Consider the following 560,722-nt stretch of genomic DNA (forward strand, 5'->3'; position numbering starts at 1 on the left):
CCTCAGCCGCCGCAGAGCACGCCGAGCAGAGAACGGCTGTTGCTGGCTAGAGGAGTTTCACTGTGGCCAAAGGGATCCAGTCCTAGGAAATCTACTATCACCGGTTCAGCCTGAATCCTGAGTTTTCCCTGCCACCCGTGGGAGCTGGTCCAGGCTCTGCCTCTCCTTCGGCTTCTTCGGCGCTGCTCCTCTTGCTGCAGCGTGACCCTGCACCCCCTGCGCTGCCGGAACATCCTGCCCCTGCCTGCCGGGACACCCTGCCATCCCAGCGACCAGCCCGGGACTTTTCCACTGTTCCAGCTTGGTGCTCTGAGGATCCTGCAGGGACACCGAAACCAAACTGCCCTGGGTTTTGTGAAACAAAGCCCTCAAGGTTCTTGGTACTGTTGTCGTTTGTCATTAATGCTGTAGTTGTTTGGTGGGGGGGAGGGTTTTTTTTGTGTTTGTTTGCTTTGTATTACATACTAGTAAAGAACTGCTATTCCTATTTCCCAAATCTTTGCCAAAGAGCCTCTGATTGTAATTTTACCTGGCAGATACCTGTCTTCCCAAACCAAGACAAGCAGCCATCCCAGGATGTCACTGCACAGGAGCACTCTCCTGGGGGGAAGTCCCAGCTGTCAGTGAGCTGAGCCTGTTTCCAGAGTGCTGTGCAGTAAATCAGGCAGCAGGACCCCCAGCAGGGATCTGCCACTCACTGCTTTGGTGCTTCTGCGGGTGCCTGCTGGTGAATCTTTAGTTCTTGCTGTCTGAGGCCAACCCCTCAGTCATTCATCTTGTCTCCCTGAAGCCCAAACCCGAGGGTTTAGCAGAGTTCTGCCCAAAGAAGGATCATTCAGCAGCACACAACTGTAGCAGCAGGGGATCATTAAATACTTGACTTAAATGAAAACTTATGAAAGTTGCTTTGAATACCAAATTTCCTCTCTCTGCCTCACCAAGTGCCTGTGATGCTACCTCCTCGTGCAGAGCTTTCCAGAACAGGTTCACTCCTCTGATTTTTCTGCCTCTGTATTTCAACTGTGACCAAAATGACTGTAGATGGATGTGACACAGCAAGTAATATTTTTATTCTGACATGATTTGAAATGTAGACAAGTAGTCTGGCAGAATTTAAATATTCACTGGGACTTTGTCCTTAATAAACACTGCTGTGAAATGCTCCAGTGCTGCTTTCTAAAGGACTCACCACAAGTTTTACAAGGTGCACAGGCTAAGTGTAAATAATTATCAGTTCTCAGATTGTCATCCAGGCAGGAGAGATGCCAAGAGCTTGTGTGTTTATCCTCAGATCTATTGGGAAATTTCCCAGGAGCATGAGCTCCCAGACATTTAGTCAAAACATCTAGTGGTAACTGTCTCCAGAACATTCAGCAGCTCTTTGATTGACATATTTCTCATCAACAAGTTGGCTTTGTTTACACGGCTCTGAGAAGTACATAGGCAATGATGGAAAAAAGTACAACCAGACTTTTCTGTTCTTAGACTTTCTTCTTCTGGCAAGATGGGTTTTATTTCAGGAGCTGTTACCAGCCCAGATTTGCTATCATTAACCAGCTGAGCTGTGCTGAAATGGCCATGCAGAGCAGTTTGCAAATACTCCTTGAGGAGCTTTCCAGCAGCTCAGATCTGAAGCAGCATCAGTAGAAGGCAAAGAAAGTTGGTTTGTTTTATTTTTTCTTTCAGCACACCTCTGCTTTCTGGGTTGAGCAGGCTTTTGTCACTTCTGTCAATCACACTTTTAGGAAGTAGATCCCATGTCTCTGCAAAACACAGGTACAAATTCTGGAATCACAGAATGGCTTGGAAGGAATCCTAAAGATCATCTCATTCCAATCCCCTGCCATGGGCAGGAACACCTTCCCCTGGACCAGGTTCCTCCAAGGCTCCTGATGCACCTCCAGAGCTGTCAGATCTCATTTTAATTTCCTTAATTACATAGAACTGTTTCTTATCAAACTGACAAACTCTAACAAATCCTCTTCTTCTTCAGCAGCCTCGACACTTCTAAAATCCCAGCAGGGATGGCCCAGGTTCTACTTCTGACATGGTGCTGAGACAATTCATCACCACCTGCATTTCCAGGTATCTAGTTTGCCCACCTCAAAAATATCTGCAGAACTTAATTTATTTATGGACACATGGAATTATTTTAATAGATAACCTCACAGGCCCTCATCTATCGGTGTTTTCTTGTAACACCTCTCATTATGAGACCTAAATATGCACACACCAAGCTGCAAGAGGGGAAAATTTGGTGCTTCTTTTCCTACCACAATAATTCACCCAGTGGGACCCACACCAGCCTAAGGAGAATAGAAGGAGGGGGTGAGGTAAGTTAATCACTTACCTGCTCCTCAGTCTGTGAGCACGCTGTGACATTTTTTTGCCCCACACCATATGGGTTTCCAGCTGCTGCCACTCTCCCAGGTGAGGAGCCTTGGATTGGAGCTGGTGGCTCGTATCCCAGAGGAAGGCAGCACTTCTTGTTCAACCCACACTCCTGAGAGTTGTGCCGTGTGTCAATCTAACAATGAGAGCACCAGAAACTTCTTTATCAATTATTCCAATTGCCCTTGGCCACCTCTGGGAGCACGTCACCTGCAGCCTGAGCAGCAGCTCAAGCCGAGGTGCCTGTCCCTCAGAATAAATCAATACCACCTCAGAGTTAATAACTGTGAAACACTAGAGCAAAGTCTGCCATATTATCCAGCAATTAGGACGATTTCTGTTTTTAAATCCACAGCTACTGAGAGTTCTCAAAAAAAAAGAAAACCAAAACAAAACAGTTTTGGAACAGAAAGAAGGACAAGCTGTTTCAGTCATCATTTTATTACTGGCTCACAAGGGAAATCAGTGAATCTACCAGTGGTTCATGCAATCCTGTTGCCAGCTTCCCAGAAAGGAAATGTCATGTATAGCAACTTGTTTTTCTATTGCCGCAATTAAAGTACATAGGAGGCCACAAGAAAAATCAATACAAAACTGGTAAATCCGTAATGAATGACAGCAAAATACTGATCCTCTTGCCTAAAGAAACATCTGTCTAAATGCCACCAAAGGGTTAGGCAGTAGAAGGCTTTTATGGTTTGTTTTTGTAGGGTCTGCCATTTTTTATCTCTTTCTTTATGTAAGGATCACCGAATGTCCTCCTGCTTCCTGTGCAGGAGTTTCCCCTGAGGAGAGCATGTGGAGATGTGAATTTTAAAGGCCTGAGGTATCCCTGAGGAGAGTGAATTTGTGCCCCATGAGACATCTGCTGCTGGTGGAATCCCTCAGAGGCTGCCCTGCAGCCCTCGGGGCAGAATTCTGAGAGCCATGGGCTGCCTGCCAAAGGGAGAATTCATCCTTTTGCTGCAGGCTTTGGGATCCACCATCCACAGCCCCTGTCAGGCTGACACCCATCCTCATCCATTCATCCACAGGAGATGATTGGCAAGGGGGCCCTGAGCAGTGGTCCAGAGGTGAATGTCAACCACTGACCTCACAACAAGAATATGGCCATTTTTAAATGCAATAACACGTTTTCAGCCTGTTTTTTATACTGTTCCAACACAGGGCTTTTCTGTATCTTGCCACCATGTTGTTGCAGCCTTCTGCATGGGGGATGTCTCCATGGTGTCTTGTCCTTTCTGGGCCAAACTTGGTCCTGTTTTTGCCCTCTGCAGTTACTTTCAAATCACTTCTTTGCTTCTTTTCAAAAAACTCGGGCTGAGTGTCTTTTCTACTTCCTGTTCTCCAGAGGAATTATCACAATTAATTGTGTTCATGAGATTTTTCCCCTCCCCATGGCATTTTTAGGTAATTTACTGAGGTAGAGGCCAGCCAGTGCTTCTGACAGGTTCCTCACTGCCCAGCAAGGCAACAGCCAGGGAGAGGTGCAGAAAGCATCATCTCAGTACCCAGGTCACATACAATGCTCATAAATAATTGCAGATCAGCCCTATAACCTTCCCAGATGTAACCTCGTCTGTTGCTGGGGTGTTTATTTTTATTTTCTTTTCTTTTCTTTCTTTTTAATTTCCACCTTCCCTTCCAGCAAAACTGTGTCGAAGTCCTCTTCTAGGCAGAACCAGATAATGCTTTTGATAGTAGTCAGGATGTTTGGTTATTCATGATATTGCTTTCGTGTCTGCTGGGGGGTTTTGCTTATAATTTTTATCAAGCAAGCTGTTTTCTAGTGCTGGAATGGCTTGCTCTGCTGTGCTAAACACTCACTGTGTCTGTCACATGCTTATCCTATTTCAGCAGTAAGAAATCAATAGGAATTGATTTGAGAATGTCCAGTCTTATCAAATATGGAGCAGGGTGCTGGGACAAAGGCTGGGCTGGTGGTGTCACACCTAACAAGGCACGGGGATGACAACCTTGTTTAGAAGGATGGTTGGACCCCAAGGTGTGGAGCGCTTTTGTTCCTCCCCGTGCCCTCAGCTTTCAGACGAGCCGATTTCCACAGCAGCTCCCTCCCTTCCCTCCCAGCTAAAAGCAGTGCAAGCACACTTTCCAGTCCTATCAGAAGATTATGTTCTGAGGAGAGAAAGTGTTGCATTTGGAAACAGAAACGCTGCCAGCAAATGCTATTTCAGCAATTACCTATGTTTAGTAATTATGCTAATGTTGATTCTCAAAAGGCTGTTATTTGCTCAGCATGTTCTTCATACTTTATCTCTCTACCTGCCTAACCCTTTATTTTCACTCTAGCTATTACTGGTTGTTTGTCAAGTTAAGTGATGTTTGCAGTGCCAAGTGTTGTCAAGGTACTGTTGCTTTAGCTGAATTCCTATTTTTCCAATACCAGCTGCTGTGATTTTCTGCACATCACTACTGCAAGACTTTGGGGATTGGATTTCACTGCTTACAAGAAACCTTGGGTGCTGCAGGTGTTATTGGGCTGTGGGATGGATGAACGAGCAGCTCCTGGGGGCTGTAAAAACTTGTTTGATGAAGTGTGATGGGCATCAATTTGTAAGTGTTGAACTGACACACGTGGGGGACCTGAGTGTGCTCCTGTCCTGCTGCAGCTCCAGCCAGAGTGCTGGCAAATGGAAACAGCCCAGCACGCACTCCTGTGGACATGACCCTGACAGAAACACCACACCTGGTGCACCCTGCTGGGTCAGGTTTGTGAAAAACGAGGTTCACTTTTCTGGTAAAATTTAAAATGTTTAATAAAAAAAAGACAATAAGAGACACAAGAGCAAAAGGGTTTAAAAATTATGGCTGGGTGCTTGGCATTCAGCCAAGAGCACCCCATCATCTTGGACATACTTCTTAAATACCTTTTCTATTACATCATCCTGTTGCATATTCATAGACTATGATGCATATTCATATTTTCCTAAAAAAACTAATTTACATGTTCAAGGACCTGGCAGTTTTAACCCTTTGCTTTATCTCTGTCTCCTATTGTCTTTTTATCAAACTTTTAAAATCTTACCAAGAAAGTGAACCTCATTTTTTCACACTTGGAGCAAAGTAAAATTGCCCCAAGGCCTCCGCAGTTGCAGGTGGATGAAGCTAATGGATCATTTGGGCCAGCAGCAGAGCCGTGCCCTCAGGAATGTGCACAGTGTCCGCCTCTGGCCTCAGCACTGCTCCCCAGGAACATCCCGGGACAGGACAGAAACAGCAGGAGTTATGCATGGAACAGGGAGAGAGAAACTGATCTGGGGGAGGAAAAGGGAAAAGCCCTGCTCCAGAAAGGGATTCTGCATGCACAAGGCAGGGACTTGGCTCCTCAGGAGGAGACAGCTCCGGAGGCAGGTCCGAGTCTGTGTCTGACAGTGTGACACGGTGTGTCTGAGCCTGGAGACACCGGGGTTTATCAGGGCTCAGGGCTCCCAAACGTGCTGCTTCCAGGTCCCAGCAACCCTTCCACCCCAGGGTCACTTCTGCCCCCTCTCCTTCCTCCCCAAGCACTCGTGGCAGATACCTGCTGGCCAAAAATTCTTTGCAACAATCCCCAAATTTGACCCAGAGTAACGAACCTACTACCAGACAATTCCCAAGGAAGATTCACGATTTAACATGCTAGAGCTATTTCAACAAGCATCCTGCAAACAGCAGCCTGCACTGCAGGAGAAGGGAGCTGGATGCGTGGAGATGAGCCTGCCAGCCCCAGTGCCAGACAGTGATACTGGGAATATTTCATTTACCAGTGCAGGCACAGCTTTGAGAGCTTGACTCCTCATTGCAGCTCCTCCCTAACATGCAACAGCCTCAAATACACACTGCAGCATTGCACATTGATAAATTAATTTGTTGTCAAGTGACATTTGCACCCTCCTTTAACTTTTTGGGCTCCAGCCTTCTTCCTCCATCGATTCTTTTTTTTACCCTTGCAATTCTCTGCCCTGTTCATGTGGTTCAGGGAACACATCACAAGCCCTCACGTGGCTAATTTAGCATCCATTTGCTTTTTATCAACTTATTAGTGTGAGAAATGAGGTTTATTTTTTGGTAAAATTTAAAAGGTTTAATAAAAAGATAATAGGAGACAGAGGAAAACAAAAGGTTAAACGAGGTGTTTGGCATTCAGCCAAGAGCACACCTACTATCTTCTGAGACATCCCTTAAATATTTTGTTTTATTACGTCAGCTTGTTGCATATTTATAGACTATTATGCATATTTATATTTTTTCACAAACTATTTTTTATATTCTAGGAACTGTTTAGCATGGCTACTCCTTGGGTTCATTTTTTTAGAGCATGCGTGTTTCTTGGTTGTGGTTTTAATCAGTTCTTTTTATTACCTCCAGTTTGGGCCTTGGTCTATCCTTCCTTCAGACAGTAGGTGTTGATAGTTGGTGTATCAGTAGAAGGGTTTCTATCATGTGTTCATTGGATGTTATCCCAACTAAACAGACAGTACATTTACAAGCATAACTAAATCAGCTATCTCACTACCGTGTCTAAGCAAAAAAATAAAAACTATATCCTTACAGCAGAGTTATTTTAACATTATACATATAGCATCCATCTCAATATTTGCAAAAAGCCAACTTTATAATGTGTATTTATAACCTTTGTAAATTCATTGCTAGGGTTTCCTTAGAAGGAGGAAATCCCATCTGATCCTGCACAGGCTGTGCAGAGGGGACTCCTCCCTCCAGAGAATCACAGAATCACCAGGTTGGAAGAGACCTCCAAGTCATCAAGTCCAACCCAACCCTAACCTCAACTAAACGCTGGCACTGAGTGCCACATCCAGTCTTTTCTTAAACACACCCAGGGACGGTGACTCCACCACCTCCCTAGCTAGACCAGTCCAATACTTATTACCCTTTCTGTAAAAAACTTTTTCCTGCTATCCAGCCTATATTTCCCTTGGCACAGCTTGAGACCGTGTCCTCTCGTTCTGTCAGTGCTGCCTGAAGGCAGAGGAGCTGGGATGTGAGGTGTCCTCGAACAGCAGCGTTATCCAAGAGCCAGCCTCGTTTAATGGTCAAGGAAAGGCAGGTACCAACCAGCTGACTCAGTACATGTGTTTATCAGCTGAGACGAGGGAGCTGAGCCCTGCAGAAAGCGGTGATTGAGCGCTAATTGTGTCTTCTTTAAGGGGGCATTTTGAACAGCTCACCCTTTTGTTAGGCGGATCTTCTCACACACATCACGTCTCCCGATGGATAAACAGCCCTTCATCTCACTTGACTCTTCTGCTTTCCTTTCCCCCGCGAAATGCTGGATCTGATTTAAGTTCCGATGCAACACCCAGCATCCAGTGACTCCAAATTCAATAGATCTTCCTTGTTACCTCTTTCCTTTCTGGAAGTCCTCATCAACGAAACCCTTGAAGATGATTTAAATGACCAATACGTAGTAGTGCTCTTTAACTGTGCAATCAGAGATGATTTACTGAATGCATTTCGGGATGATTGTAGATTGTTAAGGGATTGCTCTGGGAAAAGAGGGGAAGTGGCTGAGGTGTTTTGCCTCCCCTCAAAGGGCAATGCGCAGCGGCAGGAACACGGGCTGCATATGTCACTATTATTATGGAACAAGGAGCATCTATTAAAAGGCAGAAAAGCCAATATGTCACATATTTGGAAACCTTCCACTCGCTGCAGAACCATCGCAGAGCACAGGCCACAGAGATAGATCATGCTGACCTATTTCCTAGACTGGAAACTGAACCTCATGTGCTGTTTGCACGCTCATTATTTTCACCAAAGGCAGCTGCAGATGCAGTTATGCTCCTTGCACCTCCCCTGGAAGCTCAGTTTAAGTGTTGAAACGTGCGTCTATCTCATATTAAACAAGAGTTCTTCCTCCAACTTAAAGTTATTCTTTTGTCTCAGGAGCAGCTGTCAGACTTTGCACATATAGGATGTATTCAGGATAACAAAAAGGAACAACAAAACATAAAGATCCGTGGCAGATCTCACTGGTGTGCTGCAGATTTACCCCACCTGCCTTTGCTCAGTACAGTTGTGCCAGTGTAAACAAACTGTGTAAGTTTAAATTTACCTTCTTCCCAGCCTGTGAGAGCCCCTCAGAGCAGGATCTCCCTTCTCAGAGCGAGAGATTGCTGTGTTCACTTTCTCTTTGCTGCTGACTTCGTGTATCTCAATCAGCCCTGGAACATTATACGCTTGAACCTTCCTTCAGCTTAATCAGTTTCAAATATTTATTTGTCTTTGTAATCTAAAAGTCTTTCTGTGCCTACTGATCAACTGAACCGAAGCCAAGATCAGGCTCTCAGCAGTCTACAGCTCACAAATGACCTGGTGTAAACAAAAATAAAAGAGAATTTCAGTGGTCTGTGTGAGGATTTGAGATTGCTATAATGACATGGAATTTACAGGAGCTTGAACACATAGGGGAGGTCTGTTTCAAAGGAGAAATATGATAATTTGTGGCCAGAGGGAATAAGGGAGAGCTTTGCCAAAATGGAAATTACCTTTTGGTGCTCCTTTACGATAACCCCTATAACTCCAATTACAGCAATACACTGAGCTGTTTTACTCTTGTCCTATAACTGCAGCCCTTATACATGACTTAATCCATACAGCACCTCTTAATGAACTCATTACTCTCATGACGCTGAATTATTAAGGAGACTTTGCTCTTGTTTAAAGGGAAATGTTGAACAAATGTACATTTAGGAAGCAAAGGAAGGTATCATGGATAAACCTTTACTACCCTTTTGGGCATCCCGTGTAGCAACACCCAGGTCAGTAGAGGATTTGATGCCAGGGACACACCGGGGTTAGAAACTGATTTGGGGGTTCTGGACGTGAGGCAAAACTGCTGGGCTGATCTGCAAGTCCTCAGGGTACCGTCAAACACAGAGCTCACACAGAGCATGTTAATCTCTCTGAGATTTTCTAATCTTTTTCTGAACTTGTGACAATGAGGCAATAAAGCAGCTTGTAACACTTTGGGTTTTTTCCGGTGGTGCTATTTTTACTTATTTTTGTTGGGTTTGTGAAGCCAGTTCTGGTCCTGCAGGAGCACTGGCCTGTGTGCATGGGTGTTGAATTTCGTTCTGAGGTGAGGTTCATTTTTTTCAATGAAAACTGAGAGTTTCTACACAAATCTTACTCTTTTGTTAAAGCTCTTACTAAAATAACAAAATCCTCTTCTGGAGAATGACCCACACAACCCACCTTGGTCTCCAAGAATTAGGAGATGGCTTAGGGACTTTGACTCTATCTCATTTTTCTTTTCCTTTAGTATGGTTTTCTTCTTTATACACAGAATCCACATTAGGCCCTTCCATAAATGTACTTTCTCATTTATTTTCTGTTTCCCCAGCAAAAGGATTTCTGCGGCTCAAAAATTACATCTCTCAGCCTTCACACCTCATCTCCTGGGAGGTATTCTCACACTCTCCTTCCCATCAGCACTGTTAGAATTCCAAAGCAGTTCAAAACAGTAAAAAACCCTCCTTTGGTCTATCGTTTCAATGTTTTCTTTCAGAAGATCCCTCCCAGCTTCAGCAATCGGCCAGGACAGCTCCACCTCAACCCTGACACTCTGCTTTGCTTTCAGCCATCTCAGGCTTTGTTATTTTAATTTTTTTTATAAAGCCTCTTTGTCTGCTGCTGGATGGCAGCAGAACAGATGCTACAGGATCATGTTTCATTTCTATCTTACTCTCAGGCAAAATTCAATGTTCAGGGGCATGGTCAAAATTATTTCTTGATGGCCTTTGGATATTTGTTAAATACACACAGCTCTGGTGTATGATGTCTTTTCAGTGATGTTATATTGCTTTCAATAATAGCTACAATTTAACAATTGCACATATACCAAGGCAAAAACACACTACAAAAGCCTAAAGGCAACCCGTAAATCCATGAATTCAAGGGCTAAAAAAGGCAGAGACTTTATAGTTATATTAAGCTACATGGTAGCTGGAAGTTCCAGCACACAAGTCCTGTTTCTGAAAGTATTCAGCCTGTGGAAGTTCACAATCCAATGGAGTTGTTTTTTTTTTTTTTTTTTTTTTTTAACTGAAAACCTTTTAATCTTGTAGAAGCCTAATAAATTTCATGTGTTAAATTCATGCTTAAGCATTTCTAGGATAAGGATGCTTAGGATATAACTAAAAACCCATTTGAAATGGCCAAAGTGCCGAGTTTGGAACACAGGTACAAAACCCAGAAAGGTGAAGTCATTAAAACATTCAAAACATTCTCTCCTCTTTGGGTAAAATCAATATCCCTTTGAAGCAGTGAAATCTGATGTAAAATCTTGCAGTGAACTTCTGAATTTCCCATTCTGTTGTGGGTGTCCAGACACCCCAGTGATTAATGCTTTCACGACTGCCCAGCCAGATGGAAGCAGATGGAAGACAGAAACATAATGGCCATGTAAATAAAAATGTCTTTACTAAAAGCTCTGCCAAAGCACTGAAATCTCTGGGCCTGAAAGAAAATAGCAAAGCTGGGGGCGATGCAGTAATGGTCACAGGAGTGTTCCCAGTGCAAACACTGAACATGCAGAAAGAGGTGGGAGCCTTTGTTACCCATCTAATAGATTGTTGGTTCATATTAATTGTGAACAGGACTTTTTTATGTGGAGCTGCTGGAAAAGCACCTGTGAAACAAATAAGCTGATCACCTGGGTAGAGCTAATGAGGCACCAGAGAAGCTATTCCTTGATATTACTTAAATCAAATTTGTCACTTTGCTGTAATTGTCCTTTAACTTTTGTTAAGTTCAGAGTCTCTTTCCCCCAATTCCTGGCATTGCCACATAACTTTTATTATTTTAGGGTCTGCTTCAGCCCCTGTCCGGGGCTTAGTTACCCCTACAGGCACATGCAAATCTTCCAGGAAGAACTTGGGCCTTTTTTTTTTTTTTTGTTTACAATTCAACAAAGCTGAGTTATTTTCACTGAATTGAGAGTACTCCGAATAAGGATCCTGCCTGTCATCTGCAAAAGTTCATTGCATTAATTTCAGCAGGGCTCTGAAGCCCAGTCCTGGCTGAGTTATTCATAGGCAGACAGGACTGGACTAAGGGTGCAGCCCAGGGAACAGAAATAGCACCAGGCAGTGCTGGAATCCTCCCCCGTGGGTTGAACAACCAACTGTTAATATGCAAAAGTGTGATTTTGCAAGCCAGGCCGTGGGCTAAAATGTGTGTGAGGGAGCACAGATGGACTTCAGAATTACCAGGCAGCCGTGAGAGATGAGCAGTTGAACAGCCCCAAAGACAACCTGCTTGCAGGCAGGTACAGAACCACCAAGCCCACGTCCTGCTCTGATAATAGCACCTGCTTTTATTGCCCATCAGTTATATTTCCTAACAGGTTTACTTTTTGCCTTTTTTTTTTTTTTTTCAGATATTACCATGCAGACCATGGGAGGAATGAAAATGTTGTCCACCTCCCAATATCTCATTAAGATTTACCTGTGACAGACGCCTACACAACATCTGCAGAGCAGGTTGTGCTGTGACAGTCACTTACTACACCAAACATGATTGTTCTCCTACCTGTCCTGCCCCACACCTGCTTGTTTTGCTATCCTTAACTGAACATTGTCTTAGTGCTGTTGTGTGCAAAGTTTAACCCCAACCTGGAAGGACTCATTAGGGGCTACAGCAACATAAACAATAGATAAATCATTCATAACAGTCTATATCTGTGTTCCTCATATGCTTTGTTTTCAATGAATAATCTTGTCAGTTCATGTTGTCAGGCATGGCAGCAGGAAAAAAAAGCTGCAAGCAGCTCTGAAAACTTCCCGAATTGTGGTTTCCTGCAGTTCTTTTGAAGGGCTTTAAAAGGTGGATGAAGGATGCAGGAAACCCACAGGTAGAGTGACTTGGGTGTGGTGCTGACAGCCCAGACTGCAGTCAGAACTGGCATAAATTTTGGGGAAAAGGAGTTGGCAAAGACTAAAGGATTTCCCCCAAACTGAAGAGAAGGAGATACAAACAGAAAAGGGTGGATTAGCGGGGAGTGACACAGCCAGTATAATCCTGGAATCACTGAATGGTTTGGGTTGGAAGGGACCTTAAAAATCATCCAGTGCCACCCCTGCCACAGGCAGGGACACCTTCCACCATCCCTGGTTGTTCCCAGCCGTGCCCAGCAGTGCAAACCCACACAGCCCCGGGATCCAAGGGTGGCACTCCAAGCAGACAGGCACAAAATGAGACTCAGCCCAAGGTCACAGCATGATGCAAAGACCCTGTTGCACCCAGCAAGAGCACCTGCCTTCCACTTACCTTTTTTAACCACTTATCCACAATTTCTGTGTAATTGCACCTGCCTAATAGCCTTCTGTCAGGTTCCTGCCATTCATCCATCACACGTTAACAGTCTATTCTGATTTCTGAGGTACATTTCATCTTCTCTGACACCCATAATTTTCATGTAACCCCTTTATTGAGGCAATTAAATCTTCTTTCCACCCATTCTTTTCAGTTTCAAATTTACATTTTTAGTACTAGTTTCGCAACAGCCCTTGCTCCTTCACAGTTGCAGGATTTAATTCATGTTTATGTTCAGTTCATGTGGCACCCTCACCACATGGTTCATTTCTGTCAACTATGAAATTTAAATTGCAGCCCAGGCTCACTTTGCATTTCCACATTTCCACCACAAGAGACATGGAAACACAAGATCCTAAATGAGATGTTTCCTTCTAATTTTGACAATTTGCTTATGTCCCATAATATTTTTTTGCGTGATGGTTTACAAAAGAAGAAAAAAAATCTATCATTGTTGCAGCTATTCTCCTTATAATGCATGAAAATGCATAGTCCTGTGGTGTGTGTGAAAAATATAGAGACAGGGGAGAAAAATCCTAATGAAAAACTCAGCAGAGCATGCAGCGCTTCTCTCTGCCGTTTCTAACAAGTTGTCCATCTTTATGGTCTTCAGGACCATTTAGGGTTTATGGAACAGGTCACTGAATGCTTTTCCTTGCATGATTTTGATAACACAAGAAGTTAATAGCAAAGTTTATTGCTGTTTGCTGAGGAGGATAAATGCAAGAGAGTCGGATGTCAGCAGCAAAGGCAGCCTCACCTGGCTCCTTCTCTTCTCACAGCAGCTCTGGGAATGCTGGGTATTGACACAGACCTGCCAAAAATCCTGAACGGATCAGGGAAACTCCAGAAAAACACCAGATTCTGCAAGCAGGTGCTAAACTTGACTTTTGGAAAGGCTTTGCTGCCCACCCGTGCCCTGCTGGCTCGCTGTGGGATGGCAGCAGCAGCTCCATGGCCTTGGCCATCCCTCAGCCACTGCAAACACCAAATCTGCCCACAGCCAGTGGTTTTCACAACCAGGGTGTGATGGGTTTGTCTTCATTTGGAAGGAAGAGTCAGATTTCCCCAGGATTAGGTTGGAGCAGCATCAGAGGGTCTCCCCAGCTCCCAACTGAGCAGTTGTTTTTCCATCCATAGGACAGTGACCAAATCCCTCAGGGAATAATCTTGAAGTCACTTTCACACCTGGGTGAAAAGAACATTTATAAAAATGACAATTTGACATTTAGGCACTGCTGGATCCCAAAGCTGTGCAAGAATTTGCACAAGCCATGGTAAGGAGTGGGACCAGCCAAGCTGAAACACCTCACTCTCCAATCCATCCCAGATCCTAACACAACCCACAGGGCCCTGGAAGCAGAGAGGAAAATTTGGAAACCTTGCTTCTGACACGTGTCCAGAGCACATTTCACCTGATAAGACCCAGCACTGTCGATTCACAGAACAAATTAAAAAAACAACAGAAGATAAATCAAGAAAAAGATCAGAATTAATTCTTCTTCAGCTTAATTGTCTCAATCCTTCAAAGGCATCACCCTTGTGAAATGGATCTTTGTTACAAAGAAGTGATGTTGGGGCCACTGTGCTGTGCAGGTTTGGATTTCCAGCAAGGAGCTCCCAGAGCTGCCACAGCACCAGGGTGAGGAGCCTGCTGCTCTCAGCTGAGCCACGGGGAGATCTATAGATTACTGAGATGAAATGGTCTGAGCCCAGCTGCAGGCTCCTGGGCTTAGGGAACATTTGCAAGGGGACAAGGGGACAGTGCCCAGCCCTTCTGCAGTCCCAGAGCAGGGTGCTCTGGTCCCAGGCTGTGATGGCACTGTCACCCTGCCTGGCCTGGCACAGGACAGGGGGACTGCAGGAGCCAGCGAGCAGCACAAGCAGCTCTGGCCTCCCCTCAGGACAGTGTGCCAGGCTCAGGGGGTCTCCAGGGGAGCCTGAACAAAGCTGCTCTAAGCAGGGTGAGCATGGCTGTGGTTCCAGTTGCACTCTTGGGCCAGCAGGGCACTGCCAGGGGCAGCAGCAATGCCCTGCGCTGCTGCCCACAGCACCTGTGCCAGAGCCCACAGCAGCCTGGCTGGTTCCTGCTGCTCGCTGGCACGTTCAGGATGGTATTTACAAGGGAACATCCCCTCTGGGATGGGGAGCAGCAGCTCTGCTCCCTGTCACATCCCTCCTTGCCTGGCAGCAGCAGCAGGAGCTGCAAATCTCACCCCACTGAACTGTCCCCTCCTGGCTCTGCCCTGTGCACATCCCACACCCGGACCAAAACCAAACTGCACCTTGTAATCATTTTCCTCAATTAGTGAGAGCAGTTTCCAGGTACTAGAATACTGACACTGCCTTTTTAAAATTGGCTTGGTGGTACTTAGGAGCCTGTTGTTACTTAGGAGCTCTGGCTGTTGTGCTGGAATTGTTATCTTGTCATCAATTAACTTTTAATTAATGTGAATTTTATCTTTTTCTCTACTAAGTGGGGAAGAGGAGAGCAATGGGCAGGATAGGAGGAGGCAAAGCAGCTTCAACAGCAATTTCACTGAGCAAACTATGAGCCACTAAACACTGACAACACTTCCTAATGCAACCACTGTGAACACGATGAGTGACATTAATTTCTAGTGCCCCTCTACATTTTTGACAAGAGCCACTACTTGAAGCCGGGATTCACTGTGCCACCAGCACAGCCAGCACTGAACCACCAGGCAGTGGTGCAGTGACATTCTCGGGTTGCAGAACCAGGTGGTCAGACATTTGGTGGATTTTATTTTTTTTTTGTAGTAGACAATCCGGAAATAGGGAAATACCCTTCAAAGAGGGGAAAGCAAACACTTAAAGAGAATAAAGTAAATATTCTCTCACTTTCTCTCTCATTCCTGATTTACCCATTGCTCCACTTAGTTTTATTTCCAGTGCCTAAATGGGCTGCAAGAGAGGGCATGGAGTGACAGGACAAGGGGGAATTGCTTCAAACTTACAGAAGGAAGGGTTTAAATTTGATATTAAGAAGAAATTCTTCCCTGTGAGGCGGCCCTGGCACAGGGTGCCCAGAGAAGCTGTGGCTGCCCTGGATCCCTGGAAGTGTCCAAGGCCAGGCTGGACAAGGCTTGGAGCAACCTGGGACAGTGGAAGGTGTCCCTGCCCATGGCAGGGGTGGAAAGAGGTGACCTTTAACATTCCTAACCATCCCAGCCGTTCTGGGATTCTCTGATTTTGTGCTCATGGTGGGTGAAGATCTCTCCATTGCTCAGCTGCCCTGCCTGACCCAACTCTTCTATCAAACCTTTGCCACAGATTCCTGTTTGTGCAGTGTCAGAAAAACAACGCAGAATTTTGTGTCTGTTTGTGGAGAAAAAGCTCTATGGAGAAGGAAAGCAAAAGCTGATGCTTGTGTGGAGTCCCAGCTCCCTGCCTTCCAGTGGAGTGAGGGATGGCTGGGGAGCTGTGAGAACCAGCCCAGAGGGCCTGGACTGCAGTTCAGAAAGAGGTTTAAATCCATTAGAGGGGGCACAGTAGATGTAGAGCCATTTGTTTCTTCCAAGTGAAACAGTGGGTTTGTTTCTGTCCTGAAGCACTATTTCAGGGTGAAGGAGAGAGACAAAGCCTGAATTTGTGGGAAGAACAAAACCATTCCTAACCCTCTCAGATTAAGGGTTTATGGTACTTGCAGCCTTTGTTAAAAATGGTTGGAAAAGATCCCTGGTCCCTCTACAGTTATTTACAAAAATGAGTGTACTATTCATCTTTTGTTACATGGTTAGACTTACCAAAGCCTTCATCTTGAAGGTAATACTGATTATACCTCTGCTGAATTTTTTTTTGTCACTCTAATTTCCTTGCAGGACTAGTCCACAATCCCTTGACCATCCAGGCAAATCTGTCATCTCTGCTTAGAAGTACCTCCACCATCCTGTTTTTGATGCAAGCCCTGATAAAGGGAAGAATTTAAGCCAGCCACAGCCAGAATTAAATAAAAAAATGGGGTTCTGCCCACCTCTTTTTTTTTTTTGTCTCTTGAAATTATTTTCCAGCTCAGTCCCAGAGTGAGTAATTCAAAGCTGATGGGAAATGAAAGTCACGGTCCGTGGAAAGCTAATGGATATCTAAAAACAGCAAAAAAAAGTTAGGGAAAATTTATCCTCCCCTGGCCCCTAAGTCCACCTGAGTTGAGAAGTGCAATACATCAACAGGTCTGTTGATAGGTTGTCTTCCAGCACAAGCTTATCATCCCATTTTATCTGCCTCATCATCTTGTGGACCTACACACTGGCAGCAGATAGATAGCTCCAGAAAGAGTCAAGGCAACATTAACGAGACAAATGCCTCCCATCTCCCTGGGTTCTTATGCACACTGACTCCACTCCAGAGTTGTCTGTACAGCAGTCTCCTCCTGCCACCAGTCTCAAATAAAAACAAAACAAAGCCCTAAATAAATGCCAGCAGGCTGAGGTGAGGGGAGGCTCAGCAGTGAGAGCAATGACACCAGGCACTGGCTCAGGGGAGGTGACCCAGAGATGTTTCCTGCAGTGACTCCCTCAGGGGACATCCCCTCCAGCTCTCCCTGCTCACACATGACTCTGCACGTCCTGCTTTTCCCCCAGGACGTGCTGCTGGAGAGGATGAGACATGAGGACAGAAGGATGGCACTTCCACTTTGCCCTCCTGTTTTCTCTCTCTGGCCTTGATTTTTGTCACATCAGCTCTCAGACTTGTCTTTGTCAGGGATGCAGAGAGAGTCAGGAAGGTTGAGGCAAAGCGTCCACCCAGCCCTGTGTGCTGACCCCGGCACCACTCCACTCTCATCCTCCTTTATCTCAGGGGGTTTTTGAGACTGATGTGGCCTGTGAATTTAACAGCCACCTGTGAATCCCCTGCACTCTTCACTCCACAGGTAAAATGTAATTAATTTTTAATTAAAGATGGAGAGAGACAATTTGTAAGGGCCTGGAGTTACAGGAAAAGAGGGAATGGCTTTGAACTGAAGGAGAGTAGGTTTAGATTGGATGTTAGGAAAATCTCTTCTCTGTGAGGGTGCCCAGAGCAGCTGTGGCTGCCCCTGGATCCCTGGAAGTGTCCAAAGCCAGGTTGGATGGGGCTTGGAGCAGCCTGGGACAGTAGAAGGTGTCCCTGCCCATGGCAGGGGTTGGGATGAGATGATCTTTCAGGTCCCTTCCAACCAAAATAATTGTGTGAGTTCCATTCTGGAGCTCCTTAGAGTGCCTCTCCCACTTCCAAAAATTATGAGTACATCCCAAAGACTGAAGCCATTAGTGGTTACATGCAGTGCTTGGCCTGGGGGAGCTGAAAAGGGAAAGAAACAGCAGCACCTCATATACATGGACAAGACCTTTCATCCCAGGTTGTTTCTAAGAGCATCATCACTGTGAGGACATCAAAACTCATTTGATGTCTGATACGTGGGAATGCTGTGGAAGCACACTCACTCCAGAAGGGAAGAGTGCTTTGGGAAAAGGCACAGTGGGAAACCAAAACCCCCAGAGTACTCATGGTAGATGCACAAGACTTTTCCATCAGTGGGTCTGGATTTGAACTTGCATCTCTTAGCTAGAATGGCACATTTGTCTCTGAGATCAATGGGGCAGTTGCAGCCCTAGACACGAAATCAGGGCAGGAGGCATTTGAGAAGAAACTAAAAATATGGAAGCATTTCTGAGGGTCAGGATAAAGGTAACATGAGCAGACATGAGAAGAGGAGAAAAAAGAATAAAACTTACAAAGAATTTCCTACTGCTGCCTTCCAAAACATGTGAGAGGCTTTAGTCTCCAGAAGCCTGTTGGAAAGAAGTTCTCAGCTCTGCCTCTGCTTCTACAAATAGCTTTCTAAAAACACCAGCACCCAGAAATTATCACTGAAATTATTTGATATGTATTGTCATTCAAATGCCTATATAGACAAAATGAAAATATAGACATCAGCCAGACCCTGGACCTCTTCTTTCCTCTTTCTGTGCTCTGGATGAGTTGAGCAAATGGAAATCCCTGTCCCTGGCTGTGCCCCTTCTATTGATTCGACCTGGGAGGTACCAAAGTCCACAGCACACTTGCTCCAAACTTTACTTTTCCCTGACAGCTTGGAAACTCACAGAACAGTTTTGTTCCCAGACACACAGCATCATTACAAGCTAAGAAAAAAATATATCCACTTGCCTGACTGGGTTTTGCACGTTAAGTGCTATGCACAGAGTCAAAGTTGTGGTAGGCACAAGCCTGGCAGCAGTGGGGCCCTGCTCTTAAATCTCAGACTGAGGTTGTGCCCCTTTGCACAGCCACGTAATGCCAAATGACCCTCCGAGTGCCCAGCAACGTGAGGCCCGATGGGCAGCACAGAGAACAAGGCAATAAATCCAGGCTGCAGCCTCCAGAGCGCAGTGAAGAGGAAAGAGTGAGTCAGAAAATCCTGCTCCCTCCTTGCAACACTTCCTGAGGTCCGGAGCGAGCTCAGAGGTGCCACTTCACACGTGTCCCTATGCAGAACACAAATGGGAAAGAAACAAAGCTCAGACAGAACTGACTCTTCTTCGCTGAGATTTATTGCACACAGGGACTGGTGATGGGCATGAGCCAAGGGGTGCTGAAAAGAGAGAGAGAGAGATAATAAGGCTGTTCCCAGCCAGGCTGGGCTTTCACAGTCCAAAGGAAAAGCAAATTGCACTCATGTCTGCCTTACAAGTTGGACCTTCCACAGATTCACACCCATTCCCACCCATCCCATTGCTTTGCACCGAGGTGAATGGAAACGTGGTGGATACACACTGGGCTGCTCCCTGAGAAGCAAAAAACAGCTTGAGAAACCATTTTTCTCAAGTTTAACGGAGTGGGGAAATGATTTTCACCTAGCTCACAGTGAGTTCACAGGACCATCAGTCACTGCCTGCGCCGCAGCAGCCGGGGCAGTGGGAGAGGGATTAGCCAGGAGATGGCACAAGGCAGAGCAGCACGGGGTGCAACAGCAGCTCTGCTGCACAGCTGATGTAGAAGCATGTTGTTACCTGTTAGAATGAGAAACTGAGAGTTCCTGCAGGTTTTTGTAGGGTGCAAATTGCTGCACAGAGCAAAGAGCCCTCTGCCTCCTTCGCAGCTTGAATTATTCTGAATATAAGCAAAGGGAGAGCAGGGACAGAGTCACTGAAATGTAAGGGGGCTGGATACCTGTGAAACGTCATTTTCTCTGACACAGTGGGTTATTTGCATGGAGTGTCTTTATTAAATCACCTTTTTGCCCTTGAGCCCGCTGTCCAACAGGACAAACACACCCCATGGGAAAGCTGCCCCCACCCCGCGGCACGCACGGATTGCAGGGGCATCCAAACGCTTGTGCCAGACAAACCCTCCTCAGTCACGGCACCAAAGGCTGTTTTCTTCAAACCCAGCCACTCTGGCAGCATTCAGTCTTTTCATAATCTGCAGTCCCTAACAAATGTGTCCCTCCAAGTTCATGAAAGAAACCCCATGTATCCCAGCATGAAAACCCAGTCCCTGCATTGTGTCCTGGTGGGGTTTGACAGCCAGCGATGCCAGGGAACAGCCTGGTGGTCCACGGGAAGCTGGAGCACAGCCAAGAGCAGGGACCCAAGGACAGACAGAGCTGGGAACAGAATTTCCCTGGGGATTCACCTGGGCTGGTTGTTTTTACCATGACCTGCAGTAACAGGGGGAGCCACATCCCCTCAAATATTATTTTACACCTAAAAATGAGGGTCAAACTCCTGAGCTTCACTTGAACCCTGCCTGGAGATAAGGGTCAGAGTATGGTGGGATCCAAAGGTTCATGTTTGTGACGTGTGGCTCACTTCCCTCTCTACAACAGCAAGGAACACACACAAAAAACTATAGTTTAATCTGTCTTCTGTCTTGTGTTTTGCTGACAGCTCCATAGGGGACCTCAGGAGTAGAGTAGCCAAGATATTGCAGGTACAGCTGTGAGTGTAATGGGTTTTTCAGTTCATTTGGAAAACAAAACAAGAGCTGTTCTGCGTTGACCTGAAATATTTTTCCACTATAATGAGAGAAAAGGAGCAAATACTCACCTTCAATCAACCGAAACATTCTGTTTGACCCAAAATGAAAGTTTTAATTTTGTTTTCACAGTACTCAACCACTTCTTAATTCATGCTAAATTCAAAACAAGAAAAATCAATCAAGCAAAATGCTTTGTGTTGAGCTGAATAGTTTTTTCTTACCTCCCTGCCCTCACCTGGGGAACTCTGCTCTAATGCAAGGTGGATTTGCAAATTATTTTGTGTTGCTTTTGAATTACATGGAAGAGTGAAGGGGAACCTTTCAGCAGGTTGAGCCCTCCCGCCCTGGTGTGTGGCCAGGCTGGCGGAGCATTAACAGCATTCCAGGAGCTCACTCCTGCCTCCCTGGGCACAGCTGTAATAACAGCACCAGCTCCCTCAAACCAGCAGCTTAGAGCTCCCTTCTGCCCCATCCAAATGTCTGTAATAAAGGCAATTCCCAGCTCGGGAAAGGTGTGCCCTGCCTCCCCACCGATGGCTACCTGCTAATCAACCTCCATCCTAAAAGGTGTCATTAACGGGTCAGCATCCCCCGGAGAACAGAGAACAGCGGGAGAACTGAGAGTAAACCATCAGGTTTGTCAGGGTTTGAGTCGCAGAGCAGCTCTAATTGAAACTTCTCTGTCATTTACTCATCAGGAATGCAGAGCTCCTTCTTTGAATGAAACATTAGACACCGGCCTGACAGCTCCAGGTGGAAGATTATCCGGCAGCTTAATCGCTCCCTGACAGCCCTGGTTACTCCCACATCAGCATCTATTAACCTTCCTTTTATTCAGGCCCTTTTATGCCTTTTTAATCAGTGGCTCTGGGTGCTTTGGATCAAAAGCCAGTCGGATCTCAGGCGGGATGTGAGAGCTGCATCTCATCATCGAAGCTCTGCAGTTTGAGAGCGCCAGGGCTGCCTGCCAGGTCACCTCCTCCTGGGTGGGAATCTTCAGAAAAGGCGTTGCCTTCTGAAACCACTAATCCAGTTTACCTCTGGGAAGGAGAGAGGTGTTTTGCCAGAATTTGAGCTCTTATCAGAAGCTTCAGATTTTGGGGTATACCGTTTAAAGCCCCAAGTCATGGATGTGAAAGAAAAAGCACTGTGAAAAATTCAGCTTTAATTTAATTTATTTTTGATAAGTTAGTATCGAGCCTTTAGGTTTTCAGAGAGACCTCAAAGCCAGATGTGAGTGCACCCTCAAGGCTCAGACATTGGAAGACAGATAAAAAGAACCCAAAGTTTATCCTCTCTAAATCAAGACTGGATGTCTCTTGAAAATTGGTGCTATAACTCATACAGAAGTTATGGTCCTGATGCAGAAATTATTAGCTGAAGCTTCCTGAGCTGTATTATGCAGGAAGTCAGACTAGATCGCAGTAGTCCCTCCTGGCCCTCAAGTCTATGAATCCTTCTCCTGCGTTGTCCCAAATTGTCCTTTCTCCCATGATATGTTTGGGTCCAGGTTCTCAATGGCATTTGGACAGACAGCAGCAGGTGTGCATTTTCAGGGGGAAATAAAGGAATTTTAGCACCTCCATAGCATCTTGCACCAGTTCTTTCTGCATGCTCTGAGCCCCAGTGCAGACCTGGGGAGACAGAAAGCCAGTGGTGACGAGCAGACTGAGGCACTTTGGGCTTCACATTGTCCCAGGGTTGTCCCACGGTGGGAGTGTGGCTCAGCCTCTCCTTGGTGACAGCAAGGGTGTGACATTCCTTCTTCAGCACCTCTGGCCCAGGAGTGACCTCAGCCCTGCTGAGTTCACCGCATGTTTGCTGAGGCCACCTCAAGCTCCGTGTTTGTGGAAAAGCTCTTCCCCCGGTCTGCCACCCTCACCCCTCCCAATTCCATTTGGTGCTGCTCCCAGCTAACAGCAGCTCCCTGGAACACCCTGAGCTGCCTGGCTGCTGGCACCTCCTGATTATCTGTGTGCTGCTCCACATGCTGCTCCTTGCTCCATCCATGGCCCAGATGCCCAAAGACTCCTTTCCCTGCCATCCTGGCAGACCTTGCTTCAGCTTTGGGCCAGACTGACTTGCTGGCTGCAGCTGGCTTGGCAATACCATGGTGGAGCCATCTCTGGAATAAATAAATAAGCCTCACATGAATGGACGCTTCTGCTGCTCTAAGGAATGCTCAGGACCAATGAAACACATCCTAAGTTGTCTCACCGGGGAGAAGAAACAACCTTCAAGTGATGATCCTGTATTTCTGCAGTGCAGTCCTGGAAACCTGAACTCCATCCTCCCACCTGGGGTTCCCAACCCCATTAATAGTCTGAAATAAGACTGAATCCATGCCCAGCAAAGCTTCCAGCAAAGTCAAACAAGATAAAGGAGGGTGCTAGATCATAGATGAGGGTTGGAGGGAATGGGGAGACCTAGGTGAAGGGAAAGAAATAGAAAGGATTGTTGAAGGGAATGTGGGGAAAGGTGGACTTGTCAGAGGAGAGGAAAGGTTGTCTGGGGAAAAGGAAAGGAATGTCCAAAACAGTGGTGGCATGGCTGAATGAACAACATTGACAGAGAAGAGACTGAGGGAACTGGAAAGTAAAAGGGCTGTGAAATATAAAATCTGCACATAACAGAGGAGATTTGGAAAGGTCTTTGCTGGAGACCATGTGGAGCTAACCAGGCATAAGAAGCAAAAAGTCCAATGGTTGTTTTCAAAATGGTCCCAATAAAAGACAATAAAATTGAATTGATGATCCTGGGGCAGAGACAGAGGTGTAAAATGTCGAAAGACAGAAAAGGCCAATTCTTATTTAATGAGGACCAGAGTTAATTGTGGCTTATGAACTGTTTCATACTGTGAATGAGGTCAAAGGGGGTTAATTCAGTTAAAGAGTGAGGAGTCTCAGTTTAAGTAAGTGTGTATACATTGACAGACAGACATTCCACCATCAAAACAACAGGATGAAAACACCCCAGGGAGAAGTTGCTGCCTTTCCAGAGCAGCCCTGGTGTGACAAGGAACTATAACCGTCCATGTTTAGGGTTTCTAAGTCTCAACAAGAAAAAAGGTGTTGAACTTATCCCTTCTTTGACACCATCATATCATATATTTGCATCAGCTGATTCGTGGGAAATATTCAGATTTTACACTGCTAATGTCTCAGCAAGTTTGTGGAAGGTACCCAGAGACATTTAATCGTTGGGTTTGTCTTTATTTAATAGAGGTTGTTTAATATCTGCAAAGCTGTTCAAACCATAGTGGATGAGCTCATAATAAACCACAAGGGAACCTGGGGGTTTCTGTGCCAATTAAGCACCGATAGCCCTGGATTTGGGGGGCTTTCACCTCAGAGTTTGATTTTGGCTCTGCTAGTGAGCAATAGCATTAACACACAGCCCTCTGCTTCAGGACTAAATCAAATGAGGCCCGAGCCATCACAGGCTGGTTAGGGATCCAAAGCTTCCCGCATGTCAGTGGTGCTTCTATGCTTGAATTAAATTCAAACCTACTCCTAACGAGAGAAGAGAGAGTATTACAGCAGCACTCTTGGATTTAGACCTGACAGCAGCTGGGGAAGGATGGAGACCTTCCTGAGAACGATGAAAGAAGGTCAAGCCCACGTATGAAGCACGTGCTGATAGCAGAGGATAATTTACTTGCCTGAAGTGCTGGTGATGCCAGCCCTACCCCTGCATTTGGTTTGAGAAAGGAGGAATAAGTTTGCTGGCAGTGAATGTGGAGATCTGAGTTACGGGAGTTTGACAGGCTGGGAATCCCTGATGAACAGCAAACCTGGGAACAGGGTCAGGACTGTGGCCTGTGAGGTAACTTTAGCACAGCCAACTCCATCTGCATAACAATTGTTCTGACTCTAATCATTATTTATAACCCCCGCTACGCCTCTCACCTGAGCAGCACCAAAAAAAAGCTTTAAAAGATGGTTGCAGCTTATTTACTACAGATCCATTGGCTCGTAGCACTCTCCAGATGCATGTTAAAGCAGCAATAAGAGAAGCAAAAGCATTTTTAAAATCTGCTTTTAGCGCTGTGCATTGATGACATGTATTTAAATCATCTGCACGCCATCAAGCATGGGCTCAAATTTAAATGTCACTGTGAAGCTCCTTCTCTTATTCCTTCACAGGGTTATTTGTCATCTTCCAATTCTTGCAATGAAAGGAAGTGAGCAGAAAATTAGACAAACAAATAAAAATCTATGTTTTTAATGCAAAATACAACCCTGGAAGCCTCTTACTGTAAGTTTTTAAAAAAATATCTTTCAAGAAGAAAAGGGACTGAAAACAAAGCAAAACTGCTGTTAAAAGAAACAATAGACAAAGCAAAAGTCTTTCTCTTTGCTTAAATGTTAGAAGTAACAATGAAATGAAATAATCGTTATTGTGGATCATCTGGCTGCCAAAGTGGATGTTTACTTCCCTGTTTATTACCCACCTTGTTGTGATAAATTTGGATAAGCACTGGGGGGACAGAAATTAAGTGGTAGGGATTTTTTCCCAGTCTTTAATTCTAAACTCATGAGAGGAGCTTCATTTCCCAGATCACTGGAAATCTTTTTTTTCCCTGTCAATCTGACAGTGACTTACATATTCTGACATATATATTAGATTTTCCAATTCTTTTTTCAAAAATTCCCAGTTTATGCTTCCTCAAATTATAGCATTGCTCTGAATATGAAAACCTCTGTCTCTCTAATGCTTCTTTTGACCAGTAATCTTATTTTTTGCTTAGACAAAATATTAAGAGCAGAATCCATAAATAATATAATATGGTTTCCATAGCTATCAACACTATTATTTCAGTTTTCCATTGCAATGGGATCCATAGAACAGACACCGATTATATGATATCAGTGATAAAATAATGGTTGTCTGCAGTCATAGGGCCAAATGTTTGAGTTCTAAGGCACAGAACACTAGTGCTGATGGCAGAATGTAATCTGCCTTTTCACCTTCAGGCAAAAATATTTCCACTTAATTTTAATGTTGGTTGATGGTAAGCAAGAGACTTCTGACTACAGTCCTTTATTATCAAGTGTTTGTTGTGTCTTTTCAGAGTGAAAGTTTTGAATTTTCCCCCAAAAAGCGAAGCTTCTACGGCCTTGGGGTTGAGATGAGGATCACTATTCTTCTATAAAATTAATCAAGGCTCTAAGTTAGATCCAAATATAAAAAACCTCCAACATTTAAAAAATATACATCTCAGGTTATAATACCAAAAGAAGCATGAAAAGGACTCAGAGTGTTCTTTCCAGAAGTCTCATCATTCAATGCCAGACCAAGGCTTTGAGGAAACCTTGAGTAATAGATGTACTCATAAAATCCATAAGCTTCAATAAAATTAGTTATGAGATTGAATACCATAGCTTCTCAAACTGGGATATTTGGGGTGGTTTTTTTGTTTGTTTGTTTGTTTGTTTGTTTGTTTTTGTTTTTTTTTTCTTCTGTGGGGTTTTAGTCAGGATTTGTTTGTGCCCAAAACAAAATACACAGTTTCATCACCAGAATAAGTCCCACAGTCAACACCAGTACTGGAATACGGACCTGGAGAATCCCACCCACTGCCCAAATCCTGCCTCTGGCAAAAGGTAGAGGTAGGACCAGGAGAGCTGTGAGGAGAAAGGGAAACGATTTCAAAATGAAAGGGGGTAGGTTTAGATTGGATACTGGGAATAAATTCTTCCCTGTGGGAGTGGTGAGGCTCTGGTAGTGGTTTCCCAGAGAAGCTGTGGTTGCCCCATCCCTGGAAGCATCCAAGGCCAACAGAACAGCAAACAGAACTGAATAGCAAATGTAAGAAAATGTTTTTTTCCCAGGGTTCATGAACAAAAAAGCCTCACAAGGAACCTGAATGGGTGTGTAAACACATTGGTTAACTCAAGAACACAGGTTTATGTGCCTGTAATCAACTGAGGTGCTTAAGAGTTAATTCAGCATTCAGGGAAGTAAAAGATCATTTGGCCTAAAAGGAAGAATAGTATGAACAGCTCCATTCAGCATTCCTAACAGAGCTGGAGGAATAATCTTCTCTCTGAATTTGGCCTCTGGTTCTGTTTTCCAATTATCCTCAGGCAGATGGTGATTTTGTTTTATTTATTCGCTATTGGAATTATTTGCTGGATAGCCTCAGTAAACAATTCTCACTTGATACACTGCCAGTGAGCAGTTTCCTTGGGATCTTCAGTGCTTGCTCTGCTTCAATAAGATGCAAAGAGCATCTGGAATCACTGTGGTCTCTTCTGGGAGGAGCAGATGCCTTAGAATCAGGTTTTTAAAGAAAAAAAAAAGGTGTGATTTTGGTTTCAACATTCCCTTTCTAGGAATATTTCTGTAGACTGAACTGTTTCCCATGAGCACGTCTAGCAGTCATTCCAATGCCCAGAATTAGCTCAGGTACACAAAACAACACCTGAGCTCCCAGCCCAGCCACACACCTGCTCCCTCAGGTCTCTGCTTTCATTTCCCTGCTCAGACCGGCAGCTTTTGGCTCTTCCTTCGAGTGACAGACACTCATCAGCTCGACGGCCAACGTGGAGGAAATTTTAAGCAGCCTATGACTGCATACTCAGTCTTTTCAAATATTTTACTGTCCATTAAAATAAAAGCTTGTCAGAGAAAATTGACATTAAAAATAATAAGCTGCTGTAGACGAGCCTGCTTCTCCCCTCTGCCAGGGTCCTTCAGGCTGTCCCCAGCCTCTCTGGTGACCCCTCATCTCTCCATATCCCCTCTGCTCCCCCACCTCTTCCTGCTGCTGGGAGAGGCTTTTAGATGCTGAATTCCTCCGACCCTGAGGCTCCCCACTTTGGAATAACCCACACTTGTCACCCACCACTTAGCAGAGCTAAAAGGCATCCTTGGATGGGGAAGGTTGTCCTTTGTCTGTCAGGAAGATGGATAAATAGATAATATTGGAGGAGCTGTTTAGCTTCATGCTTGGATTCCACTGCATCTGAGCAGCACTGAGATATTATAAATACTCCAAAATAATCCAAATCAATAAAACATAGGGAAATTCCCATCAGATATCACATCTCATACAACTGCATCTGTCTGAGCAGGCAACCTAAAATATCCGCTTTCCAGGTCTGTTTTGAGGGATTATTTACCTAACCTAGCAGTTTACTGGTCACGTGGATTCTTTAAAGGAGTACCCACTTATTTATGAAAAACAAATTTCAGTTTGAGTTCATCCTACAGAAGTTGCCAGTGAATTGTGAGTCTGCTCCACTTTTCCATATACTGATTTCCACCAGGCAAAAATAAAGTACAAAATTACTTTTCTTATTTTATGGGCCGTGAGGAAAATCACTGATCTCAGGACTAAAAAACTGCCCAGCAAAGCAAATGACCATTCAAAGCAGAATTATAGAAGCATAAGGAATTGCCAATAAATAACACAGCGATATTGAAAGCACAGGTTGAGCTATTAAACACATCAGAGGAAAAACCAACGTTCTTAATGCTGAGATCCTAAACAACCCTGGCAGCAGCTCCCAAGAGGACAAACCCATATATTCCAGTGACTCTGAAAAGGTCATTGGGTTTTCTTAATGAACAGCCTGGAAATCAGCATCTGTACATAAGCGCAGAGATATATAAAGCCAGGAGCTGAGGCTTGTGACAAGCTTGTTCAGCTTTGAAGTAACTTTGAACTGGCTTTTTCCAGTGTAGAACGGGGCAGGAACTGAAATAGTTGAATCAGTAAAAGCTCAGGGGGTTGTAACTCGGTGTTCACAGAATCCCGGATTGGCTTGGGTTGAAAGAGACCTTAAAGCTCATCTTGTTCCACCCCCTGCCATGGCCAGGGACACCTTCCAGTGTCCCAGGTTGCTCAAAGTCCCATCCACCTTAGCCTTATGCTGCCTAAATGTGGATGTTAAAACTGAGAAAGACAAAGTTACCTCCCATGGGAGGCTGGGCTGGGAGCTGTGAAGGCCCGGACATCTGTAGAGACCACCAGCACATTCTCCTGACCGGACCGTGCAAATGGCTTTTTGAGAATAACTTCATTGTTAAACAGGGGCTTCTCACAGCATCACAGTCCCCTGCTTTTGCCCGACGGAGCAAGCCACAGAGGAATCTGGAGTGTGTTTATGGAAGCACTGAAGGGTTGAGATGTCTCATTTGGATGCTCCAGGTAAGTGTGGAAAGGCAGGAATTCACACCGGCCAGTCTGAGATGATGAGCTGGGCTAATTTGACTCTCCCTGTAATTAAGGGAGAAGCAGCCTGAATGCTGTGAAGCAGCATTTCAACCAGGAACCTAATTTAGCTGCTCCAAGTCACTCTCTGGGAGCTCTCCCTGCTCCCCATTGATTACAGAGGGAAGCAAAGGAGATCAGGTAGCAAAGGGAATTGATTAAATTACCTGTCTGAAATTGCTGGTACAAATACCCCGCAAAGTGCCCTCGAATGGAAAGATTAGCACAATTTCCAGGGAGGTGTAAAAGACTTTGAGCTGCACCCAACAAGAATTGAACAATCTTTCCAGCTGCTGCTGGTTTCTGGTAGCTGCTGCTGCTAAAAGTTCTCTGCACAGAATGTTTTTAAAATGCTGTAGAATGGCTTATTTAAAAAAAGAAAAAACAAACAAACAAAAAAAGCAAAATTAAAAGTGACAATTAACACCAAAATCCTGGATACATCTATTTTTCCTAGAATTCAGATCAGAGCACAGATATGACAGATCAGCACAGCAGAGGTGCTAAGAGGGAGAATTTCTCATGGCAGGTGTAGGTGTTTGCAATGGAAAATTTGGACTTCAGAAAATAATTTTACAACAATGTTGGAGGATGACGTCCGCCTTATAAGATAAAAAACCTCATGAAACAAAGATTAAATAAATACCATTCAAAATAAAAAATAAGAAGCATAATGATTAAGTTTTCAACTTCTTCCACAGCCTGACAACAGGTCTGACAAGTTATCACAAGGGCTGAAAACAAACAAAATAATACTGTTTTTTCAATAAAAGAAATGGGAAAAAACCAAAATTTGAAAGGACTGAAAACTTTTCTTTCAACTTCAGTGGTACTGACTCATGAATAACCTTTGGCTAAGAAATTTCAGGTATAACTTCATTGCTATAAAGTTTATCAGTCTTTCAGATGATATAAAATGGAAATACACTTTATTCCATAAGCAGGTGCCATAGAGCAGTTTGACTCTTCCTTCTACAGCACTGTGGTGTAAATTCTGCTTTGAAACAGGGTCTGTCCTAAGTTCAGCTTGAGGTGTGAGAAAAATCCTGAATTCACAGCTATTGAGGGACACACCCTGCCTGTATTAGCAGATATTCTTTATTCCCTGTTTGGGCTAATTGAGCTCCCCTGGCACTGCAGACACTGCCCCAGAAAAACTCTCCCAAGATGGATTTGCTTTCATGGCTCTTCTCCTCTTCTAGTTCCATCCCCGTAGAGCTGCAGCTGGTGGAGGCTCATTTTACAAAATCTCTCTCTGTTGACTTCTGTGCCCACCATGTGGTCCCTGTTCACTGGAGCAAAAGCATTTCCCTGCCATCTCCCAGTCCTCCAAGTCCTGTTACTGGAAATGAAGTTTCCATGTCTCAGGCACTGGCACGGCTGCTCCTGCCCATGGAAAATGGAAGCACTAAACTGTTAAATTAACAGCTGCAAACAGCTCAAAGAACTGGGATGAAAGCAAGTGATCGTGACTCCAAATCATTCCTCCTGAGCAGAGCAGGCCCCTGGTGCTGAGAGCACAAAGCAATCAGCCTGGCCAGGCTGGAATTCCACGCCAAGCCAGATTCCACCTCCAAGACCAATCAGCTTAGATGAAACATTTGGAGAGAGAAAAATAATCTCGCCACTGATGGAGAAACCTTAAAAAATCATTGTGAAACGGAGGGTTATTTTAAGCCCCACATTGCTGTTCAGATGGCAGTGTTTTTTTCTGGACTGTTTCACCCATCCCTACACGATGATATAAAAGTCAGCGCTTCATTGAACTTCCTAATAGCCAGGACATATTTCCTTCGCGAGCCCAGCGCTGCCTCTCGCCATGAGCCTTCTCCTAAGCAGCATGACACAACATATTGTAAAGGGAAAATGATAATTAGAAGGAACATTCGAGCAGAGGAAGTTGTCTGGAAAAATGCTTTAGCTAAATGAAGCGGTGAAGATTGTTTTTAACTTAATCTGTTAAACACACTCGCCCGCACGGATCCAGCCCCGCACAGGGGTGTCTGCTCACCGCAGGGCTGCTGCCCATGGGTGGAGCCCACACCTGGGCAAGGAGGAGAAGAGAAACCTTGGTTTGATTTTACGGAGGTCAAGTGGAAATGCAGAGGGTTTAAAGGCACATAAAGTACCCAGGTTGAGGAGTGAAGTGCTGCCAGAGCCGTGGCTGTGACCCAGCTCTGTCTCACACTGTGGATGCACTGGCTGCCCCTGCCACCAGCTCAGGGACATTACAAGGCTGTGACCCATATTCCCAAGGAAAATCTCCATCACCACTGGGAACACAATTCAGTCTGGATGCTTGAATCTCGCTTTCAACCCAGAACTATTCTTCACATAGACTGGTGTTTAAACCATTGGTAATTTCAGGCAAACGTGTATTAGGGAGGGATGATAAAGATATATCTGATACAAATTGTAAATACTGGAGAGAGAAATAAATAGAAGAGGTTGTCCTAAGGGAAAGAAAAAAAAAAGCACACCACGAAGCAGAAAAATCTTTCACCCTGACAGTCAATTTCTGTTTGAGTCCTTGAAATATCTTGTGGATGGGATGATGGGAGAAAATGGAAATATAGAATATCCTATTTATTTAATTAACCAGACCACTGCAACACCAATATCTTCTCCACTGAGAAATGTTTTGCTTTTGCACAGATGAGGGAACCATCATTTTATTTTAGACCCAATTAATGAGGGCATGGAGGAGACAAGGATAGAATTCCATTTTTTGAACAATAGGGATCTATTGTTTTTTGAAAATTCACTCTTCTAACAGTGATGGTCCTATAAAAGCTATAGGGATGCCAGGCTGTCAGAAGCAGCCCCAAGTGAAAGAATGTTGGACAGTGCAAGCAAAGGGGCCAAAATTGTTCAATAGAAGTTGTTTTTCCAGATAAATCATCCTGTATTGTGAAATGACTGGGATGGTTCTCTGTATGGGAGAACCATACATGATGGTTCTCTGTATCTCATCCCTGGATGAGATAATGAACTGCCAAGAAGGGAATGACCACAGGATAGGGAAGAAAGCAAGTGGTGCTGGAACTGAGGTGGGACTATGTGGGAGAGGGATCTTCCTCCTGCTCAGAGCTCAGCCTCAGCCTGCAGATTTTGTGCAGAATGAGATCAGTACAGAACACATGTATTCTCCAGAACTGATTTTTTTTCCTCTTTTCTGTTAATACATGAAATATTTCTGCTAATGCAGTAAGATTTCTTTTCTGGTAACCTTCTACTTTTCTCTTTCTGCCCTTGGTTTCCTTTTGTCTTCAAGCACAGAGAGAATAATTTGAAAGCAGGGTTGGGTTTCAGCTCTTTGCTGGCGGCTCAGGGCAGTGCAGCTCAGCTCATTTGTGCTCAGGCTCCTTTACGCACTGCTGCAAAGTCAGGTTGGGACAGGGCAGCCCTGGGTCACTCTTGCAATCATTTTCCTTCACGCTCTTGTCCAAAAAGCTTTTAGAGTAACATGACAATTGCCAGCGTGGATAAGGATCAGTGACGGTTTCACCGAGTGACTTATCTCAGGAAATGATCAAAAAAGAAACTTCATAGGAAAACATAGAACCTGCCACCCAAGAAAATAATGTAACAAATCCCTAGTGTAATAGAGAATAAATCTAGAGAAGAGCCCTGAAACGCTTAATACATGCAGAAGCTTCCCTTTTGATTAACTATTAAAATTTTGGATATTTTAATGGTCCTCTTTGAATCTAGCTAGAAATCATGTACTTCTACACAGGAGATCAAATGAATTTTGGCACTCCTGGCCAAGCCTCACCCTCTGCATCCTTCCACCATTGCTCAGATAAATTGCCTTGTCCAAGAAGTTGTTAGAGACTTCACTGAGTGCAATGTCTGCCCACAAATCTGCTCATCACGTCTGTGTAAATCTCAACTCCTCTCTCCCTGCAAAAGAAGCCAATTCCTTGTGGTCAAATGGGAAGACAAGAGGATAATCCAACATTCTGATGATGGGCCCTGGTTAATTAGCCGATCTTTCTGGATGGAAATAGCAGGGGTGGCCTTGCATTAGGAGGAAGGAAGTCATGGGAGGTAATATTCTCCAGCAGAACCTCTATAGCAAACTCTCAGCACAAATTATACATTTCTCCTTGTTGGGTTTTATGTTTCCAGTAAATTTTGTGGAGGTGGAAAATGCCACGTTCACTGCCCTGGAGATCCAGACACTGTTGCAGGGGTTATTTATTTTCCTGACACCACCTATAAACAAATGTGTTTCTTTTCTTTTATTTTTATTTTTTTTTCTCTATTCTTTTAGAAACTCTCCCAGCACAATGGAGTCCAAATTCATTCTCTTTATGCAGGTAAAAATGTTCATACATGATAGGAAGAAATTCTGCATCTACTCAGTGAGGAATCCCAGCCCCTTCAGTCAGGTTGCAGGTTGGTTGACTTTGGCATTGATATGGGCTCCCTTGTTTGTCTTTCCAGTCTGAGCACCTGTTCTTAAGGAGAATGGACAATTTTTGGTCTTTAACACTCAGCTCGTGGATAATCTGTCCCTGAAATGCCTTGCTACAAATCTTGAGGCAAGTAGAAATTGTTGTTTTGTAATGTCTAATGTGAAACAAGACAATTTTTTTTCTCTTATCTTGCTTGTATCTAAATTTCAGAACAATGGTTTCCATCCAAGTGAATCCTCCAATATCACAACTACTCAGAATTGGTTCTTTGGTTTTTGTTTTATTTTTTTTTAACATCTGGACTGGTAAACGAGTTCATGGCATCATGAGGGTGTGATGTGGCAGGAAAACCTCCATGAAAATGGCAAAAAGTGCCAGCAGCAGAGACTTCAAGCTCTGGCAGCTGACTGTGCTTCTGCCTTTGCATGTCCCTGCAGCACATGTGTGAACTTTGCAGCAGCCAGGTTTTCTGATTTGTTTTTCTGCTCATGAACTTTACCCACTGCTCTCAGTATCATTTTGAGAGCTCAGAAGACACAATATTTTAGCTTTTTTCTAGAAAAATCTGTTGCAGAAGGTGCTGTGACAGCACCCACTGCCCACATGACCCATCCCTCATTTTTAAGGACAGTACATCAGCCAGACTGAGTAAAACACAGTTCTGAAAGTGCACTGTGGATACCAGACATTATCTGAAGGCTGAAAAAGGCCATTTTCTGCATCAATGGCAAAAAAATAGGGCAGAGAACAGTGGCTGACTTTAATAGGAGCAGGACAGGCTGCAGCTTAAAAGGAATCTGCTCCAGATGACCAGTCTGAGCTGGTGATTTATTATTACTGCTGCCACCCCAGTGCTGTAGTAGATGGTGTGTTTGGGTGAAAGTCTGTATGGGCTGTCAGAATTGTTGCTTGTGTGCTTCCTCTCCTGTAATAGGACTAAACACTCTGACACCTCCTACCCGGGAATATTTACTGCTACAGCCATGAAGAAGCATCAAATTAAATTTTCCAACCAAGGCAGGCTTCCTCCAGCCCTATTAGAGCATTACAGATTTCCTCAATGACAGTTAAGGAACTTGAGACCATCAGCATTCATTGCTGGCTTTGATTTCTAGGTAAAAAGTAATAAATAAAATCCAAATTCAATAACTGCTCTCCTTGCAAAACATGCGTTACCTACGAAGATCCATCACATATAGGCAGGTGCTACAGCACTCTCATTTGTACTTTGTCTGCAGGTGGCAAACTAAACCCAGCAAATAAATGTACTGTAATGGAAAAGTTAAACGTTCAAGAAAAAATGAAAAGCTAAACAAGCATTTTCACATCAGGGGAACTTTGGCTTTACTACCAACAGCTCCACTGTACAGAAAAACTTTGAAAGGACTCCAGCCCACACTATAAAATTTTTTTCCAGTGGATGTTAAATACTTTCCTCCCCTTCCAGATCCCTTTTTCCCTACTTTAACCTCCATGATGGCAGTGTAAGCACCTGTATCACTGTCTTTATTTCTATCAGGGAATCCTGGATGCTCCTTCCCCTTCCAGCTCCTTGAAAGTCAGGAGTGGCAGACACAAAACCAATGTGTGTTATAGCAAGATGTGGTCTCCTGGAGACATTGCTCATCCTTAAAGGATAGTGACTAATCCCTTCCATTATTTCTCTTTCATTAAGGAAATAATTGTCTGTACCAGACAACTTATAGCAGAGTAATAAAGCAAAGAGTAACTAGGGTTGTGAATAAACAGAATGAGTCAATATTGCTTTTGTTAAGTCAGATTGTGGACAGAAATCTCCTAGATTTCTTTGAGGGTGTTTATGAGCTTGTAAACAAAAAGGATTGGTCAGCATAGCATAGTTGTATATCCACAAGATTTCCATTAAATTTCCTCACTAGGGGTCTTAAAGAACTGAGTCCTCCATGGGACAAAATAACTTCTCAATTTGTGCATTAACAACTGGTTAGAATATAAGGAACAAAAGGTAAGGATGGTTTTTACTGCTTTCCAGCAAGGTTGTCTGCTTGAACGGTTTTTATTCAGTAGTTCTACATAACCTCAAAATGGGGATGAATATGGCAAATTGCTGAGGATAGTAGTATGCTTGTTATAACCAGACTTGGAATTTACTTCAAAGAAGTGTATAAAGCTCCCAGAACATATAAAAATGGTAGAAGATATACATTGAGAGGGAATTTTTGACTGGATAAATTATAGGAGTCTGGACTGTGTTGAATAGGCAGTGATGATTCAACTGTGGTAGATGAAGAAGATGAGATAAACCTATGAAATTATTTTCTGTGGGGAGAAGATGTACATGGAGAGATTATTCCATTTCTTTCAACATAAAAACAGGGATGTATGTAATGAAAAGAGTCAAAAACAGGGTTAAAGTAAATAATATATATTTTTAGCACAAAATAAAGAATTGTTTTGAGGAGCTCATTGTCCCAGGATATTTCAGTGGCTGAAACTGTGAACAGATTGGAAAAAGATTCATTGAGATAAGCTGCTGTTGTTGCACAAAGTTATTTACACCTATTACACATTATGAAGCCCAAAAAGCCCTGAACTCCAGAAGCTGGGAAAATCATCAATTTAAAATTACTTTTCTTCTTGTAGATTCCATCCTAGAGAATCTGCTATCACTCCCATCAGAAGCAACACAGGGAGTTGGTCTTTGATGCAGCATAGTACAGAAGTTCTTCCATTTTTATGGGAGTAATTCCATAGCACGGCCGCCACCTGAGCCTGCCTGGCACACGAAGTGCCTGGAGGGGAGCTGAGCCGCAGCTGGGCATGGATAGGGGTAGGAGGCTACAATAATTCTGGATTTTATACCCATTTTCACCTCAGATTGCTCGCATTATATCTTCAGTATACCTTGCTTTATATCAGAGTGGCATGTTCTCTTTGCAGTGACATGACAAAACATCCTATAGAAAATGGTCGAGTTTAATAAAACATTGCCTATGCCTATATAAAAACAAGCTTTCCTTGTCTTAATGGTGCCATTGGAGAAAGCTAACTGGTTGTGGAAAGGACAAGATTATGGTGGAGTCAAACCCAGTGTGGGAAAACAGGGATGTTTATCAACAGAGACACTTGGAGACTAAAAAAGTGATGAAAAAGAGAGTTGATGAGCTGTGACCATGAGCCTCAAACCTGCCCTCTCTTCCTTTCATGATACTGTAAAAGGTTTAGGCATTTTTTGGAGGGTGTTTGGCTGTGAAGGACATCCAGAAAACATCCTGCTCTTGCCCCTGTTCAAAGAGCACTGGAGTCAAAGGGGCCCTTTCCTGCAGCACTTTGTGTTCAGGCTTCAGCTCCCAGAGCAGATTATCCATGGCAGATAACTGGCAGGGAAGCAGTGCTGTGCTGCCTTCCTCAGCCATTACCTGCAGATCCAAATCAGCGGCCCAGATAGCAGAGAAAAGAACCGTTTCCCACTCCCTGAGCCTGGCTTAGCTCAGTCTGCATCCTGCCCTCCTGCCCATCGCCCCTCAGAGCTGCTGGTCTGATCCAACCCCATCCCATTCTCTGTGACTCTGGTGTTTGCTGGAAACCTCTCCCCCAAGAGGTGACACCTGCACGTTTTCAGTGAACAGAGACCCCCTATTTTTGCGTGCTGGCTCCCAGCTCCATCCCATAGGGGCTGCTGTTTCTGAATTGTTTGGGAGTGTGTGGGTTGCCTTGTCATAATGGTTGGGTAATGAAAGGGTACAGAAAACAGCCTGAGATCTGCTCCTGGAGACTTGTAATTATTGCTGATCTCAGGGGAGCTGGTTAGTTGGGGTTTCTTTGTTATTATTTGTGCTGTGACAATGATATCTGGATGTTTAACTTTCAGCCTTATCCCGTATTTAACAAGCTGAAAAGATGGATGTATCAGCAGGGTTTCTGAGGGGAAAAGAATGTGGTAGAGTGTTTAGTGCCTGTGCTGCTGTGTAGGTGTTTCTGAAAGCACAGGATACAGGTGATTGCAGTTTACCTGAGGCTCCGTTTGGCTTTGTTCCTGTCCTGGATTTTTTACCACAGAACAAACACGTCATGACCCAAGGCTGTGTGGTGAAATGACGCCCTCATAGGAGCAAAATCCATATTAATGGATAACACTGCTAACGCAGGAACGTACACCTTTACATTTCAAATGTATCCCCACTTTCATTTAGCTTTAGCAAAACACGAGGCCAGATGATTCCCCAGCCAGCCAGGAACCCTCCAGGTACCAGAGGCCGTGTGTTTTCCACCAAAGAATTGACATCCTTGTGGTGGGTTGGAGTGAGAGCCAAACTCCCAGCCAGGAGTTATTAGAAACAAGATATCAGCATTGGCCTATACATGTACATTAAAAATTATAGCGATTTTCTCAATATAGAGATTACTACTCTGGAGGGGAGAGCACTAAGGGAAGCTTTAAGCTTCAACCCTGTGTCCCCATCACGCATCAACCCTCAGAGACCTGGCAGCATCCATCACCTGAGATTTCAGCAGTGTGGAACCCAAGGATGAACCTGTGACTTGTCTTTGGTGAATCTCCTGTATCTTGAAGCAGACCAAATCTATTAAACACATAAAATTACCTCAGCAGAATTACGGCATGGCAGTCTGATTTTGGCTGTTCTTCAGTGCTAGTCCCTGCTTTGTGGGGTTCTGTGCATTTGCAGTACCTAAAGGGAGGTAGTATTTTAGGTGCCTCATTTCAAATGTATAGGACTAAAGGACACAACCCAAAACTTTGTGACAGTTCCAGTGCAAATTTGGCCCCATTCCTTCCTCTCCCCATAAAAGACACTGTTGTGTTGTGATAAATTCTGATAAAATATTGACGTTTAGATGAGTTTGCTCACTTTTTCCCATTTGTTTTTGGAAAAAAAGAAAACCCATCAGGAGATCATGGCCCGTTTTTTCCCATTCCTCTTAGGAAAAGTTTGGACACACTCAGTGCCGGAAAATTTCCACTGATAGAAGAAATTCCGCTGTCTGAAAATCCACAGAAAATCTGAGAAAAACACCACATATTTTTGCACTCAGACTTGCCTTTAATGAAAACGCTTCATTGTGGGGCTCAAATAGTGCACCTGTTAATTGGTGCTAGTTTTGAGCTGGATTCCACTTGCACACTTGCTTATCTGCAACTGCATGGAGAGAGAGCAGGTTGAAAGGCAAGGAATGGTGTATATAAACTGGTGATGGATTGTGAGGGCACAGTGAGTATTTAATTTACAGGGAAATACACCAGAACCAAGGACTGAGCACTCGGGGTTGGTCCCTGAAAAGCAGAGGCTGCTGTAGCCATTGTCTGGTTGGGAGCAAAGGGGAAAGGAGGCCCCAGAGCTGAGAGAAAAGCGGATTGCGTGACTAAACTCCGGTGAAAATGAGCTGTGATTCGTCGGGAGCCAGAGTCTGGCACTTGCCTCACCTTCATCCGTGCTGTTTCCTCTCCTGCTGCTTGAAGATAGCCAAGAGCTTCCTTTTTAATCAAGGACCATTGGAAAGCACCAGCGGGCTCCCACTCACAACGCATTGATTGGCTTCCAGCCGCAGTGACAATTGCATCCTGTAATCAAAGCAGCAATCATTAACGGCACGATTATATTCCCCCTCCACACACGCGCACACACACACACACACACTCCTGTAGCAGGAGGGATGACTCTGAAATGCAGAACACAAACAATGCTCAACGCTCAACCTCGTTCCAGGTGGATCCTTTGCCAGAGGCTCCGGGAGGGCAGGTGTTGGTGGAGGAGTCTGCGGATCAAGACTGGAAATCAAAAGGCAAATCCAAAGGAATTGAGAGGGAATCCAGGGTGATGCAAATGTCATTTTCCCTCAGCTCCCCCTCATCCCATCCCTGCTGTTTGAGCATCCCTCCTCAGGCTCTGCCTGAACTGTTGGCACCGGGCTGGAATCACCTTCCTGCAGGTTCCCTTCCCCAACCCTTGCAGATGGTGGCTGTGGGTGAAGGTGGAATTTTGGGGGTGTCTGACTTACTGAATGCTTGGAACACAGCTGGGACAATTTATTCTGGAGACAATAAACCCTGCTGCCAGATTCCTTTTCCTTTTTTTTGTCCTCACCTGCTCTCAGCTCCCTTTCAGATGTTTCATTTCTGCATAGGCTGTTCCCTCTTCACACCCAGGATATGGACTGGGTCTCCTCTCCTCTCCTCTCCTCTCCTCTCCTCTCCTCTCCTCTCCTCTCCTCTCCTCTCCTCTCCTCTCCTCTCCTCTCCTCTCCTCTTTCGACATCCCCCTCCACACCAGTGGCTCAGAACATTCTTTAGCACATCTGCATTTTCCTTTCTTTTCTTTTTTTTTTTTTTTTTTTTTTTTTTTTTTTTTTTTTTTATTTTTGACTGTGAAATAAATCTCCACAGAAAACTTATCCAGATGAAAAATGGATTCTTTTAACCTTTACTCTTCCAAATCAGAAGAACAATACAGATGTTAAGGAATCAGTGCCATCTGAACATTGCAGTTTGCTTTAAAGGCAGGAAGGGGAAAAAAAAAAAGAGTTAAGTAAAATCTCTATGTATTTTACTTTGAGTAGTGTTTGATGAAATAAAAATGAAAACTTTTTTCACCAGTCAATATCTGGTATTCCTTTAGAAATTTGGCTTCACTTTACTCCCTGGTGATTCAAAAATGTATTCAATGAAGGTTAATATTTAAAGGTGGGTATTTTAAAACAGAGATGTGGCAAAGTGGTGTACTGAGGTGCCAAAAAAAAAGAGAAAAGTAATGGCTGTATCAAAATCCACACTTATATTTCTTCCCACCAAAGGTATGCACTGAGTTGAAACTTATTTTGTGTATAATTTTCATCCCTCTAATTTTTGTTTGGGGTCTCTTCACATTTACTCCTTGTAAACAGCCATCCATTCCTCATGGTTATATTTTTTTTCCCTTAACTATCCTTGTAGGAGTCAAAGTCTAAAGGAGCCCAGCTTAGAACAACTGGCACTTTTCTCTGTAATTATAGACCAGAGGTGTTTATGGAGCAGCAAAGACTCAACCAGCTGCAGCATCTCACCAGCACTAAATTAACTTCACACACACCTTTGTAGAAAACCAGGATAAAATGCTGCTTTATTTTCCATTTCTGGGATATCATGAAACATGGCTCAGACCTGGAATGAGATAGAGAGTTTACCAAATAATATCCTTAAGCAAATTTCCGGACAACAGAAACATGAATTCTCTTTACTGCAAAGCATCTTCTGGAAATGCTTCGTGGTATCATCTGCTGATTCTTTCTTTCCCTTCTCACCTGGTTTCCAGGTTGTTAGGGGTGAAGAAGACTCTTCCACAAAAAAATCAGTATGAAACAGGAAAAACAAGAACACAAGCCTGTCACATTGGGAAAAGTATTTCCCCATCAGCCTTCACCAGACTGACTTATTAACAAATCATTAGCAACAAGCAAATCTCCAGAGTTTGGAATTTCTTTCCATTCATTCCAGATAAATATTTAAATGTGTTTGTCTTTATTATGTTTCTCTGGGCTTATTCTGATGTATTTGGCCTGGAAATCAGAATGAGGGTTTTGGAGTCTGGAACAGCTTGGCAGAGCCCATAAACTAAAGAATAAATTAGAATAAATTAGTGGTGCCTGGTGGTTGGGCTGGGTGGCTTGACAAGGGATGGTGTTCAAAAAATCCCTTTAGATTTAGGACCTACTAGGGAAGAAATTAGAAAAATAGAATCACAGAATAGAACAGACATCAAATCTCATCTCATTCCACCCCTGCCACAGGCAGGGACACCTTCCACTGTCCCAGGTTACTCCAAGCCCTGGCCTTGGACACTCCCAGGGAACCAGGGGCAGCCACAGCTTGTCTGAGCACCCTGTGCCAGGGCCTCCCCACCCTCACAGGGAAGGATTTCTCCCCAATATCCCATCCAATTTTATCCCTTTGTCAATTTTAAATCATTCCCCCTCTTCCTGTCACTCCATGAACTTGTCTGAAGTCCCTCTCCACCTTTCTCACACAAGGAGAGAGTTTGTTTGCTGCAGGACCCGCAGCTCTGCAGGTCCTCCTCTGAGCTGCCCTTCTTACAGGGGATGTTTGCTCCTGCTTCAAGTGAGACCAAGGGCAGGAAAATTTAACTCCATTTTTCAAGCCCAGTAAATAGTTCAGGCCAGTTTTGAGAGTCTCTTTTGTTACAGCTTGCTCAGCTGCCTCCAGAGCCCTGCAGCAGAAAGGAGGACCTGAAGTTGAAGAGGAAAAAAGTCTTTCCCTGGTTGATTCTATTAATAAGTGGATTTATTCCCAAGCACACATATTTCATACGCTTTTCCCAGCTGGTTCTGACCTATATCAGGGACTTCAGCCAAGAATGGCTATCAACCAGGGCGCATCCCAACTCTCAAAGAGCAAGCAGCTCCCTAAGGCACAGTTTTGCAGCAGCTGGATTGTTGGAAAGAAGGCCAAGATCTCCACAAAAGCAAACACTGCCTTGCAGAAGTTTTGCCTTGAGGGGAAACTTGCACTGCTACAAGCCACTTCAGCCACTGGGTTCAAGGCAACTCCCAGTGGAGGAAAAAAAAAATTGGCTGCCTCTTCTACTACACAAACAGACACAAAAGCACAAACATGTGCAGCACCGCCTTTTCTAGAAGTGCATTATTATTAACTGGAAACAGCAGCCAGATCCATCATGTTCAGCATGCCCCACATCACTGCTTCACTAAACACCACAGATTATTTCCCTGTAATTGCCTTCCTGAGCTGTCTAGCAGCCTCGATTCATTTCCATTAAAGCTTGGGAGGATGAGATCATTTAATATTCTCACATCCCCCCTTTACTTCCCCCCCCCCCTTTTTTTTTGTAGATTTAACAATTATGTGCTCACTGTCACCCTCAGTCACTGAAGTTAAAGTTTAGCACTTGGTATTGCAGCTGAAACAATAGTGAAGTAACGACAGTAATTTTCACCATATGTGTCTTCTCCTGAACTTAAGAGGGAAATATATTTATGCCCCTGCACAATTTGACAGACAATAGCTTTGCTTCTGTCACATCACTTTGCACAGGACAACTTGGTGGAGCAGACGTGAGGAGAGAAAAGAAAGCAGAAGAAAGCCCTGTAGCCTGTCCCAGGGCTGACACCATACTTGTAAATCATCTGCTGACTTTTTGCCTTTTGTATCTGCAGAGTGTTAATTAAAACTATTCTGGATGTAGATTAGGTCTCTGCACTCGGAAGTTATCATCAGTGTCTCACCTGCCTTGAATAAGAACTGCACGTCCCGTGATAAATGCAGTGAAGGTTTTGCCTGGTTTCACTGAGTGTCTGCAGCTTCCTCTGGAGGATTTATTCCTCACCAGGGCTGTGTCATCTGCTGTGTTGCCACCGAGCACAGAGTGGGCTCGTCCCCCAGTGTGAGACAGCCTCCACCTGCTCATAGCAACAGAAACACTCGGATGGCTTCGGATGAGATTGGATTTGATGCCAGGATCATCTTCTCACAGAAAAATGGATATTAAGTGAACAATCCTTCCATCAGACATGTACAAATCCTTGAGGTCTGCCAGTCTGGAAGGGCTGCTAATGTCTCTATTAGAGTTTCAGTGCTGGCTTTGTCTCACCGATGCTCAGCTTTGGGGAGCAGGATCCAAGATGCCATGTTATCATTTCTGTGCCTTTTCCTCATTTTCTGCACATGAGGTTTTCAGTTCTGATTTTTTTTTTTTTTTCCTTTCTGATAACTGGTAATCTCATAAAGGAGCTATCAGAGATTTCAAATCTCTCCTGTTCTGGTAATTACTACACTTTGATGCAGCAATCTTTTGATGTTGCTGCAACCTCATTTTTTCATTAGTTCCCCATGTCACTGCTGTCAGAGTCTGACCTGATCTGACCCCATGCTCCCCCAAAATGTCGATTGCCAGACAGGAGACCAGAAATCTTTGGACAGAGTTTTTCATCCTCATTCTCTGCTCAGCTGTGTAAGTGCCAGGTAAAACTTGGATCCACACAGCCTGTGGTCATCTGAGCTCTGCCACACCGTGTTCCTGATCAGATCCAGAAGTAAAAGCTCCCTTAAAAGGCCTGCTGAGGCACCTTGGAGATCTCTGCATAATTCAGAGGATCCCAGTTAGTGTGGAAATGTGTATTCCACATTGACAGCTCCATGGGGACACGAAAAGCAAAAATTCACACACTGTAGGTAGATGAAACAGCACAGAATAGGAAATATGATTAGCAAGAAGGACAATTCATAAAGCAGAGCAGACCCATGTTATCTTTCCAGTCTTGATCTCCTAAAGCAGCTTTAAGGCCTTTTTTGTTTTGCAGCATTATTGGTTTTTGCAGCATTTCTGGGTTTTGCGGCATTTGCTGCAGCATTACTGGGCTCCTCCTCAGCTCTGCTGGGCCACAGAGGTTGTGAGCATCACTCTGGGCCCTGCTCTTCCTCTGCCTGCACTAATAGAGGCTCAGGGAAAAGCAGGAGAAAAATGGGAAATAGGGCAGTTCTTGGGCTCTAGGAAGGATTATGCCTGATTTTCCTCAAAAAGTAATTAAATCAAAATAAAGGGCCTAACACAGACTTATGCAACACTTGGCCAGTCCTAATTTTGATTTCAGGGGCATGAAATGATTCACATCAGCTGGATGTCTATCTCTGTTTACATATATTAAGATCTGACACGATTGCCAGTTTGCCAGTGCTGAAACAGTTCGGGCATTAATTCAGATAGAACAGAACAGAAACATTGAACTGAGCTGCCTCAAAGTGCCTCTCTGAGCCCCCAGAATGGGAAGCCAGCCTCCAGGCACAGAGCTGCACATTATTTGGGGAGCAGCTGAGTGAAGCACCCCTGAGATCTCCATGGGGTGAGACCACCAGCAAAGGGGTGAGGGATTTATCTACTCCCTGTCTTTATCAGGGAATCAGGGGCTACTGTCTGTACTGAGAGAGAGACACCATTCTCGCAACTCAGGGAAGGGAAGGAAGGAACATGATTTCCCATGCACAGGCATGAAGGAGACAGGGCAAGAGAGAGACACAAGCAGGCAAGTTAATGTCTATTAACACATCCACTGATGAGAGAAAAGCAAGCCCTGATTCATATCGGGTTAAACACACTCAGGAGATGCAGGAGACTAAAAAACTGGAAGGGGCTGCCTATGCCACAGCCCTGTGGGCACAAGGGAAAGTTTGAATGTGACCAACATGTCACTGAGACAGTGATGCCACTGAGGTCAACCAGCAGCCACAAAACAGCTCTCAGAGCCACAAATGAGCTTGTTCTCCCCGGGGAACCTGAGGGTTGCTGAAGTTATTTGAAGTGTTTGGCTGTAGATGTCAGGGTAGGCTGAGGTGGGAATGTGCAGCATCACTGTGTTCCCTGCCCAGGTCAGACCCCAGAGTCACCCCTGCCTGGGGCTGGAAAGGGGAGCAGAAGAAGGGGAAGGTGCATCCTGCTTCCCTGGGGCCTCTCAGCCACAGTCTCACGCTCCCCCAGGGCACTGGGTGTTGCCAGTGTTTGACCCCCCAAACCATCCCTTCCACCCTCTCCCACAGCTAAGGAAATTCTGGGATCTGCTCCTAGAGCCAACACCTCTGCAGCCTTGGTGCTGCACAAGGCTCCTGATGGACAAGAGTCTCAAACTCAGTGTCTGTCTGACTCATCTAATGACTGACAAGAAGGATGCATTTCCACTGCACAAACCCTTTTATTTGTTTTTTTTTAAGGCAATCAATAAGCCCATGATTACAATGTTCCCTTTCTTGCCCTTGTTCAGATCTGTGTAAGCCTGGTAACGTCACTGAGTGGAACAGATAAAAGTTTTACTGGTCCTTCAGGGCTATTATGCCAAATGAGGAATTGCTACATATTCACCCACAAACAGCTGTTAATGTTTAATTTTTTTACGTAAAATGCTCTGGAAATAAAGATGCATTAGGCTGAGCAGCTATTAATGCTCAGTTTTGCCTTGCAGTGGCTGCAGTGTGAAGGGCAATGCTTCTCTCCACCACCACCATTGCCACACTGGGTTGAATACATCAGCAAAGGGGGGGAGCTCAGCTAAAATCTTGTTTGTATCATCTCCAGCTGCCAGGCTTGCACAGGGTCCTGGAACATGGGCTCACATTGCAGAGAACATTCAGACTTAAATCCACCATCAGAAAGAAGAAAAAACCTGATTCCTAAGCAGGGAATGCTTTTACCTTCTTTTGTTTCTGCACATCAAAAAGAGTTGGAGTTTGTTGCCCACATCACAGGAAGCCAGACTGGTTTTTCTGCTTACCTTCAGGATGTCTGATTTCTCCTGATTCCACTTTGCAGCTTTTTAGATGGGGGGCAGTGGTTGAACGAAGCTGGACCTTGCCAGCAGCCTCCTGGCACAACGGACTTTCACCTATTCCCCCAACAGCAGATATGAAATGAAACCTTCAAACAGATGAGAAGCAAACTACAGGTCCCAAGAGGTCAGAGGAAGTGGAATTAGTCACCCTCTGAAATATGGAGGCCACAGCAAATGAGAATAGGTGGGGTTTGATGTCAGGAGCAGGAGCTGGCAGTGGGGCTCAAACTCTGATAGCTCCTTCTCGGAACATGGCTCAGCCTGGCTTTCATCTCCCAGGGTCTGGGACAGCTCTGTGCTTCAAAAAAAAAGCCTTTGAGGGATAAATCTGTTGAAAAGGGAAGGAAATTGAGAAAGGCAATCACATCAACAAGTCCAGCAGTGCTCAGCCTGTGGAACTGATGCCACCCAAAACCTCCCATGTTCTCTCAGGAAATCTGTGTATTAGACCTGGAATTTGGGAGCTCAGGTTTGAGAAAGAGCTGCTGATGCCCTTTCTCTAAGAAGTGACTCTTACTGTTGTCCTGACATTATCTGAGCACACCTCATCTCAAAGGACATGGCAAACAGATTAAATAAGCCTCCAGTAAACAAATCTATAGGGAAAGTTTATCAAACCAAGGCACAGAGCCACAAAGTGATTTATGCAAGGCTGTGGCTAAGGCTGATTCCCAAATCCATTCCCTGCACACCACTAGACAGTGCTTTTTTTTTTTTTCACTGCCACCAGTGCTTTTGTACCACAAAGCTCACCCAGCCCATAAAACTGAATAAAACAGGTCACTTAACACAGGAGCACTCTGGACAACTTCCTGCTGGGGTTCTCTAACGAGGAGAGCAGAGTTTGGCTTTGAAGCCTCAGGGCAGAATCCTTTGAGTGTGTGCATGTGAGTGTGCATGACACCGGGTAAATGTGATCAGATGCGGTGTGACAAAACTATCAGGGAGACATTTGCATTGCCATTTCTGCAGCAGGGCTGCCCCTGCACAACAGAGAGGGAACATGTTCGGGGTGTCAGGCCGTGTCACAGAGTAATGGGAGGTGACATATCAGCCCGACAATAACCACATTCATTAGCAGAGACATCCCAAACTAACAGGGACGGTGCCTCCTCACCCAGGGCAGCTCCTGGGGCCGGAGCTGCTGCTGTGGCACGGCTCAGGGCAGTTGGAACATTGTGGATTTTGTGGATTTGTCCTGACATCCTCCCTTTCCTGGGCTGTGCCCTCATGGGCAGCTCACCAGACCCAGACTGGGCGCAGGAGGCTGAGGGACAGCACAGTGCACCAGGGAGAGCCAGAGACTTTTCCTCTCTGGGTGTTCTCCAGACCAGGGCAGCACAAAGGGGTCTGCAGCCCATTTATTTACACCCTAAGCAGCTCCAAATGCTCCTGGAAGTGAAAATAACAGATTTAACCCCCCAGTGAGCAGGCACTCACTGAGATCAAGGGTGGTTATTTTAGGATGTGATATGCACCAACAGTTCTAGGAAATTTTAGGTGCATTTCCTTTTTCCTTCCACTTTTGCACCCAATTGGGTGACTGGGGAGAGTGGTTCATAATACACCCAAGACACTTTCTGAATGGAGGAAAGCTGGAGAATTGATTCATTCTGCACACCTCTACCTCAGCTAGTTGGTAGTGTAAGAGCTCTCATCGAAGAAAAAACTGTCAGACATCCAAACCTGAGCATTTTGCATGTCTTTAACCAGTTCTTCCTTTTTATTTATTCCTGTAAATAGAGTGGGATTTGGCAGAGAGAACTGCACAGGTGGGACTGAGTAATGACTCTCAGGGTTTCTGTAAATGAAGAACTCCCGAGCTGACAATGTACACGTCCTCTTTATCCATTCACTCCCCAAGCCCATGCCAGGCACTCTGCAATAAACTTCCTTTCCCTTTCACACCTAATCATGTGCAGCACAAATCCCACAGATCACAGCCTGCTCACAGGGCTGAGGAAGGATCCTCTGGGGTGTTTATCCTCAGATCAAGCTGAGACAACTTTTCCCCGCTGCTCACCCTCCACCATGTCAAAGGAACCTCAGTGAGGGGAATAATCAGAGTTCAGCTTATTTTCTAATTCAAATGCAAAGCACCTGGGCATCCCCACTTGCTATGCTGCCTGCCACCCCTTCCCTTTCTGTTTCCCTTGTAAACAACTGCAGGTGAATCGTGCAGCTCAGCACTTTTCAGACCTTATCCCGCTATTTTTAAATACAGCACAAATGTGATTAGAACATCAGCCTGATTATCTCCAAAAGGATTCAAGAAGAGGACTGCCAGGCAGCTCCAAGCCTTTGGAAATCCTATTAAGGTTCAAGAAAGCGTTCACAGGAGCGAGGGGTGGAGCAGAGGGTGCTGCTGTGGTTCTGGAGAGGTGTGCAAAGGGAAAAGCTGCACCATCACACTCTGCCTCTTTGTGTCACCCCAGCAGCACAAGTCATGCACAGAACTGTTAAATCTGCCCTTTGCTTTATCACAAAGGTAAATTTTGTACTAGAAGCTCACCGAAATGCCCTCTCGTGGCCTCGTGTGCCATGTTTTACCCTTTGCTCTCAAATTACATTTTTCCCATGTTGCTGGCTTCCTTTCTCCTCTTTTGGACACTTGTCCAGCTTCTCAGACACTGATACTCTCAGGCAGTGTGGACAATCAGGCACAAACAGGCTCTCTTGTGAGAGCACACTCCAACACTTTCAGCAGTATTTGGGTTTGCAGAGGCCCAAAATAAGTCTTTTTTTGGATTCAGTGGGCTGACTCTGGAAACACAGCACAGCATCTGCATTTCCATCTGGGAAATGGGGAAGAAATCTGGACAGACATATGGGAGTCACTGTTTTTATATTTCCAGCATTGATGGATAAGCATCTGAATTTTCAACAGCCATCTCCTTAGCTCAGAATCAACAGAGTTTGCTCCTTGTTGGGTAAAAGAACAAGTATTTCAGACCAAAACTCCACTGATGAGGAGTCAGAGCTCCTGTATGTCGAGAAGAGTTGCACTGAAACCTGTTCAGACCCACTGATTCAGCTGTGCAAGAGTCTGGATTCAGCACAAAGGCTACGAGTGCTTCAGTCACACTTGAATCTAAAAAGCCAGATCGAAGTGTTGACAGAGACATGAAAACATTTATTCTCGAATCAGTTCTTCTTTGCAGACCTTTAAAAAAGGTTTTTCCTCTTGCTGTCAGCCAGATGTGGTGCTAAACACACATATATGGACATTCAGGTGTACATATATCCCTGTGCAGTTCTCCCACAACCTTGCAATCTCCTAGAAAATTCCCCAGCAGGCGTTAAACCCCAGAAATCTCCAGAAAGGCAAATAAATCATTCTAAGTATGATGTTTGCAGGGGAAGGCATTTTGGAGATGATAAAAAGAAGCCCATTTTCCAAATGTCAATGAACCCACAGCAATGGTGAGTGGCTTTTCAGATGTCTGCCCACTTATTAGAGATGTGCAAAGTCAGGTACCTACAATATTCAACTCGAAAAAGTTAGAGTATAAATGACTGTAGCCTTTCCAAGCCTATAAAAAGGGAGGCAGGGATCAGAAATGACTGGGGGAAAAAAAAATGAATCTCCCACAGGCCTATTTTTCAGAAACCAGAGTTCAGCTTGCTCCTGAGAGCAGCAGGAAGCACAGCATGGAGAGGTAATTGCCCATGAGAAATTCTCTTTGAATACATAGGACAACATTACTGGGCAGAGAGGCAAGAGGAGGAACAAACACCAGCTCTGTGTGCTGCTCAGGAAGCTGGTTGTATCAATCCCTACAAATCCACATTAATTAATACCTGGGAGGAGAGTCACCCAGGCCAGGGGCTGGGTGTGTCTGTGGCCACCTGCCAAACCCCAGCACCTCTCATGTGCTCATGCATAGGAGACATAAGAAATGGTAAACATAAACACAAATGTCACATCTAACTGCAGAAATGAGAGGTGAGGGTTACTGTGGTGGATAATGCATTCATTATGTTCCTGTTTTTGGGGTACCACAGGGAATAGGATGCCAAATTCCCTCCACATCACCATAATCACTGAGCATTTTACAATAGGATCCTACCTCCTCATCTTTTTGTCATTGCTAAAGTAACCATTTGGAAGTGAAACTCCTGCAACCTTTCATTAAAGAAGATGGGAAGCCAAGAAAGTGGAGGGGATAGATGACATTTTAATGAAACATTAGACACAAAGTGATGGCCACGCTATTGTGTGTTAGAAAGCTCTGAAGGATGCTCAGCCAACTTGATAGTTTGATGGAATGAACATTTAAATACTTCTTTTTGGGAAGGAGGTGTGGGGTAATGGAACAGGGCCATGCTGCTGGCAGCTGAGGGGTTGATTTTTGCAGCACAGCTATGGCTGATAGTTTTGGTGTCCTACAAATACGTGTTAGTATTGTAAGACAATTGAAATGAAAATGCCCAGGACCTGATTCCTCTCTCACACGCAGCACCAGTTTCAGGGAATTTGTGCCTCAGTCATATCAGTACAAATGAAGAGAAATTCCAGCTGGGTATTTCTGTGTGTGAGCCTCCTTCCACAAGGTATTTAAGCACAAGTTTAAATCAATCCCTATTCAGCCAAGACTGATGCAGATCTTTGGCTTTCAGTAGAGAAACGTGCTTAAAAACTTTGTCTGATAGGAGTGAAATACAAGCCAGGGCTTTAGGTTAGTTCCTGTGCCTTTCCTGATGAACCTTGCTACAGAGGAAAGTCATTATTTCAAAAAGAAGGTATCAGTGGTGTGAAGCCAGATAATCCTGAGCCTGCAGGGGAGTTTATTACTTGGCTGCGGCACCTCAGCAGAAAAATATTTGATATTGATACCCATTTACCAAACAAAAAGAAAGAATAAAAAAGAGGAACTAAACACCAAAAAAACTAAACAGCTAAATGGACTAAATGACCTGTAATGTTGCCTTTCGACACAAACTATTTATGATTCTATCAATCTGTAAATATTAGCGTTTTCCTACTTATATCTGTCAAAATCTGCCTGTTCTCTGAGGGGACAGTCCTCACTGGAGCAGGAGTGCACCCGTGTGAACTCCAGAGCCTACAGACCCTCAGTAACCCCCCCACGAGCACACACAGCTTTTGCACGGCCAAAATGGGAATTTTACAGATGCAGCTAAAAAAAGGCATCTGGAAATTCTTTTTCCACTGTGTTTCCCATTAAGTGCATGTTGACTGTAATTAAAATAATTTATATTTCACAAGGGCAGTTTTGTCCCGCTCTCCCTTCCACACAGGGCCACGAACTGCAGCAGCAATTAGTGAGAGATGAGTGATGGGAGTCATGGTTTCAAAAGGTCAGAGATGGCTTTCCTTGCTCACAGCAACTGCACACAGCATCAGACCTGAAAGGAGCTGAAACCTCCACCAAGGCTCCAGGTTTGTAGCAGGCACATTGCACCTAGGAAGATGTAGGTGGTATCAACAGACCCAATATTCTGTACAGTACCCAGCCCCTGATTCTATAAAACACCCAGTTCCTGTTTCTATAGTGTATTCAGTCCCTGATTCTATAAAATACCCAGTCCCTGATTCCATACAAAATCCAGTCCTGGCTCCCTGGGAGCAGCAAATGGAGCCAGGGGAAGACGAGGTCTGGGGAAATTCACTCTCCAACACAGACCAACACAGCACAAGGTGGGAGATTTCCCTTGGCCCAGCATTAAAACAGAGTTTTCTCTAGTGCAATCTGCAGAAAGTGCACCAGAGAAACAGCTGCAAATGCATACATAAAGAGTTTTTTAAGAATAAAGAACCTTGGCGAATAATGAAATTTGTTGTGCTGATAGGTATGTAGGGGTTAGAAAAAATCTTACATTATACCCTTCCTTGTTCTGTGAGAGAGGCAACAGAGAAAATCAGCACAAAAAGTCCTTGCTTTTTCTCGTGTTTTCATCTCTTTTTATTTGCAGCCAAGTTTTCCCCATTTAGATCTCAATTTCCTTTCCCTGCTGCAATGGGGTCACCACGGCAGGGGTGAAGGCAGGCTCCACCCAACAGACACCAGCCCAGCAGAAAGAACAGAAAGCCTTCAGCACATCACTGTAATTGTGAGTGCCGAAATGTACCGACCTAAATGGAATTTCACCTTGGGAGTTGGGGCTGAACTGAGTCTGAATGGAGGTGAAATTCCCCAGGCATATGGCGAGTCCTCTGGCTGGTGCAGTGGGAGCCCTGGAGCACTTCATCAGGCCTCGGGAGCCCCCCATTAGCTCCACAGAGTGCTGGGATCAGGGGAGGAGAACAGCTGTGAGTGTCTCTTCGTGCCAGTGGGGAGCTGCAGAGTGCTGAACTACTGCCTGTGCAATAAAAAAACGGAATACAGCTCCTCTGAATTAGTTTAGACCACTGAGGTCTGTTTGTTTCAATTATCACTGGTACAGACAAGTCTCTTGAAAGATCCCATTAGCTCCCAACTAGTTCTCTTACACACAAGCACCTTTTCTAATACCTTTTGCCTTAATGAAGACTTTTTTTTTTTTAATAGCTCGCACTGGAGCAGATACCAAAAAGAGAGTGGGAGCACTTAAAAATAAATGGGTCAAATGTGTCCCTGGTGTAACACAGTGGGGTGTATTGATAGTTTGTTTAGATCTAAGCTGTTGAGCAAGTGAAATGGTGGGAAGAAAAGGGAAAAGAACAAAAAACTTGATCTAAATAAAGACCTGTCTTGTCCCCTCTTTCCTGGTTTCCCTTCTACAAGTCAGTACATGGTGCTTCCACTTGGCAGTGAGGTTTCGTGGATAAGGAGTCACATCCATCATTTTCTACCTGCTAATGCTATTTCCAAAACCCCTTCCAGGAAAATGGCTAAATTCATGCCTGACACCTCCATTCACGCCTACACTTCTGTAGCTGGAAGAGAAAATAGTGTCCAAAGAGGAGCACAGTTTTCTGTTTCTTCTTCCTGGCTGCTGCTACTGTGTAAGGAAAGCTTAGAATTTGTTTAAAATGCCCAGGACTGCAGCTCAATTAAAGTTCAAAAAAAATCAAATAAAGGCAAGAAGGCAGAGGTCAGATGTGCTGGTCCCTTTGTGCCTGTGGCAGTTCTGCTCTTTGCCCTGGGGAGGACAGGCTGTGTGTTTAGCCCAGAAGGCAGCAGAAAAGGGATGGTGCTGTGGGACTGTGCCTCAGAGGCTTTGACAGCAGCACGAGCACCCCAGCACTCTTGGCTGCTGCCAGCTCAAGGAGGAGAGGTTCTCACTGAAATTGGATGGGAATCCTTTTCTTTTAAGATACCAAATCTCATTATGCACAATCTGCTTGCAAGCCCACCGCCAGCTCTGCTTGGTGATTTTCCGCTGGGAAATGCTGCTGTACTTCAAGGCTCAGTTTCTCCACACTCATTTTCCAGCCCTCTTGTTAGGCTCCATTTTGCAGGGTCAAAAGGCCCTTTTACTCTCAAGACTCCTCTCCATGTAGATACTCTTAAAACTAACGATAAAAATCTCCTCTCCATCTTTTAATAGGATAATGAACAGAGTTCTTGGTGCTTCAGGTCATGTAACTCATTTCCCATGCCCTGAATCATTTGCCTAGTCTTCCTCTGAGGTCTGTGTAAGAGCTTGCAGTCACTCCTGAGGAGTCAGTGTCAGAAGTGGGTACAGGTCTCCAGCAGCCATCACTCAGTCCTCAGGACAGAGGTGAGATTGCTTCTCTAATTCTACTTGATTCTTTCCATGTGCACAGGGCTGTCCTTGTGCTGCAGTGCTGAGAGCTCCCTCTGCGCCTGCTGCCCCATCACCCTCCAGCCCACCCCAGAGCCATCATCTTCCCAGACAGGGTCTCCCATCCTGTGCTTCCATCAGCACTTTTTCTTCCCAGCTGCAGCAGCTGACTGTGTTCATTCACAGAATCACAGAATCACTGGGTTGGAAGAGACCTCCAAGATCATCGAATCCAACCCAGCCCCAACACCTCAGCTAAACCCTGGCACTGAGTGCCACATCCAGTCTTTTCTTAAACACATCCAGGAATGGTGACTCCACCACCTCCCCAGGCAGACCATTCTGGTACTTTATCACCCTTTCTGTAAAAAACTTTCTCCTGATATCCAGCCTATATTTCCCTTGGAGCAGCCTGAGACTGCGTCCTTGTTTTTAACTACAAGTGTTGTGAGTGTTCCCCTGCACACAGCACTGGGGGAGCCACACCTCAAATCCTGGGTTTGCTTTTGGGATCCTCACTGCAGGAAGGTGCAGAGCGTGTCCAGAGGAAGGAATGGAGCTGGGGAAGGGTCTGGAGCACAAGTTGGATGAGGAGCAGCTGAGGTAGCTGGAGGGGGCTCAGCCTGGAGAAAAGGAGGCTCAGGGGAGACCTTACAAAGCTCTGACAGTAGGGTGCAGCTGGGGGAAGTCAGCTCCTACAAGTGACAAGCCACAGAACCAGAAAGAGTGGCCATGTGTTGCACCAGAAGTTTAGATTGAGTATTAGGGAAAACATCTCCATGGAAAGGCTTGTCAAGCACCAGAAAAGTGAGAGAGCTTATGGCAATTATTGATCTGTCCTTTTTAACTGAAAGGTGAGGAGCCCTCAGTGCCCCGAGGGCTGGAGGAAGGGGAAAGTGCACCACAAACCGATACAAACACACGTACAGCAAGGCTGAAGGGAATTTTAGCAAACATTTCCCTTCTTCTGAGGGTTTGGTTTTTTTTTTTTTTAAAGAGAAAAGAAGTATAATCTTGTCCTTCAGAGGAGATATATTCCACTGGATGGACTATTTTTTACTGTAGCTGATGCCCCTGCCAGCCCAGAGGAAAGCAAACTGAGTGATTAGACGAGTCTAAAACAATTGCTGGAAGTGAAAAAGGACGTGGAGCAAGGACAGTTATTTTTAAGCATTGCAGCAGCATTGCATGCTGATTTAACAGCACAAAAGTTATAATTTCTTGTTGATCACACTTTCTTTTTTTTTTCTTTCCAAAGCTGTAGCCAAACTTGCAATCTGTGCCTTAGTAATTACTGCAGTGGCTACCAAAGAGAAAGAAGGGACCAGTTTATTACAAAATTCATTTGTTGGCGCTTGAGCTCGTGGGAATTGCACCTGAGTGCAAATTGTGTTTGCAGATATTAATGATGAATGAAAGGAAGCCCCAGACGAGGACAGGAAAGTGCAGATAATTTTGGCTTTACAAGGTTTCTGGAGAAGGGGTGAGTGTGTTTGTGAGCTCCAGTTAATAGCAGTGCATTCCAGGGATGGCACAGCCAAGACTTTCCCTTTATCACCCCAGATCCTCCAGCCAAGCGCAGTGGCCAGGAAAGAACCTGAAAACAGGTTTCAGGAGATGATAAAAGTTTAAAAGGAGGGGGAGGCGAGGGAAGATATATCCATTGGTGCTAAATGGAATAAAGAATTATACACAAAGAGTTGCGAGCCTGCAGCAGCTGCAGTCAAGAAAACAAATCAACCATTTATTACTTCTCCTTCAGTGTTTTAAAATATTTATGGAATGCCATCCATAACCAAGTTAATTGTGAATGGCTGATGGTGTATTTGCAGAGCCTCTTTCACCTGGGAGCAGCGGAACTGCCGTGAAAGGGACTTTTCATCAATGACAATAATTATATGGCCCCTTAACAGCTCTCTGTGCGCCTTATGGCACAGCCCAGTGCAGCTACTCCCACAGGGCTTTGCAGGGCATTATTGGTGAGTGCAGCCAAGGAATGCCAAGGGAATGGGAAGAACACAGTTCTGAGTGTCTGTGCATGCAGGGTGAGTGTCCTCTTGGAGAAAGGAACCAGCCCCATTTTGCCAGGCAGAGACTCGTGGACATCCACAGCTGAGAAAATAAAAAAGCTCTGTGGTGTCTGCCATTTACAAGGTAGGATTTAATCCAGAGTGACCTCATAACTGCTGGTAGCACCTTGCTTAGCTCAGTATTTAAATAAAAATAAACAAAGAACGAAACCCAACCTGCTACTTGCGCAGTGACCTGGTGTCAGAAATGAAGAATTCATCTCCACAGTGATTTAATCATATCAGAAAGATGGATGCCAGGATTCATTACTGTGACAAAATGTTTATTGTTTAATCACATTATCTGCCAGCTCTCAGGGAGGCTGAGATGGGTTTATGTGACACAGACCTGCCACGGGGATCACAGGAGCTGCCTCCTTGCTGCTGCTGCTGCACACACGAGGCTCTGGGACGTTCCTGATGTCCCCAGGAGAGGCTCAGCACCTGAAAGTGGCACCACACACCTCCCTTTGCTGCTGATCTGGCTGCTGTGTTTTACCCAGTCCTTTCCTTTCACCGTGTGGACAGTCTGTTCACCCAGGTGCATGGGAACAGGGCACCAGCAAACAGGTACCACACTGAAAGAGGGTTTCTGATTCCTTCCCACATTTTTATGAGAAATCCTGTTGCTTCCTGGACATGCAATCCAAAGAAGTTTTTATTTTTGCCAGTTCACAACTTTTCCAGGCTAACCTCCATCAAGGTTTGCCAGACATCCTTCAGTCCAAATAAGCATAAAAATAGAAAAATCTACTTAAGGTATTTCTGCAGCATTTTCCATTTTGGTGAAATTTAACAGATTTTCATGTTCTGCCCAGCTCAGATGAGAAATACAGTGAGCAAACCAGGCTCATGATTTGGTCAGCTGTTTTCACTGTGGATAACACAGAATCACAGAATGGTTTGGGTTGGAAGGGACATTAAAGTCACCCAGTGCCACCCCTGCCATGGTCAGGGACACCTTCCACTGTCCCAGGCTGCTCCAAGTCCCATCCAGCCTGGCACTGGACACTTCCAGGATCCAGGGGCAGCCACAGCTTCACTGGGCACCTTGTGCCAGGGCCTCCCCACCCTCACAGGGAACAATTTCTTCAGGAGAATCTTCCAGAGGACAGGTGACATATTGAATCCTGCTCCCAGCTAGCAAGAGAGCTGTGTCCCAGCAGGAATCCCTGCAGCTGGGGTGCAGAACAGGGATAGCTCTCCTACAAACCCTGCTCAACAGAACTGTAAATACACAAACATGTTGTCACAGCCCCAAGCCTACAGCTCCTGTTGTTAGCACACATCTTTCACAGAGACATTCAGCCTCCAGCTAAGGGCTTCAAACGACGGAGAATCCACCTTGCTGCCGGGTAATTTATTTCAGTGGTTAATTACTCCCTGCTAAAAACGTGCACCATACTTGTAGTCTGCATTTCTGCAGCAACTGCTTTAAAGGAAGTTTTTAAATGAGTTCAAACACATGCTGGAACAGGACTTAGAGAGTTAATTAATACTGTTTGGATAGCCAGACAGTGGAGACGTGCAATAAAGCTGACGTTTATGTATCACTACCAATTCACGAAGATGAAACACTGAATTCACTTGCAAAGCAACAGGCTTGTGGATTTTTAGACATCTTAGTAGAATTTCAATAAAGCCATAAAGAATAATCTACTTAATTTCCACCAAACCCTCTCTCTATGATGTAAAGGTAGTACAGTTTTACTTCACATAATTTAGGGAAAAATATTCACTCTGTAGTCCCTTGCAAGCCTGAGCTGAAGAATACTTATCTTACTATTTTAATTTTTCTCCCATGATTTATAAATGCTGTTGTCTCTCCCCAGAGATGGGCATGAGGCTCAGATTCCTGTCATTGATTGATTCAAGAGGGAAAAGTTTGTAACATTTGATCTGACAAGGCGAGCACATGCAATCCTTGGACAGATGTACCAGGGAGAGAAGTCATATTTTTATCTTGAACAGGACTCTGGTCAGATGTTATCTGAGTTCAGATCCTGCAAGAAATTATTGTTATAATAATTATTCTATGTAAAGAGAAATAACCTGCTGGGAGAAAAAGTCTTCCCAAAGTCCTGCACAAACTGAATAGCTCTGGACAACTCATTTATGACAATTCTCCTTGAGATTCCCATCTTGCCTAAAGTGAATGGACAGGACCTTTCCACGGTTTCCAGATCAGTCAGACCAACAAATCTGGAGCATTTCCTGAAAAGTGCCAAGACATGCAAACATTTCTGCTGTCACTGCAAAGACAAATCTCTTCTTCCTCTGCCATCAGTGCAGCCATCAGAAAAATCAAAATATAAAGGGATTTCACACTTCCATAAAAAATAAGCCAAAAATCACTCCTGTGAGCTGCCAAACTGAGTTGACCACTAAGAAAGGCCAAGAACTGATTTTTTTTCTCTCCCACGAGGAAGGAGGGGAGATATCAGCATTAAAATCAATATAAAGCTTCTAACTCACATCAGTTTTGAAAACTCAAAGTTTTTGCCTTTCGTGGTTTGGGTCTTTTCAAATATTTCAGTTCAATTTAATTTGAATCAGCTCAGTTCACTTCATTCCTTGGTTTGTTTCACTTTTTAAAACCATATTTATTAAGTTTAAGGACAAATGAATAAAACCAAGATATTTTATCCTGGAAAATAGAAATAACCAAAGCCTAGAAATTTACACTTGGATTATTAAAAAAAATCAATAACAATTTTTCCTGTGAATGACTTCATTCACTTTTCGTGAACTGAGACACTCCAATTGAAATGGAATTTTCTTTAAAAAAATTCCCAACCAGCCCCAGCAAATATATCTTTGTGTGTTTGTAAATCCTTCCTGCCTCCTTCTACAAGTAACTGTAGTGCTTCGATGAAGGCCTCCTATCTCACCCAATAAATTCAATATACCTGTCTCCAGATGTGGGAAAACTGCATCATACCAGCATGTAACCAAGTAAAAATTACTTCAGCAAGCATTTGTCCTTTATTTTATTGAGAACAACCTGGTAAGCCTTCCAAGGAGCTGACCCTGAAGCAAAACAGATGAACAGAGCCTTGCAACACCTACATCTTCATTTCATATGTTTTGCTTTTTAGAAGAAATGTAGGTGTCTAATGGAGCTTGGAAAAGCCACATTTTCCTTCAACTACACACTCAAAGTAAATCAAGAGTGTAGAGTAAAGAGAAACTAATTCCATTTTTCTTGCTTCCAGTAGGAAGGAGAATTGTCTCTCCTCCCCTTCTTGCCCCAAGCAACGGTCTTGGCAGCAAAGAATATTTTTTTCATAAAGCATAATGCAGAAGCAGCTCTCATTCACTCCAGCAAATCCTGTTTAATCCTTGGATTTGTATCGTTTGCTGACTAGACTGAGAAATTTGGCTGCATCTAATCCTTTGGCTTCTGAAGAGAAATGGCTTATTTAAATATTTAGCTGCACTTTGTCAATAGCAGCGGGACGGGGGTGATGGATGACAGCAATTATGCTGGGTGCATCTCCATTAACGTGCCACTTCTCCCAGGTATGGAGTCTGCCTCTTGTATGGTTTGTTTAATGATCACGACTGAGGAGGAATTCTAATGACCCCCTCAGCAGCCTGTGCTCACTTGAGGTTGGATATTATTCCGTGGTGTGGGAGTAGCTGGTGAGCTGGGGTGATCAGAGCACTGGATTACACGCATCCTCTGCAAACAAGTTGACTCAGGCTTCGTGACACCCTGAGCTGCAGCAGGTGAAATCACCAGGAGATCACCACAGCTCCAGTCAGGAAAGCAGGAGGAGCTCCCAATGCTCTGCAATTTTTAGTCCATCACATGATCACAGCATTCTACACTGCTCACCAAATTTCTGCCGGCCACATATTGTAGCAACGTAGGATTTAGATGGTGGTTGCTACTCCCCGTTTCCCAATAAGCATCTCCTGTGGGAAGGCTGCTTGGGGAGGCCCTCAGGCAAAGCAGTCAGGTCCACACATCACACACACACCATGGCCAGCTCAGCCAAGAGAGGCAAGAGGGGCCTTTTGTATGATCAGTTCCAGTGAGGGTTTATTCCGTTCACCACGCCAAAGGGAATCAGGGAAAAAAGACCTGACCATGTGGTGCTCAGTGGTTAAATGTGGGGTGAGGGCACAGGGGCAGTACAAGGGGCAGGGCAAAGGGCAGGGCCCTGTAGGGGACATGGGCAGGCCACAATAATGGGTGTTAAAATGTTCTGAATACTTGTACTTCTTGCATAATAACAGGAAGCACAGAGAGAAAGATTGAGTTACGCTTTATTTTTCAAGCCCTACTCAGAGGCAGCTTTGAATTGTAACTATCCCAAGATTAGTTGATGTTAACCACGGGGAACCGAAACTCCAGTCCCTAAACATCACATACCACAAGGAATGGGGAAACAGGGAAAGGAGAAACCACAAGAATTAGGGACATACGGGGAGAGCAAAACTGAGGTAGATCACATAGTGTTGCAAGGCACCATGGGGGAAGTCTTTTCCCTCAGTCTAGGTGGAGACTCTGTGGTGTATTTCTCCAGGGCAGAGCCCTGGGGATTCCCCTGAGGGGTTCAAAGGTTTCCACAACATATCTCTCTCGTAATCCATTTTTTATGGGTCTACAGGGAGACAGAAAGGGTCAAGGCAGACATCCCTCACTCACCTGTTTCAAGAGATGCCCTCAGCACGCCAGGGCTGGGCTCAGCAGGGATGTGCTGGTGCCACTGCTGTCAGGCAGGGTTTGCTGGGTTTGCCAAAGGACTGGCCAGGATGTGTCCATGCACACCCCTCTCTCCTGGCTCTCCAGAGGGGCATGGAAGAGCCCCTCTGCTCCAGAGCGGAGCTGCACATTTTGCTCTATGGCACACACTGAACTGGGCACTGAGGACAAGTGCAAACACTCTTGGCTCCTCCGGCTGCCAGAAAAAGTGAGTCAGGAATAAATCTGAGGCCGTTCCACTGCTGCTCACCCTCGGCATCATCATCTAAAGCAGAGTGGATCCAGTTGTACCTCACAGGCCATTGTAAGGGCAGAGACAAAGGGACCGTAAATCAATGAAAACAGGGGTCAGACCTACCACAGAAATTTGAGTTCAACCTCCAGTCCTCTTCCCCTCTTTTCTCCTTCTATCTGGGCCAGGGTCCTATTCCTGCTGTTATTCTCCATGTGCTATTCATATGGTTTATACATGTAAAGTGAATTCATTAGACTGGTGGTTTTAACACACTTCTGCTTTTCCTCTGTACCTGTGTAGACACAGGCCTCAAATGAACCATTTCCTTCTGGTCAGAGCAGTACATATGAAAGAAATGTTCTGGATGGACTATTGCACATAAATATTGCTGTAAAGGACACTAGGGAAAATGTGACAATCTAGTAAATCCCAGATGCTTTGTGTTTCGTGTGCATAGTGGAAAGTCAACTGGATGCCCAGAAGACAGATAAAAGCAACACAGATCTTTGAATGTAACAGGTAACAGACACTCTTTTAAAAGTATAACATCCACTATAAACTATTTTATTAAACTGAAGAACTGGCGGCAGTCCTGACCACTAAGAGGGCAGTAACAAAGAGTATCTATGTTAGAGCTGTTCTGTCTATCTTTGATGCACGTAGGATTTGGAGCCAGAAAAGGCAGCTCAGTGTTCCTGATACATTGTGGAAGCAGAGAAAAGATTCCATTTGAAATCTGCCTCCTCACAAATACAGGCTGAACCAGCATAATTTTCTTATCTGTTTCTCCTGCTACAAGGTATTATTTGCATTGGAATGATCCCTGTACAGAAGGAGTGATGGGCAGGTTTAATCAGTCAGACTACAGACCTGAGCCACCATCCTCTTCCCTGCTTTCACTGTAAAGAAATATGCAGAGGCCGCCTTAAAACATAATTAAAGGCAGACCACACAAGGGGTCCAAAGAGCTCTGCCATCTATTAATGGAAATGATGGATGCCCTGTATTAACCTTGCTGCTGTTGCAGCCCTACATACAGAGAGAGAGAAGCAGCCGTGTGAGCGATGCAGTGAGGTTACCTCCTGCAAATTGTATTAATAATTCACTTGTCTGTGTGAGCAAATCCCTCCTTCCCAGGCCAAAGGGTTGGACTAATTTAGTGGTGCAAGGTTCAGATATCCATATGCTCCTACAGGCAGAGATGAAGCAGAAAACCTGGAGGCTGGCGGCCACCCTTTCCTGGGCTTTGTGCAACAGTCAGAGGCTGCCCAACCTTTCTTGTGGGATGTAGTTCCAGGACAAGGGGGAATGCCTTCAAACTGCCTGAGGGCAGGGTTAGATGGGATACTGGGAAGAAATTCTTCCCTGAGAGGGTGGGGAGGCCCTGGCACAGGGTGCCCAGAGAAGCTGTGGCTGCCCCTGGATTCCTAGTAGTGCCCAAGGCCAGGCTGGATGGGACTTCGAGCAACCTGGGACAGTGGAAGGTGTCACTGCCCATGGCAGGGGTGGAATGAGATGGTCTTTAAGTTTTCCCCCCACTCAAACCGTTTTGTGGCTTTGTGATGGCAGAAAGCAAAGCTGGGGATCTGAAGTCTGGCCTTATCAGGGGCAGTAGGATCCCATACACATCCCTGGGAAAGACCTGGCAGTCCCATGGCTATGGGCATTTTCTCATGGAAGTGGCAGCTCTTCTGCAATTCAGCAGAGATCTCGTGTGATGCAAACACACCAAACATGTGTCCAAAATGATTTACAAGAAAATCAAAGTATTATCTCTATTCTTATAAAACTACCTTATGTTGCCTTATACTCTTATTTCTTAACTGACAGCATTGACTTCTTCATGTCATCGGGGTGAGATAGGAGAGAGGGGAAAGGAAAGCAGAGGGGACAGAAGAAGAGAAAGCAATCATAGAATATCCTGAGCTGGGAGGGACCCAGAAAGTACATCCAGTCCAGCTCCTGTCCCTGCACAGACACCCAATAACCCACCCTGGGCATCCCTGGCAGCGCTGTCCAAAGGCTCCTGGAGCTCTGGCAGCCTCGGGGCCGTGCCCATTCCCTGGGGAGCCTGGGCAGTGCCAGCACCTCTGGGGGAAGAACCTTTCCCTGATATCCAACCTAAACAACCAGAACCTTTGAGAAGTGCCCCAAATCTGGGAGGAGGAAGAGTGATGGATTTCAAGATTGCCATACTTTTTTAAGCGTTTGTACTCCCTTGCTGAACGTCACCAATCTTTCATCATGGCAACCGATGATGTGTTACATTTCCTTGCCTTTTGCCTACCTACACAGTCTAATTTGGAGTTACCTGCTAACAGTCATTTAATCCACTGAGGAGATTTGGTGCCATTTTCACTTCTGGAGCAGTCATTCGACAACATGTCAAGTGGGAGCAGTGCGCAGCCGAGGCTGAGAAATCCGGCTGTCCACGGAAAATGTGGGTGGCAGAAGCAGGGAACCTGCAAAGATCCTAAAGAAGATTCTAATTGCTCAAGAGCAGAGATAATTGAAGCAGACAAGCCTCACATGAACCCATGCAATTACATTGTCTTGCCATCCACAGTGCAGCTGTCCCAGTCCTTGAGAGAGACTCAGGGCGTGTGGTGACTTTAAAGCCCAGATCTGGGGGTTTGACTCTGAAGATAAAAACATTGTGGCTTTAACTGGGAAGGGTTTAGCATGGCTGGAAACTGTAAATGTTATGGCTTCCCAGCAGTACTGCAACCATCACTGTGAACACATGGCTGTGATGCCAGCTGTGAGTGCCTGTGCTGGATGTAATTGCTTTTTTTCCTCCTAGTGTTCCTCATCAACCACCCAACCAACATATGAAGCAGAGGAATTCACCATGTGAGAGAGGAAATCTTGCACAAGATTTGCTCCAGCTTCTCTCAGTGTTGATCTGATACGAAGAGAAATAGCAACAAGAGATTACAGGATGTGGAAGCAAGAAAGGATTGTTTGCCTAAAATCCTGGTTGAATCCAAAATCAGAGGAAAAAAACTGTGTGAGCCATTTGCCATTTTTCCTAAGGAGCCCTGAGTCTGAGCTCTCTGAGGAGTGCTGCCACAAGTTTGGAATTACAGAAGCAATGTCTGGATGTGACTCCAAAGCAGTGGTGACAGCCGGGTTTACAGCTGCTGGCTGCCCATGCCTGGTGTAGCTTCTTCCATCCCTGGCCCTTCAGCTGCTGCTGCAGCTCCTTGAGGTGCTTTGTAGCTTCCCAAAGACCCATCAGACCTGCTGCATTCCACTTCCACCCTCTCTGCTCTGTACATTCTTGTCCGTGGTACATCTTTGCTCTCTTCCTTCTACCCACTCTTCACCAGAATTCATCTCCAGCTCTGCTCACAGAGCTGTGACATTAACAGCCCAGAGTTCAGACTGCCTACAGGACACTAACAAGAACCAAACCCAGGAAAATCCATCCCCCTTCCACAGCACACAGAGCAGACAGGGGCAGACCACAGAATGACAAATGTCCCGAGCTGGAGGGACCCAGAAAGTACATCCAGCCCAGCTCCTGTCCCTGCACAGACACCCCAGCAACCCACCCTGGGCATCCCTGGCAGCGCTGTCCAAAGGCTCCTGGAGCTCTGGCAGCCTCGGGGCCGGGACCATTCCCTGGGGAGCCTGGGCAGTGCCAGCACCTCTGGGGAAGATCCTTTCCCTGATATCCAAACTAGCCCTCCCCAGCAGATGACTTTTGCCAGTTGTTCCTGAGCTACCCAATGTGAGGCTTTCCCTTCCCTCCCTCCATGAGTTTGAAAGAAGCAGGGAGTGAAGACAGAAACCTGAATGTTTCTGTTTATATAGTGAGGCAAATGTCAAAGCAGTGGAGGAATTTTTCACAGTCCGTAGACCCCGAGGACAGAAATGCAGAAAGAGGCTGCTAACTCATGTGTTTCTTGTTCCCAAACACCAGCTTTTCCAGGCACTCTCTGGACCTGCCTGAGGAATCGTTCTCCCCAGCTCCTGGATGAATCTGTGACAATTGCAGTAGAATTCTGGAATTCTTTACTCTTTTTTTTTTTTTTTTTTTTTTTTTTTTTGGGGGGGGGGGGTTTGTCCAATTTTTGTTTACAGATCTAAATTGTATTGAAATACGAATATTGTGGGCTTGGGAATCTACTCTCTACAGCTGATTATTTGATGGAAACAATACTTTTTTTTCACCTCAGTTCATATGAAAGGTTTTTTTCCAAGGGGGGAAAGTACATTGACATCCATTCCAGGTTTGTTATTCAGCAAACAGTCCAATTCAGAGTGTCAGATTCCCCGTTGATTTGCAATATAGACTGTGAGACACTTATCCCGCTACCATTTACTCTGCACAGTTTCACTCTATGGAGCTCCTGACCCTACTGAATTTGGCTCAAGGAAAGAAAATATAAGGAAGTGCCTTAAAAGGGAACTTGAAAATGGCCAGTTTGCTATTCACTTTTTAAAATGAAAATACTAATGTCTGTTTTTCCCAGAAAGCCTGATGGTTACTTATAGATACATTTAAAAGAGGGAGAAAGGCGTTATAACCAGAACTTATTACCTCGTTGACACTTGTAGGGAAACAACAACAAGTAAAAACGCCTGAAGCTCCTCAGCCCAAACACTTTCAGAGACAAGCATTAACATTACAAACACTGCATGAGGGCGGAAGAAAGATTTCACAGATGTGGTATTTGTAATTTCAATTGTGGTTTGAGGACTGTTTATGAAGACTTCAACTGATACATGCCAGAGCTCTAATTTGGACCTTTCATTTTCATGTGGAAATAATAATAAAAAAAAATTTGTTTGTTCTCTCTCTGGCTGCTCCCAGGTACCTTTCAAGTCAGTCAGTTATTTTTAACAAGCAAACAGCACTTTTTGTTACAAGAACTTCTGAATGAAGCCCCATTCAGAATGACAAATAAATGTGAGCATCATCTTCTGAGATAATTAGCAGGAAAAGTTCAGCAACCACTCTGATTCCTAGAATTTTAATGACAAGAGTAACCTTTCCAGCACAGGGTTGAATTCCTCTTTAATTTAGAGCTACTCATAAATAGAAACAAACACCAAAGTCAGAAATTATGGGCCTCCGTCCCCCTGATCTTCAATGAAAACCTTGTCCACCACCACTGCTTTAACCCTCCCCAAGTGCTGATGAAGGTAAAGCTCTGTCCTCCACTGCCATCTCCATTTCTCCCTGCCCTCTGGGACATGATGGTGCCTTTCCCAAAACTGGGAGAACACAAGAACATGGAGCTGTAAGGAGAGCAAACCTCGGACCTGCCCCAAGGGGAAGTGTTCAAGGCCAGGCTGGATGGAGTTCTGAACAACCTGGTCTAGTGGGAGTTGTCATTCCAGGAAGGCATGGAGGGCTGGAACAAGATCACCTTTAAGGTCCCTTCTTACCAAAACCAGCCTTTGATTCTATGAAAAGCAGAGGAAGAACAACCAAGAAAGAAAAAGGTTAATAGTGACGTTCATCATGGGGAAAGGCCAGTGCAGCCCTGAGGGACTCGTGACGAAATGCCTGGGGACACAGTCCTGGGGAGGACCTGTTTAGGGCCTCATTGTTACAGGGAGCCACTGTTGAGAAATAGAATAATTTGGGTTTATATCATGCCTTTCAGACCTGAGCTATGGCAAAATAAGATGAGAGATGAGCTGCAGTGCAATTTATGGCTGGACAAGCGAGGCAGGCTTTACTTGCACAGCAGTACCCTGCAGCCTGCCTTTGCCAGCAGAAGGGTTCTGCTGAGCAGGAGGACTCTGGATCTAAAGGCAGGAGAGAGGCAATTTGCTCTCCTGCCTCTGCCAAGGATGCCCCCCACAATCTGTCCTGTCCTCCCTCATCACTAAAGCAGGACCAGCAGTGACAAGGACATGCACCAGTCCCACCTCGGGGCCAGCACAGCCAAAGGGATGCAGGAACCCATGTGCCCATCCATGTGTCCTGCCCAAGGCCCAAGTGTCCCTCTGGGCAAACACGTTTAACCCCTGAGAGTGCCCAGCAGCACCCACGGGAGCTCTGGGAGCTGCTGTCCTGGCAGGGTGGCCCTGCTCGCAGTGACAGTGTCACTGGAATCCTTCCCAGGACTGCTCCTGAGCTTGGGATGGCTGCAGGCAGAAAAGCTCTCTGCATTTGAAAGGACAAGCTGCACATTCCCACTGGGCATGTTTTCCTGGGTTGCCTTCTCCAGCAGCAGACCTGCCCGACCTCCAGCTAACCTGCAATCCAAACAACTGTGCTGGAAGGGGATGTGTCCACAAGCTCAGCCTGAGCTGCAGGAAGCAGAGACACACATGAATAAAACAAAGCCAATTTGTTATCTTGGATTAAACCCTTGGTGGCTTCAGCAGAGCTTGACTTGATACAGGGGTTTCATCAGCCCCCAGGTTCAGGGCAAACGTGGCAGAAATATGTGCAGGGAAGCCTGCAAGTCAGGATGATTGGCTCTGTCTGGGATGAGGAGAAATACACAGCCTGTGCTCTGCAGAGGAGTGGATGTAAATTATTGTAAGCAAAACCCAGCAGCTTGTTTACAATGTGTGTTACCTAAATTATGTCAATATTTCTCTCAATCTCTTTTTTGTCAAGCCCTCCTTCACAAGCAAACAAATCCTTCTCCCACCCCTCAGCTTTCAAAAAAACTCAAGAAACCACATATCCTCTTCAAGTGCCAGTCAATCACAGGTTTCAAAGTGTAAATAGAAGAAGAAAATATATCTTTTTTTGCTTTTGAAATGAACACAAAATAAGAAAAAAACCCTGTAACATCAGACCATCATTAGTGAGTGTTTAATCAGAAACAACAGATTGGCCTTCAATCATCACTAATGACAGCTTCTCTGCTGTGAAGTCTGACTCTGCAGGCAAGCACAGGGGAGCTCTCAGAGCCTACCACACAGGGGTTTAATAATACTCTCTGTGACCTGTGGTTCCATTTGTCCTATAGAATCACTGCACCTGGCATGTCCAGGGCCATTTCTTATGTCCCCTCCTGAAAGGGAACAAAATTACAATGGATACCCTCTCATGCTTCACTGAGGTAAAGGCAGTAATGAAGGGAGTTGGATTTTGCTACACAATCAGGAGGAGCAGCAATAACTCTTCCCAGCAGCCAGAAAGTTCTGGAGGTATATTGTTTTCTCCAGCTATCTGAAATAAATCCCAGGGGGTAATTACAGAACAGAGAAATAACACATAAATCCTGTTTAATTGACAACACCGAGAAAAAAAAGAAACACGACGGAATTTCCTGCCTCCTCCTGCACTCCCCATGTTGCTCCTAATGTCTCTGGGACATCTGGAAAACAGGGAGGGTCAGACCCAGAAACCTCAACATGGATGGGAATCGGCCTTAATGTAAAGCTCTTCTGGGGAGGCATCCATCTCAATCCCGGTAATGGGTTACAAGGAAAACCAACAGAGCAGAAAACTGGCATCAGCCTAGATTATCTCACTGCAGGACTTCTGACCCTGCAGGAGAGGATTCACACAGGACTGCAGAGCTGCAGCTTCCCCAGCACAGGCCCTGAGCAGGGTGTGCTGCTGCCTCACGCTGCCGGGCAGAGAAGGGAGAGCTGGAATTCTCATTCCTGCCCTGACCTGCTGTGCTTCTCTGTCCACAGCACCACGGCCCAGACTCACAGGTTTCCCAGCCGTGTCCTCCAGGCAGCAAAGGGCCTGAAAGGAAATGGCAAGGATCTCTGTGGTTTCGCTGTCCTGCAGTCAGCATTTGAAGGCAAACCCCTTGGAAAAACGTGTGCGTAGTCTGTCTTCATCCAGCAGTTTATAGGCAATCCAGTGCTGGGAGGGGCAGCACATCCTGGGAGCTGATATCCAATTTACTCTTGCTTTTGTCACTGACCTCCACATCATCACCTTTAGGGGAAATTAAAAAAAACAAGAGAGAGAGAGAGAACGAAAGGGACTGGAAATGCTCCCTGAGCTGTCTGAGAGGTCTGGTGGTGGGCTCAGTGTCTTAGAGCAGACACAGACTCTGTTCCTGGCACCGACACCTGCAGGGCAGCACTTGCTGCTCCTGGGACAGACCCTGAGCAGAGGGAGGCACGGGCCAGAGGTCAGAGCGCCCATCCAGAGCCCCTTGCCACTCCAGCCCTTACAGCAGGACTGGGGTGATGAGGAGGGACTCCTTACATGAGCACATAGTGACAGGACAAGGGGGAATGGCTTCAGACTGTAAGTTTAGAGGAGATATTTGGAAAATAACTGTGTGCTGTGCTGGTGGTGAGGCCCTGGCAGAGGTTGGCCACGGAAGCTGTGGCTGTCCCATCCTGGAAGTGTCCAAGGCCTGTCCGTGACCTAAGGCTGATCCATTTGCTTCCTGCTCTTTGGCTCAGGGATATCTCTGCAAGCTGCTGTGGTAACAAACTGTCCTGCCTCGTCCTGCTGCCTGTGCACTGAGCAAGGCCAGGGTGAGGAGCAACCAAATGTTCCCCACTCCCAGCTCTGCCTCTTCCCTCTCCAGGCTGTCCTACAAAGATGAGTGAGACACCAGACAGGAACACACATTTCTCATGCAGATGGCTTTTACAGACATACAAAGCCAAAAATGTCCTTAAAATACATCACCATGGAAGCTGAGAGACAACACAAAAATCTGCCGATCCCAGTATTGAACTTTAATCGCTGGAACCCTGCAGAGTTCTCTGCTCAGTGTGGAAATCACCCAGGTCCAAAGGACAGTGTCGTTGTCACCAGCCTCCCACCAGTGTGTTCCATACCAGCCTGGCCCCACAGGGAGTTTGTCACAGAAGAAACTTCACAGTGCCATTTACACTTCCCTGACAGCCAGGGATCCAGCAGCATGTGCTGCAATCCAACCCTCTTTTGCAGCTGTGGAGGAGAATGTCAGCCGCACCGCGATGGCACACAGCTTGTGATTGTCTTTGCCTCCCTGTCCCAGCTGGCAGAGACAGCCCTGTTCCCCTCACAGAGATGTAACCCGAGTATCAGTAAATCAGGATGTCACCACTGATACCCTCCAGACCTGTGAGCAGACTTCTCCCTCCAGGGCTGTGCAGAGAGGTGTTGGCAGCAGCTGTCACTTGGTTTTGTTACTTCACTGTAGAAGATTAACTCGTGGGGCTTAGAAAGAGCAGAAACCAAATGGCAGGGTGAAGAAAACATCTGGAGCAGGAATCAGCGTGCCTCCCTTCTTTCTCTTCCACACACTTCTCCTTCACACCTTTTTTTTTTTTTTTTTTTAAATTTTTTCTTTTTTTAAAAATTTGATCACTGGATTTGAAACCACAAAGTAATAGTGAAATTTCGCATCGTTTTCACCAAAGTCAGTGGGATGATGCACAAGGTTTAGAGCTTCATGGAACATGAAAAGAGCCCCAGCAAGGCCTTAGGGCAAACAGGGTTCCTCCCCCACTGTTTCTCCTTTACACAGTGATACTGTGAGACATGAATATTGCGGGTTACCAGGGAGGATACCAGGGGTCTCCTGCCATTCCTATGAAAATCCCAGAGCAGTTACTGTCAAGTGGATTCATTCTGGATTTATGGTCACTGAGGATAGAGAGGGTCTTGGTTATTCTTCTTCCCATTTTACATTTCACACTTGGCATTAAAAAGAGATCAGGTTCCCAGTGCAGACACAGTTCAATGTGCAGCAGGCCAGGGACAGAGTTCCCTTTCTGCCTGGGAACACTGGGGGATGTTCTGTCCATCTCACTCAGGTTCAGATTTGGAACAGGAGGGGCCTCAGGATTTTCATTCCAAACCCATTCCCTGACATGCTCATTTTTCTTATAATATATAAATATTGCTGCATCTAGGCTGCACCAGAGTAGTTATTTTGTGACCAAACACAAGTTGAATATTCTGCTGATTCTTGTAGCAACCTCTTTCCTTCTCACTTTGTTCTCTCCTTCCCTTCCCTTTCATCTCTTCTTTCTTCCCATTCCTACTCCTATTTCACTGTTCTTACCTCTAGTTTATGCACTGAATGCACCTTCCTTGGTGAGTGTCTGGGTCTGAAAGTTCTGAAAGCCAGCTGAGTTCTGGGAAGTTGCACTACCCTGGATTCTTTTGGTAATGCCAATGCTCTCAAAGAGGCAGCTTCCCTTTCATTAAAGCAGTCTGCGTTGTATTATCCACATTTGCATTCAAACACACTTACCTCGATCCTAAAGCACAGGTGTGTACTTGGAGCAGATCAACAGTGAGTTTGTAAGTAGTTTAAAATACAGCAATCATAAAAATTCCAGCAGTTTTGGGGAATAGTCCTGCTGAGTTTCTCTGCTCCACACAGTAGTGCACACAGGGAGCCCCAGATTGTTTGGGATAATGGCCCAAGCCTTGTAAAAGAGCTGTCACAGTGGTGGATCATATGGTTTCCAGTGAATTAAGCAGAGTCACTTAAATTTGATTATCCCTCTTTCAGTTAATGTATCTAAAAGGATCGGGGAAAAAATTATCCAGCATCCAAATCCTTCCATTAAAGTATTTTGTGAATCCAGCTTTCAAACATGGTTGACAAAATGAAGGCTTTTATTGCTGTCCTTCATCCCTAAGACATCCAGAATGGAGTTTTACAGTACTCATCTCCTGTTTCAGGTGTTTGTACTTTTGTGTCACAACCAAAGTGTTTGAAAAGAACAACAGCAGCAGCAACAAAGCATAGCAAGGCAAATTTTCTCGATATTATCATTCCCCTGATTTTGTACAAGCAAAAAGTGACTATTACATCTAAATTTAAACCTATCCTCAGTACCAGTCAAACTGTAATTCTTTTTGAGCATCCCCTGAAAGTGCATCTCAAAGTCCTGGTCTAACAAGCTCCCTTTCCACACTGATGTGAGCCATGTCTGCTGTGAGCAGACACAAATCCACCCTGGAAAGTGCAACGGGACCAGAAAAGCCTGAAAGAGAAAAACCAAAAAAAAAAAAAAAGAGCGAAAGCAGAAAGTTGGAGCACAACCAATTTCAAACGGAGATGGATGGTGCTCTCTGCTCGTTCAAGACGCAAGGAAAAAATCTCAGAGATTAATTTGTGAAGGCCCAGCAGGAATTGTGCATGCTGGGGATTGCGGAGGAAATAAAGAATATAAAAATGCAGCTTTACTGTGAGGCGAGAAAGCCAATAAATCAAAGTGCATTAGCAAATATCAGCTGTATGAATAAATTGGCAGAGCCATTACGTTGTATCAGTTTCATGTAGCTGAATGCAGATGGAGCCAAGTTCATTTCTGCAAGGGAGCTGCTGGTCACAATGTTTAAGTCACACAGGTTTTCCTGAGGGAAAAAAAAAAAGCCCAAACAGCTTTCATGCCTTATCCAGCTGATTGACTAAAATGTGTTTGTTTGTAAGAAACTATACAGACCGAAATAATAAATCCTAGTCCAGAGTCACTTTTCCTTTCAAGTTCAGTGCATGAAAATACCCCCAAGGTTCTTGGGCTGGCCTTTTCCCCATTGCCCCACTGTGCCTTCAGGAGAGCACAGAGCCACCCGAGTGTTATTGGTGTTTTTGGGATACAGCAATAAGTGAGAAACTGATGACAGGCAGAGGGGAAAGGGCTGAAGGATCTTCCCTCTGGATCCAGGGAGCAATGTCCAGGTGCTGCAGTCAGGGGAGCCACAGAACATCCCCCTCCTTCCCCAGCGCAAGAGGGGGCAGAGAAATCCTTACACAGAGTGCCCAGGGAAATAGAGGAGTCACCATCCCTGGAAGTGTTCAAAAAACATGGATCTGTGGCCCTTAGGGGCACGGTTTAACTGTGGGCCTGGAAGTGTCAGGTTAAAGGTTCGACTCAAGGATCTTATAGGTCTTTTTTAGCCCTAAATATTCCACCATTCCTCAGGACAGTGCAGATGTGATGCTCCTATGCGTGGCTGAATGGGACAAAACTATGTTTTTTTCCATTTCCTGTTGAATGCTCAATGATTAAAACAGGGTTTTGTGGCATTCAGGTGGAGAATGATCACTTCACAGAATCTGTTTTTTGTAAATCCTACAGAAATACTACAGAGTCCAACAAATGAAAGCACTCAGAAGCCTCTGGCCTGCCCTTTCATATAAATGTTTGCATGAGGTTGATTTTTTTTTCCCAAGACTACTGACTCTCTTCTGGGAGTTCTTTTAATTATGCTCATAATATTATTTCAGTAGGAGCACTCTCATTCCTACACTACAAAATTACTTGATCCAAAAATTTTGTTTTAAATCTCCATAGACTGCAGCAATAACACAAAGATGTTCCAACCACGCCCTCCCCAACCTGGGCACCAGAGAGGGAGTGAAAAACATGTGAACTCCCCAGTTGGTTTCTTGATAATGATTTTAACAAGGATAATGAACAGGAACTTGTGGAAAATGGAATCTTTTGTCCTCGGGGGGAGGAGAAAGATTTAGGTTTTCTGCTTCTTGGATTTGTTTGGTGAAATCCAAGGATGAAAAAGTGGTAGTCACTTCTGAAAATCTTCACTCCGAACTCCAGCCAAAGCACTTCCAGGGAGAGCACTCTGCAAGCAGAAGAAGAATGGTGAAGTGTCGGGAGTTTATTAAGAATCCTGCAGTGATGTCCCAAAATGCTACAGGAGGGAGGCTGAGTGCTTGGGGAACAACACAGGGACTTGGGACTAATTCCCATCTCTCTCCAAATCCTCACAGAATTTGAGAGAAGTCCCTCAGGCTCACCGTGCCTCAGTTTCTGTTTGCAGAGATGTCCCAAGGATAACCAAGTTAATGAGCTGTTCAAAGGGAATCTGGATAAAGACCAGCCAAGGAGTGAATCAGAGGCATCCCCACAGCTCTGTGGATTGGTGGAATTGCACAACACCAACGTATCTCTAAATTAGAAAAAGGGAAAAAAAAAATTCCTTCTTCTAAGAGCACCACTTGTGGGTATTTCTGGACTTTTTCCTACAACATTAACTAGCACCTAGAGACAGAGTGAGCTGATAAGTTCAGCTCTGGAGGCAATGTACCATAACATCCCATTTGCAAAAGCAACACCAGGATTTCAACCCACAGTTGTAGGGATCATAGGGAAATGGGTTTTTTTAGCAATAGCAGTGCAGATTGCTGCTGTCAGCAAAAGGCAGCTGTGAACACATCACTCAGGGTCTTGTCTCTGTTGTCTGAGGGTCTGGCCAAGAGCCTGGGAAGGCCATCGAGCTCCCCAGGGCACAGAGTCACCTCACATAACATTTGCCATTTTTAAACAGAGAGCTTAAGTCTCCCAGGGTCCTTCAGCAATTCATGGAGATCCAGACCTCCCCGGACATGCCCATGCTCTGTGAGCATCAGAGAACTGGGCTGGAGCAGGTGCCACACCAGGGGCTCCCCTGGGGTTTGCATGAATTGCTCAATTGCAGGCTGTGGACATTGAGCCCTCATTCCATTATGGTTCTTTCCTGCAACCAACCCCCCCCCCCCAAAAAAAAAAAAAAAAAAAAAAAAAAAAAAACACAACAAAAAAACAACCAAAAGACCCCAAAACGACCAAAAAACCCCACAAAAAAAAAAAAAACACAAAAACAAAAAACAAAAAACCCCACAAAAAAACCAAAAAAAAACCCCAAACAAACAACCCCCCCCATATCCAGGCCAAAATAGTACCAAAAATAATTTAAAAGACGCTACCAGACAAAAAAACAAAACAAAAAATAAGAACTCTGAGCAAGAATATACCAAATTTACCTTTCCCAGCTCTGTGAAATACATAGAAGGCTGAATTGCCTGAAGCAAACCAGTTTGGTTTGATACCCACTGAACACTGGTACAGTCAGGAAAAGCAACAGTTCCTTATATTTATGTCTGACCTTTTTTTTTTTTTTTTTTTTTTTTTTTTTTTTTTTTTTTTTTTTTAATGCTGGCATTCAGCACAGCAAGAGATCAAACTCTTTATTGTGCCTTGAAAAAAAATTTTTGGCAGAATTTACATGTAAATGCCTCCTGAGAGCAAGTATTGTATTTATCACTAGCTCGAAGTTGAATCTGTTTCCAAGGTGCTACTGCAGCCCCTTGAAAGAACCCACCTGGGGATACCCAAACACAGCTGACACAAACACAGTGCAGAGGTTCAGGAGTTCCTCAGCCTCTAATTTGTGAAGAACCATCACATCTCAGGTGTGAACTGCTCATTAAAGCCTCTTTCTTCGGCTCCTGTTTGCTGTTCGCCCTACGCCATTAAGGAGCTGGCAGTGAGAAATGACCCTTCCCACCCTCAGTGGAGCCTTCTCCCTGGGGATCGATAAATAGCAAGCGAGGAGACACAGACTTAGACACAGACCCTGCCAGATCCAAGGCAAATCCTCTCCTCAGAGGGCTGAGTGCAGTCAGACCTCAGCCAGGAGCTCCCATCCAGCCATCCCAAGGCCACTTTTATTCCAAAAGCTGGTAGCACCGAGCCATAAGGAGTCGGTCACACGTCAGCAGGGCTTGTAAATGCTCCTTTGGGAAGGCAACTTGCACAACAGCCCTGGTTTATTACTACTTCCTCATCCTGGTTTTATTTCTCTCCAAAGCACCACTTCATTCTTTAGAACAAACAAGTATATTTTTAAAATAGCCAGAGCACTTTGCCCTCGCCCTGTGGCTCTCACACGTTGTGCTGTGAACTTTGCAGATCGTTCCTCATTTCCTCGGGGAAGATGCAATCTCCGCTCTCAAACCTTTTCTGTTTCATCGCTGGACTTGTGGCTGCCTGGACAAAATTGCTTCAGAGCCTGGGGCCTCACGGCAAGAGTGGGGTTGGGCAGAGCTAGGGGAGCTGGGCAGGTACAAAGGCAAACCCCAACATCCTCCCCCGAATTTCCTTGGGTGGAGCCAGTGACCTTCCCGTGGGATAGAGCCTGAGTTGTGGAATAAGGACTTTACAATTCAGATTGTGAAGCATATATATTTTATTTCCATCTGGGACACACGGGGAATTTTCCCCATTCATGTGTGCCTGGTTGAGACGGGTTCCAGGTTTAAATACACATAGAACCCATAAACCCACACCTCCCTGCCTGCCCATTCTCCTTGTGCTTCATATTATAATTAGTTTTCTGTGGTGCCACATCTGGTGGGCTTGGGCAGGGGTCTTCTGATGAAGTAAGAAGTCTTTCTCAGTTGTTTGCTGTTTGACTCCATCTCTGGGCAGGCACGGTGGAGGTTTGGCTGATTCCCAGGTCACTTTGTCCTGGCCAAAACCAGGAGCCTGGTTCTTGCTGGTTTTTTGAGCCACAGGTTCTGCTTTATCGGGTTTTCACCCTGCCTAAGTCCTGCTTTACTGATTTTCAACAATATAAATATTATCTTTATGGCCTTTACTGTTACAAGTTGTTTCTATTTAGGTTACATTCTTATGCGTTCTGTTACAAGTTGTTTTTCTTCTTTTACAAAGCTGCTAAACAAACTATATATTTCTGTTTCCCCTCCACCTGCTCAAGCACATTATGTGCTTCTAAAATTCTGAATTTTCATGTACATATGTTTCTCGTATCGAGCCCCTGCTGGTTCACTGCAGTTTAAGGGGATGTGTCAGGTGCTCATGGTTCCTCCTCCTGTCACCGCCACAGGCACCTGTGACCTATTCCACACTTTGCGTCTGCAGTTTGAACTTCAGTTTCTGAGTGAATCCCCCCACCTGGGCACCAGGACCTGGGCTGGAGTCTCTTCTGGTACCTGGGAGGGCACCAGCACTGCCAAACCCACTGATGCTTCTGCCTGAAGTCACTGCTCCCTCCATGGGGACGCACGAAGAGAACCCAGTTTTGTTCATCACAGCCCAGCTTAGGAGCTCTTGTTTATGCAGTGACTGAAAAACAGCCCTGGTGGCCCTGGGAGTATTAATGTCCTTAATTACTAACAGCAAAAATATGGATTTCCTCAGTCTTGCCCATGTGCTACCTGAGCTCATGGCTGAGTACAACTCTCAAATATTGCTCAAAACAAAAACTGCACAGGAGAGGGAATGCAGGATCTTCCCATGGGAATGTTGTTATCTCAGTTTTCCTGAGCAGCTCTGTCCCTTATCCATGATTTTTGTCATCCTTCAGCCATCTTTGCCACACTGTCAACATTTCCATCTTTAGGAAACCAAACCACCACGTGGCAGAGCTGAGATAATAAGGAGACCAGCTGGAATCCTTGGAAATAAGAAGTGTTTCTAATCAAAATGAAAATATTCCATTTTTAGGAAGCCTGAAAATTCAAACAATATGAAAGAGCAATTAGATTTTCCCCCATGTCCTGGTTTTGGTTGAATGCTATTTGCACTACACTACTTCAAATATCAAGTGGGACCAAAAAAGTCACTTTAAGGGAAAGTTCAAAATAGTAAAATATTTTTAAGCATCATAGTATTCTGATTTCTCTTCTAATGAATAATTCTTTGTGGATTGAATGGTTTGGCAAAGATTTTTAAAGCATCAGCTTTTGCAAAAATGGAAATCTGCTCTTTTGAAGCGTTCTGATAATAAAACTTTCCTTTGCCAGCCAAGGACACTGCTCTCAGAACTGCAATTTGTACTGTCCTCTTTATAGGACATTGATCTCTCTCCTACACGTATTAGGACATACACACTTCACAGGTTAATGAAAAAAATGTAATATTGGTTTCAAATACTGTTTCTCAGGGAATTGCCTTTTGATAGAAAGGAATTTGATAAATTCCCAGGCCCACACGGGAACTGCCCAGACAGGGAGGGACAATTGCAGAGAAACCCCTCGAACAGGAGGTGACTGTGAGCAGCCACAGGCACCAAACCGATATTCCAGGGCTGTCCCAAAAGTGCCCTCCCTCCATCAGATATTAACTCAAGAATGGCCACTGATGATAAAAGTGGGTTTAGACAAAATCATTCTGAGCCTCACCCCCTGTTGCAGTGCACCCCCGCACTTTAACAGGTGTTCCCAGATTAGGAAAAAGTGTAAGCCTCACCCCTGAACTTTTAAGGAAGAAGAACCAGAAACTTATATGCTCTTCTCACCACAATGGGCCCAGAGCCAGGACAAAGGCACCCCTTTGGTCCTTTAGCTGTTCTTCAAAAGATATAGCTATTTTCTATTGGGCAGCAAGCCAAAAACCCCTCCTAGATCATTGAATGCTTAAGGGAGAGCACAGGAGATTCTCGGGGCATTTTCAGGGTGTCTTAGCAGGTGCAAGGGGCCTCCATGCACCGTGCACAGCTTTTACTTTTCTGTTTTGTATAGCTCATTATTTTTGCTTTAATTAAAACTTTTTTGCTTTTTCCAAACACCTCCAATCAGCCATCTCACTAATTATTCTTAAGCTATTTCTGAGAGGCTGCTGCCTTCCCTCAGAGCTTGATACACCTTCCTGGGGCTCCTAACACGCTGCCATGTATCAGCCTCCCAACTAAATCCCGGGTGTGGTTTAGAATTTTTTGCTTTTCTACAGCACTTTCTTTACTGTTAAGTCAAAATCCCTATTTTTTTATTCTCTGTCTGAAATGGCTTTTCATGCTTCTAAGTGATCTTAGAGTGCTGAGGCTCCTCTTAGCTCTGGTCCTCTTAGAGGGAAGATACCCAGTTCCTGTGTATTTTTAGTGCAAATCAAGAGCAATCCCCCCGAAGTCAAGAGTGCATAATAGCAAAGTGAGAAGACAATTAAGTCCTGCTGCTTACAAAGTGCTTTGGAATCTCTGGGAATAGAAAGGTGTTATATAAATCTAAGATAATATTTATTAGTTGATAATAAATCCATGCGGCATAGTAATGCACACATAAACTCTAAATACAGACAGAGGTCAGTAGGTCGTGTGTCTATTTTCCCTCTCTCTGGAGAGCAGTGCCTTGTATAACAAGAAACAAGTACCAAAATAAAAAAAAAAAAAAGTTTAAAGGCCAATAAAAAACAAGCTGCTTTTTAGCCCTTATAACTGCACATTGTGTTTCAATGGCATCTTCACTTAATACTTCAATTTTTTTCTCGCTTTGCAAGTCCACAGAGTAATGACAGCCTGTAACAGAGAGCTTCAGTGCTAATTTCAGAATGCCTGAGTCAGCCACTTATCTTCATTTATCCTCTTCTGCTGGAATCTTGTTTAAAAAAAAAACCTCAAACCAACCGCAATTTCATAATCCTAAAATAAATGGACACACATACTCCCTCTCCTTATGCTTTGCTGAAAATTAACTTTCTGTGCTATTCTCCTGCAATTTCTTGTTACTGGCTTTATGCCCAGCTACATTTAGTGCCAGCAGTCAGATTGGTCTTAATGTTAAAGCTGTAAGGGTTCCTATTCATTGACTAAATCATGCTTTATTTAAAGATTACAGAATGTCAAACCCAGCAGACCTTTCCCTCCACAGCAGTTTGAAGCTTGTTGCCTGTCCCTGTGGTGTCAAGTCTGGTTTCCAGCAGGGAGATCTTCATATTAATTGTATTTTCTTCCAGAATAACACTAGTCCAGCCCCAGATTTCCTAAATGCTCTTTAATTAGCAGCTGACACTCTGGGTGTGTCTGTCTGTGGTGTCTGCAAGTTTTTTATCCCGGTAAATAGATGGACAGCACAATCTGGAGAATGATCTTGCAGCTCCAACCCACAAATCACAGAATCACAGACTCTTTTTAGATTGGAAAAGGCCTCCAAGATCCTTGAGTCCATCCATTGACCCTTCCTTGCCAAGGCCACCACTAACCCCTGTCCCCCAGTGCTCCATCCACACGTGGTCTGAGCATGTCCAGGGATGGAGCAGCCACCAAGCCTAAGAATGAGCTTTTAAAACACGAACCAGACCTTTCCTGGCCTCAGTCACTGCGTGGGGATGGTGACTCCAGCTGCAACCGCTGAATTCCTCCATTCCAAGCTGAGGAATTTCCAGCTGTGGGCAGCGGCCACCAGATGGGTGCTGAGGGTTGTGTGTGCAGTGGTGGCTGTCACCTCCTCCTGGGGGCACAGATGGCACCATCAGGGCGCTGATGGCTCCTCTGCTGCTTGGGGACTGAGGGTTCACTTGGCACAGAGGCTCCAACCTCCCCTCTACAGATGCTTTACACATCTGCCAGGTGACGTGCGAAAAGCAGCACTGGAAACTGATGTTTTAAGGTAGTTCTGTGCTTGGCAGACAGGAGTGTGTTGGGTTAGGATGAGAAAATACTCCTTCCTTGTCTAGAGTGGGTTGCCAGCAGAAACCAGCAGCTTTTCTTGTGTGGGTGCATTTTGTTCAGGACAGTGGGGTGGCAGAAATTCAGCTTCTGCCACACACTGCTTTTTCTCCACCAGCTGGGCTGGAAGGGACCCAGCTCAAAGCAGGTCAAATCAGAGCATGTTGCTCACTGGCTTGTTGGGATGTGATGGTCTCCAGAGATGAAGATTTCAAAACCTCCTGACTACCCTGGAGTGCTTTGCAGGACCCACATAACTGCATCAGCGCTGTTCCCACACTTCAGAAAACAAAAGATGATTTACACAAATGAACTCTGTCATTCAGAGAGCCACAAATGGCCACAAGAGTGCCAGAGACTGATGCAGGGACACAGCAGTGCAGCTTTGCTGGAGACGTGGGCACTAAACCAGGCAAAGGTAGAAGGAACACTGACATACGAAGGCTGCAAGACAGACAAACGACTCACTTGGTACAACTGAGGGTTCAGAATTTGCCTCCTTGTTGGGAGCAATGGGAACTTGATGAATATTTGAGCTGCCACATTATATTCAGGAGAGTCAAATAACTGCTAGTTTATTTTTTTCTCCGTGCCCTGCACTCCTGCATGTGTTAATATTTGCTGTGCTTTTTGGAAATTGCTTCCATCCTGCATTCTGTTCAGATAACAGCAGAGCAGAGGAGACATATGCTGTGCTGACAGCAAAGAGATTGTTGGAGCTTTCTTAAAGCTGGCAAAGAACGTAACAGCAGCAGGAGACAAATATCTTCCCCTACGAGGAGCTGGTCCCCTCAGAGCACAAACAGCTATGTACCAGTCTGGGTTATGATTTTATCCTCATTTTAAACCAAGCACGGGGCTCACAGTCCTGCCCATCAGTGTCAGCACATTCCCTGTCCCTCTGTGCAGGAGCAGCTTTCCCAGCAGTATCTCCAGTGGGGCTCTTTCCCATTGGAATCTGTGCAGGCTGAGGCAGATCTGGATGCTCTGTGGGTGAATTAAAATCCTCTTTACGCTTTCCCCATTTCTGACCTCTCCTGTGAGATGAGGGCCATTTTCTGAACAAGAATGGTTTTATTCCTTCTCTGCTCTCCACAACATTACCCATTACTGCTTTGAGCTCTGCACAAAACCAGCAGCTGAGATCTCTGTAACTTTGGCCTAAACTATGATCAAGTTTTATTTTAAACTGCGGCTTAAGATGGCAAATGGTTGTTGTAGCCTTTCTAGCAGGAACTCTGTGCTCCAGATGCCTTGGCTGTTGTGTAAGACTAACCTGGAAACAAGACAGAGAATTCATCACTCAAATCTCCGTAGTTCGAGGTGATGGGTATTGAATGGAAGAGAATCACACTGTCATTAACACAAATTAGTTCAAAGGGGTTTGAATCAGGCCCAAGGTGAACTCTGCAGTATTTTCAGCTTTGAAGGTGACCTCTCAAAGTTTCTTCTTGTTTTGTGTTTGTTTTTATCAGAGCACAAATGTTCCTGGATTTCAAAAAGCTGCTGCACCAAATTTGGCTGGCAAGGAGGAAAAGGGGAATGGGAAACTTGAACTGTTCTAAATATCACCTTTTATGATATATGGTGTCCAACAACACATTGTGTTTCTGTAGAGTTTTCTGTGTGTGGTCCTTAAATCCCTTTTCATAAATAAAACCATCTGTCTCCTTTGAACTATAGCAGCTCTAATTTAAAAAGTCAGTAGTTGCCAATGTCTACAACTCATTAGCTCTGAAACTGTGAAAAACTTCCCTATCTGGCTCTTCATTTAGCAGGCTTTGGCAATCACTGTGTTTTAAAAATTATGCCTGTTAGTTGTAAACATCCATTTTTATGAAAGATGTGTTTTGCTTTGGATATCAGGTGAACTGAAAGGTAAAAGTGAGATTAGGAGCAAAAGCTGAGCAGTCAACCTCCAATCTGAAAGGAAAATCTCACTTGGGGATCTACCTAGGCATCAGTGCTGGGACAGATAAACTCTTCTTTTCCAGCTATGGTGAAAGTCCAGCTGAGCACAGCCCTGCCCACAGCAGAGCCCTGCAGGCTCCTGCTGGGGCTGGGGAATGTGACCTGGAGAATTTCCTTGGTGCTGCAGCACGGTTATGGACGTTTACTGCTGGGATTGCAGCTTCCTGGAGTGCTTAAAAGCAAAGTGCAGGAAATGAACTCAGGAAACATTCAAGAGAGCCACAGAAACACTGTCAGAATGAGACCTCAAAGGAGCTGAGAGCCTGCTGCTGTATTAACTCTGTTACCTGTCAGATGCAATTGTGATCAGTGTGATCATTACAAATAAAAGAACAAGGCTCAGCTTGTTACACACTAACCGTCTCCAAGTTAAGAAAAAGAGGGAACCTGGCTTGTACGAAAGGAATTTTTATTTCCCTAGGTTTGGTAAAGGCTTTCAGCTGGCACTGCTTTCAGCAAGGGGAAGGATGAGGTGTGGGTGAGCACACCCTGCCTGCTGGACCCACAGGACCAGGACAGCTAAGTGCAGCTCATTCATCAATAAAGCTCAGCCAGGAAGGGCAGGCTGGGTTTGCCTGCCTGTGTTGTGCCTCTTCCCTCTGAACAGGGATTTCTATCTCTAGGGCTGTTAATACAGCACCTTTTAAAGACACTGAATTCTCTTTAGAAATAGGGAGATAATGAGGCCATTTCCACTCAACACTGCATTTAGATAGAAAAACAAAACAAATAAGGCTGTCAAGATTCATAGCAAATACATTATAAAGGGCAACAGAACATTTGCATAAAGAACTGAAATGGACCTGCAGTAGAAAACACAGTTTACTTTTATGACTTTAACTTTAGGGCATGGAAGGCACCTCATTAATGATTAGAGGGATACAGATGAGCCATAACAGTCTCTATATCCTTATAAATGAAATACAGGGAGAGTTAAAAGACAGCAAATTGCAGTCTCCACTGCTGTGCTTTTTCCTCTTCACCTCCTTCTTTCTCTGTCTTCCAGCTGAAAGAACGAATTAAAATTTATATTGACCAACTGGGTATTAACTTAGTCACTTGTAGTAGGTGGCACAGATAGCTGGTCTGGACTAGAGCATCTGGAAATGCAGTAGCCTCTTGCAAACAGCACAAACTCTGTTTTTAAACCACTGGGCTGTGTTTCCTGGCAGGAGCCAGCTCAGAGCTCACCTCCATCAGGCCTTGCTGACAGGCAGGTGACGTAATTAACTCATTAAGTCACAGCGGCTCAGTCTCTTTGGATCACTTGACCTTATGCTAGTAGACAACCCATTCATCAAAGGCTTGTCCTCCTGAGCACAGGCGAGGAAGGGAAGGAAGGAAGAGGGGAGAAACAATGAGCAAAAGGAAAATGAAATGACTTACTGAAGGGCACAAGGAGTCTGCAGGACCAGCAGGGCTGAGCTCAGTGCTGAATGCCAGCACTGGGACTTTGTGCCAGGAAAATGCCTTCTCTAATAATCAGGAAAATGTATGTTTGACATCAGGAGGCAGAACACTCTTTTCCCTTCCAGACAGAGAAAAGGGCAGTGGTGGCTACTGGCCTTGGCTGCACTGAGAGCTCAGAGTTTGACCAACCTCCCCAGAACAGGGCTGGCAGAAAAGCTATTATTTCTTTGTGGTGGAAACCACTGAAAGAGAAAGCTTTGGCAGTGCAGGGGCTCTCTCTGTGGTGGAGGCACAAGCAATTCCTGCTGCAGAGTTGACAAATCACAGCAAGAAAGTCAGGGTGGATGAGTCTAGGAGAATTATCCAGAAAGAAAGAAGAGAGTGACTCTTTCCGACCGTGGCATCACTGCACAGCTGAAAGGGAAAAAGCAGAGCTGTTCCATCCCTCCACTGTGTATCCATTTCCATCTGTGGGGTTTGAGTGGTCCAGATGTGACTGTTAAGGAGGTTAATGGAGTCCTGAGGCTGCTCTAAGGTAGACAGAGACAGTCTGGGCAGCCTGAGCCTTGCATTTCCCTCTGCTGTTCCCTTGGCCTCCAGCAGACAGACAGACATGCAGGCTGAGGTTGGAGCATCCCCAGGGCTCCTCAAAAGCTGTTCTTGTGCTCTTGTGATTTCAGAGCTGGCTTCTCCACTCCCTTGTCGTGTAATTCTCTCTTTATGGAGTTCTTACCTTGGGGGAAACGGGTTTTATTGCAAAGTCAAAAGGTAATTTTTGCATAGACTCTATTACCTGTTTATAATTAAAACCATAAAATCCCTTTGTAACAGGCTTAATAACTTCCCCCACACCAGAAGAGGTTTTCATAAAACGAGTCATTAAAAGTACTCACAGCTAATGCTGGAAAATCAAGAGAAACATAGAAAATTATTGAGACTTATTTCAGCATTTAACAATGGGCACTTTCCCCCATTTATTTTAACACTTCAAAATGACAAGAGATGGCAGATCAATCTCAGTCTTTCTGGCCCTTCTCCTCTACTTTTTCCTTCTTGCAGGAGACCTCCTGCCCAGCAAATCCTAGGATTTTCCAAGGCTGAGAGTCTGACTTGTGATTAGCAGCTGGGAGCTCTGGCCATGAGAATGCACTGAGGAGTTCAGCAGTTCCTATGAGCTCCTCCATGTCCTGCTTGCTTGTCTCGATCTCCCACCATTCCTGATCATGTGGGTAATGTGAGCAGTGAGCTTAAATCCATCCTCAGTGTTCTGTCCTTTAGGGCCATGGAGGCTGAAAGATGTTTTCGGCTTCTGAAGGCTAGTGAAATATATACAGTAGAAACACTACAAGCAGGAAAATGTGACCTTTAAAACAAATGGATGTAAAATTACATGTTTTATTCTGCAGTAACAACTGGCTCAGGCTGAACTGGACCTGGGGCAGTCAGGGGCTTGAGGGAGCTGCACTGGTCCTTTCCCAGTTGTTGAGAATCAAAAGAAGCAAGGAAAAATACAATAAAACAACAAAACCCCCCACCAACACAAAACCTACACAGCAAAAATAAATCCTTAACAAATCTCTAGCAATGTTTGTAAAACCAGGCCATAGGTATCATCCAGGCAGTTTGACCTCTACGGATTTATGACCTACAGGCATCTCAACCAGAGACCAAAGCAGCTCTGCCCTACAACCATCCTGTGCTGTGTTTCATTGTCAAACAACCTTATCTTCAGCTCAGGCTCCCAGCCTGTGTTTATGCTTTTTTTTTTCCCTTGGCCTAAATAACGTCCTCATCATCAGGAATGCTCGATAATGTCACCTTGGCAGAAAATTATGTGTGCAAATGAGCTAAAATTGGCCAGCTGAAGTGGTAGCACAGTGGAGGTGAGTCCCTGCTCAGGCCAGGTTCACGGGTTAATAGGCAGGTGTCAGCATTCCACACTCCTGCGAAGGAGGTGGGTCTGTGAGAGCCTGGAAAAGTTCAGCCCCTTCAGAGCCTGGTTGAAAAAAAAATCTCAGCTTTCATAGCGGCAGAATGAGCAGAGATTGTCCTTGAAGCCCAGCAGTTTGGACCCCTAAGACCCCTAATCTGGGGCGAAATGCCTTCTGAATGTTGCCAAACTCCCAGCCTAACAACCTGTTAAAGTACAGAACTGTTAGCAGCATCTTATTTCATCCCCGCTCACCAAGCACTGTTTTCCTTAAATTTACATTTTCCACTCACAATCACACTTCAAACACCCCTTGGGTTGTTCTGTAAATCATTTCCAGCCCAAAATGCTGACTCATGGGGGAACTGAGGTTAAAGAAACTTTATTTATGTCAGAGGAATCGATCTCTCATAATTTAAAGCCTTCCTGCACCACTATTTATCTTCTGCCTCTTGCTTCACGCCTTTGTCCCACATCTGGGCCATGGCAGGTGCAGAGCCATGTATCTGTCAGAACAGCAGAGCTGCCTCATTGCTCATTTTTGGCCTCCTTGACCTTGCCTGCTCACCTTACTTTATTAGCACAGTTCTTCAAAACTTCTGAAAAAGCAAAATATTCCCCCTTGATGCCCTTCCCCATTTAATACAGTAGCACTTCTAATGGTTCTTTCAAGCTGTAGCAGCCTCTCAACTCCCTCACCCCTGCCACCTTCTCCTTTCTTTCTTCTCTATCCCTTTTTTTTCCTCCCAGATGACACAGAGTCCACTTCTCTCTTGAGCTCCTGGCCTTTTAGCCTCATCCTTATGTCACTTTGGCAAACAAATAGCCATCACCACAATAATCCCACCTGACTGTCTCCTTCACTTGGGGGCTGGATGACTTCAAACCTCCTTCTAACACATCCTCATCCCTGCAGGAGTGTGGCCAACAGGACTTGTTTAATCACTCAGCCCCCTTTGTGCAGCGTCTCCTACCATGACTGAGGGTTTCTTGGTTTTTCTGAGGAGAAGCAATTGTGTTCTTCAGCTCAGAAAGCCCAATGGACTTGTCAAGAGTTTAGCAGGGCTGCCGGATCACCAGAAGGAGAAACAGGATTTTGTGCTGCTCTCTGCAGCCTCAAGGACCTTCTGCTGCTGGGATAGAAACCTTTGTGCCACTTCTCACAGCAATCCCATCCCCTCATTCTCCAAGGGGGAGTCACCTAACAGTGTTGGCCATTTAGCACCATCCCTTCACCCTCTTTGCTCAGGAATGGCACAAACGTGATGGGGTGCAGGGAGTCCATTAAAGGAGCAGCCTTGGGGATGTCCCTGTGTCTCCAAAACCCACTCCATGTGCTAAGTGAGGCACTAAGTCAGCTTCTCCAACAGCAGCCTGGAGACATTGCAGTGAGAGCTGGGTAAAAAAAGAAAATTAAAAAGAAAGTTTCATTTCTCTGTCCCTGGTACACGAAGGTGCCTTGTAATGTTGGACTGTAGCTCGCTGCTTTTTCTCATATTATTTGTAACTCACTCTTCTAGAAACTTCACAGTAATTGGCCTCAGTAGATTTGCCATCAATTTATCTTTTCCTGCTCCTGAACTCTCTTGTGGATTCAGCCTGTAGAGTCACTGGCAGAGGTGGCAGTGCCTCCTGTCACATGCACAGGGTACCCACAGCAGCTGGACCCAGATCCAGGTGAGGCTCATGCAGAGTGAGGATCAAGGATCATGAAAAGCCCTCTCACAGCTGCCCTACTCCTGCTGTACTTTAGGTCTCAGACTTCCCTCAGAAAGATTCTGAAGAATTCACAGAAATCTGTGATACATTACATTGAAAAAATGGAATTTATCAGCTCTATACAACAAAAACCCCATCACCGCAGGAAAGAGACAAAAATTACATTGGATTAACGAGGCTGGTAGTGGGAGTCACTCACAGGCAGATTAAGCAAACCAATCATGTTCCAACATTGTTTCGCTGTGTATTACTTGGAGTTAGTGGATTTACACTTCCTCTGAAAGAAAAAGGACATTTAACTTAATAGAAGACAGAAAAAACTGGGGAAAAATCTGAAGCCACTTGAAACACTCCACACTGTTATTGGGAAGGGCAGAAATTCAGCTCAGTGGGGGAATTCTGAGCCTTTATTTACGATGCTGACTTTAGCAATCTGCCTCCCACATGGAGGGAGCAGGGAAGGCTCAGCCCTTGCCTGGGCAAAGCCCAGCCACGTGCAGGGAGCCCAGCCCGGGCTCAGCTCAGGAGATGCAGGAGGGAGCTCAGTGCTCAGTAAGGCTGATAGATCATTTACAGGGTGCTGGGAGATGGAATGTGCAGTAATCACACCAGAGCACAGCAAAACAGAGACGAGACAGGTGTGAAAAATTGCAGACTGATTAGTAATTTGTCACAGGCTTGCAAGGGGTCTGCCAGAGTTGGGGGCAGTGGAACAATGTGCACTTCCTGTGTCTTCAAACCAACTCAGGCACCGAGCTCTCCATTCCAATTTCAGGAAATAAATAGCAGCTATAATTGATGAACAGCTCTGAGATGTCTTCCCATGCCTTTTCAGATCCTGATTTTATCTTCCTGGTAGGAGAAAATTTCCCCAACAAACAGTTTATTGATTGTCCATTACACATTTTCCCTCTGAAGTTCTCAGAATGCCATCCAGATGTCAGACACATGATGGCAAAGCAGAAATTCAGCCAGGGAACAAAGATATCCTTAGCTGCAGCACTGAATCTGACATTCAGGAATCCAGACCCCATGTTTACCCCTAGATCTTAATTAATCCTTGCTGTACCTCCCCGTTCATGATGGAAAAGCAAACCCATTTCTAGTCCCAAACTTTCACGGCCTTTGATATTTATTATGAGCACATGGAAGAGACAGCTGTGCTCATGGGGTGGTTTGGAGAGTGCCTAACAGAAAAGAGTTCCAGTTTGGGGGGTACAGAACTTAGAATTGTGGAATAACCAGTGTTGGAAGGGAGTCACAAGGACCATCAAGTGCAAATCCTGCACAAATCCATGTGGTTTGGGGGATTTTTCTTCTTTTGTTTTTCAAGATCAAGCACTAACATCCTTTAAGTCTTAATGCAGTAGATTATAATAGTCCTTAATCTAGAAATAAATAATGCTGGCTAGAAAATTTCTTTAAATATGTAAGTGCCTTCTAAATAAGTTTTCCTGATCAGATCTGTCAAGGCACCTTGTGCCTGTCCCTCCTTAGAGCACAGGGAGGGCAATTCCTGCCAAATTAACCACAACCCCCTGCAACCAGCAGGAATAGGCTGAGATAATTGGGGTTGTTCAGCCTGGAAAAGAGAAGGCTTTGAGGTGACCTAATTGCAGCCTCTCAGTCCCTGAAGGAAGCCTACAGGAAAGATGGAGAGGTTTTTGCAAGGACGAGTAGTGTTAGGACAGGGGGAATGGATTTAAATTGACAAAGAGTGGGTTTAGATTGGATTTTAGGAGGAAATCCTCTCCTGTGAGGTGCTGAGGCCGTGGCACAGGGTGCCCAGGGAAGCTGTGGCTGCCCCACCCCTGGAAGTTTTGGATGGGCTTGGAGCAACCTGGTCAAGTACAAGGTATCTCTGCCCATGGCAGGGGTTGGAACAAGATGACCTTTAAGGTCCAACCCAAACCATTCCATGATTCTGTGAATCATGAACAGAGCCGAAAAGTTCACCCCCTGCTCATCTCAACCTGCACCCAGTGCCCTAGAGGCCGGGTCACTCTCTCACCCAAGGCAGCACCTCAGTACACCAGCTCTTTGGAAAGAACATACACAAAGAAACGAGTGGGAAACGTTTCATTTTTCCACACAAAGGAGAAAGAGAGCCCAGAACAAACAGCTTCCTACAGGAATCGCAGCTGCTTTGGCGTGCAAAGGGCGAGGTGCATATAAATGGTGCCTAATTAACTGCTTAAGGAGAGATTAGCTGCCATATGTTGCAGGAGTGATGGGTGCGCTTCCAGTGTGGAATTAATCGATTACAAATACACCACCTCATGAAATACAGTGCCAGGAAGATGGGCAGCCTGCACCCTGGGGAGTACAGGGGCTGGAGCTGGGGCCGCTGGTGGTGTCCCTGTGCTCAGCTGCCTGGGACAAGGTGAGCAGGGCAGGGCTGCAGGAACACTGTGCCACAGCCACAGCTTCTCTGGGAACCCTGTACCAGGGCCTCGCCACCCTCACAGGGAACAATTTCATCCTAATACCCAATCTAAACCTGGGATGGGCGCTCGTGCCTCATGTTGAAGGACCCACGTGGGTTTGGGTGGCCACAGCATGGGGAAAAGGGCCCGCTCCACTGTTGTAAATATCATTTACCCTGTGGACAAAACAGAAACTGAAGGAATAAGTCAAGACACCACCAAATGGAGCCTTTGCATGACACTACACATCCCAACAGGCCAAGATGGAGAAAGAGCTGGGTCTCAGAATTTGGGACGAATGACCTATTTCTTCACTCAAGCCAGGTGCCTTTCACAAAGGAGTTCTGTCTGAACTTTGGGAATGACAGGGGATAGAGGAAGACATCCAGGTCTTGATCCTCAAAGTTGTGGGTGCCACTGGAAAAATTGTTTTCGGCCTCCTGGTCATCCCCTGGCGAGGCCCCTGCCCACTCCCCCTCAACCCTCAGCTCACCCTGCGGCCCTTTGCTACCTACAGCTCACCAAAGAAAAAGAGTTGTGTTCCTCAGCTCAGAAAGCTCAATGGACTTGTCAAGGGTTTAGCAGGGCTGCCGGATCACCAGAAGGAGACACAGGATGGGGAAGGATGACACCTTTGAGCAGAACAGAGCCCAGCAGCAGCAGCTCAGCTGCTTTACTCAGCAGTGCTTTACCCCACATGCATTAATCAGGAGAAATCATTTAATCCTTCTCACCTCTTTTTGTATAAAGTGAGTTATTGGTATATCCCAGCTTTGCCTGGCTTTGCATGGATAAATCCACAACCAGCATTTTATTACCACGGCTGTGGGACGCTGGGGATGGGTGTGTGTGAGGAAGAAACTCTAACTGTAATCCCCACCTATCCCCCACCTCCTGAAATCACAGACTTCAAAGGCCTGAAGCAAAGTCCCTGGGAAGCACTGAAAGGCTCCACTGGGGTGCAGATTATCTTGTTAAAGTCTGAGCTCCAGAATTTCCCCAGAGATTTCCCCTCGCCTGCCAAGACTGACAGGCCTGAGAGCAAGTAGGGCACTGCCCCAAATGTTGGAGCAGCGGATTATACTGAAGGCTTCACCCCCCTGAAAATGGTGTTGAGAGGAAGAGAAGATGACACAGCAGCCACTGTGAGCCTCAGAAAGGTCAAGTGGTCCTGTGCTTTCTTAGGAGCAATTTATGCAGTGCTTCAGTGACATCTGAAATGGAATAATCTCGAGAAGGCATTGAGAGCTCTCCCTCTGCTGTTTCCTGGACCTCAGGAGGAGATGGAAAACCAGGGAGATTTGTTAGATGCTGCACAGAGGCAAAAGAAAGAATTCTGCTTGTTCGGAGTCTTTTCAAATTCTGTCATCAAGGGTTTAAATACTTGTCTCACTCTCAGCCTCAGCCTCTGTTACACACACAAAAGTGATACAGCAAGTTTATATTCCATATAAACACTCTTTTGCCTCCCAGTGCCATTTAACACTTGTAAAATAAGAAGGAACTACCACCAACAACTTTGAATGATGCAAAAAGAAGATACTGTCAGATAAAACACCTGGTGCTGAAAATGAGATGTGAGCCACTGAGATCCGGGGCTTTGGTTTGACTCTGGAAGTCTGAACTCCACGAGCCTAAGGGGCTAAGAACTGAGAATTGCTGGGCTATAAGAAAAATCCACTTTAGTGCAGAAAATGTTAAAGCAACTTTTAAACCACAGCCAGGAGGCACCTAAATATTGCATTAGAATGGGCCATTGAGCTCTGCAACAGTACCAAAGGAAGGGTACGTTATCCAGAGCACAGAAAGGAAAGCTGAAAGGTGAAGGGAAAATAGGGAAGAGAGAGGTATGAAAGAAAAAGAAAAAAAATGAAAGGTAAGAGCCCCCCTGCAGCAAGAGGCTCCGCACATCCAACACACAGAGAATGCCTCTTTAACAGAAAGTGATGGGGTTTGACTTTAAATTCAGGCCTTAAAACCCCCTTTTTGTGTCCAGAGGCTGAGCTGTGTGGAGCAGGTTGGGAGCCAGCCCTACACTGCAATCATCTCCCAGTGCTGCCAGGTTGGCACGCTGGCATCACATCGTGGATTTAAAGAGAAGTATTGATAAACTGAACCCCTCAATTGATACAGAACCCTCAAATGTCTTCAAAATGATTGAAGCCAGGCATATGATTAGCTCCAGAAGGCAGGGAAAAATAAAAGGTATTAAAAACCAGCAAAATCCCACAAAATTCACCACTTTCTACTCAAGTGCAGCTCCCTGGAGAAGTTGCACCCACACCAGGCTGGGCCACGTACAACACTGCAAAGAGAAGGAACAAACACTGGGTTTAGGAGATAAGGCTTCTCTGTCTTCTTTATTATCATTACACCAATTATACTGGGATATTCATTCCTTTTGTGCTCAAGACTCAAGGAAAATTCAGAAAGAAAATGAAAATTTAGAAAGAAAATACAGTGTCCTCCCTCTCCATTTTTCTCCCTCACCCATTCATTTTGAGGAAATTGGTAAAGGCCCTCTCTTTAGGAGTCTAAAAGGAAGATATTAAATACAGGCACATAAGAAATCGTCACTTATATGCAGTGTTTTTATAAAACCCAGTGTTTCATAGAAAAGCAAAGTTCTTCAAAATGACCTTTTAGGTACTAGAAAATTTTTTTGAAGTGAGAGAAAGAGAAAAAAAAAAAACCCAAGAGGACTTTCTCATGATAGTATGAAGTGCACTTAGTAAGAGAAAGCTGTTGAAAGCACTTAAACTCTGTTTTAGGTCTTTCTGCTGTTGCCCATCACCATGGTATCAGAACATCAGAAATGTAAAGCAGATTAGCAAAATCTGAGTCTCTGTGGGGCTCCTGGCTCTTTGTCATTTTTTGTGTGCGCAGATTCCCATGGGATGTGAGTCCACGTGTGCTGATTTCCAGAGAGGCTGAAAGCAAATTCCATTTTCCTACAGTGCTGCCTAGGGGGATGGAGCTGCAGCAATTTCCTGAGTCACTCAGAATTTGGCCTTGTTCACTTTCTCTGGAAGTTTATCCCATAATCAGGCCCTTTTCTGGACAAGAAACTTATGCTTCCGGATTTGAAACTGATATTTTGGATTCTCTGAGGCCTAGATAGGTGTCTTGAGGTGACAAATGTGTGCCGTGCTTCAAACACCTTTTTTCTAGGTCTGAATGGGTTAATTCTCTCACTGGTAATTTTGTGAAATTACTCAAATGGATGTGAATTCCTGCACACAGTTTTTTATTGCTTTTTCTTCCAGAATAAAGCCCCAGTGGCTGTCACAATGCTGCCTCTCTCCTGGCACACCAGCCAGGGCCATCACTGTCACAGGTTCCGTGATGGAGCTGTTATTACAGAGAACATTACATCTCAAATGATGGGATTTGGTGGTCAGCTGGTTGTTCTGTGCGAAATTATGTTTGAGCAGAGCTAACAATGAAACATTTAGAACCATCACATAAAACATAAAAGGATGGAAGAACAAAATAATGAAGGGGGGAAAAAAAATGAAAAGCGCTTGGGGACATTCTCTAGTACAGTTTGTACCATCACACAAGACTTACTCTTTTTCCTACCGCTCACGGTTAGGAGCACTCCCCAAGTCCAGGGGCTCCATTTGACCATGTCCAGCCTCTAGGCCACCTAATTTGGGGTCCTAAAGGTGGGGTCTGCTCTTCTGATGGTGCTGAATATCCAAGGCAATAACAATAGGACGCTCTGTAGGCAGAGATCTAGTCCTGAGTTACATAATCGGATCTGGCCACACAGTCCTGGAAACCAAAATTATGTAAATAAATTATCCCAGTGGCTGCAGGGACTGGCACAATTGGCTGTGTGCTCTGCATGCAAATTGCAAATTTTGCAAATCTCTGAGGATTCAAAGCTGCTCAGCACCTGCCCAGCAAATCTGCCCTGAGGGGAATACCTCTGCCTGGTCCTCTTCCCAACCCTTCTGCTGCTTGATGCTTGCAGCTCCCAGGGACTCACTCAACTGAGCTGCTGGCTCCGGCTTCCACCCCAAAATCTGAGAGAATTCAATCAGCCCGATCTCCAGGAATTCCCATGCCCACCCAGACGCACCCAGAGCAGGCAAGGGAGGACACCAGCTCTGAGGGGCTCCTGTGAGTGTTGGAAAGGTCAGGAATGGCTGTGACGAACAAGGGAACAATCAACTATTTCAGTTAATGCATCCAGTGAAACTATTACCAAAGCAGGATTTCAAAAAACCTTCTGAGGGTGCAGGGGAAGTTATCATTAGAAGAGTTTTAGCCTAAGGTTTTTACCTTTTTTTGGGCACTGCATGTTAAGTGTAGTGTCTATTCAAAATAATTACAGAGCCAGGATAATTCATTTGGAATCACTAGAAAGTAAGGCCGAGCAGAAAGAAGTTTAAAAAATTTAAAAAGGAATGAAATCAATGCCTTGAAGATAAATGTAACTGAAAAAAGTGAAAGGCAAAATCATTACTCAAAGAAGAAAAGTGAAATTATTCCTGCTTTGATGCATATAGAAAAGCATCTTGATAACTACAAGGCAAAGCTGAAGAATGTGTTATCAAAAAAGAATGAGGTCTCTGTTTTTTCTGTTGCACTTTCAAACCTTGAATAGTCGTGGTTTGATTGAGATGACCTCAGAGGAGACCACCCAGGCCAGAAAAACACAGGATGTGATGGATGTACCAGGGGAAGACTCAGCTCTGGAGGAGTTCCCTGAAGGCAGAGCCAGGCAGCTCCACACAACCACTCTGGGCACCTCAGGGGACTCACAGGGATCCAAGGTCACAGGGATACAGATATTTTTGCACTCCCCTCCCTTCCCTTCCCTTCCCTTCCCTTCCCTTCCCTTCCCTTCCCTTCCCTTCCCTTCCCTTCCCTTCCCTTCCCTTCCCTTCCCTTCCCTTCCCTTCCCTTCCCTTCCCTTCCCTTCCCTTCCCTTCCCTTCCCTTCCCTTCCCTTCCCTTCCCTTCCCTTCCCTTCCCTTCCCTTCCCTTCCCTTCCCTTCCCTTCCCTTCCCTTCCCTTCCCTTCCCTTCCCTTCCCTTCCCTTCCCTTCCCTTCCCTTCCCTTCCCTCACCTCCCATTGTTCTTGTCCCTTTCCATGCAGATAAAAGCCACTTTAAGACGCAGACCAAAGCTGTTCCAAGGCCCCATCCCAGTGCAGGAGTTTGGGAGGGGGTGTCTCTGTGTGTGCAGCACTGATCCCTCCCTCAGCTGCCCCGTGACACCGCCAAGGACACTCTGGATGCTCCATCAGGCCAGGTTTGCCCAGCTGGAGAGGCTGCTCCAGCTGGGAGCTGGGCAGCAGAAGGTGCCCCCAGTGTCCTTGCGGCTGGCTCCAGGTGAGGGTTGTGGTGACAACCCACAGTGGGTTTCCTTACGTTCATTGAAGATCCAAGGAGGAGCTCTCACATGTCGTTCTGTGCCTGGTGATGTGGCACTTGCAGGGGAACAACACAACCCTGAAAATCCCAATCAGTCACGGTAGGGTCAGTGCAGAAAGGAGTGGAATGGCCCTCACATGCAGTCCGAGGATCGTTTATTAAAGCAACATAAATCGTAATATAGCTCAAATACAGTGCAGAGGTGAGGACAGGGAACAAAGGCAGGACTGTGGGTTATAAGGGACACAGTCAGGGTGGAGTCTGGGGTCAAGGGGCCAATAGGGACGGACACAAGGTGAAGTTTACAGAACATAAACCAATGGGGAGAATAATGCAAGGAGATTTTATATAAACAGACCAATGGAGCCTCAAATAATAGGATATTTCCCAAGGGGCAGTGCACGCAGGGGCTGGTACCAGGGAAGACTGACAGAGAACATTCCAGAATGTCCAGAGGAGGGAATGTAGCTGGTGAGGGGCTTGGAGCACAAACCCCGTGAGGAATGACTGAGGGAGCTGGGGTTGTTTAGCCTGGAGAAAAGGAGACTCAGAGGTGACCTTATCACTCCCTACAACTCCCTGAAAGGTGGCTGTGCTCAGGTGGGGGTTGGTCTCTTTCTCCAGGCAGCAACTGACAGAAAGGAGGACACAGCCTCAGGCTGCACCAAGAGAAATATAGGTTATCATGGAAAAGTGTTTTACAGAAAGGGTGATAAAGTACTGGAGTGGTCTGCCTGAGGATGTGGTGGATTCATCATCCCTGGGTGTGTTTAAGAAAAGACTGGCTGTGACACTCAGTGCCACGGTTTAGTTGAGGTGTTAGGGCTGGGTTGGACTTGATGGTCCTGGAGGTCTCTTCCAACATAATGATTCTGTTTCTAATTCTGATTCTGATTCTGGTTCTGAATAAGAGGTATATGTCAGGACAGACTGACAGCCCAGTGGGTGGACACAGCCCAGGCTAAACCACCACCCCAGGTGGGTGAAAGGGAACAAACCATATGATACAAAACAAAAAACTACACACTGCAACACTCACACCTTGTCACCTGCCTGCCTGACACAAGGCTTGCTGCATGGCTGCAGGGTGTGAGCAGAGCTGGCAGCAGCAGGAGGCTCAGCCATGTGCAGCTCCTGGGGCAGTTCTCACCTCCCGTGGAGCTCCTGGGGCTGTTTCCAGCTCTCCAGGTTCCATTGAGGAAATCTGGGCAGGAACGAGGGAACGTTTCCATTTGCACAACCTGGCTTTGGGCTTGGCTGGGAGAGGAGCAGAATTCCACTAACTCCCTGAGTTTACTCGTTTTTCGGTTTGAAGCAGACTCCAGTGTGTGCACAAAGACAGCACTTTCTCTGCCTCGTCTTTCCAGGTTTATGCCGCCACCATGCAGCAGCCTCCAGCTGGTCCAGCAGCATGTGCTGCTCCTCAGATTGTGTTCAAAGGGATTTGGGGGGGAAAGAAAAGCGGCAGAAAGCCCCAGAGCTAAAGAAAGAACGAATTACTGTGATGGCAGAAAGTGGCACGGGGCCACCTGCAGGCAGGGACAGGATCCAGGGCTGCCACTCACCATCTGGGATTTCTCATCCCGCGGGCAGATGATGGATGGAGCCATGTGGCAGCGGGGCTTGTCCCCTCCCTGTGGCCACCGCAGTCCTGTGCCAAGTGCTTTGTACCTCGCCTGCCTGCCTGGGGGTTGTTTTGTTTTTCTCTTTGAAACATTTTGCTCAAAAGCTGAAGGGGCAGGAGGCACTGAAACACTGCCCAGAGGGATCACGGTGCATTTTATAATATATTTGGGGTTGCTCTTCAGTCCCGATAAATTTGAGATTGGAGGGAATCCAAATGAAGGGGTCTAGGGTTGTCTTCCTGCCTCTTTCTTTGCAAAAGCAATTTCCTTTATTGGCATCCTCCAAACAAAAGTAATCTTTCAGAGGGAGGTTTGGCAAAAACATGGAAGGGTTTTATAGTGACAGGGCCAAAGGTTGATAAAAGCCCATTGAAGCCGTTGCAGTCCCAGGTAATAGGCAGCTCTAGACTTTCAGGAGAGTTAACAGAAGGAAAACAGTCTGGGTTTCAGTAAAGGGAAAACCAGAAAACTGATCTTTACTAGTATTTTTCCTTTCCAACGCACACACATCAACACCAGCAAGCAGCAGTGCTCTGAATGGGAGACTCGATTCCAGAAATAGGCATTTGAGATTGTCTGCAGTGCTATAAAGCAATGAATTGTGCTGAAAAATCATTCTTACTTGCCCACCGATCCCATGTAATTGAGTTCCCATCATTATTATCTGGATATAGAGCCTGTTTAACACGACAGCCCAACATTGTGTTCTTCTCAAGAGCTCTCTTGTATTCAGGACAGAGTCAGAGCAGTGGGGGACCAAAGAAAACCAAGTTTGTGCAGAGTCCTAACAGTGCTAAGCAAGCAGAGTAAATTAGTATCAGGAGAAAATGAACGACAGCCTTACACAAGGCTCAGCAGAATTCTTCTTGTGAGGATATGGAACCTCATATTCCCTGGCAGAATCAGTTCTTCCCCTGATCATTTGTGCTGGAAGTCAGGCTGAGCTGTCATCCAGCAAGTTTTAAAGCCAACAAATGTCCCCATCTCCAACTGTTTTGGAAATGCATTCAGGAAGAGTCACAGGCAGACAATAGCAGAAGGATTACATTTTTGGGGGCATAAGAGCTGTGGGGATCATGAAGCTGAGACAGTAGCTGAACAACACTTGGCAACTGCATCTTGTGGAGGGAGCCAAAATACTCACTCCTTCTGGACAAAGGGAAATGGCTGCATTTGTAAAATGCTGTTGTTTATGTTCTTTAAAAACAAAAATCTATAATTTTCTGCTTTGGTCATAGTTAAATCAGTATATTGAGCTGAAAGAGATGAAAACTGAAGCTGGCAAAGCTTGGCTTGGAGGCAGCAGTTTTGTTTTTGTTAACAATGCTCATTAGTTCATTTTTAACACCTCTTCTGCTGATGTCTGAGTCCTGTGACAACAGCAGCCATTGGCATCTTCTTCCCCTTTGCTGAGCTCCAGGATTCCCCCTCAAGAGCAGAGGGACAAGGTGACACCGATGGGTTTGGTGACACCACAGAGCATCACTGGTGACCAAGCATCAAGGGTGGACTGAGAGACTGGAGCCCCAGAGCGGCCTCCTTGTCACCTCCTGCCTAATTAGACATTGCATGTTTATGCTTTAAATCATCCACAGATGGATAAATACCTGTGCTCCTATTTGGTGTCTCCCTCCCACAGCTGCCTGCAGGAATGCCCTGCAGCACCACTGTGAGCTCTCACACACAGAACCTCTGCCCAGGGGAGCCCAGCGGTCTCCCTAGGTCCTTCCCCCTGGGCTCTGGCCCCTTTTTTGAAGAAGCAGGTCTAGGGAACAGCTTGGTTTGCTACCCTGAACAACAGTCAGGAGGTTGTCTTTACAATCCAGCTGATACAACATGTGTGGCACACATCTTTAAAGCAATTTCTCAGTCTCTTCACCCTTTTCCTCTGATTCTGTCCATTTTACAGCAATTCCAGGTCCTGCCCTGCTCTCTCCACCCTCAGACATCCCAGCATTTTGCTTTGAAAACACAACCACAGAATGATGCACTTGACCTTGTACACACACAGTATTTTCCCTATTCCTTTCAAGTGGTTTTTGTAACATCAAAACAGAAAATTCCAACTCATAAACTTCTAAAGAAGCATGGCCATACCTGAATTTCAGATTAAATTAGTACCTTTGCAATCAAAAACTACATTAATACATTTCCTTTTCTTACCTGCAGCATTACTATAACAAGAGGCAGACCGTGGCACAGATTTTAGAGGCAGAACATCAAACACAACCCAGAGCTTTGCAATTAGTCTGTCTCAGGGAGGACAGGGAAGGAGGAAATGAAGGCACGGGTGTTTGCTGGGAGGTGTTTTGCTGAGTGACACCCAACACGTCCTTACAAGGCAGCAATATTTGCTTTGTACGTGTTTTAGACCTGAATTTTAAAATATGTCGATGTTCTCCGGGTGGAAATCAGAGTCTCCAAAGTTTTTAAGTGTATTAGACTACAAAGGAAACAAACCCTTGGCAAATGAAACAAACGCTTTGTCCTGAAGGGTGGCAGAACCAGCGCCTGTTGTCACCTGTGTGTACCAACCCAAACAAGCCACTTATTAAAAAAAAAAAAATCCACTGTCTTCCCTCTTATTTGTACATTTTATCACCAAGACAAAGGAAAAAGTCAGTTTAGGCACAGATTTTAGGTTAATACTTCCGAGAAGAAAGGATTCCATCAGAGAAGAGTTTATATGGGGTTTTTTCCCCCTCATTTAAGCAACACTAACATCTGTAATATCCTGAGACTAAAATGTATTTGAGGTAAAATAGTGATGACATTTTGAGGCAACCAGATTAATTAGATCAGACTTCTTGTGTTTGCTCAGATTCCTCACCTCCTTTCCAACCCCTGATTTTTTCTTGTTTGTAGCTGAAAACACACAACACAAATCATCCTTTCAAAGTTGCTCCTACCTTGATTAAAAAAAAAAAAAAAGGAAGGGGGAAATAGGTGTTTTACAATTCTAATTCTGTAACTGCTGCACGTATGCCAGAAGTTTGTTCTGACTGTGTCAGCTCATACAACAGCTTGGCCTTATCTGCACAGTGCAGAGATTTGAACAGGTTTAGGAGAGCTTTCAGAAATTTAAATTCTCTGTTTACCACCTCGTAGCTTCCTCTGCTGCTCAGCACACAGTTCCTACCATGCTGAGGTACAAACCCGGCCCCCTCCCAAAACACAGATATTCCTCCAAAAGGAGGGGTGTAAATTAAAGTCCAGGTTTCACCTTGAGGGAAATGTTTGGGCACTGGGAACAGCAGAAAGGGAAAAGGGGTCTAGGCCTCTGTGATGTTCCACACTTAACTGAGATGTGAGATTGTAACAAAAACAATGTCTGGCACCTCAGCACCCACAGCCCTGGCACACCTGGGGTAACCCATCCACCTGATCCTGAACTATTTAAATATATCTGGGACTTTGAGCCCTGTTTGAATGCTTATTTTTAACACTATAGAGCTGTCCAGGACACTTCAGACTTGCATTTGTGTGTCACATTGTGATTACAAGATACTGGCACTAATGATTCAATCTTGTGGGTCAGGAGTGTGGATATTGTTAAGGGAAACGCACAGAATAAACAGCAAAGCTTGGGAAGGTTTGGGAGAAAATTCCCAACACATCCCAATGAGGCTTTTGTCACACACACCTTTTCCACCAGGTATCACTCCAGTGAGCATCCTGGCTGGATAACACCTTTCCAAGATAACACCCAGCCTGCTGGATAACCCCACTGGAAGAAGCAGAACAGTATTTACATATATATGTGTGTGTGTATATATGTATATATATATATATATATATATATATACACACATATATATGTGTAAATAGAGTTTACAGGTTGTATATAGATATATATTGTACGCTGTATTACAGGTTGCAGGTTTATGTTAAGCTACAAGTAGCATAAAATTGTAGCCCTGGTTTCCTGCCTGAGATGTTTGGGTTTTCTGAAATTCTTTTCCCAGGGAATTTTCTGTAAACAAAAGAAATGTTTTTGTAACTGTAACTTTGTTTACATTCTTTCCCTAGGAGGGACTTCTTCTTGATGTCCCTCTGGTCTGACCAATGTGATTGAAGGGGTTTGTCTTTGTGTCACCAATCAAATTGGTCTGTGTAGAATAGTATATGAGGGAGACACATCCCAAGAATAAAGGAGTAATTTTCAGCCTTCTGAAGTCAGAATCTTGTGTCGTGGTGTACAATAGCATCATAAAATCTATTTACACACACACATCTGTACACATGTATAAGTAGTTTTTTTAAGTTCCATGTGTTCTACGTACATGTGTAGGACATACAGCTATAGAGGGCATAAAGATCCTGACACAAGCCAGTATTGACACAACTTGTAAGTGAAAAGCAAGCCTGAATTACCCCAAAGTGAAGGTGCAAAAGGCCAGTAAGATCAAAGTGATATTTAATTCAAATTCCAGGAATGTCCCAGGCTGCTGGAGCATCCAGTGCTGAGCTATTGCCTGACCCACCACCTGGGCAAGTGGGCAGCTTCCCACAAGGACATAATGACCAAAGAAAATTGCTTTCCAGTGAGGACCACCAAAGCAGGGAAGGGAAAAGCACCAGAAAGTGATTTCAGCGCTCAAGTTGTTTCAAATTGGATGGAACGTGTTAGGAAAACATTTCATTTCCATCTTTCCACTGCATTTGCCAAAGAGGCTAAATCCATCTGCAATACGCTTTTTATTCAGGTTGCCCCTCAGGTTCAAAGGGTGCAGCATGTTCTTATCAACCCCTCAGAGCTGGCTTTGGGACTGATAACTTCTAAGCCTCCCCTTTTTTCATAAGTCTGTGGAAGAGCGAGAAAATTGCAAATAATTACATCCTGAAGTGAAGGAGTTATCTCCCTAAAATTCCAATACAATTCCCGGGAATAAATGGTCCTCTCTGATCTCCTCATGGACCCTGCTTTCCAATGCTTGCTATTGCTCCTGCACTTTCTCTTGGGGACCACAGCAGGAAAATTACTTTAAAAGCTGCAGACAAAAAAGAAGACATTGCAGCATCAAAGAAAGGGCATTGTTTTCCACATCCTGATGCAGATACAGTTGTGACATTATTCAACATCCTTTCAGCCCCAAAATTGTTAAAAGAACAGGTTTTGACAGAGATCTGTTCTCTTCCACCAAGCTACTGCCTGCTTTATATTTCTGCCGTGTGAGTCTGTCTTTTTAGCCTGGTCCTACGGTTTTCCAGCTGCAATTTGCACAAATTAAATCTCCAGACTTGCAAAGTTGATTCACGTAATCAGCAGCAGCAGCAGGAGTTTGTCAAAGAGAATTATTTGCATGTTTACAGCCCAAATTGAGTTTTGACTTAATACTTGTCCGTGGCACAATGAAAGTTTTTGCAGCTGTTCTGTCCAAGAAAGGGTGGGAGGATGGGGAAGGGGACAATTTGGCTTGGACCCTGCCCACATCTGAGGGTGGGAGGATGGTGAGAGGCTACACTTTACCTGAGAGGTGTGAGGGAGTTGATGTGGGCACAACCCTCCTCCCCAGGCCCCCCTGCTGCTCATTTTCCATCCCCTTGCTGCACATTTTCCATCCCTAAGCTAGGGCCAAGCCCCAGATTCACACTTCAGTCCTCACCCAGCTGCAGGGTGACAGGAACTCTAGAGGTAGGGGTTTTTTTTGTTGTTGTTGTTTTTGTTTTGTTTTGTGGGGTTTTTTCATTTTTGGGGTTTTTGGGCGGTTTTTTGTTGTTTTTTTTTTGTTTTTTTTTTTTTTTTTTTTTTTTGTTTTTTTTTTTTTGCAACGCCTGGTAGGAAAATGGCATTTTTAGGCAGTGGATCCTGAACTGAGCCATATTCAAACAAAAAGATCACATACCAGTAACACAGCAAGCAGTGAACACACATAGCAGGTCTCATTCATTATGAAATATTTTCAGGCTCTACATTTTGGTGTAAAAATGTTAATAAACCAGAATAGTAGCACTTGGCTCTTTTTTCAGCAGCACAAGAGGAAGCAGCAGCTCTCAGTGTGGTGCAGAAGATGGGTTACAGGGTGTTTGAATAACTGGCATGAGTGGAAAAAAATAAATCTCTCCCTAAACATCAAAACAACTTTTCTCCTTTACCATGCAAAATTCTTCAGCAAAGTTTCTGTCTGCAGCAGTGGAGACAGTGCTACACCTGGTAAGGAATAAGCAAAAAACAAATCCATGAAAAGCAACATCATTTCTACACACAACCTCTAAAAAAACCCAAAAACAATTTCCTTAGGATGCAGAGCAGACACAAAGCAAACCAAGTGCTTATTTGGGATTTTGATATTAATTTTGACTCAGGCCACTGCTAATCCTTCACATCCCAAATGGCTCAGGAGCCAGTATCACGTGTTGTGATGTTCTGTTAGAGGCTGAGCTGGGAACTGGCTGATACAAGTGGTGAATGTGCACATTCAGCCACACAGCGCAATTATAATTCAACTGCGTGTACACACAGGCACAGAGAGCTGGGCTTGCTCATTACCTCCTTTGTCAGAGCCTATTTTTCCATGCAAGATTGTTCCTATAGCACCAGAATAAACAATAATTTTGGATCTTTGCACATCCACCAGCATTTTCCTAGACAACCCATCCTTTCATTGTCAGCACTCCGGGCTGTGCCGTCTCTGCTGATAGAGGTTTGCAGTCGAGCTGGGTTTAGATGCTCAGCTTTTGGGAGGAGGTGACAGAATCATAGAGTAGTTTGGGTTGGAAGTGACCTTAAAGGCCACCTCATCCAATCCCTCTGGAAAAAGTGGGATTGACTAGGCCAGGCTGGTGAGAAGACACAGGTGAGTGCAAACACAGAGAGTCACACACAGTCACTTCCCTGCTTTGCTGATCAAACAGGTTCATCTCCAAGGCTGATGCACAGAGCTGGGCTGTGTCAATCCTCAATGGAAATTCTTTCTCTCTGTGCTCTTGGCATGCTCAGCTGGGGGTTTAGAAGTCCTATAAGGACCATATGGATGGAAAAAGACTGAGTCAAGTTCAAATTCAGCTCATTGCTTGGAAGAAAAATCCATCCAGGCATAATCTCCCAGTTGTAATATCCCACACTCAGACACTGAACCAAGAAAGGACGTTGTAAACTCATCATTTTGTGTACCACCAACACAACTTTCTCAACAACCAGTGGTGAATCCAGAGTGAATCTGAGAGCTGAACTCAGTGTTTCCAGTGTAACAGACTCAGGACATAACTGCTGGCCTCTCCCACCCTCTCAGCACACTCAGTCATGAGCGAAAGGATGCTCCCAGGAACTCCTCTGGAAATTTCAAATAAAGGGATATTTAATACAAGCTCTTCAGTCTCTTGATCCTACACAGACCAAGGCTCTCATTCATCCTGCTAAGAAGATTATTGCTGGAACCTTCTGGGTTTATCCATCTCCAGAATCAGGTTCTGTATGTTTCACTGATTTTTCTGCGGAAGTCAGGCTGTCTCTCACAGTTGTTTTAGAGACAACCACTTATATATGCAATAAAAAAGCTATTTTCTCCACGTTGCTGAAAATTCCATCAGGTTGTAGTTTATCTTAACAGTCTATCATTTACAAGGTACTAATAAAGGGGTACTAAATATTATATTGGTTTTGGCATAAAGAGTACATTATCGGTGTTTATAAACACATCAGTAAATGTTACAGACTTTTAAGTAACCCCATTGACCTGTAACATAAAAGCCCTGTAGCTACTGATTCACTATATACATATATAAAAAAGCATTTTATGGATAAACCTTTACAAGCCATTTATAAAAACACTGTTAGTGAGAAATGTGACACACTCCCAAATAGACGCAGAAATAACTCACGAGGAAACAAGGTCATTATGAGAAGGACTAGAAGTCTTTTTATTTGGTTCAGGTTCTGCAAATCAAAGTTCTACCTCAGTGTACAGAACTAAAATTAACACAGAGTTTTAAGTTGATAAAATAAATATAAAATAATAAAATAAAGAGATGTTTCAATTGTTTTTCAAATATGTGACTGAACAAAAGAAGAAGAGAACCTGAAATGGCAAAGATAGATCAGAAGAATTTCCGAGCACAAACAAGAAGCATTAAATCTGTTCCTTCTGCCTTTATGCCATTTCACTTATGACACCGGTCATTTTCCTCAGGTGTCTATTGATGAGGGAACACCTCACGTCTCACTGCTGCCATCTCAAAATTAGTTGCCTGAATCGGTGTTCGTCCCTGAGCTCACTCAAACAGTGGAGCAAAACAGACCCACGCAACGGACAAACCCCTGTGCCTCAGGCTGCCTAATCCAAGACAGACTCACCTCTGGAGAGACCTTTTCCTCACCATCCAGGTCATTTTTTTTGTGTTCCTTCTCTAGAGCTGAACAACTTGGTGTCTTGTCCTGTGTAACAAATGATAGAACAAGGGGAAATGGCCTTGAGGTTGTGCCAGGGGAGGTTTAGATTGGAAATCAGGAAAAATTGCTGCAGGAAAAGGGTTGTCAAATCCTGTAACAGGCTGCCCAGAGCAGTGGTGGAGTCACCATCCCTGGGGGGATTTAAAAACTATGTGGATGTGGCACTTGGGGACATGGGTGAGTGGTGGCCTTGGCAGTGCTGGGGGAATGGTTGATGGTCTTAAAGGTCTTTTCCCAACCTAAACAATTTTGTGATTCTAACTATCATGTAAGGAACCAAGCCTGAGTAAGCCCCAGTTTTGGAGCCTGCTGGAAAACAACAGCTGCATGCTCAGCTCAGTGTGGGAGCTGGTATTTAAAGGTCCAGCTTGGAGTGTTTGTCAAACCTGACAGACCTTGCAGCAGCAGCAGGATGAGGATCCTGGCTGCCAAGGGATGGATGGATGGAAAAGCAGCTGCTGACTGGAGGCAGAGAGTGACCTGGATGAAACACCTGTGGATTCACACCTTGGCACACGTCAGCCACAGCAACAGGAACAGGGTGTGAAACACTTTGAACCCCAGTGGGGTTCAGGCTTTTCCATCTGTCTTCCCCAGCAGCTTTATCCCATTGTTATGCTTGTGCTGGGCAGATGAGAGGACAGAAAGGTGAATTTGGGGCTGTTTCTCAGTGCTGGTGCTTCCGCAGATCTTTATAAGACCATCTGGAATATGGCAGAGCTGTCTCTGCTGTTTATCTTCCCCAAATGCAACCTGTTGTTAATATCAAGTGTCAGCAAAATATTTTGGATAAATCTGGATAAAGTGCCAAGCTGAACTGTAATTAATCACTGTGAGCACACAAGTGTCTCTGTTACACAGTTGAGACTTTCAGTAAAACTTCTCCTCAATCTGACAGTTCAGTGAGCAGCTTTTACTTTTTTGGTATCAACTACTTCTAACACTCTCCTTCATATAACAATAACTGAAGGGTGTTTCATACAGTCTGACCTCATTATAATGAAATCTTCAAACAAACAGTTGTAGCTGATTGTTCACCACAATTAAGATTAAGGGGAATTTACTTCATCAGGCCAACAAAAAAAAAGCAAAACACCCATATCTGAACCAAACACCCAGAGCAGAAACACCTTTTTTCAGAACAATGAAGAATTAAAATTATGATTTTTTTTAAAAAAAGTAATGATAGAGAAAGGAATAGTAAATTATGCTTCCAAGGTACATGTACAGTGCTTTAATCACAGATAATCCTGAGGTGGAAGGGACCCACAAGGACCATTGACTACAACTCCTCTAACAAAAGCAGGAGCTATGTGTTCTTGCTAATAAGATTTATTTTACTTTTTTTTTTTTTTTTTTTTCAGTAAGGTTAAAGGACAATGCCTAGAAGAGCATTACCACAGCTGGGTTGTAGGGGTGTAGCACAGCTAGACTCTTCTATTTTGACACCCTAAGCTGTGAATCTCGATGCACTCCTGCTTGTGTGCTTGGAATAAAGTGGTTTTCAGAGCAGGGCAACCTCATCTGCTCCCTTCCCTACAATCTGCTGCTCTGCACTGACTGAAGGGGCCAAGCACTGCCTTGGGTGTCTGTTGATGAACACGTGTGGAAGACCAGAAGATGGGAAATGTGTGCTGGGAAATGTGTGAAAACACTCACTGCTGACATCCATATCCAAGTTTGGGTCTGGCAGCACAAAACATCTGCACTAAATCCCTTCTATGTCTATGTCCCTTGGTTTGTCCAGTCTGCAGAGGAGGAAATGAAAGGGACACCTCAACTGAGGTCTTCAACATCCTCACAAGGAGCAGGGAAGGGACAGCTCCCAGCTCTTCACTCTTGTCACCAGTGGCAGGAATCAAAAGAAAATGGCATGGAACTGTTTGGGGGAGGGTTTAGGTTGGATATCAGGGAAAGGTTCTTCCCCAGAGGTGCTGGCACTGCCCAGGCTCCCCAGGGAATGGTCCCAGCCCCGAGGCTGCCAGAGCTCCAGGAGCCTTTGGACAGCTCTGCCAGGGATGCCCAGGGTGGGATTGTTGGGGTGTCTGTGCAGGGACAGTGGCTGGGCTCCGTGATCCCCGTGGGTCCTTTCCAGCTCAGGAGATTCCATGATTCTGTGATTTCCATGGCTCTGTGTCATGGTTTAGACCCAGCAACAACCAAGCCCCACAGGGCCACTCCCTCACCCCCCTCCAGCTGGATCAGGGAGGGAATGGGAAGGGTAAAAGGCAGAAAGCTTGCGGGTTGGGATAAAGACAGGGAAACCAAAGGCTGTGCAAACAAGGAGAAAGCAAAACAAGGAGTTCATTCCCCAGTTCCCATGGCTGGGCAGGTTCAGCCATCCTCAGGAGAGCGGAGCCCCGTCACACTAATTGGGAAGGAAAACACCATCACTCCAAATGTTCCCCTTTTCTTTGTTCCTCCCCCACTTTATGCATGGTGTCACATGGTCTGGGACTTGCTTTTGGTCAGTTTGGGTCACCTGTCCTGGCTGTGCCTCCTCCCAGCCTCCCACACACCCCCAGCCCCATCCCAGCGGGGCTGTATGAGGAAAGCTCTGTGCAATCTCAGCAGTAACAAAAATATCTGTATTATCAACCCTGTGCTCAGCACAAATCCAAACCCCGGCTCCAAACCAGCCACTGGGAAGGGAATTAACTCTACCCCAGCTGAACCAGCACAGTCCATCTACAGAAACGACCAGAAAAATCTCAGGCACCTATCAGCAATTGTCATTCAGCACTGAGTACCAAGGAAACAATATAGTAATACCTGCTAGAGAGAGCAAGTACAAAAATACGCTTTGCTCTAACCCATACTGCTAAGACTGTAATTTTCAAAACTACTTAGCTCACATCCACAAGCTTTCTGAGAGGACTGACACAAAATCTGCAGCCAGGCTGAAGTGCCTGCCGAATTCTCTTTGCTGCTCTTCATCTCCTCAATGACAACCATCATGCAAAGCCCATCACTGTGACAAGATGCTGGTCTTATTTTTTGTCATGCAATCACCCCATCATTTCCAGCAGTGCTTCTCACAATGCCCTGTCTCCTCCAAGTGCAAAGAAAAGGCACAAGTACAAGAGTCTCTTAGTAAAACATTAATCTCAGATCACAGATTTATTTTATGGATTTGCAACACAGCCCATATTACAAACATTGTCTGGGAACATTTACAAGAATAAATAAGATGGACTCGCAGTTGTAAAAAAAAGATTACACTTCACTGTAATGTACAGTCAAAAAATATATCTGATATTCATTGACTTGACATTATTTACCTTCCTTCTTTTAAGCTAGAAAGAAAAGACACTGAATGCACAGTGTTGAGAGTTTTGTATTTATATTTTTTTCCTTTTTTTCCATACGTGCTTTATCTATCAAACATCCAAACTGTACAAGTGAGTTTCACCAGTAATCCATAAAGGCCGAGGGGGAGGAGAGGGGGCAGAGACTCGCTCTCATGCTGCACTCCTCCCTGCCCAAAAACACACCCGGGGAGCTGGGATGGCAGGATGCAGCACTCCTCCCTGCCCAAAAACACACCCAGGGTTGGGATGGCAGACTGCTCAGCCAGAGGCAGCCACAGCATGGCCGTGTGAGGTGATGGCAAGTCAGGCAAGAAGTGATGCTGGCACATTTGGATTCCAACAGGGTCAGCGCGGGGGGCGGGGGGGGGGGGGGGGGAGATAGAATCAGTGTGGGAGTGAATTTTGTCACTGTGGTTAGTCAGGATGGGTTAAGGGAGGTGTTAAGGATGCAGCTCAAACTTTTGGCATAGAAGTAAGTGTTTAAATGCTGGCAATGCAAGAAAGGGCTAGAGGGGCAATGAGGGGATAATTCCAGTTCTGCTCCAGGTACTGGAAGTCCAGCACATGAAGTTTGGTTTGACTGTCAGCAATGTGAAAAACTGAGCTGGGCTTGTCCTGGGAAGTCTCAGAGTACCTAAATTCATGACAGCTCGGAAATTGCTGGCCCCACTTCCTCTTCCATCCCCCAAAACACACTCCTTTCCATTATTTCACACAAAGAAGATTTCCTGGAGGTCCTCACTAAAAGATGATGTACTCACACAAGGAAATCCATCTCCACAGTGCAACACATTTGCGGTGTCTCACAGGGTGTCCCAATTAGTGGCATTTCAGGGTAACAGATCCCCACTGAAACACTCCTGTGACAACTGCCTCCACTAAAGGAACCACCGAACCCCTGGGTACCTAAATATGAAATATCAGGATTGGCCCCTAAGGGACATCAACAGCATTTTCATCCTGTACCTCCATGAGCATGGACTGGCTCATGTTTATACTGCTCAGAAACAGCTCATTGAATTGAATTCCAAGAAAAACCATTTTAGCTTTTCCCTTTTCATCCTTTTTTATCCCCCCCCCCCCCCCGCCAGGAAACACTATGGGAACACCAGCATCTGGCATTCAGTCTGCTGCATTAGTTTGTCTTTTAAGGCTCAGGTTGAAAACAGAATAGTGGTGGAAAATCTGCTGCATGAACTGGGATGAGGATGGAAAGACTAATTTAGATCCCTCATGTTTTTACAAACTGGAAAAGCTGCCAGGTTTCCACATCCTGCTAATCCAACATTAAACTGTAGGATATTCTGGGCACAGTTTATTTTTTTTTTTTCACAAGGAAAACTTTTAAAATATTTTAACACAGCAAATAAAGGTTAGAGACTAGAGGTCAGCAAGCTTTTGTGTCTTTTTTTTTCCCCTTTCCATCACACTCCGTACCAGCAGGATTTGTTGGTATATGAAAATGTATGATTCTGCTTGACAGTTTGAGCAAATTGTACATTCTTCAAGTATGCATATGAGGGAGATGATTGATACCTTTTCCAAGTCAATGAACAGATAATACATGATGGATTTTCCTTGTGGTCCTTGCCAAAACGACAGAAATTGGGCTTTGCTCGCTATGCTGTTGGCTCACCCTCGAGGAAAAAGAGCTGTAGGTATTTTTGGGAACAGGGAAAGAAAGAGCACTTGCACTGAAGTTGTATATTATGTATGTATGGCTTTAGAAGACTGCAATCTAAATAAGCAGGAGCACAGGAGGGTTAACAGACTCCTCATTCCTCACATCTGTCTCACTGACTTGGCTGGCTCCTCCTGTTCCTCTGTCTGGGCAGGGCAGCTGCAGTGCTTTGTTCTGCCCTCACACAGCAGGAATATGGAATTTTTGACCCAAGGGCAGTGGTTCTAGTGAATAAATGTTGCCACCTTTGCCACATGCCTGCCTTCGTTTTCCTAAAATAATGAGTTAACTGTCGTTTGAACACTTAAGACAAATTAAAGATTCTGAAATGAAAATGCAGCAGTTTCACGCCAAGGTCTTGAGATGCCCCTTGCACTGGCTGGAGAGATCACAAAAATTAACTGTGGTGCCAATGTCATGGAGTTGAATGTTCACATTTATTACAGGACAGTGAAGTTTTCCAAGGGGAACTTTTCCACCACATTGCCCATCCAGGACCATGCCAGGACTGTGCACTGCTCTGTGACGACTTTGCTAAAAATTCTGCAAGTGTGACAGATAGAAGCACCTCACATTTGAAGATTCCTCTCTCGAGCAAATCTTCTTTTATCTTTGTCCCTCAGGATTTATTCCCTCTGTCACACTCCGAGTGCTCCATCTCCACAGCACAGAATGTGACATTACCTGTTTTTTTATGATCTTGGCAGGAATTCAGAAGAGTAAGAGAGAGGTGAGAGCAGCTGTGCAAGAATAAGAGTGAGAGCAAGGTGTAGATTTCCTACCTGTTTCAGGATCCATTTCATCTGCCTTCTCCTCCAATGTTTGGTTTCTCCCAAAGGAGATTTCTCCTTCCCTTCTCTTCCGGAAGGAAACTGGTTTAACTGCCTCCTGAACCACCTGCTGCAGGAGCCTCTCTCCTTCCTCTGACTCCACAGCACACCAAGAGCAGTGACCAGCAAACCCTGCCTTGAGATTCCCAAGGGAAATCTCACAAATTTCGGCTAAAGCGCCTGTGGAAAGTAAATGGAAAAGCCAGTCCAGCATCCACAGGCTTAAATCTACCACTGTGGGGTCTATGTGGCTACTGGACGGTTTTTTTTTTTTTTTTTTTCCCAGGCAGTCTACAACTCCAGAATAGAATGCTAGAAACTACTGATAACAGAGGAATTCATTGCTGCAGATACATCCATGAATAATTTAGTGACCCTGAACCACCTGTTTCTACTTCCTTGTATTTCAGACCAAACTTTACACCAACTCTGTGCTGTCACAAACAGTTCCCCCTCGCCTCTGAAGGATGTCTCCATGGGAATAAGTTCATCTTCATTATGTCCATTCAAATATTTTCAATATGATATTTTTTTCCAGCCTGAAATTCAATCACTGAGGAATTCACCTTTTTTTTTTTTTTTTTGCACATTATCACTTTTCATCCACAGCAGGGGATGCTTAGGCTGAAAAGCTCCCACTGACTATTAATCCTTCCAGGAGTGAGAAAACCTCCTTTATCTCATCTCATAACTTCTTTCTTTCCCCATGAAAACAAACCCATCACCCATAATCTTGCTTCAAACACATTATCTACTTCACTATGGGCTGTTCTCTAGGGCTTAAACAACCTCAAGGTAATAAAGTGATTTAAAGGGAGCTTTTCCACACAATTCCCTTCATCATTAATTCACAGCTGGCATATATGCACTGTGCAGGGAGGAACAGCATGAAGATCCCTGAGCCAACACAGACTGGAGCTGGGTCAGTCCCCCAAAAGCACCATAACTGCAGGAATTTAGAACGGTTTGGCAACACAGTCTGCAGTGTCCGCTGAACCTCTTTCCATTTGGGTTGTAGGCTGGGCATTAGGAAGTTCAGACACATGGTTGAGTGGCCACATAATAAGCTGTGACTAACAGTTGGGCTGCGGTAACCAACACTTGCATTAACTCCTATAAAATGTAAAATTCAGCTGAAATATCTTTCCCTGTAGTTTGTGCCAACATCACTTGGCATCTGCAGAGAGCTGAGCACACAGTGAGCTGCTGTGGGCCAGCTGATCAAAGTACTTGACCTTTTAGTAGTGTTTTTCATACCATAAAACACATCCAAACCCACTTCCAGACCCTAAACCACTGCATTGCCAGTGCTGTTCTGCTCTGCTCATCCCACACCTCCTTCCCCTCACTCACACACCCCTCCTGCGGGCTTAACTCTGGCATTTCAATCCACTTTCTTTTAAGTTAAACCTAAATTACTTCACACCTCAGTGATACTGGCATTTCTCTGCCTCTCTGTTCCCTCATCCCAGCTGTCACCCTCGGCGCTGGCTTCACTCACTAAGTCACGAGGGAGACCTGCCACTGTGCTATTTTCCATGTAAAATTAACAGAATGCTAAATACTAATTAATATTTCCATTGTATCCAGAGGGAGCGGCTCCCTTTGGCTTTCTGGAGTCAGCAGAGTCAAAACCACTTTGCTGACTTGTAGCTTCTTCATACCTGGGCAGTTGTGGAAAAATCCCATCCTGGGATTAGAATTCCCTCTCCCATTTTCTCTCCCAACACCTGACCTACACTGTCACATCCAGCCACCAGTAATCAAAACACCAGTATTATACTTTTCCTCTCACTTTTATCTCATAGTTTCACTTTGTCTTCTAGTTATTTTTCCTGCTGAATTGTGTTGTTTAGTTGCATAGAGAAAAAAAAAAAACCCAATTCAGACCAGTAGCCTGTCCCTTGAGATGCCAGACACCCACTGACAGCCCCAGCTGGAACTAAAGCTGATTTCATGATTTTGTTTTGGCAGGCAACAGAAAGGACCAACCAGAAACAGCACAGAAGCTCCTGTGAGAAGGTGGTTCACAATCAGTTAAGACCTTCATGATATTAAAGCCAAAAATCCAAAGCTCCTCAGAGAAACCCCAGGTGGTCCAGCATCCTTTGCTAATCAAGAGGGGCATTAATGAACCTCCCAGCACCCTTCCCTAGGCTGGAGCTGGTGCTGGTGGGTGACAATGGCCTGGGTGGGTACTGGCGTGTCTGAGTTGAGAGCTGCTTCTGCCAGATTTCATTTCCATCCCTCCTGGTCAGGGCAAGGGTGTGACTATTGAAGAGAGAATGACCACGAAACTGAGGTGCCTTTTGAATTCACAGACAGAATTAGCAAAGCATTTTTAACTTCTGGCATGCTCGGTGCCAGGCATGGGCGGGACAGAGCTCCCAGGAGCCTCAGAGTATTCACCTGAGGGTGGAAAACTACAGGGTGATAAGAAAATTGGAGTTTCCTTAAACTCTTACCTTCAGTCTATCTTTTAGCAAGTCTGAATTTGAAGACCCTTACACCCCAGAATCTAATTTACACACAGAGCAACCTCATATTCCGCACCCTCAAGATAAATAAATGGCTAAATTGAAATACTAATTATTGTAAAGTCTTGTTCATTCAATTATTTTTTTCCCCCCAAGATTACCCTGCAGTCCTTAGTGATTAACTACTTAAACGTACTTTTTCAGAAAAGCAATTTCTTAGCTGCTAAGAAGTCAGAATGAGGTCCAGAACCGTGGCAAAACACATCTGGTGTTTGTTTCAGAGAAGGAGACCTGCACAGGCATTTTTGCAGAATAAAACAAAAGCTGTTTTGCTTAAGAAGAGAAGTTGCTGTGCTGGACTAACACTTCTCTTTACAGGTGTCAGAATAGGTTTCTGTGTATGTACATCACCTTTCCTACAGCTCCAAAGAATTACAGTTTTGAAGCTTGTAGGGCCTGGAAATAGTGAGGAAATCGTGCCCAAACCCAATTTTAAGAACCTTCAGACTTTAAACTCTTGAGCAGGAACTTTCCTTGCTGTCTGCTTGCACAGTGCCTAGTTCAGCAGGGTCCTGGCGTGACTAGGGGTCCTAAGTTCTACAGCAATACAAATAATAAATAAAAAATAGTCATACATAGTATATGAGCAATAATAACTTCTTCATACCCTGTTTGTCAAAGACACACTGCACCCCAGCTAATACTTGGGAAATGAGGTAACCAAGTTACCATAGTTGCGAGACAAATGCAATTTGTTTGATGCAAATATTAAACTTTCAGGCTCAAGTGGCTGGGAAACCCCTCAACAGCTTCAGCAGCAAAAGGACACAGACCAGAGGGATGGAACTGGGTCATGCACAGCCCTGGAAGTCGAGCAGAAACTGGGAGGAAATATCTGTGTGGAGGCAGTGAATCCATGAACAGATTCTCATGTCCACCATCTATTTTCATGCTTAAAGGGACTACATTTGGGAAGAGAATTCCAGCGTAGTCTTTTTTTTTTCTTTTTTTTTTTCATGTGTGTGTGTTGGCCTTTTCATTTGGAAAAACAAATAAAAGGAAACAGATAAGGTAGACAAATTGTAATGAAACATTTCATGTATCCCCTATGGCTATCTCGTTTTTCCCAAATGACTGCTGCATGAAATTAAAAAATTAAAAGCCTGGGATTTGAGAACAAAATTATAAATTAAAAAGGAGACATTTTAAAAGAGAATTTCCTAAGGGTTTCATTCCTTCCCCACTCTGCAGCAAGCAGAACAAAAACACAATCCAAAAGAGGAGAGAAGTCAGAGGGGATTAGAAAGTCCAGTCTTTCAGCCTGTCTCCCATTTTGCTAATTTTTACAGTAAGTTATTTAAGAAGCAGTAGATGTTCCGATAGAAAGCAGGCAGCAGCACACACAGGCATCGTCTCCTCCTTCCAGCGAGGTCTCTGCAACCTCAGTCTCTTGCTGAGAAGGAGGGAGAAGTTCTCCTTCCCACACTTGTTACTGCCTTCCAGTGTGGGACAGGGGAGAAGCATCCACCAGAGTTTGGGGTCTGGCACACCGTGGGGTCCCCTCCCCTCGCTGGGCTAAAAGGAACTCAAGTATTCCAGTGCAACCTCGTATACAAATTTATACTGCTCCTGAAAGAGAGGACACAAAGGAATGGGATTAGGACATGGGAAAATTCCTCAGAGCCTCCTTCTACAAGAAAAAAAATGCCTCCTCCCTCTTTCTTGTACCCTTTGGCAGGAGCAGACAGACACTGGTGGTGTTTCTGAGTGATCCTGAGCAAGCATGGCTGGGAGATGAAAGTGGAAGTCATCAGTGGAAGAGAAAAGCACTCAAAGAGACAGCCCCAGTCTGGACTGCTCATGATTTGCCTCCAGCCCTCACTGCACGTGTGGCTTTTGAGGCATGAACTCAGTCTGATGGATGGAGATGACTGAATTCAGGACAGTTTAATCTCCTGGGCTTCAGGCAGCCAGGCCTGGGGGCTGGACTGTTCTCCCTTCCTGGTTTCCAGATGTCTCACAGCACCTGGCATTGGGCTGGACAGGAGGACAAACCCCTGCATGGACAGAAGGATAGATCCCACTCTTCCCACAACCACGGTGACAGCACTGTGGGGTTTGACCTCCAGAGGCAGCTGCGTGGGACACAGGTTCCATCACTCTGCATCCTCTCTTCTCAAAAGGAGAAGCAGGCAAAATCACTGAACATGCTAAAACAGGACCAATTTCAATTCTGATGTCTTCATGTTTCCACTCATTTTAATTCATCCTGAACTAAGCCATTTGGACATTTTCTTACCTATCCTCAAGTCCCTTGCACACACGCTGGGTGGGGAATGAGCAGGAAGAAAGCCTTACCAGTGACTCCACCATGTTGGATTTGTTATTCCGTAGCGTTTTCACTATGTGGAACACGTCGATGATGTTCTGCTGCTGGATCATTTCACACACGCTGCAGATGGCACAGAAGGTGCCACTGCGTCCCCCACCATTCCTGGGAGCAGGAGAGAAGAGGTGAAGGTGGGGCTGGGGAGGTTCAGGGGAGGAGAGCACACACAGCCCCCACCCCATGGACACCAGGCAAGGTCTCTAATGTAAGGGCTGGTCATGGATGTTCAAGGGTTTGTGGGCCTAAAGGGGCTCCACGAGAGCTGGAGGGGGGCTTTGGACAGGGGATGAGTGAAAGGACACAGGGAATGGCTCCCCACTGCCAGAGGGCAGGGATGGACGGGATATTGGGAAGAAATTCCTCCCTTCGAGGGTGCTGAGGCCCTGGCACAGGGTGCCCAGAGAAGGTGTGGCTGCCCCTGGATCCCTGGAAGTGTCCAAGGCCAGGCTGGACAGGGCTCGGAGCAACCTGGGACAGTGGAAGGTTTTCACTAGAACTGAGTGGTGTTTGGGGTCCCTTCCAACCCAAACCACTCTGTGAGCCTGTGAAAGTGGAGATCTGTAGAACAGGGGCAGGGATGGATGGAAGGGCTAAGGGATTCCCGGAGTGGGGGACAGGGAAACTCAGGGACTGCAGTGGTGCAATCCCTGCTCTGGGCTCACAGCAGCCCTGTGCTCAGAGCTGGGGACATGGCAGGGCTGCTTCAGCCCTGTCTGGGCTCCAGTCAAAGACCTACAATGTTCCAGAGCTCTTGGAGCTATTTCTCACCGCAATCAGTAAAGTCCCTGGGCCAGGACACTACAATGCGGTACAATATTCAACTTGAAGCGTATTATAAATGTACTTTAACTCCATTTTCCCCAGCTGAAGCCCGGCAAACCACCAGATTTCCAGACCCACAACCAGTGGCCTTCACACAGCAGCAGGTGAGGCTGCGGCCGTTCCCCAGCCCTACTTACAGGCAGTGCACCACGGTGCGCCCGTCCCGGCCATCGTACTGCTCCTGCCACTTCTCCAGCCTCCGCACCACCTTCAGCAGGGAGCGCTTGGAGGGAGGCGTGTCCCTGTAGGCCGGCCAGCCGATGTACTGCAGGTGCTGCACGATGCGATACCCGTCCTGCGGCTGCAACACAGAGCCGGCTCAGGGGACAGGCAGCGGCGGGGCTGGGGCACCGGGCAGGGGACAGGGACGGGCAGGGGACAGGGACGGGGCAGGGGACAGGGACAGGGCTGGTGAGAGGGACGGGGCAGGGGACAGGGACAGGGACAGGGCTGGGGAGAGGGACGGGCAGGGGACAGGGACAGGGACGGGCAGGGGACAGGGACAGGGCTGGGGAGAGGGAGGGGGCTGGGGAGAGGGACAGGGCAGGGGAGAGGGATGGGGCAGGGGACAGGGACGGGCAGGGGACAGGGACGGGGCTGGGGACAGGGACAGGGCTGGGGAGAGGGATGGGGCAGGGGACAGGGACAGGGACGGGCAGGGGACAGGGACAGGGCTGGGGACAGGGACAGGGACGGGCAGGGGACAGGGACAGGGCTGGGGAGAGGGACGGGGCTGGGGAGAGGGACAGGGCAGGGGAGAGGGATGGGGCAGGGGACAGGGACAGGGCTGGGGAGAGGGACGGGGCTGGGGAGAGGGATGGGGCAGGGGACAGGGACGGGCAGGGGACAGGGACAGGGCTGGGGAGAGGGACGGGGCTGGGGAGAGGGACGGGCAGGGGACAGGGATGGGGCAGGGGACAGGGACGGGCAGGGGACAGGGACGGGGCTGGGGACAGGGACGGGCAGGGGACAGGGACGGGGCTGGGGACAGGGACAGGGCTGGGGAGAGGGATGGGGCAGGGGAGAGGGAATGGGGCTGGGGAGAGCCACAGGGCTGGGAGAGGAACGGGCAGGGGAGATGCACCGGGCAGGGTAGAGGCACTGGGGAAGGAGATAGGCTCGGGGCAGGACTGGGGCACTGCTGACACAGCATCCTCCCCTCTGCACCTGCAGTGCTGGGATTCTCCACGCTGGGCACCCGACATAGTGCACAAACAAGGGCTTTTCTCTCACCCGGATAACAATTATTACAGAGCCAAGCAGACACCAAGCGCATGGGTGTAGCCATGCACCCCCACCCGCAGGTGTTCCCGCATTAGGAAAGGATTTGGGTTTCATTCTTTGTTTCGCTTATAAGGCAAAGAACCAGGAAGTTTGATGCTCTTCTCAACGTAACTGGCTAAGTGCCGTAACAAAAGCACCTGTTGGATCCTTGAAATGTAACTCAAGACCTGTAGCTATTTTTATTGGGCAGAACGCCAAAAATCCCCCTTGATCGTTACATCCTTAAAGGAGAGCAGGAAGACTCTCAGTGTATTCTTGGGGTATTGTCGCAGGTGCAAAAGGGGGCTCCCCTGCACTGTGGGCAGCTTTTATTCTTTTGTTTTGTATAGTTTATTATTTTCTCGTTAAATAAAGACCTTTTTGCTTTTACAAGACACTCTCGACCATGCCATCTCTCTAACTATTAATAAGCCATTTTTGAGAAGTTGCTGGACAGCCCTCAGAGTGTGTTGGACCCTCGTGGAGCTAAACACAACTGGCTTGGTGAGAATTGCAACACAGGGGACCCCTGTTTGGTTTCCAGAATAGTTTCATCACACTGCACAAACAGATCAAATGTCTCTTTCCTGGTTGGCTGTGATGTGCCATAAGAAGTAGAGACAGCCCTCGAAAATTCTCTGGGAGTTGTGGAGGGACAGGATCCTCACAAATTTGCAGGCAGTGTCCGTGGTGTTGGACGTGGATGAGTGCAGAGAGCTGTGAGGGCACAGCACCCACCCTGCCAGCCCTTCCCCCATGGGCCAGCTCCATCTGAGAGCCACAGAGCCTTGGTATGACCAGTCTGATGACCCCCAGGCTCTCCCTGGGACACAGGAATGTGTCTAATATCCAACCAGGTGATCAATTTCTGTGGCTAGACCACAAGGTTCCCTCTGCAGTGCCACAGCTGAACTGCTGCACAGGCTCTGACCATGCAGACGCTGATGTGTTAAACTGCATGGAAACACAATTTGTTGAGCCTGCTTCCATTTCTGGCTAGAAAAAATTAAAGAGGAACAACAAAGGAAACATAATCAATCTGGGAAACAACTAATGAGAGAAAAATCCTCTGCTGAAGCCCTCTCCTGCAGCCCTGAAGTCGGATTGCCAGGGCTCAGTGTGCAGATAAACTTTGTTTCTATCATTTCAGCTGTCCTGGGGCTGAGGGACACAGACAAAGAGTTGCTCACAGAAATGGCAGTTGCTTATTTATAGGGAAAGCAGTGGCAATTGGGAATCCCAGTCTAGCCAGTAAACATTGCATCTGTCTTCAGAGATGCTGCCTGGGAGCTGACAGATGGAGAGCTGCTGACACCATCCCGGTTTATTTCCTGCAATACTGATGGCTTTATATCGGCTACCAAGTGATGAATTGTTCTCAAATATACACAGAAAAATGCTCACCATTTAAATACAGATTTCCAGCTCATATCATCCACTTGCTGCCTTCAGCCAAGAGTCCTTTAGCAATGCAGGCTGATTAAATGTTAATTAAAGGAAGTAGCTGCAGTGGAATTTCATTCCTAGGTGAGAGATTCTGCATCTCTAAACCACAAGTCTTGGCTCTGCCTCTTCCTCGAGCCAAAATGTGTTTTTCAGAATAACTAGGGCAGGTGGTATTTCTCCTTTCTTACCCGGGCCATGTTGCAAATCCGGAATATCCGGTTGATGATATCTTCATCGATGTCTGCTGAAACAAACTCCACTTGGATGGGGCCGTAACAACAGGACGTCTTCTCCGGCCAGTACTGCATGCAGAGCTAGAAAAAAACACAAAATGAAACAGAAATCTTAATTATTAACATACCCAACCATTCCTTTTGGATCTATAACCAGCTCAAAAGCCATCACCAATCCTGTATTTCCTGGCTTTGTTCAGAGAAGATCTCATTCTAGCTCAGTAAAACATTTTATTTCCTCAATGTGAAGAAAAAAAAGAAATATATTTTAGGGCCTGCATTTTTCTTTTTCTTTATATTTGTATGAACACAATTTGGAACTGATTGAATTCTGGGTCTAGAGATGCAGAGAAGGTGGCTGCCAAAGGAAGCTTCTGTAAGGGTAGAGATCTAACAGGAACATTAAAAGATTAGTGTGCGTAGATAAATTTAATAGGAACCATAGAGATTTGGTAAAAATGAGGAAACAGTACAGGCACCAAGAAATTTAATCTTAATTCAAACAAACTGGAATGTCTTTTTTTTTTTTTTCTGTAAGATTATCTTCTGAGTTTTCTGGCTCTACCAGTGTGCAGGGGAAGGAGAGTGAGTTTGTTCTGAGAGCAACAAGAGCAACTCTGCTTTCAGAGTAAACCACTACTGCACCTCTGAAGTTTGTGAAGCAGGCTGGGAGTGTTTTTCTTCTGCTGATATTAATGAGTTTAAAGGACAAAAAACACCCTATGCACACAAATTACAATGTAAGGATTTTAAATCCAGCTGGAAATAGATCATGGCGCAAAAATATTTTGCATGAGATCTCATTAGCAGTTTCTGCTAAGATTGTATTTCTTTGTGTTTTTTTTTTCTTTCCTTCCTATTTTCAAGTGTAATTTTGTACAAGTTTGAAACCCCCAGATGCTCATTTGAACTCGATCTCGAGCTTTTCAAGTTCAATCACTGCCAGCAACAACGTTGAGTGTGTGCATGCGACTGCATTAATTCTGCACTCCTGTTCCTCCTTTGATCATTGAGGATTGAAATTGGGTGGGATATCCACACAATCTTACGCATCTTTGCCCTTGTTAGTTTTTCAAGATTAAGCAAGCCAGCCAAGACCACACAAGCAAGTCCTTTGAAGGGTTTCTTTACTCTTCGTTCAGACTTTCAAGCTGCCTTAGTGATCTGCTCTCAAAGCATCTGTCCCACAGGCAGCGAGATGTGAGCCAAGCAGGAGCTTTAGCAAACAACCTCAAGGTGCACTGGAAAGCAGAAAAAGATTAAACCTTTCCTTAGCAGGGAAAATTTGCTTCTCCCAGAGCAGGTCTGTGAATGGCCACCTCTCCAAACACACAGGCGTATTATACACTGCTGCAGGCTGCCCTGTTGTGTGCCCTGACCTCCACGGGGGTTTATTTACCTTTTCCCTGCACTCAGGGCACAGCCTGGGATCAGGCACTGATGAACAGACAGGTAATGACAACACTGTCCTGCAAGGACAGTGCAGGCACAGTGCCAGGTTATCTTCCAGAAAACACATCTCCACAAGGGATCTGATGATCTGCTGGAGGGTAGGAAGGAGCTGCACAGAGATCTGGATTGATGGGCTTGAGGTCACTCAATCACACAATGGTTGTGTGTGGTCTGAAGGGCAACAGAGCTGGGGAAGGGGCTGGAGCCCTCAGAAGCAGCTGAGGGAGCTGGGAAAGGGGCTCAGCCTGGAGAAAAGGAGGCTCAGGGGGGAAACCCTGTCACTCTCCACAACTCCCTGAGTGTGCAGCCAGGTGGGGACCAGGCTCTGTTCCCAAGGAACAAGGGACAGGATGAGAGGAAACAGCATCAAACCATGCCAGGGGAAGTTTAGATTGGATGTTGGGAAAATTTCTTCACTGAAAGGGTGGCCAGGCAATGGGACAGCTGCCCAGAGCAGTGGTGGAGTCACCATCCCTGGAAAGATTTAAAAGACATGTTGATGTGACACTTAGGGACATGGGTCAGTGGTGGCCTTGGCAGAACTGAGGTAACAGCTGGACTCAATGATCTTGGAGGTCTTTTCCACCCCAAATGATTTTAGGATATCAAACTGTCTTACTGTGTCCTGGTAGCTCATAAAATACAAACTTTAAAATCCTCCCTAACTTCCAGTGCCACCTGGGTGTTTTGGCATTGGCTGCACTCTCGAGGGAGGTGACACCGTGCTACAGAAACTGTCACAGTGACTTCACGCACTGCCAAATCCTCTTTTCTGTGCCTACAGACCACATCATAACAGCAAAACTTTGCTAGGGAAAAAAAAAATAAGCTTTTTGCAGAAAGATAGTCACAAGAATAACACTGGCTGGGGCTGAAAGGTTTGTGTTTTCCCAGAACCAAGTGTGAGGAAGTGTGTCATTTCCAGAAAAAGCTGGGTTTTGCTTTGAAGTGTCAGGAAAAAAAAAGGTGAAATTTGTCCCTGGATTCAATGCCAAGATGCAGAATCAAGGAGGGTGGATGGGAGAGGAAAACAGAGTGGTGGGACTGTGCAGGCATCAGGAGAGCCCACTGCTGAACAGAGCTGTCACTGGGGCTGGAATGGAATCCCACTGAGTTCCCCCTGATGGGACATCCCCTGAAGGACTGGGCTGATTGGCTTCTCCATCACCATCCAAAAAAGAGACCAATAATTCACTGCCTTCAAGTGTGGTAAGACAGGGAAGAGACAAATGAAAAATTAATACATGAAGTACCAGCTATTGAGGGTTCCTCTCCTCTCATTGAACAAGGGCTGTGATGGGTGAATTAACCATGCCAAATATGCTCTCCACACAAATTGCATGATTAGACCTTTTTGAAAGCTGTTATCCTCTGCAGCTCATCAGTAAGGTGGCTGGAGACACCAGGGCAGGAGGAATGGCAAAAGCTCTTCCTTGGCAAACTCAGATCCTGAAAACACTGCTGTGTCCAGTAGCCAAAACCCAACTTGGATATGGTATTCAAAGGGGGAAAAATATATATATATATATACATATAAAAGGACAATATAATCCTCAAACTGTGCAAAGCACATTTCTCAGTATTACAGAATTGTACTGGAAAACTCAGGAGAAAGATCCTTCAAATTATTTCAGCTCTCTTGGTTTTATTCTTCTGGAAATGCCATGTGAAAAAGGCAAGTGTGAAGTACCCTGGGGCTGTGGTAGGGAGCATTCCTGTACCAAACACTGACAAAAATATGAAAGGGGAGAAAGTGGGTTTGGAGGGAAATTCTGGCCTGCAAACACAAAGTAATTCTATAATATATATGTATATAGAACTCTTTGATACTTTTAAATGTATCTATTTCACATAATTTTACATCAAAGTATTTATATAATAAATGGGTAGACTTTATAGCAGCTTTTCAGTATCTAGAAGGTGCTTACAGGAACACTGGTAGGGGGACTTTTCAGAAGGGTATGGAATGATAGGAAAAAGGAGAATAGCATTAAGCTGAAGCAGGGCAGATTAGGTGGGATATCAGGAAGAAATTCCTCCCTGTGAGGGTGGGGAGGGCCTGGCACAGGGTGCCCAGAGAAGCTGTGGCTGCCCCTGGATCCCTGGAAGTGTTCAAGGCCAGGCTGGACAGGGCTTGGAGCACCCTGGGACATTGGGACGGGGTTGAAGTAATATGATCTTTAAGTTCCCTTCCTATCCAAACCCTTCCATGATCCCTATTAATTACAATAAGAATTAGCTTACAAAGAACCAGGCATATGGACTTATTCTCCATTTAAAGCCCAAAACATCACCTACTACTTTCCAGCTCCCCCTCATTCACTTATTGGGGTTGAAGGGCACCAGAAAATGGCAGCAGGGACTCTCTGCAAACCCCCTGGATTTGAGAAGGGAGTGACGTGCCAGGAATGAAGAGCCACTCACCTGTGCTGCATCCATCTCATTGAGCATCACCACAGAGGAGCAGTTGTAATCAAACACCAACCTCCAGAAGTCTGCAATGGTGTTGGGCAAGGGGTGCTGGGTGACAATGAAGGCAGCAGGTTGCTTGTGGCTCTAACAAAAGGAATAAGATTAGTTAAAAAAAAAAAAAAAAAGAATTCAATCAACTTTTATTCAAAGGAATATTACACCCGGGAGGCTGTGGGGAGGCAATCTGAGCCATTTAACCAGATTATACAAATCACATCTCCTGCTCCTTGTTATCGCCCCGCAATGAATGAACGCCTCCTAATGGGATTCTTCTGCTCCCAATAAAGACATTTCATTAAAGAAGTGTCACAAGAGCAGAGATTACCCAAATCAATTATTTATATTTTGAGACTCAGCAAATAATGCTAATTCTACTATTACTACTACTACGACTATCAGTAATATTAATAATTGGAAGGAAAACAGCTGGAAGCAAATGCTCTCCTTTGTGCTGCAGTGGCCTTGAGGAACTCCAGAAGGAATTAGCCCCGTCTGCTGTGGCTGCCTGGGGCTGCAGTGTGACAGAGGTGGCACATTTAGATCCCAGCCATCCTTTATGAGCTCGTGGGGCAGCATTCAGAGCCTCTGACATTGGCATTTAATTCCTGATATTATTCTTTCACCTCAAAAAGGCCCCTCTGACCTCAGTCCCCCTAAGCACAGAGGGCTGGGGCTCTGCTCCCAACCTCGGTGGGGCTGAGTTAATGAATGTTTGTGAGGCTCTCAGGGATGAAAGGCAACAAGCTGAAAACTTTATCTCTTCCCACCCATGGCAGGCAAAGCTTAAATGAGCCAGGAAACAGCACAGCCCTTTCTGCTGTACATCTGTGAAGCAGACTTGAATCAAAAGGCACACTAATTCTGGGGTAAAGAAAACAAAAAAGCCTTCAACAGAATAAAATTTTGGATTTAAAGTGAAGAAACAAATAAAATCCTGAAGTATGAAGCTGCCCACTGTGGGGGTTTGCCTTTTCTCCTCTGTGTGAGGCAGATGTGGGTGGAAGTGCTGAGCAGGCCATGCTGGGATAAAGGAGCTTCTGAGTGTGCACCTGTGAGGAGGGTGATGGGGCATGATGTACAGAGAAGGAAAACAAAATTATTTCTTGGGAAATTTTAGTCTGGAATGGACTTTTGTCTTTTTCCCCACTCTGCATTCCACATCTGGAAACACCAGAATGGGTCAAAAAGCTGTGAAGTACCAGACCAGCGGTGGCAACAGAGTGGCAAATAAAATAGCGAGGTTTATCTCCTAACTAAACACCAGAATGCTCCTGCAATGGTTTTTTCATGGTGTGCCAGTAGCAAACCTGGCTAAACTCTTGGCTGAAGGTCATGTGTGCTTCTGGGGTTTGCCATTAGGAGAAAAAGAAACCCAGCTCTTTGCTACAGGTGAGGAACCAGGTTCACTGTCCTATTTCAAAGGGAAAGTGACACAGAGGTGTGAATTACTCATGCAAGGGAACATGTGTTGGATAGTGGGGGAATGAGGATGCCAGGAACACACAAGTTCCTGTTTTTCTCCAAACCCCATGGATTAAACACAAATCTAACACTTCTTCATGGCTTGACTCATGATGTGACTTAAGTCTCATTTTTTAAGGATTGTGTTCCATTGTTTTAGGGGAAGCTGAGGGACAGTTTTGCTCCTTTCAAGGCAATATGGGGTGGATGAATGGACGGTGTCCTCTAAGAGTCCCTTCTCAGTACAAGACTTCACATCTCAGCAAGAACAGCTATGAAAATTTAGGATTCTGGCTGTTCTCCTGTGATTATTTTTGTCCCCAAAAGTTCCTGAATCCTTTATGGAAAGATAAAGGACAGTCAGAGAACATCACAGTGGCTGAATTTCAATGACAGGTGAAAAACTGCTTTGTACTTAAAAAAAATTAATCCATTGGAATTTTGTGGGGAAGGATGCAAACATTTGCAAAGTGATTTGAGGTAATGAGGGCTGAAATGTACAAATATTCCCAATCCATAAGAAACTAAAGACTGCATTGTGCTTCTGCAGATGTGCAAAAGCACTAAACACACTTTAAAAAACAAATTTCTTTAGGCATGTTTGCAATGAAAACATCACAATCTTGCTGAAAAAAATCTAAAATAAATTCTGTGACCATTTGAATGAATATCTTAAATGCAACAGTATCGCTGTTTCCCAAAGACTGAAGAACAGAAAATTAAAAAAACAGAGACCCTGCTGCTGCCAGGGAAAAATTGATGGCATTTCACCCTGGATCATATTTACACATACTCCAACTGCAATAATTAGTGGCTTTAAAGACATCTGTGTCCAAAGGCAGCACAGCAAAAAGAAGCCATCAACATAATTCATCCTCCACAAATGACCCATGCTGTGAGATTCCAGGCTATAAACAAAGCGAGGGAAAACGCCTTTGGACAGAGTCACATCAGCTCAACTCACGTCCTTTAGCCTGAAAATATTTTGCACATCTGATCCCCTGCACTCCCACATTCTTAACTGCATAAGATCAAATCAATCACTCTCTCCACACTGCAAATTATCCTTTTCAAAAAGCTGGCCTGGCAAACATTTCTCTTCCCAACGGATACAAAAACCAATGTATGGGAAGAGCTGTCCCCCCACTTTTTTGTGCAACTATCTTTCTGTAATCCAGCCTCAAACTGCACACTGAGGGATGCCTTTGCCAAAAATTTTTATCCAATGTGGAGCAGAACTCGGGTGTGTGATCACAGAATAACAGAATGTAACAGAATGTGCTGAGTTGGAACGGACCCTCAAGGATCATGGAGTCCAACACCTGGCCCTGCACAGCACCATCCCAAACAGTGCCCCAAAGTATTGTCTGAAAGCTTCTTAAACTGTCAGGCTGGTGCTGCGACCACTTCCCTGGGATAATCATAGTCTGGATGACATATTTTGGTGATGAAGAGAAAATCCACAGAATTCACAGAATTATTAGGTTGGAAGAGACCTCCAAGATTATTGAGTCCAACCCAGCCCTAACACCTCAACTAAACCATGGCACTGAGTGCCACATCCAGTCTTTTTATAAACACATCCAGGGATGGTGACTCCACCACCTCACCAGGAAGACCCTTCCAGTACTTTATCACTCTTTCTGAAAAAACTTTCTCCTGATATCCAGCCTATATTTCTCTTGGTGCAGCCTGAGACTGTGTCCTCTCGTTCTGTCAGTGCTGCCTGGAGAAAGAGACCAATTCCCACCTGAGCACAGCCACCTTTCAGGGAGTTGTAGAGAGTGATAAGGTCACCCCTGAGTCTCCTTTTCTCCAGGATAAACAACCCCAGCTCCCTCAGTCGTTCCTCACAGGGTTTGTGTTCCAAGCCCCTCACCAGCCTCGTGGCCTCCTCTGGACGCGCTCAAGCATCTTAATGTCCTTCCTAAACTGAGGGGCCAGGACCGGACACAGCACTCAATGCCCTTCCCAAATTGAGGGGCCAGAAATGGACAGAGCAGACAAGGTAGAGCCTGAGCAGTGCCAAGTACAGGGGAAGAATGACCTCCCTGCTCCTCCTGGCCACCTGTTTTTCCCGGTTTGGAGATATCAGACTCAGAAACTCCAGCTAAGTAAGCTTTTTTCTTTAGATCCATTCCCCCAGAAAAACATCAAGAGAGGGGATAAACTCCTGTCAGGCCGTAGCAGTGCTTACATCCATGAGGGCAGCATTGATGTAGTTGCTGGACTCTCCATCCACGGAGATGAGGAAGGGCAGGCAGCGGTCCAGCGGCAGCACATCCATGCCGCGGTTCTTGTCGTGGTTGCGCGGCAGCAGCCCGATGCTGCAGTCCTCCGGCCGCACCCGCGGCGTCACGATATTCAGGGTCTGCACAGGGAAACAGGGACTGTCTTGGGTTATGTAACCAAAAAAAATGTTTATTCTGTTCCATCTGTTAAAACGCAGCTGGGGAGGTGTTTTTTTATTTATCTGTTGTAACTCCAGGTGGGAGAGGGCGGCTGCCTTTCTGATAACAAGCCAGCTGTTAAAACTGGGTGGGCCATTGTTTCTTATCTATGTTCAGTCTTCCACTGCCTCCCAAGCCAGCTGTTAAAACCAGGTGAGGCATTATTTCTTACCTCTGTTCACCCTCACAGGGGATATCTTCTGTTAATGGCCCATTAAAGCTCAGCACCCCAGTACCTCCCATTACCTCCATGGGGATATCTTATGTTAATGGGCCATTAAGCCTCACCAATGACATGACACATTACATCATCCCATTATGAGACACTCTACCCGGGGAGGAGGAGCCAAACAATTTCCAGCTAGATAAGAAGGAGCCACAAGTGTCACCAGTCATCCAGTGCTCCCACGGGACTCCTGAAGGACCCATCTCTGGACCCTTTTTCCCTACAGGACCATCTCTACTTCCAACAGGACCACATCTGCCACTCCAGGAGGGCTTACTTTTGGACTCTTTCCAACACCCTGACCAAAAGGGTGTCAGGTTGTATTCTGACTCTGTCAGCGGTCTTTTATATTATTGCATTTATTTTATTTTACTTCTTTTTTTTTTTTTTTTCCTTCCTATTACATTGTATTTCTGACTTTGAGTCTCTCACTGGTTTTGCTTTCAAACCACTACAAGGACACAAACAGCCTCAGTGCCTTGGGGTTCACCTCCAAGGAGGATGCACAATACGTTTGTAATAAAGGTCTTTATTGGGATATGATGTTTTCCATGAATGAGCAACTACTTGCTTACAATTATATAGTGCACTCTGAAACCAAAAGTCCAATTTTAGGCTAGAAAAAAGGGTTAAAGCAATTTTAAACTTCCGCAGCTAAGGTTCTGAAATAAAGAAAATAGAAAGTTCATAAACTAGCATGAATATGCATGGATGATGACCAATTAAAAAAAAATCATACAAATCCTCTAATCTCTAAAGATTTTTATACTAATCACTGCTTCATTTCCTTTGCAACCATACTTGAAGTGACAGTGGATGTTGTTTTTTTGGAATAATCTTCTAGGATATTTACACAAGCCTAATGTATGCAATGCTCCTGCATTATTGATAATTTCTGTGGGAAAGAAATGAAAATTGTACCTCGCTTGCTAGGGTTTCCTCTGAACTTTTGAGTCCTTTCAAGCAATGCAAAGCAAGACCCTGAGCCAGGAGATCATTTTTACTCATCAGAGTAGCAGAGCTTTGGCTGTTGCCTATAGGTGAAACCTTACAAAATAAGGGCCTTGTTACCCTTGTAAAACCACGGCTCAGGCCTGCTACTTTGGCTAAGCTGAAAAGTGTTGTGACAGGTAGAAAAATTATAAAAGAAGGGCCTTATAAAATCAGGCCTGATCTATTAAATTAATAGCTAGCCTGTAATTTCTTCTAAGTGCAGCTAACAAGTAATTTGTAAGTTCACATATGAAGCTGTTTTGAGGATGAGAAGTTCCTTTAACACAACAATCTATTCTGAGGGTGAAAAACAAGTGCACCTGTGATAACAAGGGATTTGTCCCATGAGAATCAGTAAGGAAAATATGTAAACAATCCAAGAATAGATAGATTTGATGGACAAGTAAAATACCTTTTACCAAGCAATAGAATAATTAACAAGAAAGCTATTAACCAATTAAAGTTACCCTTGAGGTTTGTAAAAATTGTATAAAAGCATGCCGCCATAATAAAGAGCCTTCTGAAGATTCTACCGTGTCACTCTGTGTGTCATGTTTGCCCTAACAATGATAGAAAAGGGCCATGGGAAAGTGACTCGGCTGAATTAGAGGTAGAAAAATGAGTTCTATAACCATGACATGCTCACATTGTGGTTTATAGTGGTTGGTTGGATTACATTTGTTGTGCTTAAATGGGATGTAACTGATAACAGGGTAATTGTTTAAAAAGGCCTGGTTCTGCCAGAAGGGCTCTGCTTTGCACCTGTCTGGGCTGTGTTACACAGCCTTGTAACATTTGGCATCCCAGAGATAAAAAGGAAGAAGCACTCAGGAGCTTGTTGCTGTTATAACACACTGTGTGTTGCAGATTGTCCTGAGGAACTCTTCCAAACATTGTTAGCTCCAGCAAAAACTGAAAGCACTATACACCTCCCAAACATTTCCAGCTCTAAACCCACAGAGCAGATAGACAACATTCCTGTTCTTTCCTAGAGCTTGGAAATAGATGTCACAGGTTTGCAGCTTTGAGCTGGTGATGGAGTGAAAGCTCCTCCTGTTTCTACCATCCTTAGGGTGGAAGCACAAATCTTTCCCCCTCTTCAGGTGCTTCCTGTGCAGGTGTCCCCTGAGTATGGATCACCCAGCAGGTCAGACTGTGCTTAGAGCCTCTGGTGATCCCTCAAACTACTGACTTATCTTATAAAAACCTAAGATAAAATGTCGTTTTGAGTTTTTTTTTTTTTTTAACAGAAAAGTCTATTTGTTTCATATATTATTTACATTGCTACTTTCCTTTTGAAGTGACACAGGATGCTTCACTTACATAGTCATACCTAAGCTCTGGGGCCTTGCTGTCAGCCTTTGACTGATATCTGCCTTTTCCACAGCTTGACAGACTATGTTTCTTTAAATCAATTTCACTTTTGTGTTTCCTACTGTGGAGGCCCCCTGACAAACCAGTCCAGGTTGGTCAGCAAGGATCAAAACTCAGAAATCAAAGTGAATGCATCCTAGCACCAGCGCTTAAGTGGTGCTAGATCAGTGGCTGTCTGATGTCATTGTATTTTCACTTTTACATCTCCCCTGCCTGAGCAAAGCCCGTGGAGTCCTACAGTGAACTCTCTGCAGCCAGAAGAATACAAAATATTTAGGGGCCAAAAAGAAAAAAAAAAAACCTTACAAAGAGCTGGACTTCTGCCACAGAGAGGTTATGAATGAAGAAAAGAGGAAGGTCAAACAATCCAAGATAAAAGAATGTGCCAAAGTATAAAACTTGAAATAATATAGTTGCTCTAAATTATTCAGGTTCTACATTGTCTGGAGATGGAAAGCAGGGAGTCTGGCTGGGGAAACAACATGAAATCTCAGATCTCTGACAGTGCAGATAATCAGGCAGGTGACTTGTTAGTGATTTACTCCTGCCTATTTTATGCTACTCTCCTCTCTCCCTTGTTCCTGTACTAACTCAGATTACAAAAACTCTCCAGAGTGAGCTTTTGTGTGTCCAGACAACATGTAGAGCATGAGAAATACATCCAGCCTTACCTTGGGTCCAGTGGGACCTAAATAACACAAACTGCAAGCACAGATCTATAGTTATATCAACTGGTTCCTAAAGATTGCAGCAGAGATAGCAGCTTTTGCATTAAATCCAGACAATCAGGGCTGAGGAACACTCTGAGCCAAAATCCTGTAAAAATAGATTCTACAACGAGACAGACACTGAACCTCTTATGCAAAGAACAGTGGAGCAGTTCCTTCCCACAGGAGCTGCCAGCCCCTGGCAGCTCAAAAGAACAAGCACAGAGGTGACAAATCCCATCTCATATCATGACAAATACACCCAGCAAGCGGTGGCTGCTTTTTTTTTTTTTTAATAGTGTTTTTTTAAACAGCATTTGATGAAGTTCAGCTCTAGCTCCTTCATGCCAAGAACCAGAAACACTTTTACAGACCTGCTATCACTTGATAGAACCAGATCTTTTTTTAATTGAACTGCCATCAGTTGGGATCCACATTCTTTATCTCACTGTACCAACCCTGATGATTCCCTGTAAGGCTGCAGATAAAAGACACACATTCTCCCTTTGCATAGAGAGGGAGGAAAAGGGGCCTCTGACTCAGGCTGGGGAACCCAAAAGACATTCTCTTGCTGCAAAAGACACTTTCCTGGGAGAGGGGGTGGGAATTTACTACAATTAAAGCAATCTCCACCGATCTCCACCGATGAGTCGCCTCAACAAAGAGTAGATGTCTCTCTCTTTCCTGTCAAACTCATCTTGCTCCAAATTTCCCACAGTCTTGTTTTTTTCCCTACATCAGTGTTGGCTCGAAATCATAGACCCACAGAATGTTTTCGTTTGGAAGAGACATAAAAGCCCATCCATTCCACCCCTGCCATGGGCAGGGACACCTTCCACTATCCCAGGCTGCTCCAAGCCCTGTCCAACCTGGCCATGGACACTTCCAGGGATCCAGGGGCAGCCACAGCTTCTCTGGGCAACCAATGCCAGTGTCTCTTCAGCCTCACAGTAAAGAATTAAAGATTCGTGGGGAATAAGACCAGAAAACTTAGTTCGGTGTTCAGAATGCTGGGTGAATTCTGCACTTTGTGAGAGGAACAACTGCACAGGATCCACGGCTGGAGTGTCCCAGGCCCATTTACCAGGGTGGGATAAGCAACAGGGACAGCAAACAAAGGAGGGGCCCCTATTTTGTCGCTTGCCCTGGGCAAAGAACAGTAATAGAGCACTTGTGAGTTTTACTGTCCATAATTTTGGGTATCATCACCAGGTACCTGGCAAAACATCTGCAGTGAACTGAGGGATTCATTGACATTTAATAGAAAAATTAGCAATAGCCAAAATAATGCTCACTGAGCTCCCTCTCTCCCCTGTGTGGGAGGTTGTCAACAAGTTGATTGTCAAAGCTTGGAAGCACCATATGAGCCACAAGAATGGGTAATAAGGCACCTTGAGGCACAAATGTTTCTGTATAAATTATGGAAAGAAATGAACAACACAATGCTCATTAAAATAAGAAGTACAGCATTATGTGTGAAAATTAGTACCCTTTCTCTACTGTAGTGATGGGGACAATTTTTTCCTTGCTGAAGGCTGAATAGTCCATGCTCAAAAACCAACTTCTGCCTGACCCAGTAGTACAACAACAACAATCAACTGAAATCAAACCTTGGCTCAGTGTCCTCCTTGTCTGCTCTGCTGGAAATCACAAAATAACACACAGAAATAGATTAAACACCTTCAATACACCAACTGCAGTGACTGAGACATATGAAATTACCTGAAACTCATCTTTTATCTGGCTGGAATTGGTCTGTGGATCCAGTCTGCTGATGTTGTAATATATGGATCTGAACTCACAGACTGGGATGGCTGTGTTGCCACAGAGACATGCCTCCAAAATGGCATCATGGACAAACACATACTGCTCCTGCACAGGGAAGGAGATATTAAAATCACATTTTTAATACAGATCATGAAATATCACTCTTCTTTTTTTCTTAAGTCATGCCCAATATGCATATTTGGCTCTGTTTCACGTCGAGACAAATTGCACAGCGTGCTGTGTGACAGCTTTGTGAGCATATTTCATCCATCATGCAATGTGAGGTCTCACGTGTTCGTTTTAGATTTACAAGGAAAATGGGGAGTTGGCACTCTCAGGAATGCTGGGACAAAATGGGGCGGGGCTGAGGAGAACACCAGGGTGTAAAACCCCTCTATCCACAAGGTAATGGTCAGGGATGGACCTCCAATAACACCAGAGAATAAGAGAATTGTTTCGGTTGGAAAAGACCCCTAAGATCATTGAGTCCAACCCAGCAGTGCCAAATTCACCACTGAACATGTCCCCAGGGGCCACATCTACATGGCTGTTAGATCCTTGCAGGGATGGTGACTCCACCACTGCCCTGGGCACCCTGTCCCAGGGCTGGACAACCCTTTAAATGAAAACACATTTCCTAATATGCAATTCAACCTTCCTTGGCACAACTGTACAGAATTAACAGATTCTTCAGAACCCTGGGTTCTGGATATTTTGGCTAAAACTCTTACGCTAAAGTAAATATGGGAAGCCCAACAAAGTTAAAAGCCTTTCTCTGTTCCAGGCTATTGTCCCTCAGGAGGGAAAGGGGTTAAGGGACACGCATAAAACCTGTGCAACAGGATAACAGTTCTGCAGGAGTTTGTGCAGCTGCCAGACACTGTGTGTGTGATAGAGCACCTTGCTGAACCAGCACCCAAAGCTTGAATCAAAGATGTTTTGTTTGCCTAGCTTGTAATTGATATACACTAGGTACTACTGGAGCCTGCAGTGTTCATATGAATGAGTCATGAGAGGCTTCAGGAGCTCTTTTCTCCTACTACAAGAATAAAATTATTCAGCAATGCACAGACCTAAACTTCAAGGTTTGCCCTCCTGTCTTGGAGGCCCCGAGTAGCTGCCAGTGAATTGATTCGGTGCAAATCCGGGCATGTTTAGCCACTGAAAGTTCTGCATAATCAGGGCACAGAGCGAGCCACTGTTGACTTAATAAATTGCTGAGCAGAGAAGCTGACAGGAAAGCAGCACCTCGTGCAGGGAGAGCTGCTGGCACCCACCTCTGTCTGCACCAGATTGACCCTTTGGGAGCGCAGCTCTCGCACGCAGTTGAAAATATCCACCACGCCCTCGTTCTCTGCCATGTCCAGCATGATGTCGATGGCAATAAAGCACCCTGTCCTCCCAGCCCCAGCACTGGAAAAGAAGAAGACAGGAGGGTCTGTGTGACCAAGGGGATGTGGAGAGGCAGGGCTCCGTGGAGGAGAGAATTACAGCAGCAGCACACATGCTGCTGTCTCCTCCTGGGAGCTGCTCCCGCTCCCTGCTGGATTCATTGTTCTGTCTGAGGATTTAAGGGAATGAGGGGAAATAGTATTTCTTGAAAGGGAAGTAAAACTAAAGCTTTGTGTTATTGAACATTGACAAAATATTGCAAAAATACTAATTTATAAATTGACAGGTTAGGTCACCTGCACACCTCTCATCACACAGGGAAGAGCAGCCTCCGGGTTGCAAACACAATTCCAGAAATTCCAGACACAATTCCAGAAATTCCAGACATAATTCCAGAAATTACAAACACAATTCCAAACACAGTTCCAGAAATTTTCTTCCCTGGGACTCTCTAGAAGGCATGCGAAAGGAGCTCAGCCCTCCACCTCAAATCCTTCTTTTCCCTTTTGAACCCAGAGGAGTTTGGATCCTGAGGAGGGTGATTTCAAGTTATGGATTGTAAATTACAGAGAAAGGAGCTTGAGGCTACTTGAACCCTTCAGTTCAGAGCTCCCCACTGCTGGTGGGAATCGGGCCATCTCCTGCAAAACTGTGTTGTCATCGTGTCCTCCTTCCCCTCCGGGAAATCATCCAAGCTGCTTAGGTGTGAAGGATGGAGAGAGAACTCTCCACATTACTCTTCACATCACTCTGAAGGAAGCAGGAGAACTCTGCTCAAACCAGGGAAACTTCAGCTGCACTGAAAACTCCACCAGAGCCGAAAGCAAGGAGATATGAATGACCATAAATTAATGGGCCAGATTAATCAACTGCTGAATAGAGAGAAGATATTTTTCATTTGCAGAATTTTAATGAATAAGTGGCATTTCCTTTCTCTTTATCTCTCAGCTTTTCAGAATTTTAACAAATAGTTTTACCAGTTCTATATTTAGAGGATCCTGGCACTTCATAAATATCCAACAGTGATATTATCCAGCCAGGCGTCGGTGGGGAGAATTTGGTAATTACCACTTAAAGCAAGTCATTAAAATTCAGAAGCAGATAAATAACACGGAGGAAATGGCATTTATACATTAAAATGAGAAGGAAAAAAAAAATCTCTCCTTGCTTTCTTGGTGACAATGAGTCAGGTTCAGACACCTTCCAGAGCCAAGACCATGCCATGGCACCAAAGCAGCAAACTCAGGCCCTCAGCTGTAAATGAAATCTCCTCTGCCAACTCCTCAGGCATAGCTGTGCTTGATTATAAAACTGACTCACTGCTTGCTAAAAAAAATCCAACAAAACAAAACACCCACCCAATCCAAAACTGCTTAGAAAAGATAAGATTTAATTGATTTTCCTTTTTAAAGTAGTTGTGGGATGTATTTTCTCTCTCTCAAGACACAGAGTGGGAATTAGAGGCAATTCCTGTCGAAGGATTAGGGGTGAGATTTTGGGACAGCCAGCTCTGCTCTCTAGCCTTGTGCTCAAGTCACATCTTCAGCTCACACATGCCCTGCGCCCTACAGATGTAGCTGCTGCTACAAACCCAAACTCTGGATTTGTAGCAATGCCTTTCCTTGCTTTTGAAGTCATTTAACTCCTTTTATTTGCTAGCTGGAAGTCCCTGGGCAAGTTTTTAATCTGAGGTTCCCACCCTAACTCTTGGGCTTTCAGGAAGTCAAAGTGCCCAGATCCAGCCAGCCAAATATTTCAGACAATAAAAACATAAAATCATAGAATGGTTTGCATTGGAAGGGATTTTAAAGATGATGTAGATCTAACCCCTGCTGTGGGCAGGGACACCTTTCACCAGAGCAGGTGAGGCCTTTAATGCGGGCACAAAGCTGAGCTGCACCACATGGGGCTACAGAAAAGAAAACTTGCTTTAAAATTCTCTGGTTTTGTGTCAGCATTGTCCGTTCTGCCACATGAGGTTTGAGGGCCTGGAATGGCTGTCCCAGATATTGCCCAGCTCTGCCATGAGCATCCAGCAGAGTACAGAATACTGGGGGGTCTTCTACATTTGAAAGACCCTCTCTGACCTACTCCCATCATCTCCAGCTCACAGAATTACTGAGTTGGAAGAGACCATCAAGACCATCAAGTCCAACCCACCCCTATCACCTCAACTAAACCATGGCACTGAGTGCCACATCCAGTCTTGTTTTAAACAAATCCAGGGATGGTGACTCCACCACCTCCCCGGGCAGACCACTCCAGTACTTTATCATCCTTTCTGTAAAACACTTTTTCCTGATATTCAATCTGTATTTCCCTTGGTGCAGCCTGAGACTGTGTCCTCTCATTCTGCCTGGAGAAGGAGACTCATGCCAGCTTGGCTCCAGATCTGCCACTTTAGGCAAGAAAAACACATTCCCCTTTGTTTCCTGGTGAGGCCCAAAAACAACCTTAAACAGCTCCTGGTTATTGCCAGGAGAGCAGAAAAGAGAGGGAAGAGCTGCTGGAGGAGGGGCTGAGGAGAAGAGCTGGCCTACCTGCAGTGCACCACGATGGGTCCTGCCTCGGGGGGGTTGAGGAACTTGACCTGCCTGACGAAGCCCAGGAGCCCTGTGGCGTAGCAGGGCACGCCGTGGTCCGGCCAGCTGGTGAAGTGGAACTGCCGAATCTCCCGGATCTCATGGTAGCCTTTCTGAGGAGACAACACAGCCTCTGTTTTCCTGCCATCAGACTCCAATCAGCGTGTTCTGCTCCCGGCTGCCTTCTCTGATGCAGAGGGATAACAAACACTGAGCTCTCACTATGCATGGGAACGTGTCCAGAGCTGCTTTTCACTCTGGAAATGTTTTCAGCCAGTTTCTGGGGAAGTGGGAAAAGCTCACCTGAGGGCTGGGAAGGTGGGTACCAGCTCCCAGTTCCACCCTGTGGTCTCAGAGTTCAAACCCACCTCACCAGGGTGACCACACCCCAGCACTCCATGTCTGTGTGTACTCTCATCCTCTTGTGTCACAGCCATAAACCACCAAATATTCACTCTTAAATCCTGTTTGAGGCATTGAAGCAAGAGCCTGGGGAATGAACACGGCATGCCCCAGGTAACAGCAGATTTTTGCCACCTCCTGCCAAAAATTCTCAGTTTGAGATACAGTTGGCAGTGAAAAGGGCAGAAATTGGTACCCAGAGCCATCTCTTCTGGGGAGAGCAAGTTGTTGGTATGTGGAAATCACACCTTTATCTGCCCCGAAAAGAATAACCCAGAACTCTGGGTCAGCTGTGGTTTATTGTACAGGAAATGTGGGTGGGAATCCAGCAGCATCTCCTCTAGCCTGTCAGATTTTGGCATTAGCCTTTCTCACCAAGTTTTTCAATGATTTAATGAAATACGGAGCTGATACATCAGAAAACTGAAGCAATATTCCCAGTGTGGCTGAAGTTCATTGAGCAGGAATTTTGGAAAAGCTTCAAAACCACTTACTGAGTGTTTGGAAAGTAATTTAGACAGACCTGGAATACTCTGACACTTTGACTTCCAATTTCTAATTACGAGTAACAAAATCTTCCAAATTCTGCTGGTTTGGGGATAGTTTTTATCCTCTTGCTCTTATTATATTCTCATTGCAGGTGAGAGGGGACCCTACCTGGCAACCAGCTGGAGCGGTACCTTTTCTCCTCTGCCACTTGCCACTGTGAAACAAGGCGGTTATTATTCCTGGCACACCATCAGCTATCTGCTGCCTTTTGGATGCAGTTAAACTTTATGCACTGTGGATTCTACTTTTGTGGCTACATCAAGATGTTCCTGTAAAACCATTTGTCCAAAAATGGAATGAATCCCTGTCAAAAATTTGGTTTGCTGAAAGTGATGCCTGCCCAAATAGCACAGCTCCCACCTCCAAGAGCATTCTGGATGTGTTTCCCAGAGTTTCTGAACACAAATGAAGTGTGTCACAATTTCAGCTGCCTGAAGACCTCCTTACCTTTTGGACAGTGAAGGTTCGTATGACATACTCTGCCAATGGCTCTGTCTCAATTAATGTGACTTTAATATCTCCATAGACTTCTGTGTCATCTGGCCAGTATCGAACACACTTCACCTGGGGGAGAAAAGGAAAATATTGAGAGGAACTAGTTCAAGTTGAGTCAGAGCTGACCTACATTTTCCTCCACTTTCAAACTGAAGCCAATGCAAATTGGGCTTTCTTCTGATGTGCAGAGTTGCCAAAATTAACTGTATAAATTAGATCAAAATTCCTTTACCATACATAGAAACAACAGGCAGGATTATTTTTTTTAAAGTTCCCTTTGTTGTCCATATGAATGGAAATGATGCATTTAGATTTTTTTTTCTTAAGTCTCCTTTGACTTTCCATTCGTGCCTGGCCCATATCAGATGTACAGAACACCTGACAGTCACCACCACCATCCCTTTTGAGAAAAATCTGTGCTACTGCACCTGTAATTCTGAGCTCTCTCTGTTTAGCCAAAGAATTTCAGTTCATGGGGATTGTGGGATACATGTTGAGACACTGAATTTGTTTGACTCTAAGCTTTCTTTATCAGATGTGGACACAAACTTGGCATTTTACCAGCTGTGACGGGCTTCACTAAGGCTCAAGAGAGAAATCTCCTGAGCTGGTGAACATATCCCTGTTCTAGGAGCCATGTGCAAAACCACCAGAAGAAATAAAAGCAAGACTGTGAAGCTCCAGAAGGGATATTTAGGCTAACAAAGCCTATCAGGTTATTAAATGCTCTAGCATGAAAGAGTGGAACAATACCTAAAGCTGAAGCAATTAGCTGCTGCAAAGCAGGCTTCATGTTCCAGTTCCAGTCATAATTGAAAGGGGTTTTATAAATATTAAATATGATTAATGTAGGTTTGTTGTCGTTTTTTTGTTGTTTGGGGTTTTTTTTTCTTTTACACAGAGGCATTTATTTTGAACTGAAGTGTCAGTAGATGGTAAAATCGAATAAATAGTAAATGAACAGAAGCAGCTGGCATTCAACCATGAGATCTAAGGGAAATCAAATACAAAGCAGCTGAATTACTAATGGCTCTGAGTAAACTATAATTCAAATTTTTCTTAGTACCAAAGCAATGGGAAGTGACAAACATCAGGACAAAAAATTTTAAGAACTCCAGGTTTTGGCTGAGAATGTCTCTAAAACTAAAATCATGCTGGGAAAAGCCACCCCAGACATTCTGCTGCCTTATTTCCTGAGGTCCAGCCTACACCTCTTGAGTTATCCATGTTTGGTCCCATGATGGGCTTTGGGAATTGCCTTATGCTGACACAGGGATGTCTGCTCCAGGTCAGTCCAGGAGAGGGAATTGGTAGGTGTTTAGGAGGCCAACACTGCTGGGTGGTCCCAGGATCCATGAAAACCTCAACCACCAGGAATTGTGACCTTGGGAACTCCAGGTTTTGGACTCTCATGTAAAGAGGTCTTTTGATAGTTGGAGCACCAGACACACATCCTCACTCCTATGGATTTTTAGAGGAGTATTCAAATCATCAGATAAGGAATAACTATCACAGAAGTACATTTTCTCTTCTGTACTGAGGAAGGAGACAGCTTCTGAGCTAGCATAAATTTGTATAACTCTGCCAAAGCCCAGGCTTACAACAGGAACACGATCCTTATTAGTCTAGAAGGGAAGCAGCTAAGTATTACAAAATCCAGCCTTTTACAGAAAAAACCCAGAGTGGCTGAATTAATTCCCTTCCTGCAGGAAGAAAAAGGCATTTTGCTGCTGAGCAGTCCCGAACAGCAGCTCTGTGTTAAATACAGCCCGGGTTTTGCTTTGCACACTGGGAGTGGCACCTTAAACACAGCCCTGGTCTGGCTTTACACACTGGGAGTGGCACCTTACCCTGCCCACTTCCACCAAGTTGGTGACCATGACAACACTCGCAGAGTTTTCTTGCCAAATCATTCTCCAGAAATCCTTCACCGTCTCTTGCATTGGCCCTGGGGCAGGAGAGAAGACAAAAAGGGCATCTCAAGAGAGTGCCTGGAATGCCAATAACCCCTTCCAGCTGCTCTCCAGCCTCTGTCCTGTTCCCACAGGATCCTGCTCTCTCTCATCCCTCTGTCATTCAGGGTCACAGCCACAAACAGCCTGGAGCTCTCTGGGAGGTCAGACCCTTCCTCACAGCAGGTATTTAAGGTTCCAGCACGGTGGCAACAGAAGTGATGGCTCCAGTAGGTGTGATAAGTAAAACATTATATTATACTCTGTATAAGTGATGGGACAAGGTTGGACGCCATGCTGATCCTGTATTAAGGCTGTGTTGTAACCCATACTTGATGCAGCACACCATTTCACAGGTCAATATTGATTAATTATGAAGGAGGAAGGAAACATGCAGGAATTAGCTCTTTTCTGAAGTTTCCCCCAGAAAGATTTCCAACAGCCAACCAACCAGTGCTCACAAGAGGTTTGTCAGTCTAAAGCCTCTCCCTGACCTTATTTCCTTTCTTATAGGAAACTCATCAAGTGATTTACAGAAGGTGGTGCTTAAATGCATTTCTTACTAGGTCCCCTCAAAGGCTCATCAGTCACAGCTTATTCACACTGCCCACCTCAAGCAAGGTAAACCCAAGCCCCACAGAGTCCCCTGTAGTTGTCCTCTCACACTTCATGCACCAATGACACATTCTAGGCTGTACTGGCCCCTCTAAGTCTGTTCCTGCAGCTGAGGTTTTGAGTGCCATAAAGATCTTGGAAAATTCTGTATCCTTCCCCCTTTTGCCAATGTAACAAATTTTCAGATGTTCCCCAAATCAGATTATGTCACCCCATAAAAAGCTCCTACAACAGTGTAAACCAGCAGTGGGTTTACAAATATTTAGACATACAAGAGTGAACTTGCCTTGAGTTGCAATGTAATGGCGAGGCCGATGGTAGCCCTGGAAAAAAAGAAAATAGATGAGTGTCTGCGAGATCACAGCTCAGACAAAGCCCACCAGGGATCTGATACTTTCCAGGTGCCAACTGCTGCCCTCTGGACAGTGTATAATTATATAATATATTAATAATTAACTGGCTTTGGAATGAATGAATGAAGGGGCAACTGGGCTGCCCTGAGAGATTTTAAGTGAGGGCATCTCCCTCAGGCTGAATAAAACAATCTCTTCACCCCAAAGACAAGACAGGAATGGAGCACTTTTAAACTCTTTCCACAAAGAAACACGAATCCTGTGTTACCTGAGGGTAAGGCTGAAAACAGATAGGCAAAACACTGCATTTTCTTGTTTGAAAAGAAGAAAGGTATGAATTTGTCTCTGTGAAAATTCTGAGGGCACCTTTAATCCTTTCAGGAAACTATCCTAAACATTTCCTGTTCCTGTGACTTAAGAGTTGCGTTCAAGAAGTGCACGTGCATTGGATCACTCTGTCTGTGAGACAGAGGCTGCTCTTCCAATGTCGTTTTATAACACTTAAAAAAACAGTCAATCTGTTTACACACATGCCTTCTGCACCACAACTTCGTGAGTAATGCTATTGTGAGGGGCTGATATTGATTTCTGCATCCATCACTTAGCCCACGTCCCACTTATGCTGGTGGATCTGTCAAACACAGGAAATCTCCATCTGCCCAGATCGGTCAGACAAAATAAACTGGAGACTGAGAACCTTCTCCCTGTCACAACACGGTGTTTGTACAACGTTCATCTGTCACTCATATCAGCTCCACAGCCTGTCCCTGTGTCAGAGGCACCAGGCTCATAAGCAGGCTTGTCACAGGGGGTTTGTCACAGGGGGAATGTCCAGGAGCCTTACGTCGATGTAATTGGCGTTGATGTAGTCCGAGTGAGGGTCCCCATCCAGCAGCTGCAATCTCACTCTTGAGTGATCATCTGAAGGAAGGAAAGGAGAAAAAAGTGACAGTAACGATAAAGAGGAGTTTCTAAGTGGCCTGTTGTATCTGCTGACTCCTGCAAGGGTGGTGTCATGGAATCATGGAATGCCCTGAGCTGAAAGGGACACACAGAGTGCAACTCCTGGCCTCAAAAAATCCCACTGTGGTAAATGAATAATTTAATACTTAAAATAATCAAAAATGGAATAGCATCACATGTACTCCAGCTGCTAAAAGCCCTTTGTTTTGTGTTTTAGATGTAATGTTTTGATCCTTAAATTAATCGTGCTCTGTATTCATTAAATTCATTGTTGTCACCATAATCCTCATGGAGATTTGAGACAGGTCACAAATGTCGCCTGGTTTAGCAGGTTTGGGACAGATCTTTGCAGGGTGTATCTCCATGACAAAAAACATTTTCCTGCTTGGAAGCGAAAAACTCCCTTGGCTTCATCTGATCCACAGAAACTGAGGCATGAGCTAAAGCTGACAAGACCAGGACATAATTAAATAGATCACGACAGAGATATAAAAGATTAAAGAGAGTAAAATGGTAATGAAACCCTGCAAATAAGAAATGGAAAACCCCAGAAACTGGAAGGAAATACAAATTAAATCAGAGCAACATTCCTTTATGTTACCCACAGAACTCCCAGCAGCAAAATGGCATCGAGGCAATATTGGAAAAAACCAACAAAATCAGAAATGCTCATCGTTTTGAGGAGATTCAAAGTTACTTTAGATGGGGCAATAAAATAGCAGAGATCAATCTTTCCATCTCCCAGCATGCCCCACAGTTCCGAGGCAGAAAGGAGCCACCCCAGCGGGCAGATTATGTCATGATTTTCCACCGGGGGAATATTTTGATCTTTCTGTGGAACAGCTGGTGCTGGGCTCTGTCACAGGAGATACTCCAGAGCCAGGCTGCTGATGTGATTTGTTCTGGCAATCCCAGCACTGGGATGCAGTTAATTGCAGAACTGGTTCTAAGGGCCAGTTGCTTGGCAGAGGCCACTGGGTTATGGGGGTCACTGCTGGCCATGCTGTGCTCATTTTTAAATGATTTTTTAAAAGAAGTATAATATTGAGTCCATTAAGTTTTCTTCCTCCCTACCAGCTCTATGGAGCATAGCTCTCAGCCAGAGCAGCATTAATGTTTAGCAGCACTTTGCAGAACACAGGCCTAAGCATGATTTACATTCAATTAAATAGAATCATAGCAATGAAACATAAAAATATGAGGTATGATTCTGCAGTAACTCAGTCAAAAGGGGTTTAGTCATGTCTTAATTAAATGTAGAATCAGATAATAATTGTGAAGACAGATGTGCGAGCAGTTCTGAAAACCAAGACTTGGATATATATTAAATATTCATTCAGCTGTGTAAAGGAATGGTTCTACTCTGTTCATCCATTGGGTGAGATTCACACACCTAAAAAAACACAACCACATTGCTGCATTCATCAAATCCCGTATCTGCATTCAAAGGAGGTTCTGCAGGTGAATCCATCAAAAGCTCTGCTGTATTTGTATTAATAAATATAACCTTTGTAGACACAGGGAAGGGGGAATATTTCTCCGAGTGCTGATGTTCCCAATTACCTGCACTCAAGGCAGCTGCACGAGGAGTCGAAGTAAATCATGTGGTTAGACAGACAACAAAAGAATTTATACTTAGAGCAATTCACAGAGACAGACAAAGAGCTGATTAAACCGGACATGTGGATGAAATACAGGGAAACAATTTCACACTTGCAATTCCAGGCAGCAAACTGAGCTTGTTAGGAACCAGAGCAAAGAAAAAGCAAACCCTGGAGCAAGTGCCTGGGAGGGGAACATTTACTGGCTCCTCCCAAGAGAACACCACCGTGGAAGTCTCAACTCACTGCAACAACAGAACCAGAAATGATGAGACCAAAAATGTCCCGACAGACAGAGGACAAGAATCTCAGGTTCATTTTGGAATGAGGGACACACACAGTGTCTGTAGACGGAGCTCTGAATAACCCTGGAGGAAGCACCTGCTTCTCTTCATTTAACGGAGCCAAATACCAAAATTAACTTTCAGCACTTTGAGCCACTCTTTGGACAGAAAGCTAAACCAGGCAGGATGAATACATCCAGAGGGAGCTGATAGGGAGGACCTGGGAGGACCATGGACCTGCAGAGCAGCTCCATGATTTCAGGCAATTATGGATAATTATGGCTAAGGAAAAGATGCTCTGTAGGTGCAAAAAAGTGTTGTTGGTTTGTTTTCCTTTTTCCCTTTTTTAAAAAAGTCAAATATGGGAAAAGACCCAAAAAGGATAAAGAAATTTAATTTAAAGATTTTTTTTTGTTTGTTTGTTTTTAAAGTAGACATTCTAATCATATTTTGGGACCAAATGAAAAATGCTTTGAGCTGAACTTTGCTTTCAGAGGACAGAATTCAAAATATTTCATTGCATATTTTACTAAAATGAGATTAATTCCTGAGGGAGATTTATTGCTCTTACAAGTGAGAACAGTGCAGCAGAAAAAAAATCTGTGTGTGTGTGAAGCACACAAAATATTAATGATGTCTTAATGGTATCTTTAACCTTGTTCCAAAGTTTAGGAGAACAGTCTGGATAAAAGTTTGTAATATAAGTTCCCTTGTAAATCTTTTTTCCACAAGAAAACTTTGGGATTTGACTAAAAAAAAAAAAAAAAAGGAAAAAGGAGATTATTATGCTCTTAATATTAACGATTTTGTAATTAGGTTTTTCTTGCCTACAGACTTTATGGGGCTATTTAAAGAACAGAAAATGCCTTTATTGTATCTTCTCCCAATGGTTAAAACTTATTTCTGATTCTTCTCTAGCCACTGGACTCCTCTAGCCAAGGACACAGCATTCTTGGCAGACTGAAATGAAAGTGTTGCTCAGCTCTTCACTAAATTTTTTTAGACATCATATCCCTGTGTGTTGAAAATGGACTCTAAGAAATATTAAAAATGGTGGGAAAAACAGAAAAAAAAAGTTTGCATTCAGAACCACAAAAGAAAGAAAAAGAAAGAAAGAACGAAAGAAAGAAAGAAAGAAAGAAAGAAAGAAAGAAAGAAAGAAAGAAAGAAACCTTAACAAATGTATGTATTTTTTAATTTAAAAAGGAAGTGTTATTTCTCCCTGTTTACTCCAGTCCTTCTGCAAGTTAGAAGAAATCTAAATTTATATGAAGAGTAGTTTGACTGAAAATTGGTCTTAAAACAGACTTCAAAAATGACAAGAATTTCACTGAAAAGCTCTGCGCTCCCATTTTAGCACAAAATTGTTACTGTTTTAAACTCCTGTCAAAATTCCCATTAGTGATCATTTGAAGTATCATTGCAATTTTTCCACGTCTCATTTTGACACCAGCACTGGATTAATCTCACACAACTTTTGCCATCGAAACATTACACAGCTCGTCTGAACTGCCTGTCAGGGTTCCCCACACAGGGATGGGCAAACACAGACAGCTCCTGAGGTTCAGCCCACTTCTGGGACAAAAGGATGATTTATCCTCACTCTGTCCTCCCCCTTCTGTCCCCACTGACCCTGGACTGTGCCATGGGAAACATCAGGTGTGATAAATCCCACCCTGGCAGGGTCGAATTCCATGGATATCACACAGATGTGCAAGAGTTTAGGCCCTACAGAAGAAATCATGGAATAAAAATGCTTGGAAGTTGGGAGATTTCTGTTCTAAATCCAATTCTGATGTCAGGCAGTGGCACAGATGGATGGGGCTCAGAGCAATTTGGGACAGTGGAAGGTGTCCCTGCAATTCAGGGGTGGGACTGGATGAGCTCTGAGGTCCCTTCCAACCCAAACCAGTCCGGAATTCTGTGTAGGTTTTACTTATTTCATGCTTTATCCCTTTCTGTGGGCAAGAAGTGCTCTCCACCTGTATGCCAGCTGAAAGCTTCTTCATCTCTTCCACCCCAAAATTCTCTGATTAATTCACAGTTTTCCAACCCAAGGCAGTCAGAGCATGAAGGAAACAAGGCAAATTTCTCTACTGTCTTTTTGTCGCCAGCTCCACAGTTTTTAGTGGATCATCATGAGACTTCAAAGCCAGGGTGCCTCAGTGGGAAAAAGAAAGGCACAGGAAGTGCTCTCCATCAGCTGAAGCAAAACACAATCCCACCTCTTCTCGTCCTCAGCTCTCATCTGAGTTTTTATTCTCCTGTAATGTAATGGCTCTAAGATGGAGAGAAATCAAATAGAACCAAAGGTCCCATATAGCTTCTGGACATTTTCTCTTCTCTTGTAATAGATTCAGCTCAACATCCCTCCTCCAACAATCACTTACTCATGCTCTTTGAAGGTCTCAATATCTGGGCCCTAAAGCAGAATTAAATCATTTTGCTTCAGCACATAAATGGGTACACTGCCTACGCTTGCCCCCTGAAGAAAAACCTGGCATCTCCACAACTGTCTTTGTTTTTACAACTTTTATGAAAGTGCAGGAGCAAAGCTCATGGACTCTGTTCATATAATAAAAGGTTTCAAGCAGGACAGTTTCCTTCAGCATGGTAAATCTGTCTGCACCTTCCCACCATCCACAGTGGATTTCTGTGGTCATGCAGACCCCAAATCCACTGCTCAGCTTTTCCCTTGCTCCAAAATACCATTACAGATGGGAGGGAGCCATGAAAAAGTTGGGAGAGCTCATTGAGTTCTCTTTTCCCTGCTCTACATGAACAGATCAGCTCCCAGGCTGGTCTGCAGCTTTGGTTTGCAAATGTAAGGAGAGCAGGTGTTGGGGCTGGCAGTGTGCTCTAGGTTTTCAGAGAGAGACATGATGTTAATGCAGCTCTGGGAGAGCAGTGAGCCAGTGAAACACTCCTGTAACTGTGCTCTTACCCATGAGGCTGTAAAGACAAGATCTAATCTGCTGTGATTCACTGAGCAATGCTACTCATTGCAAGGGCTTACAAACCCACGTTTTAACACCAGCCTCTGAAGCTGCTGCAGAAGTCAGGTCAAAACGTGGCTTTCCAATTCATGCCCCAAAAGGCAGGGGATTTGTTGTTCCAGGAGTGATGAAATGGTAGCCCCGGTTAAATACATGATGTTAATTGCCATGTGCAGCCTTTTACCAAATAAAGTGATAGAGGAAACCAGCGCCTGCTCTGGGTTTCACCAGCCACTACAACTGATGTACAATAAAACAGCTCAGTAAGTGTGTTCCACCTCCTCTGCTCAGGCATTTGCCCAGTTTGTACCCACAGAACACAATTTGATTTCATGACCTTCCTGGAGGGAACCAGTGCCTTTCTATTTTCAGCTCTGCTTCCCATCCTCTGCTCTGGATCCTGACCCTGACTTTACTCAGGGAGTTTGCCCAAGTCGCCCACCAGTGGGGTCTGGCTCCAGGCTCAGCTGGTAACTTTGCAAAGGTTTTACAAAGTGTCTGATCAATGATATGCTCCTTCCTTAGGCATCCTTCTTTCCTTCTCCCTATTGTATATTTCTAAATTCTCCTTGCTGTCTTTTAAAAGAGCTCTTGTCTCCTTCTCAAACTCTTTGTTCTGATAAATATTTGAAGAGAAGAAAGCCCACTCCACCTTCTCAGCTGCATTCTGAAATCTTTCCCAACAGTCCTCAAACTTGAGCTCCTTTTCTGACACTTTACACTGTGCAGATTCTTGTTTCTTAGCTCTGATTACATTTTGCATTCCCTTACTCAAGTTCATCACCTCCTATCTGCAGTGCTGCTGTATTTATGTTTAGAGCTAAAAGGCTCGCGTCACTCTTCGTTAGACAACAATTTGTCTTTGTGAGCACCTTCTCTTTAGATAACATCCCATTTATCTTCCTTGATTTTACTTCTTGAACTCCTCACATTTCACTTGCAGTTCAAAGTTTTCTTCATGATCACCTACAACATAAATGAGATGGAAGCTTTTGCACACAGTTTTGCCTTTTTTCACCTCCGCTTTTGAATTATGCCAAGTGCTTCCTCAAAATCACACAGAGAAACAAAGTCTTTCACATTTCCTTTCTCATATCATACCATGGCAGTTCCATTTCAATCCAGTGTTTATAGCTGGATGATTCATCTGTCTTAGACTCATTTAATTAGAGTTAATTGTAGAGACAGGTAAATTGAGCCTCTGTCTGGTTGTCTCTCTTTGCCACTAGGACACAGAAAGCTGCCAGCAACGTGGAGCTGAAATTAAGGGAGACAACTTCCATGTTAATTGTAATATTCCAGTACTGCCAATTCCATTTTCCACATGGATAAAGAACACTGGTCAACTTGGTGACCTGCTCACAGCCACACAAAGCCAGCTGCAGAACTGGGATCACATCAGGGCTCACAGACTTCTATCTTCATTTCCAGATTTCTTCATCTTTATCACGGAGCCCTGAACCGAGATGTTCTGTGTCATCCCCCAAAACTGGCACACAAATCATTCATTTCAAGGCTTCAAAGACAGGAGTAGTTACATGTGAGGTGAGGTTTCTTAATGAAGAAGTTAGGGGTTTGGGTTTGTTATTGTTGTTGTTTTGGTGGTTTTTTGGTGGTTTTTTTTTTTTTTTTTTTTTTTGTTTTGTTTTGTTTTGTTTTGTTTTTTTTTAAATTTTTTAGTAAAATCTATTTGTTCTACGAGAAATACATTTTAACACAAGAAAAAATACAGTATGAAATATATCACTCAGCATGACTTAATTTTGCTCTTAGAGCATTCTATAGATTTTCCCAGTCATAAAAACCTATGGCACATTCATTTATATTCTGATTTCTTGTTCTGATGGCTTCAAGCTTGATTTCTCCAACTTGATGCAGCTCAGCAGCCCTTGAAACGAATTAATTCTCACACCTCCTCTCCCCAGTCATTACCAGGAATAATGAAACACTGGTGAACTGCCTGGAGAGCTTGGGGAAAGCTCAGTTTTGGAGAGCAACTTTGGAAGAGGCTTCACAAATATCTGACAAAAAATGAGGAAGGTGAACTTAGTCCTGCTTTGGAGAATAAAGATAACCTAAATGGTTTTATGGAGCCTTCCCTGCCTTGCAGTTCTGCTGTATTGATATTCCTACAACATCTTCAGGAACTGATCACTGAAAGAAGAAAGCCAAGAAGGTTTAGTGCATTTTAAGTTGCCTTATTATGATTCTGAGGCAGAAGTTAAGCTTGTCCCACCCTTCAAATCAGCTCTCTGGGGACAAACAGTGACTGCTCCAGTGGCTCCTGACCACAAGGAAGGAGAAAACCTGGCCTCTGAGCCACAGCCAAAAATCTGATCTATCTGCAGCTCCTTTGTGGCACTGGAAGCTCTGGTTTTTGTAGTGAAAATAGACAGAAAAGGGATACCATCACATAAAACCTGACAAAAGGATTTAGCCCTTAAGCGACACACCTAAAGCAGGAAGCAAGGCAGGTAGAAAATGTGTAACATCATGCAGTGATGTTATGAAAAATAAGGAGTAAAAAACCATGAAATAAAATAAATGCCAGAAATAAAGCCTGTAACAAATGGACTGAACGCTCAGCGCTGTTAGCCAGCTCCCAGTGAGCTTCTCAAACACCCCCTTCTCCACAGCACAAAGGTAAGACCTCACAGGCTCCTCAGTTTAATGTGAATTTACACCTACAGGAGATTATGTTTCCATATCTGTTCTTGTTGCGGTTCTCGTCTTCCTTGGCCGTGTCCCAGGACGCCGTCTGCCCCTCGGGGAGTGCCTGCAAAACAGTGAGGCAGGGTTTAAAAAATCTGGCCAATGCCTTCAGGTGGGTGAAGAGGCCTGAAGAAGCGCAGGGCAAAAATAAAGGAGCTGCATAATTCAGTAGGTGCCCAAGGAGACGGCTGTGGGTGAGGAAAGGGCACCTGCACTCCACTAATGTGAAAAGCAGAGCTCAGCACAGACCATTTGCATCTCTTGGCTTCTGCCAGCCGAGAATCATTTTCCTCCTGCTACTTCACATCTAAAAAGATCAGGGGAATTTGTTTCTGGCTGCACAGTCACAGGTTAACCTCATTTCCCCTGCAGAACATGGCTTGGGGAGATTTGACTTGACTACACCTCTAGGAAAATCCAGATGGTCAAAACCCAGCACTTAGCCTTTTATATTTAAGCTGAAAATACAGTGGTTTCACCTATTTCTGTGTTAACAATGGGTGATGCAATACAAGCCATTCACTGTATTTCTCTGGGGAAAGATAAAGCAGCTCAGGGTTTTAGATCATGTGTAAGAACGAGAGGAAAAACCAGGTAAAGCATGCTCATGAAGCATGAGAATAAACAGCCATTTTCCTAAAATCTGCTCTTTTAGTTGAGGGAGGAAGGGGGAAAGGAACTGGCAGCACTCAGTGCCACCCTCCCTGCAGCTCAGCCCTACAACTATTCTGCACACCCTCAAATGAGCCACTTTATCCTAGAGACATGTCCAGGAGGGATTTTCAAGGCAGAGCCTGAAAGCAGCAGTTGGCAAAGGACAAGGCTGAAGGATGGTCCTGCCCTCCTTGGAAAAAGCATGGGTGAAGAGAGCAGCCCCTCCTGAGCTGCCTGGCTGGATCTGCCTCCTCCCAGATGTGCCCTCTAACATGATTCTACATCACTGAAGTCATCATTGGAAGTTTTATTATTTCTGGTCCCTGGGGATTACAGAGGGTTTTTACCACAGTCATTGGGGAATCACATCTGCCTCAGCCAGCAGTGGGTAGTTTGACCCAGCTGTGTTACAAAATGAATTTATACTCATCTACACAAGCCACCCAGGTCTATTATGTGCCTGAATGCAAGAGCAGAGAGACACAATTAGGATCTACAACACTGACGTTACAATTAAACTTAATATGAGCAAACCCCTGGCAGAGCAGATCGCTGTGAATTTCCCCCAAAGGTTTCCAGGACAGAAAATGTCAGGCACTGCAGCACTGTCACAAGCTCTGCTGACAAAGACAGGGACACTGAGTTCCTATTCAAAAGCCCAGGAGAAAGAGTAATAACTCTGTAATTGGTGAGGGCTTTGATCACACATATATTTCCTTTGCAGACTCTTGTTTCCAAAGAGCAGCTCATCTTCTGAGGAAAAACACCCAACCAACAAACTCACACACAACAAAAAAAAAATCCCTGAGTGAAAGAAAAGAGGTGAAGAAGGCTCATTTTCAACTTCAAAGAGCGAGGGAAAAGGTGCCTTATTTTTCCACTAATATCGAATTACAGCAGATTGACCAGAGAATGGCAACAGTCATTAGGCACCTAATCAGAGCCATCTGAAAAGAAAAAGAAATAAAAGAAAATCCTTTCTCATGACTTGCACATGGGAGAAGCTATCTTGGCCAGGGAAAATATATCCAGGCCCAATAAATCCCTTTTCAACAAACCATATCCTTTCATTTGATTTGAACATGCAATTCTCCACTGAAATTGATGTTTTTATATTTGCTGATAGAGCCTCCAAAGATTTAAGAGTCCAGGATTTTCCATCTCATTCAATACCCCAGAAATCCCTGCTTCCCACAGAACTGGCCAGCTCTGAAGGGAGGGAGCACAGCTCTGCTTGGTGATGAGCACAAACCACCCCTGCAGGGGCACCCCTTATATCCCCACTTTTAGAAACATCAGATGAACAAACTGGAGTAACTCCATGCACAACCCAAATAATTTGCCCACGAAATCCCTAAAAAATGCAGAAAACCAAGAATTCAATCTACATTAAAAATAAAGACAAGAATATGGATTATAATTGGCTTGCATCCAGAAAATGAGGAGCACAGCTAATGCTTTGCTCCTTCAGGTTTTTTTGTTCAATAACTATCTCTATAACTGTAAAAAGAGTCCTGTTTCTATCTGCATTATCAGCAATGTTAAATCAGGACAGATCACTCAGGCACTGGTATTTAATCCATTTTTCACAGGAAATTCTCCCCCTTCTCTCTTTGACTTGGTAACAGAAGAATTTTAGTGTTCAAAAAAACTATACTTGATTTTTAGGCTTTTTCTACTTCTAAAACTCTCTAAACTTGTCTTAGAGAAGTTTTGTGAAATTTATACTGAAATATCTTCCCACTAGTGGAATTTAGGTTTCAGCGAAGCTTTTTAAACTAAATTGATCTAAATTTTAGCTGAAATTACAAGGATAGATCTCTCAAAGCCAGCTTCATCTCAATCAAGCTTCCTAAGCATCACAGCCCAGACATAACTGAAGTGTTCCCATTAAACTGAGGCTCACTGCAAGCCAATTAATAGTTTGGATGGATGCATTTAGTTTGTTTGCTGTTTGCTTTTAATTTAAATACAAAAACTCTAATCCTCCACTTTCACTGATCCACCTCAATGCAGCAGTTTTGCTGCCAAAGGCAACGATATCAATTCAAAGCCTTTCTCTTCATCCCAAAGCGTGCCATGAAGCCCTGGCCCTCTCCCTGAAGCCATTCTCCTCTCAACAGCGGTGGAAAAACTCTTCCCACAAATCTGCTGGGAGCCAGAATTAAAAATTACCTGGGCTAAAAAACACAATCTGAAAAACAACAGTATTTCAGCCATTCCTTTTGCAGTGTCCCATCAAAGCTCAGACCACCAGAGCTGTTCTTCTGGCCACATGAAAATGTGTAGGCAGAAATTAAAGGGTTACAGTCCAGGGGTGAATTCCACAATCTGAAGGCTCTCAGCACTAGGATGCTTGAGGAAAGGAGCCACAAAATCTAAAATAACAGTCTCAGTAATGCAGCAGGAGAATGTGCATTAGTGACATCCTAAATCATAATGGAAAATGAGTTTGGATAATTAAGCTTATTATCTCCTTAGCCAGTAATTGGTGCTCGCAATAAGTCTGTGGGACTGGTCCCACAGCTCCCAACAAATCAGAGCTGTTATGTTCTGGAAAAGGAACTGGTGACATTTGAATGTGTCACGTTTAAATGTTTATGGCTATTCCCAACCCCAAACGGTGCCATCTACACCCGGTGCCACTGACAGATTTTCCTCTTCTGTTCCACTCGTTTTATCACTGAACAGAAGCAGCAGCCAAAAAGGCCCAAAGTCACACTTTGCCCTCAGGTGCAGCAGGCAGCCCCAAAATAACACAGACAGGGGAGTGATGACAGATTCTCCCATTATTCACACCCAGTTAACACTCATTTCACACCAGCCCTGACACCCCTCACACAATCCCATCCTGCTTCCCAGCTCCGCCTGGAGCTACCAGGAATATTTTTCTAGATGCCCTCAGCAAAACGAGCTGCCTGTGCTCCAACGTGTAGGTGCAGGCATCCTTTAAACAAATATGGAATGCAATTTCCAGGCTACTCGGCAGAGATGGGAAGGCACAGAGATAAGAGATTGTCATGTGTGACTGATATGCTCCGTTCAAAGTGATTTTTCATGAGAGTAAAATTATTTGGTAACATGTCACTAAACAGGCTGCAATTTATGCTATCAATTTGCAAAGTAAGTAGAAAATCAGCTCCTTAGAAGAAAAAAAAAGAGCGTATTTGGAGGTGACACTGATATTAGTGTCTGAAAACACATTTTAAAAGAGACATCAAATTCTTTCTCGAGATTTTATCAGCTGCTCTGCAAAGCGTCTTGCAAAGCCAATTCTGCAGCTCCGTGCTCCAGCAGATCCCAGGCTGAGCCCCCACTGGCAGCCAGCTCAAACCTCCCACCTTCCAGGAGCTCTCATGCTCCCTGACATCCTCCCCACTGCTATCTGGAGCTGAAATGCTGCCTCCATCCCATGATCCAGCCCCCAAACCCCCCATGGAAAACACCTGGAATTGGTGGAAGGGTGGAACCAGCAGGGGATTTGTGGGCTTGTGGCATTGTCCAGGCCATCCCTGATAAAGAAAGGAATTATGCAAATCCATGGAATGTCATCATCACTGTTTACATCTGTAGACAGCACTTTCCTGGGGAAGGCAGAGCTCGTGGAGCTGAAAGTTGCATTGACATTTTTCATGCTAATGTGCTATTTTGATAATTACCGATGCCAGCGCCAGAAAATTACATATATGCCAGCACCTGTTTTCTTCTTGAACATCAAGAACTGGGTCTTAGAGCATCTGTAATTGGGCTCAGAGTAGTTTTGGGTACTCCTCATGGAAATGGAGGCCAAGGGGGGCTAAGTAAATCTCCTCAGAGAATTATTACCCTTTTCCAAATATTAAACAAAGCTCTTTATATTGATAGTTTAATTAGCATGCTTGATTATGGGGCAAGAGTGCCTAGATGTGGTTAACATATAGCTTCAGAAACATTTGCTATGACGGTTTTTGATGCCATATGATTAGAAAAACACTCCCTGCTGAGGACCAGGAAAAGACAAGCTCTCAGTGACAGCAAACCTCAGCACTGAGGACACAAACTCTTATTTACAGGGTGGAAAAGTGAGCTGTTTTCATTAAGTAACTTATTTTCACAGCTATTACATTATTTTTAAATAGTTTTAATGCCACTATGCATATTAATTCCTTATTGCCTTCCCACGAGCTTACTACATTTATTATAATTATCACTTGCTAGAGCTGAGTCTCACATATGTTTGATGCTGTTTCCCTCTTCTGTTTGCTCTGCTCTAAATGTGTTTTCCTCTTCCAAATCAACCCCAACATCATGTCTTCTGGTCATGTGGATTAAATTCCTGGTCATTCCAGCTTGCAGGGGGAAGAGGTGAGGGGAAGGAGGGCAGCTTTCATTTTTCCAGCTTACCCTCTACTTCCCACATGCAGTTGGTAGAGGATGTCAGTCAAGCCCAGAGGTTTGATCATATTGGAAAATTTCACCTTCATTTAAGCTACACAAATACCTGCCCTTGACTTCACAATTGTGCGTTCAGGTCGTTGCACTGTGATTTAATATGATCAGTTATGAGAGAGGACTTGGAGCTCCCAAGCAGCTCAGGCAAGACCCCTTCCTTTTCTCCCAGCCTGGTTCACAGTATTCACAGCAAACGTCAATAAGGAAGGGGCTGTGGGACTGCATGTCCTGTGCTGGGTTCAGCACCTGTTGAGTATTTACTGTTTGCTCTTTATGGGACAGAGGGATGAGCACAGTGTCACCCACGTACTGCTGTAGTGAACAGTCCCACAGTCCCTTCCTTATCGATGTTTTCTTGAGTAGGATGAGCCAGGCTGTGAGAAAAGGAAAGGGTTTTGGAATAGAGGACCTCCAAGGACTGATAGTGCTGCAAAATCATGCCCTCAAAACCAAAATCGGAAAGAAAAGGATTAACAGGGTGAGTTAAAGAAAAGCAGCTCTCAAAACCAGCTGCTCTTCTCTCCCAGGCTTCTACCCCTCATGAGTGCAACTTCCCTTCTCAGTCCCGTGAAGAAAGGCTCCTCTCACCTCATACTCCTCCTTGAAGCCGTAGCCCTGTCCCCTCTTCATCTGGGTGATGTGCTGCAGCAGGTCAGCCACTCGGATGGCAGGCTGGAACTGCCCCCGGGGGTAGGACATCTCCACGGGCTCGCAGGTGCGGTACGGGTGAGTCTGGATGGTCAGCGTGGGCTGGGCCAGCTCGCCGTGGCTGCTGTCTGTTGGAGAGACAGGAGGCACAACAAGCTTTCAGCTACCTGGGATTTCCAGTTTTCTTGGGTTATGTAACCAAAAAAAATGTTTATTCTTTTTTTTTTTTAATCTGTTGAAACAGGTTGGGGAGGTGTTTTCTGTATTTCTTGTATAATCCATTCCTCATAACTCCAGGGGGAGGGGGCAGGTGCCTTCTGTTACTGGGCAGCTGATAAAACCAGCTGGGGCAGTGTTCTTATCTCTTCTACCACCCATCCTCCCTCCAGGGGATATCTGCTGTTCATGGGCCATCCAGGCTCACTGCAGGGCTGATACAATTCCATCATCCCAGTGGAGATGCTCCACCCAGGGGGAGGAGCCCAGAATTCCTACCTGGATAAAACCTGAGATTCAGAACACCAGGTATCCTGTTTTCCACTGGATTCCCGAAGGAAGACCAGACCCATCTCACCACTACTGGACCGTTTTCTACAAGATCATCTCTACTCCAACAGAACCACATCTGCCACTCCAGGAGGTCTTAATCGGACTGCTCCCAACACCCTGACCAACAGGGTGTCAGGTTGTATTTCTGACTCTCTCAGGGTTTCTAGGATTTTTGTTTGTTTGTTTGTTTGTTTGCTTGTTTGCTTGGTTGTTTTTTTTGTTTGTTTTTTTTTTTTTTTTGGTATTACTACATTTGTATTCTTAATATTCCTAGTAAAGAACTGTTATTCCTATTCCTAAATCTTTGTCTGAAAGCCCCTTAATTGCAAAATTATAATAATTTGGAGGGTGGGGGTTTACATTCTCCATTCCAAGGACAACTCCAGCTTTCCCTGGCAGACACTTGTCTTTCCAAATCAAGACACCAGTTTCCTCCTCTCTCTGTTTATTTAACACCACTCCACGGGCTGGTGTGGGCAAAAAGAAGTAAAGAAATGAACAGAAAACACACGCTTATCTAAAATACTTAGAAAGACTAAATCACGCTTGAATATATTTTTGTGTCAAGCAGACAGACCCAAAAAGACAGGAAGAGAGTGAGCAGCCAGTCAGGCTAACAAGGATATGGCACATCCAGGGTGAGCTCCCCACAGCAGCTCCAACAGAGCCATGTAGCTCCTGTCTTCCCAAACCTGCCAAGAGCGCAGCTCAGAGATACATACAGATGAGCAAGAGATTCAGGCAGGATTTGGGGTGTACAGCAGGAGATAACTGAGAGGGACCCGAGTGAACAGTGAGCAAATGATTAGCATTTCAAATAAGTCAGGATGCTGAGGTAAATTCAACTGCTCTGCCAGTTCAGGCCTAAAATTTTCTGTCAATGACCAGGATGTAATATCATCAGGAAAAAAACCAAAAAAATAAAACAAACAAACAAACAAACAAAACCACAGAAAAAACCAGTTATCTTGTGTGGAGAAATTTAAATTTCAGATATGTAAACTTAATAGAAAATGTTTTTTTTTTTTTTTGAAAGAAGTAGATTTAAAGAAATCTATCACGATGCAGATGGAATTGCAATGTCATATCCCCAGCAAAACTGTGTGAACAACAAAATATTCCCAGTGAACTAACAGAAAAGAATTTAAATAATAACTTCAATAACCAAACAATTGACTGTAACAATCTTTAACAACAGGAACTCAGACTTAATGAAAAATTCAATGACTTATCTAGCAGAGCTGTCCAAATTTAAGTAGTTGGCCAAATACAGCGTTGTTTTTTTCCTATGATTGCAGAGATCTGAGATGCTCAGCTCCTTTCACACACAAAACCTGCATCAATTCTTTCTGGCCTTACCCAAACCAAGGTATTAGCAAATAGAAAATGCACCTCCCTCAGACTGTTCACAAAAGCCCCTTGAGCTTCCACACACAGGGTTTGTTTCTTACAGCAAGCTCACTGACAAAGAGCTGAAACACCACCCCTCGAGAGCAGCACTATGGCCATGTCTTTAAAGGGATAAAGAATAAATAAATCAAATTGCAATTTCAGGGAGATTTCTGTGAGGCAGAAATAGTCTTGGAATGCTCTTGTAAACATCACTCTGCTTGAGAAACCGCTGTGGTGCTTGGGCAGGGGCTGCCCATGTCCCTCCTGCAAAGGTGGGCAGGAGCAGAGAGCTGAGGGCACCCCACTGCATCCTCAGTAGCTGGCAAAGCACAGACATGACAAACAGACTTCAGCTGGTTTATTATTTGGTATGGGGAAGCTGTGAAAGCAGGGATATGCTCTGGTTGGTAGCTTCAGGAGACGACAGGAATGCCAGCAGTGGACATTGCTGCAGGGCAAGCTGATCACCAGTGGGACATAAACACGGCTGGGGGGTGAATTATCAGAGATGCTGAACACAGCCTGCTCCTCTGAAATAAATTAGCAGAGTGATCATCTGCTTTGAAGATCAGATTCCTGAATTTTAGGATTTCTGAGTCCCCGGTTCTCATAAACACAGTCACGCTCCCAGGACGATCAGAGATTTACAGAACTATGGCTCAAGCAAAGCAACCCTCACACACAGAATGTGAATAAATTTGGGATTTAAGGAAGAGTAACATCCAAAGCATTTGTATAATCATCCCTAATGCTCCCACTAATGACAGTGTGAGAACTCTGAACAGAGGGAATTTCAAGGCTTATTAATTCCCCTAGCTGGATTGGCTTTCCCAGTGCATCTTTGCTCCCTATTCCCTATTAACCTCCTGTAATGAAAAGGAGAAGATTTTTATCGCGGACCATTTCCGACAGACGTACTATGCTTAATTTTCCATCATTAGGTTTAATACAAACCCAATTTCACAATTGGCTTCTCGGAGGAACCTGCAAGTAATGCCACATTTTTATCAGCCCCAATTAAAAAACATTACGAGATCCCAATTCGAGAGGGAGTCTTAAAACTAATGTGTGGTTCTGGTGCTAATTCGGGCAGGGCACATACAGAGCACAGGCGACTTGTAAAATGGAGCTCAGATCAGCCAGCTCCTCTGCAGGCATTTACTAATTTCTCTCTTCATCAGTTCCTTTAATTCTGTGTACTTGGCTCTCTTCTCAGAGAGATGTGTCACAGGGAGAGGTGAGAGCCAAGAAAGTGGGGGCCCCTTCTTTCCAGAGTAACTTTCCTTAAGGTAGGCACTCATGGTGTGGAGCTGGGACTAGAAGGTGCTCAGCAGCAAAGAGGGGTCTGTCTCTGGCTTTTGAGTCCACAGGGACAACTGTCTGGTCAATGAGATGAATATGGGTGCAAATCCCGCTGATTGTAGGAACAGCTCTTGAGGCACAGAAGCACAGAATAGTTTGGGTTGGATGGGACCTTAAAGATCACCTCTTTCCAACCCCTGCCATGGGCAGGGACACCTTCCACTATCCCAGATTGCTCCAAGCTCCATCCAACCTGGCCCTGGACACTTCCAGGGATCCAGGGGCAGCCACAGCTTCTCTGGGTACCCTGTGCCAGGGCCTCCCCACCCTCACAGGGAAGAATGCAAAGTGTGATCTGTGGCAGCACCGTTTGTGTCCTTCACCAAGTCAAAGAAAAGCATCACACAATGTGGGGTCACGTCCCTCTCCACCCTGGGACACACAGCTGAAACTGTTCAGGCCATCACCTCCTGCAGCCCTCTGTGACAAACACATCATACATGGCACCTCTGCTACCTGCAAAAAAATCCCAACCCCAACAACAGCAGCAGCTCTGGACTCTCAGTTTCTCCCACCAGCATTTTATCAAGGCCAAAGAAAATGGAGAGAGGGGTTTTCTGGACACAAATTGCTCTGTGTGAGCTCAGCTTAACACTTTCATGTTCTGCTAATAAGGCCTGATGCAAGTCACACCTCATCCCCTCTCCATCTAATCACCCCGTGAGTGTGGAGCTCAGCAGGGGTAAGGAGGAGCTCAGCAGGGTGGGCACCTCTCAGAATGTGTGTGCAGGAATTTTGTGACCAATTCAAAATGCAGGTGGGAGGGGAGGGAGGTGGCAGGCAAGGGGAGGTGATCTCTCACTAGGACAGTCAATCAAAAGAGTCTTTGGAGGGCTGGCAAACAGGCCTTGCTTTTCCTTCTGTTCGCAGCTATAATGTACATCTCATTCCTTCTGGCACCATTATTACTGGGAAAGACAACAAAGATTCCAGCAAAGTCAGGCTGCTGCTTTAATTGTTGCACTAAAGTCAAATTAAAGTAATTTTCCACAGTTCCTTTTCTCTGTCTGCTTCTCACAAACGTGTCCCCAGTCCCCTGCAAATGGGGATGGCTTTGTGGGACAAATTGGCCAAGACTTTTCACTACATTTTTGGCAGTGCCTCTAAAGCATGGGTGCCTTTGGTGAGTTTTCAGTGAGAAAAGCAAATCAGGAAAATAGGTTTTTTTTAAATGGGAAGATTGCAGGAAATAATTCACCGTAATGCTCAGAAACTACTAAACGTACAGGATCATCCATCTGGGGTTTTTTAAAAATTGTATTTTAAATGCACATTTATCCTAGTCATGTGTCCTTGTGCTTTGGATAGGAACACACACCACCATATTTCACTGCATTCCAAAGATGGAATACTGTTCCAAGAAATAATTCAAATTAAAACATTTCAAGAGGTGGTGATTCCATTCTGACCCCCAAAATTGTGGCAATGGTTAATTACCCTTGCTGTCTAAACATTTCCTAATTGCAATTTGATTTTTCTTAGCTTCGATTGCAGGCACTGAATCTTATTATACTTTCTGTTAGATTAAAGAGCCCTCTGAGCATTTGAAATCCTGACCCATGCAGGCACTGATCAAATCACTTCTTCAGTTTCTCTTTGATAAAGTAAATCAATTGAGAGCTTCTAAAGTCTCATTAGGGCAGGCTGCTCAAGGCTCCGCTTCCTTCCTAGAACAATTTCCAATTTTCCACAGTTCTCTTTGTGCAGCTGTAAATAAGGCAGGTATTCTGCATGAGGCTGGGAACATGCTGCTCATGACAGGATTGTTTCTAGCATCAGCAGCCTGTGACAGAAAGTGTGTTGCCAGCTTGTTTGTTAACCCTTTTCAGGTTAAACACACAGTTACTCCCCATATTAAGATGTCCTTTGTCAACTCAGATGTTTTGATTCTGGAAGCTGGCATTTTCATGATCCCCTATCCCTGGAAGTGTCCAGGGCCAGGCTGGATGGAGCTTGGAGCAGCCTGCTCTAGTGGGAAGTGTGCCTGCCCATGGGAGGGGACGGAAGGAGATGAGCTTTGAAGTTCCTTCCAACCCAATCCATTTTGTGATCAGCTTGAGCACTCACACAACACCCCGAAATTTTGTTGGAGACAGTAATTAGTGATTCCCTGTCTCTTACATAATTTGGCCGATGGGGAAACTCTTCAGGTATCTCAGCTCATGTGTTTAGTTACTGCAGATAAGCAAATGTAACAATGCTGACTTCACATATTCCCAGATTCTCCCTGCCTATGAAATGGTGCTTTTTGTGAGTGTCATTGCTGGGGAAATAATCATGAACTTGCTGAAATCAACTCTGAGGTCTTATTGTGCCAAGAAGTAACAGAGTCCAGCACGCAGGGAGGAGCTGGAGCAGAGGTCACTTCAGTGGAATCTTCCCCCATTTGATGAGCAACCCTGACAGTGAGTTATTATTGCCTGCCTGCTGCTACACCACCTTGTGTTCCGTACTTCTGTGCTACTCAGACAAGTAAAATAAATATGTTTGCCTCCACAGAAAAACTGATGAACTTCTCCATAAATGTCACAGATAAGACAAAGAGCAGCTGAGAAATTAGATTGCCAGTCTGGAAGTGGCTCCGTATGATCAGAGCCCTGTGCAACATCCCAGTAAGGCTGCTGGGAGGGCTCCTGCTCATCCAGAGCACCTTCAGGGATTAAAGCTTTAGATGAGCTTTAGATGCTTTTATAGAGATAATTTGTTTTGTAAACATAGTTAGACTGAGAAATGGATATCTGGGCACAGAGTATGATGTTGTTTCCTGACCAGAAAACTCACCCATGCCTCTCACAACTAAAAGCAAAGCTGCACTGATGTGTCACCTTCTACATATGGAGAAGCTTCTCTCAGAACTTTTGCTTTAATGTCCATAAATTCCTCCTGTGACTGAAATGACAGGGCTATCATATCTGCCTATATTTTTTACTCTCTTAGCCTTGGCAAGTGATAAGATGCGATACGACACCCTTTGCACAAAATAAATTATCTTTTGAGTGGTGTTTGTGATGGATTTAATTACACCCAGAGCCAGTCTCTCCACACTAGAGCAAAGGCTGTCAATTCTCTGACATCTTCCAAGGGTGACTAGAGCATGGCTAATACCTCTTCCCCTTACACCAGGGATATGGTGCAAGATGAAAAATAATTTGCTTTTTTGTGTGTGTCAAGGCTTTATTATATGATAAATACCCAGCTCTAGTATTCTATCTACAATACCAACAGTGGTACGGCAAATCAAAGGCAAAACATCATTTATCTAATGATATCAAGTGAGCTCTGAAAGGGCACATTCCTTAGCAAAGCCTTCTGACAGCAGCCTTGACACAGCAGAGGGTGCACCTTCCAATTCAAAGGCATGAAGAAGCCACACCTCCAAAATATTTTTAAAAAGTAAGAAATTTTTTTCTAGATTCTAGAACTTTGTAAGAATTGCTTGGTTAACACCAAGTATAAGAGTATTCTAATCTTATAAGAGCATTCTAGTAAGAATATTAGAATATTCTAATATTGTAAGAGTATTCTTACATAAGAGTATTCTGATCTTATAAAAACTATTATATACACTTTTTTCCATCAGATAGTATAGAAGAAAATCCTGTTAAAGATGCAAAGAAGATGCTTTGGTGAGGAGGGCAATGATTTGGGGTTTTTTGTTACAAATGTAACTGTGAAGCTCTTTGGATGTGTGGACCTCACCAAGCCAAATCTCTCTTTGCCTCCTCGGTGAAAAGAGGTTGCCAGATCAACCCACCTTCCAGAGAAATTCAGTTCCATCTGGAAAACAACTGGAAACTTCAAAACAGCACATGAAACTACAAGCCACTAAAGACTGGAAGAGAGGATTTTCCAGTTCTGCAGGCAGGAAGAAATGTAAGAGAAATTCAGCTCAGTGCCAGCCTGCAAAGGTCTTTGTTGCTCACTCTGCTCCTGGCCAACCTCAGCACAGACAAGTGCTGGGAAAACTTCTCCCACAGCTCCTTATTAGAGCCTGACTCGGCCTGGGAGGCTTCAGATGCAATTGAGCAGGTCAAGCCATTGAATTTTTGAGCATCCATTGCAGAAAAATAACTCATCACACAACTTAAGAAGTCGGTGATGGAGGCACCTGTTAAAGCAGCAATACTGACTTCTTAACATCTTTGAGTTAATCAAACTAGGTTGGGGATGTACACAGAGCAGACTGGTCAAGGGTGGGCAAAAAAGCTACAGACAGCTAAAATCCATGGAAAATTTATACGTCTTTCCTAGCACAGACAGTCTTTTGTCTGAGACTTTGTGTCAGAGAGCTCTCTGCTTGTTGTGCCCATCTGCAAGGCACTAAAACCCCTGTCCTCTCTGGAGGGTGGCGACTATTGTGAGGATCCTCATGAGCAGCTGGAATAAGAACACGGTCAAATGTCCTTTCCTGCTGCCAGGAGATGCCAATGGATGCAAGGGAAAGAAATGCTGGTTCCCCCTGAAGAGACTGCCCTGATGAGATCTCCTGAACATCTTAAAGAGCTATTGGACATGTATCTTTTCCCCAAAAAATAATCCCTAAGGCTGTGCTACCTCATCTTTAAGTGGAAATCTATCTCATTTATTTTTTAGTGTTAGATATCCCCTTCTCTAGTGAAGATGTTTGAGCAAAACATTTAAAATCCAGAGCTGTCCACAACTGGAAGAGAAAATGACTTCACTAAAAAAATGCATTAATAAAAAGCATTAATCAGCAATTGGGGTGGAGGCAAATCCCAAATCTCCTGTATCTTACATGTTACAGCCAAGCCTAGGGAGCCATGCAATACTGCAAATATAGAACATTTATTAGGAGAAGGAATAATAGATGGGAACAAACAGTACTGAATTGCTGGTACAGACATTGGTAGTGGCATGACTGATCCCTTTTCAAGATATGTTTTTCTTTCCTGCGAATTAATATTAATAAACATCAAAAATTAAACTTATTTTGCTCATACAGCAACATTCAACAATCTGATGGATTTGTATGAGAAACCAGAACGCCAAGGTTTTAATTTGTCTGCAAGCCACAAGATTGAAATTTCTCCAATGTCAGGGGCTGTTTCACAGGCTGTTAAATTCAGGTGGAACTGGGACAGTGACCAGTCTGTGTAATTCATGTCTTAAAAGTGCTCTATACTTAACTTCTCAAGTGTGAAACAGGGATATCAATTCTTACTCAGATATAGTGCTTAGCAAAAAATTGAAATAGTTTTGAATACATAAGCACAAGGCTGGTTAGATTCCTACTTCCTCTTGTTCATCTGTAAAACTTGGGGGCTTTTTCTTTGCCAGGAGAAACACAGAGGGAAGCTGTTCGTTGCTCCTTGAGCTTCAGAGTACCAAGAGTGCAGTTCACACCTTCATTCCATCAGGGCAGAGGGGGGAAAACAGCTCCCCAAAGAATGGCTGGGTTTTCCCAGATGCCAAACAGACTGAGAGAGTTTGACACCTTCCATCAAACTGCAGGTCAAGGCCCTGTTTCTAAAGTACAGCCAAAAGAGAACCCTGCCTTCAGGCTTTTCTGTTGATGACACTGAGTGTCTGGGAAATGAGAACAAACCTTCTGGGAAGTGGACTCCTTTCCTTCCCCACCCTCACCCCTTGCCATCAGCATTTTGGCAGGCAGCAGGATGGGTGTGTGCTGTAGCAGCCCCTCCAAGCCTCTGTGCCAGGCTGCAAACCAAGGAACAGCCACTGGTTGTCATTTCTTCCTGGTCTAACTGTAGCCCTTCCACGTGTTCTGAGTGATGTTTGAAGCAGTCACGGTAGATTACTGTGTCTGCAAGGAACATTTACTGTAGATAATCCAAAATGACAAACCTCACTGGCTAGATTCTGATCACCACACATCATCGTTCTGCTCCATAGCAGAGGAATTCATCAATCAGAGAATCAGAGTGGTTTGGGTGAGAAGGGAACTCAAAGACCATCTGGTGCCAGTCCCCTGTCATGGCCAGGGGCAGCTTCCACTGTCCCAGGGTGCTCCAAGCCCCGTCCAACCTGGCCTTGGACACTTCCAGGGATCCAGGGGCAGCCACAGCTTCTCTGGGCACCCTGTGCCAGGGCCTCCCCACCCTCACAGGGGAGAATTTCTTTCTGATATCTCTTACAGCCACAGAACAGCCTCTGCCTCTCAGGACCTGTCTGATTGTTATCCTCTCAAATCCATACCTGACTGCCTGAAAGATTTAGCTTTTAACCCTCAGCACACACAGAATCAGCTGGAGCCACTTCCCCAAACCCAGCCAGGAATCCCTCCAAATAACCTTTATACATGTAACTTTACCCAAAACTGCAGGCAGACATGCAAATCCTCACTTCAATTTGCAACCCTTGAGGCAGGTACAGCCCAGCCTCACACAGAACAAGGAGGTGATTTTACATGGAAACAGGGTAATTCAGACTAGAAACAAAGAAGAAACTTTATATAAAAAGGTGAGGCACTGGCACAGATTTCCCAGAGGGGTGGAAGATGCCCCATGTCTGGAAACCTTCCAGGTCAGGCTGGATGGGGCTCTGAGCAATCTGGTCTGTAGGAAATCCTGCTCATGGCAGGGAATTGGCCTAGAGAGCCTTTAAAGGTCCCTTGAACCCAAAGTATTCCGTGGTTCTGTTTCAGCTGCACAGGCACAGCCACCTGCAGGAGTCAGAACCAAACCGAAGGCAAGGCAGAATGTGGAAATGTGGCCCAGAACCCCAAATATTAATGAAAAGAAACAACGTGTACTTGAAGAAATGACTAAACCTTAATTACTGATTTTTTTTCCCTTTGAAAGCCATTAAAAGCAATAACAAAACATGAATGAACCAAAGGCTTTCTGATTAACACACGACCACAGGATTAGCTCTGATTTTTGGAAGCCAAACACTTGACAGAGTTATTCTCATGGCACAGAGAGCATGTTTGCTCTCCAGCTCAGCCCAGCACACCATACCTGTCCTCTTACCTAACAGCGTGGTCGATGGGACGGTGTCTGATGAAACTTTGGGATGGAATTCCGTTCACCCACACGACAGGGATCAATGGAAATCAACAGAGGATCAACAGGAAAAGAAAAGTTACAGAAAATGAAAACAAGGTTAGCTGTGTCTCACACTCAGAAGCCTCGGTCTATTATAGGTTATATTGGGTAATGTACAAAAGCAAAGAAAATTTAGGAATGAAAGAAAAGTCTGGCACTAGTACCTGAGTAGTAGGAATTCAACATAGATTTGCTCTGAAGGGTTTTGCTTTGGACAGAAAATGAACAAGGAGAGGGTGATGCTAGGTAGGAAAGACATAAGGAAAAGACTTTAGACATATATTAAGAGAGAGAAAGAGAACAGGGAGAATGTTCCTCAAAGAACACAGTAATATGGGATATATAAGGCTTATCAAAATGAATTATATTTTTCATTTCAACATGCATATTACATTTATTACATTGTCATCATGATGGATTTTCTTTAATATTGGCACTCCAGACCCCAAATATAGGATTATAGTTACTGTAAATCAATATGTTCCTAAACAGGATACACACAGAGCTACATTCATAGGTTCATATTCTAAATGTTCTTTTTTTTTAAACCAAAGGAGCAAAGTTAGGGTTTTGTTTCTAAGGGGAAATTCCTCAAAAATGAACCCCAACATACAAACTACAGGGAATCAGCACTGACAGTAAAATAAACCTACTCAAACACAATGTACCACAAAAATGCACAGGTGGGTGTAGCATTTTTTTTTTTGGTTAAAACATTACAAGTTTACAACAAGGGACTTGTTCTTCAACCCAGGACTGTTCATAGCAAATCCTATAATCCCTTCCCCTGAGAGCTGGGTTCTTTCTGCAGGACAAGCCTCCTTGCCTTCTCCCATTACGGCATTAGCTTTCTCTGGATGAGAACCCACAAATTTCCATATTAATCAAATCAAGTATTTCCATATTAATCAAATATTTTTTTTGAAAGGAGGAAGGGCTCAGCGTCTTCGTGGTAGATTCTTGTCTTGATAGTAAATTTATGAGGCTGGTTTATACCTACAACAGCAAACATGCACATTCTTATGGTAATCCATCATTTTTGAAGGCGTATTCTGTTGTTATCACTCTGCATTCACTCTCAGAGTTACAGGCATTTATTTATCTCCTCCTCAGAATGTTGGGAAACAAGCTAATACAAATCTCAGTACATCAGAAAGATGACAACAGATAACACAGGAAAAACTATTCCATAGCCCAACAGAAGTAGATAAAACTCAGTGTACATCAAAGTAATTTCAGAAGCAATTTTTTTTGTATCTATGGAGCAAACACTGCTTAAAATTTTGAAGTTATTCTGTGGGGAAACCCAAAGAAGTCACTGGTCTAGGGAGTTTCATAAAGTCAGAATTACCTCCTGAGCAGTTTATAATATCTAGTTCATGGACTTGCTCTTGTTCTGCATCCTCACACCGTATTTTCAGACCTACATGACTTGGAAACACATTAAATCAAATTCCTCACGGTTTGGTCTGCTGGAGCTCTGCCCCAGCTGCCTTAAGTCAGGAAGTTCCTCTGCTTTGGGGCCTCTTACACCTTTCTGTTGTTTGTCAGCCTAGATCAGACCCTTCTCTCACCACTCTTAGGACATGGACAGGGTGCCAGAGAACATAAAATAAGATCTGAACAGGGCAATTGGTTTGCCCAGTGTCACAGAGCAAAACAACATTCAGGGCTTGGGGCAAGACTCAAGTTTTTCTGGAATTTGGGAGTATAAGAGAGCTCATAGGGCCATACTGCCTTTCCAGAGCTGCTGAGGATGAATTACCAGATAAAACACCTCATGTCAGTTTGATTAAAAATGTTACCAACTGAGGTTTATGACATGAGCTGTGTTTGTGACACAGGGATGTGACTTCTAGATTCAGATTAAAAAGGAGGGAAAAAACCCCAAACAAACATAACCAAAACCAAGAAAAAACCCAGCCCAAAACCAAAACAAATGAAAAACCCAACCAAAAAACTAAACCAAAACAAAAATCTCCCAAAACCCACAAACACAAAAGAGAAGTTTCTTAAAACTTTGGAGAACTTATTCCTGAAATCAGCCAGGTTGTCTAATGAGATGTATACACAGTGCTGCTTTCTAACTAGCATTTTTAACAGATAGCCGGGTCTGTAATCAAAGGAAACACGTCCAGAGAGGATTTCACATCAGGGTAGAGATTAAGACTTCATTAAAAATTCTCTTTGTGCTCCCTGGAGTGGCACGTGAGGCCACACAGATCCCTCCAGTCATGCAGAGTGGGGAAGGCTCCTTCCTATTCTGAAAATTATTCTTTAATTTTTATAATATTTCCTAAGCTAGCAAACCCCACAAAAATCCCATTGAAGCCAGTAAAAGGGATCTTAGCATATTCTCCTTTTATGCCTTTGACAAAATGTGGGTTTGTTTTTTATTTTTAAATTATTTTAAGATTTTTTTGTTTTACTAAAGGAAACATCTCATGTCCCTGATGCTACAAGTCCTTAGACTGCATTTAGCAGGTCCCCTAATTATGAGTGAAAATGATCTATGGGGCAGAAGGAAGAACTATAGCTCGCAGTGTTTGTCTTTTATAAAGACCTTTGCATCTCAGTGATCACAGACTCATCGGAGGATTGTGGAAAGGTGTGAATTTTGATGGTTTTTGGTACCAATTGATCCTTTAAACCCTGAGTGCCACTTGCCTACACCTCCCTCTCATCTTCTTGTTCTCCTAAGTGAAATCACATTGCCTTGGCAGCTTCTGGTAGTGGTTCCTACTGCAAAACTCAGCTCCCCCACTAAGATGTTCTGCCTAAAGTACTAAAGCCACTCCTTCATCTGTGTCAGTGTCCCTCCTGAAGGGTGTCTGGAGAGCTCTCTCCCCCAGACTGAGATGTCACACAGGCAAACCTTAATAAACACTTAATAAATGACTCTCCAGCAAAACTGGCTGCATTTTAATGGGTTAAAGACTCAGAATCAAATGGCTCCTGCCAGAATCCCTGCAAGGATGTCAGGATGGTTGTGCTGGGGACAGGGAACCCTCCTGGACAGGGCTGGTCTACGGCTCCTGAGCACTGCAAAGCCAGAAGAGCAATTGCTTTGTGCAGGAACATCATGAGTGCATCCCTGCTGAGCTGATCCACTGCTGCTTGTCCCACCACTGCCCAACTGCCCGTGATTTCTGTGTGGTGACAGCCCCCTGCACACCCTTCTGGTCAGTGCAGACACTGGGGGGCAAATTTAGCTCCTCTTTGCTTCCACTGCCCATCTTGTTCCATAATAACCCCGAGCCAAGGTCTACAGGTGGCTGTGCTGCTTCCCAACATTCCTGCACTGCCAGGGCCATCGTCTGCCTTTAATGGAATTAGGTTATATTGTTATCTTAAAAAACCCAAGACAATTTGAGAAAATGAACAACTGTGATTGTTCATAATTGCTGAGTAAAAGCAGACAAGCTGGAACAGCCATAGACCAATCTCTGTTCCAGCAAACACCTTCCCTGAGTCTGTGGAGTGCCAGAGACAGAGGCTGAGTCCAAAAAAACTCTAATTTCAACACCTGTATGTGTCAGTGAGAATCTAGGATAACAACTAATGCTGCAGAATGGAAAGGGAGGTGAGGGGCTTTGCTTCAGGGCAGGAGAGATAAATGCCCAGTTCTCTTCCTCTTTTCAGCAAGGCCTGAGGTCCTGATGCCTCACCAGAAAACAAGGGGCTGATAAGGGCAGCTGTTCATTTTTTATCTCCTTCATGGTGCAGGGCATCAGGCAGCACCCTTGAAAGTGGGACTTTTAAATCTAAGTGATTTCAAAAAATAGTCCTGTGTGGTGACAGGGCAGTGAGAGAGGTAAGCAGGAGGATGGACAGGACTCACCCAGGAGCAGACCAGCAGCCAACTGGAGAGAGCATGGGAAAAGAAAAGCTTCTTCTTTTTTTTTTTTTTTCAAGTTCAGTGAGTGCCTACTTTCAGTGAGTAGGCACTCACTGAAATGGTTCTGTCTGAAAAGTTACCAAAATTATTGTGACAGAAAGCAAAAACTGGAGGCAAGGACACGAGCCCTGCAAGGACATTGTATTCTGCAGGTAAAGCTGCCTGCAAGTCATTCAGTAACTGAGGGATCCTACTTAGCAAATTGTCCTGTTCTGTTTGCTTGCTTTTGTGAGCTGGCAAGGTGATCCTGGCATTGAAAACACTTTGCTTCTCTTGGTGGGCTCTTCTTCCAAAAGAAGAGGGGCATTTCCACATCCCTGATGCAGCCAGCTCAGGCTCCCACAGCAGGGAGCAGCATGGACAGAGTGACTGCCCATCATGAGATGCTGTAAATGCTCTTTACTGTTGGCAGGCAAAAAAACCCCCAATTTAACAAGGAATCTGACTGTTGCTTAAGACAGTTCATTTCAACAGCTCTGGTGGATAAACCCTGTAAAACTCTATTAGTTAGCAGGAAGGTTAAGAAATAATCCTATTATGTTATTCCAAAGCAGGCCTGTATAGAACCCACAAGTATTAAACTCTATTAAGGCAATTTATTTTATTTTTCTCTTCAAGGAATTCTTTATCCCATAAAATTCCTGTATCAGCATGTGCACACTACTGCACAGAACTTACCTCCAACACCTCAGCATCCTGGACTTGGCAGTAAAAAATTTGGAGAAATCATGAAGGTTTATTGATAAGTCTTTCTCATAGATATAAAGAGGAAAAGAAAAAAAAAAGATTCCACCCATGACTGATTCAGGTTACAGGGGAAGGCAGTGATAAAATCTGCAGTGATGTCAGACAAGTAAAGGTCTAACTGGTTAGAAAAACTGAAAACCTGGAGTGATGTTTCTTTACAAAATCTGATACATCATATTTTCTATAGTTGCCATTTCAAGCAAATGACTCAACTGTTTTAATTAGTCTGTCAAAATAACAAGGGGGTGGGGTGGGAATGAGGTCACATTTCAAGCTTGTCTCTTTTCTAATTTTCTGGTTGGAAGAAAAATCCCCAAACTTTCAGAAACCCAGATTCTGAGGGAAGTGTCAAACACTTGATTTTCCCCACATACTCCAGCAAAGCTGCCTGTGCTGTTTGAGCGATGGCTGATACAAAACTGTCTGCTGCTGTCCTGGCTTTCAGAGATATGAACCCCACAGAACTCTTGCCTCCTCTTTAGGACACAGCTCCTCAGCACCTGAGAAAATTAGATCTTGACTGAAGTCAATTTAATATCAGGGAAATGTGTTCCCTGCCAGCCTTGGCTGTCCCAAACACCTATTTATCCATCTCACAGGTGTGTTACACAAAGTGGCAGTGGCAGCACATGCAGATGGAGTTTGACATGACCTGCAGAGAGAGGGAAGGGAAGAATTCACTCAACCTGTCCCACTCAATTTCAGATTACAAGGGGAGGTTTCAACGATAAACCACATTTTGTATCATGAACACTTCCATTTTAGTAATCAGGGGGAAAAAGCTCTTCACTAAAGATGCTTAATAAAGACAAGAGTTTTAGTACACACTTGAGTTTCAGAGCTGTCCCTTGTCCAAACTAAGAGGCTGAGTGTCAAAAGAAGGAGTGACATGCCCAGAGTGTCTAAGTTTAAATTTATTTAATACGAAAAAAGTTTACAAATCCACCATGCAATCCACCATGCACTCAACCTGGATCTAGTGAGGCTAAAGTAGGACTTGGTGCTGCTTTACCCACAAAACTCTTTTAGCTACAGAGGTCTGAGTGGTTTACAAATGTTGAACTAAATCAGTTTTACTGAACCCGTGTGAAGAATAAACCGAGGACACAGACAAAGGAAGAAATGATGTCTTTCCATTCCAGTTCTCTAGCCAGGAGACCAGGCCTTCTTTCAAAACAATTTCATACAGAAAATGTTATTTCATCCTGCAAGTCAGCTAAGTGATTTGACTCTTCTACTCACAAAGGAAAAGTATTTCTAAACAACAAATAAACATGTGCCTCTTGTTCTGATGCAGTTATTAGAACAGACTTTATAAATTATTCTCAGTAGATCTGGACCCAGAGGAATGCTCTCCACCTGTCTGACAGTTAAACCAGGGGCAGTAACAGAGACATTCCAGATTTCTATGGAGCTTTTGCAACAATCTCTATCACTGCCACTCCTAACTCCTCAACATTGTGCCCAAAGGAATAGGTCCTTTTAAGAACCCAGAGCTCTCCAAGGGGGTCATATCCATTGCAAGCAAGTTAAACTTACTGAATCCATTAACATCTTGGCAGCTGGAAGAAAAAGCTTCTTCATTGTGAACAGCACTGAGTTTGGTGGAGGTCTTGTCAGAAGCAGCCACGGGACCCATCTCCCTCTGCGTGCTGGTCTGAGTCTCCTTCTGCTTCTTGGCTAGCTTCCTTTGGGGTGGTTTGGAGAGGGGAGAAAGCAAGGTCAGTTTGCCATCGTTAAAAGCAAAGGCATGACAAAATATTTTGACAAAATTACCCCACTTGGTCAGACATGCAGGGCATGTGACAAACCACACACCAGGAAACCCCATGGCCTTTTAACGTCACTTGTGGAGCGCGATAAATCTCGTGATACCAGCCTGGAGCTGTCCCTCCCAGCCACTCATCTGGCACATACCTGCATCACCCCAGCAGTGGGAGTGCTACCTCAGCCTTGGAGAGGGTGGAATAGGAACAGCCCCTGCAGCAGGTGCCTTGGAGAGAGAGGGTGGAACAGCTCCAGCCCCCAGTGTGGGCACTGTGTGCTCCAGGAGGAGCAGAGGGCTGGGGATGGGAGCATCTGCATCCATCCCATGGGATGCTCTTTGAGCAGCGTGAGACCTGGCTCTGTGCCACCAGAGAGCTGGAGCAGAGTTCTGTCCTGTCCCCAAGCAGAGCAGCCAGGGCAGCAGCCTCCTGAAGCCTGATACACGCTCCAGCTGCTCTGGGGATCCCCAGCCAGGGAAGGGTGAGGCACAATAGAGGCTGGAGTTGTTTTAGCAATGTCCAAATATGGCCCTGTTCTGGGAAAAAGGGTCTTTTCCTGTTTTGAGGAGACAGCAAAAACTTTGTCAAAAGCAGCAAGGCTGCCTGCTCAGAAAACACTAACAAAGCTGAGAACATAAGAGGCTCCTTTTTTGCAAACACAGAGAATAATAAAATGGAGAGAAGCAGGAAAAGTGAGCTGCTAAGCTTCCACTGACATTTGACTGCCCTGTGCTTCATTCGTATCAGAGAGCAAAACCCTTTAAAAATGAATGTGTGACATTCTAGAATCCATACCTTGAAAAAATATCATACAAATCCCTAGCACCAGCAAAGAACTTTGCTCACACAACTCCCCTACACAGGAAAATAAAACAAAATAAAAGGGAGAAAAACCGATTACTGTAAGAAGGAGCTTTGGTTTTCTTTCTTTTCTCCAAGTCAAAGAAGAAAAAAAATCCTAACAACTGAATCATTTTGCAAAGAGGTTTTTCTTCTCTAAAACAACATGCTTATGGTAAGTACTACCCATCTTTTAAACTTAATTAGATTCTAAAAAAAGAAGGTACTCCTTGCGACATAGTCTATCAGGCTCTATCTATGCACAGAACATGTCAGAGTGGCATTTACAGGCAAGTTCAAGCACATAGGTGAGCCCCAGTCCTCAGGAGATGGGCAGCTTGGCCACTTAGACTTGTTTGCAAAGAAGGGTCAAAGAGAACTAAATCCTTTGCCTGTGTCTGTGGGAAAAGCCTGTTTTAAAGAAAGATAATCCAGATCAGGAGAGCAGAGATTTATGGAGAAATGTTTGCTGCAAACTTTGGAACAAACAGATCTGTCTCATCTGCTCAGCCAGTTGGGGTTCAGCCATTTACAATTAGTGGTTCCAATCCAAGCCCAGAGCTGTTCCAACTGGGTCCATCGTCCCAGGGGGCATACTCAGATCTCCCAAAACCCCTGCGGTGTATCCACTTGTGCAGATGAAGATGCAAAAAGGGGAGCAGTCCTTGAGTGATGAAGCAAAAAGCTGATGTTCAATGATGTTAAAAGCTTTGCTTCCAGTGTTCAGCAGCGTTGGCACAGCCACGTTTAGGAGCTGTGAGCTGCAGACATGGGATCCCCTTTTTTTTTTGTGCTGTGGTACCTGAAGTAACTACAATAGTCTTGAAGTGTGTTAACCCTGCCGTGTGGTTCTTTTAATCCAGATGGTTTGCTAATCACACATGCCTGTGTGAATTCTTTGGCAACTGGAATTAAAATCACTCAGAGGGAAACACTAATCCAAAATGCAGAAGTCCTTAATAACAAGCACTCTGGACTGCTGGGGTGAGCCACTATGGACGACCACTCCTGATGGTTGAGTCAAAAGGGGCGACTTCCTCATTCAGTGGAAGTTAAATTATTTGTGGCAATAATTATCTGTAAGTCCCCATTGCCTGGTATCTTTTCAGAAATACCAACAGGCTACAAAGAGCCGGAACTGGCAAACTTGTTTTGTCTTTGTGTGAATGAGCAACAACATTTCTGCATGTCCTAGGCAGGAGAAAAATAACCCCAAACCCAAGCCCGTTAGTCCCCAAAGGCCTGCTTACAAAAGCCCTATGCAAAGGAGTTCTACCTGGTCCTGTAGAAGACAGAGAGGCCCCTAAAACATTGGCTTGAATGCCTAAAAAGAAAAGGTGACATGAGTTTAAAGTTCTCAATCTACCTCGCACACACAACCCGGGTCTGCATCTGAAAACGCTACAATTGTCTTTCAACAGCGTCTTATCAGTTTCCACCTTTCTCCCTCTCTGCTCCAAGAACATAAAAATTCTTCATCTAAATTTGGAGGGAAAAGGAAGACAGATCTCTTTTGAGGATTTCAGAGCTAAGCTTGCCAGACACATCAAGGGGCTCTCGGCTGCTAAACGTGCCTTTTCTGCTGCCATTCCGTGTCTGGAGAGAGTGGCAGCACAGGACTAAGCCTATTTGGTCCTTGCCATCATTATAATTCATAGAAAAGATTATAAAATCAAATGACTAGCACTTTCCAGAATGCTAGGGATGTGACTTAAAACCCACAGCTAGGTAGAGGTTTATTTCCCAGCACGTCAAAACGCCTTTTGGAATTGGAAAAGAGTTTATCTAGAAATGCTGTTTCCAAAAATAGGGCACTCCAAGAGATCTCTGTGAGTCACTGACAAGCCACGCCGGTGACACGGCCCCCGCTGTCCCCACTGCCCTGCAGAGCCACTGCAACACCCCAACAAAGCTGCTCTGGGAGCATCAGTGTCAGTCAGGGGCTGGCTTCATGCCCAGCGTGTCCCCAGCACAGCTGACACCCCACAAAGGAGCAGACTCTTCCCCATTCATGCACTATGCAGCTGAAAAGGGGAGGAAATAAAGGACCAGGCAGATATTGGGAAGAAGAGTCTGATACAATCGACACAGAATGTCAGGGTGGGAATGAAATGATCTTAATGCTGGTTTACATTCAAGGGTAAAGGGGATTGTGGCAAGAAGAGAGCAGGAGTCCATGGATGGAGTTTACCGGGTTGCTCTTTTCAGTTTGAGAGGGTTTGGAAATGAAGAGATGACGTTTGCAAGCACAACACACACACAGAGGAGGGATGTGACAGAAAGATGCTCAGAGTTGAGTGAAAAAATTAAAGCAGCTGTATAATCAGGCAGTTGATGCTGACCCCACTAAAGCAAGGAGAAAAGCCACTGGCAATGAACACAACTAAGTGTGGATTTGGGGGAGAAAAAATGATGGAGATTTGATTCGGTTATTTTTTGAAACTTCTACTCGTATCAGAGTCTAGACATAAAACCTGAAGCACTGCATTAAAATTGTGGGAGTTCCACTTAAACAGTTGAGGAATGCAAACTTGGTATCAAGCACAAACCATTTACTGCCACGGGCATTAATCAGGAAGCTCCAGCAATATTTTCTGCTGGAAGTATCTGCAGCATCAGATTCCTGTTTCAGGGAGGTTTGGGTGACTGTCAGGGATTATTTTTTAAAAACAGCTTCGAACTCTTCTCTAACTTTTTCTATCAATTCTACATGCATGAGCATTAAATCTGTAACTGCCACTCCTGGAGAACTCTCATGCATGTAGGTTGACAGATTTAATTTAGATGTTTCACCAGGATGGAATATGTACACTCTGGTGTAGATTTGCACGCACAGGTAATTTAGACATTAGGTATAGATCATGTAAGTTAAACGTGAAATTTCCTCCTACAGACAGAAATTGCATATTGCCCTCATTTTCAATAAACAATTTGAGAAAGCCCAAAAACCCCACAAAATTCCTTTTAGAGAATTGTGCGTAGAAAACTCCAAGGAGCACACATGTAATTTGTGATGGAATCTGCCCCAGTTTAAGGCAGGCAGTGATGAGCCATGCAAATACCAGGAAGCACTGGTCAAACAGCAGATCTATTGGAAAGGGTCCCCATGCCCTGAACCTGCAGCAGATGAGAAATCCAATTTGGAAGAATGGTTTCAAGCTGGTTTAAGGGCATGGCACTATAATCTGGGTGATCCTCCTGTTGCTCTGACTGAGGGCTCTGCTACAGCACTGCTCTTCAAATCAGACCCATGCTCCAGGGCCACACACAAAGGTAAAGATGGAAAATGTGATCTACAAGCAAAGGCCAAAGGAAATGTGGACCTTTAAATCTAGAGAAAATGAAATCAGATAGGGCTGATAGGTCTTCGAACATGAAAAGACAGCAGAGGGGAGCTGATCTGGCTGCCTGCAGGTGCTGGAGAATGAACAGGAGGTTCTGGGGAAGGCTGTTCATTTTAAACCGGGGAGGGCTCTCTGCAGGAGGAGCTGCCAGTGGGACAGGCAGGCTGGGCAGTCCTGGTCCCTGCAGGGTGTGAACAGAGCCAAAGGAATGGCAGCTCAGAGCAGTGCAGCCTTCTCTCTCACACTGGGGGCACCTGCTCCATGCTCCAGGTGTGCCCCCTCACCTGCCCCTCCTGAGCTGCCAGCAGCCTGAGCAGGGCTGCGATCAATTCTGCCCAAAACACCCGGGCAGCTTTCACGGAGTCCTGCAAGGCAAATCCCCACCTCAGCAGTGCTCTGACAGCTTTGGTTGGGCTTTCAGCACCTGCTGTGATGAAGGTTGTGGCAGGAGCAGAGGGAAGCTGGTGCCTTTACTGTGTAGTAAAGGTGTGATAAAGGTGTAGTGAAGAGGAAAGGCCAATGTCACAGAGCAAACGTCACAGGACAGGAGGAAGTGAAGTAAAGTAGAGGTAAGAGATAAGTCGAAAGATGCTCTGAGGGTTTTGCACTGTGGGTATACAAGCTCTTGAGAGTATGATCTAAGCTTCACTTGATCAAATTAATCACTGCTAGTGGAGGATTTATTTTTATTTATGTTTATTTTGTAGTTTTACTTACAACCAGAGAAAGTTTAGACAAGCCAGGTGCACGTAGGAGCCATCCAGTGTAAGTCTGCTGGTACAGACAGCCACAAACCCTGTTCTCTGCAAAAATTGGGCTTGCAATCACCATACAGACACGTTCTAAATAACATCTCATCTACTTTCTGCATTTTGATACATTATTTTTTTTAATTTGCTTTCATTAGACAGGCATAGCCACTGATTAACGATCCTGTTTTTCCATCATCTGATGAGAAAAGCACCTAATGAGAATGTTTCTTCCTAAAATCCTGATTTAGCAAGCTGACCTGTGCAGGCAGATCCCATCATCCATGGAGATACAAGGAGATATTTATGTGTGAATGTGGTTATACAGAGGTACACTTATAAATAAAATAAAGGGATGTTTTTCTTTTCAAATGTCCCACAGATGGTGCCAATAAATTCAGCATAAACTCTTGTTATTTTTTAAAAAAATCTAAGTATATATTTAGCTTAATAACCTTTGCAATCCCTCCCATGAAAAGAAACTCCCAGCTGAAACCACCCAACAATTAAAATTGGTGTGAAATTCCAGTGGGAGTTGAAGGGGCTTCCTACATTGTAATCATGTCCCTGGAGCTCTGGCCAGTTCAGGGGAAAAGGAAAACTTCTTGGCCATTGAGTGCCTTTTCTAATAAATAACATTAAACTGAGTGCTTGTAACACATTACAGGAATCTCTGTATTTCCAGAAATTCTTCCCTGGTCTCATATTGCTCTTGATTAAATTTCATCCTGCAGCCATTACCCAGTCCAGGAGAAAGAAACAAACCAAAACAAACAACCCACACACAGAAAACATTTCCATTTATTTTCCTGGTGAGCAAATAATAAAATCATGATATGGATTGCTGCAGTTGAAAATACTGTTGCAAAAGAGGTGTCTGTCACTAACTGCAAACCCTTCTGTAAACTGGATGAATTGCTGTCTGTGTTTTACAGCTTCAGCTGGGAGTCAAACCAACATCTTTCAGACCTGGCTGGGTTGGTATCTTACACTGCCCATTAAATTTAAGTGCAGAGAGACAGCAGAAATTCTGTCCCAACCTTAGACACCATTCGTGCTGGTGTAAATACAGAGTAACTCCTCTGAAAAGGTTCAGGTGTCACCCTGGGCTCAGGGATGCAAGGAATGCACCAGGGCAAGAATTCCTAATTCCATCTCTCCCTCCTCACAGGATCTCAACTCACAGGCAAGGAGCCTTTGCTGATGGGTAAACTGAAGTACACAAGATGAGGCTGACCCTGCACAATGAGTTACAAGTTAGGAATCGAGGCCTCCTGGGTTGTATTTCCACTTAAAGCATGTTAAAGGTCTTTATGGCCTTCTCCTTCATCCTTTCCTGTATGTTGTAGGAAGTTTTCAATCAGCTGTTGCTATACAAGTATCCCATAACTATTTACCTACAACTATGCATGCCCGAAACAATTGCTCCCTATAAATGAGTATTTTGGACTGGTTTCACCCATCAGAGCTGCAGGTGCATACTCCACCATCACAGAAGCAGATTTTCCAGTCCTGAATTGAAGCACAACACAAGACTGGCTGAGGGCAGAACTCCAGTCCAGACATCACCAAAATGCTGTGGGCTGTCTCTGTAAAGACCAGGTACTCCTGAAAAAAAGTCTCAGTGACTTCAATGGAATTGTTCAGGCCTGTTTGGAAGAGTTACGATAGGAGATTTTGGTCCCCAAAAAGAAGAAATGCCCATATAGAAGACGACAAAGGGTTGGGAGGAATTATCTGAAAACAGATGAGAATTGCTCTAAGAAACACAGCTTTGAAGTCCAGAAACTAAAAGCAAACATGAAGTGATACAGTCCATATGGTCACACATAAAGATCTGCCAGCAGATCTATTTTGGAACCTGATTTTCAATACTGGTAACTCATTCAACTGAATTTTGCTTCAGGACTAAATAATTCATGCAAGGTCATAGCACAGAAACCAATTTTATTTTTTAAAAAATCTGTACGTAACCATATTGCTGCTGTTATTTCCACAACATTTCAAATAAACTTAAATCCAACCTCGCTGCTCACAGGAGTCCAAAGCAATTTGAATCAAGTTTGGCTAAGAATTGCACAGTCTTTAGCCATTTCAGATCTTCACCTGCAATTCTAATGAAGAATTTCCTGTGAAACTTGATACTCAGTAGAACTTCACTGTATACTCCTTCATGGGCTCTCCTGCTTTCTTCCCTCACTACTGGAGCATTCCTTTTACCTTGACTGTTGTTCAAAGCAGAGCTTGGGTTTTCCTGGTGCAGGGAACAGACCAGAAGTCCATGTGAACCACAGCAGTGGCATGCAGAGCCTGGTGCAGGAGTGCTCATGCTGAGGGGACTGCTGATGTGTTGCCTCCACCACCAGGATGCTCCAGCCTGCAGAGCTGTCCTTGGGACACCACCAGCACAGAGATAATTATGAATAAGCTCTTTGCAGAGCTCATTTTGGGTGTGGTACTGGGGAGGAAAAGCTCTGTGATTCCTGCAAGCTGAGCTCCAGTCTCCACTGGCTCCTGTGAACACTCAGCTTGCCTGATGGCACCTCTGGCTGTCCCCTGGTGTGATGCGCTGCATGCTGGCCTCTGCCTCACTGAACCTTATTAAAGCCCTTTCTTCTGCTTCTGTTGAAGCTCACTGCAACCCTAGGCTTGGGTGACCCTCCAGAGGCTTTTCTCTTCACTTTTCCTGAGTCACTGCACTGTTCCCTGAGGGGAAAGGGTCTAGCAAATTGGCCCACAGCAAACAGAGCCCTTAAGGACCCCTGTGCTTAGTCCGGCAGAGCAATCCTCAGCTGACTGCTTAAAGCAATGCTGTGCAGCTGTAAAATGGGTCACAGAGGGCTTGGAAGTTGATTCATCTTTTTAAACACACAGATCTCAAAATAAAATGAAGCAGGGAACATGCTGACCACATACTGCCTGCTGGAAAAAGGCAGAATTATAATGGGAAACCTGGCACTGAATTTTTCAGGCAGTGGTGCTACCGGTTGTAAGGAAACCAAACAGTAAAACGTGAGAAATGTGCAGAAGAGGAAAGCTTATTTCAATAAATTCAATTGACTCATAGCACCTTTGGGTTAGAACCATCCCCCACCTTACACTTAGTTAACCTCCTCTTTAATCTGGCTACTTAAGGTCAAATTTCATTCTCAGTGAACCAGCGTGAGGTCTGTGAGTAGAGGCAATGGAGTTACTCTGCATTTACAATTACATCACTGGGCAAACTCAAGACTCCTGATGGTGTCCTAAGGCTTCTCACATCCTTGGAAAGTGGGAAAGGTTCCTCTTTCAATTGCTTCCTGATAGGTCATGGAGAAACAAAACCCCTCCAAGCAGTGGTGCCTAGGGATCCTCCTTTGCTCTGTTCTTTGAACATAAAGCAACTCATCTGGAAAAGAAATCAGCTCCCCTTAAAATGGCAGCACATTGACCCTCTCACTCTGCTGGGCTGCTGAACATCTTCCAGAAAAAAGCACCAAGAGGAGACAAAGAGGAACTGCATGAAGGGGTGAAGGAGGCAGCCCCTGGAGCAGCAGACCAGGAGGGGCTGTCAGGGCTGACGTGGCCCTTTGGACAACTCAGAGGGTTTCAGAGACCTGACAGGTCTGGCAGGCCTTGGGGAAAGGGTTGGTGTCAGTGATAGGGCTCCTGCTGCTTCTGGGAGCTGGAGAGGGCAGAGCTGCTCCTGTCTGCAGCAACAGCTGCCTTCTCCATCCCTCCCAGCCCTCTGATGGCAGCAGAGGTGTCCAACTTGCTTCTCCAGGACTTTTTCCTCACATCATTGATCCAGCCCTCTCCTCCTCTGGATCCTCAGACAACCATTATCATGGCAGAAACAGCTTGGCCTTGATTGCTTCCCAGCCCCTCCGTCTTTAGGCAGCAGATGGCTCTGGAAGTACCGATGTGTGAAGCATTTTCATGTGCCTTAACAACTGCCTTAATTATGCAGCATTGTCATTAGGACTGGACAGGTGATTTAGATCTGAATATCTGAACCACTTCATCATCCAATGATCTAAACCAACACTTAGAACCTGGCAGCTCCAGGAACAGGGATGTTTGCTGGGATAATGTCAAGTTGTCAGAAACCTGAAGGTTTTTAAAAAGCTTACATCCATGGCTGAGAAACTCCCAACAATAACTTTCAGGTGTGAATTTCCCTGAAGTCTGGCTAGGAGCAATGGACAGTTAAAAAGGTGCACTTGGGGCACTCTGTATTTGTCCATTAGCATTTACAGAATCACAGAATCATTTATGTTGGAAAAGGTTTCCAAGATCATCATGTCCAACTGTTCCTCCAGCACTGCTGTGTCCATCCCTAAACCCTGCCTCCAAGTGCCACATCTACACAACTTTTAAATGCCTCAGTGACTCCATCACTTCCCTGGGCCACAAGTTCTGGTGCTGGGCAGCCCTTTTGGTGAAGAAATTTTTCCTGACATCCAATCTAAAGATGAATATCCAATCTGAAGAGTCATAAACTGTAAGTGACATATCTGTGGACATTCATATGTTTGCAGGCACAGCTACAGGTGCAATGGGAAAATGGGGAAAGCATAACAGCATGCAACTGGGAAAATATAACACGAGAAACAGAAGCTGCTGGAAAGACAAGGATAAATGGAGTGCTTGAAAAAAACTACAACAAAGCACAGAATTACCACAGGGTGAACATGCTCAAAAAACCTCATTCCCAGTCAAGTACTTACAGGTAATAGGAGTAGGAATATGCATTTCTTCTAAATATTGATGGCCAGTCAGATGAACAAAATATCCAAAAGGAGAAAAAGAGAAAAGCACATAATTAGGTTTAGATGAACTCTGGGCTTCTTTTTTCAATATACAAAGCATTTGTGCTGTTTTCTGTACTGAGATCCTATTGGCCTACACTTGTTTCAGGAGCTGTATGTTGGTGAGGAATAAATAAATACCGAACTGGAGACAGGTTGTGTTTCCATTTCTGCCACCAAGAATAAATCCCCTCACCTTTAATTCCCTCACTTTATCATGTCAGTAACATGGGCAAGGAGATTTAATTTTGCCTCTCAAGTGCTTTAATATTTTTGAAATGGAAAGAAAGATGTCAGAGCTATTAATACAAATAACAATAAATAGGGAAGTGACAATGTAAGAACGCCACAATTTTGGAATATTTAGACAATGAGCAAATTGTCTAATGACAAATCAAGCTTCATCAAACTCTAAAATGCAAATAGTTCATTAACAATTCAAGCATCACTCCTTATTTATAGCTGAGCACTGGAGGCATGCATTAGCTTTCTGCATCACTGTGATTAAGCATTTTCTACCACAGTTTCTCAACAATTCATTTCACAACATTTTCAGCAGCACCACCACAAACTGAGCCTTGGCAATCAGCTGTAGCTTAAGAGGTGATATTTTCCCTTTTATAGCTGGAAAGGGGCTTCTCACGCCTAGCCCAGGCTATTAGAGATTTACCAGCAGCCACAGGAAGCCACAGAAGCAGCAGCAGTGGTCAAGACAGGGAAAACCAGTGAAACACAAACTTCAACCTATTGCACAGCTCTAAAATTCCATCCATGAAGATAGTAGGATGACTAGGAATCGCTTAGAAATACAAATGCAGCTTTCAAGTGTTCACTTTTATGGTTGCTCTGAACACAACCTCCATAGGCACAGGTGGAAACAAGGCTCAGCTAAGACACTCCGTGCAGTCACCCTCTGAGCTGTGCACACATGGGGTAAAGAACAGTTCATGAGGATTAAACTGAAGGGGCATGGTTTTCCTGGTGATGGCCTTTGCTATAAACCCGCTCTTTTGCCCAGAGTCCTGATGTACGCCAAGCTGTTTGAAGGGCACTGATTCCAAGCTACACCTGGATGTATTTTAACTAAATGCTATTATCTCCTGAAAGCAGCAATTCTACAGGCCCCAGCAATGCACCAGTTAAGGTGCAGTGACTGCCACTGAGCTTCCCTGTGAAAATCCCGGTTCCACTGAGTCTCTAAACAAAGGGACACATGACCAAGATGCAGAAAATGAGAGCACACACAGCTGGACCCCTGAAATCCCCAAAATGATTCCATTAAGCCAAGCCCTGTGAGAGGCCAGGAGCAGGGCTCACACAGCTCTATCCACTGGAACTGTTCCCTTGAACATCTTGCTGTTCTTTCTGCTGCTCTCCTGTCTGGGCCACAGACATCTGGGAGCCCACCAGACACTCGGCCCTCATTAAAAAGCTGCACATCCCTCCAGGCTGCAGAGGAAAGCTCAGAAAGGTTTGCTCCATAAGGACAGAAAATAAAGGAAGACAAACAAAAGGAGGATTAGGTTTTGGAATTGGACGTTTTGGTTCAAATTCTTCCAAAAATATGCAGCCTGAAATAGGGACTTACTAAAGAATATTTCAAAGCTTAACTGTGAGAACTGGTCGGAGTTATGGTTCAGTAAAAACATGACCTGGTCCTAGAATGTAGAACACAACCCAAACCCCTGCTTGGCTCCCACCAGGGACACCGGGGGGACACTGGTCACTGAATGTGCAAATGTCCCTTTCCTTAATTCCATCCTACAGCTTGGGCATGTTCTACCCAAGAGGCTTTGGGGTTTTATTTAATTAGTTTAAGGTACCAACCTAAATCCTAATCCAGAATAAGGAGCTGAATTTTCATAGGAGGAAATAATCCTAGACCCTACATAGCCCCAAATCTCCTTTTTTGCTACCGACAGCAGTTTAAAGAACTTATTTACAGTGCACCCATGACAGGCTGTCTGATCCTATTTATTCAGTCTTATATTTAAAGGGGTCAGTGGAGGCTTTGTCTGCTCAAACACACCAGCCTGAGAGGTGTCACATTCTTTACTCCAGGGAAATACAAGTCATGATTACATCAGAATTAAAACTGCCCAGATGAAATCAGAACTGACCAAAATCAAATCCTCTGGGGAGGGGCAAAGTCAAAGGGTATTTTCTCCTGAAAAATATCTTGGTTTTCTTGCTTGGTTTTGTTTTTACAAAATGATTCTGTATTCTCTGTTACACAAATGTATTTAAATAATATTAAGGAAAAACCAACAAGCTCCTCAGAGAATTAGAAATATTTTCATACAATAAAACTGAGATATTTCAGGATGTGTATCTGTTAATGAAAGAATGTGGTTCTGCATTTTGTGGGCACATACACTCATGTGGGCACTGATAACCACCTCTAAATTAACAAGTTACATTATCACGGAATCACAGAGTGGTTTGGGTTGGAATGGACCTTAAAGATTATTCCAATCTCCCTGCCATGGGGGGGACACCTTCCACTGTCTCAGGCTGCTCCAAGTCCCATCCAGGCTGGCCTTGGACACTTGCAGGAATCCAGGGGCAGCCACAGATTCTCTGGGCACCCTGTGCCAGGGTCTGACCACATTCAGAGTGAAGAATTTCTTCCTGATATCCAATCTAAATTTAACCCCTTTCAGTTTGAAGCCATCCCCCTCTTGTCCTGTCACTACATGTCCTTGCATGTTTCTCTCCATTATGTGGCAGCAATTTTTATGTCACATACATATAATGATGATGCTATGACTCAGCTCCTGGAGTTAGTGGGTTCTCAAAACCAAGGAAACCAACTGTTAATGTTTTTGATTTTAAATGCTGAGAGACAGTCATGTTTAAAACAGAAATTTATATGTACACTAAATTTTGACATAGATATACAGATATGGAAACTTTAGCAGACTTTAGACAGCTCCAATTTTCAACTAAAACTTTCAGACAACAAACGTAAAGTCAAACCCAAATTTTCCACTGCATAAATACACCGGTTGCCTTTTTTTAGCTTCACATATCTGACTAAACCCTCTAAAACTTTATCAGCCCCCAGAAATTTTTGAGTTCCTGGAATTTTTGCAATTTGTTCTGCTGAAACTGTGAGCAACAGAGCACTGCTTGCTCATGCTCTATGTCTGAAACGTTCCAAGCAGCGTGCTGCTGATCTGGTGAGTCCCACAGGAACAAAATGAGGCTCCTGATGATACCAATGCTTATCTCAAACCAGAGTTATCTCAAACCAATGTATTCCTTCCCTTCTAATCCCTCTCCCTTCTCTGGTCTCTGCACTGGTTAACAAAATGCTTCATCCAGGACATCCTGTGCCTGTTCCCAACGAGCTGAGATGACCTGGACAATGGACAAATATCACTGGGATATTTTCCAGCTCCATTTGAAGACAACATCTCAAGTTCAGCTCATTAAATTATTTTTCTGAATTGTTGCCTTGCAAGGCTACTCTACTTGTACACCGAGGCCTTGGTGCGCTGGGTAGGGAACTGGTTTTTAAAATGAGGCTAGTGCAAACATGGAATGCAAGAGCTTAAGCTCCAAACACTTCTGTCTGCAAAATAAAAAGAGAACTCTGTCGTTAAACTGTTCTCTTGGAAGAGCTCAAGCTTTCAGCTCTGCTCCTCCAGAAGTTCCAATCAATTTGTGGTCCAAATCAGCTTCTCCTTTTATAAAAGCTGGTCCCAACCCACACCAGTTTACAAATGAAATGAGCCTGACAGGCTGAAGTTCATCTTCAGGGAACACTTGTCCAAACGTAGCTCCGAGCCCCAGCTGGACGTGGCTGGTGGTGCCCATCCAAGGGAGCTCAGAACGGGTGTGATCAGCAGCTCTGGAGGGGCTGGAGGTGTGCTACAGCCTCCCAAACCTCCTCCTGCACTCAGAGCTTCTAAATGGGAAAAGATTTTAAAGTCAATGAGCCAGTTTATTCCTTATTTCAGTGTGTCTTCCAGCAGGTATCCTTGCAAAGTGCAGCAAACAAAGATACAGACTGCAGGGATTCTACTTGTCCGCCCTGGGAGGGGCTGTGGAAACAACACAGAAGAAACTGCAATTTTCGAGCTCTACGGGAAATAAGGGAGAATTTAGATCTCTAATACTCCCACTCACCTCCTTTTTAATGTTAACTTTGAAGAAAATTGCCCAAATTTACGGAGCCTGTGGCAAAACCAGACAGAGCAAAGTCCTGTCCATGGGACATCACACCCAAATTCACCAATTGCTGCTTCAGGAACAGGCAAGCTCAGCTGAAGGGCCTGTGCACTGTCTCAGGGGCCAGCTCAGCTCAGCAGGAGCTTGGGAACTTTCACATCCTCGGTGTCCAACCTCTGGGACTCATTCTGCAGTATGAGGAATTTTGCTTGGGGGTTTGTCTGTGTCATCTGTGAGATAATGACTTCTGTTGTAGCAGCTGGGACAGCCAAAGCATCAGAAAACTCAAGGGCTGGAAAAACGGTGGGGATGAAGCAGCCACAGCTTCTCTGGGCACCCTGTGCCAGGGCCTCACCTCTCTGGGGAAGAATTTTTTCCTGATGTCTGATATAAACCAGCTCTCTGTCAGCTTGAAGCCATTCCCCCCTGTCCTGGCACTCCAGGCCCTTCTAAGTTGTCTCTCTCCATTTTTCTTGTAGCTCCTTCAGGTACTGGAAAGCCACAATTGGGTCACTCCAAACCTTCTCTTCCCCAGACTGAACAATCCCAAGTCTCTCAGCCATTCCTGTTAGGAGAGGTTCTCCTTTTATCTCCATGCTACTTTGTGACTTATCCCTAGACATTAATTATCAATTAATTATCATTATCTCTTTGCAGTAACAACAATTCTTTTGTTGCTGGATCTCCCAGAACTGGTATTTCTTGGGGGCCTACAGCCCTTAGTGTTATGCACACAGGCATCAACTGCTGCTCTCTGTCACACATAAAGAACGTTTTATCTTTATTTATTCTTCCTTTGGAAAACTACAACAATGTAGCCCAGAGGGCCAAGATGGAAGCAAAGCAGAAACTTACCTTCTTTTGATGGTGAGCATTGCTCCCAAGAGGATAATAACAAACATCAGGAGACCAGCTATAACTCCAGCCATTTTCACCGTGCTGTCAACTTGCTTTTCGGGTTCCACTGCATTGGAATTCTGGGTGGAAGCTCCTTAAAAGATGGAGGGAAAGGAAGGACAAGATAAAAAAAAAAAAGAATTTGTAGGCAAACTGTGCAATGATCCATTTTAAATATTCATTCCAAAGCCTAACAACATATTTGCAATCAAACTGCAATAGACAATTGTCCATCTAACCAAATCTGCCTTTAATGAGAGCTAATGACAGATAATTCAGAGCAGTAATAGGGTGTAAAATCCCAGTGTAGTGAAAATGACTCTAATATTTTACTAAGTTATACTGTAATGGGGCATTTATTCTTCGGAAGCACTCAGCATGCACCCAGAAACAGGAGAACAACAGTTCTAATTTTAATCTCAAATAGTTTAAATGGACTTGCAATCCTTACTCATCGAAATAGTGAGCACAGTAACAGGTAATAATAATAATACTTCTGGCAGAAACTTTTTTCCCTCTAAAATCAGCTCACGTTTGTTTCTCAGTGTATTGGAGGCCTGGCTTTTTCACACATCCCATTACAGATACACGTCACAAGCATTAATCCAACATACAGAGCACTCTCCACACAGAATCATGGAATGATTTGAGTTGGAAGGGACCTTAAAGCCCCATCTCATTCCAAGCCCCTGCCATGGGCAGGGACACCTTCCACAACACCAGGCTGAACCTTGGAGCTCCATCCAGCCTGGCCTTGGACACTTCCAGGGATGGGGCAGCCACAGCTTCTCTGGGCAACCAATTCCAGTGCCTCAGCACCCTTTAACATCACACACCAGGCATGACTTCTTCAGCCCAAACAAGAGAGCATCGTTTCTATTTGAAATTTTTGGGGGTTTGGTTTTGTTTGTTTGTTTTTTTAACAAGTGAAACCTACACACCTGAAAATAAAACATATTTAGGAACATTATCTGTACAGCATTTCTGCTCTGACTGAGCACCTTGGAGAAAGCTGCTCTTTACCCTATTGTTGAGACCTCATTAGTCCTCATTACAGACCTCAGCTCTGCTGACTTCCCTGCTTGCTGCACAGAATATTTCCAGATAAAGCTTAAGCCACTGAGCTTGATTTAGAAAGCCCCACAAGATTTGAGTCATGGCTACTCTAAAGACTAAATAAGCCTATCTTCATTATATTCCTGTTACACTTAACTGCTCCTAAAAATATCACCACTGCAGTTCATGAAGTTAAATGAATTCATGTTACATGAGATCCACTCTCATCTTGGGCTTCACCTTTGCTACTGGAGTCAGCCAGGTTTCCTCTGCAGCTTAAACGTGGTAGGGAAAGGGAATCAAAGGTGAGCACAGAGGGCTGACATCAGAAGACAGCCCTCAGACATCTTTTAACAGCTCTGTGCTGCTGATCTTCAGGAAATCGGAATCATTTCTGTCCATGAAGTCATTTGTTTGGGGAGATAATATTCAATCAAGTCCATGTGTCGGTGAGACAGCAGTTATTGTCACTGGGGTGTTGTTTGGCCTCTGCCACATGTTAAGCTGCATATGCTTTAAGAGATGATGCAGTGATAAAAACACGATTACACTTCTCCTACAGCTAGGCTGTTAATCCAGTTTAGCCAGAGCAAAACACAAAATTTACCAAGCAAAAAGGGCTGGCTCTTGGAATCACACCTATAATTTTCAGCTTTTGCCCCCGACAACTCCTCTATTCTGCTGCATTCACCAATTTGCCCATTCAGTTAAGAGTTCACTGATAACTTCTGTGCTCACATGTCTGAAATGCATTAATGGGACTCCTGAGCATGAAAAGAAAATATCAGTTGCATATTTCCATCTTCATTTGACAAGCTCTCCCACAACCCTGCAGTAAATGTGTCCAAGAGGTGAGCTCTACACCATCAGACAGGCAATCCCCACACTGTCACACAACAAAGGCAATGAGAAAGGTACAATTTCTCCCTGAAAATGGCTCAAACTCTATTCATTTGAAGTGAAAGTCGAAGTACTCCAAATTATCCTTCAGCTGAGCTGCAGTTACTCCTATGACCCTAAATAATAGGTGTCGGAGAATGGTTTTCTACTATAAACAGCACAGTCAGACGCCCCTCATTTTTGTACCATCTGAATACCCTCATGAAGTGTGAGCTGTTAGAAGAAATAAGAATGTGCTGTCAACTCCATCTTCTAATCCACCAGATTGGTTTGATTTTGCCAGGCTGTAGCTCGTTACTCCAGGCAATGTGTGGCCAGAGTGTTTTTATCTTGTATTTCCCACCCCACTGCAGGCTCCTGCAGTTCCAGGAGGAGAGGAAAGGCTCATTATCCATCCTGACATCTCCACACCGTGGTGACTGATTCACTCCAGTCTTTTGGGCAACTCTATCTCTCTTGGCAAAGGCCAGCAATCCCTTTAGGCTACCAGCCCAGACATTTGTAAGTTGTCTCAGCTAACAGTGTCTAGGAATGGAGAATATGGCAGTGTCAGCAAATTCCTGGCTCTGGGATTCTCAAAGCCTTGCAATGAAACATTACTGCAAAAAGTCCATTGTTTTCCTGCTGTTCTGGCATATTTTCCATGCAGATGTCTAAAATCTCCTCTTGTTGCTCTGGTTTCCCACCTGCCCCAGCACCAGCTGTAGGTAAGAACATTCCTGTCCTGGCAGGAGGAGCTCTGTGAGCTGTTCCTCACAGGGGATGACTTCTGCTGCTCCTGACAGAAACTCTGGTTTAGAATTCAGTTTTGCTTCCCTCCTTTATAGAGATGCAGGATCTGAAATCCTCTGAGCACAGCAGCCCATAAAAACTGCTCAGACGGCCACTTCATGCCAATCTCTTTAAACACACTTGCAAATCTCTGCACTGCTCTACTTGAGGGGCCACCCTTTTCTTTCTGAAAAGGCATGTTTATATATTGCTGGCATAAAAAAAGAATGAAAACAAACTATAACTGTATTTTCTAGTGGTTACTTCCACCACATTTCCTGGAATGAATTGTTCCTTGTAACAGAAGGTGGATGTTGGAACAGTAGGACACAGAGCAGGTCACCACTATTATTAGTGTGTGTATTTCAGTGGCACCCAGAGCCCCCATGGAGGGCAGGACCCCATTACTCTGCACTAACACGAACCAGCACAATTTTCTGCCCTAAGCTTGCTTTCTTAATAAGGGAGGCAAATGATAGAAGGCAGAGCCAGAGGAGTGAAGGCTGTAGGTCCCCTGACTCCCTATCTGTGCCTTATCTACTCCAGCAGGCCACTGCTCTCAGAGAGACTCATTTATGTGGTGTACAAAATGCACCATCCCAGGAGCCAGAGCAGGGGCCTGACTGACTTTCACTGACATTCACCCAGCACCCCACTGGTCACTCAGAGCTATTTCAACATTTTAGTCCTTTCCTGGCAACCCAACTGACTTTGTTCCTGTTCAATCCCTTCCAAAATTCCGAGATCCAGCATCTTGCTGGAAGTACAGGAAGCACATTGATGGGGGATACAGTTCTGGTGATGCTGCAGAGATGCACAGAGGGCAGGGCAGGGGCAAGTGGCCAATCTCCCAGAGCTGTCCAGCTCATCAGCCCATGAGAAGTCAGGTTTCTGGATCACCACACACTGATGGTTTAATTAAGGTTGTAATTAAGGTCTAATCTGGCCGTGCTGCTGTCGATTCGTAGAAGCACAGAATATGCTGAGCTGGAAGAGACACATCAGGATCACCCAGCTCAGCTCCTGTCCCTGCGCAGACACCCCAAAATCCCACCCTGGGCATCCATGGCAGCTCCTGGGGCTCTGGCAGCCTCCGGGCTGTGCTCATTCTCTGGGGAGCCTGGGCAGTGCCAGCATGTCCGGGGGAAAACCAGCAGTGGCATCAAAGGGAAAGATATCACGGCAATCTCTCTCCCAGCAATTTCTGCACAGGTATATTATTTGAAAATAAGCCCCAATATATAAAAGCAACCTCCTCTGTGGAGGTGGCACTCTGAAAAACATCCAGGAAAGAATGATTACTGAGTGCATGTAGCTAAGCAGAGCTGGTAATACAAGTTTCTTCCATAAAACCTATTTCACAAACTGCAATTTGAAACATTCTTTACTTTAGGCAGCAATTACAATATTGCATCTAAAAAAAATGACACTACCAGGAAAAAGAATTCAAGAGAGCCATAAGCAGGAGGAAAAGTCAGGTATTTATGTGAGATTTTCAGCTGGTGAGGCACAAAATCCTGCAGTGGAAGTGGCACCACAATCACCAGTAGCCAAGATACTGGAGGAGAGAGAAGCATCCCAAAGCTTAACAGGAGAAGACAAGAAATCAAATAAAATTATTCTAAAGACAGCTGGGTCAAATATTCAGAGTCAAGAAAAGGGCAATGCAAGTGTGAAGGAGAGAGGGACAAAATGAGAGAAGCGACAAGAAATGGGAGGTTCAGCCACCTCCAGGTGACAGGAAAGGCCCAGGAAGGGGACAAGTCTGGGAAGGAGAAGGTTTGGTTTCAAAATTGTAACACCTAAGAGCAGAGCTTCTTCAGAAAGAAATCCACTCTTGGAAGAAAAAACAATCAGAAAAATTACTTCAGAGCATTATTTAACTCAGAAAAATTAATGAAAAATATTGGGCTCCCAGTCATTATGCATTGAAATGATCTGCACAATCAGAGTAATTTCTTTGCAGCACATAATGGCCAGGCAGTGGGCTGAATGTAAAATCTCCTAATAGACCTAGAGGCTTGTATTCAAAAGACAGCTATTCTCAAATCACTTGTAAACACGATTTCCTTTATTTATTTTTTTATGGTGCTTTCTATGCGAGTGGCCTACAAATTATTAAAGCAGCTCTGCATGCAGGAATGTTCTCCCTCATGTTTTCAGCTCCTGATAATCTCTATATCTGTAAAACACAGTCTGACATGCTAACACAAGGGCAGACAGGTACCTCCAGGAATGATAACACTGAGATAAAGGTGGAAAAGCACATTTTTACATCCTGCTGTGGAAATAGCCAGCACCAGCCCAGGGTGCCAGCTGACCACACCCTCCAGCAGTGTATTAGCACTAAAAAATAATCTGTGCGTGACGCTGGTGCCTCCACATCCCATGAGCCAACAGAGTGGGAGAGCTCATCACATCTAAAAGCAAGATCCCTCTTCAGCTATTTCTTTGTTGCAATTCGTTAAAAAATGAGTATCACAAAGAGGATCACCACACACAACGTCACTATGCCAATTTTCCACCTCCACTTATTGAAGGCTGCAAACAGCACAGGCTGAAGACTATAATGAGACACAGTTATTTCTTTAACACAGCTCAAAAGGAACAGACAGAATGATGAGAGCCAAAAGCTTTCAACCATATTCTGAGCTGAGAGAGCAGCAAAACAAAGCAGTCCTGGAGAGAAAGACAGACCAGAATTTGTATGAGGGATTTTCAGGCTTACAGGTGGAATCTGTAGGAGGATGAGGGTAAACACAGAGTGAGGCATCAAGATCAGCATTGCTAAGCTGAATGAGAATTAAAAAATAGCTGTAAGTGAATAATTGATTCTGGAGATTCCAGGCAAATCCAGCACAAAGGCTTTTCTTTTCTCCTCCTGTTTTTCTTCCTCTCTCTTCAGAACAGGACCCCTTAATTTGTGCTAAAAGGAGATATATGAAAATATATCTTTTATAATATAAAAAATATATCTTCCAAGAAAAAGAAAGGTTCTACCATTTCCCTGAAAGAAGAGCCCAGCTAAAGAGAGCTGCTGTGATGCCAACAAGTGATGTGATGGTTCAGGGGGTGAGAGCATGTTTCTATTTTAACTCTTCACTTTTGCTGAACTGTACTTAAAAACTAGCTCAAAATTATAAAAATGGAAAACAAGTACAATTACCAATATGACAAGTTCAAATTCACTGCTGTGACTTAATTTTTGTAAAGCCTTAGACACAGGGAGATCAACCTTTTGACTGGTAACAGGCAAAGACTTCTCAGTGCCTGATAACCTTATGGATATACAACAGATCCACCACAATTGTGGACTTTGTCTCCAGTCAGCCCCCTGTATGTAGTTACCCTGCTCTCACCATGATTATCATGAAAAATCCACACCCCCAGCAGCTGCAGAAGCTGCAAAAGCACTGAGCAAAGCCCAGGGGTGGGCAGAAGGTGAACACTGAGATAAAGTCACCTTTTGAGCCCAACTGCACCAAGGTGCCGCAGGTGAGCTACAAACACCTGCCCTGTGAGGCTTCACCCCAGCTGGGGGAGCAGCATGGAAAGCAGGAATTTCTCTGTCTCTCCCAGCACGAGGGAGTCAGCTGGGCAGCGTTAGGAGTCTGTGTACGCACACTCCACGTGTGCTGCATCAACACCAGGACATTCCCTCTGCTCTGCCAAGCTGAAGCAGCACTTCCAGGCAAGACTGGAATGAAGATTTCTCTTTTCCTCTACAGTAACACTACAAAACAGTCTCACACCTTCCTTGTAATTTTATCACATAGCCTAATCCAACCATATAGTTTTAATGTCCAGCTCCTGGAAAAAGCTCAGAAGCTCATAAATGTCATCCCTGTTTCTGAATACTGGCTTATCAAAATCTATTTGAGGAAACAGGCATCATGTATTTGTAACAGTCCTGGGTCTGTCGTGTTAAAGGACACTGACAATGATAATCTATTTATGAAAATCATTTTAAGTGATCTGCAGTACCTCTAGAAAGGATCTGCAGGTATCAGGAAATGGAGACAAAATCCTGATCACCCAAATGAGTTGGTGTGAGCCTGTGGAGGTCAGGAACATGAAACCCCACTGTCCTTTAAAACATGAGAGTCCCCTCCTGCCTCCCCTCATGCTGCTGCCCCTCCTCTCAGCCCCTGTGCAGAAGAGACTCCAAGGGACACCCAAAGGGCTCTTCCTGCAAACTTTCAAGCAGAAGAGATGAAAAACAAACCCCTACATTTCAAAAGCGAGGAATTGCCCAATGCTCCCTGCATTCAAATGAAGTAAAGCAAAACCAAAGGAAATGCTTTCTAAATTTGACCTTCACTCGTGGCTTTCATGTCCAGCTACTGACTTTTCTTTCATTTCCACTCCTTTACCTGCCTACCAATTTACCTGCAAACAGGCATGAATGTACACTGCCTCAGAGCCAGCCACAACACAGGGCCAGGAGCATCTTCTCCCACCAGGTGGGTCTTGAAAAGGGGCAAGAACCTCCCCACTGCTCCAGGTAAACCCTTGCTTGCTTAATTTCTGGAGGGTTCGGCTCACACATCTGCAATATATATTATTTTCATTTCTCCACAGACCTTTCTTCCCTGAAGCTACTTGTGTCCTGGCAGTGCATGCTTTGAATTACAAAGGTGATGTCTTCACAGTTTCCTGGTGCTAAATTATCCCAAATTTTATCTTAAACACTGTGCTGCTTCTCCCCATCCCTCCAGCTGCCTATTTTAATTGGGGAGCCCAGGATTAGGGTCTGGCAATGCAGCAGAGCTCTGGAGCAGATAATAACCTCTGGACACTGGGCTGGAGATCCCAAATTCAGCTGACTCCTGGCCTCATCCCATTCTGCACCAGGTTCTGCACTGATTCAAAGCTGTGCCCTGGGATAAGGAAGCCCCAAAAGGGATAGTGGTACACGAAACTTGTGCTAAAAAATAACTTTTAGAAGGCAGAAAATTGTTTCAGGGGGAAAAAAACCAACCAACCATTTTCACGCATTCAACTTAAAAAGTGTGATAAACTCCTCTGAAATAAATAGCACAAAACAGAATAAACCTGTCAAAGGAATAATGCTCCAGTGTATTAGAAGACAAAATGCAGCAACAAACAGATTTGAAGTGGGATTAGATCTGTTTAAAAAATACATTATCTGTCTACAAAATCAGAATGTATTTCAGGAAACAAAAGAAGCCTCTTCAATGGATTTGAGGGAGCAGGAGTTATTAAATCAACAGTTTTCATGTGCAGCAAAATAACGTGGGAACAGCAGAAACTTTTCCCTTCCTCGTTTTCCATCGAGATTTTTTGCAGTCTCCCCCCGAGCCCAAGATTTCCCTGGTCACATTTCAGAGCCAGGTTCTTTACTGAGATTTCAACATTCTCCAGGAAGTTTCCTTCTTCCTGTGCTGATGCACTGCCAAAAATCAGGACCTATTATTCCAGTGCATTTGAACTACCCAGTAATCCCAGCACCTTTCTGCCCCTGTATCATCACGGCTGTCCTGATGTCTAAATAACCAGGATTGTTGAATTATTTCAACAACTGAAATAATTGTTGGCTGAGGAAGTCATAACTAGGCAGGATTAACCATGCAGCACTGGGAGAGGAGTATTCCTAGAGAAAAGTAATCCATCTAAACACTGAAAAAGCAACCCTTCCTTCCTGTTAATCTCATGGAACGCTGTCACATCTCAGCCACTCCTTCTGTGCACATCAGGCTGAAGTAGGAGAACCTATTTCCACAAGCTGATGGGATGTCCCCTCTACATTTAAATTTTCTGGAGTTAATGGTGATCTTGATCCAGTGCCACATATGATGGGGCAATTTTATGGCACACAGACCTCTAAGTTCCTTCTGATGGAAACTGCCAAGCCCTGGAGAGGTTCTGAACCTCCCCACTGTGAGTGACTTTACTCCCCACTGTGAGTGACTTGCTGCGGTGAGGCTCAACTCTGCAGCATCTGTGGCTCCAGCAGAAGTTTCTATAGAAACTATAGTTTCTATAGTTCCTCTGTTCTTCCACAGAGGGCTCACAGAATCAAGTTTTCCTTTTCTCGCCACCGTTTCTCTGACAGCAGGACTCAGCTGCCTGCAAATAAGCACACTAATCAGCCCCAGACGACGGCACAGCTTTAATTGGAGGTGCAAGCTCAGCTCCAGGCACACTCGGGGGTCACTCAGCCTGTGCAGAGGGGGATGCATGGGGCTCTCCCACCACACTCCAGTGCTGCTGTGAAGATTTAAGGGGTGTTGAGCCCTCAGCTGACCCCGAGCACAGGCACATCTCCACCTTGGCACTGAAGGAATGCCACGAAAGCACTGCCCCCCTTTATACTGTAGTTGGAGCAACGGTAAAAGTAATTTCTCATGCAAAACAAGTATTAAGCAAGAAGTCATGAAGCTGCTCAGAGCTCTGGAAGCTTGACCAGTTTTCCTTTTCCTGAACTGATAATCACCTGTGCTCAAGAGGCTGGGCGGGTTTCTCGTGGTCACCTGGTGTCTACCTATCACTGCTAAGAACAAGCAAAATGGTTCCCAGGCAGCATGCACGAGACAAAAAAAAGGAAATAAAATAAAAATGTACCTCATAGTGGTTATTATAGCTCCATTCTTTCATTTGCAAGAACTCACATTTTAAGGAAAGAAGAAATGAGTATGGGGAGATAAGGAACCATTAATGAGCCCTCTGCCTTGGTTTCAATTACACCGTGAAATTAATTTAATGCACTTTAGGAATACAAGAGGTAATCGCTCTCTCTTGGTAAGAGGTTGCAATTTTCTCTAATAAAGTGTCGATATAAATATGTTGCTTTAAGACAGGGAGAACAAGTCAGTTAATTCAGAAAGAATGGGACATATTAAAACAAATGCTGTCAAGGAAACCAAATGGCAAAACCTATAAATAACCCATCTGAATGAAGATTGTATGGCAGAGAGCTGGTAAATTGAGGTTTAATTATAAACATTTTTAAAGAGTGTTTTATGTTAATGAGATGCATCCGAGTGCCTAATGCTGTGAAAGATAACATTAGTCCAGTAATTAAAAGATTAAAAAAAATAAAATAGGAGTAGCCCATGTGAGGAGGGAAGTGGCAAGAGATCTGAGACCAAGGAATCTGAAAAGAAATACACATGTAGATACAAAAGGTTCATAATGTTTAACATGCTGGCAGAGTGTGGGATGGCTACACAGAGCGGACAAACACCGGGAGCTTCCTGATGGATCACCCAAGGTCACCCAGCAACGGCTGCTGGTGGGTCCCTGCCACTGGCCCTCCCAGGGGGGCACTGGATGGAGGGAAAGGACCTCAGGGGATGTGCTGGCCCAGCTAGGGACCTGCTGCTCTGAAATGCTGATGCCGTTCCCTCCTCCCAACATTTAATAACCCAAAACAAAAGGATTTGAGAGCTTTTTCTTGCCACCACAAGAATCAAGTTCATCTAACCAGGAGCAGCACTCAGAGAACCATGAAGGGAGAGCAGCACCAGGGAGCTGGGCTGAGCTGAAAAGCGCTCATCTGAGCAGCCTATTTCTGGCTAGAGAGGAGGGAAGAAAAGCTGGGAAAGCTCCAAATTTTAATTTAAGGGGGTTTTTTTTTGTTTTTTTTTTTTTTTTTTTTTTGTTTGTTTTTTTTTTCAGTGGACTAAACCACTTTTAAAGAGTGCTCTGCTTTCCTTTTCTTGGGACACAGAAAGCGAACACTCCCTGGCAGCCTGCTGGAGGAGAGGCGTGGAACAGCCCCGTGCATCTCTCAAGCAATTAAAGAGACTCGGCTTCTGAGCAGGTGCCTTGCAGCAACACCCAGGATGTGTTACAATCCCCCAGTAACACATGCCTAACACATTTCACTGCCTAATTACTCCCACACTCACGTTTAGTGCCCTTGTTAATCCAGCTCTTCAAGAGAATTCCTGCCTTGCTTAAGGACGCCTCGATCCTAATCTTCCTGTCACTGGTGTAAATCAGAACTCATTTCACTGCTGCTAATGGAGCTGCTGCAGTGACAAATGTCTGGGAATGGGAAAATTAGGCCTCTGTTCCAAAATGAACATTTAGTCTGGCACAAGTAGTATGTATTTATTTTCTTGTATCAATTCTTTTTTTTTCCCCTCTGGTACCAAATCAAAGGAGAGCTTTTAATGCTGAGATTAACCCTGACTCTAAAAAAAGGGGTTTTTTTCCTGATTCCCAAAGACACCACAGTGGCATCCTCACTGGCAGCTCTGCTGATTTTGTTCAAGACAGTCTTCAGGTTTGCTCCTTGTACCCTCAGGAAAACACCAATGCAAATAAAGGGGAATACAGAGCAATGCCATTAAGGATAATCAATGTAATAAGCAGACAGAAGACAGCACAGACACAGGAGGTCATCTAGAACATTCCAGCTATCAGCCTTCCATCAGGACACAGCGCAATTACAGTTTTGTGAGTGTCTCTGTGCACTGCCCCACTGCAGAGAGAGGCCAGGTCCAGCACCCCTCTCCAGGGGCTGTCCCTTTATCCATATGGAGTTAATGTATGGTGGGAATGCACAGGACACAAGGAAACCTGAAACTGTGGGAAAGCTCACACAACCACGTTGTCCAGCTGCAGCTCAGCAGTGGAAGCTCCTGTGACATTCCCACAGCTTGTGGTGCTCCCTTGCCTGCCAGCCCTGCTCCTTTGGAGGGCTGAAATTAGCTGGGGCGTTCCAGGCTCCGTGCTGAGGGCCAGCCACGGGGAATTACAGCACTGCAGCTCAGAGCCAGGCCAAGAGGAAAAGGATTTCCACAGAGATTTCTGCACTCCACACAGAGGAATAAGATATCTACCTATAAATCAAAAGTGATATGAATCAAAAGTGATGTGAATTGAGACAGCAAGAGTAAACACTAGAACTACCATCTTTTTTTGTCCTCTTCCATTCAAGTCAATAAAGGAAAAAAGAATAAGATCACCAAAAAGCAGTGGCTCTCCACATCCTCAGGCTCTACCCATATCTTTTGTATCTCTTATTAAATTAATCCTAGCAGGAGATTCTTTTTTAAGAAGGGATGACATTCAGAACCGACAGAAGGAGGGGGCTCATTGACTGGGTGGCTCAGTGACTTTTCCTGGTGACCCAACAGGGTTAATGAAAATTACCTCAGTTTGCAGAAGTCAGCTGAAGGTCAAACACTTATGGGACACTTTACTAAGGTATCCAAATCAGAGAATGCAAACAAAAGGTCATACCAGAGTGGGATTTTTCAAGCTAAGTTATTTTCTTTTAAAAAGTCACAGAGCAAATACCTTTCCTGCTAGCATGACAACATTCTTCCACCAGCTCCAGAAAAATGAGCAACTGAAATGGAAGGAACTACAGGTTTTTAAAAGTTAATTAATCCAGTATCTCTGACCTCATGAAGAGACTGTGCTATTGGAAAAGCTTGTGGAGATTCATTTCACCCAGTCCTGCTCTTGCTCCTTCTACCACCAGAAAGCCAAAATCAGGTATTTGAAATGGTTACATTACTACCAGCTGAGAAAACTGAGAGGAAGGAGACACACAGACTGAGACACATAGAATGTTTGCAACCCAGAGAATGAATTAAATAAAGATTTTACAAGGCACTTGTAAACAGGAAAGGAACAAGAGGGGCTGGGGAGCACCAGAGGCACAGATGAGAAGGGGAAATGGGAGAAATGGCTCCTCCTCCTCAGATTTCAGTGGTGACACAACTGCTTACAGCCCCACCAGTTTGCATTCCCAAGTCTGAGCAGGGAAAACAGCAGCACAGGTGGGAACCCACCTCCCACCCCAGTGCCTGCCTGGCTGTCACAGCCTGGGCTGTCTCTACAGGGCAATGGAAAATGCTCTCCAATGGTTAATGGGGGTTCTTTGAGCCCTCCCAATTCCTCTGCAAGTGCAGATGCAGAAAGGATCAGGAGAAAGGACCTTGAAGTCATTAACTTCTGCCACAAGTCAAAATAGATGGAAAAGAATGGAAAAAATGGGCTGGTGCCTCAAAGGATTTCTGGGTTCCTGCAATTTTGGTGAACTCTCGAAGCCTCCACAGGCAGCCATGCAGGTATTGCACACGACAGTAAAGCAGCAAGAGCACAAGCTGGCAAAGCTCAGTTTGGGGGTGGAGATCATCTGTAGCACAGCCCATGGCAAGATCCCAGCATTTCCCTACTGCTCCTTTGCAGACTACAACCTGTGTTGGGGAAATCTTTTTACAGCCACTCTGTGTTACAAATAAATTCGTGTCTGACATCCTTTCTGGAAAAGTAGCCCCTGGGGTGATTTTGAAATCTTAAGAAGAGTTGTTAAAAGGAGCTGTAAACTCTAAGAAGGAGCTCAGACATTGTCACCGTTGGTCCCTCAAGAGCTACACCTTGTGAACCAACCTGGGGCTGTTTGTCTTGGGTTTGCTCTGTGTGACCTGTCAGCTCGGTCTGTGCTGAGCTCACCACAGTGAAAATCAGGACTGCTCTCTCCTAGTTTGTTCAATTATACCATGAAAATGGCGTGATGTAAGAATTGTGCCCCGCTGCGTACAAGGTTAGGCTTACACCAGATCTCCTCTTATCTACTTTGTACAGTTGTGGAGAGAACAAATTGAATGGGAAGTTAATGTCACTTTTTCAGTGATGTTCTGCCAAGAGCAAGAACAGTCCTCAGGACAGAAAAGCTGTCAACAGAACGAGGGGAAGGAGAAACCACAGAGAATTATACCCTGCGTTAAAAATAATCAAAGGCCACAAATATAGTGGAGTGGTCCTGGAAATTGTTGTTCTGCCTTGAAAAACTTCCTTTATATAAAAAAAAAAAAAAATAAAAGAGGAAATAAAGAGGCTGCTTCTCTGACTAGGAACTGTAATCAAGTTGTGCCACCACTGCAGTTTTTACATTTCTGGTGTTGTGTTTTGCAGGAAAGAGAGACCCACATACCTTTTGTTGCCAGCCGGACACAGTTGATTTTTGTTTCCTGAAAAATAAAAAAAAACACAAGAAAAATATATAGGAAAACATCACAGTGTGTAATTTGCCCATCTACAATAAACACACATTCCCTTAAAAAGCTCCCAAAAATACACATATCTTTTCTTGCTCTTCATCTTTGAAAATACCACCAACAGTTCTTGTTGCATAAAACACTCCAGACTATTGGACTTGCCTGCAGTTGGTTCTCTGAAGTATTGAAAAGTTGGGAGTGACAGCACGTTTCTCCACGCTCCATGTGTGAGTGATGGGTCCCACAGAAGTGCCTGATTAGCTAATAGAATTTCCCAGTTAAATGACCTGCTCTGTAATAGACTGACAAGCCTTGGGTCAAAAGTACACGCCACTGTACATCTCATTTTCATGCACCATTACTGCAAATTTCGCAAATTGGGTATTTATTTAAACACATGGCAAACAGACACCAAAGAAGTCATTTGAATATCTCAGCTCTCTGATGGATGTGGAGCAGACCAACATTCTGTGCTGCTGCCTCTGCCAAACGAGCTGTTCTAACAACCCTCACCACTGCAGCTCCTCATTGCAGAGCTGGGACAAAACCCAACACTTTGTGTTCAACCCACCCTGGAGCCTGCAGAGCTGCGGAAACAGGATTTGGATCTGAATGTTCTATTTGGCTTCACAAACAGCTCAAACTCAGCAGCCTTGTCAGGCCACCACTGCCACAAACACAACCTCTGTGGAGTCCCCAGCTCCTCATTGCACAGCCCTTCCTGGCAGGGCTTGCTGCTGTCCAGCCTGATTGTCATCCAAATGGGAACGTGCTGCTTGGTTAAAGAGCTCTAATCTGCTGCAAGCTCTAATCTGCCGCAGGCTTTGCAGAGCACTTTATGCCTCTACACGTCTCAGGTGTAATGAATCCAGCATAAATTACTGTGCTAACAATGCTCCATTAATATGGATGCTGTCTGTGCTCTGGGAACAACAGCCCAGCAAAGCACTGCTGAGCACCTCCTTCCGTCCTCAAACAACTGGACAAGCCTTGTGGAAATCTGGATTTGCTCTTGGGGAAAATTGCTCCACCTGTGACACATCCTCCTTGGCTGGAGCAGACACACACAGCCCCACTGTGCCTTCTCCTCACGCTTTTGTTGCACACAGGAAGGGGATGATTGCAGGATCCATGCTGGGAATCACAGCAGCAATCCCCTCTGATTCCTTTCTGTGATGCCACACAATCTGGATACAAGCCACCCCGTGTGCAGTCTCAAAACAAGATACTCAGGACAAACCCCCCCTTTGACCTTGCCTTCAAAATCTCTTAAGGAATTCCTGGATCCTCGAGGACAAACCATGTCCATTTCCCAGCTATGTATGCTCCAGAGTGGGACTGAAGCTGTTTATCCCAGCAAACCAATGACATCTCTTTGGTTACACCCCTTTGTCCCTCAAAAATCAGCTCCCCTGCACCAACACTGGCACTGCAAGGCCACCACAGCTGCACACAGAGCTCCCCACTCCCCTCTGCCTCGTGGGTAATGAGTTTGAATTGCCAATCATTCTGGAAATCCAAAGTCTTTGTTGCTGCTTGTGATGTACGAAGCAGGAAAATCCCAGCTTTGTTTTCAGAGCTGTCTCTGCACATGGTGCTGGGAACCACAAGACCGAGAGATCCTGATGTACTTTTTGGTTTACAACAAGCCGACCTGTAAATTCAGCAATGAAGAGTAAAATAAAATTAACAAGGTAAGATTTTTACAGTCTACAAGTAGGTGGACAGTTGCTCACATTTTGTTGAGGAAAAATTTCTTGTGTATTTGTTGCTTTCTGCTGATTTCAGAATGTAACAGAAAGCTGGGGAAATTAGTCAGTGCTGGAAAAAGAAGAGTCTAGGGTGATCTCATTTGTGTATTCCTGTACGAGACCCTCCCAAGGGGTGATTTGGGAAGACAGAATTTGTTCTGTTTGCATCTGCATCCACTGATGGCTGCACTGAGGACAACCACAGCTGTCAGGAGAACTGGCACTGCCAAAAGTGAAGGCTAGAGTGTTGTGGTGTGTGGACTTCAGAACTTCACTTCAAATCGCATCTTCTGAGAAGGAAAACGTAAAAGCACCTGAACAGACACCAGGCTCCCAGGCTCCTAGGGGTGCTAAAGTTTAAAGACTTGAGTTTAGTCCATATTCTGGATTAGGATTAATTATTCTGTTGCTTTCCCCTGATCACCCCACTGCTCACCTCTTTGGTGTCTCATAAAAATGAGATCCCTTTCAAATTACTCTAGTTTTCTTTGGTTGATACTGAGAATTGTAAGTTTGCATGAACCTTCTTAAGAAGAAACAGAATAAATAAATACATCCCCCCCCCCAGAAAAAAAAAACCAAAAAACCAAACCAACCCAAAACAAAAAAATTATCTCCCTCAAAAAACAGTAAACCCACTTTCTCACAATCATGTTTGTTTACTGAAAAATACTACTTTTGCTTCAAGGGACTTTCCTGTACACAGTAAAGATCATGGAATGTTAATGGATTGCAATGCACCTTAAAGTGCCATAGGCAGGGACAATGCTTTCAGTTTTATTTTTTTTCCTAAGCTACATCTCCCATCTTTCAATCTGTACACACCACTTCTTGTCCTGTCACTGCAAGGCGCTTCTCTTTAGCCACCAGCAAAGCAGGAATAAACAATGTGGGTAATTACCAATGAGCCATCCAGATTGCTTAAAGCAATGGCAAGAAAAAAATAATTAAATAAAGAGATAATAATAGAAGTTTTAGGAAAAAATCCCAAATAATTCCCCAAAATTCAGTCTCTCTGTTGTTTCTGAACATTCTTTTAAATCCTGCAATATTTAATTCTCATTTTATGGTATCACAGAAGTTTTACAAGGTCTTATATAACTACAACAATCTCATTGATAACCGGAGAACCAACATATTTTGCATATCTCTTTCATGTTATGGCTTAACTCACTGGAATAACTTAAATTAAGATGCCAGTACTGCTTAAGCTCTGTATCACTGCCAGGTTAAGGCAGACATTTTACAGCCAAACAGTAATGGAACAATACAGGCACATTCTCACTGAGATCCTGGAACAGGAAAACACTTCATGGCTACATCCTGCAGCTCTTCATCCAACCCTCACTTTCCAACATGCTCCACATCCTGAAAGCTCACTGCAGAATGAGCCCATTCACATCCTACCTCAACATATTGATGGAAATTTGTTTTCTGGAACTTATTCGCCAATGAATAAAAGAAGATTATGGTGTACCCACACTCAAGGCTGAACCCTGGCTCTATTTTTAAGTGCACACAGCATGGACAGATAGGAGCACTGTGTTTCAGGGTGCTGGCAGCCTGTTCCTGCAGGGAGGACCTGCACCTACCGGCAGCACAAGCTGGGGACCCTCTGGAGAGGGACCTGTGCTGAGGAGCTGGGCAAGCCCTCTCTGCCCACACAGCTCCTGCCCACAGCCTGGGAACTGCACACCACGAGCCTGCTTTGGCATCCCCCTCAATTCCCAGGGCTTTTTAAAACTTTCTTTTAATATAGCTTGATTCTTTCATTTTAGAAGCAAAGGAGCTGCTGCTGTCTACTAATTAGTGAGGTTCCTAAATGCACATTTCACTCAAGTGAAATGGATGATAACAAGATGAGTTCTGCCTCTGTCTCTTCAGTGTTTGGATGGGAACAATTTTCTGCAGAAAAGGGCTACGAGGGCAGCAGGACATATGTTTATGTGACAGCTGCGTCTTCACAACCTAAAAAGCCACATGATCTTTTCTTCCCCCCCTTTTCTTTGAAACTGACAGCTTGCTGTTTACAGACTACAACAACAATGAAAGCAGCAAAGCTTTTTCATCCATCTGTTTTCACACCCACCATTTTCCCTTTCCTTTACTATGATTATGACTTTGCAGCAGTCAAACTGAGCTTGCCTTGCCTGAAGAACCACCTGCCAGCCCTGGTGGGACCTGCTGTGGCCAGATGTGCCATGGGGGCTGCCCTACAACAGGCAGTGCTTTTCAAACTGGGAATAGGCAATTTTATCTGCTGCTGGTGCAGGGACCAGACAAGGAATCACCATTCTCCCCTTGGCCTCAGTTCCAGCTTTAGCTCCCCCCGTCCCAGAGCTGAACACGGAATTGTTGGCAACCTGCTTCACACAGAGTAGAAACCATGGGTTTCTCCAGTCTTAAAGAATTATGGTTTTGGTGGTCAACAAATTTTGCCCAAGTTCAGGAGAGCTCTAAATTGTGTGTTTATTTGCTATACCACTGCAGCCGGTGGTTTGCAGTCTTTAAATATGTCTGTGCAGGGTCAATGGACTCCCCTATAATTTTTATTGCCAGCTACAGGAAATTGCTGTTTCCTTCCAGAGACTAAGCCAAACCTATTATTGCTATTCCAATTATCAGCTTTTTTTTAGTATCTGTGTCATTTGGAGAAGGGAGGTTTAACAAAGTGGTTAGGGCTTTTATTATTTACAATGGGAAGCTATTTCAATGATCTGTCAATGATTGGATACCCACTCGTCTCAAGCTCTCAAAAATGAGGCAGGCTGGAGGAGGATTGTATTTTTTATGCAGAAAACACTCAGGCCCACATCCTCTGGTCAGCTAGATGTGGAAACAGGGGTGTCCAAAGAGTGAAGTGTTCCCACAGCTGGTTTATTTCTGTGCCAGCACCTCCAAGATGAGATCAAGGAGTGAATGTAAGTGGGTAAAGTGTACACCCAAAATCCTCCTGAACACAGAGCTGCCCAAAGCTGGTTAGTAGCTCACAGAAGTGGTGCAGGCAGCCCTGGTGCCGTTTCATCTTTCAGAGCACGGCTCGTGCTGAACTCAAACACCTCCCAGTTTTTTTGATGGCCATCTCCACAGGGATGAATGGCACATCTCTGCTGGCAGCTCTATCCATACCTCCAAAACGTCCCAGAAGAATAAAGCTGTGTGCTGTGAGCAGACCTGTCAGCATCAAGAAATCCAGCCTCAAGTCCCCTGATAATAATGAGCTGCCCGATTGTGCATGTAGTACAAGTCATTAGAGAGGCAAAAAAAAATCAATAGGAATCTCGGTAGAGTCTATCATTCCCTCAAAAAAATAATATTCTCATTGATTCCTGCAGTGCTACTTTTCACAATTCTGGGTTGAAGGCATCAGTCACCTGTTGGACCACCAGGCTGGCAGAGCAGCTGGGAGCATCCCCCCCCATCCCTCTCAGCTGTGTCACACAGGCTCCTGCTCATCTCCCATTTAAAGGAAAAATGGCCAGGAGTTATTGATTGCAACTGTGCCGTTACAGATTTCATTTTAACTCAATGAGGTAAAAGGCAGCTCCAGAAAGGATTTTTTTAAGGAGCTCTGGTTTCTGAGCTGCTCAAAAATTCAGGCAGGTTTCACACAGCAGCCAAAAATTCTCCCCATGAGAGTGTGGTGCTGGATCAGCAACCAGAGACCTGCAGTGAGCCAGATAAAGACCTGGGGACAATCAAACCTGCAGCCCTCTGTTTGATTTTTGAGCCAGTGGAAGGATAAGGGAGGATAAGGAATAACACAAGGTAGTCAACCTGGCCTCACCTTTCAGAGGGAAAAACACTGGCAGGGCTGGAGCTTTAAAGGGGCTGAGCTCAGGGAGGGTTTTCAGACAAGCAAATCTTCATGCTCTGTCAGGCAGCCATCTGGAGCAGGTGGCACCAGGACAAGCAGCAAACAGCAGATCCCTACCTGGATGGCTGTGACAGTGTCTGGAGATCCTGCCAGAGCAAAGCCAAGCCAAATGTCCCCTCTGCTTCTGTGCCACCTCTTGTGCTGACTCCTGCTCTCAACTAAGCAGTAACTGATGGTGCCTCTCACTTCCACAACCACAAAGCCTGCAGTTTCTGTGCCCCCTTCCTCTTTCTCCCCTCTCTCATTCCAAACTCTGCCACATTTCAGCTCAGCATCTGGCTGTCAGCAGTGCCTGGGAGCGAAGTTCACACGATCTGGCAGCATTTTGTGTAACAAAGCTGAAAACCCCTCAGTCTCACCATGTTCAGCCCAGACTCCTGTCTGGAGGCATCTCCACAGTGACCAAAGTGCACCCAAGTGCCCGGGACACGGATCCAGCCAGCGACAGCTTTTTCATTCACACTCTGAGACAAGCACAACAGTGCACAAGAGAAGGCAGAAGAGCTCGTGAGCTGCTTCTGCAGCAATTTGCCACGCTTGTTTGGCATCCAGCTGTTAATTATGTTCCTTTCAGTGTGACAATCAGAGCTAATGGCTGCAGAGCAGACGGGAACACCAAATGAGCTCAGCCCTCCATGTACAGAGGAGCTCAAACAATGCACAACTCCTGCAACGCTCCTAACCTCCTCCTAATCAAGCTTTTTGACCAAATCCAGGCTGTTTCTTCAAATTAAGCTCTCCCCAGAGCCCTCTGTTTCCAAAGGAAGATGTTCTGGTTCACTGCATGAAGGCTTCTCATTGCAGCTTCCAGGTGTGGAAAGAAATTTTATCATTCCACAACCATCAGTGATTAATGAAACTATAGAATATTCTAATGAAAAAAATGAGTGGCAATGTTCTGTTAATTTTTTTCATGTGTAAGGGAACATAAGGCTCTACTTCAACCACACTAAATTGTTACTGTTGCAGGTTTTTTGCAGATGCACCTTATCAAAAATCATGGAATGGTTTGGGTTGGAAGTGATCTTAAAGCTCATCCAGTTCCAATGCCCTGCCATGGGCAGGGACACCTTCCACTGTCCCAGGTTGCTCCAAATTCCATCCAACCTGGACTTGGACACTTCCAGGGATGGAAATGCCATGTTGCGGCCATAATTATTTGTAGGATTTTCCAAGACCAGCCAGAGCTGCTCAGGTTACAGACAAGTGAAAACCCAGAACTCTTAAATATAAATGATACCCGCAAATAATTCTGGGAATTGAACAAAAACCTGCTATTTACAGCTGCAAAAGAGTGAATGCAAACTGACCTTACGTTTGATGTTTGAAATGTGAGGTTTAATGATTTTACCAAGAAACAGAAGGGATCAGAACAGAAGCTACTCCTCTGAAGATCCATATTCCACTCTTGGGCATTTCCTCTGTACTTTTACCCACAGCACTACACTTTGAGGATATATAAAGCATATCCTGTAGAAATATAAATTATTACCACAGGAGGAAATTGCTTTCTCAGATAGGAATTTACTGCGTCTGGCTGGACACTTCTCATCCTGTCATGAACTGTGCAGTGTTGCATTAAGACTATTTGATCAACTTATGCTTAAAAAGCCCTTTACAATCTTGTTCCTGTTAGGACAGCCCAAGCAAGTCATCTTTTTTTGAGTCCTCAACACCTGGAACGTAGGGTGAGATGCAGGAAAAGCAGGAACACCAGTGCTGCCTGAATCCAGAACACCAAGAGAAGCCTACACTTCCATCCATTCAACCCATTTATGCAAGATTATATTGTACTTAAGCAAATAAAGTTTCTTCTTCCCTGGGGATCCATTCACTAGCAATTAACTATCACACATGGGGGAACTAACTAGAAACAGAGCAACATATACATATATTCACAATTTCTTTTATCAAGGCAAATCCAAAACTGAATTAATTGAGCATTGCCGGAAGGAAACTGTATTGGCTAGAAAGGAAACCAAGGTGAAAACCAGCAGTGTTGAAGAGATTTTGTACTTGTCAGCCACACAGTTGAAGCTGTGCAGGAAAATGGTGATAAATGAAGGGTGTAAAGCACTAAGATGTGTTGTGAACACTTGTTGGCACTGCCAGCCTGTGAAACCATCCCAGTCCTCTGCAACGTGCAGCTGCATTTCAGGTACAAAAGGCACTAAAGCCTGTGCTGTTCACCTTTGACTGATTTTTGTAATTTTGCTCTCTCAGGGGTGATATCATGGAGAATTTATCTTTGGTAAAATTAAATTCCTGAAAGCACTGGCAAACATGCTAATAATAGCAGACTCTGCTGCCCAGATTTGTGATGCCTTGTTCATGCTCTAAGACTCTTCACAAGGCCGGAGTGACAAATTCTCTTGTGTTATTATTAATGGAAAACAGCTGGGGAGCCAAAGTGATGCACTGAGGCTGCCTCTGGCCTGAAACAGGAGAGGTAAAAGGTCACAAATTATCCTCAGCTGGAAGAGAAGAGGGAAGAGAGGCCTCCTGTTTTCCTGTGGTGGGATGAGGTGTGTTTTGTTGTATTTGTCATTGGAGTCTAAGGATGGGGCAGGCTACATTTCCTGTGCAGTCTGCATTTTAAACTCAATATCACAGAGTAAAGATATATAAAAATATAGGATTGCAGAGGGGTAGGACAGACATGCAGACAGTCCCCACTGCAGTTCCTGACTTCCTCAAGCTGAAACTCCCAGCCACGAGTGCTGCATTATGATATGGCCAAGTGCAAGCTCCAAGGTAATCCAAATTCATAACATCTCCTCCAAAATCACAAGCACTCTGAACTATCAAGATACTGCAATTATGGCTTTTAAAAGCACAATAGCCCCTACTCTGACATTCATGCTTATGGAAGGATAAAAAAAAAGTATCTAAATTCTAAGCAGCTCATTTAGTAAATCACATGACAACATGTTCCTTTACAGAATCAGGGTCCTCAACAGATTTCTCACTGTATCTGAGCATCAGAGAGAAATTTGAGTGAAGGACAAGTAATGGCATTGCTAGATTTTCATCAGATTTCTGAAAGAGGGTAATAAGAAGGAGAAGTTAAACCAGCATCCAATGGAGAAGGAAGGAGAATGATGAGGAGGACAGAGAGAGACAGTCACACCTACAGATGCAGCTCAGTTTTCCCTGCACTTACTCCATTGGCCTTGCTAAGAGCCTGGAAGTATATGCTGTAGCTTTTGAGGGGGGAAAGAGGAGCGTTCCAGTAGCCGTTGTAGGTCTTGTTGTCGCCCACAGTGAAGGGCTGTGTGACAGGAAGGTTGATGGGCTTCAGCTCAGCTGCAAAGTAGTGAGGGGAGTCCAGACTGGAGGCATTCTTGTAGCTCACTGGCACAGAGAAGCACTCGATGATGTCTGCAGCTCTCCGGGCTTTCTGCAGCTTCTCCTCCTTGACAACCAGCTGGTAGACACTGGGAGGGAGACAGAAAGGTGAGATTAGAGACCCCAGAGCCTTGAACGTCAGGAATGTTTCCAGCAATAAAAGGACAAGAGTAGAGCAAAGTCAGGAAGACCCAGCAAGGACAGCTCCCGGCACAGCAGCAGCAGGGACAGTGGCCACTGAAAGGCACTGTGGGGGCAAGATGCTGGCCATATGCTCTCTTGGTTTAACTGAGTGAATCAGGATAAACTTTGGTGAAAGTCATGATGCCTTAAGCTTTAGTTTTCATATTTGCAGATTCTGTGCTGCCCAGGGGTGCAGTTCTGAGCTCACATTCAGTGTCACTCAGCTCTGCACAGAGCAGGGAGACAAAACAAATCCTTTTCCTGGATTGGGCAACTTTTCTGGAAGGACAACTTTCAGCCCAACAGCACAAACAAGAGTGGCTGAAGGGAGGAACAAGAAGGATGGGACCTCACAACCTGGAGCTGGAATTGGACAATGAAACCCCAACATACAAATACACCAAAACTTATAAAAATGTAAGATCTCATAACCAGTCAGCCATTTTGTGACTATTCTTGGTCCACCCTGGGTGCAGCCTTGGTCAGGCCCTGTCCTGCCCAGAGTGGATCCTGGAGGCCTTTCAATAAATATCTACTTTATTCTCTGGCTCTGTCCAGTCTCTGTTTCAGGTCAGCCTTCCAAGGCATCAGTCAGAGTGGATTTCGATCACATCACTCTTTAGGAAAAGGAGTAACTAATAAAATATCCAGCCTAGAACGGATTTTTAATGTGCTGAATGTTGGCAAGCAGATGGTTTCTCCTTCAGCCACCAAAGTGAAACATGAATTGTTACTTGAGCCAAAGGGTGGCTGCAGTGGAGGAGAGCACGAGCAGGTGGCAATGGTGTCGGGTGCCTTTGGAAACAGCTTCCGAGTGCAAAAAGCTGTTTAGGCCAAAAAGAATCTTGAAGATCACTTTTTTTGGCCCTCACTTGTATCGTGATGTCCACATAAGGACCTGGGGAGGCCCTGGCACTGGGTGCCCAGAAAAGCTGTGGCTGCCCCTGGATCCCTGGCAGTGTCCAAGGCCAGGCTGGACAGGGCTTGGAGCAACCTGGGATAGTGGAAGATGCCCCTGTCCATCGCAAAGGATTGAAATTGGTTGGGCTTTGAGTTTCCTTTCAACCCAAACCATTCTGGCATTCTGTGACCTCTTTCTGGGATATCCTGCAATGTAGAATTCTCTAATTCCCAATGGCAAGTCTCCTTCTACCTTCCATCCCTCGAGGACTGTTTATGTACTGAGCAGGTGGCTTTATAGCTCTCTCGATCCACTTTTGTTTCAAGAAACAACAACTCCTCATATTCTCTCTGACTCTATGAAATAGTAATCCTTTTTTGATTCCTGCTAAGCTTTTGGCCATTATGATATATAATAGCAATCTTGTTATTTCTAGCTTACTATTCCAGGCTCAGAGCCTGCAAGGCATTCAAATGCACTCTGCTGGTTTCCTTTTTTTTCTCTCCTTAGGCAGCTAACAAAGCCCTGGAGTTCGATGCTGCCATAGCCCAGGCAGGTTTTACTGTGTGTTTAACACCACTCACACACTTGACAAAGAGAGATAGGGCTGCAGTCATTTTCCTGGGTGTCAGGCTATTCAGATGCGCTGCCCTCACCTGTCTGTGTCAGGCTGGGCCTTTGTTCCCGCAGACAGGGGAGATCGATTTAGAGATTGGGACCAGCCCGCAGTGTATCATTGTCCTGCCTTTCACCGGCTCATTGCCGCTGAGAGATTGCTCGGGGAAATTTCTAGCATAGCAATAGCTCATCAATGCTCCTGCGAGAAGCTGAGTTTGGGCTCCTCCAGCACGTAGGAGTCCAAGAAGCTCTTTTTGAATTTTAGCTTTTGAATTCCCAGTTCGTGGGGCCCGTGGGGATCTGGCTCGTGCTCAGCTGAGAGCGGGGCAGGCAGGGAAGCACTTGGAAAGCATTTGGCTCCCACTGCTAGACACAATCCCAGCTAATCTGTACAAGCACGAGCAATTTATGAATTACTCAACACCAAAGCTGTCCTTACACTGGCATTTGCTAATTTAAAAGGAGCACCAGCTGCATGGACTGCAGCCTTTAATGATGTCCCATCAGCATTTGGGAAAGCTGTCTTCCTCCTACAGTTCATCAGAGCCTTTAATAAAATATTTTAGACCTCTGATATTTATTCTACAATTTTATAAAGACAAAACCAGGTTTCCAAGCAACACTTTTAAGTATTGTCATTGAGGATGCCGTGGGAGCTGCAAGCCTGTTCAATATAAACCCTCTCCTCAGCTCAGCAATAGCAGCTCTTACTGGGCTGGTTTGGCCACTTTTTACTGAGAGTGTACATTCTTATTCTGAGCCTTCTCTCTGGCAATAATAATCTACACTACTGGGAAAGTTTGTCATTTTGTTTGTCAGCCATGTGCAAAATCATAGCTGACACTTTTATGGACATTCGTCAGATGTCTTCTAACCTAAAAAACATTTGGTTTCTGTTTCATCCAATCCTAAACACTCACATTTTCTGGTCATAGAAAATGTTTCCTTCAGGTACATACACAAATCTATATGTATAGACATATATTAATCTGCTTTCAGCCTTCACAGAGGCCAAGAACTCCTTCATCCTCTCTCCCCAGACCTGAGGGTGACACTCACCCTCTCAGTTATCCCACCTGCAAGCCATGAACTCTGTCTTTGGAGAAGAGGAAGCTCCCAGGGACATGAACTGCCAGGTAACTGAACTCTTCCCCAAATCATTAGAGCACTACAGACACTTTTTATCATGAACAAGAGTTTTGATACATACAGAACCCAGACACAGATACTCTTTTGCCTCTATTCTTTCACATTTTCTCTTCCCACTTAGCTGTTAACATACTTCTTTTCCCTTCACAGAGATAACTCACTCTTGTAATGGCCTGAAATTTTACTTTTTATGTTTATTCTTTTGAAATGAATCAAGGTTCCTCTGGAAGCACAACGGTGTGTTCATGAACATTCAGCTGGGGTGTAGCAATTGTCCCATTTGCATTCAAGTTAAAATCCTGTTCATCTCCTGCTCCTTTTCCATGGAACAGGTATCTGAGCTAGCACTGCTGTCATTGCTCCCTGAGGCTAAAACCCCTCCTCTGGTGACACTTAGGGGTGTGACAGGCTGCTTTCATGGCAGTTTTCTCCCTGATGTCCCAGCTCACACCGACTGACACAGAATCCTCGTCTTTGCCTTGACTGCCTGGCTGGGGGTGCAGCATCCTCCAGCCTTGCTCTTCTCTCAGCCTGGGCAGGAGGCTACTCTCAAGGGCAGTGGCCAAGCAGCCAAGAGCATGTCTGAGCTCAAAGGTAATTTTGGGCTGGAGATTATCATTCTCAGCTCTGGTTCCCTTAATCAAATGGTTACTCTGGGTCTCACTTCCTGTTTTGATCTGTCTAGAGCCTCCAGAAGGGCAGGATTCCCAGTTCACCCCAGCAAGGACACAGACTGGTACAGACTGTTCTTTTTTTTTTTTTTTTTTTTTTTTAAATCGTGATTTTTTGTTTTGTTTTGTTTTGTTTTGTTTTGGTTGTTCCAGGGTTTTTTTTGTTTGTATGTTTGTGGTTTTTTCCCCTTTTTTTGTTTTGTTTTTGTGGGGGTTTTTTTTGAGTTATGCTCCTCTCCTCCTGTTTTGTTTATACCTAAGGGCAGAATTTCCCTGCCTGCCTTTAGTGCATTTTCAGAGATCAACTTCTGTGCATTAACCAGACAAGTGCTGCCAAGCACAGCAACTGCTTCCACACCTGCACTGAGGTGCTCTTGTAAGGTGGAGCAAAACCCCACCAATCCTACACCCAAATGAAATTGCAATTGCTGTGGGAATTCTGAGCACCAAATGTCCTATCACCCACCCTAAAGTTTAGCAAACCGTCTGCATTACTACAACATTTCTGAAAAGAGTAAAACTTATCCAACTTTGCTCAGAAGGTGGGAACTTGGTGGGATACACCACAAACCCCAGTGGTTGGGCACTTCCTCAGGATAAACTTGGTGAGCAGGATCTGCCCTTTTGGTCTGAAAGAGCCCTTCAGCTGCACTCACAGCTCTGGCTCAGGGCTGAGCAGGGTCTATACCCTTTGCAATTTGCTATCCCTGACAATTCTGACAATTACAAACAAGGAAAAGGAGCAGTGGTTTTCCAAAACGTGGTGCTGGAGGGAAGGATAAGAAAAGCAAGCAGGCAATGAAAATAAGGAGGAGATACCCAAACTATTCTAATAGCTCTTATTCCATCTACCAGGTAGGCAGTGGATTTGGGGCCCTCCCCATCTCAGGCTTCAAAGCTCTGCTCCCAGCCAGGAGCAGCTAACATGAATTTCCTGGCAGGAATCAATGCCAACACCCAGCTGGATACGAGTGTCAGTGTCACACACAGAAATGATATTAAAAGAGACAACAAAAACAGAGCATTCAAACTCCTACACAAAATAACAACTTCAATGTCAGTGAAATGAAAGATGATACAGCCACCCTAACTCCTGCATTCCTGTTTTTAATGTCAGGACACATTTGGAAACCCTGCAATCAAGGACACGTGGGTGTGCTGCAGGGCAGTGGTTAGCAGGGGTTTTGTGCTCCCATTGCCACCCCAGCCCACTTTGGTGCAGCCAAATAATGCTGCTGTTCTCTTAAAAAACACCAGGGACTGCTTTCCAAACATCCACAGGCTCTGCTCTTCAGAGAGCTCTCGAGGGATTCTCAAATCTGGCCCACAAAACAAATGCCTGACCTCCTAGCAGGCTGGGGAGCTGACTGCCCTGTGTGCAGCTGCACACTCTGATTGGAAAAGGAGGCCAAAACTGGGCTCCTTTATAAATTTCAAAGGCCTTGGATAGATAAATCCACATCAATTTAATAGAAGCTTTTTAAAGTTTTTGACAGCTTGGCTGTAAATCACTGATAAAAGCACGCACCAATAATGGGCCACAGCACAAGTGTTGTCTGCAGAGGAATAAAAGGTGCCCTTATCACCATCTACAAGCTAATTCTTTAAATTATGAGTTCCCTATTCAGTGTGGGAAAAAAATCAACATTCCCAGTCACAGCCCATTTCTGTGATGGAGATCTCTCTGTTTGCCTCGGTCTTCTCCTTCCCCTGATCTTGATTTCTTTTTGAGGGTGGACTGAGACAACACTTGTCCACAAATTAGGTATTAAGGCCAATCTCAAATGCTGAATGTAGGATGCCCAGGAAAGTGGGGAGCAAAAGCTGAGTCAGAGCTCTCCATAAAGCATCCAACGTCTGGCCCATGCACTTTGGTATCCTGACACATCGACAAGGTGAAACCTCCACTATGCTCTTGATAATGAGAGGGTAGGCAAAGCAATATCATCTCTTTGTAACCTTCCAGTGATCCACTCACCTGAATTATTAAAGCTTAAAAGAAACAATGTTTCAGCAGCTGAGTACTCCCTCTGGACCAATCTCGTTATTAAACTTTCCTTCACATCATATAAAGATTCAAAGTATTTTCATTTAACACATAAATTTATTATCAGCCATATATTATTTCCAATGTTATCTTCTCCCAGGGTGCAAAAATAAGTGGCAATTAGTACAGCTTGATTGTGTAGTGCTTTTTTTTTAGTAGACTACTGCGAGCAGGTTTTGTTGTTCATCCTACAGAGAACAGGAACTTCCCACTTCCAGCTCAGATGAACACTTTACTTTCAGAATAACTCTGATAGGCTACAGGAAGTAAGAGAGTAGTGGTTTCCTTATTACTGGTTATTTTAATTCGAAGGATGAAGGACAAGAAGGAGCAAATGAAAGAAGGATAGAAAAGATTTGTGCCTCTCCATGTGGGATGTAGCAGCTGACGTGGAGATGGACGTTGAATTTCCACTCCTACACAGATCCTGTGGAAGGAAGAGATCCAACTATTCCAAAAAGGCCATGCAAACCCATGAAAATAAACCCCAAATACTGTCTGACCAACCCACAAGGGTCAGTGCTGCACAGAGGTAAAGAAAAGGCATCAGCAGCACATGAACAGGGACAAAGGTACAATAATTAGAGAGACCAAAAACCTCTTCAGCTTCTTTTCCCTTGTGGGACACACGAGAATCTGGCTACAGATACTGAGCACCAGCTTTTTATCATTTGATTATTCCATTTAACTTGTGAGCATGTTAAATTTGTTTGAGCCAAAGTAAGTATATCTGTATATATCCATGGAGGTTCATCACATTAATTCTGACAGGATGGAACCATCTCCTGGGATACTGCAATGGGAGAGGGTTTGATGTGCTGCCTGACACCCACATAGAATTCAGATTAGCCATTGGGGGTGCAGATGCTTGTTTCATGGCCAAGCTGCCTTCAGTGATGCACACTGAGACAGAAGGGGAGCCTCAACATCTTTATTTCCCCCTCTTAAAGATGTAGAGATCAAAGCCTGAGTTCTGCCACAGAGGCAGTAAGAAATAAAATAATGGGAATTTTGAAGAAAGGTACCCCATGTATCAGTACTCTGTATTGTTCACCCTAAAAAACTGTGACATTAAACTGTAGATAGATCCTTCTCACAGTGTGCCTCCAGCCCTGCCATGAATCTGCATATGGGAGATTTTGTAAAAAAAATTCAACCCAACGCAAGTCTAAAAAAGCTTTATATGGCATACATTCCCCTAAAGTTTACAGGAACTCAAGGGTAGCTGCCCTAAAGGCTGATGCTGACATTGCTCTGAGCACCCACTGCTTTCCTTGGGCTCCAAGGGTGGATTTCCTGACCAGGCACCCAAGAGTCAACTCCCCAGACAGCTTTCAAGTTCATAAAGTTTTCTGTGCCAATATATCCCTGAGAACTGAGTGACTGCCTTCACATATTCCAAAATGTCACCCTCAGTGCCTCCAATAGCATTTTTAATCAGAAGCTCTGAAGCTAATCTACAAACCATAATGAACTGTGTTTCACAGCCACCTAGGACGCACTGACAGGACCCAGTGCTCTGTTCTGCAATTTTCTGTCCATTTAAGAACTGATTCAAAACACATTAAAATCAATTAAAGATTGCTACAGTTTCCATTGCACTCTGGAACAGCTCCATGCAGAATACAATATGCTGAAGTGAAGGTTTGCTTTCAATAAACAGTTTCATGCAGAAAAATAGTGGAAAGAAAAAAAAAGAAGATTGTTTGACAGTGTCATCTTCTGGAATGCGCTTGGCTGTTTCAGAGACTCAAAAAGTAGCCTGTTATGAATATTGGGCTACACTGTCATCCATCAGCTTGCTCACATCTGCAAAGCATTCACAAAAATAAAGCTGATAATAGTGATGCTACTTGAGGAAATAGTCTCTCATATTGCAAAGTTATTCACACCAGAGCCTTCATTTTGGAGTTATTTTTGCATGTTCTTTTAACAGTCATTTAAATTAAACAACTCTTCTACTACGTTCACTGAAGTTGAAGAATACAAAAAAAAAAAAAAAATCCAGCCAAATTTGTAAAAAATGGCATAGGAAGAAGAGATGGTAATTACTGCCACTGTGATGAAAAAAACCTGCTGAGATAGAGCCAATAATAATGAAATCCATTTAATAATCAAGAAGGCTGGGAAGAAAGTCTCTTCACATTTTCTTCCACTCTTGTATTCAGCTCAGTACTCCAGATTTACAACCAGGCCATGTGAGACCCTGAAATTCATGAAACAAAAGGTAACGATTTCACACTTGGATAAAACCATTTGGAGTCAGCCCTTCCACACGGGCATTCTTTTATGGCTGAAATTTCAAGCTTTGTTAAATTTCTCTGGTGATTGAAACGGGCTCTGCAAAAAGTGAGGATGTTTAATGACTGCATGGTTCCTGTAGAGGAGAGAGAGATGGGCCTGTGCTGGGCAGGAGCTGTGATGAGCTGCCTGGGACAGGCAGTGGCTTCTATTTCAGGAACTGTGCACACTGTCAAGCCTGAGAAAACAGCAAACCCAAACAAAATGTTTGTATTTGCAGAAAAGCATCCTGCCAGTGTCACTCCAACAAACGCTGTCTTGGGCCAGGCTGCTTTGTCTGAAATTCCTTTGCAGTCTCACAGACAACTCCCACAGCTGACTGAAAAAAGGAAAACTCTGTTGGAAGGTGTGTGTGTGGTGGTGGGTTGTTTGTTTTGGGTTGCTTGGGTTTTTGGTGGTGGTTAGGTGGGGTTTTTAGTAAAAAAAAGTGACAGTGTAATGTCAAATACTCCATGGTTTTCGTGGGTTGCGCAGGTTTTATCCTGACAGACCCCTGAGGTACAATAATAATCATCCCACTGTTGCAGATATGTAAACAGTGGCATGGGCAATGTGACTCTGCCTGATATCACAGTATCAGTTGTATGTAAACAAATCCACACTTTCCTGTCCAATACTCCTCCCTCCACCCACCAGCCAATATGTCCTGTCTAATGGAGTCTGGAGTATCCAGTCTGAACACATGCTACTCCTACCAAATCTTTCAAACTGGGGAAAAAAAGGAGGAAAATGTGACTTGTGAGCATTCCCAGAGATGTGACCTGCAGTGAAAAGGGAGGAGCAGACAGTGCTGGGAATGAAGTGTTTGGAGACTTGCTCTGTCTTCAAATTGCACCACACAAAAGATGCACCAGAGCCGCAAACACCAGTAACAACATTGTGCCAATAATGATGGTTTAAACAATGGAGCTCTGAGCACCCTGGGATAGGGGAAGGTGTCCCTGCCCATGGCAGGGGGGTGGAAATGGGTGAACTTTAAGGTCCCTTCAACCCAAATCATTCTGTGCTTCTATGATTCTATATGTGCACATCTGAACACCCCTGTGTGCACCTACGCGTCTATTAAAATCAGTGTTTCCAATGAAGTTCCTCATGAAGTTCCACCACCCATGACCCTTCTCTGACTGCAGAGGCCATGACAGCTATGGAAAGGTATCCAAAAAGCCAAATAATTCCCAAATAGCTCTAAGCAAGTCTGGCCATCACCACAGCACCTTACCAGCAATGTGGTAACACACACAAAACCTGAGGAGCTGTCCAGAACATAACTGCATTCCCTGACCAAAACGAAGGGTTTGTGCACTTGAAGGGCCATTTTCCCCAGCTGCACCATTTACCCGACAGAAGCTGCGATTCAGACTTGCAGGAAGACCATCCCCAGCCCACCAGAACGCTGCTCCTGAATCTGTTTACTTGTACATATCTCATGTTACTTGTACTCTCTAAAATGCTTAAAATTCTCTATTTAATCTTCTGGAAAGTAAAAAAAAGAAAAAAAAAAAACAACAAAAAAAAACCCAAAAAACAAAACAAAAAAAAAAAACCAACAAAAAAAACAACAACAAAACAAAAAAAACCAAAGAACTGGAGGGCATTTCAAAGCTCTGTGTTCCATTATCACAACCATCTCCATAAACCTGACCCGGCTTGCAACCCAGATTAGCCATAATGGCTGCTGCTCCCCAGTGGAAGTGGCCCAGTCCCTCTCTCCAGCTCAATGCTATTTTCTGTTGGCAGATTAAAGATGAGTGCAGACAGATACAGCTTTCACTGCAACAGGAACTGATGTGAGTGGCTTTGGAGGTGTCTCTTCCCTCCTGAGCCACCTGCCATCTGTTTAATCTGAAAAAAAAAAAAAAAAAAAACCAAAAAAACCCCCAAACCCAACCTCTGTTTTGTTAATGTTGCTTTGTTTTAAACAGGCGTCACTGACTGAGGTCCTGTCATCCACCCTCAGCAAGTGCTTGTTTAAGACCAGGACGATGTTTCAAGGACAAGGAGAGCCAAAGTGGTTCCTGAACAACCTGCAGGGCAAGGAGAGACCATGAAAACCCTTACTGGGACTGTCCAGCACCTTCTGCTTTCATAAAAGCAGCAGGTTGATCAAGAGGATGGGGATATTTGCATATATTCTCAGTCAGAATTAATTTGGGTTTCTCCAATGGCTTCCATCAAATTAGGTTCATTTGGATGCAGAAGTAATCTAGCTGGGAATTCAAGCTTCCTCTGCCTTTTCCACAGCCACAGCTACCAGACTATGCAGGGAAAACCCACACAGAGCAACCTGCTATCTTTTCATAAGACAGAACACTAGAAAAATACTTCTATTTTTCATGTCTGTCTGGATATTTTTTAAATGAAGAGGCTAAGAAAAACACTAGGAAAGAAGAGGAACCTGCTCTGTTTACAGCCTTCTGATAAACTTCATTCCTCAACAAGGCCCATGCAGTCAGGTAACTGCTCCAGCCCTGTGGTCAATGGACAATGATGATGAGCTCTCCTGGGGAAGGCTAACAGTGATTTTCAGCTTCTGAAGCTGCAGGAGTATCCACAAGCTCCATTCCACCTTTTCTGGACATGTTTTGCTTTCCAGAAAGTGCAAAACTGTCATGCTTCTGATAGCAGGGAGAGATCTAAAATGGTGCCTCCAGTACAACATCTCCTGCCCCAGAATGAAGGGAAATTGAGGACAGGGGGAGTGGGAAAGTCCCAAGGATAAGAACTTCTCTGCAGAAATTCATCCATAAACACCTCCCACCCCCAGCACAGTGGGAATGGGATGGATTTAAATGTTGGGAGATTGTGTCTGACAATGCTGTAATCCACCAACTCCCCTCAAAACCAGGAGTATTTTTCACAAGATAGCAAACATTACACACAGGCTGTATCCTTTGGCAGAAAAAAGCCCTCAACCTGCATCAACACCAGCTCCTGCAGCTCCTCAGGGATCTGTCAAGGTGAGCCACAAGGGAAATTGGCATTTCCTCCTCTTCTACTGTTTGACTTTCCCACAAGAAATACTCCACGCTCCTCCTCTCTCCTTGCCTTCCCCTTTTGCACCATGACCGCTTTGAATGGCACCAGTCCTATTCCCCCTTCCTTTGCACTGCACTGTTCCTAACTCTGCCTTTTGCTTTGGAAAACCACTGTGCAAGGAAAGCTGAAAGTGTGGGGAGGCAGAAGAGCATCATGGCTGCAGAGGTTTATTCCTGAGAATTGGCTGGCTGCATTTATGATAATCCCTCTATTCCATCTGCATCCCACGCACTGGTGCAGCAACTCCATTTTCTAGTTCCAAGAAATTATGCATTCATTATGGAGGAAATTAACACCTCAAAGCAAACTATAATTAGGAATTCTTCAATTCAGTTTATGCTTTTTCAATTAGGCCCTCTATAATTTTAATCACGGGAGCATTAACATGTTTCCGGAATTTATATACCTGTGGTATAATTAAATCCTGAAATGCCTTAGTCTGCAACAGCAGAGCAGAGCTTGCTCATCTTCCCTTTTATTGTGTTTTTGTGTTGTTACAGACACATGGAGGGGCACCTGCCTGTGTGAACATCTCCTGCCAGATGCAGCAGAGAAGGAAGGGCCCACTTGTCCTCTGAACTCAGCACCCTCACTGCTGGGAGAGGCTCTGCTGCCTGGGAAAAGCCTGGGCACTGCTCCTGACGGGTGGACAATTGCCAGGGACTTGTGCTCAGACTCATTCCATTTCAAGTGCCTTAAGGAGCTGCTTCAATTAAGTAAATCACCCTTGATGATCCTCCAAAAGAGCCAAGGTCCTTCCTCCTGTGGGCTCCGCACCCCTGAGCAGGTGTGGCCCAGCTCAGCTCACTCCATCGGAGGGTCTGATCCAAAAGCTCTCACAGGCTTGGCACTACACCCCCTGCAAGTCAGAGTTTCTGATTTTTAACGTCTTTTGTGTTTTGTTTGTTACTACCCTCTCATTCTGTGACAACAAGGAAGGGGCACAGTGGCTCTGAGAGCTGTGGAGCAAAGAAATGTCTTGGGAAAAGAAACCCTCAAACTGCAACCATGGGTATTTTCTCTGTTCCCTCATCTAACGGGGTGGCAGGTTGATGTGAGGAGATGGCCATCAGGTTTGTGAATATCAGCTCAAAGCTCAGAATTCATTAACCTGTGGGTTGCTGGAATTAAATCTGGCAGTTTATATAGTCAGCATAAAAGATTTATGCAAAAAATCTCCTTTCCCCTACTCAGTATCCTCAGGTCTTCACAACACTAGCAAGTGTTAGCAAAAGCCTCCCTGTAGCACTAAGAAAATGCTGCTTGACACCAAAGAATTGGCTCCACATGTAATTTGATTGTTAAAATAATATCATTCAAATAAACACCAATTTTATGGCTTTCCTCTCCCATTTCTGCCCACTGCCAAAGCTACCTGTGGAATGGTCAAAGACACAGCAGGCCACCCAGGCTGTGAAAATGGCCATGGTTTGGATGGCTGATGAATGGTAAAAGGCAGATTTGTCCCCTTTAGGGGGCTGAATTTCAATTACATGTTGTGCTGATCCAGTAGGAAAACGCATTTCCTGTACCAGATGAGAAAATTGACCCAAAGTGCCCTTTAGCCTCACTTTTTGGGACTAACACCTGACTCCTTGGGGAACTAAACAAAACCTTTAAGCCCCTATTCAACTAATTCTTCCAGGTTACATAAAAGACTAAATATTCCCTCCTGATACTTCTGGTTGTACTTACACACTTCTTTTTCTGTTTTGCTGTTCTGATACAATAAGCAGAGCATCTCTAATATTCATAATAATTTCAACTTCTTAATGCCTTTCACCCAAATTCTCAATTTCCTTCTCTCCCGTTCACATACAGTTGAAGAAAATGCAGATCTGGTTTATCTCTAAGTAGAAACTTCTTCATGTACCTCCAAATTCTTAGCTGAGTAGAAGGCAGAGTGTCAGGCAGGAGAAGCTCAGCTTGAATGATTTCAGAACAATATCCCTGAGGTATATTACAGGAGATTTTAACTAATACAGATAATTTGGCTTGTAATATCAGAAGCCTAGATTGATAATTTCATTTCTCATTAAATACTACAAAATTAAAAGATCTAAAGTGATAACTGCTTGCTCTGTATTGAATCAACCAACCCATGTGATGCAGACATTTAAATAGGAGCTCAGAGAAAGCAGACCAGGAATTTTCTTCTCCAAGTACTAAGAATGTGCCTATCAAGGGAATCTAACTTTCTGAATTATCAAGGATATGATAATTTCACCCTTAGCACCATTTTTATTGTTTTGCTGCTCCTTCACTCCACTCTTATTTTCATATACCAGGTACTCTATGTGGGAGTTTTAAGAATTAGAAATTGCCACCGTTTTCTGGCATTAATGAATCAATTATCAGCATAAATGCCTGAGGCAGGCTCATGTGATGCCACTAAGAAGCTGCAAAGCAGAGATCTAAGCAGCACTGCTCCTCCTGTACTAATGGAGACCCACAAACCAAAGTCACCAGCAGAAAAGCAAAACAAAAGCACCAGGAAATATTGGGAATTTATAGTTTCTCCACCACAGAATCAAGGTTCCTGGGCTTGCAAACCATTCCTTTGTAAGGCTGGGAGGAACCACTGCGCAGTAAAGTCAAAATCAGACTAAGGATTCCAGGGAGAGGGATGCAGGAAAGGCAGGCTTGGGATGAACAGATAATGCCCAAAGTCACAGAAAAGAATCACCTGGAGATTAAATTTCTAGCCTATGGCTCCAAATTTTCTCCATTTTTACTTTGTTGCAGATAGAAAGACAAGTTTTAACTACTTTGAGTTCTCTGACATAAGATGGAAGCAACACCATGGCCCTTCCTTCCAGGAAAGTTTTACTCACTGTTACATGTGGGAATACTTAAGTGCACAGATACATTCTATAGGATTTTTTCCTGGGAGACTAGCTTGAATATAAAACCAGAAAAAACCCCCACCATTCTTAAGTGTTCTGTAAATAACATTACAGCTGTTTTCTCTTAATATTTTAGCATCATGTAGAACAAAATTTCCCTCTTATTTCATGCTTGGAAGATCAAGAATGAAATAATAACACTCAAGTGTAACACAGGGCTTGGTCCATATAAATTAACTTATCCACCTGGCTGGCTAGGAGGGTAGGAAAATATTTATTTCACCTTTGCTCAGTCCTTCTTAATATATTTAAAATATTTAAACTCTCTTCTCTTGTTCAGATTTACATATTTCCTTTAAGATGTACATTAATAAGCTGACCCATCTGTACCTGTGTGCTAGCAGCACACAAGAGAATATCACAGATTATTTACTGACACACCTCCGAGAGCTGCAGGAAGAGAGAGAGAGACCAAATCCATATTGCTCCAACAAAAAAGTTTTCAATTTTCTGAACCCCACCCCAAAATAATTGCAGGCTCTTCTCAAATGTCCTTCTGCTGTGTCCTACAGCTCCACCACGCAGAGCACAGTATTGACAAGGCAATCACACCTAAGGGGAGCATTTATCTAAACTCTGAAATCCTCACAACTAACACATCCTCTGAAAATTTGATTTTCTCCATAGTGGATTGACAGAACCAACTGTGTGTTAATAAAGCAGATGGACCTTCAAATATCCAACACACCAAAACCAGCCTGTGGACATGTCCTGTGGATAAAACCCCTCAGAGTGTGATTTCCAAGCTGGGAGTGGGATATAAATTCTCAAATAGAGGTCTAAAGATGTCATATGTGAATAATCTATGAAGGACTGACTCAGCCCTCCTGACAATAACAGATTCAAAGGCAGAAATATCCTCAAAATCACATTGGAGGTTTTCAGGAAAGAGTTGAGGAGTAAAGATTGAGAACACTTGCATTCTTCCTTCCTCTTGTGAATGTATTATAGATGAATGTCAGCCTCCAGCAAATCAATCATAGCACCATTCACAGGGTTTAGATTGATATAAGAACACCTAAAAGTTACTTTTAAAGGGCAATGTGGAGTCAAACTCTGCAGGTTATACCAAGAAAAATAAAGGCAAAAAATGAAACGCCTGTGCCACAAGGGAGAATATTTCTGCTTGCTGAGGCTTCACCTTTCTTTTGGCAATAGGACAAAATAGATCAAAGAATATCTAAGTTTATATTAATCCTATTAGGGTGCACGAAAGCGTCCTCGTTGTTATCTATAGATCGTTAACAACGCTGAGTTCATGGTCGTTACTTTTATAAACAGCCACATTTAAATTATTTATCACGAGCACTGGGGAACATCAGAAGTGTCTTAATGCTGAAAGTGACTTTGGATCTGGGGTACCTGTATTTCAGATGAATGAAAATACAATTAATCTTATTTTAAATATCCTTGTGTATTATTCTGAAGATGTTCTTGCAGCCCATGCTCCATCGCTGGGCTACAGCAGAATTAAATAACTCAAGACCAAGTAGAGATATTTCCTTACAGTCACACCCCTACATGTTCTCCCACTCACCATCCCCTGAACAGAAGAGGAAATATTAGGATAATTACTGTATATGAATTGTTTTTCGTCTTCACAGTTTGGAAGGACTATAATAAAAAACTGGAGAACTGCAGAGCAGAAGCTGTCAGATTGATGGGATAAGGGGTCGACCTGTTCCTGCCCAGAGAAAGCTCTGAGCAGCAGAGCTTTTATAGGAAGTTGTGAGGAAAATCCTCTTTAGACTCCTCTCAGGAAATGTTCAGCCCCATCTGAGGCCAGCTGGGAGATGAAGGGTCAGTGTGCAAGGGGAAAGGGATCCAGGGAAGCATGGTCACATCCACCAGGAGAAGGCATCCCACCAGGATTTACATGGGACAGGACCTTCTGCACCATCCCCTGCTGGGCAGAGAGGCTGCTCAGTCCTTTGTCTCAAACCTGTGCTTGCCTTAATGCCTTCAGCAACTGGACAGAGCTTGGCATCACACTGAGAGGGAATTAATGGGAGAAATAAACCCCACTCAACCCAAAGGCAGAACACCTCACCAGACAACAGCAAAGGGGACACGTTTGATCTCAGCTGGATGAATGAAACACACAGAGGAGGAAAAACCACCTCGTTCTTGTGTGTTAGGCGTGCCACAGTCAGTTCACAATAGGTTACTCATGTTATCTTTTTGATCTCCCTCTGAGGGAATGGCACCCACTTCTGGAAATGGTGTTTTGAGGGAATTTCACAAATGGGGCAGCATGCAGAACAGACTGAAAGAAAAGGGAAGAGGCTGGAAGAACTGAAGCTTGAAATAACTGGATTTATTAAGGTTAGCCTAAGAACAGTCTGGATGGTTCTACAGGAGAAGAATTCTGAGCCTGTCAGAGCTCATAAAAAGCTAAAATTCTCCCCAAGACTCCCTCCCCCTTACTCCCCCTGCCCTTCTGCTTTTCATACACACATCTGTAAGTCAATGTAATGGACTCATTATAGGAAATAATTTTATCACTTAGATGTGGCATGTAAATATTGCAATCTCTCCAAACGTGTGTAATCGGCTAGGATGCAATTAAAGAAATCAGAGTGAAAATTTAGAAAAAATCCCTACCAATTTTATGTACAGATGCATTTGCTGGAAAAGGCATTATTCACTGAATGCAGTTAAGGTGCAGTAAATCGACTTCGAGAAAAATCACAAGACTTTTCAATAAAAAGACAAAATAGCAACACTGCTAAGACAGCAGGTGGTAAAACGAGATACAGGAATGTTCCCCCATATAAAGAAATAAAACAAAACAAAGCTGTGTGATTTTACTGCTCTTTTCCAGCAGAAAAACATCCCTAAAGGACTCAGAAAATAGGCTCCTAAATTTGCTCATATGGAGTACCAAAGATTGAAAGGCAAACTTTGAAATACATTACTCAGAAAAACCAGAGCAGGGATGGTGCTTAGTCTTAAAGAAGGGATTTTTTTTCTGGTTTCAGCTTGTCAATGCAATTTGGGTCTAGGCCACAACATAGTTGGGGGACCTGATACAGGACATTCGATTAAATCCAGTAGTTTGCATCTGGAGCAATTTGCTCCTGAATACTTTCTGGGCATCCTTCAAAAGCATTGAGAACCTGTCAGTGGGAAACAGAAACCCAAGCATTATGAAAGGGGGAACTATTGTGTTTTTAAAATAACACCCATGGGAAGAATGTCAAGAGTCTCTTGTGAAAACTGGAGGTAAAAGCTTGAAGATCCCACAGGGAGGTAATGAGTACCTGCTGGACCCTCTGCAAGGCAGGATTCACTGTTTCTGTAAGTGATGCCAATGGCTGCTGCCAGCAGAGGAGCCTGGCAGGATGAGTGGCAGGATGAAGGAGCAGCTGGCACTTCTGCCAGCAACAGGTAAGGCAGTGTGGGCTCAGAAGAGAAATTGGTTCATCTGTGCTGGTGCTTTGCACCAAACACAAATTCACTGAGATGGAAGAGAGTGATGAGTACAGAACTCCAAGGCAGGGAGCAACCTGCAGGTGAGTGTCCCACGTCAGCATTCAGAGCAGGACCCAGCTCAGGCAGCCAGCAAGGGTCCCTGTAAGGTTCCATTCCATGGGTGCCTGGGCAGCTCCCTGCCCCTGAGTGACCAGGGAAGGGTTGGCACCCCTGGGCTGGGCACTGGTGAGGTCACACCTGGAGTCCTGTGTCCAGTCCTGGGCCCCTCGCTGCAGGAAAGACCTCGAGGGGCTGGAGGGTGTCCAGAGAAGGGAATGAACCTGGGGAAGGGGCTGCACACTCAGTCATGTGAGGAGCAGCTGGAGTTGTTTAATCTGGAAAAAAGGAAGCTCAAGGGGGACCTTCTCCCTCTCCACAGCTCCCTGATAGGAGGGGGCAGCCAGGTGGGGGTGAGGCTGGGGACAGGACAAGAAGAAATGACCTCAAGCTGGGCCAGGGGAGGTTCAGGCTGGACATCAGGAGGAATTTCTTCTCAGAAAGGGTGGTGGTCAGGCATTGGAAGGGGCTGCCCACAGAGGTGGTGGAGTCACCATCCCTCGAGGTGTTCAAGAAATGACTGCAGATGGCACCCAGTGCTCTAGACCGGTTGATAAGGTGGTGAGTGCTAAAAGGTCAAACTCCATGGTCTTGGATGTCTTTTCCAACCTTAACAATTCTGTCATTCTGCAAATCCTCCACTCTGCAGCAGGACCTGCTTGTTTATGCCAACAAAGCCTCACCAAATCAAAATTCCTTTTTTCTGGACTAGATTACTGCTTTACAGCACAGCCAGCCCACAGCACAGCTGGATTACAAAGGTGAGAAGTGTGTTAAATGCAGAAACTGAGCAAATACATCCACAAGCACTAAAGACAGGGCAGGCATTCCTACAACAGTTACCAGCAGGCCTTGCTCATCATGGAAGAGAGGGCAGGATGGAGACCTGGAGCCTCCTCCAGCCTCGTGTGGGGATGCTCAGTCTCCAGCTCCACATCCCACTGTGCTCCAGAACTGCAAAGGCATCTGAAGTGATGCTGAGAGGGTAATAACCCCGACAGTGCCAGCCGCAATCCCTCCTGGAGGTTAGCAGCGGGAGGCAAGGAGGCTGCAGCATTCATGAAAGCAGACTGTGAACGGCAGAAATCAACAGCTCAGTTGGCCTTTTAGTCGGTGCTTGCTTTGTGCAGCTCCATTATCAGAGGAGAATGAGAGAGGAGTGAGGGAAGCCTGGGGAGGAAGGAGAGGAGGGAAGTGTGGAAAGAAAAGACAAAACACCCACCTGACAGGTGCTCCCCGGGACTGGGCAGGCTTCAGCATGACCGTGATGGTGGTGTCAGTCTCATTGAGGGGAGAGTCGGTGTCGTACTCCGGCATGGAGGGCGCTGCAGCAGAAGAAAGCAACACCTTCATTATGCGCCAGCCTCTGCCTTTGGTAGTGATGGCAACACTGTAATAACATCTCTCCAATGAAATATCAAAATACTTCCCAGTGTTATGACCAGAATTATCAAAACTGCTTAAATATTTGTGCACTCTTTTTCCATTCCAATTAAACGGTAATCGGACAATCTTCAAGCTGGCTTTGAAAATTCTGTCCTGAATTTTTAAGACTTCATGAGTCCTTGGGATGGGATCGGATCGTTCCTGAAGTGTTAAAGGTGATGAAAGAAAACTGCATTGACATTATAAAACAACCCAAACTATTAGGATGAGTGAATCAGTGGCAGAGCTAAGAAAGGCACCCCTGAGCCTTTTTCCCTGTTCTGGTCCGTGGATTAGCCCTCTCACATCTTAAGAGATTTTAATGCACAGACTGAAGCTGTGTCCCCTTGATTAGCTGGAGGGTGTGCTAGGAAACACAAAAGGTGAAAAGACAGGAGCACAAGTTAGCCAGGTTATTTTTGCACCCAAACCCAGGACATTTTTCACTGGGGCTCAAGTGCTGCTGACTCAACCGGCAGCTGCAGAGATCCCAGTGCCACCCCGGGGCAGTGCCCAGCCATGGCAGCACCATCTCTGATGTGCTCCCCCAAGCAATACAGACACCCAGTGAGTAAAAACCCACTCAGCCAAACTCTAGTTTCTCCTTCTGCTTTGCTATCTTCTCTTAGGACCATTCCATGAAATTAGGACAGCCTTCCTTAGGAAATTTATTCCACTTATTACTTCTTCCTTCCCCAGGAGCAGGCATCTGTTTGGGACAAGTTTTACTGCTGAAGACCTGAAGAGACCATGAGATCAGAGCAGCACCAAATTTGTTCCAAAGATGCAGGTTTTGCTGAAATAACTTTGAAGTATAAAGCAAACAGAAGAATTTACACAAATAGTTCATCTGTAGCTCACAAGGGCAAGCTGCATTGTGGGGGATCCCATATTTAATCCTCTCATAGTGATTTCCACTGCAATCCTGTTTACAATCAGGATTTTTATCTAAATGCCTGAAAACTGTCAAGCATGGGGGCTGCTATTATCAGCTCAGCTGCTGCCTTCCCTGTCAATAAGCTGGGAACATGTTCAGAGTGAATGTCAACCGCTTAAGAAGGATTTCTCTGGAATAAGGTGCTCTCCATCAAAGGGAAGCAGTGACTCATTGAAAGGAGGCACATCCCCAGTGGTTTTCCACACCAGAGATCACTGCAGAAGTTGGAGATCGCAGAACAGTTTGGGTTGAAAGGGATCTTAAAATTCATCTCATTCCAACCCCCTGCCATGGGCAGGGACACCTTCTACTATCCCAGGGTGCTCCAAACCCTCTCCAACCTGCCTTTGGACACTTCCAGGGGCAGCCACAGCTTCTCTGGGCACCCTGTGCCAGGGCCTCACCACCTTCACAAGGAAGGATTTCTTCCTGACATCCAACCTAACCCTGCCCTCTGTCAAATTAAAACCATTCCCTGTGTCCTGTCACTCCATCCCTTGTCCCCAGTCCCTCTCCAGCTCTCCTGGAGCCCCTTTAGGCCCTGGAAGGGGCTCTATGGTCTCCCTGGACCCTTCTTCTCTCCAGGTGAACATCCCCAGCTCTCCCAGCCTGGCTCAGGGCAGAGGGGCTCCAGCCCTTGGAGCATCTCTGTGGCCTCCTCTGGACTTGATCCAAGAGCTCCATGTCCTTCATGTCCTTCCTGTGCTGAGGACCCCAGAGCTGGATGCAGAGCTCCAGGTGAGGTCTCAGTAGGGAAGAGGAGAGGAGGAAAATCCTCTCCTTGACCTGCTGGCCTCTGTGGCACAGCAGGAATTGCTGAGCCCTGCTCTGGCCAGAGGGGACAGCGCTTCAGCACAGCTTTGTGCACCCACAGAAACAAACACACTTACACAGTGCGAGAGCACAGGTGTCCTTCCATGTGAAAAAACAAATACAGCCTCACAAGGACATTCCTGTCTATGCAAAAATCCTTCTTCTCCCTATTAACCTCAAGGCTGCCTCTCAGAGCAAATTTAATGGTAGTTTTCAAATTATTTGGAAAATGTATCAAAAACTTGACCGTGCAATGAGATAATCTAATGTCAGAGGCAACCCTAATGCTTGCATGGAGTTTGCACCCACCTATTGAGAGCCAGATATTTGGAAGACGGGGGGTAAAAAAGTCAATAAACCAAGCTCAGCGTGCATATATTTGGTGCTCACGCAGGCTGCTAACGCAATTTGAGCACTCATGGGATGGTAAAACACAAAGAAACTGAATCAGAGGGGGAAAGGCCCCCACACCATTGCTGTGGCTTTTTATTTCTCTGCTCACAAGGGAATGGAGTGCAGGTTGTGCTGTCCCTTCACAGCAGGGCTGCAGAAGCCCCAACAGCCCGTGGAGCTGTTTGGACACTTAATGGCTTTTACTTCAAGTGGTTTTAGTGCTAAATGTGAAGGGTTCAAACCCCGAGCAGAGGGAGGGGATGTTCTTTACTTCCTTAAAATTTACCCTGTCACTTACTGCTCACAACTTGTTATTACTAACTGATTTTGAAATGGGCCAGTGGAAAATCTATAGTGTAGTGCAATCTTTTCTACAATAACTAGCCATAATTTCAAGCATTACCAGTATCCTGAACGATCCAGATGTGTATTTTGACTTTACTAAAAAAACAGTTAAAACAGTCCAAAAAATGACAGCTTTTCTCTCTGTTAAAGAACCTATTTTAGTGCTATCAACTAAATGTTAAAATCCACATATATCTGCCCAATATCACCACTACCATCCTTTTTTTGATAAATGGCCTGTTTCCCCTATTTTTTTCACACCTTCTCTTTGCCATTGCCTCCTTATTTTAGTGCCTTTCATATTCTTGTCTGCCTCAAGCCCTCACTCTGCTCTTACTCATAAAAAACCTCAAGAAAAACAGCTTTCCTCCCTTATTTTTAGTCTCTTTGCACTATTAATTCCATTACTTCATTACACCCATTTTGGTACATCCTGAAAATAAAAACCACATTAGGGAAGGAGCTTCCCCAGCCAGGCAGATAATGCTAACAATAATTACTCTAAGGGTAGTTCATTTGTGGAACTAATGATGGTTCTCATTTAAAATGCTCCAGAGATATCCAGGGATATTTAGGACATCCACAAATTAACCCCTGTGTCTGTAACCCAAATAAACAAAGGTCTGTGGCTGTTTCAAAACTCTGTCTTATGAAACATGGAGAGACATTAAGCTGAATATTTTTTATAATTTTATGCATCAGTTTTGATCCTAAAGCATGAAGCCTTAGAAATTTATTTTTTTTCTTCTTCTCCAAAGCAGTACCTGAAATCTTGGTTGCAATCCTGGTGGTTATGGGAGGCCCAAAGCCCTTGACTGTGCTGGCTTTGATGGTGAAGGAGTAGGTGGTGCCTGGGTACAATCCCACAAAGAGGTGATGGGTCTCATTCCGGAGCTTAAAGACTTTCCCTCTTTGGCTGGACAGGTCAGCACTGGGATCCAGAGACCCAACAGCCTTGTAGGTGATCTGCAAAGGAAGAACAAGGACAGGAGGGTGAGGAGGGCCCTTCTGCACCTGGCTGTCTCTGCTCCCCTGTTTTGTCGCCTCTCGAGGCCGAACTGCAAACACAAGGTCAGGGATTATTTCTGTATCTCCCACGAGCGGTTTTGTATTTGGGTGCTGTCAAACAAACATAACAATTTTTCCAAGGCTTTACTTGGGGAAAAAACTAATTTCCTCTCTCCACTAAAGCCTCAGCATGTGACGACTTACAACAAAAGATGCAAAGAATTGCTTTTTGTTCCCAAGCTCAGAACTTCTGTAGTCACACCAGAGCACACAGCACGACCGGCAGGATTTTCATGAGAATCGCCCCTGCAAGCCCCCCCAGCTCATGAAAACCCTCAGTGCAAACATGGATACGTTTCCTTTGGCAAATCATCTCCTCAAAAGGCAGCTGAAAACAATGGCAGCCTTTCTCTGACAACAAAAGCTTTGGAAGTCTTTCCTGTGCTACAGAGAATACGCTGAAATGAAATGATATGTTTAAATGAAATGAGTATCATCGTGTCTTTAGACAAAAAGCCCTTCTCTCTGTGGAAACCAGCTTCTGCTGTCCTTCCCTCATTCTGAGCCTCAGAGTGCAGATTTACACATCCTGCAGTGTCTGGTTTTCACCTGGTTTAAACCAGGAGGGCTCCAGAGCTGGAGGGATGTCCTGACTGCACCTGGAGCTGGTGCCAGCAGACCTCGAGTCCTGCCTGAGCTCAGCACGCTCCCCCACGGCAACCCTCCTCATACACAGACACTTCAAGGGAACTCATGACTTATTTACCAGCCAATTCCTTGCCTGAGTTCCAAATTCAATCCCAAGGCAGCTCAATTTCAACAGAGCTGTCAATATAATGTACCGTGCTCTGCTGCTCTCCTAACCTTTTTTGATATTATGGGATCCTCACTTATTTGTAATGAAACACTATGAATAAATCAGTGTGTGTTAATACATGAGGTCTTTTTTTATTAAGGTCTCCACAAGAATCTAATTCCCTGCCTTTCTGAAAGAGCCTTTGGAAACCTTTAAGTCCCTTGCTTTATGACAGGAGGAAAATGTTGCATTTTGAGGAAAAATAAATATCCAGTGTTTAAAAAGGGAAGCTTTAATAATAACAGGATAAATAAGAGACCAAGACTGATGTTACTGACACCAGAGAAGGGTGAGAGCATGTGAATCCTGTTATTTGGACAGAGAAGAACAATTTAGACAGAGCTGACATCCACATAAGGCAGTGTAACACAAAGAGGGCATGAATTACACCAGCAACAAGAAAGTACAGAAGCAGAACTCTTAACAGAAATCCTAATTAGACAGCTTGCAGGTGATTTCATTGAAAACCAGCTAATTTTTCCAGGAATTACAACTGGGTTTAAATTTTTATTACGTGCCAGACACCTGAGAAAGGGAGACATCTGAGCATAATGGTTCTTAAGACAAACAAAAAATTAAAAGGAGGAAAATCTCTCCACCCACTGCTTTTCCCTCAGGGAGCCAGGAACCAGCATGGCATGGGACAGTATTTTGAGAGTTCTTACTGCATCAAGGCACTTCAAGGCAAGGGAATTTGTAAGAAGACCATTGGAATTAAACTGAGAAACAAATACTTAAATCAAGAGACATGACCCTGTCCATGCCATAGCCAAAATCCAGAAAGAAAAATGCATTTAATTTAATGTTATGTAGGAATGAGCCCATGCATTCTTGTATCCTCTGCTGGCACATCAAGAGCAAGAGAAATAGAAATTCTATAAAATCACAAAGGGGGATGAGCAAAACAGGAATTGGGGAAAAAGAAAGGGACCTTCCTGCACCTGGAGCACTGAACAGCACATTCACAAGGTGCCCAGGTCAGGCAGTGGTCTTTGCAAAATCAGTGGTTTTTATTTTCAAGCACATTATTACTGAAAGTTATAAATACAAGTGCAAGATACACTTGTCCTTGATCTCCATCCATATAAATAAATGTATTCAGCTACCTTCAGCAGTTCTAAAATCATTACAGAAACAGTTATTTTTCCTTATTATTTTTTTTAAAAAAACTATCCCCTTAAGGCAGAAAGAGCTAGAAAAGCTTTCAAGAAGAAAAAAAAAAGACTAAAGAAGAAAAAATACTCACTGATTTAAAAACAAACAAACCAATCCAGTCTTTATTTTTCTGTTGACTGTAGCAGAGAATGAGTACAAGGGACCTTAAAGCAACCTGGGTCAACTCACAAGAAGCAGGGAAGGGGGAAACAGCACTTGAGAGAATGTCCCCAGTTTGATATCGTAGTTGGGTCAATTTTCAGAGCAACTGCTCACTCAAATCTGACTTCAGGATTTCCCAAGACTCTTTTCAGGATATATAAACTTCAGCAGAGAGATCTGGGGCACAGCCAAATGTGAGTTCACTTCTTCTGCAGCAGAGTCTCTTCCCAGTAGATTCAGACCCTGCTAAACCAGGTGGTGTGAGGGCATTCAGAACAGAACATTTGACTTGAACACATTAACAGTATCTGGATGCAGCGCAGATAATAGAAACACAACAGCGCAAAGCTGTGCATGTGTCCAGTATCACTCAGGCCAGCAACAGAAATATTTACAGGCTGCTAAGTGCAAAGGGTGCAGATACAGTAACCAATTCTTGCTCTCATCAGGTTCCAGCTCTTCTCTGCTTTCCTCCAGGAGGGCTCTGAGCGACTGGAATGGGCAGGAAAGTGCACAGAGACACTGCCAGGAGAGCCCCTGGGCTGTGTGCCCACCTCTGGGAAGACTCTCCTTGCCACCACGAGGCCCTAATCTTCTGCAGGTCTCCAGGCTGCCATTTATAAAACCTTCTACACTCCTCTAGGGCTTCTACACTCCTCCACACAAACATTTGTGTGGCTGAGAAGTCTGTGGATTTCTGGAATTGCTGAGTGCTGCTGGTTAAGCAGCCAAGCCCCAGGTGAACGAGAGGAAGCAGCTCTGGAAACAGAGCTGTCTGCTTGGAAAAGGAGGAAAACCCTTCCAGCTCAGAAAAAAAAAAAAAAACCAAAAAAAAACCAACAAAAAAAACCAAAACAAAAACCCAAAAAAAAACCAAACCAACAACCAACCAATCATTTTTTTCTCTTCCAAGTGAGCTACCTGCTTGTTTCTTAGCTCCAAGTGCTGCCCTGAGTGTGGATCAACATCTGAGAGCTCTGTCTCAGCCTTATTCCTGTCTGGACCTGCAGGCACAGCACAGCAGCTGCCACTCCAGCTGCAGCCACAGCTGTCCCTGCCAGCAGCGTGTCCTGGGGTTGCCTGGCTCCCAGCCCTGCCCTGCCAACCTCCCCACAGCCAGCAGCAGCTCCAGGGGCTCAAGGCAGTGGGATTTCCCCACTGGAATAACTCAGGAGTGCCACACCCGTGGGTTTGTGTGTATCCACGGCCCTGGGGCAGGGGATGTCTCCTACGGAAATCAATGTATCACTTATATGTTTATTTGCATGTATCATTCCACTGTTGGAGCACAAATGCCCCTGGGTCAGATCCACACAGGCCCAGGAGTGCTCAGAAAGGTGAGGACTGAGTTAGAATCTTCAGAAAAATTAAAATACATAAATCCACACAGGCAAGAGGCAGAACTGCAAGTTTAGTTTTAAATAAATAGAGGATTTAAAAGTGCCTTAAAAATAAGAGCCTGTGTCAGGAAGCAAGAAAGAGACCTAGTTCATGGTTCAGGGACATTGCCTTTTGCAAAGTTAGTTAAATTCTAGTCATAATAAAAATGATGTAGCCTTGCTAGAAATTCCTAGAGAGAACAGACAGAGTTATATACATAAAATTTGCGTAAGAATTTACAAATATTAATGCACATCACCTTTAGCTTAAGATGGGTCCAACACTTTTGGAGAGAGCTCGTGTTTAAGCCTGATTGGCTAAAAACAGAAGAAAATTCACTGAGAATATGAGAACAAGCATGCTTAGGGAACACAGAATATGGTGCTGTTGCTGTTGTTGCCTTTACTGCTGCTGATGCCACCACTTTTGCTTGGGACAGGGGGACTTCACTGGCACAAACTGTAACAACCTCTGCCTTCATGAGGCTGATTTAGCCATGCAAAAAAAGACTTTGCTCTGGTGAAAAACACAGTTCACTTTTTGTTAAAATTTTAAAAGCCTAATAATAATAAAAATAAGACAATAAGAGACACAAGAAAGCAAAATTACAGATGTCTGGGTGCCTGGCGTTTCCACCCAAGGCACAGATAACAAAAAAATCTTTCCTTTAAATACTATAGGTTATTGCATATTCATAAATTTCATACATGATTTAAACATTCTTTTTGACTTTAGGTGTTTCTGCTTAATTGTAACTTCCCCCCCACCATTTTTTCTTGCACATAAATTTTTCGGGGCTCCACAAAGTTGCAAATTCTTTGATAACGGGGGCAATAAATTCTTCCTTTTGGAGTTCTTGGTGTTCTTGCTGTTATCTCTATTCAGACAGGATGACGAGAAGAATTGCTTAATTGTCTTTCCCATTTTTTGAGCTGGTTCAGATGTTACTAGAAAGCATCTTGCATCATATCGTTTCTATTTTAATATTATGCGATAGCCTAAAAAAATATTTATCACACTATTATTAAAAACCCCTATATTATTACAGCATAACTTTCTAACAACACAAAGAGTATTCATTTTAATATTTGCAAAAAGCCAATCGTATAATATGTATTTATAACACTTTCATAACTTCCCATCACCTTGTCTTCAATGAAGACACCCCAGAAACTTGACACCACCAAATTACAGCCAGGCAAAAGGAAGGTGCCAAGAAATTTCCTGTGTCCTCAACTGATTTAAACTCAATTTTCTGAAGCAAGAAAAACTGTAGGGAATCAGAGAGTGAAAAATTCCCAAGAAACCGTGGAAATTTCCTACTCTGGAGTAATTTATAAAAGCACAAAAACATGTCTGGAGAAGAAATTTGGCACTTCTCTGGAACAAGAAGGATGCTGGAAAAAACACCTGTCTTGTGGTTTGTATGCTGAATATTTATCTTAATTTCTTGTTCCAAGTGTCAAAGCATTTCATTACAGAACAAACAAGAGATTCTAATCTAAAAAAATGAGATGACTCAATTGCTCGAAAGCAGCTGTTCCAAATTATTTTTAAATAATCTATTTTAAAGACAAGCTGAGCCATCTAATACTTTTGCCTTCTCAAAAAAAAAAAAAAAACCAAAAAACAACATTATTAATTTAAAAGCACAGAAAACAAACAGAAAAATATCAAAAAAGCATTTTAAAATTTAATTCTGATTGGAAATATTGAAAATATTTATTTGCATTCTGATGCAGAATAAATGCAAATAGAAAGATGAGGAAATTTCTCACAAGACTGAAACACTATGGTTCTTAACCACCTTCCTGATTTCCCTGCAGGCCAGGCACTGTCCAAAGGGGAAAGTTATCTTTGCTCTGCAGACTGAAATGTCTGTCCAGGGTTTCCATAGGGAATGGAGAGTTTACACATCAGCTCCAGGGGAACTTGATGGTTCCAAGGCAAATTTTAGTGGCCAGCACTGCAATGGATCTAAACACAGCAAAATTGGGCAAATACATTAAAAAATTAATAAATCCTAAATCCCTTTGGAACCTCCCTCAGTGAGTTAATTAAATACTTTTCATACTGAAGTAATAAAAGCAGCAAATTTGAAAAAAAATCAAAAAGCCAAACGGTGAAAGAACTCAGGAGAATAAAGAACAGCAATTTCCCCACCAGCACAAGAGGGGCAGAACACTGAGCCTGGGGTTCTCCCAGCTGGACAGGAGGGAGGCACTCAGGAGCTGCTCATATGCTGAAATCTCCTGTCAACTGTGCGAAATTTGGCTCCATGAGTCCAAATTCTTTGTAAAATATCAAACAGGCCAACAGTACAAGTTCGAGTCTACTGGAAACTATCAAAAAAGGCTTTATGGGTTTAATGTCCAGGTGTTCAGTGATGTATAATTGCTGTGATAGACTGGAAAATAAAATAAGAAAAGATCAGCATAAAGGAATAGGCTAGTGAGCAAGTTGGTTGTTATTTAAGCAACCAATCCCAGTGCACTCTAGTCCCCATTAACCAGGGACACCCCACTTGTTCCATCTTTCCCTCTGTTTTTTATCCACTTTGAAGCTCGGAATATTAACTCCTTGAAATCACTGAGCTATGGTAACAACCCCAGAGACGTAGATGTAATATTGAGAGCATAAGCACAGGTCTTCTCTCCCTCACAGAGCCCAATTTAACACAATTTTCCGGGGAGATGTGAACACTTTGCTAAGTGTCATTGTCTGAGACCACAGAATTTCTCTTACAAGGACATAAAACTTTCATGGGGAAGGGAGAGACAATAGCAGAGGTATTAACTAAACTAGGAGGCACAAGTTTATTTCCCACTGCAAGAGAGAAAACACATAATTGAAAAAAATAGCAAAAAATAACCCAATTGGATTTTTCAAAACTTCAGTGGTAAACAAGCAGGAGCACAAGTCTGGTGAATTTTACTCCTCCTTTGCGTGGTGGAGGAATAAAGTGCTTTGTCCTGTGCTTTCTGAAATAGAAATGCCAGCAAGAGCTGAAAATTAGACGTTAAAAAAATCCCCACAGAAAAAAAAAGTTACCTATTGTTAAAAATGTGGTAATTAAACAGGGAAATAGACCATCAAGAGATGTGATGAATTAACTTTGGGTTTAGAAGCTCCTTTGGAAGAACCTATTATGAGGCCCTAAGCCTGATACAAGAACACATTGTGATAAAGATCTCATCACTCCATTGTAATGGCCCTTCTTGCCCCCCACTACTAAATTCCTCCGGGAACCCAGGATGGCTGCTCAGACTCTCTTTAATCCTCTTAAATAAATTAACAAGGCAGAATATTCTGCTCAAATCTCAGCTGATAGATCCATTTAGCCTGCCCATACAGTTGGTACATATGAGTAAGATTTCACCCTGATGAATAGCAGAGTTGTCAGGATTTTGTGTGTTCATAACCTTAAAACTGAGGGCAGAACACTCCAATGCCTCAGGATTGAGAGCTTGCCAGTCAAGGGAGAAAAAAAATATGCTCATATGTTCCTCCCCACAGCAATTGATCCCGGTATGCAGAGCACTTTATCTTGTATCTTTTGCCATACAGAATTAATCAACCCCAGCGAGCAGAATTTTGCTCTCTACAGTCATATCCACCATCAAACATTAGGACTTTAAGCTTCCACTCTGATTTCAGCAATTGCAGCCTGTTTCAATGCAAATGGTAAGTACCGTTGTTAAATCACACACTACTTTGTGGGTACATTATACAACCTTATATCTATTTTCCATTTTAGTGACAGTCTGCATAGCAGTTTGGGGAAGGCATTTGAAGCCCATAAATCCATTGCATTATTCCCCTACATTCCTACCGATGTTGTATGTGCCTGTCTTTATAAAAGAGCCCCTTCTGCCTCTCCACACTCCTCCCATTTGGGGACGATCTGGAGCTGACAGGTAGCTGCAGTACCTCTCTCTCCATATAAAATAGAGTTTTTTCTCCCCTTTTTCACTCAGCAATGCCTCAAGACTAAAGCAATCTCTTGCTATGGACAAGAGAGGAGGCAGGAGAAGGAAGATGACACAGCCGCTCTATGCATGAGTGTGCCAAGGTCAGGAGCAGGGTCTGCAGGGACACCCTCACTGATGTCTGTCCCTTTACTGAGCCAGAAGAAAAAGCAGCTTTTCCTGACTCCTTGCTGCTTTTTGAACTCACTCCTGCCTTGTGAAGCAAGACCTGGCATCAAAACCTTTTTTATCCCTTGGTTCTTATCATACCATGCTGCACACAGGGCACAGGGAGGTGGACTACACTGGGAATAAGGATCCCAGTGACTGCCACAAATGCCAGCTCCCCCAGCACTGCTCAGCAAGCAGGAGATGAGGTGGCAGCCTGTCCATCTGACCAGAAAATCCCATTGTGTGGAGTCCCTTCCCACACCAGGGCTGGGCCCAGCTTCCTCTGCCCCATGGCACTGTGTCCTGCTACCAGATCCCACCTGTCCCATTGCTGACTGCCCTGCTCAGCTGATGGAAAAGCCTGGGACCAAACCCACTGAAACAACAAAGCTGCTGGCATCCTAGAAAGTTAAAGCTCTAAACCAGCGCCAGCTTTAACTCCTGCCTGTTTTTTGAAAAGTGGAGCCTTCTGGAGAGGGACTTTTCACAAGGGCATGTAACGATAGCACAAGAGGAAATGACTTAGATTTGATATTGTGAAGAAATCCTTGTGGGGAGGCACTGGCACAGGGTGCCCAGAGTTTGTGGACACACCATCCCTGGATGTGTATAGGTCCAAAGTTGGACAGGGCTTGGAGGAACCTGGACTAGTGGAAGGTGTCCCTGCCCATGGCAGAAGGGTGGAATGAGATGGGCTTTAAGGTCCCTTCCAACCCAAACCATTCTGGGCTTCTGTAATTCTCATTTTGAAAACCACTTTGGTCCCAATTGCATAATCCTCTCTGGAGCTAGAGCCACTTCTATTGACCCAGATGACACCCAGGCAGACTCAGCTGTGAACAAGCCTGACATAGTGGTGTTTAAGTCCTCCTCAGAGCAGCTTTAGAAATGCTCAGTGTTCAGCTGCCAGGAGCCCAGCTCCAGGGCACTCACACCCACCATGGAGTGGAGCAGCTGTGTGAGTGCCAGGCCCTGCTCCTGCCCAGCACCTGCAGCCACCAGCAGCTTTCCCCTGTGCTTTGCCACGCCACTTGCTGCAAATTCATAACAGGGTTGGCACGAGATGTCACAAATAGATGAGGAAGAATTTTGTCACAGGCAAAGTGTGATTTTCCAGGGCTGGAAAGCATTCTGAAATTCATAAGAGTGCAGAGATAAGGGAGTCAGGTATCAGCAGAGAGCTGGATGTGTTCTACAGGGTTCAGCACTGCAGATGGAGGGGAGGGAAAACCAACTGCAAGGCTTCATGATTGAAAACACCTCAGGAAACAATAGGCTATTTAGTTTTAAATCTTGCCTTACATATTCCACTCCATGCTCTAATAAAGCCTACAGGAAGACTTCATTTTTCCCCGTATCCCAAAAATAAACACAAATCAACTGATGCATTCAAGTCTGACAGAAATATCCTTGAACTCAAAGTTATACAAACATAACCATTCATTTCCCTAGCTGCTGCCTGGGGGAAGCAGTGTTCCTCCAGCCAGGTGTTAAGATGCCATGTGCAATGTGAGTTAACCATGAAAAGGACTTTTATCACAGAATGGTTTGGCTTGGAAGGAACCTTTAACATCATCTTGTTCCAAATCCACTGCCATGGGCAGGGGCACCCTCCACTAGACCAAGTTTTTATGATGGAAGAAAACCACCTGTAGCTGGAAAAGTTTTATTTTTTATTGCGCATGCGCAGAAGGTGTACAAAGTGAAGACATTCTACTGAACATCTCACCATCATTTTGAGTACCACAGACCTTCCAGAAATTTCACAGGGCTTCCCCACAGTTCTTACCACACGTGGATTTATTCTCACATAGTCAGCACACTGAGTTTGCAAACCACGTCTTTCTGAACCTGAGTTTGTATCATTCATAAGATACACAACATCAAAAGCAGCTTCAGATTCCAGTGGAAAGAACAGCAAGAAACAGCCATTTCCAACCACAGCCTTCCCTTCCTGCTTGCTTGAGACTCGGCAACAAGATCCATCAGATGCTCTTAAATTATCTATTTCTTACACAGATGATCCCAGCACGACCAGTGGCTCTCCCCCAGTCACTGCTCTCCAGGCTGAGCCATGAGGGTTTAATTGTCCCCTCCCCTGCAGTGACAGCCCTGAGCACCAGGGCTCAAACTGGATAAGGACAATTAGCACTTCTGAACACAAACCCGGCAAGCCAACACCTTCCCCAGCCTGAAACTCATTGGAGAATGAAAACCAGCTGTTTTCTCCCCCACAGGCCCTTGCTCAGGGTCACTCTCAGAACCAGACTTCCACAGTAAAACACCACTGCAGGGACACCTGATGCCATACAGGAGTGAATTACAGAGTCACTGCCTGCTGAACCCAAGGAGCAAGAAGCAGGTAGAGGTCTCAAAGCCCAGACTCTGGTTACACTGCTTTTTCTGCAGAAATCCTTACTTTCAGGCATTAATCCTACATTTAACCTTGGCAAACCCACAGTTCCACTGGGCAATTAAAGACCATTTGCTTTCCAAAGGTGAGGCATAATTGTGGCTCTGCATCATTTTAAGTAGCTACAGAGATTCTCCTCCTGCAACTGAGATTCCACTCCAGGTTTCCAGCCACATGGAGACTGGCACAGTCCCCCATCCCTGTTTACAGCATGACTGGTAGCACTTGCCACTTCCAGTTCTGAGGCTGGTATCAAGCAGGGTGTAAATCATAAACAACCAGGGCCCAGAACGTGGGCTCTACATTTGATTTCAAGTTCAAAGCTGAGAGTGTCAGAGGTGGAGGACTCAGATCTGTGTTTTGCATCAAAGCATGTTAACATTTCGTCTAGCTCACCTCCATCTTCACATTCCAGCACAAGCCTCACTTGGGTGTGAAAGATGAGGCATGAAGAACATAAGGAATCCCTTCTTTTCCACATATATTATCAGAGCTGCTTGTTTTCTTGAAGGGAACAGGAGAGAAGCATTATCCCCCTAGAACACCCCACGGGCTGTTGAATGTAAGGAACATAATAGTAGAGACTCAATTCAAAGAATCACAGAATGGTTTGGGTTGGAAGAGACCTTGAAGTTAATCCAGTGCCACCCCCTGCCATGGGCAGGGACATCTTGCACTATCCCAGGCTGCTCCAAGGCCTGTCCAGCCTGGCTTAGACACTGCCAGGGATCCAGGGGCAGCCTCAGCTTCTCTCAGTTACCAGCTCCAGTGCTGCATCAGGCTCTTAGTACAGAATTTCTTCCTAATAGCTAATCTAAATCTCTGCCCTCTTTCATTTAAAAACCATTTTCCCTTGTCCTACTCCATGCCTTCACAAAGCCTCTCTCTCACTCTTAGAGCCCTTTAGGTAATGGAAAGTGCTCCAAGGTCTCCTCAGAGCCTTTTCTCCTCCAGGCTGACCCCTGGAGGGGGCTTTAGGGTCCTTTCCAACCCAAACCGTTCAGGATTCCATGAACATCACCACCCCTGTCACAGACTGAAGGTGATTTACACAAAAGCCAAAGCAGCTTAGAGTGGTCAAGTCACAGCTTTAACCCCAAACCACGTGGGAAGTCTTACAAAAGTATCAATATTCTTAAGGCACAAGAACCATAAGAAGCCTGGCTGCACACCTGGGTATATCTGCAAGGGATGAAGGGCAGGAGCAGCACCCAGTACAGGAACATCAGCTGGGAGCTCTAAGCCAATATTCTGAGCCCAGCAAACCCCTCAAACACACATTTAGCCTCCTTTCCTGCCAAGGGGATCTGAACTGCACCTCTACATTCTCACCTCAAAAGCAGAGGATAAGTGAATCAAGCCCAGAGCTCTGGTCTTATCCCAAGATCAACCTGTGATCACTCACAAAACAAACAAACAAACAAAAAAAAAACAACAAAAAACAAAACCCTCTTCAATGAAGGAGTCACAGAGCACTAAGGATGAGAACTCACTTGTAAATCAATTCTGACATCTATTAAAACAAAATTTACTTTTCTATGTTAATTTTTTGTCCTTTTTTCTGGCCTCTATCTTAAAATTTCAGACTTAGAGCAGAACTGAAAGCATCTCAAACCCCACATATACATGAATAATCAGTAAGAGTGGTCACACTTTACTAATCACAAAATAATTTGCCTATATCTCACCACACTCTTTGCACACTGAGTTTGCCATACCAAAGACAAAGCATCACAAGAGCAGGTACAAACATTTTTTGACACTGTGCGTTAAAGCAGTGACTCTGACTGCACTTCTTGGAGTTGCCTCTCAAGCTATACCATCAAGTTTTCCAAACTTGGGATTTTTTTCACCAGAAAGGAAAAAAAAACCCAAAACCCAACCTGTATGGACTAAGTGTGGGATGAAAATTGTCTGTGTAATTTCCCAGCCCATTTTCCATATTTTTAAATTAATACCTTCACCCTTCCTGTCTAGCACAATTGCCAAAAAATAGTTTGGCAGCTTGCAAAGATTTTGGAAACTGCTGCAAGTCTAAATCAGCTCTGCAAAACAGGATGGAAGCCAAACCAGCTCCCCCATTAATGCACACCTGCCATAAATAAGAGGGCAAGAAATTCCTCCTGAAGCCAATATAAAAACCTTGTTTTAATGCCCTAAGTAATAGCAAATAAATCCACCTGAACTGCTTCAGCCAGCAGGAAAAAAAGGGAAAAAAAAAAAAAAAAAAAGAAAAAAAACCCAACATGTTGCTTCTGCAACATTCTAGCAGAAAAATGATCAGCTTTGAGCTAGATAACAGTGAAGAAAATAAATGGTTATATGCAAAATATTTTCTTGGAATTTAGTGCTTAAGAAGCTGTCTTGTGCATTAGTATTTACAGCAGGATGGAACATGTTTTCCTGCCCCCCAAAGGTAGACAAGGTTGAAGTTCTCATGGATACTCCCCAGCCTGTGATGGAGCTGGGCTTTGCAGAGTTCTCTGCTGGCCCCATCTTGCTGTGACAGTGGGATAAAAGGGGAAGGATCCAGGCCCAGCCACAGGGTGGACCTGGGGAGATAGAGCTCCCCAAACCCAGTCTCAGCGCAGCACAGAAGCTGAGCCTGAGGGGAAAACAGCCAACTGCCCCAATCCTAAAAAATTTCTTCTGAATCTATTCCTTCTACATCTCAACATGTTGTATGAGCTAAAACTTAAAAGATTCATTCAAAAAAGCCTTTAAATTCCCCTGAACTCTTCACATAACACAGTCCTTCTTCCCACCCTTGCTGGAAAGTTTCTGCTCCCTCCCTCTCTCAGGGGCAGAGGGCTTAACACTGACATTTTGCTTTCCCCTTTGTTGCAGCAGCCCTCTTGTTAGAGGGTAGAAATGAGCCTAGACAGAGACTTCTTGTTTATCACAGGATGAAAAGGGTCCTGGTTTATTCCTCTTTACAGCTCAGCCACCCTGACTCCAACCATTCACTGACTGGCTGCAGCAAGCCTTCCTGTAGGTTTCCCTTGCAGCCTCTGACTGCTGGTCACTTCCTGCTGAACTCTGCAGGTATTGGTTTGCAGACTGTGACTGCAGGGTCCAACAACAGGCTCTGACGGCACACCCAGACTGACCTCACAGCAGGGATTCTCTCTGCTCAGGATCCTCCTTCATAATTTTCTCCTTCATGTACCTCAAGGCTCCTCTTCCAGGATAAGCCTCTCCTCAGTAGCTCACCCCCCGTTTTATCTCACTCATCCTTATTGGATACAGCTGTGACTCATTGGGGTGAGGCTGTATTGGGTAATTAACACAGCTGTTCCTTATCAGGGGTGAGGTCACTTGTATTCCCTTCTCCTACACCTCTCTAATAAAAGCACCTCATCAAAAAGAACAAATCCTGTGCCCGACATTACAGAGCCTTTAAAAGTCTTCCCAGTGCTCACATTCGGAGGCTTTTCATTTGTGCACTGACTCTTTGCAACTTCTGCTAAATAAACTCACTGCTGCTGGTTCCCTCTTGAATAAATCCTGGACCTGCTTTTCTAATGTCCTGGGGATAATCCAAAGTCAGAAGACATCTGGAAATCCTCCATCACTTTGGAAAAGCACCATCCTTTGTTCCTCAGGACGGAACTGCTTTGGAGTAAATACGTGGGATATAGCTTTTGCAGACACATTAGGTACCACATGAATAAAATCCCATTACTATTGTAGAAGAGGTCGTCTCCAATCACGTTTGCTGCAGCAAGTTTTCTGCTTTATTTAACTGAACTGCTTTTTCCCAGAAGCAAGAGGCTGTAAAATCCACAGTTTATAAAGAAAGTTAAAGAATTCCTACCAAAACAAATGTTTCTTTTTTTTTAAAGTGCCTTCCCACACAAAGGTGTCTCTGAGCTATCCATTAGCTCCAAGTGAGCTACATCTCGTTGAACAACTAAATACTATCTGTAGAGAGAGGGAGAAAACACACAGCAAGTGCAGAAAATGTGTTCCAAAGTCAGCAATTGAGGCAACGCTTCTCCCCAGCTCATCACAGTGCTCCAGGATCACTGGGGGCATCTGGCCTGGGCACAGGACACTGGAAAGGACTGGACAGACAGGGTTGTTCAAAGGATAAGACTTAAAAATTCAGTGCCTACAAACCTCTTGCCTACTAAAAAAAGAGTCTGGAGGGGGAAAAGTAGACCATGACCCAGCTCTTTGTGTGCTGTTCTGTATAAATACCTCTTCATTTCCTAAAATCCAGATGTCTTCAAATAAAACTGCTGGTCTACAGGGTGGGAGATGTGTCCAAATGGGCAACCCCAGGAACCACATCAACGAAGCCTCACACAGCACTCAGAGCAGAGGCTGATTCATTTTGTTCACACAAGGACAAACTAAAGCCAGCTCCAGACCTTTCTCCCCATGCTACATTGATTTTCGTATTTTACTCAATTTGAGAAAACATGGGCATTCACTCAAACACTGACTAGCACAAAAATAACTGTATTATGTGCATTATGGTCCATTTTACATTGTAAGGTTTATTTCAGCTGTGTTATTTTGTTTTCTGAAGGCACAGTGTGGAGACCTTGTGAATGAAAAGTGAACTGTTAAGATCTTTAGATACCTCTCAACTCCAATTCTGATTTTATGGTGCTGTAATCAACTTTCAATCCACACAAAAACATTTCAATCACACTTTAAAAATGTTTTGCAAAACTCTTGGCATAATGCACTTGCTGTACTTCATTACATTTGCCTGCTCTCGAGTTCCAAACATGAGTGAAAAAAGATACTTTGCTGTTCCCTTTTTTAATAGCCTATTGGATTTTCCTACTACTTCATCTGTAGGAATATCATCAATCACAAATTGTGTTTATTGGATAATCCATTAATTGCTTCAACCTCCTTTTTTTGTTCCCCACAATAACAGCAATATTCTGAGCACTCTTCACTCCACCCTGGTGATGCTCCAAAGATACTTTACTTTAGGAATTCCTTAAGGTGGCTTTAAAAATCTTCACAGCTCGGAGTCTCAAAGGACAAACTTTAAAATAATCCAATTTATTTTTCCAACTCCCATTTTAGGATGATTTCACTCTGCTGCTTCTTCCCTTTCACAAATGAGATATAAAATCAGATGAGTCTGACTAGCTCCACCCCTGCTTTATAAATAAGGAGAAAAACCGCCATAAGGAATGTACAGAAAAACCTCCATAAAGAATGTACAGGAAAACCTCCATAAGGAATGTACCTCAACTCTTAGGAGACTCTTTTGGGGTGCTCCTCCTTGGCAAGGGTGTTCCCAGGAGCACATATAGGATCTGCTCTAAGTCTGTCCTGATTGGTGCAGTGCTCTGCATTCCCTGCTTTCCCCATAATTCCAGAAGTGTTTGGAGAGGGCAGAAGGGGAAGAAAGCAGCTTGGCTTCTCGGTGCCACTGTCACCCCATGCCAAGGAAAGCTACAGTGCCAACACCTTTGCTGGGCCAGAGTCTGGACACGGAGCTGGGGCAGAGCTGTGGTGCCTGGATGAGCAGCCAGAGGAAGCCCAGGGTTGTTATGGTGTCCTGGTGAGGAGGTGACCAAGGCTCATTGCTGCAGATGCAGACTTGGGCTTCCCATGCTGGGAACTGCAGAATAAAACCCGGCCTGAATGGCTCGGGCACTTCTCATAGCACATACTTCATTAGGTTTCAGTTATAAAGCACAATTAGAGCAGCAACAAGGAATGGTGGATATTTCTCCCTCTTTAAGGCACTTGTTTCAGGAGTCCCTCCCACACTGCCCCATATACCCAGTCACCGTGACCCTGGGCTGTGCTTCCAGCACTGCAGGATGACTGCAGCAGGGCCAGGGGAGGAAAAAGCAGGAACCCCCTCAGGCTCTGACTCCAGACTTTTACAACCCCAGGCAAGAACGTAAAAGACACTTAGTCACAGTGATTCATGCAGCAAATCATTCTGATGCCACATTCTCCTCCATCCACCCAGATCACACTTTTCAAATCCTAACACAGTTTCTTTAATTTTTTTTTCTGAATGTCTGACACACTGCAAACTATTTTAAAGATGACTAAAAAACAAGCTAGCTGATAGTTAAATCTGCTGTACAGTGGTCTGCACTTTCATAAGAAATATTCCAGGGGAAGGAAAGTAGTCCAGGGGTTTCCACAAATCGAAGTGGGTAGAGGATATACTAATTCCTTTAGGACTCACAACACAGACTTCAAAAATCTAAATGCCACCACTAGAAAAGGGATGTCTATTTGTGGTCAAGCTTGAGTTGTAATTTCAGTAATAAAAGTCCTTGATCAGTGCAAGCCTTTATTTTCTGATTGTCTCAAGTGATTCATGACTTCAACCTCAAAGCCTTATAGTGGTTCAGCCTCAAAGAACATAAAAATAAATGCTTGTTATTGGACATATCAAAGCTGTGAATAAAGTATTTTGCACCAGGTTCTTCTAGCCTTATTTCAGGGTTTTACAGACCCTTGAAATGAGTTTTCCAAATCTGGTAAGTCAGTTAAGGTGGTAACAGGCTTCAAATAAAAAGTGCTTACCCATACCTAAAAGGTAAAATACCTTCAGGTGGTTGCTGCCTAAACTTACTCTGAAAAAAAAAAAAAATCAGGGCATTTTATAGAATGAAAAAGATCCTTTATTGACAATTTGAGCTTGGTACAAAGTATAATTTAAATAGACTTAGCAGCTGCTCCTGGACTTACTGGAGTATTAGAGCCTTTCACCAACAAGTATTCAGGCTCTGAATAGCAATAACAAGAAGACAAATTTGAATGAGACTCAGCTTCAGCTCCCACATCTACGACACAAGGAGGGTGGCATCAAAATGTGGCAAATTAGAGTGCAGACACCTGGTCCTGAAAAGTCATGCAGAAAACTTAGTTTATACTGCTTCGCCTTGTTTCTCATCAAAATAATTTGGAGGCTTGAGCACGAAACAGATTTGTGAATTCACTAGGGAGCCAGAGAGAGTCATCACACAGTAATGGAAAGGCAGATTTTTTTATTGATTCAAATTAAGGGTAATTTATTGAAAAAAAAGCCACAATTTGCATGAAAGACGTTGCTGAAAGACGCAGCAGTCTAAGTGTGTTTTGATCTATTTGACTCACACACACAGAGCCTGGTGGGTGCAGAGAGCAGCAGCTCTGCACTCACTGCCTCAGCATCCAGCAGGAGAAAACAAATTGGTCCTGAGCCTTTGCTCTGAGACAGCTCAATCCTTTGGCATTTCAAGTTTCTCCCCTCTTTTACTCTATCACGAGCAGTCTCATCATTCTTATCCTCTCTGACTGAAGCAAGGAAATCTAATTGTCCTCTGGCCTCAGTAGGTCCCAGGACCCCAGTTGGTGGATTTTGTCTGTCAAGTGGGAGGAGACTTTGTTGCACAAACCAGAACTATTTTAGGGAGATCAGGTTACCACAGGGGACATTTGAGTGTAGGTCTCAGACCTAAAAACATTGGTGTTTTCTATGTCACAACCACTTGCCAAGGGAAGCCTATTGCCTCCACAGGGAAGCTGCTCAATTCTTCCAGGTTTGGAAACATAGATCGAATCTTCGCTGATAAACCTGGACAAACTGTGATATTAGAGAAATTACAGCAGTCTTGGAGCAACTCCGGGACACTGGTGCACATGTAAGCATTTCCTAAACTAAATGCTTCATCTTCTTTGAATTGCCAGATTCCCTACAGCCAGAGTTACAGGGACAAGCTGCTAATCGTGGTGTTACCTGGAGTGTGGGTGGGACGGAATGGGCACTGCCCAGGCTCCCCAGGGAATGGTCCCGGCTCCGAGGCTGCCAGAGCTCCAGGAGCCTTTGGACAGCTCTGCCAGGGATGCCCAGGGTGGGGTTGTTGGGGTGTCTGTGCAGGGACAGGAGCTGGGCTGGGTGATCCTATGGGTCCCTCCCAGCTCAGGACATTCTGATTGTTTCTTCATCCTCCAGAGCTGTGCAAGGAACAGGACTCTGGTGTGACCCTGACCCCATCAACCCCACTGGATTCCCTTCCCCAGCTCTGGAGACAACCAGGCCGTTCCTTCTGCAGCTCCTCACTGCAAAGCTTCCATGTTCATGAGGAAATCTGCTGGGAAGAGCCAAGTGTAAAACACCAAAGAGAGAGACAGAGGCATTTCCCTGCCTTCACCAGGCCCCTCGCTGCTGTCCCTGTGTCTCAGCACAGCCGTGCTATCAGCGATGGAATTCATCTCCTTGTGCCACGTTCACACATTATTGATCCCTGCGAGCTAAATTCTCCCAAGGGATTTAAGGCCGTTTCCATCTGCACTGGGGATCTGAGAGCAGCGATTTCTCTCCCCCAGCATAGAGCAGCTCCTTTAGCACGTTCCCACATTTGCATTTTGCCATTTGCATACGCGCAGTTTAATGCCAGAGCAGCACGTAAACAGGACTGTTAGTTTTATGAAAATCTGACTTTTGGGGGGAATTGCTTTGTGCAAGACCATAGTAGAGAGCAGGATCCAAAGTAAATCTTACAGTGAAGGGAGAAAAGCCCACTTATTAAAAGACCAGGAAAACTGCATGAAATGCTGAGGAGCCTCTTACAAAGGCAAATTATCCCACGGTGTAGATGGCAAAGGGATCATTTACATTCCCAGTTCGTAAAAAGCAGTGATTAATACAGCTAGAGAAAATGTAAAATTTAATGAGTAACTGAAGTGTTCAAACAAACTGCCAGTTTAATAAAGCAGAATGACAGGGCCAAAGTGTTGGGAATAAAATCCCAAGGTTCTGTTAGCAGAGAGAAAATTCATGGATGGAGTGAAAAAAAGAAAAGGTGACTTAACATCAAAGGAAATAATTACTCTTCATCTAAATAAGAATTAGGATGAACATTTATATTGTCTTTTCTTCCCCTCTGAATGTCTCCAAAACTCTTATTTATTTTAGTTTACATGCTTAGCTAATTAAACCTCTATAATAATATAAATTTTTATGGGCCATTTTTTGAGAAAACCAGCATAACTAAAAGCAGGCCCAGGCACTGTGAATATTGCATCAAGGTTCTATTAGTTTTCATGGTGCAATATATATTTTTTAAAAACTGCCTCCTGCTGAACTAATTACGATCTTATTTTTAAGCAATTTTTTAAAATTACACATGGATTGCAGACTTTCATTCTTAATGGCTTGAATTTAGCAATAACCTGCACTGAAGTTGGCCAAGAAAATACTGAACCAACGTCTCAGCTGATGCAAAGGGGAAACCTTCCTGACGTTGGGCTGGTTTTGACCTCTGCAGCTCCAGCCCTGAAAATCCACTTCCTACTCCAAGTGCTGAGCTGGGTCCAGCCCTTCTCCTGTTTCTCCAACGTTGGCCAAACGTGCACTGCTATTTTTTTTTACCGTGTTTCTCTGAAGTGAGCCACACAAACCCAACGTGTGTAGCCTGTGATGAAGGGCCAGGGAAGCCCAGGGTGCTGCTGTGCAAGGCTGACAACTCTTCACTGAGAGCTTTCCACTCCTCACAATGTGCAGCTCAAACTCCCATGAAAAGGACAGCCCAGCTCACCTCCAGAAGTATAACTTTACTCAGATATTTCTCACAACTGCATCTTCCTTTCCCAACAACATCCACCTATTACATACAGACTATGCAATATGGTCACAAATAGATCCATGGAGAGCTGCTACTAATAACTTGCATTTTGCAGCTCCAAATATTTAGCTATTAGAGTGAGAGTGGTGAGACAGATCTACCCAGAGCATTGTAAAAGTCAAGATGCCCTCTGAAAACATGCCCATCCTGGGAACAACTCGACCCCAAAATGTGGAGGGGAACAGACACAAGGCAAGGCGGATTTAAGGGTTCTCCAGGAGCCCTTTTGGAAAGCACCACTTTGCATTCATGTCATCACAACCTCAGGATCCCTCCTTTAATTAGGAGCTCCTCCATGAGGATACAGCCAGGCATTTTCATTGCAGGTATGTTCATCATGTTGGAAGCATGGTACAAAGAGTTCTCTGAGTGGGAAGAGAAGTAATGGAGGTACAAGAGCACAAGCCATGCTCTGACACAAAGTCATTATTTCATAGTCTCTGATGTCTGCATGACCTGCTGCTCACAGAACTCATCTGCAGAGAGAGGACTCTTCCCACTCTCACAGCAAGGACTGGCTTAGTTTCAGACCCTGGGAGGTTTGTGGGCTTTTTGTTCACCCTTTTTCACTCCCTCGTACAGTTACTTTTGTTTTTACTGTCACATCGGCAAAAATCAATGAACTGAGAACACAGCTGCTAGAAACACTTGTTAGAGACACTTGGATATAACTCAAGGCCCCCTTCACAGCCTCTCCCTTTGCAGTATCCGTAACACCCAAAAGAGGCTAAGGAAATGGCAGCATTTCCAGGGACAAACCAGGGGGGGAAAAAAAAAAAAAAAAAAAAAAAAAAAAAAAAAAAAAAAAAAAAAAAAAAAAAAGAAAGAAAGAAAGAAAGAAAGAAAGAAAAAAAAAAAAGGAAAAAAAAGAGCCTGTTTTATTGAAGACACCCTGAGATTAGCTCAGCTGGTCAGAGCCTGGTACTAAAAACACCACAGTTGGTGGTTCAACCCCTGTATGGACCATTCACTTAAGAGATGGACTTGATGATCATTGTGGGTCCCTTGCAACTCAGATTATTCTGTGATGCTGTAAAACTGATGATCAAACTCCAGGTCTGCTGTTATTAGATGAGTCTACCACCATAATATTTAGAACTTGGATGTAAGTGCACCCACAAATTCAACAGCCCAGGCAGTTCTTGCAGTGTGTGTGTCCTGAATGAAAGGGATGACCCCAGACATCTCCAGCTCAAGCCAGATTTACATTGATATCTGCAAAGAGATTTGGCTTCTTGAGCTACAAAACTTATCTAGCCATCACTTCAACTTCCAAGTTTTGAAAAGAAGGCAGGAACACATCATCTCTTCTGTGGTTACCTCTTGTGCCTGCCTCAAATGTGTGACATTGGCTCCTGAACCTCCTGAGTAGGTTCTTGGCAGTGACATTAATTTTAATTTAATATCAGAAGACTGCATTGATGCTTAGCAAGAGTCCCAATCCACTAAAGCATATTTCCCTCTAGGGACTTGGGCATGAAAAGGAAAAGCTGCTGAACAGAAGGCAACATACCTTCCTCTACATTTATATCCAGAGACATGTCTGCCTGCAATGGCAAGTAGGAAAAACAAGTGTCACCTCAGAGAAGAGCTCTGTCACTTCATCTGTTACCTTCCTCAGCAAAACAATGGCTCTCTCAGGGGCAGACAAGGCTGAATGGGTTGTACCAGATTGTTTTCAGCTGCAGGCAAATTTATAATCACTAATTTATATGCAGAAATATTTATAAACGGTAAATTTAGAGACCATCATATTGGTAAAAGCTGCACCAGACATGTCACAGAGCGTTCTGCCCAAATCCTGCATCCCTTCAGGTGAGAACAGGATGCAGAGGAAGGTGGTCCTCCCATAAATTATTATCCTTTATCAGTATGAACTCTCAGAAACATCATAAGTAGGAGCCACCACATTTTCTGAAGGCAAGTAAATGAAAAAAAAAATGCATCTCTTATCTTCTGAAACGTCACCTCTTCCAACAGTTGCTATGAAAACTAATTCAAAGCCGTCCCTTACTTTTGCCATTTGATTTCCCTCTGTTCACTTGGGGAGAGGGTAAGAGACATGCACTGCACATGATGCCAACACTTGGGTGCTCAGGGGCTGCATTTTGCTGGGAAGACTCACAGCAAGAAGGGATCCTAAAGGGATCAGTGTCACTCCCCAAGAGCTGCTGTTGGATTTCCCATCTACGCTGTCACAGCTCATAAGTTTAGAAAAGACCTGCTGTAATAGGCTGCTGAGGACTTTGAGATCTCCTGACCAGATGGCAGTGCTGCCAATCTCATCCAGCCTGTTCAGCACAGGAATACAGAGATCAGCAACCTCAAACCACAATCTCTCACCCACCTGCACAGACTGGCAGGAGTGTCAAATCACCGCTGTCCGGGTCTGTACAATAAATGCTCCTATTGGGACAAGAAGGCGGCTTTCTCCAAAAAGCAGATGCTATCACTCCTCAAAGACCCACTACTGTGCACAGCAACAATTGGAGAGTTATTTGTGTGCTTATCTAATTTCAGACAACACTGAAACACCAGTGTGGAACTGCAAACAAAACAGATGCACACTCAGCCTCGGCAGGTTTCGAATCGTCTACCAAAACTCTGTTAGGTTTATCTCATGATTAATTGATTAATCACAGGCAGGACTTCCAGGAGCAGTGTGTGCCCCCAGCACATCATTATGGATTATGTTCACAGATACTCTGTTTAGAGAGCACTGTGTTAAATCCCAGCAAATAACTTGGTCACCGAGATGTGCGTGGAGCCTGTGAGGAGAGAAGCTGCTAAAACGATTATGTAGTGATGTGAAAAATCAGTGGGTAAACTACACATCTTGATTCTTCCAGGGCATGAATGCTTCACTAGGGCTTCCTCTTCATGCGATTTTTAGGGAACAAAAGGGCCACTGCTACCATGTTTCCATATTAGAAATGTCAGATACACTGACACAGTTTTTCTCTCACACCACTGAGGAGCTCAGGGAAAAGGAAAACACCGAGATCTCCATGCAGCAGGCAGAACTGCAGCTCATCGATTGCCATCCTTCCCTTGACAACTCCTGGCAAACCACTGTAGCTGCAGGGAATTTCTCGTGGTCCAGAAAGGCTGCTCCAAAGTCCCGCAAAGTCCACGGTCTTTATTTAAAGCTGTCAGCAAAGCAGCCAGAAATAGACGTCCCTCTGCTGCCGCGGCTGGGATTACACAAACTAGTAGCAGGTAACAAGGGATTTCCTCAAAAGTCTTTCACAGGCAGCTTTCTTGGCACTTATTACCATGACAGAGGGAAAGGAGAGTCTAAGAAACTGAGCTGACAGCACGGCAGACCTCTGCCTCAGGCAAAGCAGAACGAATTCCCCGGGTTCCCAAGTCACTGGAATTTATAGCCCAGGGCTGTGTCTCATTACTCCTGCCCAAGCCAAGGTTGCTACAATCCCAGTGTCACTCCAGCACAGACTTGTCTCCTGCTGGCAACTCCTCTGAAAGCTGAAGCCATGGGTTTATCTAGCTGGAAACCTGTTCTGTGCTGTATAGAGAGGTTTGGAAGGAAGAAAGAATGTTTCTGGAATGAGGGGCATTACATGACAGATTTTATAATATATGATGAGAGAGAAAGATTAGAGTGCGAGGGAAAGGACTGAGTTGCATCCACCAAGCAGCAGTGATTACTCAGCAGCAGCATGGATGAGTTCACAAAGTTCACCTGTAATAAGGATGTTGGATTGGTGAGGATGTAGCTCTTGTCCGGATAACCTGAATAATTTCTAATTTGTCTGTGGCCTAAATAAGAAAATGGCATGTTAATAATGCTGCATATGCATTTTTTCCTCTTTAAATTTAGTGCAAATTCAACATAGTCACAAAGTTAAATAGCTCAGAAAAACCTTTTGGCTCAGTGGAAAAAGGAACTTATCAAGCACTAAAAGGAAAAATATTCTAGATAGTAACATGCAGGAGTTCTCTATGCATGACTTGTGTTTGGATTTCTCTTCTCCAGTGGACAAACCAATAATGACTGGGCAAGCACAAGGCCCTTCTGCTCTGTGCAAAAGAAAATAAACAAATAAACCCCAACACTTCCCATTGCTCTGCTGCCAGGACTGCAGCCATGGGAAGGGCTGGACCATCACCCTCACATGGGACCTGACCTGGGCAGGGGCTCCTGCAGGAGGAAAACCTTGAGCTTGCCCTCCAGTTTGGGGAACCACAAAAAAACCCACCTGACCCTTGAAGGGCACCAAGGTGTGAGCCTTAGGGAAAATCACTCATTCTAAAAGACAACATAAATCTGGACAGAAGCACCTTCTGCTGTTTCAGCAGGGGGAGGTTGTTTTGTTTTATTTTATTATTAGGTATTTTTTAGCTTGTGTCCTCTCCCCAGGACATGGGCCTTGTGGAAGCATTTTAAGGATGACAGCCTTGTTTTCTTGATCCCTTCCTGTGAACTTTAGCATTGGCCCATGAAAGCCCAGGGCTTGATGAATCATTTCCATCAGCAGAAGGGTTTCAGACCTGAATTTCAGAGTGACCCTGAACTGGGAATGTTTCAAACAAAAATACAAAACTGTCAGACATGTTAAACAAGACTCAGGTGTAAGAAAGGGTTCCCAGAATTTTCACCGGCGAGCTGATTTTGGATTTGTTTTGAATTAAGTTTCACTAATGTTGAAAGACCAAAATGTTCCTGAAATGAGCAAGCTTGAAATGGGAATTAAATTCTGTCAAGACATGACCAGACCTTCCTTGAAGGTGTCTGAAAAAGAATATCCTTTATTGCTTCAGGACAATGTCTTCACAGCATCTTCTTTTTTCCAGCTCCAGAGGAGAGGGGAGAGGAGCTCCATGCAAGAGGACACCACATTTACAGGACACTGGCTGGGTTCTCCTTCCTGACAGACTTCAACTCCTGCAGTTCTTTGGCCACCACCTGGTCCTCACCACTGCTGGCTTTGTCATTCATCCAAGTCCCCCTTGTACACTGCCAACAGCCTGGGCATCTTTCTCCCAAAGCACCACACTTCTCACTGGATGACTGGGAGAACAAAACAGGGTTGGCTGACGCTGCTACGCTCTCAAATCCTGATTTCAAGGTGATTTGTGCTCCCTCCCTCTGTGGTTTGCAGGGATGGGAGGGGAAGCCAGAAGTTCTTTTTGTGCTTGGAGCCAAACAAAGAATTAACCTGCCCAGCAGAGTGTGTGCTCTGGAGTGTAGGAACATCAGGGGGACAATCCATTTCATGGTTCCATGAAGCTGATTGAAACACGATTACACAGCAAGCCAGGGGCTCTTCTCCTCTGAGACTCCCAGCCACCTGTGCTGCTTAGGAACAATTATTACTGCAGGTGACTTCAGATTGCAGCTGGGATGGACTTAGGTTCAATCTTATCAGGGAGTTTCAGACATTTTGGGCTAGGAGACTCAAGTTAATTGCACCAAGTATGGCACAAAGGGAGTAATTTGAAGGAAGTTATCTTCCAGTGACAGGAAAGAGTTGGTGAACAGGTTAGTGAACGATCCTGATCCTTCTCCAGTGCTGAAAAAGTAAAGAACTGAAGAATGTATTTTATGACCAGATGAATGGGGACATTTTCCATCTTAAAACTCACTTTAAACCAGGCAATTATTGCACTTTCATCCTTTCCCAGCCCACTAAATTTCATCCAGGAAACAGGAGGAAGCAAAGGCCTTTCGTTTTTTCCATTCTTGTGCTACTTCTTTTGGGATAAGGTTAAGGCAGAGTTAATCAGCATTTGCAAGCTAAATATTTAAGGCTGGCAACACGTGAAAGACTAACAGCCCTGCAGAATAAAGTCCTTTAATTGAGTCACAGCACAAGCACAGCATGGCTGGTAGGAGCATAAAAAGCCAGAGCGCAGCTATTCATTAGGAATGAATATGGAAGTTAACCCAGGGAGACCCGGGGAATAAAAGAGGCCCATTTGCTCCCTGGCCTATTTACTGAGAGCCACGTAAACACAAGGGCAATTAAACCTGAATACAAACACAGGCAGCACAGCCAGGGCAGGACAGAACATGCTCCTGCACCCAGTCCTGGCCAGGACCAGGGACAGCAGGGCTGAGGAGTCTCCTCTGCACAGACTCTTCCTGTTCACATTGCCTTGGAGGTCATGGCCTTTTGTTTTTTATAAACAAAGCCAAGTTCAATGTCTGTGGGAAAAGGAGGAAGAATGGACTAGGTAGCAAAGCAATTGGAAGTGCCTCAGTAATGTATTCAGGCCGTTAAGGATTTCATTAAGTTTACTAAAAGGTCATTAACGATAAAATATCTTCTTTTATTTTACCTACTTTCTAAACATTATAGTCTATTCTGCCATTCAAGCTTGCACCCCACTGACATTAATTAGCATTCTATATATTAAGAAGAGCTTTTAATGAGCTGTTATTTCACATGATTTTATTGGAGAGCCTCATTGTTCAGCTTTATAGCAGAAAATGACAACTACAGAAATTGCTTTGATAGGACTGCAGCACTGAGGCAGTTATTCAATCTCCATGCTTGTTCCTCACTTATTCTTTGATGCTGAAAGCTCTGCCTAAACCCCCTCACTGTGGTTTGCCATAACACACCGGGTGTAGGGAAAACTGTGGGCAAGGAACAGCCCCCAAAGCACAGAGTGGGGTGTGAGCAGCATCACACACAGCTGCTGGCTCTGCTGCACGGCAGAAAGAAGCAGCAGCAAGGCCCACGTGTGTACAAAATGGTTTGGACACATTTATAGATCAAATATCAGTCTTAGCTCTTATTGTAGCTGACAGTTGTGAGATGGTGTGGTTTCAGTCACCTGAATCTTAAGCCATACATTTGCACTTATTCTCCAAGTCAAGTGTCTGCCTCACAGAATGGTTTGGGCTGGAAGGGACCTTAAAGATCATCCCAGTTCAACCCCCTGCCACCTTTTACAAGGCCAGGCTGCTCCAAGACCCCTCCAAGCTCACCCTAAGCCACTTTCCCAAATTCAGACCAAAGCAGGTGAATTTAGAACAAAAGGAAAAGTTCTCCCTGTGCTAGAGCCTTTATTCTTCTGAAAACCCTCTCACCCTCACTGCCAGCAACACCACCTGGAGAGCAGGGAGAGCAGGATCAGGGAAAAGCAGGAACCAACGGGGAAGAGGAAAAGGGGAAGGAAAAAGGAGGCAGGAGACTCAAAGTTAGTGATAGTGGTAAATGAGCAGGGCACAGAAAACTAAACCCAAACCCATCCTGTCCACTGGATGGCAGGATCATAAAGACTGGCTCTAAGGCACAAACACAAAGGACAGCAGCAAGGTGAATTTCCCAAAAGGAGCTGTGCACCCACACATGCACACTGCTGAAGGTGATGCAAAGATCACCTTGACTGACTTCTCCCCCCTTACAAAGTTCCTCAGTGGCATCCATTAACAGGATGAAGCCACCACCACACCTGAATTATTCAGTCATACGCCTTTTCTAAATTAAACAATACTGAAGATGAAACAGAGGAAAAAAAACCCCAACAATCTAGAAAGAAAGTGCAAACATGCATCTGCAGTTTGCTTTCAACTTAGCTAACTGCTACATTTGGGTAAACAAAACGCTGCAAGATGTGAAAATGGAGTTGTTAAAGAGCTTTGTAGTACTCTAACTGCACAGGTACACTGCCACATGAAAAGATGAGATGGAGGAAATGGGATTAAGGATCAGCTGCTCTCCTGAATGAGCAATATAGAGAAGAAAGAATAGACGGAAATTGGGTTTTTTTCTGGAAAAAGAAAAAAAAGCATTGGAAGACAAGATGCTGATGTATCTACAAAAGGATGTTTTAAAATTGAACTTCATTACAAGAAAGAATAAGTTGGAGTTTTTTTTCAGTTCTTATCATTTATTTTGGCTTAGAAAAAGTGCAGTGTGCACACTAAAATAATTCAGCTCCTTACAAAAAAAAATGTTGTAACCAAATATCTTCTCATTTGCATGGGATTTATATCACTGCATGTCTATTGGCTTCAAAAGAACAATAAAAAGGTAATCAAAGAAATTGTTGTGCTCAAGGGACCACATTATGCTTTTATTTCTGAAAAGCTTGATCAAGCAATTTTTTTAACACAGTTGATTCATTCTATTTATAACACAAGTATGCTACTTACCTGGAGGTTGTCATACATTTGAAAAACCCTGACATCTGAGTTTCTCAGAAAAACCCTCTCATTTTCTCCCCAAGATGTTACTGGAAACCACAGGATTTTTAAAAGCATTATTAACAAATGCTCCCAAGTTAAGCACATCTTGCAAGTAACAGCAAGTGAATAATACACAATTAATAATTCTATGTAAATTGAAGAAGTTTGTTCAAAAGCTCCTTGAGGTGCTTATTCAGAAAAGCATCCCTAATTAGGAAACAATTTAAACATTCCCTAAGTTTAAGGCTGTGTTAAAGTAACTGGGACAGGGTGGAGAGGAACAGGAGCAATAAAAAACTGATGCCTTTTGGGGCTACCTAAAATCAGAGGCCAGACAGAATTAAGGGAATAAAAAGCAGTTTTATTTACTGAAGGGCCTTCAGGTACATTTAGGGCAGATGAAGCCCCCCAGGGGATACACCCAAAATGAACCACGGGTCACAGGTTTTCACACTTTTATAAGTTTGGTCCATTTGCATATTGGGGGTTCATCTTCCAATTACAGCTTCAGGTAATGAAGTCATTTACCCCAGGTTTTCTGCCCCCAACCCACTTTTGTTTCCTTCTCTCAAGGTCTGAGGCAGTGAGGTGTCCTTGATTCCCAGGCCTGGAGAGGAATTGTTGTGTCTGACCAAAATGGGGAAGCAGCAGCTCACACTGTGTGTGGAGTTTAGAGTTATAGAATTGCAGGGCTACAAATATAAAAAATATATTTGTATTATGTTTATATAAAATATAAATAGAAAAGCTAAAATATTAAATATATATGTTTGTATATTTTTTATAGATAGATAGAAAAAATATATATAGAAGTTAAAATCCTCAGGCATCAGTACAGCAGGTTCTTTCCAACAGGGAGTAGTCCCTGAGTAACCCCCAGCCTGCATCTGGAGCATCCTCCCTGCTGCTGCTCTCCTCAGTGGAGAGGCAGGAGCAGCCCAGCAGAGCCATCACCCTGACATGTGCCAGGCAGGCAAAGCCCAGTCTGACTCCTGTGAGCTCCCCACAGCACCTTAAACCAACACAGCTCCAACTAACGTCAGTCCTGCCAGGGCACCTGATGCTCCCAAAGGTGATGGGGAAGGAGATCCATCCTGTTCCACCAGAACACCAGCTGCATTTGTTGCCCTCTGTGTTGTTGCACACGGACAAATTGTGCTTTCCTTGCAGGATCACAGAAGCCACCTTAACTGAACACCCTGGGTGTGGCAGGAGGGTCACTCAAGCACCTTCTCATATTCTGTGCTGACAGGGGAGCTTATAAACCCTATAAATTTATTAAAATTGAATAAACAGCATGGTAGGTGGCAGGGAGGAGGTCTCTGTGGGATGCCACTGGTTGTGGGGTGGGGGGAAAGATATTTCCTGTGACCTCGTGATGCTCAAGTTTCACTGGAGAGCTGTCTGACTGAGCCCTGCCTTGTTCTAGGAGCAGAGCCACAGGATCTGTGACTAACACAGCATCCCAAGCTACTCAGAGAGCGAGCAATGCTCAGATTTATCATCCTTCCCAGTTGCCAAGAAATGATAATAAATCAGTGCAATCAGCACCGTTCATTTCCCATATTCTGGCCTGAATCTTTATTAAGTGGAGCCCAGAACACTGGCAGCGTTTAACCAACCTGTTCACCAAGTGCTCAGTAAATACTACAGCCAGCAGGCATCAAATAAACAATTTCTCCTCAGCTAGCCCAGCCCTCTTCCAGGGCTGTTCTGTGCTAAGAGCCATAAACTCCAGATCTAACTGAGCTGGGTGGATGGGAGCAGATTTTCTCACACGTCACTGAGAGGGTGACACAGCCCCCGACAGGGCTGACAGAGCTCCAAACCTGAACACATGATATATGGCCACACGCTTCCACGGCTAGTTTAGGTTATTAAAGAAGTCTAATTCAATACAGCCCAGATGCAGTAAACCCCTTATTCTTGATATAATTGACTTTTGTGGATTCTGGACCAACAATAGACTACATCTTATAAATCCAGCGTCAGAGGCAACCAGCATTAGTGCTGCAGATGAACAGGGAATAACTCCCACCAATGTCCCTGCGGATGAGTGATAAATCCAGGACCCAATACCCCATCTTTAATTGATCACTGCCTTCGTTTTGAACCCTTGGCAGGATGTTCTGCTAATGTGCAGCTGAATGCAACCCCAGCTGTTTGTGGCAGGGCCCAAGGTAGGGAGTTTAAGTGGGAAAGCTCCATCCCAGGAGTCTCCTGTATCCATGGAATGCAAGGAGAGGCTGCAAAGTGATTGATTTTCATGGGAACATTCAAAGCCACTTCTCACTGAAGGCAATTTCTGAGAATTGTCATCTTGCCACTATTCCAAATGCAGAGCTTTATATAAATCGGTTGCAAGATTTTGTGGTTGTTGCTTTCCTTCTTGTGGGAGCCATTTTTCACCCTTCACAACCAAAAATCCCCCCAAACCCTTTAAATAAACAAACAAATGACTAAGCCAAGCTGAGTTCTCAACCCTTGCAGCTTTTCCTGGGGAAACCTTTTTTTTGCAACACCTTTTAGCAGGAAAGATTTTATCTTAAAAAAAATATCAGTTTTCCTGAATATCTTAGAAAAGGGCTATGAATAGAAATGGATACATATCCCTGCACAGCTATCACACCAGATAATCCTGCTTTTTGTTATAATAAGCATGCACTTTCAGGGGTCAAGGGTGGAAGAAATTCGTTTCCACCCTTTTATAAATACAGGCAATGCAACCCACAAATATTAACCTTATGCAAGACACCCTAAAGAGGCAGTTTGCATGTAACAACCTCTCCTGCAGAGCAAGAGGGAGTGAGGTGAGGGAGAAGGAATGGCATATTGGCAACTGGAGAGATGAAGAAGGGCAGATTGCAATTCTACATGGTAACTAAGAGGATCTGTAGCCTCTGAAGTGCAATTTAAACTCAAATCCACTGGGATTAGATGTACTAGGCTCCAAGCATCCCATTAAAGAGCTGAAATTGTATATGAAAGTCCCCTGTATTATTATTCCTGGCATCAAAATAGAGATTTACAGCGTTTCAGAAACAGTGACTGACAAAACTAGCTAGTTAGAAGCTGCAAATGCATCCTTATTTTTCCCTCAAACCACCAGGGATTTAACAATCCTAAAGATGAGGACATAAGTGATTACAGGACTGCACCTTACAATGTTTAAAAAGACAGTTTGCTGTTTCAACACTGCCCTTAGGCATGGCTCACTGAAAGGACTTCAGCAGTCTGGGAGCCATCTTTCCAGCCAAGGAGCAGAATATTTGGGATCCACCCTTTAGATGCTGTTAGAATTGTAATACCCCTACCCATGCCTTCCCCAAAGGGATGTGACAAGTATTTCAGACAGCAACGATAGGCGGGTTTCTCTTTCTTTCTTCCTGTTTAATATTCTAAAAACTGACAATTCTGAGAAATAGCATACATGCAAAGAATGTATTTACAAAGGTAAGAGCCAGCATCACTTACTGAGTGCACCTGAAAGCTCCCAGCTGCCCAAAGGAACAGCAAAATGCAGATATAAATAAGTTTTGTTTACTTAAATTTTCTAGATGCAAGTTTGCACAAAACACACATCTAAGACAACCTCATGTCATCTAAAAGCAGAAGAATTTTAGTGCCAAAGCTGGTCCATGACCTTAAATTAGATTGCTTGCCCTTGCAGCCCAATGACAGTGCAAGTCTGTTTGATGGTAGTTTGATTTTACACACACTTAGGGAAAAAATAAATTAAAAGGAATAAATCTTTGTTGCATGTCTTTGTACACAAAGGCTTTGAAGCTGAACTCCCACATGGTGTGAGGACAATGAGCAGCATTTGATAATCAGGGATTTTAAAGCAGAGCAGCTTTTCAGGACTGGTTAAAAAAATGTAAAATAAAAATTTCAGTAAGTCGTGGTGCTTTCAGTCTGCCAGGAGACTGGTTGTGGGGCAGGATTACTGAGATATCATGGAATTGTGCCACTCACAGGCTGCTCCCAGAGACAATAAGAACAATTAAAGAGAAATAGTGCCTCTTCCATGAGTGTCACATGCAGAACCATCTGCGTGGAGCATTTTACCCCAACCAAGGAACCAGCAAAGCCCAGCTCTGCTGTCAGCTGGCTTTCTGAGCCAGACTGGTCTGCCTGCCTCCTGCAGGTACCTGCACACCTTGAAGCCACCTGGGGACCTCCTTTAGGCTTTCCCTCTGTCGCTTCCAACAGCAGCCTGTGCATCTCCCTGGCTTTCCTGATGGACAGACAGACTGACACCTCCTGTCTCACCACACCCCTGTGAGCTTTGCTGGGCTCCCCAGCACCCCAGGGTGATCTGTTCCATCCTCCCTTTCCACCCAGCTCACATCCTAATCCTTCCAGCACTGATTAACCAATTTGTAATTCCCAGATCTTTCCAAGTTGCCTTGAACAAGAGGTTTCTGCTCCCCAGAAAGAGACTGCAATTAGAGAAGGATCTAGAACTGCAATTACAAGGGATCTAAAAGCTCCCCGTTTAAAAATCCAGCTGTTTCTGTACTCAGTGATACATTTCATTCTGCAACTGAATGCAGAGGGGTTTAAACCACTTCTAAACACAACGGTCTTGCTTTGTTAAAAGGCAACAATAGCATTTTGAAGGGAAAATATCCATCAGAAAAGACTTGCAGGAGTCAAAAAGGTTCATGAAGGTCCTTCCATTCTCTTTAGGCCCTTTAGAAGTATTCAGCCATTATGAAATTAGTGCTTCTGGCTGCCAAAAGACTTGCTGAAGGTTGTGCTGCTGAATCCCAGCCCAGTTGGCACCCAAGCAGTGGATATGAAAACTGCAACGGCAATTTGGGTTATAGGGACATCTGGCAGGGAGCTGCAAGAATGATTAGGGGCCTGAGAAGAAAATCAGTCCCAAAGGGAAGCAAGTAGATGCAAATAGAATAGACAGTGTGATTATTTTGAAGCATTTTTGAAGCTTATAACATTTTTTTAAAACGGGATTAGAGGGGAAATACAAAATCCAGATACAATGAATCAGACTGTGATGGTGATGATGAGGAGGGGACTATAACTTAGGAGGAGAAGGTGGGGCTTTATTTGTTTTTATTAGGACGGTTTGTACCCAGAGGGGTTTAAGACTCTCAGTGACATAATTCCTATGTGTGAATTTAGCCAGCTACCTCCAGGAGTAATGCAGGACCTGACACCACTAACTCAAGTTCATAAAGTGATAATACTTATAAATACTTTACAGGGAACTTTTCCTTAAATGCTCACAGGCCTTTGTGGTTTTTTTTCTCCTCAATTTCAGCAACACAATTGCAGAGCTTCCAGAGAGCTGCAAATTCACTGGAAAGATCATTGAATCTCCCAGGACAGAGCAGAATTCCCAGTGACACCAGTAACAGTGGACAGGAATTTTGTGGGTTCCATCTGCAGGGACCCCCATGTTCCAAAGGGAGCAAACCACCCTGAGAGTTCCCTGGCTATTTGTCCCTGTTGTGCTCTCCTGTATTTTCATCTCCAGCTGATGGACTTGTCTCAGGCTTCCATGGAGAGTGCAAAGGTTCTGTAGGAATTTTCATATGGAAGAAGGGGCAGGAAAGGACAACATTTTCATTGCGACAACCTCTAGGCACTCTGGTTCTCAGGGTGTTTCTAGCAGTCGGATGTTCATCCTTTAGGAGATGAGGGGAAGTAGGAAAAGGAGGAAGAGTTTGAATTCACCTTGACTTCTCTTTGTCTCCAGCTGCCAAATATGCAGAGAGTCATTATCAGAAAAGAAAAATTTGTTTGTGCCTCCGCTGAGACTGGAGCAATGAAATGACTTCAGGGGCAAAGGCACTGTCATGATGCATCACAACCCTGCAGGCATTAAAGTGTCTCATGCAGCTGCTCAGCCAGAAAAGCTGCTCAGATTGCTGAAGTCCTTTCAACAAGCTGAGCCCAAGGCAATATTTTAGTAAGAAACTGCTTCTTTAAAAATTAAAAGGAGTTATTTTTGCATCATTTGCATCATTTGACTCGGGTTATTTTAAATATGTTCTGTTATAGGTCACCTGTGTTGCTGGAAAAAAAATGAACTTGTAACTGATTCTATCCAGATTAATTCCTTTAAAACACACCCGGGTTCATTGCCTAATTCCTTTCACAGACACCCTCAAAGACCATGAAATGATGAGGGTTGGTTCTATTTTAGCACTGACACCCTCAAAGACTATGAAATGATGAGAGTTGGTTTTATTTTAGCACTGACAGATGATTTGCACCCTGCACGCATTTAAATCCTCAAGTGTCTCAACAGTGACCAACTATGACTCCAGAGTTAGTCAAGGATTTCAGCCTTGAAATGACTGAAATTCCGGCTGAAATGCCACTAAATTAGCAAGAGGAAATTCTGTTCATCTGTTTGGTGAGTCTGTATCAAACTCAGCCTGGCCTTTGTGAGCCACATGACGACCTAAAAGTGAAGTTACAGGAGAAAGTTGCATCCGTTGCTCATGCTGGAGTGTAAGGTCTCAGTGATGTTAAAGCTGCTTCATTTTTCCCATTTGACTGTGACAGAGAGAGCCAGTGCTAGTAGGGACATCTGGGAGTGACAAGTCACAGGACACCCTGTCCCAAATGGAGGGTGGGAAGAGGAAAGGGGCAGAACCTCATGGGCAGTGGCAGAGCTGCTTCTTGCACCTGTGGCTTTCCTAAATTGAGTTTGTACAAAAAGCACAAAAGAGAGAGTGAAATATGGGTTCTTGCCCCCTCTGTGTCAGGAAATGCTGCACAAGCCACAGTGAGGGGTTTTATGTCACCATAAAGAGGAAATTATTTTTACTTTATCTAATCTTACAGAGGTAAATACTGAACCCATAAACTGACACACTCAGCCAGTACTGGTGCACCACTTTCTGCTATTTAATCCTAAAGGCTAAAGTGCCTTTACCTTCTCTAGTAGGACTGCATTTAATTTCATATGATCCCCTCAAGAGTCCCTCCTCTTGTATTCCTGTTCCACATATTTGGGTGTACATGACATTATAGAGAGTTTCACCAGGAGCACATGACAGCAATAACACCCCCTTGCCTTCATACCACCTCTGATACACTCTAGAATCACATTTAATTTCTCATCCAGCACGGGAAGGTCAGTGATCATCCCATAACCAGCTCTACAGTTTGTTTATCATCAGAGAAATTGTTGGGAGAGACAAATATTATCACTGAAATGTTCAAAAAGATATAAGAGTTGATGGTTCCACTCTGCTGATATTGCCAGGAAGTGCTGTGAGTGGTGGAAGGCAAAGAGGAATCAGTTACAGTGTGCAGGTATAAAACCCAGCAGTGTTTTACCTCAAGAAGGAAAAAAACAAAAAAAAACCAAAAACAAACCAAAAAAAAAAAAAAAAAAAAAAAAACAAAAAAAAAAAAACCCAAGAAACCAAAAACCAGACCTTGGAGCTACTGCAAAAGGAAACAGGGCACCTGAGACATGGGGAAATGTGTGGCTCACAATTTGCCACAAATATTGGAAAGAAATGTTTCTTTTTTGAACTGGGAAATTTTTTTAGAGTTGGCAACAGACTATCTTGAAGATTCTTATTTATTTTAATCAGGCTTCTTTTAGCACCTGCTGAGATCTCTCAGAGCTCAGGATTGGTTTAAACACACATGAAAAGGGCCCTGTGGCACGTATTCCTTGAAAACAATCTGTTCTTCTCACCTCATAGAGTGTAATGATGCCATTTGTCTCATTTGGAGGCTTCCACTGAACGTAGATCTTCTCTTCAAAAGGTCCTCCTTGGATAGATTCCAAGGGAACGGGTCCAGGAACTGCAGAGGGAAAAGAAACCCCAACAAACCGTGTTAAAAACTCCACCAGCTCCAGCTGCACACACATGAGACACCAAAAGGCCACCAGACAGAAAGCTGAGCGTTAAAAATAAATAAATAAAATTAAAAATTAAAATCCCTCAAGGCACTACCATTACCAAGCTACTATCAATGTGAAAGGCTTATTTTTCAACTTTTGGTTCAAATAACAATACCCTAATATAACCACTAAGTGACAAATAAAATCAGAACCCATGAAAATATGACGCTAATTTCAGTATGATTTTATTCCAGTACAGCAGAGCAGCAGCAGGGAATTTAATTTGTCCTTCTCCACCCACACAACAGCAGAACTCTCCACCTGAACAGCCAGACTGCACCTTGGCATGGAGATGCTACGGGGCTGCACACCTTTATCAGTAGGAAAGATTGATTGGCTTAGTAAAGTAACAATGTGAGATTTATATTTCATTACAGCTACAAGGCCAGCTCAAAAATCCACCTACTCCAGCAAAATGTTAATGCTGTGGGAGATAACCAACTAAATGCACTCCCAAGCCTGTCTGATAAAAACCCTGCTTGTTTTTCTGAAATATCTGCCATCCTTTTGTGTCTCCCAATGTGATATATGGGGCTGGAGGAGCCACTTTCAGCTGAGAGAAACTTCGGACAGCAACTTCTACAGCCCAGGCAGAGGAATTTATTCCTTGGTCTGAAATAGCTCTGGTGGGATAACAAGGCTTTGAGGCTTTCCATCAGTTCCTCTAGAAAATTGTTCTGTTATATCCACAACCGTTCTTTTATACCCACAATTAATTTTGCTTCTGAGGTCTTTATAAAATGTGATGTCCAGAAGATCACTATTAAGCTACACTCTGGAAAGGAAGGATCTACACTTTTTTGGGGATGCCTTCTTTTGTGTGAAGGCACAAGAAAAATCAAGAAATACCAGGACTGCATTCGCCCATATGATAAAGGAAGATGCTGGGTGGTTCAGAACAGGAAGAATTAAACCTGGAGCTCTTTAACAGCTGCTCAGACTGGTGTCTGTCATGCCCAAGCACTTCAGGGACCTTTGCCCTTTCAAGAACATGGCTGTGAAATGGAAATCATTTAAACCTACAAGTTTGACACTCAAAACAAACACACTGTCCAGAAAAGCTGCACCAGCCTTGTGGGACAGAGGGTTAAGTTGTTATTTACCACTTGAAGATGAGTCTTCCCTCAAAACCCCACCACCCCACCACTGCAAGAGCCTGAACGAGAGATGGGGGACTCCAGGAGGCTCTTTAAAGGTGCTGTTTATTCCATAGACTGAAGTCACAGCAGTCGTGGGTAACAGAGCCAAGCCTAAAGCTGTCAGCATCAGCTTATAGGCCAAACCTGAAGCCCCTTCATCTCTGGTTACAGTGCATTATTTCCTTCTCTTTACAGAGCATCTTAATACATAAAACCCAATCAGCATCATACACAATACCTTTACATTTACCTACAGCCTATCATAACTACTATCATTACCATATTATGGTACAGTTTAAGCCTAAAGTTGTTTTTCAGTTTTCTTGCGGTGGAAAATTCTTAGACCTTTTCTCTACTTGGTAAAAACATGTTTTTTGTTTGCCTATAGTATCTTTTGCTTTTCTTAAGACCTCTTTCTGCTTGCTAAAAACATCTTTGTTTGTGGTCAACACATCCTTTGCTTTAGCCATGAAACCTCTTTCCAACTCAACATAACCTTGGCCTACTTAGTTGTCCATTAACAACTGGCTCAGCGATCCTTAATTTAGAGATCTTTTATTCTTTTATATCAAAACTTGCTCCTATCTCTATTCTGCTTTCAGGTTTTACATTCAGAGAGCCTTCTGCTAAGCATTCATATCTGTAAAACTTTGCTGTAAACTTTCATCTTTCCCAACACACCACAACTTGTAGCCCTGGTTTTGTGCCTGAGATGTTTTGGTTTTCTGAAATTCTTTTCCCAGGGAATGTAAACAAGAGAAGTGTTTTTGTAACTGTAACTTTGTTTACATTCTTTCCCTAGGAGGGACTTCTTCTTGATGTCCCTCTTGTCTGACCAATGTGAATGAAGAAGTTTGTCTTCTTTTCACCAATCAGATTGGTCTGTGTAGAACAGTATAAAAGGGAGACACATCCCAAAAGTAAAAGAATCATTTTCAGCCTTCTGAAGTCAGAGTCTGTGTCATTGTAGTGTACAACAGCGTCAACAACTCACCATCCTCCTCAGTCTGCACCACCAGCTCCTCGCTTTCCATTTTGCCCTCAGGGTTGGAGAGGGCCAGCCTCAGCCTGATGGTCATGAAGGGCCGGAGCCCTCGCAGGGTGTAGTGGGAGGAGGTCTGGATGAGCTCCTCAGCCTCGAATTTCTGCTGGTTGAAGACGTACTGGTAGTGCACGGTGAGGTTGTAGCTGTGGCAGCGTGTGACGGCGTAGCCGAAGGGCTCCCACTGCAGCGTCAGCTGCCGCGCGCGGATGTCCACCACCTCCACGTTCTGCGGCCCGTGCACGGGGTCTGTAGGGCAGGAGGGGGAATAAAAACACAGTTTGACATCGGTTATGCTGCAAAATATGTATTATTAAAATAAATACATATAGATAAATACGTATTATAAAATAAATAAATACGTATTAAAGATACACATTATAGAATTGGCTTCTCGCAAATATCAAGATTGAGGGGGATGACAGATTTGTCTGTCTACAAACAAGCGGTTGTGTGTAGGAATGCATTTCCCACACCCCCTGCTTTTCCAAATAGGGAAAGAGTTTCAGTTTACCTTTAGACATTTTAGGAAGTTTAACTAGAAAGTTCCGTGTTTTTCTCTTATGTAATTGACTCCGCGCCAGCACAAGGGCATGGATTGGGCTCTGAGAGTGTAAGTCAAAGCCTCTTGGTGATCTTATTGCCAGCAAGCAAAATTGCCCCTCCTAAAACATTCACTATTTAGGATAGAGCACAAAAGAAGAAAGAAAGGCTTTTTGGAGTGTTTGAGAAGGGTGTCTGAGGTTTTCTCAGACACCTGTGCTCGGCTTACCATTTGTTTTCAGTAACGTCTGTTATTTTGTTATTTTTTCTTATTAAACCTTTTGCTTTACAAAACACCTCTGAAGAGCAGCCTCGCTGAAATTAATTTTAGCCACTTCACTGCAAAGGCTGGACCCTCAGAGACTGATACATTAGCACGGGGCTTATTAGACTCTGGCCAGGTGCTAACCTGTATGAGTTGTGGAATCCCTGCAGCCCCGCAACATAATACCAGGGTCTGGCCATGGCAGGACAGACCATAGTTACCTGTCCAGCCTGAGAGAGGCTCTTCCCATATTGCAGGGGAGGAGTCTAGGGTTTGGGTCAAGGGAGGAGATAACGTAAGGAGAGTAAGATCAGATTTCAGCCTCCTCAAAATGGGAGGATTCCACAAGCAGTGGGTCTCCTGGTAGATAAAACCAGCACTGAGAGGTAAAAGAAACAGTGGGAAGGATCCCACTGATTGATGTATGGAAAAGAAGGTATTTGCCTTTACAAACAAACTGTAGGTTTGCTGATGAATGAAACTGGATATTGAAAGATGAAAAAAACGATGGGGAAAACCCATAAATTCCGTAAGAAGTAAAAATAAAAAGGGAAGGTTATACATTAAAGGGGAATTTTAGGTATTGGGCACTCCGGGCAGTCTGTACCTCTCAAGTACCTCAGCCAATGGGAAAAGAGAGAGGGAAATGTGGCCGGGAAATTAAGATAAAATAGGAGGCTGCGTCCTTCAAAAATCTGAGAGACCCCAAGGGAAATGTCCCATGGCCTCTCCCTTTATTTGAATAAAGTCAAAGGACTCCTCTGTCTCCTTTCTGGACATAAACCTCTGGCGTTTGTGGATTAATATTCCTAACAAGACGAATGCTATATGTATAATGTAAAAATAACTTTGCTTTTATTTCTGCTATGAACAAAAACTTAGACATGGCAGCAGTGGTAGCTGATATAGTTATGAGTGAATTGTCTGTTTGGTCGGGATAACATACAGTGAACATGAGATAAGGACCCTGCCATTGATATGCCAACTATCAGCATCTGCTGTCTGAAGAAAGTGTGGACCACAGCCCAAACTGGAGGTGATAATAAAACCACAGCCAAGAAACAGCATGCTCTTAAAAGGTGGGCCCAAGGAGAGGCCATGCTAAACAGTTCTTGGAAAAATATGAATATGCATATTAGTCTATGAATATGCAACAGGCTGATGTAATGGAAAAGGTATGAAGGAACAGCTCCAAGATGAAGGAATAGCTCCAAGATGATAGGTGTGCCCTTGGCTGGATGCCAAGCACCCAGCCGTTTTAACCCTTTGCTTTATTTCTGTCTCCTGTTGTCCTTTTATTAAACTTTTAAAATTTTACCAGGAAAGTGAACCTTGTTTTTCACAGTATTTAAACAAAGCAGATGTCCATTAACACGCTTCCTGTTGTGCGTGGAGTGTCCCAGCACTGCACAGCTCTGGTTGTTCTTGTCTGTACAGCGTATGGAGTGATAGGGAAATGAAAATCAGATCCACAGCTGCATTCTGCCTCCTGAGTTTTGCCTGGAAATTTCCTGTCAGGGGGCCCTGAACAGTGCTCCTGATTCCTGTGAAATCTCACCGAATCCAACAGTGACAGCAGGATTCCGTCAAGTAAGGGGTGGGGAAGTTGAGCTTTCTTTGTTCTTACAAAGAAAAACATTAAAAAATAATAGTAGCTGATGGCCTACTTGACAGTGCTTAATGACCTCGGCGAGTCCAGCCCTGAGTGATGCAAACACACAGGAAATGCCCCCTGGGGAAGGAATGAATTCAAGTCTCCCAGCTTTGAATTCAGCTCCATGGCCCGTACAGCCTCCTGGCACCTCCAAACCCACTCTGCTCACACTGAGGCCCCAGAGTGAAAGAATCAAGATTAAGAGATCAGCTGCTGGATTTCCAACTTCCCAGTGTCCCCTCACCTGTTAAACTCCTGGATGTTCTGGAATTGGGTGTACAGGCAGATCCTGCCACTCCTGAGTAAGTTTTCTGAGTCATCTCAACTTTGTGCCAATAAAACTTTAATTTCAGATCATCTCCACGCCTTGGTCCCATCAAAGTTTCTTTGCTCTTTATTATTCTTTCTGGAGTATCTGGCTGAGGTACACTTTGAATATTCATGTGGAGGAATAATTTTCACCTGCTGTTCCTTAATTTATTTTTAACAGCCTAACTCAAATGCTCTGACTACACTCTGCCCTTTATATAAAATATAAATGCATGTGCCACTAGACATGTAGATATAAAGAATGAAGGATGACTGAGTAAAATCAGTGTTTGAGATAAGTCAGACCATAAAAATTCTACAGATGTCAGTTTGTTTATCTGACATTTCTTCAGCCTGTATTTGCTCTTTTGCTCAATATATATCTGAACAAAGTAATCAGAAAATACATAATTTCACATAAAGTTTCTTAATTTATAGCACAATTCAGGGTTCTTCCCACTTCTCATAGTCTCTCACGACTTCAGCCAATGAAAAAAAATGTTTTCATGGGAACAAAAAAGTTGGAAGGACTTCTGAATACCAGTCACACTTCTGTGAGAGATAATTAAAGTGGGAAAAAACCCTTCTAGTAATTCTTGAAAGTAAAGCACATGCACCAGCCCCTCTGACTTCAATCTATTCATGCATAAGCAGAAAATACATTTTAACAACCTGCATATTCTGTATTACTGCTAAAAATCCCCTAAGGACTGGAATGGGAAAGAATTCTGCATCTTTTTATAGATATACACGTGCAGACACTTTGGAAATGGGATGGATATTAAAAGACCAGAGGTCTAAAGCTAGCAAATGGTTTAGGTTTTCCTATAAATTGTGTCAATCCCTCAGCACCCAGAAAACACCTCTTAAAAGTGAGCCTTTAACTCTATGTCAAACAACAACAAAAAAGATTAATTTAGAAATAAGGAATTTTTTATGCATGAATATACACATATATACTTAGCATGAGGTGCTAAGCATTAATTTTCTGTAAGTACCTGAAATTTATGTTTCTACAGGTGAATTGTACAGATAAATTAGGTCAACAAAAGAAAGGTTCTCTGAAAATATTCAGCTTCCTAAACAGGAAAGGTAATCCCAAGCCTCATTCCAAAGTGCATCCAAAGGAAAGAAAAGCAAAAGCAAATGAAGATATTTGCCCTGCTGAACTCTGCATAACAGCAAGGACTCAGCTGCAGAGCCCAACTCAGGACATGCCTGAGATGAGGCAAAAACCTTTCCCAGAAATGCAGTAAAACAGCTGAAAATGGCAATTCACCACCATGTTAATGTTATACTGCCTTTATTTTATTTTTAAATTAGAATTATTGGCTTTAAAAGAGTCATGTTATGGAGTGAATCAGCAGTTAGAGGATGCTTAGTTAATGGATGTCAGATGTGCTGACTGGACCTGTGAGTGAGGAACAACCTGATCATCACCTCACCAAGTTGTCTGCCCGAAGCTGGGCTAGGGAACATTTCCTGCAGTTTTTAATCCCCTCCTCTCCCCCATTCCCTCCCCTCCCTTTTACTTTCCCCCCTTTCCCTTCCTGTCCTGTCCCGTTCTACCTGCAACCAGCTTCTAATTCTGCTCCAAATGTTTCTGGAAATGCTCTAAGCTCCAGCACACACACACAGTTTGAAAGAGTCTGTGGACCAAGTAACCAGCCTGTGAACCACAGATGAGTTTGGTTACAGAGCAAAAAGGTAAAATCCATAGTGCAGACCCCACTATAACACATTTTCCCCAAAAACCCTCTGTTCTCAGGCTGACAGTTCTAAATCAGGTCTCAAATACCCACGTTCTGAGGTGTCCCTGGCTGCCACCTAGATCTTTAAGCAGAGGGAGAATAGTTGAGTAAAAACTACTTAAATTTTAGGTTCAGAGAGGAAGAAACCAAACTGGAATTAAATCAAAAACTAGAAGCTGGCCCTGGAAAGCTTTATATTGTTTCCAGTTTTTGTCTCTTGGTTTCTATTTCCTTTTTTCCTGAATACTGAGACTATATAATTTTGAAAATGTTTTCCTGTTGCCACTCTGATTTCCTCCACAGCAGAAGCCGTTGAAACCTCCTTTTCCAGGATGAGATTTTGTATTGTTGTTTTCAAAAGGCAGTGGTCCTACTGTCCTCTCTGTATAATTCCTGCTGCCTGTTAGCTCTGTGAGTATTCAGTCTCAAAAGGTCTGTAGCTCCTATTCCTGGGACCTGTCTAATATCACCTTTTTCATAATGTTTTCTTCCACAAGGTAAGGAAAATTTATGACTCATGTACTATCCTGATAGTGCTGATATTTGAAACTGGACAAGTGTCTAAATTTCTGTATTCTTGGAATGATAGCTTCCAAATAATGCAAGAAAATATCTGAAGAGTTGTAATGTTGCACTTGGCTAGTGGAATAAAAGCTACTAATACATATCTCGGCTTGAACTATACAAAGATACCCACCAATGCAAGATTGGGCTAGTCCGTTTCTATCTGAATACTTTAGAGATCAGATACTGGTGTAAACTGTGTACCTAGAAGTAAAATTTCCTATGTGTCTTAAGAGCTTGGGGGAAAAAAAGGAAATTCTTAAGAAGCTTAAGCAATGAAACAGCTGCGACAGATCTACTGAAACGAGTCCTGAACCCATGCAAGGAAAATTGCAGTCTCTGGGATTTCACTGTGCAAATGCTGTATTTTTATTTCAGCCTGCTTGAACCATTAATTACATTTTGAACGTTCACATCAAAGTCAAGGATTGAACAGCGTTTTTTAATACCTCATCACCCACTGATGCTTTGCTACCTTTCATTACTCCAGTGGGCTGCAGCAAACACTCAGCAGCCAGGAGCCTTTCTGGAATCCTTGGGATATGCAAGTCTGGAGGGGTCTGGAGCTAAAATCCTATGAGGAGAAACTGAGGGAGCTGGGAAAGGGGCTCAGCCTGAAGAAAAGGAGGCTCAGGGAGGACCTTGTGGCTCTGCACAACTCCCTGACAGGAGGGGACAGCCGGGGGGGGGTCGGGCTCTGCTCCCAGGGAACAGGGACAGGAGAGGGAACGATCTCAGGCTGGGCCAGGGGAGGTTCAGGTTGGATATGAAGACAAATTCTTCACAGAAAGGATGGTCAGGTGCTGGAACAGGCTGCCCAGGGAGCTTTTGGAGTCACAATCCCTGGAGGGATTTAAAGCACATGTAGCTGTAGAGCACCTGGGGACATGGTTTAATTGCGAAATTGGCAGTCCTGGGTCAACACTTGGACTTGATCTGAAAGGGTTTTCCAACCTAAATGACTTGATGATTCTAAGTGGCCTGAATGGAACAAACTCTCCAGTGATCCTTCAGTGGAATCTGTGCTCTCAGTCCAGGTAAAAAGACATTGTTGAGAAAACAATGTCCAGAGACTGCTTTTTCTGCCATCAGAATTTCACAGAAAAGCTGACTTTTAAGGCCAGTTTTGCTCATTCCTTTTTGAGTGTCACAGAGCTCATTTTGTTCTCTGCTGTCCTCTCTCTCAGGGTGAGGCATAGAAAAGAAAAGGTTGGTTTAGATTATCAATAACAATTGTCACAGCTCTGTAACCCTCCATCAGGGGAAGAACAGAGGAAAGGAAGCCGTGGGGGGACGCTGGGGTTTGAACACAGAGCTCAAATCGAGGAGTGAAGTTAAACATAGACAATCAGCTGCTGCCCCCGGGTTAAGTACCTGCTGCAGGAGCCTAATTGTAAGAAATTGCTGCTGTCAGTAAAGACATGACAGCGAGTGGAGATGTCCCTCCTCGTCTGGGGCCCTGCGCCTGTGTCCCCTGACCCTATGGAGAGCAGGAGGCAGAGTTTATTAGCAGTGCACTGATTAAATTCTGTTTCCCAGCAGCAGGTTACAGACACTGAGAATGCACAAAGGGAAGAAAAAGGAGCGTGGCATGAGCAGCAGCTTTGTGGGAACCCTGAACAGATACTTTCAGATACAGAAAGAGAGAGAAAACAGGTGCAACGATGAATTCTGCCTTCCCCTCTGCACACCCACACTGAGGTCACTCAGTCAGTCACTCCAACCAACAGAGGCCATCCAGAATCTGGGCACTCCAGTAAAGTCCCCAGCCCTTCCCCTAGGCAGACTGGGGGGAGATAAGGAGAAAACTGGGTGCACAGGTAGCTGGAAACACCACTAAAACCTGTGTTCTCTCAACTACCAGCATGATACAGCCCCCGTCTGTAGCCCAGGGGAAATTTAAATTCATTTTTATTTACAAAATATAAATTTGGCAGCATCACAGACTGGTGGTGAAGTGCACAGAATATTTCACTCCCACAATAAATTGAAACAGTGGCCATTTTTCAAGCAACAGGAACAAAACTCATAATCACAGAATCTCTGCAAGGCTTGGGTTGGCAGGGCCCTTGAGGACAAGCTTGTTCCAAAACCCCTGCCCATGAGCAGGGACACTTTCCTCTGGAGCAGGGTGCTGCAAGCCTCACCCAGCCTGGCCTGCAACCAGCAGTTAGGTTTCCTTTTTTCAAAGACAGTGTTCTTGGTCTACAGATGGAAAACCAAACAGAAATGTGTCCAACAATGATTTTATTCTGGGTGTTAGATAAAAGCTGAAGCCTTCTTTCTCTCCCCTTTATTCCCTATTCCTCATCCTCCTCTCTAAATTTCCACAGGATGAAACAGGCCTAGGGAAACACACCGACTATGAAAAAATGCAGCAAGGCAAACAGAGCAAAAATAATCCAGAGGTTTACCTTAAATGCAAAATTCACAGGTGTGTGGTGGTTCAGGGTAAACTCAGCCCCTCCACAGTGTGTGCTGCCCATGTCTTCAAAGAGATCCTGACAGAGGAATTGTCCCACAAACACCTTCCAGAGCCTTGTCCCATGCACAGACATCTCTGAGTGATGGGTAACCCTGTCCACCCCTGGTGTGAAACACGTCCTTCTGTGCCAGTTCCTCTGCTAAGCCCCACAGCCCTCACAGCTGCTGCCCATCCCATTTCAATGCCTCTGAGCCAAAATGTGGTGTAAATACCTTTGCAGACATGGCAGGTGAAAACACTGATTAAACAGAGTTCACCAGCCTTGCAGTGCTGTGAAAGTGTTTTGGCTTTGCCCTTCTCTGGAGGAAAGAATATCTCCCTAAATATTTGCATCTGATTTTTACTTTCTTTTAAACCACATCAGATATCATCAGTGGTCCAAAGGCTGTGCAGACAGAGCTGAAAGTAGGCAATTATACAGAAAGGGGTGTTCTGAAAGACTTGCAACAGAGAAAAGAGAAGAAAGGAGTGAGACTGGCACAATAAAATCAGCAGAGAACAAACAACCTGTTTGTGAGGCCTTCAATCACCACCGCCCAAACCATGCACAGAGAAATAGGTGTCATTACAGCTGATAAACGAAACCAGGCTATTTTAGGGCATTCTCTGAGCAATAAAGAAGGAGGAATGCTGTCACACTATTATAAAAGAAATAGGAAATAAGTTAGATAATGGAGGATGTGGTTACATAAACCAGGGACCGAGCTCTCTCCACAACTAACATGATCATTTAAATTCAGTTAACTGCTAATACTCTTCTTTTTTATTTTTATTGATCTGGTTTTGTTTCAGTTGCAAATTTGACTTAGAATTCTGCACTGAAAGACACCCAAGATTTGAAAATATATATAAAACAGGAAAATATTTGATGCATTACAAATCCCATAAAACATCCTCTAATCTCAGACTTCTACTTTGTTAAACAGAACGAAACAAAACAAGTTTAAAACAACCCCAACGCCCTTAAATGGATCCCAGATCTATCTGGACCCCTCCATTTGATACAAAATGTGCCTGTCACACTCCCAGCCCAAATCCAGGTGCTGGCCAAGGGCACAGGGAAAGCAGAGCTGTGGAGAGCAGGACCTGAGTGCCAGCACAGCCTTCCCACCACCTGCCCCTGCACTGCTACAGCCAGAGCTGAGCTGCCAAAGCTCCACTTGTAAACAACTTCAAGATAATTAAGCACTGCTTTTTAAAAAAAGGTTTATTAGCATCTATTTAAAGGAATTTTTTTTTCATTATATTATGAAATGGCAAAATGAGAGCTTGCTTTCTTTTATACCCCAAACCTGTTGTGCCCTAACGCACTTAAAAAATAACAATTTAAAAGAACAATAAAGGGTAATTACTGATTTTATTAAAAACATCTATCATGGATACACATAGCAGTGGCATTCCGTGGCTGGGAACAAAATGTACATTACTGAGCATTTTGATGATTAAATACAATAGCATAACTAAATATGCTAATGAAAGTGAGATTAGAAAGCAGGTAAACCACTTGGTTTTTGCCAAACGAAAGTAAAAAATCCGATTTTACAAATTTATTTCATTAAGCATCAATAAAATATTTATTTTAACTGTTTGTTTTACTAACACTTACACGCATTTATTTTTATTATCTCCTCCTCTGTGTGCTTTGCTGTTATCCTCAAATGGACTAAGTGGAGGAGACTCAGCGTAACACAGAAGCGAGATCCTGACAAAACATAAATTACCTCTATAAAAATAAATAAGGTAATCAAAATAGTGAGTAAAAAGAGGCTGCCTCTACACAGGCACGGGGCTGTTCAGTTATTCTGCGCAGCAGAAAAAGGCATTCTTCTTGAAGACATGTTTTCTCTCATTTTTAACTGTGGGTTCTTTTAATGTCTGTGCAACCTGCAAGAGAAATTCTCAATGTTCCTTCAGAATCATGTTCCTCAACAAAAAATGTTTTAAAAAATAAAAAATATTCCTGGTTCTACTTGTTGGTCTGGCAGAAGGAGCTTCTAAAGTTGATGAAACAGTGACTTTGAGAGCACTACTGGAAGAGCCAAATTGTCCTAAACCTCTTGAGGTCTCGACAGCACATAAAGGGTATGATCCAGCCCTGGGGGCACCTTTGGGTGCCGTGCCCAGCCCTGGATCCTCAGCACAGCAGGGACAGGAGGGCCTGGAGCATCTCCGTGCCCAGGAAAGGCTGAGGGAGCTGGGACTGCTCAGCCTGGAGAGGAGCCCCAGTGAGAGGGGCCCTCAGCCCTGGGTGTCCCTGTGTGCCCCCATGTCTGTCCCTGTGTGTCCCTGTGTGTCCCCATGTCTGTCCCTGTCTGACCCCATGTCTGTCCCTGGGTGTCCCTCTGTGTCCCTGTGTGTCCCCCTGTCTGTCCCTGTGTGTCCCCATGTGTGTCCCCCTGTCTGTCCCTGTGTGTCCCCATGTCTGTCCCTGTGTGTCCCTGTGTGTCCCCGTGTGTCCCCACGTCTGTCCCCCTGTCTGTCCCTGTGTGTCCCCATGTCTGTCCCTGTATGTCCCCATGTCTGTCCCTGTGTCCCTCTATATGTCCCCATGTCTGTCCCTGTCTGTCCCTGTGTGTCCCCATGTGTGTCCCCCTGTCTGTCCCTGTGTGTCCTCACGTCTGTCCCCCTGTCTGTCCCTGTGTGTCCCCCTGTCTATCCCTGTGTGTCCCCATGTCTGTCCCTGTGTGTCCCCGTGTGTCCCCACGTCCGTCCCCCTGTCTGTCCCTGTGTGTCCCCATGTCTGTCCCTGTGTGTCCCTGTGTGTCCCCGTGTGTCCCCACGTCCGTCCCCCTGTCTGTCCCTGTGTGTCCCCATGTCTGTCCCTGTGTGTCCCTGTGTGCAGGGAGGGCAGGGCAGCCCCAGGCTCTGCTCCAGGCCCAGCAATGGCCCCAGAGCCCCGGGCAGGGCTGAGCCCAGCAATTCCCCTGCACAGGGGCACAGCTCCTGCCCTGGGCAGTGCCCAGCCCTGAGCAGAGCCCAGAGAGGCTGTGGGGGCTCCTCCCCGGGGATGTTCCAGAGCCCTCTGCATTCAATCCTGTGCCCTGTGCTCTGGGATGGCCCTGCCTGAGCAGGGAGGTGGCACCAGATGAGCCCCTGTGGTCCCTTCCAGCCTGACCCATCCTGGGATTTATAAAGAATGCATATAAAAAGTTCAAAAGAATAAATCATAACAGATTTTTTAAAAGTTACTGAAAAGCACTGCAGAGAAAAGGAATACAAAGGACGAAAAATTCCTCTGTACATCACAGACAAGGTAGGAAAACACCTGACAGAGGGATCTTGCCTAACAACCGCCTGCATTGTCACTATGTCTAATGGAAGCACTAGCCCTTGGCTTTCATTATACTTCCCAAAAGAACACAAAAATAAAAAGACAGTGCCAAGCTTTCAACACTCAATTAAGATTTAGGATGTCACTCAAAGGAGGCAGAAAGCTGTTTTTGTCTGGTGATATTCAATGAGTAGATCTGCCTCATTCATTGTTTATGCTCCCAATCAGGGCACACACTATCTGTATTAAAAAGAACAAGACCACCTAATGGAAACCTCACAGCCTGGGGAAGTGTGAGGTACCAGTGTGCTCATCAAAATAAATTCTCCTGTGAGAGCAGTTTATTGATTTGTGTATTTGACTCTCTTTGGGATTATTGTTCAATTACTTTTATCCTCCGAGATGAAAGCAGCTGAATGTAACATCAAAAGCAGATAAAAAGTCGCATGTTTCAAATTTTCTTTCAAATCTCCATAACATCCATTACAGATACGATTTTCAAGAGAGTCCTCTGAGAGCAACAGCAGAGGGTAACTGCATCAGACACACAACTCTCGTCTGTATTTTCCCTAATTATTCTGGCTGAAGCATACTTGCTGTAAAACACATTTGTCCTTGAGAAGTGACAGTCTGCAGAAAGGAAACTGTCTCCTCTTTATCAGGTGCTTGCTGATTTTTGATATGATCCGTGATTTATAACCACTTAAAACTGCAAACACACAATTTCCACCTCTAGCACTGTTGAGGTTAAAACATGGTGGTGATAGCGGTGGTGAGGAGACATTGGAAGTCTCATTTTTGAATGAGACTTCGAAAGAATGGTTTGCATTCATTCTTCACTAAAGGTTTTTCATGCTCTGCTTGCAAGAAAAGAAAAGAAAAGGAAAAAAAAAAACAGTATTTTTGATTGCCAATCTTCTGTTTTCACTTTGGGACATGGACTCACATGATTTTCGGTTAGCTGCATGTCACAGGTAGTGCAACACCTGGGATCAGGCTCTTGCTCCCCTTCTGAGAGGCAGGTGTAGCCAGCAGCTGCCTGGTGCTCCTCTCACTCACAAGGTGAGCTTTGCTGTGCAGTCACCAGGCAAAACTGGCCTCAGTTCCTCAAACATGAAGATGCACATTTCTGCAAGCTTAGAATCCCAGCAGGATGATTTTATAATGCACAGTGCACTGGGAGAATCGTTCCTGTGTTTTTGCAGGGACATTCAGACCACAGTTCAGCTTCCAAACAGTGCCCTCGGTGAGCACAGCCCTCAGTGTAAAAACTCATCAGAGGTGATCTCAGTCACAGCCACAGCCCCACTACCAGCATGAACGTGAGCTTTGCTAAAGCTCAACACAAAGTCAAACAATGAATTTAAATATATAATTGTACTCCCAGTTTGCATTTTTGAGCAGTTGCTGTTTACTCAGCTCTAAGAGGAACTATCCTGACACGAACAGGTCAGGGGGGCAATCCAGCTGCTCTCTGCACTCTTCCCTGCACAGATGTGAGCAAGGCTGTGCTTTGAACTTCCAGGGGCATCAGGGCTAGCCAGAGATGGGACCAGAAAGCCACCAGGCAGAGATGGAGCACAGGAGTTCCAGCCCATTACAGCTGGATCTTTACTGCATTTGAGCCATTCATCTGCTCTGGAACTACTTTTGTCTTTTGTCACAGAGTGTTGTAAAAATCTTTGCAAGGCTGTTTCCAGCCAGCCTGTAAAGCACATCGGTTTTCTTTCAGTGATGCAATTACAAGGGGAAGGCAGTCATGAATATTAGTGAACTTTGAAATATTGTTTCTAGGGCAATAGATTTTACCCAAAGGGATATTAGTGCTCCACCTCAACATTACAAAAAATCACTTTAAAACTTACAGCAACACATTTCAAGTCCATTACCATGCGTTTTCAAATGTCATGCCTCGAATGTGACAGTCAAATTCCTGAATCAATCAGGCAAATGGAATTATTTCACTCAGAAATTATGTGAAGAGAAAGGAGCAAAAAAGCAGTAAAAATGTAGAATAACTTTATGCTGTAACTTAAGCAACTAAACAGGCTTCTTGGTGAAATAAGGAGCAACACACTCTGTGTGTCTGCTTTACAGGATGATGAACTGCAGAACGCACTGGGGATTTTTTTCTGTAGCAGCACAAGGTTTGGGGTTTTAATTTGTGATCTGTCCCACAAAGAGCACCTGGGATATTGGCAGGGAACAGCAGGTGCCTGGGCACAGCTCTCCAGCTGGGTACCCCCCACACAAAGGGGCAAATCCAGCATGTGCCAACTGCAATGTGTCTGCAGGCTTAGCCTGCATCTCCGCTTGTGCTGTTGTGTTCTTACTCAGCTAAATTTTCCAATATCTTCATGAATATGGAAAACAGGCCAAGCCCAGGTACTCCAGTTAGAAATCCTGCTCTGGAGCATCCTTGTAAGGCAGTGTGAGCGTCCTTGTACACCAGTTTAACTCACATCAGTGGCACGGGACATTCTCCTCTCAGCCCTGGAGAAAATCAGAGCTTTGGAATCCTTTCTGCCCTGGCTGACATCCCATTATCCCAACAAGGCACATTTAACATAGTCACACGACGTATGGCACTAGTGGCTTTCAGACACAGAAGTGAATGAATTCAGCAAATAACACTGCCCTTCATCCCTGCTCTGCTGTTCATGTTTGTGCCTTCTGTTTGTTTTACCCTCCAGCACATCCAGACAGGAAAGATTTTTTTTTTCCTGGAGCCACAGAGTAGTGGTGGTACTTTCTGTGTGGAAGACAGACAGTGTTTAAGATCAATCAGGATCAAGAATCGTAAATTTCATTTCTTCCCCCAATGGTCTCACAATTTCAGCTGGGTGATAGATAATTAATCCACATCAGCCAGTGCTGGCAAAGCACCTTGTCCAAAAGCAAACATGATAGAATCCAGTGATCAGATCCTGGGGGAAAATGGCTGATGGATGGGGAAAGAGCTGTCTACCTTAATTTTCTTATTTCCATTGGAAAATGAAGGCCAAATAAGAACCAATAAAGTATAAAAAATACACTCCTATATTTCCAAACGCCAGCAAAAATAATCTTCTGATTTAAGTGTAGCTTTAAAAAATCCCTTTAGTTTTCAAAGCCAACCTAAGTAGTTGTACGAAAAGAAGATTTTATATAATAATGGGTAGCAATAAGAGGCAATGAGACTTGATAGTGTCGGAGAGAGTTTTCAGTTGCATGAATTGACATGCAAATATTGAAAAAACCTGAGAGAACCCCTTGAAGTAAGTTACAATTCATAGCAGGTGCATCAGGCACAGCTCAGACACTCTGAGCAAACTAAGTTCTGATGAATCTTTTTCTGGCTTCTTGTTCCACATTAGAACCCTCCATTTTCCATGTTTACAGTGATTTGTGATGCTGCAGGGGGAAATCCAGAGGCTCCCATCCCCAAATATACCAGAAAGGAAACCATGGGGCCCAAGATGCTCATTTTAAATGAGAACCAAAATATATTATAACCATAATATATTGATATATTAGACTCAGAAGATGACCTTTGTCATTACACTGACACAAAAGAGACTTATTTATGGTTAAATAACCATGCTGAGCAACAAGTATTTGGAAATTAAAACAAAACAGTGGTTCTTTCTCACACTGGGACAATGATGGGAATGGCAGACTGTGATTTTCACACTTTGTACTCATGACTCTGCTGCCTGGGCTGATAAAGATGATCCCAGGAATGTGTATTTCATAGGAAGCCAACTGGTCACATTAGAGTTAATTAAGGAGTTAAAAATCCTGAGAACAGTTCTAAGTTATAGATTACCCACAGAGCACAAATCTCTTTATATACTCCCATAGCAACTTCTGCACAAGTTAATGTTATTATACAGGGAGCAGCATAAGGAGATTTCTGTACCAACTCAGAGCAGTTCAACTTCAATTTTTATCAAAGGTATTACGGCAACAAGACTTGCAGTTGGCTGGGATAAATTCATCAGAGTCAGTTTGAATAAGCCATGCCCTCACAGGCTGCCGCACCAGAGGAATGTGACCAACCTCCAGAGAGCAAAGCAACAACCCTGGCACCATGCAGGGTCTCCCATCTTACTGAATTCCTTCAAACCATCCTTGTTAGGGGCTACAGATTAATAAATAACTTAATAATGCTGGGAGCACCCTAGTGCCAATCCCACAAACAAAGGGGGCCCTGTGCCAGATGTGGTACAGGAAATGCTGTTGTAGAATCTTAGAATCACTGACTCGTTCAGGTTGGAAAAGCCCTCCAAGATCACTGAGTCCAAGTGTTGACCCAGCACAGCCAAGCCCACCACTAAAACACATCCCCAGGTGCCACATCTAAGGTCAGGTTCACGCAGAATTCCAAGCTTTAGATGGCCTGACATCCTTGCAGTTTAGTCTCAGAATGTGTGAAATCCCTTTTTACAAGTCCATGCCTAAATATATCAATTAACATTATAGTTTAATTCATTTAGATCCAAAGCAAAGCATGAAAATGTATCACTGAAACCACAACAGACTTTGGGGATAATTTGGTGAAACTACAAAGCCATGAAGAGTTTTCCCTCATCATTTACTAAAAGGGATTATTTCCTTTCTGTTCCTTCCTAAAGGAAGATTTTAATCTCCATGAATGAGGGTGCAAAGCAACGTGCTTGTCACCTCTCCAGTCTGCTTTATTCTTACACCAGCCTAGTCTCAAATGCAGGGACTGCATCCTTAGCGGTGCAGCCACTGAAACTCCATAAATGCTGCAAATATCACTGAATAAATTCATTAAATACAGGGCTGGTTTTTTCCCTGTTGGATCCCATTCTCTTCTGGGATATTCTTCCAACAGACAGTTTAAAACTGGCTTGAGCATGTCTTCACAAACAGGAGGTAATAACATCAAACTGCTAAAAACCAGTGTGCTGTGTGTGTACAGTCCATCAGCCAAAAAAATAAGGAAGGTAGGAAGAAAGAAGAAACAGAAATTAAGAAACAGAAATTAAGAAACAGAAATTTTCAGCTACGGGGGTAATACTCTTGTGAGAATAATCCTCCTGTCCAGGATGTGACAAATCCGACTTGCTAGGAGATGGCTCTGAGACGTGAAATAAAGCTGCATTCAGCTGCACTGGACAGCACATGTCTGGTGCTTCTATTATAAGCAGAAATTAATACCCAGGTAGTAATAACCCTAAATCAGCCTTATTTAGTTCATCAGCTGAAATGCCAGCCTTCACATAAGAATACATCTTTGGCATTTCCAATCTTACAGTTCCTTGTGACAAAAAGCCAGACTTGTCACTTAATCCCGCACTGCTGATGGGGCAGGGAGGGAAGCTGAGAGTGGAGCTTGCATCTGACTGCTCAGTGTCTCCTCTGCCAGCACAAGGGGAGATGTTCCGCCCAGCACAGGGATATTCCTGGCCAGCTCAGGTGCTGGGAAGGAGGAGGAGCACTCTGGGAGCACTGCATCCAGCTTGGGGGCTCCCAGAACAAGGAAGACTTGGGCCTCTTGTAGCAAGTCCAGAGGAGGCCACAGAGGTGCCCCAAGGACTAGAGCCAGGCTGGGAGACCTCAAAGAGTCCACCTGGAGAAGAGAAGGATCCAGGGAGACATCAGAGCCTATTCCAGTGCCTAAAGAAATCTTTCCCAGTGAGGGTGGGGGGGCCCTGACACAGAGAAGATGTGGCTGCCCCTGGATCCCTGGAAGTGTCCAATGCCAGGCTGGACAGGGCTTGGAGTAACCTGGGATAGTGGAAAATGTCCCTGGCCATGGCAGGGGTGGCACTGGATGGGCTTTAAGGCCCCATCTAACCCAAACTATTCCATGATTCTGTGTCTGATGATAGAAACCTGTGGATGTGCACTGAGCCCCTCTGACAGCAGGGAGATGACAGGTATTAGGAACAGTTCGGTGTTGTTTAGCATTGAGTCATTTTCTGAGCAGGCAATTAATCCAGCTGCATTTAAACAACAACAACAACAACAACAATAATAATAATAATGATAAAAAGACTGCTGTGTTTAAAGAATTATTCTTGGACTGAGAAAACAGCTTGGATTTCAATGAGACTTTAAAGAATGTCTGCTGGGGGGTATTAACCAGACTGCTGTAATCCTGACACTGCTGTATGTTCAGATTACACTGAGAGCCCTGGCTGGGTTAGCAGCTACACTTTTTATAGGCTTGACAATGTATCTGAAGAGCTGTTTTATTTGTATTTTCTCCCACATAATGCCTCTATTAAAATCCTTTAAGGGTCTTTTCTTAGTGTCAGGCTGATCAGATAAAAATGGTGTTAAAGGAGCGTTGCCCCTTCCCCTCCCACTGTGCTCTCCTCCTACTTCCCTCGGGCATAAAATTGTTTTCCTTTATTTTTGTTTGAGCTAAAATGCAAGCACATCCTGGAAAAGGGCAATTATTGGGCTAAATGCAGGGCATTGATTTTGTTCAGAGCAAACTCTTATCTGTCCTCCACTACCCCAACAAGTGTCTCTGGCATTTGGAAATGCACATTTGTTCAAATATGTACATTCCCATAAGAGCTAACCATCCATGGCCTTAACGGCATCGCACTGCTGACTTCAACGCCCCGGCGGAAGGAGGACATGAGCATGAAATTAGAATTAAACAGCTGGTCATAAATTCTATCTAGACCCTTCATAAACATGTGTTGCTAGAGTGCATTGCAGCCAGAGCTCAGCTGCAGGAATTTCAATATCTCTTGGTCTGGTTAAGGGAATAACTGGGGAAAGGAACCAGTTGGCATCTCTGTCCTCTTCTCCCCCAGCTCAATTTCCAGCCACATTCCTGAGGACTCCCCATTTGCCTAACCTTATCATTATTATGGTTGCAGCATATTCTACATTGCTCTAAGTAGTTTTTCCAGCCTTAGGAAATTGGAGATTTTGGGATTGTTGTTACTGGGTTTTCATTATTATTGCTGTTGTTTTTCCTGTGATTATTCCTAATGTTTTCTGCCAATATGAAATGGTGTAGAGAGAAAATCCCTCCAGATGGCCAGGGAATCAGACTGTCTCCATCATACAGAGATTCCTTGCGAGTATCCACAGCTGGTGACAAAAGGAGTGGCTGCTACTCCTGAATCATTAGAAAAATAGACAATCCTCACAGAATGGTTCCGAGCGTCTTCACTCTAAAACTCAGGAGCTGTGATGCTCCTGTGTTTTAAATTTCTCAGGAGATTTTCTGAAGATGAGGAGGGAAGAGAAAGTGGTTGTATCTGTAAATCTTGAGTGGATCTGAATGGATGCCACTTGGAAATCCAGGACATTTCTAATCTTCTGCTCAGGATAAGTTATAACCACCTAGGGAGCAAATGCTAACACATCTGCGGTAGGAATATTGTTATTTTAATAGCCAAGCGGTAATTATTTTCTCTCTGCCCTTCTTTCTTGCCCTTTACTCTGAACAGGAGGAAATCATTAACAGCTGGAGAACAACCAACCATCCAAGTGGCTTTCAGCACTTGTAGGTGGGAATATTAGAGGAAAATGAGGTTAGGAATCAGGTATGCTCTTTATATAAATTCAATGGCGTAGTAAATGAAAAAAAAGTGTGTCTCACCATAAATGCTGTTACGACTTGCAGACCTGTGGTGCCAAGCTGTGGTAGTAGTTATTGGAATGTTTCAGTAACCTATTAACAGACCTTTTCTTAGAAACTCTTTGCTTTCTTTAACACACTTCCAGCAAATGGATTTCCAATAAGCATCTAGCTCCTTTCTCTTCTTTCCATTTCCAAATAAACTCTTTCAGGGCACAGTGGTGTGTTTGTGTGGAAATGGCTTTGCTGAGAAATTGAAAGGCAGGATCTGGATCAGTTCCCTGCATGAGCTTTGCAATATCCCTGAAAAGTGTCGTGATCTGTATTTGGTGCCCAGAGCATTGCTTAAGCCACTGAGGAGAAAACTAATCTCTTGCGCTTTCATTGGCAGCACTGTCTCATAGAGTGATCCTAATGGGGTGGAAATGAGCTCAGCTGCCTAATTCTGTTAAAAACATAGGCTTTTTCTCACACATGAATGCCCATCTACTTCCTTCTAGCCTTGCTGAAGCCATGGCAGCAAAGAATCAAGTCGTAGTTGCCAAAAACAGAACACACTGCTTTTTTCCCACTTCAGCTCTTTTTAGTTATTTATTTATTTATACACATTAAGAAACAGCCAGTGGAAGAAACTCCATTCACGCAGAAAATAACCCCATTCTAAAGCAAAAAAGACCTTGATGTGGACAAATGAGCTTTTCCCTAACTTTTAGGGCATGACTAACTTGCTCATTAGCAGCGTAATTTTAAGTAGCACTGTAAATCTTGTTTTTATCATCTCTGTTTCACAAGTCACAGGTGAGGGCAGTGCAGCCACAGAACCAGAGGTGCGTCTTGTCAATCCAGCTTCATCCAGCTGTGATCCATGTGCATGCAGATAGTCCAAGCCCTTCCATGGGCTGCTGTGGTGGAGCTGTTGGCTGCTGTAACACAGAGCTCTGTGTCCATGGTGATCCAAATTTCCCAGCTGGTGGATGACAACTTCCCTGCTCCTGCCTATGGGATAAGATGGAAGCAGGCAGGGCTGTAAATAAGCCTCTGCATTCCCACCTGCCTGTAAATGAGGACATGAGCAGTCATGGGGCTCCCTGGTGGGATTTAGTGGACATGGTGGGGTTCAGTCAAAGGTTGGGCTTCAGATCTTGTAAGTCTTTTCTAACCTCAAAGATTTTGTGACTGTTTTCTGCTACATAAACAATTCTCTGGGTGTACTTTTAGGCCCATTAGGGTTGAACTTCCTGTCTGTGCTCATTAAAACCAAGACCTAGTTTTCTAAGGGCTCTGGACAAGAAGAGACTGAGGTCAGACCTCATCGGGGGCTGCAGCTCCTCCCGAGGGGCAGCTCCAATCTCTGTTCCCTGTGACAGGGACAGGACCCAGGGAGTGGCTGAAGGTGTGCCAGAGGAGGGTCAGGCTGGATTTCGGGGAAAGGTTCTTCCCCAGAGGTGCTGGCACTGCCCAGGCTCCCCAGGGAATGGGCACGGCCCCGAGGCTGCCAGAGCTCCAGGAGCACATGGTGGGATCCTTGGGGTTGTCTTGTGTAGAGCCAGGAGTTGGACTGGATGATCCTTGTTGGTCCTTTCTACTCAGGATATTCAGCGATTCTATGAATTTTTTTAGTTTCAAGAAGAATGTATCCATACAGGACTTTGTGGGAAAGCTTAGAAATGGAACAACAACACACTTTGCAGGGATGATGATTGTTGTATGTAAAGAGACAGAGATGAAGGCTGCATGCTCAGAAGCTGATGCTCTGGAGAACAAATTTCTTCTTTGGAATAGAGAGCAAGGTAAAAATCCTCTTCCTGTTGTTTTTCTGGTTTTGTTTGGTTTTGGGGATTTTTGTTTGGTTTTGGGTTGATTTTTTTTTTGTTTTGTTTTGGGTTTTTTTGGTTGTGTTTTTTTTTGTTTGTTTGTTTGTTTTTGGTGATTTTTTTTTTCGGTGGTTTTTTTTTTGGGGGGGGGGTGGGGGAGGTGTTTTGATTTTTTCTCCTAGCACTTCTAAATAGAGTACTGGAAAATACTAAAATCTTAAATCTTCTATCCATCAATAGCACCAAGTGAGCTTGACATGTGAAATGGGAACACCTAAATGGCCTCAGATCTCAATTTCTACCTGTATCCAGTAGGGAAAATACTCCTCAGGTTGAACAGGAAAGAAGGGTTGCCTTTGGTACAATAAATATTGCGATCATTGCATTAGAGACAGCCACCCTGTTTCATGCTTGGAAACTTCCAACTTACACCATAAATGCTGTAACTTTGTGCATTTCTCTTTCATCTACAATTCCTGTAAAAGGTCAGAGAATTGGCAAAATCTCCCTGCTGAGGAAGAGGCAGTAGAAAAACACACTGGTTATCTGGGGCTATCTGCTCCCCTTCCAGGCCCTGAACCATTCCAGAGCTGACTCAGGACTGGAATAACTCCAATTTTACCGAAAGCTCTAGGATCAGCTGGTGGATGTTACTAAAATTGGTTTACACAGCAACAGCAGGAATGAAGTGGCCCCTCTGCAGGAGCCACCCCCAAGGACTTATGCCCCAAAAAGCTGCATTCAGGAGCATGAAGTGACAGAACAAGCCTGGCCCACGGATTGAATCTGTCACTGGAGCATCAGTGCTCACAGAGATCTGTCTCCAGCTAGCCAGAAATAGAGGGAAACAACTCTCAGTCACTGCTGACAGTCTGCTTTTATCTCTGTACTTGCTTTTCCTAGTCCAAAACTGTAACAGTAATCAAATGGGGATAAAAGAAGTTTTCTGTGATGAGCATGTCATGCTGATGAAAGGCAGCAGAAGTTCTCTGTGTAGACAAGAGCCACAAACATTAACAGACATTGGCATTTGGAGCTTTTCTGTCAGTCCTCAAAGGGGTGTTTTTATGAATGGAATTCTGCACAGGAAGGGAAGTTGCTGCTTAATTTCTGCCAGTGCTCCCTGCTCGTCCACCCTCATGGAGCAGCCCCCTGCTGCAAATCCCTGAATATTTCTGTATTTGCCATTGAATTCTGAGACTAAGGCAAGCCTTTATATTAATAAAACAGAAGTCTTATCATTCAGCACTTCCATATTGCTTTTCATTGCCTTTGAATTTTCAGCAAATGTTTGTTTAGTTTGTTTTAATAGGAAGGTCTGAACTTCAGATGTTATTTTGTCCAAAGCAGGCAAAGCTTTTGTCAACCGATAATCACAGATGTTGATGTATTTATATTGACCTATTTAAAATCTCAAAATGATTTTAATAGGATGGGAGGATTTTTGAAAGGCAGTTTTTAGAAGCATTATTCAAAAAGCATAATGGTCCCATTTGTCAAAAATGTAAGTTTGCCCTTTAGCAAAGACCTAGGACATAATGCAGACTTCAGACAAACCCCTTCCAGAATAGCTGCTCTCCAATTTTTCAATAGCTGATTGTGAAAACACATTTTACCCCCAGCTCAGAGGACAAACATTCTGTTCCAGCCTGCTCAAGAAGAAATTAAAGTTGAGTATCTTCAGCTCTTCAGATTTGAATGTGCCCTTTATAAGGTGTCTTCAGTCTTTATGGATTTTCATATTCAGTGAGGCAGGGAATCCTGAGGAAGGAAATGCCTGTGAGATGGGGCACACTCTGTGCTCCAAAGTGAGAGCCACTGTCAGATTTCTGAGGTTTTCACACAGTTTACAAAATATTTTACCCGTGTTTGACTCCACCTGTGGCACAGGGGTAACCTTGGAGATAAATTCTTCATGAATCAGGAAATACTTGTGTGTGTTCTTAAGATTTTCCGAAGTGCGATATTTACATCCTTTATAACCCTGAGAGGAAACAGGTGGCTGGTCAGTGTATCTGTGGCTTTTCAATTCCATGCTCAGGCTCCTGGCACAGGGCTCAGGGCTGGGTGGTTGCTGTGTAATTGCCCTGCTCTGGCAGCCAGCTACAAAAACACTGGAATCTCCCTTTCCAATTGCATTTCTTGTGTGTAATCTGCAGCATGGAATTTGTCTTGAATACTTTCCCTCTGCATCTGGATGCAAACTGAAGACATTTATTTCTCTTTCACAGGTTGCTTTACATGCACGTTACAGGAATTTGTATGTACATTATGCTACAGAACAATATAAACAGGTGCACGTTGAAATACATAGAGCAGCTAAAGCACAGAGTGCATCTAAAGGTCTCACTTTTCTCCCAAGGCAATAGACAACTCTGTAGATTTGCACTATGAGGAGAGTACCACGATTGTTACAGCAGAAACAAAGTGAAGGACAAAAAAACCTCAGGGAAGGGGAGCAACACATTCAAAATTGGTTTTTTGAAGGGGCCTTGCAGAGTCCATGCAAGCAGTTACACAAGGAAGGTTGACTGAAACTGATGTGGCTGTTTCTCAGTGGTCCCTGGACAATGCCTTGGATATTTCTCAGTGCAGTCACTAATGACACTTGGATTTCTCATTAGTGTGGCAGGAGTTCTGGAGAGTGAAGCACATTTGTAAATTAGCAGCTACTGATCTGTGATTGACCATTACTACGTGATCGATAGCCCAGATAGCACCGGAAGGGGTAAGGCTAAAGATGGAAATTCTTGGAAAAGGTACCAGTGAGATCAATCACATCAAGCTCTGAAGTTCTCCAACTACAGGTTACAACACATACATTTTTAAATACAGCTTTCCTTAAGAATGTTTGTTGGCCACCTGTTAACCAAAGACATTTAACTCAAAAATTGCTCTGACCAAAAGCAGTTCAAGTGGATGGTACAGCTACTCAATGAACAAAGCAGGTGTCACCACACACAGCTCAAATTATGTGTCCCATGCATTACACCTCCATGCAAGAGGTTCAGAAGCACGATTCCTAAAGGAACACCTTTTGGTGTGACAGTCTCATGTGATCCTATCCAACACAAATACTCATATTGCTATGGGGTCATAAACAGCAACAAACAGCAGCAAAAGTGATGGAAAAAATATTATTATTCAACTTCTCCCAAGCATGATGTTTACATGAACCAAGAAGTTTAACTCAGAAATGCCTCAGGCCCAGAGATCATTAGGATAATCCCCTCCTGCCTTTGGATAGCACACTGCAGGAAATGATCTGGCACTGCAATTTCCGTGCTAGGCTAGAACACCCCAGGCAAAGAGGAGACTCATTCTAATACATTTCCCAGGACTGAGCTTTAATAGAATTCATTCACTTTTTTCCTTTCTTAATTCCCATTCAGCTATTCATAGTCATATTCTCCATATCAGCCTGCATTCTTCCCCCTAAGTGTTTACAAGTGCCTGTATTGCATCCAGTCTTTATTTTGTACTCTCTGCCCAGATGCTGCCCAGTAGAGGCACAATATGTATGTCTCATTTTCTCTTTAAGCCCACAACATCTCCTTTTATTTCCCTGAGCATTCTGAGTGCTATTATTTCAAAGCCTTCCAGTTTTTCATCATCTCAAAGATAATTACTGATGATGATGATGATTATTATTATATGCTCAGGAACGTTTCTCCCTCTCTCCCTTCTCCATGCTTTGAACCAGAGCATTAGATAAGCCTCCTAATTTATAAGGATGGGTAGGTCCGGAAGTTGTATTTGGAGTATTATGTAAGCAAATGTGAAAGAAACATTCTAAAAGTGGCACAAGAAAAATATCAGCACAAGAAAAAAATGCTTTGTTCCTGAGTACCAATATTTTAGTGGGATCTGCAGCATTCCCCAAATCCTGCAGTACAACAAATACAACAAATAAAATCATCTTACTAAGTTATAAAACAACTTGAGTGAGATTATATAAATGATGGAGAAAACTCAATTCCTATCAAGCAGGATTTTTGCTGTCTTTTGGGAAATTCTTACATAGGAGATGCATGTGTGAGAAATATTTCTGGATATTCCAAAGGAAGGTAGCAGGTAGTCCATTATATTGAGAAACAGACATTTGCCCTCATTTTCAACTCAGTATCACAAAATTCTCTGAAAAAAAATTACTTGAAGATAAATTTTACTGCACAAGTTTAGGCATCACTATAAGAATATGAGTAAGCATAGAAAAATGTCACAAATAAATCATTAGGAAATAAATTTAGAAATCCAACACAGAGGGAGATGAGATGAGTGCCAGGCAGAACATTTGCAGAGCCACAAGAGAAAGGGGACTGTTTCAGACACTCAGAAATACAGAGCCTGGAATATACTCCTTTTTGCAAATGGGAAGGAAAATCTAATCTCTCCCTTTCAATCATTTCCCCCCAGCCCTTCCAAAGTTTGTTTATTCAAATGAAAAAGAACTTGGGCCAAAATGTAACCAAAGACATTTAGTGCATCCCAAATCTCAGTTCTAATTCTGGAACTGCAAACACATCTCTGCTGAGATATGTCAGTTTTGCATAAAAAAAAAAAAAAAAAAAAAAAAAAGAAAGTGGAATGAGATTTCTGAATAAATTTGACTCAACTCAAAAGTTCCTGTTGTGTTTACATTATATCTTACTGTCATTTTCTAAAAAATAATATTTAGAATTAAAAAATAAGCACATATCCTATTCTGGGAGCATGAATTGAGAGAGAATTAATAGTTTCCTGCTGATGCTACTTCATCTTCACTAAACACCAAGGAGAATGAGATCCTTCTTTACTCCATTTCATACGGTCTAATTCTCACATCATTGAAAGAGGTTAATAATCTGCTTTCTCCTGATATTTGTTTCACAGTCAAAAATCAGCACATGATACATGTCACTCATTGAAGCAATCAGAAGAACACACTCCAGTCAACACCATTTATTAATGTCAACCAGAAGAGCAATTATATTTCATCCAACCAAAAATAAACAGACAGGCATCACATTTTGATGACAGCTAAAACTATCATCTCTACAGTTCTCATCAAGTCCCCACTGACATAAAATTGTACCTGGGTATGTGTGCTAGTTCTAGGAATCCATTACCTTGCAGTAATCAAAAAACAACATTTCAGAGAGCTGTTCTGGGCATGTGCATGGAAACAGAGAGAAATGAAGAACATAAATCTTGAATGAACCAAAGGGGAAAAAAACCCCAAAACACCAAAATATATAATGGTTTCATTTGTCGAAATATACTCCAATGGCTTGATTTTTTTTTTTCTTAGATTCCCTGCATGCCTGTAAATCCAGCATAAATCCATTACCATCAGAGCTCTGGTGAAAGCTGGATGCCAGAGAAAAGACTCTGGTGTTGGCTGTTTCATGAAGTGAACATGGAGAATCACAGAAGAATTAAACCATCAGAACTCTCCTCTGCTCAACAGCAGCTCAGGATGCTGCACTGCCCAATGCTCTGTCCAAGGGAGCCCAGCCCTGGGGAGCACCAACACGTGCACAGAGCTGGTGAAGTCACAGGGAGAAATCCCTCACTTGGGATATACTGAGAGAAGTTTCATAGAGTTACAGATAAAAACTGGAATAAGATGCATGTGCACTCACCTAGATTTTGCTGGTGTATATGAGAAGCATATTTTTGGGTGGAATATACACATAATTCCTTGGGTTTTGGGGAAAAAAAAAGTGAAGGGAAATACAAGAAAGGAACAGATGGAACAAGATGAAGTGGAGAAATATTATTGTATTCAGTAATCATTCCCATGCCCTTAAAAACAGCACTGTCCCTTTAGATTGTCATCCTAAATTAGAATACTAAAGCCTGAAATGATCCTCTGATAGCACTTGACATACCCACTGTTGAAGAATCCTAAAGCTTTCAGCCCCAGTGTGTGGAATTCCCAGTAACACCATCCATTTTCCTCGGTTTTATGTACAAGTCTGGTTCCCAGTGGCAACAAAACACCCTAGGCAGCAAATCTCTAGGTATTAATGAATTTCTCAGGTGGTTTAAGCCACTTAATCTTTGGCCTCATGCCTTACAGTACCACCCAAGTCAGGTTATAAGCACGCAGAAAGGCATTCTGATGTGTCTTTATTGCTTAATTATCAAGGTGAGATGCTCATATTAAATTGGGCATTTAATTACAGGCACAGACATCTCCGAGCATTACCGCCAAAAGATTTCCCTAGGTAAAGAATATAATTTATCTTTTTTTTTTCCCATTGATGTCATGTAATTCTTGCATGATGGTAAATTATATTTCAGAGCATAGTTTTAAATTTGTCAAATGGGTCTTGCAGCAGAAATTACAGACCAAGCTTTACCTTTCCTCTGTTAATATTAGGCCTAATTGCAGGGCTCTCCTCCATGAGTTTTTCTGTGAAGTCGACTCTTATCAAAGCAAGGTGATCACAACCCTGCCCAGTGGGGCTAAATCCCAATCTCTTTGGGTGTGAGAAGGAAAACCCCTTTCCTCTAAAGCCCTGATGTCCTGCACCAGCTGGGCTGTGACCTGCTCAGGGACATGTGGGTCTGTCCTGCAGCTCCCAGCAGGTGAGATGTCCCCTCCCAGGGTTTACCAGCATCTATAAAACAACCCACTTGGCAAAAGTACTGCCACTTCCTTAATCAACTGGCTCTAACTGCCTGTGAGGCACAGTGTGAGAAGAGACACAGGGAAAACAGATGGGAAACAGCCCCCGTGTGTTACATGTAATTATCTGGAGCTGTGTCACCCCTGACAGGTGACGGGCTCAGCTCTCCTTCAGTGATGTGGCACAACCTCCTCACACAATCCAGCTGGGTGTTTTCACTAGCCCTAACATTAAAAAGTTTTTCCTTAAAGCCTAAAGTGAATTTTTCCTGCTGCTATTTAACCCCATTAATTTCTATTCCTGTCCACTACAGACAGAAGAAAGAGAATGCTCTCTCCTTTTGTGTTCTTGACGAATTCTTTAAGTGCTGTCATCCGAACAAAACTGTTCTAATGACTGAATCTTGCCTTCCAGGTTGCTCTTACTGTTTTCCTTCAGGCATTTCCTGTTGGTTTCCACATGTAACTCTGCAATGTCCAAAACTGGATTAGGTTCTTCATTTGAAGCATTACTAAAATCTTATTACAGTCAAGAATAACTGTGTTAAAAAAACCCCCTCTCCTCAACAGCTTCATGTCCCAAAGAAAACCAGAAACAATGCACAAATCCCTGTCAGAGGACAGGACACCAAGCATACAGGTATCTGGTAGCTCTTCAGCCAGACCTGCTCTAGAACACCAGGCAACTTTTCATTGGGTAAAAAGGGTGATGACAGAGGCAGTTTCTCTTTCAGGACATTCCAGGCAGATTCAACCCAAGGCACATTGTACTGCAAGACTTCCAGAGCCTCTTAAACAGTGATTGGAACATCTCCAGCTTGTCTTGAAGCACGAGCTGACAGCAACACTGACAAGCAGAAAACCTTGGGAGAATGCTTTGTCAAGTTCATAGTTTTGTGTTGTTCCCAAAACACCTGGCCAGGTTTGCACAGAGCATTTCAAAGACTGGTCTGCAGTGTGCAATGCCACCTCTCCGGGATCTAACCCAGTCATTACCCAAGCCATAGATCTAGGCAGGGCAGGGGAAATCTGCTGGAAGAGCTCAAAGAGTTTGCTGTAAGAAATCTGTCATAAAGCACACACAGCCAGAAATGTACCCAGTGGGTGTGGAGTTCTTTGCTTTTGGGGCTTTTCACTTTGCTCATTTCCTTCCTTCCTTGTCAGTGGATCTCTCTCCTGAAAGAGAGTTCAGTTTGGTCACTTCAGACTTTCAGGTATGGAATAAGAAACATATTCCAAGGACAGGGCTGCCCAGGTAACACAGCACAGAAAAAAGTTTTCATTTATTTAACGTCTCATTAACATATTTAACCAAAGGCAGAGCAAGGCAATCCCACAACACTGAAGGAGTCAGGAGGGACTGCTGTTCCTGCGGAACACCAGGAAGGCAGCAGGAAGAGCAGAGCCTCAGCCCTCACACTCTGTGGTGTCACAACCCACTCTGACGTATTTGCAAGATTCACCACAGACTTAGTGAAAAAGGAGCAGTGGCCTTTAAATAAAGGAGAAACACAAATGTTTTATTGCTCAAAAATTTGGGAAGTTGATGCAATTGGAAGGAAAATAACCCAAATATCTGACACCACTGTATTAGAGAAACAATCCCAAGCCTTTTTTTCACATGCTGGACCAAGCAGGAACACTTTTCAGAGGAGATAAATCAGGGTGGGTTTATCTAAGCCCTGAAGGATGTCACCAATCCACCCCTGACATTAATGCAGTTTTTTTGTACTGCCTCTCCATCTCCTTCTACATCCCTTTAGCCACCACTGGTACAGGTTACACCAGAAAACACAAAATTCCTCCAGTTCAAGATGCCACTTCTCTACTAGATACAGCAAACCAAAACAGGGACTTCCATGTCAACACAGAACCTTATGCAAGCCCCATCCAAAACATCAGCTGAGGTGATTAGAAAGAACCATTTTCCCCATGTACACTTAAAATTTCTGATTTTACACTGAACCAAACTGTCTAAAGCCTAAAAAAAGCCCCCATTTTAATTTCTTTCTTCTTTTCCCCAGATACTTCAGGGCCTTCACTTTCTGCGAAAACAAAAGTCATTTTCTCTTCAGAGTTTATGGCAAGTTAAACTAGAGAGCTGCAAAGGAGGCTGTTACTTTGGAGGCAAAAATTTTCACCTCAAACCAGGGGCTGTGACATCTGTAAATTCCTCTTTTCTGTTTGTGTGTGGGGTTTTTTTGCCAATTGCACCAAGAGCATTTAAATTTGTGGAGCAGAGGAAAACAGTATTATTGTATGAATTGTGTGACCACCTGGATTTTGCATGGATCAACCTCTGAACTTGCATCAGTGATCAAAAATGGTCCCTAAATCCAAATGCACTGCCTGAAGTAGTGGAATCACATGTATTTCTGAGCACTGATATGGCAGAGTAATTGCAAAAGCAGATTACAGAGACAGGGCACAGCAGAAAATCACTGAACTTCACTGAACTCTACCAGCCCTGGACTCAGGTAGTGAGTTTCCAAATATTTTCCAGTGAAACAGGCATAAGGTCTTCAAGCTCTCTGAGACATGAGGTGTAATTATGGCACCTCTTGAATTGCATGTAAAATGTGTTTTGCCTTTAAAACAACAGTGCCCTTCCTAATTCCACACTTCTCTCTTCCCAAAAAACACAGCACACACCTTTTTTAATACGCAACAGTGAAAAAAAAATGTAATCTTGGGAAAGACTTTTCAAAAGAGGTTTTTGTTCAAAGCCCTGCAGTCAGCATGGGTGATAAGAAAGGAACTCTTTGAAGAGCTCAGATGTTTCTCTTTGCCATAGAGGACAGTGAGTTTGATCTGCCAGCAATCACACATGTAATCCTTGTACTGCTTTAGGATGTGTGATCCCTCGTTTCTGATCCAGTGGACATTCTTTGAAACAGGACTTGAGTGAATTCTGTGTTCTCCCTAAGAAGCATCTGAATTTCACTGAGTGTTGTTGTGAGCATTAACAGGGACAGTCCCACCTCTGCAGATCACAATGTTTCATTTCTGAATGCACATTCCACCTCATGTAAGAAAGAGGAGAACAGAAAGAGGAACCCGGCAATAAACAACTTCCTCCAGGTCAGAGACAAAACACAGGAATGTTCAAAAAGAAAAAAACAGAAAGAAAAAAGAGTTCTTACTGGGTCATGCTGTGTTCTGCCCACTTCAAAAGCAGACCAGCTGCTATCTAATATAAAGACCTCTCCTATACAGAGACACCATAAACAGTAAAAATAAAGTGGGGTGTTTTTTCTCCTTTTTTTTTTTTTTTTTTTTTTTTTTTTTTTTTTTTTTTTTTTTTTTTTTCCTTAAATGAAAATGCATTCTCCAATCCTCTCAAGCAACGAGGCATAAAATTAGAGTCTGGAAGACTTTTAATTGTAATTTAACTATTATGGAATCTTACACGAACTTTTCCTATCCCCAGGCTCAAAAATGCAGAGATATCCTCGGACATAAAGCTATGGAGAAGCTCAGGATGCCTGTAAAGCCAGGTTAACACAGCAGTTATGAGGAGTTTATGGATGTATGCCATTAAAAGAAGTCAATGCTTCCTTAGCTACCTCAGATTTTAGTGATGTTCATGTTCTACCAGCAGCTTAAGCTCAGTGAGTGACCCCACTGTGACTGAGCCACCACAGCTGACCCCAGTCCAGCCCCCTGTGACTCCTCAGCACAGCAAACACAGGTGTAGGGAATGAAGAGTGAGAAAGCAAAGCACCACCGTTGTACGACAACATCAGAGAAATCTTCACTAAATGTCACGACGCAGGACAACGTAGAGTCCCCAGGCAGGTGCATAGCAGAGCCCTTCTGGCAGAACCAGGCCTTTTAAAGCAGTTACCCTGTTATCAGTTACATCCCATTTAAGCACAACAAATGTAATCCAACCAACTGCCATAAACTACAGTGTGAGCACGTCAGGGTTATAGAACTCGTTTTTCTACCTCTAATTCAGCCGAGTCATTGTCCCATGGCCCTTTTCTGCTTAGCCGAAGTAGCAAGCCTCAGCCATGGTTTTACAAGGGTTACAAGGCCCTTATTTTGTAAGGTTTTACCTACAGGCAACAAATAAACAACCCCTGACACAATATTAACCTACTGAGCCCTCGGAACCTTCCACCGCAGACTCCTGAGAGGCCTGGAGGCAGATTTTGGTTCAGTGCTCCTTTGCACCCATGTACAAGTCCAGCCTCATAGTTCAAGGCCCTCCAGCTCTAAGGCCTCTCACTTCTCTGTCTTATTTCTAGCACCAGGACAACAAAGTGCACACTTTTTCTTCCCCTGGCAAAGCAAGGTGTTTTTCTCAAGTTTTGTTCATAAACCGAAATAACTGTATTAGCTTTCTATCTCATTGGGATTGACAAAAAAGACATAAAACACTGGCTCGGCAACAAAATATTCTACTTTGAGTTATGCTACATCTCCCTATAAACTCTGAATAGTCCTGCTGGTTTCAAAAATTGTCCTTTAGTCTTCAATAAATAACAGAAATTCAAGTATTTTGTACTTCCAATTACAAATGTTCCTCACATTTGTTGCATATTTAGAGCCCTTCTGTAAATGCACCTGTGAGCAGAGCAGTGCAGAGCACCTTGTCCTCCAGGAACAAAAGGGACACCACAACCCCTTGTCTCTTGTCCTGGTGAGGCAAACTTGGTGCCAAAGCACGTTTAGAATGACAGATCAAAAGGCAAACCTAACAAAAGGGACAAAAGATAAACCTAAGGGAAAGGGGTTGCTCCATGCCAGGGGTTACACCCACAGAAACCAAAGCAAGTTGTGAACCCTACGTGAAGTCTGGGGACATGAAATTCCTGCACCATAACAGGATTACAGAAATTCCTGGGTCCTCGCTGTGGCTGCAGCCGTTTGAAGGTGTCCCTTGGTTTGATGTTCCACCTTGGCCTACAAGCACCAGAAAAGCTTCAACCCAGCATTTGTCTGTGAGTGTGATGAAGAACCTGCTGAGATGAGCACCAGCTGAGGAAAACACACTCACTCTCCAAAAGGAAAACTTATTAAAAAGGGAGGTACAGCACTGGGCAGCAGCATGACGTGCAGCAGTACCCCAATGTGCACCAGCTCATTTGGAAAGACATTTCCAACTAATCCAGCTTGGCAGAGGGAACCAATCTCACGCAATCTTCCCTCTTTCTCCTAAACCACCCCCACACTTCTGACCTGCTGGTCAAGAATATCACTTGGCAGGCTTTGAAAGCAGTGAAATCCTCAGAGGACAGGGGAGAAGCTTTTGAGGTGAGGCAGGGAAAAGGAAATAAGGTTTTCAGTTCAGGTAGTGCAGATGGTAACTTGATTAAGCATCTAAGGAGTCTTTAGCCTTTACATGGATGCCCAACCAAGGGACACGTGGTAATGGGCCAACCTTGGGTGATTGAGAGATCAGAAAAGAGATAAACAACCCTTTCCATTTATCACACCCTCCTCACTCCATTAATGCTGAAGGAGAGGCCTTAAATGGATTGATCTGCAGTTGGGCAAGGTTGGGGAGGGGCTGGAACATAAGAGGAGTATTCTCATCTATAGAATAAATAAAATAAATGGATCACACAGTGTTTTGAGTATGCAGGCCAGGCTGGCAGGGACACCAAGCCACAGTCAGGGTACAGTCACAAAACCGGTACTGTACTGTGGAGTTGCTTTAGTTGGTCCTTTTCTTATTTTCACTGTTTTTCATTTAACATCAACAATAACCCCTGGCATTGCCCATGTGGAGCTCCAGGCCCAGATACTCGAGCAATAGCCACAGAGACTAAGGCAATGTGAAAATTATCAAAAAACCCCAAAATTTTGATACAATTAGAACATGACAAACTAAAATAAGTGTTAAAAGCAATACATAGCAGTGGAGGTGGTATTACATAAAACACACTTAACTCACAAAATTGTAGCTTTAAAAAAAAAAAACACCACAACTCAAAACCCAAAAAAATCAGCTAAAACCCACCACTAATATCCAGTCGTTTAAAACACACAAAGATAACCATTATATAGAATTGTGTCAAACCAGAATTTCACTCTTCCTTGAAGAAAACCATCACCTGCCCTGTAACACCTCCTGTTCAGTACCAGGGAGCTCACTCTGCACTGTCCTGAGAGGGATCTTTCTCCTGCCCCTACAAGATCATTGTCCCCAGAACAGCTGGATCCAGTCTGGGTCACACAGCAGTAGTGGCCAATAATGTTCAACTCCCTGAGGTCAAATTGCTTTTTCTCTTTGAAAAGCCATAATGAGGAAAACATTCATAATAATACAAAAAGAATATTATGTGCATGTCCCACTGGTCAATCAATCAATCAATAAACCAGTCCATCAATCCTGGTGTGCCCTGATTCTCTCTGTGGGAGACAAGGACTGGGATACAGGAGCTGGTGGTGGGTTTTTATGTAACTGACAACCTGTAGTGCCTGTGACACTCACATCCAGCTCATGGTGGCATAGTCCTCTTTCCTTCTCCCCCCTCAGCAAAGCCATGCTCACGTCTCCTCCTGCACATTAACAGAAATCAGAAGCCCACAGGACTTAGCAGTTGGTAAACACCACTGTTATGCATTTAATTATTTACTATATATCACACACCCTCTACGTACGAATAGTGGCATTTAATATTTGATAGCAAAATGTTGTAGTACCAAGACCAATAAATATAATTCAACCAGCCAAACTGATTGCTGTTATCACCCAGCACCAGTTTTGGGATGACAGCAACTGGCTTCTTCATTTTTCAGCAGGAAGGTTGCTGCGTGTGCCCCCAGAGTTTTAAAAATGGGGGGTTTAAGGGAAAAAGTTTGACAAAAAGAGTTCAGCAAAACTGCTGTTTTAGAATGGAGATGTAGAATTCTACAGAAAAAGCAGATTTTTAGTGCTGCACATCCTTTTATCTTTGGGTGGCATCAAAATCAATAGTAAGGTGCCCGCTATGGAGGATATATCCAGGAGTTGAAAAATTTCAATTTATGGGCAAGCTGATATACTGAAAGAAATGCTTTGATTTTCCTTGGGCTGATCTTTGAAGTTTATGCCACTGCAGGCTCCATTTGCTGTTCTTACATCTTCAAAGGCATCTAAAAAACATCTTCTCCAGCCACACTTTCCTCTAGCAAGTTATTTGTAGAGGGAAAAGAAAAAAAAAAAAAGACAATGAAGGTTGCATGAACAACCAAGTTACATTCAAACATATTTTTCCCAGTCTTTGAGGAAGGAGAAAGGAAAAGAAAGCAAAAATCTTGGTTTTGCTGTGGTCATCTTCCCACACCTGGGCGTGTGATTCCTGCCTGGATTCTCTGCAGCAATACTTTCATTTCAACCTTGCTGTCACATAAGAGATCCAACAATATCAAAGAGAATTTATAGACACAAACACTGCTCTTGCCAGCAGCTACAGCCATAAAATACAGATCTTCTGCTTGCTCCTTATTGTTTAATTTTAAATACACAGGGAGCGAAACCAAAGTTTGAGTCCATTCATTTTAACATGATTAGGACAAGAGCAGGAAGCTCAATTAGATTTTGGGCTGAGCAGACAGATATCTAATGCTGTCTGCAGCAGCACAACATAAAGGTAAAACATAAAGCAGTCCAGGGCAATAAGGAATATGTCTTTGCTGTGCTCCTGGCCATTGGTGTTTGAAGGCACTGTGGTAGTAGAAAGCTCAGATATCTCCTAATTAGTCACAATGGGTAAACTGAATATTTACCTATTGGCTAGCCTTGGCTTTATAATATATTTACAGCTACATACACAGCCCAAAGAATAAAATATTTTCTTTTTCTTTTTTTTTGCCATTTTCTACTCCACAGTACTGACCTTAATGTTAAAAACTTGAGGATTTTGCTCAGAAGTTACTTTAAATCTTAAAGAACTGCTTGAAACCATACTACTGGCTCCTGAATATTTCTGCTTTCATTTTCCAAGGAAAAAAACGTCTTGCAGGTACAGAGCAATCTCATTTCTGATACAGGAGAGGGACAGGGTGCAGGGAGAAATGATTTATGTGACTTTAATGTGATGTGAGGCAAGCGTGAGATATTATTAAGATATGGTCAATAGCACAAGGACATTGGAGAGCCCTTATGTTTGAACACCTTTGTGGTGTTTCAATGCATCAGCTTCAAAAATTAGTTTTTAAAATAGGATCAAGTGATTCGAAATATCTCCGAGTACAATACGTCTCATCTACCACATTCCTGATGAAGTACAAGCAAAACAGAACACCAAAAAATATCAGTATGGCTGTGCTACAATGACATGTGCAGATAAGAGGCACCTCTCTAAGCGCCCACTTTCCCATTAAATCATCTGTTTTCTCCCCTTTATTTCTTCCTTTCTTATATGTCTCTTTTAAAGCATCAAATCAGCTGTAAGATGCCATTGACATTTCTTTTTATTGTAACTCTAAAGAAACTCGAACATTAGCTGCATTTATGGTAAAGAGAACTGGAAAAGGTCAGATAGCTGGGGAAAAAAAAAAGTGGTTTTTGTACTAAATGCCCAACAAGGAGGGGTTATTTTTTTGGTCATTTCACAAAGCAGCTGAAGAAACCAACCATGTGATGGTGAATATTTCACATAAAAGACCACTGAAAATGCAATTCCTTCCACACAGCACAGATCATGAATTTGGATGTTGTTACTAACACATTTTCTGGGGTTTATGCAATGACAGGTAAAATAATACCTCCTGGACTGAGGTAACTGAGAGCCCAGGCAGGCACAGTTTGTGCCAGTAGCTCTCCAAATATAACCAGTGTTCTTCGCCACAAAAAATAATGGTGTGCTTGCAATGGGATCTTCCACCTCTGCAGTCAAGAGTGTTTCTGGAGATCTGAATTGCTACCTGTCCCCAGGTGTGCCTGGCTGCAGTCACCTGGAATTCCAGTCACCGTTCCACAGCTGAATAAAGAACACAGGTAAAATTACTGAGGCTATTCACAAAAAAAGAAATGAAGTCACCTCCGTGTGACACTGCAGAGCCTGGAGCCTGCCCTTCCCTCATTTCACATTCTGTATCCTCGATGACTTCACTCCCTGCATGGAACACAGGAGCACTGTGACAGCAGCTCTTCCCTGGTGTGCAAATACCATCCAGGGGACATTTTCCCCTGTCATTTTCTGCTGCTGAACCATTTCTGCTCTACCTCAGAACTGCTTATGCTTCCAGGACTGTGATATATTGTGATTTTCTTTTTGCAGGAAAGTTGTCACCACTTTTATTCCCTTTTCAAATTGGATTTCGTATTGATTAAAGGTCCAAGCAGACTGTTTCGTTATCCTTTATGAGAAAGTACCCTACAAAATATTTAATTTTCTAGTACATTCTATATGTGGTGTTTTCATACCATTGTATAGAACCTAACACTTCATTTTATTCCTGCTATAGAATTTTATAGGGAGGCCTTAAAAATCTTTAGGAGTAGACATAATTCTTTATTAATTTCTACTGGTTTTTAAAGTAATTCCTGCAGGACCTCTTTGCTTTCACTCTTCATAAATTCTTCAGGTATAGTTCACAGAGGTTGTCTGAGCACGTGCAGAGGATACAGAGCACAGTAACTTTGGCATGTTTCCACTCTGAGGCGGAACAATTTGAGTTCAGCTGCCCTGGGTCACTCAATTATTTCTCTATTTACAAACAGGAGCCAGTGCTGCTGTTCAGCTCCAGCTTCTTCAGCCACCACAAAAATATGTGAAATGAGCTCTTCTTTTCATGACAAACATTATCCGTCCGCCAAGAGACTTGAGATGCTGCTTCCCATCAACGAAGGCTGAATACACATTAACGACTCCACAAAAAATGGTGACCAGACCTGGCACAGGGTGCCCAGAGAAGCTGTGGCTGCCCCTGAAAGTGTCCCAGGCCAGGTTGGACAAGGCTTGGAGCTCCCTGGGATATTGGGAGTGTCCCTACTCACGGCAGGGATGGCACTGGATGATCTCTAAGGTCCCTTCCAAGCCAAACCATTCTGTGGTTCTCCAACCTTTTCGTGCCGGTTATTTTACCACATGCTCAGAAAGAGTTCAGTTGTTCCTGTACATGATGCATTGAATCGTGTCCTTTTTGAGTCCTCTAAGAAATTGTATTGTCACCCTACATTTTGTTTTTTATGAATACTGTGAGCACAAATGGTCACAAGCTATCAACTTTCCCAACAAATAACAGTTTTTAAATCAGGATTAGTGGGAACAAAGGAAAACAAAGGGTTAGTGAATGGAAATCATCCTAGCATGTAAAATTTCCAAATCCAGTCACCAGATTTCCAAACATTCAAAAAATATACAAAGTGCTCAGTTTATGTTTAGGAAGCAGAAGACCCTTCAGCCAAAAAAAAAAAAAAAAAAAAAAATCAAAAATCATTTACTATTTATGGCATTTGCTGAGGGACCAAAAGGACAGGAAGGAAGGGCCAAAACTGTGAAACAATGAATTTGCCTCCGTTTCTTTTCCTACCCAATGCCAATTCCTTTGAAAGCAGTTGATGTGCCCCTTTCAGTTAAATATGGTTTGAAATGCAACTGCCAGAAGAAATCTAATAGTTGATATGGAAATAGGCCACAATGGGTCACATAATTCAATATACAGCACTAGGGGAGAAGGGAAACCTTGCTGAAAATTCAGCAATCACTTCAAGGGATGGATGGGAAAGATATGCTTATCTTTATCTTATATATCAGTATGCTAACACTGACCTGCAGGGGCAATTAAATACCTGCTTAATGAAGGATTTTAAAGTGCAGTCCCATTGGACTCCTGCATCAAAACACAGTTGACTTCAGCCACCCTCAAAAGGAAGGCAAATGCATTGCTAAATTTAATTTTACTAATGATCTTCAGTTACAGAGACAGGATGGTGCTGAGAGGGCGGTGAGCACCCACCTCCCACGGCCATCAGCATCTCCCTGCCAGCACAGACACTCCTCAAACACCTTTGTCAGGGATGACAGCTTGGTTTTCTGTTCTGCAGGACTGGCCAGGAACACAGCGCATAGAAAGAGGAAAGACTGACAATACAGGAGAGAAGAAGGCAGCCCAGCATTACAGCAGTGGCCTGGGGGCAGACCCAGAGTGTTTTCAAGCACACCTCCAAAATATTTCTCAAGTGCTTCACGCTTCCAGAAGCCTCTATAAAACGCAGGCAATGCTTTCACTATATTGTTGTGGTCACTGACATAAAATGTGGTCTGGAAACACCTGAGAGTGTTTTATTGCATGCCCTTAATAGAGAGTAGCCTAAAGGTTCATAGGCTTAAAAGTGAAAAAGACCCCTGCTGCTTCCAGACTTGTTTTTCTGTGGATTCCCACAACCATCAGCCCCATCCCTGCACTATATTAATGCTGCAGAGTTGTATATTTGCCTGTACTGACACATTCTTTTTATCCTCCTACCATGTTTTTCATCCTCTTTGACCTACGTGCATATCATCTACCACTGTATTTGTTTCCCATTTAAATCCCCATCCTGAATCCCAAAGAGCAACTGTGGATTCAGGGTCACTGATCCGGGATCATTCAGGATTTTCTTTTTAAGAAAGATAATTAGCTGCTATTCTGTGTCTGTTTATGACAAAACAGATGCTGTTTTGTTGTTAAATATTGCTGGTAAAAGGATTTCTATATTCTGCTCTGCATCCTCTGTGGCCTGAGATGTAAATATGGCCTAATTCTTTAAGCTGTGTGCATATGGGGACTTAAAAAAGGCAAAGTGCTGTTCCTAGAATTATGTGCACAAGTGCTAAAAAGCAGGGGGGAAACGTCTCTGCAGGTCCATGCAGACAGGCAGGGAATGATGTGGGGAGAAGGAAGGCCAGGAGTACAACTCCCCACCAGGGCTGCCTCGCTGTGCACTCATCCTGTTTTCCTGATGCCCAAGTTCCCCTGAAAGCTTTGGAAATTATTACTTTATACACAGAACATGCACACACACCCACTTCCATCAACTGAGCATCCACAGAAATGAATCAAAATTCAAAATAGATAAATGTCAAATCATCTGCACCTTTATATTTTCCAAGCCCCTTCCAGGAACTGAAACTTTGTCTTTATTCAATTCCTCTTATCACTTTGCTGGCAATATTCCCTGAGCCAATCCAAGAGTCAGGTTTACTCTGTCAAGATCATCTACATTTAAAATCTTTTGTGTTTTAGAACACTAGCAAATTGCAAAGTTATTTAAAGTGCATCAGGTCACATTTACTCCATGCCATTGACCTTCCTGCCCATAAAACCAAATTCTAAAGCTCACATGGGTGCTGGGTCTGCTGGTTTCTCTCCCCTGTGATCCATGCTCTAAAAGAATCCTGACTCCTTAGGTTGTATGTCTTACCGCACATGAAACAAATCTTCAGACAACACTCAAGCACCTAAAATTTTGTTTGGTTAAAAAAAAAAAAAAAAAAAAAAAAAAAAAAAAAAAAAAAAAAGAGCAAGCTTGTTCCTGTCATGTTCATTCTACGCTGAGCTACAAAAATCAATCCAAGGGTTGTTGTTGCCTCAGATTTTACTTTCTTCTGATCTGTGGAGGTGACAGGAGAGGCTTCAGTTCTGACTCTTGTGGAAACTGGTGTCAGCAAAGCAACAATCCTAGACAGAAACCTTCCTCTCCCCCATGGGCATTGTTGGGATGCTCCAGCTTTCCTTGGATTCAGCTCTACTGGAAAATACCTGCAATTTCAGCCTCTGAAATCTGCTCCTCATGGACCTTGCTGCTGTAGCAGTAAGTTCACACATAATCAGGGGTCTTTAAACAAAAATGGTTTCAAGATCATGAAACTCATTTCATGTGGGAGGTAATTTTTCTCAGTGTCTGCAATCTTGGGTTGTTTTGTTCTGTGGGTTTGGTTTTTTTCCTGTTTGTTTGGGTTTTTTATATTTTAACACTTTGGGACACTTATCTTGCTTTGGGTTTAGTTTAAATGCATTTTCTTGCAGACTGTTTAGTATTTCAAGCAGTAGATATTTGTTACATTTTAAACAAATTCAAATTTATGGTCTGGAAGAAGGCCCACACCTCAGGAACTTGTTGGTCTCAATTTTTTGGAAGGAATATCCTGCATCCACTATTGCAGGGGCCAAGATGTTGCAGCCATGTCGCTTAGCTGGGCAAATTACTCTAAGCTATGTACCTGGGTATTGAAAAGAGGAGGAGAAAAACAATAGAAGTCTTTCTTATAGTTTTGCTTGTGTAACTGCAGCACCAGGCACTGGATAAAACATGCTTTTTCTGAACTGCAGCATCTCCCAAACTAGATAAATATTCCTGACCACAGCCAACAATCCTTCAAACAGCCTTAAATGCAAACCTGGTTTTTGTCCTATAGCCAATTCCGTTATCTTTAACTTCAGACTGAAAACTAACCTCCCCAACTCTAAGTTTTTGATCTAAGTTTCAGTTGAAAGTATCAGAATCCATCTAAAAGCACGCTCATATAAATTATAAATTCTAAAAATTAACCTCATAAATTAGGAATGTAACTCATTCTTTTCTCAACCTCAGACCATAAAAATTGAAAGAGTTCAATAAAGTAAAATCCACCTTTTCACCATGGCCTGACTCACGGTGTTTTCTCTGAACGTGGATCAGGGAAATGATTCAGTCTTAGAAACAGGAACAAAACTTCCCCCTGTGCAGGGAGAGCGGGGTGTGCTGCAGACATGACCCAACAAATGGCACCTGCTGGTCACAGCTCCCTGTATTCAGGTGCTTCTGACTACGGAACTTTTAAGTCAAGGATGTGCCATTTCACTCTTTAAATTGTTGCTGCTACCACCAAAAAGGGGCTGAGAACTATCACAGAATGGGTTGGGTTCTAAGGGACCTTAAAGATCACCATGTTCCACCTCTGCCATGGTCAGGGACACCTTCCACTATCCCAGGTTGCTCCAAGCTCCGTCCATCCTGGCCTTGGACATATCCATGGATCCAGGGTAGTCACAGCTGGGAGTCTTGGTGATGGTATTTAGAGAAAAAGAGAGGTTTAAGTGAAGCATCTTGCAAAATAAAGTACCATAAATCAATTGTTAGACTGCTAAGAAACCTCCTGGGCAGCTCAAATTTGTACTTTTTTATTTCTGACTCCTCAACAGAAAATCACAGACTCGCTTTATCATTTAAATCCCTAAGACAGCAAAGATCAAAGCTGGCCGCTGAGGAGCTCATCGGTTTGATGAGCTAATCAGCAGAATTGACTCGAGTTTTAGGGGTCTGCATAATGCAAGAAACAAAGGCAAAAGGCAACTAAAACCACAACTCTACAAGCACCTTGTGAGCACCTCCTTGTTCTGTTAATCTAAACCTGAACAGGCACAACTGAGGAGTTTCCTCCACAAAGCAGAAAGTGCTGCAGTGCAATCCTTCCAGGGCTCTGCATCTCTGCTTGTTTCAACACCACTCTGCCTATAATAACTAACTTATTTCAGCCTGCAGGACCTCCCTGTTCTCATATGAGACACAGCACAACGAACTGAAGTTTGGTATAATGAATGAGGGCTCCCATATCCCTTGGTCATGTTCAAGAGGCTGAGAAGATTTTCCTTCCAGAAACATTCTTTAATAAAACTTCCCTAACCAGGTCAAGGCTAATATTTAGGAGTGTAGCCACAGGACATTCTCATTTTGAGAAGGAAGTCCCACTGCCATCCCCCCAGAGTTTTTGGGATGTACCTACACAAACACATCTTCACCTGAACCTGGCCAGGTGACTCACCCAGAGATGTGCAACCACAGCTCACACTGTCCTGTCCAAGCCATCCAAGCAGCAAATGATATTTGAATATTAATAATTTCCTCTCTTTCCTCTCCTGTCTACTCTGCAGTGCCTGACAAACTTTGCCAGCAGCCATTCATAAACAGGACAAAACTAGGTTTTATGATTTCTCGCAAACCAAGAAGCTGCCAGGAAGAAATATGAATGCAATGGAGAGCTGGTTGTGTCAGGTGATACAAATCCACCTTTTTCATCACTTTTCAGTCATTACCTGAGACAGCAGGAATCTAAAGCAGAATGTTACTACAAATTTCCAAACTGAAAGGGTTTTGAGGCATTGCAACCGGCTGACCAGAGGAGCAGTGATATCACTATCCCTGAGCACATCCAGAAAACACACAGATGTGGTGCTTGGAGACATGGATTAGTGATGGGCTTTGCAGTGCTAGCTCAGGGGCTGGACTTGTTCTCTGAGGTCTTTTCCAACCTTATTGATTTTACGATTCTACTTCATAAGAATTTTAAAGAATAGAAGGTACTGACCACTGAAAACTACCAACTGACATTGATGTGAACTCAGAATAATCAAAAATTTTCCCTGTCAGGGCTTGAATTTTGGTTTGTATTTTTATCATTATTTAAAGCTCCTAAAACCATGACAGGAGATGCCAAAAGCTCTGCCTGCACATGAGCTGAGAAAGGTGCATTAAGGCCTTTTTCCTTTTCAAGCTGCAGTGTGAACAGCAACAAAGAGCATAAACGAGGAAACAGCTCAGTCTGTAATTTTAATTCACAAATATCTTGCGAGAGCCATTGCAGAATCCCCGAGCAGCTCAGAAGAGTGAGATTACAAAGCAATGCTAATATGTATCAGAACATCATCCATATGGATAAGGACATAAAGACACTGCAGGACAAGTCTGAGGATGGAAAAGCCAACATGCACTTTTCACACCAAGTAAAGCAGCCCATCAATATAACCTTGCGTTCACTCAGGGCTCCTTTGCAAATGGAGCTGGAATACTGGGCCACGGCAGCAAAAAAGGCATTTTTGCCCAGCAGTCTGCACACACACAGAGCTTTATTAAAGATTCCTGTTGAACAAGACGACAATCACCTGTGATATTCCCCACTTTTTTTACCAGACTCCTGCTGAACCAATGGGCAGAAAAACGTGCCCAGCAGAGTTTCTGGCAGCAAACAAGGAGCCTCAGTGGTTGCAGGCTGACAGGTAACACACACACAAGGACTCTGGCCACCGCAGCCATGCGCTGAAAATCACTGAGGTTATAACAAAGCCGGGGTAATAGCGGCCAAAATGCACTTTAAATTTCCAACCAGAGCCTGCTGCTCCCTGCTCTGGACAGCCAGGGCTGCACGTACAGTGCGCTGGGCACCAGGCAGAGCCTGTCCCTCCGAGGGCAGCAGATGGAGCAATTAGCTGCCTGCCCCACAGTATTGCCGGGTTCTGAGCCCAGGGTGCCAGGGAGGATAATTGCTTTCCCGGCTCTCCCGGAATGTGCTGCATTGTTTGCTGACAAACTCTCTTCTCTCTCAAAACACACACCAGAAAGCCCAGGGCAGGGAAGCATTTGTGTGCCTCTGTAAACGTAGCTAAGCACAAAAATTCATTCCCAGTGTGACATCCAGCGTTTTTGAGGCGAGTCCTGAGCCATTCTGGCCAATACAAAACACAGCTGTCTGAGATATTCCAGGGTGTTGTCTTTTTGTGTGCTAAAAGAGAGCCTTAAGAGATGTTTCAACCTCATTTTCACCAAAATTATGGGTCATTATATAATGTTCCTGGAGTAAAGCACTTGCTAGGTCTTAGTCTCTCAGTGGCCATATTTCAGCAGAAGGCAATTTAATTTGTATTTGGCTTTGTGGAATGTAGATCAAATCTTGGCTATAAAATGATAATTAAGCATTTGGAATTAATTGCTATTATGGCCTTGACATTTAAACTTGTCAGCTCTCCATTAAAGACTGTTATAGCTGCTTCAACCTCTTTCCTTATTTCTCTCTCCTCTACCACATGTTTTTTCTAAAATTAAAGTAAAACATTTACAAACACTTCACAACCTACACGTTCCCTCGGATATCACTGCATGCAGTTTGCTGCAGCACTGAATGTACTCTGGCTTAAGATCCTTCCATGTTAAGAACAACAGATTTTAAAACTCCCAGTGAATCCAGCAGCCCTCTCAAAATAAACCTTTAGATGCCACAAATCCAGGGTAAAAAGTTAGGGACTGCTTTTGGCAGTTTCAGGGATGTTATCTCAATCCCGGGTGACTCCCAGTGAACAGACTGCACCACGTGATTCTTTGCTCTCAGAGGAGAACTCGGGAGCCTGCAAGTGTCTCCTGATGGGAGGGAGCACCTTTACCTGGTGTTGCTGCTGTGTCCATCCCTCAGCCAGGCTGCTCCTCTCAGCACAGCCTCTTGGTGCACAGTGGTGTTCTCCCCTGCCTGCTTTAACAAGCCAGGGATGATTAGGGAGGCACAACAGGGACAGTTTATTTCCCCAGACATTTTATTCTGGGAAGTCTCAATTTTACTGCTTTGCAGCATCGTAGTGAGCAGAGAACCCCAGAATGGTTTGGGTTGGAAGGGAACTTAAAGATCATCCAGAGCCACCCCCTTCCACGGGCAGGGACACCTTCCACTGTCCCAGGCTGCTCCAAGCCCTGTCCAGCCTGGCCTTGGACACTGCCAGGGATCCAGGGGCAGCCACAGCTTCTCTGGGCACCCTGTGCCAGGGCCTCCCCACCTTCACAGGAAGAATTTCTAGTATCTAATCTACATCTCCCCTCTGTCAGTTTGAAGCCATTCCTCCTTGTCCTGTCACTATCTGCCCATGTAAAACTTGCACTCCATCTTTTCATAAGCTCCCTTCAAGCACTGGAAGATGTCTCTAGAGCCTTCTCCAGGCAGAACAACCCCAAGTCTCTCTGCCTTGTCTTTCTAGGAAAGACGCATTACCTATAATACATTCTATGATTTGAAATTATTCAGAATTTACTAAAAGCCATCCTTGCAGATTTTCACTTCCAACTCCAATGGGATCTAATCATATGAACCTGACTCGAGCAGAACTCCATGGGCTTGGACAGAACCCTGTTCATGCCAGGTTTCTGCTCAAGGAAATCCACTGAAGGACTGATACACAGAGAGAAACAGGAATACTTTACATCAAATAATGTATTTTCCATATACCATGGAAAATACGTTTGTTCTTTAACATATTGCATCTGTTGCTATTTCTCCCTAATGGAACCGCTCCCTTTTACCCCTCCACATCTGTTCTTTCATCACCAGGTGAGTTCCAGCCTCTGTTCAATGTTCATTCCCTGCTGAAGCTCCAAGCTTTTCACTTTTCCAGGCCTGAGGCTCTGTCAAGCACAGTTTGATCACTTGACTGTTGTTTTTTTTTAATGGAGCAGAATATACCACAGGATAAATGGAAGTCAAAACCAGCTGCTCCCTGATCTGCAATGCCTAAAACCATGCGCACATCATTGCTACCAGCCCAAACTGTCTCCAGAGAAACAGCTCTGTCAGGCCCATGGGCTGTCAAAAACATCATCTTCTGCAGGATCTGCACAGCTACAGGCAGGAAATAGGGCATTATTTATAGTAAGTGGCAAACCATTACTAATTCATTTACATTGACTGTGAAAACAAAACAAGTGATGACATTCAGAGGACTGAGCAGCTCGGTTCTGGTGCAGTTTGGCATGAAGTACCCTGGAAATCTCTGACAATTTTACACACTGTGAGAATGGTGTTCTAGGATGTGTACAACAGCAGGGTGTTAGTGGCAGAGAGATGTGCTGGTACTATTGCTTTACTGCTTTTTCAGATTCTTTGTTGCAAGGTCTGTGCCTGAAGTGCAGAAACTTGTTGCAATTCTTCCTGTAAAATACAGAAATATCAACACAATATTCTGAGAGTCCGCCAAAATCCTGCTCATCACAGTACTATGTGTCTTCTGCTTCAGAACTGCAGCATCCACTTTTCCCTGTCAAGTCACAGAGGTGTTTATCTGGAAGAATAATGTGGTTATTTACAGGTTTTTTCCATACCATCACCTTCTCCTACAGAATTCCTGGCTAGGAAAGTGGAGGGTGGGAAATCACCATTACAAGGTGCCGGTGACTCAGGTCCGGGCAGGGGAATGCACAGGACACACAGGCACACAGTGTCTCCAGTGCCTCAATCCCTGTGGTCCTGATGCTTTCCATGGCTCAGCTCTGTCCAAAACGTGCTCCAGCCCTTAGTCAAGCTGCTGCAACCCACCAGGAGTTTGAGAAGGCCCTGATGACAAGTTCATGGTTCCTTTATCAAAGTATTGTAGAATTACACTGCAGAAGTATTGGAGGGAGAATTTCATCACTTCTCCTTCCAGCTGATCACTAAGACTTTTCCTTTCTCTTTCCTTTTTCTTTTCTGTCTTTTTTGTTTCCTTTGGGGTTTTGGTCTTCTGGCTCCTCCTTTCCCTCAACAATTTTAACTGCCATCAGCAACAGATACATCAAATCTTTCTGCGTGTAAACCTGGCCCAACACCCTCTGTGCAATCAGGAAGGGAACAAACTCCAAAATAGTGTCCATTGGAAGAACACTGTGAGTGCTGAATACACCCAGGTCTCTGGGAACTGGAGGTGCAATTTACCCTGTCAAAGACAGCAGGATGGCAAAGCTTTACAGCAAACTCAACTGGTTTACCCTGCTCTTAGCGGTCACCACTCGTTTGAAACACTCCCTCAAGTCCAGGAGCTCCCATTTCCTTAAACGTGATGAATGCCCTCAATTACAACAAGGGGCTGGTGCCTCCCGCACGGCTGGTCTGCAGTGATCACTGGCCTCTGCAGGGCTGCTCAGGGTCACTGGGCTACTCTCCTAAATATCAGTCATGATGATTTCAGGTATGAAATCCAAGGCTAATGAATCCTGGTCAGGGTGCTGTGTACCTGCCTGCTCAGCAAAACTGATATTAGCCCATTAGAGGTTTTTCTTTTCTAATGGCAACATTAGGAAATTCTGCAAGGTGACTGAAAAAGAGAGTGGCTGGGGATACTTTCCCCCATTATTATTTTTCACACCACTCTGCAGAGCTTTAAGTACCTGATAAAGCTTCACCAAGAGTCTCTGAGACCAGGGTATACTTTAACTATTCATTCCTATGAATGTTTCCTGCAATGGATACAAACCCATGTCTTATATATATTTTTTGTGGCAGGGATTGTTTTCTTTTATTGTAATCTTTTATTAGCTTTCATTCTCAGTTGTCCACTTTGGTTTAAAGTACATCTTTCCTCTTCACTGACAAGGCAGCATGAAGCAAAGTATATCAAAGCTAAGGAGTTATTTACTCGAAAAATGCCAGCTTTGAAGATCTCTCATTTTCTCTTAAATGGAATCTTTCAAAATCCAGTGCATGCAGCTCCCCATTGAGTAAAAGGACCTCACTCCTCATGCAGCTGCTCCTGGGTTGTGTGTGATCCACCTGGGAGCTCAGGCAGTTCACAAAGGCTGCATAATAGAGTTAATAAAAAATGTCTTTCCCTCCGAGTTAGAACTGCACAGGGAAGGCTCATGAAGAACAGAGTAAAGTATTTGCATGAATATCTCTGGAGCAGTTCTTCCTGCAGGATCTCCCTAGGAACAACAATCCACTAACAGGATGACCATAAACTCCTGCTTTTTACCCCATTTCTCCTCATCCCTGATTTATTCTGCAACTCTTTCCCTCATCACTCCCCCCTCCAACACAAACCAACAGCTGATATTACAACATTAAAAAACAAGGATGAAGGAACTCAGACTCCTGGATAGACAAATGATGTTTTGAGTAAGAGGAACAGCAAATTAAAGATTCCTGTTGAACAAGAAGACAATAACCTGTGATATACCCCACCAAAGGCCATGACAAATGAGTAAAATCAGTCACTGAATAATTCAGGCTGCAGGAGACATTTCCAAGTCATCTGATTCAACTCCGTACCAATAGCACAGCTAACTTCAAAGTTACGTTCAATTCTGAAATTCAAACAGATCCATTTTCATTCTCTAGTCCTCTCACTACACATCTCCAAAACGATGTGGCTGCATCCTCTTTTTCACATCCATCTCCCTCCTCTCTTCCCTCTGGACCTCACATCCCATCATCCATGGTCACGGCAGCCAAAGCTGCCACCAACCTCCAGAACTGCTCAGGGGCAGCAGCTCCAACTGAGACCCCCTTTCTGGCTCACTCAGCACCTGCAACCTGGAATGATTCTTGCTGCACTCCAAAACCTCTTGGCGTGCTTGGATCCTGCCATGCTGCCCTACCAGCAGTGGTGATTAACTTTCTGCATGGAAACAGCTTTTCCAAGAGGCTCCAGTCACCCACAGGCCTCCAGGAGACCCCAAAAACAGCCCTCACACCTGCCAGTCCCCAGCCCAGTGTTATCCCATGGCCTGAAACCAGCCAGAGACAGACTTCTCTCCCCATTTGTGCTGTGCTAGCACAAGAATGGAACATACACTGTTTTCTTTCACAGGCATGTGCGGGGAGGAGGGGGGAAGATGGCCTTTTTGTTTTACTCCCCAAGAAACCAAGGGAATCCAAGTTGAACATATGGAGCTCATGATTTTGGAGAGGGGGAATCTCTCAACACGCTCCTCATTCCTTGATGTCAGCGAGATTGCCAGATTCTCCCTGTTCCCATTCACACCAGTTGTATTTTTTATTTAACTTTTTTTTTTTTTTTTTTAGACCTGAAATTGCCTGTATGAAGTTTTGACAGGCTTGACAGCATCATGTGTCTTCCAAAGCTTTCCAGCACGAGCAAGAAAAAAAATAACAAAAAATGGAAGCAGAGTATTATTTTGTGACTCACTAAGGACCAATTTGTATGCAGCTCTGCATAGTGGTTTGGCCAACTCATCAAACTTTTATGCCAAAGCAAAACTCTCAGGACCCTGACCTTCTGCTCTGCAAAAAGTAGGAGGGTTCTTGACACACTTTTTGACAGCCCTCCCTTAGAAATTTAAAGAACTGCCTTGCAAATAGAGTTCCATTGTGAAGGATGATAAAATGCCACGGGAATTAAGAGAGGTTTTATTTTTTTGTTTAAAATCTAGTATAGGCCTGGTTTGGAGCAGAGAGGTTTGCTGTCTCCTGTGCTGCTCCCTTCACCACACAGAGGGCAGCTGAACACTTTGTCCTCTTTGGAAAACAAAGCAAACTCATGGAATTAACCCTGGAAGCCTGTAAGTGATTTTACATGGACAGGTTTTCCATGCTCAGTGGCCAGCAGGGTGATTTAGAACGTTCCCAATCAGCACAGATCTCAGAAACGCAGAAGTGCCAGGTCAAACCTTGAGCTCATGACACCACACTGAGGTGGAATCATGGAAGAGTTTGGGTTGGAAGGAACGTTAAAGCTCACCTTGTTCCATCCCTTCCACGGGCAGGGACACCTTCCACTATCCCAGGGTGCTCCAAGCCCTGTCCAACCTGGCCTGGGACACTTCCAGGGATCCAGGGGCAGCCACAGCTGCTCTGGGCACCCTGTGCCAGGGCCTCCCCACCCTTATACAAAAGAATTTCTTTCCTATATCTACCTGAAATTTCTGCTCTTTCAGTTTGAAATCAAGGTATATCCGTGCAATATCAAGCCCTGGAAGTGCAAATTACTCTTGCCACATGAGTGAAAGCATTAGGAAGACAGAGAGATAAAAAGCCTCTCCAGGAAATATGTAGATCAATTGATACTAAACAGAGAATCAGGCATCTCATTGAGAACTCAAAGCATCCTTCCACTTCATTCCTTTCACTTCAACTTCTATCTTTAACAATGCACTCAGTAATTAATAGTCTATCACCAGACAACTCACATAAGCATACAGTGTGTATTCCAGATACCTAATTCTGCTTTCACATAGGGGCTAATAAGACTTTAGTGCCCTGGGCCAGAATGTATCCAAGGTTTCCTCCAAAAAGTTTAATCCAAATTTTCAGGGAAGGTTACTTTCCAGGTAAGGTCACCTTTTCAGCATAACACAAAAGTTGATTTCCTTAAAATAAAAGACAGAGGGTGAAACGGGAATTGAGTGGCAGGATTTTCAGGTGCATGCTGCCTGGGATAACAGCAGTGGTGTTGTCTCATGACTGCCTCCTGATCCACATCAAACACAGCGGATCCATCCCACCCCAAAACCAGCAGAGGCATCATCCCAGCTGCTGCACAATTTTACCCCCCTGGCCATCTGAAATGAGGAGAAACTTCCCATCCATAGAAATACAAGCACTCAGCCCTCCTTGATGTGAGCACTCTGGATTATTAATAACTGAAAACTTTTTCTCTCGGAAGAAAATAAAAAGTAATTAATAGCTAGTGAGTCGTTGCAGATATCTATCCTAAATTATTACCTTAACACACTGTAAAAGTGTTTATACTCCTCAGTGCTAAAGAAAGTAACCATCAAGCAAAGGAGTCTGTGAGTCCCACAAATCTTCCATGACTCGATGTGTTTAATAATGGTACCTCCCTTCAATAAATAACACACAATAATGACTACACTAATATCATAATTAATTTTTTGCTACCCATCTATCTGCCTCTACATAAATGTAGAAGTGAGATCTATGGGGTTCTTTTTACAATTGCCATTTCTCTTCTTCTATTTAGAAACAAATGTAATTACTTCAGCTAGAGAAGACAGAATTACTTCTACAGCAGAGTCAAAACATGCATCAACACTCATTTTCTGTAATTATTTCACAAGCAGCTCTGCCTGGCATCTTTCTCAAATGAAAGGACTTTTCAAAAGGCCTTCGGCTACTTAATGAGCAGCACACAATTATGGGCACAATCAAAGAAAAAAAAAAACTAAGGAAAAAAGAAGAGGTTCTCACCATCCATTTAACCTTTTTCTTTAGTGTCTGCCTTTAAACAAAAAGGAGTGTCAGAGAAAAACATGAATGTGCTCACACCCCCGTGTGCCTTCCAGGAGAGCAAAGTATCATGGGTGGGATATAAATAAACCTTCTCTGTATCCATGTTTCCCTTCCCCAGAACTAACACTCGGCATGAGTGTTGTAATTAGCCTTAAATCTTTGAAATTATCATTTATGAGGGTTATTGGCTAGACAAAAAACCCATGCACGGTTCCCACATGCCAGGTGATTTCACACAGCATGAGTGCTCACAATTAACCTGGCTGTGGAGTTGAACATCATTAGTAGAATCAGGAGTGGTGAGGAGCCAGCATTAAGGAGAGGTGCGAGTAAAACACTGCAACAGGAAGAAGTCAGGGATGGGAGCAGGACAATGGGAAGCAGAAGCCAGAGGAAAAGCCCCACAGCTGCTTCTGCCTGGATTAGCTGGAGCTCTGCCTCTCCTGTGCTCCAAGGAGCAGCAGAAGCTGAGGATCAGAGCAACAAAAAAGACACACAGAGGAGACAGGCTGTTCTTGACAGCCAGATTTCTCTCTTCTCTCATCAGACTTAAGCCAAAATAAAATGTGACATGAGCGTGACAAAAGGTTATTCCCCTTCCACAAGCTTCCTAAAGAAAGGAAGTGCAGGAAGTCCACACTCCCACACAAATTCATCACCCTCTGTCACCCAAAGCCTGACAACTCTCTTTTTATGAATTAAAAAGAGATCTATTTTAAATTCAAATAAGGTGGCACAGTTATTAAGTTATTTTTATACTCTTCTGCACTTCTAGGACAAACTTTGAGTCCCCTCACTTCCCAAGTAGATGCTTTTAATGCATAGAGGAGTAAATAGCACACTCAGCTCCTCACACCACTCACCTGAGTGACGCCAGAGCGATCAGTGCCACAGAAGAACATATTAAAGAACCACAGAATGAGAACAACCTGCAGACAAGTGACAAGAAAGAAGCTGAGCGGTGCTAAACTCTCGCAAGTAAAGAGCACAGAAGTTACTTCAGGTTTAAGTAGTTTTAAACTCAGTTCATAGCGAGATTAGCATCAATTTTGTGGGGAGGGAAAAATTAATCTTCTAAAGATAAATCTGGAGAATCATGGAAGGCTTGTAAAATGGTGTTGAACAGTTAGCCATAAATTTAAGGGATATTCAGTGCAGTAAGATCTCCAACCCAGATACCTAAGCAGAACAGAAATTTGGATACATCAAGAACTGAAGATGAATTTTAATGACTGAAGAGAAAATTGAGATGGGAAATTGCCTTTCAAATCTTCTTCCACAGCAGTTAATGCTTCAAACTGCCACCTACTACACAACGAAACCTCATTTTGTCTCATCTTGGGATGGCAGAACCAGTAACTGAGAATCCATGTGAGAACCTGCACTGCATTAGAAATGTGATAGTTACTGCTTGGCCCAGGAGTCACACTGAAATCCACATTTGCCACAGGTTTTATTGATGTCTCTATTTTTAGAAGCTAGGCCAGGTTACTTAATTTCCCTGAAATGACTTTGCCTATCCAGTGCAGGGATAGGGAGGAAGCTGCTCTGTTTTCTAATTAGGTTTTAGTGTCTGTTCAGTATTTAGTGTGAATAAATGCCACAACCTGCTGACCCTGCAGTGAGTTACAGCCAAAGAGCCAGAAAAAGAACTCTGAGTTCAATGGAACACAATGCAAAGGGTAAAGCTCCTCTGAGCAGCCTTTGGGGCAGAAAAGCCTGATCAATAAATAGAAGCAAAATGGCAATAAAAGCATCACTGCCTGATTCCGGGACTAGAGGATTGGGACTGTCACTTAAGTGTATCTTCGCTTTTGCAGAGACACTCTTTGTCCCCTCCTGCCTGTCCAGCTGCTCCTGGTGTCACCAAGTCCTTCTGGAGGGAACTCCTCAGACAGAGCACGTGGAGACTGAGCCCTGATCCCACCAGGTGCCCTGGTTCTGGATCAGCATCCAGCTGGGTCTGCTCTGCTCTGTGATCCACATGGCCACTGGATACCTGCTATGGCCATCAGCGACCTGCCATGGCCACCAGATACCTTCCAGGGCCATCCCTCACCTGCCATGGTCACCCCTCACCTGCCAGGGCCATCCCTCACCTGACAGCGCCATCCCTCACCTGCCAGGGTGCCCCAGCAATTGCTGATTAACACAGGCACGGCTGCTGCCCCTCCTCACCGGGGTGTTACAGTGACAAACGAGTCCCCTGAGGGAGATTTGCTAAACTGTAATGCAATATATCACCAAGTGCCTGCAGTCCCCAGCAGTGACAAGTGTGTCCCAGAGTGCAGAGCCTCAGTTATGTCAACACTGAAGCCAATGTGTTCTTCTTCCCCTCTCGATTTCCAAATGTGCCATAATATTTACTGCTACAGTATCTTCCCCCATCAACCCTTTAACTATCTCCTATGGAGGCTAATTAAAATGAAGTATTGTAACACACAATCAACACTTGCACAGTATTGATGGAGCCTTGCAGATGGTATTAGGGAGAAAATAGCTCCTCAGCACTGATTAACATTGAAAGCTCAAAGAAGTTCCTCTATTTTCCACGTTGTGTGTCAAGCTGAATATTTTGACAATAGGAAACTTGCACTGCTTCTTCTACACTTTAATTACATCAGTAGCACTTCACACTTGAACACCAGTGCTTAGAATTAGGCAATAATTAGGTGATTCCTCCTCTTTCGTCTGCTACTTCAGCCTCAGCCACACTGAACACAGTAACCACCTTCACACTACAGTTTCAGACAGCAATTTCAGTGTATAAATAAATAAATAAATATTTACACAGTGTCTGTATGAATTTGACAGTGATTCTCTGAGGAAGCAGGGGTCAGAAATGCAACTGAAGTGAACTGCAATATCCGGAGGTTGGATCCTCTCCTCCAGATTTTAATGCAGTGACAAAACAATGATCTTAAAACGTTTAATGCATCTTTGGGTGTTTAGAATCATAGAATCACAGAATGGTTTGAGTTGGGATCTTTGAAGGGACCTTAAAAATAATCTAATTCCAACCCCCTGCCCTGTGCAGGGACACCTTCCACTATCCCAGGTAGCTCCAATCCCTGTCAAACCCAGCCTTGGACATTTCCTGGGAAGAATTTCTTCCTAGCACCTAATCAAAACCTGCCCTCTTTCAGTTTAAAACCATTCTACCTTGTCCCGTCACTCTCTGTCCATATAAAAGTGTTCAGCTTTCCACCCATGAGAATCCCCAGGTGCTTCTCCCAGTCTGTCCTAATTCCAATTTATTAGGATGGGATCAGGGCCTGTGAGCTGTGACAGGCTCCCAGAGCACCAGCACAGGGTGGCAGATTCTGAGGGAGAGAAGTGCAGACACACACTGAACAAACACCAGTTCCTCTGTGCAAGGCACTGCAGAGACAAAATGCCACCAACTTACATTATTATAAAAAATACATTAGATGGGATAAAATAATGAAACCCTCCCCAAAGCTGCTTCTAAGCAACTGACCTGACTTAGTTATATGACTGCCACACATTTTACTCAGAGGTTACTTCCCTCTCCCTACAAACAACTTTGCAAATATCCACCTTCAGGCAATTTTCCCCCCAGTTAAGAAATTATCTAAAGAATGATATAATGGCTGAGTTATTGTTTGAAAATGGCTTGTTTAAGTCAACATGCAAATTTCTAAAAACACTAATTAAAACCCAAAAGTCTTACCCAGACAACACAATTTATAAGATGAAAAAAATCCTACTCCACAGTGCCTCATCCTCCTAGGACAATTCCTAGAATCTGAAGGCAGCAGGATTCACTACCCACTTCACACATCAGGCCAAGGCAAACAGGCACTCAACAGCTGAAAGCTGGGACAGCACTTAAAGGAAACAGAGATCTGAGACTGTGCTTTGAGGGACAAGAAGCTGAGCTCTTATTCCCACAGGACAGAGTACCAGCTCAGCTCTGAAATTCAAATACTGCTTTCTCACCAGATGAGAGATAATAAAATTTAAAGAAAATAAAGGAAACAGAAGTGAGAGATGATAATGTAAAATTCGAACAGCTCTCAACCCAGCACTGCTATATCCACAGCGATCTTGACAGCATTCCCAGCATCCACTGCTGCTCCCCTCTAAATTGAACTGTGCACATTGAAAACCCCCAAAACCACCATACACACACAAAAAAAAAAACCAGGCTGCCAAGCAGCAGTGCTTGCTGAAAGTCCTGTCAAACCTCCCCTCGTGGATGTCTCCAGTGTGGTGCATCCTCAGCAGAGTAGGACATGTAAAGCTGTGCACATCACACAGACTGGCACACATCCTGAGGCTCCCACGCTTCTCCTGCAGCAGACAACACAGAGCAGGGCTCCCCAGATAGTCTAGAGTGGTATTTTAGTGTAAGCAAAGCTAAAATTATAGTGAGCTGCATAATTTGGTGGGTACCTCTGAAAGAAACCCAGAAAGCTCAGAGGAATTGTTTGAGCTGAGCGTGATCAGAAGGAGGCACAGTGCTGCGTGTTTCCTACGGCAGCAAAGACGTTCCTGGGGCTCCCATGGGGACCTCTGGAAGAGGCAACAGAGCTTCTCCCACCTCCCCTGCAGCACAGGGAAGAGAACAAATGCAGGCAGTGAGGGCAGCCTCTTTCTCAGCAGCTTTTTGAAGCTGGAGAAAGCACTTCCAGCCAGGATCTCAGCCAACCCCAAAGCTCTGGCTCCACATTCCACTGTGTTGACTCTCCTGGAGCTGGACATGAGAGAGAACACAGAACAGATCCCACAGAGTTCTTGTAGCAACCTGCCCCCACCTTCATCTCCTTGATGCCCAAAGTAGACATGGAGCCACCACACAGCCAAAATAAATTCCCGTTTTCCTGTGCCAGGGTGTCACAGGGAAAACTGCCAGCTTTGCCACTCCAGAAGGGTTTTCCGTCCCGAGGAGGAGCAATGCAGCAGACAGGAGAACACAGCCTGGAAGCAGGGGGGCACTGCCTGCAGTTTTGCATGGAGAATCAATGAGTGATTTGTGCCTGACACTTACTCATGAAAGGAAAAGCGAAAGGTTTAAAAACATTAAAAAAAAACAGACCACATTTCGTGAGAGTCCACGCATACAGAGTGGGGAAAGAGAGGGTTGGCTTCTGACTCAGGGTTTTTGAGTTCTTTGGAGCAACAGCACCATAACTCTCATAAATATCTCAAAAGCCAAGCAGGAAGGATTTTTATGGATAGACCTGTCAGCACAGTCTGGGAATCACTCAGCTTGGCTGCCCAAAATGTGACCACGTCACTGCTGTTCCTGTGCTCTGAATACACAAGAAGGAAACCTGCAGTGGTGTGAAGGGGCCCAGAGCATCTCCCAGGGCCCTCGAGCTCTCAGGAGGGAACAAGTGGAGAGCTGCAGGCTACAGTTTGCTACTGCACTTTGGTACTGCAGCCCAGCTCCTTTAAGGAAGACAAATTTGAAGGAAATGCTTAAGGTGATATACCATTAGTACCCTGGTCCTTAACCCTGGGGTCAACCCCAGGTAGGATTTGTTTCATAAAGTCTAAAAGGCATTTGAGTTTAAAAGCATTTTTGCCTGTCAACACATTCAAGGACATGATCAGAGGCAATGCCATTCCGTGACTCCTGTGCAAATCTCTGCAGTGTGCAAAGGGTTTGTCCTCCAGTGCTGAATACAAGGGATTTCTCCACAGTGTTTTTAAGTCTGTAACTTGGGCAGCAATTTAATCCCATCCTGCTTTTCTCACCTAACCTCTGGAGGATAACCTCTTTTTATTTACCTCTGGTGGGGTCACACAAACACATCTGTCTGGGTTAAGGGAGGAACTGTTAAGATTTGCTGACAGCTGAAAAGATCTGAGCAATCCAGTTGGAAAGGGTGGAAGGGATAAAAATGATTGTGCCAAGGGGGATGGTTAAGAGTGAGGGAAATACATCCCTGAGGGAGGAAAAGCTACTTTACAGGCACCAGAGGCTACAGAGCTGAGTCACAGGACCCCAGCAAGGCTTAGGTTAGAAGGAACCTTGACATTCCTCTCCCTCCAACCCCTGCCAAGGGTGGGGACACCTTCTACAAAGAAACTCTAAGTTATTTGTGAGGACCTTTTTCATACCAAGAATGAGGGAAGTGTGCTGGAATAACCAAACCTCTGTTCATGCTCTTCCAAATATTGCTGTTTCTGAAGCCTAAGTACTCTAGCAAAATTTAAATGAAGACTCATCCCTTTCCTACCAATCTCATCAAGTGATGACTTCACAGGAAAGAACTTCTGAGAAGAAAATTCCATTTTTGCACAAAAGCAATGTCCAACACGGCTGTGTCACAGGCAGGTCAGAGAGCCTTCGGTTATTTTTGGTGGACAAATAGTACATTGCACAGAACATATATAGATTTCTGTGATTATCTTGTCATTGAAAAGATGAGATCCAGGTATATTCTGAGTTTCTACAGCTCCTCCTGTTTCCCCTTAACTTCATCAGCTTCTAAGTGGAACAAATGCCAGGGGACAATGGAGGACAAGCCTCTAGACAGATGCCATGAAAAACAGAAGACTGTGCCCCCTGTAAAGATAAAAAAAGGGATTCTGTGCCAGGCATGCTCTAGATTCTCCATGGCAGACATGATCCTGACAAGCTGAATAAATATGAATAAATAAAAGCCCACCAGAGCTCCAGAAGCGTGTGGACAAAGGTCTCAGACACAAATTCACACCGGAATTTTGGGTCTTTTTGGTGGATCCCCCTGGATCCCTGGAAGTGTCCCAGGCCAGGTTGGATGGGGTTTGGAGCACCCTGGAATAGTGGAAGGTGTCCCTGCCCATGGCAGGGGGTGGAGCCAGATGAGCTTTAAGGTCCCTTCAAACCCAAACCGTCCTGTGCTAAGTAAGGCAAAAGGTGGATATTCCAGAGCCCTGTGCTGCAGATAAGGAGGTGGACACAGGACTTGATTGCTGCTGGAGTATTGTGGTTTAAGATCTAACATATGAACACATTTCTTCATTGCTCAAAATTAATGATGCACTGCAAGTATTTTAGCCCAAATTAATCTAACCAGAAAAAAAACCCCACAAAACCGAGACCTTTTTCCCTGAACCAAAAAATCCCAACAGAACTAAAGCAATTTAGAGCAGAGAATACACACCCCAACAAACAGTGCTGCTTGAAAAGAATTTGTGAGGTTTTGCTATGGAATAAAAATATCCCACAGCCTTTTTTTTTTTTTTTTTTTTTTTTAATGTTCTGACATGGTACCTTTTATGATGTTACCTTTCCTTAACACACCTGGAGCACAGACAATGCTCTGCCCTCCCCTCTCTCGATAACCAGCACTTGTGTTTAAAACTTGCCAGTATTTCACGGCCAAGGGCCACCCCGGGACAGACAAAAGGCCAGAATAACAAGCAGATGATGATTGTGCATTCAGCACACGGGCACATTCCTACAGCCTAAAGAGGACTTTAACAAGGTAATATTACTTCTAGCACAGGCCACCACAGTCAGGTTGGAAGATTATTTCTTATTATAATCAAGAGCATCTTTTACACTGGGACAGGCAGGGACAAATAGGGACATACAAATTATCGCTCATGTAAATTAATTAACCAAGTCCGGAACCCCAGGAGTGCTGACACCAACCCGTGAGCCTCAATCCCACAAGTGCCAGTGGAAAATTCTCTATAAATGCCTGATGGCTTGCAGCATAACACATCAACAGAATACGAAGCACCTGTTTGCACAGAGTCTGCTTCCAACTCTTTTACGCTGAGCTATTTGCTTCTGTTTGAAAATAAGTAAATATTTGCTCTGCTGTGCCAGCTGGATCAGGGGAAAGCTCTGAATTGCCTCTCCTAGACAGGAGAAGGCTGGCAGAAGGTGCCTATCTGGAGTTCACATACACAACATTAATTGGAAGCAACAAGTATTGAAAACAGCTTCAGAGCAGAAATGGGAACAACAAAAGTAGATGCAAAATTCGTTTTCACTCTGCAGATATTATGTCGGGTACTGCAAAGCTCATCTTTTAACTCTCTGGTTCCTGGTTTCTTTAGAAGAGCAGGACAAAAAACTACAATCAGAAAAGTTGAGTTTTCACAAAGGAAAGGGAAGATTTATACCTGAAACTTGTATGAGTGCCTTGTCTGATTTTGAAGGAAAAGATCATGTACATGCTGAGATGCGATGGGGATCACTGTTCACAAGAAACTTAACTCTTATCACCTGAAACCCCTTCCATCACCACAGAGCAAATTAGAATGAAAATTCAGCACTTCAGACCTGGGTTTTAATCTATGGCACCTATCAGACAACAACTCAAAAGACATTTCTCCATTCTTAGAGCAGCAACTGCTTTGTCTGAGCTGCCATAAGACAGTTTGAATTCCATATGAAATAAAAAACCATCACAGCTCTAGAACTGTGCTTTCAGGCTCACTTTCTTTAATGAAATAGGATTCTGTCCAGGAAAAAGAATCGTGTGGATCTTTATTCAGAGGAATGTGTTATGAATGTAAACATAAACACTATACCAAAGGGACCTACAGAACAGCAGATGGAAAGGTTTATTCCTATAATGGGTTAAAAAACAATCCAGCTGAAATGGATAAAACCAACTGTGAAGAACTGTTTTTTATACAATTACAGAAGTTCATACATAGCATTGTCTTTGGTGCAGCATTTCTTGTCTTAAATCCAGCATCCCACTCCTCTGCCTCAGTCCCTCCTCTGATGAAACAGCCAACTTCATGCCAACAGTTTATCTTCTTATTAAAAATGTTATTAAATACAGTTATCACTTGAAGGCTTTATCTTCCAAGTGGTGGAGCTCCTTGATATATAATCTAATCTTCCAGGCTCACCAAAGATTTTCTTCAAACTTCATTAATGGACAAATCAATTTCTGGTGGTTTGGATCTATTTGTAAGACCTACTTCCATCCTGGATTTTTTTTCTTCTCTAGGGAATGCTAGAAAACATCTCCAAGTGCCACAGGGAGGAAATAATGATTTTCAGGCTTTCAGATTTTGTTATCTTGTGGGTTGTGGTCTTGCTTTCAACCCCCTTCTGATGGTCCATGCACCAAGATTTTAGTTTAATAATTTGAAGGATTATTGGCAGCTGAAATGAGGATTTGTGGATCTTAAGGAAAATACATCATAATAACAACTGTCAGGCTGATTTGGATGCTCAGGCCTCTAAGTCTCCCCAGCAATATTGGAGTACTTTGATGCAGTCACAGCTACGGTTTGTACTTCAGTATTATTTCTAAAGTCATAAAATATTCCACTGCTTCACATTAAAAAAAAAAAAAAAAAAGCTAAAGAAAACCAAATTAAATAAATAAAAGCCCAAAGCTTTTAAGCTTTTAGCTTATGAAACTAAAAACCAAAAATAAGTTAAAAGAAGTTGAAAGCATTTCCTTTTCCCCACTACACTCAGTTGAATAACAAATAATTAAAAGGGTGGCTAAGTGTAAAAACTCCAATCCAGTCCCACGGCCATGGCAATCAGCTGGATCACAAATCCACACCCTGGGGAGATTGGGGGTCTTTGATTTCCACCTGTATAATGGGAACTGCGAAGTGATCCCAGAACTGCCCAAAGGGGAATGAGAGCTCTGCTCTGGGTTTGTCATGTTCAGGTTCTGCCTTTAACAGTGGGCAGAAATGCTCATGGACAGAACAGGCGGTTAAATATGACATTTAAAAGTCCATTTTCAAGCTCAAACAATTTGAAAATGCAACGTGGTGGTGCAGAGAGACAGACCATTGCAAACCGGAATTTGCACTCTCCTGCTCCATCTGCTGGTTCTGCAACACGATTTAAGACACCAGCCCTCCTTTTCCTTTTTGTCCCCCAGCTGTGCAAAACCTCTGCTCTTCTGGATGAGTTACCAAGTGTCAAACAAGAAGTCATGTTCATCTCAACATTTGAGAGTCCACTGGGGAAAAATAAAAGGGTAAAATATTTATGACAAAATGTAGAACAGCTAAACATGCAAGGAAGAAAACTGTTCCTAAATGTCTTGCAAATGCCTCAGGGTTAAAAGCCTTAGCATGGTAAAAATGTAGTGCTCTCTTCCATTTTGCCTCTGCCTGGCTTTTGTACCCTATGTTAAAGCATCCATGAAAGCCAATTAATGTGCATTTTATTCTTTGAAACATTTAAAATTGGCCACTTTCAGCGTATAAAGTCTCAGCATCTCTTATTATTTGAGTGCTTTTCAATGCAGACTTGTGCGTATTAAAAACACGTTTGGAAATGAAAGTCATTTATGTTTCAGCTGCCTTTGGAAAAGCAACGAGAGAAACACAAGCAGGAAGCAACGCCCGTCCCAGGACAAAGAGAGGATCATGACTATGCAAATCCTGAATGGATGCTTTGCAAGGATGGGTCTGCCATTGATTCCCGGGATGAGTTATGGCACAGAGGAGGCAAAGCCACCTCCCTCAGGTCCTCCTGAGCCCCACTTCAATGGGGAACACATACACACACAGAGCATCCTCCTTCCCCAGCTTCCTCCCACTGCCTGGGCTTTTCACACCCAGATAAAGCCACAGCTGGGAGCGATCATCTCCTGCACCCTCGGAAAGCCAACAGAGGCAGTAATAACATGGTAATAAAGGATGAGATTTTATGAAAGATGCCTCTTAACTGAAGACTAAAAGACACCATGCAATTTAAATAAAATTGCTTTTTGCAGGGGACTGAGTGACAATTGAGGAGAAATGCTTGGCCTGTTTTCGCAAATGGTGGGGCAGATTTTCAGTGGGTGTAAAATGCTGACTTGGGCAAAGCAGTGCCAGGTTTGCAAGAGCTAAGGAGTCACATTTTTAGGCCCACACTGGAGAAACCCTTGAATTGAGAATGCTGAAATGAAGCTGCACAAGCAAGCAGGGAAGAAGTTATTAACGCATCAAATATCTGCTTATGTTGCTTCCCTCCCCGTACAATTTTGTTAAGCGAGCTGGAAAGAGGAATCACACAATTATCCAAAAGCACACGAGAAAACTCAACCACTGTTGTGTTCTGCACAAAGAACCCAGCTCCCTGATGAACCCAGGCTGGCTGGGTAACACAGCAGCTGGAGCAATTTTGGTTTGGTTTCTCAGGACACCACTTGTGTCCAGACTCCAGTCCTGAGTATTTGGAATCATTCACGTGGGCCTGTCCTGTCAGTGACCTCGTCCAGAGCCTTCATGGGTGCCCAGCATATTCACACAGAATCATGGAATTATTGAGGCTGGAAAAGACCTCCAAGTACATCAAGTCCAACCTGTGACCAAAACCCACCCTGACACCCAGCCCAGAGCACTGAGTGCCACGGCCAGGTGCTCCTTGGACACCTCCAGGGATGGGGACTCCCCTGCTCCTTTGTTCAGCCACTTCCAAAGTTTAACCATCCTTTCTGTGAAGAAATTCCTCCTAAAGTCCACCTGAGCCTCCCCTGGCCCAGCCTGAGGCCATTTCCCCTTGTCCAGTCCCTGTTCCCTGGGAGCAGAGCCCAGATCCCCCCAGCTGTCCCCTCCTGTCAGGGAGTTGTGCAGAACCACAAGGTCCCCCCGGAGCTCCTTTTCTCCAGGCTGAGCCCCTTCCCCAGCTCCCTCAGTCTCTCCTGGGGCTCCAGCCCCTTCCCCAGCTCCATTCCCTTCCCTGGACACTCTCAAGCACCTCAAGCTGCAGGAACACATCCTTGAAAAACTGCAGCAAAAATCCAGCTGGTTAGTATTCCCTCCAAATTTGATTCAAGCCCACTTTTCCCTTAGCAGGGCAGTGTGCACACAGCAGATGTTCAGCTGCCTCACATCTATAACACCACAAAGTCAAGCCATGCTTGAGGATTTTCCTGAGAATGGGCTTTTGCTGGTTTTGTTTTAGGCTCTTCTGTTTTGTTTTCTCCTCTCTCCTCTTCTATTTTTGCCTCTTCAGATTAAGAATAGCTGTTTGGGAGGAAGCCTGGACAGAACTCAGGAGACAAGAAACATCAAAAAGAACAGTGTCCTAAATTCAGCTGGTGTGAAAGCAAGAGCTGGGAAGGTTCACTTCTTTTGGGAGAAGTTGTGAAATCCCACCATTTGTGAGAACAGTTCTTGGCATAAGAGCCTTATGCCTTTCTGGAAGTTGTCATCTTCCTGACCAGCCTGCCCACTCCAAAAATAATGCTAAATTCAAACTACTTTCTGGAAAAATATTACATTAAACAGCAACAGCACCAGGCAGCAGTGTGATGTAGAAATGAATAACCAGACTTCCTCCTAATAAATAAAAATAAAACATTTCTGGATAACAAACTGCCTTTGCAGATAAAAAAGTAAATCCCTAGAATTTAAATCCATCCTGTGCAAAATCCCTCTGGAAAAAAAAAAAAAAAATCCAGACCAAAGCACTATTGTGGCTGGATTTATATTCAGAACTGTATTTATGCAGACTAAGATAAGGGCAATCAATCCCCAGGCCTCAGGACAAAAAGCTGATCTTCTGCAAGGATCAGGATAAAGAAAATTCCTCACCATATGTCCCATGGTTAAAGGCAATAGGGGGGCATGCTTTGGGAGACTCAGGAACATTCAGGGATTGGTCAGTGCTGGAAACACATATCAGATTTATGGCACACTGATGTGCTCCAGCAGTAAATCCCAGCCTCGCCTCTACATGCTGCTGCTGCTTTCCCACATGTGGAATTTGGTGCCTGAACTCTGGATGGATCACAGCCCCACACCAAACCAAGGATCCTGTCAGCTCCAACAATCTGGCTTCTCAGGAGTGCTGGATTCCTTCAGTCACTCCAAATGCACCAAAGCACTCTGCTCCCCTTTCACCGTTTAACTTCCTCCCAGATTCCTGCTGTCCCATGCAGTTTGTCACTGCTGTTGTATCTCAGTCAACAAAGCTGCTCCTTATTTCAATTCTTTTCCAGTAAATAAATCACAGATCCAATCCATCCTCTATTCTTTGAAAGGTGTCTTTCCAGGGCAGCCACACTGCTACAGCCAACACAGCCATAACTTGATTCTGATGGTTCCCCAAAAAGACACTTTTTGCCTGGGACACCTCTGGTGTGAAAATCAGCTGTTTCTTCAAGAGAAACCAGAAATGCATTTGTCATCAAGAATTACATCACCTTTTCTTCCCCCCCCCCCCCCCCATTTTTCACTGTTAATCAAAGGGTAGATGCTACTCTGACAAAAAATAAGTGAGGAGGGGGAAAGAATAAAGCAGAACCCAAGATATATTTATCTATTTAATCAATTTTGCAGGGAAAAATCATCATCATGCATGCAAAGGCATTTAATCCGTTAGGATGAAGCCTCTATCTTTCAGCAATGCTAACAGGCTGTTTCCAAGCACAAACTGGGGATCAAGGATCAAAATGAAGGAATATCGTATTTCTGTAACTCTAATCCCTTTGACTGACATGTCAAAGGCTATTTGAGGTGGGATGAAATCAGAGCTTCATTCACCAAGGTAGGGAATGTCCCTGGGATGGGCACCAGCCTCACAGGCTTTGGGGGATCCACAGACCCAAACTCAGAGCAGAGGCTGTGACATTCCCAAGGCTGCCAGAGCTCCAGGAGTGTTTGGACACCAGGGATGCCCCGGGTGGGGTTGTTGGGGTGTCTGTGCAGGGACAGGGGCTGGGCGATCCTGTAAGTCCCTTCCCGGCTCAGGATTATTCTAGAATTCTGTGATAAAGTTTTCCTTCACTTGCTAAAATAGCCTCTATTTCCCCCACCCTCTCCATTTACAGGAGACTGGAGGCAAGAGCTAAAATTTAATATTAATAGGGGAAATGAATGTGTCTTTCAGCACAAGGCTTAGAGTAGCTCCGATTTAAATTAGTCTGTGAATCAGTGATTTCAATAATACCAAAAAATCAGTTGTACAGAACACTCTTTCAAATCACTTGATATGCCTTTTGTGCAGTGCTTCGATTCGTAGATCTGAGTTTTAATTTTTTTTCTTATAAGCTTGAGGAAAAAAAAAATGAAGGCAGCAGTGTAGCAACCTTGAATCATATTTTTCAACATTAACATGTGGAAATTTCTTATCTAATGGGAGATATCACCTCAAAATTAAACCAGAAAGAAGTGTTTTTGAACTCATAGTCAGTGCACATGCCTGTGGTTGTTCAGTTCCTACATTTCATAACAGTGTGCAAATACCTTCTTTTTCTAACACCTGTAATAGAGCAAAAAACAGAGATATTGAATTTGGAACTATTCCCTTAAACCAACAAAAATGGCAAAAGCTGCTTACTACTGGGAAACTTTGCTAGATTTCATGGCAGCAAAGTCACCTGTTAACCACCACCAGAGGAAAAATTTTCCAACTACTTGGCAGCACCATATCAAACTCAGAATGTACGGATCATTTGCATTTGTATCAGCCACCTTGTTTTTAAAAGGAGTATTGAATTCAGCCCCATCATTCAAGACTAACTTTTATTTCCCTAGGACTACACCAAAAATTGAGTATTGATCTTGACAACTGCTCCTTTTTGCAGGAGCTAAATCAGCCTGTGCTGATTAAGGCAGCTTATCTGAAGGGAGAGGCTGTGTGGGAGCCAGGGGGATTTTTCATACGAGGACAAACTCCCTGTGAGCACAAGCCTGTTCCATGGGGAATCACTGCCATGCGTTTTCTGGGGGACATGATGGGGTTTCTCAGGACTTTTTCTTGCCTCCCATTCCTTATCAAACAATTCTCCTGTCAGACTGAACAGTTTCCTTCTTCCAAGCCACAATGTTATAAAATTATCCCCATTTTACAACCTGTTGTCATCATCCAACAACAATTCCAACAACAACATCCAATTCTCTGCCCAAAGGCAGAGAATTATAAAGTCATCAAAGCTGGAAAAGCCCTCTAAGATCAGAGTTCAACCATTAACCCCAAGTCACCTGTTGTCATCATCCAAAAAGGCAGAGAATTATAGAGTCACTGAGGCTGGGAAAGCCCTCTAAGATCAGAGTCCAAGCATTAACCCAACACCACCATGGTCACCACTAAACCATGTTCACATCCACGCACCTTTTGAACATTCCCAGGGATGTAGGGCTGCCCTGAGCAGCCTGTTCCGATGCCTGACAACCCTTTCAGTAAGGAGCTTTTTCCTAATAACCAATTGAAACCTCCCCTAACACAACCTGAGGCTGTTTCCTCTCCTGCCACTTGTTTCCTGGGAGCAGAGCCTGATCCCCACCTGGCCACAATCTCTTTTCAGGGAGTTTTAGAGAAGGAGAAGGTTCCCCTGGGTTTCCTTTCTTTAATCTCAACAGCTAATGAAGATCAGACAATGTTCTAATGAAGTTAAAGGGAAGCAAATGTTCAAGGCAGCTTTTCCAGTCAGTATTTTAATCAGGAGCAAGTATTGATCACAAAGTATTTGCTCTGTCCCTTTATTAATATTCATTTAAATATTACTCTTTGGTCTTGTTTTTCATGTGAGTTTACCCCACCAGAAGCAGTTTTCAGATGAGATTCCCTGCACGATGATGGCCTCAAATGCAAACTTTTCCCTTTTTTCCATCCACCAGAGCTAAAAGAACTTTACCCCTATTCTGCCTCTCTGTAGAAACTGAAGAAAGGAAGGAGGGAAAAAAAAAAAAAAAGGAAAAGTCAATAAGTGCAGAGAAGCAAATAAGCCTCAAGCTTCCCCAAGCACACTCTCGTGAACAAAGGCCACGGAACAAGGATTTTAAAAGCTCTGTTTATCTATAGAGGATGGCTAAAAAGGCCCCACACTTACAGAACCAGTGCCGAACACCAGGCACTATTGGGAACTGTGTTCAAACACTTTATTTTAATCCTGTTATCTCCTCAACCTATTATTTTGGGGATAAACAGTAATGTTTTATATCTATCTTTCCTTTAACCAACCTTCAACCTCATGGCTGGTCTTAACTTTAAACAATCTCTCTCTTTTCCCCATTCCCTGCCGAGCAACTCCTCCCTCTGACTGACACTTTACTGAGTTGTGCCTCAAGGTCATTTCATCTTTTCCTGTCCCAAGTCAAGACCTATCATAGTCCATGAAAAAAAAACCCTCAAATCCAAAACACAAAACCTGCAACAAACAAACAAATCATTTGTGCAGGCTTTACCATATTTTCTGGCAGTTAGCTTTTCCGTGAAGGAGGTAAGGTGGGATTTAATTTTCAGTATGAGTTCTAGAGATCAAATATGAATCAAGTCTTGTAATGCTGTCCTGTAGAACACCAAAAGCATCAGCAGTGGGGTAACTGGGCACATACTGCTAACAAAAATGTAGGTATTATCTAGTTTAACAAAACTTCTTTATTCTCATTTACTGCATGACCTTCCATAATTACCTTATGGGTTTTATCTAACTAAAAAAACACCTTTCAAGTCCACATAAACACCTTCCATTCAGTGTGATCAAAACCTGAAACTAATGAATGATTTTGGGAAGAGTTGTCATGCTGGACCATCCTGGCCATGCTTTTGCTCTGAGGCAAAGCTGACAGTCAGGAAATGCACAGCATACAAGGGCAACTTTGTAAATGAACTTCTGTTGCTTGATTTGAAGTGGAAGAAAAGCATGGTCCTGCCCAAATCCTTCTCATTTTCATCTCTAAAGAAGAATCTCACTGAAACTTATGCTTAAACTGAAGGCCATCAGTTATTCAGCCTCCCCAGAACAGAAAATACACAGTCTCTATGTGAAAAGAGCCTGGGAAGAGTATTCAGTACAAGGGATATTCACTTCTCTCTCTTAGAAGGTTGCAGTCACCTTCTGTTTATTGTTACACTGATTTTTAGCAATTTAAATAAGTAAATGCTTCCCCACTACAGGTGATATTCTCTACTCTTACTTGTGCAATCAATTTTGTTACCTTTATTTGTGGGCTTAATAAACACAGCACAAGACCAAACAGTGCAGCAAAACTGGGCTGCTCCAATCACCTGCTGATTGCATACAAATGTGTAGGAGTTTGGTACTTCCCTCTTGCCCAGAAAAAGTAAAGACAAATAACAAAACAACCAAAAAAAATTCACATAAAAAAGCAGCATCACTCATACCTAAGCTATTTTAAAACCCCTCAATTTTCCCTGATGTCATTCATTGGGTACTCTTAGGAAAATCAAGGCAGCAGAGCTGTTTTCTCAGTTCAGCACATTTTTGAAAGTCTCCACCGTGAAGGTTTTGTGTAATTACCCTCAAAAGAGTGTTTTGAAGGAGTTCCACGACGTATGAAAATTGGAATAATGAGTTGCATTTTCTTGTCTATCATTTCAGTTGGCATTTGGTGAAATTGTACATCTTCAGCTATCAAGTCTCTCCCTTCCCCCTGGTCCATGCTTAGATCAAGATCATTACAATTTCTCCTACCCAGTGCCCTAAACAAAACATAAATGTCATCACCATCAATCTCAACAAGGCCTGTATGACAGCTAACATTAACAGAATGACCTTCTCCAGTTAGATTTTCATTAGTAAAATAGGATGGAAACCAGAAAGTGCCTCAGCTTTGCCAATTTGAACAAATTATCCACGTCATCCTTCTCGGTGTCAGTCGATACCTGAGCTGGGCAGGATACTCAGCAATCTGGGGCACAGAACAAGACAATATTAAGCACAAAGTCAACTTTTTTTTTTAGTCTTAACTCCTGAATTAAGCCAAACCCAGCATTTTTTTTACAGGGCAGGGAGGTTTGCAAGTTTGGCTGCTGCAGAGAGTGCGACTGCAAAGTGACCACACATCAACTCCAGACCGAGCCTGAGAATGTCACATTTCCGAAGGCACAGACCCAGGCCAGGCCTGCAGTGACTTCTGGTGATGTCAGAGAGTTTGACCACACTAGGGAAGGAGAAGGAAACCTCAAGGTGAGCAGCAGAACGTGTGTCGGCTTCCCAAACAGGCCAGGACATCATCCATGTCACTTGATGCTTTCCACACTGCTGCTGCAAAGCCTTTAACATCTGTGTCCTACCAAAGGGCAGGTGCTGAGCCAAGCAAACACCAGTCAGGGCCTCGTGCTCAGGTTTATCTATTTTTAACCAAATTTTTTCAAAGGGGCACTAAATGTTCACTAATTTACAACCTTCCTAATAAAGGATGTGCCACCCAAAACACAGTCAGCCTGCCAGGCTTCCTCTCTTGGTAGAGAAAGGGGAGGTTGCTGGAATTGTTCCTGCCATGAAGTGGATGAGGAACACTAACATTGCACTGCTTAATCCCATCCTAGGGTGATTTTGGGTGTTCTGGATGCCTTCTTCCCACTTCAGATTTGCTGTTTGCTCAGAAAAAGTAACAGGAAACAGAATGTTCTTACAAGGTTTTGACTACTTAAACCCACATGTTGTAAACCACTAATCTGTGGGGAGGGAAGGATGGTTTGTAGCAAAAAGAGAGCAGCCTTTTAGACCCTGTTGTTTGTTCACACCATGGTAAGGACCTTGCGAAAATCACAAAAATGCAAGAGAATGAAGTTGTGCGGTGGAAAAAAAAACTGTGAGGCAGAAAAGTGCTTTGCTCATCCCCCTGCCAGGCACAGGGCTTGATTTCCCTTAATGGCTAATGATTAATGTATGACAACAGGATGAATAGCCAATATATCTGAAACATGAGCAACACCATCCGTCAGTTTTTCATGGGAAGTCCAATATGGCTCAGAAAGAAAGATAGACTACTTCTGCCCCTGGATCAGAATTGATCCGTTCCAGTATGAAAGAGAAAAGGAAGGTGCTGCACGGTGTCTGAACACAGTCCGTTGTCAGAAATGAGGAGGGGAATCAGTTCCATCAAATGCAACACAAAAATGTATTTTAAAAATTAAACGTTTCCTCCTTCACCACAGTGCACTCAAACTGAAATCAGTGTCAATTTGTTAATAACCACTGCAGATCTACTACCGAGGAACAACATAAATTTTGTTCTGCACTTAGTGGTGAAAACTTTATCACAGCCTGGTCTTAAGAACAATTTTCCTACTGGAGGACTGGTGAGCAAAAAAACTTGTCTATTCCAACAGAAAGCAGCCTCACACCGTGGCAGGAGTTTGACAGATAAACCACTGGTGTGGAAGGGGGCAGAAAGATAACTTGTCATTTCTTTTCAGTGCAGCTGACAAGTAATTTGCAAGTTCCCACAAACTAACAAGTAATTTTCTAATTCCCATATGAAGCTATTTTGAGAATGAGAAGTTCCTTTCACACAACAATCTATTCTGAGGCTGAAAAACAAACGCACCTGTGTAAACATTAAGATGAGAACCCACAAAGGAAAAATGTAAACACATCCAGAGAGAGAAAACTTGATAGACATACACAATAGCCTATACCAACCAATGAACGGAGTTTCACTGTACTGCTGACCAGTTAAAAGTTTAACACAGAATGACCAGGTTGGAAGAGACCTTCAAGATCATCGAGTCCAACCCAGCCCTGACACCTCAACTAAACCATGGCACTGAGTGCCACATCCAGTCTTTTCTTAAACACATCCAGGGATGACGACTCCACCACCTCCCCAGGCAAACAATTCCAGTACTTTATCACTCTTTCAGTAAAAAACTTTCTCCTGATATCCAGCCTATATTTCCCTTGGTGCAGCCTGAGACTGTGTCCTCTCATTCTCTCAGTGCTGCCTGGAGAAAGAGACCAACCCCCACCTGAGCACAGCCACCTTTCAGGGAGTTGTAGAGAGTGATAAGGTCACCCCTGAGTCTCCTTTTCTCCAGGATAAACAACCCCAGCTCCCTCAGTCATTCCTCAGAGGACTTGAGGAACACAGTGCCTTCTGACTTTTCCTGTAAGTATGAGCTTTGTGAACAACAAAGAAGCCTTCTGAAGACTTTTACTGGGTCACTCTGTGTGTCTTGGCCGCCTCAACAACCACACACCAGCACAAAACCAACAGATCTTAAACAGCTGCCTGTGGAATAAACCATCAGTTGAACCCCCTGACAAAGCACCTGCAGCCAGGACATGTGGCAGAGCATTGGGCAGGGAGTGGAAGCAGCGGAAGCTCACCTGCACACTTGGTCCTGGTGGTGAGGGGAGGCCCGGGGGGCCCGGTGCCGCCTTCCCCAGGGCGCGTCAGCAGCACCCGGATCTCGTACTCCACGTCGGGGTCCAGGTGCCACAGCTTGTAGTTGGGAGAGTCCACAATGTGAGTCTCTGCCCAGTTGCCCGTTGTGGTCCTGTACTCCACCTCCTTGAGGATGATGGGCCCGTCCCCGATGATGGAGTTGGCGTTGGGTTTGATCCACAGGTACGTGGCTCCCACGGCCAGCAGCTCCGGAGGGGCGATCGGGGTGGGAGGCTCTGGGGACAAAAAAAAACCACAGGGAGTCAGAAAATGTCCAAATTTCCATCATGCAGTAAGGCTTTATCCGTCATGTATCCATCTTTTATTTTCCCATCATGTACCTGTGCCCCAAAACCTTCTGTAACCAAGGCACGATTTTCCCCTCTCATTTACCAAATTCTTTATAGGAATTTAATCTGTTACTGGAAAGAATTGGGCTTGGGGTTTTTTGTGCTTAAATTTCAGCCTCCTTGCACTGAGGGTAGTGTTACCAATTGAGAAACACCTGGGAAAATACAGGAACCGCAAAGCAGCTTTATGTTTTAAAAGTGTCTTTTAGATCATCATGAGGTTTATACTTGCTCCCTCTTTTAAGCATGTGAACAACAGCACTCAACAGAATCTTGGAGGGTGAGGGAGGGGGAAAGAAATCCTAAATAAAGACAGCTGAGTGCCCTTAGCACAAACCATGAATAAAAAGGTTCCAGCAGAGCCCTTCCTCTGCCCTGTGACCTGACACAGCAGAATATCCCAGTCACTATCCCAGATCATGGCGCTGTGGCTCAGCCAAACTCTAATGCTTAACGTGACACAATCAGCAACATGAGGAAAACTCAAGTTCAGCAAGAGGAAAACTCAAACTCACTTGTTCATTTTCTGGTCTTAACCTCCCAAAAAACAGAGATAAACAACAGGATATATTCTCTAATCAAAACAGTGGCTGAGACAATATCAGCAAATTTAAACACCAGTGATCTCCCCATGCCCAGCAGCCAAGATGCTGCTGGAACCAGCTCGAAGTGGGGCTCTTGGTAGCTCAGAATTAAGAAAACTCCAAGGTAACAGTGAATCAACACCTCCTATGGCGTTTGATTGCAAAGTTTGCTCAACTTCATGGGCAAAGGTACTCAAGAAAGTCTGCATGAGACCTGAAGAGTGCCTGGATGTTTGAGAAGCAGCATGAGGAGGCAGGAACCAGCTATTGAGTACCACCTCTTAGAAAAAAAGCAAAGCAAGCTGATAAAAGGCATCACAGCAGCTCCCTTTGATGGAAGGTACAAAAAAAAAAAAACCAAAAAAACTCACAAAAACTACAGAGTCCTGGCTGTCTGCCTGATTTTTGTTATTCTTTTCCCCCTCTCTGTCAGTGTAAATAACAGTTGCATACTGGAAACCACATGAATAGCGCACACCTTGTGGCTTTGAAAACCTGAGCTGAACTCTGCGAGATTATGAGCAGTTTCCTGAATCTTGCCTAGCCTTCCCTCTGCCACACTCTATTGTGGTTTGCCCTCAGCCCAGAGGACACAAAACGTATTCTCTTGTGAAAATCAGGTGAGAAAATAGAATATTTTTATCAAGAAGGGCTTAAAACACTGGCACAGGGTGCCCAGAGAAGCTGTGGCTGCCCCTGGATCCCTGGAAGTGTCCAAGGCCAGGCTGGAGCACTCAGGAATATTGAAAGGTGTCCTGCCCATGGCAGGGGACGGAATGAGATGAGCTTTAAGGTCCTCTCCAACCCAAACCATCCTGTGGTCTCTGTCTCAAAAACAAGAAACACATAATTGTTACAACAGAAGAAATTTAGAGTTCATTGGGAGTCATTTCAAACCCCTCCCTCCTAAAGGTGATTCCTCAAAGAACCCAAAGAACTGGAAAAATCCAGGACCCATGGAAATGTGGAATAAAGGACTTTGAGCACCACGTGATGGGAGGAAGATTGGATTTTCCCCTCAGGACAATTCTTGCAGGTTTAAGACCTGCTCAGTGAAGAGAAAGAAGCTGTTGTACAAAAGGATCAGCTGAAATGAGGCTTGATTTCATTTCCTTTAACTGCTTACAACAAAACATTCTATCTCCTTGAGACTGACTCCAGGAGTCGTGCATTGTACCTCTGGAGAAAAAAACAATCTGAATTGTAATTGTTATCCAACATGAACAAAAATCAGTGATGCCAGATATGTTTTCTGTGGAATGTCTGTTTTTGCTTTAATTTTCTGCACCATTCCATAACTCCTGCCAGAATTTTTTTTTCTGATACGAAATGCCAGGCTGATTATGTTTTGACTTACAAAGTTATTTCTCCAAGAAAATTGTTTTCAAGAAACATGTGTGGATACATTTTCATTAAAAATCAAATTATTATAGATCACAAGCAGTTTATTACTTGTTTCTTGGTGCGAGGCAATTAAAAGCTAGACTTAGTTATTTTTATTCCCAATGCAAAAACTACATCTTACAAGTCACATCATAGCTGAGCACAAGACAAATGAAATATTAAACTCCATTCTCCTGGGCTGCAGATTTCAATAGCAACGTGAGCCAGGTTACTCTGGGATTTGATGGCAACTTAGAAGAGATTTATGAGACTGAGCTTAATTAATAGAGCAGTTTATTCCACTAAGCAGACATGAAGATCTCATCTAGCAAGTTTAGTGTCTATTATGGCCAAACTGATTTAAATTACCCAGCATGCCCATTTTCCCTACTTTTGTCCCAATCCAATTCATCCCCACCAAAAAAACCCCAAACTTATAGTGGTTTCCCTTCTTTTCCTCATTTATTTTCCCCTTTCTCTACCACTGAAAAAACAGGTGCTGTAAAATGTAACAAAAGTAGGAATTTAAACTGTTGCTCCTGTTTCCTGAATTTAAGGAACTAAGATAAGCAGCTGCTCTAGTAGTTTTTAAAAGATCAGTCCCACCTCACTGAAAATAATGGATTATTTCCTACTAGCACCAACTGGAGCAAAAGCTTTTACTTTTTTAATATCACTGTGGCAAATTACTGCAAGTGATCTAAACAAGTTACCCGTTATTTAACAAAACTGGCACACAAATGAGAACATTTTTTTGCTCTCTGTTACAAAACCCACTTGCTAGTTACATATGAGCAGCCTGATGTTATGAGCTCACTATTTTAATTAAAATCTCTGTTTGACCTTGATTAAATAAACATGGTGACAGATTGGCCTTGTACACATGTAATTGTGAACAACCATATTTTAAGCCCCATTTCATCCCAACACTGTTTTATAGCACAAGCTTTGCCTGGCCTGGTGCTCCACTCTCCCACCTCCTCCAAACAGAGAGGAGGAAGGCAAAGGCTCCCCAGCAACCAGCACATCTGGATTGCTGCAACTAGAATATCCAGCTGAACCCCAGACTTGGGAATGACAAGGAAAAATGGCCTTATGGGTGCTCACTTAAAATAAATAAACAAACAAACAAATAAATAAATAAATAAATAAAATTCAGGCTCAAAAAAAAAAGGAATTTTTGACCAAGGAGAAAAATTTATTGAATCTAAAACCAGGTTCAGTTGTGCAGACACAAAGGGAACTGGGGTGTGCTTTTCTCCTCCTGTTAGAACAGAAAATACAGCTCCCATCTGCAGCTCAGAAGGCTGAACACTGTTAGAGCTTGAAAGTGACATGAATTCTAGTAATGCAAAGAGTGTGAGAAAACCAAATTAACATGAAGGACCAGAATGGACCAAACAGAATCGCAGAGGATCTCAAACCGCACAAGGAACAAATCCAAATCCTTGTTCCTTGAAGGACCACCTGAAATTCCATCATCCATAGGGACAGGACAAGGGGTGATGGCTTTAAACTGACAGAGGACAGGGACAGATTGGATATGAGAAATTCCTTCCCTGTGAGGATGGGGAGGCCCTGGCACAGGGTGCCCAGAGAAGCTGTGGCTGCCTCTGGATCCCTGGAAGTGCCCAAGGCCAAGCTGGACAGAACTTGGAGCAACCTGGGACACTGGAAGGTGTCCCTGCCCATGGCAGGGGGATGGAATGAGAAGAATTTTAAGGTCCCTCCCAAACCAGACCATTCTGGGATTCTCCAATGACAAAGAGCATCATCCAGACACTTCCTCCACTCTTACACCCTCAGTACCATTAACACTCTACTTTCCAACTACTGTGGAAAAACAAATGTATTTTACTCTTTGGCAAATATTCCTGAGTGTTTCTACTCTACTGCTGGAATATTTCTCTATTTGGCTTTCTAAGCAAGGCAATTCTAAGCAGTTTTTACATGATGGAAGAATAACTGGCTCCGTGATTCCTTAAGATGCCACTGGGAAGACTGAAAAACTAGAGAAAAATCCTCAACAACTGTTACCACTTTCTCCTGTGAAATAATCCATAAAGAAAGACATTACAGAAAATGCAATCTTAAAACAGCTGGATACACCTCCTAAACTATGAATTTTATGGGTTTTTTTAATTTCTCCCTTTTTCATAACAAAACCATCTGATAAACTGTGACCATAAACTCTCATTGGCATTGGGATGGGCTGTGGCTGGTTTTGGATAAAAGAACCCCTAATGTCACGAAACTCTGGTGCATCACCCAGTGCAACAATTCCACGTTTTGTTTTCTCACATGCACAGGACAGGGCACAGGCCATAAAAACAAGATCAGAAGAGACACAGTGGTTCTTATTCTTTGAGGGTTGAAAAGGTAAAGATGGGACCTGCTGCTGCACAAAGACCTTTCCCTGACAAGCAGGATCTGTGTTTTCCTACTGAAGGGAAGTATAAAAGCTTTTCTCACCAAGTCCTAAACGAGCAGCTGTAGAATGTGCTTGTCAAACTGATCAGGATGGGACTGAAAGGCAAGGAAACCAAATTTTAAGCTTCTCAAAACTCTTTTAAGCCAAAGAAGCAGAATAAAAAGTATCTATATACTTTTCTACACAATATCCAGACTGTCTGAGCAGCCTCCATGGGCACCTTTAGAGTTTTATACAACAGCAATGAGTCTTCAGAGCCCTGAATGTCAATATTTACATTGCCATTGCTTATTTTCACACTCCCTACCAATGTCCTAAATGCAGCGGAGGTAAATTTAGTTTTCTAGTGATGGTCCCAACTTCCAGTTCCATTTATTACACACAAGAAAAAAAGACACCCGGATTTTACAATGTTTAGCATGAGGAGATTTCACTGTGCTGACACTGCACTAATAGTTTCAGTCTAAGAGAGACATTCAGATCAGTCTCTCAGTACTGTAGCAGGCTGACAGCAGTGGCACGTGCCAAGTGTTATGAGAGCGTGCCAGCAGCAGCAATAAATGATTCATGAATTCACCTGGACAGGTAAATTGCACCAGGGAATGACATGGTCTGTCTGAGGCACAGGAGAAGTGCCCACAACCAATTCTGAAATAGAGGTTTCTGAATATTTAATTAAAATCAAAATCCAGAAGAGTGAGAGAAGATTCAGGATTTCTACAGCCTGCAGACCAAGGGCCAATAGTTCATAGGTTTATAAATTTCAGAGGTGCAAAGCATTTACTGGTGTTGCACCCAAACTACCCATTATGGACAGAGCATTCCCAGCAGGCAAACATCAGCGGCACACCTCTTCTCCTCTGTGAGCATTCCTGTACTGTGGGATGGAGCCCTGCTCCTAGGATCATGTGACAAATTCCATGTCACTGCTCTCCATCTGGTGCCTCTTCCCAACACAGATTTTACCAATGCAGCAATAAGTGACTTTAGTACTCTGTGATATAAAACGCTCATTTGCCACAATAAAGTGCTTTTTTTCTTTCACTTTACCCTCAAGAGCTGCTGCTTCTGTCTACAGGGGACTCACCACACATTTCATGTACAAAAAGCAAGGGAGAAAGTAAAAATGAGCCAGAAAATGTGAAAGAATTGAGCAAAGTGCTCAGAGAATCGCCACAACAGCAAGGAAAACAAGGGATGAGCAGAACCCAGGGGAGAGCAATCAATACACCAAAGAAAGCCAGTGGAGCAAGAGAGCCAGTATTTGACAGGATGTTTGTATTCTGTCATCCCCTCAAAACCCCAAACTCAAAAACTACAGACTATTCCCTCACCATCTCCCAACAGCACAGGTGTAGGACATAGATATGAAGGGAGACCTTGATCCATCAGCCTGATGCAGAGAGAGGACATTCTCTCTGTGTTTTCCCCTCAAGAAGAAGAGGAAATGCCCCTTGGTGACTCGAACATGTGTTCTAAACTGAGCAACTGGGCTGTCAAGGATTAAAGAGAACACAACAACATTTACAGGAGCTACTGCAAAGCAGGAGAAAACCTCTTAACCCTTCCCTGAAAACACTGCAGTCACCAGGCAAGGCAGCTGGAACAAATCCTGGTTGGAGAAGGTTCATCTGTGTCTGTGTCATCTTACCCAACAAACATTCACAGAGTCAGCCTGAGAGCACAAAGAGCTGGTGCAGACCCAGTGCCTCCTGCCAGCCCTTCCAGTGGTGGGAGAGGGGCACCAGACCCCACGTGGGAATTACACAGCATGCTAATTCATTAGCATTTCACACTATTTGTGCCTCAGAAGCTTAGCCTGAATCCCACCAGAGCCTCAGAGGATGCTTTCATTCTCTAATAAAGAAAATAGCATCGGATTAGTTGAACAGTATCTCATTTCCCAGCGTAAATTAAGTGAATTAGATGGAAGAGTCTGTGCTCTAATTGTAAAGCCTATTACAAGAACTCACATAGATTAGACCTGAATGCTTCCCTTTGAGTCGTCATTTGTACTGTAACAGAGTTAAAAGGGTGGCTATAGACTCTCAGCATTGAAGTACAGGAATCTCCAGTTTTGCAGCAAAGCACATTCCCAAGGCTTGTGCCCCTGAGTGCCAGCAGGCAGCCTTTCTCACAGGGATGGAGGGCTGCCCTGCACACAGCTCAGGCAGGCTCTGGAGGGAATCTCCAGGAATGAAAAGCTCCCCAGGGCTGGAATCATGGACAATTAACTCGTAGTTTTAAAGCACGTGTAATTTTCTGAGTTTGTCAGCTGCAAAATAGCTCCAAGAACACATCACAGAGAAGAGCAATGGTGTGTTTCTCGTTGCTTCTGGGATGTCATTCTCTTTACAGGGATCTCTCATGGACCACGAGAGGCCCAGCACAAGGACTTTTGGACATCCATGAGCTGATTACAATTAGCTTGACTTCCACTGTGGAGCTTCTCCATGTTCCAGCCTGCCCTAATTATCTCAGGTTCCCTTAATTGTCAGTGGAGAGAATGGGCTCACCTTAAGGCACATATCTAAGACAGATAAAATAAACTGCTCCCTGAAACCCCTCATCTTTTGACTGGTATCAAAATAGAGGTGAGATGCATTTTACCTTCTTATTCTTTAATTTCTCAGCACATTGCCGTCACTGTGAAACACAGAGAGGTACTGCATTATTCTGTTAAGGGGAAAACCAAGAAATAATTCTGAGCACCTCTAAGCCCCTTGAGTATTCTCTGAAAGTCTCACTCATGGCAGCAGAACTCAGGTGCTGCAATCCAAACCCATCACATGAAAATAAGTGATGATGCCTTTCTCTGGGAAAGGTGAGCACAACTCACTTTCCTTTTATATGCAGGAAAGAATATATATATATATGTATATATATATATATTTATTTTTTTTTTCCTTTATACATGCAGCCAGAGCATGCAGTGGTGACAGTGATGCTCTTTGATTTAATCATTCAATGCTCAAAGTGCCTGTCAGGGAAAGGATTTCATTCTCTTACTAAGACTGTTCTGAGAATGGAGTGTCTTAGTCCCATCTGTTGAGATTGTGTCACACACAGAAAAAATAGTTCAGGTTTCATTTGACCAAAATACCAGTAAAAATAAAAAGACCATGACTTTCTCTGTGCAGCATCTGACTGCTCCATTTTGCTCCATAAGGAGCATGTCCAGCATGCTTGAACCAAGTCCTGTTCTCCAGACTTAATTTTGACATATTTTTCTTACACAAGAATTAGTAATTTTTAATTTTTGCTGCTTCCCTCATTTCTTGGACTTGATGACGGGCACATCAGCTATGTGTGGACTGAGGTTTTATATTAATTTGGAAATGACCCATGAAGAAATACAAGCTAGGCTTTAAGATAAGAACATATCTGAATACAGTAATTACAAAAGTATGAGAACTAGGCATCATCTCTCATTTAACAAGAGAGATGAAAACACAGGAGCTTTGCAGGAATCCTGGTCAAAACACTGATTCCTCCACTAGAAATTGCTGCACCTGCACCAACAACTATTCAAGCTGCAGGTCACTCACGAACCTGTGTCTGAGTCCTCTCTCCCCCAGGTGAGAAATCCCAGGGGTGCTACAATCTCTGCTGATTTCCAGTTCACTCTGCTTCCTTCAACAGCCACTTCCCCATCGCTACAGTCTGAAAAAACAGCCTGTGAGGTGCTGCTCTTCCTCAAGGCTCCTCTGAGGCTGTACAATTGTATGGAAAGCTGCATCCACATCCTACCAGCACCAAGGGTCTCTCCACTGCTCAGGGACACTTTCAGCTCTCCCTCATGTTTCTAATTCCAGGGTCCATCTGAGCTCATCCATCACATGTTATTAAGTCTATTTCTGCTTTCTGCATGAACAAGCTGCTAATCTCCCACAGGGACTGAGAAATGTAATCTCAACAAGCACCAAAAAATAGTAGAAAGGCGTTAATAAACACGTAAACTGAGAAACATGTAATTTCAGGTCAACTCAAGTTCAAGCAGCTTCAGCAGTTGCTATGCTACCAGCTGATGGTGGTGGGAAAGGACAGAGGCAAAAGGATTTTACAGCTCTGTCTAGAGTGGCTATTTAGCAACTTCTGCTTTCTGGCACATCTCTGTCTGCAGAATGAAGGCTCATTAGTCTCCAAGCTGCTGAAATGGCAAGTGACTGGAGGTATTGACCACCAGGAAGCAGCATGGAATGGTTTGTCTGGATTGATTAAGGAGCCTAATCCATAGCAACCTGCTAGGCTTGCAGGAAAAGCCTGAGGCAGGATGCTTCACTTCATTTGAGGCAAAGCAGGGCAGTAAAAATCCCATTGTCCTTTACATCTCTGTCCACCCCCTGGGCTGTGCAGGACTGATGGGGAACAGCCAGGAAACTGAGGGAACTGCCAGGCCAGAGTCAGACAGGAGAGAGTACCATGGCAGAGAGTCAGACTCAGCCACGTCCCCAGGCGCTGACACTGATCCCTCCACTCTCAGACACAACCTGTACCCAGAGCTGGATCCACTCAGGGCACTTCCAGGCTCTGCTCACAGCTAATCCCCACAAAACCCTGGTGAAGCCACTAGGAATATATTGTTTTATAACTGGAAATGATGATTAATGGATGGCTGCAGGGCCAGAGACTGAATGCGGACTTGTGTTCCAGCCTACAGACTTTATGACCTCCTAGAAAGAAGCGTGTGCCTGGCTTGACATACAAATTTAGGGGTTTTCAGTCCATAAAGAAAAATGTTCTCCCTTAAGCATTTATTTTCCTTTGACAGATATGTGAAAAACACGGATCGCATTTGACCATGAGGAGGCAAGTCAAATTTAATACAAAAAAGAGCTGATGCTGGAATAGTAGATAACAAATGTGCCAACAGGGATCTCAGGGGGGCACCTCCCAAGGAACTTTTCAGCTTTTTCAGCTCCATATGCTGAAGCAGCATCTGACAAACGATCCAGGCAACCAAGTCTCAGAGTGGGTGGTCACCTGAGTGCAGGTTTGCTTGGTATCAGTCTGAGCAAGAACACGGCTCTGATCTCACTGTGAGACCGGGATGAAGCAGACATGACTAATTTCCAGAGGTACCTTGCCAAGTGCTCATTTTGGGCAGTCATTCCTCCTGCCTTAAGTGGCTGAAATTACAGACCTGGGAACATTAATAGCCCAAGGGAAGAGCTGGGTTTGCTGTTATCACAGCTATGCTTCTTTCAAATTTAAAAGTTTTCTCACTTTACTCCTTTCTCTGGGGTAAGAACAGATGGGCACCCCTGGAAACCTGAAGAAACTACTTGAATAACTGGATATCAGGATATTTAAATATTCCTCATGCAGGTTCCCAAACATGCCCAGAAATACCACCTACAGAAATTGTCCTGTGGTTTACATCCAAAGTAGCACATCTCATCCCAGAAATTCAAGACAAAGGTTAATCATCCTTCCACTTTTATGGACAACCAAGTGTGAAAAAGAGCCAGGTCCATTACCAATAACTGTTCTGCTGCCACAAAAGCTGTGCTGCTTACACAGCTGCATTAGCAACCTACGGATTTATTACAAAGTCTGGATGGCAACAATCTTTGCTTGTGGTGGCAAAAACAATCATTGTCTAGGTAGTTAAACACCAGGAAGAACAACTTCCAGTTCCATGGCAATTTCCAGAACAGAAATGGATCTCTTCCACCTCTAAGGCATGAACCAACACCTCCAGTGTACATCACACTCAAGAGAAATCCTGCCTGCTACACAGAGATGTGCTCCCAAAACTGAACATTTGCAGTTGAGCTGATCTATTTCAACTGTTTTATTTCCCCAAAGGGAGGAACAAACATTCTGCTTCTAAATGGAAATGCAAAAATACCTCAGAGTTGATCCTACTAACCCTAAAGATGTAGAGGCCACCAGAGATCCAGGATTCTGGATGTTAGTTTTACTTCTTTTTATAAGACTCCCAATATTTCCAAGAATATCTGCGGTTAGTAAATGAATTCTTTATTCTTTCTTATTTGCTGCTGTCTCACCCCTGGGATAGTTAATAAAAAACAAGATCTCCTACCACCAGACAGGGCTTGAAAGAGATGCATTATGGCTTATGGAGTTTAAATTACAGGTCAGAAGTGATTTTTAGTGGGTCTTTATTTCAAAACCAGTGTTAATTCTGCTTTGGGTCCTGCACAGTCTGGATCCTCCCCCACTGGGGGTTATGTAAGAAAAACCTGTCCATCTAGAGGAGAAGCTGTGTTTCATTCCCATAATATCAAATTTTATGCAGATCCACCAAGGCCTCAAGTAAGGTTCCTCCAAAGAAAATTCCCCTTACAAAATGTATGTTCTAAAAGTAGAAATTATGTGTTCAAAGGCTTTTCCAAGGAGCTGTAAGACAAATATTTACTGTGCCACAAATCTTCCTCAAGCCGAGTCTGCAGATGTCCAGGCAATATCTGAATATGTGAATAATCAGCGCCAGTGATTTCCTCACTGAAGCACTTCCCTGTGCAGAGCTTTCTGCTCACAGTGTATTATCACTCCCCCAATCAATGCAAATTGAACCTGGGCTTTCCTGAGAAGGTCCAGATTTAATTTGGATTTACTGATTTAATCAGCTGAGAGTTCCTTACATAGCCTGGTCCCCTACAGGCATACATTGACTGAATTCCTGAGATTCTGCATGTGCTGCAAAAGCTAAAAACACAGGGGGAAAGAGGATGAAAAATCTGCTAGGACACAAAGGAAACTTCTGTTTTAATATTAATCATGCAATACAAAGATTATACTGACTGGTCACTCTTTCAGGATGATGCACACTGGTATACAAGATTGATATACTGTAGCCCTGGTTCCATGCCTGAGGTGTTTCAGTTTTCTGAAATTCTTTTCCCAGGGAATTTTCTGTAAACAGGAGAACTGTTTTTGTAACTGTACCTATGTTAATCATTTCTCTTCCTAGAAGGGACTTCTTGATGTCCCTCTGGTCTGACCAGTGTGGTTGAAGAAGTTTGCCTTTGTTTCACCAATCAATTGGTCTGCGTAAAATAATATAAAAAGAAAACACATCCCAAAAATAAAAAAGTCATTTTCAGCCTTCTAAATCTCAAAGTCTGTGTTGTTGTAATGTAAAATAGCATCAATATACAACCTGCCAATTCCCAGGATCTCTTTTCCCTAAGGACGGCTACCAAACAGGTCAAGGCTCATCAAGGTACAGCAACTCACCCTCATTTCTGGGTGAGATGAGGACAGCAGACTACCTGTGCTTGAGGCCAAGCCTTATGCTGCACTCCACTGCTGCAGAGTGGCATGTAAGGTCACTTCTGCCTGAGAAAAGTGCATTGTCTGTGTTTATACATGGACAGACCCTGCAGAACTTGCATTTCTGTGATTTTTCTAACATCCTGGTGCCGAGCACTCTAGAAAGTCTCTGCAGTAGTTTGCAACAGCACATGTGGCCAGGCAGAGCAGAGTGTGAGCCAGCAGGGCAGGCTGCAGCCTCCTTGCATCACCAGCCTGTTACCAAGGACTCCGTAGTCATAACAACAAAATTGAGAGATGCCAATTACCATAACAGTGAGCACATAATTAGCAGCAGCCTGAACAACTTGTCATCCTGCAAAACTGAAGAATCAGCAGCAAAAATGCAAAGTGACCAACACAGGAGTAGGTACAAGAAGTTTTCTTCCTACATTAGAGTTTCAAATCATGATTTAGAAAATTATTTTTTCTCCTTTGTAAGGGATGCTTATCACTTGGTACAAGGACTGTATGTGTTCACTCAGTGGAGAAGTCATTATGTTTGATTATATTACTCTGTGGTCTTAAGTACTGATGGATAAGGAAGATCAGCAAGGAAATGCCACAATTTGGATATCTGCTTTTTTAATTCTAGAGCTGCACCACCTTTCACATTGAAAAAAAAGTCAGAAGTTGATTATGCATTTGCTACATACATAAAATGTAGCCAGAACACATAAGGGTTTATTTTCCCATTATTTTGTACATGTGGAATTCCTGTTGATGCAGATCAAAGCAAAATTTTAAGCACTGTATCAGCTGCCACTTCTATCACCTGGAATGCCTGTTAGTGATTTTATCACATAATTGTCCAGCATGGGGTCAAAACTCACCCTTCATCCTGTCAGTAATTCCTGCCAGGTACCTGGGGAAACATTCAATCCCTACCCATCCTCACACAAAACAGGATTGCAGATTTTCATTGAATCCAAGCACCTGTGGGAAGAACAGCAACACAAACACCTCAAACAGTCTTGTGCAGCTCTCTGAAAGGACCTGACCCAAATAAGCACAGTAAAGTATTGAGTTCTTTCATTTTTCTTCTCTTTCCTGTCTTTACAAGCAGAAATCTCCATGGTCCAAATAAGCTCCAGTTAATACCTGATGAGATCTTTGTTCAGTGCCACAGAAAACCATTTGTTGCTCCAACTTTTAGATTTACATTCCCTGCATGGGCATCAAATACAAAGTAAATTTTAGAATAGAACAGAAGTGAATTGCTGGAGATAATCATCACCTTCAGAGGAGCAATACTGTAGGTCAAATCTTGCCCAGAATACTTGCACCAAAGAGTTCTACTGCTTAGTAAGGCTACTTAAAACAAATTCTTTTTCCTTCGAGCCAAATTCTTCATGCGAGACTCAGAGTTCCTCTTTCCAAGGTGTCCTTTTGAACAGTAGAACACCTCTGGATTTAAGAACAGGCAGACACAGGTCATGGTGCTGCGCTTGGCTTTGGTGAATAGCTTGTTAGCCATTCACCAACTTAGCTCCTTGTAGATTCACTTAATTATTGAAGAAATACAAGGATTATTTGGCTCTGTGCCCAATTCTTCTCTAGTTTATGCTGGGTGCAAGTCCAAAATAAAAGGAGTTACCACTGTGATGCAAATAAGCCAAGTTTCTGCTCTTTTGTTCCTCAGTAATCTCAAGTGTTGATGATTCCTTATCCTTCACAGGCAAGCTGATAAGAACCAGCACCACAGGGAACTATATTCTAACAGAATCTGCTCTGTGCCTGCTCTGAACCCATTTGTTCCTTATTAGGACCCTGGCACAGCTCCACAGGCCAATGAACGTGATTAAAAATGACTTGATGAATTCAGTTCATTGAACAGGTGGCTGCAGCCAGGCTGGAGGAAGAGCGCTGTATGCTAGGTGGAAATACTTCATGTTTTCTAAAGATGCTTGAACAACAATAGCTCTGTGGATCTGAGCACAGACAAATTTCGAGAGTCCTAACTCCCTTAACTGATGGCTGCCAAAAACTCTGCAAGGATCAGGAACAAAACATGGGGGCAATGGAAGAAACTTCTCCACCACAATGTGAATATTTGATCAGATTCTGGGGTATCAGGAAATGGAGATGATGGAAGAGTCAAGAAAGGAACTGCTCAGTCAACACAGGAGCTGCAAGGACAGCGAGTGAAGCCTTGCCTCCAAGTCTGGCTCAAATCCCTCCCAAATCCAGGGAAGAGCAGAGCCAGCAGCTCACGGACAAAACCAGGCAGTGCCAACTGGATAAAAAGTGACTGGAGACAAATGGAATTGCTGTGGAGCTCATCGGTCTGCCAGGCACACCCTGGGGAGACCCAGAGCTGGCCTCTCTGGGGCACACAGGGAATAACAGGGGTTTTAACAGAGTTGTCTGCTGATGGTTTGTGATAAGATTACAAAAACCCCTGGTTTTTAGAACTGTGCAGTAATTTCACAAAAAGAAAGAACTGAACTAAACCCATCTGGACCTTCTGAGCAGCTATGCTTGGTTCATGCACAGGTATTCTACTCCCTGAGCACAGCATTAGAGGATTTCATTTCCAGCAGAGTTTAGGTGATGGAATAACCAGAAAAGGGTGCACTGGGAGTAATGGAACAGACACAGAACCAGCCCAAAACTGTAACAAACCCCTCTGAGATCTGAAACTTGATTACAAGTGCTCTTGATTATTAAAAGCGAGACAAGAAAAACAAACAGGAGAAACAAATCTGCTGCTTTCATCTAACAAAACACATTTCAACATTTTTCCAGGAAAAAGCATCAGCTCTTTGAATACTTTATATTATACGTACGCCTTCAACTCTGCTGCTGATCTTGACAGCTGCACTTTAATTTATTTGCACGACTCTTATTGGAAGTTGAGTAAAATATGGAACACAGTGAGTCCACACAGTGATTTAGAGCCATTACATCCACATCTGTCACCAGCTGCCAGTTTGAACACGATCTGCCACGCCACTGGCAGGCATTCCCTTCATTGGTAATAAAATCCGGGGCTATATTTCTTTGAGATCTACCAATATTCACTGCATAAAAGCAAGCTGCCCTGAAACATGGGCAGTAAAAGTGAGATGAATTCACACAGAATCTCCAAGCTTCAGCTGCGAAGAAAACAGTGGCCCACTTATCCTGATGTTATTGGAAATGCCTGGACTTTATTTGAGAATGTAAATCACCTCTTTGTATAAATTAAAAGATCTTCCCAATGACACAAAGCCAGGTTCTAACCTAGAACACAGAGGATATATGTTACAGGGAGAAACAAGTGCTTCACATACACCCTTTTTTTCTTTTTATAGGGTTCTTAGGAGCTCATTTGGAATTTACAGTGCATGTAAATGCCAAATGAATTCCAAGTACTGCGTTACTGCCAATCCATTACACCCAGCCCTGCAATTTTAACTTACAGCTCCTGACTGCCTGTGGCACCAGGTCAGGATTCCAGTTCTTACACTCAGATAACCTTGTGGATCTGTGGAAATCACTTTGTTAACGTTTCATCACTCCTCCCAAATCAGGGGTGCTTGTGCTGGAACATTACCCAAGACTTTGTAAAGGAAACAAAAGAGAGGCTCTGGGTGAGCTCTGTCCTACAACAAAGGGTTTCAGTGCTAAAATGACTTTTACAGATAGTTATTAAATTTAACCATGGATTTAAGGTCCTTATTTATGAGGCATTGCCACAGCAGACAGGAACAGACAAAAAACAGAGGATACAGCTGCCTCTTCCATCTTATTTATTGAAATGACTGGTAAAATTCCAGGGACAACAGGAAGGTCAGCAGGCAGTGTCCACTGCTGCAGAGAGAATCGTTTCCTTTGCTGGGAAATCCAGCACAATGCACCTGTAAGAGCTGTAGGTGAAGCTGGATACCCTCCAGCAGTTCATGGTCCTGAGAGACAGGAACAGGGAACTGAGCAGGACCATAACCCCGGGCATCAGGAAAGAAGTCTTTGGCTTGTTCAAGGTCCTGGACAGACGAGTGGTCCAGGAGAACTGCTGGATTTTCAGGGAGCACCTTGTCGAAGTTCAACATTCCCTGCCAAGTTCCTCGTTCAGTCTTTACCACTGGCAACAGAATTACTGGAACTGGTTCCAGGGTTCTGCAGAGCACACTCAGCTCACAGCGACACACAGAGCTCAAAAGTTCAAGGAAATGTTCACAGTAGCAGCCTGAAACAGCTCAGGACTAGGGAAATACTCATAAAGCCAGAGAGGGGTCAGAGCAGGTGTAGGGAGCTGCTGGCAGCTCCACAAACAGACTGTCAGTTTTGTGCTTGCAGTGTATTGAAGATTTTCTTCACCAGAAAACCAATATTTTCATAAAGGTTTTGTGTACGTGTTCATCAGAGCTGTTGCTGTAATTTACACTTACATGTTTAAGCCTGTTTTCACTGCAGGCGTAAACAAGGGTTTGATTTTTAAAGATCTGGACTTTCAAAGATCTACCTGTAACACCTGCCAAAAAGAACTCTCAACAACTGAGAGCAGGTCCCCAGCTGCCTGAAAAAAAAACCCATTAAGATAAGAAACAAAAACAAAACAAAACCACGCCAAACAGAAAAATATCTTTGCATTATTCAACACAAGGAAGCAAAATATACTCAAGAATTAAAACCAGGCTGTGGTGCAGTTTGTCTTATCAACATAAGGTCCACACAGGCTTTTGCTAAGCTTTGATTGCGTGAAGATAGCAGGCAACGTGACAGATCATGAGGAAAGCAGCACACACTCTGCTCCCGCGGCACAATCCCACAGGTATCCCAAGCTGTGCTTGTGTTTTGTGGCCAGAACAGAATCCACAAGAATTAGCTAATTTGACCCACATGGCCCTTTTCAAGTATCTTTTTTAAGTGGCTTTTTACTTGAATTGGGTGTTACAAACCCCTTCATTTCTTTGGCTCATTAAGTTCAATCTCCTTCACATGTTTAGCACCAGCAGTATCTGCCTCTTCAATCAGCAGGATCCCTCAAGAGACCCGAGGTAACCACCTGAAAGGAGCACAGGCACATGAAAGTGGAGACTTTAGAGATTTCATCTGATACCATTAATTACTCAGCTAGGTTAATTTGCCTCTGAATTGCACCCAGTTCCTATCCTCAAAAGTCACAGCACAGATTTAGATACTAAGCCTGTGAATCAACCTTTTCTTAAGGAGTTGTGGTATTCAGACATCAGAAGACCCAGTGATGAAAATCAAGACACAGCTCAGGACAACAAACCCGTGCAGGTGAGCTGAGGGAGGGCAGCAGCACCAGCTTGTCTTGTGCTCACTTTCACTGGAATTAAGAGAGAAGGAATGATTTTGCTTAAGCTGATGTCACATTGGGACATTTTTCTTCATGGCTCAGTTGAAGTGCCTGGATGTTAAACTCCACTGTGTTTGCAGACAAGGCTTTTCAATGAGAAGTAATTTATGTGGATGAGAGCAGCACATGCATCTCACAATTAGGTGTAAAATAAATCTAAAGGCATTGTATCCTAACACGTAAACAAACAAAAATGCTCAGTCCCTGCACACGAGGAGAAGTCAGTTTGCAGCTGTGGGATTCTTGTGCTCCTTGTTAAAAAACATCCCTCAGGATGTCACGATAACGTATTGAGCAGAATTAACTGCAGCCTGGTGTGACACAGGAGGCAAATGCAATGACTCAAACTAGCACTTAGATATCACAGCTCTCCCACACAGGGCCACTTTCATGGCAAACTTCACAATTCCTCCCTGAGGAAGATGGAGAATCCCGATGAGCAACATACAAGCACAACTGTTGAACACAGTCCTATTCCTTTATGTGTAATCTGACACACAAAAAGAACTTAATAACTGCAGCAGGGTTCAGAGTGGGATAAAGATCTCCTGGTTCCCTCTGTCCCAAGATTATGGGGATTAGGGGATTTACTGCTATTGCTTCATTTGTCGGGAATAGCAGTGGAAAATGTGACCATGGATCGCTTCTGGTTGTTCAAATGACAAGGCACCCATGGAACAGGTAAGATTTGCAAACTGAATACGGAACACACTTACAAACCCTTCTTTTTCCACCGCCAGGACTGGATGATAACAAAAACTTGCTTCCAGAGGTAAATTCTGTGATATGCTTTAGCCTAAAAAGGCACAGCTGGCAGAATCTATATCCTGCTGTTCCTCTTTACCTGGTCCTTGTAGTTTCTCATTATTCCATGTCAGTGTCCAGTCTACAGTCAAATGGATCCAGCCTTGCTAAATTATTCATCCCACCTCTATTAAACATATGATTCCATTCTCTTTTTTCCCGCCAGGTTCTCTGAATGGACAGGGACTCATACCTGGGGCCACAGGAATTGTTCTGCCACCTCTTCCCAAAGGATTGTGTGCTGCCCTCTGTCACTTCACAGCTGGGGACAAATGGCCAGAGCTTAGGCTTTACTGATCACAAACCCAGCCTCTTACCCATCTTAAATTATGCTAAATGTGTTCACCACACCAGAGACTTCCAAATACAACCAAGGAGGAGCTGGTAGAAACCAGAAGCTCATAAAGAACTAAACAAGAACGCAACTTCTTCACTTTTTCTTTTTTTTTTTTTTTTTTCCCCACAGAAAGGGATTGTAACAAGATGACCTTTAAGGTCCCTTCCAACCCAAAGCATTCTGTGATTCCACCTGTGGCATTAAGGACTGACAGGAGCACCCCAGGATTTATGCCTGCAATATGCAGTTTTCAGGCCAGTTTGGCTTATCAGGTTATCTTTTCTGGTTGTTTGACAGAGCTCTGTGTCCCTTACGTACAATGCGGTGGCTTAAAGGACTGCTTGTTTTATTTCCTTTAATCAGATAAAAACAGACACCAGCAGAGGAACCTGTGGGGAGCAGAGGCAGAATATCAAGGTCTGATGCAGCAGCAACAGTTTCCCTCCAGTATCCAATAGTTCTGTTGGAACTATGTGTCTTGGTCTCAAAATTTATCTTTACATAAAGACATGTTTTTCATCAAAATTTTCACAGGTGCTGGCCTGAAGGATCAAGGTCCTCAAACCTTTAAGGTGGGTTGCAAAACATGGCAGAATTTGCAGCTAAGGAGCAGCTGTTGAAAATGGCTCATTTAACAAGAAGAAGGAAAAAGTGTTGGAAAAGCTTGATTTAAACGATCTCCTACATTTAGAGGAGCCCTCAAATGCATTTCCTAAGTGTGCATTCCAAACTATCAGCCGTGTTAACTTTTCTTGTTAAAAAAAAACCACACAAAAAAAGGCCAGGAAGTAGAAAGGCAACTTCCACTCTGTAGAGGTATAAAAAGGAAAACAAAGCTTTGAAGGCAAATTTCTCAAAGTAAAGAAAATGGGACTTGTAATGAGGCAATCTAAATCTGCTGTGAGGAGTGGAGATGAGGAAGAATATAATTTCCCATGATCTGTTATTTCCTTTAAAAGCCCCTTAGAATGAATGTAGAGTAGCCTGTATTTGAATTTTACTCCATCTGGTCAAGGAAGAAAATAGAGAAAGAAAGTAAAAAACAATTAAAGGAGAAAACCACTTTTCATAAAGCTGTAATTTAAGTGAAAAACCTTGAATGAATAAAGAGCCACACGTCTTACAATGAACTGTTTGTTCACCAAATCCCTGCATGAACCCTCCAGTACAGAAAACTTGCTCAAGAAAAGAGAAGCAGATAATCTTTACATTAGGATCTTCTCTTTCCATGAAACATGAATGCTGAGAGCATCTTCATTTCCAGGAGTAGTAGAATTTGAAATTTTTCAGAATAGATTCAGCAAGGTCCTGAGAGACAGATAATTAAAGAAGCAATACTACCTGTGGGAAGCAGCACACATTAGGGTATGAATCAAAACCAGAGTTAGAATCCACTCTCTGTCAGCTGGAATAGGTCTGCTTTCCATGGCACATCGATTTGAAACATTTCTGATTCCTGAACTCCGACATGAAAACAGTGAGGGAGGAGATGAGATCAATACCAGAATTCCTGAGGGAAAGAACAAACCGATTCAAGTCTGGGAGAGGCAGCTGAGTGCTGAACGTGCTTTGCAGAAGAGAACGTGCTGTCCAACTGCAGTGGATTCCTCTCACCCTTCCCACACCTCCCTGCCTGTCAGTCACACCCCAGGGACTGACAATGACAGTGTGGATGAAGGGGGATTGCACAGGGAATCCCTCCTCATCCTCACTGAATCTGGTTTCTCCGGGGTTTCATCCTCTCCCTGTCATGTGAATGGATATGGGTAAAACAGAAAAATCAGTGTGCCAGAGTGTTTACTGAAGAAAATAAGTACAACTGATCCCCGAAGTGTGAATCTGCCATCCTTTCCACCAGCAGCAGGGACTCCATAAATCACCAGCTCTGAGGGGTCAGTACGCTCTGTGGGGTCCTGCCCCAGAACAGAGCAGTTGGTCACACCCCCAAAGGCAGAGATAACCCTCAGAGACAGAGATAACCACTCCTCCTATTCAGATGGTGCTGCTATAGAAGAAAAGAGAGAAACTTTGCTGAAGTTTCTTCTCCAAGGTCCTCTTTGAAGATGTTACACCTGTGCACAGGGGGAACCGCAGTCCCTTGTAAACACAAACACACCAGAGTGGTTGGCTTGGGCAGAGTATCCCAGTTCCCATTGCCAGCTTGCCCACGTTGCAAATATCTCTTTTTGCACTCATTGCAATGATACTGTGCAGCAGCAATTCCCACCATTAATTACTTTACAGGAGAGAACCTTGTCCCCTGGGTATATTTTACACCTTATCTACCCTTTTTTGCCTCTAGCTCCCAAATCCTTCTCAAATCAACCTGAGAGGGGGCAGATGGGGAAGAAAAGAGATTCTTTTCACAAAAAAACAGTGGCTATGGAAAGGGATTCCAACTGAAAAAAAACCCCACCCATCAAATCACTCTGCTTTCCTCTGCATCTCTTAAAAGAGTCTTGCAAATGCCAGTGAAAATGATGGGGCGTCTGATGTTTTGACAGAAGCAAGAACATCATTAAGGTAAGAGCTGTCAGCAGGTATTTTATTTTCTCCCTGAAGAATAAGGCTACTCTTTAGGCATTACTTTTTTTACTAATCTTTTTTCTTTCATTTCCATTCTGTAACTCAATCCTGAAAGATGGCATATTTTATTTGCCTGTGAACTGGATAGATTAGAGAGCAGCAGTGATGGCTCGTGAATATAACCATGGTTATATGGTTACAAGTCAGCAGCCAGCAGAGATGTACTAATTGTCCTGCCACTGGGATAAGACAGGAAAACTACTCCATGCCCAGGTGCAGTCCTTATTAATACAGAAAACAATGCTGAGGTAAAATTAATGTAACAGCAAGTGAGTATTCAAAATTTTGTTATTTCTTACATGCTAAATAATGGCACATACAGCTCTAAAAAAAACAAAAGAAATGGTGGTTTTCTGTATGTATTTACAATCTCATCAGACTCCCAAGTATGAATTAATATTAAATTCCCAGTAAAACCACTGGGAACTCAGGGCCACCCACAAATGGGCTCTCCCCATTAACAAGGGGGAGGAGCCTCAAGAAAAACAGGGACAGACCTCAGGAGACAACTGGTGATAAGAAACAAAGAAATGGGATCAGGGAGCCAAATCAGATGAAATGCAGAGGGAACAACGCAGGACACACCTGGTCCAAGGCTCTGGGAGAGCCCAGGGGTGCTTCTCACAGGAACAATGCCTGGAGGTGCACCATGAATATCCATGAGTGCTGAACCCTACTACTGGCAGGTCCCATCTGGGAGAACTGGGGTCCAAATCCAGCAGGTACAGCACCTGACAGGAACTGCAGCTCTTGACAGACAGAATACTTAAGGTTCACTCAGAGGAAATTCCTGGAAGGTACTCAGAAACCCAGTGACACTTATTTAATCCACCACACAGAATGAGAACTCAAATCCTTCCCCAAAGGAGTGTGACATGTCAGTCTGGGAGAGAAGATTAGAGAGGTCAGGCAGACCTGTTGGCCTCCTCAGAAGACAGTTCCCAATAAAAGAAAGGATTGAATCAGAGAGGATAATCTCAGCATGTTTTATCAGGAGTAATAAAATAGATGTTTATGATCTCTACTAATTTGTTTGGTGGCTGTTATTCAGAAATCCTTATTTAGTCATTAAAAAGACAAGCCACATGTAAGTATTGTTAGCAAAGACATTTTCTATAGAAGAACAGCAGACGTATGGGAAAGTGAGTCAGATATTTATGTTCCCTTTTAAAAATAAAATTAGCAAGCTTTTAGAGGAATACACTGTTTCCAGATACATAAAAGCATTCCTGATTATATCTGCAGTCTCCAAGCCATGCAGAAGTTTTGCTTGTTCTGGTCTATACATGGCTTTTACTCCATTCCCGTGGCAAATCTTAGTGAGGAATACTCCTTCAGAGAAAATATCATTATGGAATCATGGAATATCCTGGGCTGGAAGGGACCCACAGGATCACGCAGCCCAGCTCCTGTCCCTGAACAGACACCCCAACAACTCCACCCTGGGCATCCCCGGCAGCCTCAGGGCCATGCCCATTCCCCAGGGCAATAGAAGACATTTTGAAATCAAAGTTCCTTTACTTTCCCAGTAAATACCCAGGGAAGGGAGTGGACAGATGCAAAAATGAGCATTGCACATAGAAAATCTGTTTGGCCCAACAAGCTCATTCATCATAGGTGCTACAGCAGGTTTGTAATCCTCCTGAAGTGCCAAGAAAATTGTGAGACGCTGCATCTTCAAACCTCCTCATCATCAGCTCCAAGTTTGCTACCCATGCATTCTCTCAGAGCGTCGTAAATGTGGATGTGGTGAAGGCTCTTCGTGAAGAAAAAAAAGCCCCATCTGGTTCAATGCAATCAAATCAATGAAAAATCAAACAAAAAAAATCTAAAATTACGCATTTTTAGCTACTAAAAAGCTTTTCAGTTTTTGCAAGGACATTCATAGCCCATCATTTCTTCTTTGAAACAGATGGCAGTGGTGTTTACTGTGGGTTCTTTTGCACCACAAATCCACAAAGAAAAAGCTGTTCTCAAGAAGTTTCTTTTTAACCACTGAAAAGTAAAGCGTCTTGCACTAAAATAAACTTTGTTGTAGTGTTCCAAATGAAACATGAACTGGCTTTAACCTGTCCAAAACCAGCCCTACCTGAGGTGGTCTTTAAAGAACATGAAAGGCTTTTGTTTACTAATTACATTTGAAATCACTTTTTTCCAACTGATAAGTAAAACACTAATTGGTTGTAACTGATGTGACCCCCAGATACCCCAGGCACTGTGCTAATCATCTGCCTGTCCTTCACTTGGAAAAACAGAATTCAAACCTCCTTTTCAGCCCAGCAGTTTTAGCCCGTGGCTTGATGATACAGGGACTTGAACAGGCAGCAATATTCATCTAAAAAATGCCTCCTTTTGGGTCACCCACTCCACAGAAACTCTGGGATGAAGGTAAAGATACAATGGCTTATTTTTGCACAAGTTGTGGCAAGGGAGAGGAACTTATTCTTCCCTCACACAGTTAATCTTAGGACTGCACAAAGCTCCAGACAGGGTAATTCCTCCCTAAGGACATCAAGGACTCTCAGCTCCAAGTCTCATCTTTTTATCCCTGAATTAGAAACCTATTTCCTGGTCAGGATAGAGGAACAGCATCAAAGCACAGTGAGGCAGCAAGAGCTGGGAAACAAAGGAGACATAGGATAGGAAGATGTGCAGGGTGGGAAGTTCTGGTTTGGTGGATGGGCAAAAGAATGCAAGAAAGGGTGGATTAAAGTGCGCACACAGCCCTGCACAGAAATAGGAATGGCCACCACTCCTGCAGATGGTAGACGCTGACTAAATCTGAGAAATCCAACCAAGTCCTCCGACATTCATTAGGGTCTCATCCCAAAACAACCCTCACTGCAAATGAACTACAGAAAACTGAATGGAAAAGCGAATTTTCCTGTTATCACAGGGGAAGGGAGTGCTGAGCCACATATTCAAGCAAATCATCCACATGTGTATGTGCTGCACTTGATTACCTGCTGGGACCACAGGGCAGTGTGCAGATATTAGACCAGAACACTTGTGTACATCCCACAAAATTTTGTTTTCTTCCTGAATATTGATTCCAGGTAAGATTTACCACTCCACATCCTTCATGATTTTATTCCTGCAATTAAGTTTGTATTTTTAAATTTAAATCCAGCAGGGTTTCGCTGAATGCTTTTCTTTTTTTGTCTCCAAGGGATGTTTCCAAACAGGAACATACCAACACCTACAACAGAAAACAGGCTGCAGACCCTACCAAGGTATCAGACAACTCATTTAACATACAAATTGTTTGAGATATAATTTCAGGTAAGTGATCCTAACATGCTGTCACATTTTATGCCATTGGCCTCAGGGCCTCAATCACAGTCATTTAGTTAAATATCACATTAAGTCCCTTGGGTTCAGTTCTTCACAAAAGTTAACAAATATAGGTATAGAGTAAATGTTTGCTCTCACACATGATAGAGAGCATGGCAGGATCTCCCTGTGCTTGTACTCCTGGGTAACTGCAGCCACTGCCCTAAATACACCATGATTTAAAGTTTACCCTGGCATAGAGCTACAGCCACTCTAGAAATAATCAGAAATAATCATATGAAGTGATATCAAGTACTGCTATTTTGGGCATTCGTTTTAGCAGCCTCAGAGAGCAAGTCCTCGGTCACTTTTCCAGGCAAAGAGAAGCAGGTGTCTGGAGTCCTCCAAGGAAGGTCTGCTCTGCTCAGCTCTGGGTACTCAGCTCTGGCAGGTGAATGTCTCACACTGCCAACTAACAAGCACATTTCTGTTTCTTTGGGGAACTGCAATCACTACCATAATTGCTGCCCTTTAGTTTGTCTCCTATCTCCATCTGTTTACAAAAATTCAGCAAATACCCAGTTTGATTCTCTGCCGTGCACACAAAAGGACTTTTTCCTTTCAAGAGCTCTAAAGACCCTCCTTGGAGATGTTCACAGAACCTGGATGTGGCACTCAGTGCCCTGGGGTGGGTGACACAGTGGGGATCAGGTACAAGTTGGGCTTGATGACCCCGGGGGGATTTTCCAACAATAATGATTCCATGGTTTTATCTCTAACTGTAACAACCCTTGTTTGAGTAACCACAAGGTAATATTTGGGAGAAAACAGAAGGGAAGAGCTCAGCGTTGTTCCTTATCAGCACAAAGCTCCAGAATCACAGAATCACTGGGTTGGAAGAGAACTCCAAGATCGAGTCCAACCCAGCCCTAACCTCAACTAAACCATGGCACTGAGTGCCACATCCAGTCTTGTTTTAAACACATCCAGGGATGGTGACTCCACCACCTCCCCAGGAAGACCATCCCAGTACTTTATCACTCTTTCAGTAAAAAACCTCCTTCCTAACATCCAACCTGTATTTTCCTTGGTGCAGCCTGAGACTGTGTCCTCTCGTTCTGTCAGTTGTTGTCTGGAGAAAGAGACCAACCCCACCTGAGCACAGCCACCTTTCAGGGAGTTGTAGAGAGTGATAAGGTCACCTCTGAGTCTCCTTTTCTCCAGGATAAACAACCCTCAGTGGTTCCTCACAAGGTTTGTGTTCCCAGCCCCTCACCAGCCTTGGTGCCTCCTCTGGACACACTTAAGCGTCTCAATGTCCTTCCTAAACTGAGGGACCAAAGCTGGACACAGCACTCAAGGCGTGGCCTCACCAGTGCCAAGTACAGGGGAAGAATGACCTCCCTGCTCCTGCTGGCCACACCATTCCTGATCCAGGCCAGGATGCTGTTGGCCTTCTTGGCCACCTGGGCATACTGCTGGGCTCATGTCCAGCTGCTGTCACCATTCCCCTCAGGTCCGTTTCTGCCTGGGCACTGTCCAGCCACACCATCCTCAGCCTATAACACTGCAGGGGGTTATTGTGGCCAAAATGCAGGACTTGGCAGCTGGACTTATTAAACTTCATCCTATTGGACTGTGCTCACCCATCCAACCATTCCAGGTCTCTCTGCAGAGCCCTCCTACCTTCCAACAGGTCAACACACACTCCCAGCTTAGTGTCATCTGTAAATTTACTAATGAAAGACTCAATACCCTCATCCATGTCATCAACAAAAATATTGAACAGAACTGGCCCCATCACAGACCCAGAGGCCAATCCTTACACGCACAGTCCAGGTCTGGCAAGTATGGACGGCTTTTTCTCCTAAAATGAACTTCTGGGAGAAGCAAAACCTGGTGGTGTCTGCAGGGGTCAATGGGACAAAAAGAACAGGGGCACGTAATCAAAGCTGTTCCACACGGATGCTTTTGTGCTTTGCTCTGATACAGCACTGGGGTTTGGTGTGGTTTGTGTTACTTAAACACATTTTGTCACAAAGCACTTCACAGTTTGATCATAAAAGTTGACCCATTTCTCCCAAAGGATGTAAACACCGTATCTCACATATCCAACAACAAGCTGAACTTCTTTTTGCTCTCAGTTGGTGACAAAACTGCCTGGAACTTTGGCTTGGTCAACAGACACAAATGGTAAGAGAAAGCACATGGTAGGGACTGTAACCTAATGAAGAATAAAGTGCACATATTTTACATACAATATTAACATTACATTTTGAAATAAACTGCCTTTCCTCTTCTGCTGTCCACAAAAACACATATAAAGCCACATGTATCAACAGTGGAGCCCCATACAAGAACTCACACTACTGGAAGTGCAAATAAACCTCCACAACTGTGGAATAACCCTATCAATGCAAGTGTCTTACTGGCCAATTATTAGTCATTTCCTCCATTCCCTTCTACCAGAATTACCTACTGCATTTTCTCCCATTCAGATTGAAAACAGAGTAAATATATGCTGCAGGAACCAGAGGGCCATTTGTCTGATCTTACTGACAGAAGTTTGATTGATGCAAGGAAAATTATCACCTCACCTGCAGCAAAACATTTTGATGTGGGCAGAGGTGTCTGTGAGTGGATAACGTTATAGCTGTCACTCCAATTGCTGCCCTGGAGAGCAGCTAATGAGAAAGGCAAGGAACAGGTGCCTATAAAAATCTCAGAGCTGACACAAATACCTACAATGGTTTTACCCAAGACAGAACCCTCCCTTTTTTTACAGCCTTTCAAGCAGGCAGTACTGTACACACCACTGAGTGCCGTAAATACAGGAGGCTGCTAATTTACTGTACACAGCCACTTGAAATGGCTTTCATTAGAACACCTCCCCAGCTGCACAGTATGAACTTCAGGAGGTTGTTTCCTCACTCTCTCATGAGATATTCAGGTCATGCTTTGTGTTAGAAAGTTTATTTTCCTGTAATTCCTGGCAGCATCGTTGTGGAAGCCATGCTCAGTTAAGTAGTAAGTCCACTAGTGATATATATTTATATAATTTCTTTTTTTCCTGCTGATGCCCCAGATAAATCCGATCCATCTGTGCCACTTTCTCCTGCTTTTAAAGCAGAAATAAACCTTTACAACATCCCCCACCCTAAAATCCCAGGGGTAAAATGCAGGTTCCTAAAGTAAGTTCAGCTGCCAGACAGTAAAGATGGCTCTGAGGTTGCTTAAACTTCAGAGAGTTAAGCAAATCCTATTGTGTAAAAATATTCTGGGGTGTTTTGCATGTGCTTAGAGGTCACAGACACTCTGTAGTTTACATATGTCTATTCTTGTGCCAGCTGGGATAGTGAGCACTAAGTTGTATTTTCCAAGTAAATACATCTGTTCAGCTCTTCCCCCCTCCCAGTTTCACTCCATTAGATTATCTTCTAGCTGGAATGACCAGGGAGGATCTGTCTCAAGCACTGTGAGCCAAAGAAAACCCCTCACATTCAAGGCCAGGCTGCAGGTTCACTTATCTGAAACGATCAAGGCAAACTTGACAAAAAAAACAAAAAAACACACACACAAAAAAAAACCAAAAACAAACAAACAAAAAAAAAAAAAAAAAAAAAAAAAAAAAAAACCACAAACAAACAAAAAAAAAACACCACACAACAACAACAACAAAAAACCACCTCACAGCTAAGGCTGGCAACTTATTGAGATGTAAGCAACAAAAATGAAACTTAAATGATAAAAACAGAGCCTTTGCTAAGCATCAGTAAATTCTGGATGTAAAAAACCCCAACCAAACCAAGCCCCAAGATATTAACCAGAAGGGATCACTGTGGCTGGGAGCCCTCCCTCTCCCTGCCCACACAAAAAATCCCAGGGATGAAGCAAATCTCAGGAATTTGGTTCAAAAATGCCCCACACCTCCCATAAAAGGTCAACAATAGTAGTACTACCAGCTCTAGTAATCTAATGCCCCAGATCTAGCAGGCAGACACACCAGAGGTGCCTGATAACCAGTTAAGTCATATAAAAACCAAGCAAATCTTTCCTTACCACTCAATACTTCTCTTTTTATTTCAGGTTTTTATGATACAGAGGGTTTCACAATACCCTGCAGACCACAACACTCCTTCCAGCTTTCCCTCTCCTGGGCTGTATCTCTGTTTATTTCCAGTTTAAAGCTCAGCCTTGAAACATACTTCTTGATTTACGCTGTTCCCTTGGAGAGATTCTACAGCATTACACCAAAAGATCAGTTCTTTCTTTTTTCACAAAATGCATTTTGAAGCAGTAATAAATGCTAGAAATTCCAATATGCTGCACAGTGTGCTGTTCACCCTGAGAGCTGCAATGATGGCTGATAGGTGCTGGTATTTGACAAAAAGCATTCCAGAGCCTGAGAGAAACTGGGGAGGACTGAAACTACCACTCAGTACTCCTGAAAAAAAGAAAAAGGAAAAGGGTGGGAGAGACAGCGCCAAACAAAATCTGAGACTCATTTACTCCAAAAGAATATGTATAATGGCCAAACTATCAGCTCAGCTCACTGCTGGTGACAGTCTGGTTGCCAGATCTCAAAATACTCTCTGTGCTTTACTCCCGTCAGAGTTAAAAGACATAAATATGGAGGGAAACAGAAGGAATTCTGAAAAAAAAAAATTTACCACAATCCCACTACAAATCTGGGAATTTTACCTTCTGGATGAATTCCTGAACACAAAGCTGAGAACAAAGGTGACAGGGCTGGAGTTCACAGCTCTCAGAACAACAAGGTCACACACGAGATCACTTCATTCATCCTTCTGCTCACATTTTTGCTGGCCAGTTCAGTGTTGATAAAACAGCACAGGATTCCCAAGGCACTCATGTACAGATCCAAAGGCCTGGGAGAGCAGGTGGAGCAGGAGTCCCCATATTCCCTCAAAATACCCCAAATTTAACATGCCAGGGAGCAGATTTTGGTGCTGTGGAACAAGTTCAGCTCTCATGGTGTGCAGGCAGGGTTACAAACGTGGTGCAGGAGCAGACACAAAAACCCTGCATGTCCCAGCTATGAAAGCTTTTCTTTGGCACAGAAACCCCTTCTGGGGTGGCCTCAAGGGATTTCTTTCTGGGGCTGGCACCAAAAGGCTGTTTGATTAAAAATAATATTAAATTTAACCTGAACTGGAAACAAGTGATTTCCATCAAGTCTCCATTAGTTATTTTTGAGGTCTCCAGGATACTTTCTCAATAACTCATGTATTATTTGTTACTGTTTGATGCAGAAGTTTCACCATGTAGGCAATGATCTCCTGTCACATGAAACATTGCTGGTGGAACAAGTGCTTTTCTTTAACCATGTAGGATAGGTTTATAGTGCCTCTCCTTGTCTCTGCTGAAGAGGTTTGTGCTAGAATTGGGGAAAGAAATATTAATAAAATCCATGTGCTTAAAGGTTTCCCCATTCCACAGCAAGAAAGAGAACAAACCTGATAGGGAAACGTATCCATTGTGGAAACAAAAGAAAATATTTCACAAGTATACCTGAGAGTCCAGATTGATGCATTTTCCCCAGAATTGACAGCAGTTCTTCAGCAGAACAAGGGACCTTGCAAAAACACTTGAGACACGTAAATTAACCAAACAAAGCCAAGATTGTGGTCAATACAAGTTCACATTCAATACTTCAAGATTGATTATATTTAGAAGAAAGGCTTAAGATATGTTAGCTGCAAAAGCTGGAAACATCCCACTCAAATAAGGTATCGACACTACACAGGGAAGATAATTAAGTATGTAAAGAGCTTATCTAAGGCTGGTGAGATTTTCTATAATTTAAAACCTTTCAATCACAATCTTTTTTGAAGACTCTTCTGCTTTATTTATACAGCAGTGCTCATGATGCAAGAGTGACTTGTGAATTCTGTGGCCTGCATTCTATTCTACAAAAGGTCGAATGAGATTTAACATTTTTTTCCTCCTGGCATGACAGCTTTGATTGAGGTGAGATACATGAAAAACAGTAAAACTTCCTTATGAGTGTAGAGCTGCTACACCTTGGGCTGAGCCACACAGAAAATCCTCATCCTCCCTGTTGAAAGTAAATCCTGGAAGAGAGACTAGTCTAGTCCCTCTTGAAACTATCACAGCTCTAATGAAGGCTATTAAAATTCCCTTTTTGCTCAGGAAACACCATTAATCCCACTCTAAAGACTCCAACAGTACTGTGATTCCATGAAGATGAGGTATAAAGACATTATGGTGAATTTGAGGATAATTCAATACCAGAATGATTTTCATTCATCTCCTTGACTAAATGCAGTGTCAACTAACGCTGAATCAAATCTCAGCGAACAGGCTTTGAGAGGACCATGTATGTGGGGAAAAAGTTCTGTCTTGGAGACAACAAATGTATTTTTCCTAATTTACTCCATTTTAAATCCTGTAAGAGAAATTAATGAAACAGTTTTAAGGAATCCTGGTGGTTATATAGATATATAATTTTATATAAAATGCTTGTTTATGACAAGATTTCTGTTCTCAGGAGCAGTTGGGTTTGTGACTACAACACTGAACAAAAAACCTTCCACAAGCTGAGTGATTGCTGCATGCTCTGAATGGCCTCAACAAAAGGCAAAGAAATCAGTGTACCAAAATTCTGGGTCACCCTTGAAGCACCATGTTCTTGACACAAGTAAAAAACAAATTATCTGGAAGGCTCCTCAAGTAGAACACAGGTAAGGTTAAGTGAAAGGGAGGTGGGAGAAAAAAACAATCTAAGAGCAAGCACAGAAGTGTTTATATTTAGAGTTTCAACCTCAAAATCATGGGAAATACTGATAAATCACTATTTGATGAGCAACCTGGGTCAGAAGACTCAATAATACCAGACTGCAAAAGTCAAAAAATCATGAGCAGCAGCAGCAAAAGAAGGGTTTTGCTGTAGTATGAAGGAAAGAAAAGAGAAAATTACAGAAGCAAGTAATCCAAACCTCTTCCATTTTAATTTGTGTCTGTACCCTGCTGAGGGAACAAACAGCCTGTAAGTTGTAGCCTGTCATGTAAGTCAGTAGTAGCTGCAGGGTAATAAATAGGACAGTAAAGCATATGCAAAGTCTGATTTATGGGATCCAAACAGAGAGAGCCCAAGTCTTGCAGCTATTTGCATCTTCCTCACATGCAAACAAGCACTGATGGAAAGTTTCCTGCTGAGAAAGAGAGAGAGGCAAGAGACGCACTGGAGAGAAACCTGGTTAGAAAAAAAAGGAGAAAGAGGACTGAAATAATTTCTTTAGAGAGGGGTTTCGTATATCTTGGCACCAGAGCAGAGCACAATAACAGGATCACAGAAGGGTTTGGATTGGAAGGGACTTTGAAGATCATTTAATTCCAAACCCCTGCCATGGGCAGAGACACCTTCCACTGTCCCAGGCTGCTCCAAGCTCTGTCCTGCCTGGCCTTGGACGCTGCCAGGGATCCAGGGACAGCCACAGCTTCTCTGGGCACCCTGTGCCAGGGCCTCAGCACACTCTGAGTAAAGAATTTCATGCCACCATCTAATCGAAATCTCTTCTCTTTTAACTTAAAACCATTCCTGTTCACCTTGAAGGTGTAATAGTGCAGCTGTTCAGCATGCAGTGTGGACTTTCGGGAGCTAGGAAACATCTATTATGGGTTTTTCTTCTCAAGTTCGTAGGTCAATTAATAGAATAGTTGCAGGGCTTGCTGTAACCATCACCCTGTTGCTCAGCAGGTTTCTGGTCTTGGATCTAAAGCATCTTTAAAAGTTACAGCCGGACTGGGGTGATGGGGAAGATGTGAGCTGAACCAGTCTCCCAGTCCCAGGGGAGGTATTTTCCATGGCAGAAAATCAGCACATCAAAGTTGGAAAGCAGTGCAACAGGTTTGAGGGGGTGATTCTATGGGAAGAATATTTCATCAGCTTGCAGACAAAATGGATGCTAGGAAATTATTTGCTTTGAAAAATTAAGTATTCTTCAGTTGGGTAGAGATGGAAAAGGAGGGCTGCAAAATCCCCACTGCAAAGTGCAGTTTTGGCTGTTTCCTTGTCTCACAATCTCAGTGTTGAATGGTGAACTAACTTCACAGTGATCATTCTTTCCTCAGCACTGCAACAGGCTCTTCAATCTCTTCATTGAGATAGGACAAATGCAAACATCAGCTACATCAGCTGCTCCCCGGAGTTCAGTTACACTGGCTCTGGAAGCAAATCAGCTCAGCTCCAGCATTTAGAGCTAAATGCTATGCAAACATTAAAAATCCCATTCACCTGAATTCCTGACAAACTCCTGCAATGGTCGCCATTCAGCACCACTCACAGACATCAAAAGCCTTCCAGATTGGAAGCTAAGAAGATTCTGGAGCTGCCCTATTGCCAGTATCCTTAGCCCCATCAGTCAAGTGTTTACAGAGCTCCCATCAATTTTTTTCCTCGTGAACTTTCAACCTTTTTTTACTTTAGGATTAGAGGCTCATCTTGTAAATGCCAATTTCTAAACCAGCAGAGGAGTTTAACCTTGTCTGTTGAAAGGAGGGAGAAGAGTGTAGGTGGCACCCAGACCAGGAATCTCTGATGGCTGAACACCCACGAGAAGAGACTGTTTGAGTTAGACCTCACCACAATCCAAGATCCTTCAAGATGTACAAAGCAAAAGAAAGCTAAGTTCAATAAGTCAGGGCAATGTAAAGAAACAACAAATAATTGAAACTCTTTTATATCTTGCCTTGCCATTTGTTTAAAAACAATAAAAATAAACTCTGGGCACATGTTTCACACATCCTAAGAAACCCAACCGTGCACTATTCAGACTCACAGGATGCTGCCAGCAAAAAATGAATGCTCAAATCAAGGCAAAGACAGGTGGGGAATTCATCAGCACCTGGCTCAGGGCAGAAGTTGTCCCTTGCACAGGTGATGTTCAACTCCTTAGTTCAGTGTCCTACAACAAATGCAAGACTTCTGCAGGAAGCCTGTCAGCTGCAAGAATTACTGCATGTCTGAAAGAGATCAATAGCTGAGCTGCTTTAGCATTTAGTGCTGCAAAGTTTTTAAAAGTTGCAGTAACCACACTGGCTTCAGATATTTGCATCAACAGAAACAGTTTTCTCTTTTCTTTGGAAATTAGTTGGTTTCTCCCACACAGATCTACAGCTCTCACTGTATTGCAAATACAGCCTTTTTTTCCAGGTTTACTATTAATGATTCTCATACTAACAATCATCCGTTCTTACCAAGAAATTTGGTACATCTTAGCTTGTTTTTCACATCAAGTAAAACATTACTTTTTTAGTTTTCTTTTTTTTTTTCTGCCGCAAAAGAAATATATTTTGATGCAAAAGGGGTATCCTTGCCCTGCCGAGTTAATAGCTCATGCTCAACAATTACAACACATAAGTGCCCAAATCTGCCTGAATCTTCACCACCGTCCATGAATGGTGACAGATGACACTTCTAGGGACTTTTCTTGAATAGAAAGCAGTTAACAGCACAATAATCACAGGGTGGAGAAATTAAGAGCAGCTTTAGGTGGGGTTTTTTTTGGGAGAAGCCCATTAATAACTTCCCTGCAATTAAGCAGGGAGAGAAAGAACGAGCAGAAGAGAGTTAACAATGAATGTGTCCCATCTTTCCTGCTAAATCTTTAAGCTCAGTCATCAGCAAAAAAAAAAAAAAAAAAAAAAAAAAAAAAAAAAAAGCGTAAAAATGAAAATTTGTACATTAAAAAGAAACAAAGAATGAAAAGTTGCCAGGCTTGTTGGATAATGGCACATATCTGGTGGTCATTCACTGCAACACTTCCAGGGAGCAAAGGCACAGGGATGTGTTCTTGGTGCTTTATGTTCTTTTCTGAGCATCAACAGTCCTGAGTTAATTTCTATGCTGTTGCCTTAAACCTCCCTTAATAATTCTAACCAGAAACGAAAAGGTTTGCATGTATATCATGTGTTTAGTCAGGACTAAACTCAGTGGTGTGATAGGAGAGCCATTATCATTTCCCAGGCTGTTGGAAACAAGGTCAAGTTTAAACCAGTACTCCCTGCTCATCTTACACAGGAGCAAAAAGGCTGCTCAAGAGAGAAACAAAAAAAGTTGGGAAAAATACAGATTGAATTGCAAATACACCATTAGTTTATGAACTTGTCTTGTACCCCTTGTAGCTTCGTATTCCTCCTGAATAAGTTTGTTTACACCCTGCTGATTAATACAAACAAGAGAAAACAGGAAAGCATATTCTGGACCATTACTGCAAGTCTGTGTGGCACTGGGTGCAATGCTGAAAACTGGATTCTTTCTATAAACTGCACATTTATCACTTCTCAAGGAAATGGCTTCATTTCCCAGCTCTATTCTGGAAGTTAAACATGAGGAGAGGGAAATATTTCCTTTTGAGAGGACTCATGCTTCATACTACTGAAAATCTACAATACAACAGCTTTGTCTTCCATCTCCTTCACTGGCTTCACAGATATTAAGTTGGATGGAAAGAAGAGAAATTGGAGTTACAGCTCTTGGTGAGTGTTTGTAATCTCTTTGCCTCCCCATTTCTTACCACACACCCACCCCATGATTAAAACTGAGTTAAAGGAAATGCTACTGAACTGCACTGAATTAAACGGAGCAGTGACAAGTTCAATTACCAGCCAACACCAAGGAAGGGATTGTTACATTCCCTGCATCACTGTGACTACAAAGAAATAAATGGAGAAGTGGCTTTTTCAGACACTCTACTAATGACAGAGCCGTTCTCCCTCGCTCAGATATTTCACAGGCAGCACAACCCTCACACAGAGTCCGGATGCACCTCCCACTCTGTGCTGCCCAAAGCAGCTGCATCATTACATGTTTTATCAACTCTATGCTCAGCTTCTCCCAGCACAGCACGTGGACCTCCTGAACACTGGCTGAACTCGTGTAAACTGGGAGAAAACAGGGAAAGAGAGAGCAGGCAGCCCCAGGGAACCCTTATTATCAGTGTCCTGACACTGCTGGGAGCAGCAGCGAGGGACCGACTCCTGCTCACCAGCTGATAACTTTGAGGGCCTTGATTAATGTGCAGGACTCAGGCAGATGAATTCAAACATGCCCAGAAACTTCTGTGATCTGGATGAACCTGCTAAATTCAGATAGGAATCTTCGTACCTGCCAGCTAGTTATTAATGCACATGGGAAAAAAAAGTGAATTTTAACAGTAAAATCTAAACCAGATGTGCCACAGCTGAGCTTGTCTCCCAAGAAGTTCTAAGGGACAAAGGGATGTGGTCTTCCAGCCACCCTGCTGGCAAAAGAGGACAGGTGCAATACAGAACCTACTTTTCATATCAACATCCCCATCTCCTGGGTGAAGTACGGGAACTTGAGCATCACCAACAGAGGTCACATTACCCCCTGATGGCAAGGATGTTATGTCTGTTTTAATGAGCACATTTTGCATTAATATCTCAGGGTATAGAACTATCAGGCATGAAAATATTTTAAAAAACCCACAAAACAAACAAACAAACAAAAACTAAAAACAATACCACCACCAATACAGAAAACATTTAAAGGATCTTTTTCATATTCATCAGATCTCTCCATAACAGCACTATAGGAAGTGAAAAACTTTGGAGCTGGTGAGTCTCCTCTATGATTACATGGAGGACAGGTATCTTTTCATCCCAGGAACACATTCCAGAGTATGTTGCACACATATGAATCACATACTTTAATAACCACACTGAACTTCTTGTTTGCAAGGAGATCAATGCAGAGCCTGATGTGACATTTCTAGAAGCAGCTCCAGCCCAAGATCAGGCTCAGCTGTAGAACAAAGATATTTTCATTTCTTACAACTTTTAAGCTCCAGAAAATTCTTTCTCCTAGCAGGACTTCTGCTGTTGAATAATTAACTGAAACTATTCTGGAGTCAGCTCCAGTAATAAATACTGAGACAGCCAAAATACCTGTAGAGCTTTCCTTGATGAGTCTGTCTTAGAACTGTAAATCTGAAATTTTCACAGCATATTTCATACTGGAGAAGTTTCCATATAAGGATTTATTTAAATAGGTAATTATTTATCATGTTTTTCACACATGAGTATCTCAATTCCAACAACTTGACAGGGGTTTTTTTGATTCCGTTCATTGTTTGGTGCTTGTGTCTATGTTGATTTCCTTTGTTTTGGGGTTTGGGGTTGTTTTTTTGGTTTTGTTTTTTTTTTGTAAATTCTGGTGCCTGCTTTTAGGACGAGACTCAATCACTGGAGCAGATTTCAGTGTGTACCTGGTGAGTTAATAAACAGATGGTGAAATTACAGTGATGAGCATCACACCAGAAGAGACCCAGAGAGAGAATGATAAACAACTTTGACAAGGAACCCACCTCTCCCTCTGGTGTCACTCAAGGCATCAGCTCCTTGTGTGACTGATAAAAGCAAGAGCTGTCCCAAATATCACAGCCATGACAGAAAGCCTCTCAGGCAACAGACAGGTTATTTTTTCAACCAAACACTTTGAAAATCAACGGAGACAAAACTGAAGAGAACTAGAACATTCCCTTTGAGGTCTGTGGAGAGGCTGTGCTGAGGCTCAACAGGCTCCTCCAATCCCTGTAAGTAGCAGAACAGACCCTAAGAAAGTGCCAGGAGCCTTAAAAGAATGGTAAGGTAGCAACAGGTAGCAGGAAAATAATTTTGAGAGGCTTCTGGAGAGTGAAAATCTCAGAAGAACTGGCTCATAGAAATAGGTTATAGATGCTGTAATATTCCTCCTTTCTCAGCTCTGCACAGATTCCTATCATATCCTGAGTGATTAATTTGGGTACCCAGAGTACCTGAAAAGGATCAAGGGAAAAAAAAAAACCAAAATTAACAGCAAACAGTCCTCCATTCACCCTGACAGAGTTTAAAATGTTATGCACAGCCTCACCTAATGTGGCAAGTATCCTGCAAAGACACCAGCATTAATACAGACCTTAAATGATAAAATTCTAGCCAATTTCCACAGTATTTTAAACAATCTTTACACAAGCAAGGCCCACATTTTGCTCAGAATACAAGTAACTGCCCCGCAGCTTTTACTTAAAAGAAAATTACAGGCAAGAAATGTTCCATTCAGGTGTGAGCAGTGTAGTGAGACAGAGAATCTCTGGGTTTTTTTAAACTGCCCTGTACAAAATTGTATCAAATTACTCCGTGTGCACCAGTGAGAGAAAAGAAATAGAGAAGAGCTATTTCCACTGGAGCACCAAAGGATGGCAAGGGGTGCAGATGGAAACGATGGGTTTTTCTGGCCTGGCTGTTATGATTGGAGAGTGCAAAGAGAAGAATGAATGTATTGTCATTTATACAAGCCAGAAGACAGAGAAGCATTAGCACATGCAGCAAATAGCTGCCTAGAGAACAGCATTTTCACAGGATTACAAATGTATCTCCTGCCACTAAACATACTGGAATAATTTGGAACTAAGACTGTTACATTCTTTTGTATATGATTGCCAGTAATTTCTTTTCAATAATACATTGCTCTTAGTGAAGGTCCCACAGACAAGCAAGGTGGTGTGTTTAATTTCAGTGATCACTCCATTAGCTGAAACAGCTATTTACTGTCCAATTCGAAGTTTAGGAGTATGCACATTTCAAAGTAAAACCTCTGTTTTGATATCTACCAAACATTTTTTCATTCAATATCGAGAAATGTAAACTATCTTCTGTTCTAAATACTCCAATAAAACTTCTTATGCACAGGGAAGATATTTCAATTAAAAAGATTACATAGACACACTTTTAAATCTTAATCTTTGTTGAAGAAGCACCCTGTGATTTTATGTTCTCTGATCAAGAGAAAGCACATGAGAAGCAGCGATTTAGCTTGGATTTAGCAGGTTTAGGAGCAGGACTATCAACTGAGCAAAACCTCAATTACAGGCTAATTGAATGTATGCTCAAGTACATTATTACAATTCAATAATCATCTCTTCAGAATGAAACAATTCCAATTTGCTTTCATTTCCGCCTATGCATGTGCATTACAAATTTGCTATTATTCACACTAAAATTAGTCAGGCTGGTTGGAAGCCCCAGTGTGGCACAGGGTGGCACCAAACTGACCTCAAATGAGCCACTTAACCTCACCTGCTTCCTCATCAGGAGCCTTCCCACAACAATATTACCCTGTTGAAGTTTCTTCCAGGTAGGTTTGCTGAGCAATCCAACAATGAAGTCATCAGCACCTTTCCTGCTGGACATCCAGCCATTCATGGCTTTAATTTACTCTTCCATTTCTTTCCCTGCTTGTATCAACACACATGAAATCCCAGGCACCTAACTGAGCCTGGAATGCTCTGATACCTGCTTTCCCTGCAAGGCTGCCTTCCCTCCATTTAGCTGTGGTACAGTCCTAGGTGTGCCACTCCTGGCAGCTCAATTCCCTTTTAATGGTGAATTAATTCCTCCAGATTTGAACAAGATACAAGATCACCAGGTGGGAATTGAAAGCACTTGGCATCCAGCACAACCATTCTCCTCATGATCTGTGATGTCTAAACATCTGCACCACACAGCAGTCCAAGGCATGACAAAGGCACCTGCTCACCAAAGGACACAATCAGCTGGCAGAAAGCGGCACAGTGGACAACTTGATGTCGTTTCTACAGCTGCCCTCTGTTTTCACATCCTCCATTTAGATCAGTAAATTATACTCTGTGAGAAGACCCAGACTTCAAATTCCTCTCACCCCAAGCACAAACTACCTCAGGAGCAACTCAGCCAGCTTCTGAACTCACCACCTGAGAGTCAGTGGGCACTCCTGTGGTGCAGCTCAAGGTAAGTTTAAAAAATTAATGAAGAACGGCACGGCACGGCACTGCATTGCATTGAATTCCCCCCAGCACAGGGGCACTTCACCACCTGCCTCACGAGGGTGAGATGAAGACACACCTTGCGTGTGTCAGGCTCTTGAATCATGGAAATTAACATGGCAAAAATCCAAACACCCTTCAAGAACTACTGATGCTTCTCCTCTGGACTTCAGGGTGTCAGCAGAATCAATCCCAGCATTTCCTGCCAGCAGCCCTAAACAGTCTCTCCTGACATGCAATGCTCCACCACAAGGTTATTTTTGCCTGGTAAAATACCAGAAAGGGAAAGCAGGTGAAGCTGACTGACAGCCGAACTGTTCAGCTGACTGCAGCAAAAGTCTCTATGGCCACCATATTTTACTACAAAAGTTTACAAAGGAGGCTGTGTTCAAAGTTTAATTTCAAATATTCACAATACTTATTTAAACTCATGTCACTTCTATCCTTTTTGTTTATCTTAACATGAATGAAAGAGGGTCCAACAGAATGCCAATTTTTACAGTTACCCTCCAGGAGGAAACACTCCCATTGCATGAACATGCTGGTTTGCTGGCCCTGAACCAAGGGTTTAAAAGAATTAAAAGTGTTAAGAGCTAAGCTAGAAGGATAGAAGAAATATATATTAATTAAGAATTTAGCAAGAAGAGTAGAAGCAATGTAGAAGGGTTAATTATAAGCCTAAGGCCTAACCCTTGTTATAGAATGTTCTCTGTTCCTCCTCCTGAGTTGTCAATCCCATAACGGTACCTACCCCCTGCTCTGGAAATTCCCTAATATTGGAAGCCCCTTTGGTTTGTTTGATCTGTTCCCCTCCCTTTGTGTTCCCCATTGGTTCATATATTGTCAATCCCACCCTGTGTACCTCCCCTGTGTTTTCCCTACTGGTTAGAAATGGTACCCTCCCCCTGAGACCTCCCCCATATATAAGCTCCTGCACAGCCGTGCTCTAGTCTTTCATCCTTGACCTTTCCTTGGAATGAACTCTTTTGGAAACCACACAGAAGATCCCTCCTTTTTTCTGCCCTCGACGCTTGACAGGCTGTGCCATGGTGCATAAGCCCTACAGCTGTATCCCAGACTGTGCTGCTTTCTGGGAACAGCTCACTCTCCACACAGTGCCAGGAGCCGGCTGGGGAAGAGCCGGCACCGTGTCACCAGAGCTCCTCTGTGATTTCTGCACGTCTTGGGGAGGTGACTCCCCATGCGCCCAGCGCTGCAATGAACGCTGCAGTGAACACTTCAATGAACCTAACTTTAATTAGTTTAACTTTAATTAGTTGGAGAGTCTCCTGTCCGTGCTCCAGCCCTACCTTTGACGATGAGCTCGGCATAGTTGGAGACCCCGGAGCCTCCGTCGGAGCGGATGACGCAGCGGTACTTGCTGATGCTGCGCTGGGACGTGTCGGCCACGCTGACCGTGGCCGAGAACCGCCGGTGGTTGACCACTCGAGTGACCATCAGGGCTGTGTCCCTCCCATTCCACTGCTGCAGAGGCAGAGAAAAATAATGGCATAATGGAGACAGGCTGGTTATGCATTGGTTCACCCATGTGTAATTCACTCCTTGGGGTGCTCAAACAAAGGTCAGAGCTCTGTGTTCATGTTGCTGAGAGAGGTTTTGGACAAGCACAGCTTTTCAAGAGAATAATTCAGCCATTCCCTCAGGAAATCCACAGGGCTGTGGGAGCTGGGCCCTAAATATTCTTATACATAGGTGAGGATACTGAAGCCCTGACACAGCATGCCCAGAGAAGCTGTGGCTGCCCCTGGATCCCTGCAAGTGTCCAAGGCCAGGCTGGATGGGGCTTAGAGCAGCCTGGCACAGTGGAAGGTGTCCCTGCCCATGGCAGGGAGTGGGACTGGATTAATTTTAAGGTCCCTTTCAACCCAAACCTGTGTTTCTATGATATATTTAAGTTTGCATTTCTATTTAACATTTGAGATACATCTGGGCTTTTGGTGTTTTCTAAGGATACAAAGAGGGTGAAGAGTTTGGGAGGGAACGCATATGAGGGGCAGGACACTGAGAACACTTGGCTTGGTCAGAGTAGGAAGGAGGAGACTGAAGTGAAATCCCATCAGAGGCTGCAGCTCCTCCTGAGGGGCAGCTCTGATCTCTGCTCTGGGACAGGGACAGGACCCAGGGAATGGCTGGACCTGTGTCAGGGGGATTTAGGTTGGTTGGATATCAGGAAAAGGATCTTCCCCCAGAGGTGCTGGCACTGCCCAGGCTCCCCAGGGAATGGTCCTGGCCCCGAGGTTGCCAGAGCTCCAGGAGCCTTTGGACAGCGCTGCCAGGGATGCCCAGGGTGGGGCTGTTGGGGTGTCTGTGCAGGGACAGGGGCTGGGCTGGGTGATCCTGTGGGTCCCTCCCAGATCAGGATATTCTCTGACTCTAAGATTAGTTCCTGCAAAGGCTGCAGAGTGGCAGCTCTGACTGCCACCCCCCAGTTCCACACAGTGCAATTAGAGGCCCAGCTTGGATGTGAAAACACAACAGCTGAAGGCTTTGTGTTCACCTGGGAAAACACTACAAATGAACAGATTTTGTAAATTTGGCCTTTTCAGATGCAAAACTCTGATTCTGGACCCATTTAAATAAATTGGTTGGATGAACAGACATCCTTGTATATCCAGAATTCCCCAATAAACTTCTCTACCAATGCCAGAGCACATTTTTCCAACTGGAAAAGGGACAGACAAAGAATTAGTCAGAAATTGTTCTCCACAGTAATAAACACCCCAACTTGCTCATTTGTCCAGTTTATTAGGAATTTCAAAGAAAACCACATTGCTGTTTTGGCAGTTTCCACTAAACAGTTTTTAGGGGTGTTTCCAAGGCTATTCTCATTAAATGTTGCAGTTTTAGAGAATGGCAAGCAGGTTTCCATTAACAAAAGCAATTCTTTCCTCCCCAAACTGCTTTTCACAGGGGAAGGTTCATACTGCTGCAGGTCAGAATTGTTTTTACACACATCTAATTGTAACTGGGGAGATAATGAAAGAACCCAAAAGAGATAAAATAAGTCAAAAATATATCTCAGTAGGTGCTAAACGTACACCATAGGTAAATACATTTAAGCCAAAAAGGTAATTTTTAGGAGAACAGCTGTGATGAGAGCACAGTTACTGAATGTAAAATCACTTTTATATAATGCCAACTACATGTCTCACCAACTTAAGCCATTTTCCCAGTACTAATTTTAATTTATATGATTAGATAAGCCAATTCCTTGATTTAAACTAGATTTGAAAATGTTATTTTTAAATTTTATTAAAATGCCTGAAGTCAATTATAAAATTTGATAAAATCTGGTATTTGACTACCAAGGCCCCTCTTGTCTGCCCCAGATGTTATAACTATGGGGTGATCAAACCCTCAGTCACATCAGTCCAAGCTGAGAATAAAACTTTCGGACTGGCTTTAGTGTTCTCCAAATTGTGTTGGCCCTACGCATGTGCAACAAGAATCCTCTTGACTTGTTTAGGAGTTAAACATTCAAGAACTCAACAATTTTAAAAGCTTCTGGAATGGTAATGCTGAGAGTCCACATATCAGAGAAATTCAAGGGGCAGGAGAAATTATTGTGCCCTTCACTGGGAGACACACACACCATGTGCTGATGTTGGGGTTGGTGTCCGTTCCATTTCCAGCTCCAACACTGACCGTGAATTCCCAAGATTTTTGCTGCACCCTCCAGAACAGCAGGACCCAGATAAGTTTGATTAGTAGGCTGCAGATAAGACATCCAGGGAGGGAATGGTTTGGTCTTTCAGTGAGCGACTGAAAGGAACAAGACCAAATCTGCTGTCAACACAGCCAAGGGAAACTGGGAGCAAGAAGAACTGGGTGCAAACTGGGTTTGCCTATTTTAACCACCCAGGTAAGTAATTTCAGACCTTGGAGATTTCCATCTTAACATTTATCACCAACTCCAGGCTGAGAGCATTTTTAGAGAGTGAAAGGAAAGCAGATGGCATAATTAAGCAGAAGAGAACTGTTCCACTTCCTCTCTCTTCTGCTTTGTGGCTGAGTGTTTACAGGTACACAGGCATTTGTTTGAAACCAGCATTTTGCTTTCACTGGCCAGTTTTTCCTTTTTCTGTCTCCTAATTCCATGCTTTATTGTTGCAGCAGCCCTCTTGTTAGAAGGCAGAAATGAGCCAAGACACAGACTTCTTGTTTACCGCAGCATGAAAAGGGTCCTGGTTTATTCCTCTTTACACCTCAGCCATCCTGACTCCAACTATTCACTGACTCTGGCTGCAGCAGCTCCTCCTGTGGGTTTCCCTTGCAGCCTCTGACTGCTGGTTATTTCCTGCTGAGCTCTGCATGCTTTTACCCAGCTAGACTGTGACTGCAGGTTCCAACAACAGGCTGACTGCACACTGACCTCAGAGTAATGATTCTCTCTCCTCAGGATCCTCCTCCTTCATGGATCCTTCTTCCTCAAGGTTCCTCTTCCTTGGTGATTCCCCTGACCAGCCAACCCACTCCCTTTTATCACATTTATCTCTATTGGCTACAGCTGTGACTCATCAGGCAAGGCTGTATTGGGTAATTAACACAGCTGTTACTTATCAGGGACTAGATCACCTGTATTCCCTTCTCCTACACTTCCTTGCCTCAAACTCTCACCTAAAAGTGGTTTAAGGACAAAGGATCTTGATTAAAAGATTTTGCCTCACTGCCACCAATCTTTACCTATTTATTTCACTTGCAAAAGTGCACAAAGCCCCCAACTAAACACGAAAACCCATCAGGGCACTGCTTTACCTGGAGCCAGAGCTTGTCGTGCTGTGACCACTTCCCCCCAGCGATGCACTGGAAGGTGGCGTTCTGCCCCACGTTCACCTCCACGTTCTGCAGCCGCAGGAAATGCGGGGCTTTTCCTGGAAAAAGAGAATTGCTTGAGTAGAGCAGGGCAGGGACTGACCGTGCTGCACCCACCTGAGCACCCATAAAAGTCTTGGGACTCCCCCGCTAAAGTGGATTTGCAACATAAAAGTGCCCTTGGGTGTTGAGCTCCTCCCTGATACAATCTTTCATGAGGCCAGCATGTAATGAGCCCCACGAAGATGTATCAAGTTCTGAGGGTGCCCATCACCTCACCGAAATGGCTTAAAATAATATTTGCCAGATGGCTGATCAGGTGTGCTTTGAAAAGCAAAAGGTTTTAATTAAAGAGAAAATAACAAACAATACAGAAAGAAAACAAAAGCCGTGCAGAGATGAAGGAAAGCCCCTTACACCTGGCTAGAGACACCCCAAAAAGCACAGAGGGGCTTTGTGCTTGTTCCTAAATACATAACGATCAAGGAGGGATAATTTAGCTTGCTGCCCAATAGAAACAGCTATGTTTTAGAGGAGCAACTGAAAGGTCCAAGGAGTTTCTCTGTGCTGGCATTGAGCCAATTTCGATGAGAGAAACACAGAAGGTTCTGGTCCATCTTCTTTTTAAGTTCAGAGGTAAACTGAAACTCTTTTCCTTATTTGGAAACATTTTCTTGGGTGTGGGAAATGCCCTGCAACACTTCCCTGCAGAGAGGAGTGGTGCTGGAGCTGAGAGGGGGTGGCCTGAGGGATCTTAGAGAGCCCTGGCACCTCTGAAGACACAGACTTGGATCAAATCACAAGTTCATGGTCACCAGCACAATTCTTTATTGCCTGCTATAAAGAGTAATTGAGTAATCTCTTTTCTTCTGAAAACTATATTTCTAAAAAGGTCAAAAAAAGTCAAATGCTTTTGTGCTTGTCGAGCATGACTGACCCAAACCCCATTTGCACAAGGGTCTTTTATCCTTTTTCTTTTCTTGACTATCAAATATGTCCTAGACCTTTAGAATAATGCATCATCAATATCAAATCAGATATTAAATGAAATATTCATTTAACTTGACAGTATTGCATCACTGCTTTAGTTTAAGATCACTGATATCAGTGTTCTGCTGACACTAAATTCAGCATTAGTTCAAAATTAAACCAGTGATATTAAAATGTAGACATAGTTTGGTTTTTGTTTTTTGTTTTTTTTTTTTTCACAAAGAAACTAGATGAGAGGGTCATCTTTTTGATTAAATATCAGACTGAGTTAGGTCTGTATTTAACTAAAGGTATAAATAAGATTACAGCAGCAAATGCAACACCTTTAAGTGAACTATTTTCTTGCAGGGCTTCAGAATAAGGTTTGTGCATTATTTGAAAAATTTTAGTATGACACTGAAAAAAAATCTAAAAAGGTCAGTGTTTTTCAACATCGTCTGCACATTTTCTAGTATGATTAGACACTGAAATACATAATTTCAGAGGACATTATAACCTCTTTTCTGTTGGAATCAAACAGCTTTAAAGGGATGTGGGCATCTGTGGCCCTGCATGGCTGAAACTTGATGTGCAATCATTTGACACATGAACAGAGAACACATGTTCACAGACCATGTCAAATGTTTTTATCTGCTCCTGTGCACCATCCAACGCACAGCTCACTGCAGTTCCTGAAGGACAGGGATTCTGCACCATCCTGCTTTCTGGGCAGCAGGAATTTGCATGAAGGGTTACTGGAGAGCTCCCTCTGGGTGACATTCAGAATGTTCTACACAGTATTTCAGGATAATTCTAATATTTGTGCCTGCAGTCCAAAGTGAGCAGCTGTAAGTCAACTACAAATACAAAGGTGTTACAGTCCTACCAATGCCAATGTCCTGGTCCTTAGGTCTGCCCAACTTCTGGAGCACAGGTTGTGCAGTGATGGCAAGGGCTCATGCACACAGTCAGTGAGATTTTAGCATAAGGAAAATGGATATTCCAGTGTACTGCTTCAGAGGACAAAGGAAAACAAGAGGCAGCACCAGCAATACATTTCTTTTTCTGTATTACTGTGTCATTAGGGGCATTTCACTGGTTTTGCTGATTTTGGATTGCCTGCCTTTGTCATCTCTGAAGGTAAAGCAGAAATGAAGAAATAAGACCAGTGATTTCAGTAACCTCCAGAGCCACCAGGAGCTTCATGGTCCCCGTGTTTTGATGTACAACAATTGTAAAAGGAATCTGAGGGGCAAAGGCTGTACAAGGAATGGGAACACGAGGGTGATGTTTACCCTGGTGACTGTCACTGCTGAACAACAAAAGCAGCACTGGGAACCAGACAGGAGCAGCATTTACAGAGACTGCACAGAACTTGCAGCTTGTAATGAGCTCTGTGTGCTGGGGGTTGCAAACAGATTGAAAAAAAAAAAAAAAAAACGAAACCAAACAACCAACCCTGTTCGAATCATTTTGTTGCTGAGTCACCAAGAATGCACTTAATTTTGAGGAAGGACCTGTGTATACTCAAAGAAATGGATTCAAAATCAGTTTACTTAATTAAGCAGGGATACAACACAGCATCCTGCCTAACTGCTTTAAATCCCATCACTTTCTCGTTGAGACTCTGCCCCATGGTTTGTTTAGTGGCCTCTGTCCCAGTGATCACCCAACACGCTATGGAAGGCACAGACCATTTGGGGATTTGTCTGGGAGCTGCCAGTTATCAGCAACATCTGGTTAACACAGACTGTAAGTATTCCTTAATGAAGTAAATGCACCCAAAGGCCTGAGCAACGAGCACATGGTAAATACAAATATAATTTACTTAAGCAGCAATTAGCCGTGCTGCAGTTATCAGAAATGTCCTGTTAAACTTGAGCAGAACCGTGTCTGTCACATTGAATGGCAGATGTTCTTTGACATTCTGATCACAGCAAAACCAGTTGATTTTGCTCCATCCATATGATCCATCATTCTTTTGTGAGCAGCTGTCACTGACTTACTGAAACCATGAGCCAGAAGGAGGGGCTGTTAAAAATATCTTTACAAGAAACTGTACATTCCATCCATAAAATATACAAAGTCCTCAAGCCCCACTGAAGGTGGGTTAAGGAACCAAACAAGTTCAGACTCAAAGACTGAGGCACGACAATTCTTTAAAGAAAAAAGCAAATAAATCTCAGTTTATTGTTGTGTCTGCGATAGAAGAAATGCAGCCCCAACATTTTTGAATAGTGTAAAGAACCTGCATTAGTTTCTACTCCTGGATAAGTGCAGTGTGTGAATAAGATCAATTTTTAATCTCTTCACAGCTTTCTGAGCAGGTCTAATATGTTGAAACCAACCAAACTTTGGGACAGGCCTCTTACCAAGGAAACACTGAAACAATTTGGTTGTTCTTTTCAGAAGTTAACCACACAGGTTATTATGAGAAGCTTTTTAGATTGTTTTCTACAGCAAGAAGATTAAGAAACAATAAAGCCATCAGTTTACTGACAAGTAAAGAAGAGAGAATTGCTCTAGCTATAAACTGAGAGCAGCTTTGCCTTTTGCACAGCTTACAAAGGTAGGTATTTAAGCAAGGCTGACTGTCCTTAGGGGTCTTGGAGGGAGACAGGACATTTTAGTGCTGACCCAACTGGGTAAATCTCTCCTCTAGACTACAAACTGTGGCCTACAACACGCTGGTACAGTCAGAAAAAATAAAGAATGCTCACTGCAGGGATGGGCGAGAACTCTGACTTCATCCACAGCTATGTACCCGGGATGTCCTTTCAAAGAGACAGATTCAAATATCACCTGAAATAGAAAAGAAAAAAGAAAACCCAAGAAAGAACATTTACATCAGTAATTTCAGCAGTCACCACATCCTGCTGTTATTCCAAGTCTGAGTAATTGAAGGCATTTTGTTAACAATGAAGGGATACCAGGGCAATTCACTGTGTGAATGCAATGCCAAATCTGTTGGGGAAGCAAAACAAAAGATTAGAGCAACATCCAATAGGATTAAAGACAACTCTGCGCATCTCTGATTTGGAACAGCAGAAAGTGCCCTGGGTGTATGCACACACCTACAGTCACTTAAGCACCAGTCCAGGAACATTTAGTGGATAATAATTTGGTATTTAATAATTTTGGTATAATCAGTATGCCTTGGAAAATTGGAGAAAGCACTACAGGAGACAGAATTCTCTTCCTGAATCAGTGACCATGCATGGATTCTTCTGGAGAAAACCCTGATTTGCTGTACAGGCCCTTACAGAACCAGAAAGTAAATTACAACCAAAGGATGACATGGGGTTCTGGACTGAAATAAGATTTTCCCAGATATAATGATGTTGTTTCTGCCTCCCTGGATTACACTAACATGATCAGAGAAGGAATATTCTTAAAAACCATGTGTACAATTTCTCTTCATTTATGCTACATTAGCAAACTTTTTCTTTATTTGTGCACCTGGATTATGAAAACATTCCAGTAATGTGGGTCTGGAAAGACAGTTATTCCAAAACAGATGAATAAAAATCTCATTCTTCTCTATGGGTCCGTGAGTTTTACCAGGAAAACTGCCCTGTAGTATCTTGTTAAAACAATATATGGACTATCAAAAAATCAGCAGCACAGGAAAACAAACAAACAAACAAACAGAACCAAACAATGAAAACTAAAAATCTAATAAAGAGATCATTAAAAATAAGTTAATTGTTGGAAAGCAGGGCAAGGGGAAGGTGCAGCTCTCACTCAGGGGACCAGCAAGAGGTCAAGGGGAAATGGAACAAAGCTGAGTCAGGACAAGCTCAGGCTGGGCATTAGGAAAAGCTTCTGCAGTGGGAGGGAGATCTGGCCCTGGAAATGAACACAGCACCAAGCCTGGCAGAGTTCATGGAGCATCTGAAGGACACTCTCAGTCACATGGTTGAGTTTTCAGCAGTGCCTGTGAGGAGCAGGGAGGTGGATTTAATGATCCTTATGGGACCCTTTCAACCTGAGCCATACGCTGACTCTGCAAGGAACAGGAAGTTTAGAAATGTCAAGCTATAATAATAATAATAATAATAATAATAATAATAATAACAACAACAACAACGCAGACTGATGTTGAATAATCAGTGATGCTACCTCCCAAATTAGTGATTTTCTTCCCAAAGTAACCCAGTGCTATCCTTTACTACATTAAAGAAATGAATGGTGGAGATGGAATGGGTGCTGTCCTCTGCATGTCAAAGGGAAATTCCCAGTCTCACTCCATCTGACTAAACAATGTTCACACTGTACTGGATTGCTGATTTTTGCATGAGTGAATAATCAGCTTACCAAGGACAGACTTAATTACATGTTCAGCCAGCACAGTTATTGCCATTAGGACAGTGCTCTAGTGCAGCTACTTGTTCCATAGGAGAAAGTGTTCCAGTCATTTGTAACTTCTAAAATTCACTACTAGAACACAGAGTTAACCACTTAAAACCAGTTTTCAACAGTTTTTTTTGTTCTAAATAAAAGCTGGCAATCCCAGCCAGCCGCTGTTCAGCAAGCCCCTGGAAGATAAAATAATCCAAAAACCATGAGCAAGTGTTTTGTGTTATCAGGGTCCTTGATAGGCTTTTTAGGGACTGTAAAAAATTAGAGTATAAAACAGGAGTCTTTAGTATGGAAATTATAATTATTTTAGCAATTAAATATCATTCATGATAAAAATTACACTTACTGGGAAGGTCATGCAAGGCTCTGCTGCAACTCCCTTCAGACCTGAATTCAAGTGCAACGTTACAGCTACAGAATCTTATTTTAGTTTTACATTTGTGAAAAGTCATAAGCCACAACAAAGTAATTCTCAATTATCTGCAAGTCCAGAATTTGGTAAGTTCTCCAAGGCACTGGCATCAGGTATGAGTGGGTGTAAAAGTAAGCACCAATACACAGAGAATTGACTGTGGTTAATTGCCAACATGTGCGAGGTCTTTAATGCAGCACAGTGTAACTTGATAATAACCATCTCAGCCTCTAAAAAATCCCTGTCCACTGGTGCAGAATCCACTGAGGACTCCTCTCAATTCAAGCAATATTATGTGACTATTTTATTCTGTTCTGCTTTACACTCAGATATTGCTGCCCTTTCCCAGTTCAAACTTACACATTATTGTCTTTTTGTGTATTTTGAAGCATCTCATCCCTATCAAAGCGAGAAGCACAGAAGCACCCAGGCTTTCCTGAAAACTGGGAATTGAGACCCAACATGGGGAAAAGGCAGGAATGAATGTTTATGGGGCCCATTTCTGCAAATCTCACACTCAGTATCCCTCATGTCCTTTTAAGTTCAGCTGGAAACGCAGCATGATGGTTGAGACAGGCAGTGCTTTGCAATTAATAATGCTTTGCATTTAAAGAACTCCACGGAAATTAAGATAGTTGACAAAATACAAAGTTTTACTCTTAAAAAAAAAATCCTTAAATGCTCCTGAGGCCTGCAAACACAAAGTCATTTCATGTTTCCTTCTCCCTAAACAAGCCCCCGCTGCAGAGCAGTGATTTACCAACAATGTCTGTGTTAGCAGTGTAGCCCAGCTCATCTGTTGTGCTACAACAGTTTTCTCCAGGCATGGATCAATAACATTCCTTGCTCTACATCAAAAAACCACCTTCCTGGCAGGCTCTAGTGCTGCCCTTGGTGCATTCTGGGACCAAGTTCATCCTTATGGCAAGCAGTAATTCAAGATTACACGTATTACCCTTCTCCAAGAGCCATTAGAGCTTTTTCTCGCTACACTGGAGAACATTTGCAGGCTGGGAATCCAAGTACAAGTAACTCCAGGGTAGACATGATGTATTGCCCCACATTTCTATCTCAGCTAAGTGCTTCTGCAGCCAGGTGACTCCTATGACCCTTGCACAGAACTGCCAGACCCAAAACACAACCTCTGGCAACTGCTTTGGATACCAGTTTTCCGCTAGCCACATCTCCACAGTTCCAAGTACTTGACAAAGCCTCAGACCAGGGCAGAGCGCTTCAGGTTGTTCTGTCTGGCTGAATTTTTGATGCGTATCCCAATCCAGGGTGGTGTGGTTTCTGTGCATTAGGAGCATAATCAACATTTTGCCTGATGCAGATTTCAATACTTAGGGAAAACGTTGGTTTTACCTGGTCTTTTCAAAATACAGAACAGGCTGTCAGGCCTCTTGTACAGAGAGAGTTCCCCAGGAATGCAATTTCCATTTAAAGCTGACAAAGAAATGGCAAGTTTGAGGGTGGGGAGGCCCTGGCACAGGGTGCCCAGAGAAGCTGTGGCTGCCCCTGGATCCCTGGGAGTGTCCAAGGCCAGGCTGGACAGGGCTTGGAGCACCCTGGGACAGTGGAAGGTGTCCCTGCCCATGGCAGGGGGTGGGATGAAATGTGCTTTGGGGTCCCTTCTAACCCAAGCCCTCCTAAAACTTCATTAAGTAACACTGCAATGGCACATCCTAGATCATGGGTGTGGAAAAACAAGACACTCCTCAGGCAGCAACACACCCAAGTCTTGTAGTCCTCCCACCTCTGGACTTACTTAGGCAGAAGTGTTACTTTAGGCTGGCAAATACCAGTAATTTTTCCTCTTCATTTTTTCAAGCTTCAAGTTCTCTTTTTTCTTTTCATTTTTTCATAAATCTCACTTAAATGTAGAAACTCACAGGACTACAGGCCACCAACAAGGTGATTTATAAAATCAGAGACTGAATTTAGTCTACTAGACCCCCCTAATATCCAGGACAGGTCTCAAATTTTAAAAGCCATGCTTAAGGAGCAAAAATACAAGTATGACCAGAAGGAAACATCACTCTCACTCATCACAAATTTAAAAAGAAGCCCCTTGCATTTTCTAGGAAGGAACTATGCCTGGGCAGATACTGCTGCCTTCCAATCCATTCATTTTGTGCTTCACTGGAAAATTCTTGTTTGATTTAAAGGATTCTTTTGTCCAAGAAAAGCAAACTTGACCTGCCAAAGTACTTGTAAAAGACCTAAGCGAGGCTCAGGAAGCCTCCTTTTGATATATCTGAGAGCAGGATCCCTCTTAGTGTGAGATCAGACTGCCTTTTGCAGGTTTTTCAAGCACTGATTTTCTGGGTGAAAGATCATTTCTGTTATCTCTGTGGAGCACCTACGATGAAGCAAATTCTGCTTCATGCCCAGGATCACGTTAATATGAATGGAGTAGGAGCACTCCAGTGTGCCTTCAGAAGAGTCACAAGTTGTGCACTGCCCTTAAAACACCACTTTCCACACATTTGCATCTCTTTATCCTTCCCTCTCGCCTGCCTGGTGCACTCTGTGGATTCTGCTGGTATCCACAACTCTTTCAGAGGCAGCACATTAAAGCATCCTCCTCCAGCTCAGATTTTACAGACCTCCTACCCAGTTATTAGAAGAAAGAAAAAGAGAGGCTTTTCCACCTGCTGTTTTTTATACACAGACTATTTGCTGCCTTTTCATAGTCCATTCTATCGTGGTCCCTGTCTCGCTCCTGTCTTTTATTACTATCACATGGACACCAAATCTCCTGCAAGGTTTAGGATGCAATTACCTCCCAGGCTTTTTATTTTGGTGTCTGTCTTGAATATAAAACAAGACAAAAGAACTCCTTCAACAAATAAAAAGTAGCATGTGAGTCCATTGTGTGCGAATTACCTAACTGAAATTAAAACAGTGGCCGTAAAGTTGGCACATGAAGTTTGAAGCAGATAACTAATAAGTAGGTGTAAAACTAATACAACAAAAAAATAGTGTAGCCATTATATTCCTTGGCTTTGTCATTGTCTAAAAAAAAACAAAAACAAAAAACTTCTAACAGAATAAATAAAGCTGTGCTAGAAAGAGGTGGAACTGAGGCTCTAGTGAAGAATACTCACATTTGATACCGTGGTATAAGAATTTATTGGTATCTTATGTCTTTACACCCCTCATATAGGCAGAAGATGCAAAGCCAAGTCAAAAAGTGTTCCTTCTTATTGAACCAACCAAGGTCCAAAAATAATCCAGGGAGGTTTATGCAGAGTACAGACACACATCCAGAAACTGTTTTGTTTACAGTCACCACAGAAAGTGCCAATACAAGTAGCAATTTCATCATGAACGAGTGTGTCTTGTCAATAATTGCCTCCCATCCATCACTCTGGCCTGCCAACAACTAAAGAAAAAAAGGCGAGGAGGGAAGAAATATGTCAAGCTGCCTATATAACCACTACAGGAGAAGTTATTCTGAGAGGAGAAATCAGCGAGGGAGGCGTCGATTTTCAAAACCAGCAACAGACACCCAAAGGAGAGAGGGGGAAAAATATTTCCAAGCCCCTACCTGATAAAAGTGGGGCCAGAAGGTGCTGATGGCCAGCTCTGCCTTCACCCAGCCCTCGGTCACCACCCCTGACACGTTCCAGATGGGGTTTCCCTGGGGGCCCCCGTTGACCTTGACGTAGACATTGAGGGCGCCGGGGCTGGAGCGGTCGCGGCTGGACAGGTAATAGTGGAAGTCAATGCAGTGGGTGTCATTCTCCTTCAGCGTGGGCAGCAGCAGGTGAGCCTTCTGCCCCGACGCCCGCCCAGAGCTGTTCACCATCATGAAGGAGCCTGCAGGCCAAAGGAAAAAGAGAACAAAGAGAGGGTTTGCTTGGTGTTCTGGTCTAGGGCAAATTTGGGAGGAAAACCCCCGAATGGGATTCCTCTGGGGAGCAAACCCAAACGGCCCCTCCCCCCAGCTGGTCCGGGAAAGAATTTCCTCAGAGAAAAGTGGAAAAAACTATTTCTTTAACAAAGTACCCACAAGCATAAAGAATGAATAATATGAAACAATAAAACCTTCCGTTATTCCAAAGTGAGGTGGCAAATTGAGGAAGTCCTAGCTGTAGGTGTAGCTCAGCTCCATCGGTCTCTTTACCAGCTCCTCTGGCACTGACAAAATGCCAAGGTCCAGGGCCCAGTGGGCTGCAGGTGTGAGCCCTCGGTGCTCCTCTGGATTTTTCAGTCCAGAACAGGTTTAAACAGTCCCAAGGAAAAGAAGAAAAACAGTCCAGGGAACTTCTCTCCCTCAGCTAGCTAAACTAACTAAAAGCAAAAAAGGTTTTTGTCCTGCTGCTGTCCATGCCTCAGGCGAACACTGTCCAGAGCAGGAATGCAGAGGAGTGAAGGATGTTTCTCAAAACAAACTGCACACTTCTTCTTTCCCTGCTTCACTCTCAGAACCAGTCTTGAAGGCACAGAACTCAACATACAGCACAAACAGAACAGACAAGTGGCAATACAAGCATCATAAAGTCCCCCTAGGACACTTGGGACTTTGGTGCAAACCGCTCCATTCGGAAGTCAGCGGTGCCCTCACAAGCCACAAAACAAACCATTCCTCTGAAGGAAGCAGCTGCCGGATACCAGTTGTTAGGGAGAGAAACGATATTCAAATTGCAGGGTATACACACCAGTTGATTCAGGGCTGGCTAGAACCACTTTAATAAATAACTTGCAAATCAAAATAGAAATACTGTCTTGCTGGTATTATTTTATCACCTTGTGATCGCACAGTCGCTCTAAACAAAAGCACATTCCCACTTCAAGCAACAACCAGGTTCTACTGCTGCACACTGTCCCCCAAAGGCACATTCAACACAAGGTAACAAGTGACAGGATGAGAGGAAACAGCCTCAAGTTGCACCAAGGGAGGTTCAGATTGGATACCAGGAAAAGATTCCACATGGGAAGTGTAGTAAAACACTGGAACAGACTGTGGAGTCACCATGCCTGGAAGCATTCAAGAAATGTGTGTATGTGGTGCTTGAGGATGTGGTTTAGTGGTCAGCATTGTGTTGGGTTGATGGTTGGATTTGATGATGTATAAAAGTAATTTCCAACCGTAACAATTCTATGATCCAACACAAAAAGTACAACAGCGCAAGCTCTCAGCTGATATTTGCCTGCACAGCTCCAACGCCCTTCTGAACATTGGCACCTGATTATTTGAAGGTCATATTAAGAAAACCCCAATTTTCATAGCCCAGTCAAGTGAGGGTTGTTGACAGAACAGCAACATTTTTACTTGTAATAGTGCAACAGGACAATAATTTTCGTGGGAGGGAAGGGTAGGCTGAATTTAGGGAGGGAAATGTATACTGAGGCAATTTATGAGTTTGTTAACCTGGAAGTCTGCATCATATTAACTGTGGCACTCAATGTTGAACTCGCATTTGGATTCATCAAGCAGTTATTTTACAGCACATTGTGTCTGCACTCATCTCCTCACAGATGCATCAAGGTGACAAATGTCAGCAATAAGAGAGAACATGATGAGAGTTATTTGATTCAATTCTGGCTACAGGACCTCCTTTATGTGGGTGCAGACACCCACACTCCAAAAGAACTAAAGAAAACACCGGAATGGGGTGGGGGGAATATGTGTGTCAGCAGCCAGGCGTGATAATTTTTAATCAAACACAGCCCTCTTGACACCCCTGGCTCTGATGCTGCTGCCAAGCCATGCTACAGATGTGTTTGTCTGCTGGCCTCTCGCACTTCACAGAGGACTGAGTTTGAAAAGCCCTGCCTCACTTCTGACCTATTGACTTTCCCTCTTCCTCGCTGCAGCAGGTGACTCAGATGAGCCAGGCAAACATGTGGATCAATTCTATGCAGTGAACAGTCATTTATTATAAATTTATAGCAGCTACAAGCAACTTTCTCTCATAAAAATGTTGGTTTTTTTTTTTTTCCCTGTGTTTATATGATATACATGCATTTTGTAAAGGATTGACAGGAGGAAGTCAATCTTTAAAAAAAAAAAAGGCAAAAGAAAATGTTACACACTCTAAAGACCTTGGAAAATTCCACTGCAATGCAAGCACAGCTGGGGAGGAGGAAGAGGCTCTAAGAAAATTTATAGGCAATATGGTCTCTGGCAATGCTGCCTTTTAGTGGAAAGGAAGGAAAAACAAAAAACAAAATGGTCACAGGTAAAGAAATTCCCAATTCACAGCAAGGACTTGGAGAAATGTTAGAACTGAATCCAAACTTTCTGGTTTCTCTCTATAAATCAGGATCCTGGCAAATGCCCATTGCTGATGTAACTCTGCTCCCAGTCAACCATAAAATCCCCTTCTTCAGCATGTAATGTATCCACACTACCCTTAAAAATCTACTCATATAAACTAAACTTTTGAGAAACTGAAATTTGGGGTTAGTTTCTATGACCTGAGAACATTTATTACCAGAAAGCACAGGTGCCAGCAGGTTTGGAGAGGCAGCACAGCCCTTCAGGGAGGCAGCAGGCTGGGAACCTGACACAGCCAGGTTTGGGAAGGCTGATTGTGACACCCACATCCATGAGGGCTGGAGCCCCTCTGCTCTGAGCAAGGCTGGGAGAGCTGGGGGTCTTCATCTGGAGAGGAGAAGGCTCCAGGGAGAGCTCAGAGCCCCTTGCAGGGACTAAAGGGGCTCCAGGAGAGCTGGAAAGGGACTGGGGACAAGGGATGGAGGGACAGGACACAGGGAATGACTTTAAGCTGATGGAGGGGAGATTTAGATTGGAAATTGGGAAGGAATTGTTCCCTGTGAGGGGGGGAGGCCCTGGCACAGGGTGCCCAGAGAAGCTGTGGCTGCCCCTGGATCCCTGGAAGTGTCCCAGGCCAGGCTGGACGGGGTTTGGACCAACCTGGGATAGTGGAAGGTGTCCCTGCCCATGGCAGGAGGTGGGACTGAATTGGCTCAAAGGTCCCTCCCAACCCCACCCACTTTGGGATTCCAGGACCTCTGTCATTACACAGTTGCAAGAACCAGAGAATTTGGGAGGGAAGACACTGTGAAACTGCTGAGTCAGGGCAGCATGGTCCGGAGGAGTCCAGCAGCTGCTGTGAAATGCTCTGCCTGAAGCATTTCAGAGCCACTTGAGTACAATGCAGACAAGTTCCCCAGGTGCCAGAGACCACACTGGGGGAGGCAGGTGCAGCCTAGAATCATTCCAGGAACAGCAGAGCTCCTGTGCATTCACAAGGTTTTTGACCAAGTGCCTCCCACACTGGGGAGAGACCAAAGAAAAGTGATTTTTACACCATTATTGATTACACTGCACCTGGCACAGCATTCCACTTCTGGGCATGCCTCTCAACTTTTCTCTTTTTAATTTGGACAACATGTCGATTATCCTGCCCTAAAGAACTACCCTGAAGCTGTTCTGTGTCTAACACAACACAGCCCTGAACTGCACTGGGGGAGGTAAGAGCTTCGATGACAGCAAAAGTTAGGGAGTATTTCACTTTTACAGATCCATGTATAAAAATAATGAGCTTTCCTCTGGGAGAAAAAACATCAGCTTTTATTAAAAAGTTCCAAGCAATAATTACAATTTTATTTTTCACCACCCACAAAAAGTGAATCACAAGCTATTTGTGGCCTTTTGTGCAACTGCTGACAATTCTGGGGAGAGTGGGGAGCCTGGATCCAGCGACTGACAACACCAACAAGAGGAATACCCATCCACAAAAAGGACTTATCAAAATGATTAGTCTTAATTACTAAAAACATAGCCTTGCAAACAATTGTCATGGATATATTATTCCCAGCTTCCCATTTATAGCTTTTTTTTTTTTTTTTTTTTTTTTTTTTTTTTTTTTAAATACGTGTGTAGAGGTACAGGAGAAAATACTGTTAAGAAACACAACTTTCTCAGGAGAAGTCCTGATAAGAGGCATTATCTTATGACAGTAGAAAAGATGAAAAATTTCCACTAATAGTGCCATCTCTGCCAGAGAAAAGAACTCACACCTTGTTTAAAGGGATTTGTTCTCTAGGAACTCCACCACAGTCCTTTGTTTCTGCAGAGCCTTGGAGGGGCAGCTTCCCCCACAAACCCTTCCCTGGGATACCCCAGGCACTGCTCACCCCACAGGATCCAGAGAAATACCTCAAGCCTGGCCATCCCAGGGGCTGAAAACTTGTAATTCTGTCATGACAATCATTGACATCAGGCTCACGAATAAAATAAAGAAAATATTCATTCTATAAAATTCAGCTGTGAATAAATGATACCCTTTATCCTATAGATTGATCCCAAATAGACAGAGTTTTATTTTTATTTTCAAGTGTGGACTTGAACAGGTATCCTCCAGGACCTTCACAAAGTTGCTCTGCATGCTCCAAGATCAATGGATGAGATCCACTGTCCACAAATTTCCATGTCTATGGAACTTGTGTGGGCAAGATCCATCACTCAGGGGTAGGTGAGAGACCATGAAAACAGCTCCCACCAGGAGAAAATAAATAAAAAAGAAGCCAGCCTTTTAAAGGCAAATGTGGTTTTCCTCATTATCCTTAATAAAAATTGACATATTATGATTCAGGGTCTGACAGCCTTCTTTAGGCTGAGCACAGTGCTGAAGCTGATGGGACTGATTCTCAATTTATAGGCCTACATGTGCAAATAAAAGAGATACAATCTGGTCTGGTACCAACAAATCACTTGTCACAGTTTCCACTCATACAAAGGACTAAGGAATGAATTAACATGTCACAAATAGAAATTATTGACTAATAGATGACTGAAAGCCTCCTGAACATCTCCAGGCAAGAATATGAATAAAACAAAAGGTATCTTGGAGAAACTCTTGTTTAGACTGTTGCATATCCAATTGGGGGAAAAAGAAACAAAAATATCATTCAGTTTTATTGTTTTGTTTACTTCCTTACAAAAGTTCAAGTTTCCAAGTCTACACTAAACTAAAAAAAAAGAAGAATTTTGGGGGAAAAAATTATCTATGCGGGATAGAAGGGTTTTTTTATGTTTATTTGACAGAGAAATATAAGCTCATTAAAGCAAATTGAGTGTAAGGTCAATTAAACATGGTGTACTCTGTTCAACAGGTTAAATTAATTAATATCTTGCTGGTTTTATCCTGACTATGTAAAAATGAATGTGTTACGCTCAGATCAGTCAGAAGCAAGGAGGATGGGGAGACTGTAAATAAATTCATTTTCAAAAATCCTTTCCAACAGCAGGAACATAAAACGCCACTCTCTCCTAGTTATTAAACATACCACTGAAAATTGGGGAATTAAACCATGAAGTCCTCTCTAGCCGGCCATAAATTTCAATTTTTCCCCTGCTTGGTGGATAATGATGCCTTGATAAGCGTCCTATTATTGACGCATCTGCAACAAGCTCCTGTTTCTGGAGCCGAAATGCCGCTCCGCAGCAGATGGTGGCTATTGTGTTTACACATCAGCACTTTATGTTTGCCTCCTCTCACGTCTGCAGTAAAGAGAAGGCCGTAATTGAGTTTTTAATGGCTTTGCACATTGTTCATTAGGTTTACACGAGTGTGCTCTGACAAGTGACAGCTGAAGGAACGAGGCGCCCGGGAGCTGCCGGCAGACCTTGGCTGGTGCTGTCTCACTGCTGCCTTTGAAGAGCTGAGCTGCTTCAAAAGTCGAATTACAGCAACAGGAAAGACTTGAAAAGGAAGCTGTCAAAATGCTCCGCTGCAAAATGAGGCTTCTAAAGCCCTGAATGCCCAACTCAGGTGTACAATGTTGTTTTAAAGAGCAGACTCTTCCCGACACGAAGACGTGGGTTTCCAGCAGGTGCAGCGGCATGTTTTCAGACACAGTTGTGTTTATTGCCGGAGAACAACTCTATCTCTGAGCAAGTGAGCCTGACACCTGTCCTTGTTAAGGCAGAACAAAGCCACATGGGATAATCTGGGCTGAAGGGGCCTCAGGCCAAGCCCCTGCTCAAAGCAGGATCAGCCCTGAGCTTACCACTGAATCTTCCACACCTCCCCAGAGGATTGCCCATCTCCTCTGGAAAGCCTTCTCCACTGCTTGGCTACCCTCGTATTTTTTTCCCCTTTTATTCAGTTCAAAACCTCTCATTTCCAGTTAGATCCTTTGTCTCTCACCCTCCAGGCACCTGCTGTGGTACAAACTAAGTCAATATTGCTGACAGACTCTTGGTAGGAAAGGATTTGCGAGGCGAGGTGTGGGTTCGTGTCTCATCTGGGTCACCAGAAACTGATGCCTTGGGAAGGCTGACCTGAAACAGAGACTGGACAGAGCTGGAGAATAAAGTAGATATTTATTGAAAGGCCTTTAGGGTATACCTTGGGCAGGACAAGCGCCTGACAAGGGCGACACCCAAGGTGGACTTAGAATGGTCACAAAATGCACAAATGGTCATGAGGTCTCACACTTTTATAAGTTTTGGTCCATTTTCATATTGGGGTTAAATTATCCAATTCCAGCTCCAGGTTGTGAGGTCCCATCCTTCTTGTTCCTCCCTTCAGCCACTCTTGTTTGTGCTTTTGGGCCTGAAGGTTGTCCTTGGTCCTCAGCAGGAAAAGGATTTGTTTTGTGTCCCTGCTCTGTGAGGAGAGCTGAGTGACACTGAATGTGAGGCTCAGAACTGCAGCCCTGGGCAGCACAGAATCTGAAATACATGAAAGCTGAAACTTAAGGCATCATCACTGCCTCATACACTGCAACAGAGCATGGGACCCTTTCCCTTTATCCACCCCTTTAGCACAGGAGTGGCTGCAGAAGGACAGATCAGAGGAAGGAGTCTCTCTGAACTACCTTCAAGTCACTCTGAAGGCCACAGAACAGATATTCAACACTCTCTGTGTTAAGGATGACAAAATATGTTTGTGGACAATGTAACAAAAAGCCCAGCCACCTCCACAGTTGGCTTCCAGTAGCAGCAAAGCAGCCACTTTAAGCAGAATGTAAGAATTCTTCTCAGGGTGCTGTGAAGCAGAATTTACCATTTCAGCCTTCCAACAATCAGCAATATAAAGATTTTTTTTGAAATCGAAAGCTGCATCAACCCCATTCATTAATTAGCCACAGAATGATCTTTCTCTCACCATTTTTGTTGAGTCAGGAATAAGACTCTGTCAACGAGCTCTAGAGTTTGATTATACATTGTGCTGGGGAAAATAAATTAATATTTCCATGAACTTTAAGATTCTGTCACTTAATTTGTATTTCTTATTTTATGAAATTTATGATTACCTACCTGCCACACACTTCCCACATTTTTACATCCCTTTTTGTGTATAATACTGAAAAAAGGCTCAGAAATCTTTTCCCCTCACTGATGTACTACAGACAGAAGCGTTTGTACAAACCCAGAATTTCTGTATCTCATAACCAGATCACTTTTCCATGTATTAGGGCAAAATCAGACCCATGGGGTTTCATTCTCAAATGTGAGTCATACTGAATTAATCTACCAATGAAATTGTTAGATTCACTGATAAATACGAATATAAATGGCAAGTTGAGTTCAGTATCATTCATGAAGACGATTCATTCACTTGGGAAATTGTTGGATAATAGCAAAGAATTTTTTAAAGTGACAGTCTACTATTTGTTAAAAGCTTTTCTTCTGGAAATGAATGTAATGAAAAGAGTTATGTTGTTGGGGGATTTTTTAAAGAAAAATCTTCTCAGAGCAAGACTGATCTCATATTACCTCAAATATTTGCTGTAGATATTTGAAGTGAAGATTGTGACATTAGCACTTCCCCAGTCCTCCCTGAGAGATCAAGTGTATGGCAAAAATTCCACTGACTGAGCCACGCATGACTGCTGCATTTCCAGTGCCAGACACTGCTACCCATAAAACATGAGTGCTTTGTTAACAAACTACACTCCTTTAACAAATGCTGCCCAAAGTCTGAATCCTGGTGACCCACAGACACTCACACCCCAGGAATTGTCTCCAGCCAAGTGGCAGCTCCCCTTTATCCTCCCCTGAAGTTAATGCTGAAGAAAGAAACATCTACTGCAGAGGCTCCACCAGCCTGGGTGGGGAAGATTAAACTACCCCTGACAGAAGAAACAAGACCAAGTACATCATGGATTACAAAGGAAAAAAAATAAAATCACATTATAATGGTTTGCTGGTGGATCAGAGCCACCAAACCCTCTTCAACTACAAAATCCATATGGGAAGTGATCAAGTGACAAATAAACCAACAAGTGCCTAATTAGCGAGGGCTTTAAGGGAGAGAATGGGATTCTTGCAAGTGGCTGTGAGGCAGGGACTTGGGAAGGACTCCATTTGTTAATGGGATGCTCTTTTAACCTTGCAAGAATATTTAAATCAATAATAAAAATAGCTGCTTCCCTATTGTTAAAAGCACTCTTCTATCAGTGTAACATTTTGTGCAATTTCTGGTCACATCATTCTGTGGCCTTGACAAGGACAGCCAACGACACAGACTGAGAGATTTGCAATAGAAAGATAACGTTCAGGACTCAGGTTCTGACTTTATCATTTCCTCAGTGACACATGTTTCTACTCTTCACTGGCCTGAAGAAAATTCAACTGAAACATGAAGACAGAACTCTTAAAAATAGCAATGAAAAGCAGCACCTGGGAGAGTGACTATGTCCAACACAGAAGAGTCAAGAGAAAATTTTTAAGCACAGGAGGGACTTACTGCCTCAGTTTTTTACCAAGGCATGATATAGAAGTGCAAGAAAACTGTCTGCAACACCACAAAAATAACAAGGCAGAAAAAATAAAAAAATATCTCTTTCTCTATTGCCTGTTTCAGGCCAGAGTGGTCTTCAGCAATCTGTACTCAATATAAAAACCTGTTGGATCCTGTGTGGAAAATCAGCACAAAAAAATGAATTCTCATCACTGTGGACACAAACACAGGAATGATACTTCACTGCACTTCAAGACATTTGTTCTAAAGACATTTGTTGAGTCAGTGAGCTCCTGAAGGCATTGACATCTAACATTTCTGGTCTATAACAAGCACTGCACGGTTTATCACGAAGATTCATGACAAAATTTCTCACTTCAGTGGTGCAAGGTGATCCAGCATCACTCTCCACCTGCATCTCTAGAGCACAGTCCTTCCCTCCTTAAAAATCACCACGGAGAACTGCAGCCAGGATAGCATCAGAACTCCAATCACATTTTCCTCTTCACCAACAAACTCACATTTTTTATTTACAACACATCATTGTCCATGGGAGTTCAGGAGACACACCTTTGCTCTACAGTTAGAGCCATGTGGCAGCTGTTCTGCATATCTGAGAATCCCAGACTGATTTGGCTTGGAAGGAACCTTAAAAAATATTTAATTCCATGCCCCTGCCATGGGCAGGGATGCCTTCCACTATGCAAAGCTGCTTTAAGCCCCATCCAACCTGGCCTTGGACACTTCCAGGGACAGGGTGTCCACATGTACAACATATCTCATGTTTTATCCCTAGAGGCCACTGTTATTTCTAGAATTTTCCTCTCACATTTTATAAACTTTTCTAAAATAAAAGCCCAATTGCCATAGCTGAGAGCCTGGGTTCACAGAGAAGCAAAAACTTCTGTGTGCTATAGAATCAGAAACAATTCTATAAATCTCAGCAGTGAAAAACATTTTTAATAGACTCATTGCCAGCATTCACTATTGCTAAGGTCACTGCAGTAGTTCCCTTCAATAGTGTCCTTATTCTATTATTTATAAACATGGTATAAATTGTTTGGCAGGGATATTAAAAAACAAGAGTCCATTAACAATGGAGTTACACCAGTCTATCAGGTAAAGGTATTTGTAATAAAAACCATACGATTCACTGTAAACAACAGTCAAGAATTCTCTGCAAATTTAATTTTGTTACATGATTTTCTCTCAAAACTGATGAAAATGCACACTGAACCCTGCAAACTGAACAGGTTTATTTGCTTTTTAATTCCAGAAGCCTGACAACTACTTACCCTACCAATCACTTTGGTAAAAGTTAGGCAATTGATTTAAACAGTTAATAATGTTTATGTAATTAAATGGGCAAATAAAAATAGGAGTAATAGCCATTATCTGACATAGTATCTTCATTTAATGACATCAGAATTCCTGTTCATAGCACCCAGGAGCTTTATTGCAGCTGAACCTTGAAAGTGAAGTCCCAGAGATGTTGTGGGGACGTGAGTCCCAACCTCTGCTCAAAACCTCTGGCACAGATGTTGCTGAAGAAGGCTCAGCATTTACAGAACACCACCCCTTCCTCACCTGACTTAACCTGAGGCATGCCCTGCTGCCAAATACCAACAGGAAAGGAGTTCAGAGGAAATGGTCAGTCTTTTTGAACAATTACTATTTATTCTGGGTGCCTCATCTTTGTATTCAAACACAGTGCTTATTTTAAAATAATTAAATTCTGTATCCTGCCAAAACCCTATGGTTAAAAATAAAAATCTCTCCAACCAGGTGGATACAGATGCATAGAAAACATGTTTTAGGTCGGTGATTACAAGTAACTGAATAATTAAATCACTGCATCTCAGCCACTGCAACATCAGCTCTCCTTGGAGGGGGCAGCAAGCCAAAAGTGTCTGTTGTTTGCCACTGTAAAACCTCTCTCCAGAAACAGGATCTGATACGCTTAAACATACTTGACAGGCACAAAATTTGGATTAAAAAGTCAGGTTTGCAGTGCTCTCCATCCCATGAAAGTCTGATTTATGTAATGGTGAAAAGACACAGAAAACAACTTCTAATAACATAAGCTTATCCTCCTAGACTGCTCTGCATTACCCAGATCCAATGGATGATCAATTAATTAATTTTACAAATTTAACAACAGTCCTTTGCCAGGGCAGCCTTTGTTCTCAACTTTTGTTTTGATCTTATTTTCCAATTCGTTTTTTTCTCTGAACACATCTTTTCATTTTTACCTAATCCTCTCCCCTAACAACATTTTAAAAGATAAAGGACAGACTTCAAACGCCATTCTGCCTCCTTCTCCCTTCCCAAAGGTGCAGCAGCTGTTGGCTGCAGCCTCATCTCTGAGAGGTGTGTGGATGAATGCTTCCAGGTTCACAACAAGGAATTACTATTATAATAATAATAGTTAATTGAATTTATTTAATTTGGCTACCCTAAAGCCACTGAGGTTGAATGCTCTCAGGTGGTTACCCTGGTGTTGTTCAAGGTTCTCAGGCTCCAGTCTACTGTGTCTAAAAAAAGCCTCTGTGTCTCCAAAGCCTCACAAGACCATCAGCTGAAACAGCTCTACCCAGAGCTTCCTGCTCGTAGCAAGTTAATAAACTGTGCTTATCTTCTTGCTGCTGTGGTTAATTAAAACTGACATCAAATCTAAATTGTTGGGCCAGTTGGACCCTAAAGGTTGAACCAAGGAGGGCTTTGTGGAAACCACTCTTGAATTGCCTTTGGCATCAGCCAGGCAGCTGCCAGAAGTATTTCGGTGCAAACATCGCTTTCCTGGGCAGCACTGAGCTCCACAGTTCAGGCACATATTTATTTTCAATACATCAGGCTCTCTGTTTGCTTAATCATTAAAGACAAATAGCTAAATATATTTTATTACATAATTCTAGAGTATTAGGAGCAGTTTCCATGTCAGCCAGAATTAAATGTCTCATTAGCAGGCATGCAGCTCCATTGCCAGCCAACGTTTCTGGTCTCTGCAACTCAGTTAACATTTCCATATGTTTTGTATATGTAACATTTTCTAGGAAACTGCAGAGGGATTATTACCTTTTCTATTTGTGACAGAAAGCACATATTAAATGCAATGCCAAAAGGCAAACAGAGCAAATGATGTCTGAAGAGGAATTGTGTCTTCGATTTTACATAACTCTGCTCTAACCATATGGTCACTTCTGAGTACATCTAAGAAATCAACACTACAGCTCCAAACTCAGAGTATGTTAAAGGTCAGAGGCTGAGCTATTTTTTGCACCAAATTTTCAACTTTGATGAGCTCAGCTTCTGAGCACTGGGAGCTGCTGAAGTCACTGCTGCTATTCCGGGAGCGCTGCGGCATCGCCAGGGGCGGAATTTGGCAGAGTGGGTTCAAAAATAATTAAAGGCCATCTCACAAGCCACCACAGAGCATGGCAGCACAACAATCTCCCAAAAGGAGCAGCTCCCAAGTGCCAAAGCAGAGGCTGATGCAGACCCCAGTGGGGGCGTGCTGGCACAGGGGGAAGGAGCCACGGGCAGCCCACGGCGTTCCCAGCTGAGATCACTCGCATTTGCTCATTCCCATGGGAACTACATTACATTTTTCTTCTAAACACAATGTTTGTTTGCCTGTCTTAACTCCTGTTAGAACTGCAGCAACCTAAACAGGGGGGCTGCTACCAGCACCCTCTTTTCCAGGGGATTGGACAATTCAGGGGGACATTGTCCAGCTGAATGTTTCTGACTTGTATTTCAAAAGGGAAAAGGAAATGCCACCTTGAAGCAGCTCAGTTGCCAGCAGTGGTTGGTCCTGGTGTTCAGAGAAGGTGCCTAAGTCTCTGTGATAACAGACTAATTTAACTCAAATAGCAGCTATTTCCGTATCAAATGATTAATTTGGTGACTGGTTCACAGCACAACACAGCATTCGTGCTTAAAGAAACTCAAAACCGCACAGTTATAATTAAAGATTATTAAACTATATCCATCATTACAAGTCTAATCATTATTTAAGGAAACATCTGATGCTACTGAAACTTGACAAGTATTTTTGCTCAAATAACCTGACACTTGTGTTTAGTAACAAAGCATCTTTTTGAGTAGCTTCAAACATGCTGCCTTTGAGCCACTGTGTACGTTCTCCTGTTCTAATCAAATAGGCTCAGAACACTTAAAGGACACATAATTTGCAATATTTTATCATGTTTCCCTTCCTGGTCTTTTTGATATTAGGCAGAAACAGGATTACCAGTATCTACAAAGGCTGTTACTCCCATGTGCTTTCTGAGCTGGATGCCTGTGTAAACATTTTTTACTAAATTGCCCAAAAGTACAGAGAGATTTATTTCCCGTGGACTGCAGTTCATTTAGAAATAAACAGTGTTATATGCATGGTGTTAAATTTTTATCAGAAATTAATGGTATCTACTGAATCACATTTTCTGGTCCAGATTTTCCTGCTGAAAACCAACAGGGCAGGACACTAGCAGAGGCATTCTGAGCTCTGCAGGCCATGGCAGATGGACTTGATACCACTGCTCGGATGGGAACTTCAGATATTGGAACTGCTGAGTTCCTTGATCCATCTAAATCCACCTTTTTTCCATGGTTCCTGCCACAGCAAAATGACTGGTTTAGATGGACAGAAATACATTGAGTTTGTAGAGTAAGCAGAGTTCATAGTGTTCACCAAAAATCAGAAGTTCTATATGAGAAACTGCCCCCAGCCCAACCAAACTGATAAGCTGTTAGCTTGTCTCGAGTTCCTCACAGCTCCCCACACATTTTTCTCTCAGTGCTACTCGACTTATCCACTTGTCCACATTCCCTCACGGAATGGAATTTAATGCATTGTTTAGGAAGACATTTGGGCCATCATTCGTGAGCCCTCTGGCACTTTTGACTATTTGCTGTCTGCACTCGCCTTCAAAACTCACAGGGAGTTTTGTTTCCCCCTGAGGATTACTTAAGATAATAAACTCTGAAAGGTATTTCAAAAGCTCTGAAATACTTGTTAAATCCAATTTAAATCCATTATTACACTGGCAGAGTAATTTCTGCAAATAGAAAGTCAGAGCTTTCCTCTGCAAAGGTTCTGGCGGTGAGTCCGCCGTGCTGGACCCACCCCAAGTGGATTCATCTATTTGTTATTGTTTCAATCATTTTCCCTCCAAGCTTCCTGAAATCATCCCCATTTGCTCTTCTTCAAAGAAAAAATTCCCACTGCTTTTCTATTTACTGGTCAATTAAACAGCTATGAAAGAAGTACATTAGCAAAGCAGCCACTTCACTTCAAAATCTCCTCAGATGATCAAAGACTTGTTGTTCCTCACCAAAATGATAACTGGTCGTTTGCCCAACACTTCCTCAGTCTGACATCCACGAGAAAGATCCATAAAAAGACATAGTAATTTCTAGAATTAACATTAGTGCAAAGTAATCATTTGGACCCTCTGAAGCATGCATTTTTCTCTAAGTGAAGCAGCTAATTACTGCTATTCTCACTGACTCACCAGTTCTCATTTCCTGCAACTAGGAGATTTAAATAAACCTAGAAACTCCTGTTCTTATTCTAAGCTTCTCTCTTCACCCCAATTTCAAGTCTCTACGCTACAGTTTGAAATTATTCTTAGTAGACTCCTTTTCATTTTGGAAAGTTGAATGCCATTTTTATCCTCAAAGTTTACATTTATTTGAAAGGCTGAGAGGCTTGGGGCTCCTCAGCCTGGAGAAGAGAGGGTCCTGGGTAGATCTTAGAGCCCTTTCCAGAGCATAAAGGGCCTCCAAGAGGACTGGAGAGAGACGTGTGGAGTGACAGGATAAGGGGGAATAGTTTTAAACTGTCAGAGGGTAGGGTTAGATGGGATTTTAGGAGGAAATTCCTCACTGTGAGGGTGGGGAGGCCCTGGCACAGGGTGTCCAGAGAAGCTGTGGCTGCCCCTGGATCCCTGGCAGTGTCCAAGGCCAGGCTGGATGGGGCTTGGAGCAACCTGGGACAGTGGAAGGTGTCCCTGCCATGGCAGGGGGATGGAATGAGGTCTCTGGGGTCTCTTCCAACCCAAACCAACCCAACCACCATGATTCTGGGTTTGAAACACATCCACATCTACACTACAGCTGGCAGCAGTTTCCTCTGTACAGACTCATCCTAATTCTTCCACTGGAAGCAATGGCAAGATCTGCACACCTTTCAGTAAAAGAGCAGCTCTCTGACACACTTTCAATTCACTAATTCTGTTTGTCAAAATTGCTGTAATTTAAGCAGGTGTAAAACATTTGGGGGGATTACACATTTTGCTCATTAACAGACAAAGAATACCAGGAGGTGTTCCTGGCATAAACAGGAATAAAAAATAAAATTCTAAATTAAACATCTTGGAACAATATAAAACATTGAGGCTTGACTGGAGCATTTCAGATGGCCAAGAGGTAAAGTAGAAACTTCTGTCATGTTTTAAAACCTGAATGAAGCTTCAGTACTGGCAGGACTTCAAAAGGGAACAGAGATTTTTCCATAGGCAAGGCTTATCCTACAATTCCAACACTTTGCCGTTGAAACAGGTTTTAAACACCTTGAGTAGAAGGAATTCAAATTAAAATACACTTGAGCAGTTCTCTGGGGCTGTGATCCTGCTCTAAATGACCCAGACAAATGAACCTCCCCCCGAACTCAGCATGATCGGCATCAGTGCCAAATTATTAACAAGCGTTTTCTCAGTGGGATTATCTATCCCTGAAAAATAATTACTCCTCACAGCCTTGCAAACAAACAAGCCATTTATGGAGGATTTACACTGAGTTAGCTCCCAAATTCCTACACACAGCCTGACCATCTAAGCATGCAGACACAGTTAAGCTTTCAGTTTTCCCATTAATCTCTACTACACAAATCTAATCCAGGATCATATTCCTACTCCTCCCAGTTTAATATTTCAAATTCTACCCTTACTGAAGAGTTGTGTTCTAGACAGTTCCAAGCATCACCATTGTTCTGATATGGATGTGGGGATGGAGATTTTGCCAACATCCACATCCTGCTCATTTTTAGAGCCAAGTTTAAACAGTCCTAGCAAACCAGGGTGATTTTCATTCACTTTTCACTTGTAAATTCCCACTAAGAGTTGAAGGAATGGAATTTGGACACACACTCCAGATTCCTGTCAGCCTCTGGACATGAGAGTTTTTAATCCACTGACAATAATATTGTAATTCGGGATGTACATTGGATTTACCCAAATCATACACTGTGTGACAGATATTCACTCTACTTCTGCCACTAGAAATGCCACTTGGTGTCACTTATTCCTTAGGTTGTCTTCACAATACCACACCAAGCATTAAAGAGATGCCTGGCTTGTGAGAAAATACAGCAATATCTCTTGATAAACATGTGTGTCTCTGCATGTCATAGTTACAAGTTGCTGATATTTCCCTGAAGTGATTAAAGCTCTCAGATCTCTTCACGCAAGAAAACTACTCTGGTAACTTTATCTTTTACAGATACATTCCCAAATCTTCAAAGTATTTGTCGAGTAAGTGTTCAGAACTCTTTTCTGATCTTTGCAGAACACAGGTAGCACGAGAATCAGCAGGATACTTTAACCTAAACCATCTTAGCTTAAGAAAGCAACTCCAAAAGGAAACTGAGTGCCTCTGTTGTCTTTCAGACTGCATTCAACCAGACAGCTGTGGTGAAAAAAAATCTCAGGAGAAATAAGAAAACATCTCCAAATGCATAAATGAATGGGATTTCTTCCTCGAATGGTTCAACATTAAACAGATCATTACAAAATCTTGTTTATCAACATTACTTAAGCTTGCAACACAGTCCAAAAATTAGGCAGTTAAAAATGCAGCAGTGTTAACAGCAAAAGCCTGGGACACATCTTCTACAGTTCCCATTCCAGAGGACCCTTCAACAGATTGGTTTCTTGTGGTGGTAACTCCATGGGCACCAGAGCAGGGGCAGCACACATCCTCCATGCACGGGGCTAGGATGACCCTCCACTCACAGATTAAACCCTAATAAAGACTGAATTAGGAACTTTATACTCTTGAAAAACAACTGCTGAAATAATCTCCATGTTTATCACAGAATAGGCCGGGTTGGAAAGAACCTTAAGGATCATCTAATTCCAACCTCCTTGGCTACGACAGGTTGGCAACAGCAGATTTTGCCCTGGAGGTTTTTCTGACACACCATCAGGGTAACCTGCATAAGTTCAGTGCCATAATAAATTCACTGTGAGTAACCTCATGAAACCCAGAATATTTCCCTTTAAATGGGAGTGCACATACAGGTAGCCAAGTGTGTTGCCAGGATAACTAATTTGTCAGATCCTGGACAACTTGAGTATTTCTCAAGTTACCAACATTTCTCAAGAAAAAACAAAAAGAAGCCAGGGCACTCAGTCTGCCCCCTCTTGTTATTTGATAAAGAACTGAGATGCACTGATGCTTCAAGTTGGACATCTTAACTGTGCCAGTGATCTGTGATAACTCAGAGGATGGTGATGCTCTGACCACACACCAAGGGCTCAGTGCTGCTCCACAAACAGCTCCCTTCCCAGCTCTAAGGCGTAAGGAAGATGCTACATTAAAACCAACACTTTGTTAAAAAAAACAAACAAACAAACCCAAAAACCAGTAAAAATCCTAAGATAGTCCTGCTTAATGCTCTGCTCAAACCACTTCTGCAAACACTCTTTTCAGTGGCTGAGTAAGAAATGTACCTGAGATGAAACACTTCAGATTAGGATGCAAATGGAAACTTCCTGTGGAAAAACAAAGCTCCTTTCCATTTGTTCAGTGCTCTCTGACACAGAGCCCCGTGATGTGAGCCACCAGAGGAACCGAGATTGAGCAGTCCTGCCACCTGGCAATTGCTTTGCAGATTTGCCTAGGTATGCTAGAAGGAAGAATCCAATTTCCAAATCTCCAGGCAGTCCATTTAAAACACACCTTTCCATTTGGAACACGTACCACTTGCAGCTTGTGCTTTCCAGAGACACAAATACATTTTACCCTTGTAAGGCAAAGGCTCAGCATATTCCACTCCAAACTGGTAACATGCCCTAGATTTACTTTTGCAACACAGATATCTTTATGAAATGTTGATTTCATAGTGCTGTAGGTACCACATGCTAAATGTAATCCTTCCTCAAAAAAAATAAATCATCTTTAAGAATTTTATCCTACTTTTCTTCTAAAATATTGGATCTATTACTGCACCATTTAAAACAGTTCAAGGGGTTTTTTAAGTCAGTGTATTGTGACAATGCATAATTAACAAATTGACAAAATTAACAAAATTTTGTTAATTGACAAATTAACAAAAATTAAGATCATTTGCCCCATTTGGCTCACTTTCTATTTTGTTCTCACACAGCCTGTATCAAGGGGACTAATTTGGAAGAATATTGGAATGTAATTTCTTCTGTTTCCAGAATCAGTCAGACTCAGCATGCAACCATTTCCCTATCAGTTTTTTAAAGTGCTGTGTTTCTAAAGAGTATAGGGTATTCTTAATCCCCCTGGAATTCTCTGGGTCTTTAAAACATTTCTTTTTCCCTAACATATTTTTCTTACACTTCAGTCTAAGATTGTTTTAACCATTTGCTATCTAGGAAACTGCTGAACAAGTCTCCTCCATACACAGTTGTGCTAGAAATCAAACATCAGAAGGTATCTAAAATGCCACATAGCACCAAGTTCTGAAGTATTTTGTAGGCTTTTGGGGGGTTTTTTGGAACTAGACGATCCTTAAGGTTCCTTCAAAACCAAGCCTTTCTATGATTTTAAAATTCCATGTACTCAACCACACAATTTTACATCCACAGTCTTGCAGGATATGTTAAAATGTGAAGCACTGCTTACCTGTAACTTTGAAATTAGTTTAATTAGTCATCGAGCTCTCAGAGATGTTGCTATTACTGCTTTGATGTCTAAGATGTTCTGCAGGTAAGTCAAGACACAATCTCAGGGTTTCCCTCCTCAGCGTGGTGCTCCCAAGCACCAAGAGCAGCATGCCAGGGGAATTTCCAGACATGGATGCTCAGGGCTGCACAGCCAATTCCAGGGAGCTGCTGGGCAGCTGGGGAACACCTGCTCACTCATCCTTCCCCTGCCAAACACCTCCCAAAAAACCAAAGCTTTCAAACCACACACATGGAATTCCAAGTATTCCGACCAACACCGTGGCAGCACTGGAAGCTGATGACACTGACAACAAAGCACAACTGAAGAAGTTTTCCATTTATTACACAGGGACAAATCACAAGAAAGATTAATTTTATTCCACTTTTTCACTGAACTTCTCAGCTGTCCCAGCTTGGACCACACCCTGGCTAAAGTTCCCAGTGGAACCAGAGCCAAGGCTCCCAGAGCCAGGGCAGGGCTCTTTGGAGTAATTCCTCACATTTATGACAGCCAGACAGAAGGTGTGAAATGCCATTTACACAGCCAAGAGGGCCACAGAATGAGCCACAAGCTGGCTTTGGCTTCAAGCCTCTCAGTGCACAACCAGGAGTGGCTCCAATGGCTGAAAAAGGATTAATCCATAAAATCAGTTCTGCTGCTGCCTCGTCCTGCAAATCTCCCAGAGACTCCTTAAAAATCAACACTTTCCTAATAGATGTAAATATTGGGAGAATAATTCTTCCCTCAAAGCAAAGACATAGTGAACATTGAGGTCAACCTGAAATTAGCGCAATTGTTTTTTATTTCAACAGCGTGAAACCGTGGGTTTTACTTCAGATAAAGAATATAAAAATTGACAGATCCCACTTGATAAGCAACTAATTAGTCTGGTATTTTCTCTTTAGATTCAGCTATGCTCTCAAATAAAATGAGAAATCTTATTCTGAATAGCTGCAGTACAACACCTTCCAGAGGAAGCCTTCCAAGTCTGGGTAATTAGTTAGCAACCTTAAAAACTTGAAACTGAAGATGTTTAAGGCTTATTGTACAGGGAAAAACCACAGGGAAAGGAAATTCTATACAGCTACTGAGAATCACAGCAGAGCTGCTACTGCTCAAAGATGTGCTACCAGAGAATTTGTTGCTAAGACAAATTTTAAATAAGCCAAGGATCTGAAGGGCATCTCCAACACCATAAAATTCAGAAGTGCCTTTCTTTCCTAAATCAGTAGACACATTCCTGATGTTTTATTGTCCTGGTATCTCAACTTCATTGAGGAGCTGCTGCTTTCTGCTCTGAAAATGTCTCAAATTTGAATGCAGATACAAAAAGTGGGAAAGGAGAATAATCCCTTCTATCCCAAAGAGTCCAAGCAGCACAGCTTCCCTGAATAAAGGCAAACACAACAGAATGTGCTCCCTAATTAATGGAGACACATGTCCTTAGTGTTCTAAAGTCAGCATTGCTCAAATCTATTACCCCACCACGGAGTGTGGCAGCATAATCCAGTCCCTTGTGATGGGCAGAGGGAAGTGTAAACATTTTACTGCACTTGCTGGGGTCTGTGCTGATGCATATGTTTGTGAAGAAACACAGATTTCCCTTGTTCTTTCCATATAGATTTTCTTCTCTTTAATGAATAAGTCATTAGGATAACAATTGCCAGGCCCTACTCCACTAGTAACAAGGCCATCCAAGGCTGATATTGTCTAATCTCAATAAATTTAACTCATAAATTTTATTTCTTATTTTCTCTGGGGCTTTTTCCTCTCAAGGCATCCAGGTTCTACAAATAGCACCTTGTTAATGCATGCAGCATACACTCATACATTGATTTTTCTATGCTGAATAATGAAATAAAACGAAAGAAAAAAAACAGAATAACTTTATGTCTCACATGAATCTTCATTTGAACTGGCCACCAGTATCATTTATAGCAGCTGTTTGACCTTTTTTATTTGCACTTGGTGGAAGAGCATCCCAGAGATTCCTTCAGAAATTAAGGGATACAGAGCGATCACCATGCTCCAGATCCTGTGTTTTTTTCCAGATCTTTACTTATCTTTTCCCTATTTACTGGCATGTTCCATCAGTTCTACTCACAGAGTTCAAGGAGGGCTTAAAATACACTCGTATCTGTTAAAAATCCAATTACAAGCCTATTCCCCAGTTCTGACATGCCACCAGAGGATTTCAAAACCAAGGGTCAGACTTTGAGCTTCACTTATTAACATGCAAGCCAGTGGTGGGAGCTGGGCAAAATATTTCAGTGAACACCGTGTCAGCCAGTTCAAAGACCCAATCTTTTTAATGAACTCTAATGCAGTAATGAAAAAAGAAGTGATAATGCACTGGAAATTATTCAGACATCTCAGGGGTTCAGTTGCTTCTGCCATTCATGTGCCAGCTGCCTTCCTCACCCCTTGAGGCCAGAGTTTTTCTGCTTATTGCTACAACATCAAAAACCAAACAAACATGAAACTGTAACTCCCTGGAAGATTTAATCTCAGCAAGGGTGATGCTGTGCTCGGCAAAATGAATAAATCACTGATATTCTCACATTTTCCTGCTATGAAGCATCTCTTCGAGAAGGAAAAAAAAAAAAAAACAAACCAAACAAAACACAGGAAAAGTGTGAAAGCATTGCAAACACCCAGTTCTCCACACCAGCATTCCATGCAGGATCAGCTTTCCATGCCATGCTGCTCCACAAAGCTCTCGAAGGAATGTGACAGCACATGCTTTGCATTACTGGTTCTGCTCTCATGGGAGCAGCATCTGGGGGAAGTCATGGAAGTGGCCACCCTCTCTAAACTGGCTTTTGTTTTTAGCCCATCAGGCCATCTGTTGAAGAAAAGGCCATGGAGGGCAATGTCTGAGGTCCCTGTGAAATTCTGGCAGGAGGGTTGGGATGCCAATTGAATTCCTGACCCAGCTATGAAATAAATGAAATAAAAAAGGTTTATTGTGGGGGTGTAGGGAACATTACACAAGCTCATAAGTCACCACAATGAGAAGGGGCTCAGCAGAACCCTGTACAAATGCTTCACCTGGTAACATGGACAATTCTCTTATTTATGAATTATTCACCAACCCAGCTTGACACCTTGGAAATTGTTTGGGCTCTGTAATAGCCTAAATCCTGTATGTGGCATTTTTCAGCTGATGGGTTACTCACTATTCAGGTCTGCTCATCACAACATGTGCCTCCAAGCAACAAAAGCACTGCTTCTATTCCTGGATTGGATCACTGAGCCTTTTACAAGTGAGGAACAACTGCTCCCACAACAAATAGCAAATATCAGATGCATTTTTTTCAGGCAGACTCTGAAATTGTCAGTAATAGCCACTTGCCCAGATTTCTAAGCTTCCCAACTCCTAAAACCCCAAACCTACTCACATGGTGATGGATTTCCTAATATCTCTCTTGCTCTGTCCAATTTGATTTTTATTTGTCCTTGATCAAGAGAATAAAATGAATGTCCTCAGAGAGGCATGAGAGCCATCAGCCTCAGCAGGGTCAGAAGGGTGCCAGAGGGAGCACATACACTGATTTTGAATGGACTGAGCAGCTCTGGGGGCTGGGGAAGTATTTACAGAAAAAACCTGATTTTCCAACTGCTGAGCCAACCTTTTTCTTCACTGGCAGACAGAAACACCAACCTGCTCTTAGTGATAGAACTAATCTGTAAAAACCCTATAATCACTGATGGATGCACAGGGAAGAAACTGCAACCAACGTGTTCCCAACATAGTATAGGAAAAGCAAAGCCTTGCAAGAGTTTTAAACAGAAAAAATTCTAATAAAAGTAACGTTTTATTTTGCCCCTTAATATTTTGCATTTAGAAGACGCAGTATCAATCACCTTAAAAGTATTTGTCTTTTAATGGATTGGGGGTTTGAAATACAAAGCAAAAAGAAAAAACCTGGCACAGGGTGCCCAGAGAAGCTGTGGCTGCCCCTCGACTCCTGGAAGTGTCCAAGGTCAGGCTGGACAGGGCTTGGAGCAGCCTGGGACAGTGGAAAGTGTCTCTGCCCATGGCAGGGGGTGGCACTCTGGCTTTCAATGCAAATGATAACAAATCTTTAATTAAAGTGCCCAATTCCAAGCTTATTTTAAGGAATGTTTCAGTTGGAGCCTCAGTTGCACTAATGAGCCCTGTGCTCCTCTCAGGAACTCCTTCAGCTTCTCATTCCCTTCTGACCTTTTTGCACCAACACAGCCCATGGCATCACCCAAAGGTGCACAAGTGTCCTGACTCCTACAACTCTCCAAGTCCTTTTTACCCCATTAAACGAGATGATCTTGAACTTACTGGAGAATGAACAGAACGTGCCCAATGTCACTGCAGCAACACAGAACAGCTTGTGGCTCCAGCTGGCATCCCACACAAACGTGCTCACAAATCATCACCCTGGGTGTGTGATGGGGACACTCAGCTGTGCCCCACTGTCCACTGGGCTTTGGGCCAGCAGCAGGTCTGCACTGAGGTGTCTCCACCACCACCACCTCACACAGGCATGGAAAACATCTGTGCTGTCAGCTCACAACAGAGCACACACCAAAGTTTTCTGTAATAACCATTTGGAAACAAGTGCCAGCCTATACTGCAGTTGCTGTTCCAAAACATGAGGATCTCAAGCTTGCTTGGTTTTGTTTGGGGTTTTTTTTGTTGTTTTGTTTGTTTTTTTTTTTTAATTCTGACACATTTCTAAGTAGCTGTTCAGTGCTGCAGCCTATGCCTCGACAGACAACACAGCTGAGGACAGGGAAAAGACAAGGCTATTACAGTTACGTATGTCACTGGTGAGGGGATTTTCAGAGTTACATATGTCACTCACATGAGGGGATTTATTCCTACAATTACCACATATCCTCTCTGTGCTTCCACACAGAAGCTCTGTGCTTATCTACATCTTTAAGTCTTGTCATTTTTTTAGTTTTTGACATGGTTTAGAAAATTCAATTTCAGCTGCAAAGTCACAAACAAATACCTCTGACAGGTCTATTTCTGTAAAACATATAGTGATATCTGCCTCCTATTACACTTCATTTTCCAGTTTTTCACTCAGCTTTAATTTGCTTTTTAAATTATCTGCTTTGGATAACCAATACAGTGAGACCCACCAGTAGCTAACACTTTCAACAGCATCTTAGATCAGTTAAATGTAGGAAAGTCCAGATTAAGTGAAGCAAAATGTATTGTATCTGCATGGGATGAGCTGTGACCCTCTAAAGACCCAACTCCTGCTGCTGTCAGAGGATTTCAGCCCCTGAGGGTCTGCTCCAATGGGCTGAAGTCAAAGCCTGAGGAGATTCAGACAAACTGCCCACAGTATTTCTGCCTTTTGTGCAAACCCAAACCAAAGTGAACATTGCTCAGTCCAGAGGGGAAGGAAGAGCCTCAAGTTAAACCAAACCATTTTCACTGGAATGTAAGAAGCCCAGCAAACATTTCTCTTGCATTCCCTTTTCTCCATAACTCACTGCACCAGAAAAACAGAATAAGATGAAAAAGCCCTTAGCGGGGCAGTGGTTTTCCACCAAACACGAGGGGACAGAGGCCAGGTGACACGATAAAATAAGCTTTGTCTCTCACACATGAATCCAATACGTGTTACAAGAAGAAATGTTAAAGGAAGAAACCATGTTCTGGGCTGAGCCCCAGCCTGGGCAGCAGGGGAGGGGGATTCTGCCCCTGTGCCCAGGTGAGACCCCACCTGCAGAGCTGCCCCAGCCCTGGGCCAGCACAGGAAGGGCCTGGAGCTGTTGGAGAGAGCCCAGAGGAGGCTTCAAGATGATCCCAGGGATGGATCAGCTCTGCTGGGAGGCAAAGCTGGGAGAGCTGGGATTGTTCATCCTGGAGAAGAAAAGGCTTCAGGGTGACCTAAATGTGGCCTTCCAGTACCTGAAGGAACTGACAAGAAAGATGGAGACTGTTTACAAGAGCCTGAAGTGACAGGACAAGGGGGAATGGCTTCAAATTGACAGAAGGCAGGGTTAGGTTGGATATCAGGAAAAATAAATTTTCTGTGAGGGTGGTGAGGTCCTGGCACAGGGTGCCCAGAGAAGCTGTGGCTGCCCCTGGAAGTGTCCAAGGCCAGACTGGATGGGGCTTGGAGCAACCTGGGACAGCGGAAAGTGTCCCTGCCCCTGGCCAGGAGTGGAATGAGATGATCTTTAAGGTCCTTTCCAACCCAAACCATCCTGTGATTCCCTGAAAAAGTTTGAAGTGAAGAAGAATTAACCTCCTACAATTACCTCTACAAGTTCACTCAATGATATTCCAGGGCACTTCAGCTGCTTTTTTCATATTTTGAGTACAGAAATGTGTGTTTAAAAAGCCTCCTTGCAACTCTGGAAAGGCATCCAGCCCTGTGCCAAAACTGGGGCAGACTGGGAATGTGCAGCTGCACCCCTCTGAGTGTCACTGGAGATTCTGGAGATTCTGTTACACCAGGTCACTTGAGGGAGGCTGGAGTCACACACTGCCACAGAAAGAGTCAACAGGAAAAGTGCAACTCAGAACAACCTACATGGAAATTCATTAATATAATCCTGCCTGTTCCATCCTTCCTCAGCAGAAAATGCCTATGTATATATATATGTACATGTGTATATTTTATTCATGAGTGTACAGTCACTATATATATACACACAACATTTATATATATACTCACTGTACACTGATGCATAATGCAGCACTTCATCAACTGGAAATAACTGGAAGAAAAAGAAAAAATTTCCACAAAGCACCATTAAGTACCAGGTCACCCTCTGACATTGGTTATCTTGATAAATAATTTGTGTTTCACGGGGTTTTCTGGGGCCACGAAAGGAAATGCTTCTTCCTTCATTAGTCATCTACAGACCTTGTCTGACCACAAACGAGTTCAACCTGCCTCATCTCTGGATCTCTAATTAATAAAGACAATTACTTTTAAATTGCAAGACCCCATTTCTGCCAATACTTAAAATTATGTCAAATGTGGACAGATAATTGTTTTTTACAAGGACATTACAAGCCAGCAGAAAACATTAAATAAACGTGGGCATAGACAAGACGAGCCAGTAATTTCTCCTTGAATTTCATGCATACTATTTTGTCCAAATATTTAACATGGGTGTACTGATTTATCTCATTGTTCCACTAATTCCACTTTTTCATTGTTTCCCACCTAATTTGCTTCCTGCCCTGCCTCCCTCATGCAGTTTGCTTTCTGCTCCTGGTGTTTGTAGTGGAATTCACAGCTGATCCACACCATATGTTGAAGTTGTTCAAATCCTTTGTGACATTTAGAATGTGCTAAGATATTATGACTTTTGAAAAGCACCATGAATGAGAACGACAGGTTGCAGGATGAAAAAAGATACTTCCCACACCCCTCAGGAAAACAACTGCAATTGATAGAGAGACCTTCAAGAAAAAAATAAATCCTCAACTGCTGCGAACTGGCCAAGCTCCAAGAAGGCTGAGAGAGGTAAGGGATGCACTGAAACCATCATGTGGGAATGGGAATGAGAAATGCCAAACCCAACACCCCAAAAACCAAAGAGAAAATCCCACAAAAGTCCATTTAGTTGGGCATGAGGATACAGTGGTGATTTTGTTATTTGCAAAGATCATAACATGAGCAGAGAACTTTGATGTTTCTCAAGTGCAATTCCTTAATTAATGAGATTCAAATCTTGTTTTCAGGGGTAAACCTCAAGTGGCAGACAGACATGGCTAAGTTTGTGCTAGGATTGTCCCCAGACAGTGAACAACCCATCTCTTCCTTAAATAGTATCTCAAAGGGTCACATATCATCCTGGATTTCACCAAAACCCACCCAAGTCAGCTCTTTAGTGGTGACCAAGAGTTTCTGGATGATTATCTTCACCATTCCTAAGGGGATTCCATATTGGAAGAGGAAACAGCTCAGAGGTATCAAGGTCTGCAAGTGACCAGGCTGCAGGTTACTCCTCACAACACACTTTTGGAGGCCTGGAGGAAACACACTGAAAGACAAAAAGACTTCTCCAAACTGAGGCTCTTCTACTCTCTTTTAACACCACAGCTCCAGGGAACAGCAGCCATCCCCCACATTTGTAAATATCATTAAGAATAAAACCACCTGATATATGAAATTTATTTCTGTTCCTGCAGTAAAACAGTCTTCCAAAAAGATACAACTAATCCAATAAACAAAATATTGGATAATGGACGATGTTTTTTCAAAGTGAAGTCAGTGTCCTATGAGAAATGTTGCCACTGGTTGCTTGCCACTGGAGACATTTCATGGGAATTGCAAAAATATCCAGTCCTACATGGGTGAGGCAGGACAAAGAGGTGGAAAAGGATTCCCATTACCAGTGTCCAAAGAACAGGGTCAAAGGCAGGGCTGGATTTTCTCTGCTCTCAAATATTACCAGAAAATTTTACTTTGCAGTAATTGCATTCTTATGTACAGACGTCAAAACCAACTCAGGAACCTGAAGCCCACCTTCTGGGAAAACTTACAGTCTCATGAACAAAAATAATGCTTAAATATTTCCTTTTTGCCTGCTTGAAGTAGTTTGAAAACACAGTAAAAAATCTTTAATAAAAGAATCAATATTTATGGCTTTGTTGTATTTACTGTTTATGAAGATAGTTATATTAACTCTTATCCACCAAGACAAACAACAATCATTCCTTCAGGACAAAGCATCCTCTTCACAGCCAAAAAAACATCATCAGTACAAAGTGAAGTGTTGAAAAATTTGACATATAAACAATAAGCATCTAGACAAGCTAATAAACAGAATGTCTCTTAAAACTAGTAGAGAAAATCCATGAAATACTCATCCACTGGAAAAACACAGAGCCTGGCCCAATGTCATGTCTAGAAAATACAGAATGCACACATTGTTTTGACTATGACTGCAGTCTAAATGGATGATTAATGTATAATTAAAGCAGTCAATTCAAGAGATAAAAGAGACTAGAAAACCACAGTAGTACCACAGATGATGCCATATATACTGAAATAAATTCATATAAGAATGTTACACCTCTAGAACTGGCACACACTTTGGGGGAAGGTCCATTTTAACAGCTAAATCACAGCAATGCCAAATTTTCAGAGCCTCTCTCCCCTCTTCTTTCACTCTTCAGCCTGGATTTTCAGCACTGATCCCAGCAGCCACATGAACTCAATCTCCACTCTCCAGCGCTATTCCAACAACATGCAAAGAGTTTGGATGCACAAAACCCTCTTGCAAAGGAAGTCTGGTGGAAAGCTGCTTCCCTTCTCCTCCTCACACCAAGTTACAGCTTAGCCAGTGTTTTAAAAGTCCTTGGAGCATTTATCCCACTCTTCTTCCCCCTGAAACCTGCAGTGTATTTCTCTTCATTCTGAGGAGCCATGATCAAGTGCATATATCCTGTTCTGACACCAGTTCTCAATACCTTGGCCTTACATGTCCCACCAGAACAGACATCCCTGAAGCCTCTCCCATTTTATTCCCAGCAGAACGCCTTTACCAACCAATGAGCCCCCATTAATCCTTTCCCCACCTCTATTTCACCACAGGCTATTAAACTCCAGTTTTTCAAATACCCCTTAATACTCTTACATCTCCAGAACCCCCGATCATCCCGTGTGCCTTGGCTGTGCCCTGACCCCTTTGGTTCCAGCCCTTCCATGCCAGGGGAGCTCTGCACACCCCACAGCCCTGACCTGACAGCTGCACTTTTCCCTCACTCTGCTCATTCAGTCCAGAATTTGTTTGCTTTTTATTGGGCATGTAATGCTGCTGAGCTATGAATAACAGGCATCAGCCTTGTCCTTTATAAGCCTTTTTTTCTATTGCTGCCTTGTTTGGGTTTGTTTATTTTTCCTTTTAACTGTATGATTATTTATATTCCCCTTCTTTTCAGCTTTTACAGCTTCACTGCCTTACGTTTTCCTACAACTCCCAAACCAAAGGTTGGCTTAACCCCTGGGCTAGAGCAAATTCTCGTGGTTTTTTTTTTTTTTTTTTAAATTCCTTTGACTATAAACAACGTTTATTCAACACCTGAAGTTTTTATTTTCAACATCTTGCTACAGACTTCCCACTTGCTCCTGTAAGAAATTCCACAATCCAGTTCTAGGAGGTTTTATTTTGACCATTTACTACCACTTAAATGGATAAAATAGGTACTTAGACCCAGCTCAAACACTATTTCGGATCCTTGATAGATTCCACCTCCATAAATATTTCTCCTTAGTTTATTTAATGTATACAAACATCAAACTTAATTCCAGAGAATGATGCAATTCCTTCTCCTACTTTGGATTGCACTCATTGTTCTTTCATCACTTCTACACAAGAAATAATCCACTTTTTATATCAACTCAATCCAACTGGATTCTTAAGGCTTGTGCCAGGACATGAAACATAAACTGAGTTTACAAATCAGAAGGTACACAGAAGTATCCCTGTTTTTTACAGACTGGAAAAAAACCTTCCTGAAGGTATTGAGATGAAACAATCCTGACCAGTTGTTTTTCATTTTGCAGTCCATTGAGCAAAAAGCAACTACAGAAGGCAGAATGACTCTGTGGAGGCAGAAAAGTTCTTCTACATTTCCCCTTTCCAGATGAGATGATTTCCTTTGTTGCAGAGAAATTATACAATATCACCTGATTTTAACATTGCAGAAATCAGGATTCACATTTTAAAAATTCACATTACTCTTCTAACTGATCCAAAGTTATTTTGTTTAAAAATCCTATAAAATAAAAATAAGGCTGTTCTGCTTCTTCACATCTACTTGGAGAACTGTGTCTCCAGTCTGGAGGAGGGAGAGGGACCAAAGCTTTCTGATGGGCATTTCCAGAGCAAAGAGGCTCCACAAACCATCTTCAGGCTAAGTAACTTGAAGTTACATCAGTTTTTGGAGAGTCTTGTGCCTTGGTCTTTATTCTTAGTTATAGCTTTAAAAGCAATTTTTGAAAAAAGCTCCAAAACAAAAGAAATGTGGTACACGACAAATGTAGAATTTAAATGGAAATAGTGTGGATTTTCAGAGTGGGAACAGGTCAGAGCTGACCAGAGGTGAGAACCAGCCAGGTTCCTCCTGTCCCTCTGTGCCACTGGGCTGGCCTAGGAGCATTTCACTGCTTTTCCCACGTATGAGGATAGTCCACGACTTCAGCAACCAGTTAAGAGCAAACAGTTCTTTCAATATGAAACAGCAACCACAACTGCTTTAAAAGAAAAACTCCAACTCCAAAACCTGGGGATACTGCAAATGAGCAACTAACTCAGGATAACTGCTGTCTGTTTAACATTTGAAAGCTGTGCCACCTGCATCCCAGACTGGAGTTATTTCCAGGGGAGTCATCTCATTTAGGCAGGAAAGAAGAACAACTGGGTGAGAGCCACCACAGTTAACTCAACTGGGCCCAGGGGCTTTAAATGCCAGCAGCAACTGCTGGGGTGGAAAGGAGTAAATGCTGAATGCAGAGTTTAATGAGAGCCTTAAGTATTTTAAGGTTTCTGCCACCATTTAAGGCTACATGGGCAATGCACAAGCCTGTAACTCCACAACCAGCAGGAGATCTCCATTTCACCCCTTTCTGCTCCACTTTATCATCAGAAAGAAGAGCAGATGAACCAGGAGTAAACAAAGCAAACTTACACCCAAACCAGCCTGCAAAGTCCTCCAGGATAACTGCAAAATCCAAAAGGAAATGTCATAGAATGATATTATATTTACAACCATAGGAGAGGCAGACCTCTAACACCTTGTTACTTTTCTTACTTCTAGGCTTATCTGCTCTTCTGCATTGATTTTGCCCAGAAAAAAAAAAATTAAAAGAAGTATTTTAGAAATAAAACCCCAGAACAACTGTCAACTTGTTTTTCCTAGAGAAGCAATCATCCTTGCAGTACAAAGTATTTATTTATGCATTTCCAAATAGATCTGGCTACAGGGGAATGATTTAAGCCTCAGTGAAGCAGCAAACATTGTTTGTGATCTTTTTTTACTGGGCTGTCCAACCCTTCAGTGTTTGTGCAGCTTCTAATACTTTCTGTTTATCTGCTGATAGTTTTTGGAGGCTCCCGTTGTGGTTTGTTAAAACCCTGGAACTGGGAATCTGCTGGAACCAGCAGGGGCTCTGCCTCACTGGATCCACAGGCTGATGGATTTGGATCTGCCAATTCACTGGGGTCAAAGTTGGCACCTTTCCTACGGGCAGGTGAAACCTGGAAATGCCCCAAGGAGCCCCAGCACAGACCAGACATTTGGCTGAGGAGGCATTTCCCTGATCCCATCTACATTCAATAAGCTTTTCTACAAAATTAAACAGAGTCAAGCAGTTCTCATTACAGAGATTGATTTAATGAGTTATCTGCACTCTGCCAGCAAGAATGGACAAGAGTGCAGGCAAGGGAGGCTGCTGGAACCACTGCCCCGATTCAGCACAGCTGCAGTCACCTAACACACAAAATCCCATTTATCTGCAACTCCCAAACCTTACACTGCCCCAGCCTTTGGGCTGGAATGAACTCTACTCTGCTTTTAGAAAAACATATCAACAATAGCAAAAGAGATTGGAAAAATCTTCCTAAATTCTAACTGACACTTTTTAATCTATCTAAATTGCTACTGCAAATTAAGGGCAGAGGAGGAAAGTTAAAACTATGGTTAAACAGTTGGTCACAGAACCACTATTTCTGTTAAGAGACAAATGTATTTGGGCACACCTGACAGCTCTGGACCTTTATTCAAGGTTTCTTCACTTCTTCCTCAACAACAGAGGATTTGCTGGAGCATCCCATGGCTCCCCTTTGGTCTGGTTTCCTTTGCCCAGAAATACAGAAATTGCTGGGAGTGTCCCCCCTCACGCTGATGTCTAGAGCTGGGAATCCCAGAGCCTCTGAACCCCAGGGCACTGGCAAAGCCTGTGTTGATGGTTCCTGCTTTCCCTCACACAGGTGGGACTCAAATGAAACTCTCCTGCTCTTTTCTTGTGCAGGTGGTTCCCTGATACTACTGAGCCATATCACTGGGAGTTTCCTGTAGTTATGAAATATCTGACATTTAAATGGAAGAGTAAGAAGTATAACTGTCAGGAGTATAAATATATTTTGCATCAAAGCTTAAATAGCTTTAAAAAGTCTTCTGAATGTGCTATCATGTCTGTTCTCAGGGCTCTCCAACTCTGAAGCTTTTCCTTTTTCATTTTTTTTTTTCTGGTAAAACCTAAGCCAGTTTCCCAGCCTTGAACTGAGGCAGGGGAGATCCAGCTGTATTTATATTCATATAAGAGAAATGTTTCCTTAGATGCACCTTATCTGTGATCATAGATTTCAAGAAAAACATCTGCTTTTTGACACTTGTAAGCAGCTCATGCCTTGCCCCAGCACAGGTCACTGCACACAAACTACACAGCAGCAAATAAATAAAGGGAGCAGGAGGGATCCCAGCAGGTGAGCTGCTGCCCTGCTTGGGATCCAGCACCCCCATCAGACTGGGAAATCTGACTGTGGACATTTCATTTGTGGGGGACTGAGCTTTGACAAGGCAGCAACATGAGGAAATGGGCAGCACCTACAGCATCCCGTGGCACCTTTGTGAACTGATGTAAATCACTCTTTATTTTATGTTTCTGGAGCTGAAAACACAAGACACAGCCACCAACAAGACTCACAGCACCCTGCAAAGGAGGGTTGTTCCCAGCCACGACTCTCTCTGCTGGAACACATTTTAACCTGAAGCACAGGGGTCACAGGGTAAATGGCTGCACTTCCTACAAGGCACAGGAGACAAATGCAGTTCCCTAAGAAGGAAAAACAAATCCACCACTAAAGGATTCCTCACAGTGTATTTATCCTAATCTCTCACCACACAACTGTTTCCAGTGACTGGAGGCAGATTGGTAAGAGATACCAACTGTCAGGAAAAGGTGAAAGGCAATTAGTAAATCACTATCTCTTTTGTAATCACTGATGAAATTTCCATTTTTTTAATCCCCTACTGCTCACTCGCCCAAACAAGCAAGACATCACCTTGAAAATGAATGCAATTAATTATATTAGCTGAAGCTTTTAAAGGAGAATGGCTTCTCATTTACATTCCTGGCAGAAATTCAATAAGATTGCGCTACTGTAAGGTTGATTGAACTGCTGCTGCAGTTAGACCACTATCCTGAAATAAAAATAATTCTAATGTTCATTATGAGATTTTTAGAGCTAAGTACTTTGAACTGTTAATATTCTCAAGTAATCTGCAGTGGAAAGGCTGGAAAAGGTATTTTACTGTATGTTAACTGAAGCTGAAATAATTTCCTTCCCTTCTGCACCATCCTCCACTTACTTTTAACTAATCAAAAATTAGCAGAATTATCTTACATGTCTGAACGAATTAGTAAAGATGTTATCCAAACCTTCAGCTTTCACCTATGCACCTGAGCCCTTGCCCTCACTTAGCACAGCTGTAGCTCTGTTGACATGAAAGGCTTGCAGAAGTTATTATTTGTGGGCAGGGATTTCCTGATTTCACCTGGATGCTGCTGTAGCAGAGGGCAGCACAGCACTGCTGGACTGCCTCAATAATTCCAGCTAAGCACCACAAACCCAACAGAAACTGTAACACTGGCCTGGATAACGGAGTCTTTGCAGCAAACTTTCAATTAGAGACAATAAATGATTATGCATGTATTTGTAAAAGCATAATCAGTTTGCGAAAGCGTAATTGGTTTGTGAAAGCGTTATTAGTTACAGGGATGTAAATAAGCAAGGGGAAAATGCAGGTTGGTGTTTGGATCACAGGCTGGAGGATGAGGTAATGAAAAAAGTCTGTTTAATAGCAAATTTGGCACACATTTGGCAGGTCCATCCCACTGCAGAAACACACCTGGACAGAGCTGGACAAGGTTCTCAGCCTTGCTCCAAGCACCTGGCAGAGAGGGACAGAGAGGAAGAGCTCCATCCCTCCACTCCAACAAGGAGACATCTGCACAGTCAACCAGTCTCCAAGAATAAATATCTACAAAGCAATGAAAATGCTTCAGTTACTACCCAAAACCCCTGTTAAACAGAATATGGAATAGACTTTAATGTTTATAGAATCCTGGAATGGTTTGGGTTGGAGGGAACCTTAAAGATCATCTCCTTCCATTCACTTTCCACTGTCCCAGGTTGCTCCAAGCCCTGTCCAACCTGAAGTCACGGGTTTTATCACTCTCCTTAAGTTCAAGTAGAAGTACGTCAATACACACATCAAAGACACAGAATAGATTTTGTGCTTGTAGAAAATTTGCCACAGTCCACTGAATTCTCGCCAGGCTGCTGCACTGTACATTCACAACCCCACAGTTTGTGCAGCTCAGGTTTTTTATCTGACCTTAGTTTTTAAAAGTTTTAAATATAACTATCATTGAGTGAGATAATGCTTATTGCCTTTGCTCTTGGAATAATGAAAAGGTATTCAGGAAAAAAAGGTGGGAGTATTAAGTCTGCTATCTCACGAGCTAAAAAATAAGAAATATAAAGGCAGGCAGAGAGCTTTAGGCTGCCTGAAAAAACCCTACTGTTGGTCACATTACTTTAATTAAAAGTAGTAAGGAAAAATCATTGGGCTGGCTGCAATTTGAGCAAAGAGTTAATTTCAGATAGAAATGTCAATATCTTCTTTTTTTCCACAAGAATATGGAGACTGAGTGAAGTCTTTACGAAGGACTCGAGATGAAGTTTTAACCTTAATATGGAAGGTATAAACTCCCTATTTCACAAGAAGGATGTTGGTGATTCATCTACTTCTTAAGTCTTCCTCAGACAAATGGAAAAAGAAATCAAAAGAGATAGCTGATAGAATAAGAAAGCCAAAATAATTCTCAGTGTATTACCTGTATTGGAAAGGCTCTCACAGAGCAGTGCCTGGACCCAAACGAGCATTTTTTAACAGTTCACACTTATCTGTGAGCCAAAACTGAGATTTTAGCCAAATGTTTAGATCTCTTTGCTTAGAGAGATGGCTGAGGGGTCTAAGCACAACAAAGAACCTGCAGGCATTTGGTGTATCAAGTTTAGCAACAGGCCAGCCGAGCTGAAGGCTGGCTGAAGCTGTAGGCTGGACCTGTGCTTGCTCACAAAAAGTGATGAAAAGGTCAGTTATTTCACTTAAACCACATGTATCAGGCAATTATATCATCTTTAGGATGACATAATGAAGAGAAAGTCAAGCTTTTTGTCCTAACAGACTGCAAACCTGTAAAAATGAGCATGCTGACAGAAGAACCTCTGGAATGCAGGGAGTGAGAGAGACTGGAGTCACCAGCCCCAGACAGTCAGAACCTCCCAGCCTGAGTGAGCAGTTTTGGGGTTCTGTGTCATTCTGTGCCACCTCACAGGGTATTTATTGGTTCTCAGCCCAGGTTATCCAGGCTGCAGAAAAGTCTCCCAAGCACTGGAACCCTGACTTCTCTTGGAACAGTCACGGGCTTCTGCTGTACCACCAAGAAACACAGCACAGCAGCCCTGAAACTTAACCCCTAGTTAGCTTTACTTTTCTAGATTAAGGCAGAGCTGGCTCTGTCAAACAGCCTGGAACAACACTGCATGGAAGAGGACCAGAGTCAGGGCACACTGCTAATTACCTTGATGAGCTCATCAGCAAGAACAGCTAAGATGATGACCACAACAAAATCCCATTCTTTTCCAAAGCATGGATGACTTTTCTATTGCTGTGCATGTCTAAAACACACACCTGCCAACACTCTGCACCTTGTGAGAAAACCCTATGGATTTCACAGGAAGTCAGATCTCATTCTGGGAATGATGCCTTAAGTTTTACCTTTCATATTTTCAGATTCTGTGCTGCCCAGGGCTGCAGTTCTGAGCCTCACATTCAGTGTCACTCAGCTCTCCTCACAGAGCAGGGAGACAAAACAAATCCTTTTCCTGCTGGAGACCAAGGACAACTTTCAGGCCCAAAAGCACAAACAAGGGTGGCCTGAAGGGAGGAAGAAGGATGGGACCTCACAACCTGGAGCTGGAATTGGATAATTTAACCCCAATATGAAAATGGACCAAAACTTATAAAAGTGTGAGACCTCATGACCATTTGGCCATTTTGTGACCATTTTGGGTCCACCTTGAATGTAGCCCTGGTCAGGCTCTTGTCCTGCCCAAGGTGTATCCTAAAGACCTTTCAATAAATATCTACTTTATTCTCTAGTTCTGTCCAGTCTCTGTTTCAGGTCAGCCTTCCCAAGGCATCAGGAATGCAGAGCAGGGATGGAGGCAGAGGTGGCAATCTGCAGCCAGTGGAAGGTTTGGAGGGTCTGGGGCACTGCCAGCTGGTGGAAGGTATCAGGCTGTTGTAAAAGTGATGGGCATGAAAACAGATCTAAACATGCTCGTAAATTTACTTTATCTAGAAACTACAGGTTTAAGAATGCAACAAATCCACCTCAGACACAGAAGTGACTTTAATAATCTCATGGCCCTAAATCACAGTGGATTTGTTTTTTTGAAGGAATTTGTCACTGTCTTGACAGTATGGCCGCAGAAGCTCTGAGATGTTTCCTTACCTTAGGTTTGAAAAGTTAAAATGTTTGGGGAGGAAAAGTCTGCCTCTTCAAACACAGGACTGGAGACCATGTTTTTCCCTCTCATAACAAATGAACAGCTTGAATAGATTATGCCAGAAGTTTCAGAAACAAATCAAAACAGCAGCAGTGCTGTGAGGACATGGGCTTGGCCTGATTTTGAAATCACAGTCCACTCTGCCCAAACACTAAAGCATCAGGGACAGGGAAAGCCTGACGTGTAACAGCTCCTTATTTTACAGTGAGATACAGCTCATTTGGAGCAGCAAACTAATTAATACAATCAGAGACGAAAGTTTCAGAACTCTCCCAACAGCACACATTAGCATATACTGCCCAGAGACTTGATAAAGTTCAAAGCTTATCTTGTAGCCTGCACGCTCCGTGTTTGCTCAGAGCAGCAGCTGGCCAAGTGATCTCCCTTCTCCTCAAAGAGCAAAATTAAATTAGATTAGATCGTCTTCTCTCCCTTGTAGAATTAAGATCGTGCTACGAAAACAAGCAAATTAGCTTTTGAAATCCTGTTTCTCACTTAAAGGCTACAAGGCTGAGAAATGCTTTCTGTACCAATTCAGCTCCGCTGCAGGAGTGTGTTTGGGCTGTTCTCCTGGCAAGCTGAAGAGTTTTACAGATGTCTCTCTCCCTGGCCTTGAGGCTGCGAGTGGCAGATCCTGAAGGATGAAGCCAAAGAAGGGAACAAAGGAGGAAAGGAAACGGATACAAAGCCCTGAGGATCAAGACACACAGAAGTCAGGGATTCGATTATAGGATGGGTTGGGTTGGAAAGGACTTTAAAGCTCATCTCCTGCCATGGACAAGGACACCTTCCACCAGACCAGGTTGCTCCAAGCCCCGTCCAACCTGGCCTTGATGGTTTATAGGAGCTGCAGTAGCGAGGCTTGAAAGCTTCTTGGTTTTTTGTTATATAAAACCACTTCTGAGTAAAAGGGTAAAACCTGGTTTCTAGAAAAAGCAGGATTAGGAACATGAATGTTACATCAGAAGAAAGGCTTAGAGCATAAGGAAACAAAAAAAATGTAAGGAGTATGATTTTTTGGACTAGAAAACTGGACTGAAGAACAACAAATGTTTATGGCTGGATGGTGGAGGTTTAGTTCAGATCAGCGATGCCAGATGCCAAATTCAAACCAAACAAATACACAACAGCAAATTAAGTTCAAAGGGGGACATACAAATGAGATTCTAGATTGAAACCGTAGTTTCTTGAGCTCATTCACTGCGCACCAAGCTGTGAGGTCAGTTGGCACAGCTGATAAACAAGCTGATAAAACATCTCCCCATTAGGCCACCGTGCTGCAGCAATCAGACACACTCCAGAAGTCCATCCTAGGCAATCTGTTCTAGATGAACAGCTAATGAGAACCAAGCTAAAGCACTTTTCTCTGGTTATGATTCCTCCTTTGAATATTCCCATAACTGTACTGCTAAACAACTCAAACCTATAAAACTGAATCGGGGAAAGAGATTCTTCTGCTGTGGACAGATGGAGTAGTAAAACTGGCCGTGAGAAGGCACAGCAATATCCATGGCACATCTTCACTCAGTCACCCTAGACTGCAACAAATTTAGCAAGAAGTTAATTTAGCTTATAGTTTGTTTGTTTGGTGTTTTTAATACTTTGATTATCTCCTTTTAGGCTGGAGTTGATGAAGGTGATTTGGGGTTTATTGCCAAATTTCTTCACAGCTTGATCTTCACTACCATAACTAGAGGAGATTATACGATGAAGACGGTATTGCAGGAAAAAAGAAATGTAAAAAAAAAAGTCTCATATACGTGGAAAACAAGAGGGATGGAGGGAAAGGAAGATTTTGGAGGGTTTATGTTTCCATGAATGGTGAGTTTATGGGGCAGACTGACTCGTGAAGAGGCAGCAGGAACAGTTATCCCATGACAGTGCTCATCACGCTGCTTAAAGCTTTACTAACTCGGCTGTTAAAGAAGAGTGGCACAGAAGTAAATTAAAAAATGGAAGCGCTGCATAAACTTTGAGGACATAAAACATTTGTTCTAAAGCATTTCAGATTGATCAGAAACAGCTCTGCTGTTTCATGGCTCTGAAGACAGCAGGCCACTTGCTGCCTCCAAGTTGGTGCTTTCCTCGTGCTGCCACATCTGCTGTGTGCCAGGGCTGGGTGGGAAGCTGGGACAAACATCCTGACTCCACCAGCATCCCTCCAAGGCAATAGATGGCATCCCCAAAGATCTAAGGGATGGGTTCAGATCTTCATTGTGAAGGATGATCTTGTTTTAGAAGAATGAGATGAATCAAGCAAGTTCTTAGACACCTGAGCTGTGGATGAGAGTTTCTTATTCTGCTTCCCTCACTGCATCCTTTGGATCAACACTGACATTTCCTTCATATTACCCCCTCATGCATGCAACTGCAACTAAATCCAAAGTGGAAGACCAGAAGGAAAAGCTTTTTCCACCATCAGAAACACAAACTCACCCAGTAAAGTGTCTTTGTTCTACCCATATGAGGTTTACCCAAAGGACTTGACACCTGTCTATGTTTACAGATATTCTACCCAAGCATTTCTCAAGGTATATGAGGGTCCAAATGGATTGTGTTGAAGCCTGAAACATCTCAATTTCCTGTGAATTCCCTGTGACTTGGCTGGTGCCATTTTTACTGCAGCTGTTCATTCAATTGAGAGCTCACATCATGAAACATGTCAGGGAGAAAAAAGAGCCGATGAGAATTCAGTGAATACAGCTTTTCATTTGAAAAGCTCCTCAAACACACACAATTGCTTTCTGTTGCTTAATTTTCAACATTGATAAACATAATTGCATTTATTTATCTAGTCAATACTGAAAACAAGCGATAATTTGTAATATAACAACTTTACATCTCAAAGGAATACAAGCACAACAGTTTCCAGTCCCTTCTAAAGGAGGTGAATGACACAGAGGAGGTTGGATTGCCTGTGCAGGAGAAGCTTACATTATTTTTTTTCCTCATGAGGATATATTAATATTGTTGCTATCAACTTGCTTTTGTACATATATGAATGACTTTTGGAAAAGAGATTTAAAAGCCAGCATTTTTCATGTGCCAAATTACACGCACTAAATATCTGATACTGGCAATAGCAAATGCTAATATTTCCTAAGCATGAAAAATGAACTCTCTTCCCCCCACAAATTCTCAATAGCAACAGTTCTCACTGGGACCAGTGTTTAGAGGTAGTTATTATCATTCCATCAAACAATCTGTATCCTTCTAATTAAATAGCGAAGCATCTGAAAATCTGCTCGCTATGAGTCTCCATCCTGTTTATTTTGAAGTTGGCAGAAAGACTTACAGTTAGTTCACTATACACTGAATAGAGCTTGTGGTAAAGAAACTGCATTAGTTGAATAATTCTCAACACTGCAATCTTGGATATACTTCCGTAGCTTTGTACTCAGGTGCTGGGAGTCTGTTAAGTGGTATGATGGTTGGTGAAAAAAGTAAAAAACTAAAGAAAAAAGTAAGAAAGATGAAAGAAGAGAGTTCACTGCACAAAAGAGACAAATGGGGAAAAAAGTGCATTAGCCAGACAGTGCGCTGCAGCAGAGTCCCTCTAAGAGATTACATGCAGCTCCAACTGAATTTAAGGGATTTCGGGAGAATTCCACTGAGTCTATGTTAAACAACTCCAAAAAGCTGAAAATTCACTCAGGGCTACCGAGGCTCATAAGGGGCTGAGCAATAACCTCAATGAAACTTCCTACCTTTCCTGTGTTTTGCCCACCCTCTGCCTTGAATCCCTACTTAATGCCTCAGCTACTTCCTCGGATCATGCTGAGGAGTAATTTTGCATCTGATTTCAACATTTCCTTTTGTAAATCCTTATCTGTCAGTATTTGTCTGTTCACTCATGGCCTTCTCCTTCCCTCTTTGAAATCTGGTCTGTCTTGACTTTGGCCACCTGCCCCATGCAGGTTCTCAGGTCACTCTGCTTTTGGAACTTCCTTCCTGTTAGACCTGTCCATCTCTAGGCTGGTCCTAAACCGTCCAGAAAAAAGGAAAAATAACCAAGGCAGAGCAGGTTCACAGTTTGAGGGGAGGAAAAAAAAAATAAAACCAGAATTCTGTCTACTCAGAAATTCACTCTTCAAATATTGTTACAAATCTCAGCCCTCACTAGACCTGCAATATTCCCTAATCCTGCCAGTTCCTTCAAAAGCACTAGAATTTATCTCTTTCTCCTAAAATTTCTGCTCCTATTTACTCACTGCTTTGCCTCTTCCTTAACACCCACTAACTTCACATTTATCAATTTTAGTATTTTTGTCAGAAAGACCTTCCCCATCCCTCATTCGGCCTATGTTTACTCCTGCAACCACATTTATTTCAATAGAATTTATATTAAATCTCATCTATGTGGAAGAAAACTCTCTCTTCTATTTCCCAACGCCTGAAGATTTTGAAGCCGTTCATGAGAAATATTTTTCCACTGGTGTGGCTGTAAAACTCCATAACTTAGCCCTCAAACAAAAACCAGTTTTAACACGTTGGCATCTGGACAGCATGTCCTAGCAGAGCTCAGAATAACACATTATAAAAAATGCAGGCTGTGTTTAGATGCTGAGAGGCATCAGTTCCTGCTAGGGCCAACAGGTGCTGAGAAAAATTAATGTCTCCGTGCTGAAACCATGCAGGAGGAACGAGTACAACAGCAGCTTGCTTGTCCTTCCTCCCAGGGTGAGGCTGAGTGATGTTGTGGCAGTGCTTTAGAGGTGCCATGATCTCAGTAATGGTGATAATGGGAAGGTCCTGACACTCACAAACAGCTCTGTTTGGGGAAGCTCTGGCAGGAAAGGGTCGCAGAGAGACTGACACCAGTTCAAATGTACCATTTAACACATCAAGGTGCAGGAACTACGCGTGCTCCCAGCAGACAGCAATCCCTTCAGGGTTATTAAAACACTTTCTAGAAGCCATTCTGATCTTTGATATCATTTCTTTCTGCCCTGTGAGCTCACTGATGGCTGCACATCCTCGCTGAGCTTGATTTCAGTACCAAAACACACGTCCCTCTAAGTGGAAGGATGGTGCTGCTGACCTCTGACAACAGCACAGGAGGAGAAATTCTCTCTCACCTTTACAGTGGGGATGACACAGAATTAAAAACTGGGATGTAACTTCCTCTCAGCGGGGGTCTTTCAGAGAGGTAAATGCTCTTAATCGAATCAACTTTTTGCATCACTGAATTAAAGCAAGTACTTAGTTACCTAAGTGTGATATTCCTCATTTATAGGTCTGCAATTTCCCCACACACTTAGGTCAAACAGTCCCCCACTGTTTCTATTTCATCCAAACCCAGTACACCCCATCCCAAAGGAAAGGTTTAACCGGGTGTTAGAACACAAGAACACAAGACAGAGCAAATATCTGGTAATAAGCGCTCTTAAAACTAATGGATATAAATTGCTACCTGTATGAAATCAGTTCTGCATGGAACTGCTCATGGTCTTCATTGCTGAATACGCAAGATTTTGTACATATACAAGTGGGATTTAATTATTGACAACCCAGACCTAACACAAGACAGTAAAAACACATGAGTGACAACACATTCCTCCAAGGGACACCTAAATCCTAGTGCTGGGCTGTGAGCAGCCATCACAGCATGAGTTACAGGGTCTGGAGAGAGTAAAACAGAGCAATTGAAGGCTGTAAGTGAAAAAAAAAAAAAATTCCTCCCAAAGCTGCATTCATAAATAAGTCAAAACCATGCACTTTCCTGGAAACCTCAACATTGGCATGCACATCCACTAAAATAAACCTAACACCTGCAATCAATCCCAAAAAGCTCAGGTTAGCATCAAACAGGGATGGAATTCTGGAAATGGGGAAGAATTATTTACAACTACAAGAAAGAATCTCAAAACACCAACAGGAGGCAACAAAATAAAAACACACTGGGGAAACTTTCCAGAGATCCCTTTCTCTTTAGATTTTAGCAGCTGAGAAATTACTTGTAGTTCATTAACAAGCCACAGACTAATCTATTTACTTGTATAGAAGTGAAAGAGTGGGGAGAAGCATTTGATTCATTCTTAGTAATTTCCCCTGCATAAAATATTTTTGGAGGAAAAAAAAATCTGCAGGCAGCTGAGCCAAATTTTTTTTCTCCCTCTCAGACAAAACTGGATCATGATTCATCATATACACAGATGAATTTTAATTTATTCCTTTAACAAGTTTATTTTTGTATTTTCTTGTAAGCAAGAATTAATACACTCAGACATGGGGAAATGTTAATTTTTTTGCCTCGCCTTTCAAGTTTACAAATGTTGAGTCTAACTCCTGCTGGCACCATTCTGGCCTGCAGGGAGAAGAGACAAATGCCTGACCTATGCACAGAGGGTCTCTGGCCTTTCTAGAGGTCAGCAGTAGCTTCACATCCTTCATCTTCTGAAGAGAATTAAAGGATCCTGCCCATCCAGTGTGGGTTATCACCTTCCAGAAGGAATGCTGTTTGATAATTATCCATTCCTGCTGTAACTCCACCGTGCCACTCACAGAAAGAGAAAGGTGACACAGGAAAGCATTTGGCCTATTAGGCTGCCATAAAACTTCCCTCAGTTCGGTGCAGCCCAAGTGGAATTTGGCCATCTGGAATTCCTGGATACATCTCGATGTTCGCCTGCTAAATGAGTATTTCACAGAGCAACACTAATGATGATGACCCTTCTGTTCTTCCAGGGAGAAGCTCAGAGACTCCTACAGTTCCTGGAACAAAGGAACACGCTCATTTAGGTGTGGGAAGAGTCCCCCATTCCTTATCTCTGCTGCAGGAGAAAAAGCAGAAATTTTGCTGTGGTTTCTCCCACACATGCAGGGGAGGTGATGCACTGCACACCCTGAACAGCCCTTGAGCTGGGCTCACTCCTCTGGGGCACAGGAGGCAGGTTCTGAAAGGCCACACTCACAACTCATTTGTGCCTGAAAATATCATCTCAAAACACCCACCATTTAGATGGATGGTTTAGAATGGTTCTCAGGAAAAATTTCTTTACCGAAAGGGTGGTCAGGCTGCCCAGGGCAGGAGTAGAGTCATCATCCCTGGAAACATTCAAAAATACGTCATGGAACACTTGGGACCGTGCTTTAGTGGTGGCCTTGGCAGTGCTGGGTTAATGGTTGGACTTGATTTTAGAGGGCTTTTCCAACCTAAATGACTCCATGTGAGATAAAAATGCACCAGTTTCTATCACAACTTCACCCTCCAATAATAATGGGTCCTGTTGCTCTTTGCAGAAAATGTTTTGTGGAATAAGGATGCAAAGTGAGGCCATGTGCACGTGCTAGATAACCTACAAATTATGTCATTCTGAATATTATCATTTATTCCAAACATTTTACTAAGAGATGCAGATCTATGTTTATATACACATGATCTCCATTTCTTTTGGAAGAACTATTGTTTATTTCCGTGAAAGCAAAGTAGCACTTGCTCTAAGTGCTACAGAGATGAAAGGAAGTGAGCAGTCAGGCAGATGGAGTCAGAAATTCAGCCTCTGTGCCCATTATTTATCTGCTAAGTTGGAACAGGAAAACTTCACAAAGTAAACGTGGGATTAAAATCTAACGGCAAAGAATGCAGCTGCACAAATGCACAAGACACGATGCCTTTGCCTTCAGATAGAATCATATTTAATACAATTAAAGTAATTACTTCAGTCTAGTCAGCCCTGGTTAAGTCCCCGTTGGAGTTAATTAGCAAATGATAGTAAAATACTTTGAACTTTAAATGTTAAATACTTTCATTATTAATATTATTCTTGCTACTGCTGCAAGAGCAGCCAGGTCCTTGGAATGCTGCAAAGTGGTGACAAGGAGAATAAGAGCAGTACTTTTGCCTGGTTGATTTAAACACTATTTTTTTGTTGTGCTAACCAAACATCTGCCTCAAAAAACACCCACAGAAGAGCTCAAGTCCTGCTCTCACAGGATCCCAGCTTGGGCTGGTCTGGTGTCTTCCAGCACTGCCATGCAGAGTGCTGAATCCTTGCTTGGTAGCACAACTTCAGACAAATACCCTCAAAAAAGGTGAGACAATAATGACTGAAGGCACAGGGAAGACAAAAAGACAATTAAGAAAGGTTAAAAGGACTGGGTCACATTTAGTCCTGCAGAATAAAGATTTAACTGCATTAGGAGATGTTATAAGAGAGCAAAAACTGATTATGAACCCTATTCAAAAATAGAAAAAAAATAAAAAGAATTGAAGCCACAGAAAGGAAAATGAGGGTTTGAGAACCTCTGCAATTCAAAGAGTGGAACAAGCAGCCTAAAACCTGCAGAATGCTCATCACTGAGGGTATTCAGGCTTAAGTAAACACCCATCTGTTAAAGAATATTTTGTTATAATAACTCCTGCTATTGTGCAGGGAGGTGGAACCAAAGCCCCACTGAAGCCTGGAGTTGGGATACCTACGATTCATGTGTTCCACGTTCTTGAAACATTTATTCAGAACAACAAACATCTGGTTCTTAATCCCCCAATTAACACTGTTTCCAGCCCTAAGGAATTAATCACAGAATTCACGGGAAACAGTTTATTTGCTGGCAATGGAGTAAAACAAATTGCCTACAAACTTCTACATTGCTAATGGAGCAGTTTAATTGCCTTTTTTTTTTTTCTTTTTGACATTTTAATTAAAAAAATAAAGACCAGAAAGACATCCCTGGGCAGAGACCTTTGCAGCAGAGAATTACACAGCTCTGGGGACTCAGGCTCTCATTCATGGTACTGACCTCCTTTGAAGAGCACTCTGAGATCTAGCAGTGAAAAGGACTTTAAAAAGTGCTAGACAGCATCATTAGTATTCAGGAGGACACAGTTCTGTGGCTTGGTTGCATTCAAAGGGATCTGCTGGTACTTACGAAAGCCAAAACGTTTTCCAGAGGAAAGGGCTGAGCAGCTGGGGGCTGGCCACGCTTCCAGAGCTGCACACTGACTCAGTGTCACTGAACCAACCTAATTCCTGCTCGCTTTTTGTTTTACCATTTCCACAGTGCAGGATTTTAACCTATTTCCAGCTATAAAAGTAAGGCAGTGTTTAAAATATGGTCCCAACAAAGAAAATCTGCATGACTGGTGCAGTCCCAGAGCCCTGGTGGCACTCCTGCCACCATTCTTCATGCTGTGTCGTGCCTCTGGATGCTTATTCCGTGAACACCTCTTTGTTACCACATCTTACACCCTGCAGCTCAGTGGATTTACACCCTGCTTCTCCCAGCTGCTGTGGAGAAATTCAATGTAATGGGAAGTCAATCATCAGATGTTCTAGCACTCCAGCTCTAAAGATGTCCCTGCTTGGAGGAGTGGAACATGCTGTTCTTCACTTTATCCACCTGGCTTTGCCACTACACAAATATTAAGTAAACAACTTTTTCTCCCAACAAACAGCTTTTCAAAGAGTAACCAACACAAACATCACAATTCTAGCCAGCAACAGACTCTCAATAACAGCTCCAAAAATCTCCGCCAGGTTCAGGGAGTCTCACTGAGCACTGCAATTTACTCCAAGGTTAGCACGACTTGGACAGCTCTTGAAAACATGGGGTTTGTTACACCAGGCCCTTCTGTACCCATTTGCTGTGGCTGATGATCTTCCATGTACCGACTTTGCCCTTTGTTCTCTGTGAACAGTCCTGTGACATCAATCACTCACATCAGGAACTGACTCATTTCCCCCCATGCTCCTTAAAACCCTTCTACATACTATTTATCAGCACATTCCCACTTGATGGCTGCTTTACCTTTACCTCTTAATTTCAACAGAGTTTTCTGCATTTTTTTGTTTGAGGTCTAACCTTTATTAAATTTGCAGCTGCTGAAGTATCTCTAGATATTTTTTTCATTACACCAGATACCAATGAAAGGGGGAAATCACAAGTATTTGCAGAAATTACACTGTGTTGTTCTGGAGTTGGAATGGGGTTTTTTGTGTATATGGAGTGGTTTGTTTGGGGTTGGTTTGTTGCTCTGAGGTTTTTCAATCGTGCTATTCCAGGCTGTTGCTTGTCTATTATTGTTTAGATTGGATATTAGGAGAAATTTCTTAGTTGAAAGGGTTGTCAAGCACTGGAACAGCTGCCAGGGAAGTGGTGGAGACACCATCCCTGGAAGCATTCATAAAATGATATGTGGCACATGCGGTCATAAAACACAGATGTGGGAGCATGGTTTGGGGATGGGATAATGGTTGGAGTCATAACCTCGGAGGTCTCTGCCAGCTCTCTGATTTCTGCTGAGCTCTCCATGGTTCCAGGGTATTTCAGATGACAATACACCTTCATAAAGAGGCCAGGAAAGGTTTACTTTAACATTTAGCATTAAAAAAGCATTGAACTCATCCAGTGCAAGCCATATAAACCTTCCCATTTGTTCCAGATTCTCAATTGCATCAAAACTGTGTGAATCCCTACTCCTTCCCTCTGGGATCAGCTAACTCAAAGATGTGCCATGTCTCTCTAGCTTGGTCTTTACCAAGGACACAACAATGAACCAAAAGCTGAGGAGCCCCAGAGATAAAATTGCCATCATTTAAAACACAACATCCAGAATCACAAAACACTCCTACAGACAGGACCAAAAATCTGCAACTTCCACAATTAACTCCTTTTGGAGGTTCCACAGCCAAACCAAGTAGTACCAGGTGTGACACACTTTGAAGGCTTCTATTAACAATTTCCAATGATAAAATGATTTAAACCCCACAGAAATTAAACAGCTTTCAGTGCTGGAGGAATCCCAGCCAGGCTGGTGTCTCCTGTGCTGGTTTTTTACTGACAAGCACCCAGGGCTGAATTCTGGGCTGTCTGTCAGTGGCTGTGGCAGGGAGCTATTGCTGCCTCAGCTCCACACCATGTCCTTGCCAGGCAGCCAGCAATTAGAAGTCTCTTATCCCATTAATTACAGGCATAAGAATATGTTTTGAACAACATTATATTCTGTTCTTGCATGTAGCACATGCTTTCACAGTGCAATGCACTAACCAGAATGACTATTTCTTTTTTTAGGAGGGAAATCAAAGTCTAAACTGGCTGATAAAGTCTTTTTGCCACTGTGTGCCTGAAATAGACTTGTATTACTATTTTAGGTGGCAACCAACATGGACAAAGTAGGGTTTTTTGTGAACTTTAAAGCATTTTCTTAAATCAAGTTCTTTTTCAATGCAAACAAAGCATTTCACAGCACTCTAAGGCTAGAGAATTCATTCCCATATAAAGCATAATGGTAACTTCCAGTGAAGAACAAAACCTGCCAAGACTATTCCAACTATCACGTGCAAGCCTACACTATACTCAGCACATATCACCAAATTAGAAACTCTGGTAACTCTCTCTGCTGGAAATGTTTTTCTTGCGTATGAAAATTCTCCTGTCTTATGTCCCAGCCTAATCAAGCATTAGCTACCACACCTAATTCTCTAGGAACTTTCTCATCCTTCTAAAAATTGGAATTTAAAACAATCAGTTGAGAGGTAAATGGTAACTGGAACGTTGAGTATGTCCACACATTTTAAGGCTTTACTTCTTCTGGCCTGTCCAACATGAACCTGCCCAGATAACTGTCTCATCCAGAAACACGCCAAAAGCTGGCCGAACCTTAGAGTTTTATATCCAAAACATTTCCTCTCTGCTAAATGAGAAATAAAACAAGAAATGTAAAACAATTCTGCAAGGATATCCATTGGCAAACCTTGCAAAAAGAGATATTCCATCTCACATCTCTGAATTCTGTTGCCAGATCACTTTGAACACAAAATTAAGATTTAATGGCTGAATAAAATCCTACTCCGCTGTTGTGTGCACCCAGAGCCAGTATACACATACATGGAATAACATCTGGTTCTCTCCAAGAATTGCATCTCATCACTGTTGATGAGGCTCCTTACTCACCAGTTGGGACAGCAGGATCCATTGTTGGCTTTTCCCAGGTATTGATCTGCTCCCAGGTAAATCCATTGGTTCCCAAGGCGACGCTGTAACCACAATTGCTGTAGTGCTCATCAAATGAACAACCACCTAAAACCAAGAAAAATGAAAACATTTCTGGGTTAATTTTCACTCTCTCTCTTTGTGGTAGGCCATTTACTTAGATATTTTGTACCCAAGCTTACATAGGAAATAAAAATAAATGAAACTAATTTCCTGAATATTAGTTTTCATGTAGCTCCAAAGGTGATGTCCAAAAAATACCTTTAAACTTTCCGTTTTATATCCACTGGAAGCCCTTGATTTCTTCCCTCCACACTACTGTTTCTAAGATTAGCCCCCTTTATTTCAACCTGTTATTTTCAAGGACAGCTCTACAGGATACCCCCATGCAGGAATATTTGCATGAACCTCCAAGAAATTTTTAAAAAATCAGGAAAAGGAAGGAGGAATGCAAATGACAAACAAGCACAGCATCACTACAGCAATGCCTCACTTCTTTTTGTTTTTAAGCCTTGATCATATTTAACCTGCCTTTAACCATCTCCTAAACAAATTTCCACGTGGTGCACAAATATACAGAGCTTCTTCAAGGTCGTTCAAGTCAAAACTTTTGAGCATGGCCCTGTAGTTTCTGAACAAGAGAATGAGAAGCAGCAGATGTCGACCAGCATTCACACCTTCCAGACTGTTGACTGAAAGATCGTTACTGCAATTCCTGAAATACTTGGAAGTTAACTCTCATAAATACATTGGCAGCTGCCTGAACACTTGTGAATCAAGGGAAATCCAGGAACTGTGGAATGAAATTTTGTACTCCAGTGCAGGTCTTTGAAACTTGAGTGACAGAAAAACAGGGGTAGTTTATTCGCTAGGATGTTCCTACGCTGGTGGCCCTTTTGATCTTGTGCACTCTTCACCTCCACCCAACTCAGCCTGTCAAAGTATTTTGCTACTGGACCGGGGATCTGGGTCCCTCAGTTTAGAACTGAATCATGCCCAGGGTGTGTCTATAAAGAATTGGTTTCCTCTTAGGGAGGAAAGGACGATTTTTCTCTGCAGATCCCAGTCCTCCAGAAGAGCTGGGCACACATACCATGCCAGGGCTGCACACTCCCTTGCTCTGCCACCAACCAGAGCTGAACAGACAGAGATATTCCTGACTCCTCCCTCCTTCCCACAGCTGCCCTCACACAATAAACACCTGATCCATCACTGACCTGTGCTTCCTCTGCAATAAAGGGCTACCCAACACTAAAGACATTAAAGCCTTCTTTAATTTTCACCCATATTACCCATCCCCCTGGAAAGCCCAAAATTTGTCTCAGTTCTATGGGACTCCTCACAAATTACAAATGTATTTCATGTCATTAATATTTCTCAATCCCTTACTCTGTTAAATGATTCTCTGTTGCACTCCAACTACAACTGGTTTTTTAAGTAGCTCCACAAAGCTTCATCAAACATTTCTAGTCAAGTATATTCTAGGAAGGTTTGTTGGGTGGAGTATCTGACACCCCAAAATACGCTGTTGCTGAAAAAAAGTTTAAAGAGGTGAAGTTTGCCCTAAAAAAATTAAAAATTTATATATTACACATTTTCATTATAAATAGACCTGTGAATAGATCTTATGACTCTTGATAACTTTCCTGTTTCAGTAGCTTCTGCAAATATTTCTCAGTTGTCATGACTTTATAATATTTAAATAATCCGTGCCTTAAATGTATTGTGTTTGTGAAGCCTTCCCAGCTGTCACAACAAGCAGAATTACACTTAAACTGTTTCCCTAATTTTCTAAAAAAATTAATTTAGGTGAAAAAATTCAGAATTACAATATTGATCAGACTCATTAAAAAAAAAATCTAAGGGAAGATCCCGGCAGCCTGGACTGTGTGGGAGTGAGCAATCACCTTTATCCCACAAGCAGGAGCAAGAGGCAAAATCAAATCCTCTGTTCTCAGCCTCCACACGGGGCATTCTCATTTTGACAGATTCCCTTTAGTTCAGACACAAAGCACCCCATCAAGCTGCCCTGCTCAGCACACCGGGATGGGGTTGTCTGGGAGTTATTCCTCTGAAGGAATTGTAAACACCTTCCCTGCTCCTGCCCAACTGTTGTACCAGGTCTCCTGTACACAGAGAAAATTGCACAGGAGCAGCTACAAAATCCCAGAAGCAAAACAAGCAATAAGTAGCAAAATGTGGGGCAGAAGTGCTCACTGAAGTGGGAATGTAATTGTCAATAGCCTGGCATAATCAGCTAAACAGGTGATTTAATCCTTGCTGAGGAAGGCGGAGTGTGAGGAGCTGAAAAAAGGGACACAGTGAGAACTTGTGGAAATTAATTGGGAGCATCTGCTGATACAAGACAACACCTGAGGAAGCCTTAAAGTGCCCTGCCTGAAAGTCAAAGCTAGCCTTGTAGTACAGCAGAATAGGAAGGGAAAGGAAAGGGAAAACCATGGAGAGCCTTAAAAGCAGCAGCAAGACACCTACATTTCAGAGAAAGAAAAGGTTAGTGGAAAAACCTCCAAACACAGAGTGACAGGGCAATAAGCCAGAAGGATTAATTTACTAGAGGCAGTAGAATTGGAACGTGGAGGTGGATTTGCAGGAAATGAGGACAAGGAGAAAAAGCTGGAGTTGATTTTAAGGGCTCAGACAAGCAGATTGTCTGTGTGAATCCTGGGTACCAAGAGGGGGGCACTGCCCACCAGCTTCTTGCTCTGGTATATCCACTGAGAGCAGAATTAAAAATGAAATAAACGCTCAGCTGGGAGCCAGAGCAACTTGTGAGCCAAAAAGTCAACAACGCCTCTCTTCACATTGTTGCAGTGCATATTGTATTATGGAACAGGATAGAAACTTCAGAAAGTGACAGGAAAGTAAAATATATCAGGACATCACAGGTTTTGGGGATTTTGTGACTCTAACAATCACAGAATGGTTTGGGTTGGAAGGGACAAAGATCACCCAGTGCCACCCTCTGCCATGGCAGGGACACCTTCCACTGTCCCAGGTTTCCCCAAGCCCTGTCCAGCCTGGCCTTGGACAATTCCAGGGATCCGGGGGCAGCTCTGGGCACCCTGTGCCAGGGCCTCCCCACCCTCATAGTAAAAAAATTCCTCCTTCTCTCCAATCCTTGGTAAAGGTGCGTAGCCACAGTGACTTGTGTGTCACTGTGTTTGTATCTGCCAAGCAAGGACATCAGTGGTGGCCCGCTTTCTGCAGAAGTTGGCAGATGGGACATTGCAGATTCCCTTACAGGCAGCCAGGTTCAGAAAACTGGAGAGACTTTAGGAATTCACTAAAGTAGGAATAGTAACAAACAGAAGTGTTTTCACTGATGTCAGCATAAGCTTAATATCCAGTATTTCCAAAGATACCCCACCTATGCAGATACTTAGATATGAGCTACACCCAAGTATGACGGAACATAAAGACAGGAAGAGGTCAGACCCATCCCCAAAGAAAATCATCCAGGGCTGAAATCTGACTGCTTAGAGGCAGAACAGGGCTGTTCATTAACCTTGAAAAAAATAATCCTGAAGTTTAAGGGAAACAAAGATCGACCACTGGATGAGTTTAGTTACCAGGTCTGCATGCTATCATTTCAGCCACATAACACAGAGTAGTTTGAGGAAAATAACAATATTTACACAGTCACCAAAATGTGTGATTTAACATTTATATAATCACCCAAAATGGGGTGATGGGTCTTCATAAATTGTTAGCAAAAATGAGGATTTTTGGAAAACAAATTGGGATGTTTGGAGCCTTTTCCCTGCTTGGCTAAAAATTAAACAAATGCAGTTGCTCAGTGGGAGTGGAACGAGGGAATGGAGATGGCTTTGATGGCATTGGATAACACAGGTGGTGTTAAACCCTTTTCACAAAATGAAATCTAAACAAGAAAGCTTTTCCCTTCCTGAAAAGGGTCATATTGAAGCAAATAATGACTCACATAAGAAGGATAAAATATCCCTTGTTTTACACTGCAGGCTTGTAACAATGCTACTGCTCATCCGAGTGATGCTAATTAATCTTGAGCAGACCTATCATCAGTTCCTGAGACTTGCCCCTGGATTAAATGTAAACCAGCCTTGCATAAATTGAATGGCTCCTTTGAATATATAATTGAATTTGCAGAAGTGTGCGCCAGGGGGGTGTTTAAATAAGTGCACAAATATGATAAAAAGAACTTCACGCCATAATATCTAATTCAGTAAGCAAAAATAATGGCAGGGCACATTCCAATTAGTGTTTGATTTATTTATTTTAACAAATCCAATTAGTTGAATGTTTTATAAAGTCATCCAATGTCAAACTCTCAGAGACTCACCAGATAAAAACCACAATACTTCTAAAAGGGAATAAAGAAACACGCTGATGTGAGAAGCCTCATTGGTTATCCCGTGGTTCTAAACACACACAGGAAACAGAGCAGCAGATATAATTTGATCAGGCATTTACAGCAATCCCAAAGTGGGAAAGGGATAGAGACAATGACAATGTCAGTCTCATTGATCCACTCTGCCATTCCTCCAAAAAGTAGTAGTTACTTCTCTCATTTACTAAAAAAAAAAAAAAAAACAACCAAAAAAACCAAACCAATAAAAACAACAATAACCCCTGAACAGCAACAGAATGGGCAAAATTTAAGAAAGCGTGAACACTTCTTAGAGACTTCCCTCAAAAGCCTCTTTTGAGGCTTTCATGGGAACTGAGATTTAGTCTACCAAATTTTATCCTAAACCCACAAAATGCAAAGCAAGTAAAGGAAGAAACAAATGCTGTTAGGATGAGGCAGTGCTTATGAACTATAAAACTCTACAAATTGCCCCCCACTGTTCCTGATCATTCATTCTCATCCCTTCCAACGACATTCCTGCTTGCCAGGGTTGGAAAAGATGCATTTGGCTCATTAAAGTAACTCCTAGTGTGGGATTTATTGTATAAAAATCCATTTGTAACTTACTTTTCAGACTGCAGAAATCATATAGCAAATTCCTGAGAAATCTTATTGTATATTCTTCTGGAAGCAGGAGAGAGTGAAAACAGAAAAATGTACATGTAAAGCTTGTGCTGAGTTGTTTTAACATGGGAAAAATCAGGGATTATTGGAATTTCCTCACTCAGGAAGAGCAGTAAGTCCTTTATGTGCTTTCTAGTCCTTCCAGAAAGATGAAGACAGAAGGCATCAGACAAGTGTATATCAACCGGCTCTTGCAACTGGCCAATTTCAATGAGTACTTTATTATCTTGACCGAATGTTTGTTCTATAGCCACAGATTTTCAAAGAACAGGTTTCTGCAGAGAGAAGAGAGTCATCTTTACTGAGTCAAAGGGCACCTTGTATTCAAGGTGTATTTAAACCCAGACTCTACAAGGGAGACAAAGATGTTCTGACTCCTCAAACTGCAGGGAAAGCTTTGATCATTTTTTATGCCTCATTAGCTAACAGAGGATCCACACCAGGAGAAACTGGGGAATAAATTCTCCAGTGTGTAAGAAGGAATTAACTCTGAAGTAAAGCATTCATAACTTCTTTTTCTGATGTCAGTTAAGAACTGGGCTCAGACCTTGTGCAAATTCAGGTGAGTCACCCAACCATCAAACACAAATCCCTGGCTTCTCAGCTACTGGTGCTCACAGAAGTGCTTCTCTCGAAGCATCCAGATATTTGGGGTTCAGAAACAAACATCAGTGATTTCTCTAATGCCTCAAATACATCCCACATGGTTTGGTTTCTGTTGCAGCAGCAGCCCTCTTGTTAGAGGGTAGAAATGAGCCAAGACACAAACATCTTGTTTATCACAGGATGAAAAGGGTCCTGGTTTATTCCTCTTTACACCTCAGCCATCCTGACTCCAACCATTCACTGGCTCTGGCTGCAGCAAGCTCCTGCTGTAGGTTTCCCTTGCAGCCTCTGACTGCTGGTTATTTCCTGCTGAACTCTGACTGCAGGTATTGGTTTGCAGACTGTGACTGCAGGTTCCAGCAACAGTAACTGCACACCCAGACTGACCTCAGAGTAATGATTCTCTCTCCTTGGGATCCTTCTTCTTCATGACTCCTTCTTCCTCAAGGTTCCTCCAGGATTCCCCTCACCAGCCAACCCACTCCCTTTTATCACCTTATCTTTATTGGCTACAGCTGTGACTCATCAGGGGCAAGGCTGTATTGGGTAATTAACGCAGCTGTTACTTATTGGGGACGAGGTCACCTCTATTCCCTTCTCCTGCAGGTTTCTGCTGCACGTGTCAGTCCCCATGGTGGAGGAGTGATTCACCCAGCACAGGACAGCTCTGTTTCTTGTCTTGCCATCTCACTCCTGACATAGTCTTGCTAAATCTGCATGTAAACAGAGACAGTTTTATCTGTGTTCTGGAAAGTGCCACTTCTCTGAGATGCTAGTGATAATTGCCTGGCCAAGGTTTGAACCATTCTTGTTATATTCAACTAAATTTCATTCTTTTTGTGTGTTCTGTGCCCTGGCAACCCAGATTACAGGGGAAGCATACAGAAAGCTTGTCTTTCTTTTTAAAAACAGCAATTTTTAGAATTACTATATATATGTATAGGGTTTGGGCACTTTTTTTCCCCTAAATCAATGTAATCCTTGAAAATTCTGAATGCAGTTTAGCAAAGCTCTTCTTGGTTCAAAATTGGAATTTTGATTCCAAGTGCTATCAATCTATTAAGGAAGACACTCATACTATCAACATATATATTTTCTAAGTCTTTCTGCCATTACACACCCTGTGACCTTGCTGTCTTTGCAGGTTCATTGTTACATATATCTATTCCCACATGTTTTGAAGCAGCTCTGAGCACATTTTCCATGTGCACACGTCACGCATGCAGGGATAAAACCAGCAGCTGGAGGTTATTTGCATAGGAACCTTGCTACAATCAAAATATTGCTTCCCCTGAGTAAGGGATCACACGTGGTGTCCATGAGGAACATCACCAGTGACAGACAGGTGAAGCTTTGTCAGGTGAAACACCTCAAGTGCCCTCCCAGTAATAACAGGTTTTCCATCCAGTACCTCCCTGCAGGAAGTGTTGGTCCCAAATGCGCAGCAGAGCCAGACAGAGTTTATCAGTTCTGCTCCTAATCCCACAGAGCAGAGCAAGCATCGTGGATCCTGACATGCATGGAATGAATCTTTAAGCTCCGTTCCCTGAACCTGTCAGTTTAAGCTGAGTTCTTTTCCTTAAATTCATCATTACAGGTTTCCCGTTGCTGAATTTTCCCTCCGTGTCTCGTCATTGAGGCCCAGACCAGCTCAAACACTCATTACTAATCCTGTACTTCATAATCCACCACGGATCAGTGAAATTACTTTGAAGTGTCCCAGGACTAAAACTAACACTAAATGTCATTTGTTTCAATTTATATGTCCAAATCAAGGATGACTCATCTAACTTGCCTTGCAAAAATGTACGTCCTTTATTTAATATCAGGAATACATTTTTGCTACTGACAGCTGAGCTGTCACTATTTCAATAGCTCAATATTAACATTTTATTGCTTTAAGCATAAGTTAATATTAGAGATCTGTACATATCTCTAATCTGATTGATTTTTTTTTCCAAGCTACTAAAAAAGTCAGTTAAAACCCTGCACCTTTTCAAAGAACCCTGACTTTTCAAGTTCAGTTAGTTCCAGTCTGCTGCAACACACCAAGATTTATGCTAAGAATTTTCTGGCTTGCCTGTCCCATGGAAATGAAACTTGTAAAATTAACACAGGTTATCAAACCCATAAAAAAATTCTTAAACAGACATTCCCCACCAACTTTTCTCAAGATTATAACTAGTAATCTTTCAATCTATAAATTTCATGGCTTTACACCATTGAAGCAGACTCCTGCTTCAGTCAGACAGTATGACAGAATGAAGATTGGTTTTTAAAAATACAGATTTGTAGCACACGCTGCTGTAATTGTAGACTAAATATATTTTTAAAAAGCCTTACTTTGTTTCAGTTCATTTCTTAAGTCACAGGACCTTTTTTTCCCTAAAATAATCTTCTTTTGTATTCCAAAAATTCACCCTAAATTGTTAGATTGTTAGCCGTGATTGTTGAAGATGTGCTTAGTTATATTTGTCAGTAAAAGCTATTTGTGGGTGTTCATTGTTTCTTAAAAAAAAGGGGGAACATTTCTTTTCTTTTCTCCCAGTATCTGAAAATTTTTAGGGCTAATTATTCAGTGGATCTGAACAGGCTTGTCCAAGATTTTATTTATAGGGTATTTCCACTAAATTCTACCTCTGCTGCTGCACTGGAGCGTTGATCAGTCAGAGCTCTCTATTGACTTGCTTCATTTCAGCATTTTATCTGTCACATGGATACCTGTTCGAGCTACACACTTCAATTACATCCTTATTTTACTCTACAACCTGTCTGGAAGTAGCTGTTTCTCACTTATTGTATATTCCATTAGCAAGCCTCTCTTTCTCAATAAGCTTTTATACAAACTTCAAATTAATGAGTTTGAACTTTAGGCAAGAAGCAGCCGTTGACTGACTCACATTATCTTTGGTGATGAATAAAATATTGTCTCAACAGACACCATTTCAGGAATTCCAACAGCAACTACAAAACTTCCAATCTTTCTCCTTTCCCTGTTCTGCTGTCCAGGCTCCTGCTCTGGAGGAAGATCTCCTTCCAATGGAGACGTTTCATTGGAAGTTCATGGTCAGAAAACACAAGGATTAGCATAAATAAGTGTAGGAAGCCTGGTTTCTTGCCACACCACCAAACACAGAATAAAATTAAACACAATCTGGGTGCCATCAAATATAACTAGAACAGACACATCATTTTCAGAGAAGAATTTAAGTTTTTATTGGACTGGCATTTTTATAATCATTCCATTCACTTCCCAAATGAGGCCAAGGGAAGTAAATTAACTCAGTGCTGAACTTCCAGAATGCATCTTACTTTTGCACTCACAGAAAACTACCCACAGTCTTCATGAGGACAAAAATGTCCATGTGCACACACACACATCCCATCTGTATTCTAAACAGTTCCAAAAAGAACTATCAGTAGTTTAAATGTTTTCCTGGAGAAGATCCTAACCAAGTGGGTTGATTCTTGATGAACAATGCTGATATTTTGTTTAAATTGCTTCTGAACACATGCAATTTAAGATCCAGCACTGTGTGGGACTCCAAAAACTCCTTGATGTTTGAGCTACCATGCTTGACAAGTATTAGCTCAACTCCAGCCTGGTTAAATACCAGATTTAGATAAAAGGATAGTTATCATCTGTTATTGAGTATTAGCAAATAAAATCTAATTGGCTGATAATACAATGGTAATAACTTGCAATGAGTCTTGCCACTGGTATATCAGGCTAAATTTAATAACTTTGTTATTGGAAGCTACTCCCAGAGAATAGCTGTATAAATAACTTTTATTGAGTTCTAACAATTCCTATAGCTCCAACTTTATACACATCTCAGATCAAGGTTATCTCTTCCAAATGCCCTTTCACTTGTTGCTGACAGTTACTGTTTCAAATTACAGTTAAAGTACAATGTCAAAGATATTTAAAGACACGTATTTAAAATTGTTTTCAGTCAAACCATGATCTTCATTCAATGTATCAGGAGCCAGTCAGCCCCAGAAGTGACAGTGGCTCTCCAGCTGCTCTGCTTCCAGGTGCCCTGGAGTCAGACTGGGAACAGGAGGGCAAATCCTGGACTCTGTGAGAGCTCTGGTAAAGTTCCATCAGTTGACTGATGGTTGAGGCCCTGACAGTCAGCTACAGATTTGAATTTTAGCAATTTGTTACCTGACTTTTAATCGCTTTTTCAGTTTATTTATTCTGCCTCTGCATTTTTATACACATCTTCTCCCCTGATGTACCACTGCACTGCAATACCAGGATGCTGTTCAGAACCCAGGGCAGTGGGGCAAACACCAAGCCCTGGAAGCCCCACTGTCCTCTGCAGCATGCTGGAAACAGTGTAGAGAAAAAAAAAGATTTGCTTGCTTTTATCCTCCAGCCTCCTCTATGTAAATTCATTGCCCAAAGAGCAAAACACAGAGTAAATACATGCCAGGAATAAATAGGTCTCTGCCTAAGGGCACTTTTGAGTTCTTGAAAATATACAGAGCTCCTCTTCTGTTTATCCAAATTTCCTACTACTACATAAGCATATGTGCAAAGTGCCTCTCTAATTACAGCCATGAATCTCCCTCTCACAGTCCCTGACCCAGAATGTGCATTTAGCAGAGTTGCAGTATTCCAAAATCTGTGTTAATGAGGGACAGCATGGCAATGAGGAGAAAATCCAGAGTAGCTTCAGCATGAGTGCTGTTGTCTCTGCAGACAGCTCAGATTTTGTCAAGGGGCCATCACAGCCTCTCTCTGCCCCCTGGGTGTTACTCTGTCACATCCTTGGCCACCTGCAGCCAGTGGTAAGTCACAGGTGGGCTCAAAAATGGCCCATCAGCCACGTGCTGCTGAAGGAGTCCCCATGAGCCACTCCAGTCTCCATCCACTGATGGGGGAAAATGATTTGTTCATAACAGGATGTGAACAGCTCAATATCTCCTGAAGTTCTTGATTTCAGAGGAATTCCAAACCTTAAAATGGACGAAATTTCAACATTTTATTTTCGCTCTGCACTTGACTTTGGAACAGTTTCAGGCAGTACTATTCCTGGTATCAAAACCAGGTGGGTAATGAGCACTGAGAAAAATATACCTATTCCATCATCTAAGGCCTTATTCTTTCTTTGCTATAGATAACCTCCAGTTTAAGGCTGAAACTTAGAATAACACATTTCCAAGGGAAAATATTTTTCAAGACAGATTTTCTGAACTCCAGAGCTCTTATTCCTTTTAAGCAGCATCAAGCCTGAGCTCTGCCGGGAAGCATTAAATCCTTAAAACATTTCTTTCTGAGCCTTGAAAGGCACAAGGTGAAAGAATCTAAAAGCAATCACTTCTTGGGATACTGAATGACCAGCTTGAAATAATAAGCCCTCTTCTGTCATATGAACTGCGGTTTCAGCCAGCTTTTAATCCTTGGTCCATTGAGACGTTTGAACCCAGTGCTCCGAGGTTTTTTTGCCAACCTCAGCAGCCCTTGGCGTTGCAGGCAGGATGGATGTGCAGCGGAGATGGCCCAGCAAAGGGCAGATTCTAAACATCTAAATTTGAAACAGGCTTCAAAGCTGTTTCACTGACAGTACTCATCAATATTTCCTTCCAGGAATCTTGGAGGATTTTGTAAAAATCCACACTTTGTGTAAAACAACACACTTTGGGTAGTACTGCACACAGATGTTATTGCTGTTCTTACACTGAAGTAGTCGAAGTTCCTAAGTGCAATTCAGATGCACAAAAAGCTCATTTACTGGATATTTACGTCTAGAAATAAGGTCTTACCAGCAATTTAAGAAGATAATTGTCTTTGCTTTAAAGACTTCTCTTTACACTTGAAATTGAATGATGCCATCTCCAGAAATGAGAGAAATACTGTGTGGATGATATTGCTTTATCCACATACTCACCAAGCCCTGTAAAGCACCTTTCCACTTGATTTCAGTAGATGAAAGGGTATTTGTGAGTATAGCTGCATACAGTATTTAACAGCCCAGGAAACTCCATTAAAATGTAATGCAATCCCAGAGCCCCAGGTGAAAGTGCAGCTACTCTGAAGCAAAGATTTTTAATAAGTGTCCTCCTCAGGATTTCAGCTCTGCAGCTTAACTAAGTATAAAATTTCTAATAAATTCATTGTCCATTTTCATGCAAGTCATTTAAATTTTAGGATGGCTGTGTGAGAATCTGATTTATTAAATATATGATTCTTCAAAAGATTATGATCATGACATTAAGTCATTCAGAAATTAGATTCAGTTTCTGATCAACTGAATTGGTATTAAATATACTTATCCAATTATAACCAGAGTGCAATTATACTAATACTTGAGCTAACTGCACATCAGGCATTGCAGCCAAAAATGTAAGAGAGATGGAGTGAAAGAATGTTTGAAAGCACATTTTTAAAATAAAAGAGGAGTGATTCAGATTACAATTTAAGAGGAAATTCTTTACTCAGATGGCCAGACCTGGCACAGGCTGTCCAGAGCAGCTGTGGCTGCCCCTGGATCCCTGCAAGTATCCAAGGCCAGGTTGGATGGGGCTTGGAGCATCCTGGGAGAGTGGAAGGTGTCCCTGCTCTCCCTCTTTAAGGTCCCTTCCAATCCAAACCATTCCATGGTCCTATAACTTTTTGTCCTATGGCCTCTCTGTTGATCTTTATTCAGTGTGCTGAGGCTTGTACATAAAAGGCTAAAGTAAAATAAAACCAATAATAATATAAACTAATCAGGCATCTGCTTTTGTTATCCATACACTTTGTAGCCTATTGTAACAATTATGGCATCAAACCACCTTTTCTTCCCCCAGAGTCCTTTCACAATCCTTTCACTTGTGACTGGCAAAGGGAAAGACAAAGAGAACTCCACACAGCCAGCTTAAAAGCAGCAGGACAGCTGGATCAGGTCAGACACCTGCCAGGGTTAGGGTTAGGGATTAGGGGTTAGGGTTAAGGGTTAGGGTTCAGGTTAGGGAGTGTCTCCAAGTAACCTGCCAGAGGTTCCTTGGAGACATTCATGAACAGGGTAAATACATGCTGAATCTTCCTCAAAACACACTCACAGCCTCAAACATCTTCCCTCCTCCCAGAGGTGCTGGCACTGCCCAGGCTCCCCAGGGAATGGTCCCGGCTCTGAGGCTGCCAGAGCTCAGGAGCCTTTGGACTGCGCTGCCAGGGATGCCCAGGGTGGGGTTTTGGGGTGTCTGTGCAGGGACAGGAGCTGGATTATCCTGTGGGTCCCTCCCTGCTCAGGATATTCTGTGATTCCATGGACAAGCTTCACTGGTGTTTAATCATTCAGAATCTCTGTGCACTTGTGGAATTTGGAAACTCCCAGGATAACTTCTACACCTTTGCCATGCTCTGACATTGGGCATTGGGCTGTCAGCTGGAAACAGAGGGGACAGGGGTGGTTTTGCCCTCATGCCAGGCATGGGACAGTGACACTGCAGAGAGAGCATCTGCCATGTGCTGAAGGAACACCCCAGGGATGAGACAGGGACTGCAGGATATTGTTTTTCCATGGAAATGACTGTGTCTGGCAGGCTGTACCCAGGAGGCACAACTGCTCTCCATCACATTCTGCACTTCATACAAGACAGACTTCTCACCAGACTATCAATATCAGCTTTGGTTTGTTTGTTTGGGTTTTTTTAAAATTCTAAAGCACTGTCTCACTGGGAGGAAATAATTGTGATACTTGACTATACTGCAGCCTTTCTCGCAGTTTAAGACTATTTTAAGATTAGATAATTAGGATAAACTTGATGATGAAGTCCCAGCTGGAATAAAGATGTTGTTTATCTGAAAACACTCATCTGTGGCAAAACCTAATAGAATTTCCCAGAACAGAGACTACAATTAATATGGATTAAAAAAAAAAAAAAAAACAAAAAAACAAAACCAAAAAACATTATTTAGCCAGCAGATATAATTTTATTAGCACAGAGACTAAAAACAATCCAAGTGAAGGGATTTGGTTTCAGATAGAAAGATAATACCAGAGTTGTGTAAGTCAGGTTTAATACTCTCTTTCCTCAGAGATGGAGGCGATACAACCACAGACCATCTGCATCCAGCTGCAGGAGAAGTGTGAACAGAGATTTTCTGAACACACTTGACCTGAATCCCAGTCACAGCAGCTACTTTTCAAACAGTTACACTGGTGACCCTGCTCCTCACACAAGCACCAGAGCTCAGAGCAATGCTGGGAGATTCTTCACCTATCCAGAGCTAATTGCCACAACACTTCTGTCATGGAGGAGCTCCCACAAACACGGCATTCGATGGCTGAACGCCAAGCTGAAAAGAAGGAAATAAAAAAACTGAGCTATTAAAAAGCGACCTCCTTCCCCAGCACTGACAGCAGTCCTTGGGAACTCTGAACTCGTGGTGACAGCACAGGCTGGGTGCCTCCAGTCAAAAGTACCACAGTTATTAGCAGATCCTCAGCTAAATGATCTGATTTTATTTTTCTAACCTACACTGAATGATAGGGGCAATAATGAGGTGTCCTCAAGAGAAAAATTACCAATGACACAGAATATTGTTTTCTTGCCCATGTCACCAAAGCTTCCTTGGGATGGCTGGAGGACACCGTGGTGAGAACAGAAGTGAAACACTGTTTATTGCTATTTAGGAAAAGAAAATAATTTCATTTTGAAGGAGTTTGGATGCCAATTTTGTGCACCAGCACTTTGTGAAACCGTAGTTTCAGTATAGCAAAAGTTTGATTGTTGTTGAGTGAGGCTCCCACATTGAAGAAATCTTATCCAAACCACACAGTCTGAGGGTGGTGCTAAAGCAGGTTCCAACCACTGCCTCCTGTTCCTGCACATCTCTGTCATTCCTTCTTTGGAACCAGCAGTCCTGTGATGGCATTGCTGGATCCTCACAGCCAGTGAAGGACTGCTCATCTCATTCCTTTTCCAGCCTGGAGGGGCTGGGGCATTCCATGCTTCCCTTCACTGCATCTCCCAGGCTCTGTTTTGCTGGATTAAGGAACTACACACTCCAGTCTCCCCATGGCAAAAATTCTCAATTATGCCAAATCTCCTTACAGCCCTTCTTTACATCTGTGATGTGCTGAACTCATCTCTCCTCTAAAGGAGTTCCTGTGCTGTCCAGATGGAATCACCTTGAAGAATCCTCCAGATGAAATAATTTTGGATCTGTATAACACATTCCTGTTTTGCCATCTTGCCCTACAGAAAGACATTCTCTTTGCAGAAGCACATCACAGACTCATCTCAGTCTCCTGGTTTTAATGCTCCAGCAGCTCCTTGTCACTTCCAACTGATTTCAAATCTTAAACCAAAAAAAAAATAATTAGTCCTGAGATGCATGACCTTGCATTCTGTAATGCTAAATTACATCCCATTTTCATTATTTCATCACATTTCAAAATCCTTATTCCTCCTGTTTGATAATTTTATCCTCCGCCAGCTGTGTGAGAGGCTACCTATAACAGAACATTCCCTGTTTTTTTGTTCGGAGCAGCAGTGAAATAAACTAAGATTTCCAGAATTATCATTTCACTTCAGTTAGGATTCCTCCAGTCTGGTCCAGTGGTAAGGTATAAAAAAATGCCCAGAGTAGTCCTAGACTCACACATTTAACTCATTTGTTAATGAGTAATTAACAAAAATTTGTTAATGTTTAATAGCAGTGCTATTAAACTTGAGTTAAATTTACTACACTGTGTTTTCCAAACCAGTCACAGAATCCTGGAATGGTTTGGGTTGGAAGGGACCTTAAAGCTCATCCACTTCCAACACCCTGCCGTGGGCAGGGACACCTTCCACTAGACCAGGCTGGGCACTGCATTTCCAGCACACAAATTATCTTCTGGAATCATCCACGTAAACAGTGGTTCCATGTACCAATTCCCTTGTAAAGTCTGTCTTTTAGAATCTATGTTAATATTTAAAAAAAACTACACTTTAAATTAAACGTCTCCAGCTTTAGCAATCAACATTAAAAGATTCAGAAGCGAATAAAAGAATTTATACCTAGTTGGACCAATCCTCCTTGATTCAATTCCACACTTCACAATATTGGAACTGTCAATTATGTAATTTACTATCTTAGATAAAGTCAGTACACTAACATGCTGGTACTAATTAAACTGGGCAATTATAAAATAGAACCTGACTTTCAGTCCTGGCAAACTGTCAGTGTTTCACAGGTAAGAAGGTGACAATGTGAAATGCAGAAACAAGCGGAGTTCCTCTCATTTAACAAGCTCCATTTGACTTGCCCAAACTTGCAGTTACTGTTTTGATAGGAAGCATCAATAATCCAGAATGAGTAACTCCTAAGTACCTTTACTAGTTTCTACAACGTTAGATTTTTACCTTATTGAATTTGGGGAGAATTCCAAAATCTTGCTGATGCACACACTGAGCAGGAATGCTAGTTCTTACCCCGGCTTTGCAAGTTTAAATTTTATATACATATAACAAGTATATTCATATACAGACTTAGTGAAAGATCTGATCTTCTTTCTGCTAACTGGCACACTCAGAGAGCTGATCTGCATTGCACCTGGTACCAACAGTTATTTTCCTTCATAGTGTAAAAAACCTGCGTACAAACATGAGGGTAACAGGTAAGTCACTGAGGACAGCAGCTGAGAGTGCTTGGTCAGGAAACAATCCCTGGAAACCTGGTGAATTAGGTTGTCCTTTGTTGCATAGAACAATGAGGTGGTGCTATACAATCTTTGGGATATGACCAAAAAACGGATATGACCACAGAAACATAACTCAAGTCCTTTTTAAGGTGATTTTGATGAATCCCAGTAGACCAGACTATCATAAAGCTTATTACTAATTGAACAGGGATGTGGCAATGAGGGGTATAAATTATGCACCACGACTGTTTCCCCTCTACTGGTGCACAATGCATTCATATTGGAGTGGAAGAGATGTCACCCACAGCAACAAACTTAAAATTTCCTGGGAGAGTGCTCAGAGAAGAAAAACAAAACAAAACAAAATGAAAACAAACAAAAACAAAAAACCAAAACCAACCAACCAAAAAACCCACAACAACAACAAGCACCAACCCCACATCATTATGTTATAAATTTAGTCATTCTCAAAAAGAAGAGATTTGAACACATGAGAATCATAGAAACACAGAATGGTTTGGCTTGGAAAGGACCTTAAAGCCCATCCAGCCTCACCCCTGCCATGGGCAGGGACACCTTCCACTATCCCAGGCTGCTCCAAGCCCTGTCCAGCCTGGCTTTGGACACTTCCAGGGATCCAGGGGCAGCCACAGCTGCTCTGAACAGATAAATTCCCTGACGACCAGGGAATTTAGTTTATTGAAAATATTGTTTGATTTTTCAGTTAGCTCAGCAGGTTTCTAGACTCCTATGAAGGTCACACAATTCTATCCATTAATCCATGATTTTCTACAACAGCCTAAAAAAAGCCTTTACTTGGTTCCTGGGAGCTTTGTGGACTTCATGTACTCCAGCAGGAAAAGGTTTCTAGGAAATACGTGAAGCAGTTTACTGAATGACTCATTTTCTACATTTTTAATTATTATTAAGTTTTTTAACAATGTTCCTTTTCTATGTGACTTTTAAAAACCCATGATCTGCCTGAAACCCTGCACACCACAGGCATATAAAGAGACTTCATTAAATTATAATATTCTTATTTTAATCTTTAAATTACTGAAATTACTGCCATTCAGTACCAGCATTTTGAGGCAATTATAAAGTGTTTTCTAAGAGTTTTAAATCTTTTTGGCTAAGATATCAATCACAGGCCTTTTCCAAAAATGTCCCCTGGAATGGATATTCATCCTTTTTCCTTATGCTGGAGATGAAAACTATATACCCAGCTGAATATGCAACTTTCCATTACTTGTATTATCATAGCACCCCAGAGAGCTGAATGAAGGCCAGATGTGATCAAATGCAGGTTATTGAGCTAAAGCCCTTCACTTCTTTGGAATCTCTATTACATCTATAGTCTAAAGTCCACAGTAATGGGATCCCTGGATGGATGAGATGCTGGCAGTGTGCTGGCAGAGCAGCAGTTCAGGATTAATGCAAGGAGTCCAAGATTTGCTGATTTACTGATTTACCTGCTGAAACTCTGCTTTCCTGTGCCTCAGCAAAGGGCCACTGCCAGCAATCCTTGGGAGAGGGGGGAACTTGGGAGGGGAAAGCTGGAGGATTATAAACCATCTTACTTTTGCTATGATGTTTCCTAAAACACAGTTTAGAAGCTGCACTGGCCAATAACGATGCCCAAGGCATTTAAACTTAACTTTGCTTTCCTTTATAGGTTACACTCCTGCGCTAGAGACACAGGAAAAGAGATCTCTGGGAATCAGACACGGTGTACAAATGCCAGAGCACCTCTTTCCTGCAGTTCCATCCCAATATACAATACTTAGGCTGGTAGGAATCATTCAGGGGATAATCCATATCCTGCTTTTCGCAGCCTGGTACCTTAATTCCCCATCTGAGAGCCCCCCAAGTTTACACCCACTACTTTCATGGCAAGTAAAGAAGCAGTTGCCTTTAGTTCACCCAGTTCTGACATGCCTGCTCACCAGCAAGCCAGCCTCATTCAGGAAGGTGTCACAGGCTTTTAAATTCAAGGCTCCAGCTGCTTGCTTTAATTCCTTCTGACTTGACTCCTTCATGGCACTGCAAGGCAGATTACAGACACTGACAACTACAGATTAAGAAAAGTAAAGAGGAGTTCAAGTCTGAAGATTTGTCCGTCTCCTGTCCTCACACAGACCACACAGTCTTTACCTAATTCAGGTCATCAGGTGTTTTCATTACTCCTCAGAATGATCACACTGCTGTTATCACCCAAATATCAGACTTGCTCTGCCTGAAAGATCCCAAAGCCTTAACAAAAACCAGACTGGAAGTCTGAACCACCATCAGCTTCACCCTGCCACCTATAAAGAGAGACAGGGTACAGGAATGAAGGTTTATTCTTATGCTGCAGCTCCTGGGAAACTACAAAGCAACAAATATCTAACTTCTGAGATCTCAGATCTTCAATGTAAAGTTCAAAACTCATTTTCAAACCTAATTTCAATCAAAACACTACTTTTTAAGGAAAGAAATGCTGTTTCTTTTTTTCCTCCCTGAGGTATGAAACACTGCATTCAAATAAATCAAATTCTCTGGTCCTGTAACATTCATTTACTTTTATTTCAGACAGGGTTTGTTTGTTTGTTTGTTTTTTGCAGCAAGAAAGAGAGCATGGATTTCCACCCGTGAGCATTTCTGCAGGCTCCAAAGCTTCCTGGCAGTTAAGCACAGAATCATGGAACGGTTTGACTTGAAAGGGACCTTTAAAATCATCTTGTTCCAACCCCCTGCCATGGGTAGGGACACCTTCCACTGTCCCAGGTTGCTCCAAGCCTCAATGTCCAACCATTTGGGTGTACTCCCCAGAGGAACCCCATTCAGACATTTCCTCCCAAATTTGGCCTAAACCAGGACAGCTGGGGACCCAAGTGTCCCTCCCTGGCTGTGCCACAGGTCCCTGTGCCCTTCCTTGTGCAAAGCATCAGCTCTTCACGGCCTCTCGGGGCTCCCAGCAGAGCTCAACCTGCCCTGGGTGGATCCCAACAGCTCCTGTGGCTCCCCACACACAGAGCCCCGCTCTGGGGAACCCAGCCCTGCCCACCTGAGCGCAGGGAGAGCACCAGCAGCTCATTCCCCATCCCAGGCTGCAATCCCCAGGCACGTGCTGCTGTCACGTTCACATCCACCAGTGAGCAAACTTGACACCTGTTGTAGGAATGGGGTAAAAAGCTGGCCTGTCATTTCTTCTAAATGTAGCTAACAAGCAATTTGCAAGCTCCCATATGAAGCTACTTTGAGAATGAGAAGCTCCTGTTCTGAGGGTGAAAAATAAGTGCACCTATGATAACAAAGGATTTGTCCCATGAGAATCAGTAAAGAAAATATATAAAGAATCCTAGAATAGATAGATTTGATGGACAAGTAAAATACCTCTTACTAACCAATAGAATAATTAACCAAGAAAGCTACTAACAAATTAAAGTTGCCCTCAAGGTTTGTAAAAACTGTATAAAAGACAGCATGCTGCCATAAAAAAGAGCCTTCTGAAGATTTTACTGTGTCACTCTGTGTGCTGTGTCCTCTCTAACAACAACCTGTGACTATAAAGCCTTCACCTACAACTGAGGTTTAAAATTGCCTGAAAGCCAAACAACATTGAAAACACTTCCATAATGTGGGGTTGTGGGATAGACACATCAACAAACAATTCAAATGCATCCTGATGTGACTACATTAAAATAATGGATAAGACCTATCAATTAGCAGGTCAGGCATTTCCCTTTCAAATTCCACCTTGGAAAAGAAAGCTGAATAGAAGTGTAATCGTATTATTCTTCCAGAAAAAGCAGTATTTCTGGCAAAGACAATGTTTTATTGGTCAGTACTTACCATCACTTTATATTATGTGGGAAAAGTCTTTAAGTGTTACTTTATAGACCTTTTAATAGAATTTTCTAGCATTAAGGATAATGCTGCATTACTTTTACTAAGCTTTTCACTTAGCTGTGAGAAACTTAAATATTGAGAGACTTTCAATTTGCACTTGTTTGCAGACCTTCCTAACATTACACACAGGAAGAGATAGCCAGGCAAGTAAATGAAAGTGGGAGCAGGATGTACACATGGAGAGACAAGAGTCTGAAGACCTCATTTGACAGCTGCTCAGTGTATTAGGAAAACGTGGTTTAGCTCCAGCAGTGGCCTCTGATAATGGATTTTCTGAAGAACAGCTTCAATACTACTTTAAAAACTCTGAGTTGAATTAATGCTGCTTGAAAAGATTCCCTTCCTCTGCCCACGACTGCATTGTCTCTCCTTTCTGTCCCTGCTGTACTAAACTGACCATGAGCTGTATGACCTCCCCTCCTTTGTCACCAGTAGCTCTGGGTTTCATCTCTCAGACTCTTTCATGTTTGCTTCTGGCAGCAGCAGCACAGAGTTCAAATCAAGATGTTGGAACAGAAAGCAATGTTTGTGCTTTCCCTGCTCATTTTCCCTTTTAACTGATAATCCTAGGTGGAAAAAAAAAAAAAAAAAAAAAAAAAAAAAAAAAAAAAAAAAAAGAAAAAAAAAAAAAGAAAAAAAAAAAAAGACTGCTTAAATTTAATTAATGGAGCTGAAAATTTCAGTTAAGAAGTCAACTACAGAATCATAAAAAATAGATTGAAATAAGCGTGTAGCTCACGACCTTGCCACTGCTGTAAATGAGCAAATGTTCTCACTGTACCAATGCCTGAGTGAAAGCAAAGGTTTAATTGCATTTTTTCAGTGGTACAAACGGACATATTAAAACCAAGCATGGGGAGAGAGGGGAGTTAATTTGATAAATCTTCTAGGGCTGCAGAAAGGACAGCTGGTACTTAAAAAGCAAAATACTACAGTGTGAGCTTCCCCTCTCCCTCCCTTCCAACTTACTCTTATCAAAGCATCCCAGAGCACTTCCAAGCTTTATCACCCTTTCCACTGACACTGCTGATCCGTACAAATGTTCATGAGAGCTGTTCACAGATCCAAAACCTAACATGCTTCTTTTATTTTGTGTGTAGATCCTTTCCCTTCTTCTTCCAAGAGCAAAACTCTTGACCTTCCTGAGAAATTACAAAAATCTCGGGGAGGAGGGGTTGAACCAAAACAAAATAAACCAAACAACAGGAAATTTTTTGTGACTCTGTAAGAAAATGTCCCCTGGTGCCAATTACTGTCATGCAGGAGAGCTGATGAGATGTTGGGACTTGAACCTGTTGTGACATTGCACGAGAGCCCCTGCAAGTCCCCGGCTTTAATCCAGTTTCACAAGCAGCAGTGTCACTTAATCCCTTGGTAAATTGCTTTAAAAAAGATTGCTAAGTATGAAGCAGTCCAAGTAAGATATCAGACAGTTGCCAACTTCATGAAAGAGCACCCAGAAGTGCCAAACTCAATTTCATCCCGTTCTGCCAGCGTTACACAATCTCCTGGTGTTTTTATCCCTTCCATGATGCTGGCACGCTGTGGAACAGCAATAAACTTTCCCACAAACACAATCTAAATGGCAGAGCTTGTGTAGGTGCAAAAACTTGAACTCAGTGGAAAGCTCTTGCTTGTGCACCTGCCCACAAAAACTTCATATTAACCCTACTGAGGAGTAGTTTAAAAACCATCTGCCACTCTGAACAGTTGCCCCACCGAGCCCTCCCTGCTCTGCATTCAAGGAGTGACTGTGGAAACTTTCGGGGCTATAGGGGAATGTAATAGAAATTTGAATGTCCTAGAGACGACTCATCCTGTTGTCTCCAAACATATATTGGATATTAAGAAGAAATGCTTTCCTGTGAGGGTGGGCAGGCCCTGGCAGAAGCTGTGGCTGCCCCTGGATCCCTGGAAGTGTCCAAGGCCAGACTGGATGGGGCTTGGAGCAACCTGGGACAGTGAAAGGTGTCCCTGCCCTGAGAAGAGATGAATTTTAAGGCCCCTTCCAACCCAAACCATTTCATGATTCTGTGATATTTGTTAAACACACAGCATTTGTTTACTGAAAATTCCTATGCTCTTTTCTCCACATTCCATCCTGCATTAAGCATCTTGTATATTCCTGGGTTTTGGGGTACTTGGGTTGGGCTGTTGTTTCTTTGGTTTGTTGTTTTTCCTTATAAACAGATCCCAAATAACTGAAGATTCTTGAATTAAAAACACCAAAAGCCTGATGAAAATTCCAGCCAGCAGCTGCTGCTCACAAGCAGCACTCTGGAGACCAACCACCACGGGATACTGGGAGGGAAGGAAACAGCAGGGCAGCAAAATTCATTTGCTTTGCTGCAGTTTGCACGGGAGCTTCCCGTATGCCAGCACCACCTGCAGCTCTGAGCATCATCTGGAAAAGAAAACGAGCTGGGAAAATAACCACAGCCATTCCTCCAGCCACTACAGGCATGGAGAAGCCGTGGCCATCAGGAGCACAGATCACCTTCCCTGTTACCTGAGCTGCACTTAGGAGAGCCAGGGTCTCTCCTGCATTCACACTAGAGAGGAATCTGAGCAGATTTTGCTCCTCAAACAATCCTCATGCTCAGTGCATTCAAGCAATGACATGATCTTGTAATTTAGGAATTCCTCAGAGAGTGTTTGATTGTTCTAGAGGAACACAAGTGACTTTAAACTGTCTTTCAAATTAAACAGCATCAGTTCCCCTCAGAGGATGAGTTAGATACGAGTCTGCTTTACAACACAGAAAGGGATTGCTGTGACCACTGTTCCCTGGGAGGAAGTTCTGCAAATGGAAAGTGTGGAAGTGGAAAATTCTCCATTTTCCTAATGTTTCCCACAAATCCAAGTGTTGCCACGTTGAAATGCAAAGTTATGTTCCTTCTCTAAAGTTCACAGAATCATTTAGGTTGGAAAAGACCTCCAAGATGATTGAATCCAACCATTCCCCAGCACTGCCACAGCCACCAAAACCCCATGTCCCCAGGTGCCACATCCACACACCTCTTCAATCCCCCCAGGGGTGGCAACTCCATCACTGCCCTGGGCAGCTGTGCCAGAGCTTGACAAGTCTTTCAAAAAAAAAAAACCTCTTCCTAAACCTCCCCAGCACTACTTTAGATCACATTTCTACACATGGAAAAGCAACAGTGCAAGAGAGAAACAAGCAGCAAAAAATAAATAACTGCTGAATGCTCTGAACTTTGCACACATAGAACTTTCTTTGACAGCTGTATACTCATAGCTGTGACCCTGCAAATGGAAGTGCAGATCAAATCCTAATTCTTAATGATTTTTCCAAAGCCTCTAAGCCAGTAAAGCTTTGCTAAACTCAGGAGTCATAAAATCTATTGTTTCGCTGCACCGAAACACTTAGAGAATTTGTCAATACTCAGGAAAATCACATTCAAACCTCCTGCAAGCCAGTGGGAAAGCAAAGGGAGGGAATTAGGATCAGCAGGTTCATGTACTGAATCCAAGTGGCAATGAAAGTACAGCACTCAGGTTGTCAAACTCTAAGGTGTGAGAAATCTGAAGGTTGTCTTAGATCACAAGGCAAACTAGATGTATTTGCAGGATTAACTCCTGGAATGGATGCCTGTGACACTTGGGATTTCTGTCCCTCCCTTTCCCACTTATAAATAGCAGCTGCAAGCCTTAGTATTAGAGAAATGTTTTACTGGAAGCACAAAGTACTTCTGTGTTAACTGAAAAAAGAAAAACAAAAAACTTTTCAATTGTTACTTTGGATCCTTTTATTTTCTCCTCACGTTTATCTGCACAAAGAATGGTACACAGAAGAAGAAACAACTGCAGTTGAGCAAAGAAAAATTCTTCTCTTTCCTGGGAATTTTAGTGCTCAAACATCCTCCACAGGAAAGGAAGTCTCATAATGAATGTCAGTCTTCCTATTAACAGTGCAACAAGCAGAGATCAGTATCATCAGTTGTTTTCCTGACCTGTTTTGCACACAGCAAACCAAGCCAAGCCCTGGAGCTCTGAAGACCTGAGCAGACCCCGAGGCACAGCCGGTAGGAAGGAGAACATTTCTCCCAGTGTTGCAGAAAACATCATCGACCCAGGTAACCTCGATTTCCAGGCTCAGCTGACAGCAGAGCAGAGCAAAAGCACTGCTATCATTAGCACACCAAAATGAGGCAGAAATTAGCACTCTGCATGTGGAGTTGTTACACATAGCCAAGCCCTGCCACCCTCTGTCACAAACCCAGCCTTCTAAAGGTGTTAGCAGTGGGCTGAGCAGCCACGTGCACGTTTGCTTCACACTGACTCCACTCCCCAAACTCATCCCAAATTTCTCAGCTGCCCCAACACCTCCTCCGCAACAGCTATAACCAGGAGATGATTTACCACCAGGAGACACATGGCCCATTTCAGTTAAACCATGCAGCTCCTGAAAGGAGGAGGACAAGAAAGGATGGAGAGAACATTTTCTTGCTTTCTTTATTGCCCAACACGCAGGACAAGAGGAAGGCACACTGCAGACAGCTCTCTGCTCTTCTGATGACAACAGGACCTTCGCTCCTTACTCTCACTTGTTTCAATCAAAGAAAAATAAACCCTGAATAGGAAATAATACCATTTTGAAATTCTAACTTCAAACCAGGTATAGCAATTTTCTGGCAAATCATTTAAACATTTATTTATATACAACTATAACGTGCAATTCTTCGTGCAAGATGTTTGGACCTGCAGCTTTAACCAATGGGAATTTAACCAATCTGTACTCTAAGCAGTCAATATAGCACTGAAAGGGCCTTCACAGAGAAGGCACAGCCTAAATTTCCAGAAACAAAACTACTGCCACCGTAGCAACAAGGCAGCAAACAGCAAAAACTCCTTCAATAACTGGGAAGCAATCTAATCACACCTATGCCAGGTGTATAATTTTTAAATACAGTAATTCCTGGCACACTCTCTGCAAAAAGAAAACATTAAGCTCTGTCTACAAATATTCACTGAAAATATGTTTACAGATGCACACTGTCTTGCAATAAAAAATAAAATAAATTAGATCTGTAGTACTGCCTGGGATGATTTTCAACCAGGTAGGAAATAATCAGTTGCTTACAAATCTAGGATTGCAAATAAGCACAAGACTGGAAACATGTATATACTCTGAGGCAAAATCCTCTAGACAACTACAGCTAAACATGAAAAAGTAATAACTAGATTTATTCCAAAGCATGTGGCTGTCAAAGCAGAGCTGTTCTCTGCTCATTTAGGTGTCTCTAACCACAGACACCCAAAAGTGTAAAGGCAAAATTCTAATGAGACCCACATAGGACTCAACTCAAGCTGGAATTACTTCTTTGCGTTGGTTTTTGGCTGGGGTTTTTTTGTTTTGTTTTTGTTTGCTTGTTTTGGTGTTTTGTTTTGTTTCATTTTTTGTTTTTGTTTTGTGTGTGGAAAGGAGACAGGAAAAGAGAATTAGGAGTTGATCTGTGTTGTGTTCTGCCTTTTTAAAACACTATTAGAGGCAAGCCGTGTCTCAAAAATCAAAGCAGCACCAGCAGTTCTGAATTCTAACAAAGAAGTAAAAACACTAAACTAAGATAAAACCAGTTCCACTCAAGTGAGAGAGTGAAGATCCTTTTGCTATAGTTCTCTGAAGCCATTGAAAAAATATCAACTTCAAGGAGACTTCACCAGGCTGAAGCTGGGAGTTGAAATGCACAGCGCAGTCCAGAGCAGGGGTCTTTGGTGATTTCTTTACCTTTTCCCCAGTCTGGCTGATGCCAAATTCTAAGGTGGGTCAAGGGGACTTCAGGGAAGCAGCAGCTATGAAAAATTTAACCCCAGCCTTAACTTTGATGGCCTTAAATAAGGAATCATAGCTCAAGACAAGCATTATTTGATGAGGAAGCCAGAGCCAGGCTGGAGGCCTCCATGCTGGGAAGATTCAAAAGCCTTTGAGTTATAAATTGCTGGTTCCACACACTCACAAGCAGCAATGTCAATCTGAAGTGCGGAGCCAAAATGAACTTTTGGAGCAGTTGGGTAGAAGCCATGGTGAGGATGAGTGTGCCCTAGTCAAACCCTCTGTACAGATGAAGTCAATCATCTGAATGGGATGCTAATTAGTGCCTGAATACAGCGCTAATTTGAAAGGACATAAAGTAGTTTTATTGACATAGAAGTAGTTTTAGAGCTAGGCTTAAACTTTTGAAGTTTGGCAAAGAAGCGTTTGCCACCTAAGACTTCAAACCAGGCCAGTGCAAATACCTTCCTGCTCTTTAGAACTGAACATGTACAGAAACAGAGGAGCACAAATGCACACCCACGGCTGCTGAACCAGGAGATGGCTGCCAGAAAAAGGCCTTAGTGAAAAGGGGTGTTAAAAACAATAAAATAATAAAGTTTCATGAAGCAAAGTTAATTAATAGGGGTGAAATGTCATCATTAAAACACGCCAAAACAGCAACAATCAATCACCCTGATATGATATTCAGCAGAATAGAATGAACCCTGACATTCTAGAACCCTGACATATCCAGCAGAAATAAGCTTTCTGAAGTGCTGTTCCTTTTATCTCCTCTCATCCCCACGACTTCACTACAGCACCTCCCTATCCCCTCCTACTGACCTGAACCAGGCAGAGCAGGACTGAACACAGCTGTGTGCCCACTAAATTGGTACCTACTACAAAATTTGGTACTGCTCCCCACCCACTTCCCCCTCCACCCCTGAAAAATGTTACCCAAAGACTAAATCCTGTTTGGAATTCATCTGAACTTGGTTATTTGCTTCAAAAAACTATCAGGGAAAAGGAACAGAGAGCAGCTGGTAAAGATAACTTGCCATGGAAGCAAAGTTTAGGACTGAAAATGCTTTCCATCATTGCTGTCAGCCACCCTTCAGCAGCAGCTGCATTGCAAACGGGAGTGCAGATCACAGGCTCCGTGTGGATGAGAACCTGTTCTCACACCATGACAAGTAGGTCACAGAGGACTGATCTGACCGGCTAAAAATGTCTGCAGAGCTGCTCCAAATTCTCAAAAACCTCAAAAGGCACTACAGAGAAGTGCATGGCCCCCTTCTTGCCCTGCCTGTCCCAGGCTGGCACTGGGGGCAGCAGAGATTTCTGAGATTGTGTAAGAACAAAACACAGCCACAGTTCTCATTGTCTTGTGGTCTGAAATGGATGGGGTTTGGAAATGTGAAACTGCAAATTATTTCCACATCTTGCATCCCAAATATGAGTCTCAGATTTCCCTTTTTCTTTTGGAGGGGTTCTAAGTTCCAAAGCACTGCATTTTTGGTCCCATAGTTGCCACTGCCCTCTGTATAGCAGAGCACACTCACCCCCCCCAGAATTACATCTGAAGAATTTTGCCCTATTATTTGACTTATATGAGCAGGGAGGAGAGAAAAACAGGAAAATTGGACTTTCCTCTCTCTCGCGTTCCCTGCAAGCCACTTATCTTTCTCTCAAGAGCTGAGAGAAATTACTTGCTGTATTTCTATGTTCCTGCTTGTAATGAGAAGTTTCCTGTTGTAGAGTCAGGGCTGCTCAGGATTTCTACTATAATGACATAAAAAAGCTCAAATAAACTCTAAGCCAGTGCATCAAAAGAATGTGTTTATTACACCACCAAACCAACCTTTTTCCTTTTTTTCTTTTTTTTTTTCTTTTTGCATTGAGAAAAACACCAGTCAAACGTGGCTGTTTCCATCAGCTGCAATTGTTTCCTGGTTTGGTTGGTTGATTTGGGTTTTTTTTCCATTGAGACCTTAGTACAGAAGACAGAAACCCAAAGGATTACACAGAGTTAGTGTTCCTGTACCAAAGATCTTGCAAGTTACAACAGATATTGCTTAATGGTTATGTTTTTCATGGTTTCTGATGTGTAAAAGCTGTGATGCCACTGTAATAATTAACTGATGGCATTGCTGACATGCTGCAGGTGTAACTGCCCAGACCAGGACCCCAAATAACATTCCTGTGACACACTAATAATAAAGTCATTCCTATTGGTGCAAGATTTCTCTCTCTCTTTGTCTGCCACAAGTTCAGACAGCACAATTTGAAGGCTGACCTACAACTTGAACATTCCCTCTCTTCCACACATGACAAACACTTTCACTTCTCAGGCAATGAAGTTGTCAGATTAAGAAATTCCTTCTTTGTTCTCCCAAAACACAGCTCAAGCCTTTCCTGCCTCAAAGGAGCCTGTAACCCCCGCTCCACCAGCAGTTTTCTGTAGCGATGTATCTGAATAACTTAGGCCATTCTCTGTACCAGCCAAACTGTTTGTACATAACAAGCCACCTGCAGTCTTGTTTTCAGAGTTCTCAGGAATTCATCAAGGCTACTGAAACAACAACAGGACTAAAATAAGGACCAAGAGCCTGAGAAACTGTCTACAGAAAAATGCAAAACGTATATAGAGGACACACAACGTGGTGATGGACGCTTGACCAATTGGGTGCCCGGAAGGATGTGTGCCTGCCTGGTGAACAAGTGGCTTAGGAAACTGAGAGACACCTGTATGTGTGGACAGTAGTGCTACAAACTACAACTGTGCTTTAATGTAAACAACAAATCAGCTTCTGTTGGAATCGTATTAGTTCTGTTATTCAGTTGGCCATTTTCCCCCTGCAGTTTTCCCTTTCTACTGTCCAGCCTCCCTGTCCAGGCTGACAGGGATTATTCCCTACAAACTCACCCAGCTCCTCCGAGCCCAGAGCCGGGTGCTGCTGCTGTGCCTGGGAGCACAGGACACTGGAATTCCTGTGGCACATGGCACTGTGCATCGTGCATCAGCATCAGCTCCTGCACATTTCCTGCCTTCCCCGGCAGCTGCTTTATGCGCAGTGACGTTCTGCTGGAAGTCTGCTCCAGGGGAATGAGTACTATGGGATGGATTTCCAAATACAAGTTTCACAAGTAGGTCAAAGGCAGGCACCAGCTCTCACCTTCCACGGGTCCTGCTGCTCCTGCAGCTCCGAGAGCTGCACAGGGGTTCAGGTGCTGGGAGCAAAGGTGGTATGGACAGCTTGCAGTGAGAAAGAACACAAATCCCGGGGTATGGGCACATAAAGCATCAAATAGGAAGTGAAACAGGCAACACTCCCCTTTCCTGCCATCACTGCTGGCAGCAGAGCTCACTGCTCCACCTTTGGGGATACTGACAGCCACATCTCAGCCTCCCGCTTAACGTGAGCCTCACTGAGCCCCTCAGATGGCACAGTGACACAGGGGAGGGACAGGAGCAGGAGCACCATTGATGTTGCACATGCTTGAAGTAGAATTTCCATGAGAAAACACACGGTTTTCTCCCTGACAGTGTGAAAAGCCCACAGGGAGCATTTAGCTGTCGTAGATGCTGCTCCTTTCATCAAAAACAAGCTTCAGTGTGCAGTTTCCTTCCCTCCGCCCAGGATGGGAGAGCAAAACAGGAGCAAAGCCTGCTCCTGGGAGAGCCACACAACCAAAAGGGAAGAATTTGCACAGAGTTCCTGGCACTCACATCCATCCAGCCTGCAAAATCTGAGAGGAGGGAGACCAATTTCCCAATAGCTTAATACTAACCTACATTCTGAATACTCTGTTGTGGCACTGTGTGTCTCATGATCAGAATTAACTACAAGGCAAAGGAAGTAAAAGGCAGCAAAAATATGCCTCCAACATAACACTGTGAGGGCCCCAAAGATGTAACAGATTCAGCTGCACATTGGGAAGGACAAACTCACCATGGTTCTAGGAAAGGGAGGATGTGTTCTGACCCAGCTGAGGAGCTGGGGTAAGAACTGCAAACATTTTTTCTGGATTGTGCTGGCAAACCTGTTTCAAGACATCAGGCTGAGACAAAGCACCTCAGGCCACTCTGTCAGGCTACTGTCCTGTAAACCTAGGGTAGAACTTGTGAACAAGCCATTTTCTCAATCTTTGGCCTCTCATGTCACAAGGTGACCCAACCTTTTTTCCTTCATAATGCCTTTCTTAAGTCTGTCTACATATCCTACATGTCCATCACACCTACAGAGAGGACAAAGCTCCACAGGCAGCAGACCTCAACTGGTCAGCCAGAAGACTCATGCTTGTTGCCCAGACCCAAATTAAAAAGCAGGAAAATTCTGAGATACCGCCACAAGAGATCTACAGAGCTGCACTGTCAGTTGTGAGAAAACATCTCAGCCCCCTGCCAGAACAATGTCACTCACTGCAGACCCGTGAAAATCGTGCATATGGGGTGGCAGCAGGAGCCACATTTGGGGTTTGGTGTCTGCTGCAGGCAGAGGGAACGTGGACCTCAGCAGGTATTGTGAGAGCAGCTAGAAATGAAGAACGGTGGCACTCTCCTCACTACAGTGTATTTGTGTTTTCAACCACGTGGGTGGGGAAGGCAAGTTCTACTGTAACCATAGCTGTTCCTAAGCAAAGAGCATTCCTGTAAACTCGGGGAATCCATTACAAAGCACAGAAAAATATTTTCACACACAGAGTCTAATAACATGTTTTGTCAATTAGCTCAGTCACCATTCAAAGGAGTCACCATCCTACCCTCTTCCCCTTCTTTCCTCCCGTGAAATGGAAAAAGCAGCAGTTTTAGAAGTAGTTCTTAAACACAATTAGCATTTATTATAACTTCCCAGGTACAACCTACGCTTATCTCCCAACTGCACGAAGAGAGATCTCTTTGAGGGGTTATGATAAAAGTGGTTGTTTCACAGCTGATCTCCACACACTGTTTTAACAAGCATGCCCATTTCCAGAAAATCCTGTCACCCTATAATCTTCAGAAAGATTAAAGGTACATAACACAGCTTTAAAAACCCACATTGCTTAAGGTCTCTTATTACTCAGGTTTTCCCTAAACTCACTGCTCATTATTTCTCAGCCAAGAACTGAAATGAATTTCCTGTAATGCCACCAAGATGTCACTTTTAACAGGCAGCAGTGGCTGCACCTCTCAGCTGCCAGAGCATCAAAAAGCACAGCAGGACCATTATGTGAAGGAAAAGGTGAAAACAGAGCTGAATACCTTCCATCTCCTCAAGCAGTCTGAAGTGTTCCACCTTTAGCTCTGAATTTCCTCCATCTACCCCTTCTCTGCCTTGAGAAGGCACAGAGAGCTCTACACTCCTGAGAATAAGGATGTTCATCTTTAACCTGAAATCAAAGCCCCAAGTACCCCAGGGCTTGCTGTATGCCCCCTGGAAAAGCGAGGTGTTAAGCACTGCTGCAATAATTAGAGGAAAATAATGTGTTCCCATTTCTTCCCTCCTTTTTGTGAAGTTGTAACATCTTCCTGAATTGCTATTTTCTCTCATCTCCCCCTCACCCTCTCGCTGTGGTTTTGTGAAGTGGCAGCCAAAAGCAGAGGTTGTTTCTAGGTAGGAACATGAAATTTAATTAGGTTCCCCCTCTCCTGTGAGGATGAGGTGGAGAGAGCCAGAATCAGAAGGCACAAGCTCCTTCTGGAAGGAGCCCAAGAAAATTAAACTTCAATCAGTATGAGAGAAATGTTTATTCATGAAACCTCTGCCAGTGCAGAACCAGGAGAGGTGTTTCCAATCCCCCCACTATTTGCAAGGCATTTCCTCTCATTTGTATTACATTGAATCCCTCTCTTCCATTTTGGAAATCCAGCTCTGGATAATGGTGAGCCAAGTCTATCAGCCATTCCAGCCTCACTTACAGCTCCCTACAGCTCCCTTCTTATTTTAGCTCACAGGTGGACACACCACACCATCAGGAACCAGTTCTGTACACTGGTGCTGTTTGAGATGTATTCTTTGGAGGGCAAGTGGCTACAGAATTTCACCTGCAGGAGGAAAGTTTCCCCAAAATTGATTGCCTAATATTGTTATCACCCCTCAACTAGAGCATTCACAGCATAGCAAAAATTATTCCATCTTCTGGGCAACTTTAACAGCCATGGAATGATGAGGAAACCTTGCAGTTCTTTAAAGCAAACTTTCATGGCACAGAAAATGGACAGCACTGAGAAACTGAAAGAACTGAATCACAATCTCTTCAATAACTTCATGTGCAAGCAGGAAGACTGAAGACAGTGAAAATGGTCAATATTCTTTCAGTGAGCTCCCATCAGGAGCAGATGGAGCTCAGGCCAGCGGCACAGAAATAGCTAAATATCATCAAACCTGTCAAGAAAACCCTGAACTATATTAAAGAAGAAACACCACAGAAGTCAATAAGAAAACACTATTGTGATAACAGGTAAAATGTGGAGGAAGATAGCTGAACGTCTCTACAAATGTCATATACCTCTAACTTGGCTGGATAAAATTCTCACAACTGGTGGTTTCTTTGGTTCTTCTCAATAAAACTTAAGAGGATTGATGAGAATCTAGAACATGTATAAAAGTGAATGTAGTACCTGTCAAAAAAAAGTTCTAATTCCAGTCCAGTTTGGCTTAACTTAAAATTGCTCCACAGAGCAATAGCACATACTTACAGACAAATCACCCATATCTATGTGGATGACAAGGAAATGAGTAACAACCAACAACTGTCATGGATCAATCCAATTTTTTTTTTTTTCCCACAGCCATGAACAGACTGGATAAAGGAATATCAGAAGTGAAATATTGAGACTACAGTGAGGCTTTTGTCACTGCCTCATCAGACAGACTTCTAAACTGTTTCTGAAACTTGCTCATTGTAGAGATGCCCCCTCTTTTTAATACTTTGTAAAAACATCCATTCCCCACCAATGAGCCAAATTGCTAATGAAATATCAGACTTGCACAGCAAACTGCAGCCTAGAATGATGCTGAAAGCTTTGGAAGCACCTGGAAGAGCTTTCCTGAGGTGAAGGACCCAGAGCAGAAGGAAGGTATTGACAAATCTCTTGTTTAAAAGGTACTGGATCTCCAGCACCAGAATTTTTTTTGTCAGAGGATCTGACTAATTGCCCTGCTGAACTTGCAGCTTTCATTTTCCAATTACTGGGAAATGTTTCAGCAGTGCTGGTAAGTAACACCCTCTGTACATCCCCACACAGGTGCTAAATGACACAAGTGATGGCCCTGGCAGTGCCTGGGTAATGGTTGGACATGAGGATCTTGGAGCTCAGACCTTGTCCCAGCCCCTCAGCTCTCATCCTTGTCTCAATGGCATGGACAGAATGACAACATCCACAAGGGTCAGAATCAAACCATCCCTGCCCCAAAGAGCTCAGCTCCCAACACTGGTCGTTCCACCCTGCCCCTTCACCCAGCCCAGCCTCCAAGCCTGGCAGAAATAAATCCTGCTCTCACACCGTGGTGAGCAGAAGCGCTCCTTGGAAGGGATTCACAGGATATACAAACTATCCACAATTCCAACCATGCTGAGAGAAAAAAAACTTTCCACAAGGGGTTCAATAAAAACCCCATTACGTTTGCTTGTAAAGCACATCTATACTTGGGTAGTTTGAGATTTGGCTTCTTCTTTCCATGGGATACAAACACAGAACACTCACATCTAAGCTGATAGCAAGCTCCAAATTCTGTCTTTTGTTTCCTCCAAGACTCGGTCTCTGCCTCCAGAGCCTACCTAGGGCTGAAACAGGCATGTACAAATTCACCAGTTAGGGTTTTTCTGAGCATTTTCAGTCCTCCCACAGCAGCCTGATATCCAGTGGCACTTCTAGACTAAGCCTGCAGAGGTTTGGGAACACATCAGCAATTCCTATGCCTCACTAAAAACCTGCATTTCTTAATTTCACCTGTCTCTCCCAAGCCACTTTACAGGGGATGGCACATGGGGGGAGGCAAGGCTGCTGCACCAATATCCAGCTTTTCCTGAATGTTACACACACCAGCTCATGCTTTACAGCTCACACCTTCATCTTACTGACTGCTGTGCTGGGAGGAAAACAAACCATTTCTAACCCCTGGTTGTTTTATCCTACCTTCTTCCAACAACAAGCAAAGTGCATCGTGTTGTACCAAACCAACCTTTTCTTTAGTGGCTATTTTACACCTCACTTCTTGCTGTTAATGCAACAGAGACACACTAAGAAAAGGAACATTTCTTTCACCCAGCTCCCCTCCTTCAGCAACACATCCAGCAGTAGGGAAATCATGTGCAGAGCAGAACAGTGCAATCACAGCATAAATAGAATATAGCTCCTTACCAATGTGTGACAGAGACAAAAAAACCTCAAAGTCCTATGGAGATACAAGTTCACAGGCCTGATTTTACTATTTTCCTTCCCCTGGTACAAGATCTCACTGCCTACAGAAACAGGACTAAGGAAAGCTCACACTTCTTTGTCTTTCTTAGCAGAGAATTTGCAGAAAGGGAATGGCACAGTTCTGACTTTACTCGCCCAGACCACTGATTCCAGAGGCAATTTCTGGATCTAATTTATTAAGCCAAGTTTTCACACTCCTTGGCAACCAAAGATAATGTGTTAGGTCATGCAGCTCATTAGGAACAATGTGGATCAATGCTCTACCTGGGCAAAAGGTGACAAGGCGACTGAACTTGCAGCTCCAGTGACCACATTTAATCTGAAGGAGAAACAGCAGCTTCTTAAAATACCACAACACCATGAGATTGTGTGAATGAGACACAAGCCAGGGCTTTCTGACTCTTTTTGTATGTCTGCCTTACACACTAAAAGCGGAGTCCTAATAATGCAATTTCCACCTGCAGCCTAAAAAGAGACAACACACTGTGAGCTGCGCTGACCTGTGGGGTGCAGTGGCTCAGCATCCCTGGCAAGCAGCACCCTGCACACCTGCGACCAAATCCTCCTCTGGGGGCTTTAACTGGCAAATCTAAAAGCTTTGGCCAACACCTGTTTCCTTGGATTTGCTGTGGGAGAGTTTGCCAGCCTAGAAAAAAACCCTGGTTGCCATAGAAACAGAAATCCCATAGTAAAGCAAAAGGAAGAAATATTCAGTTGTCAGCACGGACAGATTGATTGTTTAGGTTTCCCCCCACGCGTGTAAAACCAACACAGGGCTTTGTGTCATTTACTCCCGACCTAAATCCCTTCCCAGTGGTTTCATCTGGTATTTATGAGGGCTCTGGGCTGGTAACCTCCCTCCCTGCCACAGCCCCAGCCTCCCTTGGCTGCAGCAACAACCGGCCCAAGGACATGGGGCAGGGGAGGGAGCCCAGTGCCACCCCTCAAAACCATCACAGAGGCAAACAGAGGGAAGAGGGGAAGAAAAGGATAAAACACCACAATTATTGGGTTTTTTAACTCCCTTTGGGCAACACTCCTTGAATAGCAATGGCTACACTCAGCTCTTTGCTATGCAGGAGGTGTAAGCACACAGCAGAGCGTGTTTGGGGAGCAGAGCCAGCCCCAGCCCCACAGCCCAGCCCCGGCACACCGTTCCTGAGGCTCCTAAATCACTCACATCACCTGCTAATGAAAAGCCCCACCAGCTTTATGACCAATTAATTGGTGTACTGAGGTAAACTAAAGGAAGAGGAGCGACTTGTCCAGGGCTCCAACTCCAACTGAAGGTGTAAGCAAGCAGCAGAAAAAAAACATTATAGGCAGTAACAAGGCTCCTGGGGAGGAAGGCAGTGCCTAACCCCAGGCCATGAGTGCTTGGCTCATGTCTTAAAGCAGGCAGCTTTATCTCTCTTCTAAAACTTCATCCTACATAATTTAGCTGTGGATTTTCAAGTAAATGTCTAATCTTTTGCCAAGCCAGCTCAGTTATTTTCCTGAAATGCCTCGAGACAGAGTGGCACAAGTAAAATATGGGCTCTTTTTTATTCAGTTTTAAATACATTACCTTCCAAATTTCCTGGATGTCCTTTTGTTCCCACATTACCAGAGTGGCAAATAGCTGTTAGAAAGAACTGCACAGATGTTGCATTCTCGCTGATGGATTTTTTTGCGCATTATAAAACACAAAAATTAAAGATCACTGACTTGGATTTTCATTCTGGATTAGTTAATCGATCAAATGCACACCCAAAAAAAAAAAAAAAAAAAAAAAAAAGCACAGAAGAAATTAGCTTGGAAAGGAGAACCAGGGAAGAGAGGAGGCTTGGTGAACACAAGGAGCCACAGGGAGGTCAACAGGGATGTGGAAGGACACTTGTAAATAAAAAAATTACTTTTCCTCAAAGTTCTTGAACTAAGACTGGGAACAGGATCTGAATATGATGAACAGGCCGTAAAAGTGAATACAAACACCTGCAGTACACAAGTGGAAATCCTCAGCTTGGTTATGACACCACTGTTATAAGAAGCGATCAGGGTGCTAAGATCTTTTTATTGTTGGGAGCTTGAAAAATCCCAGTCTCCTGTGAAAGAAAAATCCTTGGCTTTTTTCCCCCTCTCATTTAGGTAACAGCAAACAACAAAGTTACAATAAATGTCCAAGGCCTGATCTGTGCACAATGACTCTCAGAATCAACACTGCAAACCCAAGCTGTTTCCTAATACAAATGTTACCTGAGATAACTTCCAAGAAGATATGACTTATAAGAATTCCTTTCTAGACAGGCACAAAACATTTGTGCATCTCCAGAATACATTTTAAAAAGCAAAACTAATGAAAATTCAATGTATTATATCACACACAACCCCTTTGACCTGATGCAAAATTCACTGACATCAACAATAGCATTTGCAACAAAGCTCAAGGCAGGATGCCTGACATTCTTGCAGACTGGACTTGGTTTCTGGAAATCTAAGCAAAGGTCAGTGAATTTTTAAATACTCACATTTTTAATCACCTGTAAATAGGTTCCTTACAATTTTAAACAAGTAATTTTGAAACACCATTTCCCCATCTGTAACACTGGAAGAAATCTTCCACACTTCTCTGAAACAATAAAAAGCAATTTGGCAGGGAACATGTACAAGGCACTTTCAATATGAAGATGCTCCGTGCTGCAAAATTATTCCTTTCAAAAAAGACCAGAACCCCAAAATTCTGCAGACGACCAGGTCCTGTCAGTTCAAACTCTTTCAGTTTGGGGTTGCTGATTTATTTGTGCATTATGACTTCCCTAAGTTCTGCAAAATTCATGGATTTCAACATTTTAATTTTAATTTTAAAAAGTAATTTCTATAAACTAAAGCCTGTGGTGCTCTAGAGTTCTAGGGAAAAAAAAAAAAAACAAAACCAAAGAATTTTGCCTGTTTAAAGGAAAGCTAGTTATGTCCTGGGAACAGCTAAAACTGCTGAGTTTCTTTTTGACACCCTGAGACAGCAGCAGGGAGAAGATGGACAGAGAGGGCACAACAAAATCCACTCCAGAATTCCCTGGAATTCTCTGTAACTTAGACAAAAAAACAACTTTTTTGAAATTCCTGCATGCATATTCGGCTTAGATGAAAATGGAAAAGTTATCTTTCACTTCTACAGTTTCACAGAAGTTGCTCATTTCCCTTTTTCTGTGATTTCTCCCAAGTGAAGGGGGAGGAGAACCTCTGCCACTTGGCATTAATGGAGTGTTGCACAGCCTCTTGCCTGAAGGAAGAGCTTTTAAGCAAGTAAAACCAGAATTCAGCAGAAAAAGTATCCCCCTTTACCTCAATTAGGAGATGAAAGGGGCCCCCTCAGGCCCCTAAGAAACCTGAAAGGACAGAGCAGCAAGAGCAGCAGGGGCAGGAGAGATTTATGATTTTATTTTAAGTGTTACAACTACAATCTGCAAGAAAAGTTTTCAATTTGCCAGACTTCAAACATGATTAAGGGCGTGGTGTTTAGCTCAGTAGCATCAGTGTAAATCAGAGCAGAGCCACTCTGCTGACATTAATTACCTTGCACACTCGTTCAGCCCTCTGTGATAATGAATATCAGCAGTTGTGGGTTCTCACCCAGCCCTCATCAGTGCTGTGTTTCCAGAAGAGAATTCTGCATTGTGATTAACATCTGTCACTTGAATTTTGTTTTTTCATCTTTACCTTGGAGCACATTCTGCCCAAGACACTGTTTTGCTTTTATACAACTATCAGGAAAGAGCCAGAGAGCTTAAGAAAGTGAACAGTGGATATTTTAAGGTAACACCACTAAGATAAAAGTTTAGAAGCCCCATTGCTCAAGTTAATTCGAATTCAGCCCTGAAGAGCTGACCAAGAACAGCCCCCAGTGGCTCAGGTTGGAGAAGGGCTCCTGCTGGAGCTCAGATTTGCAGCTCATGCCCAGCACTCAAGCAAGGGAAAAACAGTGAGTGATGGTAACTGTAAATAGGATGGATAACTCACAGAAATACACAGTGTCTTCTGAGTTTTAAACTCACAGAATATCGAATTCAAGTAGTTTGTAATAAATTGTTCCTGCAAGAACAGGTCCAGGACGAGAGACATGATGGTAATTCAAATATGAGAGGTATGAAAATTGACATACAAATTGCTGATGTGTGCAGTCTCACTGGAGAAAGAACAAGGAAGTTAAAAAAAATCCCAAGTTCTTTAGTTAGTGGTGAGAATACAATGTTTTTGTGTCCTGTGTATAATTAAAAGGCTGGAACAAGCCCCCTGTTCCCTCCTCCATTTAACAGGGGAGTTGCCATCCATCCAACACTGCTGAGAGTTCTGTGCCACAGAGTGCAGGAAGACAACGCTGACTTCCACAGGTGCCATTTTATTCATTAATGTTCCTCCACAACCACCTCTCCTTTGTCAGACTCTTCTCCCCAGAACACAAAGGCATAGCAGAACTCCCTGCAGCTCTTTTCTCTCCACGCTGACTCAAAGCCACACAAACTCTCTCCTCTTGACCACCCCATGAGCAGTGGGACTATGTCATGGGTGCTCTGTCTGCCACTTAAAAATAATCACCTGAAGGAAATCATAAGTGCTAACTGAGTGAAAAATCATTTTCCCTGCCTAAGACAGTGGCCTGACCCCAGCCCCATGTCAGCAGACACAGGGAAATCCTTTGTGGCTTTGATTACACAGATCTGCTTCAGGATGCTGCCAAAAGGCTCAGACTTGTAACCTGAAGGGCTGCAAAGCAAACAGCAAAGCAGACACACTCAAACCAAACCTACCAACATGGGCTAGAAATACAAGAAAAAACCCAGTTCAAGTTCTGAAACTCCCAAACTACACAAGAAACAAAAGGCAAAACTTTATTCACATACAAATTTCTCTCAGCTGATGCTCCACACATCCAATAATACGAAAGCATTTACCTAATGCCTGAAGTCTCTTCCACTCTTGGCAGCTGACAGCTGCAACCAGTGTGAGTGGGAGAGTCTTAGTGCCTGCCCATAGGAAACACTTGGTCTTGACCTCTTTGAGTTGTATTGAGGTTTTCAAAGGGGGTAAGAGAAGTGTTTTAAAAGAAAAAAGAAAAAAGATCAGTCCTCCCACTCAACGTAGACATTAATAATTCCTTTTGAACCAGCTTTAGATATTCCAAGCTTTAAAGAATAACCATAAGTCCACTTTCAACTTTAATCCCCTGAACTGTGCACTGGAATCAGGGAGCCAAGCAATTCATTGTCCAACACACAACTTCAGCAGCAAAGCTGCTCTGAAAGGTGTTCCACAGTATCTATTCTTAATTGTTAAACATTGCATCTTTAACTTTGGAGAGGTTTCAAACTCTGGTGAAAAGAGCGTAAATTAATATTTTCCGTCCCTTGCTCTGTCATCGGAGTGCACAGTAAATAATTGAAGAAAGGCAGAGGAAGCCAAAGACCATCTCTGACTGCCTCAGTTAAAAGAAAGGGGCAGGCATTGTGACCAAGGCAAACACAACAAACCCCCAAGAGGATACCTGGATTTCGGGAGAGCAGCAGAGAAATCTGTCACACGCCCAAGACACATAAAACAGAGTGGCTCAAAGTGAGTGACCTCCAGATGCTTAAGTGGGTTGCACCATAAAAGATGTGCCTGATCCAATCACTGCTGAGACCACCAAGTGAAAATGAAGGTTTGTTCAAAGCCACTTAAAATAACAGAACTCACACGAGTCTCATCTGATCTTAGAGCTGAGATTTCAATAGCATTGGCATTTTAAGGAAATCAAGTACTTAATTTCTTTCCATTTATTCCATGCTGGGAAGCAGAGGTGAGGTGCAGAACAAGAACACGGGAAGAAGTCATTTCACTGCATTCTCACTGCCCAGCTATGCCTGCACTGTTTTCCTGCTGTTCTCTCTTCCAGTAAATACCAGACCTAGCCTGGGCTGATCCTCACAGAGTCCATCCTCAGGGCAGGAATTCACCCTGGAAATGCCACACAACACACATGTTCTCAAAAACTGAGCCCAAATGCTGGCACACACCTGAAGAACCCAGACATAACCAAAAAATGCACATCAGTGAGCAGACACAGAAAGAACACCCTGACAAAGAGGACAACCTCCACAACACCACAGGAATGAACCGCACAATTACAAAAAGACTGATGTCATGCAGGGTGATGTGGCCAATTAAGCTGCTTTAAAGCACATCCAAATAGCCACCCTAATTAGGTCCAAGGAAAAACCACTTTGTATCCCTTACTCAGATCCTTCTTTGTATTTGACACTCTCTCCATTTCCAAGGAGGCAAATATTTGTCCTATCCCAGGAGGGAGGCCACAGTGAGATGTAATAAAGGACGGGGACTTAATAACATGAGGTATTTACAGAAGAGCAGACAGAAAATATTGACTTGGCAGAACAGAGGGAACATCATTTGGAATGGTCTTCGGGTCAGGGCTACTGTGGCGGTGGTTGAAAAAACATCCAATTGATGCTGAGGTCCTGGGAAAAGGCAGGAAATTAAAAAGGGAAGATGCTGTATCAACATTTACCATTATTTTTAATACACAATTTAGATTATGAATTCCAATAAAGCCCACAGCAGACAAAGAACACAGTGCAAACTCTGCTTTATTTCTTTGTTGATAATGCAATGTATGCGAGAAGGGAGCTAAGTGCACCAGATCAAAATGTGAGGCAAGATTTCGAAAACATCTCAGAAAACAGCAGCAGCTCTCAGTTCTGGACTTCAGGAGGAGTGACAAAAGTGCTGCCAGTGCAGAGGATGTCTTTTCCCACAGCTGGGTCCTTGGAAAGGGACACATTCCATTAGAGCTCCCAAGTCTCCAGCTGAGCTGCTCAGTGCTCTCCTTGCACATAAAGATGGATTCTCTCCCCTGGAGATGCATGGAAAGGCAGGAACCACTTCCCATATTTTCCTTGTTAGTTTTTTGCAAATGTGCATCTTGAAAAAAATAATACCATTTCAATACTTAAAGTGTTTGAACCTCTGCCTGTTCAGTGTACAGAAACTATACCCAGAGAGGAATGTTCTGCTTTGTTACAGCAGCACAAATCCAAATGCCTAATTTGACCCGTTGCCACCAAGAGAATGTCACATTCAATCCCCACATTCCCCCCTCCAAGACAACACAAAAGCAGCCCTGGTCCATGATATCCTTTTGCACACCGTCAGAATCCACAAGTTCCACTTCAGGGCACAGATTCTCTTGACTGTGTTTGTATCACACACTTCAAAACTTACCTTTCTGAACTATCACCACATGCAACAAGTGGAAACCAACCACTTATCCAGAGTTACAGCCCTGGCCTGAGAGGAGAGCTGCCTTGCTCATTAAGTCACCAAAAGGGCTGAGCAAAAACCTCGTGATTGATTTCTGGAGCAAAGTGACCCTGAGTTATTAAATACATATTTATCAATGAAAGGGCAAAACCCCTCAGTTCTTCATCAGGCACAGCTACACCTGTCTGGATGCTCATCTCAACACTTACAGGAACCTATTTTGGGAATCAGGACTGGTTTATGTTTCTCAAAAGCACGTCTGGCCTTTCCATGTTCATTTTTGCTTCAGTGTGTGCACGCCAGCTCTGTAAAACTGCTGCCTGCTGTGTCTGCTGGGTCCAATCTTGTTAAACGTTTGCATTCTATGCTGCTTCACAAAGTATCAAATAATCCACTTCAGCAACCTTACTTAAAATTTATGGCATGGCAGCTGCAATCTTAAGCCTTGTGTTAATAAAAAAGCACATAAATTTTCTTCCTGATCAGTAGCTGAGTTCACCAATAGATAATTTCTGCTTTATTTGAAAGCCTGATGAAGCTCTGTGCTTACCCAGAATGAGAAAAAAAAAAAAAAATGGAATTTGCACAAAGTCAGAAAGAAATACAGGTTTGGAAAGTTAAATGCTAGCAAGTCCCACTCCCTGCCTCTTAAAAAGCCCCAACAGGTGAATCCAAACAATGGGAAGAGTCCAGGTACTGTAGTAAAGGAAGGCAACTTTGCTCCAGCTGGAAAAGAGAGTCTTCAGTTTTCATCCCACCCTTGCAGGAATTCTGCTGACCAAAATCACAGGAAGCAGCAAGGAAGAGGGGGAGCTGGCAGGAGCATGCTTCTCAAGTGGTGATAACAGCCCATAGATTTGCTGCTCAGCTGTGATGCTGCTCTTTTCTAAATGCTTGACTTCTCAGACTTAATGTGGTGTGAAAGCTGGGCTTGCACGACATAGATAAACATAATTATCTCCTGCTCATACAGAGCATTATTTAAAAGAAGTTTTCCATATTCACAATTCGCCAGGATAAAGAGGATTTGCAGTGATCAGGAGGCCAGCAGAGTGAAAATGTGGGAATTAAGCAAAAATCTGGAGAGTGCATTCACCCAAAAGAATATTTGAGAGACGACTAGCAAGGTATTATGGTTTGCTAGGAAAAAGCTTACTGACTTGAGAGAGAATTGGAAAGGAAAACAGCTCTTGATCCCAGAGCAGAATGAAGCTCCTCAATCCGGGGAAATTACCTGCACCAGGCAGGGCAGGACTGTGCCCAGCACAGGAACCCTCACTTCCCTCCTCATTCTTGACCTTCTCCCACCCACAGAGCCAGAAACATCCCCATTGCTCTTACATCACACTCAAGGCAAGTAAGTGGAAGTTTCTGCATGGCTCATATTACATCTGTTTCAACTTTGTATCTACCAAGTTACTTTAGTAATCAATTTTATGTAAAAAAAAGCTTATTTTCTCCTTCTGCATACAGTAAGTTTAACTGCTTTATGCATTTAATCATCCTGAAACCCCATTTTTTCCCAATTTCAATTCAAGTGCACACAGACAAATCAAAAGTAACAGGCAAGTCTAATGAAAATAACACTTGATTCACCCAGTGACAGAAACATACAGAAAACCAAGAACCCATATCCACATCCATCTGTAAACCTGCTTAAATAAGTGTTTATAGTTTAAACATTGCAGTCTTAGCCCTGAAAAACTCAGCTCTAAGAATATACCCTGCATTAAGCTTCAAATGGATTTATCAACCATTGAAAATCTTACCTGGGAAAATAACCAGGTAAAAAAGCAAAATACGGCTCCATCCTGCCTTGCCAGCTTTACAATCATCCTTAGAAACTGAAATGTTAAATTAAAACCTGAGAGATCAAGGCACTGCAGAGCTGGCTGAGCACAAGAGGTATCAGGGCTCAAGAGCAGCCAGCAGTTTTTTCCATGGATGGAGTTGTCAGAGTGCTCTTCATCAGCTCATGTTGACTCTCAGGGATGCCAGGGAGCCTTTCCCCACTGACAGTAGAATCAGGGCACCACCATGGGCATATTCCTGAAATCCTCAACCTCCTCTAACCGTTGCACTGGGTGCCATGGCTGCAGCCACCACTCACAGCACAGCCTTCTCTAATTTCTGCTCTCTGCTCACAGCTTGAAGTGGCATTTCAGCTTTAACTGACTCAAAACCAGCAAGAACAAAGTGCTACGACTCTGTCATTTTAAGAATGAAAGAGGCTTTCTTAGCCTTTCTTCTAGGCAGGAATAGGTTTAAGCAGTTGGTCATATTCATGTTTTTCTTTCCAAGTAAACTCAATCATTTAGTGAGGATCCAGGTGTCATCAGGGAAATCAACTGTGTCAGCAGGAGGAACACCTGCAGCAGCACATGGTCCTCAAGGATTTCACCAGGGAAGAGCTGACAGCAAACCCTGCACTGACAGAGCACGTGTTCCTCACAAGATGAACTTCCATCATTTTCAGATCTGCTTAAGACCCTACTGAAAAAAAACCACCCTGGAACTTGGGAAACAAAGAAACACGAAAAATGGAAAACAATTTATCTGCTCCTGTTTGTTCCTCTTGTGTGCCAATCAAGGCACTGCCACCCACATAAACCATTCTTCTTTTTTTCTGCCTCCCATTGGCAAATAGATGAAGGATATTGATTTGACTGGCAGAGAAATAAAAACAGATTCAGCTTCACTGAACTTTAATATAACATAATTTCAAGCTAAATGCATTACAGACTGGTATCCAACAAAACAGCACTTCAAATCTGAAAAAAAAATAATAATAAAAAAAAAACCTAATTCCACAGGAGGCCAAGAGCAGGAATGGACCAAAATATTGTATTTGAAAGCCAGAGGCAGATCTTCCATGTAAAGGCAAAATAAAAGATTTTATATCACACCAATGCCTAGAGAAAGATCCTCTGAGCTCAGATCCAATATTGAGTTTGTTCAACACTCACAATATGTTTGCATAAAAGCCACACTCCTACTCCATCATCTGAGGACAAGAAATCAATCTCGGGGTATGGGGATAATCACAGGGACTATTCCAACACAGACATAACACAGGCATTAAAAGGAAAGGATAATCTTAATCACTGCACCTCTAATCCCAGCCCTTCCAAAGCCTCTGGAAGCCCAGTGGGATTGCAGCCGTGCAGAACACGGGCTGTTGAGTATTCTGCAACGAGAGGAAATTAACTCGAGCATCCCCACCCCTCTCAACACCCCCTGTGTCAGCTGTGGTTCCCTGCAATCCCTTCTGCCCCAGTGCTTTGTGCTCACAGCCCCTCACGCCAGAGGCAACCTAAGGACTAAACTCGGGGGGGGGGGTTTCACACAAAACTCAGCTTTCAAATGAAAAACTGAATCTTTCAGGTGTTGCTGAGAAATGAAGCAACTGAGGTTATGAGCAGTGAGCTGCTTATGATGAAGTGATGCTCAGAGGATTAGTTTAAATGTTTAGTCCCCGATTCCACACAATTCAGGAATCTTACACTTTTTCACATGCTCTTCGTTATTGTGAAATGAAGGAACATTGTCCCTATTGTGTGAGGGGAAAACTGTCATATAAGCACCACAGGACACACTTTCATGTGTAGCAATGTACCTAAAGCTGTAAGATGGCAATTAGCAAGGTTGAAAGCAGCAGCCAGGCACAGAACTCCTACTGAAAACCAGTGGGAACTAATCACTTAACACCTTTTTCAAACTGGAATTAGGCTCCTATATAGCTCCCCTATCCTTAACACCACGGAAATTTATTTCAAACTTGCACAAAACCTGTGGAGGACATCAAAGAGCTGAATCCTGACACCTGGCTGGCCAAGGATGGCTCAACACAGTGCAAATCCTCAGCGTTTCATGGAACCACAGAATGGTTTGGGTTGGAAGGGACCTTTGTAACATCTTGTTCCTGCCCCACTGTGCCATGAAAACCCTGGAGAAGTGAAGCCTGTAGAGAAGTTAACGTGCAAGTGGAAATCTTTGGAGTAGCAAAGGTTCTGAATTTCTCAAGTAGTGAAATTCCAGGACCGGACACCTTGTCTCATTTCCAGTTCTCAGTACATTGCTACACTTGTTACAACAGACCCAAGTGACCACACCACCCCCAGCGCATGGAAAGAGTTTTAAGAGGCAAATAAAGAGCACAGTGCTCAGCCTCAACAGCGACCAGTGCAAGAAACATTGTCCTTTTAGGTGTTAGGAATTCTGAGGCAGCCTGTGCTGTCACCCACCAAAAGAAACCCCCCAATCTCTGATGCTTTGACAAAGCACAGCAAAGCCCCACAAAGAGGAGATTAATTTGGCTGACACACACACCAGCAGCCCCACTGCAGCAGGCAGAGGTCCCCAGCTCTCAGCCCCTGCTCTCTCCTGCAGGCCTGCTCTCCCAGCAGTCCCACCCTGGCAGGGCTCTGGGGCTCACAGGGTTTTGTGCTGATGAGCTCAGACACTGCTCACGCCCCCCCAGCACTCCCCCAAAGCCACTCTGCTCTCCCCCAGGAGCTCTGCTGGCACCATCCTGCCTCCCAGGCTCTCTGGGGCATCTCACAAACACAGCAAGAGACAAGGTGGAACCTGCAGGCACAAATCCTCCATCCCGCCTCTCCAAATGCAGGTGTCTCAGTAAACAGCCTGCTCTGATTTCCTGTACCTCCAAAACCCTTGTTTATGAAAAGCAAAATGAAGCGGCACAAACATACCTGCTGCAAATCTTTGTTCAGAGTACAAGACACTATTTTATTTGTTCATTTGTTTGGAGTTTTTTTAAACCAGTCCTGAATTCAAGTACAACCTAGTGCACCCTCCAGGTTTTAATTTTGAGTTTTCTAGGACTGAAAAACAGTTGCAACATTTGCCCAAACCTAGTTACTATTTCTGCCCAAGATAGTATTTTTCTAGGACAGCACAGAGAATGCAGAATGCATCCAGGGATGGAAGATGAAGCTACACAGCAAATACATGTTTACACTGATACTGCAGAGCTCAATGAATGTGCAGCAAACCTGCAAACCCACAAAAAGTGCTACTAAAAAAGTCATGAAATGTGCATGTATGAGAGCAGTACAAAAGTGGGATGCCCTTTATAATGCAAACTCTCTCACTGCAGGCTTTTAAAATCCTGGCAACCCGAGTGGGTCCACAGATGTTAAATATTATTAGATCACTTCAGGGAAAGAACATGAAACACTGTTCTGTCAGATTTGCAGCTGCTGTTCCACAGAGTCTCAGACAATTTCAAATTAGGAAGAAGGGACACATTTTTTACAGTATATGGGTGATTAACCACTGGTGCAAACAGCAAAGGGAAAGATTGGAGCTGCCATATCTTGATGTTTGAGAGGAAAAGTTTCCAAAAGACACAATTAGACAAAATATAACCTAGGTTTGATAATAGCTACAGTGCTTTTTTGGCTCTGAGTGAAGGAAAATAAGTGAAAAATTGTAGTTTGATAACCAGTAGATGCAGTACCACTGGATGGTCCCTCCTGTGCCTCATTCCTGTGACTGAGTTATAAGGACTATTCTCACACATAATTTAGCAAAAACTTCTTCTGCTCAGAAAATTGAGGCCCCAGAGGTGGGACATAGCCCACCCCATAATTCACTCCACAAGGTTTTCCTTAGGATGGTGACAGGCTGGAGTGGAGCACAACAGGACACCTACTTCTGAGAGAACTGAAACAAGAACCCTTTCTTCAGCGAGCTTATGGATTTTATGTGAGAGGATTTTAAGGCAATAACTTAAAATTTCAAGCCTGCAGAGCCATGGAATATTAAAATGCTCTTACTTTAGATAACATAATTCTTTCATTCCTAACAAGAATTTCTTATGATAGCATAATAATCCATAGTTTGAACTATTGCTTTGTTTCAAGTAAAAGTGATTATGGCAAAGGCAAAGAGGATTCAATAAACTGGGTAATCTTTTCTGTCTGCTCTACAACATTCCAAACTCTAAGAACTTAGCTCAAAGACAAAGAAAAAAAGATAAACATTTCAATCTCCCAGCTCCAGATTTCACCAGAATCCACACTGTGGATTGTGAATTCACAGATTCACATGGAAAAGAATCTCATTTCCAGTTCAACTGAGGCTTGAAGGTTTGTATTTCTAGAGACAGTCTTCCCAGCTGTCTTAAGAAAACCAGTTCAAGGCAGAAATATAAAATGGTTTGGCTTGGAGGAGACCTTAAAATTAATCCAGTTCCACCCCCTGCCATGGGCAGGGACACCTTCCATTATCCCAGGTTGCTCCAACCCAGCCTTGGACACTTCCAGGGATCCAGGGGCAGCCAAAGCTTCTCTGAGCACCCTGTGCCAGGGGCTCATGGGGAAGAATTTCTTCTAAATCTCTAAATCTCCCCTCCCTCAGAGTTACCGTAAGTTCATAAGAAGATGACTGGCACCACTGATCCCTGCATGGGATACCATAAATGTGAAGATCTAAACCACAGGAATGAAAAGATTTAGCTAGGGCAAAATATTTCAGAACTTAATTAAATCTAGAAAATGGTGATTTTGCATTTGAAGGATGTTTCATTGTTGTTTCTTTAAAATAAAACCTCATTTTGCAATTATCTTTCTACATAATCAGAGAAATCCTGTTAGTGCACAACTGAACTCTTCTGCTGCTCAGTGGTTTTCATCTCCAAATGAGAAAGTGTATGAAAGGACTGATGGTCTCCAAGGCAGAGTGCATAATTGCAACGTGCTTTCAGAAACAATAATCCCATCCTTACCAGTGCTAAGCTTTACACTTTACACATCCGTGCGACTGGATCCATTTCCATTGTTCTTATGGGATCTTTATTCTCTTTTCCTTAGATTCCTTCTTTTCTCTCACTGCAATAAATTAATGTGTCACACAACAATTCTTAAACCTTGATGCTACATTAAGCCTCACACAAAAGCGCAAACATCCCTTAAGCCTCAGGCTCAAAATCATTCCCATGTTCAGATGTTCTGGATGCAAATAATACCTTGTAGCTTTGATAAAACTTAAATATTTAAATCAAAACAAAGGATCTCTGCAGCAGTGAAGTTTCAGGTAATTAATCCCTTGCTGCTGGGACTATATAGATGTCTTTGTCACTTCATAATACCACAATAAAAACTATCCAAGGACTCATTGACTCTAAATAAAAGATAGTTAAAATTTCTGTCAGTTATTCAAAGACTAATTTCTATTAAGGTAAGATATATGAGCAGCTTTTATGGGTGCACAGGGAAAGAGAAGGAAGCACATGTGAAAAAGTGCTTTTCGCAGCCTCAGCACTCAGATCCCCCTTTATTTCAGTCTGAGCCAGCAAGGCAGGGCTTGCCTCATCAAACCAAATTGTGGAAGTTTTCATGATTCTGCCTCTTTCATTACTTCCATATTGGTGATGCTCTATGATTTTGCACTTCCAGCAACCTTACTTTGTTAAAACTTTAAAACTAAATCTCAAAATATCATTATTTAACTTTATCTTGGAGTGACAAATTCCCTGTTTTAACTGAAGTCTTTTCAACCCTATTGATAAGCCTTTATGTAACCTAAAGCACTCTGATCTGAGTCAACAGGACTCAAAACCACACGTGCATGTATTTGACGGGATAAAGTGTTCTGCCCCTTACAGCACTCATCTCCAACCCCTGCTCTGCTGGAGCTACTCAAATGACAAAACTAAAAAAAAAAAAACAACAAAAAACCCCCCCCCAAAAAACCCAATTGAATCAGGATCTGAAAGCCAGAAACTCCCACACTAAAGCCAGCAATGATTTTTTTAGTGCTATATTGTCCCCCAAAGTTTTGACGGTTTGAAATACAAGGAGAGGACCGGGTTTTGCATCTGTTTATCCACTAGAATACACAAATACCAACCCAAATCCACTCCGTGTGACACGTGCAGAGAAGGGAAGGCTCCAGGGACACCTCACTGAGGCCTGTCACTGCTCAAAGGAGCTCATAAAAAAGATGGAGAGTGACTTTTGACAGGGACTGATAGTGACAGCACACAGGGGAATGGGTTTAAATTAAAAAAGGAGAGGTCTAGATTGCATATGAGGAGGAATTCTTCCCTGGGAGAGTGGGGAAACCCCGGAATGGAATTCCCAGAGAAGCTGTGGCTGCCCCTGGATCCCTGGAAGTGTCCAAGGCCAGGCTGGACAGGGCTTGGAGCAACCTGGGGTAGTGGAAGGTGTCCCTGCCCATGGCCAGGGTGGGACTGGGTGAGCTTTAAGATCCTTTCTAGCCCAAACCACTCCATGCTGATCCGTAGGAGCACATTCACTGGGGCTCCCCAGAGACCTCAAAAAATACATCTGTGGGCAGTGTTGGGACCAGGGCCAGCAGGAACTGCAGTAAAGAAGCAACAAATAGAGAGTAAAAGCAGGAAAGTGAATCCTTAGCAAGAAATTTAACAAAGAACAACCAATAATAACCAACAGTTTTCAAGCTGCATCTCCCAGGTTTATAATCCTCACTTAGACGGACAGATATCACACAAATTTACAAGATTCTCCAGAGTAATATTCACCATAACTCAACTTTATAAAGCAGATAAATAGGCAAGAGTAAGAAAAATATATCTCCTTCACAAATTCAGAACGGTGCCCAAAACTACAAATGGAACTGTCATGCACCTAAGTTTTAATTGGTACTTCTATTAAATAAAGGGATTATTTGCTTTCTCTCCTAGATTTTTTCAGTTACCTTCAGGTTCTCACCTATTTCTGAGCAGGACAGATTAGTTTAATGAGACTTCGGATGAAGCACTCTAAGTCAAAAAGGTAGAAAAACTATTATCCCCTCTGCCAACCTTTACCATGATTTATTAAATTGGAGCAAACAAAGAATTGCATCCTGCCACTACTCATTCAAAAAAGGATTAGACACTGACATGGATAATGGAAAATCCTAAATCCATCAGACTGAATTTCAATAAATAAATAAACAAATCCTAAGACACATTAGCCCTCTGCACCTTTCTAGCTGAAGTGGGAAAGAGAACATCCCTAAGAGTTACACCAGGACTTTGCTCTGGTGTTTCTTCCACGCTCCTGTGCTGCATCCCACAACAATGGGACTGGGCACACAGCTGGTTCTCAATTAATGAATAATTTCTTGCCAAATCCAAATGCAAAAGGTGGTCTCAGAGAATTCCATTGCATTTCTTTTCCCCTCAACACCTTGCACCCCTCAAAAAACAACACCCAAGAGCCACTGAAGACATTACACCAAATGAAGGTTTCACCTATTGTGTGATCAAAGTAATGTTTTATCTGATTTACAGATGCTGCTGCATCTCTTGCTACACAAGCCAAAAGCATTTGAGTGATAAATTATGGGGGTGCATGAAATTACAGACGAGGGGGAACACCTTGTCAAAGATGCCAAGGGAAGCTGCAACATGCAAGATGCAGTCAAAACAAGCCAGAAAAAGAAGTTCCCTTTGCATGGCAAGTTTGTGGATGTACAAATTTCACTTGGCTACTGGTTTGGGAGATTTTAGGGTTTAGCAGTCTGTATCCTGCTACTCTGCAGGGGAAGTTGCCTATAGGACGTGGCCAATTATTCTCTTCCTTCCCCCATCTCTCACAGTTTCCAAGAGCCACTTGCACCATGTTCCAGCTGAAAAGCCCAGAGAAAGGCAGAGCAGCTTTGCTCAGCTCAAGCTTTGCCTTGGTTTTCTGACACAACCTCTGCACAGGCACTGATCTCCCTGAATGGCTCAAACCAGAAGCAGCCCACGTTCATGTTAGTCAGGCACACACCTGGATATTGCTGCTAGCAAAGATGAGACAAAAAAACCCCCAGAACCTGAGGTCCTCCAAAGACTGACAGAGCTGTCTGTGGACAGCTGTCAGAGGTCTCTGCGGACTACTTCTGCCAAAAACTGCTTCTCTACAAGATCCCTGCTGAAGTGACCAGGAAAGCTGTGCTACAGAGCTGCTCTAAGTCAGGCTGACAGGACAGGGGAAGGAAACAAACTGTGCTACCAGCGAAAGAACAGGCAGGCAAAAAACCCTGCAAGGTTTGAAGAGCAGGTTTGTGACACCTCCTTCCTCTCACTGACATTGTCAGGGACACACTTTTAACAGAGGTGGTGAGTTTCCCCCAGGTGGAGGGGCTGTCACACCCAGCAGCCTGGGCAGGTGTGACATGTGCCCTGGGAATGAGAAGCCTCAAGTTTCTGCCTCAGTTGCAAACTTTTCTCTGTCATCGAGTTCCTATTAAAAAACCAGCCAGTCTGAGCTGTCCTTCCCCCCAGGGGTAAAGGATCAAGGTGGCAGTGGCACTTAACAACAGGGAAGATGACTTAGGGAGCTGAAAGGAGCTTTTAAATTAAGCGTGAAGGAAGGCACCACAGTGACAGTCGTATATGTCTTGGAAAAGTTGGTATATTCAAAGAAACAAAAAAACCCCAAAAAAACCCTAAACAACCAAAATTAAAGTTCCTATATAGTTATGATACAGTAGGGCTCATGTAAGGTGTCAGGAGGACACCTAGAACTCTGGTTTCTTCAAAGGGCTTACAGCAAAGTTTATCGAAAAGACAGATTCTTTTTATACAGCGTTTCGGTACAATGAATAGGATTGGTGCTTTAGGGCACCACCTTTTTGTAAACATCTCCACCAGCAAACAAATTGGAAAACCACCAGGGTCAGGAGAGTGGTATCTACAAAATTGTTTTGGGTTCCTCTTTATGATTTTCCAGGCCAGACTGAGAGAGTTCTGTACTTGGCTTTCCCACAGGCTTCAAACTGGAGCCCAAGAATCCCTGTTCTGACCACTGTCAGTTCCCACATTCCTACATTAAAGCATTCAGGAAAAAGAAGAAAAGGAAATTAAATCAAGTCTTCCCACTTCTCAGAAGGTGATCCCAGCTATCCCAACCCAACAACAGCCGTGGTTGCTGCCCTGGGATGGGTTGGTGACATCAATCTCGGTCTCAGCACTCCAGTGCCCCAGGACTGGGCTGGGGGAGCTCTGCCCCATCCCTGCAGCCGGACAGGGCTGGGATCCCCCCTGGGCTCCCCCTGGAGCAGCCTCCGGGCACAGGCAGGGCTGGAGTCACTCCTCTGCTGCTTCCCAACAGCACTGAGCAGCCTGGGGCTCAGCAGGGATAAAGAAGCTGAGGATGGTCCCTGTGTAAACCCTGCAGAGCCCGGGCAGCCGGCTCTGCCTGCAGATCCAGGTGTCCAGCTGGGAGCAGGCACTGGCTCCACAACATCATCAGGAAAAGGCTGCTGTGCTTTCCAGCTCCTGTGGTCAGGGCTGGTGACAAACACTGGCAGTGTGTGCCACTGGCTGAGGAAAGGCTGTGCAAATCTGGGACTCTTCCAAGGCTGATGTGCTTTCCAAATTTGAAGGGGGGCATTCCCCTGTCGATGCCAAAGGCGTACCTGGAGACCAAAAGTCTCCTTCTCCTCTGGGGTTCTGAAACTCTCAAATACCTTTCAAAAAAGAAATGCAAAATCCATCTAATACATATGGAAGGAAATACTCTCACTAAGCTATCAAAAAGTACACAAGTTAGAGAAAGTACAGGAGAGACTGAGGCAGATTTTCAACATTTTTTCCATAATAATGACCAAAATTTGCACAATACCAAAAGTCTCCCATGCAAATGCAAACATCACTATAATCCCTGTTAACAAAGCACACAGAGAAATTAAAGCAAGCTTAACTAGGCAATGTTTGTGAATATTAATGAGCCTAAAAGCTAAATCCAAGCTTTTAAAATTTAAAGTAAAGAGAGGATTGTTTTCAGACTAATTTGTATTTAAACCGGATGCTTTGCATGTGAAATGCAAGGAAGAGAATGAACTGTGGTGCCCTGGAAAAGCATTAAAGTGAGTGCAACAAAGGAATATCTTTGAGAATTCTGAATATCTGGATCTATTCTTCTTTTAAGCTGATACAGTAAGATGTGCTCAAATATCACTGGACAGTGGCTTATTCCAAATCTCCACATCCTGTTTTATTGTAAAGATCAAAAGAATAGGGTTTTGGGGCTTTTTGTATGTTATAATTCAAACAGCAATAATTTTTCACCTGACATGTGAAAGTGATGCATTTGCCATCCAGAGAAGTTTAGGACAAAAGTGGAACAGCTTCCACATCTGACACAGGCAGCTCAAGTTTGATTTGGTGAGGCTGAACATCCCTCACATCAAACTGAATGGTTTGAAATCCCACCAGCTTCAGCAAGAAACAGAAATCACATCAGGTGGGATTTACCCAGATCTCAGATGCTTATAAGACACGCACATCACCTCTGCTCTCTTTGCAGTTAGTGAAGAGAAACTGATACTTTTATTCTGAATGTCATCCCAGCCTCCTGGAGATGCCCTGGTGAGATGGATCATCCTTGAGAACACCTTGAGAACACCAATTCCTCAGCAGAGGCTTTAACAGGAGCTGAGGGATGACTCCAGGGCAGCTGTCAGTGACACAGACACCTCACAGAGATGGATCTCACTCTTCAGGGGTCAGGAGCCAAACAAACCCTACCCACCCACTGAAATTTGACCAAAATTTGAGAGTACCAGCTCAGTTCTTAGAGCAGCCATGACCAGACTCCCATTGCTTGGCCATCCTGAACTGACAGAGCTCCACCAGAAACAAGGGATGGCTTGGGCTGGAAGGAAACTTAAAGGTTCTTCTCATTCCACCCCTTGCCATGGCAGGGACAACTTCCACTGTCCCAGGCTGCTCCAAGCCCCAATGTCCAACCTGGCCTTGGACACTTCCAGGGATCCAGGGGCAGCCACAGCTTCTCTGGGAACTCCATTTCAGGGCCTCCCCATCCTCCCTGGGAAGAATTCCCTCCCAATATCCCATCTATCCCTGCCCTCTGGCAATGGGAAGCCATGCTCTTGTAAATAGTCTTTTCAGTACTTTTTAGTTTTGATGTTTTGTTGTTCCTTTTTCCCTTTTCTCTTGGTGTGTTCTGTTTGGGTGTTTTTAGCTCATAACCAAAGCAGAGATGAAGTTCTTTATTGTCCCAAGTTCTACCACTGAGGGGGACAGGCTGAGCCCACTTGGTGTCCAAACAGAAATGCCTGTCTGCTCTTTTCTCTTTGGAAACCTGCAGCCCATGAGGAAAAATCCATTTACTGTTTAACACTGATAATGTACAGCAGACGGCAGAGAATGGCATGACAATTGCAGTAGCCTGTGAAAAAAGCCAGGGTTGTGCTGGCCTGCTCCCATCACCAGGCATCCTCAGGAGCACACAAGTGCAGGGAGCACCGAGGCTGAGGCGAGGAAACTCCAATCCCTTATCTCTCCACAAAGCACATCCAGAGATTTACAGAAAGAATTCAAGCAGTCACCAGGCAGCCTCAGCCATATTCTGACATCTCCTGATAAATACCCTCCAAGCCCAAAAGAAACAAATTCCCTTTGTAGGGACAAATTCCCTGCACTGGGTCCTTCTGCTCTGCCTGCTTTCTGCTTCGATGGAGGGCACCAACCAGAAAGTTTGAACGACTGGTAAAATAAGTTAAAAAACCAATAAAAATCTCAGGCCAGTTTGCTTCTGTGACCTGCCCTGTTCCTCTTCTCCCTGCCACCCCCTCAGCCCCTGTGCAGCACCCAGGGGAGCTCAGCAGCTGCAGCCTGGGTTATCCAGCTCACAGAGATCAGTGGTTACTGCAGTTCGAACAGTTCATTAACTTCCTGTGCTCGGACCCTGGAGAAAGGGATCCACTGCCTGGAACAGATTTGGACGAGGGCAACAAAAGATAAATAAGATCATAATATAAGACATGATAAAGTGAGCAAAGATGGGCTTTACCCCAAACAGAGGAGAATCCCCACCTTCCCCTGCAGAGATGAACTTAAGGGAGAGCTGCCGGCCTTCAGGCTCAAAGCTGGGCTTTACCTCCTGCATTCCTGCACAAATAGGCTAAATAGCTTGGATGGCAGTCAGCACCACAGATGTGCATACCCTAAAACACAACTGCTAACAAGCCTGGCAGCTTGTGCAGCCTCGGAACGAACACGGCTTCCCTGCCAACCGCTCCCCAGTGCCACCCAACTGTGCACAGCAAAACCCCCTCCAGCACCGCTCAGGTTCTGAATTCCTGCTCCACGGGAAAGGAACGGGCTTCCCAAGCATCATCTTTGTCCAAGCTGCCCTGCCTGCCCCCCCGGCAGCCCCCCACACCAGACCCAGGTGCTGAAAGCTGCCTGTGCTGGAGCCGGCTCATTTATTCCAGCCCTGACAAACGCAGTGACGTTTGCCAAAGTTTGATTCATCCCAGGCTGAAATCCTCGTTCCCTGGAGGTAAATATTGCTGTCTAATGAGGAACAGTCACGCACAATTACACTGCGAGGCAGCAAATGGCTGAGGATCTTGAGAAAGCTGATTTGTTAAACTAATTGCTGGAGGTAAGGACTCGGGTGAGCCATGGCTCCAAATGCAATCCCAACACTTCCTAGGGCACTCTCCAGAAGGGTCCTTGGAAAACACACAAAACAAGCACAAAATAGATGAGAAAGTGGCTTGAACTCTCACCTCTCTTTGCCTATAAGTTTCCTCACAGAGAAAGGAGCTTTGTTTAAAATGCTTTGTAAGCTGCAGCAGGAGCTTTCCTCCAGCCCCAGGAGCTGATTCCTGATGGATCAGCACATCTCCCTCCCAAACTGGGACCTCTCCTCAGCCTCCCAGGCTGTGTTCAGCCCAGCCTACAGACCACCAGCAAGAAAACACCTGTTAAGGCGAGGCTTTAGCACAGGGTTGCAGGTTTACCTTCCTGAGCAGTGTCACACCTGCCTCTCCTGCTCTCCAGAGCCAGAGCAGCCTCCTGCAGCTCCTAATGCACATCATTGTTCCTCGCAGGGGTCATTTGGCAGAGTTAGGACAACGCAGAAAAGCAGCCACAGAGATTTGTGCTCCATTTTAAAGACAGGCTGGAAAAGAGCAGTGTATCCAAACAGGATGCGCAGGATCCCAGCCCTGAACTGCAGCTCTGCTTTCCCCAGACACTCTTGCATCTTGCCCCATTCCTGCTCCACCTTCAGGAATGTCACCACATGCCAGCCAGGAACTTCCTGGCCCTTGAACTAAAACTATCTGGATCTCAGTGTAATGCTACAGAGTTTCTGAACTTTTTGCTTTACACCGGTTAAGAGGGATTTCAGTTCAGGAGCACCTTTCAGGGGAGAAAAGAAAAATGTGGGAATGAGAGAAAGGGAACAAAAAACCCCCCTAGCAAACCCAGTAGCACAGACTTCTATAATTGATCCAGGAGGGAGATGAAACCGTAATTAATCCATCTGGGAGATGGGGACATCTCAAACCCTTTTTGGGGGAGAGGGGGAATACCTGGTTATGTTCACTTTACAAACAAGCAAAAGCTAATTGCTTCAGAGTGCCACCAAAATCTATCCAGGGAATTCATCCTCTTATCTAATTCCACCTGCAGCAGGACGGGGCCCCACTGAATTAGAGCTGAGATCAAAGAGCACCTGTGCACAGCAAGATTTTGATTTCCTCCTCCCCTCTCTTTGCTCCACCAGACAGGTTTGTATTTCTGATCACACCGTCAGCTAAATTGTTACTTTTAATTACGAGGCATTCCCATTTCTCACCTCCCTCCTGGCACCTCAGGGGGATGAAAGCCCAAGGTATCCATCATGGTTTGCAGCACTGGGAAGTGGGACAGAAGGGAAGAGCAGCTCCTTGCAGGATCCTTGCCCCTGCCAGGGAGGTTTTCTCTCCGTGCACAGCCCAGCATCTGCAATTCATACAATCACTGATTCCCACTTGCTACCACTAATAGGGGGCAGGTTAGACGTAGAACAGCATTAATTAGTTATAAATTGAAATTAATTATCATAATAATGAAAGGATGCATGAATGCAAAGTTTGCCTCTTTTGCAGTGGTATTTACAAAAGATAGATTAGCAAGGTAATTTGTGTTAGATTTTTACTACAAAACCCATGAGGGATTCAGAGCACAGCAATGGGAAACAGCTGCTTGGAAGCACTAATGACTAAACCATGACAAACCCAACACTTGCAGGAGGATGGAAACACCTCTGACTATCAAATGTCATAAAGCAAAAATGCATCCTGCTGTGTATCATGTCTGCTGGGCACCCAAAGCTGTTTGCTCTGAGCCTTTCATTGATCTGAAGTACAGCTGTGTAGCTGGGAGCTGGAGGTGCACAGCAGCTGCCAAGGCTGCCTCTGGACAGTGGCAGAAAGGCAGGGATGAGTTTCAGCTCTCAGGACTCTGAGGGCCATCTCTGGGCAGCCCAGCTCACACCAAACCTGTGCTGGAGCCCTGGGAGCCAGGAGAGATCACTCAGAGCCCCAGCCCTAATTGTGCCTCCAGGGGCATCTATTCACTGGAAGCTACAGCAGAGAAACAGCCCAAAGTGATCTGCAGAGCACAGCAGAGAGCACCACACACAAAATCCTGGGCCTTGGAAAACGAACACCTCTCTCCATGTCCCTGCTTGGATTAAGATAAAAGAAACTCTCTGGAAGCTCAGTGTGAGGCAGTTTAACACTTCCAGTGGCTGGGAATCAGCAGTTTTAATTGAAACAAGTTAAGCTCACTCATCACCCCCCTTTATTAAGCTTTTTGATTTATTTGGTAACAGTACTGATACCAGAAGCTGGAATAAAACACTGTGTTTTGGGTAGAGCAGACTCAGTGCTGAGAAAAGGCTGAGAACACTGACTGCAGGGACAGGAGAGAAGAACTGTTATTCCAAATGCCTGGACTTGCTCTCAGGTCTGATTGTGAAAAAGTATTTTCTCTACACTGGAAATTCACTGGAACTAAGCCACAGGCTCCTTAGGACCTTCCCTTCAGCATAGGAAAAGAGCACCATGAACCAGATACCTTGGCACTGGCAAAACCAGGGAAAGCTCACTCAGGACAAAGAAACAGGGCACAAGATGGGCAGGAAAGCTTTTAAAGATGGAACTTTGGCTTTTCATTGAATACTAAAATCATTTAGGTTGGAAGGAGCCTTTAAAAACACCAAGTCCAACTGCTGTGCTTGGTTCAGCTGGAATTTTGTGGGCCAGCAAACTCCCTTCCTGGAATATCCTGGAATAACCTTAGTTATCAGGGGATCACGTGTGGTGTTTGACATGGACAAAGGGAACGGCTGAAAACAAGGTGAAGGAGGGTGGAGGAGGCTTTGATCTCATCAGCTGAGCAGAGATGTCCCTTACAGGCAACATGCAGGTACAAACCAGCACTGGCACAAATTACACGCTGTGTAAAGCAAGAGTAACTTTCCATCAACTCCCTGAAAGGCCTTTTAGTCCTCTAAGTGGAAGTTTGTATATTCTTCATTCATTTTCCATCCCTAGTGGGTTCTGAACTAAATTAAGTGTTTATACAGCGCTTTGAAGATGTAAAGCACTGAAAGTGGCAAATACTTTCACTAGATATCAAAGAGCTACAGCTCCTAGAGACTAAGCAGATCCATCAGCTGAAATAATTGGTTGCACCTAACACTGACAAAGTAGAATGGCATAAATGTCATTTTTTTCCACATGGTATATAGACAGGAAAATACGGATTCACACTCAGATTTGCACTTGGAGGAAGCAGATCATGGCAGGATTATTTTATCCAAAGGATTACGTTGCTGGGAGGAGCACTGCCTTCCTCTTAAGGACTGAATGTTGGACACAGCTGGAAATAAGGCTCTAAGGATGACAGATAACTGCTGTTAATCATGATGGAAAATGCAGTGTCTTTGTTTTAGGTTTATTTTACCAAAGACGGAGTCTGCTGACTTGGCTGTTCCTGACTCCAGAAGTGCACAGGCTATGCACAACTGAAAAAATACCTGGAAAATAGGAAAAGCTGCCCTGAGAAGCAAAGGGCATGATTTACAGGGTCACTTTCCATGGCTCTTCAGTATCAAATCATCACTGCCAACTGTGCTGAAGCTGGGAAGAGACCTGTTACCCTCCCCAATGCCTCCCCTGCAGCCTCCAAATGCCAAGAAAAAAAAAAAAAAAAAAAAAAAAAAGGCAGATTAGGACTGCTGCTAATTAAGCGAAAAATATGCCATAATGGGAATACTAAAGGAGAAAAAACACCGTCAGTGGGAAAGGCACTGACATAGCAGCAGTGAGGCAGCTCCAGCTGCTTGGGCACATCTGGCCAATAAAAATGACTCTACCACCAATTTATTTCTCCTAGTGAAGGACCAGAAGCAGATTTCACAGGGAGGGAGTAGGTGTGTCATACACAGGGAGGGATCTACAGAAGTGCAGCACTTCTGCTGTTTGGGGGCTTTTCCCAGGTTAAATCTGGCAGGTCAGAGGTGTGACCCTGCCCCTGCCAGCTGTACAAAACCCTCCTGACCTGCCAGGGATAGCAAGGGTTAATCACTCACTCTCAGATGCTTTGGATGTGACATGCAAGAAAACATGGGGATTTTGCCCTTTATAGTAAAAACAAATACGGGAGAGCTTCCTCCCTCCTTATTTATTGTGAGTAGTTATTTAATAATTCCTCTTTAAATATCTGTTTCGACTGAGGGGTTGGAGTTCTATGATTTGTGTCCTCATCTTAACCCTCTCCTGAACTGTAAATGCTCCTCCGGGAATCTGAGCAGCTCTGTTAATAACAGCTCACAAATCTCACCGAGATAATGCACCCAGTAATGCCACAGCTCTGGAATATCCAGGTTTATTTAGACAGTGCTCCTAAAGGAGATACAGATTTGAAGTTTGATTATTATTTAAAATGTAACTTTAATCTTTTCACATAGATGCTAATAAAGGAATTATTATTTGGGCAAGGGTGGAGGAGATAAAGCAGAAATTCTTCTGTGGGAACTCTCTCCTATCTCCCCGAAGGAAGCCTTAGGACCCCAACCACCCTGGTTATTGTTATAGCATTTAAATGGCCTTTAATTCCCATTATAAACTGGCTCCTGACTATCATCTAGGTGTGACTGATCCCCACCCACACTTTCGTTCATTAACATGCCAGTTGCCACAGATTTACTTAAATCTGTTTTCAGGCTTGACCATCAGTTTGACAAAAAGGAGGAGATGTCTATGAGGGAGGTACAGGAGTCTGGTTTCAGCCCGGTGCCAACAGCAGGCTACAGAAATCAAAGGTGAGTTAATGGTGAGAGAAAGGCTGAGACAACAGGTAAGGGGGGGAAAAAAGAAGACATTTAGGAAAAATATCAAGAAAGAATGAAGACACCAAGAAGTTGTGCTAAAGAGACTGTTGTGAGCACAGGTACAGCTGCCTCATCTAAAGGAGGGAACAAAGGTGATGGAGGAACTCTCTCCTCTCTGGTGTCCAGTGAAAGGACAAGAGGAGGAAAAAGTAAAATGTTGTTATTCTCATTTAAACGTAAGAACTAATTTTTATCACAACCTTGATTGAACACTGTAACAGATTTGCCCATAAAAGCTGTGGAGTTTCTACCCTTGGAGATACTCAAAATTAGGCAAAGCCCAGAACAACCTGCTGCAGCTGACCCTGCTTTGAGGACAGAGAAGATATTTAAGGATCTCTAGAGACACCATCTAACCTCAGCAATTCTGTTATTCAATACCATCTGGAAGGAAAGGACCTTGGAACCCTCAGAACCAGCTCCTCTCAATTCAGTATCCCCAAATCAGAGGAAGGAACTCAAGATGCCTTTAAGGCACAAGATGCTCCAAACCTGAACTGCTTCCTCACTCTCACTAGAACCCCACCAAGCTCGTCTCTTTTAGTGCTCTCCCTTTAATGCCCAATTCCTTCCCAGCCAACACAGGAATGTTATATCTGCCCTATTTCCTTTAGATCCATTTTCAATATCACCTCTCCTAATCCACAACAGATGCCACATGGTAATGAAATAACCCTCCAAGGAATGAAAGCTTCACTGCAAACAGGAACATCTTGATCAAATCCAATTTTTGTTTTGGGAAAATTTCTCTCAGGAGAAGGGAGCTGTGGTTTAATGGCTCCAGATTTAGCTCCTGAGTGCCTCCTCACAAGTCTAAAAGCTCCTAGACAGTCTACATAAGCATATGGATCTCAGAATGCCCAAGCTGGCCATTAAAAGGGAGAAGTTCTTGGAAGTGCAAGTAGAATATAGAGCAGGCATTCCCTGTGTCTGAAAGCTGATTTTGGTGGTGGCAGCTGGTGAGATGCTAGTGAGGGAGTGAATTCCCTCACAGGGCAGAGTTTTCAAGGAAACACAAGGTTGTTTTGGGCTCTTGAGAGGAATTCAGAGCTCAGAATGGCTGGAATGAGCAGTGTCTGTCCTAGCCCTCTTCCAGATAATCCAAAAAAAGTGTTTGCAGGCTGCAAATTGCAACAGGAGACTTCCTGTGGTGCATTACAGAAATATTTCTACCTCACACCTCATCCCAGCTACGTGTAGAGCTCAGCTCAGTTCTCTCAGCCCACATCTCCTCTGACGCTGTTTTACACAACGACACAGACTCTGAGCTTCAGAAGGCTGAAATGACTCCTTTATTTCTGGGATGTGTCTCCCTTATATACTATTTTACACAGACCAATTTGATTGGTGAAACAAAGACAAACCTCTTCAGTCACATTGGTCAGACCAGAGGGACATCAAGAAGTCCCTCCTAGGGAAAGGAATTAATAACAAAGTTATGGTCTACAAAAACACTTCTCTTGTTTACAGGAAATTCCCTGGGAAAAGAATTTCAGGAAACCAAAACATCTCAGGCACAAAACCAGGGCTATACTCCTCCCCGAAACTGATGACTCCTGCTGGTTCCCACCACACAGATGCTTGTTTGCTCCTGCACACAAGGAAAAATGACTTTTTTTTCACTGCTTCAGCTGGGTTTTGTTTCACCTGAAGGAAAAAACAGTCAAAGCCAGCTTCAAGTCCCTGGCCAGAGCTGGAATGGACTTTCACCAGAGGCAACCCCAGGCACAGAGCCCTGTGGGGTTCCAGAAGCACAATGTGCCCATGCTGAACACAGATATCCATCTGCAGCAGCAGGAACAACGGGAAATTAACCTGAACACGCACCTGAAAAAGCAGAAAAAACAATCTACAGAGGTAAAATGCCAGGTCTGAATGCAGGCCAGAGCAGGACTGCACTGAACAGATGTGTTTATTTTTAAATGAAGGTAAAGGAGCCAGTAAATCATTCCCACACAGCCCACAGGAGAGCTGGCACAGGGCAGGGTCTTTCAGAGGCTACCCAGGATCAAAACAAAAACCTGGAATTTAAAAGCCAAAAGCTCTTTCCTCCATCCAGAGTAGTTCTGCCCATGGAGCAGCTGTGGTGGCAGGAACAGAGGCAGGATGTTCCTAATTTCCATTCTTTATGATCCATAGCAGTCACTTTGGAGAGACACAGCAAACTGGCATTTTTCTACCCTTCCTAATGAAAACCTCATCCTAAACTTTATTCTGCCCAGTAAGAAAAGCATCCCAAGTTGTGGGCAGGGCAGAGAGAAAGCAATGATCCCTTTGTTCACCACATCTATAATTTTTTTCCATCTCTCTGCTGATTTCAGACTAATTCCTGTTAACTCAGGGGCTCTGAGGAGGCTCTGCCTGGGCCCATGGGAGAATTCCCATGCTCCCTGCATTAACTGCAGCAAGTACAGTGGATGTTTCTCCCAGTGCCATGAATCAACTACTAAAATGCCCACACAATGATCTCCTGATGCACAGACCCTCCTCTGCTACCCACTGCCCAAGCCAGCCACCCCAAAAAAGTGGAGAAATAATTATTTTTAAAATCTACCATTACATAATACTACTAGAAACATCAAAAGGAAACTGCTTTCTTCTGTTTACTTGTTAAACACCATTTTTTCCCCTTATGTAACTAAAGAAAATTAAGAGTGGGAGATTTCTAACAAGCAAAGTTCAGCTCCAGTTGGGATGAAGCTGGCACAGGCTTCTATGGGGAAATAAAACCTAACCCACACCGAGTGGTTTTTAAATTCCACCCTAAAACTAACAAGCTTAAGGAAAACAAGCTGAAATCTGGCTTTGCACATCACTGCCTTTCCTGTTTCTGTGGTAGCAGCAAATGTCTGCAGGAAGATCAGTACATTAAACACTCTTCAGAGCTAAGGTCTATACTTGCACTCTGCAAATGGAGAAAGTTGAAGGGATTTATTTGCCCAAAAGCCATAAGACAGACAAGGACTCAGCTGAACACACAGCCCAGAGCCTCTCCATCTGCTGCTCCTGTGGCTGCTGCACAGCCACGCTCTCCCAGCCTGCTGCAGGGGAAGGATAACACAATCTGGATTATGTTCTCTGCTCTAACTGCGTCTCCAAAGAGGTAATAGATCTATATTGGAATGCCCTCAACATTGAGGGTTTGCTCAGAGACCAAACTTTGATGAAGAATTTCTCATTTGGATAAACCAAAGCCATTCTCATTTTAATTTAACATTTTGCTGTAATGAACAGAAGAATCAAAGGCACTGGAGATTTCTGCCAGGCTATAATAGAAGTTGAATTCAAAGTTTAGTTCAAAATTTCTGGGTCAGAAAAAAATTCAAACATGAAAATATTTGCATTCCAAGTCAGAGCAAGGAGCTGAATTTCTTGTAACCTCTGAAACAGGACTTGTCAGGCTCTGTTTTGATCGTCTTTTTAATCAAAATGACACATTTTGATATTTCAGAGTTGCTCCACTGAGCCCTCAAAGCTGCAAGTCAGCCTGATATGAAGGAATGTTTTCCTCCTGAGCTCCCCTCTCCTGGCAGGACCAGTCCTTTGTGGAAGCCCCACTCCAGCACTGGGGGTCCATGAGAATTCAGGGATGTTTACTGCAGGAGATGCAGCTCAAGCCTTTTATCCGTCAGCCCAGCAGCCTCACAAGTGCCAGGCAGGGAGGAGTCCAGGGCAAAATAAAGGCACATTTTCTCCAGTTCAAAAGGAAAACACTGGAAGACAGTTGAGACACTTCAATCCCAGTACCAATATTTTTGTTTGGACCGTGAAAAAAGCACCCTCTGTTTCCTTTAAAGTACAAGAGGGAAGTTGCTGGTTTGTCTTCAGAGCTGTCTTCAAACTTCCACTGAGAAATTCACTTAGAAGTTAACACACTTTCTGCCATAAAATAATTCTCAAAGAGTTTTTATTTAAAACTGTGATTTAATTCATATTTGAACTGTTCACTGAAACTTCTTTTCCCCTCAGTGTTCCTTTAAGGCTGAGTAGTGGTTGATGGGCCACTAGAATTAATTCCAATTGTTATTAGTCTTCCATTGCCTTTTCTGAGGCTTGGTTGGTTTTGGGGTTTTTTTTTTCTGTCTGTTCTGAAGCAGCCAGCAAAAAAAAAAAAAAAAAAAAAAAAAAAAAAGAAAAAAAAATAAAGAAAAAAAAAAACCCGAGGAAGCTACAATACCAACAAGCAACACCAGAACAGAGAAACACGGCTTAGAAATTCAGCAAACACAGATATTCATGTACTGTCAGGGAGACCTGCTTTTGTTCATTGTTCCTATTGTATCAGGAGGAAAGATCAAATTCATTTAAATACAGACAAAACTTCCAAAAGGAATGTAAAACCCTGCAGTCGTTGAGGTTTTGGTGCTTAGCACAATCCTGTGCAGGGACTGCAAAGAGGCCATGCAGCTTCTCAAGCCATTAACTACCCTTCAATTCTCCTTTTCTCTCAAAAAGAGAGAGCCTAAGACAATATTTTACCTTTTCTATTAACATTTAATTACAGGAATGCAATTAGTGCCACAGCTTGAAGCCAGGGAAAGAAAAACACAATGCAGGTACCACCTTTTCTTCTTTCCAGCACTCAGAGCAGGTGAGTGGAGGATGAGCAGGTGCAGTGATGGTTGTAAGGGGCAGAAATGACCCCAAGGCTGGGAGGGAATGCTTTGGGCTCTACCAGGGGAGGGAGCATGGGACAGAGGTGTCTCTCCACTCTGCAAAACTCCATGTTTAGCTGATGCAATAAATCACATATGATATAATCAATTATATAAACAGACTGGCAAGATGAGCAACCTTTCTGTGGTCGGTAAAACCCCTTTGATTTCAGTGACCAGCTGTAAATGAGCACCCAGTTACATGCACAGAAAGAAGAATGGACACTAAATGGATCAGTGACAGTGAGCTGTGCTCAAAATTAAAGTTCATACATGTGTGACTTGAGGTGCCAGAGGTTGCTGATAACAAAAAATGTCCAAATCTGGAGCTACTTTTACCACACAACTCCTCGAGATGCTTCCTTCAAAGCAGCAGGAATCAATCTTCAGGTCTTTACACTGCTTCTCTAGAGCAGCAAAAACCACTGCAAATGATCCATGACTAATTCTTCTGAGTAAATGAGGAGAATTAAATCCATCCTTCCTTACTTACTTACACTTTGGGGTCAATCCACTGTTGAGCTGCCTCTGTGCAAACACCAGGCACAGGCAGTGACAGCAGAGGATGTTCTCCCAGCACAGGGACTGAGGAGCAGAGGATGTTCTGCCCGATGCCTTATTATTTCAGCTTTTATATTTTTCAGAACCTGTAGTGCATTACTAGATAACTCTGAAATCCATACAGAGTGTAAGCAAGCTCTCTTCACATTTTGGTCAGACAAAACAATCCTTTTCCAGATGGGAACCAAGGTCACCATCTCAGCCTCAAGCCCAGAAAGTATAAACAGAAGTGAATTGGGGGGAGCAAACTGGGGGAATTACCCAGAGCTGTAATTGGACAATTAACCCCTGATATCCAAAGAGACCAACATTTTATCTGTCTGAAAAACTCATGACGGTTGTCTGTCCTGGGTGTAGGCTCTGCCAGGCTCTTGCATTGCTCAAGGTGTACCCCTTGAAAGCTTTCAATAAATACCTCCTTTATTTTCTAACTCTGTCTAGCCTCTGTTCTAGGTGGCCTCTCCAAGACATCACCCCCAGCACACTGAGGTGCAGAGGAGGCTCTCCCACCACAGACAGGAGCAGAGGATGCTCTCCCAGCACAGTGAGGATATTCTCCCACAGCTCCAGAAGTCCAGTGTCCCCCCTAGAGCAGCCACACACAGTGGGGAAAATGGGACACACAGCCAGAAACCCTCAGGGCTGCATTCCCACTCCTTCCTAACCCAGCACTCCAAACTTCTCTCACACTCCTCCATTTCTCCCTTAATTACTACAAGTAATTTTATTAATATACTTTGCAGCACCATTGACTATTACCTGAGGCTTAGCTTTAAATATGATGAGACTACATAATCTTAATGGCACTAATTAATAGTACCATGACTTTAAAATTTCACAGATCTGACCAACAAAGCATATAAAGTGTGGTTTGGGGGGGAATTTTTTGGTTGGAGTAATTTTTGTTAGTAAAGCAATGCCCCTGACAAACAGGAGAAGAAAAGCGGGAGTTACAAAAGCAGAGAATTAAACTACAACCAAAGTAACTCCCCCAGGAATTAGGACAAACATGGAAGTTTGTGCAAAACACCCAAGCTTTGGTCACCAATCCAGAGACACAGGAGCCACTGAGAAGGAAGAAAGTCCATTTGTTTGGAATTTTTTTTTACTTCTCTATTTTCTTGTATTCTCAGCACTGAAGCAATCACCAAGCTCTCTCTCAATATTGCTTTGGTGGCCAAAGGCTGATGACCACTGACAGGACAGGGTGGCCAAAGCCTCAGGAGCTGCAAAACTGGACACTGCATCAGCCAAAAAACACAGGATGGACAACCAAAACAAAGAGAGAGACCTTTTTCCTTTCAGTGACACATTTAATATTTAATCCTCACGGCACATCCTGTCAGAGCAGAAAGGCTAAAGCTGTGTGTCCCTCAGCAGAGGTTCTGCCAAAATGTTCAAATTTATGACTCTTGTGACTAACCTTTCAAAAAACCTGGCAGCAGAAATTTGCACCAGGGATCTTTACTTCTGGATTTTATTTTGTCCATCTTTCTCTCTCTAAGTTGACCAGGGAGTTTTTGCTTAAAAAAAAAAAAAAAACAAAAAAAAAAAAAAAAACAAAAGCAAAAACAAATTTGCTTTATTCCCATCTCCCAAAATTCAGCAGCTCATCAATCAAAGAGAACACACAAAATGCAGGTAGTGCTGGTGTGGTTTCCCGAGGCTCTGAGCAAACTGCTCCAGCTCCAGCAGTTTTGGGAAAATCGTTTTGGGAACAAAAGTACAGCAGTCAAACTGCTCCAGAGATGTTATAAATTACATTGTCAGATGAAGAGCGATATATTTACTCTGCAGTGATACTGTAATTATCAAGAAAGTGCCCTGCCTTTGCCTGTAAGTGTTGTGTGCAGTAATTAATTTTCCTCTGCGTGCTGATGTTCAATAGCAATATGTAAATCACTGGGTATTTGCTACAGATATCTAATAAAATATATCTACTGTCACACTCTTGAAAGCATCTTAAAACAACACTAAGAAGCTGCACGAACAGAGAAATATTGTCCTCATGTGTCTTTAAAGCAGGCTTTAGGTAAAAAAAGTCTGACAGTGCCGACACCTGAAACTGCAGCCCTGCTTTTCCAATTATTTTATTCTCCACAAACCCTCATTGCAGTCAGGAGGCTCAAAGGTTACATCCTGAGAGTCTAAACTGAGTACTCAATAATGCCAGGGAAACTCTGGTTACCCTGGAGTCCTGGTGACCCCAGAGAGCCCCAGGGACACCCCGGTGGGGAGGTCACACTGAGGATGATGCAGCTTCTGCCAGGGCTGCACAGAGCTGGGGACAGAGCAGACACGAGTCCCACAGGGAGAAACTATCCTGTGGCGCAGTCTTTGAAGGAATCTCACCCTCCTGCCACCCCAGGCAGCACAGGCCAAATTCCAAACTTCATTAAAAAATAGCAATTTTCCTGCTTTCCTCCCAGAGATGAGCTCCTTGGATTTACCATGCCCAGGTATAATTATATAAACTGCAGGTTTATGGAAATACCCACAACACCTGGGAACTAAAGAAACCCTGTGCCTGGAGGGGAACATGAAACCATCATCTACTAATGCAAAACTCCTCAGTTCAAGCCCAACTTGAGCCTTCCCCCTCTGCCATGTCCCAGGCAGCTCAGCCCTGTCCAGCACCACTTTTTCCTGAATAATCATATGGATGCACAACTAACCCTTCCATCCACCCCTCCAGCCCTGGTGATCAGCAATAAAGACATTTCAACAGTGATTTCTCAGCTCCTGCAGTTGTGGTGTCAATGGCAGGTTGAGGAAAAAAACCCAACAAATTAACTGAGATGTTAAAATCCCACAGAGTAACATCACACCTGAGGGATAACACCATCCCTGGGCCCCAAAACAACCCTGCAGTGACTCCTTAGGGTGCCTGGGCACTGCTCTTCAGTCGTTGCTGGCAAGAGGAAAAGCACCTGCATCCTGACCCCAGCACCTCTTGCTGCAGCTGTGATTAACTGCAGGGAAATTACCCCCAAAATTCAAAATAAAACCTAAATATGTTGTTTTCTTACACTATAAAAAACTCTTGTTAAGTGTTCCACATCTGAATTTTCAGGCAGAAGAATTCTATAACAATCACATCAAGTGTGTATCCTTGACTACTGCAGAGGCCACATGAACTCCAGAGTGAAAAATACAATCTCCATCTTCAAGAAAAACGATTGTAATTTTGTCTCAATAACAGCTGCAGGAAGATTCCATTGGGGATTTATTCACCTAGAAGAGAAACTTATTTTCCAGAAAAAAAAAAAAAAAAAGGAAAAATATGTAACTTCTTTTCTTTTTAAACAACATACAGCTTAATTGGAAATACAGAATAAATTAGGACAAAAAAGCCCAGGGAAGTTTAAGGCAAAAACTCTTTAGCAGCTTTGCATACTTGAGCATGAAGCAGAGGCAAATCAACTGATAATCTTCTCTGCTAAATTTATACAAGAGACAGAATATTCTCCAGAGAATTTGTTTCTTAAAAAGAAAAAACTTAGCATTTTACTTGACCAAAATTATTTCCTATTTAAATAATCATGCTTATCCACCTCCAGACTTAGTATCCTTTTTATGGTGATTTACAGAGTGGTTCTGCCATAAGTGCTGTACAACACTCTCGAGGTCTAAAGAAGTTAATGGTGTGCTGGAAATGCTTGATAAAGAATTTTTACTGTCTTTGCCATTTGACAAAATCGAGTAATAAGCATAATAAATAGATCTATCAGACATTAATACTATGAAAGCTTTTCTAAATCTTTCTGTCCATCCTCCTTGTACTTACTCTGCATGGGACATGAGATATCTCTGTCTTTGAAAATAAAGCTCAAATTATCTCCTGTTAACCTTTCTCCTAGAAATGCCATCTGTTAATAATAATAATAATAAAATGACTAAAAAAAACCCCATTCCAGCATACAAGGACTACACTTTTTCTATCCTAAAGACCATTGATGCCTTTTTCTAGCTTACCTAAAACCAGGGGCCAACAAAGTTAAGAGGATAAAAAGCTGTTGTATTTATTGAAGGGCTTTCAGGTACATCCAGGGCAGACAAAGCCACCCAGGGGCTGCACCCAAAAATGGACCACGGGTCACAGGTTTTCACACTTTTATAAGTTTGGTCCATTTGCATATTGGGGGTTCATCTTCCAATTACAGCTTCAAGTAATGAAGTCATTTACCCCAAGTTTGCTCCCCCCTTAGTCCCCTTTCTTTACATTTCTCACAGGGCCTGAGGCAGTGAGGTGTCCTTGATTCCCAGGCCTGGAGAGGAATTGTTGTGTCTGACCAAAATGGGGAAGCAGCAGCTCACACTGTGTGTGGAGTTTAGAGTTACTCACTAAAGAACTGCAGGATTACAAATATATGAAAAATATAAAAGCTAAAATCCTAAGGCATCACCACAAAGCCCTTCAAAGTGAGATACTCCCACCAATTCACCCCAGGGCAAGACCCTGGTGCCCAATACCCTGAGTTCTCCAGGGAACTGACCAAGAAGCCACTTCCACAAAAGGATCTTTCAATCCTCCCCCCCTTGTCTCATTAAACCTTTTCACAGAGTGCTTCCTGAGACCCAGAGAGTGACTTTTGGAATAGAGGGACCCAGAGTCACAAAGCAGCTGGGCACTGCAGCCTCCCCCAGCTCCCAGCACACAGGGGCCACCCCCAGAGAACCAACACAGCCACTCCCATAGAGGGTGTCCTGGGTTATGGAACCAAAAATATTTCTTTTGTTCCATCAGTTGAAACCAGCTGGGGAGGTGTTTTCTTTATCTCTTGTAACTCCAGTGGGGAGGGGGTGGGTGCTTTCTGATAATGGGCAGCTGTTAAAACAGGGTGGGGGATTGTTCCTTATCTCTTTCCACCCTCCAGGGGCATATCTTCTGTTAATGGGCCATCAAGGCTCACCAATGACATCACACATTACATCATCCCATTGGGAGATGCTCCACCCAGTGGGGGGAGCCAAACCATTCCTACCTGGATAAAAACTGAAACCCAGGTGTCCACAGTTCCCATTGGATTCCTAAAGGAAGACTAGACCCATCTTGCCATTATTGGACCCTTTTTCTACAGGATCATCTCTATTCCAACAGAACCATATCTGCCACCCCAGGAGGGCTCCCTTCGGACTGCTTCCAACACCCTGACCAACAGGTTGTATTTCTGACTCTGTCAGGGTCTCTAGGATTTTCTGTTTGTTTTGTTTGCTTGTTCTTTGTACCACTACATTTGCATTCTTAATATTTCTAGTAAAGAACTGTTATTCCTATTCCCAAATCTTTGCCTGAAAAGCCTTTAGTTGCAAAATTATAATAATTTGGAAGGCGGGGGGATTTAGATCCTCTATTCCAGGAAACTCCAGCTTTCCCTGGCAGATACCTGTCTTCCCAAACCAAGACAGAGGGAAGAGAATAAAGGGACTTTTTTAAGGAGAGATCATTAACGTCATTGGTATCACAGACTTATCCTCGTGTGACAGCACTGATGGGGAGTGCGTCAGAGCAGAAATGCAAGCATTAAGTTTTGAGCCCAAGACTCCACTGGAAAAGCTGTAACACCCTCAGCTGCTCTGTGACAGGCTGACCTGGGCTGACGTTCCCCCTTCTGAAGAAGTCCCCTGTTGAGTTTTCCTGGGAAAGGCTTTGCTTTGCACTAAGATGCATTCAGACACACAAGTCCCTTTGATGTGTCAGGACCCACTGCATGTTAATAACCCGATTACAGTGAAGAAAGCTCTTCATGAATTCCCCTCAGCCAACCAGATTTGCTTGTTCAGAAGGGTTCACTTCCACCCAAATCAGCATTTCAACCAGTGTTACATCTCAGTGTAACGGGGGGAAGTCCCTGTGCCCCTCCCTGCTGTGTGAATGCAGAATTCCCATCTCCTCCTCCTGTCCCACCAGGAAACACCAGTTTTGGACAGCATCACTTCCAAAGGCACCAGCAGCCACACCCAGGAACAGAGGCCATCCCATACTTGTCAATACAGCAACTCCCAACATCTGCCATTTACTCCTCTCTCCCACCCTCCTTGGCACAGTCAGTCACCTTTATTTTATTTTTTGTTGCACATTTCCAATTTGCTGGCTGTTGCTAAATTGAATAGCTGATGCTAGATTTGCTTTTGTCACAAGGTTACTATAGACCTTGACTTTTCTCACTAAAGAAAATGACTTTGTGTCAGCCCTCAGTGGTTGTTTATTATGGAGACTTCATAGTGCCTCCCAGTATGGATGTCTTTGATTTTGAAAGAAAATCAAAACAGGCACATGAAGTGTTCTGGGAATGAGGGCAATGATGAGAAGGCAGAAAAGGACTACATCATTAACTTACTTTGGCTATAAACTCAGCAGAGCCCAATCTCAGCATTATTATGGTCTGTTTCAATTTTAAAGTTCAAGTTTAAAAGGAGATGAGATTAACTATTCACAGGCTACAATCTCTGCTACAAATTCCTCTCCCATGGTTCCAAAAACTGGGTATAAAACCAGTCACTGCACAAGTCAGCTAAAAAATATCACCTACAGCTCCCCTGCTTGCTAATTCTTCAGCTTGACTGAGAGGCAGATGCACAACAGCACAACTGCACATCCCTCTAACTGCCAGCTTATCAGGGAAAAATGTCTGACTTCTCCCTGCAAGCTCTCCTTGTCTTCAAAGCTTCCCTCCCCTCTCCAGCCTATTCCCAGTACCTTTCCCCACTCTGATTTTACAGTTTCCACTAGAAATAAACTGAAACAATCCTACAGCAGGAGGTGGAAGAGCACCCCAAAGCCCAAGCTGCTGAAATTCTCCTCTTACCCAGCGGCATAGCACACACTGCCCGGTAGAAAAGCACCAATTAAAGCACAAATTTTAACAGTGTCACTGATTTAACACAGTTTAACACACCTTGCTCATGGTCAGTGAATGCATTCCTACACTGAAGTGTGCTGGTTCAGCTGGGGTGGAGTTAAATCCCTTCCCAGAGGCTGCTCTGGGGCTGTGTTTTAGATTCGTGCCGCACACAGGGTTGGTCATACAGACATTTTTGTTCTTGCTGAGCAGGGCTTGCACAGAGTCAAGGCCTTTCCTGCCCCTCACACTGGCCATGCTGGGGAGGGCCTGGGTGGGGGGACACAGCCAGGACAGGTGACCACATCTGACCCCAGGGACATTCCAGACCGTGTGAGATCCTACTCTGTAAATATGCTGGGGGAAGGAGAAAGAAGAGGAGGACATTTGGAGTCACCACTGAGTATGTTGGAACCCTGCTCTCCGGGGATGGCTGAACACCTCCCCAGCCATGGGAGGCAGAAAATGAACTCCTTGTTGGCTTTGTGTGTACACCTTTTGCTTTCCCCATTTAACTGCTTTAATATCACCTCAGCGACATGTCACCTCAGTCGTCACTGTTCCCATTCTGACCCTCTCCCCTACCCCACTGGGGGCTGAGTGAGCATCTGTGTGGGCTTTGATTGTTCTGTGGGGTTACACCGTGTCGAGAAGCCATAAAAACACTGGAAGGGCTGGCAGACACTCTCTTCATTAAGCACACAGGTAAACCCACGTTTCTGAAGCAGGAAACCTCCCTTAAGTCATTTAGCTGCTTTGCAGTGATGATCACACAGATAGGCAGCTACACACGCTGCATGCAAAAAGAAATCCAATAGTGCTTGCTACAGAGAGAGGGGTGTTGAAGCAGCTTAAGGTTTTTGAGTCTATGCATATATAAATAAAAGATTAACTCAAACTTTAAACAAGAGATTAAAAGTACATTCTGCACCACTACCATAGTGTTCACAAATCTACAATGGGATGAAACAGATTATAGTTACTTTCTTAAGTTCCCAGTTTTAAATGAAAGAGGGGGGTTGATAACAAAGAGCAAGGTTATGAAGTTTGGAGGCAAGAGGAAAGGAAACAAATCCCTACCAAATGACCATAAGCAGACAAAAAGACCATCAAACCCTGGTAACAGAAATGCTGCATGTAACAAGGATGAGGATGATTTACCCCAAACCTGTAACAGCACACAGAATCTGCTCAGACACGCCATGGGGCACAGCCCACAGTGACCCCAGTGACTCCTGCTGCATGCAGGAGGGGCCAGGAGCCACCCCATTATCCCTGGCAGCCCCAGGAAGGTCTCCCCTGGATCCCTGCCACTGCCAGTGCTCCTCCACAACAATGCTGGCATTGAGCAGCTGGGGCTGGGAACACAGCCTGCCTGTCTGGGCAGCCTGCTGGGGAACACTGGGGCTCTCAGCTCCCTCACATCCCACCTGGGCCAGATGCAGCCCCAACTGCAACCACAACATCTGCACACTGCAGCCCTCGAGGGCACCTCTGCCTTTCATTCCCTGGGTTCACTGCGTTTTAAGGCAATTAGACATTTTTAATTTGTTTTTAAGAATTCAATGTTCACTCATTCGTTACCCTGAAACTTACTCTGCCTTTATATAGGAGATTTTGCTGTAAATGAGTAAAGACAGGGGCATGGATGCACACAAAATTGTACAGGCTATGGAATTTTGTAGCCTCACCAAATCACAGGGTATCATGAGCTGGGAGGGACCCACAGGATCGCCCAGCCCCTGTCCCTGCACAGACACCCCAACAACCCCACCCTGGGCATCCCTGGCAGCGCTGTCCAAAGGCTCCTGGAGCTCTGGCAGCCTCGGGGCCGGGACCATTCCCTGGGGAGCCTGGGCAGTGCCAGCACCTCTGGGGAAGATCCTTTCCCTGATCTCCAACCTAAACCCACCCTGACACAGCTCCAGCCAATCCCTGGTCCTGTCCCTGCCCCAGAGCAGAGATCAGAGCTGCCCCTTGGGAGGAGCTGCAGACCCTGGTGGGATCTGACCTCAGCCTCCTCTTGTCCAGCTGAACCAGACAAGTGCCTTCTGCCCCTCCAGACCCTTCACCGTTTTTCACTTTCTCCACTCCCTGCTCCAAATGCTCCAGGATATCCCAGCACAGAGGAAATGTCTCCTGCCCAAGCCAAGAGATCAGGGTGCCAGAGCCCCAGGGCTGCTGTGGGTGTAGACCCTGAGCCCTCACCCACACTGCCCTGCAAGGCAGAATAAACTGGGAGTGAGGCCACATCCCACAGCACAGGGAAAAGGTGAAACCAGGAATTAAACTGCTCCTGCAGAGGTCAAGCACATGAAAAGCCACGAGATTGGACTGATTTTCTTTGAGTTTTTCTCCTTCAGAATAATGTTCTGCTGGTGGTATATTTGTATTTTGGTGGCAGAGAAAAGGCTGCAGCACTGCCTGTACCAGGCAGTGTGCAAACACTGCTGAACCTGCCCCCAAGATCCTACAACATCAAAAACTCTGCTTTATTGAAGAGAAAACAAATGCACACTTCACATTTCTTTTTTAGCAACCTTAGGGTTCGGGATGCCAAGTGTAATAACATCAGTTGACACTTCCACAAAAACACATGGTGAAGAGAGAAGAGATTTCAAGGGGAAAAGAAAAAAAAAGTACCACAAAACCCTGTACCAATATTGTGACTTCTCCCACGCTCCAGCAACGCTTCTGACATTTCCCAATGTGAAACCAAGCTGACATCTTCAGCCCACCCAGAACAGCCTCGACTGTTTCCTCCCTGCAATGGCTTTTCTTCCTTTCTCACAGCATATGTTCAAGATAAACATCTGAGGCTGTGAAGAAGCACCAACTTCTCAGTGTTAGTGGCTGTACAGCACATCATCTGGAGTTATGGGATGGGGTTTGTTAAAGATGACATTTCAAGGAGCCAAGAAAGTGCTACCTGATCTCTTCTCAGCAGTCCCAGTCAGAGATTTACTCTCTCTGGGCAGTCCATGGCAACAAACTTCATTGTTTTTATTCCACTGAAAGTAGGTGCAGGATTTATATTCCAGGAGACCTGTACACGTTTATGTTAATTGTGCAATAGCACAATGTTTTCTTGGGCAGTTTAGGAAATTTTCTGGTAAAGGGTAGGGAAAATTGAGGATTTTCTGGTACATTGGCAGCAACAAAAATACAGCAAAAGGTCATTTACTGCCGATATTGTGGTTGCATCTGAAGCAGATGAAGGCTGCTGAACATGAATTTAGGGGAAGGCAATACCTTGCTTGTTGTCATCAGAAACACACCCCACTGCTCCTGAGTAGCTGGAGATGGCCATGTAAACTAGCTGTGACAGCTGGGAAATCCTAAGGAGAGATTTAGTGGGCTTATTAGGGCATAATATGATTTTATTTTCATTCTTTTGCAAATATGCAAGCCAGGAATTTGCTATTGTTCCAACCAAACTTTCAGCTTTTACACTTCTGGAAAGCAGCTGTTCATGCTGAGGCCTGTGACATGTTGACAAGGGCTAAATTCAGAGAGAGCCTTGGGCCCACCCTGCTGGAGTCAGTGTCATGCGAGAGCCACAGTGAAATGGAAGAAAGCCGAAAATTTTCAACAGAATTTACCTCCCAGCTGTACAGTATGGATGGGTATCACAGCTTTGTCTGTGTGGGAGCTGCTCATCAGAAAACATTCCTTCCATCAACACAACAGGCTGAAATCAGGAGTGCTAAAAGTTGTCCAGAAAAAACCCTTACACTGGAGACACTTAACAGGCAGACATGAGACACTCAGGAATTGGATATCATCTGTTATTTCTCACAAACATGGCATTTAAAGTCCATTAAAACAAGCTCCACCAACTCCCTGCACCCCCTGCCATCATTCCAAACATCCCTAAGGCCCCTCAACAGAACCTGCTCAAAAAAATAAACCCCCCAACCTGAGCAGTTGACACACAGACCACCGGCGTAAAAAAAGTAACACCCTGAAAGAACAATCATTTTAATTTCCCATTAGTTGTCTTCACAGATTTATCATTTGGGCTTTTCCTTAGCAGCCTTGAGGGGAAAATGAGTGATGTGTGTGACTGCACAGGAACTACAAAAAGTCTCTTAAAGGCATTTAGAGCTGCTATTGCAATAATTTCCTTTCAACAGATGAATGAACTGAGGACATTAGGCATGAAGAAAACTAATTTTCAATAGAATACCACCTATAGATTATGTTCCAGCTGGGTGGGTAACCCCTGGAGCTGTAGGAGCTGCCCAGAAGTCTCCAAGAGGAGTTTGCACAGCAGAGCTGGTGGCACTTTGCCCTGCTAAGGGATGTTCTCCACCTTCAGCAGGGGCCAGATCTGACCCTCTGAGGACTCTGAGCTGGGCTTCAGCCCCAGAGAGGAGACACAGGATCCCTTCCTCATCACAAAACTCTCTGCCTCTGGCTCCAGGACCTTGCCCTGCTGCTGATGCATTGGGATTTAGCTTTTTTTTTTATTTTTCAGATCCTGTACTGCTTTAGTGTGTAACTCTAAACTCCATATACAGTGTTAGCTACCCTCTTCACATTTTGGTCGGACACAACAATTCCTCTCTAGGCCTGAAACTCAATCTGTCTCAGGCCCTGAGAGATGTAAACATCAGTGAACAGGGAGGGGGGAAAACAGAGTAAATGACTTCATCACCTGAAGCTGTAATTGGACAATTAACCCCTGATATGTAAATAGAACAAACCTATAACTGTATGAAAAACTCACGACCATTGTCCATCTTGGGTGTGGCCCCTGGGAGGCTTTTGACTGCCCAAGGTGTATCTATTGAAGGCCTTCAATAAATACCCACTTTTAATTCCCTCAATTTTGTCTAGCCTCTGTTTTAGGCAGCCATTCCAAGGCACCACTGCATGCCGGGATTACCCTGCAGACCCCAGCCACACAAGGGCTCCCATCACCAAGTCTCCCTCTGCTCTTGGCCAGGTGATGCTCCTACAGAACACCTCAGGCATGGCCCTAAATAAAATCCCGAATTCCAAGGTGTTGGCAGAGTCAGAGCCTGGTTTAGTGACTGGAACCACACAGCTCAAAGCAGTCAGAGCTCAGGGTGCTGCTGAGGCACAGCCCCAGTGCCCAAAGCTGCATCCACCCCACAGACCCCAGTGTCCTGTCTGGGGTCTGTCCAGCAGCTCAGTTTGACAAGAAGATGCTCCCACACAGTTTATCCCTCACAAACCTCTCTCAGACCGCCTCATAGCCTGGGATTGTTTTTGCCCAGGGGAGAAACATCTCAGAACACTCTGAACCTGCAACACAGGGAATACTGAACATATCCTCTTCACTACACAGCCAGAGAAATTTCTGACAGTACCCATTCATTCTGTTTTCTTTTTTTCCTTCCTAACTCTTCCTTGACAAATGATAAAAGCCTCTAAAACTACCTCTGCTAAGCACTATATACACATAAAATCTGTGCTGTTGTGCTGATGGGCTTCTCCCGTGGCTCTGAGCTCCCAGGTCCTCATTACAGAGTCAGGAAAGGGCTTTCAAGAGCTGTAATTGCTGCCTAACTGAACAAAACCCACCCCGAGCACGGAGGCACAGCCTGTTGTAGGAAATGGTCAAAAAGGCACCGGGTAGGAAAAAATTTAAAAAAAAAAAAAAAAAAAAAAAAAAAAAAAAAAGGAACAAATTAACTTAAGTAATGGCAGTTGCCTGGAATTACTCGATGCTCGGAATACTCAAAATACAATCCACAACAGTGAATTCCTTTAGTACCTGCCGAATTTCTTTCAGTGGCACACAGGTTTTCCTCCCCTTCCACCAGCTCCCACAGACCTGTGACTGCTCCCACCAGCAACACTTTTGGGTCAAAGACTGATGATCACATCCAGTTTCAGGGTTAAAAACAGGGTTATAAACCTGAATTAGCATCACAAGAAGTGAAATACTTTGAAAGATAGATCAAATATGTGCTTTAAATTAGAATTAAGCTAACACAGTGTAGATCTACATTAGCTTCATCCAAAACAGGGATTATTCCTCCATAATAAAAAGGAGATGCAGACCTCTGAAGCTGAATAAACCCCCTAGATTAATCCCTATTATCTTTTTTCTTTAGGCTTTGTTTTGAACAGCGAGTTTCCTTTAACATCCTTCAAGACAAAGCACCATCACACGGAGCAGGGGAAGAACAAAGCAGCTCCTTTTATCTACTTCTCCATCTTCTGAGTAAATATTGCATCACTGCTCTCCCTAGAAAACATCTTTGTTTTAGGGATGGGGACGAGCTGATGTGATCATGAGAGAGCAGAGCTGCAAGGGTAAAACCTTGGGTTTTACCTGCCCAAGGTAAAACCTGTGCAGGGACCCCCCTGTCAGCCCTGCCCCATCACAGAGCTTAGCTCCAGCCCTGCCTGCTGAGGGCAGCAAGAAGGGCTTGATGCCTTAGGATTTTAGCTTTTATATTTTTCATATATTTGTAATCCTGCAGTTCTTTAGTGTATAATTCTAAACTCCATATACAGTTTGAGCTGCTGCTTCCCCATTTTGGTCAGACACAACAATTCCTCTCCAGGCCTGGGGATCAAGGACACCTCACTGCCTCAGGCCCTGTGAGAAATGTAAAGAAAGGGGACTAAGGGGGGAGCAAACCTGGGGTAAATGACTTCATTACTGAAGCTGGAATTGGAAGATGAACCCCCAAAATACAAATGGACCAAACTTACAAAAGCGTGAAAACCTGTGACCCGTGGTCCATTTTTGGGTGCAGCCCCTGGGTGGCTTTGTCTGCCCTGGATGTACCTGAAGGCCCTTCAAAAAATAAAACTCTTTTTTACTCTCTTAACTTTGTCTGGCCTCTGTTTTTAGGTAGCCCCAAAAAGCATCAGGCCAAATAGTAAAGTTTCTTTTTTTCCCCTTCCCCCTTTTCAGCAGTGTGCAGAAAATCCCAGTGTGTGCGTGGTTAGGTGCCATCTGCTCCCCTTTCCAGTGGAAGAGTCATGATATTTACATCCCCTGAGAGTCCCCACATTAGCTGTGCATAAAGACTCTGCTCCTCCTGCACAGGAATGTAATGGCTGCAGAACAGATGGGGAAAACAATACAAGGATATTATTAGGACAAACCCATATTAGAAGGAATGGTTCTGTTCCTTATATAATTACACCAGAGCAGAGAGGGGTTTCTAGAGTGCTGCAGCCTCTGGAAATTTAAAGATTTCATAGAATCGATCTTGAGGTTCCTTTACTGTAGAACACCAATGTTCACCCTTAAAATGTTCCACCTGTATTCTGATTTTTTTTTAAAAAAAGGGAAATAAGGTGAAACAGCAGTAGTTTCTGTGGGCTTTTTCAAGAGTTAAACCATCACGAAGCAAAAAGGTCATGGAAAAGAAAGTGAGCCTGTTCTGATGGTGGTCTCCTCTTGCATCAGCCCATGACTAATTCTACAGCACCCACCTGCCTCTGTTTTATGTCAAATGCTTAGTCTGGTGCTTCTGCCCCCTCCCTCCCACTCTGAGCCTCTCCTGATATTCCATCCCATAAGGAAAACAGCTTGGTTCTGCAATTCCACCTTAATTCTGCTATTCCATGATGACAGAAAGGTGCATCCTAGATACTGTGAATATTGGCAGCTGCATAAAGGGAATAACTGCACCAGAGACAGCCCAGATGAGGAGATATTTGCTAAGCCTAGGAAATGCCTTTACTCTCTCCCAATCAGTTCTCATCCTATAAGAGAAAAAAATTTATATAATATTTCCCAGTCTAAGACTGGGAAACGTTACAGCCCATTTTACTGGTCATCAGCAGCCTTCAAATAATTCATGCAGAAAATTACTTAAAACACCCCCGCCCCCCACATACAAATGCATCTGTTTCTGATTTAAAATAAAGTTCAATTCCCATTTTTGAAAAAGCTTTTATCTTCAGGAAATATGGAGGCTTCGAAGTTCAGTCATTTGCAGCTCATTTGAACATTAATGGAAAGAAGTGTTCCTCTACTTCAAACTATTTCCTCAGTCAATTAGACAAATCCTCTAAGTGCAGCTGGTGAAGCAGTTCATGTCCAGGAACTTAATTAGTGCTCAGTTCCCAGACTTGCACCCACCTCACCCACACCAAGAGCCTCCCATGGGCCAGGCAGCCCCTGGGGCTGTGCAGGAGGGGCTGTGGGGACAGCTGGGGACCGCACAGGGCCAGGACAGCCAGCACAGCAGCTGGGACAGAGCAGGAGTGGTGGAAGAGGAGGCAGGATCCATCAGAAGGGAAAAGCAAATTCCAGACTGATGAAAGACTCAGCAAAGGTCCTGCCTTCAGATGGTCACTGAGAAAACTCCCCCAGCAAGTTTTCAGAGCAACACCTCTTCCCCTGTTCCCTCGCTGAATCTCTCATTGACATTTTTAACCCACTCCTGCTCCCCTCCCCTGCAACTTCAAGGACACTGGCACTTGCACATTTGTTTGTCCTAGTTAGCTGCTCTGCTCCTGACTGTGGCTGATGGCATTCCTAATTAGGACTGCTGGCACAGCACCTTCCAGCATCACCAGGAACAACCCAGAGCTGCCTGCAGAGCCCAAAAGCACTGGGAACATGTGTAGAAGCAGAGTAGCTCTGCACTGACAGAGCAGGAGCTGCATTTCACACTCTGTGAAGCTGCAATTCCATGGTAAAGAGTGTGGAAAGCATTGAGAAATTTCTAAAAATAATTAGGGTCTCTTGGGAAGAAAGAAGTTTGAACAACCTTTATAGAGAAACTGAGCAAAGGGGGAAAAAAAAGGAGCCACCATTACTGCTGATGGTGGCACAGAATTACAGCAGAAACTAAGTGAACTCCTTAATAGAAGGTTCATCTAAAGCAAATTTGTCTCATCCTAAAAGGGCTCATCCCTTGTTTCCACTTTCTCCTAATTGCCAGGTGAGTGCAAGTGTTGAAAGCAATTGATAATTATGATCTTAAAACAATTCTCTAAGTTCCTCTGAGAAGGCAGATTGCAGGTCAAATACAGTTAAATAAAGAATATTGTTTTTGAAGCCTCCTTTTGCATGCTCATGTTTATCACTTGTGGAGAAATCAAACTCCACGGCTTTTTGTGGTCACACACCTGACAAGACCTCTGGCAGATGGAGAGGAACCACTTGAGCAGGTTTCTTCTACACTGCCCTTACTCCTCACACCAGATTTAACTCTCACAGGGATAAAATTCAAAGATACAAACCCTGTCCAAACCCTGGTCCTCAGAGTCCCCTGGGATCCCCACAGGATGTTACATCTACATTAACTATGTAGGCCCATTTCTGCCACTTCCGGGCACACTGAGTCCTTTCATTAATTTGCCCGGATCCTTGGACAAGAGAGAAGTTGTGTCCCCTCAGGATATCTGCAAATAAATCACAAGACCCACGGCCCAGGTTTGTCAGGATAAGCAGATGCCTAAACACCTTTCCAACAGATCCAAGAGGCCTCAATTGTCCAAGATTGGGCAATAAGTTGGTTAAAAAGGGCACATGAAGCCCAGTCCACAGTGCAGCCTCACACCATGAACAATCCTTTCACAGGCAGAGGCAGGATAAACACAACCCAAGGAAGAACTCAGAGGAAAAAATGTGTAGCAGAAATACTTGATCTAGCATCCCAGTAAGTTTTTCCCCTTCCCAGGGAAGTCCGGGTGATCTGCAGACTCTTCCCATGCCGCTGCACCAGTTTAGTTGGAGGAAAAATGAAATTCAAATCAGCATTTGACTTTGTCTGTCTCTTCACCCCTGAGTTTCCTGGGAAGGTCCAGGGCAGCTGCCTGTGCTCACACAGCCTGGGAGCAGCTCTGCTGAGGGGGATGAGCGAGAATATCCAGCTCCCACCATGGAACTAAAGGGGGAGAAGGCAAATAAACCCAAGAATCATCCTCAGGGCTGTCAGAACCAAGGGAAAAGCATCACAAAGAGATGTAACAACCGAAACCAGCCCAAAAGCACCCACTACATTTTTTTGTGTGTAAGACCTCATATTTCTGTTTTGTTTATTATCAGAAAGGAGTACAATATATTTCCTATCCCATAAAATACACATATAATTTTTGTGGTAATAAGACCCAGGAGAGGCATAAATATTCCCAAGGGTTTCTGCAGTTCAGGAGAACACTGTAAAACAGTTTGATAACTCGGAGATTACATTTCCCTCTATTCACCACACACACACACACATATAAAAGCCTGCCAAGGGGAACGTTATTGATGCTTTATAACTATGAGCCAATAAACCTCATGAATTTCATTTATTTGAAGACTGCAATAGAAGCAGAAAGATAAGTAGCATCCTTAAATTCAGGACCATTAATTTAATCCCCGCCCCCCAACACACACCAGCAAGCTCTCTGTGCTAAATCTTTTCATGGTTCTTTTACCAGTGCAAGCAAAACCAGTAAATGCCATTTGGGAAGGAACATTACAGGCCCGTTCAGCAAAGTATCCCTCCTGAATTATCCACAGCAAACGGCAGTGAGATGTTTCTTGTGGCATAGCTTGTGTTTTGCTCCCAGGAATAATTCAAGGCTAGGCTAGAGAGGAGAGTGGTGGTGGAGGGAGAGCAGCAGCAGGACAGACGGGCTGGGCTGCTGTTTTCAGCTGTTTGGGGGCAAGGACCAGAGTCCTAGGGCAAGTTCTCCCTCACAGGAATCCTGCTCAGGTCTCATGTCCCTCATTCCACCCACTGGACAGGATCCAGCAGCTCTTCTCTTTGGGAAGCTCTGGCACAGGAGGCATTTGAGTGGGCTGCAGAGCAAGTTCAGAGGTTCTCCTCCCCTCTCCAGAGTACCTACAAAGCTGAGAGAGGATTCACAGCAGCAGCAGCATGGTCAGGGCATTCTACTGAAGAATCATTAGATCAAACCAGCTGTCATAGCCAGTATTTCTCTGAGATGCTGTCAGCAAACACAACCCACCACGGACCCCCTGCCCTGCATCACCTGGCTGGTTTGTGGCCTTTGGCACCACAGTCCCCATTTGCACCAACACAGAGAGCACCAGCAGTGCTGATAAAACAGCTCTGCATGGAAAGGAAAGGAAGGAAAAATCCCTTAGACTGTTAATAAAGGCTTCAACAGAGAGGAAATAAGATGGCATGGAGTGAGGAGTGTCAAAAATCTATCCAAGGCAGGTTAGCTCTCATCAGTGGTGCTAAATGGGTATAAACGGACATGCTCAGCCAGGCAGAGACAGCACTGTGGGGAGTTCAGCCAGGGAGGAGGAGCAGGGAGCAGCTCCCCTTCCAGATGGGATAAGTTCAGCATCTGTTTTGTTCTCAGCCTTGAATGCCTAAATGCATCTTAAAAAAAAAAAAAAAAAGTCACCACGCAGAGGCAGAGCCTGAGACAGACAGAAGGACATGATTTATCAAACAGCACATCTGGACAGTGGAGTCACACAGAACTGACACTCCTTCACAGTTTGGACACTGCCCCCTGTTTGTCCTTGCACGTGTTGAATCCAAACCTGTGGTTTATAAAACCAGCTGCTTAGTTAGGCAAGTTTCTCCTGAAGCATCTCCACTCAATCCTGGTGCAAAATTTAATAAGCCCCCTGACTCCTGATCTTTCTGTTTTAAAATTTGAGGGCACCGTTTCTGACCTGTGAATCACCAAATATCTGCCATGCCCAGCACAATTTCAAAATAAATAAATAAATAAAAGACATGACAGCTGCTTGGTCTGAAGCATCCCTGGATCCCAGCTGCTGCTGCAAGGCTCAGCATTCCAGAAGGGAAATGGGAGAAGCCCTGCACAGCAGTGGAGCAGCTCTCCCAGCACAAAGGTAACATTCATCTGTATCTGGAATTACCCCCCAGAATCTGTCTCTGTACTCTTGGTGCATTCAAATGCACCTGCAGCAGTTACAGGCATCACAGAAGACACTTATTTGTTCAAAATTAATGCACAAAATGTTAAACAATTCCCTGTCCCTACAACACATAACCACAAGCACAAATCCAAAATCCCAGGGTATCTCAGGAAAGCTGATCCTGAGGAACAGTGATGCTGAATCAGATTAGCTGGGGGGATTCTGTTCCTCTTTGGGTGCACCTTTCAAGGGACTTGCATTCTGCCTCTCCAGAACACATGGAACAATATAAGAAAACCATTATTTTATTTAAATATACACCCTGAAAAACAGAACTGAAGCTCACACACCAGGACTTCACACATATACAAGTGTTTGACACAGAAGTATCTCAAAAGAGGAAAAACTAATTGGCTGGGCCCGATGCTTAAATCAGGAACTGAAGTCTGATAGTGCACGTGGATACCTATACTGTGCTTCCTTCTTTAAATGCCCACGTGTGTAAACAATCTTAGCTAATAAATAGAGAGTAGAAATCAATTAAGCCTTTTGACAACTAACACTGCATTACCCAACTGCAAGCCCCAAATGCTGCCCTTAATTTCTTTTAAAAAAGTTTATGACTATTCAAGCAAATAAGAAAAAAGACTAAAATTATACACTTGAAACACACAAAATTATGCCTCATTCTCAAAATAAATTATTCACTTGCTTAAGCCAGCACCTATTCTAATGTATTTCCTTGAGGCAAAACATCTCCTCCCCAGCTCCATCACTCTCTTTGAAAGCAACATTCATCTTATTTCCCTTTTTTGGAAAGGAGGCTTGATGGGAAGGCAGGAACAGACCTTAAGCCTTCACTCCCTGCCTCTCCTCTAGTCAGCAGCCTTGTCCTACACAACCCCTTGGTGCTCAGTCCTGGGGTTTAGGAGTGTTGGGCAGCTGGATGCCAGTCATGTGGTATTTGTGGTCACTGGCTCAGCTCTAATGGGAAGACAACGGTTTATGGCCAGATTTGGGCTCCCTCTGACCATCCTACAGCACAGATAAGCCTCTTTTAGCTTCCCACATGGGCTATTTTAAGATTCTCTGGCTTTAAACTCCTATTATCTAGTTCATCTCAAGTGCCGACTTCAAACCATGAACATTACTCTTCACTAGTGTTTGTGTTTTACCTTCTTCAAGCTGGAAAATAGAAAAGGTTGTGGAAATGAAGCCTGTGGTGAGCACCTTGACAAAAACCCCACCAAAATTACGGACATGCCAAACTGACATCCCACATCACCTACATCTCCCTAGGGATAACTGGGTCTTGCAACTGGAGAATCACTTTAGGGCTGACCACGCACAATAAAAGAGAAGTTTGTGACCTGGGGATCCATGAAAGCGGATTTTCCTTAACGCAGACTGAAGGGAATGAAAGCTGGCACTTTATGGGAAAGCTCAGCAATGCACAGCAGACAAGGCTGACCCACCAAGGAGGCAGTGCCCAAGCCCATCTTCTGGCTGCACTCACCAGGATAAAACACAATTGTTCTCCAGCATTCCTGGAACATGATGAAAATGCCAGATAAAAAAACCTGAGACATCTCACAGCAAGGCTGGAGGGGAAAATATTGGAAGATTTATACACATCTGGAGGTAAGTGGTAGAAAACAGTCTGCAGAAGGTGCAAATTTCATCTTCCCAGCGATTCATCAACTCAGAAGACACTTGCTCTGGGCAGAGAGACATATTGCAAATTTGTTACTGATTCCTCTTGGAAAACATTTCAGAGTGATTTCATTTTCCAAAAATAAAGTTCAATAAAGGCAGTGTTATCTGCACTCAATGCAAAATACATTTTACGTGCACAACTCATGGCTGGTGCATGTATTCAAAATGTAACAAAAATTACAGACACTTCAAAAAAATAAAATCAAAATAACTCTTATTTTCTTCCTTGTCAGAACCATAAGCTATTTCAGTTCCTATTCATTTTCCTTTAGAATGATCAATGGCTTCATTTATAATAATAGTTAAATTTCGAGTTCTTCAGAGAGTTTATGTGCATAAAGCTCCTACCAACTACCATTAGTAAGAAATGTAATTAAGAGGTTGCAAACCACAAAGATGAGCCCAATTTATCATTACTTTAACATTTATCACAAATGACAAAACCACAGAAGAAAATAAACATGTTCAAAAAAGCCAGGGAAAACCCAATCCTACAACAAATAGAAGATACTATACACATAAGGAGAGGAACTATTTACTTTCATTAATTGGGGCTTTCCCAGATTTTTAAAACACATCACCAAGGAAAAAATCTTGTTGACCTCTAAACTGAGAGATTATTTGGATGGCAACCCAAATTTCTAATCTCAGCCTATTCTGCCAAAGAATGCTCAGCCTGCCTCACACCTGCATGTCTCTTTCAGCACTCCTGATGCTCACACACAAAAAAAAGGTTTTTACTCTGGAAAGTCAGGAGTAATTGATAACAAACAGCTTCAGACATAAATAGTTTTCATGGACTTTTATTTATTAGTTTTCGTACATTAAGCAAACTTCTTACATTAAACAAACTTTTAAGTCTTTAAAGCCTTCACTCAGCTGAAGACACAGACATTCTTCTCACCCTATCACAAGAATAAACACATCCTTATTTCAGGCCCTTTTAAACCCACGTCTTCACTAAAGCTTGGGGCACAACATCTGAATTAAAAGCATCAGTTCATCTTATTTTAAAAATATCTTGAAATTTAAAAAAAAAAAAAATCTTAGAGAAAGCCCAGGTTTGATGCCTCTGGGAGCCCACAATGATACTGATGCCCAGACAATGTCTTTTTCTTGATGAAGTGGTAAAAGCTGCATTAAACACCTTCTCAGTGCCTGCAGCACTCAGCAGGATCGTGTTGGCTTCTAAAACCCCCAAGTGCAGCTCCTCCATTCCTTCCTGCTCTAATTAGACCATCACACCTGAAGGTGCATCCTCAGCCTTTGAACTACCATCCCTCCCCACCACTGGAGCAAAACAACATGCTAGCAGGTAAAAAAAGGAAGAGAGCGCCTTGGACGGCAGTCACAGAGCCGTGGATTATCACCTCAGGATTTAGTGCAGCTTTCCTGGCTGTAAATTGGGCAGTGATAAATGCTGGGAGTGCTAATGGAAAAGGATTTACCCTGCACAGATCGGTGAAATTCCAGTATTAAAGGCAAAACCCCCAATCTGCAGCCATCCAGGTCAAAGTGATTTGCTGCCTACAGAGTTGCAGGTTCAACAGGAGAACTTCTCCACTCAAAGCATTTGATAACATAAAGTTTTGGCTTGGATCACAGAGCCACAGAAAGGTCTGGGTTGGAAGGGACCTTAAAGATCATCTTATTCCAATCCCTTGCCCTGGGCAGGGGCACCTTCCACTCTCCCAGGTTGCTCCAAGTCCTGCCCAACCTGGCCTTGGACACTTGGTCACCAACACAGTGACCATCATCTCACCTGTACACTCCCCATCACTTTAGAGAACTCTCAGGAACAGGGTGCTCTGTCCTGGAAATAAGTCAGGATACAGCTGAAAATATAACCCAGAAACAGCTGAAAAATCAGCTGTTTGTTTCAGGCATTTGTTCTGACCTAATTATTTCTAAACAAGCCTAGAGGGCCTTGGGCTATTTCCCCCCTCCCTTCTCTCCAGGTAATACTGGAAATCCTCAGTTACATTTCTCACCTAGTGATTTCAATAACTCCCCTCAAAACACTACTAACCAGTCAGCTGAGGGATGGGATGACCAAGTGTCTGAGTATTCTCTGGCATTTTTTCAAGCAGAGATTTCAAATGACAAATCACTGATCGCTGGAGACCTCTGGGGTCAGCGCACAGATGGGTCCATCTGCAAGGGACATCCCTTGGCACAGCAAGGATTTGAAGAGATGGATGCAGCCAGAAATGCCCAGTCAGGTATTTCCCAGTGGGTGGAACTCCTTATCTGACACACCAGTCCACAGGGGGATGCTAGTGAAGCTTGCTTGCATCCAGGAACAAAACTGCTTCTTAATATTGAAATTACTTTCCTTGTTCTTACTCTAAAAATAGCTCCTGTTAATGCTCAGCTTTTATCAGGAGCTATAACACACCCTCAAGATTCTGTGTGAGGCTAACCCAGACTTGGGACCAACTCCGGGGTTTTTTTAAATCACCTCATCCCAAAAGTCACAGTTCAAGAAGCCACAAAACTAATCAGCTTCTGCTCTTGATTCATTTCCAGTAATTGGTTGTACAAGCACCTTGTTAACCCAGGGGCTGCTCTGGCTCAGGAACCTGCAGGACTGGCCATGGCACAAAGGGCATCTCCATCCCTCAAAAGTACCAGGAAACAAAGATTTCTTTAGAGCCATTGTAACAGGCTCTCACCTGGCCAAGTTTTACAGTTGTGTTTTATAGGGGAGGGGAAAAGATGGGAGGGAGGAGAGCAGATGGTGACTGTATCCTGACTTCAGAGGGGAAAGGGGATAAAACTGATTTTCAAAACCCAGCTGGTTAAATGAGTGGTATAAAATATCATCCTATTTCCACATGACTGGAAGACACTTTGCTAACTGCAGCCTAACAAGAAATAAAGAGAAAGGTGACAAAATAAAGTTCTGGATTTATGCATACAGAAAACTGAGACTTAAATTCATCCACTGAATGAGATGAACTCTGCTGCCCCTGCGAATGGGGAATGGGGAGAAACAGCTCTAGAACACAAGAAGTTCCAAAATCTGTGGTGTGTTTGCAGAGGAAGAGAAATAAAGAAGTTACGTGATTTACTTCCATGTACTGAGTAAAATCTAAATACTATGACTTAGCCTAAAGGAGATGTGCAGGGGAGGGGTTTTTTTATTTGCAGTGGAGGTTTTGTAATTCGTAAGTTTTAAAGGACAACTTAAATGACCTGAGCACCGACAGAGTTATCAGCCTGGCATCAACCCCAGGTGAAAGAATTGAATAGCTGATACAGAAATCAATTTAAAAATAATTAAAATAATTAATCCATGTTGACTAAAATAACAGCCCTTGATATAGTAACAGGATCCCTTCCACAAAAACTTTCTAAATGCCAGTAAGGGGAAGTGTTGATAAAGTTACTTCAAACTTCCACAGGGCAGTTCCCTTGGCACGAGGCAGCACCTGCTCAATTCACCAGCTGCTGCAGCAACACAGGGCAGGGACCTTCCCCACATTTCCTTTGTGGGAAAGACATCCTCTCCCTCTCCAACATTCAGCAATTTTGGCTTTCCAGTCCTCCTTTGGGATCACTGGCACAAAACATTCCCTCAGGACAGCTGACAAGGCACACACCTGAGGAGCCAGAGACAAAGATGAGGTGCAGCTCCTTAATCCCACAGTTTGCTGGTGTGGAGATCAAGCAGCACATCTGAGTCATGAGAGGTCTGTAGTGAAAAACAAGGTTCACTCTCCTAGTAAAATTCAGAAGTTTAATAAAGGACAATAAGAGACAAAGACAATAAAGCAAAGTCTTTAAGGGCGGGTGCTTGGCATTCAGCCAAGAGCACACCTACTATTTTGGAGACATCCTTTATATACCTTTTCTACTGCATCACCTTATTGCATATTCATAAACAACTATGCATATTTAAACTTTTCCACCAACTAGGTTACATGTTCCAAGAACTGTTTAGCATGGCTCCTTTTAGAGCACGCACATTTCTTGGCTGTGGTTTTAGTCTGTTCTTTTTATCACCTGCAGCTTGGGTTTTGGTCCATACTTTCAGTAGGTGCTGATAGTTGGCATATCAGTAGCAGGGATCTTCATCACATGTTCATTGGATGCTATCCCAACCAAGCAGGCAGTTCAATTACAAGGACAACTATATCAGCTATTTTTACTACTATGTCTAAGTTCACTTAATAGCAGAAATAAAAACTACATCTTCATAGCAAAGTTACTTTAACATTATACATAGAGCATCCATTTTAATATCTGCAAAAAGCTAATGTTATAATATGTATTGATAACACTGTGGAGTGTTTAATGGACAGGGAAGAGGGATGGAAGCAGGAGACAGTCTGCAGATGGAAGCAGGCATAGGATGTGGGACATGAGAAAGGAAGAGGCAATAGGGAAAGTCAGGAGCTGGTTCTAGTGAAGAGACTAGGAGAGGTAAATAGTTGTCAAGGAAAGGAAAAAAGCCACAAGCCCTTTATGTAGGAGGCACTTTTGAATAGAATTTTTTTTTCCCAGACATTTAACTTAACTACACAATGCTCTGGGGCACCATGGATCCCCATTCTTCCTCCACAGTGCCTCCTCTCTCCAGAGGTCCCAGAGGTGGAGGGTCAGGAGGCTGTGCCTGGTGCTCCACCACAGCTCAGGGCATCCCAAGGGACCTCAAGGGCTCCAGCTCCTGGAGGAGTCAAATACCAATTCTGCTCACTTCCACCTCCCTCAGCACCAGCCAACCTTGGCAACTTAATTATAAATCTTTTCTCTCACGAAGAATAGCTGATATTCCCAATCTCATCTCAAATCTGTGGTAAACTCCATGGCATCTCTTTTATTTCCAAATGAATTTGCCTTATTAAAAAGTAATGAGCTATTAATTAACTTTGCACTCATACAAAGCTGTTTAATTCTCAATCCAATTAACAGCAATCTGCTGAAGGATTCTAATGATTATTTTAAATTTGCTAAGAGAAACATCTCTGAGCCTTTCATAATAAGATATTTATAGAATGGCATGGGCTGGATCGTGCTCGCATTTTAATTCGATAACATTTTTATAATACACCAGCATCTCTCCACAACATTATCTCTGACAACACATCATTCACATGCACAGGAAGGCTGAATAACTAAAGCTGCTTATTTAGAAGTTGCCCTGGAAGGATTATTTGGTTTTAGGCTTTCCCAATCCCAACACTGGCACTCCTCAAGTAGAGTTTCTGCTCAGAGAAGTCGCCCAGGGGTTTCACACAGGTGTTTGCTGTGCAAAGACTGCAGTTACAGACTGTTCACCACCTCTGCAAAGGGTCGGCTTGCTCTGTTCTGTGAAGTTACACAGCCATAATAACAATACTCACACTGTGTGACCTTTGAGCCTAAACATGGACTGGTCCTACGTGGTTGGACAAGAAAAGCTTTACCTCCATGAGTTTTCAGTATCTGAAGGGTTTCCCCTCCCAACACACAGACACCACCAGGACCTAGATAGCACAAACACCTGCAGTCCCTCACCTTGCAGCATTTCTAAGAGAAAATAAAGCATTTTACAAAATCTGCCCTTTCAAGGACAGTTATTCCCTCCACCACTGCTGCAAAGGCACTGAACAGCTAGAAGCCGTTTTTGAATGAAAGCTGCAGCTTTTCATTCTCACTAATATAAATTTTCCCTAAGGCAAGTGAGGAGCACACTCAGCTCAACACACTGAGGAGCACTTGGGAAGATAACCCCCCACTTCCAAAAACCACAAATGAGAGAAACTTTAATATTATTAAAGACCACAACTTCACGTATGGTTCTTAAAAATTAATTGCCACTGCCTACCTGAAATGAGAACTGCCAGAAAAGCTGCAATATTAAATTCTGAGCAATTCCGTGTCAGACAGGCCTCAGATCCCCAATTTCAATCAGGTGTTCAGAGCAGGAAATTCATAAAGGCAGTTCCTAACTCCCCTTTGCACATACCCATAGCACACACAAACCCTGTCTAGTTTAGTTTTATATGTATCCAACCCTGAAGTAATAGAACACATCACATGTTAGAACTGATGTGCTCATCTACAAACACAGCAACAGGAAAAGTCAGTGGTAAAAGTATGTGTGGAAGGAGCACTGAACAAAGTGGTATAAAACACAGGGGGCAGTATTTTTTTAACAATACAATTCCTTTAATGGTAACTTTTGTTCAATGATAACTTTTATTTCATGCAGGTGAGGAGTTTTTGCTGCTCTCCTCAGGCCTGGACTGAACATGTTTCTGCAACCTTGTTGGATTTCCCCACTTCAGACACTCCTAATAGGGGATCCATGTGCAACATCTGTCCCTAAGAAACAGGCACACACTTGGAAACTGAGGCTAGGAAAGGTCACAGCCCTTCAGCCATAAACAGAAGTCTGAGAACAAAATAAACTTAAAAATGTTGGTGCATCAGTGAGTCCCAGGTAAAGTCAGCACTTCTCTTCACACATCTACGTTGGCAAGATGCAGGGTCCTTCAGGAGACAAAAAGTAATTTTCCTGGAATTTAGATCTTAAGTAATTCCCAGAACAGCTGCCTGCATTTGCAAGTGAGAAATCTGGAGACATCCACAATAGGAAATGCTGATTTTTACATTGTAGGATACTCCAGACACTCCTAATTCACTCTTGGCATCAGGCAGGACAACTGCACAACGTGGAGCAAGGACTGTTTATCTTCCTGATTGATGAACATCCTCTGTGGGTAGGTTTCCCTCTCAGAGGCTGTTTGCTCATTTACATGCTCCACAGCCTCCTGCTTCGGAGGGGACACACGTTTGCTGATTTACTCTCTGCCTTTGATTGAGGCTGAGGGCATTGCACATTATTTTATTATCTAGTGCATGTACACACAGGGTGCTTTAACTGCTGCATCCATACTCTTATTTTACAAATCAATGCTGTGCCTCTCTCTGAATTAGAAGAGCTATCTGAAGGTATTGATCTGGTCATATTTCTTTTTCTATTGATCATGTCATCCACAGCCCCATCAAGTTTCCTTTGGCACAGAATACATTCACATGGTGCAATTTTCCGTGCTCAGTGCAGTGACATCTGCCACTAACCTGCCCCAAAGTAATAAAAGTTAAACTTCCTGACTGTTTTCTACATTACCCTCTGGACACACACATTCTCTCAACACACAAATCATTTTTACTGTGACATTTGCCTGTTTACACTGGGGACATCTTGTCAACTGCAGCAATTTGTCCAGTCTCACAGGATGGCCAGTGACTCCCTTCCAAACACAGCAGCCCAAAGGAGGGGCTGGTCGGCAAAATTCAGGAGCCAAATGACAACACATGAAAATGCTTTATGCTTTTATGAAGCACACAGGGGGCTTTAAGAACCATTTGCACATCTTGCTTAACCTTGATTTGAAAATAACTCCTGTTGAACTCCTGAACTACGTTCAGGGAGTTAAGGAACAAAATCACAAATCTAGCTCCCCTGCTAGTATCTTCCAATAAAAGGAAGTTGCTTCTTTTTTTAATATAAATTATTATTTACAAATTATTTATCTCAAATTCCGTTATGTGGAAGGTTTGTACTATAGAAACAACACAGCAGTAACTAAGAAGGTTTTTGGTGTATTGAGGAAGCAACACTTGTCACCTGACATTTGTGCCCTTACACATCCCTCATACCAGAGGGGAAACAACTGTGCCCCATGATGAAGTCTGACTTGAACACCAGTTCTCAGACTCCAGGCATTGGAAATTAATTATTCTTTAAAAGAAAATACAGATTAAATGCAAGAAAATATAGTTTAAATGCATTTTTTTTCTGCTTGGGGAGAATTTCTGTGCCTTGACTGCACAGAGGTGCTGGCAGTAGGGTTCCATCACAGGGATCCAGCCCTTCCACAGCTCTGGCAGCGCAGCAGGGCGAGGTTAAATTGATGTTTTGCAGCTTCACAGAGTGAACAAGTGTGTCCTAGACCGGGCTGTGCCATACAGATCAAAAGGTGCTGCAGCTCAGAGAGCATCTGCAAACAGCCAGGTTATTCCTAAATAACATCAACTCCACCACAGGCAGGAGCTCCAGGCAAATTGAAAGAGGGAGAAATAGGGAGGTCCCCAAGAGAGAGCATCAGGGGAAGCACCATACATAGAGAAAAATGAGCCCGGAATAACCCATTTGATAAATATTACTCACTTTGCACAGAACTTACGTATTCAAGCTCACTCCTACTGAAATCAAGTAGGCTGATCTTAAGAGCTGAACTTTGTTAACACTGAGATCAGGGCCTAAACACAGCTGTAAACTGCAGGAAATGATCTCTGAGTAGCAGCACAGTGTAGATCCAAGGGGTTTAGGCTAGAAAGTCTGCCATAGGAGCCTCACCCCATTTCCCATTTTTAAACCACCAAAATTTCTATATTACACAGCCTCAAATGATTGATTTAGATGAACTTACCTCAATTATATAAACACTAGAAAAGGCAGTAAAATAAATATCAGCAGCTAACTTGTGCAGCACGGAAGAGAATTTCACTAAATTCCAGAGAGCATCAAATTAGGCTATCATAACTTTCATATTTAACGTTTTTATTCACCCCAATAGAAGTTTTTACTAATTGATGGTTTCATACTGTAGTAAACAGCATATGCCAGGAGGAACAGCTGCTAATGCTGCCCAGCAACAATTTGGAGCAAGTTTCTTTTCTGAAAAGAAACAACACATGCAACAGAAAGAGCTAAATGCAAATAGGTAGAATAATACAATTTATATCTTTTTTTTTTCTTTTTTTTTTTTTTTTTTCTCCCTGAGAGAATCAATAGAAAGCAGAACTTTCTTTTTAGAAAGAGACAAGTTTTGTTTGGTTGAGCACAGAAAGTTCATGGAAGTGCAGGATCATTACCAATTAAACGATTACTGATGCATGAAATACAACATGGCTGGAATCAGGTAAACAAAGCAGTAAGACAGGAAAAATCTGTCACAGCCCAGGCACCCTGCACCTGGAACTTTGTGAGAACTTGGGTTTTTTTCAGTGCAAAACGCTGTCAGTCATAAAATGAGCAATCTGTTCTCCTCCGAACAAAGACAAACCCAGGGTCCAACTCGTGCAGCTTCAGCTTTTCCACGGTGGAAGATAATTCAAACCCAGCTCAGAGCAGCTTGAATTCATATGCCTGAAACCCAAGGATGCCATCTGCAGCCCTGCATTTACATTTAACATTAAACTGTGCTCCTGGCAAACTCCAGGCTCAGCCTACGGAGCCTCAGCCTCGTACTCTCCCAACATCCACATGTTCAGTCCCAAACTGAAGGGACATCTGCTCTTCCACACTCAAAGGAAAACCTGTCATGGACATTAAAGCTGTGTGGCATAGCGTTTGATGTCCTCACATGTGCAGCAGGGGTGAACAAGGACAAGGGCTCCCTACAAACACCCAAACTGTTGTCACCACAGCTTTCCCAGTATTTTCCTGCAGTACAGGGCATGCACTTGGAAAAATAGAAATACCACTTTTGTTTGAAGTCATGAAGCCACGGAATTTCTCTCTTTTCCAGAGCCTTGGAGCCAATCTGAAGCTGCCTGCTGCAGGTGATATGGACCAAAGTCCAAGTCAGCATGATTTTAGAGCATCATTGCAGGCTGGGGAATGCACAGGCAACACTGGGAGCATGATGTCCACATGACTAAAACCACTCTAGCCACAAATATCATCTCTATCAACATCCATTACTGTATCTGTTGACTGTTTATAAAATAATTCTTTTTATCTTGGATTTATCTGAAAGTCTCGAGCCTGCATAACTGGCATGCTGAACAGCTCATTATAAATCTTGCAAACAAGGACAACTGCAAAGTCACTTTGTCCAACTTTCAAAGTTGAGCAGCTCTAAAATGGACAGAAATGCCATTATTGCAGCACAGCATCCCATTATTCAGCACTGAGACACGTCCCCAGTGCTATTACACAGTACATACAGTGTATGGGAATTGCTGTGTCAATATGGATCAGTCCATGCAATGTGCAACTGATTTTCCATAGTCAACTTTAAGTGTAATCAAACCATTTAAGGCTTCAATGGATATTTTAACAGATGGAATGAAATCCAAATGAGTAAAGGCATTTTGCTATTTGCTACCACTTAGAGTTTTGAAGCTTTCAGCACACATATGTTTAATCAGAGAGAGTTGATTAGGATCACGGGTGAGTGATTATTTATTGACATGTGCACAGAGGGATGGAAACAGAACGGGATAATTGGTTCCTTGCCAGAGTAACTGGCAATCTTTATTGACCATTTTTTTATTTTTGGACATCAGCCCAAATATGATATTGCATGTGCCAGAGAAGCTTCACATTTGGCAAAAGTGAAACTACAGGAATAACTTCCTACATGTGATTAATCCTCCTAATTCAGGGCCAAGATACTCCCCAAACCTCACAGTTAGTCAGGGCCTCCATCTGCACATGTTATAGAACAGATACACACACACTTTATTTTCAGCAATCCAAGCAGAAAAACAAGTTGGCATTTAAGAAAAACAGACCAGCAGCACTCAGATGCTTTTAGACCCCTGGTATGAAGCAGTAATCACCACCTTTCTCTCCCAGCCCAATATTGAAACGAGGGAAGAGCAAATGTTTGCTTTCCTGAGAAAGGCAATATTCCAACAGACGAGAGGCAGAACCAGCAAATATTGATGGAGCATGAGGATCTGCAATCAGAGCAGGGCAAGGTCCCTGTCCCTGCTGGGACTCAGCTGAGCCCCTGCCCCTTCTCCAGGGGAGCCCTCTGCCAGCTGAAATGTGGGTAATAATCCTGCCAGAGGTCTGCAAACAGAGATGCCACACTCACAGGAAGAAAGCTCACTTAAAAACCCTCGGACTCATCTGGTCCAACAAAGCTGCAAGGAGGAGATGGCCACGGGTCAGCTCCAGGGAGGGACCAGGAACTTTCCCACACGTGGGCTTTGAGGAAGATCCTTTAGCACAGCTGCTCATTCATTAATGCACAAACCTTCACACAAATTCAAAGAATGCTTTAATGTCTCCTCTATACAGCTGCAGTCACAGGCAAAATTCTGCTGCTTGTATTTTATCTGTGAGCAGCATCAGTGAAAGTCAGATACATCAGAAAGCCAGCTTTTTTCTTTTCAAATCTAAGAATTCATCTCTTCCCCAAGCCTTTTCCTATGCATCCTTCTTGCTACACTGGAAATTACCATACCTGAAAAGAGTTTGGCCCATATATGCAAACTACAATCTTTCCACAAACTTTTTTTTTTTTTTTTTTTTTTTTTTTTTTTTTTTTTTTTTTTTTTTTTTAAATCACTAATTTACCTTCAGTTACTAACAGCAGAGAAATTCAAACAAAATCACAACATTTACTTATGGGATTGCTAATCAATTTTCCAGCTTTGTTAGAATTAATGGAACTGTCTTCAAGACCCCCCCTGAAGCCTCTGTCCCCTCTTCAGCATAAGACTATGTGCACAAGTGGATATAAACACATACTCTTGAACTTTTAGGGTTGCAAAACGAAGACATAAAAAACTCCAACATTTAGAGTCAAACACAAAAGTGCAGAGCAGACTGTTTGAATTATAGGCAGTTGCATTATTTTGAGTTTTAAACCCTAAAAAATGAGGGGGGAGGAGGATAAAATCAACACCAAGACCCAAATTTTTTTCATATAGTTTCTTTTTTTGAGGTAAAATATTTGCCACATGGCTTTGTGGGAACAAGGGGATTATTCCCAGCTTTGCTAGGTATCACCAGGTTGTGTGGAGAGATTTTGTGCAGGTTGGTATCCTTTAACTGACAGAAAAACCCCAAGACAATTATTTGACTCAACATCTGATTTGGGAGAAAATTCACACCTTAGCATTTTCCCCCAGTACAAAATACAGAGAGCAGGGATGGGACACACGTGGAGCAGGGAAACCTGACAAAACCTCCTGCCAAAATTCACCTGGTTCCCAAAGGAAGCAGAGGTTTCACAAAAGTACTTCTTTTACAACCCAATTCAGAAATATTTCTACACCCATTGGTAATTCTGACAATTTTCAGCCTGTGCTTATCCACAGCTCAGCGCAGATGTGGAAGGAGATTTGGAGGAAGGTGCCAGGGGGAAAGGAAAAAAAAGCAGTCAGTTCTACATGCAAGGCTTTATCTTTACGAGAAAACAGTGCTAAAAGAAAGCAATTTAACAGCTGACACTAAACTTCCTTACTTTAATACCTCCAAGTTAAAAATCAATAGATTCTAATTGTTCATTCCGAAGTAATGTTTTGTTCTGAACTGAAGCAGAGTTTCCATGCCTTCTGCTAAAGATTGCTCCTCAACAAGTGTTGAGTATCGATTCTGGTTTCACTCATCAGCAAAATACTCCAAATCCTACATTGTGTAATATAAACTTGAAAGTTTCCCCAGAAAAAGTAGGTAATGCTGTATTCTTATACAGTGCAAACTGACACATTTTCTTCCTGTCTTGCTAATGCTGCTGAGAAAGAGGTAAATGAGCTATTTTTGCCCCCACTTGCACAGCTACAGAGACAACTAAGGCCCACCCTGTTTCCCTGGGAGCCCTCCAACGTGAAGCAAAGGCCAGAGGAGCCTGCACAGCCTCAGCAATCAGCTCAGACACGAAAGGCTCATCCTAAACCATCCTGTCCATCTCTTCAACAAAAAAAAAAAAAAATTAGGAGTTCCTTCAGACCCAGGCAAGATGAGAACTACACCAACCATGCTGCTGAGCTCGTGGACACGTAAGTCCACATAAATACCCACACCTTTCCTCACCAAAGCAGGGGGAGTTCAGAGCACAGGAGCTCTCTCTTACTCTGCTTAATGCACACATTTAAAATACTCTTCAACCTGCTTCCAGGAATATTTGCAGTGCTTGCAGTTCACACACTGACTGCAGGCAGGCAGGGGAATATTTCAAAAATCATTAAATTTAACAGGACTGCTCCAAGCAGACAGACAGCAGCACTGTCAATGCTGTAATGGGACCCAGAGGTGCCAGTGGAGCCACACACGGAGCCACAGGAGCAAACCCAGACTACCCAGCGTGGTTTGGGCACACAGCCCTCACCCACAACACAGCAGGAGTCTGCCCCCACTGAGAGCTCTCTCTACTTCAGCCCCATCAATGAAAAAAAACCAAAAAACTCCTCCTTCTCCTACAAAGACTGCTCTGCTATATTAAGATGTGATCAAATGCAAAAATAAGTTTCAAAGAGAGTGCTGGCAGGAAAAGGGATTTTGGAGGTGTCAAATATGCAGCACTACACTCGGTAGCACCACACCCGATCAATGTGTTTAGTGAGTTAAACCACAAACAGCCCCAACCCACCCAACACACCACAGAAGACAAAACTGACTTGTTCTTTTAATATCATTTACATAAATTAAAACACACTTTAACCTTGCTTCTAAGCTAGGTTTAGTCCTAGTGGCCAAGCCACAAGGACAGCAGGGATACATTCACACTTTAAAGAGGCCAAGCACCAGAAGCATTTTCAGCTCTCCGAAAGAACCAAATAAATTGTTCAAAAAGCCTTAAGAGAAACAAACAAACAAACAACCAAACAAAAAAACCTCAGCTTCTAGCAAAAAAACTTCTAGACAAGTCAGTGTGCCACAAAAAAATAAATCTCTCCTCTTGTATATTGTCTCCAAAAAGAATTAGTATGTTTTCCCTTAAATGAAAATATAACAACTACTGACACTCTGATTATTAGCTTTCTGTACCGAGTGGACAGCACTGAGACAGTAAATCAGGATGAACATAATACACCAATTTATTCAGCAAAGACAAATGTTTGAGGAAGCACACACTGAAATTTAATCAAGCAAGAATCACCTGGGAAATCCTGCCCTGTGCATCAGCTATCGCCAAATAAATCCTAAAATATACATATATGTGTAAAACACACACAGAGAAAATGTGACAGTACAAACAGGTTTTGTACTGAGGCTGATCTGTGCAGAGAGGATTAGAACAGACACACAGACACAAGTGTGTCGTGACAGACATTGATGTCCTGGTGCAAATCCAGCAAAAGGCAACAACAGTGAAGGGACTGGAGCACCTGACACACAAAGACAGCTGGGAAAGCTCAGCCTCAGGAAGGTTCATGTGGATTATCCACATCCAGGGGAAGGAATAAAGGAGATAATTACCCAGGGAAGCGGTGGCTGCCCCTGGACCCCTGGAAGTGTCCAAGGCCAGGCTGGACAGGGCTTGGAGCCCTCTGGGAGTGTGGAAGGTGTCCCTGCCCATGGCAGGGGTGGAACCAGGTCTTTAAGGTCCCTTCCAACCCAAACCATTCTGTGATTCTATGACCTCTTCCTCCAAGAAAGAACTGGCACCACTCAGTGTTCATGAGGTTTTTGGAAGGTGAACAAGTAGCTCCACGGATTTTATCGAACACAGGTTCACGGATGACAGCCAAGATCTAAACAAACCTTCTCAAGAAGTTATCACTTGATACTACTGAGAAATGGGAGCCAGCCTGAAAACACACACCCCCATGTCACCTTTCATCGGGAGATCTTCAAACAGTTCACCAGTGCTCATGAAGCACCCCAAAATCCTGAGATAGAAAAGAAAGGATGCTCCTTACAATAGGCTTAAGTGAGACATGGAAAAAATTCACTTGCTCAGGGTTATCAAACAAGATGGGGACAGGGCTGGGAGCAGGACACCTGAGCCTCCAAATCCCTGATCTAAGCACCGTGCCAAAGGTCCACCTGCTCCCTGAGGGGGGATCCCACAATGCAGGAATTCCTATGGGTAAGGAGAGTGCTGTGAAGGGAGCAAACCTCTCACAAACTGCCTGATTTCAGTGCAACAGTCACTGGTCTAGTCCCCAAGGAATGCTAGAGTTAGCTTAAAAAGGCAAGAATTCATTCTCACCTGTGAGATTACCAAATACTAAGCGTGGTGAGTCAGAGTACTTTGATTTTCCTGGTAAACCAGGAGCAGACGGAGAGCTGCAATCTCCTTAAGTCTGAAAGAATTAATTAACAGGGAAGTATCATAAGGGCCTGGGGGAGGGGAACCTTGATTCATGTGCATCTTTAAATACATTTTCTTTAAATCATTTCCTTGTGCAATTACTCATATATTACAGATAATGTTCTTGTACTCGATTTGCCTTGCTCTAAAACAGCAACATAAACATTTTCCTCCTCCCTAATATCTTTGGAATCAAAGTTATCATCTGATGAGAGGTATCCAGGGGAACAGTATTCAATACAACAAATAATTTTTCATTGGTATTTACTTCCTCTTTAAAATATTAAAGGGCAAGGAAGGGAGTAGAAAGAGCCATGGTCAATTTATACATAAATATTTAGCTTGGAGATGCAATTCCTGCTTCCATTACTTTGTACTATTTTATTACTGTGTCCTAAGGACATGTACTGCCAGTAAACTGCAGTTTAAGTTTCCAGGCTTTTTTTTGCACTGAGTCCCCATAGAAGAAAAATTCCAAGTTCCATCTATTTTTGAACAATTAACTAAGTTCCCATTCCGACAGGCAGGCTAAGAAGTGGCAGCCCTGTCCTCCTGCATGAACCACATGCCAGTAGAACCTCTCTCCATGACAAAGAGAAAACTGCAAATTTGCAAAAAACAAACCTCTTAATCCCACCATGCTTCTCCCAGATTTTTGTGACTTGTCACAAACTTCTCCCACAACGATGAATCACGGAATTGTTTAGGCTGGAAAATACCTCTAAAATCATTGAGTCAGACTGCTAATGCAGCACTGACCAAGCCACCTCTAAACCATGTCCCCAAGTGCCGCATCCACACACCTTTTCATTTCCCCCAGGGAAGGTGACTCCACCACTGCCCTGGGCAGCTGCGCCAGTGCTTGACAGCCCTTTCTATCCTTACGATTCAGGACGGCTCATGTAACAACATACACAACTCCGATTTCTTCAGAGGGCTTTATAGCAAAATTTATTGAAAGACAGGTTCTTTTTATACAGTGTTTTGGTACAATGAACAGGATTGGTGCTTTAGGGCACCACCTTTTTGTAAACATCTCCACCAGTAAACCAGGTGTCAGGAGGATGGTATCTACGAGATTGTTTTGGGTTCCTCCTTATGATTTCCCAGGCCAGACTGAGAGAGTTCTGTACTTGGCTTTCCCACAGGCTTCAAGGCACTGCCTGGAGCCTGAGAATCCACGTTCTGACCGCTGTCAGCTCCCACACCTTTCCATGAAGAAATGTTCCCTGATATCCCATGTAAACCTCCCCTGGCCCAGCCTGAGGCCGTTCCCTCTCCTCCTGTCCCTGTTCCCTGGGAGCAGAGGCCGACCCCCCGGCTGTCCCCTCCTGTCAGGGAGTTGTGCAGAGCCACAAGGTCCCCACTGAACCTCCTTTTCTCCAGGCTCAGCCCCTTCCCCAGCACCCTCAGGAATTCTCCAGCCCGTTTCCAGCTCTGTTCCCTGCCCTGGACACTGCCCAGCCCCTCAAGGTCTGTGCCATGAGTCCCCAGACCTGCCCCCAGGACTCGAGGTGGGATCTCAGCAGTGCCCAGCACAGAGGGACAGTCACTGCTCTGCTCCTGTTGGATTTTTCAGAGATTTCAGGATCTTTGGTGTGCATTCTGAGCAGATCTCTCCAGCAGGCAGCAGTCCCTGGCAGGCCTGAGGTGAAGCACTCGTGGCTGGGTGGGATGAGGGATGAGCCCCAGGAGGAGAAAAGCAAAGCCCAGATCCCTTTCAGCTTGGCGTGAACCACCACTCTCCTGTCTTCCCTCCATCAAACATGTGTGAAAGCCAAACTCAAAACCAAAGACTAAGAAAAATCTGCTAAAACATTTTTAACCACTGATACTTTCTACCTTTTTACTTCTCTTAACAAAGAGTTGTCAGGGTGGAAAATCTAGAGGTTTCCTAAATAACCCCAGTCGCCCTGGCAGCCTCAGAACAGGAATTGATCTGCAGATTTGGGCACATACCATGAGCACACCAACACCTGCTGCTGTGCCACTGTAAATTCCTGCAACATCATTTAACATGGGTGGGCATTGCAGGAACACAGCAGGAATGAACAGCCAGTAAATGCCTTGCAAAAGGAGAGAGCGGAGTAAGGAAAATGGATTGAAAGCCTAGGGGCATAAAGAAAGAGGAAAGTTTTGAAAAACCTCATTATAATTTGTTCTCTTTAACCCTACGACAATATCAACGCTGAGAACAATAGCAAAAAAATAGGACTGAAGCTAATTTTCAGGAGACATGAATTCCCTCAAGTTGACTGATAAATAACAGTGTTTTCTCTCCTCCTTTTTTTTTTTTTCTTTAATGGAATTCAAATGATTCAATTTAATTGCAACAGCACAGGTTTCCCCACCCAGCTTCCTACTACTCCAGTCAAGGCAAGTGAAGCACAGAGTGACCTTAATTGTGTACATGATGCTGATTTTGATTCAAACAAGAAGTACAAGGAAGTACAAGTGCACCATGTAGCAAATATAAACTTAAATAAAATCATAAAGGCTCAAATCCCAATTCATTGCAGCTCAACTGCCTCCCTGCAAGCCTAAATCACAGTAAATTCCTGGCAGCCCCTCAGGATCACCTCACAGAGGAGCTGCCTGCACAACTCTGTGCTCATGTACTGCCAATAAAATACAGGCTCCTATTTTGTCCTGAATTCTCACAAAAGAAAAATTTCCCGTTTTTTTCCAGAAAATCTAGTTCTGAACAATTAACTAAGTCACCATCCTGACACAGACAGAGCCTGGGAAGTGACAGCTTTGCTTTCCTGCATGAATTAGATGCCAGTGGAATCTAAATCTATGACAGCAGAAAGCAAATTTATTAATTCCAACACATTTCCCTTAAATTTTCGTAGCTTGTCATGAGCTTCTTTCACAACATAGAACCCTACAATTGTTTAGACTGGAAAAGCACTTTACTCTGCCCACATCCCCAAACTTCTGTTGATATCCCTGCTTTATCAGTTCTGAGGTGATACAAAAGAAGACAAGGATGTTACAGACAGAGCAGCAAATCCCTTCCTGTACATTCATGCAGCCAAAAACAGAAGCCCACAAATTCCTGACCACTCAGGTGATGGGCTTCCCTGCCACAAAGGGGCACTAAGAAAAGAGTAATACTAACATCAATAAATGATCAAGATTTCTCAAGGGTATTAGTTGCACTAGTAGAAGGTCATCCACTAAAATCCTGTGCCAATCCTCTTGCAGGTTTGACTGAAAAAAATCACCCGATCACACATTTCTGCCACGGGACCTTTAGTTGTTTATGCAAAAGATGGATGACCCTGACTGGAGGGGCAGCTACTCAATATTTTGTTTTATTCTTACTGTTAGCTCCGTGGGCCCATGCATTATTTACTGCACACTATGCAAACTGAGCTCCACAGAGAGAATTATTAATTTCCTCTCCAGTTTCGCCACAGCTATAGAATTTCTGGGCCTTCACCAGCATTCAGACACACTCTCCAACCCCCCTCAGAGCTCTGTGCTCACCCCTGTCCTTTCAGGCACTCCAAGGTTAAGGATTAACCCACGTTAACATCACGTTCCCCATTTGCAGCTCAGGGATTTTCAGGGTTCTCCGCACAGACCCCGGACGCAGCAAACACAGGCAGCACAGATTGCAGGTGTGATGTGACAACAAAGCCCTTTTTGGGGCCTCACCTCAGCCCCCCCTCCCAGGGTAAGAGCCCATTATAAATACATATTATATGATTGGCGTTTTGCAAATATTAAAATGAATACTATATGTGTTATGTTAGAAAGTTATGCTGTAATAATATAGTAGGTTTTTTAATAATAGTGTGATAAATATTTTTTTAGGCTATCGCATAATATTAAAATAGAAACGATATGATGTAAGGTGCTTTCTAGTAACATGTAAACAAGCTCAAGAAATGGGAAAGACAATTAAGAAATTCTTCACATCATCCTGTCTGAATAGATATAACAGCAAGAACACCAAGAACTTCAAAAGGAAGAATTTATTGCTCCTGTTATCAAAAGATTTGCAACTTCACGGAGCCACAAAAAATTTACGTGCAAGAAACAATGGTGGGGGAGAAAAGTTGCAATTAAGCAGAAACACCTAAAGCCAAAAAGAGTGTTTAGATCACGTATGAAATTTATGAATATGCAATACCCCATAGTATTTAAAGGAAAGATCTTTTGCTAGCAAGCTGTGCCTTGGGTGGAAACGCCAGGCACCCAGACATCTGTAATTTTGCTTTCTTATGTCTCTTATTGTCTTATTCTTCTTATCGTTAAACTGTTAAAATTTTAACAAAAAGTGAACCATGTTTTTCCCTGCCACAGCTCTCCAACAACTCACCCACGAGCACTCTGAAATTCTGACACAGAAATAAGGCATCACATGCTCAACACTCCTCCTCTCTCTGACTGGTACATTATGTGCTTCTTTAGCACCTACAAATCATATATTGCACTTCTAATTGGCTTTTGTTGTTTTGTTTGGGCTGGTTTTCTGTTTGCTTGGGGGGGTTGGCTGACATTTTTTGTGGGTTTGTTTTTTTGTTTGTTTGTGGTGTGCTCTGCTGGTTGGGCTTTTTAATCCCACACTCACTATTTGCCCCCAGATTAGATAAAATCTATATACAGATTTGGGGGTGAAGGGGATTTGGAGAGGCACATGACACAATCTTGCCTTCACCATGACGCTGTTGATATTTAACAGATAATCAGATTAATTTAAAAACAGCAGAGAAGCATTAGTATGTGTGATCACTTATGCTAAATACAGCATCATCACTTTTTTTTTCTCTCTCTATACCTCCTCTTCTTTTCCCTCTTCAACAGCATAATAATAAAGTCAGAAATTTAGAGGGAAAAAGCCTGCAGTGGATGGTGCAATTTTTTTGTCCTGAGTAAATTAAAGTGGCTCAGACAACAGAGTTTCCACCATTTCCTCTGGGACACAATTCCACAGTCTCATGGATCTGCAGTAAGATTTTCGTAATGCCCAAAGTAATTCTTTCCTTGTTTTTTTCTCTCATTCTATTCCTTTCACTGTACATTAAATATTTCTTCCTTATTCACCTTCCTTCCCTCTGAGGGACTCTCTCCTTTGCAACTCCATTCTCGGTTAGAGAGCCAGAAATTAAATGGATTTAAATACTGTAAATCTTTGCTCCAAAGAGGAGAAATTGCTGTCACTTGTGTGTACTCTCAATATGTTAATTTGTCACTCCTGGAAGTAAGAGGATGTTCAGGAGGAATATTCCAGGCAGAAAAAACATCCTGACATATACTTTTTAAAATACAAACACAGCAGGTGGCATATTCTGCCCTCAGTGCACTTGCTGCTCTTCAAACCCACGTTCAGCTTGATGCAAATATGCCATCAATTGCCAGTCAGTCTTCTCAACAATCTCACCATTAATCACCCCCAGATTTCTCTCCTCCACTCAAAAATCACTTTGTACACACCTTCACTCTGGATTTACACCGCAGTACTACTCAGGATTTCTGCTTGAGAGTCTCAACTCCGACATTTTTTTTAAGAACTGAAAATGTGAAAGTTTACCATCACTAAGCAAAAAAACTTTATAAAGGAACGACTTCTAAATTTTCTCAGCTTTAACTGAAATTGCATCTGAAGTCTAAATCTGATGAGTGATCCTTCTGCCACCCCCTACATGAGGAAGAACTCTGTGAATAATCCAAACACTCTCCTGTATTCTCTCCAGTGATTCCAGCATGAGTTACACTCAGTAAGCAGGATGATACAAGTTTGGAGTTTATATATTGTTAAGGCTGCTGTTGTTTCGTGTTTTCAATACCTGCAAGTCACCCTGAAGTCAGTGACCACTGGGAATTACACTAAAGGACACAAGGAAATTTAATATTTCTTTCACTGAGGCACTCATTTACGGAGCATTCTGTTAGCAGTAGCAGCTCATCAGCATGGAAGAAAAACCTCTTTAAAAATCCAAACAAACAAAAAACCACCATCAAAAAAACCCACAACAAAAAATCACACCAAAACCCAGGAGTAATTCAATACAAACTGCCAAGTGACCTTCAGAAACCACCAAGTAACATTCCAAAACATTACTTCCTAGCCATAATCAAAAATATCTTTGCATTATTACTAGAAAATCAAAGTGCAAGTGTAAAGAAGATGTCCAGTGCAGCTGTACTCTGTGTTAATTTTTTTGCAATAAATCTGCACAGAAATCTTAATATACACATTAAAGAACACGGTAACCTTTGGCACATGGAAAAGCTTTATTATAAAAGACGCAAAGTTGACTGTTTACTTTAAAAGGGTTATTTTTACTCGGTAAGTTCATTTAAGGACAATTAATTATACTTTCTTATTTTTGCAGGCTCTGGCCTTGGCAGTCTCCAGGGTTATCCCTGTGCCAACAGAGACACTGTGTTTATTTCCAAGCTTTCCACTTCTCTGATCATTCCTACCACGTGCTGATAGCTGTTAGTACATACAGCATCTCCCATGTTTTAATCATAAAAATATTTACTGTTTGCGTAGGAAACCCTATTGCCAACAAAAAATTTATTCAGGAAGCTGGGGAAATGTTTCAACCAACATTTGCATAGCAAAAAATCCCTTTTAAAACAAGATTTTTTTTAAAAAAAACTATTATTTTTTACTCGATCACATGGATTTATTCTCCCTGATTCACCCTGGAATGTTTGAACCTCAAGAACTGCAGGGAAGCGTCTGGTTTATAAAGAGCGACTCTTTTTCAACAAAATGATTATTCAGATCTTATTTGGGGGGAAACTTCGAGTGTTTCTAGATTTAATTTACACAAATGAATAAATTCCCACTTCCCAAAATGAAATAGTGGGTGCAGTGCAGCTCGCCTGGCAAGTACCAAGTGCACGTGTTTGTGCACAGGAGTGCCATGAAATCAGATCGATGCTGGCAGCCATCCAGCCTCTCCTCACCTGCCTTGCCAGGCAGCAGAGACCCCAGGGCACCTTCCAGACAGGGGATGGATGAGTCAGTGCTGGCACAGCAGCCACACCACGGGGAGCTGCGAGCCACCTGGGAAAAAACAGGTTCACTGTCCTGGTAAAATGTAAAAAGTTTAATAAATCGATAATAGGAGACAGAGATTAAGCAAAGGGTTAATGGCTGCATGCTTGGTGTTCAGCCAAGAGCACCCCTAGTCTCTTGGAGAAATTCCTTAAATACCTTTTCTATTACATCAGCCTGTTGCATATTCAGAAACTATTATGCATATCCATATTTTCCCACAAATTAGTTCAGATATTCCAGGAACTGCTTAGCATGGCCCCTCTCTGGGTCCGCCTTTCTAGAGCATGCATGTTTCTCAGCTGTGGTTTTAATCCATCTTCATTATCACCTCCAGTTTGGGCCTTGGCTCTTATTTTCCACAGACAGTAAGTGGCATGTCAGCAGCAGGGTCCCCTTTATATGTTCACTGGATGTTATCCCAACCAAGCAGACAGTTCAAGCATCCCATCTCAGCTATCACCACTATGCCTTATTTTGCAGAAATAAAAACTATATCCACACAGCAAAGCTATTTTAACATTATACATACAGCATTTATCTTAAGACTTGTGAAAAGCCAACAATATATATAATATGTATTTATAACAAACCCATCTGGAAGTCAAATCTGCCAGGTGATCGCACCCTGTGCAGCCAGAGCCAGCAATGCAACACAAAATACCTGTCCCAATGGTGAAAGGCTCCAAACCAGCTCTTTGAAGGGAAGGAGCAAAGATGAGTGACTGTTTTTAGGTGGGTGATGGCTCCTCGATGTTTCATTAGGGTTGGCTGCTGCACAGATAGAGGCACATCTGGGCTGCCTGGCACGGGCTCTGACCCAGGCCCAGTGATGCACAGAGGTACCCAGAATATCCTGATCAGCCACTCTGATACAGGCAGCCGTGTTCTGCAGAGTGTAAATATAACAGGCGTTTCCTTTCACATGCTTATTCCTTTCCATTACTGAAATAAACAGTGTGCAACTGTCATGTGAACACATGAGCAGAGCTATGAAAGACCAGCTGAGCTGGAGGAACAACAGGGAGAACTGCTGCTGGCGTGGTTAAGGCTCTTAAATATTAGCAACTGGCAAATATAACAGATAAATATACACTTTTCTAAGCAAACTTAGAATGGGCTGCTGATAAATTCAAAATATCCCTATCAGTTTGGTTTGTGAAGGGAGATGCTCAATCACTGTGAAATTAAAGACAAGAACTAGGTGCCATATCCCACGGTATTATTTCAGTCTAAGGAGCAAAATTTGCAGCCATGAACTCTCTCACAGTGACTCTGGTGGACATTTAGCTTAAAGAAAGGGAGATTCTATCAGTGCCAGCCACCCTCCCAGCCTGAGAGCAGCCAGCAGCCCGCTTCAGAGCTTTATTTTATGCCTGCTTCCTCACTGTTTCTGTTCTGTCAAAGTCCCCTTTTCCCATTTCTCTTCATACCTGCTCTCTTCCTACTCCTATAAATTTACGATCTTCTCCTTCCCACCACACTCTCCATCACTCATCCCACCCAAACACCAGGATCCTGTCAGTTGCCACCCTTCTTGCTTGACTGTGGCACTGCTCATGCCTCTGCTGCTGTTTCTGTTTCTCCCTTATACAACCACAAAGAAAATGTTCTTCAGGGTATCAAAAAACCGCAGTAATTTGTGCCTCTAAAGCATTTAGCAGTTGGCTCTTCAATCGTTCCTAAGTTTCTCCAAAACAAAGCCATCCCTTCAGGTTCAATAAACAATTAAGAGGGAAAAGGGAGTCTCTATTAAAGAGGCTCATTAGGAGAGAGAGTTGGTACCACAGCAAAAGTGGCAATTGCCTCTCAGCCCGGAATGAGAAGGTAACAATGAGAAGGTAACGAGCACTTCTGCTCAGCCACTTGACAAACACCCAAGCTAAAGCCCAGAGAAAGCACAGAACAGACTTTCTGGAGAGATAAACCTCTTTTAAACAGGTGGATGTGAATGGAAAACACCAGAAATAGCTCATTATTCTTTATCTTGGTGTTTTTCTTAACAACAAATTAGTAAAAATTCTTGGTCCCAACCCAGAGCAGTGGTGTGGAGTTAGATGGACACAGCCTCCTGGCTTAGCTGGTTGCGGTTTTTTAAATCTACCTCTCAGCCACACACCTCCGCAGAAACATCAAAACCATGAAATATTTCCCTGAGAAATGACTGACTGTGGTAGAAACACGCAGCACTTTACACTTTCAGCAACAACTGCTCCCATTAGAGCACTGAGTTCCCACCTAGAAACGCAGGATGAGATTTGGGCTGCCCGCACTAAGTGGGTACATGCTGACAGCAAATCCCTTTTCTGGAGAAACGAACCATCAAGCTCAGCAGCTTCCCGCCTTGCTGACAGGAGTGCTCTTCTGCTTATCCAGCAAATGCTGCGGCGCTTCCAGTAAACATTTCTAAAGGAAGAAAGGCCCATTACAGAGAAGTCAGATGGCTTTAATTCCCTTCTTCCTCCCCTGCTTTGTGCCCTACTTCTACTAGTTGGTCACAATCACACACGCTTTTCACTCCTACAAATCATCGTTATCTTCTCAAATAAACAAAACCACGTGGCACCATTACCATCCCTGACTCCACACTTTGCCATTTAAAAAATGATCCTGAAAGCCCACTTCACAAAATTGATATGTTTGCCTGTTTAGGATTTCTTTTCTCCCCTCTGCTATTGAGGGCTGACCTTTGAGTCAGTACTAAGGGAATGAAGATTCACACATGTTCAGATTAAAGGTAGCAGCAACAAATTCAGCAGCACCGAAGTCAAAAGCACAGTATTCCAAATCTATCCCCAGCACAGCACGAAGCCCTACTTCTGCTCACACAGGTAATGATACTTTCTTCAAATTCAAAGAGCGAAGGATTGATCCTCAACATAAAAATGGATAAACTCTGTCTGAAGTGGTAATGCTCTTGATTTTGTTGTTCTTTACAGCATTGCAGAGGACAAGAGTGGAGCAGCCCTCCTTCACTCTACAGCTGAATTCACAGCCAGGAGCTGCTTCCCAGTGATTCAACACAGTCACTACCAGGAACGAAGCTGAGATTGACAAGGATGTATGTGGAAAAAAGAAGTGATAAACTCTGTTTCCTCTGTAAAGCCACATCTGAAGCCGTTTCAGCTAAGAAAACATGAGATATGGGACACTTTGAGCACTTCCAGCACAAAGGGAACAGCATGGCTGAACAAAGAGCTTTGCGTAACCGGAGGTTGCTCAGGCTGCAGCACTGATCTGTGCCCACACAACATCATCAGCTGTCAAACCCCACAGCCTTCCTGAGAGATGAACTCAAAAATATCAAGGAACAAGAGCCAGGTCCCATCCTCCCAAAATTCATAAGCAGCTCAATCATCCTTCAACTACATGAACTGCACCACTTCAAACGGCAGCAGAATTCACCAAGTCGGTTTGAATTCCCAAGGCTGCAGTCCCAGGGGGATCCAGCTGGAGAAAAGAAACCAAACAACTGGCCTTGGATTGATTTACAAGCACTACTTAAAAGAAAACAAGAAAACCAGAGGAGACCAAGCACTAAGTAGGTTCTTTCTTCCTGGGGTTTCCTGGCCTGTTTTACCAGGACATCCCAGAATTACATCATCTTTAACTGGGGCATTAAACAACACCTTAACAGCCTTCTTTCTCCAGAGGTCCTGTTTTCTTTAGCTGAAATGTCTTTCTTATCAGCATTTTCCTCTGGAACATGCAATGCCCTGACATTCAGTTTACAAAGTATTTGACATCTCTGAACTGCAGTGATGGATGGGATGTATTTACTGGATATTAAAAAACAAGCAGGACTGATTAAATGATGCATGGTCCGATTAAGACACAGTAATTGTCTCCTTTACCATGAAGATGTATGATCTTTAGGGCTCACAGTAATGAACCCTTTTTCGTTATGTAATGACAAGTGCACAGAAAGGCAGGACCAGGCTGTGAGAAGTCCTCATTGATGCTATCAACAACACTCACCACCTTCGTGTGCCTGCTCTTTTGCTCTGGCTTTGCCTGGAATAGCATTCAAAAGCAAGGGACAGCACCAGGCCAGGAAGGTGGTAGGGTAAGAGGTAGGTAAGGATGTCTCAAAAAAAAGCAGAGACCATCTAAATGAAGGCACACCCACGTAGTACCATCCAGCACAAACAGGGGAGAGCACCAGCTGAAGAAAAAGACTAAGAAAATTAAGAAGTGTGAGTGGTATAAAAAAAAGTGACTCCAGGCCAAATACAGTGGCTTAAATGAGCCAAGTAATGCTGCTCCATAAAACGTTCCAGAAATACCGTACGAGCCATATACCATCTTCTGATCAAGGATATGAACACAGAGCCAAGGAATGTCAGCCCACGAGCCCTTCCTCAGGGGAGTGGAGCCCTCTGCTATGAGGCAGTGGGAGGCACTGAAGGTTTCCTGCATCACAGACGGAGACATGGACTACAACTTGTTTACAGCAGCAGGTGACCCCTGTATGCTGCTGCTATTTCAAATGCATCTCAGGAAAGGCTCATCTAGGAACGTTCCTATGAGCATATTTTGGAAGCTCAGTTACATATTTAATCTGTGCATTACGAGACGCTGAGGAAACAGACTGCAGCAGTTTCCATAAAAAATTAAGGAATGTCTCTCTAGAAAGACAGAGGGCTTTATATAGCAATGCACACACACATCCTGCTGCTCGTCACCCAAACTGTAAGAGTTTGTGGGGATGTCAACCAGGCTGCAGGATTTCTGTGCTAAAGCAGAAGTATTATTGCTCTCATCAGTGAGCAAACCCATGTATTTAATCACATTTTGGTAGGTGGATTTCAGACAACATCTGCTATTTTTATTCTTTTTTTAAATGAGGGCCACGTTAAATCAGTCTCAAATCTGCCCGTTGCCAAAATATTTAAGTTCCAATGCACACCTCTCCATTGTACATTCAGCGCTTCCCATTCAAGCAAAGAACAATACCTGCCAATACACATTCGTGCACCTCACTTATAAAATCACAATGAAAATCATCAGAGGCATAAAACAACTATTATGATAAATAATGAGCTTTAAAAAACCCACACCATACACACAGAATCAGAGACACTGATCCTTCTGTGCTGAACGTTATTCAAGAGGATTGTCAGAGCAATGCTGAACAGATCAATTTATTTCCCTTTCTTCTCTCCACTTAACTGGATTTCATATACAAAAGTAATTGTTCCTGTAAGAAACAACCCTTGTCCATGGCTTACGAGGTTCAAAGCCTCAGACCTACATCTTTACTACTATTCGGGTTTCCATGGCAACAGATGATGGTGCCTTCTGAAAAAAAAATATACTTTAATATTCTACAGTAAGTGCCCCAAGTCATTCCCGTAATATTAATGAAAACTAGAGCACGTGGGCCTGCACGCAGAGCATAACAGACTTTAAAAGTACAATTAAACAAGGAAAGCGGAGCTCAGGGACTCGCAGGAGGCTGGATGGTTAAAAAGGGCTCTGCATTTGTAAAAGAGAAGGATTATCCCTCAGAGATTCACAAACGCCTTTATACACACAGTGACCTTTCGTTGCCGCTGTCGAAAGAGGCAGTCTCACAACATCACCTTCTTAGGATTAATTGTTTATGTATTAGAAAACAAATCGAGCCAGCCGGGGATAAAAATAAAGTGGAATTGTGCTGCTAACAGCTCCCCAGAGGGAGAGAAAAGTGATTATTGAGTTAAATGGCTGCATTGTTAACAACTGCCACACAGAGCAGCTCGCTCAGAAAGGCCCGTTTTTCACCGCCAATTTACTGACAGCGAAACCTGAGCAAATGAACTCCTACCAAATTAAAGCTTCCCCCAAAAATTTTCCTTGCACTTTGCTCCCTTTTCATCTTCTCTGCTCCCTGGACAAGCCGTGTGTAATGAACTCTCAGCTGCCGTAACTTTGCGAGGTGGCAGCAGCCCTTGGGAACAGCCAGCTACACATCCGAGCGTTTGGCTGCTCTGCCAGCACAACAAGGAGCAGGACACAAGGGGGGAAAGGAAATCAAGCATTGCCATCAGAAGAAAAAGTGTTAAATAACCTGGTCTAGTGTTAATAACCTGGTGTTCGGGTCAACAGCCCCCGTGTAAACCCTCTGTCCTACTTTCCCACCCCGGATGCTTTTTCACGGCTACAAATGACTTTAATCTCTTTATTCATCCCCCTGCTGTGCCAAAAATCCTCACAAAACAGACAATAGTAAAGCGTGCGGCAACTGCAGGAATACCCCACATGTTTTGGTGGGAGAAAAGGCGCACACGGACTCTCAGGAGAACTTCCCTGTAAGTAATGCCTCCTTCAGTTCCAAAATCCCGAAAGAATTGGGAACCACTGCCATTACCTAGTGCTATTCCTGTGTCTTGCACGGTAAAAGTAAAGCATTTAAATTAGCAGCTGACCCTAAAGCTGACAAAAAAGTTTAGAACCTCGAAAAGCATATGTTGAGTTACAAATAAACACAGACACTGCAGGGAAGGGGAAGTAATTGCTGGGGAGAAGAGTTATAAATAGAGTGATAGAGAAATTACATAAAGAAATGAGTGTCAGCCAGCTCCCTCAGGATGGAACGAGGTATTCCAGGGAGAAGCCATGAGCATTCTGTTGTCTCTTTGTAGTACTCCTAATTTTACGTTGGGGATAATAATATCAAGCAGCAGCAGCTGTGCAAATCGAGTAGGAACTAACTACATTTTGTCTTGACTTGTGCCTTTCCTATTTCCTAGTCCAGAGATCACTTAAGAAAATAAAATTAATTAAAAAAACCAAACAAACAAAAAAAAAAAAAAACCGGCCAACAACTTGCACAGTGATTTTTCGGGATGTTTAACAAAAGGCTGCTGTATAAACGCAGTAGACTTAGAAAAACAATCGGAGACGGGAGGTATTTGCATCCTAAAAGTTATGGAGAGAGCACCACCTGATGGAAGATGCGGAAAGACACTGTTGGCATTAACTGGAGCCACTCCAAACTTCACTGGATTTTCAGGGACAAAGTGCACCTGCATAACTTTGCTTTTCACCGTAAAAAAAAAAAAAAAAAAAAAAAAAAAAAAAAAAAAAAAAAAAAAATCAGCTATAGGGACACAGTCCAAACCGATACGCTTCATAGAAGATATTTAGTTTAGGAATAGAAAGCTTCCTCCTAATTTCAGTACTACCAGCAGCTCAGAAAACAGTTCTTAAAATCAGTGCCTCTTACTTTGGATGGTAGGACGCACACTCCAATAGGAGGGAGAATGGGAAATAATGATTAAAAAAGCCTCACAGTTACTATTTCCACTGAACTGATAATTAAAATATTTCATGGCTTTCCTAAAAATAATTGAAATATGTTAAATTTCCATGTGTTTAGCTCATATTACATTATCTCCCTCAAACACAAAGTGCCTTCTGCCCCCTTAAAACTTTGCTATTTTCACAGAACCCTCTTCTTTCCAAGCATCTGGCTAAATGATTCATCAAAAGCCCAGGATCTAATCTCAATTGATATGACAAGTGTCAAGAACACGAAAACAGTTGGAAGAGAGAGAAAAAGGGGGGAAATAAATAGCTCCACATATTGCTTACTCAAGGAAGCAGTTATTTAACTAGGTTAGATTTCCCAGCCTCTCTAATAAATCTGTGCTTTGTGCAGTTGCCTAGCAATGTAAACAAGATCCCGGTGGTGTCAAAGCCAGCCGGGTTGGTGACAACACCTCCTCCGGCGAGGGTCTGCCCGGCCCCGAGCCCAGCCTGCACTCAGGGGCTCGGGGGAAGGTGTGCACGGTGCCCAGCATCCCCAACACGCCACTACTGCTGCTTTGAAACAGCGAGACACAGTCATTCGAGCTGCTTCAAAAACCTCCTTGTGCTTGAGATGAACTCAACTTAGTTCCGTGCCTCCAGCATGGCTAAGTCACAAGCAGTGAGATACATCCCTGTGGTAAGCGACGTAACACAGGGAAATTTTACTCGTCTTAAATATACAGTATTTAAAATAGGGTGGGTTTTTTTCCTAAGTCAAGAGAGAAGAAAGCTGTAACTGCTTATTTTTTAGCGTGAGCACAAACTGCGATGAGAAAACTAATGTAGTACAAGATCAAGGAGAAAAGCAAGACCCATGTAGTTTTGGATTACCTACAGAATAGCACAGGAGAAAGCCAGCTCTGTAAGCACCTGTCATCTTCAAGTAATTCAAACTATGCCTAAAGGAACTCGTAGGAGTGGGAAAATAGCCGGCTACTATTACTGTACACATGCCAGGGAGCAAAGTACTCCCTAACATCAGCTACAGATAAAGTGGCAATTGGGAAGAAGCCGATCGGAGTGGCTGAGCCCCCCGGGAAAGTTCCTGGAGCTGTGACATGCAAGTGGTGAAACAGCTGCCACTAAACTTCCCAGAGCAAGCCCAGAGCCCTTTCCCTGTCCGGAGGGGAAAGGCAGCGGCTCCCCCCGCGCTGCACATCCCGCAGGAGCCAACTCCTGCCTTGGGCTCGCAAACGCTCTTCACCACCCAAAAACGCCTTGCGAATCACGAATCCCAGAATAAAGGCGATGCTGTCACCTCTTGCCACGCGCAACTCTGGCAGGAGCGAGCCCCCCCAGCCCCGGCGCTGCCCCCGTCCCGGCGGGACTCCGCACGGCTGGGCAGAGCCCCTCGCATCCCCGGCATCTTCGGAACCGGCGGGGACCGAGGCTGCTCGCTGCCGCTGGCCAGCGCCTTCCGAGCCGCCTCCATCCCCTGCCGCTCCCCGGATGGCACCGGGAGCTCCCTGCGAGGCCGCGGGGCCGGGGGCACGGACGAAGCGAAGAGTTGGGGCTGCCGGGAGAGCCGCTCGCGGCGGGGGGACCCGGGCGATGGAAGAGCGGGGCACCGGCCGGGCGGGCATCACTCACCTGGGAAGACCTGTCCGTCCGCCCTGGGCAAGAGCTGCAGGAAAAAGACGATCGCGGCGACGCCGGTCATCCTTCCCCGGAGTTCACCTGCCCTCCCCGCTGCCGCGGAGCCGCTGCCTCCCCGCCGGTATCCCCCGCATTGGTGGCTGTGCGCGGCGGCGGCCCCGGCAGCCGGAGCCGCGGTGCTGCTCGGCGGAGCCGCCGGAGTGGAGGCGGGCGGGGAGCGGGCGGGAGGTGCCCCCCGAGCCCGGCGCCGGCCGCGCCCGCGCAGAGCCGGCCCCGCTGCCCCGCCGCGCCGGGGGCACCCCCGGCCCCCTCCCCCGGGGCAGCGGCTGCCTCCGCGGCCGGCGGCGAGGGCCGGCTTCGGGCTGTCGGGTGCCTATGCGAGCCCGGCTGCGCGCACGCACAGCGCCCCGCGGTAGCGGCTGGAGCACAGCATCGCGCGGCGCAGGCGGCTCGGCTGCTGCTGCCCTGTGCTCCAGCGGGGATGGCGAGGCAGCGCGGGGGCTGGCGTTAAACGGAGGGCTGGGATTGGGGGTGGGATTGGGGCCGGGATGGGATGGAGGGAGCGACCCTCTGCTGGAGCCAAGGAGGAGGTAGGCCCCCCGAGCCCTGCCGTTTGATGGGGCGGCGCTACGAGCAGCTCACGGGCACCGACAGCTGAAAATAGTAATTCCCATCCTTATCCACTTTTACTTTCGGGAGTTCACTGCTGAACATCGAGGCACACCGCGCCCTGGGCACTCTTAGGGCTTCGGCACAGGCAGGGAGACAATTCCGGGCACAATTCTAAGAATTATTGTCCACAGGTAACTTCTACACCGAAAAATGCACGGCTGCCCTAAGGCGGGATGGGGAAAAAACCCAACGCCCTACGTAGGGATCAGATCAGCCACCCGAGCTGGAATTCGCACAGGAAAAGGAGAGCAATGACCACGGGGACTGAGCACCTGTGCGGCCAGCAGCGCACAGCGGGCAGCCCCGGGGTTTGTAGCGGGGTTTGGAGCGGGGACGGCAGATTGCTGCTCCCCGCCGGCCCCGGCCCCGCTCCCCGCCGCTGCCGGCGCGGTTCCCGCCCGCAGGGGGCGGTGTTGGAGCGGCCGCGGCGCTCCCGGGGCTGCCCCGGGCGCGGGCCGCGCTCCCCGCTCCGAACCGGCAAAGCACCGACACGGGTTTAAAACAACCGGCTGGCGTTTCGCTTTAAATACTACGGGAGTTACAATTAGCGGAGTGTTTGTAATTACCGGAGTATGGAAGTTTCTTAGGGACCAGGGTGGCCTCAGGGCTCTCAGCCTGGTGGGATAATCAGAAAAAAAAATTTCTTCCCTGAAAGGGTGATCAAGCACTGGAAGAGGTTGCCTTGGGGAGGTTTTAAAGGCACGTGGATGTGGCACTTGGGGCATGTCGGTGGTGGGCTTGGCGCTGCTGGGTCAATGATCTTGAAAGTCCTTTCTAACCTGAACTACTCTATGGTTCTGAGTAACCACTGAGGAACTGTACGTTGCAGTCCTTGACTGCTCTAGAAAGTGCCACCACCCTGGGAGCCAACAGAGACAGCATCAGTTTGCAGCTAATACTCCCCCTCAGCTGTTCACAGCCTTAGGCAGAAAGGAGCTTGAGAGGTCCCTGTATCTCAACAGAGAAAGGTGTAGGTTGGAAGGGACCTTACAGATCATCCAGTGGCCCCCCCTGCCATGGGCAGGGACACCTTCCCCTATCCCAGTTTGCTCCATGCCTTGTCCAGTCTGGCCTTGGACACTTCCAGGGGCAGCCACAGCTTCTCTGGGCAACCAAATCCTCTGCCCAGTCTTAAAACCCCTCCAATCGACGATGTGTGACCCTCTCTTCAGGTGTCAGCATCACTTCAGAAATTAAGGCACGCCTCTATCTTTCAGCACAAGGACAATCACAAACAAGTACAACTGTAGAGTAAGGGAGAGCAGAGAACAGAACAAGAAGAAGAAAACCTTACTAAGTAATCTGCTAGGCAGCAGAAAGGATCCAGCCAGCACAGTAGACATAGAAACCACTAGAATGATTCTTGGATCAGTGCAAATTGCCTGGGCAATAAGAACAGCAAGTCTTGAAGCACAGGGATGGTGCTGGTAAGAAGTGAATAAAACAGTAGCAAAGAACAGCTGTAAAAAACAAACTCTTAATAAAGTCGTTTTCATATAAACTAAATAAAAGGGAAGAAACAGGAAACAAATCTGGCATTCATGTTCA

General features: G+C 43.7%; 1 protein-coding gene and 2 long non-coding RNA genes across 8 annotated transcripts; all 3 read right to left on the bottom strand.

Annotated features, from left to right (window-relative positions):
* Positions 1–70,923: 70,923 nt before the first annotated feature.
* On the bottom strand, positions 70,924–74,386 carry LOC136298443 (uncharacterized). Its single transcript, XR_010723317.1, has 2 exons — positions 74,059–74,386; positions 70,924–72,878 (listed from the first exon to the last, which is right to left on the bottom strand). It is a non-coding gene; the product is annotated as an uncharacterized lncRNA (long non-coding RNA).
* A 33,036-nt stretch (positions 74,387–107,422) lies between these two features.
* PTPRT (protein tyrosine phosphatase receptor type T) lies at positions 107,423–447,319 on the bottom strand. Of its 6 annotated transcripts, XM_066198770.1 has the most exons (36): positions 447,222–447,310; positions 446,172–446,503; positions 441,158–441,283; positions 392,614–392,885; positions 387,007–387,088; positions 383,261–383,376; positions 379,795–379,969; positions 339,244–339,537; positions 268,712–269,008; positions 266,369–266,478; positions 230,561–230,762; positions 227,106–227,208; positions 208,356–208,629; positions 199,727–199,825; positions 199,501–199,537; positions 185,814–185,949; positions 180,702–180,731; positions 173,176–173,223; positions 170,833–170,981; positions 164,813–164,890; positions 164,574–164,609; positions 154,258–154,445; positions 148,561–148,648; positions 140,873–140,949; positions 139,962–139,998; positions 138,959–139,056; positions 137,061–137,177; positions 135,621–135,775; positions 132,966–133,101; positions 131,644–131,793; positions 126,369–126,542; positions 122,663–122,794; positions 118,742–118,867; positions 115,982–116,145; positions 114,992–115,127; positions 107,423–114,262 (listed from the first exon to the last, which is right to left on the bottom strand). In XM_066198770.1, exons 2-36 carry the CDS (start codon positions 446,293–446,295, stop codon positions 114,209–114,211), a joined length of 4,620 nt encoding a protein of 1,539 aa, XP_066054867.1. In that variant the 5' UTR covers positions 446,296–446,503; positions 447,222–447,310; the 3' UTR covers positions 107,423–114,208. The 6 variants fall into 6 exon arrangements, 5 of the variants coding, with proteins under 5 accessions (XP_066054867.1, XP_066054868.1, XP_066054870.1 ...); XM_066198771.1 differs by lacking the exon at positions 164,813–164,890 and having other exon boundaries at positions 180,702–180,766; positions 185,813–185,949; XM_066198773.1 differs by lacking the exons at positions 164,813–164,890; positions 199,727–199,825.
* Positions 327,504–334,328, bottom strand: LOC136298202 (uncharacterized). The gene is made up of 2 exons (XR_010723279.1): positions 334,278–334,328; positions 327,504–329,187 (listed from the first exon to the last, which is right to left on the bottom strand). It is a non-coding gene; the product is annotated as an uncharacterized lncRNA (long non-coding RNA).
* Positions 447,320–560,722: the final 113,403 nt, after the last annotated feature.

Source organism: Chamaea fasciata, unplaced genomic scaffold (assembly GCF_029207755.1).
Source record: "Chamaea fasciata isolate MVZ Bird 193981 ecotype frontalis unplaced genomic scaffold, bChaFas1.0.hap1 SCAF_17, whole genome shotgun sequence".
Classification (NCBI taxonomy): Eukaryota; Metazoa; Chordata; class Aves; order Passeriformes; family Sylviidae; genus Chamaea; species Chamaea fasciata.

Excerpts from the sequence above, each read along its gene's own strand:
- PTPRT (XM_066198770.1), bottom strand. The coding sequence starts at position 446,295 with ATGTTAAAACAACTCAGCACAAGCTTTACATGTACATTTTTCTGTTTT. Across the intron at positions 392,886-441,157 it reads GGATCCTGCTGTCCCAACTG|GCTCCTTCATGATGGTGAAC; the intron begins GTGAGTAAGGAG and ends TTTGGCCTGCAG. Across the intron at positions 133,102-135,620 it reads CCCATCGTGGTGCACTGCAG|TGCTGGGGCTGGGAGGACAG; the intron begins GTAGGCCAGCTC and ends CTTCTTTTCCAG.